General features: G+C 39.1%; 22 protein-coding genes and 1 non-coding gene across 32 annotated transcripts; 3 read left to right on the top strand and 20 right to left on the bottom strand.

The window, feature by feature from the left end:
• Window positions 1–1,398: 1,398 nt before the first annotated feature.
• On the bottom strand, window positions 1,399–8,280 carry LOC139939116 (uncharacterized). The gene is made up of 5 exons (XM_071934855.1): window positions 8,217–8,280; window positions 5,707–5,869; window positions 3,457–3,969; window positions 2,896–2,942; window positions 1,399–1,796 (listed from the first exon to the last, which is right to left on the bottom strand). Exons 2-5 carry the CDS (start codon window positions 5,727–5,729, stop codon window positions 1,399–1,401), a joined length of 981 nt encoding a protein of 326 aa, XP_071790956.1. The 5' UTR covers window positions 5,730–5,869; window positions 8,217–8,280.
• Window positions 8,281–23,176: 14,896 nt separating this feature from the next.
• LOC139939108 (uncharacterized) lies at window positions 23,177–29,729 on the bottom strand. The gene is made up of 6 exons (XM_071934847.1): window positions 29,392–29,729; window positions 28,175–28,296; window positions 27,724–27,886; window positions 26,304–26,786; window positions 25,406–25,449; window positions 23,177–24,815 (listed from the first exon to the last, which is right to left on the bottom strand). The coding sequence occupies exons 1-6, from the start codon at window positions 29,592–29,594 to the stop codon at window positions 24,433–24,435; spliced, it is 1,398 nt and encodes a 465-aa protein (XP_071790948.1). The 5' UTR covers window positions 29,595–29,729; the 3' UTR covers window positions 23,177–24,432.
• A 6-nt stretch (window positions 29,730–29,735) lies between these two features.
• LOC139939107 (uncharacterized) lies at window positions 29,736–37,412 on the bottom strand. Of its 2 annotated transcripts, none has more exons than XM_071934845.1 (6): window positions 37,030–37,412; window positions 35,729–35,835; window positions 34,581–34,737; window positions 34,061–34,225; window positions 33,602–33,642; window positions 29,736–33,256 (listed from the first exon to the last, which is right to left on the bottom strand). In XM_071934845.1, exons 1-6 carry the CDS (start codon window positions 37,209–37,211, stop codon window positions 32,208–32,210), a joined length of 1,701 nt encoding a protein of 566 aa, XP_071790946.1. In that variant the 5' UTR covers window positions 37,212–37,412; the 3' UTR covers window positions 29,736–32,207. The 2 variants fall into 2 exon arrangements, with proteins under 2 accessions (XP_071790946.1, XP_071790947.1); XM_071934846.1 differs by having other exon boundaries at window positions 29,736–33,253.
• Window positions 37,413–46,280: 8,868 nt separating this feature from the next.
• LOC139938969 (uncharacterized) lies at window positions 46,281–51,449 on the bottom strand. The gene is made up of 6 exons (XM_071934655.1): window positions 51,017–51,449; window positions 50,190–50,296; window positions 49,063–49,168; window positions 48,399–48,596; window positions 47,952–47,983; window positions 46,281–47,521 (listed from the first exon to the last, which is right to left on the bottom strand). Exons 1-6 carry the CDS (start codon window positions 51,187–51,189, stop codon window positions 46,314–46,316), a joined length of 1,824 nt encoding a protein of 607 aa, XP_071790756.1. The 5' UTR covers window positions 51,190–51,449; the 3' UTR covers window positions 46,281–46,313.
• Window positions 51,450–53,192: 1,743 nt separating this feature from the next.
• On the bottom strand, window positions 53,193–62,367 carry LOC139938903 (uncharacterized). 2 transcript variants are annotated; one of them, XM_071934558.1, is made up of 6 exons: window positions 61,540–62,367; window positions 60,191–60,264; window positions 57,764–57,959; window positions 56,710–56,970; window positions 56,108–56,142; window positions 53,193–55,643 (listed from the first exon to the last, which is right to left on the bottom strand). In XM_071934558.1, the coding sequence occupies exons 1-6, from the start codon at window positions 61,710–61,712 to the stop codon at window positions 54,802–54,804; spliced, it is 1,581 nt and encodes a 526-aa protein (XP_071790659.1). In that variant the 5' UTR covers window positions 61,713–62,367; the 3' UTR covers window positions 53,193–54,801. The 2 variants fall into 2 exon arrangements, with proteins under 2 accessions (XP_071790659.1, XP_071790660.1); XM_071934559.1 differs by having other exon boundaries at window positions 57,764–57,956.
• A 1,520-nt stretch (window positions 62,368–63,887) lies between these two features.
• On the bottom strand, window positions 63,888–82,540 carry LOC139938904 (uncharacterized). Its single transcript, XM_071934560.1, has 6 exons — window positions 80,983–82,540; window positions 79,475–79,515; window positions 78,905–79,171; window positions 77,304–77,614; window positions 70,363–70,389; window positions 63,888–64,817 (listed from the first exon to the last, which is right to left on the bottom strand). Exons 1-6 carry the CDS (start codon window positions 81,738–81,740, stop codon window positions 64,551–64,553), a joined length of 1,671 nt encoding a protein of 556 aa, XP_071790661.1. The 5' UTR covers window positions 81,741–82,540; the 3' UTR covers window positions 63,888–64,550.
• LOC139938081 (uncharacterized) lies at window positions 65,058–68,557 on the bottom strand. Its single transcript, XM_071933460.1, has 5 exons — window positions 68,391–68,557; window positions 67,728–67,804; window positions 66,816–67,002; window positions 65,799–66,077; window positions 65,058–65,106 (listed from the first exon to the last, which is right to left on the bottom strand). The coding sequence occupies exons 1-5, from the start codon at window positions 68,555–68,557 to the stop codon at window positions 65,058–65,060; spliced, it is 759 nt and encodes a 252-aa protein (XP_071789561.1).
• A 2,034-nt stretch (window positions 82,541–84,574) lies between the features above and the next one.
• Trnae-cuc (transfer RNA glutamic acid (anticodon CUC)) lies at window positions 84,575–84,646 on the bottom strand. Its single transcript has one exon. It is a non-coding gene; the product is annotated as a tRNA-Glu (tRNA).
• A 322-nt stretch (window positions 84,647–84,968) lies between these two features.
• On the top strand, window positions 84,969–155,353 carry LOC139939068 (probable E3 ubiquitin-protein ligase HECTD4). Of its 2 annotated transcripts, none has more exons than XM_071934785.1 (63): window positions 84,969–85,825; window positions 86,463–86,686; window positions 86,960–87,071; window positions 87,312–87,450; window positions 88,140–88,304; window positions 88,880–89,069; window positions 89,613–89,753; window positions 90,474–90,587; window positions 91,163–91,306; window positions 91,866–92,092; window positions 92,695–92,762; window positions 92,970–93,053; window positions 93,628–93,798; window positions 94,390–94,510; window positions 95,148–95,333; window positions 96,131–96,352; window positions 97,059–97,346; window positions 98,018–98,137; window positions 99,066–99,170; window positions 99,592–99,755; window positions 100,797–100,994; window positions 101,750–101,942; window positions 102,800–102,904; window positions 103,264–103,352; window positions 103,852–104,051; window positions 104,559–104,679; window positions 105,196–105,340; window positions 106,005–106,171; window positions 106,821–106,967; window positions 107,656–107,815; window positions 108,443–108,636; window positions 110,165–110,472; window positions 110,795–110,981; window positions 111,816–111,894; window positions 112,473–112,669; window positions 113,253–113,388; window positions 114,062–114,250; window positions 115,030–115,194; window positions 116,373–116,548; window positions 117,095–117,210; window positions 117,526–117,629; window positions 117,811–117,972; window positions 118,670–118,818; window positions 124,403–124,649; window positions 129,796–130,051; window positions 130,914–131,183; window positions 131,595–131,860; window positions 132,410–132,570; window positions 133,326–133,542; window positions 134,297–134,485; window positions 135,710–135,840; window positions 136,341–138,364; window positions 138,636–138,732; window positions 139,279–139,503; window positions 139,964–140,154; window positions 140,584–140,850; window positions 142,781–142,936; window positions 143,568–143,740; window positions 144,619–144,771; window positions 145,955–146,163; window positions 147,885–148,080; window positions 149,224–149,446; window positions 149,903–155,353. In XM_071934785.1, the coding sequence occupies exons 1-63, from the start codon at window positions 85,122–85,124 to the stop codon at window positions 150,037–150,039; spliced, it is 13,164 nt and encodes a 4,387-aa protein (XP_071790886.1). In that variant the 5' UTR covers window positions 84,969–85,121; the 3' UTR covers window positions 150,040–155,353. The 2 variants fall into 2 exon arrangements, with proteins under 2 accessions (XP_071790886.1, XP_071790885.1); XM_071934784.1 differs by having other exon boundaries at window positions 89,613–89,771.
• An 8,700-nt stretch (window positions 155,354–164,053) lies between these two features.
• Window positions 164,054–170,332, bottom strand: LOC139938792 (E3 ubiquitin-protein ligase RNF185-like). The gene is made up of 5 exons (XM_071934424.1): window positions 169,877–170,332; window positions 169,059–169,190; window positions 168,377–168,431; window positions 167,155–167,281; window positions 164,054–165,942 (listed from the first exon to the last, which is right to left on the bottom strand). The coding sequence occupies exons 1-5, from the start codon at window positions 170,176–170,178 to the stop codon at window positions 165,845–165,847; spliced, it is 714 nt and encodes a 237-aa protein (XP_071790525.1). The 5' UTR covers window positions 170,179–170,332; the 3' UTR covers window positions 164,054–165,844.
• Window positions 170,333–172,964: 2,632 nt separating this feature from the next.
• Window positions 172,965–187,555, bottom strand: LOC139939069 (nucleoporin 88-like). The gene is made up of 16 exons (XM_071934786.1): window positions 187,307–187,555; window positions 185,602–185,771; window positions 184,331–184,456; window positions 183,561–183,730; window positions 182,463–182,559; window positions 181,874–182,069; window positions 180,508–180,661; window positions 179,627–179,725; window positions 178,277–178,376; window positions 177,747–177,851; window positions 177,207–177,353; window positions 176,394–176,516; window positions 176,071–176,217; window positions 175,248–175,374; window positions 173,935–174,050; window positions 172,965–173,134 (listed from the first exon to the last, which is right to left on the bottom strand). Exons 1-16 carry the CDS (start codon window positions 187,553–187,555, stop codon window positions 173,071–173,073), a joined length of 2,190 nt encoding a protein of 729 aa, XP_071790887.1. The 3' UTR covers window positions 172,965–173,070.
• Window positions 187,556–189,499: 1,944 nt separating this feature from the next.
• LOC139939070 (matrix metalloproteinase-18-like) lies at window positions 189,500–195,985 on the bottom strand. The gene is made up of 8 exons (XM_071934788.1): window positions 195,221–195,985; window positions 194,696–194,994; window positions 193,259–193,548; window positions 192,620–192,778; window positions 192,095–192,351; window positions 191,583–191,727; window positions 190,133–190,396; window positions 189,500–189,641 (listed from the first exon to the last, which is right to left on the bottom strand). The coding sequence occupies exons 1-8, from the start codon at window positions 195,752–195,754 to the stop codon at window positions 189,532–189,534; spliced, it is 2,058 nt and encodes a 685-aa protein (XP_071790889.1). The 5' UTR covers window positions 195,755–195,985; the 3' UTR covers window positions 189,500–189,531.
• A 4,752-nt stretch (window positions 195,986–200,737) lies between these two features.
• Window positions 200,738–211,989, bottom strand: LOC139938618 (uncharacterized). The gene is made up of 10 exons (XM_071934212.1): window positions 211,848–211,989; window positions 210,477–210,545; window positions 208,944–209,192; window positions 207,815–207,968; window positions 205,920–205,934; window positions 205,538–205,641; window positions 204,899–204,969; window positions 203,952–204,130; window positions 203,281–203,376; window positions 200,738–203,113 (listed from the first exon to the last, which is right to left on the bottom strand). Exons 1-10 carry the CDS (start codon window positions 211,854–211,856, stop codon window positions 203,106–203,108), a joined length of 954 nt encoding a protein of 317 aa, XP_071790313.1. The 5' UTR covers window positions 211,857–211,989; the 3' UTR covers window positions 200,738–203,105.
• Window positions 211,990–216,597: 4,608 nt separating this feature from the next.
• LOC139938739 (uncharacterized) lies at window positions 216,598–237,754 on the bottom strand. The gene is made up of 17 exons (XM_071934355.1): window positions 237,571–237,754; window positions 237,244–237,386; window positions 235,324–235,425; window positions 234,406–234,676; window positions 231,121–233,015; window positions 229,585–230,517; window positions 228,798–228,980; window positions 227,484–227,571; window positions 226,359–226,556; window positions 225,513–225,666; window positions 224,425–224,601; window positions 223,212–223,650; window positions 222,113–222,611; window positions 220,069–220,238; window positions 219,269–219,412; window positions 218,354–218,611; window positions 216,598–216,937 (listed from the first exon to the last, which is right to left on the bottom strand). Exons 1-17 carry the CDS (start codon window positions 237,614–237,616, stop codon window positions 216,764–216,766), a joined length of 5,874 nt encoding a protein of 1,957 aa, XP_071790456.1. The 5' UTR covers window positions 237,617–237,754; the 3' UTR covers window positions 216,598–216,763.
• A 699-nt stretch (window positions 237,755–238,453) lies between these two features.
• On the top strand, window positions 238,454–253,450 carry LOC139938740 (uncharacterized). Of its 2 annotated transcripts, none has more exons than XM_071934357.1 (17): window positions 238,454–238,753; window positions 239,391–239,523; window positions 240,303–240,703; window positions 241,349–241,425; window positions 241,907–242,013; window positions 243,072–243,122; window positions 243,307–243,394; window positions 243,972–244,051; window positions 244,228–244,380; window positions 244,956–245,082; window positions 245,653–245,817; window positions 246,488–246,619; window positions 247,192–247,260; window positions 247,656–249,431; window positions 250,067–250,335; window positions 251,225–251,301; window positions 252,231–253,450. In XM_071934357.1, exons 1-17 carry the CDS (start codon window positions 238,669–238,671, stop codon window positions 252,269–252,271), a joined length of 3,831 nt encoding a protein of 1,276 aa, XP_071790458.1. In that variant the 5' UTR covers window positions 238,454–238,668; the 3' UTR covers window positions 252,272–253,450. The 2 variants fall into 2 exon arrangements, with proteins under 2 accessions (XP_071790458.1, XP_071790457.1); XM_071934356.1 differs by having other exon boundaries at window positions 247,653–249,431.
• Window positions 253,451–253,831: 381 nt separating this feature from the next.
• LOC139938741 (NADPH--cytochrome P450 reductase-like) lies at window positions 253,832–288,642 on the bottom strand. Of its 2 annotated transcripts, none has more exons than XM_071934360.1 (15): window positions 288,470–288,642; window positions 275,619–275,799; window positions 274,834–274,888; window positions 272,307–272,435; window positions 270,167–270,316; window positions 268,900–269,024; window positions 268,014–268,103; window positions 265,676–265,774; window positions 264,948–265,064; window positions 264,461–264,582; window positions 263,343–263,524; window positions 261,796–261,945; window positions 261,213–261,480; window positions 259,461–259,689; window positions 253,832–258,968 (listed from the first exon to the last, which is right to left on the bottom strand). In XM_071934360.1, the coding sequence occupies exons 2-15, from the start codon at window positions 275,792–275,794 to the stop codon at window positions 258,824–258,826; spliced, it is 2,037 nt and encodes a 678-aa protein (XP_071790461.1). In that variant the 5' UTR covers window positions 275,795–275,799; window positions 288,470–288,642; the 3' UTR covers window positions 253,832–258,823. The 2 variants fall into 2 exon arrangements, with proteins under 2 accessions (XP_071790461.1, XP_071790459.1); XM_071934358.1 differs by lacking the exon at window positions 288,470–288,642 and adding an exon at window positions 278,421–278,536.
• A 3,682-nt stretch (window positions 288,643–292,324) lies between these two features.
• Window positions 292,325–384,043, bottom strand: LOC139938249 (membrane-associated phosphatidylinositol transfer protein 1-like). 5 transcript variants are annotated; one of them, XM_071933660.1, is made up of 23 exons: window positions 383,953–384,043; window positions 365,436–365,904; window positions 360,584–360,805; window positions 341,143–341,275; window positions 338,609–338,812; window positions 335,641–335,889; window positions 333,702–334,100; window positions 323,835–323,930; window positions 319,843–319,920; window positions 318,898–319,165; window positions 317,856–318,057; window positions 316,785–317,367; window positions 315,882–316,052; window positions 315,204–315,365; window positions 314,371–314,531; window positions 313,684–313,800; window positions 313,068–313,187; window positions 312,405–312,553; window positions 310,934–311,083; window positions 309,966–310,149; window positions 308,493–308,621; window positions 307,630–307,680; window positions 292,325–300,402 (listed from the first exon to the last, which is right to left on the bottom strand). In XM_071933660.1, the coding sequence occupies exons 3-23, from the start codon at window positions 360,659–360,661 to the stop codon at window positions 300,091–300,093; spliced, it is 3,996 nt and encodes a 1,331-aa protein (XP_071789761.1). In that variant the 5' UTR covers window positions 360,662–360,805; window positions 365,436–365,904; window positions 383,953–384,043; the 3' UTR covers window positions 292,325–300,090. The 5 variants fall into 5 exon arrangements, 4 of the variants coding, with proteins under 4 accessions (XP_071789761.1, XP_071789759.1, XP_071789760.1 ...); XM_071933658.1 differs by lacking the exon at window positions 307,630–307,680 and adding an exon at window positions 306,110–306,169; XM_071933659.1 differs by lacking the exons at window positions 307,630–307,680; window positions 383,953–384,043 and adding exons at window positions 306,110–306,169; window positions 371,100–371,176.
• Window positions 384,044–387,526: 3,483 nt separating this feature from the next.
• On the bottom strand, window positions 387,527–398,753 carry LOC139938664 (T-complex protein 1 subunit zeta-like). Its single transcript, XM_071934270.1, has 12 exons — window positions 398,570–398,753; window positions 397,873–397,936; window positions 396,129–396,263; window positions 395,231–395,404; window positions 394,277–394,491; window positions 393,515–393,674; window positions 392,017–392,099; window positions 391,364–391,460; window positions 390,185–390,332; window positions 389,330–389,566; window positions 388,498–388,570; window positions 387,527–387,681 (listed from the first exon to the last, which is right to left on the bottom strand). Exons 1-12 carry the CDS (start codon window positions 398,704–398,706, stop codon window positions 387,606–387,608), a joined length of 1,599 nt encoding a protein of 532 aa, XP_071790371.1. The 5' UTR covers window positions 398,707–398,753; the 3' UTR covers window positions 387,527–387,605.
• Window positions 398,754–399,688: 935 nt separating this feature from the next.
• Window positions 399,689–441,065, bottom strand: LOC139938147 (pre-mRNA-processing-splicing factor 8). Its single transcript, XM_071933528.1, has 43 exons — window positions 440,995–441,065; window positions 439,341–439,477; window positions 438,450–438,618; window positions 437,584–437,748; window positions 436,353–436,568; window positions 435,702–435,914; window positions 434,989–435,114; window positions 434,365–434,470; window positions 433,384–433,574; window positions 433,096–433,215; window positions 432,482–432,671; window positions 431,822–431,941; window positions 431,312–431,446; window positions 430,583–430,792; window positions 429,418–429,534; window positions 428,837–429,043; window positions 427,201–427,364; window positions 426,257–426,383; window positions 425,766–425,958; window positions 424,766–424,953; window positions 424,237–424,401; window positions 423,707–423,780; window positions 422,757–422,903; window positions 421,806–422,016; window positions 420,701–420,817; window positions 419,676–419,923; window positions 417,820–417,999; window positions 416,250–416,385; window positions 415,460–415,629; window positions 414,709–414,838; window positions 414,048–414,194; window positions 413,256–413,416; window positions 412,300–412,491; window positions 411,377–411,614; window positions 409,862–410,104; window positions 408,944–409,117; window positions 407,354–407,547; window positions 406,566–406,729; window positions 405,887–406,104; window positions 404,589–404,729; window positions 403,884–404,023; window positions 402,801–403,003; window positions 399,689–401,888 (listed from the first exon to the last, which is right to left on the bottom strand). Exons 2-43 carry the CDS (start codon window positions 439,456–439,458, stop codon window positions 401,731–401,733), a joined length of 7,026 nt encoding a protein of 2,341 aa, XP_071789629.1. The 5' UTR covers window positions 439,459–439,477; window positions 440,995–441,065; the 3' UTR covers window positions 399,689–401,730.
• A 399-nt stretch (window positions 441,066–441,464) lies between these two features.
• LOC139939082 (coiled-coil domain-containing protein 92-like) lies at window positions 441,465–448,594 on the top strand. Its single transcript, XM_071934816.1, has 3 exons — window positions 441,465–441,623; window positions 443,101–443,314; window positions 446,965–448,594. Exons 2-3 carry the CDS (start codon window positions 443,143–443,145, stop codon window positions 447,777–447,779), a joined length of 987 nt encoding a protein of 328 aa, XP_071790917.1. The 5' UTR covers window positions 441,465–441,623; window positions 443,101–443,142; the 3' UTR covers window positions 447,780–448,594.
• A 14,222-nt stretch (window positions 448,595–462,816) lies between these two features.
• On the bottom strand, window positions 462,817–468,673 carry LOC139939007 (techylectin-5A-like). Its single transcript, XM_071934713.1, has 5 exons — window positions 468,535–468,673; window positions 466,675–466,902; window positions 464,755–464,903; window positions 463,726–464,005; window positions 462,817–463,200 (listed from the first exon to the last, which is right to left on the bottom strand). Exons 1-5 carry the CDS (start codon window positions 468,575–468,577, stop codon window positions 462,908–462,910), a joined length of 993 nt encoding a protein of 330 aa, XP_071790814.1. The 5' UTR covers window positions 468,578–468,673; the 3' UTR covers window positions 462,817–462,907.
• A 9,353-nt stretch (window positions 468,674–478,026) lies between these two features.
• Window positions 478,027–502,050, bottom strand: LOC139938586 (uncharacterized). The gene is made up of 5 exons (XM_071934168.1): window positions 501,893–502,050; window positions 484,585–484,839; window positions 483,298–483,806; window positions 481,334–481,613; window positions 478,027–479,068 (listed from the first exon to the last, which is right to left on the bottom strand). Exons 1-5 carry the CDS (start codon window positions 501,984–501,986, stop codon window positions 478,770–478,772), a joined length of 1,437 nt encoding a protein of 478 aa, XP_071790269.1. The 5' UTR covers window positions 501,987–502,050; the 3' UTR covers window positions 478,027–478,769.
• Window positions 502,051–509,029: 6,979 nt separating this feature from the next.
• LOC139938080 (fibrinogen-like protein 1) lies at window positions 509,030–524,337 on the bottom strand (the record flags this gene model as incomplete). The annotated part of the gene is made up of 5 exons (XM_071933459.1): window positions 509,030–509,319; window positions 510,968–511,253; window positions 513,363–513,643; window positions 514,434–514,688; window positions 524,238–524,337. Coding segments are annotated over 5 exons (1,212 nt in total), but the record flags the coding sequence as incomplete, so codon positions are not given.
• Between the last annotated feature and the right edge of the window lie 240 nt (window positions 524,338–524,577).

Below are 524,577 nucleotides of genomic sequence, written 5' to 3'. Positions count from 1 at the left end.
ATGGTGTTACCGCAAACCAAATACATATTGATACCTCACCATGCAATGCCTTAAATCCTAAGTGATGACCAAATCTAACAAAATATCTTTCTCGTGACACACTCTGACTGTGTGCCAAGTTCATTCTTGTACCATCAAAACAATCCCATCAGCGACCTGCCGTACCCATAGCCTAGTGATCAGACTTGGTGAAGAATCACATGGTATGACTGGTGATAAGGTCAATAATAAAATTCACCCAGTGTTTGGGAAGTTTATGTTTATTTATCATCAAACTAGTGATAAATATTTTGGTTTTGCCCGTTTGTGAAATTTTGTGCAGAATATATAAATAGTTATCCATTTCATCTGAATATTTTTGCGATAAGTATATTTGGTTAACATTCATTTATTTCCGATATAAATGGTCGGTGTTGCTAGTTATAGCATGCCGTTAATTATTTTGCTGGGTGCAATAAATTGTCAATCTTTACTTTGCCCATAACTATACTTTTTTAATTGTTTGTATTTACACTGCACCATCCGAACTTTTTGTCAGTTTGTATCATTTAAGCATTTGAATTTTTGAAGAATGGCCGTCCAAGAAAATGAAAGGCAAAACAATTTTAATATTTAAACAGTTTGTTTGCATTCCTCGAGCGTTCTTTTCTTTTTCATTCTTTTGATTTCGATTGAAATAATTCTCCTTGGTACATTCAGTGCTTTTATACGGCTACATCATTTGACGTTTTGGTCCCACATGATTTCCGTGTGAAGAAACCGAAACTGATCACTTCAACTTTGTACAATATCATAGAGCTGCTTAATTAAAGGCAGTGGACACTGATGGTAATTACTCAAAATAAATATTAGCATAAAAACTTACTTGGTTACGCGTAATGGGGAGCTGTTGATAGTATAAAACATTGTGAGAAACGGCTCCCTCTGAGGTGACGTAGTTTTTGAGAAAGAAGTCATTTTCCACGAATTTGATTTCGAGACTTTAGAATTAGATTTCGAGGTCTCGAAAAAGAGACCGCGGAATTAGATGTTGAGGTCTCGAAATCAAGCATCTGAAAGCACACAACTTCGTGTGACAAGGGTTTTTTTCTTTCGTTATTATTTCGCAACTTCGATACCCAATTGAGCTCAAATTTTCACAGGTTTGTTATTTTATGCATGTTGAGATACAAAACGTGAGAAGACTGTCTTTGACAATTACCAATAGTGTCCAGTGTCTTTAGGCATAATATATTGTTCAACAATTTGATGCTCAGCAGACATGAGCAGAGTACCAGGCACAACAATGGTACTGGGATATAATAGTTTGGCTGATAACCTTGTTCTGGTAAGCAAAACTTTCTGTGCTGAGCTCCTTTCTGTGCTGCAGCTCTAGGAAATTGGGTCCAAATGTCAAGATCAATGGTTTTGTGCAGTTTGTTTAACCATTGGAATCTCGTATCCATCAAAGGTTCCAACCTTATGTTGAGTCGACGGAAAAGAGGTGTCGTCGTCCTCCAGACGAACATCCCCTGTCGCAGAGGACACGCCTTGGCTTTCAGCGGTTTCAGAAGTCTCATTCTCAGTCAATTTTTCAACAGTTGGGATCCAACCAAAGTAGGTGTTTTTGATGCCGTCGGTGGTTTCTTCATCTTCTTGCCCGTTCTCGACATAGTGGGAGCTCCCCTGTTCTTCGTGTACGGAAGCGTAAGCTTGACTTTCTGGCCGTTGATTCGTTGTTGGTAGGTAGGGTATGTATGCGTATTCAACATTGCCGTCTGGTGGCGGTGTTTCGGGTAACTGTCGTCTGTTGATACCTAGACCAAACATAATCCGTAAAAATAATGAAAAGTAGTTTTAACAGCATGATGTAGGATTTCTTTAGACTTGTATCTATCTTTATTCACAAGGGAAAATACAGGTACTGGTCCTACGGGCCAAATGGTTTCATTTGATGCAATTATTTCATTGGATTAACGTGCGATGACGTAAGCTTCCCTAGTCTTGGTGCAAGACGTTTCTCGTTTCCCTTTCACGCAAACCGCGGTCAAATTCACCGACAGCGCGCGCGCCGACTCTCGACTCACCTGACTTTAGTCAGGTGAGTCGTTGCGCGTGCTGTCGGTGAATTGGCCGCGGTGTGCGTGAAAAGGAAACGAGAAACGTCTTGCACCAAGACTAGGGAAGCTTACGTCATCGCACGTTAATCCAATGAAATAAGTGCATCAAATGAAACCAAGACTAAAGCTTCCCATGTGTTTCGATTGGTCCGAGGTGACGTTTGTTTGCTGCACTTTCGGTCGTCCGCATGCGGTGTGCAGAATAGTTGTATGTAAATGCACTTCATGTTGTTGCTTTATGTGGAAAAAATACAATGTCAAGGTTCGTTGGTATCTGATCCGGGCACCCCAACGTCGTTCCCAGGGGTGATCGATCTCACCGTGCCATTTTTTTCCCAGCATGCCTGTCGAAACGGCGCGTTGCCCATGGTAGCGAGGCTGCGGACATCCCAACACTTAATGCTGGTAACTGGCGTAATTCACGAGCCTTGGAGTGTGGCGTCAGATGTTCAGACTAGGTTTGACTCCAGTTACCGTTTCAAACAATGTCACAATATGGGGAAATTTGGGGGTGGTTGGTTGCATCAAACCCTGGAACTAATGTATTGCTTCATGATCAAACTTATCAGGTAAAATCGATTGTTCTCGGTAATGTGCGCGTGCCCAGTACAGACCAACGTATGAAATGGACAAAAGTTTACCTGGTAATGTTCCTAAGTCTCCCAAAGAAAACTTTGATCGTGCTACACACTCATGCATAATGTTTCCACTTCGAGTAGTTGCATATCGCTACCGACTTTCTGAAAACCTCAAAGAGGCTGTTATTCCTCATTGATGAATCATACACTATACTTACTTGAACTTGTGTCCAACTTCTTGACACTTGACAGTTCAGCAGGTTTTCTGTTTAATACAAATATTTAAAACAGTTAAAAACACTTTAAAACTTTTAAAAAGTTAACAACCAAAAATTAGTGCACCATTCAAATAAAGTTTTTTTGTATGAAAGGCCTACCGGTACTTACTAAACGTTGCTTTTTTAAAGGAGGCAATGTGTGATAACAACAATAATATGCAAATTAAAGTACTTGAACACTGAGCTATCCCCTTGGTCTCCCTAAAAGTAAAACAATAAACACCGTCCTTTTATTGATTTACAAAATCAGTTAGTTGTGCCAATGTTAGATAGCATTTTATATTTCATTTTCAGAGCACTTAGTTTTATTTCAAGGAAGAGTATAGTTATTTTAAATTTAAGAAGCATTTTTTTTTTAAGCATTCATTTTTATTTTTAAGCGCAACTCTCCAAAATAAAATAGCGACGGCACTATTAACTGTATTAATTAAGTATTAATTTTAAGCACTTGGATTTTTGTGATAAGGTGAGAAATTGATTTGTATAGGAGCTAAAACTTACGCAGCCTGTTTCCTGACGGTCCGTAGTCTTCCCCGTCTTCGAAGGCCGAGTAACACGGTACGGATGATCGTCAAGATGAGTAGAAGAGCAAACAGAGATCCAAGAACAATAGCTGCCAGGTTAGTTTCATTGTCATCTTGTTGGAAATCAGTGGTGACGCGTGATGCAATGTCCTGCTCTTTGGTTCCTTGTGGTTTGGAGTCTTGTTTTACAGTGGCCCTTGCTGTAACTTCTTCAGATATGGCATTTTGTGCTGTTGTGTACTGTGGTGTAGTAGCTTGTGCTGTAGTGTCTAGTGCCGTGGTGCCTTGTTGGGTAATGTCTTGCGCTACAGTGGATGCTGTTGGTGTAGTGTGCTGTGCTACAGTGGCTGCTTGTGGTGTAGTGTGTCGTGCTACAGTGGCTGCTTGTGGTGTAGTGTGTCGTGCTACAGTGGCTGCTTGTGGTGATGTAGTGTCTTCAAGAACTGTAAGAGTTCTTAGAGAAAGACCTTCATACCGTGATGGCTCACATCTCAGGGGTTTAAAAAAGATATTGTATTGAATGAAGTCTACAAACCTCATACAGATTTAATCATCGTAGTTACACAAAATGAAGTCTGACCATTTTGCCCTTGAACCATCACTTCTGACTTGAATGTTATTTAAAGACACTGGGCACCTTTGGTAACTGCCCAAAACCAGTCTTCTCACTTGGTATATCTCCACATATGCATAAAATAACAAACCTATGAACAAAATTTGAGCTCAATCGGTCGTTTAATTTGCGAGAGAATAATGGACGAAAAAACACCCCTTGCTTTTTTTATAAGTTGTGTGGTTTCAGATGATTGATTTCGAGAACTCAGCTGAGGTCTCGAAATCAATTCAAATATTTTAGTGAAAATATACTTCTTTTTCAAAACTTATGTTACTTCAGAGGGAGCCGTTTCTCACGATGTTTTTACCATCAACAGCTCTCCTATGCTCGTTACCAAGTAAGTTTTTATGCTGACAATTATTTTGACTAATTACCAATGTGCCCAGTGCCTTGAAGATGGTAGCGATACAGTACTGCACTGTTGCACGAAAAAACACTGCATGTTGATGGACACTGCTGTGTATTTTGCTAATTCGCTTTCGATGTATTTAAAAAAAAGTGCAGTGAAATCCCATAGTTCCGTGTGTAGAGAGTGGCAACCATAATAGCATGGAAATTTGGTTGGGAGTCCTGTTTTCGATCAAGGCAAACATTTCATGAAAAGCAAATTGTTGTGCTTAGCAGCTCTATGAAATTGGGCCAATTTCGTTTCAAGATTCACGTCTCGCCTTAAAATGTGAAGGTGGAAAACATGCTTGATAGTGTGTTTCACAGCACTGCCACATTTTGTAATGACTTCCTTCTACTGATATAACCTTTTGCTTTGGCGCAAAAAAATTTACCTAAGGTCGAGTCACACTGCAGCGATAACGAAAACGATAACGATAACAACGCAAAGAGAACGCATTCTATTGGTTGAATTGCTCCAAGCAGAATACGCCCACGCTCATTCAGGGCGTGCACTTTTAACGTTGTCTTTTCGTTCTCGTTATCGGGGTCTGTGTGACAGGGCCTTTGTGGCCTGTGTGGGCCCGGTCACAGAGGCCTGTGTGACCCTGTGTGGGCCCGGTCACACAGGGCACGGTCACACAGACCTCGGTAACAAGAACGAAAACGAGAACGAAAACGAGAACGTTATAAATGCACGTCCCCGATCGTTGAATGAGCGTGGGCGCGTATTCGGCGTATAGCAATTCAACCAATCGATGGCGTGCATTTTTAACGTTCTCGTTTTCGTTGTCGTTATCGGGGCCTGAGTGACCGGGCCTTAACGCCATTATACACTTTTGAACAGAAACAAAAAAAGCTCACAGATTTACAAATAACTTACAGGGTTTACAAAAGGTAATGGTGAAAGACTTCTCTTGAAATGTTATTCCATGAAATGCTTTACTTTTTGAGAAAACATTAAAACAATTATCACTTCTCGATATCGATATCGAGAATAATGGATTTATTTTAAACACAATAATGACATGTCATGACATGGCGAAACGTGCGGAAACAAGGGTGGGTTTTCCCGTTACCTTCTCCCAACTCCGATAACCGATTGAGCCTAATTTTTCACAGGTTTGTTATTTTATATATATGTTGTGATACACGAAATGTGAGCCTTTGAACAATATACTGTTTACCGAAAGTGTCCAATGGCTTTAAGCCTTGGAAGTTTACCTGATATACGGTGTATCTGGCATGTACTGGCAGATGCAGAATGCTGGTGACGATGAGGCGTACACACACGTACTTGTTTCATCCCCGTACCTAGCCTGGCAAACATCAGCATTGCTGTAGCTACAGATCCGATCTCTGAATGAAAAGCAGCGGGGAATTGAACCTAACAGGAGTTCAGAAAAGCATTTAACGTTAGGGTTTGGGTACTTTTTACACAATGTCCACAGATTTACATTACAGTTACCTTTTTGACCACCTTGATCATGAAGCCCAAGTTTTGCACTGTGTAAGACGAAACCCTGTGTCCCTATATATGGGCATTAATCCTGTGGACAAAGGATGACACAATATCCCCCCTCAAAATTGGCCATAGATGGCATCACAGAGCATCTAAAATGCAAAACTTTCCCGGGCCCTTAATCGGGCCCGCACCCCGAGCCGTAAAGGCTTCTCACACGCATGCTCCATCGTTGACAGATTTGCACCTCCCCCTTTAAAGAGTGGAAGGGACGTGTACCCAACCCCACCCCACCCCATTTTCGAAGGGTGGGGGACACATTATCAAATGTTCCCCGTGTCGTTTGACCACCTTTATCATGAAAATCGTGTTTTGCACTGTGGAACTGTGGAGCACTGGAACACAATATTCACACAGCTCATTGTTCTCTTTCGTTTGCCATTTGGCCGCTAAATGGCCTAAAGATTGCACCACAGAGCATCTATAAAGTAACAAAATTTTCCCGGGCCCTTGAGCGAGCCCGGACCCATGCCGCAAAGGTTTCACACTCAAATGCTCACTCTTTGACAGTATTTCCCCCTAAAACTTGGTTCATAGATCCGCACTTGAAGATGCTGTCAACCCAAAAGGTTCTACTGCTGCTCACATTTATTTTTACAGATGTTCTGTTCCGTTCTGTATGCCTCTTATTGGCCTAAGATTGCACCACAGAGCATCTGTTTTCCCGGGCCCTTCATCGGGCCCGGACCCATGCCGTAAAGGTTTCGCACTCGTGAGCTCACTCTTCGACAGATTTTCCCCCTAAAACTTGGTTCATAGATCCGCACTTGAAGATGCTGTCAACCCAAAAGGTTCTACTGCTGCTCACATTTTACAGATGTTCTGTTCCATTCTGACAGATTTGCCACATAAAACTTGTGTCTTAGGTCTGGTGATGATAGGGATGAAACGCCGTCTGAGCATTAGAATGCAGAAACAGTATGGATGTAACGAAGCTATAATTGAGTTGCTTTTAGGTACAATAACCATGATAGCAAAAATAGGTGCATCATAGCTTGAAATATGCATTAAATTCCAACATCTGAGAGGGGGAAACATCACCCCTGAGATTCACTAGATTGCACCAGAGAGCATCTACGGGCTAAAAAAAATCCCGGGGCCCTAAAGCGGGCCCGAAACCCCACGCCGTAAACGTGTGTGTTATTTTTTACTTGTTTTAGTACTCATTTCTCAAAACTACAGCACTGCACCTCCCCCGGCAAGTCAATATTATTTTAAAGACAGTGTACACTATTGGTAATTGTCAAAGATCAGTCTTCTCACTTGGTGTATATCTCATCATATGCATAAAATAACAAACCTGTGAAAATTTGAGCTCGATCGGTCGTCGGAGTTGCAAGATAACTATGAAAGAAAAAAACACCCTTGTCACACGAAGTTGTGTGCGTTTAGATGGTTGATTTCAAGACCTCAAGTTCTAAACTTGAGGTCTCGAAATCAAATTCGTGAAAAATTACTCCTTTTTCCAAAACTAGGCCACTTCAGAGGGAGCTGTTTCTTACAATGTTTTATACCACCAACCTCTCCCCATTACTCGTTACAAAGTAAGGTTTTAAGCCAATAATTATTTTGAGTAATTACCAATAGTGTCCACTGCCTTTAAGAGAAGCTTTGTACTATCATTATCTTCAAACTGAGTAAGTTTAATGTCAATCTGTGGACAGTGTGTTTTGTGTTACAAAAAGTACCCAAATCCTTTGAGGAATAAAAAATCCTACATGAATATTAAATTATGGTAGGATGGTAGAGAGTACAGAACCAAGACAGCTCAACTAGAGATTATCATTACGTTTACCCCCAAACCTTACTATATCTTATTTCCACCATGCAAAGTTTCAAATCCTGCACTGAAATACTTTTATCACTTTTAATGACGAAGACTAATTTGATGTTTATTTTCATAGTGCCTTTACTATTGTAATTTTATCCGAATCTCTCTTTTACCAAATAAATTCTTTTTTTGTAATGCCCATTTGAGCTTTTAATTGAATAGTTCTAATAGTTTTATTAATGTCCATCTAATGTCTACATGTGTATTTATATTGTCTGTTCTTAAATTGCGGCGTGCTACTGTACGCTTGCTCTCTCTCTCTCTCTCTCATATGTGTTTTCTTCATCGTTCTCATTTTCCGTACGTACTTTGCATTTTTACCTGTAAAATTAATAAATAAAATGAAATGAAACTATGTTTACCCTGAAATTGTAAACATACCTGGGACGATCCAGCAATTATCGTGACAGATCTCAGATGAACAGATCTGCGTACATAGCGGATTTGGCGACCGTTGAATGGACCAACAATGTAACTCAGGCTCACTTGCGCAGCTTTGAATTTTAAAAAGAAACAACTCAGTTTGTTGTGTAATTATGTGTCCAAGTCACAACCAATTTCGGATGGCGGGCATTTTTTCAAAAAAAAAGTCGGAAAAGCACTGAGTATACAGGTGCTTTATACAGTCACATTAGTGCAAGGGTGAAAACAAATAAAATGCCTTTCCCCTTATGTCAATACTTAATATGTTATTAACAGAAAATGCCTACTTGATAATAATACATTCCTTACCCTGCTGTGCAGAAGTGCTCAATCATTTGATCACGATTCAGTTTCAATGCCTCTGGAAGTGCAACACGATATGCTGTACATGAGCCAAGTCGTTCATGAGCAAAAAACATCAATACGATTAACACTTTCAAACTTAGTGCGAATGTCCTCGGTCCGAGTCCAACTTGTGCCGTCAATACCATGGTGGAACTCCCCACCATTATGTCATGGTTTTCAAAACCTTTGAAACTGTTAAAGCTGTATCATTACTTTTTGTACAGTATGATGATTCGTTATAAAAAAAAATAGAATATAAACTTTTGTTATGATGTCGCTCCCAGTAACAATGAAAGAACACTATGGATATTATAGAAAGGGGATACCGGAGCCAATTTTCGCTTTCCATATTTAATACGTTAACACAGTATCACTTTTCATATCAAGATCAACAAATATCCCCATATTCGTCATATTGATGGATTTGTTTCAATACAAATTTTAAAGGGGATGTATTCGATTGGTAAACATTTTTAAAGACACTGGACACCATTGGTAATTGTCAAAGACCAGTCTTCTCACTTGGTGTATCTCCATATAGACCTATGCACAAAATAACACACCCGTGAAAATTTGATCTCAATTGGTCGTCGAAGTTGAAGATAATGAAGGGGGAAAAACACCCTTATCGCACGAAGGTGGTGCTTGATTTCGACCCCTCAAATTCTAATTCTGGATCTCGAAATCAAAGTTTGTGGAAAAACACTTATTTCTCGAAAACTGCGTTACTTCAGAGGGATCCGTTTCTCATAATGTTTTATACTCTCAACATCAGCTCTCCATTACTCGTTACCAAGTAAGGTTTTATGCAAATAATTATTTTGAGTAATTACAGCAGTGTCCACTGCCTTTAAAACACCCAACGATTCCCAAAACCAAAGGTACATTTTCCATTTAAAGGCTGTTTGCACAATTGCTAGAAGCCTCAAAGCAAGTCTAAAATTATGCTGACTCAAAAAAATACATTCAAAACGAAAGCAAAAATTTGGACCAGCAAATTGATCCAAATGTAATTTGCAACACCGCAAAACTTCAACAACGTGTCCTGGAAATGTTTCTCTTTTTATTTCAGTAGCCTTACTTCATTTGTAGATAAGTGCGTCAAATTCAGAATCTTATAACCATCTGAAACATTTATATTACTGGTAGTTTTATTATACATAAATTATGACCAACGTATAGCTTTACACGGGTTAACCCTTTTTTTAATTTATTCTTGATGAAAGAAAAATGCTTACAACCAAAAGAAGGAAGTAAGATCGAGGACTGATAAAACAAAACTCTTTCAATACGTGAAGTAATTGTTTTCAGTATAAACGGACTGTGTTTATCATAACCAGCTAGCCATGTACGCAAGGTCATGATGTTATTTACAAATTTGTTATAAACAATTTGTGTTATAATGCAATTTGCAATACAGCTGCATTACCATTTCAGGAGGTAGTTGTAAAAGGAAATCATGGCTACTGGATAATTTATATAATCTATGTATTGTATGGAGAGCAAAATGGATAAGAATATAATAGTGCAGCAGCGCTTTAGGTCGCAAATTAGAACAATGCAACAGGTTACATATACAAAGCCTAATCGAAACTATGGCGTTGGCTTACAGGCTTCGACAGTTGGATTAAAAATGTACGTAGCCTAGGCCAGAGCCGAATATAAAACCGTGATTTCTAAAAGGGCTGAATTCCACTTCCTTGTGTTAAAGGCACTGGACACCTTTGGTGATTGTAAAAGACCATTCTTCTCACTTGGTGTATCCCAAGATATGCACAAAATAACAAATCTGTGAAACTTTGAGCTCAGTTGGTTGTCGAAGTTGCAGGATAATAATGAAAGAAAATATACCCCTGTCACACGAAGTTCTGTGCTTTCAGATGCTTGATTTTCTCGAAAACAGAGAGAGTCCCCCCCCCCCCACCACCACCGAATGAGTCTAGTTTTACAACAAAAAACATTACACATAGAAATTCCACGGATTTTTAGCTTTAACCTCTAATGCCTTTTTACCCTGCATATACCAGGTTTGTTTTCTCTTATTTATTATGCAATCTTGTTATACTTTTTTAAATATTATCTATGTCCCAGTACCAAATAGTTATCCATTTCATCTGTGAATATTTTTGCGATAAATAATTATATCTGGTTAATACTCAATTATTTCCGAAGTAAATGTTTGGTGTTGCCAGTAATCAGTTTGTTTGCATCCCTCGAATGTTCTTTTTTTTTCATTCTTTTGATTTCGATTAGAAAAATTTCTCCTTGGTACATTCAGTGCTTTTATAAGGCTCCATTGGGCTTTGAAAGTCTCGCGTACATCATTTGACGTTTTGGTCCCACATGATTTAATGTGTGAAGAAACCGAAACTGGTCACTTAAATAATAATAATAATTAACCATTCTTATATAGCGCATAACACATAGTAATAAAACATGTCCCTAAGCGCTCTTTAGAAAAACACAACATAATACAAAGACAAGATGTACTGGGTAACAAACAAAATGGATAAATTAAATGTTAAATAAGTGCGTCTTTAAAGCAATCTTAAACTTAACAATGGAGTCAATGTTTTGTATGTGTTCCGGGAGATTGTTCCATAAGGTTGAGGCAGTGTGAGCAAAGCTGTGTTCACCATATGATTTGGTCATCACTGGTGGAATAACAAACAACTTTTTCTTATTAGAACGAAGATTTCTACAAGGTGTGTACAATGTTAACAGCTCTGTCAAATAAGGAGGCGCAAAATCATAAAAACATTCATACGCTAACAACAATATTTTGAATGAAATGCGAGAGTGAATAGGTAGCCAGTGTAAGTCTCTTAGAATAACAGACACAGATTCATGTTTCCTAATACGATAAATAAGACGAGCTGCAGAGTTCTGCACAACCTGCATCTTTTGCACTTGACGAGCCGAGATCCCAGAAAGGAGGCTATTGCAAAAATCAAGATGACACACCACAAAAGCATGAATCAAGCGTTCAGTAGTGTGTTTATCTATCAGGTTGCGAATTTTCCCAATTTTGTGAAGTGCAAAAGATGCTGACCTGCATTTCTGTGAAACTAAACTGTCCATAGTGAAATTATCATCAAATATAGCACCCAAATTTCGACACTTCCTGACAGAATTAAACTGTGTGCCATCTAAATCAATGAATGATATGTGATCTGTGGAACGAAAACGGGAAGATATGTGAAGGAATTCAGTGTTGTTACTATTGAGCTTAAGACCGTTGATTTGAGACCATTCCTTAATTGCTTGAATACAGTCAACCATCTGAGTAATAACATCACGTGCTTCTGAATGTTTAAATGCAATATACAGTTGAGTGTCATCAGCGTAGAACATTTTATGAACATTATGATTGTCAATTAGTGACTCTAGTGGAGCAGTGTACAGTGTAAACAACAGGGGACCTAGCACAGAACCTTGAGGTACCCCTTGAGCAATACAATAACTTGACGATTGTTCATTTCCTATAACAACAGTGTGGTTACGATTTGACAAATAAGACTCAATCCAGTCGAGTGCCTTACTGCGAATACCAAACCTTTGCGACAATCGTTGCAGCAAGACATCATGCTTGATGGTGTCAAACGCAGACGAGAAGTCTATAAGAGGACAAGTATGACTTCCTCGCCCATATCAAGTGTCAACAATACATCATTTGTTATTCGCAGTAAGGCAGTTTCAACACTATGGAATGATCTGTACCCAGATTGAAATTTTGCATGGAGTTCATGATCATTTAAGTACCGTTGCAACTGTAAAGCTGCCATTCTTTCTAATGTCTTAGCAAAGAACTTCAAGTTTGCAATAGGGCGGTAATTATTAAGTACATCAGAATCACATTTCAAGCCTTTGAGAATTAGTACAATGTTTGCAAGTTTGAATTTTTCAGGAAAACAACCATTATTAAATGACTCATTGATAACAAAAGTAATGATAGGTGTTAGTTCATGAAGACATTTCTTTAGCAGCTGAGTTGGGATTGGGTCAAGGTTACACTTCAACTTGGATCATTCGCATAGAGTTGCTGCGTAAGCAGACAAAATTGCTTAATATTTTGATGGTGAGCAGAAATGAGCAGGATACAACTAAAGGCAGAGCATTGTACTGGGACATGATAGTTTGGCTGGTAACCTTATTCTGGTAAGCATAGTGTTCTGTGCTTTAGCTCCTTTTTTGATTCTGCAGCTCTTAGGAAATCATTCGTTATATACTTATAAGGCTTCGTTGGACTATAGAATGTCTCGCGTACATCAGATGACGTGTTGGTCCCACAACCGAAACTGGTCACTTCAACTGGGATCAATTTCATAGAGTTGCTTTTAAGCAGGGAAATATTGCTTAACATTTTGATGCTATTAAGCAGAAATGAGCAGGACACCAGGCACAACAACTATACTGTGACATGGTGGTTTGGCTGGTAACCGTATTATGGTAAGCATAGTGTTCTGTGCTTGTGCTGCAGCTCTAGGTTAGGCCCTGGTTCCAAATGTCAAGATCAATGGTTTGGTGCGGTTTGTTAAACCATTGGAATCTCGTATCCATCAAAGGTTCCAACCTTATGTTGAGTCAACGGAAAAGAGATATCATCGTCCTCCAGACGAACATGCCCTGTCGCAGAGGACACGCCTTGGCTTTCAGTGGTTTCAGAAGTCTCATTCTCAGTCATTTGTTCAACAGTTGGGATCCAACCAAAGTAGGTGTTTTTTATGCCGTCGGTGGTTTCTTTATCTTCTTGCCCGTTCTTGACATAGTGGGAGCTCCCCTGTTCTTCGTGTACGGACGCGTAAGTTTGACTTTCTGGCCGTTGATTCGTTGTTGGTAAATAGGGTATGTATGCGTATTCAACATTGCCGTCTGGTGGCGGTGTTTCGGGTAACTGTCGTCTGTCGTCATCTTGATCTGGATCTTCCTTTGCACCAGGCTTCGCTGGTCGGTGGTCATATGCGTACGAATACTCCATGTTACCGCAGGGTACCGGTGGATCTGGCAACTTTGACCTGCTGGCATCTATTTTAATAATAATTGAGGCAAAATTACTATTTTATTTTATATGTATTGATATTGAAAGCACAACAAGTTTTGGTGATCCAGTGTTTATTCTCTGACACAACCAATGCACTTTACAACGACAGACTAACGTTTAAGAATTGTATAACGTAAAAACTTAAAGGCATGGGGGCACTATTGGTAATTACTCAAAATAATTCTTAGCATAAAAACTGACTTGAAACGAGCAATGGAAAGCTGTTGAGAACGAAGTAATTTCAAAATATTTGAATTGAATCCGATAACTCATCTGAAAGCACACGCTTGTGCGACAAGGGTGTTTTTTCTTCCATTATTCTCTCACAACTTCGACGACCAATGGGTTCAAATTTTCACAGGTTTGCTAGTTTGTGCATATGTTGAGATAAACCAAGTAAGAATATTGGTCTTTGACAATTACCAAACGTGTCCAATGCCTTTAAGTAAAGTTGTATGCGTGTATGCGTGCTGGCTCGCGGAATGGCCCTTCATTGGTCTTTTATACAGTGGGTTTAAACCCAACAAAGTTTGTGTTAGTTCATTTAGACCCCACAGAGGAATTCTTCAGAAAATGAAATAATGGAACACCAACAACAGAATCACACAAACTCGACCCATAGGGGTGTGTGTGTGTTTGTGCCCTTACATACGCCACTTAACGTGGTACGTTTAACGATGGAACAATGCTACCCACAAGGTTTCTTTATCAATGTGGTATCATCCCACAGAGAATTTCTTCAAACAACTTAATAATTGAACAACAGCAGCAGGGCTAGGACCCCACAAACCCGGTCCGTAAGGTATGTTTGTGTGAGTTAGATGAATAGAACTTACCCCTTGCTTCCAATGGAACACTAGACAGTCCAGCAGGGTTCCTTTAAAAGCAAAAAAAATTAAAGTAAGTTAAACAAATTTAGCAGTGGGTTAAGTCGTTACACTTTTGTTTGGAGTATTTAAAAGAGCGCACTCAATAGCTCTACGCAGCAAGTCTTCAGAACTACAACTCGGCGAAATTGCATCGGCACAATGTTGATTTCTATTTATTTTTTCAATTCTATTCAATTAACATTTATTGTTGTTATTACTTTATTTTATGAACTGTGTCTTTCCCATTTAATAATTGGCTTCCTTAGATAAAAAGGCTTCAAAGTCATTGGACACTTTTGGTAAACAGTATTGGCGAAAGGCCCACACTTCGTGTATCACAACTGATATATACAATAACAAACCTGTGAAAATTTAGGCTCAATCAGTCATCGGAGTCGGGAGAAAATAACGGGAAAACCCACCCTTGTTTCCGCACGTTTCGCCGTGTCATGACATGTGTTTACTATAATCCGTAGTTCTCGTTGTCGAGAATTGGTAATTGTTTTAATGTTTTCGCAAAAAGTAAAGCATTTCATGGAATAATATTTCAAGAGAAGTCCTTTACCATTACCTTCTGTAAACCCTGTAAGTTATTTGTAAATCTGTGAACCTTTATTTTTTCTGTTCCGAAAGTGTATAATGGCTTTAAAGTCAGAGTGGTTTGGGTCACATTTGTTAATCCATGGCCATTATAAAATGGGTTGTTCCTGCCCATACGTAACTCCAATGGTAGTTCTTGCTTTTCTGGTGGAAGATAATCTAAAAAGAAACTTACGACGTTTGCTTCAAGAAAGACGGTATTCTTCCCTGTCTTCGAAGGCAGAATATCAAGGCACCGATGATCACCAAGAGGAGTAGAAGAGCAAACAGAGACCCAAGAACAATAGCTGCCGTGTTGTTTCCACTGGTGATCGGCTTATTATAATGGGCGACGTTTGATGTTCCTTGCACTGTAGTGGCTTGTGATGTAGTGGCTTGCACTGTAGCGGCTTTTGATGTAGTGGCGTGTACTGTACCGGCTTGTGATGTAGCGGCTTGCACTGTAGCGGTTTGTGGTGTAGTGGCTTGTACTGTACCGGCTTGTGATGTAGCGGCTTGCACTGTAGCGGCTTGTGCTGTAGTGGCTTGTACTGTACCGGCTTGTGATGTAGTGGCGTGTACTGTACCGGCTTGTGATGTAGCAGCTTGCACTGTAGTGGCTTGTGATGTAGTGGCTTGCACTGTAGCGGCTTTTGATGTAGCGGCTTGTACTGTAGCGGCTTGTGGTGTAGTGGCTTGTGATGTAACGGCTTGTACTGTAGCGATTTGTGGTGTAGTGGCTTGCACTGTAGCGGCTTTTGATGTAGTGGCGTGTACTGTACCGGCTTGTGATGTAGCGGCTTGCACTGTAGCGGTTTGTGGTGTAGTGGCTTGTACTGTACCGGCTTGTGATGTAGCGGCTTGCACTGTAGCGGCTTGTGCTGTAGTGGCTTGTACTGTACCGGCTTGTGATGTAGCGGCTTGCACTGTAGCGGTTTGTGGTGTAGTGGCTTGTACTGTACCGACTTGTGATGTAGCGGCTTGCACTGTAGCGGCTTGTGCTGTAGTGGCTTGTACTGTACCGGCTTGTGATGTAGTGGCATGTACTGTACCGGCTTGTGATGTAGCGGCTTGCACTGTAGTGGCTTGTGATGTAGTGGCTTGCACTGTAGCGGCTTTTGATGTAGCGGCTTGTACTGTAGCGGCTTGTGGTGTAGTGGCTTGTGATGTAACGGCTTGTACTGTAGCGGCTTGTGGTGTAGTGGCTTGTACTGTACCGGCTTGTGATGTAGCGGCTTGCACTGTAGCGGCTTGTGCTGTAGTGGCTTGTACTGTACCGGCTTGTGATGTAGCGGCTTGCACTGTAGCGGCTTGTGCTGTAGTGGCTTGTACTGTACCGGCTTGTGATGTAGTGGCGTGTACTGTACCGGCTTGTGATGTAGCGGCTTGCACTGTAGCGGCTTGTGATGTAGTGGCTTGCACTGTAGCGGCTTTTGATGTAGCGGCTTGTACTGTAGCGGCTTGTGGTGTAGTGGCTTGTGATGTAACGGCTTGTACTGTAGCGGCTTGTGGTGTAGTGGCTTGTACTGTACCGGCTTGTGATGTAGCGGCTTGCACTGTAGCGGCTTGTGCTGTAGTGGCTTGTACTGTACCGGCTTGTGATGTAGTGGCGTGTACTGTACCGGCTTGTGATGTAGCGGCTTGCACTGTAGCGGCTTGTGCTGTAGTGGCTTGTACTGTACCGGCTTGTGATGTAGTGGCGTGTACTGTACCGGCTTGTGATGTAGCGGCTTGCACTGTAGTGGCTTGTGATGTAGTGGCTTGCACTGTAGCGGCTTTTGATGTAGCGGCTTGTACTGTAGCGGCTTGTGGTGTAGTGGCTTGTGATGTAACGGCTTGTACTGTAGCGGCTTGTGGTGTAGTGGCTTGTACTGTACCGGCTTGTGATGTAGCGGCTTGCACTGTAGCGGCTTGTGCTGTAGTGGCTTGTACTGTACCGGCTTGTGATGTAGCGGCTTGCACTGTAGCGGCTTGTGCTGTAGTGGCTTGTACTGTACCGGCTTGTGATGTAGTGGCGTGTACTGTACCGGCTTGTGATGTAGCGGCTTGCACTGTAGCGGCTTGTGATGTAGTGGCTTGCACTGTAGCGGCTTTTGATGTAGCGGCTTGTACTGTAGCGGCTTGTGGTGTAGTGGCTTGTGATGTAACGGCTTGTACTGTAGCGGCTTGTGGTGTAGTGGCTTGTACTGTACCGGCTTGTGATGTAGCGGCTTGCACTGTAGCGGCTTGTGCTGTAGTGGCTTGTACTGTACCGGCTTGTGATGTAGTGGCGTGTACTGTACCGGCTTGTGATGTAGCGGCTTGCACTGTAGCGGCTTGTGATGTAGTGGCTTGCACTGTAGCGGCTTTTGATGTAGCGGCTTGTACTGTAGCGGCTTGTGGTGTAGTGGCTTGTGATGTAACGGCTTGTACTGTAGCGGCTTGTGGTGTAGTGGCTTGTACTGTAGCGGCTTGTGATGTAACGGCTTCAGCTGTAGTGTGTTGTGCTACAGTAGTTCCTTGTGTGTCTCCCTCTACTCCCATAGATGGGTCTGAGATGGCAGCGGTGGAGGTGGGCACCGGTGGCGCACAGCTTTATGGTATACAAAAACAAACATTGTGTTGTTAAAACATTTATTGCCCTTGACTATGGTTAACATGTCGAGGTGTGTCTGTTGTGATAATTCGGCCCATCTTTGAAACATAAACCTAAATATGTTATAGACACTTTCAACAATTTTCAACAACTTTTTCATTCGTCTGCTTCTTGTACTGACCACGAGTACTAAACATTGAGTCCATCGAGTACATTTTCAGTTGAGTGACGGGTACGTGATTTGGAGTATAGGTTTATTTGTGAGTCAAGTCAAGTGTCGATTATTGATTCCGAGTATGAGTAATTGGACAGCCAAGTACAAGCACTGAATACAATAAAATGGTACCTGAGTAGTACGCGGGTACAAGTACCATACGAGTACTACAACAAAATCAAACAGTGCCCTTTCTAAGCTATGCCCTGTCCTTTCAGTGTCAATTCAAACCATCCAATAAGCAACACGGAAATACCGTAAGTCACCCTTCCAACAATGCCAACGTAGTTTAGACCTGACTCCACCAAACAATTTTCCAACCGAACCAGAATAAGTTCGATGCTGAGAGCGAAGTATTACCTTGTATACGTCCCGTCTTGGTTTCCACATACGCAGAATTGTGACGGTGGATTTAAACGGTGCACGCAAAACACACTTCGGTCTCCCTCTCGACAAACGACTGCGTTGCTGTAAACGCAATGCTGAGTCTGATTTCCGCTGCATTGGGGAGTGGTAGTGGTACCTACAAGGAATTACAAACATAATCAATTTGAAAAGAGAACAAAAACATACTTAGCAAAATACCCTTCACAAATCGTATAACTTCATCGCGGCTGCTAACTTTAAAAAAGCCACCAGACACATCATACTGGTATGAAGCCACCTGACAAGTACATGTTTCACTGAATGAGATGTATTTCACAGCACCGCCACATACATCTTGCGGCCGCCACTTATTATCTTGCAGCCTCTTGGGACCCCGCAACTTAAAATTGCGTGATTGCAAACGGACAATGGGACAGGGTGTCATTCACAAGAACATGAAGTCATTAAATCGCTGTTGGTATTTTGCATTAGACAAGATAATTAGTGGCGGCCGCAAGATAATAAGTGGCGACCGTAAGATAATAAGTGGCGGCCGCAAGATAATAAGTGCTGGCCGCAAGATAATAAGTGGCGGTCGCAAGATAATAAGTGACGGCGCAAGATAATAAGTGGCGGCCGTAAGATAATAAGTTGCGAGGCCGCAAGATAATAAGTGGCGGTCGCAATATAATAAGTTACGGCTGCAAGATAATAAGTAGCGGCCGCAAGATGATAAGTAGTGGCCATAAGATAATAAGTGGTGGCCGCAAGATAACAAGTGGCGGCCACAAGATAATAAGTGGCAGCCGCAAGATAACAAGTGGCGGCCGCAAGATAGAAAACGGCGGTACTGTGAAATACATATCATTCAGTGAAACATATATTGTACTTGTCAAGTGGCACCGATGGGTCTTCATATCCCGGTGATGGGAAAATTGCATCAAATGTTTTTGGTTTTTTTGTGTTTCAGGAATAATCGCTGCATTTTTCAAAAGATATATATTGCATATAGTTTGGACGCGTATATAAGATTTGCAATGAGATTGTGAACTATTTCTGTGTGCTTATACACGTTCACAGTGTTATTTACAAAGTTGTATATTATTATGATTTTCCTTCAGTGTACAGAACAAATGATGTCAACACAATAAATGCAACATAAAGATTTGCTTTTGTTTTAATTCCTACGAATTGTAAAGCAGTTCCAGTTGTATATTTTCGATTTAAGAATCATTAAACAACAAAATTATAAAATTCTTGGGTGGAATAATTCCGCACCACTCTTTTTGCCTACGGTTTGAGCCCTGTATTTTTTCTGAGTAACGGTTTTAAGAATAAAACGTACCTGCGTCTCTCCAGCAATTATCACTACAGTCATCAGTAGTAATACAGATCTGCGGACACAGCGAATTTGCTGATTGCTGATCGTTTTCACAATTTAGCCTGGATACATTTGAGCAGCTTTGTCTTTAAACAAGAACAAAAAATTACAAATAAGAGGCCACCTTTATAGTGATCCCGTCATTTGCCAAAAGCTACTCGGGACCAATATTGTTTATTTTCATTTTCGTTTAGGGTGTTGTTTCTGGTTATAATAGGGTTTAATGCGTAACGCAGTAAACCGTTTTAACACCAGGAAATATGCATAATTATAGTCAGGTTGCACAGTCGGGGCTATAAGCGATTGGGATTGTCAGGGCGCATTCAGACGTGGTTCCATTGTTCTTTTCAACCAACCAAAGTAATGCATTTGGGGAAAGAGTGCTTGTCTTTCTGGGAACCGTCATTGAATATTCTGCCACCGAGGAGTTAAGATAGATTGTATAGTTTCGCAAAATTCCCTCCCTCCCTCCCTGGGGTTAATGGAAGGGTCAGGGTATTACGGAATACGTGGTACAGATTGATATGACTGATAATCTTACAACTTACACTTAAAGCGGTAAGTTTAGGTTGTTCCTATAAACAAGAAGCTAATAGGCATTGTAGCCTGTGAGGAAGTGGTACATTAATTTATGTGAATTGATATGGATAAATATGGTGGTAATAAAATGATGTGATTGTATATAAAGAAGTAGATTAATTTGGTACCTTCTTGGCAACTCGCTGGAAGTGGGAACCTCATTGACCCGGAGTTTTCTCCAGTCAATGAGTGCATTTATAATTATAATAATTGTAATTAGTCTGGTACCTTCTTTGGCAAATCGCCGAGAAGTGGGAACCTTTGCGGATTGGAAATTTACCGTTCGCAAAGTGAGGAATTGGGACCCTTTGCGAATTGGTCGCAAAGTGTATTATAATGGGAACTGGTATACTTCTTTATGAGTGTGGATATCACTGGATGGAATTAAATAAAGGGAAATCCCTTATATTATTATGAATTGGCGTTTTACCACGGAATTCAGAGTACGGAATAAATTAACTCTTGGCAGAGTTCACTACAACATCAAATCCTTGTGTCTGTGTATATTTAGTGGTAATACATTTATATTATACAGGCCTATTATTATTATTATTATTATTATTTTTTTTTTGGGTGGGGGGTCAGTTTTGTTTTAGGTTTTTTTATCCAGATAATCCAAAGTTTTACCAATTTGGGGCTCAAAAACTTTTTGGGCTTGGTTTAATTAACCAAGATAGTTTGGGGAGCATGTTTCATTCCACGCAGTGTACTATATGAACTCATAATACAATTAAAAGATGTAGTTGAATGTTTCTTGAGGGGAGTAACTAGCAAGGCTTTAAGCTGGTTGATAAATCAGGTTTGCTCAATGGTTCATTTCCAAGCCTTTCGCCTATGTGGACCCCGGTTCAATTCACAGACCAAACCTTTACATGGGGATTAATAGCGGATTTCCTCCCACTTTTAACAACTGAAATTTCTTCAATGTCTTCTTTGCAAAAGTTGGTGTGATATTTTCAATAGGATGATTTGCCGACTATGTAATTCATATTCAGGTAATCACTGTTACGCTAGAACACCCAACGAGTTTTCGTGGGATTCCGAACTTAAATGGGTAATAATTCATGAGCTTTTAATTCCAACACCAAAATAAATTATTTTCCAAGTCTCGTGCTTATTGTGTTATTTTGTACTAACTATATAACAACTATAATTGGTACTAAAGATATAGCAAACATGTAAGTAAACATCCAAACTATAGGCCTATAACCTACATTCTTACCCTGCTGTACAAAAATAGTTCCTCATCTGTTGAATGTTATCCATCAAGGGTTTTGGAAGGCTCCGCTGTGCAGTACAAATGCCATTACGTTCATGAGCGTAAACCATCAGCACGATGAACACTTTCAAACTGAGTACGACTGTCCTCGGTCCGAGTCCCGTTTGTGCCGTCCACGCCATGGTCATACCCCTCTTAATGACTTGGTTTGTAAATCTTTAAAAACCATACACTGAAAATCACTTTTTGTTGTTCAGTAAATTGTGTATTTAGTAGCTAATCAGCATTCTGTTGCAACGGCAGAACCAAGTTTACGTATTATACTGTTTAGTACACAGCCTATAGCAGGAAGTTGGCTGCTTTATTGCAATGTTCATAATTGCTACCAAAGTCATGTGTTCAATATTACTCGGTAAAGCCGCGTCTTGCATGGCTAGGTGTTTTGTTGTATAACAAATAGTAGAAATTGCTACGTAAGGTAATATCCTCAGGTATGTTTTTTTTTTTTCGTTTGGTAGTAAAAACAGGCTAGTTGCATGGAAAAGGGGAAATGTTAAAGGAGTTGTACAATACATATACATAAAATGGTTTATTTTCATCCTCTGTGTATTCCACACCATTATAATCAAAATGTTAAAACCAGATGGTAAACGTAAAGGTCCTTGATGGTAAATAATCAACAATTTAATGACCAAAGAAACTTACATGGTAAGAAGCACGCAGCTGTTGATAAGACAATTTACAAACTACTTTTCAAAAAGGATTCTCTTCGAAATTTTGGTTAATTTTTCACCCCAAACTTTTGAATCTGAGAAACGATTCGTGTGTGAATCAGCTGAGGTCCCGAATTCAAGCAGCTGAAACCAGCATACTTATAAGCGACAACGGTGTTTTTTCTTCCATTATTCTCTTGCAACTTCGACGACCAATTGAGCTCAAATTTTCACAAGTTTGTTATTTTGTGCATGTGTTGGGATTCACTAAGTGAGAAGACTGGTCTTTGACAATTACCAAAGGTCTCCAGTGCCTTCAAGCAAAATTTGGGCCTAGGTGTTTTTGTGCTTCGCCTTGATTGTGTATTATGTACAATTATGCTCAGACATGCCTGAACAGAGCTGCTTTTGTACAATCCATTGCATGCGCAATATCGATGCCATTGGTTATTGCAGAAAGGGTATTTCCCCAAACAGTTTTCGCGTTCCATAGACCTTTCTTTTGTTGATAAACAAACCGTCTTGGTTGGCATGGTCGGCCGAATGTTTGTAAAACACTCAATCGTAAAAACAGATGTTTTAACAAAATCAAATGATCCTGCAAACTTTCAATTAAATAAAACAACTCCCTTAATTATTTGTTTTGTTGTCAATAAAATCAACACAATGTTTGAATATGTTTGTACATTGTTACAGACAGAGTGATCTGTTTTTGATTTGCATTTATGGCTTTCCATAGTTTTCCAACTTGGGTTGGCAAAAACTCGGGCTGTGACGCTGCAAAAGACCAAAGGTCTATAACAAAAAACTCGATCCCTTAGATATGGTGGCCCTGAAGGGTCATCGCATATCGCAAACGTGTGCGCATACGTATGCAATGTCGTGAAACAATTCGTGGAATTTTGACACACAGTCAGAGGAGAAAGATATTTAGATGTAGAATTATTGCAGATTGTCTTCTTTCTTTTAAATCGTAGAAAAGTAAGCAAACTTCAAATCTTGATAAATAAATGCAAATGCTTGTCAATCTATCTTCTTTTTTAAGTCAAGTCTGTGATGACCATTATTAGTTTTCTTTTGACATACTCTGACTGTGTGCCAAATTCATTCTTGTACCATCAAAACAGTCACATCGGCAACCTGCCGTACACATAGTGATCAGACTGGGTGGAGGAAAGAACACATGGTCTGACTGGTGATAAGGTCAATAATAATATTCAACCGCAGTGTTTGGGAAATTTATAATTATGTACTCATCTTTTATCAAACAAAAATGCAAACTAGCGATAAATATTTTGACTTTGCTCGTTTGTGAAATTGTTGTGCAGAATATATAAATAGTTATCCGTTTCATCTGAACATTTTTGCGATAAATAATTATATCTGGTTAATACTCAATTATTTCCGAAGTAAATGTTTGGTGTTGCCAGTAATTATTTTGCTGTGTGCAACGATTTGCCAATCTTTACTGTGCCCATAACTTTACCCTTTAATTATTTGTATTTACACTTCACCATCCGAACTTCTTTAATCTTGTGTGTTTGTATCATTTAAGCATCTGATTTTTTTGAGGAATGGCCGTCCAAGAAAATGAAAGGCAAAACACTTATAATATTGAAACAGTTTGTTTGCATCCCTCGAATGTTCTTTTTTTTCATTCTTTTGATTTCGATTAGAAAAATTTCTCCTTGGTACATTCAGTGCTTTTATGAGGCTCCATTGGGCTTTGAAAGTCTCGTGTACATCATTTGACGTTTTGGTCCCACATGATTTAATGTGTGAAGAAACCGAAACTTGTCACTTCAATCGCATAGAGTTGCTGCTTAAGCAGACAAAATTGCTTAATATTTTGATGGTGAGCAGAACGGGGGCAGGATACAACTAAAGGCAGAGCAATTGTACTGGGACATGGTAGTTTGGCGGGTAACCTTACTCTGGTAAGCATAGTGTTATTTGCTTTAGCTCCTTTTTTGATTCTGCAGCTCTTAGGAAATCATTCGTTATATACTTATAAGGCTTCGTTGGACTATAGAATGTCTCGCGTACATCAGATGACGTGTTGGTCCCACAACCGAAACTGGTCACTTCAACTGGGATCAATTTCAAAGAGTTGCTGCTTAAGCAGGAAAATATTGCTTAACATTTTGATGCTATTAAGCAGAAATGAGCAGGACACCAGGCACAACAACTATACTGTGACATGGTGGTTTGGCTGGTAACCGTATTATGGTAAGCATAGTGTTCTGTGCTTGTGCTGCAGCTCTAGGTTAGGCCCTGGTTCCAAATGTCAAGATCAATGGTTTTGTGCAGTTTGCTTAACCATTGGAATCTCGTATCCATCAAAGGTTCCAGCCTTATGTTGAGTCGACGGAAAAGAGGTGTCGTCGTCCTCCAGACGAACATCCCCTGTCGCAGAGGACACGCCTTCAGAAGTCTCATTCTCAGTCAATTGTTCAACAGTTGGGATCCAACCAAAGTAGGTGTTTTTTATGCCGTCGGTGGTTTCTTCATCTTCTTGCCCGTTCTTGACATAGTGGGAGCTCCCCTGTTCTTCGTGTACGGAAGCGTAAGCTTGACTTTCTGGCCGTTGATTCGTTGTTGGTCGATAGGGTATGTATGCGTATTCAACATTGCCGTCTGGTGGCGGTGTTTCGGGTAACTGTCGTCTGTTGATACCTAGACCAAACATAATCCGTAATAAAGAATAATGACAAGTAGTTTTCAAGCAGGTAGTTTGCTTTGGACACGTCAACTGAAAAGATACAGACAGGTACTGGTCTTACGGGCCCAGCGATTTCATTTGATGCGATTATATCATTGGATAAACGTGCAGTGACATAAGGAGATCAAAGGTGCTAATGGACGAGGATTGACATAGGCTCCAGGCAAATCTCTGGCGTAACTCATGAGCCTCGAATTGCAACGTTAGATGTTAGGCCACAGGCAGGTTTGCTTCCGTTTGAAACCATGTCAAAATTTGGGCGCACTTGGTGGCAGCAGACTTATCAGGTATATTCCATTGTTCTCGGTGATGTGCGCATGCTCAAAACAACGTAAATGGACATAACCTGGTGAGTCTGCTGCCATCTAGCGTTCCAAAGGCCCACATTGTATGGAAACTGTGATTATACCAACTTCAATCGTGCTACGTCGGATAACTGCACATCACAACCGACCTTTTAAAGCCTTGCTTTCCTTTAAAAACACAACATCAGTTATTCAATTGTTGAAACGGTGGGTCTTTTTGTATCCAACACTGTACTTACTCAAACTTGCTTCGAACTTGACACTTGACAGTTCAGCCGGTTTTCTGTTTATCATAAATATGAAAAGAAATGTAAAAAATGTAAACAACCTTAACAAGATAATGCGCCATTCATGTTTACCCAAAGAACCGATCCCAGCATTTTATACAATACAAACTTTACAATAAATCAGAGTAGTTTGCATCAAATTGGATATCAATTATCCATAAACCTGAACAACTTTCCTTGTGTAAAGTTTTGAGAACTTTTTGTTGTGATATACTTAACAAATTGTACCTATTGTCAGAAAGGTCACAAAGGTCAAGCACTTTAAAAAAAATCATGCAAAACAGAATACTTGAACACTTAGGTACCCCTTGGTCTCCCTAAAAGTAAAAACTAAAAACACCCTTATCGATTTTTTAAAAACGCCAGTTGTGCCAACTTTAGGCAGCATTAAATGTGTATGTGGAGAGCACTTTTGGTTTCAAGAGTAGTTGTTTATATTTTCAAATGTATTTTTTTCTAACAGTTGTTTTAATTTCCTGTAGTCCTGCATTCTCCTGAAGACGAGCAGAGTATACTGTTCGAAACGTCGAGACCAAACCGGCTCTTTTCAGAGCCACCATTCCTTCAAAAGAGTTTTTACCCATGGTTGGGGACCCACAAGTTTACTATTAATATTTATATTTATAGTTACTCTTATCCATGGAGAGCATTTATTTTTAGGAGCATTATTTTATTTTCAAGAGCAGCTTTTATATTCTAAAGAGCAGTTCTTTATATTTTCACGCATAGCTCTGTAAAATAACAACTTCTCTCCAAAATAGAATAGCGACAGACTTAATATATGCCTTTAATTTGTATTACTTAGTTGTTTGTCAGATGACAAGTTAGTTTTATATGAGCTGCAACTTACGCGATGTGTTTCCTGACTGTCCGTAGTCTTCCCTTTATTCGAACGCCGAATATCACGGCAGCGATGGTCACCAAGATGAGTAGGAGAGCAAACAGAGACCCAAGAACAATAGCTGCCACGTTAGTTTCATTGTCATCTTGTCGGGTACCAGTGGTGACGTGGGATGCAACGCCCTGCTCTGTGGTTCCTTGTGGTTTGGAGTCTTGTTCTACAGCTGTAGCGTCTCGGTATGTGGCGTCTTGTGCTGTGGTGTATTGTGGTGTAGTGTCATTACCTGTATTGGTTTGTGCTGTAGTGTATTGTGGTGTAATGCGCTGTGCTGGAGTGGCTTTTGCAGTGATGCCTTGTGGTGTAGTGGCCTGTGCTGTAGTGCCTAATGCCGTGGTGCCTTGTGGTGCAATGTGTTCCGCAACAGTGGCTGATGTAGTGTCTTCCACTGTAATTATCCTTAGTGGAAGACCTATAAACTGCGATGGCTCACATCTCAAGGGTATACAAAAAACAATATTTTAACTCAAGAACCTGTATATATTACTCATACCGATTTAGTCATCACAGTTACACAACATGGAGTCCGTCCATTTTGCCCTTGAACCATCACTTCTGACTGGAATGTAAGTCAAGATGGCTGCGGTTCGGTATTATGATTTGGTGCTTATTGAATGTTATTAATCAGTATTGCACGATATACAACACTTCAAAATAAAAACAACACTGCATGTTGTTGGACATGGTTTCGATACTGCTGTGTATTTTGCTAGCTCGCTTTCGATGTGTTTAAACAAGTGAAATGAAATCCCATAGTTCTGTGTGTAGTGAGTGGCAGCCATACTGGCATTAGCCTGACTCAGTTAAAGACAGTGGACACTATTGGTAATTGTCAAAGACCAGTCTTCTCACTTGGTGTATCTCAACATATGCATAAAATGACAAACCTGGGAAAATTTGAGCTTGACTGGTTGTCGGAGTTTCGAGATATTAACTATGAAAGAAAAAAACACCCATGTCACACAAAGTTGTGTGCTTTCAGCTGCTTGATTTTGAGACCTCAAATTCTAAACTTGAGGTCTTGAAATCAAATTCGTGGGAAATTACTTCTTTCTCGTCACTACGTCACTTCAGAAGGAGCCGTTTCTCACAATGTTTTATACTATCAACCTCTCCCCAGATGAGGTTTTATGCTGATAATTATTTTGAGTAATTACCAATAGTGTCCACTTTTTAAATCGAAGATAACAGTTCGTTTCAAGATACACCGTGTCGTCTTCGTGAGCCCAATGTGCTCCACAAGAGGGAAAAGGTGCAAGACATTGTGTTTTCCAGCACTGTCGCGTTTTGTAATGACTTCCTTCTATTGATCTTACCTTTGACTTTTTGATACTGTGGAAAATATAATGAACCTTGAGCCTTGAAAGTTTACCTGATATACGGTGTATCTGGCATGTATTGACAGATGCAGAATGCTGGTGACGATGAGGCGTATACGCACGTACTTGTTTTATTCCCGTGCCTAGCCTGGCAAACATTAGCATTGCTGTAGCTACAGATCCGATCCTGGCTTGCATAGCAGCGGGAAGGTGAATCTAACAGGAGTTTAGAAATGCATTAAACATAAGTTCGGGAATGAAATGTACTACAACATAAAATAATATTAATTTCTGGTTCCATGGTAAAGAGTTGCCCTACGGTTCTTTTCGGAACCATCCCAAACTCAATTAGAACCAATCCAACTCAATTAGAGATTATCATTACATGGTGTTACCGCAAACCTTACTATGCTGTTTCCACCATTAAAGGTTTCAAAGAAATTCATTTCATCGGTTTTAATGACGACGAATTATTTAATGTTTACCCTGAAATTGCAAGCATACCTGGGATGAACCAGCAATTGTCATGACAGCTCTCAGAAATACAGATCTGCGTACACAGTGGATTTGCTGACCATTGGTCTTGTCCACAGTTTAGTTCAGGCTCACTTGCGCAGCTTTGTATTCTAAAAAGAAATAACTAATTTGGTTAGTGGTCCGAAAATCACTCCACACCGTCAAAGTTTGTTTGAATTTCCGGTCTTATGTGGTTTTGTTTTATCTAAAGTTTCTTCAATTTGTGTAATGTCCTGTACATTTTGCAAATAATAGTAATAATAATAATATCGAAGTCGTATATAGCGCACGTATCTACCAAACAAGGTACTCAAGGCGCTGAGTATATAAAAACTTTCAGAAAGAAAGGTTATTGCAGTGATGGATTCTGAGACCCATTTATTTAGCACCGTAAGGGTTTACAAGGTGATATGGCGCTTTAAAGGAACACGTTGCCTTGGATCGGTCGAGTGTTATTAATGCATTTGATTAGAAAGATATTTTAAAAGTAGAATATAATGATCCACACAAGTATCACTCGAAATTGCGTGGTTTTCCTTTTACCTCGTCGTCAAATACAGTCGGCCATTTATGGGAGTCACGTTTTTGACTCCCATAAATGGCCGACCGTGTTAGTTCGCAAAGTAAAAGGAAAACCACGCAATTTCGATGCAAATGTGTGTGGATCATTGTATTCTACTTTTGAAACATCTTTCTAACCATATGCATTTTATAAAAAACGATTACAAACGCTTTTCAAAGACCCCGAACCCCTTCTCTTTTCGATAAGTGCAGTGGGTTCTTTTACATGTATTACACAACACAACACATGGGATGAATCCCGTTGAATCCCGTTGTGTGGCGTGTATAGTTTACGGTACCAAGATATAGACCGCCGGCATGGATAGACCCCAGTGCACCCCCCCCCCCCCCCCTCTATCGGGTTCCTTGTGCTGGAAATGTCTCTGTGTGTTTCATAGACCAAGATACGGGAAAATATGCATTTGACTAATTGCGGTTATTTTTGAATTTCAAAATGGCCGTCATAACCGATTATGTTATTTTGCTGGTTTCCTCGACCCCAAAAACACTAGGGATGTGCTGAGTTTACAGTACTTTACACACGTTGGTGCAAGGGTAACCGTAAAACCAAGTAATATTCTTTCGAACCAGATGCAAACTTAACATAATAAACAAATAAGGCCTATTTAATATACAGTCCTCACCCTGCTGTGCAGAAGTGCTCAATCATTTGATCACGATTCAGTTTCAATGCCTCTGGAAGTGTAATAACACGATATGCTGTACAAAGACCAAGCCGTTCATGAGTATAAAACATCAGCACGATGAACACTTTCAAACTTAGTGTGACTGTCCTCGGTCCGAGTCCTGTTTGTGCCGTCCATACCATGGTGGAACTCTTCACCATTATGTCATGGTTTTCAAAACCTTTGAAACTGTTAAAGCTGTATCATTACTTTTTGTACAGTAAGATGATTCGTTATAAAAAAAAATAGAATATAAACTTTTGTTATGGTGTCGCTCCCAGTAACATTGAAAGAACACTATGGATATTATAGAAAGGGGATACCGGAGCCAATTTTCGCTTTCCATATTTAATACATTAACACAGTATCACTTTTCATATCAAGATCAACAAATATCCCTATATTCGTCATATTTATGGATTTGTTTCAATACAATTTTTACAAACTTTAAAGGGAATGTATTCGATTGGTAAACACTTTTAAAGACACTGGACACCATTGGTAATTGTCAAACACCAGTCTTCTCACTTGGTGTATCTCCATATAGACCTATGCACAAAATAACACACCCGTGAAAATTTGATCTCAATTGGTCGTCGAAGTTGAAGATAATGAAGGGGGAAAAACACCCTTATCGCACGAAGGTGGTGCTTGATTTCGACCCCTCAAATTCTAGTTCTGGATCTCGAAATCAAAGTTTGTGGAAAAACACTTATTTCTCGAAAACTGCGTTACTTCAGAGGGATCCGTTTCTCATAATGTTTTATACTCTCAACATCAGCTCTCCATTACTCGTTACCAAGTAAGGTTTTATGCAAATAATTATTTTGAGTAATTACAACAGTGTCCACTGCCTTTAAAACACCCAACGATTCCCAAAACCAAAGGTACAGTTTTCATTTAAAGGCTATTTGCTCTTTGTTTTGGCAAACACAATTGCTAGAAGCCTCAAAGCAAGTCTAAAATTATGCTGACTCAAAAAAATACATTCAAAACGAAAGCAAAAATTTGGACCAGCATATTGATCCAAATGTAATTTGCAACACCGCAAAACTTCAACAACGTGTCCTGGAAATGTTATTTCAGTAGCCTTACTTCATTTGTAGATAAGTCCGTCAAATTCAGAATCTTATAACCATCCGAAACATTCATATTATTGGTAGTTTTATTATACATAAATTATGACCAACGTATAGCTTTACACGGGTTAACCTTTTTAGTTAATTTATTCTTGATGAAAGAAAAATGCTTACAACCAAAAGAAGGAAGTAAGATCGAGGACTGCTAAAACAAAACTCTTTCAATACGTGAAGTAATTGTTTTCAGTATAAACGGACTGTGTTTATCATAACCAGCTAGGCATGTACGCAAGGTCATGATGTTATTTACAAATTTGTTATAAACAATTTGTGTTATAATGCAATTTGCAATACAGCTGCATTACACTTTCAGGAGGTAGTTGTAAAAGGAAATCATGGCTACTGGATAATTTATATAATCTATGTATTGTATGGAGAGCAAAATGGATAAGAATATAATAGTGCAGCAGCGCTTTAGGTCGCAAATTAGAACAATGCAACAGGTTACATATACAAAGCCTAATCGAAACTATGGCGTTGGCTTACAGGCTTCGACAGTTGGATTAAAAATGTACGTAGCCTAGGCCACAGCCGAATAAAAAACCGTGATTTCTAAAAGGGCTGAATTCCACTTCCTTGTGTTAAAGGCACTGGACACCTTTGGTGATTGTAAAAGACCAGTCTTCTCACTTGGTGTATCCCAAGATATGCACAAAATAACAAATCTGTGAAACTTTGAGCTCAATTGGTTGTCGAAGTTGCAGGATAATAATGAAAGAAAATATACCCCTGTCACACGAAGTTCTGTGCTTTCAGATGCTTGATTTCGAGAAAATCTTTCTCGAAAACAGAGAGTCCCCCCCCCCCCCCCCCACCACCGAATGAGTCTAGTTTTACAACAAAAAACATTACACATAGAACTAATTCTACGGATTTTTAGCTTTAACCTCTAATGCCTTTTTACCTTGCATATACCAGGTTTGTTTTCTCTTATTAATATACAATCTTGTTATACTTTTTTAAATATTATCTACGTCCCAGTACCAAATATCATAAAAGCAACATTCATACTTTCTGTGCAATCATGAGTGTCCAATATCCGATATCAAATTAACTTTACAGTAAAGTTAGTTTGATTTTGGATATTTGACATTCACCCACATTATGTTTGTGCAGCGAATATCAATGTTGCTTTTTCGATATTGGATGTTGAACATTCCAACAGGTTTATCTACCCTGTAAATCGATATGAGACAAACCTATTGGAATGTCCAATATCTAATATCGAAAAAGCAACATTAATATTCGCTGTACAATCGTCAATTTCCAATATTCATCAGCAACTTTACTTTACTGTCACACCAAAGTATTATTTTTGTTATTGTCTTCAGAACTTAACTATATGAAATAGACAATATTTGCTGTATACAATCGGGAATGTCCAATATCCATCATCAACTACTTTACTGTCATCGCAAAGTTACATTCTTGTTATTGTCTTCAGAACTTAACTAAATATATGAAATATCCAATACTTGCTGTACAATCGGGAATGTCCAACATCCAATATCATACCAAAGTAATAATCTTGTTTGTCTACAATACTAAACTACATTATATGAAATGATTCGATTTCGTTAAAGTTGTTTATATTACACAAAAATAAGTTAACTGCTGCTGTCAATGGACTGTTTGTTAGTTATTGACCAGATGTTGGTAGTCGTCGACATCCACGGTTGAAAATGCGCCCTCTCTTGATTCTTTCTCTTCCTGTCTGTGCAAGTGGTCGTAGGGGGATATGTCGTCAGTAATGGCTGCCGAACCGGGTTTCAGAATTGTTGCAGCTTCGTATCCAGAGTGTTCATTTTGAGATTTGGGCTCCACGGTAAGGGCCAATGGGGTGTAGGTGTCATCGTCACAGTTACTGGGTTGTACTTCTGACGGCGAGGTTGAAGTGGGTATCTTTGCATCTTCGTATCCAGATTGCTTGACGGGGGACATTGGGGCTGCCGCTTGGACCAATGGGGTGTAGGTGTTGTCGTCGTAGTTACTGGGTTGTACTTCTGACGGCGAGGTTGAAATGGGTATCTTTGCATCTTCGTATCCAGATTGCTTCACGGGGGACTTTGAAGCTGGACCTTGGTCCAATGGGGTGTATGTGTTATTGTCATAGCTACTGGGTTGTACTTCTATCGGCGAAGTTGAAATGGGTATCTTTTCCTCTTCGTATCCAGATTGCTTGACAGGGGACGTTGTGGCTGCAGCTTGGACCAATGGAAAATAATTACCGTCGTCCGCATTGGAGATACCCACATCGCTTCCTTTTGCCAAAGTTGGTGACACATTAACCTCTTTCCCAGGTTGTTCACTTCGTGACTTTGGATCTCCAGTAGGTACCAATGGAGTGTAGTCGTCGTCGACTTCATTATGTTTGACCCCTGTTGACGAGTCAGTAACCTCGTCCCCATCCTCGTCCCTGTTGAGCACAAAGTATGGATGGTCTTTGGCATCATCCGTAGATTTGTCAAGCTCCTTGGTAGCTGGTATCTTCCTCTGCCCGTCTAAGACATAGCGGGGGTTCCCCTGTCTGTACTCACCCTCGCCTACGGAGTAGTAGATGTGGTCATCTTGATCTGGATCTTCCTGTGCACCAGGCTTCGCTGGTTGGTGGTCATGTGCGTACGAATACTCCATGCTACCGCCGGGTACCGGTAGGTGTGGCAGCTTAGCTCTCGTTGCGTCTGCTAGAAAAGGAAACATTGATGAAACATAAACACAAGGTGGGACCTACTACACAAGGACATTAAACAATGATAATGCACAAAACAAGGAGAACTTTGAACCACAATGGTAATGACCATTTTCACTTTCATATGGTACCTAGAATGTTTGATTCGGACCATTATTTTGCCTCTTTGTTGGGGGTCCATGCGCCACACGCAGCGGGGGGTCCCCGGCAGACATCCATATCTGACTATGTCAGGTTATCCACTAAACGTTCCTGTACTCAAATATTGGTTCCTCGTTCCTTTTAACCAAAGTGCTCTGGGCTGCCGGTCTAAACGTGAATTTTGACCAATAATACTTACTCCTTGTTTCCAACTGGACACTTGGCAATTCAGCAGGTTTACTATGGAAGCAAAAACAAACACTGTTACTATTAACTTAAAGGTGTTATGTCTTCAGTCTGTCCATAAACAATTTGTTAGAGCGCCCTCTCTAACTACAACACACACTCTAGATCGATACCGCACTTCAACGCCTCTCCCGATGGTATGGGTTGAGTATACCACAACCTCGCTCCTTGGTACATTTTAAAACCGGGTCACTTATTCCTGTTCGCAAATGACTCTCCGATATCAAATGTTGTAACCAGTGGCGTCATTTCTTTTCTCAATTGTTCTTTTTTTGGGAAAAATATTGATATTTTTCCGAACCCTCCCTAAATACTTGCCTCTACAAATTCCAAATCACCTTTATGTTCCCAAGTAGGCCCCCTTTCTTTTGTTTGTGTACTGAATTTCGAAGATGAGATCAAAGAAACTTACGCTCTGCTGCGCTTACAGAAGGACGGTAGTCTCCCCCGTCTTCGAAGGTAGACTATCACTGCACCGATGATCACCAAGAGGAGTAGAAGAGCAAACAGAGAGTCAAGAACAATAGATGCCGTGTTGGATTGTTCTGTAGTGGGATCGGGGTCTGTTCTCCTACATCTTAAAGGGAAAATACAGAATAATATTGGTAAAAGAAAAACTCGTCTGAGATCACAGATTTACATAAACCTTACACTGTCTAATGATGATGTTAGAAGAAAAACATCCCTTGAAATATTTCTTTCTAAAAATGTCATATTTGATGAGAAATATATAAAACTAATTTCCCGTTTGGAGTTTATCGCTCAGAGCGTTTTCAATTGATGTCGTGCATTAGGTTTTTCACTATTTTCATATAACTTGTGAAATTATTATTTCAAAAGGTGGTTACGTTTTTGAGATATCGCCGAAAATCCTTGGCGATAAATTTTCCCTTCAACAGTAAACTTTATAAAAAGAGCCCTTGCCCACATACCTGTCAACAGATGTCTCTTGATTTCGACAGATACAGAACGGTGGCGATGATCCTCTGCGATAAACGCATGTTCCTCCTCTTCTGCTGTTCTCAAACTGACAAACGGTGGCATCTCTGTAACCACAAACCCTGATCTGATTTCTGGGGCATTCTGGAGCTGTATTTACAAGAGATAAGAGACAGAATAATAACACATCATCAATTTATTGATGATTAATAACAATGCGTTGTAGCCAGGACCCAATTTCAATAAAGGTATTTTACCATGATTTCTCATGTTAGCAGAACATGTCTAGGCGCGCATTTCACAATTGACTTGCTTTGTTACGCCACCCATGCGTGCTAACCGCGGGTTAGACAGCATTTACCCATGCTTATGCGGTAAACGACCTTCTTATAGAAATTCTGCAAATGGACGCGCCGTAAGCACAAAACGGCTGTTTTTAAAATGGTAAGTTTGATACGGTAGCGTAGCTGTTTTGTATGTGACGCCCTCGAAAGTTATAGGAACACGTTGCATTGGATCGGTCTAGTTGGTCTTTGCAAAGCGTTTGTAACCGTTTGTTATAAAACGTATAAGATGTTTAAAAAGTAGAATACAATGATACACACACATTTGCCTCAAAATTGCGTGGTTTTCCTTTTAGTTTGCGAACTAACACGGTCGGCCATTTATGGGAGTCCCCATAAATGGCCGACCGTGTTTGTAGACGAGGTAAAAGGAAAACCATGCACGCAATTTCGGGAGATACTTGTGTGGATAATTATATCAAATGCATTCTGTAACAAATGGTTACAAATGTTTAACAAAGACCAACTCGACCGATCCAAGGCAACGTGTTCCTTTAATAGCGAGGTTTAGCTGCGCGTTAGCCTACGCGAGCAAACACGTGAACGGCTTGGGGCATATCTCATGCTCACGTCTGAACGTACGTGCCTGTCGTGAAAAGTGGTAAGTTCAAGTTTGCTAAAAACGTGAGAATTTAACAACATATGTTTTTGACGTTCACGTTAATGTTCACCAGCAGTTACGTGTAGCAGTATGTCTACGTGAGTGTGGACTTGATATTATGGGAATAATATGGTAAATGCTAAAGCGGGCTAGCTTTCGCAACAAAGCCTCAGACAAATCTACCGTGTAAACTTACCTTCTGATGTGTTCCAGCAGGTGGTTGGGCAGATGCTGTTACAAATCCGCGGGCACAGTCTTGAAGAGTTTCTCATCCCACACGGGCCAGGGCGATTGCATTGAGTTCTATGTTTCATATTATTAGATATCAAGGAGTGGTTGTTTTTAATCATTTGTAAGGCAAACATTATTTTAGTATAGCATGGTCATTGCCTTAAAGTAATATTAAAGAATTGGTAAGAAAGAAATCGTCCAAGATCACAGATTTACATAAAACTTATTCGGTTACATCCCTTGAATTATTTCTGTCTGAAATGTCGTATTCGATGAGAAATAAATCAAACTGTTTTTATTATTTGTTTAAAAATGTTTTCCTTTTTTCCTCCTTTTATTTCACATGAACATAATGTACAGCTCTTGTGCTGATGTTTGTATCCTTTATAAAGATCTTTAAATAAATAAATAAACTAATTCCCGTTTGTAGTCTTTTATCGCTGAGTGAGCATTTCATTTATTCACCATTTTGCTCGTGACCAAGATTGCTAATCGATTTTAAACTGTTACAGGTTTGTCAGTTTATGTACATGGTGAATTACATAAAGTGCTTACACTCCCAGCTAAAATGTCTGAAAATGTACATGTTTCTCCAAATTATTCGTCCTCTTATAATCCATTTCGAAGAATACGTGTGTTCTGAAAAAGCACATGATTGTTTCCAAAGACCAGTATCCACACTTGTTAAAGGCAGTGGACACTGATGGTAATTGTCAAAGACTAGCCTTCACAGTTGGTGTATCTCAACATATGCATAAAATAACAAACCTGTGAAAATTTAAGCTCAATTGGTCATCGGAGTTGCGAGATAATAGTGAAAGAAAAATAACCCTTGTCACATGAAGTCGTGTGTGTTGATGGTTGATTTCGAGACCTCAAGTTCTAAATCTGAGGTCTCGAAATCAAATTCGTGGAAAATAACTTCTTTCTCGAAAACTATGGCACTTCAGAGGAAGCCGTTTATCACAATGTTTTATACCATCAATCTCTCCCCATTACTCGTCACCAAGAAAGGTTTTATGCTAATAATTATTTTGAGTAATTACCAATAGTGTCCACTGCCTTTAAGACACAACATGTACATGAAATAACGAACCTGTGAACCTGTAAAAGTTTAAGCTTAATCGGTTATTAGAATCAAAATGCTCCCACGCTTTTCTGCCAATAGGCCTGCGATTCCATCTGTGTCATGCTATTAATTAAAACGTCAGAAAATATTTTTGTATTAATGGTAAGAATCGAAACAATATTACACTTCAGTCTCACCTTTCATCATTGCAGAAATGTTCCCTCATCTCTTGAAGATTATCCATCAATGGCTTTGGAAGCGAAAGCGGCTGTGCTGTACAAAGACGCCGTTCATGAGACAAAAACATCACCACAATGAACACTTTCAAACTAAGTGCGACTGTCCGCGGTCCGAGTCCCTTCTGTGCCGTCCTCGCCATGGTCGTACCCCTCTACCTCTCGGTGAAGTCTTTGTATGTTGCTGGGTGTACACCACTCACCGGTAATAGCTATTCGTACAGTACAAATGTGTCCTACAAAATCAACTTATCCGCATTCTGGTGAATCCGTTCACATGAAGTTGTTATGTACTTAAAGTCCAATACCGGGACAAACACACATCCTTGCGGAAATATAGTAGTATTTCCTTCTGTGGCTATCACATCACTGTATCAATTGACAGTGTCGCTCAGTTTACATTCATTTAATTATGGGTGTGCATGGTAGGTGCTTTGTGGTACGACAAAATTAGAAACTCTGTTTACGTCACATCATACAACTATGGATGTGGTGCGTATTTATTTATTTATTTATTTTTCATTTCAGAAACATTAATTTCCATATGAATAATCACTTGAGAAAAACAAAACAATATTTATTACAGAAAAAAAAACCTACTAAGTGGATGCATTGCACAAGAAGCCGAAGCTTATAAACGGAATTCCCTAAAACTAAACACAACAACATTATATTCATATAAACAACAACATATTTGTGTATTGTATGTAATGTATGTTTGTGTGTTATGTTAGAATGACGGTGTGAAATCTGGACTATTCCAGCTAGTCGTACGTCAAAGATGAGCGAAATGCAGCAAGATTTTTACACAGGATTACTTCTATTATTCTTTGGTGTGTTTCTTTGGAAGTGACATCAGGCGTATTGCATGGAAAACAAAACAGGAAATGTAAAGGAGTGTGGTGCATAATTGTTAGCATAACATCTTATTTGGTAACGAGCAATGGGGAGCTGTTGATTTGTGAGAAACGGTTTCCCTGAAGTAACGTAGTTTTTGAGAAAGAAGGAAGTTCTCACTCAAATTATTTGAATTGAGAGACCTCTGCTGAGGTCTAGAAATCAAGCATCTGAAAGCACACAACTTGTGCGACAAGGGTGCTTTTTCTTCCGTTATTCTCTCGCAACTTCGACGACCAATTGAGTCCAAATTTTGACAGGTTTGGAATTATATGCATATGTTGGGATACACCAAGTGAGACGACTGGTCGTTGACAATTACCAAAGGTGTCCGGTACCTTTTTGAATTGAAAACATGAACACACAGGAAGGTGTACAAATAGACAAACCCACAAAAAAACCGAAATGGCATTTCTCAAAAACGTGATCACCTATTTTGATCTTGTTCGTTGCCATGATTCTTTCCATGAATACTGGAGGGTATGGATGGTCTTTTCGCAAAACCAATAAAATCATGTACCTTTAGAAACCGAGTTCTAGTTGTGCTGTGTGTCTTTTCGCAAAACCAATAAAATCATGTACCTTTAGAAACCGAGTTCTAGTTGTGCCGTGTGTCTTTTCGCAAAACCAATAAAATCATGTACCTTTAGAAACCGAGTTCTAGTTGTGCTGTGTGTCTTTTCGCAAAACCAATAAAATCATGTACCTTTAGAAACCGAGTTCTAGTTGTGCCGTGTGTCTTTTCGCAAAACCAATAAAATCATGTACCTTTAGAAACCGAGTTCTAGTTGTGCTGTGTGTCTTTTCGCAAAACCAATAAAATCATGTACCTTTAGAAACCGAGTTCTAGTTGTGCCGTGTGTCTTTTCGCAAAACCAATAAAATCATGTACCTTTAGAAACCGAGTTCTAGTTGTGCCGTGTGTCTTTTCGCAAAACCAATAAAATCATGTACCTTTAGAAACCGAGTTCTAGTTGTGCCGTGTGTCTTTTCGCAAAACCAATAAAATCATGTACCTTTAGAAACCGAGTTCTAGTTGTGCCGTGTGTCTTTTCGCAAAACCAATAAAATCATGTACCTTTAGAAACCGAGTTCTAGTTGTGCTGTGTGTCTTTTCGCAAAACCAATAAAATCATGTACCTTTAGAAACCGAGTTCTAGTTGTGCCGTGTGTCTTTTCGCAAAACCAATAAAATCATGTACCTTTAGAAACCGAGTTCTAGTTGTGCCGTGTGTCTTTTCGCAAAACCAATAAAATCATGTACCTTTAGAAACCGAGTTCTAGTTGTGCCGTGTGTCTTTTCGCAAAACCAATAAAATCATGTACCTTTAGAAACCGAGTTCTAGTTGTGCCGTGTGTCTTTTCGCAAAACCAATAAAATCATGTACCTTTAGAAACCGAGTTCTAGTTGTGCTGTGTTTGTGCGTGTTTTAGTACTCAGTATTGAGGCCGAGGAAAAAAACATAAAGGGGGAAACAAAGGGTAGCCACAGAGGCTTTCTAAAGATGATGCTCCACAATGAATTGTGTTTATAGAATGGAATAGAACATTATTATTTATTGTCCACGTTAAAACACATAGAAACTTGACATCTACAGGCCAAATACAAGAATACACAATCAATTTTCAAACTATATAAATTACAAAATAAGTTAAATTAGAAATACAAAGCATCAAAAGACCCGCACACTAAAAAACAGCCAAAACAACGACAACAGGTCACAGGACATCAAGAAATAGAAATACCTACATTTCGCTATTCTAGACCATGCAAGGCTTCCACAGGTTTGAACATTTTTGGCAAAGTTGGGATCTTCCATATTGATTGATGTAACTTATTTTACGTTCCATCCAATACGCGAGACTTGTGACTGACTTGAACAGTCTATGAAGGCGGGAAAATTTAAAAACAGTTTAATTGTTTGTTGATAGGTCGTCCCACTTTGTTGTTTTGTTCCTATTCGTAATTCTTTTGTCCGTTTATCTTGTCTCTATCTGTCCACCGGCTGATTACTACAAACCTCTGCTTATCAAATCGGCATCCATAGTGTTCCTTTTCTTTGACCGTATAAACCTTGCACTACTCTAGTTGACTTTCACATTGTATATATGTATTCTGTAATGCTGTTTTGTTTGTTACCCAGTACATCTTGTCTTAGTATTCTGTTTTGTTTTCCTCAAGAGCGCTTAGGGGCATGTTTTATTACTATGTGTTATGCGCTATATAAGAAAGGTTAATTATTATTACGAATTATTATGGTGTGTTTTTGGGCAGTACAGAAACAAATGTGAATTGATTTGAGAAAAAGAAAAAACATCACAAGGAGAATTGTTTTTCTAATCCCCCCCCCAAAAAAAAAAAAATGGGATTGATTAATGTCACTTCCCGGGTTCCGTATATTTCGCTCAAGTTTTTTAGTTAGATCCTTTAGATGTTCTAAGCATTTCTTGAACTATAGCGTGTACGCAACCATTGTCCCGGGACCGCATGTTAAAATTCCAGGACTAATCGGACGGACAATGCTTTGACTAGAAGAGGCAAATTTACACTTGTGACAGTGACGCATCCCATAGAAACACTTTGGTAGCGCATGAGGAATTTTGTAAACAATGTCTTCGATATCTCAAGAAGAATATGTGAACATTTATTTAAAAAAAAAAATGAATGATTGTTCTTCGTGGAGATTGCTTGGAACTGGGTGCCTGTAAATTGCCTCGTGTGATAAGACCCTAAGCATTGGTTTACATAAACTAACGGGTGATAACTGCAACTAACGGGCTAGCAACGGTTTGGTGTGGCCCGGAAACGTCTCATATCTCCGGCTGACCGTACCCTGTCCTCGCCGGTGACTTACTGCCGTCTACAGCGATGATGACACCCCTGTTCTTGATGGCCCACCTTATCATTCCCTCGCTGGTTCATCCGGTTGACAGACATAGATGTCTCGGCGCGGAGCACCTTGCGGATCCGCCCACGACTGGACCAGCCATGCAGGGGTCTACAAAACCCCGCAACCTCGTGTCTAAATGGAGGTACGCCTTGGAAAACTGTACGTATCCTAACACCGCTTTTTCATTCGTAGTTGCCAAAAGTAATTTACCGCATATGGGTATTTTACCTCATTTGGGTATTTAACCTCAATTGGGTTAACCTCATTTTGTGTTAGTAAGATACTATTTTATTTCATAAGAAAGAAAAAAAAATTGGCGTCGGGATACGTTCATTTGTTCATGTTTATTTGTTTGTTTTTGAAGCACTGAGTATGTATTTCAGTTTAAATGTTTTACATTTTGTTGTTCTAAACCTTGACTCCCATTAACATTCACTCAAATGCAGTTTCCTCTTTAAAATATGTTTATTAGTTTCTCCGTTCGATTTGTGGCTTCGTTACATTGCTAAAAGGATCCTGTTAACGAGAAATAAGCGAGACGCAAAAACTAAACTATGTCAAAGGTCAGCTGTGCGCATAACCAGCCGTCCCTGCTGCAAAGTGGCAGGATCACAAATACAGTGTTCCTATGAATACCTCAATGAATATCATGATTATTGTGGTGGTGGTAGATGGGTTCCAGACTCGGGTAGCTTAAAGCAAGACATTTGCTGTTTCACATCGGCAAACAAATTGTATGAAACATTTTATCAAATAGTAAATTTAAACAAATGTCATTTATGAGCTCAAAAACTCCGGTTAAATCAGTGGTGCTCTTCACACCATGTTCCTGGACGTATTTCGCACGAGTTCTTGCTACAGCTGAACCGGGCACCCGGTCTTTTGCAAAAGTCCAAAGTTCATGCGGTATTAAAAGCACATTCAACACAAAAAAGACAGCGAAATGTCCCTTTAGGTTCATCAAACTTTCTCCAGAGTTATCGTTCAGCAACAGTAAGCCATTTTGAGATACGGTGGACACAATAATATATATTCTGCATTTATATGTTTTCTTCCTTGTAGCCCTTTACCTAGAGTGGCTTTCAGCCATATTTTGGGCGAACTTGTATAAACAAAAATAAAACACTGTACGGTTTGGGTAAAAATGTCACTGTGTACACCTGAAGCAAATGGTGCACTCACACAGTGGTCACCATATCTCAAAAAGGCTAATATCAAAGGAGTTCGGGTTTTGTTACTGTTCTGCGATTTCTATGCTTTGTCTGAGCATGAAAGCTCATTTTACTTTAGTATAGTCAATTATCACAAATGATGACGTGCAGTAGTGTAGAAAGAATACCTTATTTTTCTGCATCTATATCCGCTTTCGGTATAAGTAGCTCTTTGTATGAAGAGTGGTTTTCTAAGAGTAAAAAATATAGATTTTCGAGGTGCGATGTTTGTTATTATTATTGTTATTGGTGTTATTATTATTATTTTATTTGCCATAACAGTACAAAACAAAATACATTGACAGTGTACCCCGAGATGGGCAAGGGACAACAACAGCAAATACATACTATGATCTGTAGATCTGTTGCCCCACATCTGGGGTACACAATAAAAGTAATATAGATTTAAAATAATATAGTACACAAAGCAATGATTAAAGTAGATAATTATGTTTCTATATTTAAATAAATTTATTCACCCTAGGTGTGTGATTACTGATAGTCTTTCTATAACACACCATTGAGAAAGACCCATTGACCCGTACGCATTTTTTGTTCTGCTGTTTAAAATTACCAACCTCATAAATTGTCCTGATTTTTTTTAAGGATTCCCTTTTTAATCGATTTGGAAGAACAAAAATTAGCACAAGGGGTAAATACTAAAATATATTGTACAAAGTTTCCAAAAATGATATTTTACATACAGTAAGAAGCAATATATTCTTTAAAACACCATATGATTATTACGTACAATTTTGTATACATTTGTTTAATTTAAACATAGGCCTATACTGCTTATTTACCAGACTGATGTGTCATGCTTTGAGCATCAGTGAACAAAACAAAAAGGAGGAAATGTAAAACAAAACTACTTTAGAAAAAACTGTACCTGGAAACTATTCGGCACTAACAGGTATGATAACATGAAGCCACGTCCGGGACAGCATGGAAGTTTATCAGAATCGTTCTCGGAAAGAAAACCTAACATCTGTACATGAGATTAAAGACAGTGGACACTATTGGTAATTGTCAAAGACCAATCTTCTCACTTGATGTATCTCAACATATGCATAAAATAACAAACCTGTGAAAATTTGAGCTCAATATTGATCGTCGAAGTTGCGAGATAATATTGAAAGAAAAAACACCCTTGTTACACGAAGTCGTGTGCTTTCAGATGCTTGATTTTTGTAGACCTCAAATTCTATCTCGAAATCAAATTCGTGAAAAATTACTTCTTTCTCGAAAACTACGTTACTTCAGAAGGAGCCGTTTCTCACAATGTGTCATACTATCAACAGCTCTCCATTACTTGTACCCAAATAAGTTTTTATGCTAAAAATTATTTTGAGTAATTACCGAATAGTGTCCACTACCTTTAATACTGAACGGTCCCAACATCTCCATGCAAAATGTACAGGATGTTCTCTGACTTTACAATAACAACTATCGGTTGCGGATACCCGCTGCTAAAAAAAAAATAGGATTAGAACAGCCTCTAGCTACCGGGAAATCTCGGTAGTCTATAGTTGTTATGACACTGTTCTATATAATTGCAAGGGTCGTGGGTTCGAATCCCACCCGAACAATATGCACGTGATTTTTGTTTTCACAGAACTCGGGAAAGTACTAATAATCACAGTACTTACACACATCGGTGTGTACAAGTTATAAAACAATATTGTTACTCTTAAAACATATACCATTTTGAAGGCAAATATTATTCTTTTGGCTTTTATTTAACCGTTAGCTTGTTACATCTTATGTAGTTGTAGATATCATGCAATAAAACAAACCTGTGCAAAACTTCGTTTCAGTAGTAATCATGGTGTTGAAAAAAACATTTCGGTAGTCCACCATGCCTAAGCCACCATGTCCAAAAACTGGCAAACAACCTAAAATGCTTGGAACTTCCTCTTCGCAAGCAAAATTATAATGATTCGAAACTAATGACGATTTCTTGAGATAGTGCTAACTGTTACTGATTTTATAATACAAAAAAAGTGCGGGTTACATATCATTTATACATCGGTTGTTATTTTTCATCATGATATAACAAGAAAATGTAATTCCATATCCCACACAATGGGCGTTTCATTACCAACCACTCTTTGAATTTTGATGTAGAAGATTCGGTTTCTGTCACGAAACCAGCTGAATATATGATATCTTTTTGTAATTTTCGTTTATGGTGTACTTATAGAACCATTGCATTATGGAGCGAGTTCGGGTGTTGACTATGGTCTAGACCGACTAGACTAACCAGAAACCATAGAGCACCGGGAGACTATATCGAATCATGCACTGGAGCATTGGTCGATCACATGGTCAATTCGAGAGCTACGTTTAGCCTACGGCTCTGGTCAAGTCTAATCGCCTACATGAGCTTGTCCATGCATCCATAACAGAGTCTGCTTCATAAGCTAACACAGCGCCCTCATTTGAGGGTTAAAGGAAGCCCTAATGCATACTGGTCCGTTGTCTTTATCTGCAAGGATAAATACATGGACTACTTAAAACTACTTAAAGCCATTGGACCCTTTCGGTACAGAAAAAAAAAAAAGTTCACAGATCTACAAATAATTTACAGGGTTTACAGAAGGTAATGGTGAAAGACTTCTCTTGAAATATTAGTCCATGAAATGCTTTACTTTTTGAGAAAACGGTAAAACAATATAAATTCTCGTTAACGAGAATTACGGATTTGTTATAAACACATGTCATGACACGGCGAAACGCGCGAAAACAGGAGTGGGTTTTCCCGTTATTTTCTCCCGACTCCGATGTCCGATTGAGCCTAAATTTCCACAGGATTGTTATTTTATATATAAGTTGTGATACACGAAGTGTGGGACTTGGACAATACTGTTTACCGAAAGTGTATAATGGCTTTAAAAAAAACAGTACTTGGAAACTATTCGGCACTAACAGATATGATAACATGAAGCCACATCCGGGACAGCATGGAAGTTTATCAGAAAACGTTCTCGGAAAGAAAACCTAACAACTGTACAAGAGATCAACACTGAATGGTGCCAGCATCTCCTTGCAAAATGTACAGGATGTTCTCTGACTTCACAACAACAATTATTCGTTGCGGATACCTACTGCTAAAAATAGGATTCGAACAGCCTCTAGCTACCGCGAAATCTCGGTGGTTTATAGTTGGTATGACGCTGTTCTGTATAATTGCAAGGGTCGTGGGTTCGAATCCCACCCGAGCAATATGCCTGTGATTTTTGTTTTCACAGAACTCGAGGAAGTACTAATAATTACAGTGCGTACACACATCTGTGTATATTAAAGGGTTAAAACCAAATTAATAGCAGTCATGTTATTCTTGAAACAGACATACCATTTTGAAGGCAAAGTATACTTTTGGTTTTTATTAAACCGTAATAGCTTGTTTGATCCCAGAGAGTTGTAGATGTTGTACAACAAAACAAAGCTTTGCAAAATTTCGTTTCAAAAGTAATCATGGTGTTTCCCAAAACATATCGGTAGTCCACAATGCCTAGGTCATCGACATGTCCAAACTGGCGACCAAACTATAATGCTTGGAACTTCCTATTTTCAAGTAAAACTATACTGATTAAAAACTTATGCGATAATGATAACTATTACAATGTGATTTTTTTTTTATAAAATAAAGGTGCGGGTTACATATCATTTATACATCGGTTGTTATTTTTTATCATGATATAACAAGAAAATGTAATTCCATATCCCACACAATGGGCGTTTCATTACCAACCACTCTTTGAATGTTGATGTAGAAGATTCGGTTTCTGTCACGAAACCTGCTGAATATATGATATCTTTTTAAAATTTTCGTTTATGGTGTACTTATAGAAGCATTGCATTGTGGAGCGAGTTCGGGTGGCAACTATAGACTTGACGAGACCGACTAGACTAACCAGAAACCATAGAGCACAGGGAGATTGACTTTATCAAACCATGGAGGTAGAAATCGAACCATGCATGCATTAAAGCATGGTTCGATTACATGGTCAATTCGAGGGCTATAGTTTACGGCTCTGGTCAAGTCTAATCGCTTACATGAACTTGACCATGGCTTCATAAACTATCACAGCGTCCTCATTTGGGGGTAAAGGGAAGCCCTAAAGCATACTGGTCCGTTGTCTTTATCTGCAAGGATAATACATGGACTGGTTTTACATTTGATACAATGATTTCATTTGATTAAATGGTTTCATTAGACCTTTTCCCCAAAACAAGTAGTGTATTACACTTTCAAATGTTGGTAGTTGTCGTTGTTATTTTGTCCTGACAGTGCGCCATCATGCGACAACCTATCCGGATCTCTCACTAAGTGGTCATAGGAGGTTGTCTCTTCAGCCCCAGTGGTCTTTAGGCTGGGACACGAGGTTTCGGACCAACTTTGTGTGTTCGTGGCTGGTTGCATCACCCCTGCATCCTGATTTCTATCGGAACCCTCTTTTGTGGACTTTTGATCTGTGTTGTTTAGAAGTAGTGGAAAATATGTGTTGTGGTCTCCTTTTTGTGTAAAAACCTCTGTCGACGAGGATGCCACATTGCCCTCATGAGGCACAGCAGCAACCTCGTACCCAGAGGCTTCATGTTGTGCCTTTTGGGTAAGAACCTCTGATGATGAGGATGCCGTATCGCCCTCATTGGGCACAGCAGCAACCTCGTACCCAGAGGCTTCATGTTGTGCCTTTTGTGTAAGAACCTCTGTCGACGAGGATGCCACATTGCCCTCATGAGGCACAGCAGCAACCTCGTACCCAGAGGCTTCATGTTGTGCCTTTTGGGTATGAACCTCTGATGATGAGGATGCCGTATCGCCCTCATTGGGCACAGCAGCAACCTCGTACCCAGAAGCTTCATTTTGAATATTTTGTGTAAGAGCCTCTGTCGCCGAGGATGCCACATTGCCATCATGATGCACAGCAGCAACCTCGTATCCAGAAGCTTCAATTTGTGCCTTTTGTGTAAGAACCTCTGTCGATGAGGATGCCACATTGCCTTCATTCGGCACAGCAGCAACCTCGTTTCCAGAAGCTTCACTTTGTGCCTTTTGTTCCTCAGTCGGAATCAATGTAAAGTAAGTGGGGTCGATGACCTCAGCTGCAGTTGCGCGAACCCCTGATGGCGAGTCAGTCACCTCAACTACGTCATCGGTGATTCTTACGTCAACACCCGTCACTTCATCCCCCTCATCTCTTACCGGTACTTCTTGGACTTGAGTTTCGTTAGCGTCCTCAGTAACTCCACCCTTCTCTTCAGATGACGACTTTCTTTGCCCATTCTTGAAATAGTGGGAGCTCCCCTCTCCGTCGTCTACGTAATCGTACGTGTGGACTTCGGTACTTCGATTGGTTGTCACGTGGTCGTACGCGTATGAATATCCAACACTGCCACCTAGTGGTGGTGGTGGCGGTGGTACGGCTAACTGCGCTCTGCTCGAACCTAGAACAAGCATTGGTGCAAAAACAAGAACCAAAAGCACTTTGGATTATTAGTAACAAATCGACTGATGTAAGATTTGAAACTTCGAATGGTAGAAATACGACATAGTTCAGGTTTGCCATAACACCATGTAATGACCACCGAAGTTTTGTTTCAGTTGCCACGCTTTGAAAAGCAAAATGCGGAGTTAAATTCCGCCGTGTAGGGGTTTTGCTCATGATGTTCAAAGCATCTCTCTGATCATGCACTCTCACGACTCTAGCATGCTACGACAGTACATCTGTTTGCTTATTAGCAACAGCCGCAGCGGTAGCTGGCCAAATCATATGCGTTCCTATTAGACTGGTTTAATTTGTTGGTTTTTTTTTCAAAAAAGGTTTAACTTTAAGTTCATTCATCTGACTTGAGTTTTGTGGATATTAGTACTTACCATTGGCTGTCAATTCCACATCTGAAGAGACCCTGTGAAGAGACATTATAGAGTGAATAAATCCTTCAATTGTTTTTTTTTTCTTTCTTTTTTTCTTTTTTAAGAAAGCGATGTTTGTGTTGTGTAGAGACAACATGGTTAGCTCAAAATCATTCATTTTCTTTTATAAAGTGATTTGTTGTTGTGTGTTGTTGTTTTGTTAAAGACACTGGACACCTTTGGTAATTGTCAAAGAACAGTCTTATCACTTGGTGTATCTCAACATAATGCACAAAATAACAAACCTGTGAAAATTTGAGCTCAATATTGGTCGTCCAAGTTACGAGAGAATAATGGAAGAAAAAACAGCCTTGCCGCACAAATTTGTGTGCTTGCAGATGCTTGAATTTTTTTAATTTGTATCTAAAATATTTTTGCTTAGACCATTAAAAATCATGCATGACTTACATAGATGGCTGTCCCGACGAGTTGCATTTTCTTTGAAAGTAACAAACGACGGCACCGATAATGACAAGCAGAAGTACAAGGGACAAGATCCAGCCTAAAATAATGGCTGTCACGTTAACCTCGTTCCCACTGGTTTCTGGCGCTTTGGTATCTGTCATATCAGTGTAATAGATCATCCAGTAATCCTCATCTACGCACCTTTGGGGTGGAGGATAGTATTTTAAGTTAATGTACCATAATGCCGTGTCCGAAACGGCGAGTTTGGCTACGGCTACATCAGCGCCTCTGCCTACTTTCCAACACTAGCAGACACACTGATCTATAGCCGTAGCTGTAGCCGAAGTCACCGCTTCGGACATGGCCTTAAGAGTGCTGCTTGTAAAGGTCACATTCAAATGAAAGTCGCACCCAATCCACCCGTTACCATGGATGCAATTTTCATTAAAAGCATGGTAAACTTGAAAACGACCAGTAGGCCTAGTAACTTGGTGTAACCCAGCATATGCATAAAATAACAAACCTGTGAAAATTTTAACGCATACGGTCAACGACGGTGCAAGAAAACAATGAGAGAAATACACTGTTTTGTAAAAAGCTGTTTACTTTTTAGGTAAAGGAGAAACGACGAGAGAGTGAAACCGGACAGAGCGCTCAAATTGCTCACCTGTTTAAATCTTGAAGACAAATACAATTGACATGTTCTCTGTTGTATCCACAGGTGCTATTTCTGCAGGTGACATCTCGCGGTTGTAAGCATTCATTGCGCATACCTAGAATAAATAAATATTGATGTTCGAAGGGAAAAACAATCATATTTTTTTGTAAACCTAAACCAATTAACTTTAAATTCTCATAAATAATAAAACACAATCGAACCAGGCTCCTTTCCTTTCCTGTCACAATATTGTCAGATGCAATACAATGACCCGTGAAAATGTCACTTAAATACAATAACGCACTTATTCTGAAAACATTAAACAAAACTGTCACGGTACTTTTTATCAGAAATGACATCATCCAAAATTAGCGAGGTAACAGTGGGGGAACCAACCGCATCTCTGGTCGTATTTAGGGCATCATTCTAACGGGCACCATGGGCATTTATTATTTCCAACAATTGCCTGCATGTGATCTTTGGAGGTTGAAACTTGTTGAAATACTTTTTTTTTCAAGTTTAATTAACATCAACCGGGCATTTCAGACGAAATTATTTGCAGGATGCTTAACGGCACTGGACACTATTGGTAATTGCTCAAAATAATTGTTAGCATAAACGCTTACTTGGTAACAAGCTGTTGATGGTATTAATCAGTGTGAAAACGGCTCCCTCTGAAGTAACGTGGTTTTCGAGAAAGAAACAATTTTGTCTGTCGTCAGATTAAGATTTTTTAGGTCTTGAAATCAAGCACCTGCAAGCACACAACTTCGTGTGACAAGGGTATTTTATTCTTTCATTATTATCTCGCAACTTCGACGACCAATTGATCTCAAATTTTCACAGGTTTGTTATTTTGTGCATAATGTCGAGATACACCAAGTGAGAAGACTGGTCTTTGATAATTACCAATAGTGTCCAGTGTCTTTAATTACCATATTTATAACATGTAGGCCTTCGGATTGTTGAAAGTACACATTTTGTTTTAGCCACACATAGGTATGACCCTAACTTTAAGCTGCACGAATCGTTTACGCTACATTAAATTTTCAGCAAAATGTGAAGAAATTTTAAACTTCTCGAACAATATATGACTCGATGAATTGAAATGATTTGTAAGATTAGTTTTTATATACCTGGATTTCGTAAACATTGCAGACAGTCATTATAGACACAGATTTTTTGGCAATGATGATTAACATTGACACAGCATTGGTTCCTTCCTTTCGAATCTGTTTCACACCTGGAAGATACAAAACAGGTTTCAAGGGTTTGGGGTGGGGTTTTTTTAGAACACAAAACACAATGTCCACATTTTACGTTAAATCTACACGGTTTGAAGATAATAAGGGTTTGGGTACTTTTTTAGGACGCAAAACACAATGTCCACAGATTTACAATAAACTTGCACGGTTTGAAGATAATGATAGTAGAAGGCTTCCCTTAAAATACTACTAGCTGGGGTGCTGTAGTTTTTGAGAAATGAGTAAAACAATGTCACGAAAATAATTCAGCATATATATATTTACCAGAACTGGTATTTACGCGATTATAATAACTGTCGTGAGACTCGGAATACAAAAACTATTAAAGCATGTCAAACTTATTTACCAGAATCTCCTGATTATCGCTATGTGATTTTCACTTTTTTCCTCAAAAACCTGACGACTAACAAAGCTATAAATTTCTACAAGTAAATAATGTTGCATCCATCTTCACTCACAGGGATAGGAATTAAAGTCTTGGCCGAAACACTTGGTATACAAAAGGATTAAAACCCTTGACACTTATTGATAACTACTCAAAATACATGGTAAGCATACAAACTTACTTGGAACGAGCAAGTAGGAGCTGTTGATAGTATACAACATTGTGAGAAACGGGTCAGCGTATAAAGATAATTTTAAACATTAATAAATCACATTATTTTTGTCACAATTCTGCCGCTGAAAAGTTCACTCACCTATTATTACAGAATCTGCCCATAGTTGTATAAATCTCTTCATCATCAAAGTCGGACGATGCACCGGTAAGTTTGCACATCCATACACTAAACGACACCAAGAAGAAGACCGCTTTAACTCCCGAAGCGCGAGGCTTGGGTCTCAGCCCCATCATTCCCGATGAAGATCCCATGTTTATTCTTTATCCCCGATGCAAGTTTCCATCTCTCGTAAATCGTTGCGGTACCCGCTGCTAAAATAGAAACACCAAACTGCCTCTAGCTATACCGGGCAATCTCGGTGGTCGTTGTCAAAACACTGCTTTTGCAAAGGTCGCGGGTTCGAATCCCACCCGAGTAATATGCCTGTGGAATTTGTTTTCACAGAGCGCGGGAGAGTATACTGAGTATATACAACACACATCGGTGTATGGGTAAGACCACAATATTAAGAATCCAGTTGTTACCCCACTATGAAGATCATCGGTGTAAAGAAGCTTGCCATAACGTGGTCCAGCATCAGTTCTAATCAAATGGAATAAATCGCTCTGCCGATACTAATTTATGTGAATGAACCATAGAGTATACAACTTAGGAGGAAGTTACTGTCAGATATTTAGAAGAGGAATTTTTGCAAAACGTGGTATCTCATTGTTCAGTTAAAACTACTACATTGCTTTGTCTTGTGCATTTATTTGTATGGGATTTGAACTAAAAGATTTTGCTAAATTGAAAGAGGCGAGAGTAGTGACGTCAGATGTTTTGTATGCCATATTTGGAGTTGAGATTGGTAAGACAACAGAGGGAGGTGCCGTAGCTTTTATGGTCCGTCGAGGTCGGTGGTGTATGCGTAACGCATCATGTGTCGCCTATAATTGTTTGTGGGTTTTTGGTTTGTCTTAAAGGCACTTGAAATTATTAGTAATTACTCAAAATTATCGTCAGCATAAAAACTTACTTGGTAATGAGTAATGGAGAGTATGAAACGAAACATTGTGACTTCAGCCCGGAAGCCCTTTTTCGGCTTCTGAAAGTACACAAATTTGTGCAACAAGACGTGTGTTTTTTTTTTCTTTTTTTATTCTTTTTTTTGTGGGGGTTGTTTTATCTTGCAACCTCGATGACCAATTGGGTCCAAATTTTCAAAATGTTATTTTATGCATATGTTGAGATACACCTAGAGAGAATAACTGTCAATTATTTCAAAGGTGGCCAGTGCCTTTAATAACATTATTAAGTCATTGCTTCGAACCTGAATCAACACTCATTGTTTTGTCTTGCTATGTTTTCAGTTGGTTAGTTTAGTGTAAAATGCTGTGATGCGTTTTGTAAGAGATTTATAAACGTATTCATTATCGCTATTATTACTTTTCGATCTCTGCGTTTCCTGGTGGCATATTGGGCCCGTTTAAACATCACACATCGGTGGTGCATGACGCTCTCATTGGTGTAACTGTCAATTTGCAGAAGTTTCTGGTTTGAGTTATACCTGTTATAATAACAACCAGTTTTTATACGGCAGTCTAGAAAGAGTTTATTAATTTTAAAACATTCTTTGTTTTTGACTGTTGTGCCCCCATTTCATGGAAACCTCTACTCATTATTCTCACATAGGCCCTGCGTGTGCAGGTGTTCATAAGTACAGTACAAATTGGTCTTATACCAAGTGATGTACACTGTTTGTGTACACAATTAATTGGGTGTGTATTGGTAAGCTTCCGTTTATGTGTGGCGTAGACTTTTTTGTCAAGAGTACTATAGTTTCTCTGAACCCTTCACTTCAGGTCAATCAGACAGTTGGTTGAATTACGTAGAATTGAATTTTCTAGAGTCAAATCTTTGAACTAATGGGTTGATATTCCTTTCCGCTTCAATCCATATAGACGTATCATTGTTATGACATGTCGTGGGAACAGCCAAAACCAAGTTTCTCGTCCACCATTTGACAGAAAAGCATTGTTTGGGCATCAAAAGGTGACAATAAAACACCATTCAACCGGCACCGCTGTGAACCAAATCGCAAATCGGGTATTTCCCATTTTCCCCCAAACTTTGCTCATATTGTGCAACCTTAACCGACCGATGAAAACAATTTAACTATACATTGGTTTTTTGTCTATGCTATTGTGGGTGATTATTAATGCAAGAGTGACATCACAACAGAGAATTTTGAACAGAAAACTATATTTGCTTTTTATTATTTAATATAACTGTTATAAACATATTCTTTTGAAAAGTTCTTTCCGAATATACCACTTAGGATTTAAATTGAATTGTTTCTACTGCATAATTATATTCTACGTGGGTCAAGATTATGTACATCATTAAAGATATTGTAAGAAAGTGAATTAAGTAACAAATATAAAAACAAATTGCAAATGAGAAAATAACATTCATATTAAGATCATTGACTATTTCTATGGCAAACTTTCGGGCAGATGTACTTTGTGAGATTTATGCAAAATTATTTTATTTATTTGTTTATTATTAATCATTTATGAAGTTCAATTCTTCGGACAATACACGTAGTAAGTTTTTACAGATTATTAAGCTACTTAAAGGCACTGGGCTCCTTTGGTAATTGTTACGCTAAGACCAGTCTTCTCACTTGGTGTATCCCCAACATATGCATAAAATAACAAACCTGTGAAAAATAGGTTCAGTTGGTTATCAAAGTTGCCTTGTGTGAATAAAAACATAGGATTCGAACTGCCTCTAGCTATACCGGGCAATCCAAGTGGTCTAGTTGGTAAGACACTGCTCTAGAATTGCAAAGGCCGTGGGTTCGAATCCCACCCGAGTAATGTATGCCTGTAATTTTGTTTTCACAGATCTCGGAAAAGTACTGAGTATACAGTGCTAAACACACATCGGTGCATTTGGGTAAAACCAAAATTAATATATTTAAAATCTCTTGGTTATACAAATAGTTTTTAAAGATAAAATTTACAAAATACAATCACAAAATAACATTACTTCTTAATTCCACACGTATTGTTACAGATATCACATATCCCTAAAATTTGCCAAGATGATTTTCAATATTTTTATTTCAATATCTAAACAGGTATGTTTCCTTTAGTTATAAACCTCAAATTAAGACCAGAAAACGAAAACAATTCCGTTAAATATGAATTACTTATAAAATAATGTTTGGCCCCAACATAAACTTTCTTCATCAGCGACCATACACAAAATCTTAAGTAGAGCTACGCTGCCAGCGGTGGTGATTAATATTTACAAAATAGTGAAGTAAGGCTACATGGACGAATGTGTTTAAACGTTAGGGGGCTACATGTTCATATCGGTTTACATTTATGGTAAAACCTCACCATGGCTGCAGCGTCGGCTCCGGGACCCAATTTCATGGTGGTTTCAGTTACAAAATAATCTCCGTTCTTTTATAAACGGCGCTGGACACATTTGGTACAAATTGAAAGACCAGTACATATATTCTCACGTGGTGCATCCCAGCATATGCATAACAAATCTGTGAACGTATTGATTCAATGGCAATTGGTCGTCGAGGTTGCAAGAGGACAATAAAAGAAAAAAAACACTCGTTGTACAAGTGTGTGTGCTTTCAGATGCATGCAAAGGTTTACCAGGCCTTTTTTTGATTTGAGAAAGAAATCACCTCTTTTTCAAAAACCACGTTACTTAAGAGGGAGCTATTTCTCACAATGTTTTTTTACTATCAACAGCTCCCCATTACTCGTTACCGAGTAAGATTGTATGCTTCTACAAATTATTTTGAGTATTATGTCCAGTGACTGCAATAGGTGGTTTTAAATCAGTCCCCATTTTTAGATATTCAAACTTGCATATTGGTCGCCATCCTCGCTCTCTGGTGGCTCAACCTTCTGCGATCGGATACCAATCTTGTTGTTAAGATGATCGTATGGGGACGAGGAATCATTTCTCCTGGCAGCCGATGCTGGCATCTTAAGAGGCTCGTATCCAGATACCGCGTTTAGCTGCAATGGCATATAGGAATGATCGTTCCCCTGGTTTGGAAAGCCCACTGGGGGAGGGTTCGCAGCGTCATCCAAAACTGTTTCATTATCGTTGTCTTGTGAACGCTCCAGTTTAAAATAATTAGGATCTTGGGGGGTCTGCTCGTAGCTACTTTGCTCTTTGAGAGGTCTTTTCTGGACTTCATCATATCTATGGGCTTGAGGAGTCTTAACACCAACTGGGTCGTAACCTAATGGCTCAAGTTCAAAATTGTGATCTTTTGGGGTCTTCTTTGTGTTTCTTTGCTCTGAGTGTGGCGTTGTCCTTACTCCATCGTATTTAGGGACTTGTGTGGTATTACCACGAGTCATGACATTGCTTGCTTGCCCTAACTCATAATATTTAGGGGCTTGGGTCACGTCATTGCTTGCTTGCCCTAATTCATAATATTTAGGGGTCTCCTCGCCCGCCCGACCGTCATTTGACTGCCCAAGTTCGTAGTATTTAGGAACTTCGTGGGTTTCGTGACCATTTCCTGCGGTAGTCAAAGAGCTTCCACTTGGCTCGTTTTCTTCGTAGCGATTCGCAGGCTTTGATGTCCTCGGGTCGGATGCTGGGTTTTCCTGAGGCCGGTGATCGTACGCGTAGTTGTACTCAGTGCCGCCACGTGGATCTGGGATCTGGGCTTTCTCTGAGGAAAACACAAGCGCACACTGTCAGGAATTATCCAAACTTTGCAACGAAAAACGGGGTCATCCAAATTTCTGGAATTTATTATTAAACTTTGACCAGAGAAAGCCTCGGTATCAGAAATAGAGATGCAACCTGAATCCCGTTTTGGATCAAATCTTTAGGGAGATTCCCCTACATAATTTTAAAATAAATATTTATCTATCACAAATCAAAGAAATGGAAATCTCATTTTTCGACGGTTGGTCAAAAGTCACTCAAAATAACATTTTCAATTATCAACAATAAATTTAAAAAGAGGATAAATTGCATTATTTTCGCAGTGCCGAGTTGGGCCAAGTTTCGTGGATTTGCCGATATAGGTGTATGTACATAGCAGCTCCTTATTATTCACTTCACTTTGAGGCTTAAATTTGCAGCTGAATTGAAATGATCGATTTTTTCTACATAACTTAAAATGCTTACCAGTTGAACTGACATCGGAAGAGATTGTAGCATTCCTGTGGGGATATAGATATGATAGTATAATTGTGTATTGTTTCCGAAATGTAAATTACCATAAATGGAATATCACAAAATGGGAATACGGTTAGAAATGGGAGTTATAATCTAATTCTGACTTGTTTGCTATTCATGAAGTGGCTTTTGTTTAGCTAATTCATGTTTTTTTTTTTTTTATCGGACAAATTATTAGAGTATAATTGCTTGGTAGGAAATGTCGAAGCTGAACTAAAAGTGGTTGATAGTCGTTGTGTTTGTTTAAAAGCTATTACTGATTTGTTGGTTGGTTGTTGTAATTGTTTGTTGCATTGAATTTAAGGCTGGTTTACCCATTCTTCCCTTTTCAATGCTCCAGTTGATAAATCCATGTTGAGTGCTATTCCTCGATGGTTATACTTTCAAGGTAATGACAAACGAATGGTGGTCCCAAAGGGACATCACATGCTGAAAATATCGTTGATAATTATTTGCGAAACCGCACAAAGTTTTGCAAAGTTACAGAGATATTTACGATGTGAAGTCCCATCTGGGCTACCATAGGATACAAACCCTTTTTAAATACTTACGTTGTTACTTTCTTCGGTGGTGACTTGTTTCTTCTATGCTTCACTAAACACACCACCAATATGACCAGGAGAACAATGACCAAGATGGCTCCTAAAACAATGGCTATTGTGTTGGTCCCTCCACTGTCTGACTTTTGGGGAGCTTTGGTTCCACTTGGCTGGTCACTTGCTGAAGGGGTTGCTGTCTGATGGTTACTCGTTGGCGAGTATGCGGCTGTTGCCGGCCCTGGGGACGTTGTGGTTGCATTGTCCATGCAGCTACTATTTCATTAGAAAGAAATCAATATGAAAACCATGCAATAGGTTTGCCATGAGCAGTAATGCAGATTATGATTTGGGTTAAAATGCGATTCAATTTCGCTTCAAAGTAAAACATTGTACTAATACAATATTACGTATTAATAGCGTACTAATACTTGGCACTCGGCAGTGTACTCGAATATTAGAAAATTTATCATGCTTGTAAGCCCCTACTATTGTACTCAATGGCCCAACTCGTACTCGAGTATTGCTCGACCACCCTAGCACCCGCAGTACTTGACACTCCAAAAGGTACTTGATGATTTTGTTTTTTCGTTTCGTTTTTGTCCTCAGGAGTGTTCAAACGGGGAATGTGTACGATAGCTCAAAACAAACACACCTTTTGAGTTACGCAACAGCCTATAATTGTGCAGTTTGTTCTGATGTTGCCTACAAGGTGGGATTTCATTGATTCGGATTCAGGTTCCCGTGAGGATTTCTGGGTTAATATGATCCGGAATCTGGGTAAAAATGACAGAGATTTTGAGTCTTAAGGACGCAGGTTTCGAGTTCAAACCCCATCATTTAAGCTCCAGTGCCCGGCTCAGTCTGACCCAGTAATGGATCAAGCCCCTGTGATACATGGAATCCGGGGTAAAAACTTAGCGCCAGTTTACCCGAGATTTGTGAAGACTCTCTCTACACTCCTTCGCTATGAACAATTCAAAAACCGTCAAAGGAGCAGGGAAGCATTTTGGAGTATTTCTGTGTGTAAACTTCGAAAAGCGAATTGGCTTTTTATCAAAATACATACCTTCCAATTTGAGATGCCTGGCTATTAGATGTTGGCCAATTGCCACTATTGTCTTTACACACGCACAGAGGTTGAATAGAAGACGAGATGGAGTAAATGCATGAACCTCTACGATCTTCATACTGACACACGATGGCATCTCGATAACTGCAATTATAAATTTGTTCATCTTCCATACACATGAGATGTAGGCCTACTGCAATAAACAGAAAACAACAATTTATAGTTTACCCATGAAAAAAAAAATCAAATTGTAACCGTACGTAGAGGTAAATAACAAAAAGTATTTCACCTTACTGCTGATTTGGGCGGTCGGTGTTGAGCACTAACTAGTGTTCTTATCCACTGCATTCTATTTGAAATGAATGTTATGTCTTGCAGATGTGTAAATGTAGATATATCTACCAACACTCACTATGTATTAACACATTAAGTTTTAAAAAACTTGTTTCAATTCACAATCCCTTCGGTGTGATAAGAACTTGACTGATAAAACTCGTAGTCATTGTCCTTTGCTTAAAATATTGGAAGCTGCTTCCGTATAAGCATACCCCCAGCCCCCCCCCCCCCAAAAAAAAAAAAAATAATAATAATAATAATAATAATAATAATAATAATAATAATAATAATAATAATAATAATAATAATAATAATAATAATAATAATAATAATAATAATAATAATAATAATAATAATAATAATAATAATAATAATAATAATAATAATAATAATAATAATAATAATAATAATAATAATAATAATAATAATAATAATAATAATAATAATAATAATAATAATAATAATAATAATAATAATAATAATAATAATAATAATAATAATAATAATAATAATAATAATAATAATAATAATAATAATAATAATAATAATAATAATAATATAGGTTTTCCCGGTAAATTTCAGCAAAAATCCATTCATTTTAACTCCTGGCTCATTCATTTACGTTTTGAAATAGAATGAACTTTGAATCAGCATTCAAGAGTCAAAAAGAGTTATTACATTTCAATAGTTAAGCATACACTGGTCAAATAAAATCATTCAATTTTATTAGGCCGCAAGACTTAATCAATTTCGTTAAAGCCAGTAGCAAGAGCTGCTCAACCATTCAATTTCATTAATGGGCAAACATTTTCCAAATGTTTGCATTCAAATTCAAATTATATGTTATGTGCTAATACTCATACGTTGCTGCCTATTATTATATGTTATGTGCTAATACTCATACGTTGCTGCCTATTATAAAGGCAGATACTTTCAGGGAAAACTCCTTTCTACACTGGTTTGACGTTTAAGCCCAACGGTTTTGAGTAAAAAATGGCTGCCCGTGGTCGGTACAGAGCAATATAAAATTAGGATTAATATGTTTTCAAATTTTATAACGATCCCTTATAATTGTTTTTTTTTTTTAACTTCTAATTAACTTAAAAGGCAGTGGACACTATTGGTTATTACCAAAACAATTATTAGCATAAAACCTTACTTGGTGACGAGTAATTGGGAGAGGTTGATGGTATAAAACATTGCGAGAAACGGCTCCCTTTGAAGTGCCATAGTTTTCGAGAAAGAAGTAATTTTCCACGAATTTTATTTTGAGACCTCAGATTTAGAATTTGAGGTCTCGAAATCAACCATCTAAAAGCACACAACTTCGTGTGACAAGGGTGTTTTCTTCTTTCATAGTTATCTCGCAACTTCGACGACCAATCGAGCTCAAATTTTCACAGGTTAGTTATTTTATGCATAATGTTGAGATACACCAACTGTGAAGACTGGTCTTTGACAATTACCAATAGTGTCCACTGCCTTAAAGGCTAACAAAGCAAAAGGAACAATTAATTCAATTAAGAAAAACAAAATGATGTAAATATAATATGAAGTACATGGAAACACCTCTTATAAAGGACACTTATGTGCCAGTAAAGGAGCTTTAACATACATGTTACTCACAAAGCCATAACTCATCTTTTAATATGAATGCAAAGAAGTTGAAATTCGTTGCACATAAATGAAAAAGAAAACTCAGACTAGCAGCAAAATCATGTTCGCTTCGGTGAGTCTTAATTTGAATGAATCAATTGTAAATAGATAGTAGAAATTAAACTTAAGAATGGTCAAAGTGTAGGCTTGAATGAAATAGAATGACTGAAGCGAATCTGAACGAGAAAAATGCAACCGTGTGTGCACGAAAACGGAACTGAATGCATTGAGAGCTAAAAAGAAACCCTAGTTTGAGAGGATTAGGGGAAATGCGTGAATTTGAATGCATTTTAATGAAATTGAATGATTTTTTGCTGAAATTGGCCGGGAAAATGTATAATAAAAAAATATAAAAAATATATATAAAATTTAAAAAAAGGAGAGATTGTGTTTATTTTGAAAAGACTGAAAGATAAAAAGATTTAAACAAACCTGTCTCGTTTGAACATAGGTTAGTATTACTCGCACAGCAGATATTTCTTGGAGTTCGCCCGCATGAATTATCCCTGCACAAAAAAAAATCTGACAACTCAAACAACTGAACAAATTTGTTTTCAAACATACACAAATAAAATAATTAAAATTTAATGGTTGGTGTATGGCATGTCATCAGAAATCCTCGCTCTCTCTTCCATCTCCCAATAAATTGCTCAGATATTTACATATCATTGCAGTTCCGTCATCCAAATACGTTTATAGTACAAATGATTGCAACCTCAGACTCGGAACAAACATGACAAGAGAACCATGCAACAAAGAGCAAGTTCGGGTATGAGAGACTAGACTTGACCAGAGTCGTATATTGGGAATCAGAAACTGTGCCGTAGCTCTCGAATTGACCATCGACCATGTTAATGTTCATGCATGACGTCATCATTCTTACCCAAAATGAGGCCATATAGACCTTTATCACGGTCTGGTCATACCAAACTGAGGCTGTACAAAATAAAAGTCTGGTGCCATGCGGAATGAATGTTAGCATTTATTACTATATTGATATCAGGGAACATGACCAAGATGGTGGCTGCGCCTATGGCCTCGTTTTGGGTTAGAATTGTGACGTACTCGTGCATACATTAAGAGAGGCGTATATGGTTTCTGGTTAGTCTAGAGCAAGTGCGATCAGGGTACAATCGTCGACTAGTGGCTAGTTCGTGACGAACGAAGTGCTGAAATAAAAGCTGAGGTTTAAAAAAAATACAATAGATGTCATGTAAAGTTGAGTTAGGACATAGGCCATTCAACTTTCCGAAGGTTCCCACCGATGGACTATCGGCTGCACACATCAATTAAAAAGAGGTTTGCCACGGGGTGGCTGGGTGGCTGGGTATGTCGGTCCTAATTGAAACCATTGTTTTCTAAGAATTTTTTGTGCGTGTTTTTAATTTATTTTTGTATGCCCAAATAACAATTTGCAATACAGTGTTTATAGAAAATCGACTCCCATCCATGCATGTTCATCAGTCATCAAAGTACAGTCATTTGATTTCCTCTGGGTCCGCCTGACGCTTGTTTTTTTTTTTACTTTATTATAAAATGAATGTTTGTACATGTATTGCATTTTTTCACTAAATTTCTGCTTCCTTTTTAACTGTTGTGTATTTGAAGACCATAATGCTAATTTTGCTCATGTATTTTATACTGCATTTTAATGTTTTTCTTGACTGTACAGCGCTTTGAAACAGTGTTAAAGCGCTTTATAAGTGCATTTAAGTTAAGATAAGTTAAGCTAAGTGATACACCTATACCAACAATAGGATATGAACAAACGAGAATAATACCTTCCGTTGTCACAAAAGTGCGTCATTATTTGTGTCACCACGTAATTTCCTTGTAATTCCACTGGGAGTACACTATTTTTTTGAGCTGACGCAGAGTTCCAGTTTGTCCATGGTCCAACAGTCAGGATGGCAATTAAAACCAGGCACATTTGGGGGGTTATTGTTTTCAACATTGTATAAGCTGTTTTCCGTTTTCTTTTAGGCCCTACTTTGTTAAATTGTCACGCTCAAGTCGTCGAGATCCAATTATCATTGATGAACTGCAACTAGTAAGCTTCATGTGGTCAGTGTATTTTTTACACCATACGAAAAACAACAGTGTTGTGAAATAAATATAGCTGACGGAGAAAATACTTTCACCTTGTACACATAAAACATTGCATACATAAATTTGTGCATTCATAAAACTTTGCATCAAACAAACGACGAAGAAACTTCGTAATCATGTCACTCTATACACGACCCTGCGTAATGGTCGATCACTCAAAGCCAACGTAACGCAGGGCAATGCTGAGCCAGTCTACTTGCAAATGAGTATGTTAGGTTTGGCGTAAAGTTTCACGTTATCATCCAACGTTTCGGCCAGTTTACAGTAGTAAGCACCAGATGCTGCTGTACTATTATTACTTCCCTGTCATCATTACTTCCTCCATGCTTTCATAACCACTTCATTTAAATCAGCCAAACTGGTGGTGATGTTGAACATAAAACAAAAGTCTCTTTCCGTGCTCTGCAATGATCGGCTAATTCACGAAGTCCGTAGAAGAAATACGCACGAAAACCGATTACTCCTGTCTTCACGAGCTTCGTAAGTTTCCTTGTGCGACCATCTATATGGTGGGACGGTTATGACAACCCGGTAACTAATAATATGACTCATAACAACACTAGCGGAGTGCAGTGACGGTGAGATGGACAATAATAACTTTTGACGTGACTATGCTGAAGTGAAAGCATAATACAATACATCGTCATACTTCACTGAGCACAACGGGTACACAAGGTTTTGTAAATTGATTTATGCGATGTTTATGATGGGAACTGTTTACAAACTTAAACTCCAGCTCCAGTTCGGATTTAAGCCTTCAACTTTCTACTCAGTGACTGATCCCTAATGCGGGGTATAGAACAGGGAAGTTTGAAAATAAACCGTTCAGTCAACGACAAACAACAAGCAACAAACCCATACAATCCCCTTATGACTTTGCAAAAGCACGAGACTAATTAAGAATGAGCTACTCATGATTTTCTCCTAACTCACAAGTCCGAGTTTTTACAAGCTTTTTATTTCACGTAAAAAATAAGAACACCGTCTACGACCATTTTGTCAGCTTTACCAATCCTGTATAACTCCTTTGCCACTCAAAGCAGGCATGCAACTTTTCCTCGGATCAGCTGATTTCCTCTTTTTTTTAATCGCAACTTTACAATTAAAAATTGATAAAATACTATACAAAATCATTAACATTTTCCTCCTTTTGGGTGAAGTTAGAGTTGCAAGCCTTTCAATGGCAGGGGTGGCTTTTACCCATGTAATGGAAAAAGCTTTTGGTAGTGAGTTTGCCAGTGTTAGCAATAGACCGATCCATTACGCCCCGCCTCCAAACCAGTTGACCAATCACAGCCGCGAAACCCGATCACCATTAGTGCAAAGATCACCAAACGGTTCAAATGGTGATCAGATTTCGCGGTTGTGATTGGTCAATGATAATTGGGCCTGGCTTAATGGATCGGTGTATTAAACAAGTGTGAAAATGTATAACCAAAAGTCGCATAAGAAAGGCGTTCACAAAAATAATACCAAACGTCATTTCGCAAGGTTAGACATCGTTAGCTTTCGAAGCACTTGGTGTGCAATTAAAATTTTAAGTGTCAATTGATATTGCAGTGTCCATTTTACTCAAAATAATTATTAGCATAAAACCTCACTTGGTAACGAGTATGGGGAGAGGTTGATAGAAAGAAACACTGTCCACGAAGTTGATTTTGAGACCTCATGCAGAATTATATTTTGAGGTCTCGAAATCAAGCATCTGAAAGCATATAACTTCGTGTGACAAGGGTGGTTTTTCGTTCACAGTTAGTTGCAACTTCGACGACCAATTGCGCTCAAATGTTCACAGGTTTGTTATTTTATGTATATGTTGAGATATACCAAGTGAGAAGACTGGTCTTTGACAATTACCAATAGTGTCCAGTGTCTTTAACTTGTGCAATGTAAAATGCAAAATTACGAATTGTGCAAACAGTTCCATTTAGTTGTATGAACAAATACACACAAAAACTACACAAAAGTATGACATAAAATAAAGAGTTTCATTTCTTTTAAACTTCATTGTTCATTAAAGGCAGTGGATACTATTGGTAATTGTCAAAGACTAGCCTTCACAGTTGGTGGGTCTCAACATATGCATAAAATAATGAACCTGTGAAAATTTGAGCTCAATCGGTCATAGAACTTGCGAGATATGAATGAAAGAAAAAAACATTCTTGTCACACGAAGGTGTGTGCGTTTAGATGGTTGATTTCGAGACCTCAAGTTCTAAATCTGAGGTCTCGAAATCAAATTCGTGGAAAATTACTTCTTTCTTGAAAACTATGGCACTTCAGAGGGTGCCGTTTCTAACAATGTTTTATACCATCAACCTCTCCCTATTACTCGTCACCAAGTAAGGTTTTATGCTAATAATTATTTTGAGTAATTACCAATAGTGCCCACTGCCTTTAAAGAGAAATGTATGAATGAATTGATTTGGCTAAAATAATTTAAATTCTGACAAAAATACTATATTGTTATTTTAACAGATTATGAAAAACTTCTAAACCCCCAAAACCAAACACTATGTAACGACCAAAAACACAAGCTTGATATGTAAAGTATCGCCTATAGATATAAAGGCTGTGACTATATACCCCGAAACAAATAAATCACTAAAAAGTGTGTAACAGTAAACGTTTACAACCTTTCTAATACCCTTATTATTCCTAATGTATAAGACAAATCCAGAGATCACTTTCTTTCGAAATAAGTATGCTCTATGGTTTCCTCCTCGTCCGGAAGGCCTCCTTCCCCCAAGACCTCATTATTAGCTCCAATGGTCGCGACGCCCGTTGCTTTAGTCGTGCTTTTCAAGTCCGGAATCTCGTACAAGTGCTGCACGGTTCCTTTAGTCGGCAGCTCCGGGGCTATGCGATCGCTTCCCCCGGAGGGCTGGTTTGGCATCCCTGGTGAACGTTGCTTGTGTTTTCCGAACCGAAAAAGACCTCTTTTCTGCTTGTTAGATTTGACATTGCCATCGGTGTGGTTAACGGCATCGTCATGTACGGCAGTTTCGTGATCCGTTGGAGTGACGTCAGCATATGCGTAGTCGCCACCTCTTGGAACCAGTAGAGTAGGGACTAGTATCCGCGAATCAGGGGCTTTAATGATAAAATTATTATAATTTTAAGAGGATGATGCACAACTGTTGAGGGTTACTCCTATTATAACTTTGTTATTTTCTTGAAAATATCATCGTCACATGGAATACTTACCAGCTGAATTGGCAGCGGAGTTTGCGGGATTCCTGTAGGAAAAATCGACATGATTATATAAATTGTTTCCAAAGTGTAAGTAATGGTTTATGTGAAATGGGATTGCGATAAGAAATCACAGGTTTTGTTTGCTGTCTCATTTGCTGTTCGCGAAGTATCTTCACTTTAGCTACGTTCTTGGCTGTTGGTCAAATTAGCTAAAATTCGTGTAGTTTGTATAGGCCAATGTGAGAAGGTAAGACTGCAGAAACACATGATAAGGGTGTCAAAGTAAAATGGCGGGTTTCTTGTTTGTTTGGAAGCTATTGTTGATTTCTTAGTTGGTATAGTTTTGTTTGTAGGATGCGTTGAATCATTAAATTAAGGTTAATGCTGTTCTATCCTCCGCCCGGCCCTCCTTCCCTTTAGCAATATTCCATTTTTAGCTTTAGTTGTTGTGGAAACAATACAAAGGTGGCCCTGAAGGGACATCACACACTGCACATATTTTCAAATTCTGCTACACTGCATATATTATTTTCGCAAGTGCTTTCAAAGAAACGTGCAATGTGTGATGTGCAATCAGTGTCACCACAGGATAGCTTAAGCAATCAATTTAGCATGATCCAAAACTTGTTTGAAATGTGGGGGAAGTTGCTCTGGCCTACCCCATGCATGTTTGTTTTAAGATTATATATTGTGATGTTTGGAAATAAAGAACATACAACATATTAACAATTCTCACGTTGTTACTTTCATCGTGGGTGTCTGGTTCCTTCTGAGTTTCACCACCATCACCACTAGCACTAGCAAGACAAGAAGAACAATAACCAAGATGGCTCCTAAAACAATGGATGTGATGTTGACCTCTCCACTGCCTGACTTTCGGTGAGCGATGGTTTCAGTTGTCTGGTCATTCGTTGGAGATGTTACTGTTGTCTGATCACTCATTGAAGAGGTTACTGTTGGTGGCCCTGGGGACGAGCCTGGCGAACCTACTGTGGTTTCAATGTCCATGCAACTTCTGTTTCATATTAAAAAGTATAACGGTTGGTTTGACAAAATCTGGGTTCAAACTGATGATTTGTATATGAAGAATTTATTTTAAAAAACTATGAAAACAAGAGTATGCCCTAATTGCGCATAGCATTTGAATACATTCGCATAAGAATAGTGTGACGCGAACATGACATTTGTTTGTCATTTGAATATGACCCGGTAGAGTGTCAAAATTACTCGTGTTTGGACAATGGTCTGCCGCGGTGAGATAGTCGAGTTGTGGCGGTGCTCTCGCGAGATCACTGTTCTCCGCGTACTACTGGTTGCCGACCATTAAATGGGGCCAGCAGTCTCGCGAGAATACCGCGGGAATCGCAGGGATTCGGAACGCTATCACCGCGACGATACTATTTAACGACTTGTCTACAAGTCTAGTTTGGGGTCAAACTGACGCAAGATTTAAATCGATTCTCGCTCGAGCCTGACCCAGAAATGAGTCAGGCCTCATCATGGGTCACGGTGACCTCGAACCCAGTTAAAAATTGACCTGTGAGTTTGAGAGCGCAGCTTGTGGTAAATCGTTGAAGACGTCTGTCAGTAGAGATCAGTCAATCTCCCGTGCAATCTTTTTTCTTGTTCAGCACCGCAGTAAACGAACACCAGGGAAGCATTTGGTACAAATCATTTTTCCAAAGTGAAAATCGAAATGCGAATTTGCTTTTTATCTAAGAATATTGGTTTTATCCAACGTCAAAGTACGTACCCTCTGATTTGAGACGACTGTGCATCAGATATTGGCCAGCTGCCATTTTCTTTACACACGCACAGAGGTTGAATAGAGGACGAGTTGGAGTAGATGCATGAACCTCTACGGTCTTCATACTGACACACGATGGCATCTCGATAACTGCAAAAATAAACTTGTCCATCTTCCTTACACATGGGATGTTCTGCAATAACACGAATGAGAAAATACTTTTAATGCGACCTGACGAACAAAATCAAATGCTAACCGAACACGCCGTATGGTGCACAACAATAGTTTGTTTGAGGGGGTCCTATTGTTAGTTTGGTATTTTTACCTCGAAAATAGATGAATGTTACGTCTTGCGGGTGTGTGGTTTTTACTGATCGATTCTTTTAATCCATAAATGTAAATAATATTGATTTACAATAAAACTGTAAACATTTCGTTTAAAAAGGTGATAGCGTTTCTGAAGAAAGATTAATCCTGGAATACACAATCTGAGAAATGTTTCTCAGATTGACGATCTTTTAAATCCCTTTCTCTAAAACCACATTTCTGGAGGAGGGAAATGTTTCCCAACACGTTATACATTAACAACAGCTGCAGTGTATCTTAACAATTTTTATGGTTATTGTTGTTTGTTAGTAATTACTAATGGTACACCCTCCCTTAAGGAATATAGATGTGCCAATACTGTCTAACAAAAACATTTTCGTTGTGCCGTGAAAATATTATAATCTCATAATATCAAAATTCATGCGGTTGAGGGCGCTGACAGATAAATTATCATAATAACTGGTTGTATAATTCTCTTTACTCTGATGAAAAGGAAAAAACATCAAAAACTTAAAAAAATGCTGGAAAAAATAGCTGAAAAGTTTATGTTTATTTCAAGAAGTTCTAAAGAGAGAAAAAATCTAAACAAACCTGTGTCTCTGAAACATTGGTATGTATAAGTTCCACAGCAAATATACCGTAGGCCTCCAATAGGCAAGCAGGTATCCCTGTCAATAAAACACAAACCGACAACTTAAACAACTGGATAAGTTTAGTCATGCCAGGATTGAATATCAGTTGAAAATCATCAACATTTTATAAAAAAAAAAACTCAAAATTGTTGATTGGTGGTGACGCGTGGGCAGAGGCGAACCCCCCCTTCTCAAACTGAACAAAACTGTTCATATCACTGTAAATATTTCGATTTTGGTCAATCAGCTACGTCCAGTAGGCTAAACATAGGTGCAACAGGACAACAGGACAAGAAAACCTGCAGCATCTCTGAATTGTGTCAAACAAAGCAATAAAATGTTGAGTAACTTAAAAATTATTAATTTTAAACATGTTTTCATCGTTATACAAGTAACAACCATAATATTATCGTGTGAATAAATGCATTATTGGTCATTTTTCCAGCGAAGTTTAGGAGGTATTTGTTTAACAAACAACACTTTATTTATATGTAATGTTTTTAAAATCAAATTATTGAAACTATTGACTCCCCATCATGGCTAGTATTTTGGTCATAAAAAAATGGAACTATGTTTGGTCTATATCGCCAATTCAGGATATAAGAATAAACAAGATGATTACCCTCCATCGGCACAGAAGTGCATCCTTATTTGTGAACTCGTATACTGTCCCTGCAACTCAACTGGGAGATAGCTTTGAGCTGACACTGAGTACCAGTTTGTCCATTGTCCAACAGTCAAGATGGCGAACAAAACGAGACACATTCTTTGGGGTATCGTCTGCCACATGATGGTATACCAGTTATTTTACGTTTTCGTTTAAAATTGTTTAACTGTCGCTATCAAGCCGTCAAGATCCAAGTTAGATTTCCTCAATTGTCACTGATGAACTGCAGCTGGTGGTTTTCAAGATTTTTGAACGAGCTTCCTTTGTGATCACAGTGCCCCTTTACACCATAATATATCAAATGTTGTGTGCAAGAATAAGCATCTTTCGGTTGAAACTGGCTGCGATCTAAACTTGCATTACTTAATACAAGTACTGGATGCGAAGAGCATCCTTTTTCATTCTATACTCGACACAATCAAATTAACGACGAAGAAACTGCGTCACTCTCTATCCAGACGACGTAATGGTCGATCTCTCAAAGCTAGACCGGGCCAGTCTACTTGACAACGTCACTCAGACCAAGACTTGGCCAGTCTACTTGCAACATTATATTATGCTAATAGATAAGTTCTGTTTGGCGTAAAATTTCACTTAATCATCCAAAGCTTCGGTATGGCGAGCCAAAGTAACATTTATAAGTATAAGCAACGTCTTAAAAATACTTTAAAGATATCTCTAAATTTAGAGATTTTACATTTAATTCATTAAAATTATCTTTAATTTATTTAGAGATATCTTTAAATTTTTTTGACAAATTGTTTGTTTTCATTTTAAAGATAGCTCTAAAATAATTATCTAAATCGGCTACGGTTTCATTGTATGCTGTGATGCATGATCATGTCTTTCAATAAATGCCTTTCAAGTCACCGATGTTGCCAGTCAAATAAGCATTTCAAGTCAATGGCGACGTACACTATTTCAGTATCATAAAACCTGTCAATAAAATATACTGCATTTTAAGAAACACATGTTAACAATATACTAACAACAGGTCGATGCAGTTTCAAATGAAAATACAATTTACATATAATCTTTAAATGATTTAGAGATAACGCTCAATCTTCTATAGAGAAATCTAGTTGAGGCTGCATCTCTAAATGATTTACAGAGATATCCAAATCATAAGAAAATATGTATTTAAATATACTGAAGACGTCGTTGATCCAATAAACCATTTCAAATACGTTGCTAATTACAACAAATGCTTCTTTGGCTCCGCTTCGGCCAGTCTCTATAGTTAGTAAAAGCACCAGCTATAGATGCCTCTGTAACTTCACATCCAAATCAGCCCAACTGTTGAGTTTGAACACATAACAAAAGTCTATTTCCGTGCTCTGCAATGGTCGGTGATTTCACAAAGTCCGTAGAAGAAATACGAACACAAACCGAATAAATTAGTGCTGTCACGGGATGTATAAATAAGCTTCCTGGTGTAACGATGATGGCGACATGGTTAAAAATTTAACTTTAAACAACACTGTGGTGAAGTGCAGTGAAGGTGCGCCGGACGCAATTTTTTTCGGGTCCTACTAAAAGCCGACACAACAAGCCGACATCGCCGACAACAAGTCCAGAGCGCCGCCAACACGCCGCCAACAAGTTTTAAATACCTCCAAAATGGCCAATAAACCATAGATATATTAGAACTATGTGTGTTCTGTAATATAAACATAAATTTGATGGAAAAACTTCACGAAAAGTGTGAATTTTTAACCAGAAAAAAACCCTTAACTTTCACGGAAAACGGTCGGACGCCATCTTGGCTTAAAATCGTGATTGGACCAGTCCATTATGATGCGGGTAAGTCAGATTTAGCAATAGAGGGCGGGCGTCATGCACTGTGCACACAGACCTTTTCGCAAATACTGGGGCGCGCGCGTAAAGCTTTGAATTAGGTGCATTGTGGTCTAGCTGGTAGCAAAATTTGATTCATATCTATCCCACAATGCACCTCATTCAACCATCTGCGCTTGCGCATTGGTATTTGCGATAAGGTCTACTGCAGTGAAGGTCTTCACATGAAGCCCGCCCTCTGTTGTTGACAAGTGCTAAATCTACCCGTATCATAATGGTCTGGTCCAAACACGGTTTTTAAGCCAAGATGGCGTCCGACCGCATTCCGTGCAAGTGAAGTTTTTTTCTGGTTAAAAAATACACACTTTTAGTGAAGTTTTTCCATTAAATTTATGTTTATATTACAGAACACATATAGTTCTAATATATCTATGGTTTATTTGCCATTTTGGAGGTATTTAAAACTTGTTGGCGGCGTGTTGGCGGCGCTCTGGTCTTGTTGTCGGCGTTGTCGGCTTGTTGTCGGCTTTTAGTAGGACCGTTTTTTTCTGTACATCAAAATTGCCTCAGTCGTAGTGCTTTTCAATAGGGATTTTTGTTTTCCTTTGAATCGATTCAAAGAAAAAAATACAGAAAAAAATATTGCAACCTTGACTATAATAACTTAGACGGTACACAATGTCATACATTGAATGCCTTGATCTTCACGTGAACTGTTTACACAACTTTTTATAGTCTACGGTTCCGCTTTTGAGCTCCACTCTAAACCAACTCAATTGTTATATCATGGAGTATAAGGATTAGGGGAAAATGCAGGCCTTTTGGGGTTTATTTTCGACTTGGTGATCTCCTGGTATACGGGCGCAATTCTTGTTCAGTACATCAACGTTGCCACTGTCTAAGTGCTTTTCAATTGGGAATTCTTTTTCCGGATTGATTAAAAAAACATCAGGCAAATTTTTGAGGATTGCAATTCTAATGAGCATAAAAAGAAATTTCCTCCTGCTTTGAGCTCCCCCTCTAATAAACCAACTCAATATTATATCATGGAGTAAGAACCAGGAAAAAACGTAGGTTTTTCAGTGTTCACTTTCGACTTGGTGATCGTATGGTATACGGGACGCAATTTGTGTTCTGTACATCAAAATTCCCACTGACGTTGTGCTTTTAATAAGAGTTTTTTTTTTCTTCTTCTCTAAATCGATTCGAAAAAACATCAGGCAAATTGTTGAGGATTGCATTTCGTAATTTCAGGGAACAATTTGCCTCCGGTTCCGGCTTTGAGCTCCCCCCCCCCCCCTAAACCAACACAATTACCATGGAGTACAAACCATGAAAAAAAGACAAAAATGTAAGCTTTCAATGTTTACTTTCGGCTTGGATATCTCATGGTATAGGCATACGTGGTGCACTTTTTGTTCTGTACATCAACAGTGCCAGAGTCTTTAGTGCTTCTCAGTTGGGGATTTCTTTTCTTTCTGAATCGATTCAAAAAAATCGAACCCTTAAAAAAAAACAGCGAGAGCATTATTGAGGACGGCAATTTTGATGTACAGAACACAATATTGCATCCCAAACTATAATAACTTTAACGATACAATACATCGCCATACTAATCGATTGCCTAGATCTTTAATTTAACTGTACTGGGAAATTGTCACTGTCGTTAAGTGCTTTTCAATGGGGAACTTGGTTTCTTCTATACCGATTAGAAAAAGAAATATCAAGATTTATTTTTAGGTCGGAAATTCCAACGTACAGAAAAGAAAATTGCCTAAAGTTCCGGTTTCAGCTCCCCCCCCCCCCCCTCTTTAAACCTACTCAGTTAATAAATCATGGAATAAGAACCAGGGGAAAACGTAGGTTTTCAGTGTTCACTTTCGACTTGGTGATCTTGTGGCATACGGGGTGCAATTTTTGTTCAGGAATATTTTCGAGGATGGCAATTTGAAATGTGCAGACAAGGAAATTGCCTCCGGTTCCTGCTTTGAGGTCCCCCTCTAAACCAACTCAATAACTTAATCAATCATGGAGTAAAATGTAGGTATTTTAGTGTTCACTTTCCCCCTGAGTGATCTCAAACTATAATACAGGGTTTGTGTCATGCAGTGGTAGTGATTTCGAAAACACCAGAAGGTCATGTCAACAAGGAAGTTTGAAAATAATAATAATAATATGGAAACTTGTATAACGCCGGTATCCGCGCTCATGGCACTGCTCTACCAAAAAAAACAACAAAAAAAAAACAATGAAAGTAGCATAACAATAAGAAAAATGAACATAGCAAAATGCTTCTACATGAAATGAGTTTTTAAACTGTTCTTGGATATGTTACGTGAATTTGAAAGTTTCACAGTTTCAGGTAGGGAGTTCCAAAGCCTCGGTGCTGCGCTCTGAAAACTTCTCCCCCCCCCCCCCCCCCATCGATGATTTCTCGTTTTTTCCTGAAGGAGTTTGTGTTTTGTAGATCGTAAGCCACGATGTCTTGGGGTATTATGCACAAGATCACTTAAAGGAACATTACAGAATTGGTTTTGCTAACAAAACAGTTAGTGTAAGCTGGTAGTGTAAGCACTTCATGTAATCCGCCATGTACATAAACTGGCTAACCTGTAGAAGTTTGAGATCGATCGGCCATCTGGGTCACGAGAAAATAGTGAAAACCCGATTACACATTTGGCTTGACATTGATGCAAACAAGAAAAATTAATAAAACGCTCACTGAGCAATAAACTCCAAACGCATAGTTATTAACTATTTATTTCTCATCAAATATGAAATTTCAGGCAGAAATATTTCAAGGGATGTTTTCTACTATCATCATCATTAGGCCTTGTAAGTTTGATGTAAATCTGTGATCTTCACGATTTTGTTTTCTTACTAACTCTGTAACGTTCCTTTAAATATAAATCATCCACTCATAAGATACAAACAACAAACCTACACAATCCACCCGTGACTTTGCAAAGAAAAAAACTTTAATTTAGCATGATGTGTCTTCTACTTAATGGGTTTGTGCTTGCTCTATTGTTAATTAATATTATGTCATGCTGTCGCAGCATGCTACGGAAGCTCGTTAGTGCCATCGCTTTATCATTTGTGTAGATTTGTTTTTAAAATCTCCCTAAAGCCACATGATATAAGAATTTATTTTAAAGACACTGGACACGATTGGTAATTGGCAAAGACCAGTCTTATTACTTGGTGTATCTCAACATGCACTAAATAACAAACTTGCGACAATTTGAAATCAATTTTATTCGTGGTCGTCAAAGTTGCGAGATAATAACGAAAGAAAAAACACCATTGTTATACGAAGTTGTGTGCTTTTAGATGCTTGAATTCGAGACCATAAAATCAAATTCTGAGGTCTCGAAATCAAATTTAATTTTTTTTAGTGAGAAATTACTTCTTTCTCGAAAACGACGTTACTTCAGAGGGAACCGTTTCTCACAATGTTTAATACTATCAACATCTCTCCATTGAACGCTAACTAGTAAGTTTCTATGCTAACGATTTGTACTTTGAGCAATTACCAATAGTATCCAGTGCCTTCAAAGACGCGCATCAAATAATAAGGTCAAATCTATAATATATATTAAAATATATAAAAGAATTAGTAAACTCGTATTACTAAATAGTGTTTCATATAAACAAATTGTGGCTTTCTTTTGCGTACAAATTTTAACAATTTTTTACACTTTCTACAGATCTTTTGACATCATGGATCATAATTCCCAAGAAATGCAACCGCTTAGAAAACTACTAAATAATTATAAACCCTCCTCCACACAATGTTCGTTTAAAGACACTGGACACCTTCTCACTTTTGGTGTATCTCAACATAAAAAAAGTCGAGGTTGCGTGATAATAATAAATCGTCGAAGTTGCGAGATAATAATGGAAGAAAAAACACCATTGTCACACGAAGTTCAGGTGCTTGATTTCGAGACCTCATGCGTGGGGTCTCGAAATCAATTTGACTATTTTACTGAGAATTTACTTCTTTCTCATAAACTAAGTCACTTCATCAGAGGAAGCCGTTTCTCACAATGTTTTACATTATCAACAGCTCCCCATTGTTCGTTACCAAGTAAGTTTGTATGTTAACAATTTTTTTTTTAATTTTTAACAATTATATGTCCAGTGCCTTTAACTTTCTGCTTAGCTCTTTGTGAAATCCGTCGCACCAGGGGTGGATTTCACAAAGGTAGTCCTAACTTAGGACTAGTCCTAGGCAATGCTAAGAGATAGGACTGGTCCTAAGTTAGGACCAGTAACTCATCCTAACTTAGGACTGGTCCTATCTCCTAGCATTGCCTAGGACTAGTCCTAAGTTAGGACTACCTTTGTGAAATCCACCCCAGGGCACTAATGTAAAGCGCATTGATACGTCATTGTAAAAAGTGTTATATAAGACCTAGTTATTATCATTATTTTAATAGTTATTTCTTGTCAGTTCTTCTGGGGTTACCAGTAAGTGTGAAAACGTGAACCAAAAGTAACTGAGAATTTCCCGCAATTTTTTTTTTAAGTTGGATTTGACTTTTTCTAGTTTTACAAATTATACCAAACGTCACGGCAATCAAAACAAAGATAGATGCAACCCCAATTCAACATGATGACTGTACATGTACTAAATTAATATGTAACATGCAAGTTACGCAATATGCAAATAGTTTTCTGTAAGAAAATACAAATGTTCTTTATACACAAAGATACAACAGTAAATAGTTATGAAAAATACACTTCATTCTTTTTTTTTATGTCAACTTGACAAATAAAATGTATTATTTATTTATTTAATTTTGCTAAAATTGCTAATTTTCTGAGAAAGTTTATATATATTTTTAACAGATAATAATGAAATGTTCCTACCGAAAAAAAGCTGTGTATCAACCCAAACCACAAATACATGTTAAATATCGCATGACAGAATGGAACTATACTATACCCCGCCTCCCCCACCCCCCCCCCCCCCCCCACCAAAAAAGAAGTAAAAAGCGCATACTGTTACCATATATCTAGAGTACTAGTAATACTAATAATATTAAAGGGGCACGTTGCCCTGGATTGAGTGATTTGGGGCTATAAAAGCGTCCGTTATGAAACGAATTGAAATTCTTATGGTTGGAAAATTGTTTTAGAAGTAGAATATCATGATATGTCTCGAAATTGCTTGGATTCTTTTTTACTTTGTCAACTATTAAACACCGTCCGTCATTTTGTGATTGACTCAACAAAATATGAACATTTCGGCTCAATATTATGGGTCATCGAACTTGCAAGAGAATAGTCAAAGAAAAAACAACCTTGTTGAATTACTCTGTGTGCTTTCGTCAGATGCATATAGAAGGCTTCAGCTAAAGTCTATATAGGTTTTCTCAGTCAAATTCGGCAAATGAGCAATCAATTTCATTTTCATGCGTTCGTATTAAAGCTGTTTTGCCTCTCCAGTTGTTACTGCGTTTCATATTCAGAATTCGACCATTCAATTTCGTTTTGAGTCGAGTCAAATTCCTTTGTCACTCTGTCCAATTTAGCGTATCGTCATTCGTTTTCGTGACACACACGCCTCAAGAAGCGTCTGCGAATTTGAATGCTGTTTTGATGAATTGTTAAATTGAATTATTGTTTTGGTAATTCGAATGACGCAACATTACATTTGACGAATCATAAAACAAAATCGAATGACCCTTTTTAGTAGCATTCGATTTCGCGCGAAATAGAATAGCTTGGTGGTTAAATTGGCTGCTCATTTGCCGAAATTGACCGAGAAAACCTATATTATTCGAGTAAGAAAACACCTCTTTCTCAAAAACTATAGGCTACTTCAGAGGGAGCCGTTTCTCACAATATGTTATTCTGTCAACAGCTCTCCATTGCTCATTACCGCCATTAGAATAGCTTGGTGGTTAAATTGGCTGCTCATTTGCCGAAATTGACCGAGAAAACCTATATTATTCGAGTAAGAAAACACCTCTTTCTCAAAAACTATATATAGGCTACTTCAGAGGGAGCCGTTTCTCACAATATGTTATTCTATCAACAGCTCTCCATTGCTCATTACCAAGTAAGTTGTTGCTAACATTAGTCTGAGTAAGGGCCCTTGTCAAAACTCATCCTGGACAGCCATCGGACGGCGCCCGTCCAGGACGAGGTTTCTCGTCCCATGTTGAATTCCCTTGTAGTGATTACTTTATTGGATGGGCTTTAGGACGTGCTCACAGTGACTGGCCTTCACCAGAGAACATTTGTTTACAAAGCCCAGGAGTGTTTAGATCGCTATCTACTGGAAACAGCAGGGAGTCTCCCCAGGGCAGGTTTTCGGTTTCACAACTGGGCCTCAACAAACTGGTTGTGCACTTTTTGCACATCCTTGTAACTTTGTACAGCACCATCCCATGATCTAACAAGTTTGGAGGTGTATGGTCTATATGAAACTCAAAGGTATATTTATACACATATGCATTTGAAGGGAATTACCTATATTGAACGGGTGGCTGTGATTAGCATACAGATTTTTATGAGACGATGACCATCGATGAATACTTTCATCAATAAGTTTTCATTTGATACTACTACATTACATTTAATTATATTCGGTGAAAACCTATCAACTCGAGAAGGAAGGAAGGGGACACAGTATGGGTATACATAAACTGGGCTAGTATTCCCGATAGTAACTGCATGTCTGTTTCAAAAAACAATGGGTTAAAAACTCCACCAAACTACAGTGACCTCAACACAGTGGGACCAGACTCAAACCCCGGGTTTGTTTATTTAGTGTTTAATCAGCCAGTGAAACCGCAGAGCTCTCTGTGGACAAGAAGACACTCATTCAGCGTGTGAAACATTGTATCATTGAAACTCCCATCCTATGGCCCGTCCGACAAAAAAATGACATCGGATGAGCCTCGTCCGGTAGTTTGTCCAGGATGAGTTTTGACAAGACCCCTAATTGCCAGAAGTGTCCAGTGCCTTTAAGGATTAAGACAAAGGTATAATTAACTTTCTTTAGAAGTGATCTGTAGCATCCTCCTCGTTAGCAGTGCTGCGAAGTGCTGCGACGCCAGTTTTTACGTCTGGAATCTCGTACAGGCCTAAGTCTCGCTGCACGGTTCTTTTGGCCGGCAGCTCCGGGGGTTTGCGATCGCTTCCCGCGGCGGGCTGGCTGGGCACCGCTGGGGATGGTCCCTTCTTATGTGCTACGGACCGTGGAACACCTCCTTGTTGCTGTTGGTTGACTTCGATATCACTATAGACGTGTATGTCATCGTCTTTTGCGCCAGTTTTGAGATCAATCGGATTTACCTCGGCGTATTCGGAGTCCTCTCCACTTTGAACCAGTGGTGTTGAAGCTGGTAGCTGCGATTCAGGGGCTAAAAGGAGAAAGTTTGCATTTTAGGCCAGATAAAATCTTAACGTCCTCCCTTTTTGAAAAAGGGAACAAGTTTTTTTTTTAAGGCTGCCCGACACATTTTTGCTGAGATCTTAAAAATACATAATTTTTATTCGTAAAACAAAAAACAACAAATTCGGGGGAAACAAATTTATTTAAAAAATCATTTACAGAAATTACAAAAAAGGAGGCGGCCTCTGAAATAGAAGCGGGCTGGACGCTAAACATGTTTTAATTTTTATTTGGCATGAAGAGAAACATGCACAAAATGGTTGTAGCTTGGTTGTCTACTTGGAACCAGTGACACAGAAACTGGTCGCCGTCAACCAGGGGCTAAAATCAGAATGTTTAAAATTTTAAGAGGAACATGCACAATCGTTCTGGCATGACTCTCTATGTGGAACCAGTGACAAAAAACTGGTAGCCGCCAACCAGGGGCTGAAATGAGAATGTTTAAAATTTTAAAAGGCTTGTGGCTGGACTGTCTAACTTGGAACCAGTGACACAAAAACCGGAGCCGCGAGTCAGGGGATAAATGGAGAAAGTTTTTTCATTTAAAGAGGAACATGCACAAAATGGTAGCCGCGAACAAGGGTAGCCGCGAATAAGGGGCTAAAAGTTTTCATTTTAAGAGGAACATACACAATGGAGATCTGGTCACACACTGCCCTAAGAAATGACAACAGATGGACAACGAGAATACTGGATTGGCAACCAAGGACATGGAAAAGAAAAAGAGTTAGACAGAGACGAAGATGGAGAGATACATGGGGTATATGCAGGAACAACATGGACCAAAACTGCAAGAAATAAAAAAACGAATAGCATTTACATGAGGAAGGCTACATCTTACACTGGATGAACACAGCCTAAATGATGGGAATGAGGAGGATTGGGATGATAATGATGATCATGACACAATGGGTGTGGCTTGACTGTTCTTCGTTTCTCCTAACTGTATTTGGGTGCGATCGATTAGCTTCCCTTTGTTCGACCCCGCGGTGCTCACTCGGGTGAGCCCCTTACAAGAGCTAATCGAACGATCACTCACCCTCTCCTGGTGACGTCATGCACCTGGGGGAAACCCCAAGTGACCCACTCCACGAGCAGGGCACTTGGGGCTGACCCGGGTGAGCCCATGGAATGACGTCAAAGCTATTCGAACGTACCGGGGGCAGACCGGGGTCGACCCAGGGAATCAAAACGAACGCACCCATAATTGGGGGCGGCTTGGGCCTTAATTTGTAAGAAAGATGAGCAGAGAGCTTACCTGACGTTTGCATCTCGACATCAGATGGATCTTTGTGATCGCTTCCCCCGGGAGGCTGGTTCGACACCCCTGGGGATGGTCCCTTCTTGTGGGGTACGAACCGTTGAACACCTCTCTGGTTCTGCTGGTTGACTTCGATATCACTATAGACGTGTATGTCATCGTCTTGTGCAGCAGCTTTGAGATCAATCGGATTTACCTCGGCGTATTCGGAGTCCTCTCCACTTTGAACCAGTGGTGTTGAAGCAGGTGACCGCGAGCCAGGGGCTAAAAGGATAAAAACAAGTATACAGGCCAAATAAAACAAAATGTTTAACGTCCTCCCATCTTGAAAAAAAAATGGAAGAAGGAGGTTTTTACTTTTTTTTTATAGGCACAAACGGCTTTGCTATTTTTTCGAAATGTTTTTTTTTTTCTGAGATCAATTACCCTTTTGTTTGTAAACATAACAAAAAATCGGGGTAAACAATATTTAAAAAGTCATTTAAAAAACTTTAAAGAAGGCGGCCTCTGAAATGGAAGGGACGCTAAACATGGTTTTATTTTTTGTTTTATGGGCAAATGTCTTACCTGTCTTTTGCATCTCGACATCAAATGGACTCCTCGATCTTCTACAATGAAACAAAATAATAAGTATTATTATTTTTTGAGTGTTTGTTCCTTTCTTAAAGGAACACGTTGCCTTGGATCGGACGAGTTGGTCTATAAAAAGCGTTTGTAACCGTTTTTTATAAAATGCATATGGTTGGAAAGATGTTTTAAAAGTAGAATACAATGATCCACACAAGTTTGCCTCGAAATTGCATGGTTTTTCTTTTATTGTGCTAACTAACACGATCGGCCATTTATGGGAGTCAAAAATTTGACTCCCATAAATGGCGACCGTGTTATTCGACGAGGTAAGCGAAAAACCGTGCAATTTCGAGGCATGTTTGTGTGGATAATTGTATTCTACTTTTACGACATCTTTCTACCCATATGCATTTTTAAACAAACGGTTACAAACGCTTTTCAAGGACCAACTCGACCGATACAAGGCAACGTGTTCCTTTAAAGCATTGACTCTTTTTAAATTTTTACAACTGCAAATTATCACGATTGCAATGGCTGTATAGACTTCAAAACCCATGGAGGTATAGAAATACCTAACCCTTGTTTCATCCAATGAACACTATACGTTAAAACACTTTCAAAAGAGGACATTAAATTTTGGGTACATGAACTGGTAACGCAAACTGCAATAGTAGCATTTAAGGCACTGTAGGCCTACACTATTTTGGTAATTACTCAAAATAATTGTCAGCATAAAAAGTTACTTGGTAACGAGCTATGGAGAGATGTTGGTAGTATACTACCAACACCTCTCCATAGCTCGTTACCAAATAACTTTGTATGCTACTACCAACATCTCTCCATAGCTCGTTACCAAGTAACGTTTTATGCTAACACTGTGAGAAACGGTATTTCTTTTTTAGAGAGAGGTAATTTCTCGCTCAGTAATTATCAGACTTTAGACACGAAGCCTTTTATCAGGAATCTGTGCAACTAAGGTGTTTTTCGTCATTGTTCGCTTGCAACTTTGATGACCAATTGAGTTCAAGTTTTCACAGATTTGTTATTATGCATAATGTTGTGGTACACCAAGTGATAATACTATGATTGGCAGTTACCAAATGTCAATGTGTTCAGTACCTTTAAGTTGCCATCCCGGTGCGTTTTCTCTAAATATTTAACTTTAGTAAAACCTTTTCCGGTTGTGACTGAAAACAACTGAAAGCTATACAAGGTCTAACAATCTGATTGTCACTGAGGTCAAATGTAACAACAGGTAAACAACAACAGTAAAACACATGTGATTACCTTTTCCACAAAAACTAAAGGTCGTGGGTGCGAATCCCACCCGAGTAAAATGCCCGGTGTGGTTTTGTTTTCACATAGCCCGGAAAAGTTCTAAGTACACATCAGTGTATGAAAAAACGAATAACATTTATCCCGGATGCAACTTTAACATTTAAAGTAACATCTTCCATGGACATTTTTGATATAAATTTAATGGCAATGCCTTAACGCTAACTTACGATCTGGTCATCCACGACGGCAGAGTTCCCCTGTGCCAAAGAAGTACCATTGCGATAATCACGATGAGAAACATTAGTGCTAAAATGACTCCTAGAATGATGGTCGCCAAAGCTGGTGGTGTGGAGGCTGTTACCAAAGTCACGGGTGATGTCACCTTTGGAGTCACAGATGCTGTCACCTTTGGAGTCACAGATGCTGTCACCTTTGGAGTCACAGATGCTGTCACCTTTGGGGTCACAGATGCTGTCGCCTTTTGAGTCACGTATGCTGTCTCATGAGTCACGGATGTAGTTTCATGATGAGTCACGGAATCCGATGTTGTCTCAAGTTGAGTATTGGGTGTTGTCTCATGAGTGGTGACATAACCAGCTGTCGCATCGTCTGTTGTCGCAGGGTCCGTTGTCGCATCATGTGTTGTTTGACTCGTCGCCACTTCTGTTGTCACAGGATCCGTTGTCGTCCCCTGTGTAGTGGTAGCAGGGTCCGTTGTCGCCCCCTGTGTAGTGGTGGCAGTGTCCGTTGTCGCCCCCTGTGTAGTGGTAGCAGGGTCCGTTGTCGCCCACTGTGTAGTGGCAGAGTCTGTTGTCGTCCACTGTGTAGTGGCAGGGTCCGTTGTCACCCCCTGTGTAGTGGTGGCAGTGTCCGTTGTCGCCCCCTGTGTAGTGGCAGCTGATGCAACATGCCAGCTTGTCCATGATCCCCCAGTCAAGATGGCGAAGACAACGAAGTACATGGTTGTGGGTATCGTCTGCCCCATGATGGTATTAGAACTTGTTTCCGTGTTTGTGTGCAGAGGAACTGACTTAAATAAGTGATCAAAGTTGTTGTCGCCGTTGTTGAACTGCACGGTTCAACAAGTTGTGAAACTTCCTTGTGTGGGGCTTTCCACCTCATTGCAAAACAAATAGCGTGTTTTTGGACGACAGTCTGCGACTGTGAGTAATACCTCATAGAGTTATAAGTGAGTCCACGCGGTCTTTAACAAAAATTGTGTTTGTCCATCAGCAAAGACCGTAATCATACCCATGCATACACGATAGTTTCAAAGTCATTCATTCATTCATTCAAACTGACATTTATTTCATTACTTCATGCAAACACCAACGTTTTCTGCTCATACAAATGAGCAATAAAATATAATGGCGAATTACCTCAATAACGTCACACCTGAAGCAGACAAACTAACAAAAATTGTGATTTTGAACACCTAAATTTCCGATTTCTGCAAATGAAAAATACGAAGGGAAATCGGTGGTCCATCAGTTCCGAATTCGTAACCATGCTTACTCAAAAGAGATCTTAACGTATAGCAATAATGTGTACGTTATTTAAACCGATAGTCTTGTGGACTTTTTTTTTATAATGAGCAATTGAAAATACATGCATGCATCATAACACATAGAAATCAAAGGAAAACGTTGTTACAATGCCAACTGCAGACCGGCCACGAGACATAATATACATAATGGCTGTGTTGATGACCTGAGGAGTACAATACAGCAGTTCCCACAATCCCGAATCATTAGAGCACTGCAACAACACGGAAGTAGCAAAGTTACCATCCACGTTTCCACTTCTGAGCTTGGTCTAGTAACTTGTTTAACTTCTACTTCTTTTAAGAAGGTTAAAACATTTGTACAAGTCTTATTCCCTCCTACGTGGTGGCATGCGGATCACCACAATAGGCCCTATATAATTATGGTATTGTTATTCAAATAAGTTAAAAGGGACATCCCCGTATATTCAAGAGAAAGGACCAGACTTTTAAGAAGGTTAAAACATTTGTACAAGTCTTATTCCCTCCTACGTGGTGGCATGCGGATCACCACAATAGGCCCTACATATTGTATTGTTATTCAAATAAGTTAAAAGGGACATCCCCGTATATTCAAGAGAAAGGACCAGACTTAAGTCACGAGTTTTTTTCTTCGTGTGGACAACGAAAATGGCCTCGATTTATTTATAGTATCTCGTCATGCATTAAAGCCACTGGACACCTTTGGTTATTGTCAAAGACCAGTCTTCTCACTTGGTGTATCTCAACATAATGCACAAAATAACACACCCACTAAAAATTTGAGCTCAATTGGTCAATTGGCCGTCGAAGTAATAAGAGAGTGAAAGAAAAAAACACCCTTGTCACACGAAGTTGTGTGCTTTCAGATGCTTGATTTCGAGACCTCAAAATCTAATTCTGAGGTCTCGAAATCAAATTCAAATATTCTAGTGGAAAATTACTTCTTTCTCGAAAACTACGTTACTTGGGAGGAAGCCGTTTCTCACAATGTCTTACTATCCACAGCTCTCCAAGATTTTGAGAAAGAAGTAATTGCTCACTAAAATATTTGAATTCGATTTCGATACCTCATAATTTGATTCCGAGGTCTCAAAATCAAGCCTCTGAAAGCACACAACTTGTGCGACAAGGGCGTTTTTCTTCCATTATTCTCTCATCGAGCTCAAATTTTCACACAGGTTTGATATTGTACGCATAATATGTTGAAATACACCAAGCGAGAAGACTGTCTTTGACAATTATAATGTCCAGTGCCTTTAAAATGAGGGTCGAGTTAAAAAGGGAGCCACAACGAGAAAGTATTGTAATAATACTTTCCTGTGGTACTTTTCTGAGTAGCTCCCCCCCCCCGTACCAATGTAAAATGTGCCTATAGGCTAAGCTAACTTGCTCAAATGTTGAATAAAATGCCCAACTCTTGACTGATCTTCTAACTCCTCTCCATTATTGTTCTTCACAGTATTCCTGTTGCCATTTCAATCTTATAAATATTCTCATCTTGTTCTCTATGCTCTCATATACCGCCTCATAATTGTGTATCACCCTCCACCATGCCACACAGTAGGCCCTTGCTCAAAATGTTGAATAAAATGCTCAACTCTTGACTGATCTTCTAACTCCTCTCCATTGTTGTTCTTCACAGTATTCCTGTTGCCATTTCAATCTTATAAATATTCTCATCTTGTTCTCTATGCTCCCATATACCGCCTCATTGTGTATCACCCTCCACCATGCCACACAGTAGGCCCTTGCTCAAAATGTTGAATAAAATGCTCAACTCTTGACTGATCTTCTAACTCCTCTCCATTGTTGTTCTTCACAGTATTCCTGTTGCCATTTCAATCTTATAAATATTCTCATCTTGTTCTCTTTGCTCCCATATACCGCCTCATTGTGTATCACCCTCCACCATGCCACACAGTAGGCCCTTGCTCAAAATGTTGAATAAAATGCTCAACTCTTGACTGATCTTCTAACTCCTCTCCATTGTTGTTCTTCACAGTATTCCTGTTGCCATTTCAATCTTATGAATATTCTCATCTTGTTCTCTCGGCTCCCATACACCGCCTCATTGTGTATCACCCCCACCATGGCACTATAGGCCCTACAGTGCTAAACACCGTTCATGGTGGAGCCACTGATTTCGTTATCTCCAATAACTGAATATTATAGAATAAGTTCAGGCCTAATATATAGTTTGATTTTATTTGTCAACATTATTTGCGTTTATCTTGTTACTATTTATTTTATTTTTTTGTAAAAAGTATTTGTAACAGAAAAGCAAAATTGTTCTTTTCCCACACCGGGAATCGAACCCGGGCCACGGCGGTGAGAGCGCCGGATCCTAACCACTAGACCATATGGGATGTGAACGAGCAATGTGGGTTCTTGATACTATTTATAAAATGTTAAGATTCAAAACGATTAAAAGTCATATTTTTTAATAATAAAAAAAAAATTATTGGGTTTTTTAATTGCATTCTTAATGTGGATTACCATAGTAAACTAGGATTTAGACCTTTGCACTATCATATTAAACTTCGACCCCACAGCTGTGCGTTAGTCTTCCATGCAACACTGTGATGCCAGGCTGGGGTCGATCATTGTCAAATCAACCGAGGTTACGTTTTTCAGCGCAAAGAGATCTAGCCTCGCTTTCGGAAATCTTCATTACCAAGATGGCGGCGACCATGGAGTTGTTATTCATTTGTTTTCGAAGAGTATTGCACCAAACCAACGAAGGTTGCATCACAGAATATGTGTAAATAGTTGAAGTTCAGTATCAGAGTTTCACTAGATTACAGTGAAATCATCTGATAAGTCCAGAGCCCCAACCAAAGTATGGCTACCGCGACGGGGATAGCAGACTCAGCGCAGTGGATGTGCGTCAACGAAGAATCGTTGTTTCTGCACGACGGATTAATTCGCGTCACCGATCTAGTCCAACTTCCTCGAGATGTCTCCACCTCGAGCGAAACGGACAGAGAAAATGAAGTGGTTTCCTTCGATACCAAGGACCCTGCAGAGCTTACGGACAGACTCCTGTCCGTTTGCGGGACGAATAACAACGCCTATGCCTACTCCAGACTTCTTGAGTACAGGCTGAACGCTTTGAAGGGGCTTTGGAACGCCCACCGGCAAATCAACAGCAACATGGAGCAGATTGAAAAAGAAGCCTCAAGCCACGAAGAGTCTATCTCCTTGCTCAAGAAGCAGGGATTATGGCAGCAGCCGGAGCAGGTGTCGTTTTCCAGTCGCGTAGGTCTCCTTCTTGTTTTCCCCTTGTTGAAATCGCAGAAGAAACAGGACCCCGAACTCTGCGGAGAGACGGCCAAACTGCTGTTGAATTGCCTTCGTGATTGCCCGCCCCTCAGTCTAACTAAAGAACCGGGAGATTGCCTGGAAGGATTGGAGAGCTTGTTGTGTTCTTGGCTGACCGAGGGCAGCAGATTGTTGGATTCCGAGGTTGACGATGAGACGAACCAGGAAATGAGATCACAGCAGCAGAATCTGGCAGCTGCTCTTGTGGCGTTAGCTTGTGCAAGGTAGTCTTTTGATAACGTAATTTTTAAGACTCTTGTGCAACACAGTCACAATGCTCTATCAAATTAATACTGTATATGATTTTGCACTTGTAATGTTTTCTTTTCTTATTTCTTTTTACATTTGGATGGGAAGAAGTTGTTTTGTTTTGTTGTCCAGCTTTAAAGGCAGTGGACATATTGGTAATTACTCAAAATAATTATTAGCATAAAACATTACGTGGTAATGAGTAATTGGGAGAGGTTGATAGTATAAAACATTGTGAGAAACGGCTCCCTCTGAAGTAATGTAGTTCTCGAGAAAGAAATAATTTTCCATGAATTTGATTTCGTGACCTCAGATTGAGAATTTGAGGTCTCGAAATCAAGCTTCTGAAAGCACACAACTTCGTGTTACAATGGTGTTTTTTCTTTCGTTATTATCTCACAACTTTGACGACCATCTGAGCTCAAATTTTCACAGGTTTGTTATTTTATGCATATGTTGAGATACATGTACACCAAGTGAGAAGACAAGTCTTTGACAACTACCATTAGTGTCCGGTTAATGAGAATTGAATTTGCTCTTGCATTTTACCCGATATGAAGTTGTCCTATATTCTTCATCAATTTTTTTAATTTTACACCGGTCCAATTTTAGGGGTTCAACGTCAACTATAATTCACACCATCCACCTCTTGCAAAGACACGAAGGTAACTTGGGCTCTCTGCCAGTCGCTGACATCCTGCACAAGTTGCTGAGGTTGGAGGGAGGGCCAGGCTGTACATCGTCGCTCCTCGGCAGTAAGCACATGGTGTGCTGGGGATTTGAGGATCTGCTTAGCGACGGGGGGAAGAATGGTGACGAGAAAGAAAAAGAGAAAGGTAGTTGCACTTTTTTTCATTATTCATGCAAGTTCACCTCAAACCAGGCTAAGAAAGCCACTCTCGGAATGGGGCAACAAGATGAAAACATTAAGAATGAAAATAGCTTTGGAAAGCTGAAAGAAGAAATTGATGTTCTTTTTAAAAGTTTAGATTGCAGGATGGAGGGAAACATGCACAAGGCAAGCAGTTTCAAAGAGATGCAGCACATCAACAAATCATGCTTCAATATAAACTTAGTGGTAAATAAACCCATTTTTTTCAACCCTTCAGATACTACAGACATAGGAAGAAGTCTTGCATGTGATGGCCGATTCCTGTACACCACTAGTTCACATGGCAAGGGGCTGGCCAAATTCGGCTCGGGACTTGGTGGCACTTTGAGGTAATGTCAGAGAGTGGTATTTTTAATTGCTTCATACTTTGTTTTTACAAATTGCAACCCACCCCAAAACAGGTCACAATATTAGAACATTGGTTTGAAGAAGCTCAGATATGAAAGAAAACTGCATTGCCGTTATGAGAACGAAGTATCAGACCTGAATAATTAACCAAATGTTTCGGGGTTGATTGCATCCCTCTGCCGAAGATGTAGTGACAATGATTGTAATGATTTATGTTACAGGGGCTTCATTTATGCCAAGCGTCAAGATCTCGGCCAGGGCTGGGTCGCTCATGGAGAAGACTGCCTGATTCACAGAGCATTAGACACCGACGGGCATCCTGATCAGCTGTGTACCCTACTTGATCAACGAACACTCAAGGTAGGTCATGATGGCAGGGTCTTATAAACTAAAGTATTAAATATTATCAAACAAACCAAGTGTTGAAGTGTCTTGTACTATAAACAGATCCTTGTCATCTGGGTAAAAAAGAAAGATTTTGGGGTCTTTCTGAACTTTGTGCAACCACTGCACCCAAATCGGTTCACACTTGGCTTAATAACACACAGTGGCCATATCTGACTTCATGGGTCCACACTTGCACCTGGGTTATGAGAAGCAATTGATCAATATCTTAACTTGAAGGCAGGGTAAATTTTAGTCAACTGTCAAAGACCAGTATCCTGACTTGGTCACGGTGTATCCCAACATATGAATAAAATAACAAACCTGTGATAATTTGGGGGTTACATTTGTCATCGAAGTTGCAAGAAAATAATGAGAAAAAAAAAACTTGTTTCATAGAATTGTGTACTTTCAGAAACTTCTTAAAGGGTTCATGCCTGAAGCCTTACTCAGTTTAAATTTTTCAGATATTGAGAAAAAAAAGTAAACAGGCTAGATAGCTCAGTTGGTAGAGTGCCGGCAATGGAGGTCGTTGCTTCACATCCCACTCTAGTCAATTTTTCTTGGTTCAACCCAATTTGCTTTTAATTTTACACAGTCAATTTCCCTTGTGGTTTATAACATGATATTATTATTTATGTTGAATATCTTTCGTACTTCCTCAGACGGAATCTCATGTTGAGGTGCCGCCAAGTCTTCGTCTAACGACCAACCGCGTGACCATAGCACTCCAGTCTGACGGTACCCACTTCTACTGGATATGGTGCATTGTGGGAGCCGACAAGAGCGGCAAAGGACAGCCAGTCTGCATGGACGTTTTCAAACTGCAGGTTTGTTAATAGCAATCAAAACTATTTTACTAATGCGCTGACCAATCGCTAATGACCGGTTTAAATCCCTTCAGAAAAATGTTTGTAAGTAAAAAAATAAAGATTGTATGATCACACATTTTCAGAATGGGAAAGAAAGAGGACTTTTGAGGGTGCTAAGTGTTATTGGTACCTGTTTCTTTTTCTAGTTGGCTGAGGTTGGCATTTACAAAAAAATTAAAACTATGTGTCCTTGAAATACAATTTGCTGTAGTTTTTGTAAAAATGAGTAAAAACAAAATTCACAGAAATAATTGTTGACTCAACGAGACGATATTTATTTTAGCATGTACAACAGATCTATGCGACTCCTGTAAACATTGCTCTGTGATTTTCCCTTTTTTTTTTTTTTTTTAACTAGATGACTTATGAAGCTGAAACTTCTACAGGTTAACTATATTACATTCATTCACAGTAGGGAGTAGGAATTTATGTCACGGCCATAAACTTGATCTACAAAAGGTATCAACACCCTTCAACAGTGATTACCAAACGTATACCTTTCCTTTAATACGGTTATTTCTTTGCTTGTGTAGGAGGAGGATGGTACCATCCTTGCCCAGCCCATCGGGTCTCGCATCATTCTGTCCCGGAAGGACGAATCACTTAAAGTCGTTGGTGACCCTCTGCTGACCAGACTGCGTACCTACAGGTACAGCACTGCAGCTACTCTGGCCATGCTGACTGGTCAGACCAACACCAATGGCTCAACTAAAGAAGACACATGTGAGTTTCTATGCAACAAACAAACTATTGCTATTGAAAAAGAAATAACTTTTACCCAAATTTCATAAAGTCATTCAGCAGAATAGATTTGCTAAACAATTGTTTTTCTCTGCAAGAGTTAATGTTGTAGGCCAGACTTTGGCTAAGATAAAATTTGTTTTCTGAAAGAATTTTGACAGGTGGTTTAAAAAAAGGGGCAAAAATACAAAATCTGTTGAGGTTCTAAAAAATGAAGTAGTAAAAACTGAGAAAAATAAAATTAGCTGTTGCAAACTGCTTACCAACCAAAATGACATAAAGATGCAGAAACAAAAAGTTAGTTGCCAGAAGTTTTGACCATAGCAGAGTACTTCTCGTGGGCTAAAATGAAGGAATTTAGCCTTCAACATGTTCAAGACAGGCTCTGCTAGAGTCAAAACATCAGGCTACTAATCATTTGTTTTGTTTTAAAATCTTGGGTTTTTTTGTGATCTTAGCCCTACTTTACAGTAAAATTTCATACCTTTGTTTTTTTTTTAAAACTCATTTTACCCCTTCCTGCAGCGACCACAAGCTGTGGTCTCACCCTGAAGCTTCTACGCAAGACACCGATCTTCACTTGTGGCAACAGCGTCGTGATGCTAACAGCGCCCCCTGGAGGCAACAATAACTCATCCTCGCGATCCATCTTTAACGCAGGCTCAGGTCTGTCAGCAACACGAAGTGAGCCCTCTAAGTTTGAATTGTGTAAATGCCAAAAAGGCAGAACGTAATATTTTTGTCCCTTTTTTTTCCAATACTTACAATAATCACTAATAATCAGCAGGGTCCAATTTCATAATGCTTTTAAGCAGAAAATAATGCTTAGCAAATTTCTTTGCTGAGCAAAACCTGAATTGAGAGCCAGTGGCAGCAATATACACTTGATGAAATTTTGGCTGGTAACCTGTTTTAACTAAGCGGAATTTTTTTGTGCTTATAAACATATATGTGTATATACTTAACTTCTCCAGAAGACGATCAGAGCATACTGATCGAAACGTCGAGTTAATCCAACGGTTCTTTTCAGAACCACCCCAACTCATTTAGAGATTGTTATTACATGGTGTTACCGCAAACTCTTCTATATCTTTTTAGTGCAATAATCTTACCTGTTAACCTTCGTCCTCATGCAACAAATAGATATAAAATAAGTTTGCGGTGGGTTCAAACTGAAGAATTGGTGGCCTGTTTGATTTGAAATACTTAGCGACCATCTTGGGGAAAAAAAATGTATATAAAAAAGCCCTCATCCTCCTCTTTTTGGAAAAATCCAGACTATCAACTGGTATTTTTTTTGGGGGGGGGCCTTATGTTCTCAAAGTAATATTCAAATTAATCGGTGTCCAAACAAGATTTATAACACATTCCTTTGTCTTTCAACAGCCCTAGGTACAAATCTTTGCTTCAGCGCTAAAGATGGAGGCTTCACCACCCGAGTGGATTTTGTGGATGCACCGACCTGCTCCGTTGCCAGGGGATCTCCCATTGTTGGACTAGGTAGGTAGTTCCTTTGTAGTTGTGAAATTTTCATTTAGGACTTCTTTCATCATCATCAAAAAGGCTGTGTTCATCCAGTGTAAGATGTAGCCCCCCTCATGTAAATGCCATTCATTAATATTTCTTGCAGTTCTGGTCCGTGTTGTTCGTGCATAAACCCTGATGTCATCTCTCCATCTTCTTCTCTGTCTACCTCTTCCTTTTCCCCGTCCTTGGTTGCCATTCCATTATTCTTGTTGTCCATCAATTGTCATTTCTTCGGGCAGTGTGTCGTCCAACTCATCTCCATTTAGCTTGTTTTATGTACTTATGATGTATAAGAACTCAGTATCGTTATTATTTATTTGTTGATGATTTATGTATATATGTAACCTTCGAGGAAGACTTTGCTAAGGTTGAAACGTCAGTCCATGAACTATCTTTTGCATTTATACCATAGGCCTTTTGGTTGGTAAGCAGTTTGCAACAGCTAATTCTATTTTCTCATTTACACATGTGTATATATATATACACATATATGTTTTAACATTCATCTTTAGGTAACTTTATGTATTTTTGACTTTGAAATTTTCCAGGAGTCTGTTTTGACGCAACCAACAACTTCATCTGGACGTGTTCTAGTGACTGGGTGGACCAGTGGCATAACCCAGGCTTGAGGGCGCCGCATCATGTCGGAGCGCAGATGGGAATGGAACCAGCGCTGGAACCTGTACCTGATGGTAATCCTACTTTTCACGAAGACATGATGTGATAGTCTAGTTTGGAAAAATGTTCATATTTTATAAGTGTTCAAATACAGCTAGTTTGGTAATTTGGTGACCGATCTCTTTTTTAATGCACACTATTGGTAATTACTCAAAACAATTGTTGGCGTGGAAACTTACTTTGTAACAAGCAATGGAGAGCTGTTGACTGTATACAAAATTGTGAGAAAGACTCCCTCTGAAATATGAAGTTTTTGAGAAAGAGGTAATGTCTCACTCAAATAGTCAAAGACTTCAGGCCTGAAGCCTTTTATTAGGTATCTGAAAGCACACAAATCTGTGCAAAAACGGTGTTTTTTCTTTCATTATTCTCTTGCAACTTCGATGACCAATTGAGTCCAAATTTTCACAGGTTTGTTATTGTATGCATATGTTGGGATACATCATGTGAGAATACTGGTCTTTGACAATTACCAAAAGTGTCCAGTGCCTTTAAAGGGAAGGTTTACGTTTGGCACTCTCAACTTTAATAGCAATAGAAATACCAACAACCCTGACCCCTCCGTTTCTTCAGATTCCATGATCTTGATTCCCGGTATCGTCAAGATGCTCCTGCATCACGTGGGGAGTAACTGCTGCCACCGTATCCACAGTGACATTCTGCAGTCCTCCCTAGGCCAGATGCTGATGAGACAGCGCACCCTGGATGTGGTCCATCTCAAGAGGGTTTGTGATATCCTTGAGAAGGCACTGAAGGAGGAGGACCAACCGGCCGCCCAGTGCATGTTCATTGTACTTCAGGTTAGCTTTACCTCTTTGAACTTTCCTAGAGTTTATTAGGGTACAAAAAGCTGCTAAGCAAAGGAATTTGCTCAGCACAGGTGAATATTTAATTAGGTGTTAAATTAGGCAATAAGAGTTTGGTAAAAACCAGGGCCCAATTTCATGGAGCTGCTTACGCAAAACAATTTTTGCTAAGTAAAATTAGATTACTGGCCAAGACTCCACTCAATTCTTATGCTTAGTAAACAATAGCTAAATACCAGCTACAAGCAAAGTATATGGCATGAAATTTTAGCCAGTAACATGTGTAAAATAATGAAGCTATTTTTGTGCTGAAGCAATTTTTTTGCTTAGCAGCTCCATGAAATTGGGCTCAGGTTGGTGGCTGGCTGCTGTTAGGAGACAGTCTTCACTGGCTGGGCCGTTGTTTATTTAAAATCGACCAGCCACCAAAGCCAACCAAGGTCATTACCGAACAGACCTAACGGTGAAGGCCAGTGCCCAATATCATAGAGCTGCTTAAGCAGAAAATATTGCTTACAAGTTTTCTGCTGAGCAGAAATGAGCCGGATACCAGTCACAAATTGTATGTGTGACATGTTATTTTTGTTTTTCTCTAGGTGCTGTTCAAGTGTCATACATTTCGGTCGTCTAAGAAAGAGGACATTGATTGTCTGCATCATGCAGGGTGAGTCACTAAAGAATAAAATGTCTTAAAGGGTCTGGGTACTTTTTATACAACACAAAACACAAACATCCACAGAGTTACATTAAACTTAGAGGGTTTGAAAATAATTGTGGTAGAAATTTTCCCTTTAAATATTACTTGCTGTATCTCTGTAGTCTTTGAGAAAAGTGTAAAACAATCTTTGGGTGGATGTGTCTTTAATTTCAGAGCCCTTGCATGGCAGGTTCTGGTTGAATCTAAAGGAACCGTTCAGCATGAAGGACTGCAGAGAGAGGCTTGCAACACTATCATGTAAGTAGGACTTGAAACTTTGCATGGTGGAAATTTGATATAGTAAGGTTTGCAGTAACATCATGTAATGATTATCTCTAATTGAGTGTGGGTAGCTCTGAAAATGACCGTAGGTTTCAACTCAACGTTTTGATCAGTATGCTCTGATCGTCTTCTGGAGACAGCTATTATGTAAGTCGATGTCAGCATATGCTGATTTTCATGTTAATATTGGTTTCTTCGGTTTGATCTTCGGTTTTTTTAAGGTGCCAGTTTCAGGTAATTTCACAATTTTCAAGGTAAACTGAACATACTGTAGGGTGAAAACTAAATGTTAAGTAAGTCCTGCTCTATGGCTGTGGTCTATGAACAAACGTCTTGAAAAGAGGCCAAATGGGAAATTCAAATGGAGCAGAAAATGAAGCTTAGACTCTTCTTCACAACAGCGGAGTTAGTCCTGCTTTATAGCTGTAAGGTGTGGATGTTGACCAAACGTCTTGAGAAGAGACTAGATGGGTGAGACTTAAGTAAGTAAATTATTTTTTAAATATTGACTCATTGGTATAAAAAGATTTTTTGTTGGTCCACTTTCTAGAGCTGGACTGACCATCCTGTACCGCACCAACGAGGAGCAGAACTCCCTAATGCATCGTCTGCTGCTTGAAGGGGAGGCTAACCCAGCCCTCGGAAGGCTACGTGACCTCATTCTAGGGGTCATAGGTCAACTACTGCGACTGGAAGGGGACGAGAAAGATCTCTCTGGGAGGTAAAAGGAAGTTTTCTTTTTCGTAAAATGGGGCTCTGCAGCTCAATTGAAGTTTCCAATAGTAAGCGTCCTTTTTAAACACCTCAAGTTAAATCGTTTTTTCTTTTTTTTCATGCCTCTTGTTATTATTTTTTTCATTAGTGTTCAGACAAGGCCGGACGCTCACTTTAAGGTGAAGGCTACATTAAACTGATTTGGGCTATCGACCCCAATCAACTGCCAACTAAGCATGTTGCCACCTCCTTCTAGGTCTGAAACAGGAATACCTCTTCTTTATAGTCTGCAAGGATGTAGGCATGGGTTATCATCCACTAGGATCCTGGCTGTATGAGTAGAATGCACTACCCTTCCCAATAAATGGTTAAGTTTCTTGCTCAAAGGTACAGGTGTCTTTACCTGGATTCAAACCCAAACTCTGCTGCTGATAACACCAAAGCTTGGGCTTGGTGAACTAAACCACCAGAAATGCCACGAAATGACAGAAAAATTTAAATTTGTAAGATGAAAGGTAATGTTTCAAATTGTGAATAAAAGTATGGTTTCTGAAGGGTCCAAAAGTCAAGTGTTTTTTTTTTCGTTTTTTTTTATCAGATTAAAAGATGAGCTGGTTCACTTGATCCTGAAGATCTCTGTGAAGGAAGCCTGTGTGTTGCTACGTCGATGCCAGCAGGACACTAGTGAGGAATTTGAAGACATCATATCCACAGTGCCAGTGAGTCACTCTATAATTTAGGAGACATGGGCGAACTTATGAATGAGTAAACTTTTTAAGTCATATTCTTTCAAAGCATTCACTTTTGTCAACATGATTTAATGACAATAATAATTACAACATTTGTAGAGCGCTTTAATGTGTATGTTTTTAAGCACTATAACCAGACTAAGGGTGCGTTCGATAAGATTCCCTGGGTCGACCCTGCGGTGCTCACTCAACTGAGCCCCTGACAAGAGCTAATCGAACGATCACACTCGCCCTCTTGTGGCGACGTAATGCACCTCGGGTCACCCCCAAGTGACCCACTCCACAAGCAGGGCACTGGGGGCTTACGCAGGTGAGCCCCTCGAATGACGTCAAAGTTATTCAAACGCACCAGGGTTGACCCAGGGAAGCCAAACAAACGCACCCACAGATTGACAAAACAGATTTGAAAATATCCAATGAAGGTGCGGCTTGAAAGTGAGTGAGTAGCTTGTTCTAAAGTGTTGGAGCTATGGCTGAGAAAGCAGGATCGCCTTTGGAGGGTTACTTTCATAGCACATTGTGAAATATTCTGAAGTACAAAAATTAGTCACTCATTGCACGGCCCACTTTCAAATCAAATTATATTTATTTGTACTCGCCCCGCCAGGTCGCCTCTCCTTGCCTGCAATACATGATGGCCCTACAGATCAACCTCCTTCGTGACGGAGCCCTATGTAACCCCAAGCCTGAGGAGAGTTCCCCCCTACTGATGGCCGAGGAACAGCCCAACCTAGAGGAGCTTCAGCACTCAATACTCACCCTTGCCTCAAAGGTGTTCACGGGATGTGAAGAGGTTAGTCTAGGCACTTAATATATTTATTTTTCTTGTGGGGTTGAACAGAGACAAATTACAACAGCAGGATTTGAACCTCAACCTCAGGATAAATTCGCTGGTGCTCCACCAACTGAGCTATCTACCCTTAATGTTGGTGGTCTCCTTGTTTTGTCAATATCTTTGTTCGGGGGTGCCTGTCAGAAGCCATACAACCGCTAACTGCCGTGTAGCCCGGGATCACTACAAAGCTTACGATACAACCTGGGAAGCGGCAGCCAGCGGATCACCTTAAGAGGATGCAACTATTTATTTCAAATATCACGTAATAAACTGCAATGGAAACTGGCTGGGTAAAGTTAAAATAATTTTGGGTTGAACAAATAAAAATGAAACACCCTGAAGCATAACAATTAAATAATGTTGATAAAAATACAAAGACTATGTTCCATTACTTGAAAGTAGCCTTTATACTTCTTTAAGAACATGGTTTTCAAGAGATGTACCTACGTCATAAACTAATTTTGGTTTCCAACCTGTTTCCGCGTAGCTCTTGGAAATTGTTTACGTCAGTGAACTTTACGTCCGATACTTGTTTCCAAAATGCACCCTTTGTGTATTTTGTCCCGTGTTATTCTTTTTAGTTCTTCCTTTCTATTTTCCAAATTTATCTTGTGTTTTTTATCGTAAGATGCACACTGGAAAACAATTTTAATATTTTGTATTGAGTTGTTTATATTCAATTGAAATTGAACTGAAATTAAACTTGAAAAAAAGTACATTTTTGAATAATTTTCAACTTGCTCTGACTCATGTAGGTTTTAGAAACTCTCGTCCAGTCCTGCCAGTCCATCTCAAACTCAGACCTGAGCGACCGTGACTCACGTCTACAGGGTCTTGAGCGAGTCATCAAGGGGACCATGCTGGGACATCTCATGCCGATACTCATCACGGCACTGACTCATGAGAACCTTCAGAGTCTGGCACTCGCTGACGCACTCATACCTCAAGTAGTTCAGCTGGTTATCCTCACTAGTCAGGTGAGAGTGTGTACTGAGTTTAGGGATGGGGACCGGTTGATGTTGGGACTTCATGTGGTCAATTATAATGTTTAGTATAAAAAAAGTTAGTGCTTTTTGTTTATAAATTTATTGTAAAGTGCTTCGAGGCGCTATGTAAATGTTGAATAATAATAACACTAATACTGGATGATGTCATTTTTGTACTGATAACTTTTATTTTTTTATTTTTACAATGGTGACACTAACTGGACACTAGTCACTACAGGGGAAATAATACATGGGATGGTGGGTGGATTTTTGGAAACACTGAAAAGAACCCCCAAAATAGGAACAAAATGTGGTTACTGGGGTGACTTAAAAAAAGGAAATGGTAAAAAATGATCCCCTGAAACAATTGCCACCCGATTGATTTGATTGTAGAATATTTTCACATAGCTCCTGAAAGTACCGAGTATCATAAGGTTGATTCACCGTATTTTGAAACTTTTCAAAAAATTAAGTTTTTTGATAGATGATATGCTTCTCCCACAGTATTTGTTTGGGTAGATAGACATGAATTTTGCGGGGACAATTTGTAATACTTCTTTTTGATACTAAAAGGCCCTTTTGATTTAAACAAAAACTAAAAATTACAAATAAGAACTTTATAGCTCTGAGCTATTGATGCCCAACTAGAATTAACAAATCGCATTTTGTTTAATGGAGTATATGTATTTAATTACAGGCCTCTCAGATGTTGGTGAAATGTCATCAGCAGGACGCCCTCGACAACGATGAAATCCTGAGTCCGGGACCAGATGCTACCATGACCATACGTACCCCAGACCCTCACGATCTCGGCTTCCTAGCGAGTCTTAAGATCCCTGCTCCGTGGGCGACGGGCAAGACGGTAGAGTGCATCCACCCTGTTAGAGATAACTACAAATTCAGGGAGACGGTGCACATACCGGGAGCACGGTGCCTCTACCTGAGGTTTGACCCTCGATGTGCTACGCAATATGACTATGACAAGGTAAGGAGAGTCTTTAGATGTCGCAAGACACTCAAGGCCTGAAGGCCACTTCAGGGGGTGTGGGTTACAATTAATTATTTTTGCATAGGCAGTTGCCACCTACTCCTGGGGCTGAAACAAGGTTACTCCCTTTATGTCCATGGATGAAGGCTTGGCTGTCATCCATCAGAAGCCTGGCTGGTAGAGCACAAAGCACTACCTCCCCAACTTTTTACGAAGCAATCATGATTAAGTGTCTTGCTGAGGGACACGAGGGTCACGACCGAGACTCAAACCCATGTCGTGGCTGAGCGGTTTAGAGCATGGAATTCAAGTTCTGGTGGTTTAGTCATCAGAGTGTTGGTTCAAATCCTGGTCATGACACTTATGTCCTTTAGCAAGATACTTTACTATAATTGCTTCTCTTCACCCAGGGGTATAATTGGGTATCTGCAAGGTTAGAGGTTGTATCTGCGGTTTAATTTTTGATCATCGGCATCAGTCTCCAAGGTGTTTACAATAAATAATACACTAATTGGATATTAAGGAAGGCCACTAGAAGGTTGCCGGTACCTCTTTCAGACTTAAATCAAACTATGATGCTTTGTTCCTTAATACCAATACTGTCTATTACCTTTAAATAATTTATCACTTTTGTTGCTTTTATTTTTTAAATATTTTTTTTCCTATAGGTGATTGTCTACGCCGGTCCTAATTCCAGTTCCAGGAAGGTGTCAGAGTACGGAGGGAACACATATGGGTTTGGAAGCAGGAGTGTGTTGGGATCTGGATGGCCCAAGGACCTCGTCAAGGTATTTAGAATCTATGGATATTTGGTTTGCAGTATTACCATGTGTATTATGTTCTTTTGAGATCAGGGCCCAATTTCATAGAGCTGCTTAAGCAAAAAATTTGGTTAAGCACGAAAATAGCTCGCTTATTTTACACACGTTACTGGCCAACATTTCATGCCATATACATTGCTTGTGACTGGCACTGAGCTATTGTTTACTTAGCATAACAATTGAGTGGAGTCTTGGCCAGTATTCTGATTTTACTAAGCATGGATTATTTTGCTTTAAGCAGAATTTTGTGCTTAAGCAGCTCTATGAAATTGGGCCCTTGTCTTGATACCTTTATACCTCACCATGCAGTGTCTCACATCCCATATATTTAGAATCCTTCGTGAACATCATGGTTCAACTCTCAAAAGAGTTTTTAAAAATCTACCTCGCTACACAATACACTGTACTGTAAAAGTATAAGAAAGCCTTTATTCTGTATTCATGCAACCTTCGCTATAACAACAGTAAACATCTCTAGAATATCTAGATGAATCTACTCAACACATAGAAAAAGGAAATACGCAATAGAACGTAGCGCCCTCTGTAGTGAGGAGGGATGCTGAATTTATACATTCCAAATTTTGTGTGAGACTCAAATTTTTTAAATCACTTACGAAGTTAATATACCCGATAAGAAATATGTCACTGGGAACCAGTTCCAAGTAATAGATATTACATGGTATTTTCGGCTGGTGACCTGATCTTGCTCAGCTAGATTTTCCCGTGCTAATCAGCTCAATTTGTTAAATTTTAACAAGTTGTCCGTAATGAACAGAGTGCAATTTGGACCCAAGAAATCAGATAAATTGAAGAAATGGGTTATTGTTGAAGATTGTTCTTCAAAAATTAGTTGACGTAAAACTTTCATTATTTGTTGAACCGTTGGATTATCCAGGTGGAGGGTAACACAGTAACATTCACCTTTGAGATGAGAAGCGGCAGAGAGCATAACACCCCGGATAAAGCCATGTGGGGATTTGCCTGCACCGTCAGAGCCCAGGTAGGTCAAAGCTCATTAATCAAACACCACAGATAAATATTTTCTTGACACATGTCATGTTTATCTTTTGCGGAGCAAACCATTAAAGGCACAGATGTCGATTTCACCAAACTCATCCTAACTTGGGATTAATCTTATGACTTATGACGAGTGAAGTTCCGTATCCATAGATGTTAGGACGCGTTAAACCCATCCTATATAAATAAAATATATTTTTGATTATTATAACAACAGCTCTCCAACACATACTATCCAACTGCTCTCCAATGCTTGTTACTATTAAATGGTTTTTATGCTTAGAATTTTTAAGAGTTTTTTATGTCCAGTGCCTTTGAATCCAGACGCTTCAGAACAAAGTAAAAACGATTGCATGAAATTTGTACAAATTGTAATCTTTTTATTAACGATACTCTTCCTGCAGGAGTCAACTGAGGATGCATCAGGAGGCATGCCGTTCCTAGCAGACTTGGCGCTAGGCCTTTCAGTTCTTGCCTGTACCATGTTGATGAAACTATACAAGGGACCTGAGAAGAGTCCAGAGGAAGAACAGAGCGAGCACTTGCTCAAGTCTAAACTCCTTCAGAGGTGAGTTTGTGGTTTTTTTATATTTTATTTCCACTATTCAGGTAGTGCTCAAATTGAATGGCAAAGCCCAATTTCACGGAGCAGCTTAAGTAGAAAATATTTCTTACAAAAGTTCTGCTTTTAAAAAGCAACAATAAGCAGAATACTAGTCACAAATTGTACATGTGACATGGTAGTTTGGCTGGTAACTGTTTTTTGGGTAAGCATAATTTTATTGTGCTTGGCTGGTTTTTTTTTTGGTGTTTGCGCAGCTTTATGAAATTGGGTCCAGCTAGTGTCAAATTTAGTGACTTTAGCTAACGGGATAGTTGGCTGATAACCTTGGCAAAAATAACAACAATAAATATTATTTAAAAAAATTCAATAAAATAAGGATCAGTACTAAATTTAGAGGCTGTTCTTAATCGCTAGTTGGCCATTAATTTTGAGATTTTCTTTTAAGCAGGTTGTTGTTTTCAAAGATTGACTTCAACAAATAAAAAGCTTTTCTGCTCTAGACGGTTAGAGCATACTGTTTGAAACATTGCATTGTTAAATCCATCAGTACTTTTTAGAGCATACTGATCAAAGCTTTGAGTTGAACGGTTCTTTATATTTTATATATTTTATATTTTATTGACCAAACCAACAGCGGACGAGCCGCCAATTACAGGAAAGGATAAACAACAATTACAAATATTCATATAGCCTATATAAAAACAATCTGATATGTACAAAGTTAACAATTAAAATAGAATCATCTTAGAAAGAAAATTAAAGCATACACTGAAGATTAAATAAAATAAAATAGGGAACAGAAACAGACCACCATGAAGGACTGTGAAAATATATTTAAAATAAATTTTAAAAGCAAAAGCCTACATTAAATTATAAAATAGAATAAACAATAGAGACAAGGGAAATAAACTTAAAATCAAATAAAAATATAAACAAAATATAAATTGATAATGTAAATCTGTGGAAGTTCGTGTATCGTGTAAAACAAAAAGTACCCAAACCCTTTAATGATCGCCCACTGTATATTCTTTTTTCTCTGACTAGATGTGTGTGGCATCCCCAAGCTATGAGGACCACCCAGAGGCCGGCTGTGGTCCCAGAGATGAGAGCTTCTGAGACTGTCGGTCACTCTCCGCAGAAGGAGAGTCAAATCCTGCCCCGCATCAAACTCTCGGCCGATATCATGCAGAGATTACAAGCACTGTCTGGGAGAATGGCTCCCCATCTAAGACCGAGTATTGGGTAAGTCTAGCTCTCATTCAAAGGTTTTCAAATCCAGGGGCCAATTACATAGCGCTGCTTCATGGTAAGCAAAATTTCATGCTTACTATAGCAGACAAATTTGCTTAAGTGCTCTTAAAATTTATTGTTGCTTAAAAGTCATTCTTATTTGTTGAGTGATGAGTGCACCTTGCACACGTTTTAAACCTGTGTTCTTAAAATTCTAACTATCTCAAGCAAGTTTCACACTTGCGAAAGCCAAATGTGCGCCACACCAGCTTAAATTCGGCCTTGAAATTTGCACGCTCCGCATAGTCATCAAATAGGGCTCTCTTTTGACTCAATAAGTTCAGGTGATTTTTAAACAAGACTATTCATGTTTGTATCACATGCTTTAACATGACCACTTGATTTCCTCTCGGGAAATCAGAACGAATAATCTGTATTGGTATTCATGATTAGTTTAATGAATCATACCGTTTTAATAGATGTTAAATTTGCATCGGGGATAAAGAATATTAATTTTGGTTTTTACCCATACACCTATGTGTGTTAGCACTGTATACTGTGAAAAAATATCACAGGCATGTTACTCGGGTGGGATTCGAACCCAAGACCCTTGCAATTCTAGAGCAGTGTCTTACCAACTAGACTACCGAGGTTGCCTGGCAGCTAGAGGCAGTTCGAATCCTATGTTTTGGCAGCGGGTACCGCAACGATATAATAGATGTTAAATTTGCATCGGGGATAAAGAGTCATACCGTTGTGATTTCCAGTGAGGTGATCCAGCCAGCAGCCTTACAAGAAGCTATCGTATCGGCAGCCTTGAAGCATCTTGGACTAGAACATGCAGTCTTGCTCCTGGGTGACGGCAGCATCTCTGAGCAGCAGAGGAGTAGCTATGACCTCCTATGCCAGGTCACGAACGGTGTCTATAGGAGGATCTATGCAATACAGAGACAGCTACAGGTAAGATGTCAGATCTCAGTACGGGAAAGCTCCATTAAAGTATTTTGTAGTTCGGCCACAACATAATATCGGCATAATATCAAAGTCTTATATAGCGCATGTATCTACCAAACAAGGTAATCAAGGCGCTGTCCCCGAGTATATACAAACTTTCAGAAAGATAAGTACATTGTAATAGTGCAGTGATGATTTCTTAGACCCAATTATTTAGCACCTTATAAGGGTTAACAAGGTGCTACGGCGCATACAGCTGCCACAGCCAGGAACACCGGTGCAGACCCCTTCTCTTTTCGATAAGTGCACTGGGTTCTTTTACATGCTTTACACAACACATGGGACCAACGGCTTTACGTTTGAATTCGGTGCTCTTAACTGCTTGGCCACGACACTTCCGCATGGACTGCGAAAATTTCAAGAACCTGGCGTTATATTCTTCCTACTTAAGTCTGTTTTCAGGTTTTGAAAAATCAGAAAAACTATGATTGAGTAGCCTGAATCATCTTCTAAAGCCTACATGTATTCCACGTGTACTTGTAGGTCAACCCATGCACTCAATTAAATGTTCCTCCTTTTTTTCCAAGAAAAAAATATCATTCCTGAGACCAAACCGGCTCTTTTTATAGCCAACACTCCTTCAAAAGAGAATTATTACATGGTTGTACCTGCAAGTTCACTATTATTTATAGTTTATTTTTATCCTTCAGACCCTGCTAAGCTTAAAAAACTTTTGTTTGAAAGCACTGATTTGTCTATTTGACGAGGATATAATCCCAGTTTTTAGTTTTGTCAGGAAGTTCCTGATATGGAGTGCCAGAAATTTCCAGATCTAAAATTTTTTTTTTTTTTTGGTCTTTTAGCTTTTGGCGGAGTTAGAGCAGAAGTGGAATCATGATTTGGATGAGATGAGAGGAGGGTCGTTGCAATCAACCTCGGCTTTCTTTGCAATGTATCATCAACAAGAGGTAATAAAGGCTCAATGACATCACAACACACACAAACAATTCCCCCCAATATAAAAAAAAGCAGGCAAGTAGAAAGAAATGAAAAGAGAAAGGCAGAAAGCACAAAGAACAGAAGGATAACGAAGAAAGAAGAAAAAAAAACGAGTCAATGGGGAGGGGGTTTAAAGGAAAGGGACTAGATTTTTTAATTTTACCAAACAAATTCAACGATGTGCAAGAAGGAGAAAAAGGAGTTGTACTTGAAATATTGAATGAGGATGAAAAGGAATAAATGTAGACAAAGAGTCATCAATAATTTCCTTCTTGGATAATCACACCAAATGATACGTTATCTTATTCCTTTACTTATTTATTTTCAGAACAAAATGCGAGAGTTGGAGCTCTTGGCCTACCTCAAAGACATCGACTTTGAATCTGCCGATCAAGAAGATGCAGTTAAGCTCCTCAGGTAAGGCTGTTTCCAAATTGTTGGCTACAGCAACGGCTACAGCTATGGCTACAACCATGGTGTTGTCAAGGATGAGTTATACATCAACATGTGATGACAAAATGTAGTAGCCGTAGCCGTCTCCGCCAATTCCGCCATGGCCTAAAACATGCCTTGCTTTTGAAAACGTCTTGGAAACTTCTTCAGCGATGTTACCACCCCCTCCTCCAAAAGAAAAATGAGTTCAATGCCTGTCTCCCTGTTTATGTTTAACTTTTGTATATTTAATTTACCGTAACAGTTATTAGTTCTTTATTCTACAATTAAGTACTGTTTATCCTGTTTTGTTTTGTATTGTTGTAACAGGCACATCCATCACAAGCCTCACCTTTAGGGATGATAATGTTCAAATGTGAAAGAAAATGTTCTATTAAATTTAATTTGATTGAATTGAATGAAAAATAATATTCAAAATTAAATATAAGTGAAATAAAACGAAACATTTATTTCTTTTCGACAGAGAAAAACTTGAGCAAGAAGCGAGCATGACCCCTAAGGATGGCCCCAAGGAGACGATGCCCAAGACCAGGTCCTTGGTGATGGCCATCTTAGAGAGGGTGGAGCTACTTCTTCATGTTACTATAGCAACAGAGAGTCTCCAATCACATCCGAGCAGCTTATCCCGCAGCGTATCGCAGCATCCCAGCAATGAACCCAGAGGTAAAACAATCTGTTCCCACAGCAGTCAGAAAAGATCTTGAACTCAAGGGATTTCTTTTTCTGGCAATTGAGATGTCCTCAGTTTATTTGCAGAGTAGATCTTTCTGTTGGGGTAGCATACTAGAGTCAAGTTCCTAAAGTTTTTAAAATATTTCTTCAACGAAAATGCATATTCTTTAATGAGGGAATCCGAGGTCACATTCAGTTTGTGATCCACTCATTTTCCCAAATAAGAGTCACTATGAAAAGTTTATGTTTTAAAAGGGTGAAAACTTCTTTGTGTTTTTTTTTTTTTTTTTTTTTTTTTTTTTTCACTGTATTCTCGTGACTCCAATGATCGATTCAGCTCAAATGTATACATGTTTGTTGTTTCACATATATGTTGGTCACATTAAGTTATTTGTCTTTGACAACTACCAATGTGGTCCACATGCTACAAACCCTCAATAGAAGGATAGTAGAAATGACCTTTTTTTTAGTTATAAAATTTTATTTGTATTTTGTCAGGTCTAGTGTTTGTCGATCAGTCAGTTCCCCCTCCAAGCCCACCATTCACTCGCAGTGTATCTCTACCTATGGAGCTAGAAGGAGGCAAGGAACTAGGCAAGGATTCGGCTAAGAGCAGCAGGTATGTAGATTGTGTTTGAGATGGCCGAAGTGCTTTAAAGTGCTATTAGCACAGTCACTGCAGCCACATACAAAGTCACTTCTCTCAAAGAGAAGCCTAAAAGTCAATACAATTTAGGTTGTTTGTAATTTATTTGCTGATCTCAATGATTGTTTTTATTTTATTAAAGAGAATTCAATTAAGTAAGACAATTTCTTCAAGGTGAAAACAGAGGTTGTAAAATCGGCCTTTAAACGAAAGCTTTCTGTTGTTTTAAAGACATTCAAACTTCGCAGCAAAAGGCTGAATTGTGTTTAAAAAACAGGTTTTTTTAACAAAAGATTTGTTACAAATTACAGAAAAACATCAAGAATTACAATTTGATTTTATAAATTTTAAAAAGTATGTGCTTTAGTTTTAGAAGAATGCATCAACAGCGGTTGTTTATTTCAAAACCATTTTGCAATTAGGATTGAAGGAGAATGCCATGGTTTGCCATTATTTAAAATAATCTTCAATAACTGTTTTTTCCTTCAGATCAAGATGGCAATCTAGAAGGAAAGGTCCGTTATCTCTGCTTCAGGAGCTAGCTCAGAGCGACAGTAAACCGACAGACAAACGAGCTCATGCCATCCTACTGGATGAATTCTTTTCATTTATCGGCACCAACCCGGAACAAGCTGTAAGTACTTGCTCAACACCTGTCAGGTGTTTTTTTTTTTGGGGGGGGGGGAGTGTTTTGGGTGTTTCTTTAAGAGGGAAGTTGTAGCTTTTTTGCAAGCTTCATTGCAAAGGTAAATTTAGTTTTATGAATGAAATAGTGGCCTTTTGATTGTTGCTATGAACTGGGTTAGGTGTACAGGGCTGATCCTTAACACTAGCCCCGCCCTACAGTGTCTTGTAAAAACTGCTTTAGGAAAGTAAAAACCACTACTCAACTTGCCCTTTGGGCTACTGAACTGTGCGTCCTATAATACTTATATTTCTTCCTTTTCATAAGTGAACAACACAATTTAAAAATTTATTTTTGAATGTATGAACAAACCTTATTTGACCATTTAAATGATTGCGATCGCTACATTACTACATCGGAAATATACAATATATATTTTGTACACAAAAACAGTACATGAACAAAAAATCCAAGCCGATTTACCCGAGATGGGCGAGGGACAGCAAAACCAAGTACATATTTAAAATCAGGGCGACTTAAAATTCCTAGGGGCAAGTAAAATACACAGTATACTAGCCTGATTAGCTACTTTACAAAATGCTAAAGGGCAAGTCTAGGTTGCAGAAGTTATTTTTTTCAGATTCTCAAGTCGCATTCTTGGGATTATTTTCAGGTGTCTCTGGAGAGCTTCCTATCGGCGGCCAGAGTTCGTTGGCGACGAGGAAACACACGCAAGCAAGCCCTCGTACACATCAAGCAGCTACTGCTCGCTGCGAGCAAAGTGGGCGGAGCCATGCATCTACTCGCTGCTGTCACAGCTGTCATTCAAAATGGACCCAGGTAAAGTGGGAGGGGCTTCACTCTTTAATAATAATAATAATAAATAGTAACAAAACAATGCACAATGTTCAGCATGTAAACGCATATATTTATATATTTAATGTTTTTAAGAGTTTTATCCTTTACGTATAAATTCTTTGTATTTTTTTATTTTTATGTGAAGTGCCAAATAAATAATAACAATAATAATAATAATAATAATAATAATAATAATAATAATAATAATAATAATAATAATAATAATAATAATAATAATAATAATAATAATAATAATAATAATAATAATAATAATAATAATAATAATAATAATAATAATAACCAAAATCAGTTGTAACGTTTTTTAAAGGTTTTCAGATGTGTTTTTCTCGAAATGACTTCATTTCAGATTGAAATATTTCACATAAAAAATTGGTTCTAGTATGCTTTCATAATCAGTAAGCTTTCAGACTAAAATTTGTCAGTGATGTTTTTTCTTACCACACTGTAAAATGATAATAAATAGGATTTATATATATCACCAAAATCCACCTAAAAAGAAACTCTATAATACCCCTTGAATACACCAAACACTTGGTTATAAAAATGTATTGCGTATTTTTTTTTTTTTTTTTTTTTTCTAAATTAAATTGTGTTTTTATTGCCTTGGCAGAGTCGATGAGCTGGCCTGTGGAGGTATGGTGGATGAAGTTCAACAAACTTTCTCTGAAACCATGACCTCTGTGGTGACCTTAGCTGGTGCCCACCCCGTTGCGTGTGCAAACAGCATAGGGCTGCTCTGCACTATCCCATACACCAGGTAAGATGGGGGTTTCAAATCTAAATGGTGTCACCAACTGAAGTAAGAACTAAGAAGGTCTGACAAGTAATTGGTTGTGTGATTAAAATATCTTTGATAAAGTAATAAACCTTAAGGGAAACTGACTGGGTTTGATCCCTGGCTGTTAGGCAGTGAACGGTTGCATGGCTTCTGACTGGCATCCCTGAACAAAGATATTGACAAAATAGGGAGATCGCTAACAAAGGACCGATAGCTCAGTTGGTAGAGCACCGGCGCATTAATGTGGAGGTCACAGGTTGAAGTCCAGCTCTAGTAAAGTTTTCTTCGTTTAACCTAAATATTGTTTGTGAGAAGTTTTGGTTCTGAGAAACATAGAGTTGAGTCTCATAATTTTGAACGGTGCACTCTGCTCATCTCCAGAAGAAATATAAAGGATTGACTGGCATCCTGACCAGAGGGAATGGAAATATACTCAGTCGATTAATGCCAATGAAACGAGATATAAACACCTGCCTGAAGAGCCATATTGGCTCAGGCCAGAATTTACTTTTATCACAGAGTTAAAAGTCTGTGAAGAAGCCCCCCAGCCACGAATGGCCATATTATTTATTTGGGCGCACATTGGCATTAAACCCATGCGTTCAATTTTTTTTCACTCAGCTTGTATCGTTGATTTGTGTACACTTTATTTTGACCCTATTTGCAGGAGAGAGGAGCAGTGTCTAGTTGACAGCGGCCTCGTCCAGGTGTTAGATCAACTCTGCAGTCTAGGATCAGGGGGTGGTAGCTCAGGTAGCAGTGGAGGATCGTCTGAATCACAGACTACTAAACAACGTGTGTCCGCCCTAGCCTGGGCTGGATTCCAGGTTAGCTCAATCATTTCTGAGTCAATTTTAGAATCACAGACCACTAAACAACGTGTGTCCGCCCTAGCCTGGGCTGGATTCCAAGTTAGCTCAATCATTTCTGAGTCAATTTTAAAACCACACTCCACTAAACAACAAATGTTCACCCTAGCCTGGAAAGGATTCCAGGTTAGCTCAATCATTTCTGTGTCAATTTTAAGACCACGAAACAACGTGTGTTCGTCCTAGCCTGGGCTGGGTTCCAGTTTTAAAAGTCGTTGCTATGTTTGACAGGCAACTGCACTGCCCTTCAATGGCAAAACATCCTGACTCAAAAAGTCTTTTGTGAAAAGAAAAGTACAGATATATTGCTGTTGTCATAAACTAGGGATGAACGTGTAAAAAGAGGACATGTTTATTATACATGCTTGCAACTGATAATAAGCTGATTTCCTCTTTTTCTTTTCAAAATAGTGCCTTAGAAAACTGAAAAATACTGAAAAGTGTGATTGGCCATTTCCTATTTTTTCTTCAATTTGAAAGTTGCATGTCTGGTTATATTCACATCCATACATTGTATGCCCTTTTGAAGCTTTGAAATGAAAAGAACGCCCTCAATTTACGCAGTAATGATGTTTGCCCAAACAGGTACTTGCCAGCCGCTGCGTATCCTGGGAGGCAGACGAGACGTCCCATGATGCTTTGGGTTACGCCGGCCTGGCCCGTCAGGTGTCCAGCCTATTGACCAATCATCTGGCTCGAGCCACAGAGTCTGGCGGGAACGAAGCAGCTGGAAGTGAGGCTCTGCAAGAGGTCTTGAGCTTACTCAATGAACTCTCAAGGTAATCTTTTTGTTCTCAGTTTTTAACACATCTCAAACCATAGAGTTGTTTATAGGAACTAGAGGGCGCACTGGTGATGCTGCGTGCACAAACACAACAGAACCGCAAGGAGACATGTGCACGATTTTGTAAGATGAGCGTTGTACGAACGGTGAATATGAAGTACACGTCGGTGTGAGTGTACGATAAATACTACGCTACGTGACAGGTTTCTTTTTTTTACTTACAAAATGGCCACACGCCGGGCTGTGTAACTAGGCCAGTGCGCCCTCTAGTTCTGAAATATAACTCTATGCTCAAAGCCTACATGTATATATTTTGGAAATCAGCTTCGGCCTTTGGTTGTTTTTGTGTATAGCAGAGTTCTTGGTTTTTTTGCACCAGGAGTGTCATCGTTGACAGAGATGGCTCATAAGACATGTTCAATATTATTATTAGAATTATTTGAGTTGTTCAGTCTAAAATTTAGTTTAATTTTTTTGTTTATAATTATTTGACCTGTACAAGTGTACATTATTATAAAACTCTTAGTTATTTCAACAGTGTCTTCTTTTCCTTTAATTGTTTTTTTCCCAAAATTCTCCAGACTGTATCATATTTTTTAACAGATTTTTGCATCTACTTTTATTTTTGTATATGGTTAAATGGAAAATTCAAAACCAATTTAAATCAAAATTGAGAATTGGTTCCGGTGTGGCGGTTTCAACTTTCCGCTGTGTTCAGTTTTCCGAATGACCAAATACGGTAGCATTACATCATGCGATGCCTGCGCACAGCAAGCGAAAGTAGTCCATTTTTAGTGCCGTATTGAGTCATCCGTTACCCTCCGGTAGCTGTCATGGCGGCGTCCATGAGTCGAGTACAACTAGCGGCAAACGCGTGGATCGTATGAGTTGTTTTTTATGCAAGCAGAGTGTGACCTGCCTAAAGTTGTACCCATGAATACATGTAAAGAGTGGGGCAAGAGATTATGTGACTACACAGAAAAGAATCGTAATATTTGGGGTCACTGCTGAGAGAACTACAGTACTCGCCAGGGTACTCGCGGTGATATCTGACACTGACAGGTCACCCGGAAAACTGAACACGCCGGAAAGCTAAAACCGTTCGAACAACGTGATGATATGTCCGACTACGTCACCCGGAAAACTGAACACGGCGGAAGACTGAAACCGCCACACCGGGACCCAGTACCTTGACTGCTGGTGTGGCAGGGAACTTCAGGGAATTTTAAGATAAAACACAATCCGACCAACACAAGGGATGTCAATTTCTCTCCCAGGATAGTGTAACATATAAAATATATAAAAAATTAAAAAAAGGAATGTATCTTGAGTTTTAACTTCCTACACCATTCAAAATTCAGTACCTACCTACAGACTATGTAAATTACTATGAAATACATGTACTGTGGCTTAGTATCAAGGCATTTTTACATTAAAAAAGGTAAGCGTATAACCCATTAATTTTAAACCGTTTGAATTAATACAAATAGATGCTATTCTGATGTTTCAAATATTACCCTTAGGAGCCGAATGGGCAAGGCCATCCTGAGCCAGCCAGCCTGTGTCTCCAAACTCCTCTCCCTCCTACTGGACCAGCGTCCCTCCCCCAAACTAGTCCTCATCATCCTGCAACTGTGCCGAGTGGCCCTCCCCCTCATGAGCGCAGAGGACTGTGCCAGCGTGCAGCTTCCCTATTGGGGCCAGGAAGTGTCCACTCTGCTGAGAGGGGCGGACGAGGGGATGGAGGGTGAAGGAGAGGAACAGTTGAACGATCCGCCGGCTAAGATTGCCAGCTTGCTGTTGGCTAAACTTGGAGATTACGTTGTACCTGGTAGGTAGTTGTGGTGGGAATACATGTATGAAAAAGAAATATTCAAAACAGCTATTCTGTGAGAGGAAGGCAAATGTCAAATTCAATTTTGTGGTGTACACTCTAGGGCAAATTTTGTCCACAATCTCAAAATCTAATGACAACATTATGCGAAAAAATTTCAGGATGGTCTTTACCATCCAAGAAGGAATATTTTATCAGACAAAAAGTCAAATTCAAGGCTGTTTTGATTTAATATTGTTAGAAGTCCGGAATGAAATAAAACATCCCCATACTTGTACAGACCTGTTTTCTCAGAATTAATATCTCCTTTTATTTCAAGGCTGTCAGACCACCGCATCTTTGGAAAACCCATCCTCAGTCAACGCCGATGGTAGTCAGGCCACAGCGCCCTCTAATGGTGACAGAGATAAAGGGGAGGAGTCCGAAGCACAGGATGGCCGCATCTCGGTGTTTATCCATAAGAGAGAGGATCAGTCTTCTCATGAGGTCATTCAGCCTCTTCTAAGGTTCGAACGTTCGATATTCGGTCTCAGCGACCCCTTCACAAGGCTACGCTGTCTTTTTTACTTTTGAAAGCACAGAAGTTTTACTGTCTTTTTTTTTATGTTCTCCATCAAGTGAAAGTAAGAATGTTAGGTCATATCTAAGTCAAACGGCTACGGATATGGTCTTTTCTCTAATATATCATAGGACACGTTGGGCGCGTTATACACGTTTGAACATCAACGGCGCAATACGCTTTAGAGGGCTTACAAGTTACAAAACACGCATGTGCAAGGGAATTGTTTGCAGTTGGCCTTTTTCTCAAGAGATCAATGGCACGCGTATTATTTATTGAATGGTTATCCAAACACCAAAACAGACTCCTTTCTTGTTGAAAGGAGTTTCAAATTTTCAGAACATCTGAACTTCTGGCATTCTAGCATCCTAAACTGCACAACACTTGACTTTGGATGTATTTGATTCCTTTGCTTTAGACAGTGTACATTTAATTTCTTTGACATTATCTTCAAAAACTACAGAGAAATAGGCAAAATCTGGTGAAATAAATTTGCTCCAGAACCAAACTTCAAATGTTTGCGTTGCGTACAGATTGGTGTAATGACTCCATGTTTAAATTTTTCAAAGCCCACTAATAAACGCACGTTTAGTAGATTCATTGGGCCCGACATCTAGTCAATATAACAGAAATCATTGGGTTATGACTTTTGGCTATGGCTACAGCCTTTGGCTTCAGCAACACTGCTTAAGAATAGGACTTTGCTAGCATAGTCACAGCCCAAGCTGTTCACTGTTGATTATTTTTATTTTTTTTCACCCTTGATCTTTGAAACTAGCAGTTCTGATGGCAGACCCTTCAGACTCGGCAGTGGAGTCAACATGGAGAGAGTGGTACGAATGGACAGAGAAATGACAAAGGTTCGGCTTTTATCTTCACTCACAAGCTCTCTGAAGTAGTTTTGATAGTTGTGCATCGGGGAGAAAGAATAAAATTTGTTTTTACCCTTGCACAGATGTGTGTTAAGCATTGTATACTGTGTACTTTCTTGTACTGTGTACTTTGGCATTGGACTAAAAGGCTTCCGAATCACAGTTATTTAGTTAACTTTTTTTATTCCAGGCATGTGCCATTAGCCTTTTTGAGGTACATGTTGGCCACTATAGGAATGCACTGTTTGGTCGGGGTATATACAGACAAATTTACAATTCAATTCAATTCAAGTATAGAATACATTTATTTCCAGACTCTCATGAAAGAATAGCGACAGTTACCTGATTACGGATTAAAGCAAAACATATCATTAGGTAACAGTAATATCATTGGGAAGTATCATTAGGTACCCAAACCAAATAGTGTTATAATAGTAATGAGTCCATCATATCTCAAAATGGCTTACTGTCCTTGCTGTGTTTTGTTATTCCTGTATTTTGTATTTTTTTTTTTTTTTTATGCCGAATAAATAACAGTAATAATATTCTGATATTTCCTTTTGCAGTACGGTAAAGCTGAAGTCTTCACTGAAGACGCTAACGCCGCGATCCGTAAAGCAGGCAAGTGGGCCCAGGGTGGTCTCGTCGTCAGCACAGGACCCCCCGTGGAGAGTAACGGGGAATCAGTCAACGAGAACGGCAAAGAGAAGAAGAAGGTAGCCACGGAGGTGGTGTGCAGAGAGAAGAATGCAGAGCTGGCAAGGTGAGGGCAGGTCTTGAAATTTACACTGGACTGCATGCCTTAGGACCTTGATTTTAGCATCGCGTCTTTAGGGCCTTGTCGCATAAGCTAGCTTTTGCCAGCAACTTGGAGGCAACCAACTGCAGTTCATGCTACGAGACCACTTTGGTAGCAAATGACGTAGTAGTAGTGACATAGTGTAATGGCTTAACAATTATTCTACTTAATGCTGGTTAGTACAAGGCTTTGATACTTTATAATTGTAGCCACTTTCATATGTGCATGCATGTTTGTGTGCAATCATTGACCATATCTGGACTTTGCACATCAACTCAAAACTTGGTAATTAGATTGGTCTAGGGATTTCCCAGAAGCCTATAGTTTTTGGACCCCCAGGCCAAATGTCAAGGTCATTATGGCTAAAACAAAAAGGAGTGCTGTTCAAGCGATAACTCAATAAGAATTTGTCATAATATACAATTTATAAATTTGATCATTAAAATTAACTTCTCCTTGAAAAGGTTAACTCCTTAAAGCCACTTATTAGTTTCAAACTTTTCAATTTCACGGTTTCACACTTATCAATTTTAAAACCAATTTTCAGAACTGATCCAGTCCGGCCGTTCATCAGCGGCCATGTTGCCAACAGCATGGCATCGGAGGTCATCGCACTTCTACATAGCTTACTGACGGCTCCTGAGACGCACACCGCCCTCATCTGGGCATCCGCTGTGGAACGGGTGAGTCAAATTAATTATAACATCTATTATAAATTAATTATTGAGTGCAGTCCAGGGCTCAATTTCATAGAGCTGCGTAAGCTTTATTTATCGATTTATTTATCACTTTATTTATTGATTTGTATATTTTTATGCCAGTGTAAAGTCTAATAAAACTAAAACTTATCAGAAAATTAGTGTATTTGCTAAGCAGAAATGAGCAGGATACCAGTCACAAATTGTTGCATGATAGCTTGGCTGGTATTCTTACTCTGTTAAGCATAATAATTTGTTGTTCTAAGCTTTATTTTGTGCTTAAGCACCTAGCAGAATCCTGCCAGATGTACTTTTTACCTCATGTTGTCAATGTTATTTCCAAATTGAGGAACAAATGGTAGAGGATTGTATTTATATCTATGAGAAAATTGAATTAGCTGTTGCAAACAACTTACCAACCAAAAGGACCTATGGTATGAATGACCCTAGCAGAGTCTTTCCCGAAAGGCTAAAAAACAACACTTATTTATAACTAGATAATCTAGAAGCTTCGCAGCATGTTACAAAACATTTCAACACTGGTTAGTTTGAAACCAAAAAATTTACTAGAAATTTTGTTCATATGAAAAGTGAGTTGTTTGTTTGTTTTCATTTGTTTCGTCATGTTTGTTTACTTGTTTGTTTAATTTTTGTATAGGTGCTGTCCCATGCTCTGACCCTGGTCTCCCAACTGACCTCCCAGCAAGCCACCCATCTCTCTCTGCTGAACGCTCAGTCCCAGGGAGAGGCCGTTACTAGACTCATGTCCATTTGTCGCCAAGTGGTGGCAGCATTCTGCGCTCTCGGAGGCTTCAAGGAGAGCGTGAAGGTCGGATCCAAAGTTCAGGTCAGTTTGCAGTGGTGTTTACGCGTTTGTTGTTTTGATCTTCTTTCTGCAATTTAAAATTTTTTCTTTTAAGTTTAAAGTTTGTAATCAGTGTGATAACATAAGGTAAACAAAAATTTATATTTTTGATTTTCATAACCAGAACTACTCAAAAGAGATTTTCACATTGTAAGAAAACTTTTTTTACTTGTCAAGCAGAAAACCCCACGGATAACAAGTCACAATCCATTAACGTGGGATCCTACCGAGTAGTTTTTTGGGGGTATTTTGTAGAAAACTTTCTTATGAGGATTTGAAACTTTGCATGGTAGAAGTATAACTGAGAGAAGTTTGCGGCACCACCATTACATTTGAAAATCCCTTTTTAATAGTGTGGTTTTGAATTACCTGGGCCCAATTTCATAGAGCTGCTAAGCACGGCAATTTGCTTAGCATGAAATTTCTTCCTTGATAAAAACAGGTTTACCAACCAAATTTCCATGTGATTTTCAGGATAAGCAAACAAAAGCTGAATACCAGTAACAAGCACTATGTAACAAATGGAAATTTGGCTGGTAATCCTGTTTTTATCAGGGAAGAAATGTCATGCTTAGCAAATTTTCGTGCTTAGCAGCTCTATGAAATTGGGCCCAGTTCTTTTCAGAACCAACACTTCCCAAAAGAGATTCTCACATAATGTTGACGCAAACCTCTCTGAGAAAACTTTCTGAAAAAGGAACATTTTTTTTGTTTTAAGTGCTGCATATTTTCACCTCTTTCCATTCCCCTCGTCTTCCTAGGTCACAGGTGAAGGGTCGCGACCCCTCTTGGGTCATGTGATCAGCATATCAGAGCCCCAGTCCGTAGCTACAGTGGAGTTTAACATCACTAAGGAGATGTGCATCCCGCGGGCTAATAACACGCTGGAGGTCCCCCTGTCTAGGCTTCAACCACCAAGCAGCCAGGTTGGTATTTAGGGGGGAAGTTACAGGGTTCATACACTTGGAATTGTTTAAGTGTTTGAATCCTATATAAATATAGACGTATACAATAATAGTACCTGTGAACAATTTATTTTAAAAATTTCACATTTTTTAGATATCGGCAAAACAAATTTGTTAACCCCTTACAGTGATAAGCACTGTGGTAAACACTACTGTCATTAACTCAGTGTTTTCCCAGTGTCAAGTCCATCCAAGGGAAAACCAACAGGCTACTTAGGTAGGATTCAAACCCAGGACGCCAGCATTCCGCCTTTAGCATTCCTAAAACCATCTCAACTCCTTTGGAGTATGCAGTCAAAGTGGCGTGCAGGTCGCTAAAAAATTATTGGCATCAACAATCTCTGCTCTTGTAGGTACCTATTTGCTCCTGTGTGATGAGAAGCAATTGTAGTAAAAGGCCTTGACAAAGGACATAAGTGTCATGACCAGGATCAATGCGCTTTACATTAGTACCCTGGTCATACGCCTTTCCTAATATTTATGCATGACGTATTTCACAATTCTAACCCAAAATGAGGCTATAGACGATGTGACCTACATGTATGTTTACACTCAAACCACCCTCTGTTGACCAAACACTGTACACGTCATGTTTGGGCAGGCATAAAGACGCGTAGTCATAGTAAGATTGCGTGTACTTCCTAGCTGACTGCCAAAACACAAAGGTTTTGCCCGGCGGTATGCGCGCGAATCATGTTATGGTTTTCTAGTGGCGTCAGAGGTCACATCGTCTATAGGGGCAGCCACTGCAAGTGGTGGCAGACGTGTGCCTATAGCCTCATTTTGGGTAAGAATTATGACGTCATGCATGAATATTAAGAGAGGCGTATTGGGCCAATAACATTTCTTTAATCTTTCTCAGCTCCCTGTGGAGTATACAGCCCTGAGCTGCTGTATGGCGCTAGTTGCTTTTTCGTTCACAATATCAACCTCTACCCTCGCAAGTACCCATTTATACACCTGGGTGAAAAGAAGCAATTGTAGAAAAGCATCTTGCTCAAGGACACAAATGTCATGACTGGGATTCGAACCACTCTACGATGACTTAACCACCAGATCTCGATGCTCTAAACCACTCGGCCATGACGCCCTACTAAACCTAAAATTTACCTGTTAATGTGGTTCATTATCTCCGCCAGACCATACCTCTCCAGCAGCTCTCCATGACAGAGCGAGTGGTGTCGGCTCTACACAGCCTCTTGCTACCCAGGAACGAACGAGGAATGTCCCCCCTCACCGCGACCTTACCCGCCGTGGGTGATGGAAGCTGCCTAGCTATGGCATCATGTCGAGTGCTGGCTGAGATCAGATCAAGGTAAATAGGAACTAGTTTTTCAACAACCTTGAACCTGTTGTATTTGTAACACTTGTTGGCATCTGCTGCCTGCACAGATCTGGGCTCCAAAATCTGATTGCCTTTGTGTATATATTATTTATACATGGAAGCCCCATCAGTGTGAAAAAAACTGTTCTGCCTGGAGGCCCTGTAGAAAAAAGCAATCTGACACAGATGGAGGATAATACATGAAAGAACAAACCCCATGAAAAGCAACGACAGCAATTATAACCACCTATGAACAAAAGCAGAGAAAAAAAAAACAAAAAAATAGTATCATAGCAACAAAACAATTCAATGTCTTTGTAAAAGCCAGTACCTAGAAGTGAAAGAAGTCTCGGTGGGCTCATTACGCAAATCTTTCAGGCAAACTTTTCAACAAAAGGAAACTTTATAAGAAATGCATCATGGCGTGGGTGTTATAGCGGACTAAGATCATCCTTACTTTAGAGCAGGATAACCGTGAAAAGGAAGTTCATTGGAGCATAAGTGCAATGTAGAGTTCTTTGTTTTTGTTTTTAACAGAGCGTGTGCCGTGTTGTCTCTACACATGAGGGAGCCCTCGTTTGCCACTGAGTTTGTCAAGCATTCTTCTCTACCTGTTGAGGTGCTCAAGTCGCTGGCTCAACAGTGCAGCTCAGGTATATCGTCAAGTGCTTATCATGTCATACTAAGGACACCCAAAAAAACTTGAGTTGCCCTCTGTGAATGAAACACACAAACTTTCTAGGTTTTACGAATAAAGTGCCAGGAAAAAGTGTAAAAAATGTTGAAATAAAAATTTAAAAGATATGAAGTTGAGTGTTTTTTGTCTTTGATTATTCATTTACTTCTGCACCAACCGACCCCTTTAAATATTTTTTACTGAAGGGCAACTCAATTTTTGGGGGCCTAATAATATTAATACTGGGTTCTTATTTAATACTGGGTTTTCTTTGTTCTTTTTGCTTCACTAGGGGAGAGAGTATCAGTAGTAGAGGCCCAATGCCAGCGTCTTCGCATGCTGTACAGAGACTGTGCTCGACCTCCACCACCACCAGCAAAGAACTTGTCACGCATGGTATGTTATTATGGTTGTTATTAAGTGACAAACAAATTAATTTTTGATTTGTTTATTTTGTTCATCCCTGGTAATAGTGAAACCAAAGTAGTATTCATCCATTCCAGGTTAAAAACTTTCAATTTATATGAAGTGAAATGATTTTCTTAAAATTCCTAATTTTTTGTTTTGATCTCAACAGTCTCAAGATATCGGTTGGAACCCAAGCCGTAGTTTCCCCCCACCCCGTGCCTGCCTCTTCTCTCACAACCAGACGGCAGTAACCTTTCTAGGAGATAACAATGCCGGGAGTGGTTTGCCGAGGGGGGTCATGTGTTACGCCACTCAGCCTGTACCAAATCAAGTAAGTACCTGGGGGCAATTTCATAAAACATGTAAGCAGCCGTTTTTGTGCTTACGGAACGCCCCTTAGCAGAGTTTCTATTTCATAAACCTGTTTACCATTTTTCTGCTAGCTTGAGAAATCATGGTAAAATTCTCTTTTGCTTGAGCACATTTGTTTTGCTACAGTAAGCACAAACATTTGCTTACCGGTACATCGGTCCCTGATGATTTCACCAAACTTGACGCAGCTGTGGACGCAGCTGTGGATGTCCAGTTGTGCAAGATTACTTGTGTTAGTGATGCACAACTTAAAGGCAGTGGACACTAACAAATTTCTGACTGTTGTCAAAACGGGCCGTAATACCCAGACCAAATTTCAGCAGTAAACATTGCTTTAAAAAATTGGTACCACAAATGGTACATGTGAAATGGTGTTTTAGCCAGTAACCTTATTCTGGTATGCATAATGTTGTTGTGCTTAGCTGGTTTTTGTGCCTAAAAGCTGATTTTATGAAATTGGGCCCTTGCTCTGCATACATTGTACCTTAGAATTCTGCGCTTACAGCTTTCCGTAGATCATATGAATCTACACGTATGGACTTTTAAGCACATAAGACAACAGCAAGCAGAGCCATGAAATTGTGTCCCCAACAAAAAAACACCCTGGTCAAAACCTACTTGTTTTTTATTGTTCAATTTCTATTTCCTTCCAACAGGCACCGTCCTTTTACTGGGAGCTGGAGATCTGTTCCAATGGTGACTTGGCTGACGAGGCGGGCCCCTCCGTGTCATTTGGGTTTGCACCCAGTGCCGAGAAGAAAGAAGGGGCCTGGACAAATCCCGTGGGCACTGTGCTCTTCCACAAGTAAGATCTTTATCCAATTGAAATACAGTTAAAGACAGTGGACACTATTGGTAATTGTCAAAGACCAGTCTCCTCACTTGGTGTATTTAAACATATGCATAAAATAACAAACCTGTGAAAATTTGAGCTCAATTGGTCGTCAAAGTTGCGAGATATGAATTAAATAAAAAACACCCTTGTCACACGAAGTTCTTGCTTTCAGATGCTTGATTTGGAGACCTCAAATTCTAAACTTGAGGTCTCAAAATCAAATTCGTGGAAAATTACTTCTGTCTCGAAAACTATGTCACTTCAGAAGGAACCGTTTCTCACAATGTTTTATACTCTCTGTTTTATCAACCTCTCCCCATTACTCGTTACCAAGTGATGTTTTATGCTGATAATTATTTTGAGTAATTACCAATAGTGTCCACTGCCTTTAAAGACCATGTGTTTGTATGAGAAATGCATGTATTGTGGTGTTGCTACTTTGCAGGGCACGAATTGTCCCTGTACGGGTTTGTTACAAAACGCACGATCTCTTTGTTGCAGTCTGTGGACATTTTATTGTTCTGTTAACTAAAAAAAAAAAAATTATGTGGACGGGTATTAGTCCACATTGTGTTTAAAAGCCTCTTGTTCTCCCAATGTGTGGACTTGGTCTCTTTACAAAAATCCCTATTGTTTTGGGGTTTTTTTTTACACGAAAGTGAAGCGCGAACATCCTCGCTTTGCCAAACGCACGGATCAAACAGGTAGACACCCCAACTCTCTCTCACAAAAGTGTACACACAACTTGGAAAAATATTTTGTTTTATTGTGTACAGTGCCTCAAATCTAAGTAAATTTATTTTAATGTCAATAGTTAGGTTTGCCAATAGCAGACTTTGAACAATGCTTTACAAATGGGCCATATTTTTGACCGCATGAGGGCGCTCTCAATCACTTCCGGGGGTATATTCATTCGTACCCAAAACAGATATGAAAGACCGGAACACATTAACAACACAGACATCTAATCCATCACGGACAATAAGACATTTGAAGGAGCCGATACAACCCACCTCTAAAGCAACTTAAAACTACGGTGCAACAAAAGTGACAGAACGCCTATTGAAACTGTGCACAACAAATCGCATATACCCCCGGAAATGATAAAAATACTCTTGAGGGTGCCCTCACGCGACCAAAAATACGGCGCATTGTACATTTTAGATAAGCCAGACATCGTTTTGTTTTCCTAAGGACCACTTATTCGTTCTAGAGGAATGAATGTGTGATTGTCACTCCCATACCACTTGATTTTTATACATTCCAAATGTTTACAACCTTTGTTTATAGTCCTTCTCACACTACTACAACTATGATCCTCGTCATTATCGACACATGTAAACAGTATTCAACACAGATTCAAACTGACCCGGAGATTTCTTTCATACAACGCTGTCTAACCCAGCGGGAAATAAACCCAGTTCTACAATGTATACTAACACTGAGATCGTTGGGTATAATCTACATGTAGTCCTGGGCAGGGTTAAATTTTACATCGATAAAGCCAGTCTGGAGTTTGTTATCCTGGAAAATGTTTAGCCATGAAAAGTGTAATGTGAATTCTCCTTAACAAAGACCCTCTTATTAAAGTCCTATGTGAAAGTTTAGTGTGAAATGGTTCATAAAAGTGGCTCAGTAAAAACATTCATTGATAAATACTGTGAACACCAAGTAATGAAACTGTGCTAATCAGTGCAAATTGTTGACAATAAGCAACTTGGTAAGACACTGGTGAGACCCTGCTCTCGAATTGCAAAGGTCGTTGGTTCGGATCCCACCGAGTAATATGCCCGTGATTTTTTTTTTTCACAGAACGTGGGAAAATACTGAGTGTGCAGTGCTAACACACATCGGTTTGTGTACTTGTACGACACAAAACACAATGTCCATAGATTTACATTAAACTTTCTCGGTTTAAAGATAATGATGGTAGGAAGCTTCCCTTAAAAAATTACTTGCTGAGGTGCTGTAGTTTTTGAGAAATGAGTAGAACAGTGTGACCAAAATAATGTTCATCTTAGGAGCGAGTTAGTCTTTCTTGTTTGTATCAGAAATTTCAAAAAAAACTTTCTAATTACTTTTTTTCATTTTGCATTCTTTAACAAATACACTAGTTACTAATAGTAGTACTACATGTACATAGCCGGTGCAGTTAGTTTAAAAAATCATTAGAGTGTGAAAACACACGAGAAATCACATCATGGTCAAACAAAGCATCCATGTTGAAAAGCATCCATGTTGAAAGAAAATATATGCGTTTGTAAACTTGGTAATAACTTGGTAAGTAGCTCTTTAAGAAGCTGTGACCAAAATAAAGTTTGGGAATCAGCTTCAAGCTTGTGTATGCCTCGACTGCAGTCAGTGTTCCTGGAATACAGACTGCATGGCATCGCACATAGTTAAAGGGATTGTAGACGTTTGGTATTTGGAACTCACTGTTTGTTTTACTACGATGTAGTTTTAGATATATTCCTTTAAACTAACCCGCGACATTTTCAAATGGTGGTACCATTTTTTAGATAGCTCAAAAAAAAATTGGGGGGACAAAAAGTTACAATGTATATCTTTTTCCATAACCACAGTACTTCGAAGTAAAATGTTTCTCAAAATGCATTATACTATTATATCCAAAGCTGTCGTACTTTAAACAGCATAAGTTTTGATTTCCATTCATTTTCAGAGCCATTACCAAACATATACAGACCCTAAATACGGCAAGAGTCTAAAATTCCTTGACTGTCATCCAACACCATTATTTTGTTTTATTTTCTAAAATCAAACATGCTGATTTGTAAAAAGTAAAAAAGTCATTACCTCTTCAAAACTCCCTGGATTTGCGAACAGCTAAAGTTAAGCAGGATTATCCGTCACACCAATAGCTGACACTGTGGCACTTCCTTGTAAAGTGAACTGCGTGTTGACTTCCTGCCTCGTTGATCCACTAGTGGTGTCCACGCGGTTGGCATTGCGCTGACGTCCACCACAAACCATCTTCCTGACTTGTTTCTGAAAGCGTTCGTAAGTGAAGCAGTAGATGATCGGATTGACCCACAGATTCACCACTACGAACGCACTCACAACTCGGTAAACCTTCCAAGCTTTCGGTACACCAAGGTTTGCGATTAGGTACGTAGTCTCAATTGGTACCCAGCAAAGTGCAAAGAAAATAGCCACAACGAAAAGGGTCTTTGTAACGTTCTTCTCTGCCTTGGACAGCATGTTCTGAGCGTTGTTGACTTGTCCGCCATCTCTGGCTCCAGACCGCTTGTGAAGCTCTAGAATTATCTTAATGTACGCAAAGAGTAGGATGGCCATTGGGATGACGAAGGTTGTAAGGAGTATAAAAAACACGACGACGGTCTTGATCTCAAGAGTGGAGACAATGTCCACACATGTGCCATTCGTTTGATATTTGAAGGGCATAGAATGGGTAGCAGGTATACATCCTGACAACCAGATGGCTGCTATGATTAATCTCAGCCGACGACTTGAAAACATGTTTCGATGTCTGACAGGATGGCAGGTTGCAAAGTAACGCTCCAAGGAGATTGCCACCAGATTGTTGGTCGACGTGAAAAAAAGAGCAAATGGTACTACTTCTAGCTTCCACAGTTTACAGTAAAGTGTGCCCAGAAAGTTGTCTGGCACGACATCCGATTTGTCCACACAACGGCTGAGAAAAAAAAAGAGAGAGGCCAGAAAATCCACGATGGACTGATGGATGATGAGCTTATTGGTCGTAGAGTTGAAAATGTTACGGTATCGCAGCATGACCAGACAGACGAATGCATTGCCCAGCAGTCCAAGTGAACACAATATCAGGTACATGTAGAATAAATCTGGCTTATCTTCGGACATCTGTGGCATATTTGAACTACTGGACTCTGTGGTCAGCTCCATTGTTAGTGAAAAAGCTTGAAGTAAACGCGAGGAAACAAATGTTGAGGTCGTTTAAATTTTCTCAGCAAACCATTTACATTCCCCGCTTCCTTGATAAGATTGGAGAGTGCTTTCTTTTTTATCGCTCTCCACTTTTTAAAAAGACTTGTTTAATTTGTCGGTCCAGAGAATTACAGCCTATGCGATGTCATTGTCATTACTTAGTGGTTATTAAACTGCATCAGAACTCTATCATAAAAAGGCAGACACATTAAATGTAAAGTTTGTTCTTTCTTCAGTAATGTCAAGTAATAAACCACGAGGGTAACTAAGTTTGTAAAAGTTGCTTTGGTTGGTGTATAACTACACAGTTCGTTGATGCCTCCTATTTTGGTTGGTCACGATCACGAGCAAGTACTGATGCCGTCATCGTTGAAATGAAATAAGAACTCATCTTGCAATGATCTGAGCAGGGATGATGGTCCCAACCAAAGATGGTTTTTGAAACTGCTAACTTGCTTTGGCAGCAAACGTTGTTGTACTGCTACTCTGTTGCTGAATTTCTATCAGTGTACAAATGTCTTATGACGGCTTGTATCGTTTTCATAGCTAAAGACAGTGGCATACGGCTTCCTCGTACCAGCGTCCAAAGTGGTTGTCCAGTGATTTCAGGTTTTTGGTCTCTAAATACTTCTTCAGATTCTAAGCTTTATAGTTATTTCCCCCAAAAAAAATTCCCTTGTTCAGTAATTAAGGTCACTTTCTTTCGACTCAATTTTTTTTTTTTTCATTTCTCTTTCAGCTAAATTTCATTTCATGTGTTTAAGAACACGTAAAATATATACCACCAAACATTGTTGGGGTTTTATTTTGATTGAGGTAAATGAATGTCCATGGGGAACTTTATTAAACTAAATTATGTTAGTGATGCTTGAAGGGTAACTCTCTGCGGAGTCGATAATCTAATAGAGCTCTTTAATTGTAGAGCAGGGCATCTTTTATTAATTTGGGGGCAAGTTTTCAATCAAATTATGACAAACCGAGTCTTGATTCTGCAATTATTTTTCATTTTTGGAACTGTGCCAGTCAACCTAAATTGCTTCTGTTCAAGGACAAAACACTACAACAAAGTTGTTTTGGTGTAACTGTTCTGAGTATTTTTTTATTGGTTGGGCGCGCTGCGATCTGTAGCAACTGCTTGATTAAATCAAATATTTGGTATAAAATATCTTCTGGACTTGTTTTTGAAAGCTATACTTATGTAAACTATTTTTGTATAAATTGTAATTTTTACTGTTAGTTGGCCAATGGCCACGAGTGTAAACGCAATAAAAAAAATTACAAATAAAGCGCTCAGAAGTGAAGAAGTAGATGAATGAACAAAATTACAGGCATATTACTCGGGTGGGATTCAGACCCGTGACCTTTGCAATTCTAGAGCAGTGTCTTGCCAACTAGACCACAGAGGTTGCCCTGTAGCTTGAGCCAGTTCAAATCCTAGATTTAGGAAGCGGATACGGCAATGATATCTTTAGATGGAAATTTGCATCGGGAATAAAGAATATTAAATTTGGTTTTTACCCATATACACTCCCATGTGTGTTAGCACTGTATACTCAGTACTTACCTTAGCTCTTTTTAATTTGTTGTTTTTGTTATTCATTTTTATTTACAGCAGCGGCCGAGGTGTGCACTACAGCGGTGCCAGCCTGCTACAATGGAAGAGCCTAAGGCTAGACGTAACTCTAAGCGTCGGAGACGTGGCCGGCATCGGCTGGGAACGCGATGGGGAAGGAGGTAGCCACGCCCACGGTCAGCAGGCTAAAGGGCGTGTGTTCTTGACGTACAATGGGCGGAGATTGTCGGCTACGCTGGACGGAGTGGCTGGAGGGATGTGGCCGGTTGTTCATGTACAGAAAAAGGTTAGTGTTAATTATTATTAATTATCAAATAAATCTGATAAATGATTCACTCATGAATTCTGAGAGTTGGTGGTTGGTTGCTGTCTTCTCGGGCAATAGTTTGGATGGATTAAACATTCTTGTGAAAATATCTTGACATTTGTTGCTGTTTTCTCAGCAAGTAGCCACTGTGTTCAGCTGAAACTTTCACATGTCACTTTTTATTTTTAATGTATCTTTCCTGATAATTTTGCCTGTAAATTGGAATTTTGTTGACAAAAACAAATCTGTGTCCCTACCTTTAATAGAACAGTAAAGCAAAGCGTTGCTTCGTAAAAGCAGTTTGAATTTAATTTGAATTTTGGATTTTAATCAAATTGACAAACCTTGTGACCCGAAGGTCAAATTACAGAGTCATTACAATAGTTAAAAATAGATAACACAAATTCCATCAGATTAGCATATATATTCCAAGGACCTTGAAAAACACTTAAAGGAACATTACAGAATTTTGTTTTGTTTTGTTTGGGACACCGCCAACATAGGGCTAGATAGCTCAGTTGGTAGAGCGCCGGCATGTTAATCCAGAGGTTGTTGGTTCAAATCCCACTCTAGTCAATTCTTTGTTCAACCCCAACAAAACATTTTCTGGCAGTGTAGGCATTTTATGTAATCCACCATATACATAAACTGACAAACCAGTAGAAGTTTGAGATCGATCAGCCATCTAGGTCACGAGAAAGCAGTGAAAAAACAATAACACATTTTACACTGACATCTATTACAAAAAAAATATGAATAAAACACTCACTGAGCGATAAACTCCACACAGGAAATTAGGTTTATTTATTTCTCATCAAATATGACATTTCAGACAGAAATATTTTGAGGGATGTTTTCTACTAACATCATCAATAGACCGTGTAAGTTTTATGTAAGTCTGTGATCTTAGACAAGTTTTTTTCCTTATCAATTCTGTTATGTTCCTTTAAAGCCATTGGACCCTTCGGTAAACAGTATTGTCCAAGGCCCACACTTTGTGTATCACAACTTCTATATAAAATAACAAACCTGTGAAAATTTAGGCTCAATCGATCATCGGAGTCGGGAGAAAATAACGGGAAAACCCACCCTTGTTTCCACACGTTTCGACGTGTCATGACATGTGTTAAAAATAAATCAGTAATTCTCGATATCGAGAATCGAGAATTGATATTGTTTTACTGTTTTCTAAAAAAAAAGTAAAGCATTTCATGGAATAATATTTCAAGAGAAGTCTTTCACCACTACCGTCTGTAAAACCTGTAAGTTGTTTGTAAATCTGTGAACTTTTTTTTTTTTTTTTTTTTCTGTACCGAAAGGGTCCAACGGCTTTAACGATTGTTTGATGAGTCCACCCCCTGTGTGCAATCATTGCTGGAGAATGAATTTGATATAAAAGTAATCACATGTTTTCATCAGCGTAGGGACTTCAATCATTATCTCTGAATCACTAATTGAAGAAGAAAGCAAACTAATTCAAGGATTCATTGGTGTCGACAGGTGATATTTAAAAATTGAAATATAAAAAAATGCAGTCCAGGGGGCCAATTTCACAAGGCAATCAAATTCATCGCAAGATCATTTGTAAGTCTTACAATAGTGATTTGTATTGATTTTGCAGTTAAAGGCACTGGACACTATTGGTAATTGTCAAAGACCAGTATTCTCGCTTGGTGTATCTCAACATATGCATAAACTAACAAACCCTGTTAAAATTTTAACTCAATTGATCGTCAAAGTTGAAAGAGAATAATGGAAGAAAATACCCCTTGTCGCATAAGTTGTTTGCGTTCAGATGCTTGAATTTGAGACCTCAGCTGAGGTCTCAAATTCAGTTCAAATATTTTAGTGAGAAATTACTTCTTTCTCAAAAACTACTGTACATCAGAGGGAGCCGTTTCTCACAATGTTTTATACTATCAACAGCTCCACATTTCTCGTTACCGAGTAAGTTTTTATGCTAACAATTATTTTGAGTAATTACCAATAGTGTTCAGTGCCTTTAAGATAAATCTTAGCTCTGTGTGGAATCGGCCCCAGAGCTGCAATACAGAGGAGACATTTAGTGAAATTTGATTGTGTGGAGATGCTGCGATGGGAAATTCTGGCAATGCTTGTTGATGTTCTTAAAATAGGAAATTTGAATACATGGAGACCTGGTATTCAGCACACTCTGGAAGAGTGTTTAAATGTATCATGAAACCTTGTTTAAAAACACGATATCAGAACTAAAGCTTGCTGATCAATGAGTTTGATCGACTTACACAGTCTGGCGCTGATGGAAAGACAGTTTTATCAGTTGGAGACACTGGTGCGCAGGACACTTTGGAAGAGGCTTGTTATTGTATGAGCATTGGACATTTCAAAAGCCTACAAAACCTGTTAATGTATGAAAACTGGATACTTCAAAAGCCTACAAACCTGACAGAGTATGAATATTGGATACTTCAAAACCTACAAACCAGAACCAGAACTTGCTGATTACGGAGTTTGACGAAAGCACACATAGTTCAGCACGGAGGGAAAGAAATTCTGTTGTGTGGACACTCTGCTACATGGCACACTCTGGAAGAGACTTGTAGATACATTCATGCAGATGAAGACAGGAAACTTCAAAACCTACAAACCAGACCCAAACCTTGCTGGTTGCTGATTACTTGTTTGATTATCGCACACACAGTTTGAAACTACACGTGGAAGTTTATTTTAACTTATGTGCAACTCAAAAACAAGAAACTAAGTTGCAAGTTTATACTTGTTCATTATGAAAACATACATAGATAATAGACTTCAAATCTTGAATATGGCGATAGAACCACCAAATAAAATCCTTCTGTAAATGAATACAGCGAAGAAGATTATTAGTTTTTATGTTCATTCATTGGCGCTATATACTCTCTACGTATATATACCTGCCATACTTTATACTTTTGTTTCCACTTGGAGCAATGGGGCTGTCTAGTGTCTCAAATAATACATCAGAACCAAAGGATAATTCTGGTGCCACAGCTGCTATTTTGTATGTGCACATTGGTTTGAGTTCTCTTGGACTGCTCGGCAACGCATTTGTCTGTCTGGTCATGCTTCGGTACCATAACATTTTCAACTCTACGACCAATAAGCTCATCATCCATCAGTCCATTGTGGATTTCCTGGCATCTCTAGTGTTTCTTCTGAGACATTGTCTTTTTGTGAGGCCACCAGCAATTTTGCCAGATAACTATCTGGGCTCGATCTACTGTAAACTCTGGTGGTCAGAATGGCCTCAGTATAGTATGCTCTTAACGTCAACCAATAACCTGGTGGCAATCTCCTTAGAGCGTTACTTTGCAACCTGCCATCCTGTGAGACATCTTAATATGTTCTCAAGTCGTCGGCTGAGACTGATCATAACAGCTACTTGGTTTATTGGTTGGTCACTCGCCGCTCAACTACCATTTGCTCTGTATCAGCTCAACGGCACTTGTGCTGTTCACATACCTAACCTTGCTGCCAATGTGGTTTTGGGGGCAGTCGATGTTCTCTTAACTTTTATTCTTCCACTGGTTTTGATTTTATCTGCGTACATCAAAATCATCATGAAGCTCTGCAGGCGTTCGAAGCTTGGTGGTGGTAATGCACTTTCCAAAGCCAACAAAAACGTCACTAAGACTCTGCTCGTTGTAGCTGCATTCTTCACCCTCTGTTGGGTACCAGTTGAGATCGACTACTTTCTGTACAATATTGGCATAGCTAAACTACATGTGTCTGAGACCCAGACTGCTGAGACTAGTTATATGTACCAGGCGTTTAGCGCCATGTTGGTGGTGAATCTGTGGGTCAATCCGATCATCTACTGCTTCACTTACGAACGCTTTCAGAAACAAGTCAGGAAGATGGTGTGTGGTGAGAAACGTGTAGGTACCACTGACCACGGTGCCGTTGATCAACCGAAAAGACGGAACCTAACTGCACAACACTCTGCACAGTGTATTACTGCAGTATCAGTTATCGGCCAACCAACTCTTGGAATGGTGGAAAGAAAATAGCATTGAACAATCTAGAAATTGTAGATGTTTTACTTTTCTTATCATTCTTACAACTGCACCCTGTCTAGCATAGTCGTTCCTTATCACATCAGTGCAAAGACGTTGTATCTCGATGTTGCATAAAAGTTGCATCGAAATGCTCTGTGCACAAAAAAACAGTGTATTACGGCGCTTACTTGTTTTGTGTGTACATCAGGGGCTACTTTAAGCGACTGAGAAACAACTGAATTTACAGTGCATAATACACATGGGTATAAAAGTTTGAATCTCGGTCATGACCCTTGTGTCCTTGAGCAAGACACTTCACTATAATTGCTTCTCTTCACCCATGGGTATAAATGGGTACCTTCAAAGGTAGAGGTTGATGACTTTGAAAAAGTCTTCAGAGCGCCACAGCATCCCGGGCTGTATACTTCCCAGGGAGCTGAGAAAGTTTACACGAATGTTATTGGCCCAATAACCAGGGCACTAATTTAAAGTGCATTAAAAGGGTTATTGTTAAATGCGCTATATAAGAACTAGTTGTTGTTATTATATAACTGCAGTCAGCAGCTATTGACAATACATGAACAAAAGCGATTACAAATAACATGGAGTTGAGTTTGAAACAAAAAAAAGCCAATCCATCAGCCAGCCTAGTTAAATGGAACAAGCCAAAGAACTGAGGATTTGTATTGCACTTCAAAGAAAGCTTCAAACAAACTAACTCTGACATGTGAAGAAGCATCCAACTGCATTACGTTACGCAGCATTCAAACATTTGGACACAGTTCTCGGATTTGGGAAGAACTACCGACGGAACTCTCCTCTGTAAATGGCACATCATGGAAAGAAATACTGACCTCGGACATAACACTAGGGAAGTAATTTACAAGGGAACGGAACACTCTGCAGGGTTTGAAAATCAAACCAAAAATTCTATCATAATATGGTAGGTCTTACTAACCCACTTCTGCTGCACGGTCTAAGGTTTATCACTTATTCTGGCTCTAAACCCAGCATACATTTAATTGTTATTGTACATTTACCACAACAAAATTTTGTTTTCATTGACTCATAAGTTTTATTGAAAAACATTATTTCTTGTCTTGATGCAGAACACGCGTGTTCGTGCCAACTTCGGTGCGCGTCCCTTCTGCCACGCGGAAGGTCGTCAGCACCACGACGCCGCTGTCGAAGCCATCGACCCGAAGGAAGAGATTGCAGCCAACTTCAGCATCCTGCCGTTCCACACGTTGGAAGAAGCCACCAATGAGGGCGCGAGTATTGAAGTACCTCAGATGGAGGCTGTTGGTGACTCGTCACCGGCTGGGCCACCTTGTCGACAAGTTTCATCTCTCAGACCATCCACAGGTATGTGGTTCACAAATATTGAAAACATACACTGCTTTAGATCTTAAAAATAGAAAACTGTTTGTCTTGGTGTTTTTAAGGCATTTGGTGTGAATAATCTTTTTTTAATCAGCTTTTTGGGTCTATCCTTGGCTTTTAGCTAGTTTCAATGTTATGTATTTTTTCTGTATGCTTGATTTTAATGACGTATAAAATAATGTGAAATAAATAGCTCAACTTTCATCGGTATCAGAGCTGTTTACTGAGAGATGAACACCTGTCTGTCAGCCCCAAGGGTATGTGGCAACGTGCCCCTGGTGGCAGTTGATTTGAGTCGATAGCCCAAATCAGTTAAGTGTAGCCCCCCCCCCCCCCACCTTGAAGTGGCCGTCCGGCTGACCATTCGGTTAAGTGGTCTCTCATAAATAAAATATGGATACTCGGTACTTTCCAGAGGTCTGCAGGCATGCAACTCTTCCGCGTTTCCGCGAAATTCCGCGTTGTTTTGGGTTTGTTTTTTTACATGCTAACAATGCACCTAAGAGCATAATAAACCTCAACATTTTCTAGGGTACCATTGTGGGTATCATGTCCCGTGGCATTTCGGCCGCCTAGCTCTGCACTTGCGTTGTGCCTTTGAAAATTTTCCTCTTTTTTTTTTCAACGGGCTGTTGCATGCCTGGGTCTGTAAGAAAATAATAATACTCGGGAGGGTTTTGAACCCATGACCTTTGCAATTCTAGAGCAGTGTTTTACCAACTAGACCAAGATTCCCTGGTAGCTAGTGGCAATTAGAATCCTATAATTAAGCAGCAGGTACCACAACGATTTAAAAGATGTTGAATTTGCACCGAGGATAAAAAGTATTTTTTTAATCTTTCAGATTATGACACGGATGAATCGGTCAACTACAAGCTCCGACAGAGTTACAATAACTTCACCACGATGGGGGCAGACGTCCGGATCTTGAGCGGCTCCCAAGACGAGACCAAAGACGATGAGGAGGACGGGGACCAAGAGACCCAGGAGGACTTCCACGCCCTCCTGGTCAAGGCCTGGGAGAGCAAAGTGTTCCCCGTCATTAGGAGGCGGTTCAGGAACGAGGCGGAGAGGCGGTCAGGGTTGGAGCAGATCAAGGGAGCTCTGCAGCTGGGTAAGTTGAAGCTTTTCCAGTGTTTTGCACAGGCAGGATATTTTTTATTTAGTCCGATTCCGATACAAATGCTTCATTGAGACTGTCCAATTTTGTTGAACTACCATGCCTGCTTTTAGATCCATACTTTAACCATGACAATAATTTACAATATTGTGAGTGATCTTTCTTATCGCAATTAAAGACTTGTCTTATTTTAACTGCCTGTGTGTTGTTTTCTTCAATCAATGCCAAAATAACTACATAATAATTCTAATGAAATTTGTTTTTAGACACACAAAACAAAACATTTTTATAAAAGGTGTGCAACCCTATTTTCATGATTTTGTTTTGTTTATTTTTGATTTTTTTTTGGGGGGGGGGGTATATTTTTTTTGTTTTTATGTATTTGATTTTTCTGTTTTCCTCCAGGTATGACCGACATCGCCAGGCAAACCGTGGAGTTTCTGTACGAGGAGAACGGGGGTATGCCCCGTGATCTCCACCTTCCCACCATCGAGGACATCAAAACCGAAGCAGCGAAATTCACCATCGATAAGGTCCGCAAGGGAACAACAGTTGTCATCCACCAGCCAGATACGACGGGGTCGGCTGGGAGCACCGTGGTACCCAAGTTTGCTGTACGTGCCATGCTGAAGACATTTGGACTGACTGGGATGGTGTTGGATATCGACTCGGTAAGTGGGACTATGTTAATGGAATATGGACTGTTACAGAGGGCATTAGCAATGGCTTTTGACCAGTACAATGAATAAAGTCCTTAATGTGCAGTCTGAAGTTTTTCAGTACATCATGTTTTTGTATAAGGTGGATAACATTCTGCTGACTGCTGAATTTTACTCTGGTTTTCCTCTTACACCTGTGTGTGATAAACACTGGATACCTCAGTGCTTTCCATGTCCAAAAAATGCCACAGGTTATCCAGGAGGGATTCCCAAGACATCTTTTTTCTAGAGTCCAAAACATTTTATTGACCCCTTGCACCAACATCGCACCCGCTACTGTCTATCCACACAGTCGCTATTTCAGGAGTCAAAATGCATGTCAAATTTATGTTAAGCATGTGTGTGAATGCCGCACACCTGAGATGTACACTACAGTTTATAACACATGGGCACAGAACTATATTATTGTGATGATGACGTCAAGAGAATTTTGTCAGGACTTGTATACATAAAAATTGCGTAATTTATTAATATTGCTTTTTAAACTGTACCCACCAACAGAGACAGGAATTAGTGCAAGTTGAAACCTACCTACGCAGTGAAGGGGTCCTGGTACGCTACTGGTACCCATTGGATATGCTGGAGAGACCACACGCAGGGTACCGGCGGGGTGCGCTGACGGGACTCGGGGCGTTGGATATAACAAACATCAATATTCACAGGTAAAGCATTTTGAATGGTTTGACGTTCTGTATCAATGTGCCTATTAGCCTGTTTTAGGTATGGAGGATGCTATAGTATTGCACTGTTTGGTTTGAGTGTCTACAGAAAAAATTTACCCAAATAATAATATATATATATAATATTATCGAAGTCTTATACAGCACACGTATCTACCAACAAGGTACTCAAGGCGCTTGGTATTTATATTTATTATACAGAAAGAGAGGTTTGGAAAGTTATGAATTATGAGACCCAATTATGTAGCACCTTATAATGGTTTACAAGGTGCTACGGCGCATTGAGCAGCCACAGACAGGAACACCGGGGTGAATCCCTTCTCTTTTTGTTAAGTGCACAGGGCTCTTTTACATGCGATATACAACACATGGGACCAACGGCTTTACGTCCAATCCAAACCTGTTAGTGTCCATCCATACCTCAAAATGGCTTATAGCTACCCTCAAGTTGAATCGATTGCAATAATTTCATCAGATACAAGGAATAATGTTTTTGATTATTTTTATTTTGTATGTTAAAAACTGTGTGAATAGTGTAATATTTGTGTCTCTATAGTATTTTCTTCGGCTGGTTACATCTGTGGAAGCTATTTCTAGCGTCATTGTTCAACTGAACGACCATCAGAGGCTCCCGAGTTGGTGTCGGCTGAAGATGTCTTCTCACACTATTTATACTTTCAAATTGCACCCTATGTTCAATTTTAGACTATAAGTAATTTGTTTTTATTTGCCAACAGGGAGCTGCTTCACGCGGAAGCCACGTCAGCACGCATGTCCTGCCGTACAGCCCTGATGGAATTCCTAGGTCACTGCCAGAGTCCAGAGGTTATTGAGGTCATCCCGTGCTCTTTGACCTCGGGTCAAGCTTCGGCCAATCCTGAGCAGGATATCTCTCATTTGCAGCTTCTGTCCAATCAGCTTTTAGAATCTCCTCAACCCGATGGCGCCTTACAGGTAGGATTTGTTTTTATGTCTTCATGCTCTTCATTTTTTGTTTGATTTCTTTGACAGTAAAAATAATATACAAATGTTGGAAAGATTTTAGATTTGTTTATAACTTGCTTTATGAAGTAATAAACCACAAGAAAAACTGAATGGTTACATTTTAAATTAATTTTGGGTTGGGCAAATGGGATTTGAGTCTGCAAACTTCAGTTTAACCTGCCGGTGCTCTACTAACCAAGCTATATAGCCCTTTCGGTTGGGCTCTCCTACTTTTGTATTAATCTTTGATCAGGGTGCCAGTCAGAACCCATTCAACCATGTGGATGATATTAAATGGTCACACAGTAGGAGGGTTGACTGTGTGCTGTCTAAATACAGTCATTACAGCGGATGATATTGAATGGTCAGACAGTAGTAGGGTTACCTCTGTACTGTATAGTTTCAGTCACTACAGTAGACAATATAATGGTCAGACAGTAGGAGGGTTGACTGTGTGCTGTCTAAATACAGTCATTACAGCGGATGATATTGAATGGTCAGACAGTAGTAGGGTTACCTCTGTACTGTATAGTTTCAGTCACTACAGTAGACAATATAATGGTCAGACAGTAGGAGGGTTGACTATGTGCTGTCTAAATACAGTCACTACATGATAACAATTTGTGGTCTTGCACAGTGCATCTATCACTCAAAACCACAGTGGGTTATAATAAATGGTCACATAGTAGGAGGGTTCATATAAACATTTCTTTTATTTCCATAGGCTTCCTCGTTGCTCACTGCTCAGTGGCTTCACCAGTGTCTAGCAAGCAACACTCGCTGCCTGGCCGATATCTTCTACCAAGACACGCAAACCTTGAGGAGGGAGCTGTTTATCGCCATGGCAACCGCTGCGCACATGGGCGAGGGCAGGCTGCTGGAGCTGACCAATCAGCTGTGTGGAGTACTTCAGGTAGTGGAGTTTGTGTTTACATTGGAGAGAGTTTACCTCGTTTGTTGTTTCGAGAAAAAGCAAGCCCCCAGTTGTCGATAGGTTTAAGATGGAAGAGACTTTTGCACGTAATGTCAAACAAAATAAGTGCCCATAGTACTAGCCTGCAATCATTAGAATCAATTTATTATGACAGACTGTGTTAAAGGCAATGGACACTACTGGTAATTACTCAAAATAATTATTAGCATAAAACCTTACTTGGTAACAAGTAATGGGGAGGTTGGTAGTATAAAACATTGTGAGAAAAGGCTCCCTCTAAAGTGGAGTACTTTTCGAGAAAGAAGTAATTTTGCACGAATTTGATTTCGAGACCTCAGATTTAGAATTTAAGGTCTCGAAATCAAGCATCTGAAAGCACACAACTTTGTGTGATAAGGGTTGTTTTTCTTTCATTATTATCTCGCAACTTGGATGACCAAATCTTCACAAGTTTATTATTTTATGCATATGTTGAGATACAGCAAGTGAGAAGACTGGTCTTTGACAATTACCTACAGTGTCCAGTGTCTTTAATACGGAAGAGACTTTTAAGTGTCCATAGTACTAGCCTGCAATCATTGGAATCAATTTATTATGACAGACTGTGTTAACACACTAGATCTATTATGCATGACGAGTTTCACCAAGCAGGAGGTTATTTCCAATTTCTTTCTTCTAACCGTCATCTTAAGCAGTTTAAAGGTAGTAAGAGGTTTACTGATAAATTGGATCTAGTTTTTGGGGTTTTTTTTTCTACTATTGTAAGTAGAACTTTGGGTTTATTGGGGCTTAAAGGAACATTACAGAATTGGTTTTTGCTAACAAAACATTTGCTGGTAGTGTAAGCACTTAGTGTAAACCACCATATACGTAAACGGATAAACCTGTAAAAGTTTGAGATCGATCGGCCATCTGGGTCATGAGAGAATAGTGAAAAGCAGGTTACAAATTTTGCATTGCATCGATGCCAAAACAAAAATGAATAAAACGCTCACTGAGCGATAAACTCCAAACGCGAAGTTAGATTGTTTATTTCTCACCAAGTATGACATTTTAGACAGAAATATTTCAAGGGATGTTTTCAACTATCATCATCATTAGACTGTGTAAGTTTTATGTAAATCTGTGATCTTCATGATTTTTGTTTCTTACCAATTCTGTAACGTTCCTTTAAATGGCTTTTGGTTTTGATCTTAATTTCAGAATGCACCGCATCATTTCCCCTGTGAGGTCACCACAGTAATGGAGTCCAAGTTGAACACGGATCTCCTGTTCCCTGGTGCTTCTGCAGTCATCGTCAGCTGCCAGCAAGATCCAAAGACTGCCAGGAAAGAGTAAGAATCCTTAGTAGTTTTGTAAATTAGTTTTGGCAATTCCCAGGCGGCTGCGTAAGGTAGTTGTAACTTATAGGCACTGTACTTGTTTGGTAATTACTCTAAATATATATTGGCATAAAAACTCACTTGGTAATGAGCAATGGAGAGCTATTGATAGTATAACACATTGTGAGAAACGACTCCCTCTGAAGTAACTTAGTTTTTGAGAAAGAGGTAATTTCTCACAAAAATGTTAAAAGACTTCTGGTGCAGCCTTTTATTTCTACCTGAAAGCACACAAATTTGTACAACCAGTTTGTTTTTTCTTTCATCATTTTCTTGCAACTTCGATGACCAATTGCGCCCAAATGTTCACAGGCTTGTTATTTTAAGCATATGTTGGGGTTCACCAAATGAGAATACTGGTCTTTGACAAATACCAAACGTGTCCAGTGCCTAGTTATACAATTAATATATAATTTTTGTTGTTTTGATTTGTTTGTTTTTACACTAAACAGGGCCTCACTGTACCAGGCACCATGGGCAAGGGTTTTCTGCTACGGCATCGGCCATCGAGTCAAGAAAACCGGACAGACTGCCCTGCTTGAGGTTGTCAGCTACCCCGCAGATGCTGCCATCAACAGCTCTGCAGGCCTCTCTGCCCCTCCAAGCCACAACATCGACCCCTTCCCAACGGTGGTACTTCCGTGCAATCGCGTCCACGTCAGATTTGGTGTGTCGCCGGTGCCCGGTTGCATGGTGTCTCTGCACGGGCTGCCTTCGGAGTTCCCTCTCGCCATGGCTTTCATCGAGACCCTGATGGGATGTGAACACCAGATCGGAAGCCAGAAGATCGAAGGCATGGAGGAGATTGTTATCGACAGGGTCAAGGAGATCCCGCCTGAGCGGCAGGAGATTCTGAAGGAGAAGCCTGTTCAGATACCACCTCGGGTCACCGCCAGGGCGGTAGAGCTCCTGGCACATTACCTCATGATGGCAAAAGTGCCGTCCCTGATCAAGGAGTACCTGTTCCACATGCTGGCACAACTGTTGAGAATGCTCTACAAGAGAGAGTTTTCTGGCGATAGTGTTGTTGCAGCTGCTTCGACAGCTCTCCCGTTTGCTGTTTTCACTCAGCTGCGGCAACTCAGAGTAGAACTGAGGAAGCTCTTTGAGCATGAATCCATGTCAGGGACTCTCACTTCTATCACGCCAGGCCGCCAATCAAAGTACTTCCAGTCCTTGATGGAGCTGTGTCTCGCTCTTGCCGAGGTGACCTCCCCACCAGGATCAGGAGGTCAACTCGTACCGTCGCCACACTCTACCCTCTCAGTGCAACTCAGCCCCCAGGCAGCCGCCAAGCGGAAAAAGGTTAAAATCAGGAGAACAGGTGCTTCAGTCAAGCGCAGCCCTCGCCCGAGTGAGAGTGATAGCGGGGAGACGTCAGCATCAGGGAGTTCCAAGCCAGAAGAGATGCTGTGGTTCCACAGAACCTTGACTGTCTCTCTCATCCTGCGATTCCTCATAGATGGCGATTCAAAGGGGTCGACAGTCATCCGTGATGCCATTCTAGATGCACACCAGACTAACTCTGCTCCGTCCACTCACACACGCCTGCTGGTGATCACAGGTATTCCTATGACTCTGGAGGAACCAGCCGTTCGTAGAGCCATTGAGAGAGCATGCAGGTCTCACGGTGGACTCTACAAACAGGAACTATGGATTCCTGTTCAGGAGATAAGACCTCTAGAAGGCCCTGAGGAGTCTGATGTGACCACAAAACCACCAGTTAACTTGCCTGGTTCACTCCATGGAGCCTCTGTTGAGACCCCAGGACCTTCTCCTTCAACTGACCCTAACATGGACCCAACTCAAAGCCTGGCCAGCCAACCGCAGCAAAGTCCTGAACAACATGAAGGTCTTCTTACACCCCCTCCTGAAAGTGAAATCACCTCTGAACAAACAGCACATACAGCAGACACTGATCAGCCAGAGGAAGCCAAGAGGCGCGTTAAGGGGTGTGCTGTCCTGGAGGTACGTTGCAAAGCCAAAATGGACAGCATAGAAAATGCCCTACTCACCAGCAAGGAGGTGACCGAAGCTATGCAAGTGGAGAGTGCCGCCATCTTGGATGTCTCCCCCGAGGATTTCCTCACCATTTCTGTCATCAGTTCCAGTTTGCAAACAGAACTCACCGACAACAGTGAATTCTTGGAGTATCTCAAGTACAAACTCTTCATTGAGAAATCCCCAACGATCTTGAAAACTCTGGCCGTGCAATCCTTGGAGCAGATCTTCTACAGTTGCCTGGCGGCAGAGCAGGGGTTCAAGCTCCTCTCAGAGCTGGACGAGAAAGAAACGGAGACCGTCGAGGTGACCCTGTCCAAGGAGCAGATGCTGAGTCTGGCACCTGGGAACCTCCTTGTGCCATTCTTTGGGGAGGTGAAGGGTTCCAAGCATACCACTCAGGAGGAAGTGTGTCTAGTTTTGGAGAAGTATGGCGTGAACAGATTAAGCAGTAGTCGACCAAAGAAACCAAGCAGTGAGTCTTAAGCCCTAATTTTAATTCCCTTAGCTCTGAGAATTTTTTATTGTGATTTTTACCCTAACAAAATACGACACCGCAACTCCATTTCATAACATTCAGGCTTGTTATTCAGACAAGTATCTTCCAAAAATGTTCCTGTTTGTCGCACAAATTGGTGCCAACATACAACAGTCTTAACCCCAAAGTATTTGATTGTCATTTTGCGTTAAATCGTCAGTCCAAATAAGTCCAAAATGTTAAGGATTGAGATAATTTGATTTTAAAGGTAAGCCAAGCAAGGAGCAAATGAGAGGCGTTTACCGCAGAGGGAGCAAAACGAGCAAGGAGAAACTGACTACAGCTGAAGTGTCGTCCAAAGCAAAGTAAGCCACCATATCATTATCCCTGTCTTCATTTACAGTAATAAATAAAAAATCTCGTAATATTGAAAAGGGGTCAGAATAATTTTTCCTTTCAGACATGGCCTTAATTTACAAGATTTTAGCTTCATGATGTTACCACTTAAAAGCAACAGTTGTGCCCCTTCCCCCTGAAAATGCACTGTTCGAGCATGTTTGAGTGTGAAACCAGGCTTTCTGCTTCTTACCTATCTGATCTGGCTTTGCTGAGATGTAGAACAAAGAGCCATTTCAACAGCTTTATTCCTCGTACTGCATTTCTTTGGAACTCCTTGCCTGGTGCATGTTTTCCTCCACTCTATAATCTTGATGGAGAAATATCAATTCCTACCTTCAGCTCCCTAGATTTATTTTCATCTTTATACTTATTTCCTTGTATCACCATACCATGATTGGATTTTAGTTTATTTTAGCCTTGTTTGGAGCAAACTTGCATTTATAAAAATAATCATAAAATACAAATCCAAGGTTGACTATAAGAAATAAATAATATTTGACCTCTGTCACCAGGTCACCGAGCGGAGCAGACAAGAAGACCAAACGACCGGAGAAGGTGTCTCGTGACATCCCTGAGAAACGTCACCTGGACGATGGCAGAGCCAAGCTGGAGGTGTGTCAAGAGAGGGCGCTAACCCTCAACGGGTTCCTTCAGTTTGTGACGGATCGAGCCCAAGGAGATGCCACCCCTGTGTGGAGAGCTCTGATGGCCTGTGGTTTTGATCTACACTTTGACAGGTCAGACATTATATCAATACGTGTAGTAGCTTCTTAAATAGTGCTCATATCGGTCACTCAGTTACGCTTCTACATTCAGTATTTCCTTGCAAAATATTGTTGAGTTACGTTAATGAAGTATGAGACCAATTCCTTCACATAGCACCATGTAAGGGTTTACAATGTGCTGTGGCACAATATGCAGCCAATCAAACCAAGAATATTGGTGCGAACTCCGTATCGATAAGTGCACTGGGTTCTTTCATGTGCATCACACAACAAACGGGGCCAACGGCTTCACAGTACAAAGTCTTGCAGTGTTTGGCACTTGCTTTGTTTTGATTTGTTCCCCTTTTTTTTTGTTTTCTTTGCCGAACTGCACTCGCATGCCTATTCACTGTAGACTGATATACTGTATAATGTTTATTGGCATCTTGAATAAATTTAAAAGTAATTATCTTCGGTTGCTTCCCCTGTCTAGATTTGCAAGTTTCAACCACACCGACACCCCATCCTACTTCAAGCACTGGACCCACGAGATGGATACTGCCCTCGTGTGTTACGTCGATCGTCTTTGTCGCAAGATGTCCATCACACCAGCCAGGCTTAACCCCCATGAGGTGTACCTGACTGAAGGAGACCTGGTCAGCCCCAAATTTGCCTCTTTGCAAGGTAGATCCCAGTCCAATTATTTATTTTCTGGTGTTTTTTATACGCAGTCCTCGGGAGCGGATTTCACTTTTTAGAATTAGTCTTTCTACATGTATATACAATTGGTTTGCAGTAACACCTTGTGTATATCTACTTTCCAGGTAGACTTTGTGCTTTAGAGAAATGTCTTGCTTTATATTCTACTACTGCGAAGTGAGTTCTTAATTGGTCTCATCGTTTCGACTAGCTTGTTCTAGTCATCGTCAAGAGACTGAAATGTCCAATTTTCAGTGGCATGCTCTAGTCTCATGTACATGTAGCTGCTGATAGCCTTTTAATGTTATTGTATAATTATAATTTTGTTTGTAAAAGTCTGTTTATGTATAAAATTCTGGAGATTCTGAAATTAACGAACCAAATTGATTCACTTGTTATTCTCTCTGTACCTAGGTGTTCCTCTGGAGATCCTCCGTCTCCGCTTCGCCCTTCTCCAGTCGCTAAGCAACAACCTAGAGTCCTACTTCCTGCCATTGGTTGACCTCCGACCCTCGCAGACGCTGTCCCTGAGCACGGCTGCCTTGCTGGCCAGAGCGAGGACGCTGTTGTTCTACGACACCAAGATTAAGTTCTTCAACGCCATCTTGGATGCTACTGCCCAGAGGAATCTAGACCAGGCGGCACCGGAGATCACCCTGGATCCTCTGGAGATTGTTGGAGGTAATGACAGGCATGATATTTAATAGATGTTAAAATTAAATCGGGAATAAAGAATATTCACTTTGGTTTTTACCCGTTTACACCTATGTGTGTAAGCACTGTATACTCAATACTTTCCCGAGCTCTGTGAAAAACAAAATCGTTGCAGTACCCGCTGCTAAAACATAGGATTCGAACTGCCTCTAGCTACCGGGCAATCTCGGTGGTCTAGTTGGTATGACACTGCTCTAGAATTGCAAAGGTCTTGGGTTCGAAACCCACCCGAGTAATATGCCTGCGCTAACACACATCGGTGTACATGTATATGGGTTGGCACGATATTCTTCCTACTTTAGTCTGGTTTCCGATTGTTTCATCATGCCTGTAACAGGATGAGTATTGATTTTAAATTGCATGGTGTTTTCCTGAAAACAGACTTTGGTTTTTGTCTTCTTCTTCTTTTTAACGGAAATTCACTTGACCCTTGAAATGAAATAAGAGAAAACAATAATAACAATGTTTCTGTGGATTGATATATGCACAGCTCAAGCAAGAGGTGCTTAAAGGCAGTGGACACTATTGGTAGTTACTCAAAATAATTATTAGCATAAAAACTTACTTTGTAACGAGTAATAGGGAGAGGTTGATAGTATAAAACATTGTGAGAAACAGCTCCCTCTGAAGTAACATAGTTTTCGAGAAAGAAGTAATTTTCCACGAATTTGATTTTGAGACCTCAGATTTAGATTTTGAGGTCTCGAAATCAAGCATCTGAAAGCACACAACTTCGTGTGACAAGGGTGTTTTTTCGGCGACCGATTGAGCCCAAATTTTCACAGGTTTGTTATGTTATGCATATGTTGAGATACACCAAGTGAGAAGAAGACCAATAGTGTCCACTGCCTTTAACTCTTTCAATGCCAAGGTATACATGTAGGATATATTTTATGTATTCTTAAAGCTCCATTACCATACCTGAACTTGTTTACAATTTATGTACTCAAAAAGTGTCATCAATCATGTACAACCCATAATATACACACGAGGGCATTATCACTCAAGAAATATGCCAACAATTATTTTTAGTAATAATAATAATAAGTAGGATTTGAAACTTTGCATGGTGGAGATAAGATATAGAAGAGTTTGCGGTAACACCATGTAATAACAATCTCTAAATGAGTTGGAGTGGTTCTGAAAAGAACCGTTGGGTTAACTCGACGTTTCGATCAGTATGCTCTGATCGTCTTGTGAACCAGAAGACGATCAGAGCATACTGATCGAAACGTCGAGTTAACCCAACGGTTCTTTTCAGAACCACCCCAACTCATTTAGAGATTGTTATTACATGGTGTTACCGCAAACTCTTCAATAATAATAATAACAACAACCGTATTTCTATAGTGCCTAACACCTCCAAAAGAAAGTCTCTAAGCTCAATTTTAAGAGTAATTAAGTATATGAAGATTTGAATAGATATGTTTTAAGAAGAGCCTTGAAACTTGAGATAGTGGTGGCTTGTTTGATGTGTAGAGGGAGATTGTTCCATAAGTGAGGAGCAGCAAACTGAAAACTACGTAATTAAAATTATCTTCAAGTACGCGTTAATCCTTCAATCAGATTGGCAGAATGGAGTGGTGATAAAAACCTATATTGCACGGCTAATATCACTACCATGCGTCTTGTGTGTTCTATGTCACGCGCCAAGTTTGCTTGAAGATAAAGACGTTATCACACGCGCGCTCGTGGAAATACGGAAAATATAGCGCGTCTGCGTCCCATATCCAACTCGGCCTTCGGCCTCGTTAGATATGGGACGCAGAAGCGCTATATTCTTCCGTATTCCACTCGCGCTTGTGTGATAACTTATAATAGCGTCCAGTGCCTTTAAAGAGAGAGCTTTTGAGGGGAATCTTTATCTGAGTTTCTTGTATCTCCCCCATTTTCCCAGCGGATGCTCAGGATTGTATATCCACCCAGTTCTGCCAAGCGGCCCGTCAGCTCTCAACCGTTCCATCATCGAAGCTGTGTGTTAAGATTGCAAGCGGCGGAGACCCAACGTATGCTTTCAATGTCAGACTAACTGGGGAAGAGGTCCATGGAACAAGTAAGTGGTTTGTTTTATTTCGAAACAACAAAACTACCCAATGCGAAAAAAGTTTAGTCATGAGTGTGCACCATATGAGTTGAACTTTGTTTACACTGAAACGCAAGCCTGAAGCAAGTGATTTTAGCACTGGGCCTTTAAACGCATGACCACACAAGTCCAAATGGTCTTGTGTTTTTCAATGTATTTATAATACCTCAGTATGTAAAATCTTGAACAGAAACAAAATATGCCCAAATATTGACTTTGAGTCTGATTTACTCTCAATTCTGTTGATTGCTTGAGTGATAATGCATGCCTGTAGCCTAAATGTATAAAGACAAACAGTATTGTAGCCACAGTGGGCGGTGCCGGGGGGGCCTGTCCAGAACCAACAAGTATCGCTCAGCACTCTGAGCAAAATACACTCTGCTGCCAAGCCGGATTTCCCACAGATTGCATTTCAGTAATGATGGCGCCATATCTAAACATGACAATTTTTATTGAACCGCTCGACCTTGGTGGACTAAATTGGATTTAGAGCCCACCACCAAACTTAATATAGCTTCAACACTAAAGAGAAATGAGATAAACTTTGATTGTGTTGACTCTACCATCATTCATCCCATGTTGTTCTCTCCTCTCCTCCCAGGCGGTTCTTTCCGACACTTCCTTGGTCAGGTCACCAGGGAGCTTCAGAGCTCAGTGCTTGGTCTCCTGGTGTTGTGTCCGAGCGCTGGATCAGGCCGCAATAAAGGAAGATTCTTAATGAAGCCGGGTCCAATCACATTCCCCGAGGAGAAACTCCTAGAATTCTTCGGACAGGTAGAAAGATTTTTATTTTTATTTTTATTAAATAGGGACACCGCCAATATAGGGCTAGATAGCTCACTTGGTAGAGCGCCGGCACGTTAATCCAGAGGTCGTTGGTTCGAATCGCACTCTAGTCAATTCTTTGTTCAACCCCAGAAATCAATTCAAAATTTACCCAATCAGTTTCCCTTGTGGTTTATATTGATATCTTATGAAATAAAAATAAAGCCCAATTGATGCACATAGAGAAGGTTTTCTGATATGGTTGGCAGCAGATTGTGATGTATCACCTTATATAAGGCGCTACATAAATTATTCAAACTCGGCATACCGCTTAGAAACACCCTTTTAAAAAAATTAGTATTGTTAAATGTTTATCAGGTCATTTTCAGCAAATATTCATTCAATTTTAATAAAGACATTTGTAAAGCGTCAAATGCGAAAGCCTCTAAGTGCATGAAGAGAACAATAAAATGTACTAGGGTTTCCTTTTTTTTAGCTAAATGCTGTCAAGTTTTCGTGCCCGGCACATGATTTTATTTTTCTTATTCAGATTCGTTTCAGTCATTCTATTTCGTTTGCATTCAAGATTACACTTTTACCATTCTTGAGTTTAATTTCTTCAACCTTTGTACAATTGATGAAATTGAATGGTTGACCCGCTCTGTTGCTGCCAACTTTTATGAAATTTAACTTTAATATTTGACCCGTAAATGCTAAACTACTGAAAAATAAATTTTGACTGTTGAATGCTGATTCAACGAAGCATTCTTCTCAAACCATATTGAATGAGCCAGGTATTAAATTTAATGGATTTTGGTTCAAATTGGGCAAGGTAAATCTGTAATGATGAATGGTTCCTCATCCTCTTTGTCTCTCCATCCCATCAGCTCCTTGGTGTGGCTTTAAGAGCAGACATCCCTCTAGCCCTGGACCTTCTCTCGTCATTCTGGAAGTGTCTTGTAGGAGTAGCTCTAGACCCTGACCGAGATCTTGAAGAAGCTGACTGCATCACGTACGACTACATCAAGAAACTAACTGAGGTAAAACCATTACACTACGATCATTTCGTCAGTATTGAATTTTTGAATTTTGATTTATTTGTTATGACAATAGAAACAAAGAGGGTTCTGTTTCTTTTGGAAAGTACCAAGTAGGTGGTCATAGTTTTAGATATTTTGACCATGACGTTGGACTACATTGAGGTAAAACCATCACAATGCGTCCATTTCTTTATTTTTTTATATTTCTTTTTTTTTTACGTTTGTTAGTCATGATAATAGAAACAAAAAGACTTTTCTTTTTGGAAGAACCACGTAGGTGGTATCGCAAAGATTAAAATTGGGAGAAGTTTGGACAAAATGTTTGCCGTGCATAATAACAAGGAAGACCCATATTAATAGTTTTCATTATTGACCCTTTGGTGCACAGATTTAACTTTATTGTTTTAAAAAACCAAAAATGCATTCATCCTTGTTTTTCAAAAAAAATTCAATAGCGCCCCCTTTTGAACATCACATCAAATGAAAGCTCAACAGTCGCTCTAAACAATTGAATGAGGGCGGTATATATGGGTGTTGTAGTTTTTAAGTTATGACTGTTTTTCAGTCCGATTTGAAAGTTTTTTGGTGGTCTCTAGCAACCGCCTTGTGCACCAAAGAGTTAAAGATGCTAGGTCCCTGTTTTTGGCATATTTAACCTGGAAATTTATACTTAGATTTTAAAAAGTTATTTTGATAGATAAACGAAAAGAAATTGTATTGTAAACTTGAACAGGATCCCTGGCCACACAGCAGTTAAAGGATGTATTGCTTCTGACTGGAAAGCCTGAACAAAGATATTGACAAAATAGGGAGAACACCAACATACATGTAGGGCTGGATGGCTCTGTTGATAGAGCACCAGCCGTCGATTTCACCAAACTCTTCCTAACTTAGGATTAATCTTAGGACTTAGGAGGGGTTCAGTTCCGTATCCAAATACGTATGATGAATTAAACCCATCCTAAGTTAGGACGGTTTACTCGTCCTAACTCCATTTAGGATTAATCCTAGGGTTTCGTGAAATCAGCTGCAGTACGCTAATCCCGAGGTCCCATTTCAGTAAATATTTCTCTGTTCACCCCATCGATTGAAAATGAGTTAAAATTTATTCATTCAGTTTCCCTTGTGGTTTATTACTAAATAGTTCTTTGAATAACAAGTTTTGAAACTTGATTACATACAGGTCCAGAGTGAATCCGAGTTCGACACACTCTGTGCCGAAGTCTCTTCCCATCATGCATCTGAGCTTGAGTCGCCCGACACTGACCCGTCAGCTGTCTCAGCATTCGTCCCTCGTCTGGGCCAGACGTCTCACAACCTCATGTTTGTCTATAATAGCTTGGGTGGGGAAGAGGTTGAACTGTGCCATGAGGGTAGAGCTCGTAAAGTCAGGTGAGTTGTGAGACACTGCTGTCACCTCTACACTTATTGATTATAACTAACAGATCAGTCGTCGATTTCACAAAACTCTTCCTAACTTAAGACTAATCTTAGGACTTAGACGAGTCCCAACCCTGCACTGTAGCATGCAGACCTTAAGATTAATCCTAAGTTAGGAAGAGTTACTCGTCCTAACTCGAGATAAGACGTGTCCTAACTCTTTGTGAAATCGACGGCTGAGGTGGATTTCACAAAGAGTTAAGACTAGTCTTATTTTGACTTAAGACTAGCCATACGTTTTTTATATCTCTTAGGACTAGTCCTAAGTTAAGACTAGTCCTAACTCTTTGTGAAATTGACTCCAGGTAGGATTTGACAGCTAAGCCTTAAAACAAACTGGTTTAAAAATACCTTCCTACTCAGTGCCATCCATAGTTTTAACAGTATTTTTATCACATAATGTTTTCAAACCTTTTGACTCCTCCTGTTTTTATAACTCTCTTTTTATTTTGTGTATAGTTGTCTATTTGTATTGTACTTGGTGTAGTTTTAAATGCACTTTTTTTTTTAAATGCTGTACAATGGAAAACAAATTTCATGTTTTTTCATATGATGATCAAATAAGTTGAATTGTTTGAGGTGGCTTGTCCTGGCTGAGCGGTCTAGTTCACCAAACCAAAGCTCCCGTGTTGCCAGAGGCGTGGGTTTGAATCCTGGTCATGACAATAATTGTGCACTTGACCATAATTGCTTTGTAAAAAGCTGGTAAGGTAGTGCATTCTGCCCTACCAACCAGGCTCCTAGTGGATGATACCCATTCTTACGAACTGGTTTCAGCCCCCAGGAGTAGGTGGCAACATGCCCCTGTGGTGGCAGCAGCTGATTTGGGTCGATAGTCAAAATCAGTTGAAGTGAAGCCCTCACTTGAATGGGGCAGTCCGGCCTTGTGATGTTAGGCGATATCTCAATAAAAAGAATGATAATTACAAAATGAAGAAAAAATCAATTGTCAAAAACATAATAAGAAAAATCCACCTGTAGTCAAGCCTTACTGAGAAAACAATTTTGATTCAACAAAACATTGTACCTTAACCATTATGAGCATTTAAATGCTTTCTTAGAAAGTTTGAAGTTACATTGTAATTGGAATAAAAATGTATTCTTCTTAAAATACATAATTAAAATCATTACATGATGCTATGGAAAAGGCAAAAGTTATCATACTTGAGCATCACTAACAGACGGATATGAGTGCTACGTGTACATAAGAAGCAACTATTTTTATTAAGAGTTATTAAAGGCAGTGGACACTCTTGGTAATTACTCAAAATAATTATTGGCATAAAACCTTTCTTGGTGACGCGTAATGGGGAGAGGTTGATGGTATAAAACATTGTGAGAAACAGCTCCCTCTGAAGTGCCATAGTTTTCGAGAAAGAAGTAATTTTCCACGAATTTGATTTAGAGACCTCAGATTTAGAACTTGAGGTCTCGAAATCAACCATCTAAACGCACACAATTTCGTGTGACTAGGGTGTTTTTTTCTTTCATTATTATCACGCAAGTTTGATGACCGATTGAGCTCAAATTTTCACAGGTTTGTTATTTTATACATATGTTGAGATACACCAACTGTGAAGGCTAGTCTTTGACAATTACCAATAGTGTCCATGAAGTCTATGAAAACTTCATAACTCGCCGATAATTTGAATACTCTGTTTTCCCCCGGCCAGTTGGAAGAATCGACAGCAGTACATCTCAGCTATCAGGGATCTACGACTGCGTGAGTTGGCATGCCCAGAGCGTATGTTGGCAGTCCGCTGTGGTCTCGCATCAGTCGTTCCGATCCAACTTCTCTGTATCATGACACCCTACGATATTGAGCTCAGGATGTGTGGCCTGCCAACAGTTGATCTAGATTTCTTAAAGGTAATAATGTTTGTTTGTTTGTTTTTTTCATTTTTAGCCAATTTGGCGGTCGTTTTTATTTAGTGTTTTTTTGCCTGGCCTTCCTTCTGTAGGATCCTGGTTCAGGGCATGTTGTGGATTGGGTTTCAGTCCCTGCCTGACTGCATGGGTTTTTCCATGGAATAATTCTTTTGGGTTTTCTTCCCACATCTTAAACTGAACTTCCATCCTTGTCTTCTCTTCATTGGGTTCTTGGCTAGTGCGGTGATTAAGCTTTTCTGAGAGTTCCTCGACTTCACAACCAGAATTATAAATGGTGTGAAACAAAATGACATGAAATGAAATGGAAACAAAATTTGTGAATTTTTTAACATAAGAACCATAACTATATCTTATCTTAAAACCGTTTATATAACAGTCCTCCAGCGAATTGGTGGACCATTTCAGAAACCATTCAAATGCAAAGGTTGTGTATGGTGGCCCAACTGAGCACAGAACTATCTGTGTACTGTGTAAATGGATTCACCACATTGGTATATGGTGCAGGCTGGCATAGTTAATGATTAAAATCATTCAAAACTAACATTGAATGATATTGAATGGTCAGACAGTAGGATGGCTGAATGTGTACTGTGCATGCATTCACTACATGATATCATAGTGCAGTTGGCATAGTGAACCTACGCTTCAAATCCACAGTGGATGATATTGAATGGTCAGACAGTTAACTGTGTACTACTGTGTAGATGCATTCACCGCATGATATCATATTGCAAGTTCGCAGAGTGAAACGATCAATTTAAACCACAGTTGATGATATTGAATGGTCAGACAGTCGGAGGACTGACTGTAGACTGTGTAAATGCATCACTACATGATGTTACTTGGCATGCCAACATGGTACAGACTACTCTAATTATAACAAGGTCGCTGTGACTGGCAAAATTACCTCTTTATAACAGGAACTTTGTTATATTAGGACAGCAAAAAAAGAAACACTAACCATAAATTAGATTTTTGACTTATGAAGGTAAACTTTATAAGCAGAACCTCTTTATAATGAGAGCCGACTGTATATCTATCAATCAAAACCATGGATGATATTGATTGGCCAAACAGTAGGAGGGTTAATATTCTAAACATCTTTCTGCCCTCCCTCCTCAGGCTCACACCATGTACCAAGTCGGCCTGGTTGAGACGGACACACACATCCAGTACTTCTGGAATGCCTTGGAGAGCTTCTCCCAGGATGAGATCTGCCGCTTCATCAAGTTTGCTTGTAACCAGGAACGCATCCCTTGCACCTGCCCATGCCGAGATGGGGAGGCAGATACCACCCATGTACCCCCGTACCCAATGAAGATCGCACCACCGGATGGTACATCAGGTAAGGCATGGTTGAATTTACTCCCTGCCCCCCTACTACCCCCTCCCTATGACCCTGTTACTATGGGAGGCCGATACCACACATGTACCCCCGTACCCAATGAAGATCGCACCACCGGACGTTACATCATGTAAGGAGTGTGGGTCGAGTTTCAGTCCTTTTGTGACTGTGGGGGTTCCCCGGTGTTGCGAAAATTGCGCGTGCTTTGAGTACATGCTCAGGGCTTCAGACAGTAAACGGAGCCTGAAGCCGAATCCAAAGCCGGAGCCGTGATTTCGAAAAGGACATGTGATTAAGTTCACTTTGAGACATCTTTGGTTTTAAGACCAGAATGTACATTAGTAATTATCACTAAAATATACTGTTGTATACTCTCCAGTGTGAAATAATGATGGATTTTCCTTTTTCCTTTCCTGATTCCTTCAATGTGATTTGATTTTATTTTATGTATTTTAGGATCACCGGATACTCGTTTCATCCGTGTAGAGACCTGCATGTTCATGGTGAAGCTACCACAGTACACAAGCCAGGATATTATGACTAAGAGATTACTGTATGCCATCAACTGCAGAGAGGACCCACTCAGTGGGTAAAGTAGTACCCAGTCACCCATTGGAGAACACATTGGAGTCACACATAGGAGTCACCCATAGGAGAACACAACGGGTGTGCTGTCTGCAGAGAGGACCCACTCAGTGGGTAAAGTAGTACCCAGTCACCCATTGGAGAACACATTGGAGTCACCCATAGGAGTCACCCATAGGAGAACATAAGGGGTGTGCTGTCTGCAGAGAGGACCCCCTCAGTGGGTAAAGTAGTACCCAGTCACCCATTGGAGAACACATTGGAGTCACCCATAGGAGTCACCCATTGGAGAACACATTGGAGTCACACATAGGAGTCACCCATAGGAGAACACAAGGGGTGTGCTGTCTGCAGAGAGGACCCACTCAGTGGGTAAAGTAGTACCCAGTCACCCATTGGAGAACACATTGGAGTCACCCATAGGAGTCACCCATAGGAGTCACCCATAGGAGAACACAAGGGGTGTGCTGTCTGCAGAGAGGACCCACTCAGTGGGTAAACTAGTACCCAGTCACCCAGTGGAGAGCACATACAGGAGTCACCCATGCGAGTCGCTCATTGGAGTCACCCATAGGAGAACACAAGGGGTAGCGTCAAGGGGTGTGCTGTCTGCAGAGAGGACCCCCTCAGGGGGTAAACTAGTACCCAGTCACCCAGTGGAGAGCACATACAGGAGTCACCCATGCGAGTCGCTCATTGGAGTCACCCATAGGAGAACACAAGGGGTAGCGTCAAGGGGTGTGCTGTCGGCAGAGAGGACCCCCTCAGGGGGTAAAGTAGTACCTAGTCACCCAGTGGAGAGCACATACAGGAGTCACCCATGCGAGTCGCTCATTGGAGTCACCCATAGGAGAACACAAGGGGTAGCGTCAAGGGGTGTGCTGTCGGCAGAGAGGACCCCCTCAGTGGGTAAAGTAGTACCAGTGGGGAACACAAACATGTAGGAGTCGCCCATAAGAGTTGCCCATTGGAGTCACCCATGGGAGAACACAAAGGGTGTGCTGTCTGCAGAAAAGACCCCAGCACCAGGTGTGATATCATCTTATTTTTAGGGGTTAGTTGAAATGAGTGAAGACGGTGTGATTTTAAAATGACTTAAGAGTGAGTGTAATTCTGGGGAGGTTGCCAGCGGGTAAGAGGATATTGTGCGGTGATCCAATAGGATTTGATGTGAAAATGGGTGAAAGATGCACATTAAGAGTTTTAAAGCGTACGTAATTGATGTAGGAATGCAATTATTTAAACAAGTTTTCCCTTCCAGCCCAAAGTATCCTCACAACTGCTTTGCTATTAATTAGTGAGGAACTTTGCTGTTGTATTTTAGTGTAAATTTCATTTCTTCATCTCAGAGTTTGACGAGAAGTCTTTCCACTCGTCAAAAAAAATAAACTTTAAAAGATTCGTAATAACTTTAAAAGATTCGTAAAGTCCACCCCTCTGCCGTGACTTTTGACTTACAAATTATCCTCAACTAATGAGAGATTTAAAATTTAACATGGTTTCTTTTGCATGAATCAAAGGTTTTTTTGTTTTTTTTTTAGGGGGAATAAAGATGGTGTTTTTAGCACTATCGCTCGAATGCCTCGAATCGATAACGCTCTTTAAAATGTTTTAAAACGATCTGAAGCACTGCTGGAGATCCTTTGCAATTTTTTAATGATATTATATTTATTGTATTTATTATTTGTATAACAGTCTTGGTGATTATGTAATTATAGGAGAGTTGAAGAGACCTTATTTGAGTATTATATCACTTGTACAGTATGGCATGATGACGCAGCATTGTTTTTTCGAAATGCAGAAAATCTTCGCTAGCATTTACAGAGCATACCTTGAGTGTAAATAGTGCGATTTATCAGCGTTGTAGCTTCAAACTTCCTGAAGGGAAAAAAGTGTGTCTATTGCTAATTGCGAACTGGCAGTTTCTTTTTGTGGTACTGCCACAATATACCCCACACAAGAACCTGAATATTCATGGGCTCTGTCACCTTTGACCCTGTCCACATTGCAGCATAGTCTGGGGCCATGGGGTGGATTGTAGGCGGAGATACTGAATAAACTGGATGCCACGCACTGCCAAAAGGCATTGCTTGATTTGCATGTTTTGACAAGCCCACAGGGTTGCTTGTGTTAGCTAAAAACTTTACTAGTTGCGTCAAGTTGTCAACAGCTTTTAGTCCAAGTTTTAGTCAGGTTGTCAACAACTTGTAGTCAAGTTGTCAACAATTTGTTGTCAACAACTCCTGCTTTTTTTGTTTTAAGCCTTAGATACAAAAGGAGCAATTGTAAAAGAAAAAGTTATACAGTTAGAACATGGAACCACTTTTGGTCAATTTCATGAATTTCTTTTTCCCTAAGTTTGCGCACATAACACTCTGATGCTTCAAACTTCTGCCAAGAAGGGTTTTTCAAACTCAGCTTTCACAAACTAATAAGCCAATTCACTTGTCTTACTGTTTTCTTTTTTTTTCTCTTTTTTTTTTTACTCTGCGTTTTGGTACCCCGTGTGGAAAGAAAATCCGGTTTGGGCGCTAAGGTATGCTGTTTCAAGAAAAAAAGGAGAAATATGTTGTTTTATTTCCTCTTCCTGTTTCATTTAACAAAATCTGCTTAAAGTTGGTTAAGCAGTGAGTGGGGTTGACAAAACTCACTGTTCTAGCTTTATAAATTGATCAAATTAATAATTAAAAATATTAACCTGGTATCACTGTTGACGGATTAGCTCATTATAGTAATAATAGTAATAACCAGTTCTTATAAAGCGCATTTCACAATAACTGTGCCCTGGTCATAGGGCCAATAACATCCCTTTAATGTCATTATAGTTTTTATGTATAAAATTACCTTTAAAACCTTTAAATAAGTCTGTGTACAGCCATCATGGGTGTTCCCCGCAAACATGTGCAATCACAGAAATGCTGAAAGCAAATTATATAGTATTCATGCTCTGTGTGCATGATCTTGTGCACTTGTATCCTTAATTGACAGGGAACAAGATTTAGATTGTCTTAATCAGGGGAACAATATAGTTTACATGTTATGCCCGAAAAACAAACAGGTCTATCTTTAATAGGTATGTGTATGATCAATATTAATATGGGATTTTAGGCATTGCATGTTGAGGTATCAATAAATATTTGGTTTGCGGTAACGCCATGATTGTATCTACTTGCCGGAAATCTACTCCACGCCAGTAGAATATAAAGCAAGACAAGTTCATAAAAGGACATTTGCTACCTGGCCAGTAGATACACACATGGTGTTACTGCAAACCAAATATATATCATTATTAATTGTAAAAGTAAAAGTAAGCTTAAGATTATAAAAGACCTTGCATGCCTGATTAAATCTCAAGACGCTGTACAAATTAAAAGGGCAGCTGAAGAAAGTTAAAACATAACCAGCATTAAAGAGGGCATTGAATGTGCGTTTAAAGGATCAATCAAAACCTGAAGTTTGTTTAGACCAAAGATCATAGATCTTGTGGTTAAAAAAAAGATCTTTCGATTAACAGGCAAGTTATTGTACAAATTATTTACAGTTTGGCTGGTTTGACGCACGCTTAGCGTGAATACTTGCTAAGCGTACATGTTTCCTTGATAACGACACTGTTTGAACAAGAATGTAACAAAACTGATCTTCTTTTGTATGCAATGGAAGGAAGAACAAATGTATTTTGTACAATTAAGTTTTTCGTTCAGTATTTTAGAATTCATTTTATGAAAACATTATTTAAACTAATGCAGAATATTTTACAGATCTGAAGTGTTAGCTTTTGGTTTTGTTGCACGTTGTTGCAACATCGATCCCAACACACACTGCAAGGGTGTGGTCTAGAGGCCTGTTTGAAAACCTGTCCTTTGGTCTCAGTCCGTGTCTGGCCACAGGTTTCAAAGTTTCATAGTTTAGACGAGGATAGAGGGGCCAGCTAAAACAACCCCCTAATCCCAAAACTGTCATGTAGGATTGATGGTTTTTCAAGTTTGGCTCAAAAAGCAAACGCCATCTTTTACAAATCACTGACCGAGTGTAAATCTTAAAACTAAAACAGAACATTTCCAGTCCCAAATAAAGTCAGAAACTTGTGAGAGCGAAACCTGCAACACTTGAACATGGAAAATCAATGGCGCTAGTCCTACTTTGTGTACAGTCACCCCACCACCAACTCCAAAAGCAATTAAAATGTGTATTGAATATCGCTCAAGATTGGTAAGCCTAAAGTTATATTTGGGTTTGAGTATCAGATTAGTCATTCTCACCACATGTTTCCAAGTGTATAAATAACAGATTTATAAGTAAGTATGATTTATTATAGTGTTTATTAGTAGCCAACAATGCCGTGTTTGATTAATTGCACTTCATAATTTATCATAAGTTAAGTTAATAGTTAACTACTTGATGTTTGAGATGCCCCTTTAAGATGCAATCCCCCTTAAGATTTTAGCAACACTTTGTAAGTTTTAAGATGTTTGACCTATGACCTATGACCCAGCCACTGGTGTAACCATTCAAACCTTTGTTTCTAATTAATAATGACGAATGCATGAGTAATTGGAACAGACTTTGGATCCCACACAAAGTCCTAACGATTTCCACCGAATGAAAAAAAACTCTGTGTATAGTATTAAGTATTAACACCTGTATAATTTGTAAATATAATTCTAAAACCTGTTGGATATAAATCTCAAAGTTTGGCTGAATAATATAACTCCAGTGCAAACGAAGTTATGCAGAACGAAGGCCTTTCCACTGTTTGGACAATAAAGCAGTATGAGCATTTGCTAATTGCCTCTCTTAATATTCCTGCATGAAGTCACAATTCCAACCCAAAACGAGGCCATCAGCGCACGTCACGCCACCACCAGTACCAGTCACTCGATCCTAGTTGCAGTGGCTGCGCTGATGGCCTCATTTTTGGTTTTAGAATGGTGACGTCATGAATGAATATTATAAGAGGCATATTGGTGAGAGACCGAGTTTACTATAGAGCAACATTTTGTGGAGAGCAAGTCACTAATAGTGTAGACCACACACAGCATGTTAAGCTGGTAACATTTTTCTGCTAAGCAGAATTTTTATTCGCTACGCAAATTTGTATGATTGGTCACTCTACCAAATTATTTAATTCCATTCATCGAAACGTAAAGTGAACCACAGTTTGCATGCCGTAATCATGGTTTTTAATTTTTCTTTTGTGGTTAAATTTGAAGGAGGGTGTTATTTGTTGTAATGGCAATTTAACTGGTTGGCCAATAACACTCAGCGTGGTTTGTGGAATATTTAGAGAATAAATATAATAGCAGTTTGAGGTTTTGTCAAATTATTTCTTGCATCCAATAAGAACATTTGTGAAATGTACAACAAAAAGGCCTTGCGTACTTATCAAATTTTGTCCAGAAAAGCAACAAGGCTTACACCCTTGTGAACTTTTCGCTACAGCTGTGTGAACGATTTGCTCAACACAGTTGAGCCTTGTCCCTTTTTAGCTTAAAAAGGTTACAAGGCTATATATAGGCTTGTGACTTTTCGCTTGAAAAAGTTACAACAACGTGAACGTTTCGCTTGAAGAAGTTATAGCCGTGTGACATTTCGCTTGAAGAAGTTACAAGGCTATAGCCTTGTGAACGTTTCACTCAACACAGTTGAGCCTATAGCCTTGTGAACGTTTCGCTTGAAAAAGTTACAAGGCTATAGCCTTGTGAACGTTTCGCTCGAAAAAGTTACAAGGCTATAGCCTTGTGAACGTTTCGCTCAACACAATTGAGCCTTGTGAATTTTCGCTTGAAGAAGTTACAAGGCCTTGTGAACGTTTTGCTTGAAGAAGTAACAAGGCTATAGCCTTGTGAACGTTTCGCTCGAAAAAGTTACAAGGCTATAGCCTTGTGAACGTTTCGCTTGAAGAAGTTATAAGGCTATAGCCTTGTGAACGTTTCGCTCGAAAAAGTTACAAGGCCTTGTGAACGTTTCGCCTTGTGAACGTTTCGCTCGAAAAAGTTACCTTGTGAACATTTCGCTCAACACAGTTGAGCCTTGTGACTTTTTCGCTTAGGTTAAGAAGTTACAAGGCCTTGTGAACATTTCGCTCGAAAAAGTTACAAGGCTATAGCCTTGTGAACATTTCGCTCAACACAGTTGAGCCTTGTGACTTTTTCGCTTAGGTTAAGAAGTCACAAGGCTATAGCCTTGTGAACGTTTTGCTCGAAAAAGTTACAAGGCTATAGCCTTGTGAATGTTTCGCTCGAAAAAGTTACAAGGCTATAACCTTGTGAACGTTTCACTCAACACAGTTGAGCCTTGTGACTTTTTCGCTTAGGTTAAGAAGTTACAAGGCTATAGCCTTGTGACATTTGGCCGAAAAAGTTACAAGGCTTATAGCCTTGTGAACGTTTTGCTCGAAAAAGTTACAAGTTACCTTGTGAACGTTTTGCTCGAAAAAGTTACAAGGCTATAGCCTTGTGAACGTTTCGCTCAACACAGTTGAGCCTTGTGACTTTTTCGCTTAGGTTAAGAAGTTACAAGGCCTTGTGAATGTTTCGCTTGAAAAAGTTACAAGGCTATAGCCTTGTGAACGTTTTGCTTGAAGAAGTTACAAGGCTATAGCCTTGTGAACTTGTAACAAGGCTATAGCCTTGTGAATGTTTCGCTCGAAAAAGTTACAAGGCTATAACCTTGTGAACGTTTCACTCAACACAGTTGAGCCTTGTGACTTTTTCGCTTAGGTTAAGAAGTTACAAGGCTATAGCCTTGTGACATTTGGCCGAAAAAGTTACAAGGCTATAGCCTTGTGAACGTTTTGCTCGAAAAAGTTACAAGTTACCTTGTGAACGTTTTGCTCGAAAAAGTTACAAGGCTATAGCCTTGTGAACGTTTCGCTCAACACAGTTGAGCCTTGTGACTTTTTCGCTTAGGTTAAGAAGTTACAAGGCCTTGTGAATGTTTCGCTTGAAAAAGTTACAAGGCTATAGCCTTGTGAACGTTTTGCTTGAAGAAGTTACAAGGCTATAGCCTTGTGAACGTTTCGCTCAACGCAGTTGAGCCTTGTGACTTTTTCGCTTAGGTTAAGAAGTTACAAGGCTATTGTGAACGTTTCGCTCGAAAAAGTTACAAGGCTAAAGCCTTGTGAACGTTTTGCTCAACACAGTTGAGCCTTGTGACTTTTTCGCTTAGGTTAAGAAGTTTCGCCTTGTGAACGTTTCGCTCGAAAAAGTTGTGAACGTTTCGCTCAACACAATTGAGCCTTGTGAATTTTCGCTTGAAGAAGTTACAAGGCCTTGTCAACGTTTTGCTTGAAGAAGTAACAAGGCTATATATAGCCTTGTGAACGTTTCGCTTGAAGAAGTTATAAGGCTATAGCCTTGTGAACGTTTCGCTCGAAAAAGTTACAAGGCTATAGCCTTGTGAACGTTTCGCTCGAAAAAGTTACAAGGCTATAACCTTGTGAACGTTTCGCTCAACACAGTTGAGCCTTGTGACTTTTTCGCTTAGGTTAAGAAGTTACAAGGCCTTGTGAACATTTCGCTCGAAAAAGTTACAAGGCTATAGCCTTGTGAACATTTCGCTCAACACAGTTGAGCCTTGTGACTTTTTCGCTTAGGTTAAGAAGTCACAAGGCTATAGCCTTGTGAACGTTTCGCTCGAAAAAGTTACAAGGCTATAGCCTTGTGAACGTTTCGCTCGAAAAAGTTACAAGGCTATAGCCTTGTGAACGTTTCGCTCGAAAAAGTTACAAGGCTATAGCCTTGTGAACGTTTCGCTCAACACAATTGAGCCTTGTGAATTTTCGCTTGAAGAAGTTACAAGGCCTTGTGAACGTTTTGCTTGAAGAAGTAACAAGGCTATAGCCTTGTGAACGTTTCGCTCGAAAAAGTTACAAGGCTATAGCCTTGTGAGCGTTTCGCTTGAAGAAGTTATAGCCTTGTGAACGTTTCGCTCGAAAAAGTTACAAGGCTATAGCCTTGTGAACGTTTCGCTCCAACACAGTTGAGCCTTGTGACTTTTTCGCTTAGGTTAAGAAGTTACAAGGCCTTGTGAACATTTCGCTCGAAAAAGTTACAAGGCTATAGCCTTGTGAACATTTCGCTCAACACAGTTGAGCCTTGTGACTTTTTCGCTTAGGTTAAGAAGTCACAAGGCTATAGCCTTGTGAACGTTTCGCTCGAAAAAGTTACAAGGCTATAGCCTTGTGAATGTTTCGCTCGAAAAAGTTACAAGGCTATAACCTTGTGAACGTTTCACTCAACACAGTTGAGCCTTGTGACTTTTTCGCTTAGGTTAAGAAGTTACAAGGCTATAGCCTTGTGACATTTGGCCGAAAAAGTTACAAGGCTTATAGCCTTGTGAACGTTTTGCTCGAAAAAGTTACAAGTTACCTTGTGAACGTTTTGCTCGAAAAAGTTACAAGGCTATAGCCTTGTGAACGTTTCGCTCAACACAGTTGAGCCTTGTGACTTTTTCGCTTAGGTTAAGAAGTTACAAGGCCTTGTGAATGTTTCGCTTGAAAAAGTTACAAGGCTATAGCCTTGTGAACGTTTTGCTTGAAGAAGTTACAAGGCTATAGCCTTGTGAACTTGTAACAAGGCTATAGCCTTGTGAATGTTTCGCTCGAAAAAGTTACAAGGCTATAACCTTGTGAACGTTTCACTCAACACAGTTGAGCCTTGTGACTTTTTCGCTTAGGTTAAGAAGTTACAAGGCTATAGCCTTGTGACATTTGGCCGAAAAAGTTACAAGGCTATAGCCTTGTGAACGTTTTGCTCGAAAAAGTTACAAGTTACCTTGTGAACGTTTTGCTCGAAAAAGTTACAAGGCTATAGCCTTGTGAACGTTTCGCTCAACACAGTTGAGCCTTGTGACTTTTTCGCTTAGGTTAAGAAGTTACAAGGCCTTGTGAATGTTTCGCTTGAAAAAGTTACAAGGCTATAGCCTTGTGAACGTTTTGCTCAACACAGTTGAGCCTTGTGACTTTTTCGCTTAGGTTAAGAAGTTACAAGGTTATAGCCTTGTGAACGTTTCGCTTGAAAAAGTTACAAGGCTATAGCCTTGTGAACATTTCGTTTGAAGAAGTTACAAGGCTATAGCCTTGTGAACGTTTCGCTCAACGCAGTTAGCCTTGTGACTTTTTCGCTTAGGTTAAGAAGTTACAAGGCTATTGTGAACGTTTCGCTCGAAAAAGTTACAAGGCTAAAGCCTTGTGAACGTTTTGCTCAACACAGTTGAGCCTTGTGACTTTTTCGCTTAGGTTAAGAAGTTACAAGGTTATAGCCTTGTGAACGTTTCGCTTGAAAAAGTTACAAGGCTATAGCCTTGTGAACATTTCGTTTGAAGAAGTTACAAGGCTATAGCCGTGTGAACGTTTCGCTTGAAGAAGTTACAAGGCCGTGTGAATGTTTCGCTTGAAAAAGTTACAAGGCTATAGCCTTGTGACCTTTCGCTTGAAAAAGTTACAAGGCTAAAGCCTTGTGAACGTTTCGCTCGAAAAAGTTACAAGGCTATAGCCTTGTGAACGTTTCGCTTGAAGAAGTTACAAGGCTATAGCCTTGTGAACGTTTCGCTTGAAAAAGTTACAAGGCCTTGTGAATGTTACACTTGAAAAAGTTACATGGCCTTGTGAATTTTCGCTTGAAGAAGTAACAAGGCCTTGTGAACATTTTGCTTGAAGAAGTTACAAGGCTTTAGCCTTGTGAACGTTTCGCTTGAAAAAGTTACAAGGCTATAGCCTTGTGAACATTTCGTTTGAAGAAGTTACAAGGCTATAGCCTTGTGAACGTTTCGTTTGAAGAAGTTACAAGGCTATAGCCGTGTGAACGTTTCGCTTGAAGAAGTTACAAGGCCGTGTGAATGTTTCGCTTGAAAAAGTTACAAGGCTGTAGCCTTGTGACCTTTCGCTTGAAAAAGTTACAAGGCTAAAGCCTTGTGAACGTTTCGCTCAACACAGTTGAGCCTTGTGACTTTTTCGCTTAGGTTAAGAAGTTACAAGGCTATATAAGCCTTGTGAACGTTTCGCTTGAAAAAGTTACAAGGCCTTGTGAATGTTAAACTTGAAAAAGTTACATGGCCTTGTGAATTTTCGCTTGAAGAAGTAACAAGGCCTTATGAACATTTTGCTTGAAGGAGTTACAAGGCTTTAGCCTTGTGAACGTTTCGCTTGAAAAAGTTACAAGGCTATAGCCTTGTGAACATTTCGTTTGAAGAAGTTACAAGGCTATAGCCTTGTGAACGTTTCATTTGAAGAAGTTACAAGGCTATAGCCGTGTGAACGTTTCGCTTGAAGAAGTTACAAGGCCGTGTGAATGTTTCGCTTGAAAAAGTTACAAGGCTATAGCCTTGTGACCTTTCGCTTGAAAATGTTACAAGGCTATAGCCTTGTGAACATTTCGTTTGAAGAAGTTACAAGGCTATAGCCTTGTGAACGTTTCGCTCAACACAGTTGAGTCTTGTGACTTTTTCGCTTAGGTTAAGAAGTTACAAGGCTATAGCCTTGTGAATGTTTCGCTTGAAAAAGTTACATAGCCTTGTGAACGTTTTGCTTGAAGAAGTTACAAGGCTATCGCCTTGTGAACGTTTTGCTCAACGCAGTTGAGCCTTGTGACTTTTTCGCTTAGGTTAAGAAGTTACAAGGCTATTGTGAACGTTTCGCTTGAAAAAGTTACAAGGCCTTGTGAATGTTACACTTGAAAAAGTTACAAGGCCTTGTGAATTTTCGCTTGAAGAAGTAACAAGGCCTTGTGAACATTTTGCTTGAAGAAGTTATAAGGCTATAGCCTTGTGAACGTCTCGCTCGAAAAAGTTACAAGCCTTGTGAACGTTTCGCTTGAAGAAGTTATAAGGCGATAGCCTTGTGACCTTTCGCTTGAAAATGTTACAAGGCCTTGTGAACATTTGGTTTGAAGAAGTTACAAGGCTATAGCCTTGTGAACGTTTCGCTTGAAAAAGTTACAAGGCTTGTAAACGTTTCGCTTGAAGAAGTTACTTGAAGAAGTTACAAGGCTATATATAGCCTTGTGAACGTTTCGCTTGAAGAAGTAACAACGTAACGCTCGAAAAAGTTACAAGGCTACATACAGCCTTGTGAACGTTTGGCTCGTGAACGTTTCGCTCAACACAGTTGAGCCTTGTGACTTTTTCGATCAAAAAAGTACACAAGGCTAAAACATACGGTTAAACCCCAAAACATTTTGACATCACAACAAAAGTAAAATACATAAAACTCAAGACAACAAGCAAAACAAAAAACAGGTCACAAAAATAATTGTTTTAATAATTATTTATTTTATTGTCATTTTAGTGTTGGGCATTTATCAACATTCAAAACAAACTTTGACAATAATTATATTGATAAACCAATTTGTTATCATTCTTAAATCACCAATTCTATGTACAACTGATCTACATTCATTACTTTAGACAGACTCAATTAAATTTATAAAGTCACTTGCATCAATTCATATCTCAAAATATAGTTTAGAATTCAGAGAGTCCAGCAGCCAATTTCACGAAACATTAGAATTAATCCTATGTCGATTTAGGACTAGTAACTAGTCCTAACTTAGGATTAAACTTAAGGTTTACATGTTAAAGTGCAAGGCTGGGACTTGTCCTAAAGTACTAAGATTAATCCTAAAAATAGGAAGAGTTTGTGAAAGCGACGGCTGTGGTTGAGCAAGACACCAAACTGTCATTGCTTCAAGTTTGTCATGGGTATCGTACCTGCGAGGGGAAATATTGTTGACAAGACAGCCTCAGCCAAATTTCATAAAGCTGTTAAACAGAAAATAATGATTGACAAATATATTTGCTTAGCAAGTATAGAGTGGGACACCAGTCACAACAATGTAAACTTAAAGGGACACGTTGCCTTGGATCGGTCGAGTTGGTCTATAAAAAGCGTTTGTAACCGTTTGTAATAAAATGCATGTGGGTAGAAAGATGTTGTAAAAGTAGAATACAATGATCCAAACAAACATGCCTCTAAATTGCACGGTTTTCCTTTTACCTTGTCGACTAACACGGTCGGCCATTTATGGGAGTCAAATTTTTGACTCCCATAAATGGCCGATTGGTTAGTTCGCACAGTAAAAGGAAAACCACGAAATTTCGAGGCAAACTTGTGTGGATCATTGTATTATACTTTTAAAACATCTTTCCAACCATATGCATTTTATTTAAAAAAACGGTTACAGACGCTTTTTATAGACCAACTCGTCCGATCCAAGGCAACATGTTCCTTTAATGTAACTTTGGCTGGTAACTTGTTTCTATTAAGCAATATTTTTCTGTGCTTAGCAAGTTTGTATGCTTACAGGCTTTATGAAATTGAGCCCAGTACACCCATTTGGCTGACGGTGCTGCATACTCCTAAGGATTTGACGTAGTTTCAGGAATTCTTAACAGGAAGGTACACATATTAATTTTGGTTTTTACCCATACACCGATGTGTGTTAGCAAGGAACACGTTTGGTAATTACTAAAAACAAATATTAACTTAAAAACTGACTTCGTAACAAGCATTGGAGAGCTGTTGATGGTGTAAGACTTTGTGGGAAACGACTCCCTCTGAAGTAACATAGTTTTTGAGAAAGAGGTAATTTCTCACTAAAATATTAAAAGACTTCTAGCTAGAAGTCTTTTATTCCTATCTGAAAGCACACAAATTCTTCCAACAAGGGTGTTTTTTCTTTCATCATTTTCTCGCAACTTCGATGATTGATTGTACCCAAATTTTTACAGGCTTATTATTTTATGCTTATGATGGGATACACCAGGTGAGAACACTGGTCTTTGACAATTACCAAACGTATACAGTGCCTTTAAGACCCAAATGAACTGGGGTATTACTTATTGTAAGGCGCTTTGAGGGACCAAAATGACTTAAAGACAGTGGACACTATTGGTAATTGTCAAAGACTAGCCTTCACAGTTGGTGTATCTCAACATATGCATAAAATAACTAACCTGTGAAAATTTGAGCTCAATTGGTCATCGAAGTTGCGAGATAATAATGAAAGAAAAATAACCCTTGTCACACGAAGTTGTGTTCGTTTAGATGGTTGATTTCGAGACCTCCAGTTCTAAATCTGAGGTCTCTAAATCAAATTCGTGGAAAATTACTTCTTTCTCAAAAACTATGGCACTTCAGAGGGAGCCGTTTCTCACAATGTTTTATACCATCAACCTCTCCCCATCAACCTCTCACCAAGAAAGGTTTCATGCTAATAATTATTTTGAGTAATTACCAATAGTGTCCACTGCCTTTAAGAAAGTGGATAAGAACATATACATTACAATTATTACTATTATTATGATTATAAAACAATAATATTATTTACGCAGTGCACTGACCAATTTTTACATACAGGGGAAAACAATGCAGGATTTTGGGGTTTTTTTTAAGAAGAATGAGAGGTTTTACTTTGGACTGGAGGACAAATTGACTACAGTGAAAGCACTGCGTATAGCACAGCGTCCTGGACTGGTTCCTACATACCAATGCGAATTTGTGACGTCGAACTCACTTCACATTAATTTGTATTTGCAGGAAGTATGAACATAGTGTATATAAAAATCATTGCTTAAACTTAATCCATTTGAACAATTAAAGACACTGAATACCTTTGGTAATTGTCAAAGATCAGTCTTCTTGGTGTATCTCAACATATATGCACAAAATAACAAACCTGTGAAAATTTGAACTCAATTGGTCGTCGAAGTTGAGAGATAATAATGGTAGGAAAAAACACCCTTGTCACAAGAAGTTGTGTGCTTTCACATGCTTGATTCGAAATCAAAACTGGAATATTTTAGTGAAATTTTATTTATTTCTCGAAAACTATGTTACTTCAGAGGGAGTTGTTTCTCACAATATTTTAAACTATCAACAGCTCCCCATTTATCGTTAACAAGTAAGTTTTTATGCTAAAAATTTCTTTGAGTAACTACCAATAGTGTCCAGTGCCTTTAAAAGGAAAACACACACACAAAATATATAGTCAAGATCATTGGTCAAGTCTTTCTGTAACGTATTATAATTGAAATGGATTAATGAACCAAGAGGCTAAATTCTCACGGTGTTTAAATATTAGTTACCACTCATCAAAGTCAGATTTTGTTCTGACAATGTGCAACCCCCCCCCCCCCACCCCCAAATTCATCAAATTTTGATTCATATTTACAAAATGTACTACAAATTATTCATTCCCCTTTTTAGACAATAATTTAACACCATGATTTTGGTACTGATTGAGTTGCACGTAAAAGAAATAAAAATATTAAATAAAACTGCTGATATAAATTAAAAACAGAAAAACGCTGCAAACAGTTGACCAATCAAAAGAACAGTTGACCAATCAAAAGGACCTCTAATTTTTCCTGGGAAAGTGCTTTCACCAAAGACCAAAGACCCTTGGTAAATGAAAGGAGCTGTTGGCAAGAGCACAGTGTTTGCCAGATGGATGTCTGTGTGTCTTTTGAACACCCTATTGTATCTGTCATTTACATGTAAATATGTTTGGACACCCAGTTTTTCAATTTCCACCAAATTTGAACACAATTTACCAAATCCTGGAGAAAACCCTGTGCAATCGAGCAAGAGGTTCAAATCACAGAGCTGCTAAGTATTCATATTGACAATCTCATCAACCGCTGCTTGGCCACAGAGAAGTAGCTAAGCACAAGTAGTTATGCTTACCAGAATAGGTTTTCCAGCTAAAACACTAAGTAATATTTTTTTTGCTTTTAAGCAGAGCTATGAAACTGGGCCTTGGTTTACCAGCATACCGTATGTACAGTCGTATGTACATTGCATGTGACTGGGCCTCAACATAATTTGGCTTAGCAGATTAATTTCATCAGCACATTTGTCTGCAAAGCAGCTCTAAACAATTGGGCAATGGTTATACAAAATAAAGAAACTCAACTTCGCTCGAAAACCTACAGATTATTTTACGTCAGAAAGACATCGTGATCAACCAGGACTGGGGCCAAACCAAAAAGCAGCCAAACACAAAACAAAATGTGCTTACCGGAATAATATTACCACCTAAAATATCGTGTCTTGCAATGTCATCATTGACTGGTTTCCGACTTACTTTTGCTTACCAGAAAATAAACAATATTTTCCACTTAAAGGGAAGGTACACGTTTGGTATATTACTAAAAAAAAGTATTAACTTAAAAACTGACTTGGTAACGAGCAATGGAGAGCTGTTGATAGTATAAAACATTGTGGGGAACGACTCCCTCTGAAGAAACGTAGTTTTTGAGAAAGAGGTCATTTCTCACTAAATATTGAAAGACTTCTAGCTCAAAGTCTTTTATTCCCAGCTGAAAGCACACCAAATTCGTCCAACTTTCTCGCAACTTCGATGACTAATTGAGCCCAAATTTTCACAGGCTTGTTATTTTATGCTGATGATGGGATACAACAAGTGAGAACACCGGTCTTTGACAATTACCAAACGCGTATACTGTGCCTTTAAGAAGCTCTCTGAAATTTGGCCAATGATAAATATTAGATCAATATTACAATTTTGAAGTAATAACAATAAATATGTGTTGGCCATCAAATAAAAAATTAAAAAATAAAAATAAATATAGATAAATAAAAGTGTTATAGTGGGTGCAATTTACCAGGTTATCCTGTCTCCAGATTCCCTTTGTACACAAAGTTACATGGTGTGGTGTGTACACAAATCCATATGGTCCAAAATGAGGCTCGATTCTAGAACAGACTGGTGCCATTCGAGACTGTGCCGATACCAGGGAATATGGGTTGATGAGATAAGATGCCAGACATATAGTACGAATGGGAATGGATGTTCAAGCCATCAGCAACCATATGACGAATAGAATGGCCACCCACAGGAATACTTTGGAGAGAAACTGCTCGTCTGGATTTGGTGGAACTTGTGGACGATCTGGAAGAAAAAAATTCAAAAAAGAGCCAACAATAAGAAAAATGCAAAGTTTTATTAACAGGGATGTGATAGGTTGTTGAAAAAAAACTGAACTATGAGCACAAAGATTAAAGATTAGATTAAAATATTTTATTGTCATGATAAAAAAACATGAAATTTTTCTTCCCTGTGTAAAGGAGACTATACAATACATACAAGAAAGGCATAGCAAAAATAGACAACAAGAATAACAATTACAATTTACAGATATATACAAATATAGAGATAAAAATATGTGGGGAGCTTGTACCTGTTGTAAAAAGTACAACAAATGAGAGTGAACCAAATTGTCTCGACCATCTACTGTTAAAAAGCTGAACTGCACTGGGGAGAAAAGAATCCTTAAACCTGTTGGTCTTTAAGCATAGTTGACGGATCCTGCCTGAGTGGTTTTGGATAATGTGAGGGTGGCTGGGGTCGCAAATGATCTTATTGATTTAGGAATTGATACAATCATTCATAATCTCCCGCATGCCTTTAACGTCAGCTCCAATAATCCTGCTAGCTCGTTTAGTAATACGTTGGAGCTTCTTAGAGTTAAACTGGGAGAGGGAATTAAACCAACAGACACAACAAAAGCTTAAAATAGATTGAATTGTACTTTGATAAAAAAGCTTAAGAATATTTGTGTTTACGTTAAACGATTTCAATTTCCTTAAAAAGTAAAGCCGTTGATTAGATCTTTTATACACATGGGTAGTATTTGCATTCCAGTTTAGTTTGCTATCAATAAATGTACCCAAATAAAGCGTGAAAGCTTGCGAGTGCAAAGCCTGCTTTCATTCTTTTATCTTTGGTTATTGTCATAACCAGTATTCTCCCTTGGTGTATACCAACATATGCATAAAATAACAAATCTGTGAACATGTTGGTTAAATTGGGCATTGAAGTTGCAAGAGAATAGTGAAAGAAAAAAATCACCCTTGTTGCACAAACTTGTGTACTTTCAGATGCATTATAAAAGGCTTCAGTCTTTTATTATGTTAGTGAGAAATTACTTCCTTCTCAAAAAAAAAGTTACTTCAGAGGGAGCCGTCTCTCACAATAGTTTATACTATCAACAGCTCTCCATTGCTTGTTACCAAGTAAGTTTTTATGCTAACAATTATTTTGAGTAATTACCAATAGTGTCCAGAGCCTTTAAAACTTATTCTCACACCAGAGACAACTTACGAATATGTCCGGAGAATCTTCCCCCCTCTCCAAGATTGAATGTCGATGCAAAAAAGCCAAATGGAAATGCTCCGATACCGAACGACATCTGGAAGCCGCCATCACCGAAACCAAACCCTTGAAATGGCTGTAAAAAAAAAAGCAAATGACAAGAGGTAGTTAAAGGTTTTTGGTACTTTTTGTAATACACAATACACAATGTCTACAGGTTTACATTAAACTTACACAGTTTAGATTATGGCTGTTACTATAGCTATGAATTGCGTTCCGCGTGATAATCTTGCGCGCCCGACATGCGGAAGCCAGCTTGTTATAAACAGCTCCAGCTGGTCATTATCAAAGGTTTAAACACCCACATGTGACGCGCTCTCCATCACTAGGAGTAGAGAAACTGTTTGGGGTATTTATGGATGGAATTTAAATACAACCTACTAAATAGGATTTATTTTTATATTGTTCATGAAACCTTGCATCACAAGGCGGACGGCCGCTTCAAGGTGAGGGCTATTCCACACCAATTTTACACTTTACCAACTTTACCTATTAACCCAAATCTGCTAAACTGGCGTCCAGTTTACATTTCAAATATTTTCCTCAGTGCTCTACAGTCTTTGGTGCAGATGCTAGGCAGATGCTATGCAGGAGGCAACAGAGGTGATTGCCTCCATGCCCCCTGGTTATTGCCTTGGTGGTGCCCTTGAAATGCTCCAGTAAAAATTTACTAATTGGCTTGGTGCACCTGTCAGATGCAATTGTGTCCGTCATGCAATACTGTCGGCTCCGGACACTTTTGCATATATGCAATCGTGTCCGGGGCTATGCAAAAACCGTTCGGTGGACATGTACATGGCTGCACATTGTATGTGCACGCGTAAGCGAGCGTGCATGCACTGAATCTATAAAAAAATGGCTTGTAAAAAAATGGCGAACGTATTCCAGCGACCAAGGACGTTTAATTTACTGCAAGGACGGTTTTGCACGGACACAACTGCATATGAAATGTGTTCGGGCGGACACGATTGCATTATGCAGCAGCCTCCGGGCGAACACGATTGCATATGCAAAACTGCCCGGCAGACATTATTGCATATATGCAATAATGTCCTCCGGATAGTATGCATAGAGGACATAATTGCATGCGACACCCCTGTCCTTTCAAAAACAAAGCATAAAGGCCTGTACAATAGATCTATATATAGGTGGATTCTAAATTCAAACTTACTCCTTGTGTTTCTGGCTCTGGCCTCTCCCCTGGAGGTCTCTGTGGTATTTTTTCCCTGTTGGTAAAAAAAAAAAAAAAAAAGTATTTGTTTTATAGCGCACAACTGTATAGGGTATTCTTTATTCCTGATGCAACTCTTTATTAAATTGTTCCAGTACCTGCTACTTTAAGGATAAATATAGGATGTGAACTGCCTCTCGCTACCGGGCAATCTTGGTGGTCTAGTTGGTATGACACTGCTCTAGAATTACAAAGGTCGAGGGTTCAAATCCCACCCGAGTAATATGCCTCTGATTTTTTTTCACAGAGCTCAGGAAAGTACCGAGTATACAGTGAACACACGTCGGTGTATATGGGTTAAACCAAAATTAATAACATTGGTCTTATTTGACTATAGTAAGAATGTTAAAGGGACACGTTGCCTTGGATCGGAAGAGTTGGTCCATAAAAAGCATTTGTAACAGTTTGTTATAAAATGCAATGGTTAGAAAGATGTTGTAAATGTAGAATACAATAACCTACACAAATATGTGCCAAAATGCGTGTTTTTTCCTTTTACATCGTCGACTAACACGGTCGGCCATTTTTGGGAGTCAAATTTATGACTCCCATAAATGGCCGACCCTGTTAGTACGCACCTCTCATAGTTCTAGGAGTAGGGAAGGGGGGCATCCATTCTCACCTTGGGTCCTGCTGCTTCGAGCTACCTCTACCGTAGAGCGGTGTAACACTTTCTTTACTGATGCCTGCTTTACACACTGGACATGTTTGCCGGTTGGGCCTCGTTTCTAACCATTGGTATAGGCAAGGCCAACTACATAAACATATATAGACAAAACAAACAAATTAAAAAATACTTTGTGATAGGGGGCCTAGTTTCTGAATTGAATGAAAGTAGAATTTAAATAATCGTGCCAATTTCAGCTTTTTTTTAATGGCATAAATATGGTTAAAATTTGCAGTAATAAAAACTAATACTGCAATAGTAACAGCATTCAATTTTGAAATGAATTTAGAATTAGATTTTAACTAAACGAGTAGACTACTTTTTGATAAAACTATATTATTGGTGAATTGGCAAACTCTTTAAACAACAATGGTATACATATAATCATGTAATTTACCTACATGTAGGCCCAGTTCTGGGGCACTGTACTCCTTTTCTAGAAGTTTGTCATTATCGGTCGAAAATTACAAATTTTGAAGAAGAAAAAAAAGGAGTACATCCCCCCACTCATGCCAGTTACAGAGGGTTTATAATTTACCAAAACACTTTTAGTCTTTAATATTCCTGTCGGTTACGGCTTTCTTTAATTTTAAGAAAACAATATATATAAAGCCAGGCGTGGAAGTCCACGAATATCTTTGCCTCTGTTGTTCCTGGTCTTGACTTTGGTGCTAGCATTAGCGAGTATTCCCCAGAAAAGAGTATTGAATAAACGTCATATTGAATTGACTGAATTGAATTACTGTACTGTATTACAAACAAAAAATACTCACCAAAATAAATGACCGCATCGACTAACTACAGCATCCCTGGCCGTATCTAGACATATGTTGCATTCAAAGAGACTTTCCTGCGCCGATCCGTCCTTCTCGGCAGACTCTGAAGCCGACGTGCCCCCGCCGGTAGCACCAGCATTTTCACTGTCTTTACTACTTGGGCTATCGCCATTATTTTCAGTTCTACTCGTAACATTGGATCGTTGTTTTAGCGTGTCAGCGGTGGTGGCCGCTGCCGACGGGTCAGGCTCAACGACGGTAGCATTTTTCGAACCCGCTGCTGAGTTCACGTCGGGCATAATTTCGCCTAAAATACTCTACGGGTACAAAGGATTCAGTTCACTTATCTTATTTTTACTCGTTCTTGCTCTCCAAAGACACTTGCTTCTGTTGGGAAATGATGAAACGACGAGATCATATGACGGTACACAATCACAAAACGTATCGTTAAAAACAAACTACACACAAGGAGGGATTAGTCATCCGCCCATTTAGCATACTGTAGAAATTACACTATGGAACACAGGGAACCAGATCTGTATATCCCAAAGTACACGTACGTACAAAATTCCCCCCCCCCCGTATCCCCCGCCCTCAACACCTTATTGTGCAAGTTTTTGCTTCACTCCAAATTTGTTTTTTCCTTTTCCTCCAGTATTGATTAGGCAGATTTCAGAGGAAGCATTCTCTTGAAAACAATTTTTCTTGTAACTTTTCTAAATGTTTTTCAAATCCATTCATTTTGTTTAGAGTTAGACTTCGAGAAAGACTCTGCTAGAGGGTCAAAACGTCTTTTTTTCTGCATTTTATACCATAAGCTATAGGTCCTTTTTGCAGTTTGCAACAACAATAACTAATTCTTTTAATTAACTTAATTTTCTAATTTTACATTGTAAGAGTGTGTAAGCTTTCCGACCCTCAACATGCAAACTACGTCTGCCATAGTTTCCGTGTTCTTTTGCTGGTAGTCTGGGGCACAAGAAAGGTCACTCGCATCAGTTTAAATGTCTCATTTAGGGGTAATTTTTTTGTCCTATCACCATATACATTTCTCATCAAATATGTCTGACATCAATAACCACAATAACCAATAATATTGCCTCTGAATCACCCAGAAATTCCCCAACATACAGCAAAAGGATCTGCACACGTAAGGACCCATATTTCATACAGGTGCTTAAGCACAAAATCATGCTTAAGGTACCAGAATAAGGTTACCACTCAAAATAGCATGTTACCATGCGACTGTTACCCTAGGCCCAATTTCATAAAACCTGTAGGCACTAAACCTTGCTTAGCACAAACGATTTCTGTTCAGCAGTTACCATACAATTACCATTACTGCTACTGAACCTGGTTATTTCTTGCTCAGCCAAGAAATTTGCTGAGCAGAATTTTTTGCTAAACAGCTTTATGAAATTGGGCCTTGCTCATTTGTGCTAAAAGGAAATTGGTTATATAGTACTTTCAGTTAGCAATTCTATATTGGGCCCTGGCCTAGCTCTGGCTCAACTGCTATACTGGTATGCTATGTCTGGGCATGGGACCAATTCCATAAAGCCTGCAAGCAAAATAAACTGCCAAGCACAGAAAAATGTTGCTTAACAAAAACTGGTTACCAGCCAAATTTCCCTACAGTTTACTGTTGCAACAGCGCCCCAATAATTTGCTAAGCATTTTTTTCTGCTTAACAGCTTTAGGAAATTGGGCCCAGATCTGTCCAATATCTGGCGAACTCATTTCTTTGCTAGATCATGCATCTTGCCAAGTACCACTTAAAAAATGTTTGCAATTTCAAAAAAAAAAATTCCTGAACATTTCAGAAAAACATTTTAAAATCATCTTCATACTATAGGTTTTGTGATGTTGTTCAGAAACACAATGTTTTTGAAGATGCCTTAGATTTCAGCTTCAGAATTTTTTTTTCATGTTTTCTTCTAACACTTCCAAATACAATACACAAGTTCAGACTACACTACAATAAATATACACAATACAAGACATTTATTCAGTTATTATTTACAAATGTTTTTAATGCAAAATTTGTGGTTGTAAAGAAACATGAAAGAGCAAATCCAATAAATAATCCAGTAAAAAGACTGAATCACTAAATTATAATAATGAGAAACTTGTTTCAGGATCCATTTGAACTAAACTGAGTTCCTCAACATTTTCGTAAAGTTCTTCAATTGTCAACTCTAGAACATCTAGAGCATCTAGAATGTTACATTTTCCGGGGCACTTAAAGACATTGGACACTATTAGTAATTGTCAAAGACCAGTGTTCTCACTTGGTGTATCTCAACGAATGCATAAAATAACAAACCTGTGAACATTTGAGCTCAATCAGTAGTCGAAGTTGCGAGATAATAATGAAAGAAAAAACACCCTTGTCACACCAAGTTGTGTGCTTTTAGATGCTTGATTTTGAGACCTCAAATTCTAAATCTGAGGTCTCAAAATCAAATTCGTGTAAAATTACTTCTTTCTCAAAGCTACATGTATGTTACTTCAGAGGGAGCAGTTTTTCACAATGTTTTATACTATCAACCTCTCCCTATTACTCGTTACCAAGTAAGGTTTCATGCTTATAATTATTTTGAGTAATTACCAAAAGTGTCCACTGCCTCTAAGGGGTCTTAGTTGTACAGAACCCACCCCCAAATATTTTTGCTCTGGATCCGCCCTTGCAATGGTCTCTATCTCAATCAACTACTCTCTGAACTAGTGAAGTGTTCAGCATACAATAATAGTATACAAATATAACATAGCTTTAGGGTGAATAGTCAATATTAGCTCTCCGAGGTTGACAAACTAGCTCCCGAGGCAAAGCCGAGGGAACTACTTTGTCAATGAAATATGTTGTCAATAAAACATGTTTAGCGTCCCCTCCCCCTTCCATTTTAGAGGCACCGCCTCCCCTTTTGTTAACAATCTCAGACCCAAACAAATTATTTTGGAAAATAGCTCTGCCGGTTGTCTTTAAAAATAAGTTGGGCGGCTATTTTGAGAAGAAAAAAAAGAGAAGAAACAGGCCTCCATCCTTTTTTCAAAAAGGCAGGACACTATTAAAAAAAAATTGTTGCCCCAAAATCTCCAGCAGAGGTGCCCTCCGTAAAATAAAATCGGACGTTGCCCATCAACAACAAAAGAAATTCCTGGCCTGAAGTGTCTTTCATGGAGCGCCGTTTTTAGTGTCCAACTGCAACTGCGAGGTTCTTCGTTTCTTTCACCAATGAAGCAATGGCATCAGTCCTGCAAATTACACAATAAAACAAATTGAGTGATTACCGATTGAATACGTTCCCTTTAAAGGGTTTTGATACCTTTTGTAGATCAAGTTTTTGGCTATGACATGAATCCTTACTCTCAGTGAATGAATATGTATCTCTTTATAACTTACCAGTAGAAGTTTTAGCTTCATTAGTTTTTAAGTTTTTGAGGAAAAAAAATGAAAATCACAGAGCAATGTTTTTATAATAATAATATCGAAGTCTTATATAGCGCACGTATCTACCAAACAAGGTACTCAAGGCGCTGAGTATATACAAACTTTCAGAAATATAGGTAATTGCAGTGATGAATTCTGAGACCCAATTATTTAGCACCTTTTAAGGGTTTACAAGGTGCCACGGCGCATTAAGCAGCCACAACCAGGAACACCGGGGCAAACCCCTTCTCTTTTCGATAAGTGCACTGGGTTCTTTTACATGTGTTACACAACACATGGGACCAACGGCTTTACGTCCCATCCGAAGGACGAAGCAATGGTTAAGTGTCTTGCTTTAGGAGAGTCGCGTTAATACGTCGTACATGCTAAATTAACATTGGTTTACCCATTTCTCAAAAACTACAGCACCTCTGAAAGTAATATTTTAAGGGAAGCTTTCTATTATCGTTATCTTCAAACCGTGTAAGTTTAATGTAAATCTATGGACATTGTGTTTTGAGTGGTACAAAAAGTACCCAAACCCTAAAGGAAATTATGTCTAAGAAACATAAAAGCATGGAATAGTAGGCCTAAGACAAAGACAGTAACCAAACAGTCAACTTACTCTTCTTTAAGAAGTGTCTTAAGATGCCGGTTCTGTCCTTGACTCAGGGAGGGACTTGACACCTTCCGGTCAAACTCCTGGATCTTCTCCTTGCGATACTCGTCTTTGACTTTCACCTGAACAAATTAAACCAGACAGGCAGACTTTGTAGATAAAGTGTCTTAACAGTGTCAAGGTCTTCCAAACAACACACTTGGATCATGAAAGGAAAGGCAGGCCTGATACTTCACAGAGGCAACAGGGGCGATTGCCTCCATGTCCCCTGCTCTTGCCATGGTGCCCCTGAAATGCTACAGTAGAAATTTACAATTTACTCATATGGTGCCCTTTAACAAGGAGAAAATGCCTTGTTGCCCAAAAACGAAGCAAACGGGGCTGGAAAGGGTTTATATAAATTAAACTTTTAGTCTTCAAACCGTTCAATACTTCCCAGGAAGTTTGACAAGTCGAGGCGTGGAATTACACAGGGGCTATGGAGGTCTTTTCCTTCTAGTAAAGAAGATTAAAAACACAGCAGGGGCCGATTTTAAAAGATTTAAGATTAACTGTGTGTCACTCTTAATTGCTAAGCAAAGTGTGATGTTGCCGGGCAACCTCGGTAGTCTAGCTGCCGGGCAACCTCGGTAGTCTAGTTGGTAAGACACTGCTCTAGAGTTGCAAGGGTCGTGGGTTCGAATCCCACCCGAGTAACATGCCTGTGATATTTTTACACAGGACTCGGGAAAGTACTGAGTATACAGTGCTAACACACATCGGTGTATGGGTAAAAACCAAAATTAATATTCTTTATCCCCAATGCAAATTTAACATCTATTATATCGTTGCGGTACCCGCTGCCAAAACATAGGATTCGAACTGCCTCTAGCTGCCGGGCAACCTCGGTAGTCTAGTTGGTAAGAGACTGCTTTAGAATTGCAAGGGTCGTGGGTAAAAACCAAAATTAATATTCTTTATCCCCGATGCAAATTTAACATCTATTATAAAGTGTGATGTCACAAACGGTGGTACCGACAACTCAAAAAGATGAGTCTTTTTGCTTTGTGAAATCAACCCCAGGCACAACTTGTCCAGTGGTTAGACTGCAGGACTTGCAATCAAGCTAACCACTGCTTCCACAATAACTGGAATAAATACTGTCGTCTAGTTACTGAATCACAATTTCTTGATTTGTGAAATTCCTAACCATAGACATTAAACCAATGATTGTATGAGAGCAATAGGATGTTGCCGGCATGGCATTTACATCCCCTTGTGGGAGTTTGCCAAGTTCCCTTGGCGGGAATATCATCTACACTGTCTTGAGCAAAGCTCACCTGTTGCAAGGTGTTCTGCAGTTGTTCTATCTTATCTTGCATCTCGTTCATCTCTCTTTGCAGACTCTGCTCTGCCTCGGACAATACTGGAAGCTGACCATGCATTGTATGAAGGACACTGACGACCCTGGGTTATCAGAACGCCAGTCAAACAACAAAAGCAAAAGTCAGACAAAAACAGCAATGGACAGTGCTTAATTTCACGGCTCTGCTTTACCGCAAAATTTTACGATCACCATTCTCAGCAAGCGTCAAATTCCTGGCTAGCTTTGTAAGTGAAGTTTGCCTAGTAACAGGGAGTACGACGTACAACACCCACAAGCAAAACTTCCCTACTAACCCATGAAGTACGCTTGACGTAAGCGCATAATTCCCTGCTTCTGTAAGCGCCGATTCTTTGCCTACGGTAAGCAGAGCTATGAAATTTGGCCCTGGTCAGTTTTCCTCATCCCTAAATCATGGGATATCACCTAACATCGTAAGGCCACTTCAAGGCGAGGGCTACACTGATTTGGGCTGTCGAAGTAAATCAACTCTCACCAGGGGCATGTTGCCGCCTACTCCTGGGGCTAATACAGGGTTACCCCCTTCACAGTCAGTAAGGATGTAGGCTTGGGTATAATCCAGTGGGAGCATTTGTCTTGCACATCCCTGTAGGGCTTATGATAAGTTCGCCTGTCTGAAGCCAAAATTTATTTGGGTCGTCCTAAAGTCACCTCCCAATCAATTTGGTTTTGGCACAACTCTGGCGCGCCTGTCTAAAATGGGTGTAAGTCAGTCAGTCAGTCGTTGTCTTTCTGTCTTTCTGTCTGCACCATCTCACCTCTTCATGAGTTCTTTCTGTTTTTCTACTACATCATTGTGGCGATTGGCGATCTCCTCTGCTTTCCCTTTGATCTCTACCTTCAGTCTGGCACTCTCTGCCAAGTCCGACTGCTGTTGCTCTTTCTGCTGCTGTAGTATCTTCACTCTGGTTATCGCAAACGAGAATATTGAAAGAAATCTCATATGGAATAACTCTTAAAACACTTGTAACGATAACCCTTTAGAGATCTTTAATTTCTGTATAATCATCACAAAACGTCCAGACATTGCTAATATTTGTTTTGTTTAATAACATTTTGTTTGATGAGGTTTTTTACTTACCGTTTTTCAATCTCATCCCTGGCGAGGTCTTGTTTAATGATGTACTCTTCCCTAAGCACCCTGGTGGCGCTCTGGACCAGTTCAAAGCTTTCCTTGAGACTCAGGCTAGTCTTGGAGCTGCCTCTGTGCAAAAACAATTTTAAAAAAGCCCTTGAATATTAATTACAATAATAATAATGGCTTGTTACATAGCGTGTGCTTTTATATAACTGTTTAGCAGCAAACTCTGCTTAGCAGAAGAAATGAGTGGGGTACCAGTCACTACAATAGAAACTTGTTTTATGTTTTTTTTTCCTGATAACCTATTTTTGCTAAGCAAGAGTTTTTTGTGCTTTAGCAAGTTTGTGTGTGCTTACATGCTTCATGAAATCTGGCCAAGGTGAATTGGGTCAATAAAAAAAGGGGCATTACAAAATGTAATGATGATTGGAAACAGTCTGGAAGACGACACAGAAAATGTGGCTTCTGACAGATACAAAGAATTCAATGTCACGCACAAGACCTAACTTAAGTTCTTTTCTAGTGAATATGAGCAGTTACTGTTCGAAACGTAGAAATCACACCGGTTCTTTTCAGAGCCAACACTCCTCCCAAACAAGATATTGTTCACATGGTTGTACTCGCAAGTTTACTATTCATAGTTTTGGGGGGATTTATTTTGTACAAACTTAAGTGAGAAAACTTGGTGCCAAAATTGCCTCTTTCAAGAAAATCTCTGAAGGCCAAGGGAGGTTGATGACAAATCCTGGAATCAGGAAAAATTCTCATGTTTTGTTTTTGTTTGAACTTCAGTTAGAAAACGTAATTCCTTACTTGAGGATCGGATGTGAAACGTCCCTCTGCAGAATCTTGCGGATGTGATGCTGGAATGGCTCTGCCCCGGACTGTCTCGGCAGAGACGACACTTCTTGTGAATACTTCTCAGATACTAGAAGAGGGGCTGGGGGCATGTCTAGGTTTCTGCATGTTGGAGGGAAACATCTATTATACCATGGTAACATTATTATTCCTCTTCTCAAAGTTCTGTTGTCATCTTCAAACATTATTGTGGCGAAGTAGGCATACTTTAATAAGCAGACGAACAGTTGTTCAAATAAAAAAACAATTCTTCACTGTTCCTTGAACCTGGGGCTGTTTTGTACAAAGCACTGGAAATCGACCAATGGTGGGAGTGATCACAGTAATGTACACCGGTGTACAAAACTCATGTTAAGTTCCGCGCTCTGCGCTATGTGTAGTGCGCGTTTTTAGCCATGCGTAACATGCGTCTTTGTATCACATCACGTGATTGATTCTCGACTAATAAACCTTCACAAATTGTTACTGTGGTATACCAATAACAAGACAGCTTACCTAAGCGGGGTAACAATACAGTCATTGTTGACTGTCTGGCAAAGCAAGGCTTGGCCAAGCAGTTGATCGTCCACTACAGTCAGGCCAAGGATCGGAGCAGCTTGGCTGAGGAGGTGGAAGGCAAAACATTAGTGTGTTTATTAATCTTTACATAACTCCTGCATTACTGCATAATAATGATAATATAGGCTTCTTATATAGCGCGCTTATCCGTAGCTCAGTGCGATCAAGGCCCTTAAAGGCAGTGGACACTATTGGTAATTACACAGAATAATTATTATCATAAAACCATTACGAGTAATGGGGAGAGGTTGATAGTATAAAACATTGTGAGAAAAAGCTCCCTCTGAAGTAACATGCGTAGCGTCAGCCACAGCCATATTTTGATGATAAACAATGGAAAAGTGCACGCGTGTACACACTACACACGACTCTCAGCTAATGGTAGCCTTTTACGAGTGCACGTTTCATCAATGATGGCGGTCAATGACGTCATGTGCAATCCATCTAATAACTGCACCCTGACTTACCATGTTTCAGATGGCTTGGTACATATCATATGTGCTACTCTACATGGCTGGTCTTGATTAATCACATCCATCACTGTGCCTTCCTCATTGTTGTCGTTGTCTAAAATATAATAATAAAAATAATAATAAATAATAATAAAGACGTGTAATGTACACATATCCACCATGCTGGGTGTTCAATGCGCAGTAAAAAAAACACACACAAAAAAACAAAAGAAAACAGACACAACAAAATTATTCCTTGAAAAACCTGTGACATAAGATAAGTTTTGAGAAGAGATTTCAATTTTGTTGTACGCAGACAAGATCTAAGATTGAGAGGTAGATAGTTCCAGATGCGTGGCGCAGCTGAAGAAAAAGACATGTCACCCCAGGAGTGTCGAGATATGAGGACATTAAGATTTAAGGGCTATGAAATTGGGCCCAGTTGACACCTTTTTAGACAAAAGTCCTACTTTGTCCTTGCGTGTGATCATAAATGCGTCGCAGGCAAGCCCATCTGTTACCAACGCAAGATTATGGTCACTTCTGACTCCAAAGGTGGCATACATTTATGCACAAACTTACCCCCCGAAAAACGCTCATGATTTCTTTTCATCAAAGACATTTCTTATTGCAAAAAAATACTTAAAGAGACCTTGAGTCTTCACAAATAAATGTGTCAGTGGCAAGTCCAAAGATTCACTTTATCACTCAGATATTTTTTTTTTTTTTAAATTAAAATCTAGCTCACATTGGGTTCTTTTCAAAGGCACTGGACACTATTGGTAATTACTCAAAATAATTGTTAGCATAAAAACTTACTTGGTAACAAGCAAAGGAGAGCTGTAGATAGTGTAAAACATTGTGAGAAACCGCTCCCTCTGAAGTAAGTAGTTACACTAGTTTCCACTAAAATATTTGAATTTGATTTCAAGACCTCAGAGTTAGATTTTGATGTCCAGAAATCAAGCATCTGAAAGCACACAACTTTGTGTGACAAGGGTGTTTTTTCTTCCATTATTATCTCCTAACTTTGAAGACCAATTGAGTTCAAATTTGTACATGTTTGTTATTTTGTGCCTACGTTGAGATACACCAAGGGAAAAGACTGGTCTTTGACAATTACCTTTAATCATTAGAGCGAACTGTTTTAAGTGGACATGGCTTATAATGGGTTGACAATGCGCTTTAATACCAAGCAGTTGCTGGATAAAGGTACAACTTGAAAACATACTTTTGTACACAATGCTGAATGAATGTATAATTTATTTTTGAAAAAGGTAAATTTCAAAATCTACATAAAAAGCCACTAGCTAGGGGGTCTCACGTCTCATTTTTTTCTAAGAGGAATGGCATTTTCTGACTCACCAGAGGAACAGTACCGCTCAAGTTTCTGCAACCATGACAATGTGACACCGTGTACACCAGCACTGTGTGAGCAGTAGTATTTGCACAGGACTGATGGATCTACAGGGAAAATCAGATAAATATCTGTCGTTTAGAGGTACAACTTCAGGGAAGAATGGCATTAATTTCATTTCATTTCATTCGTCCTGGTTGTGAAGCAGCAGTAAGGTAGTAGTCTCGGTCGATGTTCTACTTTTCCGCCCAGGTAGTAGTTAAAAAGCAGGACAATTCTTTTCAGAACTGAAAAGTCTTTCGAGTTCTGAAAATCTACTCCAGTGTAGTATAGAATATAAAGCAAGACAGTTCTCTAAAGAACAAAATTTACCTGGCATTAGATACGCACATAAAAGCAACTATAAATACAAATATTAATACACATATGGTGTTAGCGCATAATCTATTTCTATACGCACATACACACAACCCACGCACACCAGACAGATTTTTTCACAAAGTTGATGAAAAAATATGTTGAAACCTCAAATTTTTAAATGTCAAAATGTCTATAACTGTATTTTTTTAAACGTTTTTAATAAAAGGGCATTTATGAACGGGAATGAAAAAGTAGTGACTCATTCTTAAACAGCCGTTTAAAACCTTGCAGGGTCGTGGCTGTGCAATAAAGGGCCTCGACTATCTCACGGCCATGACCCTGCCGGTTTTAAACAGGCGTTTAAGACCTCGTCACTACCCTTTTATTCCCTTAATAATAATAATAATAATATCCTGAGAAAAACCCTCGAGATCTAAGGCTACGGGAAACAGCCCTCCTCAAGGAAAATGTTATCTTTCTTTTTGCAAGATGAAATAATAATAATAGTAATAAAACCCAATATGCTTACCTCGGTGGAGAAGGATTGGGTAAGCAACTTCTTCAACACACTCCTCTGACAATACTGGGGTGAGAAAGAGCTCCACGCTCTCATAAACATACAGACTTGAATCCGTCTTGCTCCGGACACTCGCCAGGTCTGAAATGGATCCTGAGACTGCGGACTAAAACAAGTATAAGAAAAGTAAACAATAATATACACATATTGACTGGCATAATTCGGTAACTAGTGCACGTCTTTTCCCAAGAGGGCCTGCGAGTGACCAGAAGAGGGACCTATTTCCCTCAGCTGTGGTTTTATAACACACCTCGGTCTTAAATGTGAAATAAGAAAAGAAATTTGGAAAAGAAAGGAAGGTTTTTAGTTGCTGTTTCAGTTCACGTCAAGAGAGGGCGCTGTAACCAGGCACTATTTTAAAAGACTAATGCCCGGCCGGCACTATTCTCGCAACACACGAACGCCTAATCACTAGACTATATTAGTTCACCCCACGTGACCGTGTTTCAGCCAACCAGATTACACAACAAGCAAGAGGTGTGTTATAATTTGTTTTATTTTTGCATTTTAATTATTTGAAGAGCCAAATGGCCAACTGCAAAAAGAATACAATGTAATTAAATTTTCTGCTTGACAATTTATTGGTTTTTAACCACTCAAAGTTAGGGTTGGTTTGGGGTTGGAAGTTTTTTTTCATTGTGTAAACAATATTCTCAAAACAAACCAAAACTCCTACGGGTGTTCCGAAAACTAATTTTGGAAATTCCGAGTCAATGTGATTATTACTTCCTAAGTACAGGATTGGAATAAAGGCACAAAATGATTAACGTCAATTTGCAAGCTCAAACTACTATTTCCATTTGATTTGAAAAAACTATCACTTATGACAACATGGCATTTGAAGACCTCCAAAATCACAGTAGGTTATCTAAAGGGACACAACCAGTTTGTGAATGATTTGTGGAAACTCCTTTTTTGTGTCGTACAAAGAGTATCAAAACCCTTTCAGGGTTCGAAATTAAGTGTATTTTCACGGTAGTCAACAGGGGTAGTAACTCAGAATTTTAAGTATCCCTAATGAGATTTTGGTAGCCCTAAAAAAACACATATTGACTTGAGTCACAGCACAAATTGGTCACCGAAAGTATTTCATTTTACAATACCATCAGCCATGTCAGCACAGTTCATTATTGTTTGTTATGTTGATTTTTGCATTATTTTTCCACTAGCCCGCCGTGCTATCAAACTGAAAAAAATACGTAGTCCGGCTGTAAATCTGGTAGTCCCGGGCTAGCTGGCTAGTGGTAATTTCGACCCCTGCCGTAATACAAATTGGTGCAAGGGTAAAAACCAAATTATAAGAAGATTAAAATCTCACATCATTGTCGTCATCGTCGTCATCATCATCCCCACCATCTAGCACCACACAGTGGTGCAGGATACCACTGGACGTGGCGACTACCAGTACCACTGGACTGGAGTGAAGGCACAATAAGCTACAGGCATCAAGTCCATAGTTGTCCTCAGCTGGGGGATGCATGGTCAGGGGCCCTTGCAGATTGGTGTGCAGATAGCTGGATGGGAAGAACATGAATAAAGGGGGGAAACAATTAGTGTCTTAGCCAGTGGATGCATGGTCAGGGGCCCCTTTCAGATTGGTGCATAATTTACCTAGAAAGGAGGCACATGAGTAAAAACTAAGGAGAAAATGAATAAAAGGGAGAAACATTGAAAGTTCTTCATTAGTATCTCAGCTAGCAAATCCATGGTCAGGGGCCTTTTCAATTTAGAGCATAATTACTGAGAAAGGAAGAACATGAATAAAGATGCAAACATTCAAAGTGCAATGACGAAAGCCAGCAGATGCATGGTAAGGGGCCCTTGCAAATTAGGCCTTAACTACTAGGAAAGGAGGAGCATGAATAAAGATGGAAACATTCAAAGTGCAATTGATGAATTCAGCTTACCCTGGTTCGGACAGACTAGTTTGGAGTAAGAAAACGTCTCCGTTACCCTTCAAGATGTAGATGGGGTAGACCAACGGGCCACACCCTGAGGGTCTCTCTACAATGGATCAAAAAGACAAGACAGCCAGAAAATATTAATAGTATATAAATCATAAATGTTTATGAGTGCAAAGGTGTGAGTCTTTTCATAAGTTGAAAGATGGAATGTTCTTTACAACGAGGCAGAGCTGAGCATCTTTCAAGGAATGAAAATATTCTCACTATTGCACAAATGAAAAACATTAATTGTGTGAGGCAAATGATCGGAGGTTGTAACAAATGTGATGCGATCAAGTAAAATTAGATCCAGATAATTTTTTACTTGTTAATACATTTGAAAAAAAGCGTAATCTATCCTTTAATACTGTTATAGCCCCTCGTTGATACCTCCTTTGGTTCAAAATTTGTAAAAGTAGAAACACCAAGAAATAAGAGAAAATAAACCCTGAGTAAAGAGTTTTAAAGTCAAGTTATTTATTGAAAATACATCGGTACATTTTATTTCAATACTAATTTTCAATAAAAATAATGTGTACTTGGGCGTTTGAATTAGAAAAAGGATTAAAGGAACACGTTGCCTTGGATCGGACGAGTTGGTAAAAACAAAAGCGTTTTTAACCGTTTTTTATATAATGCATATGGTTGAAAAGATGTTTTAAAAGTAGCATACAATGATCCACACAAGTTTGCCTCGAAATTGCGTGGTTTTCCTTCTACTGTGCGAACTATCACCGTCGGCCATTTATGGGAGTCAAAATTTTGACCCCCATAAATGGCCGACGTGTTAGTCGACGAGGTAAAAGGAAAACCACGCAATTTCGAGGCATGTTTGTGTGGATCATTGTATTCTACTTTTACAACATCTTTCTACCCATATGCATTTTATAAAAAACGGTTACAAACGTTTTTCAAAGACCAACTCGACCGATCCAAGGCAACGTGTTCCTTTAATGTTGGCATGTATTGGCTTGTTACTCCATACTGGTATTTCCGACAAACGACTTGTTTTAGCTTGATCGCATCACAATTACATTTCTAAATAAAGCGTTGACTCATTACCTAGGGCACGTCTTGAATCTTCTGTTGCCGGTCCAAAGTCAAACGCCACGGCAACGTCGCCGAGTGCTACCTCAAACGTTGAGCGATTGGCCAAGAGGGAGTAGCTAGTGGAGTACTCCCCTAATCTGTGGCATTGGATTGGCTTCTGTGGGGAGTTGATGTCGTAAATCCTGATCAGAAAATAAGAAATCTTTTATAAAATCAAGCTTTATAGATTCCAATGGTGTTAAACTATCATGTTTAGTTAAAGGATTGGAAAGAATCAAAAACATCATTAAAAATTAAAAATAAACCGCACTTCTAAAGCGCACAGTATCTGACAACAATTTTCATTCAAGTGTGCCGGTTCGCAAAGATACAAATCCAGGGGTCGATTTCACAAAGAGTTAGGATTAGGACTAGTTCTAGGAGATATTCAAAACTTAAGGCTGGTCCTAAGTTAGGCCGTGTCCGAATTGGCGACTTTGGCTACAGCTACGGCTAGATCAGCGCGTCTGTCAGTGTTGAAGAATAGCAGACGCGCGCGCCCTAGCCGAAGCTGTAGCCGAAGTCGCCAATTCGGACATGGCCTCAGGACCAGTAACGCATCCTAACCGGAGATAAGACTAGTGTTTACTCTTTGTGAAATCCACCCCAGGATTATAAAATGCCTGTTTGAAGAGATGAGCCTTGAGTTGTCGTTTGAAGATTGAAGGATTATTCTGTGTTTTTAATAAATTCGGTAATGAATTCCAAAGAGGAGGAGTCCGATAGCTAGAGACAGTTCGTACCTTAGAGTGTTATCTGATGTGAGGAGTACAACGTGTAAATCTGAGTTACTCCCTGGGTGCCATGCTGCCTGCAGTAACCTGATAGAACCACTGGACATGAAGAACCTCTCAGCTAACACCATCGTCCTGAAAGAAAAATACAAGTGAAGTGCAATAAATTAATATAACAAGCCTGCAGATAACCAAGAAGCCAAAAATAGTCACCATCTAAAGGCGATCCAGGCAATAAAAATAACAAAGGCACAAAAGGGTACAAGGACAAAAACGTCATAAAAATTAAAAAAAAAAGCACATCAAATACCATATCAAATATGTATAAAATCTATAGCAAATTCATTAAAATTCCCAAAAAGTGCTCGGCAGCAAATTTTGAATAAGAAATGAGTTAACCAGAAAATACCTCGCTCCTTTAAGCGTGAAGCATGGGGACAACATCAGTTATAGATGGATTGGATTGCAATGCACGTCATCTTTGATGAATTGTGCACACGTGAAGAACTATCATTGGCTTAGAGTCAATCATGCACTTTTCCATTGTTTTCCATAAAAGATGGCAGTCAATGACGCCTTTTGCTATCCATATTGTCAGACACCAGTATTCAGACTTTGTGTGACCCAACAAATGACCTGTGATGATTAAGCTCAATAGGTAATCGGAGTCATGTAACGAGTAGTCGGGACAAAAAAATGGTGCTCTACCAACTAAGCCAACTAGCCGTAATGTTGGCGGTATTCCAATAGAGGATGTGAATTTGGTGAATAACAAACACTTTGGCAGCAAAAGAGACATTCTTGCTGTAACTTACTATCCCTAAAAAAATTGAAACGTGAATGAATTGCTCTTAATAGACCTTTATCATGCTGCCTCCATCTTGGTCATGTTCCTTGTATTAAATAACATTAATGGCTGTTAATCATTTTGCAATAAGGAACCAGACTATTTTATTCTTCCAGCCTCCATTTGGTAACATTGATATCAATGGGTGCGTTCGTCTAGCTCCCCTGGGTCGACCCCGGTGCGTGGCATTTTTTTTTACCAGGACGAACGAGGGTAATTATCTGCACACACTCGTCCTGGGACAAAAAAAACGCCACACACAGGGGTCGAACCAGGGAAGCTAAACGAACGCACCCAATGGGAGAAATTCAAAATGGCTGCACCGTGAAAAAGAACTGTATTTGAGACTGCTTGGACACTTGTTGCCGGTAAATTGCCTCCCTTGATATGACCCTTGCCAACGTTGTGCACACCCTTTTTTAAAGTCCCTTACCTGCAGTTAATTGTCTCCTTCCCATTCTCATACTGGCCAAACTTTCCATAGCGTCTCGGTAAATGCATGACCGATGCCCCCTGAGGTCCCCATAACAGGACATGCTGCCCGGTCAGACTCAGGGTGATGTGCTCAACGTTGAATCTCGGTGCGTTCGTGCACAGCAATATCTGGTCAATAATAAACAATTTGGAGAGTATAAAATAACAGATAAAATATCATTTTGAAGCAAGGTTATTTATTTTTCCTCTAAACTATGTTTTTTTTAACTAAAAGCCATCTCTTCTAATCAGCTACTTCTCCTTCTGTTTATTTTCTTTAATTAGTTCCTAGATGTTAGCTTTGTAAGGGTTCCTGCGCCAAGAGTGTTACCTGTGACAGACATGGCCAATATAAGTTTCCTATATTACTATTATTATTATTATTATTTATTGACTTGAATTTATTAAATTAAATTATTTAATAACAAGAGCATACATAACTATTGCTTATTTATTTAAAAAATTCATGATTGTAACTTCATATTTATTTTTTATTTTTGAAGAGGCCAGACATTGCCAAGCTTAGGCTTCTTGTCTGCGACCTCCCCATATACTATTACTAAGTAGTTTTCCCTATTATTTTGGAAAATAAACCTGAAAACCTGAAACCTAAATATTAATTGATTGCAGGGCGGAGAAATTTGGGGGAGAAATCCACAAGACTGAAGGGAGGTAACTACAGATAACACTAATAGGTAACTACAGAAAAGTTTCCGTATGGCGCCACCACTTTTTCATTCAATATGAAATAATATATCTAATTTACAATGAGATATCCCTTTTTGTAAAAATTTGTGAGAAAGTGGTGGCGCCATACGGAAAATTATCCGTAATTACAGGTAACTATGGCTTTTTACTAACTCTTGCAGGTGAGAGCCTCTCCGGAAGGCTCATCCAGCCCAAGCCTTTGTGAAAGACTCTACAGACAGTTGAAACGTCAGGGCGAAAATGAAACATTCTGGCCGTCACTTTGTGAACTTACGTTACTTTATATCACTCAAATTTTTACACACGTGACTCTGTCAGGGGCCAACTTTGTGAGGGGGTAACTTTGTAAGTGAGGGGTAGACTTTACAAGGGTATGACTTTGTAGTAGGCGTCTTTGCTGGGGGGTGGGGGGTGCGAGTTGACTGGCATTCGAGTGGTTATCTTCTTGCTAACAATACTAGATTGTTGTGTTAATCTTGACCCTCAAAATTTCCACATTTTCATTCCTATGAAATAATTTAGTAACTAAATGAAATTCTTATTTTATTTACTTTGTTTGTATCAGATATTCCTTTTGGTAAAAATAATGAGTGAGCAAGTGGTGGAGAGATACGGAAATCTTTTGCTAGATTAATAAGACTATGGTTCAGTATCACCCTTAAAATAAAAACAAAGAAGAGTATGCTTATCTTTAATTAATTATTAAATAAATTTATTTCTTTAATTTTTAATCAGTTATTTTGCATAAATTCACATTAATTATTGAAATTTAATATTTAAAAATAAATAGTTTTAATTGATTTATAACATCGGCCCATAACAGTAATCATAACATCTACTATATATCCCAGCGATTCACCAAGTAAAGTCCACGACACCAATTTGACCATTACTTGTGAATGAAAACATTTTTTACAAGAATTATATCGCAACTGGTCAATGGGCAAAAGACGAACCTGCAGCGTGCTTCGCGGACGTGATGCGTCGTCTGCGTGGAGTAAATCTTTCAGATTTGTTGTTAAAAGTCGGCTCTGCTCCCTATCCCATGCGAACAAGATTCCTTCCCGAACAACCAACAGCTCCTCTGGGTCACTCCTGAGTGTGACATGCTTGCTAGTTTCTCTCAATCTGTCGAAAATTGGGTGAGAATTCAAACATTTCCGCCACGAAATTCGTTCGTCTGTTCCATCTTCAAAGGCGGCCATTTTGAGTAGGAAACAACTCAAGCAGCACACGAGAGGGCGGTATCACACCGACAACAGAGCCGAAGTTTTCCAACAAAACGAGTGCCGGCCATCGCCAGCCTAAATCCCCTAAATCACTTTTAATGTGAAAGAGTCCCTCTCTTTGGAGCACCCCCACCGCCTAACTGAGGTTTACATTCCTAGAAATTGTTTGTGTAATAGTTGGCGGACGCCCAATTCCACTGGAGGAAGCTTAAAGGCACTGGACACCTTTTGGGAACTGCAAAGACCAGTCTTCTCACTTGGTGTATCCATGTGTCTCAACATAATTTATGCACAAAATAATAAACCTGTGAAAATTTGAGCACAATTGGTCGTCTAAGTTGCGGGATAAAAAGGAAGAAATAAAAAACCTTGTCTTGTCATACGAAGTGGTGTGCTTTCAGATGCTTGATTTCAGGACCTCAAAATCTAATTCTCAGGTCTGAAATCAAATTCGTGGAAAATTACTTCTTTCTCAAAAACTACGTTATTTTAGAGGGAGTCGTTTCTCACAATGTTTTATACTATCAACAGCTCTCCATTGCTTGTTACCAAATAATTTGTTATGCTAACAATTATATTGAGTAGTTACCAATAGTGTCCGCTGCCTTTAAGAAACAGACCGTGCCAAAAAACTGACCGCCACACGGATGTTATAAAAACATTAGTATAATATTGTTAGGCCTACATCGCAAAAAAAATCAAAAGAACAATACAAATTCTGATATTTAAGACAAACATCTAATCTTATTCAATTTAGAATACGTTTCAAACGATTTGAACAATACTGAAATTTAATGTTACAACTAATAATCAAAACAGTTTTTAAGTTAAATTGACTTTTGAAAACATTTTAAAAGTAATAAATTAACGATTTATAGGACAATAGTTTCGTCGCAAAGGATGGAATTAAAAGATTATTGTTTTTTAAAAGTATAATATGCAATCATTCTTGTTACAGGCTATGGATTTCTGTTTTACAAGGCTCCTTCGAAACCATGGCTGAGGATATGGCTCCGGACTATTATATATCTGCTAGTGTTGAAGCCCTTATAGCAGGAGTACACGCCTTTACTGACGGATCTTAAGCCAGAGCCCGAGCCCAAACCATAGTTTCGAAAGAGCAAAAGACAATACTGAAAGACAAAACAATCAGACTAAAAGAAATTTACGTGGTACCGTTAATACTGTTATTACGCGGTTGTAGTTGAAAGGGAATGTATACATTTTGGGTAATCGCCTTTTAAGACACTGTACACTATTGGTAATATTGTCAAAGACCAGTCTTCTCACTTGGTGTATCTCAACATATGCATCAAATAACAAACCTGTGAAAATTTGCGCTCAAGATGTTTGATTTCGAGACCTCAAATTCTAAATATGAGGTCTCGAAATCAAAATCGTGGGAAATTACTTCTTTCTCGAAAAACTACTCCACTTCAGAAGGAGCCGTTTCTCACAATGTTTTATAATACCAACCTCTCCCCATTACTCGTTACCAAGTAAGGTTTTATGCTAATAAATATTTTGAGTAATTATCAATAGTGTCCACTGCCTTTAAACAAATGGAAATCAACTTGTAAAGTAAAACATCTACCGAAATTAAATTAAACTTTAAAATCATTACTTCCAAGTAATGTGGTCATAATGGGGGAAAAAATGCTGGTTTTTCCCTTAAAATTTGTGGCAGAAACGTTTCTCCAGATTGTGTATTCCACTTGCGAAGTATTCTTCCTGCGTGGGCATAAACCCTCCTGATTTACGGCGGGAAAAAAACACGACAATTTTTGAAATGAAATTTCTACATGTAAGTTTTATTATACATCCGCAACTACGATGAAAAGAATCAAACGGTTTAAACAAATTATAATTTCCACTTAGCAGCGATGTAGTCCTACCCGTTTTACATAACTGCGCATTCTAGACGGATTGATTGATACTCAAAGTTGATGAGTTTAGAAACACCCAAAGTAGTCCTCTGTGTAGTCTCTTGGTCCCACGTCGACCTCGGCATAGAGGTCATCGTATCGGTAGTAGTCTTTTCCAACCAGGAAGTAGGTAAGATCTGTAAAAAAAAAATAATAATAATTAAATTGTTAGATAAGGTTTTAGGATACAACCGGAAAAATGGGTCAAACAACTTCTCATAATATTATTCTTATAAATTTATGCATTATTACTAATTTCTTTTTGCAAAAGTAAACATGTACTTAGTATCTGCCTTGTGATTGGTTTAGAGTGCTTCACAGCTATGAATATTTTTCTTAAGAAAGCCCACGCGAGTGTCAACCAATGTACTGTACCCGCTATACATTTTCTATTTATATGACAAATAAACCAAGCTGTTGGCATGGTCGGCCGAATGTTGGCAAAACATTCAATCGAGTAAACAGATGACCAAATTCAACTTCATACTTGTTTTGCAAATCATTTGTTGCTTTGTTTCTAACGTATCCAGCACTATTTTGAATAATAACTGTGTAACATTGTTAGAAACTGTACAGTGGCTACTTGTTTTTTTGTTTTTTTTTAAGTTTTTTTTAAAGAAATACTCACGTGAGTCTTCATTGTGGAAGGCCGCGGCCACACCGTTCGGGACGCCCCTCCATACCTCGTCGATTCGGTACGGCCAGTCGGGGTCCACGCTGCGAGTCAACTCGTCATACCTCCACACCAACTCGTCCTTGAAGATGTACGTCTTCTTGTCCGCGGCCCAGGTGACTACAGCGTCTATGTTACTAGGTAACGAGGGGTCGATGTTGGTGATCGGGGTGGGTCCGCTCTCTCGATTCAAACCATTGTAGACGTAGTAGTTGGAGCCTGTGGAGAAGGAATGAGTTTAAATTGTTTAATTTGTAAAATGTACACAGCCACAAACATTGGTACACCTTTTGTTACAAAGACACAAAAACAACAGATACGAATTTAGTAACTCTTTGCAGACACTATTATTATTGTATTCGACAAACTCAAGACACTTTTGTGTTCATCATTGGCAGAACGATTTTCAATTGGCATATAAATAGCATTGAGATAAAAACCGCCTCATCAATGGTTTTCAAACCATTGTTTGTAAAATGGACATGAACAAAATGTGTACCAGTGGCTGTCGCTGTGCACATGTGACTAATATCTTGAAAGTTTTTAGCGAATGTGCGCACAGAGCAGTCACCTTTGGTATAGCCAATCAGTGTTGTTATCCCTTGTAGTAGCTAATTTCACAATGTTGCTTAAAGGCAGTGGACACTATTGGTAATTGTCAAAGACTAGCCTTCACAGTTAGTGTATCTTAACATATTCATAAAATAACAAACCTGTGAAAATTTGAGCTCAATCGGTCATCGAACTTGCGCGATAATAATGAAAGAAAAAACACCCGTCACACGAAGTTGTGTGCGTTTAGATGGTTGATTTCGAGACCTCAATTTCTAAACTTGAGGTCTCGAAATCAAATTCGTGGAAAATTACTTCTTTCTCGAAAACTAAGGCACTTCAGAGGGAGCCGTTTCTCACAATGTTTTATACTATCACCCTCTCCCCATTACTTGTTATCAAGAAAGGTTTTACGATAATAATTATTTTCAGAAATTACCAATAGTGTCCACTGCCTTTAAGCGTAAGCGTATTTCACAGGTTATCAAGAAAAATAGGGTGCCAGCTTGCGCATCCAAAATGGATTTGAGGAGTTACGTCATTCGATTTGGTACAGTAAGCACCGTTTAGCATGCCTTTTCGTGTGCTTACGATAAGCAGCACTATGAAATGGAAACTCGGTAGCGAGACAAGGACCCTTGTCGAAACCACGGCTTCGGCTCCAGATCCGGCTCAGGCTATAGCTTGGCCCGCGGTTGTTTTGACAATTGCGCGTGATTTGCGTACGTGCTCAGGGTTTCAGACGAGAGAACGGAGTCTGAAGCGGAATCCAAAGCCGAAACCGTGGATTCGAAAAGGGCCTAGGGAACGGTCTATCATTCTCAACTTACAAAATGGCGTCGGTTTTACTCACCTTTGAACATAAAGAGCTTGTAGGTAACCGGGTCCTCATAGACGGCGTCGATGTCTCCGGGAAAGTTCTGGAAGAAATATTGAGCATTGCTCCCTCCTTCTCTTGAAAGGATGGTGTAGTCACGAATACGGCCGTACTTGTTGCCCTGATCAAAGTAAAGATGAACAAAAATAATAATACGGTTTGGGCAAAAAAAAAAAAGTGAATATCCATCACAGTTTTCACTGTTTTCCGATATCGGTCAAAACTAGTTGCTTTAATTTAAAAAAAAATTAAGGGAAGTTTTCCATCCACACCATGACTATATAACATGTGAAACATAGGCCCGTGTATACATCATTATTTATGGACCCTTCAAAACATTGTTTAATAACTTCGACTGCTGCCTTTATAGACAAAAATTGACAGCCATGACAAATGTGATTACACGGTATTTTAGTTTGATATACTCATCATTCTGCAAATAGTTTTCGGTAAATGCGAAAAAGGGGGACTTGGCGATATCAACTTACCGTGAATGAGAAGAGTTCACCCCGCCAAAATGTCGTCGCGTCGAAGACGATGGACGGACACGGGTCGGTTGGGGTTGAAACAGGGGTGGTTGGGGTCTGGGCTGGGGGCTGAGTTGGGGACTGGGTCGGGTTAGGCTGAACTGGGGCGGTAGTGGCTGGTGGGGCACGTGTGGTGGCAGGAACGGGCGCTTGGGTGGGTTCCTTTATGGGTGGGTTTGGGTAAGGGAATGGGTACGGCTGTGGGTTTTGTTTTGAACCTGGAATTAAAAAATGAAGACACAACGCTCGTTATAAAAAAAACATTTTAAACTATCATAAAATCAGTCGTGTGGTATGGTTTAGTAGCGTCGAAAGTAAACTGACAAATATCCCCAAAGCCCAATAAAACAAAATTGTTAAAGACAATGTCTGCAATATGTGAAAACATCTACAAAATGTAAAACATCATACAATTTTGTATTTAAAAAAAAACTTACTGCAGTATAACCCATTGCACCCCAATGTCAGACAAAAAGTTTGACTCACCATACAGAGACTGGATACCAGACAGGTCATCATACGGCATATAGAACGTGGGCTGGTAGCCAGGATAGAATGGTGCCATGAGGGCAGATGGATCGGACGAGTGATGCATACCGAGAGAATGGCCAATCTCATGGGCGGCCACCTGGAACAGATTTGTGCCTGCAATTAGAATTTAATGTTATTTAAAAACACTATTTTGTAGAACAAAAAGGAGAAAGAACACAGGTTGGAGAAAACAAAGGGCTGGGATAGGGGGTAAAAAAACTGTGAAAACAAAAAGAAAAGACAACCAGATGACTTAAAGTTTCAGCTTCATTAGTCGCGTCAAATTTTTTTGGGGAAAAAATGAAAATCACAGAGCAATGTTTTCAGGAGAGTTACGTAAATCCGTTGTACATGCAAAAATAATTATCGTATCACTGCGACCGTGGAGGTAGATTATTTGAGGGATCCCGTGGAGCCTGAACTAACCATTTTGAGTCAATCCTGACCGGGAGTTTGTGTACGAGTGAACCTTTTAAAACAAACCAAGGTTTAGTGTCCATTCAGAAATGAAATTAATTGATAGTAAATACACCCATTTTCCCAAAGATCCCGTTTTGAAAACTTTAAAATGTTTTTAGTATGTTTTTCACTCACCGTCATAAGTTGCGTAGCTAAATGGCTCATCGTCATCGAAGTGTACATCACCTTCGATATCCCCGGAGTTGGACTTGGGCAGAAACGCGTGGGCAAGGACCCCACCGGGCCCGTCGAACGGGTAGCTATCCCCGTGGTTTCCGTTGCCAAATTTCAGGTAGAAATCTGCGTATTGTGCGCCGTGGATCTCCGTGAAAGTCAGTGGGGTGATGTCGCTCCAGACTTCGAAGGCGCGTAGAAGTGTCTCTCTGGTCTCTTCGGCAGACATTGTGCGGGGATAGTTTAAGATTCTACACCAATACAAGGAGAAGGACAAGATAGTTGTAGTATGGAGGTTATAATTGCATTGGGACAGAGTATTAGTTTTTGTTTCATCACTGCATTGATGGGTGAATATAGGCAATGAATACTTTAATTTAAGGAATTGTAACCATGTTGATCTCATTTATATAAAGACACTGGACACTATTGGTAATTGTCAAAGACCAGTCTTCTCACTTGGTGTATCTCAACATACGCATAAAGTAACAAACCTGTGAAAATTTTAGCTTAATTGGTCGTCGAGGTTGCGAAATAAAAACGAAAGAAAAAACACCCGCGTCACACGAAATTGTGTGTTTTCAGATGCTTGATTTCGAGACCTCAAAATCTAAATCTGAGGTATCGAATTCAAATTCGTGTAAAATTACTTCTTTCTCGAAAACTACGTCACTTCAGAGGGAGCCGTTTCTCACAATGTTTTATACTATAATTATTTTGAGTAATTACCAATAGTGTCCACTGCCTTTAAACCAGGTCATAGTAAACATTGGATATCAGTGATAACTATAGGCTACATCAACATTTAATTATTAAACTAAAGCATTGTATGAAACATACTATACGCTTAAAAGGAAATTTCTTCAACACCAGTGGAAACCCTAAACGTGTGTAAGTCCACATATTGTTTAAATACCCTGCCCTATGATGTGGACCTCTTTTGTTCCCAGGGTCCACACTTGGACTTGGACAGTATATGATTCGAACCACGTGCCTCTAGCTACCGGGCAACCTCGGTGGTCTAGTTGGTATGACACTGCTCTAGAATTATTGCAAAGGTCGTGTGCTCGAATCCCATCGAGTTATATGCCTGTGATTTAGGGAAAGTACTGAGTATACAGTGCTAACATACATCGGTGTACATAAATGGGTAATACCAAATGTAATAGATGTTAAATTTGCATCGGGGATAAAGAATATTAATGTTTGGTTTTTACCCATACACCGATGTGTGTTAGCACTGTATACTCAGTACTTTCCCGAGTCTTGTGAAAAAAAATATCACAGGCATGTTACTCGGGTGGGATTCGAACCCACGACCCTTGCAATTCTAGAGCAGTGTCTTACCAACTAGAAAAGAAAAAAGGAAAAAAAATACCAAAATGAATAGACTCGTACCTGAATGTGATGTCTAGTTTGTCCCATCTCTGACCAAAGTGATTGAAATCCAGCGGGCCTCCCGTGTAGTTACTACGGGTGGTGTTACCCTTCGTTGAAGGCGGTGTCATGTCGGCCACGCCACACCTCGGCTTCTCCATCATCATCATGGTCATCTCGTCCAGTTCGCCCGTCTCTTTAAGACCCATGAACTTCTGCATCATCTTGATGCTCTTCTTCATCTTCTTAGCGGATATTTTGTCTGTGTTAAAGTCGTCGTCGTCCATCTTGCGCATGTAGCCGTACGCTGACATGTAACCCTGTATTGGGAGGAGGAAAAAACACCGCATTAATTTAGGTTTTGAACAATAAGCCTTTTTGAGATATGGTGAAACAAAATACTTTGGCATGAGGTTTTGGGTATAATTGTCAGGGACCAATTTCAAGTCTGTAAGCAAAACAATTGAATGGACGACGGCCAACATTCCATAAAGCTTACATTTTCGGTAAGTTGTTTACAATTTCTTAGTACATAAATGTACTTACCACTGCCTTTCGCATAGCTTCTTTTTCTTTAACATCAACCTTGAAATCATCACTTATGTCAAGGGGTCCCATCTTCGGCTTGGATTTAGACGGTCTATACCGAGGTCTGATCGGCATGTTTTCCCTTCTATTCTGCCATCCCCTCGTAGTATTGTTTTTGTGTTGTTTACCGTTGCCTATCCCATGTTCTTCTTTTTCTTCTTCTTCTTCCCAACCCTCGGAATTTTGACCCTCACCGGGTTCGGTATCGGTTTGCTTGGAGTCAAAAAGCGGCCCGGATTCAAATTCCCCATCAACGTCGGTTTCTTCATCAACGTTGCTTGGAGTAGTCTCCTCTGGCTCTTCTTCCTCCGGTCGGTCTTTACCGTGACCCCTCCGTCCCTCTCCACGGGAACCTTCGCGGCGATCTCCCGGCGCCCCTTGACCGCGTTTTCCGTGCCTCTTCTTAACGGGCTTTGAGAGCACATCGCTCGGCATCAGACAGCATACCATCAGTGCCACTGCTATCACCGCATAAAGCGACAACAACCTCATATTGCTGGTGTAAAAGTGTAAACTTAAATTATAAAATAACTGTCCTTCTTCAGACTTGAAAGTCAACGCATCTGTTTCGATTCTGAGTCGAACTAAGCAAACTCGCCCCTTTTATAGAAAAACTTCGATTCAGTAATGTCCTGTTCATAAGTCAAAATAAAGGCATAAACTCAGACAGTGCGGAGAATTCGCGGAAGCTGCTTGCCTATCACCGGGCAGTGTTGAGCGTTGATTGGCTGCTTGGGGTGAGTCGGTCGATGACGCACACCCAACCATTGCTATGACTTCATTTTTGGTGTTTACCGGTAGGCCTTCTGTGTCAGGGTCAACCTTGGAAACAATTGGAACTAAAATTCAATATTTCAGCAGCCAAAAAATTCAGTCACAACTGGTGTAGTCGTTAATATAACGGATGCTAGAATTGGGACAACACCAAAACACACCGTATCCGCTTTAGTTCTAGCCCAGAAGTTCAATCAATTTTATACGATGCTACATCCGCCTTGACAGTAGTCTAACTCTAGAATTGTAAGGAGCCAGCTTAAGTTCAAGTACGGAGTTAGTCAGCCGGGCAAGATTTATTATAAACAATACAAGTATGTAAGGCCCAACAGCACTCGTCAGCACACGTTCGCTATTTATTATTGTTTATTAACAAAAAGCAAGGCCCACGGAATTGTTCAACATTTTCAAAACAAGTTCTTGCGGCTGCCAAGATCCCTCTTCCCCTCCCACGCCCCTCCCCTTTCCCGGATTTGCAAACCCTAATCTTGCAACACGCAGGGTTGAAAATTACTGAAAACTACTGGCGATCCCAAGAATTCATTTGTTCGCATTGTACCATTGTTAATACATGTCCCAGATGTCAAGACAATGTTGTTGTCGTTGTTATGACGGCAGTGACACCAGAACTGTGCAAGGAATTTTAAAGGGTTTGGTTACTTTTTGTAGGAAGACCCACAGATTTACATTAAATTTACACGGTCTGAAGATAATGATGGTAAAAAGCTTCCCTTTAAATATCATTTGCTGAGGTGCTGTAGATTTTTAGAAATGAGTAAAACAATCTACAGAGTCTTTTACCAGTATTGGTATACGCGACTCTCCTGAAGACTTCGCTCTGTGATTTTCACTTGTTTTTCTCGAAAAAGCTTGACGATTAATGAAGCTGAAACTTCTATAGGTTTACATTGATCTTCATTCACAGTGAGTAGGGATTCATCATGGTCAAAACAAAAGGTATCAAAACCCCTTTTAACGGCAGGTTTTGGTATCTCCACAAGTTAATGACCATTTACAAACTTGGTAAATAGCAATAGAGAGCAGTTGGTATTATGAAACATTGTAAGAAGAAACTACCCATTTTAAGAAGTTTTAGAGAAAGAAGTAATTTTCCACAAACAAATTTGATAAAATAAAATTAAAAATAAAACATTTTCGTGCAACTGCGATTGACCACTTGACCCCAAATTTAACGTGTTTGTTATTTTATGCATGTTGGGATACACCAAGCGAGGGTACTGGTCTTTGACAATTTTCAAAAGTATACCCTGCCTTTAAAGGGTCTCTAATACCAGCGAAGGAAGGAGGTCGAAATTGGCCTTGACTTATCGGCGTATTGACCTGAATAACCTCAGTACCACCTCACGGAATCTAATAATGAACAAAATTGTTAAAGGGTCTGGGTACTTTTTGTAACACAAAACACAATGCCACAGATTTACATTAAACTTACAATGTTTGAAGATAATGGTGGTAGAAAGCTTCCTTTAAAAAAGATAAGTTGCTGAGGTGCTGTAGTTTTTATTATATTTTTAGAAATGAGTAAAACAAGGTCACGAAAATAATTGTCGTCTCAGGAGAGTCATTTCCTTTTAGCATGTACAACGTGTATTTTGGAGGATGGAATATAGTTTAGTATTTGCGGGACAACAAGTAGACCTACACTTTTTGACCGATTTAAGGGATTTTGTTTCTATTGAATGTTTAATTTGTTTATTTTTATTTTGTTTTGTTCACATTGTTTGTTTGTGTTTTTACATTTTTTGTTTTGTTGCTGATGTACTAAAATGATGATGTTGTTTGTTATGTTATTTTACATGTTTTGCATAATAAAAAACATGTTTAAGTAAAGGTGACGGATCTTGGGAGGATTTTTGAAATACTGTGGTATTTTGTGGAACAAAAAATAGACTTACACACAGAGTTGTACTTTGAAACGTTATTGGCCAATTTAAATGATTGTTTTATGTTTGAATGTGTTTGTGTTGGTTTTTTGTTGTTGTTGTTGTTGTTGTTGTTTTTTTGTTGTTTTTTTGTTGTTGTTTTTTTTTTTTTTTGGGGGGGGGTCACTTTGTTTTGTGTTTATTAATTGTTGGTTGTGTTGCTGTTTGTTATGTATTCTAAAAGAAGCTTTTGAAAACGCGGACGTCCCTGTATATTGTTCCAGAATTGGCGAGCGGGAGTTTCTTGTTTCCCACAATTTACGTTTTTTTTCTAGGGTTTGAGTTTGCAATAACTTGTAAGGGTAAGTTTGATTGGATCTAAATCATTCAAAATTGAAATCAACTGGTTTGACATAAACCAAAATATATCCACTTTGTGGTTGTCCGGTATGACCTAATAAGGGAAACAATGACGGCATACCATTGCACTTGTCATTGTGGTTGTCCCAATATTTGAGTTAGAGGGCAATTTTGTTCACCACTATATAATATTTTTGATTTTAAAAGCCTATATTGAAAGAATGAACATTGTATTTTAATTTAACAAAAATATGCTTTTGCCTGTTCAATATGAACTCTTAAAAGAGCACTGGTTTAAAGTCATTAGAGACTCGGTAAACAGTGTTGTCCAAAGGCCCACACTTCGTGTATCACAACTTATATGTAAAGTAACAAACCTGTGAAAATTTAGGCTCAATCGGTCATCGGAGTCGGGAGAAAATAACGGGAAACCCACCCTTGTTTCTGCACGTTTCGCCGTGTCACGACATGTGTTTAAAATAAATCCGTAATTCTTGACATCGAGAATTGATAATTTTTTAAAAGTTTTCTCAAAAAGTCTTTTACCATTACCTTCTGTAAACCCTGTAAGATATTTGTAAATCTGTGAATTTTTTTTTTTCTGTTCCGAAAGTGTATAATTGCTTTAAAGAACAGTTGTCAAAAAATTGTGTTATATGTTAAACGGAAATTATATCTTTCCATTGTGGTTGTCCTTTAATAATATATTCGAACTAGAGGGCAACATTGTTCACCACTAACATTTTTATTTATTTTAAAAGCCTTATTATTGAAACAATAACCATTGTATTTAAATAAAATAGTCCTTTGTTTGTTCAATGTGACCTATTATAAGAGCATTGGTTAAAAAATACTTGCCTAATTCTAAAATAATTGTGTTGTAAAACAAAACAATTTAAATTGCTCTAGATCTAAATATGCCATATGTCGCATTAACAGTCTGCACACAATCCAGTGCCCAAGTTCATAGACAAACTTCTAAGCATAAAACATAGCTAAGCACAGTAAAATTGTGCTTACCGGAAGACGGTTATCAGCCAAAAAAACATTTCACATGTACAATCTGTGACTGATATCCTGCCGTTTTTGCTCAGCAGATGAGCAATGATTTCCTTCTTATATCTTGTAAATCTTGTTCATAATTTGTGTTTTATATTATATTGTTTTCTCGTAATTTTAACTATTTGAAATTTGTATAAAAAAAATTATTTGTTATCTCTTGGTAATTTGACTGCAACTCAGCTTTTGGCTGCGATGATCTTTGTTTAAAAAAAAACATTTCAAATCTCAAATTTAGTATGTAGCTCATGGTTGAGGTATAAGCAGCAATGAACATTGATGCGCCATTTTGCACCATCATTTTAAAGACACTGGACACTATTGGTAATTGTCAAAGACTAGTCTTCACAGTTGGTGTATCTCAACATAGGCACAAAATAACAAACCTGTGAAAATTTGAGCTCAATCGGTCGTCGAAGTTGCGAGATAACTATGAAAAAAATACCCTTGTCACACGAAGTTGCGTGTGCTTTCAGATGCTTGATTTCGGGATCTCAAATTCTAAATCTGAGGTCTCGAAATCAAATTCGCGGAAAATTACTTCTTTCGCGAAAACTACGTCACTTCAGAGGGAGCTGTTTCTCACTATATTTTATACTATCAACCTCTCCCCATTACTCGTTGCCAAGAAAGTTTTTATGCTTATAATTATTTTGAGTAATTACCAATAGTGTACACTGCCTTTAAGGCCCAAGTGGGAAGGTGACCTTCAAGGTTATTGTAAACGTCCGTCATTTACAACCAACAGGTGGAGTACGAATAAAGATATTTGTGATTGTGGCAAGGTGTCCCGTCTTTATTTCTAAGAACTTTTACAATCAGGTGAAATCCGGTGTCATGCCAACAAGTATCCGCCGAAAATAGCGTCCTCTGCGCATGCGTATAGTGGACGCACGGACACTATTTGGCACACTTGACATCAATAGTGTCCGTGCGAAGGCGATCGGATGTAACAGACTGTAGGCAGGAATGGACAGTTTTCTTAGAAACAATGCGGGGATGGTATTCGATAAAACTGCTCGTCACGAATAAACAGTATTGGACCTTGGAAGTTTGCTTCCTCCATGATTTGTTTTAATCGGGAAGTATTTGGTCGTATGAATGGACTATATGTCAAGATGATTGTACATGTACTCGCAAATAATAATATAAAAAAATAAAAAAACATAAAAAAGACAACAACCTCAGATGAAAAGATAAACTGTGCGACATCTAATCAAATAATGTGACGTCATGGATGCTTGACAAATCACATCACAGAATGTTAATGAGCGGGCACTATCGGCAGGTGACACTTTTTGGCATGACACCGGACATCTTGAAGTGAGAGTGAAGACGCAGCCCCCACCCCCTCCCCCCCACATGATGTGGAACCACAGGGTCCTTGCATACGCATTTTTTCTGTACATCAACATTGCCACTGTCGTTGTGCTTTTCTATGGGAATGTTTTTCCTTCTCCAAAATCGGTTCAAAAAAGGGAAACCTTACAAAGGGACATTTTTTGAGAATGGCAATTGTATAGCCTACTACATAGAAAACAATGCATGCACTAAATGTACAGCATGTGTATTCACGTATTGATTGCAGCGAATACCCAACTGCCGATCATTAATTTGCCATGTTGTTCATGACATGCACTTAGCTTGTAAAAAAATGGCGAACATATTCCGTTGCCAAGGGCGTTTAACTATACACAAGGACGGTTTTGCACGGGGCGGACACAACTGCATATGAAAATGTGTCCGGGTGGACACAATTGCATTATGCAGCAGCATCCGGGCGGACACGATTGCATATGCAAAACCGTCCGGAATAATGTCCTCCGGATAGTATTGCATAGAGGACATAATTGCATGCGACACCGGCTTTGAGTGTCATAACATAATTATAGGCTTTAATTCCCGCATAAATCACTTTTAACAAGATTGGTGATATGGCAGTTTTTACTTTTATTAGAGGAGGCTTCCAGTAGCTTTACACAAGGATGGCGTGTCGTCAAGACTTAAGGAAACTTCACTCATTTCGTCAATAATCGATTTTGTAACATATTATATGACCTAGGCCTACACATTAACTGCATGTAGGACAAACCATAGAGCAAGGCAAACTACACTATACAATATTAAGCAATCTCCGAAACTCAAACAGAACTGACTATACAACTACAAATATTTCAAAATGTACAATATACCGCAGTGTCTGTGTACATGATATACATGGGCCTATACAAATGTATGATAAATGTTTATTATATACAATTTATATTAAAAAAAAAACTAGTTATCTCTGGATAAGAGTAAGTTCCAGGAACAACAAATAATGATACCTTTTTCTAAAATTCCTACGTCTAGACTTTAAATCAAAGTCGCCGAGTTCGCCGGCCACAAAATAGGCCCTATCAACAGCGTCTGTAAAGGTTCACATGACCACAAACTTGCACGCCATAACGACTTGAGTCGAGTCTAACATTTGAATGTTTCCACAGCCTGTTGCTATAAGATTTTTCATATCATTATTTGGTATTAAATAAGCAGCTCCAAATGATTACGTCATCACAGATCACCGCATCAATCCGTACACACAATTTCCCGAGTTTAATTTTATAGTTTTATCCGCTTTTTTTAATATAGTTTTGATATTGTTACAAACAATTGTTGGTTAATCAGAAATGAAGCTTTATTTCGCAGCACTTAAAAAAAGTTAATTATTGTTCTTTACTTAAAAAACATAACAGAACACCCCCATAACAATACGTGTCAGTCCTTAATGTGTTTTAAATCTACATGATATAGACTGCAGTGCAGATATCAAGAGAGGGTGGTTTAGAAGGAACCAAAGGGCACGTGGTCTATAGAGAGCCCATTTCGACGAAGCACACAATTGTTTTTATCCAAAACTTCGGGTTGTTGTAATCATGTCACAAGTTAACGAGTAACCAGTTCACCTGACGTAATCGCCACAATCGAACCATAGAGTTATATATAGCTCTATGAATCAAACTATAGTTGCGCCATTTTGTTTTGGGCAGTTTCCCTCCGCGCAAGCTCAACATATTTACAGGCAATTTGATTCCCAAACCGGTGTCATTTGGAAATTTTGAGATTATGAGCTTCTGTTCCCAATATTTATAGGAAAAACATTCAAAAGAGGGCGCTATATGAAGAAGTCCCTTGCTACAAAATTGACAAGCGTGGATTGTTTATTTATTATCACCGTGTGTGACTGATTTTGTGAGCTTTCCCACTGCAAAGTTAAAAAACTAACAACCCTTCTGAGACATGAGAGTGATATGACGAATTGGTAATCCTGATCACCTTGTTGGACAAGATAGCACCCACTAACATGCGCTGTATGGGCATTTTCACCTAGGACGTCGTTCAACAAACAAGGATTCCTTTCATACGATGATGTAGCCCACGTCCTTGGTCAAAACTTCCGCTAGTGTAACAATTTGTCGTAGGTCCGGACCTCCGACAAAATGTAGCAATGTTGGACAAGATTTTACAAGGGACCCTGGACACTCCAAAAATTATTGTCCTTTCACACGAGGTGCATTTTGTAAAGTCTTACAACCATGCTACAATTTAGCAAGGGACCCTTGCTAAATTGCTCTCATGTGAAAGGGGCTAAAGGGACACAATCTCCAGCCACATCACACCAGCAGACAGTAGCCCCCGCTTGGCAACAGTGCAATATGTCTTAAATTTGTGCCAGGTTCATATGCAGGGTTTTATTAGTTCTTGACAAACTCGAGATCCAGTAGGAATTACAGAGCTGTGAAAAGAAAAGAAAGAACAAAAAAAAACACAAGTGGTTTTAATTTGGCACCAATCCACGCAAAAAATAGAGCATTATGAACTAGTTGAAATTCACACAGTGTATAACCTTTGTTGGCCAAAACTCGGGCTTGACGTTTCAACAGAAAGATATATACAACTTACTTATTGTGCACGTTGCACCAGTGAAGCCTAATGCGCATGTGCATGTACAGGAGATCACCGACAAAACTCCATTATTTTCACAATAGACACCACAGCCTGAAAAATGCAATAAGTTATGAGTAAATATCAGTATAGGTCAAAATTTCAAACACTCGGACAACATTTGGTATACGTGCCAGCCAAGGACCCCACAGTATCTACACTTTTATGTAAGGCCTAAGCCAACAGTAATAAACCTGTGAAAGGTACTATAGACACATTTGGTAATTGTCAAAGACCAGCATTTACACTTGGTGTATCTAATTATGCACTAAATAAAAACCTGTGAAAATATGGACTCAATTGGTCATCAAATTTGCAAGAGAATATGAAAGAAAAAACACCGTTGTTGCATTACTTTGAGTGCTTTCAGATGCACAATAAAAGATTTCAGCTGATGATTATTTGAGTGAGGTATAACCTCTTTCTCAAGAACTAAGTTACTTCAGAGGGAGCCGATTCTCACAATGTTTTATACTATCAACAGCTCTCCATTGCTCGTTACCAAGTAAGTTTTTATGCTAACATTTATTTTAAGTAATTGCCTTAAAGCTAGCTCTGTCATGTTATGAGTCACGAGAAAAACTGTGGCGGGAAAAATGATATCGGAATATAAAATAATTGAAACTTACTGTCTGTTATATTCAGTGTACTCGGTATAACATCGAGCGGTGCAAATGGCGACCCCGCCCTCAAAGTCTCCTCCGTGATGAAATCAAACACACTATTTCTTAACAAACGAGTAATCCCAACGTCTGAATTGAAGACTACGCTGAAATCAACTTGGGTGGTGGTTGTTGTTTCAGAAGCGCTGTATATGAAGTGAAAAAAGGCCGAGAACAAAAAGAAACATGTTTAGCGTCCGGGTTTCTCAAAAAAAGGAAGGAGGAGGGGCATTTTATTTTTTATTTTATATTTCAAGATGATCGCCATTGTTTTTAAAATATCAAATATCCATTGTTTTATCTACTGCTCAAACACACCATACATAAATGAAACACATTTTTGACAAGACATTCAGATTGATTTAGCTGAGATCATTTAAAATAACCATTTTGTCATCGAATTAAAAAACAATTATTAAAAATAAAACTTCAGATTTTTGGTTTAATGTGCATAAGAAATAAAATAAAATAAAAATAAAAAGGAGGCGGCCCCTCAAAAGGAAGCAGGCGGGGACGCTAAACAAGTTTTTTTTTACTCGGCCTAATGGATAGGAGCCCATGATGAGATGTGGACAACATCCCTAGGCAATGAGACTGAATTTGATGCTATTTTCTTAGGCTGGTTACGTATCCCCAGGGTGGTAATAACAACTGAGTCAACTCATCAAATAAATTTTCTCAAGGAAAAAGACAGGTAGGATCTTCAGAACCAGTGGTTTCATTTGATACAATGATGTCATTGGATTAAGTACGTGCAGTGACGTATTGGTTGGCATGGACGGCCAAATTGTTGTAAAACACTCAAATTCACGATTTCTGCAAACTTTCAATTAAATAAAAAATACCTCCCATACTAAGCTACTTTTGTACTTAGCAGCTCTATGAAATTGAGCCAAGTCTTCATGAGAACTTACGCAAAATCGGTGACGGTGCTCTCTTTAAAGTCGTCGACGTAGGTGGCGCTGTTTCGAAAGATTTGATTCATCTATTTATCACGAGAGAAGTGGGGGGGGGGAAGAGAATGAAATAAAAGCGACAACAGTTGGTGAAACTGCATGGTACAATTGCGGAGAAGGAAGGACATTTTTAGAGTTGTTGGGTGCAAAAATTAGTTAATGGCCTGACGTTTTGACCCTAGAAGAGTCTTTCTCGATGGGTGTTTGTGGGTTTTTGTGGGGGTGTGTGCGTGTGGGTTTGTAGCCACATTCAAACTGGGACCTAGTACAAAAGGGACAATGGGGTCCACGGTTGCTATCACAAAGAGTTGAACAAAGGAGGGTCCACGATTGCAGGTGTTTACACACTTGTGTATGCGAGTAGGTATCATTCAAACCGATGACCCTAAACAAATGAGGGATAGGTCCACGGTTGCAGGCGTATAATACAAGTTTGAGGTGTTGGGTGTTTGTTTGTTTGTTTGTTTGTTTGTTTGTTTGTTTGTTTGTTTGTTTGTTTGTTTGTTTGTTTGTTTTTGTTTATTTTGTTGTTTGTTTGCTTGTTGTTGTTGTGGTTTTGTTTTTGTGGGGAGTATAGAAACAACTATCAAAACTTACTGCTGATTCGAAGTCCGTTTTCAGGGTGGTGTATTGAGCAGAAGAAGTGTCATCCAAGACCGACGTGAAGCCAGTTCTTATGATCATATAACCCGTCACTGTCGCTGAATGGTTAACGATAAGTACAGGACTGGTAATATTATTACAACAATAAAATAATATTACTAAGTTTTTACATTATAGCGCTTTATCGCACCCTAGTGCGTATTTAAGCGCTCAGTTTAGTCTTACTAAGTATGGGGTACATTCCTTTTAAAAGGCACCGTGTTATGTTTTACAAGGTGCTGTGGCGCAATTTGCTGCCGATCAAACCAGGAACACCGGGGCGAACCCCTTCTATCTCTTTGAGTTTGAATTGATAAGAAGCGTCAGTTCTACTTACGTCTCGTCGATGTACCTGCATTTAAAAGAAAAGAAGAAAAATTGTTGTTTTAAGGGAAGGTATCTTCGTTAGTCAAAAAACTAAAAGTCACCTGGAAGTGGTATTTTTTCAAAATAAAGCTTTTGTCACTAATATATGTGTTTTGATGAGTGGAATGTGAACAAACAGTTAACTAAGATTTAAAAAAATCAGTTCTTATGTTATTTACAAATTTAAGAGTAGACCCCGACCCGAGAGGGCGCTGTTCGTGACGTCAATCGAGGCAGACTTTGCCTGTAATGCGTAGAGTAAACACAATTGCAAAGTACATGTACGGACCAAGTCGTGAGTTTGTACATTTCAAAAAAAAAAAATTGTTTTTTGCCGGCAATGCCGACCAGGTGTATTGCTGCTGAATGCAGAAAAACACTTTTTGAATAGTACCAACTCACGACTTGGACGTACATGTACTTTGCACGTGTGTTTACTATACGCATTGCAGGCAAAGACTGCCTCGATTGACGTCACAAAAGGGGTAGGCGGAGTCAGCCCCAAAACAACTTTATATATTTTTTAAACATATAAATCGTGACAAACAATTACTAAAAAAAAATGTTTTATTGTTCGTAAGCATATACTCTTATGTTTGAAAGAAAAAAAAATCCATTTCCAGGTGACTTTAATGAACAAAAAACAATCTTTGGTAAGAAGCACGTGCAGCATACATGTATAACATGTATTTGATGTTTGGACTTGTTTTGGACTTGGTGCTCACGCTGAATTCTGAATTCTCGGGGTGTTGCACTCTGACTAAAACTGTTGATACAATTTCCTCTGTATTTTGGGTTTTATTTCAACGGATGTTTCAAAAGTGTTTAATGACTAGATTCAGTTGATTATTCCCCTCTGATGAATGTAGTTTTAAAATGGATGCAAGCTATCAGGTATTGATAACATTGACACCAAACAATTCTTTCAACTGAAATCAGTTTAAAAAATTAGCAGCCGATTTTACGAAACGCTAGCATTAATCCTATCTCGATCTAGGACGAGTAACTCATCCTAACTTATGATATGGCTTAAATGCGTCATAACGTCTATTACGAAACTTACTCGTCTTAAGTCCTATGATTAATCCTAAGTTAGGAAGAGTTTGGTGAAATCGACGGCTTGGGTCATAGCTTCAAGATAATCAAGAGCAGGTCACGTCTTAGAGTGAGAAATGAGTTCTCCATCCAGCGTGTAGTAAACGACTGGAACAGCCTACCCTCTCACATAGTTAATGCTAAGTCAATGAACATTTTCAAGAGTTTGCTCAACAGGGATTGGGACAACTTTCCAATGAACACCGGTAAACGGTTTTGTTCAAAGGCCCACACATGGTGTATCACAACTTATATATAAAATCACAAACCTGTGAAAATTTGGTCGGGAGAAAATAACGGGAAAACCCACCATTGTTTCCGCACGTTTCGCCGTGTAATGTCATGTGTTTAAAATAAATCTGTTATTCTCGATATCGAGAATTGATAATTGTTTTAATGTTTTCTCAAAAAGTAAAGCATTTCATGGAATAATATTTCAAGAGAAGTCTTTCACATTACCTTCTGTAAACCCTGTAAGTTATTTGTAAATCTGTGATTTTTTTTTCTGTACCGAAAGGGTCCAATGGCTTTAATCCTATCTCTATCTATGATTAATCCTAATTTAGGAAGGGTTTAGTGAAATCGTTCTCCTCCCAGCGTGTAGTAAACGACAGGAACAGCTATACCCTCTCACAGTTAACGCTAAGTCAATGAACATTTTCACGCGTTTGCTCAACATAGATTGGGTCAACTTTCGAATATTCGAGAGCTTGTGTGACATTTCAATGAGGGCTTAATTAGATGGGGACTTTTGGAGGGGGTGGGACTTACTAGCGACAATGACCACAGGTACAACAATTGCCGTAACTAAGAGGACCAGCAAGAGTCCGATGGCAAAGCATGTGATATAAGTTCTCATCATTGCCATTTGAAGATTGGGTGGGGCTTCACTGCCATAATTACTATCGTCATCCCCTGGCTTCTCCTATAAAATAAAAAAAGAAGAAGAAACTTTTACATGGTGTTGCCGCAAGCCTCTCTTAGTTTTACTTCCACTAGACAAAACTTCAACTTTTTTTTTTAAAGACACTGTACAACTTGCGTAGTTGTCATATGCCAGTCTTCTCACTTGGTGTATCTCAACATACACACAAAATAACCTATAGAAATTTGAACTCAATTAGTCGTCGAAGTTGCGAGATAGTAGTGGAAGAAAAAACACCTTCGTCACAACAAGTTGTGTGCTTTCAGTTGCTTGATTTCGGGACCTCCAAATATAATTCTGAGGTCTCGAAATCAAATTTCAAATATTTTAGTGGAAAGGTACTTCTTTCTCGAAAACTACGTTACTTCAGAGGATTGTTATTAAATGATGCAGGCTTCATGAAATCGCCGGCTATGAGAGGGGGTGTAGAGAGCATATTGAGCGGCCCCTTAACAGGTTTCTGTATAGAAGTGTGTCCAACCCATCTGAGTTGTCGTTTTTTTGATGTTTTTTTTTATCCCTTTTCTGGATTCGGGAACATTTTTGCATTTCACACTTTACTAACCAAGCGACAGCAAAGGATGAACATCTTTTATAAAATGACATATATTTAAAGACACTGGACACTATTGGTAATTGTCAAAGACCAGTCTTCCCACTTGGTGTATCTCAACATATGCATAAAATAACAAACCTGTGAAAGTTTAAACTCAATTGGTAGTCGAAGTTGTGAGATAATAATGAAAGAAAAAACACCCCTGTCGCACGAACTTGTGTGCTTTTATATGGTTGATTTCGAGACCTCAAATTCTAAATCTGAGGTCTAGAAATCAAATTCGTGAAAAATTATCTCACAATGTTTTATACTATCAACCTCTCCCCATTACTCATCACCAAGTAAGGTTTTATGCTAATAATTATTTGATTAATTACCAAGAGTGTACACTGCCTTTAAACGCACATAATCATTCTTACCATATTGAATGTATTTTCGTTTGCGTAGAATGTGCTGTTGTAGTATCTAGCGGATGAGACGGGTGCGGGCATCGGTCGCTCCTCTCGCGACCTGGTCCTCCGAAGCAACCGACTGACCCTCCGTTTCGGACGCCCCACACCACGGGGGGCCGTTGACCGTCGCTCGCGGCCGCCGTCCGGGTAGAACTTACTCTTACCATCATTCGATAGGAACAGCAACCCACTTAGCTTCACTCGGCGACGGCTTGCCTTGAACCAAAACGAAGATAATGCAAATTCGTGGTCAAATAAGTATTTCAATGTGCTTTAATGGCACTGGACACACCTTTGGTATAATTGTCAAGGACCAGTCTTATCACTTGGTGTTTCTCAACATATGCATTAAATAACAACTCTGTGGAAATGCGAGCTCAGTTGGTCGTCGAAGTTGCGAGAGAATAATGGAAGGAAAACACCCTTGTCGCACAAGTTGTGTGCTTTCAGCAGATGCTTGAATTCGAGACCTCAGCTGAGGTCTTGAAATCAATTAAAATATTTTAGCGGGAATTACTTCTTTCTCATAAACTACGTAACTTCAGAGGGAGTCGTTTCTCACAATGTTTTATACTATCAACAGCTCTCCATTGCTCGTTACCAAGTAAGTTTTTATTGCAACAATTATTTTGAGTAATTACCAATAGTGTTCACAGTGCCTTTAAAGAGGGGTTCCCAGCACATTAAATTCTGCGATCCAACCATTTTACAACAGATAGTTTATATGAAATTTGGGAAAACAAGTCTCTAATCCTTCTGAAGGTTCTGAAGTGCAAAAACTGAGGTGTTCAAATTGACACCATCGGTGTTGTCACATGGTATCAAAAATAAAAGTTACAACATAGGCCTAATGTGTCAAAAGTTAAAATAACACTAGTATCTGCAATTACCTTGGTGTTATACCACCCTAAATAATTCTCTCTTGTGTATCTATGGGAGAATACACGTGGTGTCAATTTCGACAGCCAAACAACTTATTCTGCAGTGAATCTTTTGGAAAATAGATGCTTCACAAAACGAAATTTGACACTTGGGGTCCCTTATTTAATTCCCCGATAAACCCAATACAGAAGTATTTGAAAAACATGTTTTTTTTAAACAAGTTTTCAGTTATTATAAAATTCGACAATGTCCACAGATTTACACTAAACTTACACAGTTTGAAGATAATGATAGTAGAAAGCTTCCCTGAAAATATTACGTGCTGAGGTGCTGTAGTTTTGGGGAAATGAGTAAAACAATGTCATGAAAATAATTTTGGTCTCATGAGACAAAAATTATTTTAATCACTTACAAACGTATTTTCATGACATTGTTTTACTCATTTCTCAAAAACTACAGCACCTCAGTAAGTAAAATTTGAAGGGAAGCTTTCCACTATCAATATCTTCACACCCTGTAAGTTTAATGTAAATCTATTGACATTTTGAAAAGGTACCCAAATCCTTTAAGGAAGCATGTGGATGGGAAACACCGTTTTTGTTGGGTCAATTTACTTACATTGCGACCCGATGCTGGTCGGGGCCGGCGAGCCGATACCGTGGCGGGTCTTGCTCTTTTCCCGCGTCTCTGTTAAACCAAACAGAAAACAAAAACTGAGACAATCAACAAAACTAAACCCCGGTTTCATACTTTCTACAAAAAAATGAGATACAAATGTATACGTCACATCCCTGTTTTCGCTGCGAGTGTTTCGCAGGAGTTTAGCACATTTCTACTCTACTGATTTATTTATTGCGAATTGGTGACGTAATATTGTCAGTATCGCATTCACATGCGTATAGGAAGTATAAGCGGGCATGAAGGCCCGGTCACACAGGCCCCGATATGAGAACGAAAACGAGAACGATAAAAATGCACGCCCTCTTTGTGTCGTTATCTTTATCGTTTTCGTTGTCGCTGCAGTTAAGTGTGAGAAGTCCGTGTCCGAAATGTCGCTTTGGGCAATGGTCACTGCCGGGTACTCTTTAATGTTGTCATTAAAACAACTGACCTAAACAGAATCGCTCGAACTGCACTGACAACACCTTTGTCCTTTTCAACCGTTTGATTGTGTTTATCTTAATACACCCAACGTGGTGAACATTTGATTTAATTTTGTTTAGCGTTTTGAGATATTCGCCGAGAATCCGGAGCAATTAATGTCCACGCCCCTGGAAAAAAAATCCCTCAGACGAATACATAATCTGAGAAACGATTCTGAGAGCAACCCTTCTCGGATTCAAACTTTTGGCGGTAAAAAACTTATATCTTTTAACAAACCACATTACTTCGAAGTGTAAGAATTCTCAAAATTCTGTGAAAGAATCCTCAAAATTCGTTATTCTATCGAAACCGCCGAAGCCTTCTACCCAAATAAGTTAGTGTGCTGCGATTTCGTTAGAATAAGAAATTTTGAGAATTATTTCAATTTCAATTCAATTCAATTCAATTCAATGGTTTATTAAAATTCTATTCAATTCGCTGCCAGCAGCAGAATTACATGAACAGTTACATAGTTTTATTTGCATGGTTTTCAGATCGAATACGAATACGAATTTCATTTCAGGGGGAAATACTCTCTCTCAAAAAAAAGGTTATATAAAAAAGCCTTTGAACTTAACAATAGACTAAATTAATCAATACAATGTTGTATCCAATCATCTGTATACCTTTAACACAGCAAACCATGAGAGGAAAAAGTATAATGTTGAACTTACTTTTCTTGTCATTAGTTTGTTCTACTTGTTGTGTTTGTAATCTTCGGTAGAGTATAATAGCCTATGTCAACGTTGTCCTACAAATTCCTAGTCCTATAGGCCTAGGCCTAATAAAAACTAGGCCTATAACTACAAACACAGGCAAAAAAAAATCAAAATCCACACTACTTACGGAATTCATGTTGAAGAAACTCTCTTCAACGGAAGCCCAAAGCAGACCACAAGATGAGATTAATCACAAAAGTTGAACCTCGTTGGTGTAGCAGTTGGTAGAAGGCGACCGTTCTTTAGGCGTGTCGATTGCATTACATCGTATAGTTCCGTCAGGTTTCACCTTAGAAATGTCCGCTGAACCACGACATTTTTGGCCCATCGCCAAAAACACATACACAGTCGTAGCCTTGTCTCAAGGCTCTTTACGCAAGCACCCCGCCTTGAATTCACTACGTAGCATGAATCACACGTTGAACGACGAACTGCACGGTACAGTATACCGTGGGGTCGAAGCATGGTTTTTCAGCCTCGTACAACGAAGCTGACAAACTTGGGACAAGGCTAACATAGTGACAGAAAGTTGGCGGTTACGGTTGGGCGCACATTTTGAATGGTGTTTGTTGGATGGCATTTCAGTTTTCTATTTTTTAAGGTCAATGACGAAATATGGAAATAGGCCTTTGTACAAGTGCTTTTGAGCAACGCAGTAAGGCCGTGTATGCACAAACTGTTGCGGCAATTTTGGTAAGATATTTTGGGTGCATGCAAGCGTGAGAACAGTTATTACATGTTGTTTGTCATGTCGTCATTTCACAGCAAAGTTTAAGTAGATAGGGGCGAATGGGTTTTAGCTTTTACAAAAGCAGACTTTTGACAAACAGAGTGCCACATTGCACATTGACGCACACATTGATGATGAGGGACTGGCGCAAAGTCAATGCGAAGATTCAAGTATTAAATTAAGTTAAAGTTTGTTTGAATACAAAATCCTAAAGCAGCGTGTAAAGATGAATATTACTGTAACATTGTTGTTTATCGTCTGTTGATGATTGGGTCGAACACGTGGTTGCGATGGATTTAGCTTCTGCCGCCACCAAGCGTCCTACAATTCTGGTTTGTGCTAAAGTGTTGGCTATCTTGATTTCTTATTGGCGCGTAGAAGCAATTTTGAAAGTGAGGCCGGTAGAGATGGTCCCTGCCACAACGGCAAATTTATCTGGTAGTGTCCTCTTTTGAATGACCCCCCCCCCCACACACACACACAAAAAACAAAAAAAAAACAAAAAAACAATGATGTCACATTTTGCCCTTTAATTAAAGACACTGGACACTATTGGTAATTGTCAAAGATCTGGGCCCCATTTCATGGCTCTGCTTCCGCCGAATTCTGCGCTTACGGTCACGATTCCCCGCTTACATGCAAGCGCCAAACGCTATACTAAAAATGTTGGTTGTGTGAACTGGTGTGCTTATCTTCGGTACCTTATGGAGACCAAGTACGAAACAAAGAACGGAAAACAAAATGACTCCAAGGGGGAATTCTAAAGACTGGGGTGCTCCATCCACAAGGAAATTTGTGTACAAAGTCTTAGGGAAATTTGTGTACAAAGTCTATACGAAATTTGTGTACAAAGTCTATGGGAAATTTGTGTACAAAGTCTATAAGAAGTTTGTGTACAAAGTCTATGGGAAATTTGTGTACAAAGCCTATGGGAAATTTGTGTACAAAGTCTATGGGAAATTTGTGTATAGTACAAAGTCTATGGGAAATTTGTGTACAAAGTCCATAGGAAATTTATGTACAAAGTCTATTGGAAATGTGTGTACAAAATCTATGGGAAATTTGTGTACAAAGTCTATGGGAAATTTGTGTACAAAGTCCATGGGAAATTTTTGTACAAGGTCTATTGGAAATTTGTGTACCAGGTAGAGTACAAATAAAGGGAAATAAAGGGGAAAAAACGAAAGAAAGCTCCATAAGGATGCATTTTTAAGAATGCGTCCGTGCCATGTATTTACAATGGGTCCGCACCATCTCAAAGGCCCCAAAAGGTTCTCGACCAGCTGTGTCACATGGTTTGTATTCCTCTAGATGTACTACATTAATCTATGGTCTAATGTAAACTTAACAATCATGATCCCAGACACCATTTGTTTTCTTTTTCTTTTTTTCTTCATTTCAATTCAGTCATTGATAATTTGCTATTTTATTATTACCTATGAAATATATACATTTATGTACAAAATATGAAACCTACAGCGCTTTCATCAGTCCTTCTAAATATTACAATACACATCATCAGATTTGCCTGGCAATAACTGAAACTATACATATCACTGTAGAGTTGTTTTACAAGCAAACGTTTCCAGAGAACACTAACTCAAAGAAACTGTCTCCCAAAACAAAACAGTTGAACAAAAAAAATACCTGAAACAGTATGGTAGGGTGTACCATTGGTTATGAGTAGCATATAAATGAATACACATGTACAAATAAAGAAACAAACAAACGAAAAGCTAGAAAATTTAGTTTTTTACATTCTTTACATCAAAACCATCAACGAAATTATATGTATCTCCAAATATTACAGCCAAGCTCATTCTTATACAAAGTAAAGACGTCTACAAAAATATGAAGGGCTACCACAAGAAGAAATAACTCATGGATAAGTCAATAGTGAAAGTGGCAATACAAATACATGTATTTACAAGTGCTTTTTCTAAACACTTTTATAAATTGGTTTGTGCGACCACCACAAACATTATAGATAAATCGTGTACAAGTATCACACAACTGCAAAACGAACATAGAAACAGACAAGTTAATTTCAGCATTTCAGAGCCCCAACTTTGTGACAAAAACGATAAAAAGCCTCCCAACAACCACCTGATAATATTCCATGCAGCAGTTTCCCATTGGAAAGATTTCAACGCAATATTGTTTTCAATAGAGGGCGCCCCATCCTAGGCTAATAAAGAGCCATGGCCAAGTTCGCACAATGACAAAAACCATGTTGTAGCAATTTGTTTTGGATTAAAGAAATGAAAATTGTGTATCTTGCAAGCGTTGCATACAGCATGGTTCATACTTCCTGCTGTGAATGCAAATGCGATACAAAGTTTGACGTCACAAATTCGCAACGAAGAACTCGCATCAGTTGCAATGTGCTCAACTCAAAAACAAAGCTGTGACGTCAAAATTCGTATCACGTTTGCAGTCACAGGAAGTATGAACCGGGCTTGACTCCACCTACATAATGCTCAGTTATTGAAGCTCACTGTCTATAGACATCAATTTTCATGTGTCCTATTCGGTAGAGTTTTCCGTATTTACCAGCAACTTTTACCCTCGCAAGCGCTTTAGGCGCAGGCTTAAACTCACATCATGCTGCAGTCTAGTAAACTATAATGCCATCATCTCGTAATGGAAGTGCCAGCAATGCATTTAAAAAAATTAACGCTGGACATTATTGCCTCCAAATTCTGGCGAAAATCCACAACTGCTCTCTCTGAAGCAGAGGGTCTCTCATATCGAAGTGCACAACAAAGACATGACACTCTTCCATTTAAAAAAAGTTACGCCTCAAAGACATTGTATATTTCCCATGAGTGGATATTCCCTTCACACTTAGATGTCTCACACATCGAAACTCTCCTTCAAATTCGACTTGAAGATTGAAGCTAGAACTTAATTGCTTGAGCATGCCTTTCCATTATAGTTGAGCAAATCTCAAATCTATAGAGTGCTTCAACGTCAAAACGACACCTTCCGAGGCGAGTCCTTTTGAAACTCGAAAGCCTCCTAACAGTAAGGTGTACCCCGCACCTTTGTGGTCAATCAATGTTCGGTTAATTTCAGAGGCTCCAAACTTATTTCAGGATGCCTCACTAAAAATGTGTACCTCACACCTCTCAATCTTAATAGTCAAGGGTACATTTTTAAAAAGCATCAAAACATTTCAGTTGAGAGTGCCTTTTTATTGAGCAGTACCACAAACCCGAAGTTCTCTGAGAGGAGACCCAAGTGTAGTGTACCTCACTTCTTCCTCTCTAGGACAACAGTGCAGGGCCTAATTTCATGGCTCTATTTGGCTCTGTTTACTGTAAGCACAGAATCGGCGCTTAAAGGTACCAGAGAATTTTGTGCTTGCGGCAAGCGTGTTTCATGGCAAGCGGCGAATTTTGGTTTCTGCGCGTGCGTACTCCAAGTTACTAGGCATTCTACGCTTACAAGGCTAGCACAGACATTCGGCGCTTGCACGCGAGTGGGGAATCGTGATTGTAAGCGCAGAATTCGGCGGTAAGCAGAGCCATAAAATTGGGCCCTGTTTATAAACAGACACTAACAATATTATGGGTGCCTCTACATCATGCTAAGCTACATAGAGATTAAATCCTCAAAGTGCATCCCCACCAAATGAGTTGTGCCTCACATCTTCCTATCTCAGTCTTGATGCATCTAGAGCAACATGGACAAATCTTTAGTTGGTGATGCATATTAGCTCAAACGTACCACACAGAACTTAAAAGACATTGAGGAAGGAGAACCTCACCAATGAGGTGTACATGTACTTCACAACCATCGAAGTCAGTGGTTCGTAGAGTTAGGCCAACAGGAAGAACCTTAGTGAAGAGTTTCTCTATACCAAGCTTTACCGCACAGACAATAAATCCACAATATAGAAGTACCTCAACAAATCACGTGTCTCTCATATCCTTCTGTCTGTCAAAGGTGGATTAAGGATAAAGAGCAAGTAACCCCAAAAAACCTTAGTTGAGGGTACCTCTAAACCATACCGTAGCACACCTCCAAGGTTTGAGTGCCCCACCAATGAGGTGTACCTAATATCTTTCTCTTCTGGCTTAGTGGTTCCAAAAAGCACAACAAGCCTTAGTTGAGAGTGCCTCAACACTCAGCCATACAACACCTCTGAGGTTCAAGCGCTTCAGCAGTGTATCCCACATATTTTTATTGTGGCTATTAAAAACAGCTTCTAGAGCCAGCAACACAACACATCTTAGTTGAGGGTGCCTCAAAACTCAGCCGTACCAAACCTCTGAGGTTTAAGTGCCTCACCATTGATGGGTAACATTTTAGTTGAGGGTGCCTCTACACTGAGCCGTACCACACAAACATGCAATCTTTTCATCCTCAATGGGGAACTTGTAGTCGTACGTGATCTCCTCCCCAGTGGAGATATTCTGCTTTGAGTAGATCACAATCTTCTTCTGTGACTCCATGGAGATGATCTTGGCGTAACAGTTTGGCTGTTGAGAGAGGAAAAAGAAGAAAAAACATATGTCATTTAATCTGATCAAAAGAGAGACACCAAAGTTACCAATATTATGTCATTTTATCTGATAACAAAACACACAGAGTTACCAACATATTAAGCCTACAACATTATGTCATTCTATCTGATCAAAAAAGGATACCAGAGTTACCAACATGTCATTCTATTTGATAAAACATACAACAAACAAAGTTTACTAACATAATTATGTCATTAAATTATCTAACAAAAAAGCCTGCCAAAAAAACAGAGTTAAACCAATAATTGACTTAACAATTCAAAGCTAAAGATTACAGACTATAAGTTAATTGTAACACATTAAGAGAGTTCCACAAGGGGAATATAACCCCCCCCCCCCCAAAAAAAAAACAAAAAACCAAAAACCCCAAAACAGAGTTACACAAAAAGGCATTTTATCTGATTAAAAATAGACACAAGAGTTACGAGGACACTTGAACGAACGAATATGACGAAATACAGATATAAATTGTGTCCTGACATGCAAACAAACAAAAACATTTCAATAACTGACTCAAAAATTTAAAGCTTAAGTCAATAGGTTGAATGTTAAAACCTAAAAAGAAATTGTACATGTACACATTGTAAAAAAAATGACATAAAAAGATGGCGAGTGAGCAAATGAAAAATACATCATACACAACTTTTTAGTAAATACAACTGTTGGAATCATATTAAAATCAAATAAAAAATTGGTTTCATTGGTTTCACAACTATGTATAAAATCTCTGTGGGTTGAAGCCATATTTTTCAACACCAAGCAAAGCTTCAAATATCACTTATTTTCATTTGTCTTGTACCAGTGTTTTCTGCCATTACTGGGACACAACAACTTGCCTGCATGTTCAACAATAATATCAGAAATTTGTGTGCACCTGGAACTTTCTAAACAAAATGAGTTAACCCCAAAGCGAATTGTGAGTAACAGTGTTCTAACCTTGAACACAGTAATCAATATTCCAAACAATGGGGGACTTTTGGTGATGATAGGAGGCAGTACATTTACCAGGTAAATCCACTGATCAGAAATATTTGCATGTTCACATGCTGAGAGCTTATTAAAAAATGGAAAATTATCCGGGGTCGATTTCACAAAGACTTAGGTTAGGACTAGTCCCAGGAGATAATAAAAACTTAAGGCTAGTCCTAAGTTAGGACGGGTAACTCGTCCTAACTCAAGATAAGACTAGTCTTAACTCTTTGAAAAATCCACCATTGGAGTTATTAAAAATTTAAGGCTAGTCCTGAGTTAAGTAACTCGTCCTTACTCGAGATAAGACTAGTCTTAACTCTTTGTGAAATCCAATCTCGGTAAGTCTGCTGCCATCTAGCTTTCTCAAATTAGGCAAAATAAAAACCACCAGTTTCTTACATTGCAACTGTGGTTGATGAAGCGCGCCAGATTTCCAGTCTTGGTGGCGTCGATGATAGAATCAGCATCGATCCTGAAGAGGTAGCTGCTCCCGATGCCCAGCTTCTCGTATCGAGTCTCCCTCTCGTCAGCGGTGCTCTGCCGGATGGACTCCCCGACGTACTCGATGACCATCTCATCGGCCGAGATGGGCTGCATGGCGTACAGACCCCAGCCGTGGATACCGCTCTTCAAGAACTTCAACTCCTTCTTACGGAACTGAAATAATTGGAAAGAAAAAATACGTAAATAAAACTCCAATGGAAGATTAATTGTTAATACTCTCTGACAGGCTTGATATTTGGTCCTTGTAGGCTGTAAAAGACTTTTCAGGCCTTATTAATAAAACAAAAAGTAGGAAGAATATCATGTCTGTCTCTGAGCAGAGTTTGCCCTGAATTTTTTTAGTGACTGGCCAGCAGGGCCATTTAGCGCTTGTCATATCACTAGTCTATCAGCTTTTTCATAAGTCAATCTTTCAAATGACACAGGAATGTTTTTCAACAGTGAACCAGCCAGCCAGCCAGACCACTTGGTGAGATTTTTGACAGGTGTTTTAACTAGCATTTGGCTAGTGCACACCTTTTCAGAGAGAATGCAGAGTCCAGCTGCTAGGGCAAATTTTGACATCACAGTCCTGTTTTCGCTGCAAGTGTTTCGCAAGAGTTAAACCCATTTTAATTGTTGCGATTTCTTCGTTACGAGTTTGTGAAGTTAAAATTCGCATGGCATTCGCATTCGCATTCGCAGGAAGTATGGACCGGGCTTTAGACATAACAGCTAAGGTTTTGTTAGAGTGAGAAAAAATCTTGTTGAATCACTTAAAGGGAGTCCACATTAAACAACATTTTTGAAACCTCCAGCAGGATTCCTTACCTTGAGTTGGTTGAATTTGAGTAGATCAGACACAGCGCCGTCTTGCCTAGACAGGGTAGCCATGGCCCTCCGCTGGTCAGACCTAGCCTCCCTAGACAGCTCATTATGCTTGCCACTAACCGATATGACGGTCACACTGGGGTCCTGCAAGAAATCAACACAGATAAATAGTCACATTGGAAGTTTTTAATGAGGCCTACCACAAAAATTAAATCGATCTCACACGTACGAAGTTCACACTCCATTCAATTCAACATTTGTTTCCATTGGTTACAAAAGATAGACAAATACACAATTATTAATAAATTAAAGACAATGAAGAACTGATTGACGAAACATAAAAACAAATAACTAATGAATTGGGTAACGATTAAACCAGTATGAGGGCACTGTCAGAAGCCAATATAAACCAACACAATTTAAAGCAAAAACAAGAGCAACAAATGAACAAATATTAACAACTTAACTTAAGAATCGAATACGTTAGCTAATAATGATAATAAAAATGACAATTGTATTATATGAATAACAATAACCGTACTATCAGGGCCCAATGTCATAAAGCTGTTTACCGGTAAGGAAATGGTTGTGCTTACTGTGGCAGGGAAAATATGCGCAAGCAACAGTGCATTCTGCAAATAGGTAACTCCATTTGCAGAAATCGTCTGTCTACAGGTTCTATGAAACTGGACCCAGAAGCACTACACCGTTCTGACGCGACATTCCTGGTTACCTAATTCAGCTAAGCAGATGTTTCGGTGCTTAGCAAATTTGCCTTTACTACTTTCTCCTTTACATACCTGGTTATCATGAGTCTTATCCTGCGAGATCGTCTGCAGCCTCTTCAGATACTTCTTCTTCTCTTGGTATGTGATCTTGTAGAATCCTTCCGTCCTGGCCGTCCCTGTGGCGTGCACTCGCACCTCGTCAGTCTTCCGCTTCTTCTTGGGCGGGTCTGGTATCGCTGTCAGTGAGGAGGTCAGTTAAGGAGAAAACCTCTGGGGAAGCTACCATCTTGACCTTTGAACTTTGCAGATCACAATAGCACCAGAATACATTTAACTTCAATTGTGATTGTTTATGTTTGGGCACTCCTGAACACAAGCTGTGCATACTTGGCTGTGCCCATTATTCCTAAAATTCTTGACATCACTTTGTTAACAATGTATTTATATTGATTGAGGAATTTGGAAATAAATGTTGAATTGAATTGAAATCAACATTAAATCCAAATCAAATCCTGACTGACAGAGTAAACACCATTTTCAATAACATTCCCCCCCCAAAAAAAAAGCCTCTTTCTCGCTGTGGCCAACTTAAAAAATTTTTTCTAATCAACAAAACTCATTGTACGAAAAGGGAGCAAACAACAATTTCTTTCCTTCCATCTAAAATTTGTTAAGTTACGTTTGAGTGTGGGAACATTTTTTTAAATTTTTTTTATGCAAGTCGCCTGACACACAAGGCCTGAAGGCCACTTCAAGGTGTGGGCTACAATTATTTTTTTCAGAGGCTGTTTCCACCTACTCCTAGGGCTGAAACAGGGTTAACCCCTTTACAGTCCATATGGATCTAGGCTTGGGTATCATCAATTCGAAGCCTGGCCGGTAGAGCAGAAAGCACTATTGGCAGGCCTGAAATTACACAGAGACCACGGAGGCCATGACCACTGTTGCCTGGGATCAATACTCATTGCTGAAATGAAAGATTCAGAAGGGCTGTCAGACCAAAGAACAATTACTTATCCTTGGTCTGGTCCAAACTCTAAGTCCAAACAAGTTGGTATGGAGTGACATAACAGAGGAGGATGTTGAGGCTTAAGAGTTAAAGACAGTGGACATTACTGGTAATTGTCAAAGACCAGTCTTCTCACTTGGTGTATCTCAACATATGCATAAAATAACAAACCTGTGAAAATTTGAGCTCAATCGGTTGTAGAAGTTGCTAGATATATTGAAAGAAAAAACACCCTTGTCACTAGTGCTGGGCGAATAGTGAAATTTTGTTATTCGGATACCGCTGGCCAACTATCCGAAATTAACCGGATATTCGAATAGTTTTTTTGCCGCTAGAGGGCGCTGTTCGTTTGTGAATGAGATCTTTTGGGCGGATTGATATTAGTTTTAGACAGTGTCACTCGGTTCATTCATAAAAATGACCGGATCTAATTTAAAGATGGCGATTTGCTTTTTCTTTTGATCGTGATTGACTCTACGTGAAGGAAAACTTTTGTAATCTTTGAACAAATTACGTCAGAAATGTCATTGTTTTAACTCTTCACGGAGGTGAGCATAGTTAAATACTTAATATATGCTGTTTTATGCTGTCTTAATAGAAGTTTCATAAGGATTCAGACAAAACATTCATATCAGTTGTCGCCCGACGTCCGCGGATATTCGGATATTAAAGAATATCCGGTTACTCGGTTGTAATTACAGAATTATCCGGTTTGTAAATAGGTATTCGCGCCCTATGCGGATATCCGGTTAAGAAAAAAAAGGCATTCGCGGTTACGGATAGGAAAACCTATTCGCCATTAACCGGATATTCGAATAATTCGCCCAGGCCTACTTGTCACTTGAAGTTGTCTGCTTTCTGATGCTTGATTTCAAGACCTTAAGTTATAAACTTGAGGTCTCGAAATCAAATTCGTTGAAAATTACTTCTTTCTCGAAAACTATGGCACTTCAGAGGGAGCTGTTTCTCACAACGTTTTATACTATCAACCTCTCCCCAATACTGGTAATAAAGAAAGGTTTTGTGATGATAATTATTTTGAGTAATTATCAATGGTGTCCACTGCCTTTAAGGTTAACATTACTCAAGAACGATACAAAAGGATATATGAATGTGAGACCCAGTGGGTGTAGCTCAGCCACGGTATCTTCCCTTCTTGAAGCATGGACTCATAGCTCTTCCTCAAGTAGAACGCATCCTCCTGATCAACCCCCAGCGCCAAGAACTGATAGAGAGCTGTCCACTCCTCGTAGTAGTTCCTTGGCATGAACTGGGGCTTGGAAGGCTCAGGGATGGCCACCTCTTCTTCCATCGGCGCAACTTCCTCCTTGTGTTTCCTCTTGGTCGACTTTTGCTTCTTAGGAGGAGGTTCTTCTTCAGGCTCGGTGACCACATCGATGATCTCGTTCTCCTCGGTCTCCTTGAAGGAGGTGAGTTTCTTGTCGGAGAGGTCAAGCTTGACGAGTCGGACGCTCGGCTGGTCGAACCCGACAGGGGACTTCTCGACTGCTGTGGGTGGTGGTGGCTCTTTGATCTTGGGCAGGGGAGGACGTTGGCAGTAGCTGTGGTCAAGGAACAATAGAGGTTGTTGCTCATCGGCTGTCTCCTGAAGAAAAGAAAGTCAATTTTTTGATTTATAGATTTGAAGGTAAGTTGTGAGGTCATCGGCTGTCTCCTACAGGAAATAATTTTTTTTTTTTATTATAGATTTGAAGCATTTCAAACAGTTGAGAAAGTATTCTTCTTCGCTCTGTTTATTATATTTCTCACTCTCTCTTAAAAACCAAGGGAGTACCTCCTGCATCTAGACATTGTTTTTTAATGCACTTATTCTTTATGGGATTATCCATGTGTTGTGGGATTATCTATAATGAACATTTTTATGAAATAACCATTTCAGGAACAAGTACTGGTATCATCACCCGTTCCTTTTGCGAAAAGACTTTTGTTCCCATTTGAAACTAAGAACAGCCTGAACTCAAAATTTAAAAAAATGCAAGAACTTCTTGGGAAAATATCTCATAGATGAATCATACAAGAATTTCTTAAAAACTCTTCACCAAGAGAGTTTTTGTGGTCATAAGTGGTCATTAGATAAGCAATTACTTAAAGTACACCCAGCCTTTAAAATCAATCGTAACTCTTTATGCCATCAACCCCATATCCACTCCTACCCCACCCTCTTTCGACGTAAATGTCTACTAACCTTTGGCAAGGTAGCTTTCCGATTCTTCTTAGAATCAATCTCAAACTCCATATCCTCGATGGATTCCATCACCACCTCCTCCTCCATGAACTCTCCCTCGGGGAGTCTCGCCTCCCCATCCCTCGCCGACGCCCTACCAATGTCCCCGTCCATCCTCCCTATCGCCGCCACGCCCTTTTTCTTCAACGTCTGCAGAAGTTCGGCGGCCTCTATCTCCTCGGTCTTCAACGACGTCACGACGACCTCGGCTGGTTTCTCGTCCAAGAGCTCTGTCCTTGCCTGGGTGGCCATCTCAACGAGAAGCTCGAAAGAGTTCATTCTGTCCTCCGATTTGACCTCGGTGGCGACCTCTACTACTTCGTTGGTTGCCTGTCTGTCCTCTGTTCTCATCTTGTCAGATTGCTCTGTTGTTGTTTTTGCTGATGATACCTTCTCGATTCTGAAATAAAAACAAGAAAACCAAAATTAGCTGTCTGATCGCCCGCTGTCTACAAAACAATATTATTCTGGCAGTGCTCATTGAAATGAAGAAACAACAACAATCATTCTTGTTCAAGAACAATGGTGAACTAAACAAGAACAAAAGTGTTGCAACCGACTTGCAGCAGATTCCGCAAAACGCATTAATTATATATCGGATGGGTTCAATGCATCCTAACGTCTATGGGTCCGGAACTTAATTTGCCCGAAGTCCTAAGATTAATCCTAAGCTAGGAAGGGTTTGATGAAATCGACAGCTGGCCATGTTCCAACCAGCATTCTGTAAAGAGCAGAACTCCAGTCAACCACCCCAAACTGCTTGACCAAAACACCCCACTGGTTAATAGAGATGGACTCGAACCTGCAACCTCTGGATTAGTGTGTCTAAAGCAAAGTTGAAGGAAGACTAAAGTCAGGCTAACCAGACTCAGATGGTTGGATCAAGTTACAAGTGAAGTTTATAACCGCTGTGGCAGGAGATATTGTGCCCCTGGAGGTAAAGTCCCCCGTACGAGGAACTGTGAACAAACTCGAAAACATCCTCATTCAGCCCACAATTGTTCATGTTGGGGACAGAATCTCCGGCGGACCGATTTCCCTAGGACACTGGCATACCATCACTCAGCAAAGCGAGCAGCATAGCACAAACCATAGTGCAAACCACGAATCATCAATTATGATGCAATTGATGACAAGAAGAAAGCAGTGCCATAAGACTAAGAAACAAACTTACATGTCTTTGACAGTTTCCCTCTGAGTGGCGTCTCCGTTGACGGCTTTCTTGCTCAGCTTCTTCTCAGACACCTCCTTGTCCTTGACCTTGGCGTCTGAAGAAGGTTCCTCCTTCTCCTCTAAGATCTTGGCAAGTTTCTCCTCCCTCTTGATATCTGAAACAGATCTGGTATCTTTCCTGAAAACGGATGCAGAAAAATGAAATGAAAACATCAATCCAAGAGCAGGGGTTTGATAGGCTGTTAAAACTGAACTCTGAGCACAAAGCAGGAAAGCTTGCGAGCTCGAAAGCTTGCGAGCTCGAAAGCTTGCGGGTACGAAGCCTGCTTGCTCTAAAACTTATCGAAGATTTTAATATCCAAACTCTTTCAAACCTTTGATGCAACGTAAATTTGTTATTAACCCTCCACCTGTCTGACCATTTAATATTATCTACTTTGATTTTGAAAGATAGATAAACTACGCCAGCCTATAATATAATAACACTATCATTCAATAATAAATCACCTCTTGAGACAAACCCACAAGTGCCTTTAGAAATTGCTAACAACTCTCTACAACAATGAATTTCTTGCACAATCAAACAGTTTGCAATGGTTCTTAGATGAAAATCAACCATTTCAAATTAAATCCAAATCTTGTGGACACTGGCATGTCACACACATTGATTTGGCCTTCGATTAAAGGAACATTACAGAATTGGTTTTTGCAAAGAAAACAGTTGCTGGCAGAGTAAGCACTTTATGTAATCCACCATATACATAAACTGACAAACCTGTAGAAGTATGAGATCGATCGGCCATATAGGTCACGAGAAAATAGTGGAAAACCGATTACAAATTTTGTATTGCATCGATGCCAAAACAAAAATGAATAAAACGCTCACTGAGTGATAAACTCCAAACGCGAAGTTAGATTATCTATTTCTTAATAAAGTATGATATTTCAGACAGAAATATTTCAAGGGATGTTTTCTACTATCATCATCATTAGACCATGTACGTTTTATGTAAACCTGTGTTCCTTCACGATTTTTGTTTCTTACCAATCCTGTAACGTTCCTTTAAAGACAAAATGTAAAATTCTTACTTGCTGCTGTCCTTAGCCTCATCCTCCGAATCCGACTCCTCACTGGATGACATCTCAGATCCTGAGCTACTCTCCTCGGAGTCACTTGCATCCGACCCTTCATCCTCCTCCTCCTCTGAACTCTCTGATTCGCTCTTGAGGCTCCCAATCTCATCTGTCAAGATAATTAACAAAGATTGCATTTCAGAGGAAAGTACAAATATTTCAAGTGCACATTTATACAAGAGGGTTCCTACGCACAAAAAACTTTCAATTGAGACTAGGTTGCTGATTCTCAAGCAAATTTGTGGAATAATTTGCCACAAATCTGGAAATTTTTTAATCCATGTGCTTTTAAAAACTTTTATATAGTGCTAGTTTGTACCAATTTTGACGCTCATGGTACATGAACATTATTACCCCTTGTCATTGAGACATTTATTTTATTCCTTACACAATCTCAGTTCCCAGAGGTGTATGCTACCAAGTATATATCGCACCAAGCTAAAACAATCACAAGAACCATCTCTGCCCACACATATACCCATTCACTCCTGGGTGAAGAGAAGCAATTACAGTGAGTGTCTTCCTCAAATAAACAAGGGCAAAATGAGCAAGATTCAAATGCATACTCCAAAGACTAAGCCACCAGCAACAGAGTCCAGTGACATAGATTGCTCGTTCGTGGCATGCCATAAAAATTGTTTGAAATCTTAAACATTTCTTTGCACAAAAGACCTAATTATTTATTCATTTTATTAGAGCACCGGCATGTGAGTCTGGAGGTTGTTGATTCAAATCCAGCACTTGGAATTTTTTTTTAAATGATTAATAGATATATGAAAACCCCCCCAAAATAATGGATACCTTCGAAATCCGAGCCAGATTCGTCAGAATCCTCTTCATCCTCCTCTTCTTCTTCATCTTCATCTTCATCTTCATCAATCTCTTTAGTCGTCTTCTCTTCATCATCATCATCTTCATCATCGCTGACCAAGCTCTTCCTGGCTCGTCTCACAGACGCCTTCTCCGAAGTCTTGTCACCATCTTTATCTCGCTCAGAGTCTGGAGTGTGAAAAAAGTAACAACACCGCATTAGAAAGAGAACTTGAGATCATTGGTTCAAGTAAGTGTCCCTTGTAGCTTATAACTTGATATTATAAATTGACCGGCATCTCAAACATGCTTAAATTTTCCTGACGATGACTAGAGCAGACTAGTAGTAACAACAACGCATTAGAAAGAGAACTTGAGATCACTGGTTCAAGTAAGTGTCCCTTGTGGCTTAAAACTTGATATTATAAATTGACCGGCATCTCAAACATGCTTAAATTTTCCTGACGATGACTAGAGCAGACTAGTCAAAACATTGAGACGGATTTAGAATCCACAACGTGGTAGTTAAGTTAATAACAAGAAGTCCCCTCGAACCACTAAGCGAAGGTATAAGTCATGGAAATCTTTCTACCTTCCGCCTGGGTAGTAGTTAATAAGCAGGGCAGTTCTTTTCAAAACTAAGTAGTCCCACAAACTCCGATATCTACTCTATGGCAGTAGATTAAATAGCAAGTTCTCCACAGAACAACAGCAAAGTGGATAAGGTGTTCCCCAAACTGAGTATACAACAGCACCTTCTCTTATAGTATTCCTACAAGTTTCAAGTTCACATATTTGATTGCTGCTTGATTTAAATTCAAGTTTGTTCATAACAAATCATATCAACTTTCTTTCACGATGCATCTCGGAAAAAAGGAATCACTTTAAAATGGGAAAAAGAAAACATCCATTTCAGAAACAATTTGTTTACAGCAACAGATTTGGTCAACAACTTGTCTTGTTTACAAAGCTCTCAGAAATCTTCAATGTAAAGAATTGGATCACAAAATTGGAAAACATACATTCCTAATTCCCATCCATCACAAGTAGTCTTCAGCATGGCTCCTATACATCTTTGGCTAATAATAACAGTACGTTTTTTACTAGGTACCATACCTGACACGTCCTCATCAATGTACTGTGGTGTCTCTGCTCTACGTTTCTTCTCATCATCTTCATCTTCCTCTGGAACTTTCCTCTTGACCTTTTGGATCAAATATCATTGAAGGCATGGATTAGTTTATAAAAGAATGGCTCAAACTCGACTGAGTAATAAATATTTAAAAACATTTTTTGCTCTTTTCGGAATATTATGTAACCAACATCCACAAAATGAGACATAAAAAACTGTTTGTTTGACCTCAAAAGGTAGGGTCAGTCGGTCTATTCTATTATTTTTGTCTTCTAAATGCTATTTCATGAAGTTGTTGCACCGACACAGCGATATCTTTCTTGAAGCATTAATCTCTTTTGCATTTAAGCTGCATACCATCAGCCATTCAAAGACGAATGTCTGTCAGGGGGGAACGATGGTAAATTCCCAAAGAGAAATTTTCAAAAATTGCAGAATTTCTTTTGTTTTAAAGCGATGTATGAAAATTTCTCTTTGGGATTTTACCATCGTACCTAGTGCTGGGCGAATAGTGAAATTTTGTTATTCGGTTACCGCTGGCCAACTATCCGAAATTAACCAGATATTCGAATAGTTTTTTTCGCCGCTAGAGGGCGCTATTGGAAAAATAAAAATAAAAAAATTATTATTTTTGGCCGCTAGAGGGCGCTGTTCAGTTGTGAATGAGATCTTCTGGGCGGATTGATATTAGTTTTAGATTGTGTCACTCGGTTCATTCATAAAAATGACCGGATCTAAATTAAAGATGGCGATTTGCTTTTTCTTTTGATCGTGATTGACTCTGCGTGAAAGAAAACTTTTGTAATCTTTGAACAAATTACATCAGAAATGTCATTGTTTTAACTCTTCATGGAGGTGAGCATAGTTAAGTACTTAATTAATGCTGTTTTATGCTGTCTTAATAGAAGTTTCATTAGGATTCAGACAAAACATTCATGTCAGTTGTCGCCCGACGTCCGCGGATATTCGGATATTAAAGAATATCTTGTTACTTGGTTTATAAATATCTATTCGCGCCCTATGCGGATATCCGGTTAAGAAAAAAAAGGCATTCGCGGTTACGGATAGGAAAACCTATTCGCCATTAACCAGATATTCGAATAATTTGCCCAGGCCTAATCGTACCCCCTTTATTTATTGTGACAAGAAAAATGTGTTTGACTCCCCCCGCCAGACTTGAAAAAAAAGGAAAATGACTCGCCCGTTTCTGTAAAAAAAAAAAAAAAAAAAGTTTTACCAAAGTCAGAATTCGGCCAATAGGCTGAAGAGTCTCATCCCTGTTTATTTGAGTCCATTACCTTGAATGAGGGCATGCGTGGCATAGCAGCCCTTACTCCCAGGCCTAGGCCGATGCTCTCTAGCCCGTGATTCTTGCCCTGAGACCCTGCTGTGGCCCATGACCCGGAGTGGAAAGGGATAGCGATCAGGGGTTGGATCTTTGGTGAGGGCTTCTCCACTTCGGTGGAAATTCTAAGAGGCTCCTGTGATATGGACATAAAAACAGCGGATCAACTTAGCATGTCATAAAAAATAGCAAACAATTTGATTGACAATATTTCTGTGAAAACTATAGTTAGTGGCCGGACGTTTTGACACTGGCACAGTCTTTCTTAAAGGCTTAAATGAGAAGAAAGACTCTGCTATGGTTGAAACATTGGACCGCTAACTATATTGCTTTGCATACATACCATAGGTCCTTTCGCTTGATAAGCAATTTGCAATCAGCAAATACTATTTTTTGATTTATTATTTCTGAAACCTTTTTTTTTTCAGACTCAGGAAAGAACTGAACATACAGTGCTGAACATGCAATTCGGCGTAAGGGTAAAAAAAAATTGTATTTTTTTATCTTGGGAGCAAAATTAACATGTTTTAAATCTATAAAACTTTTTTGCCAGGTGTTGATATTTTTACAACTTTGTACAATACTATTTATATAAAATTCTCGTTCAAAAAAAAAATATTTGTGTTTGACATTGAAACTATTTGGTAAATGCAACACATACTACTTCTAAAAAATTCTTGTTCAAGAAAACCTCATTTCCGTTTGAGTAGCCGTTTGAGGTTGAAGCTTTTTTTTCTCACCTTAAACTTAAGTTCACAATCATCCCACCAAGCCTCCAGAGACTTGAAGGCAGACGACTCCACCATCTTCCTCCCTAAATCCTTCTTCATGATCTTCTTCAGTTCATTAAATGTTGTCTTCAAGAGCTCACTCACAATCTCCTCCTTGGGGTCAGGTTTGGGAGGTGTGTACCACGGCTGTTGTGATTGCGAACTCGGCAGGGGCTGATTCTGGAACTGCTGCGGGAACTGCTGCAGAAACTGATGGAAGTGCGGCGGTGGGGGAATATTAGGCTGCTGCCAGGAGGGCACCTGGGCCCCCTGACTGGGGGCGGGTCTCTGAGCTGCAGGATCAGGGAAGGCCGCGGCTGGGTTGGATGGGAATCCCGGCTGGGTCAGGTTGAAAGGCTGCAATTGAAACTGCCCCAATCGGGCCATCATCTGCATCTGGGCATGCTGAGGGGTTCCCATTTGTCCAAACTGCGCAGGAGTCATGCCTGCAAACTGGTTTAAGATTTGATTGTGTAGGGAAGTTGAGGCAACGCTAGTCACCGGGAAACCGGGCAAGCCGGCCGTCTGAGGTATAGCGTAAGGGTTTGCTCCTGGGTACTGCGACTGCACACCGTAGCCTACACCTGCTGGGAATCTTGTGGGACTGGCCGTCATGAGAGCTGAGGAAAACCCTCCGGTGTACCCCGGTAAGGACACCCCAGGCCACTGCCCATACCCAGGCGTACTCCGGGGCATCTCTGGGCGCGCTCTGAGCATTGTTGCGGGAGGGGTCGGGTAGGATCGTTCGTTTCGTTGGGGTACAGGAACGTTGACTTCTAGCTTAGTTTCCTCCCCGCTGCTGAGTGACGACATGCTCATCCGATCGTCATCCATGTCCATGTCCGAGGGTGATCTGCTAGGGTCGCCCCGGGATGCTAATGCATCGGCAATCTCAAGCTGCACCTAAATCAGTGAAATATTAGAACAACAATTAAATTTACTGACTCCAGGGCCCAATTTCATTTAAAAAAACTGTTGAACAGAAAATACTGCTCGGCAAGTTGTTTTGCTAAGCAAAAATTCAGTGAGCACCAGTCACAATACTGCAAACTTTATGTAATTTTGGCTGGTAACCCGTTTCTGCTTAAAGGCTTTAGTAAATTTGGCTCTGACCTCCAGATCTTGCAAAACCAAACAACGAAGGGAGCATGCATCAAAGTTTGTTCTGCCCATTAATGTTCCTTCCTCTTTGTGTCAAGGAACGCAACTAAATTTGATGGGCAATTTCTTAAAATTAAACGACCAATGTTTTACAATTGAGCATAATAATGTGCACCAACAGAATGTATTGGCTGAAAACATTCTCTTGTAAACTTTGGTTCATTACAGGGGCAAGAATCAATGCCGACTCCAAATTTGAGCAGGCATGGTAAAATGCATGTGAGTACTTCAGAAAATGTGAATTTATAATTTTGTTTTTTCAAAAATTTCACAACGATAAAATCATTACGATAAAATCACAAAGTCTCACATCTAAAATTCCCAGCAGATGTTTCGGTGACTTACCTGTTGGTTGGATTGACTATCGGTGATCTGCGCAAGTAGTTTACTCATCTGTGGTTCAGATTCTACCGGTGTGGAACCCAAGCTATCGTTCACACTTCCCATTGGGCTTCCAGTGACCAGCGGGGAGGGCACCTGGTCGCCAACGTTGCGCAGATTTGACAGTTCTCTGCTTATCATTGCACTGATGTTGAGCTGACTGGTGTGTTCGCTCACTGTCGGGGTCGAGGCCCCGGACGGGACACTGGAAGGTTTGTCCGTGTCCCGTATTTCAGGAGTGGATTTGAACGAGGTGAAAGAATCTTGGCTGCACGAGTCGTCCGGGTACATGGCAGGGTACCGCTCTCCTCTCGCGGATGTTTTGACGTCTTGCTCTACACCGCCCTCGCCGGAATGTTGTAAGCGCTTATAGCTTGCACGCCCAAGGTTACGCTCAAAATTTGATTTTGTTGTTCTGGATTTATGCTTCGCTGTGTCTTCCTTTTCGTGGCTTTCCCAATGTTTGCCGAGTTTATCGTACCGTCCATGCGACAAGGGGGACTGAGTCCTTGAGTGTTCACTACTACTCTCTTGCAGAGCACTGGTCCTGTTTTCAAGGGGCTCGTCGAGCAAGGGGGAATCCCCAACCGCAGGTGAGGAGCTCGGGCTAAAATCGGCGGAGGTGGTTTTACTAGTACTGTCTTCCTTTCCAGAGTTCGCCGACGAATCCAGGTCAAAACCAAAGGCTCCAGACTGGCGTTTCAAAAGCGCCTCAATGCGGGAGTCAAGACTCATATTTAGCTGGTCTGAGCCATTTTCCTCGTCTTCTGTCGTTCCTGGTGGTTTGGTCTCCTCATCTTGGACGGGTGTGGTTGCCTCTCTTTCAGCAGCAAGTTCCGATTCAGAGGACTGGCTTTCCTGCTCGGCCGGGGCGGGTATGGGATCTCTCGACTGATTCTTAGATTTCCTTTTGCTCTTCGAATAGGAAGAATCTTCCCTCGTTTCTCTCGATCGATCATTATTAGATGAGTCAGTTTGTCTCTCAGCAGGGAAATTCTGGTTCGAGTATGACCTATCAGATTCTTGCTGGTGATGGCTTTTAAAGTCCCTCTGCATGCCCTGTCCACCAAAGGAACTATCCCACTGATCCCCTTGATGTCCATGGTTACCATACTGTAACTGTGCGTCTTGATTTGAATACCCCAAATTTTGCCCGATTTTGCCCTGCTGTCCGTAGTTCTGATGGTCCCACGCGTGACTGTCTTGGTACATGTTAAAGTTGGTATTCTGATGCCCATGAAAATCGGGCGGAGCCGGGATGGCAAATTTACCATGGGGCATTTGCGGTGGGTACGGCATTGTTCCATTTGGGTCTGGGAAACCTGGCGGGAGGCCACGCTGCTGCTGCAGCTGCAGCTGCTGCTGTGCCGCCAACTGTTCCTGTTGCTGCTTCTGGAACATGGCGTGCTGCTCCGGCGTTATGAAGTTACCACTGTGGGGTGGAAACTGTTCCATACCCCCTCGGTTAAAACCGGGAGGGTAGGGGGGTGCCTGTGGCCCAGCGGGAGTCCCACTGTACTCGTGCATGTTCATTCCCCCAAAGTTTCCACTCAGTCCCGGGGTGGGTGGACCAGGAGGGGGAGGAGGAGGAGGCCCTTGGAATCCCTGCTCAGATCCCACTGGATAACCCGGCTGCTCTGGAAATACAAACGGATGATCAGGCATGCTGAGCGGGGTACCTTCCGCTACAGAAGGGGTTCGACCTTCCAGAGATGTTCTCCGAGGGTCGGCAGTGACAATCCTTGGGGTAGGCGTGTCTGGAGTGGAAATGCTGTGTCTTGGATCTCTGGGCGTGGAGCTGGAACTACTTGGTGTACTGCTGCTAATGAGGCAGTCATAGATTCTCTCACACTCTGTGCCTGTAAGGAATCGTGGCAAAACCAAAATGAGCTCATTTTCAAAATATCTGTAAGTGCCTTACATTCCAATATATCTGACAAATGCCACCATTCAAAATTTCTAAATCTCAAAAAACCAAACAGATACATTTTCAACAGTGCAGCATTAAGCATTTCTTGCTGATGTTTCACATGATTCTTATTTTCTTCAGGGCAATATTTTGAAATCCCACAACATTAAAAGAAGATGACCAACTCTCAGACTGAATTATTTCAAAAGCCTTCTGATTCTTCTGGTTCAGGCCATAACTATCTTTAACTTCTTTGAAGCTTGTGTGTGGTCTTTGAGAAAATAAGAACAGGGCTCGAGTTTTACACTGGACTGCAGGCCCAAGGGCAGTGACTGTTAAAACCAGCATCTCCAGTGAATTTAAGGGTTATTAGTTTTTGTCTACTCCTTAATCCAAGAATTAAGAGTTCTCCCCAAAATTTTCAAAGACTGAGGGGGCATTCTGGCTCCAAGTTTTGGAAGTTTTGCCTAAGCACGCTGAATTGAAACTAGGTCCTCGGAATGTTTGACTTTAGAGTTTACCTAGTTTTTAAAAGCATTCTAAAAGGTTTAAAAACACTGAACACTATTGGTAATTGTCAAAGACCAGTCTTTTTACTTGGTGTATCTCAACATATGCATAAAATAACAAACCTGTGAACATTTGAGCCCAACTGGTCGTCGAAGTTGCGAGATAATAATGAAAGAAAAAACACCCTTGTCACACGAAGTTGTGTGTTTTCAGATGCTTGATTTCGAGACCTCAAAATCTAATTCCGAGGTTTCAAAATCGAACTCGTAGAAAATTACTTCTTTCTCAAAGAGGGAGCCGTTTCTCACAATATTTTATACTATCAACCTCTCCCCATTTATCGTTACCAAGTAAGGTTTTAATAAATGCTAATAATTATTTTGAGTAATTACCAATAGTGTCCACTGCCTTTAATCTGTATGATATTTATTATATAAAAAAATAACTAAACATTATTATTTTTTTTAATTCGCTTACTGGCCACAATTTAGGCGTTTTGGCCCAATATGCACATAGGGAGAACACTGGAATTATTGCTAACAAGCTATGAAACCTTCAGGGATGTGATAGGCTGTTGAACAAAAACATGAACTATGAGCACAAAGCAGGAAAACCTTGCAGCTTGCGAGCGCGAAGACTGCTCACACATACACTTGTCTTTGGTTTTAAACGCCCTACTCTAATCTGGGGTGTTCCTAATGGTTTCATCTTCATGTTTTTATGAATTTGATCTTAATTTATAAAAACTAAAAAAATAGTTAAATATAAAAAATAAAAATAAAAAAAATGAAAAAAACCTTAACCTAAAATTGTTTAAATGCTTGCCCTACCTCCAGCATCAATCTGGACAATGATGATCTTCCCCATCACCGATGTCCTGTTAAGCTCCATGACAGCCTGCCTTGCCGCCCGAGTTGTACTGAACGTGACGCTGGCCAGCCCAAGGTGTTTCCGCGTCTTAGGGTTGAAGCAGATGTTGATGTCCTCGATAGTGCCGTACTTCTCGCACATGTTGCGAAGGAAGGCGTCACGGACGTTGTCGTTGAGGTTGGTGATGGTGATCTGCTTCGGGGGCAGCTCTCCGACGTAGTGTTTATCATACTGAGGAGTAATGGAAAACTGAGCTTTAAGGCAGTGGACACTAAATTGGTAATTACACAAAATAATTATAAGCATAAAACCTTACTTGGTAACAATAAATGGGGAGAGGTTGGTGGTATAAAACATTGTGAGAAATGGCTCCCTCTGAAGTGGAGTAGTTTTCGAGAAAGAAGTAATTTTCAACGAATTTGATTTTGAGACCTCAGATTTAGAATTTGAGGTCTCAAAATCAAGCATCTGGACGCACACAACTTTGTGTGTCTTTCACTATTATCTCGCAATTTCAACGACCCAATTGAGCTCAAATTTTCACAGGTTTGTTACTTTATGCATATGTTGAGATACTGCAAGTGAGAAGACTGGTCTTTGACAATTACCAAAAGTGTCCAGTGTCTTTAAGGACTTTTCACTCTTCATTTGATACCAATGCCATGTGCTCAATTGACCCAATTCATCCGACGTCATGATCACGATAATTTGAATTGCACTATTTTTTTAAGTAAATGTCCCTGTGTGTTATACAGTGTATTTCTAAGCTTGTACTTAGTCGATAATTAACACCCAGGTTAGTTGCTTTGTTTTTAATTGGGAGGACTCAGGGTTAGGGTTTATTACACGGTCAGTTCTCAATCTCTCGAAATACCAACCTTGAACTTGGGGACTGGAAGGTCATACTTCTCTCGTCCCTTCCAGAACCTGGAGAGCCTTGATCTTGGGTCCCGAACCACATTGACTGAAAAGTCCGCCCCCTGTGTAAAGAAATAAAGAAATTGTGTTAAAAAAAAAAAAACTTCCAAAGTAACAATTAATACTTTGTTATAAACTGATTATACTGCTGTATTTTAACTATTTGAATTTTTGAGTTTTTTACTCTAATTCTTTAGTTTTTAATCCTCAAGATTAACATCTTTAACAAGTTTTGTTTTAACTTCTTGGTGCAAAGTTTCAAATCCTACTTGAAATCATAGAGATTATCCAAACCTTGATCATTTTGATATTGGATATGAAATCCAACATCACAATTTAACATAGAAAAATGAACACTCTTCAGGGTCTTGTGTTGACTAAATGACACCTCCAAAACCAGTCCATGGTTTGTCATTGTTTCAAATGATTTGTTTGGCTTTGGTGTAGTTGAGATAACGTAACCCTCCTCCCGCTGTCTGTCAACATTAGTTGAAATTGAAATGTTGGACAAACTCGGTCGTTTGAATTGCACAGTCTTGTAACCCTTCGGGTCATCAGGAGGAGGATTATGTTAGCTAGCGCAACTAGCTGTGGTGTGCCTTTTAAAATGATAAATAGGATTTGAAACTTTTGAAATTTTTGAAAATAAAAAAATCAAATTTTGTCTGCAAGAATGAAACCCAGGCCCTACATTTTTAATCTTACACCTTACAGTATCATTCTCACAGTCACAAGCATACAACGACACAAAATTAGAACATGCTTATGAAGTTAATATATTGGCCTTTTCTTAGACAATGCTTCACCGTTGGCAAAACTGGTAGGTCTCCATTGAATCTTCTTCCATGGGTAACTGGTACATGTGTAGTTGGTCTTTATCCAAACTTGAAACTAAGATTGAACAGAAACTGGACTGTCCAAAAAAGAACTTTGGCCTCCACTTGGGCATTGGTTGGGTAAACATCCTACACCAGTCGGTACTGTAGTTGCAGGGCTGTATGCTTCGTTTTTGAAAGGGCAAGGGCACAAGGCATCTACTTGGTAAAGGGCACCCTATGAGGAAATTGTAAATTTGTACTGTAGCATTTAAAGGGCACCAAGGCAATGACCAGGGGCCACGGAGGCAATCGCCTTCGTTGCCTCCTCGTTGCCTCCGTGAAGTATCAGGCCTGTAGTTTGGCCTATCCCAACCTGAGAAAGCTCAAGTTGGGACAGAAGCTGGCATTGGATTGGGCTGTCCCACAAAGCAGGCATTATTGAGATGTCCCAGAAAGTAGTTGGGCTGTCCCAAACAGGAGTTCAATGGCCTGCCAAAAACCAAACTCATTTTGAGTACACTCAAGTTGGACAGTTGCCAGGTGGGATTGTGTCCAATGCAAACTAACTGTAGCAGTTGAGACAATTACATCTGGGGGTCAGATATGTGCTATACTTTATTTACCACTGTATCAACAAACATTCGGTTTGTTAACTTCTGGATCTGGATAAATATTCTCGAACGCTCTGATTTTAGCCAAACGAGAAGAAAAGTAGAAGGAAAACCCAAGAGAATTATTCCAGGGAAAACCAACACAGTCAAGTAGGGACTGAAAACCCAATCCCTGAAAAAACCACATTGAGACATAGTGCCTCTGGTGGGATTCGAACTGGGGTCCCAGAGGTGGAAGGCGAGGCAAGACACCACTACATCAACCTGGCTGCCAAGAGGGCATTGTTGGATTTGGTGCTTGAAAACTTGAGTCGGTCTTTGTGTATGGTGGTAAAATAAAAACAGCGTCAGCAGTCTAGTCTGCCTCTTTAAATTAGAAGAAGATTCAACGGAGAGAAGGCGTGTTAGAGATGATGGTCTCCCTTTCCTCCAACCGTGGCGTCATTCTTACCGATGGACCAGGTGCAACCCCATCATATCGATACAACTTCTGCTGTCCCTTTTTCAAGATCGGATCAACCAGAAGTTTGTAATTTCGCCATTTCTTATCGCCCTGTCCTGCTGGTCCAGGGCCTTCAGTCACACCGTTGAAACCTGCATATAGAAAGAAAAGAAAAACACTGTTACTGTAATGAGCTAATCAAATAAAAAAATCTACTTTAAAATTGAAACCTCATTTTCACACATGTCTTCTTGTGTTTTGAATTTACAGCCATAAAAGCTGTACACAAAATAATGGGAGCTCTCCCTGGCAGGCCTGGTTTTGGTTGGAACTCACTTGTTGACATGAATTTCTTATTGTGCTGGGAGGAGAATTCGTCCATATTTCATTCTGTCCCAACACCACAACTATGACAGAGAGTAAACCATTCAAGCTGAGGTCATCGTGAGCGCGTAACTTTCATGAGCTGCCGGTAGTTTGAACTGAAAATCTAGACACAACATCACAACTTTCCTTCTTGTGCATTGCAATTTGAGAATCTACACATAACATTGGGAATTACCCATGATGCAACCACTCACTACAATCACGCATCTATTTTTTGCAAGAATTTTTGCCTCCTTCAATTTAGCACAAATTTCCAAAATGTTTATTTAATTATTATTTTTTAATCATCAAAGGAAGAAATAACTTCCATAATACAATTAAGGTCTCGTTAAAGTATTTTTATTTTAATCACAGTTTCAAAAATGGCGATATGCGAACAAATAATTACTGGCTTAGATGGGCCTTATGATCATATAACAAGGCGTCTGATTGGTCACTACAGTATTTTGCCCCCTTCGTGAAAAAAAATGTGCTTATTTCTTGTTGAGGTACGTTTTTGTCTTTGAAAACTATCGGCAAAAAAACATTTTAAGGCCCTTGCATAATCTATGTACTATCATAACACATTTCTAGGAATTTATTTTTAATAAGATGATTCAGATCACCTGTAATACCGTTAAAAGTTGTGGCTTAGTCTGACGTTTTTTACAACACACGCGTTGAATGCTGCTGAAATGACAACCAATCAAAACCATCCTTTCACAATGTAACTGACAAGCGCGTGTATCTGTTATTATATTTAGTCTGACACCCAAACAACCCAAGTTTTTCAACACAGTGATATCCTTAGAATAGTCTAGGTGTTAGTCGTAATAGTTAGTGCGGAAAAATCATGTTGCAACAACTAACGTGAAAACATGTGCGATTCGACGCGAAAAGTAACTGAACTGCGTACACATATCACTACACTAACTAAGTTTTAAAAACATGACAACAATGATCATAACTACTGCCTAGACTTGGTTGCTAAAGGATAAATTGTAATACAATCGGAACTGTTTTCTCAACTTTTTAGTCAGATTATATTAATGCCAATCCAATGAGCGGATGAGCCTGAAAATGGAAAAGAAGGCCCAACATTTTGTCCGCCTGCTGGCCAAAAAACTCGTTGAAAATGAACATGCAAAAAAAGGTACAGTGAAAAAAAGTGGTTTCTAGTGTTTTTCTTAGTATTTATAATCAGAAAAGGATGTTCTATGTTTACTTCTTCATTGCAAGTGTCAATTATTGTTTCTTATAAATTCCATACATAAAATTGATTATTCTGTTTCTAATTTTCGATTGATAATCATAATGTCAATGATGATATTGATAATCTTATTTTGATCCAAAAACCCTCCATATCCATGCCCTCCGTCCTCGCTCTCCCAACGATTATTGCAACTAATCGTGCTATTTGTCAAGTACTCGGCAAAGTCCATCTATTCTAAACAAGTTAAATTAAAGGAATAAAGTTGAATACATTGTGATGACTCTGCAGCAGCAGAGATTCTGTCCCCTCCGTATCCGTATACAACAAACAACAAATTGTGTGTAAAATTTGTTCTGATTCGCCAACTGGGTAACTCGTGTAATTCAATAGAATCATAATCATGTTAATCAGCTGCAGAATTGTAACTATATCTAGACAATATATTTTTTACTTTGTAAGTAATACAATTCTAAGTGTTACTCTAATGTCAATAAGTCAAAACAGACGGCTACAAATATTGCATAACCTGATTGTGTGAAGTTTTATACACAAATTACAATTTTTTTGTTTTTGACAGATCCAATTCCAGAAGCACAAGAAAATGCAGAACTCAAGAAAGGATTTCGGAGAGCTTTGGACAACCTGCCAAAGACTCCTCTCAAAACTGAACTCCAGAAGAATGCAGCAACATACTTCAGAAAACTAGAAGTGTAAGATTTATATTCCGGTGATCATATTTAGGAACTTGTCAGAGCGTCCTGGCAGAGTGCCTCAGATCCAATTCTGGTGGCATTCAGAATCATGAGAATTTGGGTTCAAATCCCTGCTCGCCTGGCCAGCCGAGATTTATGTGTCCTTGCGCAGGGCACAAGCCCATAAAATTGCTTCTTTCAAACCCAGGTGTAGAATTCGTAACCTTCGAGCACCGTGATAGTTGTTGAAAAACCATCAAAATGTGGGTTCACATCAAGCCTGCAAGACTATAATTTTGGGTCGTTTTAAAAAGCAAGGCACTCGACCAGAAATTGCTTCTCCTTACTCGGGTGTATCAATGAGAACCTGAGAGGGTTCAGAGGGTATACTCCATAGCGCTCATTTAAAACAGTTTAAGGTTTTCCCAGGGAGTTGAGAAAGTTTGAGGAATGATCAAATTAGAATCCATGGTCAACGGTATCAGATGCAGCAAGTTGTTCAGAAAAGTGGCGCCCAATTTCATAAATCCTGTAAGCTTAAAACTTGCTAGCACAGAAACATCTTGCTTAACAGGAACTGCAGGTTACCAGCCAAACTTCTGTAAAGTTTACATTCTTGCAACTGGTGCCCACTAAAGAAATGTACTAAGCAGTACTTTCTGCTTAACAGCTTTAAAAAATGAATTTTGGCCAGGATAGAATCTTTAAGAATCATCAACAACCAGTCAAGTGCAGTTGTGAGCTTTTGTGAAGTTTGGATTGCTAATGATGAATTTGACCTTTTGTTAACATTTCAGGTTGGCAAGAAATAGCAGCAACGTCAAGACAAGCAACGGTAAAGAGTCGCCGAGACCAAAGGAAGGAAAGCCAAAATCTGAAGCTCGGAAAACCAAAGATGGAAAGAAAAAAAGAGGAAAATCTGAGGATGTTACAAACACTCCGCTCAGTCAAAAAAGCAGTGAGAAGATAATGCTGGAATCAGCAGAGACGCAAGCAGTCTTAATGAGGAGCTCAGGTGAACTTCTTATGAATGGTGAAAAAGACGATAGCGTTGACATGGAAACTCATCTCAAGATGGAGACAAAGGCTGAGCCTAGACGAGGAGAAGGACTTGCTTTTAATGTTTATGCAACTGATTCTACGAGTGAGATGATGGACGCACTCGTCAAACTTCCAGCGAAAAAGAAGATGAGACTAGGTGAAGAAAGTTCCTTAAACATTGAGGAGTTAGAAGGCAGTTTCAGGGAGGGCAATCGGGGATGGGCAGAAGGCCGGTAGTGTCGTCATTGAGAGGGCAAGGCCATTTTCATTTGCGGCCATTTTCTTTTTTAGTAATGTTCTCTCTGTTGGAAAATATTTAACTCTTGTGGAAACTTTTGAAGGGGCACCAAGGCCAAGTCCAGAGGTTGTGGCCTCCCACGGCCTGGGGCAGGGGAACAAATAATTTCTTGATAGTTTTTCTAATGAGCCGATAATTTGTGTACACATGTAAGGAAGAGGTCAGGATGAGAAGTGACAATTTCATCTCAGAGAAATGTGACTTCCTCAGAGAATCTTTTTTTACATGCGGAGTATGACATCACTGGATAGCATTCAGGTCTTTCAGCATTCCAAGGTCAGACATATTTTTGAGAAGAAAACAAACTTTGAAAGTGGGGGGGGGAGAGCTTAAGAAGCAACTATAATGAACTGAAAGTAAGTGCTGAAATTGGGTATAAAGGTAATGTTGAATATTTAACAAATGCACAACTTTTTTTTGGGGGGGAGGGTGGGCAGGACTCGTTGTTGATGGTTTTACCCTTTTTGTAATTTTACACACTTCTTGTATTTTTTTCTTCTCCAGCCCCTCACGCTTACAACTCACTGTGCCAAGGCAAGAGCTTTAGTGATTTTCTTCAGACTCTACACCACGATGGCAAGGTAAAAAGTTCAAATCACCAGAAGTTAGTTGCAGAAATTTCTAGAGCCCCTTGGAAAATTTGTAACACGACAGTTTCCTTCAGTACGAACCAATGACAGACAACCTAAACCAAAGCAAGAAAACTTTACTAATTTTGGAAAATCAGAAAGTCTGTGGGAAACTGTTGATGGGGCACCAAGGCCAACCCCCTAGGGGCAATAGAGACCATGGCCTCTGTCTAATCTCAGGCCCTGATTAACAAAAGTTAATTGCAGGAATTTCTAGAGCCACTGCAGCTGATTTCACGAGACGCTAGGATTAATCCTATCTCGAGTTAGGACGAGTAACACGTCCTAACTTAGGATGGGTTCAATGCGTCCTGCGTGTTTGGATACGAAACTGAACCCGTCCCAAGTCCTAAGATTTATCCTAAGTTAGGAAGAGTTTGGTGAAATCGACGGCTGGAAACTTTGTAACTCAACAATTTTTTTTTTTTTTCAGGATGAACCAGCGATGGATAACCTAACCCTTCTGAAGCAAGAAATTTTGACTGGTTTTGGATCATCGGATGTCAGTTTTTTAACTCGCTGTGAAGCCAACTGCCTCAGGTGAAGACACCTAGCACTTATTTGCAAATCCATGGACCGGGGATGTACCTTAATTGTTTAAATTTGCTATTTTTGAGTCGAGAGTATTTTATTTATTTTAAATATTCCTTAAAAGTATACCTTTGGTTTTGGAACCATGATTGGGTTAATCCTTTTAAAAGGCAGTGGACACTATTGGTAATTGTCAAAGACTAGCCTTCACAGTTGGTGTATCTCAACATATACATAAAATAACAAACTTGTAAAAATTTGAGCTCAATCGGTCATAGAACTTGCGCGATATGAATGAAAGAAAAAACACCCTTGTCACACGAAGGTATGCGTTTAGATGGTTGATTTCGAGACCTCAAGTTCTAAATCTGAGGTATCAAAATCAAATTTGTGGAAAATTACTTCTTTCGCGAATACTATGGCACTTCAAAAGGGTGCCGTTTCTCGCAATGTTTTTTACCATCAACCTCTCCCTATTACTTGTCACTAAGTAAGGTTTTATGCCAATAACTATTTTGAGTAATTACCAATAGTGTCCACTGCCTTTAAATGTAGATGTACACTGTTCACAAGAAAACTCACCTGTGAACATTTTATTTCAAAAGGTGTTTTTTTTTATATCACCAAAAATGTGCAAAGCAGTCTTAGTCCATGCAGGATGAATAATCCATAAATTAAATACAGAATCTGCGAATTTTTGTTTCAAATCAAGCAGTCTTGGATTAAAATATTTAGAGTCCCTGTCTCTAAAACCATGTTCCTTTGAAGAGAATTGTTCCTTAAAATTGTTTCTCAGAATGTTATACATTATTTCACCTGCAGTGCTTTTGTACCAAATAAGTTGTTATGGTCATTAGTTTTTGGAGTAATTACCAAAGGTAAACCCTCCCTTTGAATGTTCCTTTAGCATATTTTAACAAGAACTGTGTGGAGATTTGTGTTTTGGGTTTTTTACGACGAATCTCCAATTTTTCTACCCTATTCCAAGTTATGCTTCTTTAAGTTGATGCTTGATTATTTGCTAGACATGTTTGTTTTTCTAACATTTCGATTGGTTCTCTTGGCAGTGGCATTATAACTGTGGCTGATGAGGCATTGGATGTAAAAGACATGGCAAGGTGAGTTATTTTGGAAGAAAGTTTTCCGCTCAAATAAACAAGTTTTAAAAGAAATATATGAGTAAAGTAGTTTGTATTTAATTCTTAAGATTTTGAGAATTTATTTTGGGGGGGGCTCAAAATGGGGGTAGTACATAGGTTTTAACCCACAAATGGTTTTTCACTCTGTTTTGTTTGTCAACAGGATGAAGGAAGTCAAGGAGTTCATTCTAAGCTTCTTATTGTGGGTCAAGACACAGCATGAAGCCCTCAGCCCAGACCAAGACAAACACGTAAGGGAGGATTCTCTACTTGAATTCCTAAGTATTTTGAAGGTGGGGTAAGGGGGGGGGGTGGTCATTGATTTAACCGAAAGACAATAAACATCTCATAAAATGCACCAGGAATTGTTGTTCTTTTTCAAGAAATATGGAATGAACCCTTGGCCATAAAACATGTGAGCCATGGTATGATGAAGTCTTGGACTTGCTTTCTTAATGCCAAAGTACAACCATAATCAATGGAAACGGCCTATCAAACCGTACCCCTGGTCGGCCCAACAAAAAGAATATGTTGTGGAATTACACAACAGAGAATACGCAATGACACAATAGTTCAGAGGATTATTTCCAGTTCACTTTGGCCTTCTTTGTTACGTTTCCAAACTAACCATAACACATTGAGTGCACCCTACACAATGGAATGTCTGGGGCCTGTTACAAATCTACCGAAAGCATTCATGGACAGTGTTTTTTTTTAAACGGCCCATCCGACTTTTCTCTTGATAAAACCTGACTGTTGGCGTTAACTGGTTACAACTATGTTACGTGACTTCACAAACAATATTTATTTTTCTCATTTGTGTAACAGTCCCATCCCTTAAGCAATTTTGAAGACTTAGCGGCGGCCATGTTGTCCATCTACGTTGATCTCAGCATCATCCTATCAAGGTAAATATAATGCATTTTTTTTTCTTCAGTCTCGGTGTCTACGGGGAAAATTCTTTTCTTTTTCTGCAAATCACGTTGTCCAGAGAAAGTGGAATGCTGAAATGTATTGTATGTCATTTTAGAGCATTAAAAATATTTTCCAATAACTGAATTTGTTGGTATTAAATCATCGACAGACAAAGCGACGATAAAGGCGTGTCCGCTGGAAAAAATGCCCTGTCGAAGATCCTGCTCTTTGTGGGCCACACCCCGATGCATCAATTGAATCTCCTTTTACAGGTGACGTCACCAACGACCGAAGATTGCCAGTTCATGGTTCCTATCTACAAGTAAGTAGTCATATCGAAATGATCCAAAGTATAGGTGGATTTCACTTGAGGTTAAAGGCAGAGAAAGAAAGGAGAAGGCAATATTGTTCTCTCCCCAATATTAAATGGATATGAATGTGAAAAAAACATCAGATGACATTGTTGTATTTTTAATATTATCCAAACTGTTGACATAGAAACAATTTTGTGTTCCCGCCAAAATTGTTTTTAAGATTTGCAGATTGTCATTTCAGAATGCTTATTGACAATGGGAATAACAATTATTTAAAAAATCAAATATCAAGTAATAATTATAAATCACAAGGGTAACTGACTGAGTAAGTTTAAATTTTTTAAATATTTATATTCATATTTATATTTATATTTATACATGGTTTTTAACGATTCCTGTAAGAGGCGGCATTCCGCTGTTGGATGTCAATAAATAAATAAAAATAATTTATGGTTGAACAAACACAAATTTACTAGAGCTGTATTTGAACCACCGACCTCTGGTTTAAGGACTCGTCGCTCTACCAACTGAGCTTATCTAGCCCTATGTTTAAACGAATGATTCAATCAATCTTTGCTTATAGACACATGTTGAGTAAGGTCCCAACAGAGATGACCAATGAGCTGTTGATTAAGTACCTGTATGCAGTCAGGTTCAGCCGCGAGGTCCTCAAGATACAAGAGAAGGAATTGTTGGATGACATCGTCAGCGTAAGTCATTTATGTCTCCCTCGACAAGGTTCACAGGTCATATGTCCAATCCCCCAAAATGCACCTAAGCAACTCACAAAAAGTTGTTAATTAGCAGTTCTCCTGAAGATGAGCAGAGCGTAGTGTTTTTAAACATTGAGATCAAACAGAGTCTTTTCAGAGCCAACACTCGCTCTAAAGAGATTTACACATATTTGTACCCACAAGTTTACTATTTATTTATAGTTTCTTCCTATTGATGCACACCATGCATAGCTTCAAACAATGCACACATCGAGTAGTTGTGTATACAGACTCTATGTTATGTTCAATGTAGTTCTCGCATAATGTGCGTGAAAATGGCGACTACTTTCTTTCATGATAAACTTGCTGGTGATTTCACGCATGAAATACTATGATTTGAAACAATATTTTGGAATACCATTGACATGTAATTTCATTCTCTGCAAATAATCAAATTTGTAACACTTACAAATATTTTCATAGTGATAGATCTCGGAGGGTTTCTAGGTACAGTAGAAAATCTTGTCACTTTCCATATTATTTATTAATCTCAAATGACACCGGTAGGTCGCTTTGACGGCAGAACCATCTGAGGAATTCCTTCAGTGGATGTTCAGCACCGCCCCCAGCATCTACAGAAGTCTCCCGGAGCCGGTCAAGAATAGACAGGTCCCGGTCGTGGAACATCTTATCAAGCAAGTCACCAGAGAGTACATGGATACGTTACTAGATGTGAGTTCAGTGTCTTGGCTGGTTGGTACTTGGTGGGGTTAAAGAGGTATGATATTAGCATGTCGAGGCCGAGGGGTGTAGTTAACGGAAGCTGTGGTGTTTTCTGCAGCACAGTTTTGGTTGGAATTCAGGTTATGACACCTTTGAGCAAGAAACTTAACCATAATTTCTTCGTAACAAGTTGGGAAGGTAAGGTATTGCATTCTGCTCTACCAGCCAGGCTCCTAGTGGATGGTACCCATGCCTTTTGTCCTTATGGACTGTGAAGGGGGTAACCATGATCAGCCCCAGGACTAGGTGGCAATGCGCCCCTTGAGGAAGTTGAATTGGGTTGATAGCTCAAATTAGTAAAGCGTAGCCCTCAGGTCTCCTTAATTCAGATATCTACTTTGGATGTAGAATCAATAGCAAGAAAAGTTCTCAAGAAAAAATGTGTACGGCAAAAGTGAATATACATCATTGAAACCTCACCATGCAATATAACAAAACCATTGTAGTTTTCACATTCGATTTAATTTTTTCCTCAATCTCAGCAATTAACAGCTGAATCAAAAAGTTATTTGGATTGTCCCTCAAAGCAGGCAAATCAGAATCAGATAACAAGATTATTTTATCCGCTGGCCACTCAATACAAACAAATTGATTTGAATGGATTTTGCATTGATGATAGATCGCATCCGACGTGGAAAACGAGAGTCAGTCGCTGTCGTACGAGACCAGCCAAGAAAGCAAGGAGGAACCAGTGGGGGCGCTGTTCTTCACCGATACAGAACGAGATGAGGATTTGGCAAGACAAGTAGATGTAAGTATTTGTGTTGAAGGTCAAAATTTGACAAGCTGTTGGAATACAAAAGGAAGGAAAGTCTTTTTAAAAATGGAGGAACATGTTTTCTCCTGTGTCATAATTTGAATTCATGCAAACAATTTTTTTTTAAATCAATATCAAATGATTTGTGGGTTTGTTTGTATGTTTATTTCATTTAATAATTTGTTACGGTTTTTATGATAGTTTGGTCTATAAACAGCAATTGATTGACAACAATTTAGCAAAGACCCTACCTTCAAGCACTGTGCACTCGGTATCAGGATACAATACACTAACAAGTATATTTTGGGAGTTGGAATTGAAAGCAATAGTTTTTTTTAGAAGCATCCCAACTCATTTAGAGATAGTCATTACATGGTGTTACCGCACACCTTTCCATATTGTTTTTTTTCCACCATGCAAAGTTTCAAATTCTACTTAATATATTTTTGTAAAAATTTTTAACTTTTTTCCAAGGGCTAAATACCATGCCTAACTATTGTTTTGTTTTTCTCCTTTTCACATGAAAACTGACATTTTTGTTTCTATTTATTGGTGTTTTGTTACAGTCGGATGCAGAATCAGTGGATGTATTGCACAGCCACCTGGACACACTCTTGGGCGACATTGATAAAGAGGTACGACACCACTGTGAACAATTACCTTGATATTAACAATACTAATAGTGACTTCTTATAAAGCGCTCATATTCATCACTCAGTGATGCTCAAGGTGCTTCAAGATTCAGTATTTACCTGCAATGTATGTAGGGATTTTTATGAGAAAAACCTGGACTTTCAAAAACTTGACTCCACAAAATGCCAAGCCAGGTTAGTTCACGACATATAAGGAAAACCATGCAATTTCGAGGCGTATTTGTGTGGATCATTACATTCTGCTCTTAAAATATCTTTCTAACCATATTTATAACAAATCACCCCAACTCGCCCCATCCAAGGCAACGTGTCCCTTTAAACCACAGTAGTCGTAATGAAACTGTAGTTAACTTTTTCCTCTTGTTTCTTTGTAGCAGTCGTCTAGCGATGGTGATAGTGACGGTTCAGAAGAGGATGTCCGCAATACAAGAGCAGGTCTGTCACAGAGGAATCCATCTCACAGGTCGTCCGAATCCAAAGATGAGGACAGTGACCTCGAGATAATAGACATGGACACCAGCGCCGGACTCGATCCGAGGCTATCGGAAACCTTGAGTCTTGAAGAGCAGAGGTACAACTCAATGACAGCTGCCAAAGACAAGAAGGCGCCACCGAGTCGATCATCAAGGAAAGTCCCAAGGAGGGATTCTGGAAGCAGCCAAAACAGCCCAGCAAGAAACGCAGAAGGAAAAAGTTCGGGGGTCGAAGGAGACAGTGATGTTGTCCTCGTTGAAGCAGAGTTGCAGGTTGATTCAGACAAAGAGAGCTTTACTACAGCCAAGGATAACTTGGACACCACCAAGGAGTCCATTAATGTAGAGGTTGATGAAGAGATTACTTTTAGATGGAAGGGCAGTCGTTCTGGTGGTGACAATAATGAGGACCAAATGGAGGAGGAGGGGGAGGAGGATGCGGATGAGGAAGACCTTGAAGATGTAGAAAGAGACGGTGACGATGAAGATAGTTGTGATGAAGCTAGTTGTGATGAAGCAGACGGTGGGAATGAGGAAGATGAGACGTTGGAGTTGGAGCAACCCTCTAAGGAGATGTCAACCGAGCTAAGCATTCCGAGTCCCAAGAAGTCTCAAGAGGGCATCAAGGACATCGCCAAGAAGCAAGAGCAGTCTCCGGATGAGGCGCGCAGGAGTATGCATCTCAGATCAATGGATGCTGGGACCTCTGGCCAAGGTCAGCAGTCCAGCCTCCTGAGCTTCTTCTCTCCCGTCAAGCATCTCAGTGAAAGACAAGGGAAGGATTTAAAGAAGCCCGCCGTTGACAAAGTGGACTTGGAGGAAGTCGAAGTGATACCAGATTCTTGTGATTCTGGACAGGATGAGAAGAGCAGTAAAGATGTGAGAGTCACTCCTGAGAGACGGATGAAGAGCTTGAAGGCTTTAGAAGGCGACAGAATCAACTCAGAAAAGACTTTACCGGACAAAGCAGTATCTCAGAGTGCTAAGGGTAAACGGCTCAGGAGTCCAGTCAGAGAGAGAAAGTCTCGATCTGATCAGAAAGTAAAAAGAGGCAAGAAACCGATTAGTTCCTCCAGCGAAGGGGAAGTAGACCCAGCACTGTTTCTCTCCCCTGTTGTTTTGTTAGACAAAGTAGATGCGATTCAATCAATGATGAATCCTTCCGTTATTGAAGATGCTGTCTGGGAGGGCATCAGGCGTATCAGAGCCGAATGTGTGACCTCGCCGTCTGACCTCAAGGCACAACCGACCACCAGATCGTCGGCGTCCAAGCTCAGCATGTCTAAACGGAAGGCTCTAACCATCACAGGTGGTGTGAAGAGCAAGACGGTGGCTAGTGATACTCCGAAGCAGCTGTTCAAGCGGGCTGGAGAGGCTTCAACCCCGGCAGACAAAGCTACTGGCAGTTCCGCCAAGAAACAGGGGGTATCCCCGTTGAGCCCATCCAAGGTCAAAAGATTGGCGGCGTTTGGCGACACGTACCGCTTGCTGGCTGGTATCTCTCCCGAAAACCAGACAGATTCAGGGTCAGAGCCTGCTTCGCAGTCGAAAACCCCGCCCAAGAGGGCTAAGCTGAGACCCAAGGATCTTGGGGAGGTGTTCGCTGCAGACATGTTGAGCCAGAAACGAAGTGGCAAGAAGCAGGTGATGGATATCCAGCCAATGTCAGAGTCATCCCAGGTAAAGCAGACAACTAAGATTTTTATAGCAAATGGGTCTTCAATAGTCTCTTGCTACAAATCTTAAAAGGCTATTGAAGCCTAAAACTTTTATTTCATGTCAGCCCTTGTACCCCTTAAAATGTTCCTACTTTTTTCCAAGGACCAAACTTGCCTGGACACCAGACTCATGGACAAACCTTTTGTGAATTCCCAAGTTCTAAAATTTGAAATTGGCTAACTAATCCTACCTATCTAGATGTACCGATTAATCACTGTCCAAAATCCAACAACACTGTCTAAGCTATCTCAACACTTGAGTTTGTGAAACTACAAGATTGCTTGGCGTAAAAAGCATAGAGTTGTTAAACGTTGAGATAACGGTACCAAAGTCATTAAATCCAAGCAAAGGTGGAGGGTGTTTGATTTGAATCCATCTCAATTGAAGGATATAGCAGAAAATTGCTACTGAAAAATTTCCGTCCCCCATCATTTTTAAAATGTCAAAGGTAAAAATAGATCTGACATCCCGTCCCCGGAATCAATTGGGGGACCTCCGACTCTGAAGTCAAGCAATTTTCTGCTGGACCAACTACTGATCAATTTCCGTCCCCCAATCACAAATAAATTAATATCTGTTCATTATGATTTCATCAGGGAAGCATTGAATCTGGACAGGGCAGCAACACCCCAAGTCGGAGGAGCTTAGCGAAGAAGCCTCAAACCCCTTTGACGCAGAGGAAGAGGATGTTGGTTAAATCTGCCTCGCCCCAGGAGAAATCTGCCTCGCCCCAGCAGAAATCCGCCTCGCCCCAGCAGAAATCCGCCTTGCCCCAGCAGAAATCTGCCTCACCCCAGCAGAAATCCGCCTCGCCCCAGGAGAAATCTGCCTCGAAGCTCCAGAAGACAAAGAAGACAGAAAGCAGGTATTATTATACCTTCCTTTTGGAGGTTTCTTAGAAGGATGACCATGGGCCAGAGGCCAGTGATTTTAGCATCAGGCCAGTAAACATTTAAATCGTACTAGTTGGGCATATTTGTGTGTCTGATAAATACAAATATCTTTTACATTAGTATAAAAAAAAACTTGCTACATGTTCTTTTCAAAAACAGTATTAAAAAAAAATTATAATAATTCATGCAGATTGCACAAAATAAAAAAAACCAAGAAGGCGAGTCTAAACAAATTTTTTTTACCAAAATTATCTGAGTGAGTATAATCTGGCCGAGTTGGATATGGAACGCAGACGCGCTATATTTTCCGTATTTCCACGAGCGCGCGTATGATAACGTATTTATCTTCAAGCAAACTTGGCGCGTGACATAGAACACACAAAACGCATGGTAGTGATATTAGCCGTGCAATATAGGTTTTTATCACCACTCCATTCTGCCAATCTGATTGGAGGATTAGCGCGTACTTGAAGATAATAATAATAACAATAACAGCCGGTTTTTATACAGCGCTTTATACACCTTAAGGGCATCTTGAAGCACTTCCACATTGTTACCCCTATTCACAGGGCCATTTAATTCATTTTATAAACCATCTCGGCTCCCTGGGGAGTATACAGACTGTGCTGCTAAGTATAGCGCACTAAGCTAATCAGTCACAAGAACCCTCTCTGCCCTCACAGGTACCCATTTACCCCTGGGTGGAGAGAAGCAATTATAGGTGTCTTGCTCAAGGACACAAGTGTCACGACCGGGATTCGAACCCACACTCTGCTGAACAGAAACACCAGCAATGGCTAGACATGACTGTTTCCATCACATGCCAACTTATCATCCTATTGTTTCATTTCATGTACCTAGGTCAGATCTGGCAGGCGCAACGAAGGGCGCCCTCAAGAGAAGAGCTTCTCTCCCAGCATCTAAGACGGCCAAAACACGTAAGTCGGCAATGCATCATATTTTTTGCTCTTTTTGACTTTTTCATTTAATTTCATTTTATTAATTCTGGTTGTGAAGCCAAGGACTCTCGGAAAAGCGATATGAGAAGAAAAAGAAGGAAGTTTCAGTGTTAGATATGGAAGGAAAACCCTCGCAGTCAAGTAGGGACTGAAAACCTACTCCACATAGTGCCCCCCCGTCAAGACCACGAATCCACACTCTGCTGATCAGAAACACACCAGCTTGAGTCACTTGTGCTTGAATGCTCAGTGACGAAACGCCACTATAAATCAAATTTAAAGAAATGCACAGATCACTGTTGCTAAGAAGGCCAATAAGAGACAAGTACAATTCCCTTGAACAATAAAACCGTAAACTATTCCTCCATTGTTTCACTTAAAAACAGTGAACACTATTGGTGATTGTCAAAGAGTAGTCTTCTCAACATAAGCCAAAAACCTGTGAAAATTTGAGCTCAATTGGTCGTCGAAGTTGCAAGATAATAGAGAAAGAAAAAAACACCCTTGTCACACGAAGTTGTGTGCTTACAGATGCTTGATTTCGAGACCTAAAATTCTAAATCTGAGGTCTTGAAATCAAATTCGTGGAAAATTACTTCTTCTCGAAAACTACATTACTTCAGAGGGATCCGTTTCTCACAATGTTTTATACTATCAACCTCTCCCCAATACTAGTAATCAAGAAAGGTTTAATACTAATAATGATTTTGAGTAATAACCGATAGTGTCCACTGCCTTTAAATGAATACTGAGTTTGAGTATAATTTTACAGGTTGGTTGTATGGTGAATTTATTGGATTCTAGGAGAGGAATCTACCACAAACTAAAGAAGTGTATTCCCTTGAATCAATCTCAACATTTTGTAACAAAATTGTTTTTTTTCCCCTCTTGTTTTTGTCTCCCTTTAGCCACAAAGGTGAGCAGAAAGTCTGTTGGGTCCAAGAAGTGAATTTCCTGCGAAGATTCATCCGTGCTGCTTTTTACATCTGTTTTTTAAACTGAAGGCACCACAACAGGTTTTGACTGTTCTCTGCAAGTTTACAAGTTGCCACAGTTTTTATACGTGTTGAAAAGATTTCTTGACCAGTTTAGTGTTATGGAATTCCTTTTTTTGTTTTAAAAGACGGGAAGAAAAAAGATTATTTTATTGTTTTGAACTCTTTAGAGACCATGCGTTGCTTATCCTTGAACCCTTCTACGTTCAGTATCATCCAGTGTGTTTTTAGTGGGCAGATAACAATGTCAGTATGCATGGTGTGCACGAGCATGCGGCATAATGTCTCCTCGCCAAAAAACAATTCAACTATGAAAACAGTAGATTTTATTGTACAACCAGTTCTTCAAAATATAACAGCACATTTTGTTTGATTCTATTGGACTGAGCACTGCACCAGCAAACTGATTATGCTTTATATTGGAACATAATCAGAGTCCAACAGTTTGGGTGTTGAGTTACTGAATGATGTTGGGCTGAAGACTGCACTCGTAAACTGATTATGATTGACACGAGATTGGGCATACCACCATGATCAGAGTCCAACAGTTTGGGTGTTGAGTTTTGTAAGTGGAAGGATCCTATTAAATCACTCCAGAACCCGTCGCGATTCTCTAAATTTAGACCCAATCATTGTCATTCATTGCAAACCATTCTCAAAAATATAAAAATGATTATTTGATTAAAAATAAAATAAAAATCATCAACAAAGAAGACAAATTATACAAAGCTTAATTTTCACTAAATTATTGAATTTCATAAGAGTAAAGATGATTGTGGTGATATTTGAACAAATTTTGATTTCTGATTTTGCTCAACAAAAAGTAACATAAGAAATCGGTTGATTTATCTGCATTTTATCATAAAAATCAATTGTGTTTGAAGCAATTCGGTCCTGAGCACAGTTTCATTGAGCTTCTCAGTCACTAAAAGTAAAAGAAAGCGTGAAACAATTATGCTACGCTGAAGAAGGATTACCAGCCTAACTCCATGAGACATGTACCATTTGTGACTGGTTTCCTACTCATGTTTGCTTAGCAGAAAAGTGTTGAGCATTATTGTCTCCTTCAGCAGCTCAATTGAGTTTTGCTCCAGTTATCGAAGTACTAAATTAAAACAGAACTGTTCACGTTATACTCTGTGTCAACTTGAGATTGGTTTGTCATTTGTTTGTTTGGGGGTGTTGGTTCTGATTTGTATTTCTTTGATTTCCTGTCCTCTGGTACTACGTTCCTATTATAAAGAGGTGTTTACTTTTTAGAGTTGACTGTACAAAGACGAGCTTAATGTAAGGAAGCAAAGACAAGAAAAGTTTAGTTTTGATCTCGCAAGTCTGAATATTGGTGGGGGGTTTTCACCATTTGTTGCGACTCCGATAAACGATTGAGCTTAAATTTTCCATGTTTGATATATCATTTATTACAAGTTGGGTTACACAAAGTTTGGATACTGGTCTATGACAAACTAAGGTTGAGTGAGGCTTAAAGAATAAGAAGTCATTATGAATAATTAAGATTAATTTGTTTTAAATTACTTTATTATAGGTTTTTTTTCAATTTGAACCATTGGTCTTGTTTCCAGCCCGCAATTATACAAATAAAATTGACAAAACCTATATCTCATAGAATGATTGTTTAAAAACCACACATACAAAAAATGAAGGGGAAAAAAAAAATAAAAAATTGTATTTAATTTTAACCTACATTATCCACCACCAGTGTTTTTCCTAAGGTTAATTCAGCGTTAGTTAATGTTTTAAAACAAATTGCATACAGATTATAGCTGAGTGAAGTAAAACATTATGCCAGCTGTTAAATTAGTTTGACTGAATTATTTTATAACAAATTTAAAACAATGTCTGTCTAATTACACCATTGCTGATATGGTTAACAGAAATATACAAGATATGATTGATAGACCTAGATTTAATGATTAAACAAATTGTCTGAGGAATTCATTTTGACCTTGATAAACCTTGATAAATTGGTTGACAAATAAGCTCAGCAACTTAACAGAAATGGCAACCATTTGAATTGCTATACAGCTAACGCTGCTATCAACGCTTCCCTGCAATACTTATGCTTAACAATATTTTTTTGAATAAAAGCTCTCTGAAAGTGGACTCTGAAACATTTTGCTCGGTCCAAATGTGTATCAGACAAACTTGACAAAAACAAAGAAAGCAAGATATGTATTCAATGATTAAAACAAACTTACAAATCATACTCTACTTATGCAAATGGGCGGTAAATTTTGATTTTGAAACATTTTGGGTTTCCTGATTCACTCATAAAAGAAATAATAATATTTCAAGTCATAAAAATAACTTGATAACTTGACTAATTAATACTACCAAGTTAAAAGTCTACATATTTTTCTATTTTATTTTTTTCTTATTTTGGGGGTATTGCAGGATAATATGAAACTTAGGTAAATTAAATTTTATGATTGTTTTGGTTCAGCATTAAAGGAGCATTCTTTTGCTGTAATAATTAGCCACCATTTTTACCAAGTGGCCAATCCGATTTAGTAAAAATGTATCAAGAATGTGAAGAAAGAAACCCCTGAATAATGTTAAAACTGCAAACTTTGAATGATTAGCTATTTGTGAAAATGGTAAAATTGGACACATCAACTTTTATCAGGGGGAAATTCAACCCGAAAGCATTTTCAATATATATTTAGAAATGGTGAATTACATACAATACTATAAAAAAAATTATCTTACGCTATCTATACACACTTCATCTACTACTTCATGTAAAATGATTTTTTTACTTGTACAAAATATTAATGATGGATTCAAAAAATTTTTTTAGGTTGGAGTCGCAATTAAAAGTATCGTTTTTTAACTGAGCAATGGTGTATTCTTTCATGACAAAGTGAAGTTTAAATGCAAAGATTTGAGGACACGTTTTTTTTTCTGGCCTAAGCAAGGATTGTCTGCTAAGCTACTTTTTCGCAATCAGGACCAGTTGATCCTGAATTAATTTTCTTAGAGATTAGTCTGTACTTTTCCAAATGTTTTTTTTAGCAAGTTCTTGTCCTGCCATTTTATCACTTTCTCGATACGAGTCAGTACATTATTAAATTACAAACGTATTCTTAAGTTTACACAAAACGATATCAACCAAGACTAGAAGGCACTTTGTTACTAACGAGTCTCCACACAAATAAGTACAGAATGGAAATGAATACAAACTCAATCCCTAAGTTAAAGGAACACGTTGCCTTGGATCGGTCGAGTTGGTCTTTGAAAAGCGTTTGCAACCATTTGTTATAAAATGCATATGGGTAAAAAGATGTAAAAGTAGAATACAATGATCCACACAAACATGCCTCGAAATTGCACGGTTTTCCTTTTACCTTGTCGACTAACACGGTGGGCCATTTATGAGAGTCAAATCTTTGACTCCCATAAATGGCCGACTGTGTTACATGTAGTTCATAAAGTAAAAGGAAAACCATGCAATTTCGAGGCAAATTTGTGTGGATCATGGTGTTCACATGCCTCGAAATTGCACGGTTTTCCTTTTACCTCGTCGACTAACACGGTGGGCCATTTATGGGAGTCAAATCTTTGACTCCCATGAATGGCCGACTGTGTTACATGTAGTTCAGAAAGTAAAAAGAAAACCATGCAATTTCGAGGCAAATTTGTGTGGATCATGGTGTTCACATGCCTCGAAATTACACGGTTTTCCTTTTACCTCGGTTTTCCTTTGACCTCGTCGACTAACACGGTGGGCCATTTATGTTTGACTCCCATAAATGGCCGACTGTGTTACATGTAGTTCGTAAAGTAAAAGGAAAACCACGCAATTTCGAGGCAAACTTGTGTGGATCATGGTATTCTACTTTTAAAACATCTTTCCAACCATATGCATTTTATAACAAACGGTTTCAAACGCTTTTTATAGACCAACTCGTCCAATCCAAGGCAACGTGTTCCTTTAATAACATTACCGTCACTAACACCCCCCCCCATCAACGTCATTGATAGAGACTGACTGGTCTAGACTCAAATCCCTCTGTTACTGTAGCACACACATAGAGGTATAAAACATAACCAGGGAGAAACACCTAACCTGCGCTGGCCCACCATGGGTTCAATTCCCTACAGGTAAAATAATAATACATGTACCTGGCTACTTATATAGCACTCAGGTCCGTGACGCTCATAGCACTTCAACATTATTACTCCTGGTCACTGGGCCTTACTTTGTTCCTTAAACCATCTCAGCTCTCTGGAAGTATACAGCCCTTGCGCCAAATATGTAGCACAATAAGCTATAAATCGATCAAAAAAAAAATCTGCCCTCACAGGTACCCATTTACCCCTGGGTTGAGAGAAGCTTATGGTTAAGTGTCTTGCTCAAGGACACAAAGTGTCACGACCGGGATTCGAACCCACACTCTGCTGAACAGAAACACCACAGCTTGAGTTTGATCCTCTTATCCGCTCGACCATGACACCCCCAAGTAAATTTCACCTTACAAAATTTTGTGTTATTCAATGGAGCTGCAGAATTTTCTAATCTGCCCAAAATGGACCCATCTGTTGGCGAAAAAAAATACCGCGCTGGTTGGCACGGCCGAATGTTAGCAAAACATGAAACCCTGTTGACAGATGTTGTGTCCATATTCATCATTTCTGCAAACTTTCAAAAAACAAAAAACAGGACCTATGACTGGTTGCTTCGTCTCCAACAAGATTAACACTAATTTTGAATATTTGTGTAACATTGTTAAAAGTTTTAATAGATGTTAAATTTGCATCGGGGATAAAGAAGATTAATTTTTGGTTTTTACCCATATACACCGATGTGTGTAGCACTGTATACTCAGTACTTTCCCGAGTCCTGTGAAAAAAATCACAGGCATTTTTTTTTTTTTTTTTTGCTCGGTTGTATATGTTTTTGCTTTGCATTTACGGATTCCCATAGTTTTCCAACCTTGGTAGACAAAAACTTGGGCTCCAATGTTAAAATAGAAAGGTCTATGCTTCTTGTCGAGCCGTTTCCCATGATTTTGTATGCCCCTTATAGTTCTATTATACTTTACAATTTGCAGGCTACACACTTTCTTTCTTTTGTCCACAGACACTAACCGACATACTAAGTGGTCTTTAGCATCACAAAATGGGTCATTGAAAAATATGCCATTTAAGAAAAACAATTTTGATTTAATGAAATAATACGTTTACATTTTGTTTCGGGTGGCAAAATTGATTTATCAGTGTTGTGGGTAATTTGACAGCATTATTGTACTAAATACTTTTCCACCCCCTAAAATTGCAACTTAACCCAGGCTGTACTCAAACATTCAAGTGTCTTGGCTTAAAAAAGAGAGCATTTCAATTTTCTTGGTATATATACAAGTTTAAAATGGCCGTTAAAATGTACACCAATCAAAACTAGGCTGAGAGAGCTAGAAATATTTTCTACCAGTACAAAGTTGAAAAATATTTTATCCAAAGATGAGAAGAAAAAAAAAAGAAAAAAACGTTAACTTAGCCATTATGACAACTATAGCATTTTTTATTGTATTCCCTGTATACTCGTATGATCATCCATTTATATGATTACAAGGAACCAGACTATATCCCATTTTCCCAGTCAGCCTCAATTTCACCACATCCCAATAGTCAGGGGGGGGGTACTTCATGACCATATTCAGACAGCAATTGTTGAAATTTATGCTACATGATAATGTGTTGTATTCCGTGCTATGTTTTTGCTGCGACTGAATCTGTACCACCAAATAAGGCGACACTTTGATGGCCTGAGGAAGACTTGTAAGTCTAGGACCACTGGTTCTTTCCACGACCAAGCCCTTTGGTTTACTGACATTGCTGTCCAAACTTTAGTCTCTCCATTTAAAACGTCATTTAAAGCAACTCTTCCATTCATACCAACGGGGTGTTATTATTATTATTTTTATTAGAGATCGCCTAACATCAGAAGGCAGGGAGGCCACTTCAAAGTGAGAACTAGAATAGACTGATTTGTGCTCTCAACCCTATCAACCACTAACAACTGTCACCGGGAGCATGTTGCTGACTACACCTGGGCTGAAACAGGGTTACCCCCTCCACAGTCCATATGGATGTATCCACTAGAAATGCCTGGCTGATTAAGCAGAATGCAATACCTTCCTAACTTGTTACGAAGCAATCATGGTTTAGTGCCTTGCTCAGGGGCACAAGTGTCATAACCAAGGATCGGGCCCACACTCTGCTACTGATAAGAACAGAGCTTGGATTCGGTGACCTAGCCCGCTCAGCCATGACACGCCACAATGGGGTAAACATTGGCTCTCACTTCCCAGTAAAATGCAATAGTCAATCAACACTAGGCCCTTGTCAACACATGGATGGCGACACATGGCATCAAAACATTACCTCTTTTAAACCCCCCTGAGAAAGAAACATGTTTTTAGTGGAAAGTATGAGCCAGCCCCGATTACAAGGAGCTACTCTCAAGGTCTAAAAAGGAGTCTATTCTTTTAACTCCAGACGTCACAAGCGTACCGTCCTTTGGACTGTAACTTCTTGATGTAGTCGTCGGCCTCTTGCTGTGTCTTGCCACCCTGCTCGCTGATTATCGTTCGGATGACCTTCTGAACATCGGGTGCCATGTAGCGAGCGTCTCTGTAGAGAGAGAAAACATGTAAAAGTTGAGGTCAGTTCAAATTATTTCCTGTTCTGGAAAGATTACCGGCGTCAACTCAAGGTATTGATCACTGCGGTCTTAATCAAGATAGGCGAGGGGGCAGGTTGGGCTAGAGTAATAATTATGGGGGGTGGAGCTTTATACTTTATAAAGAGAAAAACCATTAACAAAGTGCAAAATATAAATAAATACTTGTATATTTGTTAACGTTATTTCAAGTACGACTTTTCCAAAGAGGCTAATATTTGCATGGTGGAAGTATTATAGCTAAGAGAGGTTTGCTGTAACACCAGGAGAAGGACGATCAGAGCATACTTATCGAAAAGTCGTTAATCATCAGTTCTTTTCAAAACCAACACAACTTAAAAAGAGATATTCACATGGTGTTACCGCAAACCTTTCTTAGGCTTCCAAACAGACACTTCGAAATGTTTTGGCAACATATCTCCCCAACAGTATTAGTTACTCACCCACACACGTATATATGTCCGCCCTCTTCCAGCAGCTTCCATATTCTCTCCTTCTCCCTGGACATGATATGTTGTACGTACTCCTTAGCCCCGGTCTCTCTGGAAAAGGCCGTGAAGACCGCTGCCAACGTCTTGTCAGCCAGATAGCCGTTGATCTCATTCTCATAGATGTAGTCGTGGTTACGATTGCGACAGCCGAAGAACAAAATGGTTTCCCCAAGAACTTTTCCTGTGACGGAGGTAAATGAAGCAAGTTGTTTCACTAGAATGAATGCGTTTCAATTTGAGACTTTGTTTTTAGTACAAAGTGATGTTTAATTAAAGTATTAACTGTTTTACATAAAAAAATATGTAACTTCAACTAACAGTAAGCACCTTTGGTAATAGACAGGTAAACAAGTATTAGGCAACAATTTAGGTAAAAACATATCCTATTCTACTTCAACAATACAAATCTTAATTTACAGTAAGCGCCTTTGATAATTACCGGTATTCCAGTAACCAGTTAATGTTTAAGATATAAACAAATCATAGCATTCTCTTAGCTGTCAAATCTTACTTTACAATTGGAACTTTAAGTAACTAGTCTGCCATCGATTTTCACAAAACTCTTCCTAACTTAGGATTAATCTTAGGACTTAGGACAAGTTCAGTTCCGTATCCGATGATGTTAGGACGCATTAAACCCATCCTAAGTTAGGACGGGTTACTCGTCCTAACTCGAGATAGGATTAATTCTAGCGTTTCGTGAAATCGGCAGCTGGTGACATGTTTACCAGTATTAACTGAAGTTGACCAGTATATTACTTAGGCCTAATGTTAACCATTTTAGACAAAAACAACTTCCAATTTACAGTTAGATAGGTAATGAATTTAGCCTGATCGTCAGTTGATGCTGCGTTTTCAAAAGTTGAACGAGAGGTGAGCAAAGCTACACATATTATACTTGTCCAATTACAATAATTCAACAATTAAAACTCACATCAATTTTTTATCAGACCATATTATTATTAAATCAAAATAAAATCATAATAATAACAGAACTGATAAAGCGCAATTCCAGAGATGATCATTGCGCTTCACAAACATAGTACGCAATAGATATGATAAACAACATCAAGTCAAATATTATAAATATAAGAACAACAACACAAGCAAAGTGACACAATAGAACATTATGGTTTGAGAAATAAAAGGAGGAATGGTTGAACTGATACATCTTGCACATAAATTATAGGATTGATTTGGGATGAACAAAGAATATTTGACAAGAGCGGGATTTCAACCAATGTCCTCTGGATTAACGTGCCGTCGCTCTACCAACTGCGCTACCTAGCCTTTTGTTGGCGGTCTACCTACTTTGTCAATATCTTCGTTCGGGATGCCAGTCAGAAGCCATGCAATCTGTAACTGCCATGTAGCCCATGATCACACCCAAGTTTACAATACAACCAGGGAAGCGGCAACCATAGGATCACCAAGGTTCGACTTCCAATCACATAAAAAGGTCAAAGTAAATGTCACGTGGGGAAATAAAATTGTCCAATGAAGTATGTTATTACAGAGTATCCCAATTTCTTAACATAAGACTAAATTTTCTGTTTCAGGTTATTTTTCTGTTCACACTTTTACTGAAAACATTAATTACAGAAATGAGCAAAAAAAAAAGAAATATTTTTTGTTTTGTTATGATCATACTGAAGAGAATGGTTAAGGGTCAAGGACGTAACAATTCATGTTTCATTTCCCTACCTTCGCTCTTGGCAAAATGTCTCTCTTGAATGAACCCACGGAATGGGGCGAATCCGGTCCCGGGTCCCACCATGATCACCGGCGTAGCCAGCTTGAACGGCAGACGGAACTGTGACTTCCTGACGTAGATGGGCACGGTCGGCGTGCTCTGAGGGCCGTTGGGCACCTTCTGCTTGAGCCAGGAGGTGGCGACGCCGTTGACCTGGCGACCGATGCGCGTTGAGTACTTGGTGAGAACTGCGGTGATATGGATACTCGTTGGGTATTCCTGTCGAGTAGTTGGGGAAAATGAGTCGAATGATAAACAATTTCTCTTGTCGAGCAAAATGCTACAAAATTACTCAAACAATCAATTGCTACTCATAACTCGCATTCAGTGTGCAAACTATAGTCTTTAATTTGTTGCGAAGCTGAGTGAAATATTGCAATGAATAAGGCATAAAATGATTTAGAGAAGTAACCGTCAATGCATTTTTTACAATCCTAAAAAATATTTAGTACTTTTTAAAAACTATTTAGCACTGGCTGATAAGAGGCCCTTAAGCAAAGATTAATTGCTGTTGAAATTCCAGTGGGTCCTTACCTTGGGTGATGAGGAGATGGAGTAGTAGCGTGCATGCAGGCGTGGTAAGAGCTCACAGAGATGATCCAGAGGGGGTTTGAGTGATGGAAGATCCTCCAAGATGGCTACGATACTACGGTGATCTTGGATCACCCACTCGCTGTACTCTTTCTAAAATAAAAAATAAACGCCAAGTAATTATATATTTATTTATTTTATTTCTTGTTTCAACTGAGTAACCCGATCAGGGGTAACCACTGGTCTCTGATTGGTCACAGCTATAACAAAGATACGATAAGAATTAAACATACAATAAAGAATTAAGTACTGAGCATACAGTGCTAACACACATTGGTGTATATGGGTCAAAACAAAAATTTATGTTCTTTATCCCCAATGCAAATTTACCATCTACTAAAGAATGAAACAGAAAATAAGAACACAAACAGCTTTACAAACTATAATCACAAACAAGAACAAGTAACAATCCAGCCGAGAAACAGACTGGGTTAAATTTAATTTGATGTTTGGGGTGAATGAAGAAAAAGTAACTCCGTGAACAAATTGACAACATCTGGAGATTGCCAACTTTAGGGCTAGAAATCTAAGTTGGTGGAGCACCAGCATGTTAATCAAGAGGCCCTAGTTACAAACCCTCGGCTAGTTCTAGTGGGTGCGTTCGTTAAGCTTCCCTGGGTGTACCCCGCAATGCTCACTCGGTGAGCCCCTGACAAGAGCTAATCGAACAATCACACTCGTCCTCTCCTGGTGACGGAATGCACCTCAGGTCACCCCCAAGTGACCCACTCCACAAGCAGGGCACTGGGGGCTGACCCGGGTGAGCCCCTCAAAGCTATTCGAACGTACCGGGGCAGACGGGGGTCGACCAAGGGAAGCTAAACGAACGCACCCAGTGTTCACTCACCCCAAAATGAGGAACAAGTATATACAAATAGTGAAACATTACAAACAGTTGTAATGGTAATAATAATAATAACAAAAGTTAAAATGTGCAGGGGCTCTCGGCAGGTTTTTTGCAAACCTGTGGGGCATTATTCTGGACCAAAATATTTGCAGGATTGGCCAAAGTTCGCTGAATCGAAATGAGCTTTTAAAATCCTCACTATGCAATCTGGAGCATTCCATATAAATTTCTCTTGATGTTTTTTGTGTGAGATTATTATCGTTTAAAAGAAACGTATTGGCCAAAAGTTACACGTATCGCTAAGCATGCTTACCACCAGCACATATCCACCCTTGGAGCACTTAAGGTGACAACAAGCTTACAGGTATATGACAAACAAAATTACAAATACATACATGAAAAATGCTAATGAAAATGCATTACAATGAGCATGAAAAGGCTTTCAATACTACATAAAACGATAAATTCAATACATCTGAATCCTGTTTGTCAGTGACGTAATTCCACTGTGAAACACGGCAACTTTACACACAACAAATAACAGCGATGAAAAATGGTGTAAAATGTTTTTAAAACAACCATGACAATAGAAATAAGCATCGAACGGAATAACAAAAACTTTTCTTGATTTGCGCAGATTTACCTTTCCTTCCGGTGTCGATGATGACAACAATAGGAGGAAGTCCTTATCCTTCTGGTCGGTAGCGTACTCAGCGATGTCTTTGATGACGTTGGTACGCGGTACTGAAGTGATGTCTAGGTAGTGAGAGAGGGCAGTGCGGTAGGTACAGGGGCAGGGGAACGGGTGCTTCTTGCTGGCATCCTCTATTAAGGAAAAAAAACAAGCATTTTCAAAGTTTTAATAAGAATTCTTTTTTACTTTTCAATGGGAGACTTTGGGGACGCTTGGTGGCAGCAGACCTACCAGGTAAAACCCATTGTTCCCGGTAATGTGCGCACGCTCAGAACTACGTAAACAATTGAAATTTACCCGGTAAGTCTGCTGCTACCTATCGTCCAAAAGTCTCCCATTAAATCTTTACTGTCCAAACAATGATAAATCCATACACATAACTTGAAACACAATTTCAATTGAATAATGCAGCAATGACAAGACAATGCACAACAAAATTAATACATATGATACACGTACAACAGAAATATACCAATTTCTGAGACGAAATTTTTTTTACTGAGACATTGTTTTGAAATTCCCAATAACTACAGCACCTCAGGAAGTATTATTTTGAAGGGAAGTTTTCACCCATCTTTATCATCAAACTGTGTAAGTTTAATGTAAATCTGTTGACATTGTGGGCATTGTGTGGAACCCAAGTACCAAAAAGTACCCAAACCTTTCAAAGCAAGTAGAGTGTAAAGCTTGGGCGATATCAATTTATTTTATTCACGATATATGGCCGAAAATATATCGCGATATTCGATATAATCGCGTTTAATGAAATTTGACATCAGTCTTCAAACTCCAAGTGAAAGTTGTAGAAAAGAGGTGTTCTAATGACCTATTCTTCTGGTTTTACTCCAAACCTATAGGGTGCAAGATGTCTTAGCTAGGAAATACATCGCGATATTTAATCGATATTGCGATATGTCGCGATTGTTGCGATATATCACGATATATCGCGATATATCGATATTTCGATTAAAACCAAATCCATCCCATATCGAAATCGTTTCCAAATTAATATCGCGATATTCGATAATCGTGATATCGCCCAAGCTTAGTGTAAAGAGGTTTCTTACCATCTACATTGTTGAGACTCATGACTGTATCCATATCTTCTCCACCAATCAGCTCTGCTATTCTGTCCACTAAGACAGGGTCGTTAGTTGGGAATACAGCAACGTGGTCGCCAGCCTCATATCTAGAAGGGGGTGGGGTGGGGGGAATAAAACAAACATAAAAAAATATGTTAGGCCTAACGCCCGGTTCCTACGAATGCAGTACAATTTTTAACATGACAAATTCGTAACAAATAATTTGTATCATTTGAATTGTGCTCAACTCCTGCGAAACATTCGCTGCGAAAACAGAGCTGTGACGTCAAAATTCATATCCCATCCGCAGGAAGTGTGAACCGGGCTTTACACACTGATTCATGTGGCGCCTGCTTAAATTTTTAAGTGAGTTTGTCGAAGAAACAATGATCACAATTTTGTAAACATTAATGATACCGGAAAACGCAGATTTTCATTCATGTGTGTCGTCAATTTCGTGTCTATTACTGACCTAATTTTAGAGTCGCTGATGTCAAACTCGATGTGCATGCACGACCTTTCACCTCCCTTGTGTAGTTCCCTGTTGACGATGACGGGCGACAAGTATGGATTCTTGGCATCGAACGGACTGGAAAAAGAAAAAACATCAAATAATTTTAAGATCAGAAACACTACTATGTTGTTTCACTATGTAGGGTATAAAATGTGATACAGGCATTCAGGATGACTCAGTGGTTTCTTTCCAAATTTTCAAATTTTCACAGGTTTGTTATTTTATGCATATGTTGAGATACACCAAGTGAGGAGACTGGTCTTTGACAGTTACCAATAGTGTCCACTGCCTTTATCAGAGCCGTGCGTGTGGATTAGGTTTTCAGTGCCTACCTGATGGTTTAGGTTATTTCACCTTTGAGGTTTTCTTCCCACATCTAAAACTGAACATTTCTTCTTGCTCCCTATTCATCCTGCTATTGGCCCTAATTATTCTGTTGGATGTGTAATCAAATAACTAAAAACATAAAAACTTGACACTTTAATAAACAATTTTTGGGGTTGAACAAACAATTGACTAGAGTGGGATTCGAACCAACGACCTCCGGATTAACGTGCCGGCGCTCTACCAACTGGGCTATCTAGCCCTATATTGGCGGTGTCCCTATTTTGTCAATATCTTTGTTGAGAACTACCTTAAAAAGTGACAATGTTTTTTTTTTTTTATTATTATTTATTATCACTCACCGTTTCTGTGTCCTGAACGATCCCAGCCTAGCCACTTCCCCGGAGAACACCTTCTCAGAGGGCAGCTCATCGTGTAACTGGAGGCTGTACTGACGGATACTGTGGATGTAATGTGGGTACAAGGTTGTCAATTTCTTTCATTTTCTAATATACACAATAAATACATGTCAAATGGAATCAGGTTATCCGTTTGGAACAGTAAAATGTTTAGCTACGCCTTTCAAGGCTCACTTTACTTTAAACAATTTTAAAATAGACCATGTCATCCAGGGGCGCAATTTCACAGACTCTGTGGACGTAATGTGGGTACACGGTTGTAAATTTTTTGTAATTTTTCTCATCTACACAACAAATACATGTCAAATGAAATAGGCTTTCGTTTGGAACAGTAAACTGTTAAGCTAAGCCTTTCATGGCTACTTTACTTGAAACAATTTTAAAGTAGACCATGTCATCCAGGGGCGCAATTTCACAGAGCTGCTTATGCACTAGAAAAAGTAGCTCTTCACAACAAAAAATAATCAGTGTGCTGTTTTTCCGATTGAGACGCAAGAAAATTTGCTGTCAACAAAACATTTATAAGAAGTGTAGGAACTGGGCTTTACAACATGTACAACAACTGCTATCCCTATACGCCTCTCTTAATAATTATGCATGACGTCATAATTTTTACCCATAATGAGGCTTAGGGCGCATGTTGCAGTGGCTGCCTTTTTTTGAGTTAGCATTGTGACGTACCTCATGCATAAACATTAAGAGAGGCGTATACTACGGATCCTGTATATAAACAGGAATTAACATTATTATAATAGTAGAATACAGAGTATTAAGAAAAGCCGTGCATCAAAACAGAAAACTGAGTGTAAAAACAAGACAAAAATCTTACAAGGTTAGATGAGAAGTTACACATATCAAAAACAAATATCACACAAGATGATAATAAAACCTGAACCCTAAATTAAAACAATACATGCACTAAGGATTACACCATACTGCAAATAAAGCAAACGAGAGGCTAATGAAGCTTAGATAACTTTCTTAACAAAATAGAAAATACAGAAGCCAGTAATCGTCAAAACAGCAAAATTAAGGCTAACCAATACACACATTAAAAATTTGAAGAACAACTTGTAATACATCTTCTAACTGCAGTTAAAGGAACACGTTGCCTTGGATCGGTCGAGTTGGTCTTTGAAAAGCGTTTGTAACCGTTTTTTATAAAATGCATATGGGTAGAAAGATGTTGTAAAAGTAGAATACAATGATCCACACAAACATGCCTCGAAATTGCGTGGTTTTCCTTTTACCTCGTCGACTAACACGTCGGCCATTTATGGGGGTCAAAATTTTGACTCCCATAAATGGCCGACCATGTTAGTTTGCACAGTATAAGGAAAACCACGCAATTTCCAAGGCAACGTGTTCCTTTAATAACCAAGAAAGTAAAAAAAGTCAAACACATAAGAGACAAGAGATTTGCCCCCTATATAAGAATCAAACAGAGCAACAGCAATACAATACCAGACAAGTCTTGCGGGGGGGGGGGGGGGGGCATATGGTATTAATTCAACACAAATGCATGGTCTCTGAAGGGTTAACCAGTGGCCTTAACAAAGTTGAAAAACATTTTCGCAAACGGATAACTGGATAATTGTGTTATTTCCAGAATATACATCACGCCCAGCCACATAACCACAATCTGAGCCCAACAAAATCCTCAGAACTGTCAAACCACAAATCGTGGTGATCAAAATGACGAGAAAAAACAGCCCCAAGGTGGGAAGAGGTCATTTCCTTACAAAAACCTTGACAGCGAGAGGGGAAAAACAACAGTCTTGCATTTGTTTTTACAAATTGATTCTGTAGAAATTGTTATACTAATTTTAAAACTTCATGCAAAAACAAGTTGTACATTTTTCTCCACTGAACAAAATACTGGTCGCAATACATATATGAACACTTATTCTCTTTCATTTGTTATCATTGTTATTATTTCACTTATAAACTAAAGGGACCAATTTCACAAAGAGTTAAGACTAGTCTTATCTCAGGTTAAGACGAGTTACTCGTCCTATCTTAGGACAAGTCTTAAGTTTTTAATATCTCCTATGACTAGTCCTAAGTTCGGATCTCCTAGGACTAGTCCTAAGTTAGGATCTCCTAGGACTAGTCCTAAGTTAGGACTAGTCCTAACGCTCTGTGGAATCGACCCCAGGGCCTGTATAAGCCTTGGCTTTTTCCCTCCATTGTCACCATTATGTACAAAATTCTTGTATTGACAGATTGTCTAGTTGCGATGAATGGCAATAAACAATAAACAAACAATGAGGAAACAAACCTTGATTCGTCACCGGTGGCTTGAACGCCAAATCTTTGGCAGACTGCCGGCCAGAACTGCTCTCTCCATGTGACAAAGTCCTCTTCCATACTGCAAGACAGGATAAAAAGTAACGACGTAAAAACACCTCATCTAGCTTGCATTATTTATGCAAAGTTCAAGGGTGAAATTCACTGCTGGTGAACAAGTTTCAAACGGGGAAATGGTTCTCAAGAGCTAGATTGAAATGATGAATGTTAAATGTTTTGATCGCACCTGAAGGCATCAGGCCTGTGAGCGCACCATTAAAAAAAGAGCTGAAAAACTACATGATGTAAGAATGATCTGTGTGGTTCAAGCATTTACATTAATCCGTGAACTAGGCTTATCTCACATTATTGTATCTGTGCATTATTGTTACAAATCTTGTATAAGGCATGCCAAGCTTATATACATGTATATAAGGGGGAAAAGCAAAAAAATGAAAAAAATAACCACAAAAACATAAAACATTTATAGAAAAAAATATATATATATATATCAAATAATAAACCACAAGGGAAACTGACTGGGTACATTTTTAAATGATTTAGGATTGAACAAAGACAAATTGACTACAGCGGGATTTGAACCAACGACCTCCGGTTAAACGTGCCGTTATATATAAATTGGCCTGATCAATCAAAAATTTGATATCCGCTTTAAAGGAACGCTACAGAATTGGTAAGAAACAAATATCAAGATTTCACAAAAATCGAGATTTCACAGGCCTGAGTTATAGGTTCAAGGAGCTTTTGAGTACAGTATGGTCAGCACTAGAGAAGTAGAAGAAGAAATCTATGGACATTGTGTTTTGTGTCGTACAAATAGTACCCAAACCGTTTAAAACCCTTTGAATGCTCCTTACTTTCCATCATCATCGCCGAGTCCGCACTCATAGATTCTCTCTCCCCCTAACTCCTCTAGTCGAGTGTCCACGTATGTACCCATGGCATTGTAGTGCTCATAGGTCTTATTACCCAAACCAAATACCTGTAAAAACAAACACAAATTAGTCTTTTGTTCAACTTACTAATACGATGTTTCATTTCATTTCATTTATTCTGGTTGTGAAGCCAAGGACCCTCAGAAAAGCGAACTTAATCACTGTACAAGGCAAGGTCTCCATGGAGAGAAGACAAGGAAGGAAGTGTATTTTATTTTATTTTTTTCAGCCACATCCAACTGCTTAAAGACCCTGGACACTATTGGTAATTGTCAAATTCTCACGTGGTGTATCTCAATGTATGCATAAAATAACAAAACTGTAAAAATTTGAGCTCAAATGGTCATCGGAGCTGCGAGATAACTATGAAAGAAAAAACACCCTTGTCACACGAAGTTGTGTGCTTTTAGATGCTTGATTTCAAGACCTCAAATTCTTAATCTGAGGTCTCAAAATCAATTTGTGGAAAATTTCTTCTTTCTTGAAAACTATGTCACTTCAGAGGGAGCCTTTTCTCACAATGTTTTAATACTACCAACCTCTCCCAATGGCTTGTTACCAAGTAAGTTTTTATGTTAATAATTATTTTGAGTAACTACCAATAGTGTCCGCTGCCTTTAAGTGTCAATAACAGGATAGATAAAAACAGTTCCAGTTTCGTATGTGGAAGGAAAACCCCAGAGAATTATTTCAGGGGAAACCCATGTGAGGTCAGGTAGGGACTGAAACCCAAACAACGTAGAGCCCCCCCCCCCCCCCGACCAGTTTTGAACCAGGGTCCTTGAGGTGGAAGGCAAAGAAAGACACCACTAAACCAACTGCCCAATTTGATGTGGTAGGGTTGTGCCTGCTACTTGGAACTGTAGGAATTGAAACTTTGCATGGTGGAAATACGATATAGAAAGGTTTGCGGTAACACCATGTAATGACTATCTCTAATGAGTTGGGGTGGTTCTGAAAAGAACCGTTGGTTTCAACTAGATGTTTCAATCAGTGTGCACTGATCGTCTTCTGGAAAAAGAAGAAGACAATCAGAGCATACTGATCAAAACGTCGAGTTGAAACCAACGGTTATTTTCAGAACCACCCAAACTCATTAGAGATAGTCATTACATGGTGTTATCGCAAACCTTTCCATACTTTGAACTGGTTGAATGGAACTTGCGACTTCCGGTTAACTGACACTTACTGCGTATCGGAGGCCGCTCATGTCAACTGAGCCCTCATGTAGCCAGTCAAAGAATTCTTGAGCGTTGTCGGTGGGGTCACCTTCCCCGTATGTGGCTAAACAGAAAATAGCCATGGAGTTTTCAATTTCACTTAACCTCGGCAGGTCCTCCTACAGACAGAAGAGAGAAAAAATGTTTAGGAGTCGCTTTTTAAATTATACACTTAAAGGATTTGGGTACCTTTTCAAAATGTCCATAGATATACATTAAACTTACAGGGTTTGAAGATAATGATAGTGGAAAGCTTCCCTGAAAATATTACGTGCTGAGGTGCTGTAGTTTTTGAGAAATGAGCAAAACAATATCATGAAAATATGTTTGTAAATGATTAAAATAATTTTCGTCTCATGAGGCGAAAATTATTTTCATGAAATTGTTTTACTCATTTCCCAAAAACTACAGCAACTCAGCACGTAATATTTTCAGGGAAGCTTTCTACTATCATTATCTTCAAACTGTGTTAGTTTAGTGTAAATCTTGTGGACATTGTGTTTTTTGTCATACAAAAGTTACATAGACCCTTTAAAAAACAAAAATAATAATGGTTAGAATCAGTTCCAGTTTCGTATGTGGGAGGAAAACCCCAGAGAATTATTTCAGGGGAAACCCCTGTGAGGGCTACACTAAACTGATTTAAGCTCTTTACCTAAGATTGTACAAGCTTGCTAGAGTGAAAGCGTGCGGGTACGAAGCCTGCTTACATAATACATTTATCTTATCGTTTTGAAAGCCCTATTCTGCAATCTGGGGTGTTCCATATGGTGAATCTTATCTTTCTTATGAATTTGATTTAAGTTTTAAAATATGATTTAACAAAATGACAAAAAATGTTATAAAATCTTCTCATTTTTTTATTTATTTATTTATTTATTTTTATTTTTTGGGAGGGGGGGGGTCTAAAAAAAACACGGATTTCCGGTTAAAATCAGAGAAATCACATCCCTGTAATTACTTTTTTTTTCAAGGAAAGGTCTATTAACAACTGCTTCATTTAGTGCTGTACAGTGTAAATCACACATTAGTATGCAGGAACAATTAAAATTGATTAGGCACAGACATGCCCCCACAAAAAACAACTGAACTGTTACGCGATAGTTACTGGTACATGTTTCTTGGTAAATGCTGGTAGAAGAAATGCCTTAAAAATACATAACTATGATAGTGAGGTTAAAAAACATGTCAGGTCAAACAACTTTGATTTGAGCAACACGTGTCGTCTGCATGATCAGGACTAAAACCAGCATGTTTCCTAATGTCTTTCTGTTAGTTCATGTCATTTCATTAATCTTAATCACTGTACTAGCCAAGAACCCAAATGAGAGAAGACAATGAAGGAAGTTTTATTTTTAAATGTAGGAGGAAATCCCAAGAGAACTATTCCAGGGAGATCCACGCTGTGGAAGTGTTGTGGCCAAGCGGTTGTTAAGAGCAACTTATTCAAACTCCTAATCGACAGAGTGTGGTTTTTAATCCCTCAGCCGAGACACTTGTGTCTATAAGTAATACACTTAACCTTTGCTTTGTCCTTCGAATGGGTTGTAAAGCCGTTGGTCCCATTTGTATGTTGTGCAACACATGTGAAGGTTGGTTTAAAGTCGGTCGTGCGATGGTCGCGCGATGGAAATCCTGGCACCCGACCCACAAAAACACGATTTATATTGTCATCCCTGAGGCTGTGTTTTTTACGATCGTGCGTCAATATTGACATCGGGTGACAGACTATAAACCAGCCTTAAAAGCACCCAGTGCATCGAAAAGAGAACGGGTTCGCCCCGGTGTTCCTGGCTGTGGCTGCTGAATGTGCCATAGCACTTTGTAAACCCTTATAAGGAGCTTCATAATTGGGTCTCAGTATTCATAACTTCAACAACCTATCTCTCTGTTTAAATGTGTATACTAAGCGCCTTGAGTACCTTGTTGGTAGATACGTGCGCTATATAAGACTTTGATATTATTATATAAAAGTATTTGGAAAACTTTCAAAGGGAACTACATGAAGGCCAAGACCAGGGGCAACAGAGGTCATGACCCTTTGTGGACTTTGTGTAAATCCAGCCCTGTGATCTGTAAAAGGACTATCAATACATGAATGAAACTCACCATTTCACATTCCTCTGGATCGGCAATCATCCCCTTCATGCCATAACGCTGGGAATCTTTGGATAACCGCGTTGCAAACTCTTCTGCGGTGCCCGTCTGCGAACCGTAAAACACAACTACATTTTTCCCCTGTTCAAAAACAAGAGATAATAGTTAGTTATCGTATTTCATTGGATTCTATTTCGAAAAGCTTAAAGGAGGGTCTCCATGGTCAAATTCAGTTTTGTGGTGCACTCATTTTTTAAAAGAGAGTCCATAATCAAAGAAGGGGGAATATAACCTTACATTAAAATGGTGTTAAACGTCATTTTATGTGATATTGTTTCTTTAGAAACACGAATGGGTCTGTATATGCTATCAAACGCAGCATTTTTGCATCAGCCAAAAGCAGAGACGTCACTGTAGTAACGATGTGAAGATTGCACCAGTTTTCAAAACGTTCTGTTTGAGCTGCCATACTGCTCAAACAACGTCAGCAGCATGCTTTCTGGCTACATCTCAAACTTGAGAAATAAAAATTAACAATCACGCGCACTCGGACAAAAAAAAGTTGCTGTAAGTTTTTCCAGTCTTGTAATAAATGGACGACCTGGAAAAAATGAAAGTTTTTTTTTTTTTTTGAAGTGCCATCTCTGCAAAAGGGTCAAAGGTAAAGTACACACAATTCATAGAGAGTCTACAAATGTACACTTTACCCTTAACATATAACCAAGTATGAATGTACACGTATTACTTATTTGAGTTGGTTGTTTAAACAGCGGCTACAGAATGCTCACTAATAGTTGCTACACTTTTGTTATAGATGCAGTTCACGGGAAACAGAAAAAACAAATAACGAGTCTCGTACCTCACGTTAAAACATGGTCAAAATGTTGGTTTTTTTCCAAAACACTCCAAGCCAAAATTCTGAAAAACGTGAGGTCAAACAAACCCGTGCGACAAAGGAATTGTGATGTCATTGGGGGCTTTTTGATGTGGAAAATAGCGCCCTCAGTTTGTCAAAGCTGGAGAACTGTGTTCAAACCCAATTAGGGGAAAATCGCCACTGACGTCAAGGGGTCATTATAATAGATTAGCCATTTTTGACTCTCGGCTGAAAAAGCCACGCAGAGAGGTGCACTTTTGACTTGAATTATTTATTAACAAATGCAAATTTTAAGCTAAATCTGTATCTATGATATGTCTGTTTGGCCAAAAAAGGGTATTAGTTAAAATGTTGAGACTATCCTGTAGCCGCTGTTTAAGTACTGCCAGAATAAAAAAAGAAGAATAGTAAACATCAGGGCACACAGATCAATTTTTCAACCATATATAGGGAACTTCGAGCACTCTATTTACTTATAAATAAAAGTTATCTTGTAAATCGGTTCAAAGTCAACTGAGTTTAAATATAATGATGAGTCGCTAAAAATAAGAGATTCCACCAGCAATTATTCACAGGCCCGTTTGCTTCGTTTTTGAAAGGGCAATGACAAAAAGGCATTTTCTCCATGTTAAAGGGCACCCTATGGGAAAATTGTAAAAACTTTAACTGGAGCATTTCAAGGGGCATAAAGGTATCGCCTCTGTGAAGTATCAGGTCTGAATTGACAAGAAGTGCAACCCCTCAAAAAGAGGACAACAAAAAGTACTTTTTGTAGGACAAAAAAAAACACAAGTCCACAGATTCACATTAAACTTACACAGTTTGAATATAATGATAGTAAAAAGCTTCCCTGAAAATATTACTTGCTGAGGTGCTGTAGTTTTTGAGAAATGAATAAAACAATGTCATGAAAATAATATTTGTCTCAGTGATCATGAGACGAAAAATTATTTTAGCATGTAAAAACGTGATTTCATGACATTGTTTTACTCATTTCTCAAAAACTACAGCACCTCAGCAACTATTATTTTAAGATACACTTTCTACTATCATTATCTTCAAACGGAGTGAGTTTAATGTAAATCTGTGGACTTGTGTTTTGTGACACAAAAATTACCTAAATCCTTTTTTAAAACGACTGTGCTCACAACTCAGCAACGGCACAGGCAGTTTAGGACCATAAAAATTTGCTGACACAAAATGAGCATAACAATCACCATACTGCCCACGAAAATTACCATCTTGAATTGTAAACACGGACAAAATGTATTCTTGGTGCTAGACAAACTTTGAACGAACTACTTAAATTTCAGGGTCATGCGAATGGCGCTGCAAGAAGACTAAAAGCTTGTCAACCTTTTTAACATGATGCACCGTTAAAAAATGGGTTCTCTTTGGCAAACTGTGGGCCATGCATGCTTCATGGGCACTTTGATTCTAATAAAGTTCACTTTGAGTGTAATTAAAGTTCAATTCTGTAAAGTATCGAAGTGCACTTGATCCATACTAAAGACAAATGATATCAGTCTGAACTCTTGGTGCTTGTCAACGAAAAACAGGAACTTGAACTTCAAGTTTAACAGTGAAGATGTTAAAAATACTCATTATTATTATTTTTATTATTAAACAGAAATATTTTAATGATTTTTAAAAACAACTTACCGATGACTTCAATTTATCAATGAATCCCATATTACTTCCCCTTGTTAATGTTGGACTGTGAAACAATGAGAGAGAAAGAGAGTGAATGAGAAAATATGTTATTGACGTCACATTAACAAGTTACATGTTAGCCTGCAGTTTTGAAGGGGTGCCAAATTCTAAATCTGAGGTCTCGAAATCAAATTCCTGGAAAACTACTTCTTTCTCGAAAACTACATCACTTCAGAGGGAGCCGTTTCTCACAATGTTTTATACTATCAACCTCTCCCCATTACTCGTTACCAAGTGAGGTTTTATGCTGATTATTTTTGGAGTATTTACCAATAGTGTCCACTGCCTTTAAGCACAAAAATAAGCCGAGCAAAACAAAGATGTGCTAACCAAAATAAGGTTACCAGCCGAACTACATGAACACTGTCCCATATCGCCATTAAATTTGTGACTGGTACCCTGCTCATTTCTGCTTAGTAGTCAATTGTAAAACTGTATAAAAATTAAGCCCTAGTCTAAAACAAATTTATGCTAAAATCAAACTCTTTGGATTTCTGGTTGTGCTCTGTGGTCATAATGGGTTGATGTGGCTTGCTGCCAAAGGCGCCCTTGCATGCCTGCATCTCGCACACGTTGTAGCCGCGTCCTTTGCAAATCAGCTCTTAGCTGCGAATAAGGATCTGGATCTGGTTGTTACTGTACAATATCTTCCGGGGGGGGCTATCACCTACGATTAGCCTCCCGAATTATTATCCCTTTTATTATTATTATTATTATAATTATAGTAGACTTACGCTACTGTAAGTTTCTTGATGGCGGTGAACTGTTGATCGGCTGGCTTCTTTCCCCTGAAGAAGAACCAGTAGACTCCTATTCCTAGACTGACTGTCATCAGAAGGATGTCCAGCATTCCAAACATCGGCTCCGACACTACCTTACTGGCAGCCTCAGCCATTTCTGGTGTTGCCATTCTACCTGGAAATCAAAAAAGAACAAAACCAAAGATAGTTTTGAGTCAGGAGTTCTGTTTTTTGTGAGTTCAATTTGTCATTCAGCAACCATGTACATGTAACATTGTCAGGATCATATTTGATGATCATAGTGCATCTTAGTTAAAAATGAATAGATTTCATGTATAATAGATGTTAAGTTTGCATCGGGGATAAAGAATATTAATTTTGTTTTTTACCCATACACCGATGTGTGTTAGCACTGTATAATCAGTACTTTCCCGAGTCCTGTGAAAAAAATATCACAGGCATGTTACTCGGGTGGGATTCGAACCCACGACCCTTGTAATTCTAGAGCAGTGTCTTACCAACTAGACTACCGAGGTTGCCCGGTAGCTAGAGGCAGTTCGAATCCTATGTTTTGGCAGCGGGTACCGCAACGGTATACGATGTTAAATTTGCATCGGGGATAAGAATATTAGAGATTTGATCTAGTTTCAACTCTAATTAAGATGACGTTGTGTGCACAGAAGAAGGGCGTTACACTCGCTTCAGACAAGCGCGCCAGAGTCACGCTGGAAACAAATAGATAAGGAGCGGCTCTAGGTCGACCCAAATAACTTTTGGTTTCAGACAGGACAGGAGAAATCATACATGTAGGTTTGACTCGTGACAACAAGATTGATGTCTGATACAAAGGCGCTGTTTTGAACGATTGCAACAGTCAATCTTTCGACTTCTAATGAGTCCAGTCACTCCCAACTGTTTCAGGCGTCAAACTTTTCATCAAGTACTTGATTCGGAATTTGGTTTTCGGCGCGACTCTGGAGCGCCTGTCTGAAACGGGTGATACATGTAGGCTCTCCCTCCTTCATCCAGGCATACTAGTACATTATTTTCCAGCAACAGAAGGCTGTAGTTTAAAGCAATCCAATGACTCCAGAAAAAAAATGTTAGAATTACCCCCTAAGATTTGATTTCCTATTCCCATGCAGAATTTAACCTTCCTATGATGACTATTATGGCAGAAAACCGATCAAACTTTCACGCTCAGTTGTCTTGAAACACAATTTTGCACATTAATTGATAGCTTTCTCTGGTAACTACAGTTCCGCAATGTCCTCCTTCCTTGCACACCAACGATGTATTGATTTTTAGACAACTTGCATTTAGTGAAGAGTACCTGCAAATTTTATTTCAAAGAGGAATGCTTTAGACTTGATACAAATATAAACACTATAAAGAGTATTACATAAAAGTTTTAAGCCTTTAATTTCCCTTCTTTTTTTGTTTTTTTTTGTGTGTGAAATTTTGACTGTGTGGAGAAGACTGAAATACCTGTTGTTATCTTTTCTTGTCTTTCTCTCTATTGCTCACAAGCCCATATGGACCTGATGGGGATGTGCTACATTTATAAGTATAGTCTATTATTTTAATATTATTATTTGCCATGTTTTCTAAGGCATAATTATACAACTGCCCACTTACACACAGACTTTTTTCCAAGCACAATTAATGCAATGTCGGCAGATAAAGGTGAGGGTACCTCATAGCGGAAGTGTTTCTAAGGGTAGTCAGCTGCCACACTACCTAATGTGTAGGTAGTACATTTTAAGATTTAATTTAAGAGCAAGTTTTTGATTTTTCTTTCATTCATCATACAAAAATCAAAGCCGATCACTCAATTTATTTCTCTAGCCCAATTTGTTTTATATTATGGGAATGATTTCCTTTCACTAGACTGGCCGGCAGTACCCACGTGAAGAGGTTATTGACCGATCCTTGGGTGTTTTAACTAGTGACGTGGCCGAGTGGTTAAGAGCACCAAATTCAAAGTCTGTGTTTCTGATCAGCAGAGTGTGGGTTGGAGTCCCAGTCATGACACTTGGGTCCTTACGCAAGTATTGCTTCGTCCTTCGAATGGGATGTAAAGCCATTAGTCCTGTGAGTTGTGTAACGCATAAAAAAGCAGGGGTTTGCCCCGGTGTTCCTGGTTTGGTCGGCAGCATACATGTATTGCGCCACAGCACCTTGGTGCTATGTGAAAGGAGTACATTGTAGGTCTCACAATTTATACGTAGTCCAACATACACAATGTACCTTGCAGGAAAATACCTTTAGTCAAAGTGCCATGCGCATCACTGAGATGTCTTCCTTTCAGATGTGAATAATGAATGTTGTACATTTTTTTTTTTTTTAATTGAATGAGTGAATGTGATCGCTTGTCATAAGTACATCAGAAAGGTACATTTACAAATGTAAGACAAATTCAAAATTTCAAATCTGGGCGACTAAACACCCAGGTACAAAACACAGTACAAAACACAGTTTACCATAAGTGTTCCTTTAAGCTCAACTCAAAAACCTACAGAACTAACAGCAATTTTTACTTCGTAATGAATCCATACACTAAATGTATAAAGACAGGAACCTACGATAATTCCTGACCACGCAGTGCAGCTTACAATCCGATAGAGATCACTCCAACAAAAGTACACGACACCTATTATCGGGCACATAATAGCTCGTGACTCTAAAAAGATAGAGTTTGAACCCTGTTGCCTGTGTGCCCATGAAATACCGAAGTAGAAATTCACAATTCTTTAGCAAGAAGAAAATGCTTTTCAAAAACGAGGCAACTTTTACCTTGTAATGAATCCATACACTAGAAAGACACGACCCTACTATCAGTCCCCTACCAGCCACTGTAGCTTACAATCCGAAAGAGATCACGCAAAAGTACACAAAGGAGCACATGATAGCTTGTAACTCCAAATAGATAGAGTTTGAACCCTACTCCATTGACTCTGCATGAACTCTTCAACTCCGCTCTTGAAAGCACAAAATACCCACACAAAAATCTCTTTCTGAATAGCCGTCTGTGCAGGTTACCGTTGCCTAAAGTTGTATTTTAAAGGCACCCGGACTCAATTGGTAATTACTCAAAAATTATTAGCATAAAACTGACTCGGTAATTACGAGTAATAAAACGCTGTAGATAGTATAAAACATGGTAAACAAAAGTGAGAAACGGCTCCCTCTGAAGTAATGCAGTTTTTTGAGAAAGAGGTTAATTCTCACTCAAATGATAAAAGACTTCGGTGGGAGGCTTTAATTATGCATAAATCAAACAAGGTAATGCAACATGGGCAGTTTTGTCTTCACTACTCTCTTGCAAATTCGATGACCAATTGAGTTCAAATTTTCACAGGTTTGATATTTTATGATTGAGATTGAGATGACTGGTCTTTGACAAAACCAAACGTGTCCAGTGCCTTTAAAACAGAAATTGTTAAAAAAGTACAAACACTACAGGGGACAGGTGATTGTCCTTTTTTAGTGAGAGATGTACTTTTTCCACACAAAGCGAATAACACCATGAGGGCCAACACCAAGAACAATAAATTAACAAATTGAAAGAAAGATTTACACCCAAGTTTCCATACACTGTGTATAGCTAATATACCTTTAAAGCTACTTTAAAGTTTTTTAACATGTACGTGTACTGTAAATAGAGACAATAGTGAAGTTTACACACATGTCTCCATGCGTATATGCTGCGTTTTTGAAAGGGCAAGGTCGCCAAGGCATTTTCTATTTGGAAAAGGGGAAGGGCACCCTGGTAGCCTAGGACTAGGGGACATGGAGGCAATTGCCTTTGTTGCCTGCGTGAAGTATCTACCCTGTCTCCTACAATGGTGCTTAAGTCAATACTTTTATGTGAAACCGTTGTGTCTTTTATGTATGTTTTGCAATAAACAGTCTGCTCAGAATGGACGACCGCGCTTTGTATTCTCTACTTTGGCCCTAAAGTTTTGGGGCAAGAAATATAAAATCAATAATTATAATAACTATTGGTCATTTTAAAGCGTGATTCTTACTTGCTACATCCCAGGGCATAATCATGTTTTTTTTTTCTGTACCTCGAAGCAGTGACACATTACTGTGTGACTCCAAAACAAAATCTAACAGGGGTCAATGACAAGGTATGTGACGAGAGGTATTTTCACTTACCGACTGCCTAAACATACTTTTGTCAACCACTGGTTTGAAAAGACTCATGCCCCTTACATCGCCATGGAGGTTTTAAATGGCAGAAATCTCACAATAATTCTTTGGTAGAACCTACAAATATGTAAGATATTGTACAATTAAAGGCAGTGGACACTGTTGGTAATTGTCAAAGACGAGCCTTCATAGTTGGTGTATCTCAACACGCATAAAATAACAAACCTGTGAAAATTTGAGCTCAATCGGTCATCAAACTTGCAAGATAATAATGAAAGAAAAAAACACCCCTGTCACACGAAGTTGTGTACGTTTAGATCTCAAGAGAGATCTCAAGTTCTGAATCTGAGGTCCCGAAATCAAATTCGTGGAAAATTACTTCTTTTTATACATGTACCATCAACCTCTCCCCATTACTCGTAACCAAGAAAGGTTTTATGCTAACAATTATTTTGAGTAATTACCAACAGTGTCCACTGCCTTTAACAAACTAAGTCCTTGATCTCCAATGGGTTAAAAAAAAACAAGCATACTCTAAACATCTGCACACACCAATTATGTAGGTAAAAATGAACACATGTACGTGTACACAAATGTACAGGTACATGTACTGTGTTCTATGGATATTTTTAATGTTGCCTTGGATCGGACGAGTTGGTCTATAAAAAAGCGTTTGAAACCGTTTGTTATGAAATGTATATGGTTGGAAAGATGTTTTAAACGTAGAATATAATGATCCACACAAGTATCACTCAAAATTGTACGGTTTTCATTTTACATCGCAAATTAACACGGTCGACCATGGGAGTCAACTTTTTGACTCCCATAAATGGCCGACTGTGTTAGTCGACGAGGTAAAACAAAAACCACGCAATTATGAGGCATATTTGTGTAGATCATTGTATTCTACTTTTACAACATCTTTCTAACCATATCAATTTAATAACAAACGGTTACAATTGAAGACCAACTCGACCGATCCAAGGCAGCGTGTTCCTTTAAAACTCACAGAGTTCAGTACAATACAAATACTGTACTGGACATGTGGCCTTGTTCAAACTTACATAACCAGTTATGTACCAAACATATTGGTGGTTGCATAAACCTTATTTATGCACCTGAAGGGCATCTAAATATGGTAACTCACGTTCGCCACACATGTACGTCCTTACATTGTATATTACAACGTATCAACTACGCATTTTCCATTGTTGCATCATCGTTTACCTCTTAAAGTCTCAAACATGTTCGCCTGATTATGTCAATGCATTAAGGTCTATTATGGGAGCTATTTTCTCACACCAGATTTACAATACATTGTATCCTACATTGTGAACAAACTGTAAATATGGTAACTGTCCCATTGTACAAAAAACCCCTAAAAACTCAAAGATTTTAACAAACTTGTTATCATATTTCAATGTCATGAATGTACTTGTCTTTGTTACTGAAACCAAAGGGGACATAGTTACCCCCAGGGCCACAACTAATTACCCCGGTCTCCCCACGGAGCAATTAAAATTGCTCCATGGTCTCCTCAACATAAATATCCTGTTGGGATATGTGCCCTCTTTTCCACATTAGGAAAAGTGGTCCATGGCTTTTGTCAAAACTTAATCCCTGACCTGACAGAACTATTCACCAAAGGTATGCAACTCATACAAAAATAGGTCAACTATGACATCCCATGCCAAAACCAGACAATTCCTGCCCTAAATGGTTTCATTACGCAGCTTTTAAAGATTAGAATAAAAGGGAGTTCTTTCAAACTAACACCTGGCCCAGTTGAATGGGGATACCAAAGCAGCAAATATTTCTTTTAAACAAATTTCTGTATACATAGCCTAGTACATGTGATGTAGCAAAAACTACACAATGTGTGGGCTTTATTTTTTACTAAAGTTACACCATTTGTAAGGTTACGCTGGAAGAGCAAAGAAATTATTTAAGAGTACAATGTCAGATTTTGTGTATGTTGTTGTTGCTGTTGTTGCAGGGTGTATAATCTAATTCAAAATAGTTTGATGAAGACGCAATGTTTCTTAAATGAGTCGTGAAAACCATTTTTTGGAGTAGGTGGCAAGAGGAGTAGATTGCAACGGGTTTCATTGCAACAGCCCCCTGAAAAAAAAAATATAGCCCATGCACCTTCAATCAAGTGGCCTTCAGGCCTTGTGTGTCTGGCCGACTCGAATAAAAAAAAAACATAATTTTTTTTTTAACTCTTACACTTGGTTACAACAGGTACACAATGTGCAACCCACCATTATAAAAACAGTTACACAGTGTCCTAGCCATAGCCAAGTCGTAGCTGTAGCCGCCAATTCGAATTTGGCTATACCATGACAACATTAAAGGTGAAAGGGAATCACAAATAATAGACAGGCACTCATGTACCCAAAAACAAGCCCTGACAAGCATTCCGCAAACAAAACTTAATAATTCTATTGGCACTTCTTGTAAGCATCCTAAAAAAAATCAAATAAACAATTTTTTCCCTCACAGAACTATGACCTCGTCTTCCCCAACTTTTTTAACAACCATCCCCCCAAAAAAGATCTCACGTTTTCTCCGGAACATGGTGTGCACGGTACCCCCCTGTGCCCACACGTATTCGGGGCTCAAAGGTACACTTGAAGCGAGCCAACACACAACAGCACAAGGTCCCACAGTTCAGTTCACTGGCCCACAACAATGAATTCTTACTGCCAAACGAACTCAGGGGTGACTATCGTTCCAGAGTTGTCACTGTGAACTTTTTTTGAAGTTCACTGGAGTGTCGTCATTCCTCACATCAGTTCAAAATACTTTTTTTTCCGAGCAAAGATCGAGAGAGAGAGAGAGCATGGACATTGTACTTCATGCTGTACATGTAGCAATGATGAGGTGTATCTGTTACTGTACAGCAACACCCACTGACTGATCAAACCTGAACACAGGCTCAGAACATTCTGAACATGTCACCACAGCCAAGTCCTGTGCATGTGAACAAGTACATTATGTAGTATGCACCAGCAAAGCTTCTGTACATGTGTGTGGTGCATGTGTACACTGTCTAATCCACCTTTTCCATATTTAGAACCCTTGTTTGACATAGGATTAGCCGAAGATATTACAGATTGTGATGTGGTGTAATAGTGTGGTGAACATGGTGAACTAAGATTTAGTTGTTAACAAGGGCCTTTTGAGCTACATGTATTTGTGTCTGACCAAGGAGGAAGGAACTATCATCCTGCAGATAAGACATGTCTTATCTGACTTTAAGAGCCCAACACATTGTTGCGTCTAAAGCCCGTTTCACACGCGCTTTCTAAACCATGGTCGTTGGGAGCGAAATCACATTCCCGTTATATAATCACAAATTTGCGTCGTGTGAAATGAATCCGTGCGATGAAATCACCAAGGACCCGCGTAATAAACAACCGGGATCAAGACCTCCTCCACAAAAATCGCAACCCTGTTTTGAATCGCCGAGTCACTCGTGTGAAATGACACACAGTAGATTACAAAGGTCCTCGGTGATCGCACAACGATCATGCATGCACAAACCATGGGGTTGCATTTCTTTATGCACACACTTTTAAGCAGCACACGTCATTACTGATGGAGAAAGTTCGTATCTTCCAGGTATCCAACAAAGGTGTCGGCAGCACAAACTGAAAATTAGTTTGTTTTATTGCTTTCCTCAAAGTTTGTTTCTTTAATAATAAACCAAGAAGCTTCCGATCAAGAAAGCCTTGAATCTGGCTTTTCCGCTTGCAATTTCAAACAAAATGCTTTCGGATACATTCAGTTTTGGAGTCGGGACGCTGAGAAATCGTTTATTTGTTATCGTTTTGTCAATTTCCTTGACATCCAAATGGATTCACGTTGCAAAACACGTAACGACTACCGAGTTTCATTTTTATTGCATCAAAAATGGAAAAGAAAATCTGTAAACACACGTGTGCAGATAGACTTGACAGTCAGTCCGTTTTATGTTCAACGAAAGTGTACACATCGCGCGTACTGCACACAAAACACAAGTAGGACTTTTCCTTACTCTATTACAGGATGTAGTGAGAATTTGGTTGTGATCAGTCGCTGTACAATTAAAGTACATGTACTTCGCTGCAAATTCTCCACACATGCATATTCTGGCGACGTCAACATCTAGCAAGGGTTGAATCCGATCGAGAAACACTCTGAGCGTCTTTTAATGCACGCAAAAAATAATGGTGTGGACACAAACCCTCTCACTTATCCCTCGTTTTTCAATTCAAATTTACACTGAACTCGGAGAACACATTATTTCAAGGTGAAAAATCCGGAAGATTCTTATGCCTGAAATACACAGTGGTGCGCCAAAAAATGATCGATGGTAACCTTAAGCAAATACATGACATTACACGGGACACTGACAGAGCACCAGCGAACTGGTAAACAACCCACAGTGCGATCTCACATAAACAAGGGACGTCGGGAACGCAATGTGCGTGATCGTGTGATGAAATCGCAAACAACTTTTGTGACAGACAACTGGCGCCCACAACAAGGGACGTTGGTCTTCGGCTCTCGTGTGAAAAGGGCTTTATCTGACTTTAAGAGCCCAAAACATTGTTGCATCTTATCTGACTTTAAGAGAGCCCAAACTTTGTTGCGTCTTATCTTTCAGAGCGCCTTGTCTGAAGTCTTACGATTATAGAGTAAAGTAATACCTTTATTTCGTCCAGGGTAATTCTACTTGTTATAATTTTTCTTCAAATAAAACCTGCAACGTACATGTTGTGTAGTTTTAACAAAATACAATCCCTTTACGTTGTGGTAAGTGTTCTTATATCATCACAGTGACCCCCGCACGTGTTGATGTACAAGCAGTGAATGGGATCCTTCTAGCGGACATTAAAATTTGCAAAAAGATTTAGCAAAACAAAATTATGCTTGCCTGCCAGAATAAGGTTACCAGCTAAGCTACAATGTCACATGTACAATTTGTGACTGGTATCCTGCTCATTTCTGCTTGAGCAGCTCTATAAAAATGGGCCAAGGTTACAAAAACAGAAGGCTCTAATGGTATGTGAGCATACAACAGTAGAGTCATTGGTAGAATGGTCTTCCGATCTGATGAAAATGAACCTTGTTTAAAACATTGCACACACTGCGTGCAATCTGAAGTAGTGCAAGCTTTGTACATTGCGTTTTTTGTACACACGTACGCAATATGGCGATGCATTGTCGTTATTTTATTTTTATTTTTTCGGTCTGGCCCAATGCGTGAGAAAACAGTCTCAGTGCATGAGAGCGTGAGACAAACTCCTAATGCACGAGTCTCAAGCCCAATGCGTGAGACTTGGTAGGTCTGATAAAGCTACATGTAACATTGTTTCATGGCAGACACAGTGGCATGAGCCAACTAGTCTTTTTTCATTCACTGTAGGCTACAGTGACTGGAAAAAAGACTAGTCGGGTCATGCCATTGTTCTGCAATGCACAACTGTAGCGCTTCATCCAGGGATGCCAGTGACTTTTCCCTTCAGACCCTGACAAATTTGTTGAAGGAAAGGGGGTCACCGCCCCCTTCCCCCCCCCTCCCCCAATCCCCAAAACAATAAAAAACATAACGGCAATTTTTTTTTTATAAAACACAATGAAAAAGAAAATTTTGACCCCCTCCCCCCCTGCAAAAAAAAAAGGCAGACAAAGTCTGATTTTTTTGTCTCGAATGTCTCGAATCCGTTTTTATTTTTCACAAGCTTTAACAATTTTAAAAACGTAAAAAAAAAATCTAAAAAATCTTACCCTCTAATTTCTGCCCTCGATAATACTATTTTTTAGTCAACAACCATTTTTAGGGGTTAGTAATTTGAGGATCGGTTGTACAAAAAACTTCTTTTGCGATAAAAATGTTCGACAAGCAACGCAATATATATTTTCTCGACTAGATAAAATACAGAGAACTAGATATCTTTTTTCGATTTTTTTTTTTTTTCATCGACCAAATGACACAGAGTGCCGGAAAAAAATCGGGGAAAATTTGAAAAAGCAATAGCCGGAAAACTGGCATCCCTGTTCAACTCATAGAGGAAGGATGCAAACTGTTGGTATCATCTATTGTGACCATCATGTACATGTATGCATAATGTACAAACTGTACAATTAATGACTGAACGGTAATGGTCACATATTCAACAAGTGAGCTGCCTTTTGCTGCTTTTACGGTTTCTTGTTTACGGTGGTGGCGCTGTTTGAGTTAAATACCATCTGGATTGCCCCGAGTGCCTTGACTAAAGACTACTCAGCCACTGGTTGACAGGTCATTGTTTTGTATTATCCACTTCAAAACTTTCAGCAAATTTGTCCGAGATTTTTTCCCCCAGAAACTTAAATCCAAGCGTGCGGACATTCTTAAAAACCTTTTACATATGACTTTGGGTCCATGTTGGTAAAATGCAGTGCCATTTTGGATCAAACCAAACGCAAATCTGATTTGCGTTTGGTTCGTCGTCTAGAAGGCTAAGCTATGTGGATTTTTAACTCAAAGGAGATTTGACGGAGCGTGATTCGCTGAATGGCAGTCCTGTGTAGACTTTTTGCCCAACAGCCGGTCAACAATCTATGCTGGCTCGTTGGTTGACTGCGCACGTGATGTTCAGGGCGTGCAATGTCTCGTAACGCCATATTAAACTTCAGATTTTGCTTCTAAAAACTATTTACCATGACTGAGTTACCATGTTTCGTTAGTGTATTTATACGTTATTTGTCATCACACCTTCATGTAGTTTTCTGGTAATTTGGGTTAAGTAAAGATTAATTATAAAAGCTCTCCATCTTTTTTTCCTAATAATTATTCATAATTTTTAAAAGGCCTATTTCTTAATAACTTAAAAAATCAACAACAACGGTCTGAAGCGGCCTGTTTTTGATAAAGACAGTGAGGCAGAAAGATTTGTATTTAGGGCCTACGTGCTTTTTATATTATTGTAATGAGCCGAGCTGGTGGGTGCCGAAATTGTGGGTGCCGAGTTTGTGGGTGCCGAATTTGTGGGCGGCGAATTTGCAAGGTGCCGAAGTCATGAAGTGACCAGCAGGGTTGTCAGGGCATGGCATCCAAGGGTATCGGTCACTTCGGCACCTTGCAAACTCGGCACCTGCAACCTCGGCACCTTGCAAACTCGGCACCCACAAACTCGGCACATTGTACAAATACAAACTCGGCACTAAGTTAAGGCACAACTATAGAATGCAGGTACACTTCGAAGCTTCCACTGCGCCTCCGCGGAGACGGAGTCGCGGTGACGTTCATACGTACACAGTACACTGGAGTTGAGGTCGCGCTCTGTTGCTCAACTATAAATATTTGGCAACCTAGGGGGCACTCTGAAAGATGCACAACAGCGCCCTCATTAGGCTCGAAAATACACAACTGTGCTATAGCTAATGCGCAGCTGTGTTGTCAATTTATTTTATACGATAACTCACAAGACCATTAGATGATTATTTCAATAATTATGGGAACTCCGTACAAATAATTAATAACTATTAATATTGCCGTACTACATATTACCCCAAAAGAGGATTATTTCCAAAAGGGAAATAATTAAAGGCCGAATCCTAATACATTAGAGGATTATTTAAAAAAGGGAAAGAAAGCCCGAATTCCGTACAATTATTAATATTGCCCTAATACACTTGACCCCAATAGAGGATTATTTAAAAAAGGGAAAGAAAGCCCGACCGCGCCTCCGCGCCTCCACCTTCCCCTTCTTCACGATTGCATCATATGCTCGTCTTCCTAAAGACACCCTCTATTGGCCATTGTCCACACCGCGTCTCCGCACCTCCACCTTCCCCGTCTTCACGATTGCATCAAATGCCCGTCTTCCTAAAATCGCCCTCTATCGGCCATTGCCAACACCGCGACTCCGCGGCTACACCTTCCCCGTCTTCACGATTGCATATGCTCGTCTTCCTAAAGACGCCCTCTATCGGCCATTGTCAACACTGTGACTCCGCGCCTCCAGCTTCCCCGTCTTCACGATTGCATCAAATGCACATCTTCCTAAAACGCCCTCTATCGGCTGCTTCACCTACCTCACCACTCACGTCACACTTTGACTCCCTACGACCCTAACATTTTATCTGTTGTATTCATCAATCGCACTCAATACAATCAAGTAGTATAGTACGACCAGCTATTTTCTTCCTCCATGCTACGACCAAGTTACTTAAAACGTACGTGACCGTGACTCCGCCTCCGCGGAGGCACAGATAGAGCTCCGAGTGTACCTGTATTCTATAGTTACTCCTAAGTTAAAAAAGTTCAATTTTCACAGTTATAGGTGCCGAGGTGCCGAGTTTGCAGGTGCGAGTTTGCGAGGTGCCGAAGTGTCCGGTATTCGCATCCAACAACACCTCAAATCCAAAGGCAAAGCAAGGATATGCAGACGTCAGTTCAGTACTAATAACTCAGTAACTGCTCAATGGTAAAAAGAGAAATGCGAAATTAACTTGCCACCACTCCCATCAGGAAGGAATGCTCCCATCATAAGTGTTTGACAATCAATGACTATCAGTTTCAGAACAGAACCCCGTACACATTCATGACAAATAAAGGTCGTTCAATTCAATTCAATTCAATTCATTGGTACACTTTTACACATGTAGTTCAGACTTCAGTCGTCTATAAAAATGAAATTCAGAATACTTACTTATTACTTAGCGTACTACGTAGCTAGAGCCCTGCGCCAATTCCTCTGCCAGTACACGACAAAGACAGCTCGCCCAATAATCTTCTTTAGTCGCGAAGTTGTGTAAGTTTTCAAAACCAATCCACCAAGGACAGGTCCGTCGATCAGCTGTGTGTGTAGGTTGACTACGGTGTGCTGGCTGTTCCATTGATTGATTGATCAATCGATAAGGTGGTGGTCGTGCAGTTGTGTGTAGAGCCCAAAACTACGCATGTAGCCCAAGTAACGCATCTCGGTGGTACCTGTAGCGCCGTATTGGGCGGGTTTAAGGGTAAGCACGGTGACATTACGTCATTAACAAAATAAGTTTCATCATTGACCACCTCTCGCATGGTGGCGCAGAACACGTGGCATTCAGTCATAATTTAATTTCGGCAGTTAGGCGATCAATTTGATCATTCTTGTCAATGTCCGTTTTTGGGAACTGAAATCATCATTTGTGAACGAGCAGCAGACGATGAGATAATCTCTAGCGCCCTCTATAAATAACGATGCAGTATCTTATAAATAACTTCACTCGAATATAATTATAACTAAATGCACTCGAAAATAATTTATAACTGTTTTCCACGATGTAAATCAAAGATAGCATGATCTTTCGTAATAATAGATTTATATTAATAGAAAACCTGGCGTTCTCCCTTTATGGTAAACTTCGCTTCATTGGCCTCCATTGCTCTGAGACTATAATTTCAAAATGAAGAGGGAAATAAATTGTAGCACTTTACAAGGTGCGTTGTATTTGAAATACCTGCGTGATATTGCATATACTAGTCATTTAAATAGGTCTACAGTGGTAATAATTTTCTTCCTCCATGGTATGGCCTCCATTTTTCCCGACTTAAACTTGAAATTTAATTGTTTAGTATTTATTTTTAAATCTTAAAACTACTTTGTCAAAAATCACAACCCATTGGATCCTTCCTTGCTCTATGCATTTAGTGTGTTCCCTAAAGCTGTTTGAGTTATTCATCTGTCAGCAGTGAAAATAATTAGGGACCAGTCACATATAAAGTTTCAACTAATTTTCTTTGTGACCACTGTATTTCCCTTATAATAATTCACTTCCAGTTTGTAAATTGCAAACAATAAATCACTTTACACACACTTTCTTCTTTTAAGCATACAATAATATCATTTATTCTTGCACTTTCAAAATAGTATATCCACAAAACACATTTTCATAAATTATAATGCAAATTGTAAAAAGACAGATGCAATAATATCATGGATTTTCTTTCTATTTGAGAACAGTCAGACCCTTTGCTGAAAGACCAAAAATGAAAAACAAAAAAACACAAATTGCTTTATTATTTGAGATGTTAAAATACTAATAATGCTTGGTCTGATGGTCTTTACAAACCACATCGCCCTCTGAATCATCCTCCAATGTCTTGTTTGTTTTGTAATCCACTCATTTTCCAAGAGAGTAGAATAGAGAGAAAGTGGAACAACTTTTAGAAGCCTCCAAACTCATATTGAAGTGGTGTAAAATACCACTGTCTTTGATGCCCTTCAAATGGTTAGTGCAATCCAAACACATTCTATACGTCAAATTGTGGTCTGTTGTGCTGGTACATTTTTGTACAGAGAATTTTCAATTCCTTTAAGATACTCAATCAAAACAGCATTGAATTTGACCTTTTCTGGCATAATTTTTTTGTCTTTTTACAGACCATTTGTTTTTGGATTTTCGATGAAGTCAGATTTAAAATTTTGCTGTGAAAGAGTAGGCTAGCAATTAACGAGACAATTTTCACTGTTTAACAGTGAGGTTAGAGACTTTAAAAGACTATCTTTTGAAAAATGAGAACATCACAAAACATCACATTACCAATTACATGGTGAACAAATATGTGAAGTAAAAGCAGACATTGTTATGAAGCTTTATGAATTTTTTTCCCTGACTGTTACATTTTATAGATCAATGAACACAAGATATCAGTTGTCAACGACATCCCATTCTCTTCATTCGAGTTGCTGATTTGAAAACACATGGTTTAGAAAAAAAGTTGCCGATAAATATTAGTTTGAAACTTTTTGGCAGTAGTGATTAACAGTTGTGCGATGAAGACAAACCCCCATTGACACCTGTGAACAAGTTAAACTGTTACACAGTGGGACTTGCCACCAAAACCATTCAGTCTCTTAACTGTAAGTGTTCATGACATCAAAGCTTATGGATGGGTTGCTTTCTTTGCATAAAAATTCACTTTAAACATGGCGTTGCACTGAGCTTGACCATCAACAAGATTATTGTGACTGATTGTACACAATAGTAACTTTCATGAAGAAATATCAGAAATGTTGGTGCCCAACGGGTCATGGTTAAACCTTGTCTTGCTCGCAAACCATAAATGCAAAAGCCTTCACAGTACTCATGCAGGTTCATCCTGAATGACTAAGCAATAATCTTGTTTGTACAGACAATGATGGGAGCGACCCAAGCCCCAACAACTACTCGGTCAACTCCACGCTAAAGTCTTTTAAAAATGGGCCTTAGAAATTTGAACGAACCAGGTGTTGAAAAGAAGATTGGAAAGCATATGAATGAGTGTGATAAACTAATGCTGATAAAAACAGCAGAACAATCAAGTACAACACCATTTACATTCCCAGTTTGTGAGAACCTTTAAAAACAGCTTTAACAGACAAGGTGAGCATGGACATTTTGTAATCTGTAAACACTTGTCTATGGACCATTATGCATTGATGTCACACCCCCCCCCCCATCGTAAAGGTATAACAATAATAAAACCATGGTATTGATTGGTCGTTGGGCAACTTTCTTTTCACCTCTTATAACAGAGGGCGCCCTTCTCAAATGATGTCATGGGGCAAAATTCCTGTTCATGCATCTACAGTGAAAAAGACTAGGTTAGGAGATAATAATACTGGAAAGTAACTTATAACATTTTTGGTTTCAGTTTACAAGATTTTTTGCTGAGATGAGTGAGTCATTTTGGAAAAGAGTGTATTTTTAACTACAAAATGTTGACTGAATTTGGTTGACTGAAATCAATGTTACTCATTTTAGATTTAAAAAGAGTGATAACTTTAAAAAGTTAAACATTTCAGAGATGGAATAGCAAACCATTAATTTAATGTGGGTTGAGGTCATGATTTTATTTTTAAAGTTGTTGTAGTTTTTTTAACGTTCCTATGGGAATACATTGCCCAAGTTACAGTATATTTTGCCAAATACAAGTTACAGTATATTTTGCCAAATATCTAGACCCAACAACTAGTGACCCGCATCATCAATTAGCATTTAACAATACAACACTTCCAGCTGGTCCCCTACATGTCTGCATAGCAAATAAATATTTCCTAAGTGATTGAAAATCTCACAATAGACCTATGATTAACACAGGATTGTTTGTGGACTGAATATAAGCCACACTTTCTTTAGATTTCAAGTTAATTAACGTTACAGAAAGAAAACGAATGTTTAAAAAACCATACCTGGTCCTTATTTCATTAGCATAATTGCAATAGCAATGATAAATACATACTTCATACAAGTTAAAGGAACACGTTGCCTTGGATCGGTCGAGTTGGTCTTGTGAAAAGCGTTTGTAACCGTTTGTTATAAAATTGATATGGTTAGAAAGATGTTGTAAAAGTAGAATACAATGATCTACAAAAATATGCCTCAAAATTGCGTAGTTTTCGTTTTACCTCGTCGACTAACACGGTCGGCCATTTATGGGAGTCAAAAAGTTGACTCCCATAAATGGCCGACCGTGTTAATTCGCGACGTAAAATGAAAACCGTGCAATTTTGAGTAATACTTGTGTGGATCATTATATTCTACTTTTAAAACATCTTTCCAACCATATACATTTCATAACAAACGGTTTCAAACGCTTTTTATAGACCAACTCGTCCGATCCAAGGCAACGTGTTCCTTTAAACAAACAAAAACAATTGGTGCCCAATGATGAATATCGGTGTATGCATAAAAATTATTACGTCCATGCATCATAATGTAGACATCATGCCCTTCTCACAGGAGTTTAACATACAGATCCAATTTAGAGGTGAAACAATATTTAAATACCAACTGAGAAAAGCCTCAGTCTATGAAACCAAAGGATTAATTTCTTGGTCAAATTTCAATAACAATATAACCCCGATGTGTGTTAGCACTGTCAGTACTTATCCAAGCTCTGTGAATCACAGGCATGTTACTTGGTTGGGGTTTGAACCCACAATCTTTGCAATTCTTTACGCCTTTCTTAATATTTATGCATGAGGTATGTCACAATGCTAATCCAAAACGAGGCGATGGGCGCAGCCACTGCAAGTGATGGGGGACGTGCGCCCATAACTTAATTTTGGGTAAGAATTAAGAGCTTGGGGAAGTACCATGTTTACAGTGCTAGCACACATTGGCGTATATGGGTAAAAACCCAAATTAATATTCTTTATCCCTGATGCAAATTTTCATCTATTAAAACTGTATAATACAACACTGTGGAGATGTTGAACTAAGATATTTGAGTTGCCCCGAGAGACTGCCGACGTTGGAAAAAAGTTCTGATGTAAAAGAACAACATAATATGTTTATGATCCAGTAGATAATTGATATAGCAGGTCAATTAACACCACTACAGTGACAACCCCTACCCCGAAAGAAAGAAAAAAGAAAAACATACATTGGCACAATATTTTTTAAAGCATCAACAACGATATCATCAAAGAAAATTACACACAAAAAAAGAAATTAACCATACAAAAATAAAGTGCAAAATCTAGCCAAAAATTAATATCTATAATAATAATCAGAGATGAAATGAGGTGCACTGGATCAAGATGAGGTTTGACACCATGGTGGGTAACAAATAATTGCACATCAATTAAGAAAAGAAATCAACAAAGAAACTGGTTTCACTGAAGAAGAAAAAAAAACAAGTTCCCTCAAATTTGTCTGATGATAAAATCAGTTATCTGTTTAGGTGAGGTCATTTGAATTCTTGCACATGTCGTTAATTTAATATTTACCATATGTTAAGTAACAGCAAAACATGATAACTTGCAGTGAAAGTATTTCTGTAATGACTCACACTAGGTTGAATATTGAAACCCTTGTGAAATTATCCACACTGAAACATTTCACCTGGTGTGAAATGGTTTGCATCATGGTACATCCCTGTAAAATATTTCACTCTGAAAGTTAACCTGGGTGAAAATTCACCCCTTGTGAAAATTTACACTCAAATTTTTCACCTTGTCAAACATCTGGTGAAATACTTCGGAAGTGTGAAATAGTTCCAACCATAGTAAAACATATTTTGTCACCACACAGTTGATCAACACAGTAATCGTGAAGTGATATTTTCTTGCCAACTTAAAAACCAAAACAAAAGGAGCAACATCAGAGGGTCATGAACCCAAGACCACCTTACCTCCACTCAGATTTATAATTTCATGCCACAATTGTTTCTTTGAGGCCTAAATGTTCATGATCAAATTAAATCAATGTGGATTTAGAAACAATACCCCTAATAACAACTTCAACACCACTTCACAAGTGGCGTACGTTGCCATATGTCTAAGGCAATCAGATACGACATTTCAGAATTTCCGCTTCTTGAAACTTTAGTTATATTATTACCGCAAATTTGTTGAAAACCAAAATATACATAAACATATTCCAGCCAAAGAATCTCATCATCAAACCTAAAAGTAAAAAAAAAAAATATACTCAACAAATATCTCATATTGAGTCGCATCTTCCATCAACGAGCAATCTCTTTGAGTGAACCTACTCGCCACTAAAAAAAAAAAAAGCAAAATAAAAATACAAAACACAAATCTGTTGCATGCAAAGGCGGACATACAACAATGACAATACGTAGTATCATCACAAATATATGTAATAATAACACCAATGAATATTAATTAGTAGTACTATGGTAATATACTTTACATAAACACATAGAAACTTATATCAGAATAGTAGTTCATTTTTGCAATGCTTGAATATTTTTACAATTTGTTTTTTCTTCATCTTTTACAAGACATAACCTTTTGTATATTCATACGTTGTTTTTTTAAATCACCTTCGATCATTTACATACTCAACTGCAATGTTGGAGGGGAAGGAGAGGGGTGGGGGGTGGGATTAGGAAGAGGGTTAAGACAGGTATGGGTTGTTCCAAAATAGCAGTTTATTAAAAAGTTGTCATTTTTTTCTCTGTTTTGTTTTTGGTATCAGAGCGGTCATATTGGAATCACAGCCTCTTTCAGTTAGTGTCGGCAAGTTAAATCTTTCTCGTCACATCGTTAAAGCGTGATTTTGTTATTCTGGTCAAATCAGTTTATCATTTTTGTATACACTTTTCTTTTTTTCAGTTTTAAGCACGTCACATGGTCACGGTTTATATATATACATAGTCACAGTACTCATAAAACATGTACAATTGTTTATTTTTTTTTCATTTTGTATAATAAATACGTTAAAATACATTTAAAATTACATTAAAATACGTTTTTGCTGTCGAAGAGCACAAATGGCACTAAAGAACAAGTCAAATTACGATCAAATGTTAGTCTTACGTCAGTTAATAACAGGCAAAGACAAATTCAGTGAAAAAAGAAAATGTTTCTCAAATATGGCTCGCCAATTCTTCAAAATGCACTTATTCTTTTAAGGTGCATGAAGTTTGTATTTTATTGTCTTCAAAGGTAACGTATGTTTGCAACCAAACATGTTTCAAAAAAATGTCATTTGATCTGAAAGTTTCATATCGTCGTCTTACAACTGGCCAGCCATTTTTTTTATGTATATATTTTTTTCTTTTGAGAAACATTTCTTGCATTTTTAAAAGACCTCTTCAAGTACATGCAAGCAGTGGCGTACCCAAGTTAAGAAGGAGTGCTAGGCAAGGCTTACAGGGCAGGTTCAGGTGCTTGGTGGCTCCTTCCCCAAAAACCTGGGGTCGATTTCACAAAGAACTTAGGACTAGTCCTACAACTTAGGACTAGTTCTAGGAGATATTTAAAAACGTAAGGCTATTCCTAAGTTAGGACGAGCACCCTTTCTTAACTCAAGATAAGACTAGCCTTAACTCATTGTGAAATCCACCCATGAATTCTCAAGTCTACATGAGAAGTTTCTGACTCTTATCTGCATTCAGACTTTTCCATTTTCTGCGCAGCGAAAAAAGTTGCTCTTATTTTATTTTAGCTATAATGGACTTATGCTTTTGATCTACTTCTCTAGCCATGAAGATACCTTTCCAAGAAGATCCTTTAAATCGATAAACCCAGGATGTTATAACGAAAAGGTGGGAGCACCATCCTTTCAACATTATAACATACCAATCAAAATATCTTTCTCAAATTTGGATCTGGTTTCAAATTTTGTTTCCAGCAATGACTCTCACCTCTGCCAAAGCCGACTTCCAGTAAAGGTCAAAGCTCAAAGGAACTTGACATTTATCATTGCAGAGTTCTCTCTTAACAGTGGTCTGATGCTGGCCAAATGCTACTAAAAACACCATTGGATCAGTCAGAATTCAGTCTGGCTGCCAAGTTTAGTGCTTCCAATAGCTACACATACACCACTGATTCATACTGCTCCAAGTCACATAGTCCAGTGCAAAAGACAATGTTGAAAGGAAACAAAAAACATAAACCAGTGAAAGATATGAGGTACCAGTGAAATGACAAGCTAACTCAGGCCCGATACTTCACACAACACCGGGGGCGATTGCCTCCATGCCCCTGGTCAATTGCCTTGATGCCCTTGAAATGATCAAGTAGAAATTTACAATTTCCTCATAGGGTGCACTTTATCGAGAAGAAAATACCTTGGTGCTATTGCCCTCTCAAAAACGAAGCATACAGAGTAACTGGTCCTGCTGACTAGTTACTGGTCCTGCGGACTAGTTACTGATAAAGTAAAAGGGCAAAACCCTGCATTGGTTGAGAGTTATGCGTGGTGTGTAAGTGTTTTCACCGTTTGACCTCAGCAATGGCGGCCAATGCAAGGGATCTATAGACCATATTGCGTGCGTTCGTTTAGCTTCCCTGGGTCATCCCCGGTCTGCCCCGGTGCGTTTGAATAGCTTTGACGTCATTCCAGGGGCTCACCCGGTCAGCCCCCAGTGCCCTGCTTGTGGAGTGGGTCACTTGGGGGCTGGCCCCAGGTAAACGACGTCACTACGAGAACGGTGAGTGGTCGTTCGTTTAGCTCTTGTCAGGGGCTCACCCGAGTGAGCACCGCGGAGAAGACCCAGGGAAGCTAAACGAACGCACCCAATGAATAACTCCTTTGTTGCTATGAAAGTCGCCATCTTGTAGGGCAAACCATATGCACACCTCATCGTGTACATCAATGAAGCATGCAGCGTTCCCGATTTGATTTCTATGGCACACATGCTCACAGACGCCATGTTGGCGGGCAGGTTTTTGAATGGTAACGTCATATTCAATCTGGTCTATAGGCAACTTGTTTTCATCCACCCCTCTTCTACACAGCAAAGGTATTCCAATATGCAAACAACCATCCACTGATTTGCAGCCATCTATTGCCCAAGAAATTCCCATCCTCCATTCTTGATCAAAATCTTGTGTGCACCACTGAGTGAAAGTCCGAGAAAAACGATTTTTGCATACCACTGTAAGCACTATATATGGTCTATATACAAACGTACATGTCACTCGATAAAATACTTCATTACAATAAAATATAAAGTTTGACTATCATGTTGGATAGTGTCTCAATATATTCAATGTGCGCACTTTGGTTATTGTGCTAATAATATATAATCAATAATTTGGTCTTCTTCTTTTTGTTTATACCCACATCAAGGTGTTTTTGATTGAAATACTTAAAAACACAGTTTACATTCATCTCAATTTTTTTAGTTTTAGGGTTCATCAATTTTGCTCTTAAATACTTTTTTTTTAAAGCCATTATACATAGTTGAATAGTAATATTTATTAAAATATATTTTCATTTTGTTTTACTTAATCATTAATTTGTTGTTGACTCTGAAGAGCAGGCCTGCAGGTTAAGTAATGATGGATAGAGAAACATACATTTTAGTTTGTGTACTCATCGGTTTTTGACCAGTTCTAACTGGTTCCACTACCTTCTTGCTGTATCAAGCCATCTATCAAAGACAACCAGTTCTGGCTAGTTATGACTGGTACTATAAGCCAATTCATTCAGAATGATGCTGGTAGGTGTTTTTCATGCCTGAGATCAAACTGGTTTAGACTGGTCCAGTTTGGTTTGAGCTGGATTATCCGACTCAACTGCCACAAGCAGCTGGTCCCAGCTTGTAACTGGTTCTGACTAGTTATAACTGGTTTAAGCTCCCCTTCAAGCCAAAATAGCTCCAACTGGTTTAAGCTAGCTGTAAGCACATATTAATGGCTGTGATTAGTTCTGTATTCATGACTGCTCTTTGGCACATTGATTAAAAACTTCTTCTCACTAGCTCTAGCTAGCTGTTTTCACCTCTTCTGATTCTTTCACCACTGATGTCAACAATAAGCACATTTGACTGGTTGTCTTTTTTCGAAATACAAGTATTGACAATTTTCAATCAATTTCTGTTTTACACATTTGGTTGGCAATTTAAGTTTTCTACATCGAGAGAAGAGTGTTTTCCCCTTCTTTTTTCCAAGTTTACTTTAATGAACTGAGCAACTGTCAACAAAGAAACGAAACAGTTGGGTGTTTTTTTTTAAAGATTATTTTCTCAACATTCCAAACAGGTGCCTCATAAATTCCCTCCAAACAAGGTTAGAATAGAAAACAGGAAGGTACAATCTTGATAATGAACACAATTTGGTAAATCACCAAATTCAATAAAGTGCTTGCACAAAACATATTCATGGAACCATCTCTAAAAATGTTATATGAATTTGAATTTTATTTGAGGGACTCAAGGTGTAAGGTTCCGATTTCTTGCCAATTTGACCAAACAAATTTAGATTAAAAAATAAATAAAATTCATTTATTATTGGAATGCGGACTTAATCTCACGTTCATCAACCATGTACAAACAATTTTGCATAAATTATAACATGTATTTTTGTGCATTGTCCGTGTCATATGCAAAATTTGATCAGAGGGGGAAAAACAAATTCATTAAAAACTGGGCGATACAACTTTAATGGGGACTTCGAAACTTTAAGTTTAATCATGCAGGTGCACCATGTATTGATTGCTTAGTTTTTTAACTATTGGTGACTCTGAAATAAGCTAGTTGGTTTATTCTCAATAGTTATTTTTATATATTTTTCTGAGCATATTCCATCTACCGACAATGGCCATTGTCAGTAGATTGAATACGCTAAGAATTAACACTGTCAAGTAATTCTTTGTTGAATGTTTAAGAGCTGAGAAAACCTGCTGTATTTCTCAGACTAATACAAATCCTTTGACATAAGTGAACTCCTCTCGTAAACCAAGTATGACAGAGAATTCAAATGGATGTATAGATCTAAAGTTTTCTTTTTTTTATATAGGCTGATTTTAGCCTTCGAAAAAGGCTCTGCTAGGGTAGAAACGTCAGGCCATTTTTTTGCATTTTATACAATTGATCCTTTTGGTTTGCAATAGCTACTTCTGTTTTTCTTTTTGTTTTTTTTACATTTTACAAAAGTCTATGCTGTAAATTCCCTTTCACATGGATATGAAGTTTATGGGACAAAAATAAAACATGACCAAACTTACAAAACAGGTATTTAGAATTCTTTCAGAGATCCTTTAGCCAAGTGTTTCAGTTGCTGACAGTTGAAAAGTTCTTAAAGAGCTCGGAGAAACTTTTTGTTTAACTACACCATATTTTTTTATGGTTTTGGTTAATTTCCCAAGCCTAGGAAGCAATTAAATCTACCATGCTTTAATAGATATATTTATTTACATCAATACATCACTCTGAAAATGTTTCTATTTTTGAATCATTTTGTTTTTCTCTATCCACCTGCTTCTCAGCATCAACAATACATCCGTTACTATGGCAACGTGATATGCGTATACACACCTGGGCTGTATAATAAATTCCCCAATCAGATTGAATCTTCATATGGATCCCTTGCACCAAAAAACACGGTTACCATCTAATTAACTATTTAGCAATAATCACTGAACATCGACCTTAATATTTTCATTCTTTGTTCGTCTGTCCCTGCGTCAAATGTTTTTAGGCGAAGTAAACTGAGACGCGATGTTTTTGTTTAGCCTTTGTTCATCCCTGTATCATGATGACCTATTTCTCTCTTTGGATTAGTGCTTCTTCTTCTTCTTTTTCTTTTTCTTTTTTTTACGGACGTTCATCCAGAAAAATTTTCGCCTAGGATTTGACGAACATGTTATTGTCTTTCACCAATCTACATGTATTTTTGTGCATAATGATGTGCAATGCTAACATCCGAGTTTGTCTTCGACGATTCCATGATTCGAAATTCACATATCAAGATTTTTTGCTTTCTGATCCTCAACTTCTCAGATCAAACCTACGGTTTCTCCGAAGCTGATTGTGAATGCTTCATTCCTGGAAAATACATGCGACTCTTGTCGAGCCGTGTTTCCATTAAAAAACAAAAAACTTCCCTCATATCTCAAACTTGACGCTGGACTGAGGCTTGTTCATTTTGAAGCTGCCTCCCGAGAAGCAGGGGTTGGCTGCCTTGGAGTTTCCCGACGTACTGCTGCTTCGGAAGCTTCCCCCAGTGACGCCCTGGCGTATCCCGCTGCCCCCGTACGACATGGTTCTCGATGCAGTCTGCTTGCCGCTGCGTTGGATACGGGACTGGCCCGGTAGACTAAAGCAACCTTTGCGCAGGATCAGACGGGAGTTTCCAACGGCCGGACGGGACTGCCTGGCGAGAGTGTCCAGATGCGCTGAGTAACCTCCGCTTAAGATCTACGGAAAAGATATAAAAATGCATTTGAAATAATAATACAAAAAATCAGGTTCATATCACACTAATCATCCAGATTTTATACTTTTGGTTTTATAAACCCTCTAGTTCCTCCAGCGTTACTAAAAGATTTAATCACACCTGCAAGTGAAAGAAACCAAGTTTGTTTAGTACCGAGAGAAATGAAGTGGAAAAATGGTTAATTCTTGAAAGAAGATTTGAAGTTAGAAGCCATGTTGCATGGTATGGTGATGCATGACTGAGCATAGTGTAGCAGAGCACTGTGTTACCTTAAACTCCTCTACATTAATTTACACCTTTTGGGTCTTGTCACACGAGGCAACTTTTACATGCAACTTGGAGGCAACCACATTCAGTGCACCCTACAGGATCACTTTAGTAGCACATGAATAATTTTACAAACGGTGTCTTACCATCCCCAAGAAAGATATGTGAAAAATCATATGAGAATGCTCCTTCTCCTTGGAGATTGCCTGGAGCTGGTTGCCTGTAAATTGCCTTGGTGACATGGGCCTTACACTTTACCATCAAACTCTTAAAATTTAGTGGTACCTCAACTACCACTTAACCAGAATCTTTCTCTTTCTGGAATCAGTTATGCCTGGTCCCATGCACAACCTCACTGGCTAAACTATGCACTGCACACCTAATTTAACAGGGATGTCAGAAAACTTGCCCATCGCAAAACGTGACCGTTTGGACAACTCTACAGTTGAGACAACTTGACGGTTCGGACAACTCAACGGACTTTCTATTCAACCGTCAGACAACTCGTTGAGACCCAAGAGAACGAAACACTTGCTTGAGGTTTGCAGAAGATATACAGAAATGCAGGATTTATACAGAAAATTTATGTAAACATGTCCACAGCCGAAGGACATGTTGTCTGGGAACACGTCCAACAGAATACCTCACAGCTGTGGTTTGACTGTGGAGTAGTTTTAACCAATCAACCTGCTGTTGAATCATGATAACTTTCCTGAAGAAGGGCAACAAGGGATAAGTCAACAACTACCCACTAAGTTCCCATAAAGTACCCAACAAACACCCACCAAGCACCTGTCAGTTACCCACAAAGTACCCATCAAGTACCCAACTAGAACCCAACATGCCTCCTTTGAGTTTACCTCACTTATCCATTAACATTACCATCTACCTTCACATTATCACCACTTCACCTGGCCAAGCTATTTTATCAAACTTTTCCTAGCGACAATAATGAGCCGCCATCAGTTACTACAAATGGCCTTTGTTTGCAAAAGCATAACCGACGCAACTACACGACACTCCAGCGTTTTAAAGCTACTACCTACGTGCACCTAGGCGTAAATATGTTCCACTATAATGGTATATGACATATGACATTGACCTTAAATAGTGTACACCATTAAGTACATTGAGCATTTTGAAAGTTTGAAACTGATACGTTGTGCAATGTGTGCAGTATAAAAAACAGCTGCAAAGATTTCCAAGAAAATCTTTTTGATTTTGATTTTCTTTTGATACAGTCTAAAAAGGTTTTGGGCCGACTGCTTTGAAGAAAAAATAAAATAAAATGAAGTACAGGCAGCTCTAATTCCTGATCTAGAAGTGTGTACAATACAGGGACACATTGCCTCGGATCGGACGAGTTTGTCTATAAAAAAACGTTTGAAACTGTTTGTTATAAAAAGCATATGGTTAGAAAGATGTTGTAAAAGTAGAATACAATGATATACACAAATATGGCTCAAAAGTGCATGATCGTAGACTAAGTAAGATGGTCAGCCATTTATGAGTCAAATTTTTGACTCCCATATATGGCCGACCGTGTTAGTTCGCAAAGTAAAAGAAAAACCACACACTTCCGAGGCATATTTGTGTGTATCATTATATCTACTTTTACAACATCTTTCTAACCATATGCATTTTATAAAAACAGTTACAAACGTTTTTTATATACCAACTCGTCCGATCCAAGGCAACGCGTTCCTTTAATTGTAATCTTTGAATGATTATTTCATTTGATTCTCAATTGCATTGTACCCAAAAATGTATGGTGTGGGATTGTGTAAATGATGAAATGTTTGAAGGGAAAATGAAATGGAAAAACTAAAAAACTACTAACTTTCAGATTAAATCTTTCTGCAGTCCCAAATAAAAAGTAACACAAGATATTGTAAGGTTTTTTCCTTTATAAATTTTTGTTCTCATTTCCCCTTTATATAAATATTTCCGGAAACCATTTATTAAGACATTGCCAAATGCAATTTTTTGTTTGTTTATATTTTATGTGTAAAATGAAAATCTCTTTTTTTCCCCTTTTTTAATGTTTATGAGCTATTATGACATAACTTTTACTTTGATAAAGTACAGTTAGTTCTTTGAAAAGTTACACAAACAAAAGGTTGCCTACATACTACACGAGCCCTTATCGAAACCAGAGAGCTTGAGCTCCAGCATTTATTTAGAAAATGTGTGTGTTCCTTACTGACCTTCAAATAGGAGGTTGAGCCCAGGTGGAGCCCGGGGGAGCCCAGGTTGAGCCCAGGTGGATCCCAGGGGAGCCCAGGTGGAACCTAGGGGTAGCCCAGGGAAAGCCCATTAGTTGCTGAGGTGGAACCCAGGTGGAGCCCAGGTGGAGCCACTAGGGATCCAAGGTGGAACCCAGGGGGAGCCCAGGTAGAGCCCAGGTGGAGCCACTAGGGATCCAAGGTGGAACCCAGGGGGAGCCCAGGTGGAGCCACTAGGGATCCAAGGTGGAACCCAGGTGGAGCCCAGGTGGAGCCACTAGGGATCCAAGGTGGAACCCAGGGGGAGCCCAGGTGGAGCCCAGGTGGAGCCACTAGGGATCCAAGGTGGAACCCAGGTGGAGCCCAGGTGGAGCCCAGGTGGAGCCCAAGTGGAGCCACTAGGGATCCAAGGTGGAACCCAGGGGGAGCCCAGGTGGAGCCACTAGGGATCCAAGGTGGAACCCGGGGGAGCCCAGGTGGAGCCACGAGGGATCCAAGGTGGAACCCAGGGGGAGCCCAGGTGGAGCCCAGGTGGAGCCACTAGGGATCCAAGGGGACCAGGTGGAGCCCAGGTGGAGCCCAGGTGGAGCCCAGGTGGAGCCACTAGGGATCCAAGGTGGAACCCAGGGGGAGCCCAGGTGGAGCCACTAGGGATCCAAGGTGGAACCCGGGGGAGCCCAGGTGGAGCCCAGGTGGAGCCACTAGGGATCCAAGGTGGAACCCAGGTGGAGCCCAGGTGGAGCCCAGGTGGAGCCCAAGTGGAGCCACTAGGGATCCAAGGTGGAACCCAGGGGGAGCCCAGGTGGAGCCACTAGGGATCCAAGGTGGAACCCGGGGGAGCCCAGGTGGAGCCACGAGGGATCCAAGGTGGAACCCAGGGGGAGCCCAGGTGGAGCCCAGGTGGAGCCACTAGGGATCCAAGGGGACCAGGTGGAGCCCAGGTGGAGCCCAGGTGGAGCCCAGGTGGAGCCACTAGGGATTCAAGGTGGAACCCAGGTGGAGCCCAGGTGGAGCCACTAGGGATTCAAGGTGGAACCCAGGTGGAGCCCAGGTGGAGCCCAGGTGGAGCCACTAGGGATCCAAGGTGGAACCCAGGTGGAGCCCAGGTGGAGCCACTAGGGATCCAAGGTGGAACCCAGGTGGAGCCCAGGTGGAGCCCAGGTGGAGCCACTAGGGATTCAAGGTGGAACCCAGGGGGAGCCTATGTGGAGGCCAGGGGGACCTCAGCTGGAGCCTAAGCTGAAGTCATGGTTTCAAAAAGGGCCCTAAGAATGACTTGATGAATGAAAGATATAATGAGATTTTCTTAGGTTTGTTTCACTTTTTAAAATCAATTTGTTGTTGTGTCGCTGCAATACTCGATGACAAAGATACAAATCGGTGAGGAAAGAAGTAGGGTCAATTTGAATATTTTGAATTTTTTTTTAAATAATGAATTTCTTCTGATGAAGCAAAGCGATGTTTTTAAATGTTGACATAGTAATAAAAACTAATGAATGTTGACAATTTGAACATAATGCGATGCATGTTTTTTTTTTCAAAGCATTGATGTATTTTGAAATCTTTTTGAAATTTTCAAATCTTCTGATTATATCTGTCAAATTTCAATAGCAATGAAAAGTGCTTCTTTAAACTCTACTAGCTACACCAAGAATGTGACCCACTCTATGAAAATGAGTCAGATGTCGCCCATTGCATTATTATGTAACGGACAGTTTAATGTGGAATTTGTTTTGATTTTTTTTTATTTTTTTTTTTATATATATATTTTTTTTTACTTTTTAAGAGCTATATTTGCATGGTAAACTTTCAGAATTTTTTTTTTGAGTGATCGTACTTTAGTCTAATTTGTATCCTTTACCTAATATGTAGCGCGAAACGGTTGTTTAAAACATCAATTTACTTGGAATTCGTTTTTAACAAAAAATTATATATTGGCTAATTTTAAACGGGAGTAACTCAGCAACGCGATACACCCCAAAGCTTAGACATATACCAAATTACTGCTGCTGCTGTGTTCTTTCCAGCCATGCATATAACTCAATTCTTTAAATTGTCAACATCTGACTCATTTTCACAGAGCGGGTCACAATTGGTTCTTTCATGTAAGAGCAATCACTTCGTAGAAGATACTAATTACACGATGCCCCACCTTGCAGTGGGGATGGGAGCAATGTGTCACCAATAATTTAATACAGTTTCTGGTATGCTTGCTTGATTTATTTAAAGGAACGTTACAGAATTGGTTAGAAACAAAAATCGTGAAGATCACAGATTTACATAAAACTTACACGGTCTAATGATGGAGATAGTAGAAAACATCCCTTGAAATATTTCTGTCTGAAATGTCATATTTGATGAGAAACAACGTTGGAGTTTATCGCTCAGGGAGCGTTTTATTCATTTTTGTTATGGCATTGATGCAATGCAAAATTTGTGATCAGTTTTTCACTATTCTCTCGTGACCCAGATGGCCGATCGATCTCAAACTTCTACAGGTTTGTCAGTTTATATATATGGTGGATTACATAAAGTGCTTATACTGCCAGCAACATTTTTGCAAGCAAAACTAATTCTGTAATGTTCCTTTAACATAAGGCACAGCAGTGAGAATGGTGACTAATCAGATGCTACAGATTTACCCTTTGAATCAAGATAAGGTATAGCATTGGTAACCTAAACCTCCGCTAGACAGTGTTAGTAATATCACTCATCCTGTCAACCAATGTCGCAGGTTGCACTTTTCTCATAGACCTTATGCATTGTTCGCGTGATGCGCAAGATGGGTCAATAAAGACCTTCTTTTAACCTCTAGGCCAGTGCGCTATACTCAAATGACATCATGTACATAAGGTCTACACAAAAAAGTTGGACAATCTGTAACCAATGCTGTGCCATATCTTGATTAACGATTCCTCTTTTATTAATTTTGGTTTTACCCATACACACACACTGATGTTTGTTAGCACCGGATACTCAGTACTCTCCCAAGCTCTGTGAACAAAAATCACAGGCATATTATTTCTCAGAGCTCGGGGAAAGTACACAGTGCTAACACACATCGGTGTAAGGGAAAAACCAAAACTAATATTCTTCATCCCCGATGCAAACTTCCATCTTTTAGATTCCTATTTTACTTAATTTTTTGCTTATTAATTGTTAACTATTCCAAGCAATCCCAAATAATCTGTCTCACCATGCAGTCCACATCTCGGACATCACCGAGACCGTACTGTTCACCGACATTCAAATAATTCTACAACAATGGAGGAGGGAGAGAAAAAGCCAATGGAGTGACAGTTACTAAAACATGATCGGTTCAGTGAGGTTAACGACATGGATTAACGACATTACAGTTAGCATCACCTGCCTTGACCTACAAACCACAATTAAGGAATAACCAGCTAAGAAATCTGGGCCCAATTTCATGGCTCGGCTGATACTGTAAGCAAAGAATTGGTGCTTGCAGAAGCAGGGAATATTGCGCTTACATCAAGCGTGATTCCCGGATTAGCAGGGAATTTTGGCTTGTGCGCGAGTGTAGTCCATGTTACTAGGCATTCTATGCCTACACAGCTAGCGCAGAAGTTCGGCGCTTGCACGTAACAAAAATGGCGATCGTAAGCGCAGAATACGGCGGTTAAGCAGAGCCATAAAATTGTGCCCCGATTGTTTGGTGAATTCTGGTCAACAACTCACCACACATCCCTCAAAAAAGCGTGTTTACAAAAACATCTTTAGTTGTGAGTTGACTACACACATCCACTGAGTGCAGAAGTTTTTTTTTCTTTCTTGCGGAAACGGGTTACGACAGGTTACCAGCCAAAATGATATTTGCTTTTGTTTTTAGGTTGAAACTTAGTTCCCCCACTTTTTTGTTAAAAAGAAAGCAAATCCAGTAAAATGTTTTACAGGCTAAATGCAGCAATGATTCCGAGGAATTTTGCTTTATGTTCTGTCTTTGTTCAAATAACTTCCTTCAGATCTTTAACCAGGTTGTAGAAGGAAGCAAAATTATGTAATTTATTTATTTTTTCCATCAACGTTTTCCGAACACAGATCCACATTTTATGTTAAGACCAACTTTAAAGGTATTCAAACACCAAGGTACTCAAATATCGATCCAAACCCCCCTCTTAAAAATCAAAATAATAACACAAACCAGTGAGTGTTTAAAATGTTAGATTTCTCAATCCACAACCCTGCCCCCCCCCCCCCCCCGAAAAATATACATGCCATTTAATGTTGTCTTCCTGCAACCCCTCCTAAACAGGGGCCTTTCTCAAACCTCGGCTAAGGCTCAGGCTCTGTCTGCTGATGTTCGAACCATCCCCTGCAAAATACACGCTGCCAAAAATGTATGAGCCTGAAGCTTAGGGCAGTCTGTTCACGCTGCCATTCAATTGCGTAATACACCGCGCGGAGCCCAAGCCGGAGACCAAGCCCGAGCCAAGATTTGAGAAAGGCCCAAGATATCTAGAACAGTGTTATTACACAAAAACGGCACCCACGTTGCTCACAAAAAACACTGCAGCATACGAGGAGATTACACCATCTAAGTGCATGAGGGTCATCATATATAAGGAAGACAGAGGAGGTAGGTGAGCTAATGTGACAACTATCGTCTAATCTTGGAGAAAGAGAGAGGGGGGATGGGGGTTAGGGGGTTAGGGGGAGGGAAAGGGGGAGGGTTAAATCTTTTTGGGGGACGCTCACCGTTGCCTCCTTTTCTGCTATGTCACCTAGGCTGTGCCTTTGTCGTGTACTCTGAGAAATCAAAGATTTGAAATGGGATGTAAAGAGAACAAGACGCAAATGGGCTCCCTATAGGTTAACTTGGAAAATTCCATTCGGGGAAAGGTTGTGGAGACTGTTACGAGTTTCAACAACAACTGGGGCAACTGTTAAGAGCTGTTCAAAAATCAACAACAAGAAAATTGTGCAGTAGTCAGAAAATTTCCTTTAGAAAACATTTGGTCCTATCAACAAGTTGATCAGAAAGTTCATGTTCACCTGACCCCTTTACATGACGAAGGTGTACTGTTCAAGCTGGACTTCCATACTCTAGCTATCTTGATAAATGTACTAAGAGCTAAGACGATCATTTTACAAGCATTTGGGCCCTGGGCCCAATTTCATAGCGCTGCTTAGCGGCCGATTTTGTGCTTACTGTGCAATTTCCATTTCATAGCGCTGCTAACTGTAAGCACACAAAAAGGCATGCTAACCTTCCGATGCTTACCGCACAAAAATAAATGATGTCACAATGCAAATCCACGGTAAACACGCAATATGGCCGCCCGATATTTCTGCTAACCTGTGAAATACGCTAAGGCTTAAGCAAATTTTTCTGCTACAGTAAGCACGCAAATTTGCTTACTGTTAAGCAGCGCTATGAAATTGGGCCCTGGTTACCAGCCAAAAAGTAATTTCTATTGTTGTCAGAGGAGTCATACAGTCTTATAACAGCTGAGTGACATTTTTATGCCTAACAGCTACATGAAAATTGGTCCTCAATCCTTCAATAGAAAAATGCAAGACGCAGACACACACAGGATAAATGTGATTCTTAGACCTACCTGGGCATGACTTTGGTATTTTTTGGACACCTTCCCGACGATGTAGATCTGAGAGGGTTGCAAACCGACCGTGGAGTACACCCAGATGTCCTTACTGGAACCATACGCTGCATGGATTACCATCTTGGCCTGTTAGGGTCATAGAGGAAAGGATAATTTAACTTCACTCAGTTACTTTGCAGTCCTCGGGGAGGCCTCGTTTGTGGCCCTTCCATGGCAAAACAGCCTCACTCCAAAGATGTTGTTTCTTAAACGATTTGGGTACCTTTTCAAAATGTCCATAGATTTACATTAAACTTACAGGGTTTGAAGATAATGATAGTGGAAAGCTTCCCTTCAAATATTACTTACTGAGGTGCTGTAGTTTTTGAGAAATTAGTAAAACAATGTCATGAAAATACGTTTGTAAATGCTTAAAATAATTCTCGTCTCATGAGACGGAAATTATTTTCATGACATTGTTTTACTCATTTCCCCAAAACTACAACACCTCAGCACGTAATATTTTCAGGGAAGTTTTCTACTATCATTATCTTCAAACTGTGTAAGTTTAGTGTAAATCTGTGGACATTGTGTTTTTTGTCCTACAAAAGTTACTTAAACCCTTTAAAGGCAGTGGACACTATTGGTAATTACTCAAAATAATTATTAGCATAAAACCTTACTTGGTAACGAGTAATTGGGAGCTGTTGATGGAATACAACATTGTTAGAAATGGCTCCCTCTGAAATAGCGTAGTTTTCGAGAAAGAAGTAATTTTCCATGAATTTGATTTTGAGACCTCAGATTTCGAATTTGAGGTCTCAAAACACGCTTTTTTGAGGGATGTGTGGTGAGTTGTTGACCAGAATTCTGAAAGCACACAACTTCGTGTGACAAGGGTGTTTTTTTCTTTCATTATTATCTCACAACTTCGACGACCAATTGAGCTCAAATTTTCACAGGTTTGTTATTTTATGCATATGTTGAGATACACCAAGTGAGAAGACTGATCTTTGACAATTACCAATAGTGTCCAGTAACTTTAAAACTATCATCTCCTTTTTATAGCAAAACAAATTATCTCTGTACTTTCTTTTCTCAAAATGAAATTTGTCAAGTTGGGCTGTTTTTCCATCTCAAGCAGGGGTTGTGCTATGGCCTTCCTGCCAACCCCACTGCCCAATGTCCGGCATGCCTACCCTGCTGGTCTCGTCACTTCATCAGTAACAGAGTTCCGTCGGGTCCCACCAGGAGCAATGCTTATGACAAGGATCATGTTAATGATTTAAAAAATAATGACATCAACTACTTCAACAAGCTTCTAGAAAATATCTCTTTGACCAAGAGATCATTAATGCAAGGGGGTATTTTTTAAGCTTAAAGTTCTGCCGAGTTTGCAAGATGCCAGTCACAGGTGGCTGAAATTTTTCCCCAGGTTGAAACAGTTCTCCCAGACTATTTATCAAAATGAAAGAGATGGTTTTTACAAACCTGTTCCGTCAAGCTCCTAAGATAGTTGGCCTTTTGTCTGAGTGGGTCCGTGGATAAACCATCGATGAAGTACACTATGCCGTGAGGGAAGTTATGCTGGGCCAGCCACGCTACTACCTTCTGTTTCTGCATGCTGGGCCGGGCTGTGATGTAGATGATTAGGTAGTTCAAATCTTGCCAATGTCTGGAAAATAATGAGAGATTCTGATTTATAGATCAATCAGCAAACTAAATACAAAGTCCAACATTTGAAGGACAAGAATATCTGTGTATTATGGTTTTCTTTTAATTATGGCGCGTTGTGGCATTAAAGAGAAAATAAATAATAATAACATCCATTTATATAGCGCTTAAAACCAGTTTTTTTTGCGCTGAAACAAGAAGTGAAAGATAAAAAAAAATTACAATTTAAAGTGGGATGAAATAGCAGAAACTGAACAGCTTAGATGGATTTAAATAAGTGTGTTTTGAGAGCGGTTTTAAATGAGTCCCTAGTAGTGGAGGCACGGAGGGGAGAAGTAGAGGGGCCTATTTCCCTCGGCCTTCGGCCTCGGGAGATAGGTCACTCTTCTGGTCACTAAAAGTCCCTCGGGGGAAAAGGTGTACACTAGTTACCCCATTGCCAGTCAATATGTGTATATAAACGCCCTTTTAGTCATTAGGGAAGTGAAATTTTAAAATTAACAAACTTGTAGCACTGAACCAACAAAAAAATGTGGGCCACGATTTTTGCTTTGTTTTTTAAAAAGTTTTCTATTTTGTTAATGTTGTTATTACTTATTGTTGTAAAAAAACCTGCGGGCAATCCAAAATTTTGGATGACTTGACCAGCGGGGTGATTTGGAGGGAAAAATCGAGAGAAACCCCTGTGTTTTCATAATTATTCTTGCTGTTGTTGTTGTTGTTGTTGTTGTTGTTGATGTTGCGGACGGGATGAGAGGGGTCATTATAACAATCTGCAGGCTCACCTGACTACATCCACAGCCCCTGCTCTGACCTTGGGGTCCCTCCCCATGATGGACACGCTGGCAGTAAAGGAACCATCAATGCTGAAGACTACACATTCACATTTAGGTGGCACTATGGCTAGATAGCCCTCGGCTGATGTGTGGTCCCCTCTAAACAAAGAACAAGAACACAGAGAGGAAGACAGTTTATAAATGATCAAGAACAAAAACACGGAGAGGAAGACAGTTTATAAATGATCAACTTGACTAGGACACAATTTCATAGAGCTGCTAAGCACAAAAATTTGCTTAGCATGAAATTTATTCCTTGATAAAAATCAGGATTACCAACCAATTTTCCATTTGTTGCATATTGCTTGTTACTGGTTAACAGCTGTTCACTGCTCATCTTGAAAATCACGTGGAAATTTGGTTGGTAATCCTGTTTTTATCAAGGAAGAAATGTCATGCTAAGCAAATGTTTGTGCTTAGCAGCTCTATGAAATTGGGCCCTGGTTGCTGCTGTCTTTGTAATCAAATACAGCTTTGGTATATTGTGTCACATGTGTAGACTTTGTAATCTGTAACATCACATGTTTATAAAAGACCCACAGAGCCTGGAATTCCTGCAGTCACAATTTGCACGCAGTTCAACAGAAAACAAAATAATAAAAATAACTCTCAACTTTGATTTATTTCTTTTTAAGATATTGCCAAACAATCACAAGGCCAAATGGCCACTTCAAGGTGAGAGCTACAGTTAACTGATTTGGGCTGTAGACCAAAATTAACTGTCACGAGGGGCATATTGCCACCTACTCCTGGGACTGAAACAGGACTAAAATCTGGTGCAAACTTCCTGTGAATGCGAATGCGGTACAAATTTTGTCGTCCCAAATTCGCAACAGTTGAGCTGTGTTCAACTCCTGCGAAACATTCACTGCGAAAACAGCCATGTGACGTCAAAATTTGCTTCGCATTTGCATTCACAGGAAGTATGAACCGGCCTTTGCCCTTTGACAGTAAATGAAGCTATGAAGGATTATGTCTCATACTTAAAAAAACAAAACGAAGCTCCACATATAGTGCGGGACAAAGTATTGTAAGAGCGCTCTTCTCAAAATAATCATTAGCATAAAACCTTACTTGGTAACGAGTAATGGGGAGCTGTTGATGGTATAAAACATTGTGAGAAACAGATCCCTCTGAAGTAATGTAGTTTTCGAGAAAGAAGTAATTTTCCGCGAATTTGATTTCGAGACCTCAGATTTAGAATTTGAAATCAAGCATCTGAAAGCACACAACTTCTTGTGACAAGATTTTTTTTATTTTTCATTATTATCTCGCAACTTCAATGACCAATTGAACTCAAATTTTCACAGGTTTGTTATTTTATACATATGTTGAGATACATCAAGTGAGAAGACTGGTCTTTGACAATTAATAATATTGTCCAGTGTCTTTAGAAAATGGTTAAATGAAGGACACCTACCTGACAACCATCTTGACTGGGTAGATACCCTGGCTGAGTCTACGAGTCTCTGGAATGGTGTAAGTGAGACGGCCGTGGCCGTTGGTGATTTCAGTTGCAAAGTGAACCCACTCTCCAGACGGGGGCTGGGTGACAATGTGGATGTCCACCTAATGCAGGAAAACAAATAATCACATCATAAAAACTACACAACCAAGAGTGGGAAACTTTGTATTTGTAGTGTAACATCACAGCCCAAGTTTTTGCCATCGAGGTTGGAAAACTATAGACCTTAGAGCACGCACCTCGTTCAACAGTTAGGACTTGTGCAATGGGTATATGCGAAAAAGGTCAATGGAACACCATAATGCGAAAAAACCCAGAAAGCTACTGTTTCAAACAATGTTACACCAATATATATATAAAACATAGTGTTGGAAACATAACAACCAATCATGGGGGGTAATTTATTGTTAAAAAGTTTGCAGAAAATGTTGAATTTGGTTAAACCATCTTTTAACTCGATTAAGTGTTTTACTATTCATTCAGCCATCCATGCCAACCAACTCGATTTGTTTATCAAAAATGAAAAGGTGAAGCCTGTTGACAGGGCTCAAGTTGTTTGTTTACCTTGGGGTTTTTTTTCCTGTTTTTTTTTCTTCTTCATGACAAGATGTCTCTTACCTTTTCTCCTGTTAATGTCACCATGTCCAAGGAGCTGTACATGAATCTGCCTGGTATCATCTGGGGTGCTCCCTCTAGACAAACCGTGTCTGTACATCTGTGATTGGGATTCACATTTTGCTATGGGTAGAAATCATACATAGTAGCGTTTAAGACATAGTGTTTAAATAGGCAGGCCTCCCTGCTTTACCCCTCAATGGCTCCGTTTTGTCTGCATTTATTTTCTGAGAAAGCTAAATTTACATCAAACACAAAGAGGTTTCATTTAATTGTATTTGTACGTTCTAATTGAGATGCCAATGACTCGCAGAAAAGCGACCTAAATCACTGTACCAAGAAACCAATGGAGAAAAGACAAGGAAGGTAGAAAATTTCAGTTTTAGATGTGAGAGGGAAACCTCAGAGAATTATTCCAGGGAAAACCCTCGCATTCCAGTGTGTAGTGTCCCCGGCGTGATTCGAACAGGGGTCCTAGAGGTGGAAGGTGAGGAAAGATATCTCTACACCAACCTGACCACTCTGGTATTCCATATAACAGAAATGACACTATTCTATGAGAAAACTCTTCCAGACAATCAAACCATTCAGAAGCTCAGATAGGAGATAAATCCTGTACCTTCATTTTGACGCTCGTTCTCTTGCGTTGCCATTTCTCCCTGGGATTTGTAGGAACGAATGATGTAGTAGAAGTACCATCTCCTGTGTGTACACTAACGCAGTCATTCTTGAAAATCTGCAAGGGGGTGGTGGGTTTGAAGAATCAATCAAAATGGATTTGTAAATCAGGTCTGGAAATTTGTAGAAGCCTATATCGGTATGGGCCTCAGTAAAAAATGTTGCAAAAGATTTTCTGGTGGGAAGGCTCTTTTGGGAAACTGTCCTTCAAAGGTTACATTCAAACTCTTGTGATTTTCACCAAGATGTTGCACTTATCCCCGAGAGTAGGGGTTTGTCCCAGTGATTCTGGCAGTAGCTGACGATTGCGCCGCAGCACCTTTTTAAACCCTTGTAAGGTGGTACATACATGTACATGTAAATGGGTCTCATAATTCAAAACATAAAAGTCTAGATACCAATAACCTGCTGTTGCTATTGGTTAAGTACATTGGTTGCCATGGGATAGTACCTTCTTTGCTGCGTGTATAGCGTGTCCCATTTGCGCAGCCTTCTAGTCAAAATAAGACATATCATTTGAGGCGCTGTCAACCATTTAAAAGGCAGAATCTTTGCAATGGGTGTTATAATAGAACCTATAGCCCTGTAGTGCAATACATAATCTCTGAGCAATAAAGTCATGTTTTACCTGTCGGAGAATAAACGCCACCACGTCGGTACTCTCCCAGTAGCTGGTGTGGAATAGATGGGGCAGGGCACCGGTTGGGAATGCCTGGAGTGCCTCGGGACAGTAGAGGGCGTAGTCAAGCCGACTGGCACCCCACCACTTAACACCGATGGACTGTACGACTGTAATGTAGAACGGGGGGTCGGGTAAATACAATGAACAGGGGTGACCAGTTTCATTCAAGTTCTTAACTGAGATCACTCATTTCTGTATGATCATTACCATATTCCCAGAAATTGCTACTGCTTGTTTTTACCCAATTTTTGTTGCAGTAAAAGTGGTACTGACACCCCTTACCCTAGCCCTTACCTTAACCCTGGGCGTAGCCCTAGCCCTAACTCTAGCATGTAGGTCACTGGGTGTTATCTGGGAAGATTCTTGGTATTCCATATGCCATGAATATTCATTGAAAAACTAGTTATTTGTGCCTTTGAATGAGGCACTTGACCATAATTGCTCCCAAAATGTTGGGGTTCTGCTCTACCAACCAGGCTCCTGGATAGCCTTGCCTATATTTTTACAGACTATGAAGGGGGTAACCCTGTATTAGCCCCAGGAGTAGGCGGCAACGTGCCCCTGGTGAAAGTTGATTTGTATTGACAGCTGAAATCAGTCAAGTATAGACTCAACCATGAAGTGGCCGTATGGCCTCGTGAGTTGGGCGGTACCTCATAAAAAAACATACAAAATAACTACATAAATTAATCCGGAGGTCGTTGGTTCGAATCCCACTCTAGCCAATTCTTTGTTCAACCCCAAAAATCAAAAATAACTACATGAACATTTTGACATACCATTTGTAAGAGCAGGGGACATCCCGCACGTCTCCTCGTCCACAATCTCGCTGCAAGTACTGGCGGAGCTCGGCAATCTCCGATGACTCGGGGTGAAGTTACTTGCCCCACAGGCTGACTGAGCCTCCAGGAATAAGATGGTATTAGAGGCTATGGTGTCGACTGTCAATGAAGAAATGTACAAAGTATATTACAATTACCGGTACTCAAAAATATGACAACCGGGTACAAAGTGTGGCAAATTTGATTTAAATTACACTTTTGGTAATTACTCAAAATATATATTAGCATAAAAAACATACTTGGAGCAAAGGAGAGCTGTTGACAGAATAAAACATTGCGAGAAACAATTACTCCCTCTGAAGTAACAAAGATTTTGAGAAAGATGTAATTTCTCATCTAAAATATTTGAATCTAAAAAAAGACTCCAGGGTTACCCACTAGGAGCCTGGCTGGTAGAGCAGAATGCTTTATCTGCCTAACTTTTACGAAGCAATTTCAGTCAATAAACGGTCTTACTCAGGGACATAAGTGTCACCAGCAGGACTCAAATCCACACTCTGCTGAACAGAAACACCAGAGCTTGAGTTGGGTGCTCTTGTCCGCTCGGCCATGACACCCTGATACAGAGAGGGTAACCCTAGGGGGGTGAAAGTAAAAAGTGACAAATCTACTTACTGAGGGCGTTAGAGTGGCCGTCACCGAGGGGGTACTTCTGGTACCTTGCTATGGCCGACGGTGGTAAGAGAGCAAACTTGTGGTTGAGAAGAGGCTCTATCCTCGATGCTGACGGGTCTGTCCGATGGAACAAATTGAAGAACTGACGGCAGGCTGGTTTGGGTGGTGATACTGGACAAACAAAGAAAAAATCTCAGTCAATGAAAGTAGTAAACAAGAAAACTAACATCTTAATTTTGATTGTGCCTTTACACGGATGTGTGTAACCACTGTTTACTCAATACTTCCCCGAGCTCTGTGGAAAAAAACCCACAGGCATATTACTCAATGGGATTTGAATCCGCATCCTTTGCAATAAACCCATCCATTAAGCTCCGCCCCATTGCGTATTGACCAATCACAGCCCTTTGCGCCACCAAAAGTCCGACAAAAAAAAGTCTGACATGTGTGCGCGTATGCTTGGCTTGCTCGGTAGAGTTGTGCAGAATGGCATTAGAGAGGCTCTAGGTTCTTGCTCACAAGTTCGCCGTGGGCAGAGCCTAATGGATCAGTCTATTCTAAGGTACTGACAAAATAGAAAGGCTGCCAACATAGGGCAAGCGGAGCCAAGCACGCAAACCCAGAGGGCGCTAACTCTTATTCCATTCTAGTCACTTTTCCTTTGTTCACCCCAAAATTGATTTAAAATTACCCAGTCAGTTTCCCTCTGGGGTCTATTTCGTGATCGTAAAAATAATAACTGCATAAGTTTTGAGATGTGGCAACTTTCCTCATATCTAAAGTTGACAAAGATTGAACTCTGCTATATTCATCACAATGTATTCCATTGAGTTGTAGAATTTTATAGCACGAGCAAGTCCAGTTACTGTGAGTCTAAAAGATTTGCAACGTAACTGTACTTACCCGCTTTACCGTCCAGTAAAAGTTTCCTGTGAGCAAGGACTATCCCAAGCGGCGATCCAAAAGTGAAAAACTGCATCACTTCAAAATCCAGCCGGCTAGCCGGGGCATGTATATAGTCCGATATCATGCTACTCGCCTGGCTACAAGAGCTCGTCCTTCGCCAGTCGTATCCCGACGCCTGACCCGTGGCCGACATTGGCTCATTGGTCAGCGACACCTCCTTGTTGAAGAACACATGGCTGGAGAATTGTTTGAGTCGCTCCGCCTGGCTGGGCGACGGCGTGGTTTCGCTGCGGCTGCGTACCACCACGTCGTCCTGCAGGGCCTGCAGGTCGCTGCTGCTCAGGCTGAGACGCTTGGAGGAGGAGTCCAGGCTCTCAGAGCCGAGACGCTCCATGCACCTGGAGCTTGAGGCACATCTGTGTGGAGGCTGAGGGTTGTAGGTTTCCACAGAGCTTGACGGGGAGGAGAGGGCATCGGAGACATTGGCGGGGCTACTGGTGTTGCTGTTACAGACGGTGCCGCCGCGGCACAGTGCGTCGTAGCCGAGGATGGCTCCCATACAATCAGCAACAACACAAACCTGTGTCAGATACAAATAAAGGAGGTAAATAAAGTTGTGGTTTTAAAAAATACAAATCCTGATAAACTTTGGTAGCAAACTTTGGAACTTCTAAAAGCCTGAACCTACTGTAAGCCAAATTCAATAGATAAAACTCTTTGCACATCAAATGAAGAAAAACAATTAGAAGAAGATTTGAAACAATATGATTTTTTTCTTGTAACCCAAAGATTAATAAAATTTATGGGTTTTTTTTTTGGGGGGGGGGGGGGTAAAGGTGATTTATGGCAATAATGGTGAGAGGAGCTGTTTTTTACTGCGTGATTATGACCTTGGTTGGTGGATGGCCGCCATTGGCAAGGCCCTTTAACATCAGCCAGCGTCCAACCAAGGTCATTACCATACAGTGAAGACAACCCCCTCACTGCTAGCTATTGTCTAAGAAGATCACCAAGGTTAACAAAAAAACTCTGAGAACAAGCACTGTGTGAAAGATGATTACTACTGACCTGTCCATCAAAGCCGTGGCCAGCCTCTGACCTGAGAAACTCTGTGTACACCTTGTTCATGTTGTTGATAGTCATCGAAACCAGATCAGGATAATCTGGGGACGATGCTGCGAGTATTGGAAGCGCCCCCAGTGGTATGAATTCACCATTGCTGGAAGGCGGTTTGATTTCGGGGGAGATGTCGTTGCCGTACGGACTAAGGCTGTTGGTAGAATTTGTTTTAAGCAATGATTAATGATAAACACTTATCAAGCATGATATTTAGCCCTTTGAAATAAAAGTAGGAAAATTTACAAGGGCTGATCTACATGTAAACATGGTTTGGGCTTTAACATACTTTTTTACAATGACTGTATCAATGCGCTTTACACTAGTGCCCTGGTCATTGGGCCAGCACCATTCCTTTAATCTTGTTCAGCTTCCTGGGACTATACAACTCGGAGCAACCGTAGTCCTCCAGAGAGCTTTTTTATAAACAATATCAACCTCTACCCTCACAGGTACCTATCCATACCCCTGGGTGAATAGAATTAAAAGCAACTACATGTATAGTAAAGTATCTTGCTCAACTGGGACCTGGACCCACACTCCGATGACTTAACAACCAGAACTTGAATTTGATGCTCTAAACCCCTGGACCATGACACCCTATGGTTAAATACCATCAAGTTCCAATACTTTAGACCACTGGACTGTACCATCTACCCACACTAATCTATAGCCTCTTTAAAGCAGTTCCCATTCCCTCAAATATCTGTAGGGATTTAATGGGTCAAAGGTGGCTATAAGGACATAGAAACCAACCTCGTTCTCAGGGGAGATTAATCTCGCGGCACCATTTTTTCCCAGCATGCGTTGCTTGCTCATAACCCTTTGGAATTAAAATGTGCTAGAATGAGGCCTGTGGACGATCCACACTACGTACACGCTTAAGTATGGTAACGCATTGTCTCTCATCTCAGTACATTCTTACCATGGGTTATTGACAAGAGGCATAGTGACAGTGCACTGCCCATAGCAGCGAGGCTACATAGAAACATACCTTGTCATAAGTGCCATGGCTTCAAAACACGTCGAGGGGCACGGCACCAGTCTAATCACCGTCCTCCCCAGCGCAATGGGGAAGTGCGCCCTCACCACGGCATCGAAGGCTATTTTGAAGGTATTAACGTCGCTGGTCTTGGCCCCTAACTCCTGCATGCCATCCAGTATGTTACCACCGTGCAGGATCAGGATGAGAACACTGACGTCACTGATGAGAGGGGTTGTGGTTGCCGGGGCTGAGAGGGGCGGTTGAGGAATAGAGTCCCCTGAAAGAAAGATGTACAGTAGTGGAGACGTTCAGTTATTTGGTAATACGTTTAAAAAAAGTTTTGTTAGCGGATTATCTGCACGACACTTGTTAAGGCAAGGTTCCAATTTCATAGAGCTGCTCAAGCACTAAAAGTAGCTAAGCAAACCAAATTTATGCTTACCAGAATGAGGTTACCAGCCAAAAAAACCATGTCACATGTACCATTTGTGACTCGCAACCTGCGCATTTTTACTGAGCAGAAAATCTTTAAACAAAATTGTCTAAGCGGCGTAATGCGGCGTTGTGCCTGGGCGTAATTTCTTAAAGCTGCTTAAGCACAAAACTTGGTCACAGAACTCGGGTAAGTACTGAGTATACAGTGCTAACACACATCGGTGTATGGGTAAAAACCAAAATGAATATTCTTTATCCCCGATGCAAATTTAACATCTATTAAACAGTTCAATTCTGTTTACCAGTAAAAGTGTTACCGGCCAAAATACAATGTCATATGAACTGTTTTGCGACTGGTATCCTGCTTAACTTTGCTAAGCAGACACTTTTGAAGCATGATTGTCTGCTTCCAGCATCTCAAACGAAATTGGCAAATTCCCAATGGAGCTAATTTTCTAATCACAGTGCTTAGTAATGATTTAGGCACGTCATGAGTTTTTATTATCAAAAAGCCCGTACCTTCTGCTAGTACTGCGTGGTTGAGGGCTTCTAATGAGCTCCATTGGGAGAGTGCCCTCGGCTCCTCTTCTGTCATATCTACAGGACAATCAAATAAAATCAGGGAAAAAAAAACAATGTTTGTCATCAACCAAATTCAAGAAACTCAGAAATACTACCTTTTTTTTTTTTAGGGCCAAATCCCCAGCATCTCCATCCTTATTCTGTCATAAGCAAAATAAATGATTGACAAACGTTTGATGCCATGATGAGGAGTGTAGTTTGTTCACTGAATAATTAAGTTGTCACACTGGTGTACCAATTGTCCAAAATATATAAAGTGTGGAAATTATTCCTTGTATTTGAATAATTTTTGAGTAAAATTAATTCAATTTCAATGTGCAATTCTCAATGTGCAAATTTAAGGGAGTGGCTTAACTATTCCACATAATTTTTATATTTTTTTATTACCAATTTGCCTTCTATTTAATTTCAAATTTCTATTTAATTTTTAATTTATGTAAAACTGTTGTAATTCAGCCTTTGTGCTGCAGGGACAGTTTTTTAATAAACCATTTTATCTATCTATCTATCTATCTAATTCGGAATCGTTCGTTGGGAATTTGTATCTTCAAAATTCGCATTGCATTAGCAGGGAGTATGAACTGGACTTTAGACTATAGTTTCTGAAATTGACTGCTCACAAATTTAACGTTTGAAAGCAATGAGATTTGTTTTCAGAGAGAAGTTACATTAATAATTAAAACAAATTTGTATACAAATCTGACAAAGCGGCGAAGGTTTCAGCGGATGGTCGAAACCCACCAAAACACAAAGCGTATCTACCACTTCAAGATCGCTATTTGATAGGCAATTATAAAATAATCTTGAGTAATATTGCTACAGCAACCCCAAGCAATCTTCCACAGAGGTAATTATGTGCACTCACACGTAATAAATCTGAACAATAATTGTGTTCTATTAAAGGAACACGTTGCCTTGGATTGGTCGAGTTGGTCTTTGAAAAGCGTTTGTAACCGTTTTTTATAAAATGCATATGGGTAGAAAGATGTTGTAAAAGTAGAATACAATGATCTACACAAACATGCCTCGAAATTGCGTGGTTTACCTTTTACCTCGTCGACTAACACGTCGGCCATTTATGGGGGTCAAAATTTTGACTCCCATAAATGGCCGACCATGTTAGTTCGCACAGTAGAAGGAAAACCACGCAATTTCGAGGCAAACTTGTGTGGATCATTGTATTCTACTTTTAAAACATCTTTCCAACCATATGCATTATATACAAAACGGTTACAAACGCTTTTGTTTTGACCAACTCGTCCGATCCAAGGCAACGTGTTCCTTTAAAGGATTTAGGTAACACAAAAACAATGTCCACAGATTTACATTAAACTTACACCGTTTGAAGATAATGATAGTAGAAAGCGTACCTTAAAATATTAGTTGCTGAGGTGCTGTAGTTTTTGAGAAATAAGTAAAACGATGTCATGAAAATACGTTTTGACATGCTAAAATAATTTTTGTCTCATGATCACTGAGACGAAAATTGTTTTCATGACACTGTTTTACTCATTTCTCAAAAACTACAGCACCTCAGCAAGTAAAATTTTCAGGGAAACTTTCGACTATCATTATCTTCAAACTGTGTAAGTTTAATTTAAATCTGTGCACACTTGTTTTTTGTCCTACAAAAAAGTACATAGACCCTTTAAAGCCATTGATGTTGTCAGCCTAGCTGAGGGCAGTCTGCAGCAACGTGTATTAATGGTTTAAGAACTTGTTAATGGTTTTAAAATTGCTGTATAAGCAACACTCACACAGTATAGATTTTTTCTGTGTGCTTTAAAATTTCATTTTCATTATTTAGTAATAATAATCTTATTGGTTTTGATTTTTTTGACAGAGTTTGAGGCTAAACCAAATAAACCTAAACGAATAAAAAAAAAGCTGCAATAACATCACTTTCTAAATAACATTTCTAATCGCTTCATTTTGTTTCTAAACAACAATCTGAATGTTTAACTAACGCACTAATGGGAGTTTTGGACGGCCCTTTTTCAGTTCTCGCCAGTAGTACGCATGCTCAGGGAGACTTTTGGATGGTCCTTTTTCTTTTATACAGTTTTCGCCAGTAGTGCGCGTGCACAGACCTACACACATAATACTAAGCATGTTTGTGCACATTCAGAGCCAGCAGTGCAATACTGAGCATTTTTCCTACTGCCATCATCTCAAAAATCTCCCATCGCAGTTTCTCTGATTTGAAATTCACGTTTCCCCGCACAGTGCAGACGTTATAGTCAGTCAATACTTCACATTTTGTAAGACAAGGTCACCTCGTCGACGTATGAAAGATTGATCCAATGTTATTTAGAGCATTGTATTGATCTTAGGCCAGTCTCTCAGAGCTAAAATGTAACCACATTCCGCTTCCCCCCTCTATCAACAGCAAGCTTCTAGCTACAGATCTAGGCCCAATTTCATAAAGCCTTTTAGCACAAAAATTTGCTTAGCATGAAATTTCTTCCTTGATAAAAACAAGATTAAGGAAGAAATTTCATGCTAAGCAAATTTTTGTGCTTACATGCTTTATGAAATTGGGCCCTAGTAGCCAATTACTGGTTTTCTTCTCTTGTTGTAGTCTGTTTTTGTCTACGAAATGCCCTCCTTTTTGTCAATGTTTCTCAGAAAATTAATTAAACAAAAAATCTCAGCCAGTCTATCACTGCCGAAATGTAACCACATTCGGCTTGGGTTCTATCAACAGCAAGGTTCCAGCTACAGATTTATTAGCCAATTACTGTTTTTTTTTTCTCTCTCTTGTTTTATGTTTTTATAGTTTGTATTTGTCTATAAAATGCAAGCCTTTTTTTTTTCAATGTTTCTTAGAAAATTCATATAAAAAATTGATCTAAACCAGTACCTCCCACAACTAAAATGTAACAAAATTCATATTGGGTTCTGTGAAAAAAAGTTTCTAGCTACAGATTTATAATCCAATAACTGTTTTTTTCTTCTCTTTTTAAAAAATATTTTGCAGTCAAAGTTTCTCAGAAAATTCATCAAAACAATTGATCTCAACCAGTACTTCTCACTGTTGAAATGTAACCAAATTCATCTTGGGTTCTGACAAAACAAGTTTCTAGCTACAGATTTGTTATCCAATTGCTATTTTTTCTTCTCCTTTATAAAAAATATTTTATAGTCAAAGTTTCTCAGAAAATTCATCAAAACAATTAATCTCAACCAGTACATCTCACTGTTGAAATGAAACTAAATTCTTCTTGGGTTCTGACAAAACAGGTTTCTAGCTACAGATTTGTTATCCAATTGCTGTTTTTTCTTCTCCTTTATAAAAAATATTTTATAGTCAAAGTTTCTCAGAAAATTCATCAAAACAATTGATCTCAACCAGTACCTCTCACTGTTGAAATGTAACCAAATTCATCTTGGGTTCTGACAAAACAAGTTTCTAGCTATCGATCTAGTAGCCATGTTACTGGTTTTTGTGTGTGTTTTTTTTTCTCTTTTTGTTTATTTGTAGTCTGTATTTGTCTATAAAATGCCTGCCCTTTCTTCAAAGTTTCCCAGAAAATCAGAAGAACAATTGATCTCAGCTAGTCTCATAATTTCAATTAAGGGAATAAGGGACTAAAAGAGCAGTGACTTGGTAAAAATAGTATAGATGCTCAACGGTTGTGCGTACGCGCGCGTGCTAAAAGTTTTTTTTTTTTAATTTTTATATTGAGTATCGCTGCTTTGAATGCGCTATGCATAAAATAACACCACGCGATAAGCTCCTGCGTCACGCATTTAAACTATGTTTAAACACTTTTTACTGTGTTTATATCAACCATGTTTATAACACCCAATCAGAATGGATAAACTGTCCCAGGTATTTATGAATGCTCAATTAAACTCTGACTACATACAATCTCCCTGCATTTGAGGGACACCTATTGGTGAAACTAAAATGTGAGATTTCTTACCCTGGGCATCAAAGAATTCATCTTCGGAGCTATCGGAATCCTGCTGTATGCTGTTCATTCGCCACTGTGCAAACATCTCACTGTTATTATTTGATCCTGTGAACAGATAAGAAGACAATTTAGTTATGATTCTGAACACTGTTGGGGTATAAAACAAGAGCACTGAATTCAAACTCAGCAGAGTGCGGGTTCAAATCCCCCAGTCGTGACACTTGTGTCCATTGCTTTGTCCTTCGAATGGGACGTAAAGCCGTTGGTTCCATGTGTTGTGTAACGCATGTAAAAGAACCCAGGGGTGGATTTCACAAAAGAGTTAGGACTAGTCTTATCTCTAGTTAGGACCAGTTACTCGCCCTAACTTAGGACTGTCCATGCAATTTGTATATCTCCTAGGACTAGTCCTAAGTTAGGACTAGTCCTAACTCTTTGTGAAATCGACCCCTGTGCACTTATCGAAAAGAGAAAAGGTTCCCCCTGGTAATCCTAGTTTGATCGGCAGCATATTGCGCCACAGCACCTTGTAAACCATTAAGCTTTAAAGCCATTGGACACTTTCGGTAAACAGTATTGTCCAAGGCCGACACTTCGTGTATCACAACTTCTATATAAAATAACAAACCTGTGAAAATCTAGGCTCAATCGGTCATCGGAGTCGGGAGAAAATAACGGGGAAACCCAACCTTGTTTTCGCACGTTTCGCTGTGTCATGACATGTGTTTAAAATAAATCTGTAATTCTCGCTATCGAGAATTGATATTGTTTTAATGTTTTCTCAAAGAGTATAGCATTTCATGGAATAATATTTCAAGAGAAGTCTTTCACAATTTACTTTCTGTAAACCCTGTAAGTTATTTGTAAATCTGTGAACTTTTAATTTTGTTTCTGTACCGAAAGTGTCCAATGGCTTTAAAGGAAAAAGTCTCATACTTCAAAAACATAGCTCCACAAACATGTACCTTGCAGGAAAAAATACTGGGCGCTTTGATATGCCCCTAGGGGTGTGATGTTGCACGGTACAAGAACCTAGTATTATTATTATTATAACTTCATTTCACACTTTAGTAGACTTAAAGACACTGGACACCTTTGGAAATTGTCAAAGACCAGTCTTGATCTCAACATATGCATAAAATAACAAACCTGTGAAAATTTGAACTCAATTGGTCGTCGAAGTTGCAAGATAATAATGGAAGAAAAAACACCCTTGTCACACAAAGTGCTTTCAGATGCCTCAAAATCTAACTCTGAGGTCTTGAAATTAAATTCAAATATTTTAGTGGAAAATTACTTCTTTCTCGAAAACTACGTTACCTCAGAGGGAGCCGTTTCTCACAATGTTTTATAGTACCAACAGCTCTCCATTGCCTGTTACCAAGTAAGTTTTTAAGCTAACAATTATTTTGAGTAATTACCAAAAGTGTCCACTGCCTTTAACAAAAATGAAAATATCTACTGGCTATATAATTTAGATTCAGATACTTAAATAAACCTGCATGCTCCCTTTAAAGTGTCGGTATTAGTGCCATCTTTAAATTACTGATGAAGAGATTGCACCTGAAATGCCAGTGGCAGATTTGGCCAAACAACAACAGCCAATTCCAATGGTATCTGGAAATCTGCCACATTAACATCAGAAGGTTTTTGACCTTCAAAGTATCAGGGGCCGATATTATAGCGCTGCTTAATGGCAGTGGACACTATTGGTAATTACTCAAAATAGTTATTAGCATAAAACCTTTCTTGATTACGAGTAATGGAGAGAGGTTGATAGTATAAAACATTGTGAGAAACAGCTCCCTCTGAAGTGACGTAGTTTTCGAGAAAGAAGTAATTTTCCACGAATTTGATTTCGAGACCTCAGATTTAGAATTTGAGGTCCTGAAATCAAGCATCTGAAAGCACACAACTTTGTGTGACTATGGTGCGACAAGGGTGTTTTTTTTTTCTCTCCGTTATTAATATCTCGCAACTTCGACGACCGATTGAGCTCAAATTTTCACAGGTTTGTTATTTTATGCATATGTTGAGATACACCAACTGCGAAGACTAGTCTTGGATCAATTTCCAATAGTGTCCAGTGTAACGGTAAGCACATTTTGTGCTTTCTATAGCAGAACAGTTCGCGTATTTCACAGGTTAAAATTAAGCGGCAGGCTTGCGCATTCATCATTAATTTACATTGTTATGTCATTCATTTTCATAAAGTAAGCACCAAAAGGTTAGCATCCTTTTCGATTAGCAGCGCTTAATGAAATAAAATAAAACAAAATAAAATAAATAAATACATTAATTAATGAATTAAAACAACTTATTTTTTTTATATATTTTTTTTAATCAATAACAAAATAATAATAAAATTCTTGATTTCAGAAAAAAAAAAATCACAGACGCCATAATGTAGGCACTCACGGTGCTGGATTTGAATACTGAAGTCAATACTATGTCGGCAAGTGTTCACTTATTTCTATCGAAAACTGAAACTAGGAATCAACGATGAAGCTACACAGAACTTAACCACACACAAATGAAAACAAAATGTCTTAGGATCTGTGTATATTTTTGGTGGACTGGGGTAAGCTATCGCCAAGTAACGCGGCACCCTTATCACTTTCTTCCCTCTTCTATTTATCTCCCTCTCTCTCATATATACCTCTCGTCTGCTCTTTGCTTTCTCTGAAAAACCCACCCTGAGTTCCGAGTTGAAAAGTGTAATTAGATTGCAATGAAAAGATTGCCTGTAATTTACGATGAGCATGTCTTGGCATTCATGTAGCCCTCTTTTCTCTGCTGTGTGTGTGTGTATCTCGGTTGGTAGATGGGCACGTGCGGATCGTGCATGCACAGTGGGTCAGAGAGAAATTGATAACAATGTAGTGAGACGAATACGAGGCTGACTTCGGAATTTCATTTGTCTCCTTCGCTTTTGCCAAGAATATTTAATTAGGCATTGTGGGTAAATCGTCTGGTCGGAGGAACAGAGGACATCTCAGGCCCTTTTTCTAGGATTTCAGAAAACTCCCTGTGAAAATGTAAATGTCTGTGATAATAAGACATGCGAAATTAAACTACATGTATGTATTGTGGGGTTTTTTTTCTTCATAATATTTTTCTGTGAAAGCAGTCCAGGGGTCGATTTCACAAAGAGTTAGGCTAACTTAGGACTAGTCCTAGGAGATATACAAATTGCATGGCTAGTATTAAGTTAGGACGAGTAACCGGTCCTAACTCGGGATAAGACTAGTCCTAACTCTTTGTGAAATCCACCCCTGATATTCAATTCAAAGGTTATGATGCATGAAGTTCATGTTACTTTTTGGGAGCCATTTAAACATGGAATTTCATGTGATTTGTTGTGATTGTTATGAGAAAATTGTACACAAAGTGTTGATGATTATTAGTGTCACTATAATAGCCAGTTATTAATTCATTTATTTATTAATCGATCGGCTGGGAGAATTATACTTAGTAACTTGGTAACGAGTAATGGAGAGAGAGGTTGATAGTATAAAACATTGTGAGAAACGTCTCCCTCTAAAGTAACATAGTTTTCGAGAAAGAAATAATTTTCCACAAATTTGATTTCGATACCTCAGATTTAGAACTTGAGGTCTCGAAATCAACCATCTAAGCGCACACAACTTCATGTGACAAGGGTGTTTTTCTTACATTATTTTCTCGCAAGTTAGATGACCGAATGAGCTCAAATTTTCACAGGTTTGTTATTTTATGCATATGTTGAGATACACCAACTGTGAAGGCTAGTCTTTGACAATTACCAATAGTGTCCACTGCCTTTAATATTTGAGTGCGAAATTACCTCTTTATAAAAAAGTATGTCACTTCAGAGGGAGCCGTTTCTCACAATATTTTACACAATCAACAGCTCTCCATTGCTCGTTACCAGGTAAGTTTTGTTGCTAACAATTATCTTGATCAATTACCAATAGTGTCCATTGCCTTTAATGAAGTGACTGGACTGAATGATTGGTGACAGATTGTGTTAATTAAATTGATGGGTCCCTGGACCATCCCAGTCAACAGAGATATCACACAGTTAAAAAGATCTCACACTAAGTATATATAGCATGGTTTGCTCTTGGCTTCTTCAGTGACTGGCCAGTTGAACCATTTGGCTTGTTTTTTTCAAAGGGTAAAGTATAGACGATGTGACCTGTGACCTCACATGTTTACAAAAGAGCCACCAAGCCTGGACTTCCTGCAGGCACTATTTGTACACAGCCTAATGGAAGAAAACAAAATCTTATAGTTTATAGAGACTGCACTGTCCAATTCTCATCAACTTTTGAAATGATGAAAGGGGGCACATCTCAAAACTTGTCCAGCTTTTACTTTCATAACTCTTGGGTTTATGTGGAAATTATGACACAAAGAATCAACTTTCCCATAGGACCAGTGCAGTAGCTTGCCTGCCATAATAGTCAAAGAATGTACAATGTCACACTTATTGTAAACAAAGTTCACATGGTCTATACCTTTGATTAATGCATAGAGCAAGGTCCCTATTCTATGGTTTTATGGAACCATTCAATAACCATCAATAACCAAGTCTGTACATTATCAATTTGATCCTTGACAAGTATTATATAGGTAGGGGACTTATCAGCAAAGTCACTTACATGTACACAAATATCAATATCTTTTAACTCCTTGATTATTGGGCCAATTATTGGAAAAATTAACCCTAAGGTTAAAATAAATGGGTCACACAAGGCCAATTAGTGATTCGCTCCTGAGACTGTTTCGATTAGACCTTCCTCAATGGATAGACCTTCCTCCATAGATAGACCTGGGCCCAATTTCATAGAGCTGCTAAGCACACAAATTTGCTTAGCATGAAATTTTTGCCTTGATAAAAACATGATTACCAACCAAATTTCCTCGCGATTTTCAGGATAAGCAAACAACAGCTGAATATCAATAACAACCAATAATGAAACAAATGAAAATTTCATGCTAAGCAAATTTTTGTGCTTAGCAGTTCTATGAAATTGGGCCCAGGACACACCATGCAGACCTGAAGAAACCAGTTCCATTTTTTCTTCAGAAACCACATTGGCGATTATTGTATTCATGATTGATTTTGTTTATGTTTTAACTTATTTATTTTTACTTTATTTACTTATTCATTTTTATTTAATTTTCAATGGGAAGCCTTGGGGCATATGATTGTTTTAACGATCGATTTTACAAAAATAAACCAGATTGCAGATTAGGGCTTAAAGCAAAGATGAACACCAAGTAGAAAATATTCGGAAAACTTCAGAAACATTTTGCCCCACAGTTTTGAAAAATCCTTGGGAGGGACCCTTTTGACTGCTATGATTCAAACATATTTGAAGATTTCAGAAAGTTTCAACGCCATATCTGCAGAGAGTTGGTATCACCACACTGAGCGACAGACATTAATGATCCACTTTCACATCACCGGTAGAAATTGATCACATTTTGTAAAAAAGACGACACCATGATCCACACCTACTAATTGTTTTTGTTCTAAACACGTACATGTGTTGTACATGTATGAATATACTTACTGTCCACTCATGCAATGCAATTTTCAAGCAGAAGTGAAATATAAACCAGTTAAGCTGGTACTGGTAGAGAAAAAAAAACATACAATATATTCATGGAGCTGCTTCAAAGCACAAAAAGTGGCTCACTAGAAAAAGGTTACCTGGCAAACTACCATGTCATAATCTACCGTATTTGTGAATGTAAAAGATGTTAAATTCGCATCAGGGATAAAGAATGCTAACTTTGGTTTTACCCTAACACCGATGTGTGAAAGCACTGTATACTAAGTACTTTCCTGAGTCCTGTGAAAAAAATATCACAGGCATGTTACTCGAGTGGGATTCGAACCAACGACCCTTGCAATTCTAGAGCAGTGCCTTACCAAACTATGTTTTGGTAGCGAGATTTTGTTTGCATTCATTTCTTTTGAACTGGCCACCCACAACTTTGAGGGGGAAAACAATTGCTATTTTTAACTTTTGACTTTTTTTAATTGCCCCTTCCCGGTAAATGAGATAAGTGAACAAAAATAAATGTTGTTATCCGAGTGGATAAGAGCACCGAACTCAAGCTCTGATGCTTCTGTTCAACAGAGTGTGGGTTCGAATCCAGGTCGTGACACTTGTGTCCCTGAGCAAGACACTTAACTATAATTGCTTCTCTCCACCCAGGGGTAAATGGGTACCTGTGAGGGCAGAGATGGTTCTTGTGATTGGTTTAGCCATGTAGCGCATATAATTGTCGCACAGGCTGTATACTCCCCAGGGAGCTGAGATGGTTTAAGGAATGATTTAAGGCCCAGTGACATGGGGTAATAATGTCGGAAGCGCTTTGAGACACCCCGTGAAAAAGCGCTATATAAAAACCGTGTATTATTATTATTATTATTATTATTAAACTTAAAGACCATACTCTTTCCATCAAAACCCAATGATGTACAAATGTAATATGCATTTAGTATGTGTCTACTAGACTTTGATTGTCACACTTTTAACAGCCAACAGACTGATCTATTGATTCAGTGTGCAAACAATCCATCATCAATAAAGGCAAAAACTGAAATAATCATTGCGGGAGGACAGAAACTGAACACCAATTTGTGTACAGATTAGCGAGGGTATAATGGACTTTCACCGAAACACAAACTTCAACGGATCAAAAAGGCAGACAATTAGCACAACACGTCCACGCTTGCTAGGTCACAGATGCGCTGACACTGACAGACTGAACAACAGTGTCAACATGATAGCTGAGAATGAGCTCCATTTCGAGATGCTACACTTATACTCGGACTTGCAATTTTTTAATTGCTAAAATTGAAGGAAATTATAAAGAATGGTTTGGTCGAGCACAACAATCTGTATGGCGATTTCTATGGCACAATTTAAGACAATAACAAATAAAGTAGAAAGAATCAGCTGAAGGGTTTCATGCCTATACAGGCATGATATTTGGTCCTTGGAGAAAACATTTGGAATATTTTATCGAGTACAATGGCTGACCTATGGCTGACCATGTACACCTGGTGCAGGCTTTAATAGGCATTTCAGGCTATTTAATTACAATGTATTACATTTTGAAATCACATTAAAGCCATCGGACACTTTCGGTAAACAGTATTGTCCAAGGCCCACACTTCGTGTATCACAACTTCTATATAAAATAACAAACCTGTGAAAATTTAGGCTCAATCGGCCATCGGAGTCGGGAGAAAATAACGGGAAAACCCACCCTTGTTTCTGCACGTTTGCCGTGTCATGACATGTACATGTGTTGTGTGTGTAGTGTTTAAAATAAATCCACAATTCTCGATAACGAGAATTGATATTGTTTTAATGTTTTCTCAAAAAAATAAGGCATTTCATGGAATAATATTTTGAGGGAAGTCTTTCAACATTACCTTCTGTAAACCCTGTAAGTTATTTGTAAATCTGTGAATTTTTTTTTCTATACCGAATGTGTCCAATGGCTTTAAAGTATGATGAATATCATGCCTGCCTATACTATATACAATTGTGTAAATTGTTTTCCCGAGGTTCATTACCAAACGATGACCTTACCTAAAGGAAACAAAATAAATAAAATCACTGATTTAGTTCTTCTCCAAAGCGGAACACAACCTTTAAAGGCACTGGACAGTATTGGTAATTACTCAAAATAATTGCTAGCTTAAAAACTAACTTGGTAACGAGCCATGGAGAGCTGTTGATAATTTAAAACATTGTGAGAAACAGCTCCCTCTGAAGTAACATAGTTTAAATTTGAAAAAGAAGTACATGTAGTTTCTCACTCAACTATTAAACGACAGTGTCTTTTTAGGCATCTGAAAGCACACTTGTACAAAAAGGGTGCGTTTTTCTTTCTTGCAGTATTCTTTGGCAAATTCGATGACCAATTGAGTCAAAATTTTCACAGGTTTGTTATTTTATAAAAATGATGGGATACACCAAGTGAGAATACTGGCCTTCGGCGTTTACAAAATGTGTCCAGTGCCTTTAAGGGGAAGACAGACTCTCACTGTGTAGATGTACAGCCCAAACCCATCAAACCCTTCAGGTCTAACTGAACCTGTTCATCAACACGCTGTCATGTCAGGCCGGGCACGGATTCCAGGAATTTCCCAATCCGGATCATCCCCCAGTGGTAATCTAAGGGGGTTGGCTCACTCGGATAATAAACCTTGATGACTGACACATTGACATGTGCACACTGTAATTTGTCACTGGCAGCTGATGGCGCTTAATTGATGTTATTATATAATTAAGAAGAGTCAAGCGATGTTAATCTTCAGGAACTCCCCCCCACCCTCCCAACACTCATCTTAAAATTGATTGATAATTATACAGCTTTGTGGAATTAAGCATACAATGTCTGATTTCTTAACCAGGGTTACCCCTTTCACAACCTATATCCATATGTACTGTGACATGGTGAAAGGGGTAACCCTGTTTCAGCCCAAGGAGTAGGTGGCAACAGCCTCTGGAAAAAAAATTGTAGCCCACACCTTGAAGTGGCCTTCAGGCCTTGTGTGTCTGACGAATTGCATAATTTTTGTTTTTTTAAAGATAGGGAGAAGATAAAAAACATGCAAACTCATTGTCATTTACAACTTAAAAAAAAGAGATAATATTACACATGGTTGTACCCGCAAGTTGACTATTATACAAATATTGAGTGGCTCAGAGTGGAATGGGAGGAATATTATCGCAAGGTAAAATTTTGACTGTTCAATTTCACGAGGCGAAGCCGAGTGAAATGGAACAGTCTAAATTTTACCGAGCGATAATATTCCTTCTATTCCACGAATTAAAGCCACTCAATATTTGTGTTATATAACTGACATATAGATCCTTGTTATTTGATGTATTTTGAAATTTTACTATTTTTTAAAAATCCCACAAATAACTGACAACCAAAAATCATACAGCGCGGAGTAGCGGCAACAATGCACAACCCAGATCACAACCCTTTGAACAGGTGCTCCTTTGTTTTAGCAGCGGCGCGGCGGCGCTGTTCTGCTCAAAAACATTGGGAACAACGGGGATCCTAACTGTTGAATGGGAAATAATATTCCCCATGGGTGAATAGGTCTTTTTGATCGCCGGTGCGGATGGGAGTAATAGTGAATGTCACGTAAAGTAAGTTCCACCAATCAAATAACAAGGATCTGTATGTCAGTTATATAATTATTTATAGTTTCTTCCTATTTAAAATTACCATGATAGTTGTTTTTTTATGGGCAACATCTGTGAATGCTTCTAAGCTTTTCAATGGATGCAACAGATGTTCAGATGTTTAGACACATCAAATCAAAGGTATAGCTCACCGCATCATGTATGAGTTAACATGGATCTTTTTTGAAAAGGTTTTTACCTGAACTAAGTTGAGGAAATTGTTTTTTAAATAAATGGGTGTAACAAAAAAAGGAACTTTGATATCATGTTTTGGGGTCATTATGTAACTCGCATACTTTTCTGCTGTAAGAGTAAGCCCAAAGTGTTGCCTACTTCCGGCTCAAAAACTGGCATAAATTTGTGATAAATTTTACAAGAAATCACCAACTTTGTTCATTCAAAATTAGTGTCAGAATTGTTGGAAACAAAGAAACCAATCATGGGAGGTATTTCTTTAATTTTTTGCAGAAAAGGTTGAATTTGTTCACAACATATGTTAGCACAACTGAATGTTTTGGTAACGTTCGGCCATCCATGCCAACCAGCGCGGTTTGTTTATTTTAAACAATGGAAAGGTCTATAGGCCACCCATTGCAATATGGCCACCATAGCTGACGAATCATTATTACAATGAGAAATAAAACAAACTCAGGCTCACCTCTGCTCTCGATGGATAGTTTCTTGGATAACCTCCGATTGCTCAGATTCATCGTCCCCACAGCATTCTCTGTCTCCTCTAGACTACTCGGCACGTCTTCCGTCATGAAATCGCTGCACACCGAGTCCATCTGCGCTTCCCTTAGTCGGTTCCCGGCCATGGTCGAGGCCAGCGAACGCGACAGATTGGGCGTGTCCTGGTACTCCAGTCCCCGGATCTCGTTGTTCTTGGTCGTGGCAAAGTCGCGGTCCTCCTCCATGTGGGCGTCGGCCATTTTCTCCATGAGCTCCTTGGCCGCCTCCTTCTCTAGCTGTCGGATGTCGTCGATGGTCAGGTCTACCCACTCATCCTGCCAGCACCATGCCTGGCGGTGAGCGTGCAGCATAGTTTTGTTCAAGGCTGATGGAGAGAAAGGTTGCAGGTCTCCATGGTGAGTGTGCAGTTATCATAAAGGGAATATTCAGAGGTCATTACGGTGAGTATTCAGAGCTCAATGGAAACTTGACTTGGTATAAGGAATACAGAACACAAGGGAGAAGGAAGTGTCCTGCCAGAGTGGTTTGCTGTACATGTTGTTGTTGTTGGAGTTTGGATTCAGGTCCTGGGCCCAATTTCATAGAGCTGCTTAGCACAAAAATTTGCTTAGCACAAAAATTTCGTCCTTGTTAAAACAGGAATACCAACCAAATTTCCATTTGTTGCATATTGCTTGTTACAGGTTATTATTAATATTATTATTTCTTCGACCAATACAAAATACAACAAAAATTCAGCTGTTGTTTGCTTATCCTGAAAATCATGTGGAAATTTTGTTGGTAATCCTGTTTTTTATCAAGGCAAAAGATTTCATGCTAAGCAAATTTTTGTGGGCAATAACTGGTTGTGGGCAATAACTGCTTCAGTGTCATGAACGTGGAATAACATAGTATGCTTTGCCCCGATGTTTTCTGGTCTGGTTGGCTACAGATTCCTTTGCATCAACTCAAAAACCATTACAGGGTGCTATAGAAATGGGTCTCATAATTCAAACATAGGGATCTACATATTAATTTTGGTTTTTATACATGTACCTATATACACTGATGTGTGTTAGCACTGTATACTCAGTACTTACCCGAGTTCTGTGAACAAAATCACAGGCATATTACTCGGATGGGATTCGAACCCACGACCTTTGCAATTCTAGAGCAGTGTCATACCAACTAGACCACCGAGATTGCTTGGAGGCTAGAGGCAGTTTGAATCCTATGTTTAGCAGCGGGATCCCTAAATACCGGTCCTTAAAGGAACACGTTGCCTTGGATCGGTCGAGTTGGTCTTTGAAAAGCATTTGTAACCGTTTCTTATAAAATGCATATGGTTAGAAAGATATTTTAAAAGTAGAATATAATGATCCACACAAGTATCACTCGAAATTGCGTGGTTTGTCTTTTACCTTGTCGACTAAGACGGTCGGCCATTTATGGGAGTCAAAATTTTGACTCCCATAAATGGCTGACGATGTTAGTTCGCAAAGTAAAAGGAAAACAATGCAATTTCGAGGCAAAATTGTGTGGATCATTGTATTCTACTTTTAAAACATCTTTCTAACCATATATATTTTATAACAAACGGTTACAAACGCTTTTCAAAGACCAACTTGACCGATCCAAGGCAACGTGTTCCTTTAAAATTAAGAGCGACATGGGAGACAAGCAAAAAGCTACCAACATTTGTATCATGTAATCAGGGAGATTTTGTATAACAATCAGGGAGATATTTAGAACAACATTCAACATATGGGGAAAAAGTTTCCATAATCAGTGAAATTTTCAAACTTGTTCATCAGATTATGGAAAGATTGGTTTATTTTCAGGGAACCAACTTTCTACAGAATCAGGGAGAGTTGACAGCTCTGCTAGCATAGTATTATTTCACCATCTAACCCCAAAGAACTTACCTACATCGTGAATGAATTTTTCTATTCTACTTTGCATTCCCCAGTATCTAAACTCCACTCGGCACAGCTTGTAAGCGCACATTATGTTTGTGCAACCTCCGATGGGTACCAGTCGGCCGTCGGTGTCCATTGTAATCCAGTCGTTGGTCAGAGGGCCTCGGCCCGTCTTCTTAGAAATGTATATTTTGGGGTCCTCGTCCTTTTTGTAATCGCTGCTTGAAATAGGGTCTTTGACCATGTCGATAAATTCTGCAAGAGATAGAAAGGATTATAAAAGAAACAATTCATCGTTTTACAGTAGGAGGATAGTTAATTGTTTGGTTAGGAATTATTGTCCAAAATGAGTGTGATAAGGCGTTTGGGCTGATAACCTTGTTCTGGTAAGCAGAATTTGTTGGTGCTTTCCTATGAAATTGGGGCCTACATTTTAACATCACAATATGCCTAGACATGACTTACATTTTGTATTACTTTTTTTTACTTTCAGTAAAAATGTCTTCGGAAATTAGTACAAACAAAATTAACTTTAGCCTTAGAAATTAATAAGTATACACATGAGGGTTTATCAGAAAAAGGTTTCAAGCTAAACTACCCTGTTATATGTACAATTTGTGACTGGTATCCTGCTCATTTCTGCTTAGCAAACAATTGTCAAGCAATAATTTCTGCTTAAGCAGCTCTATGAAATTGGGCCCTGGTTTCAATACACATTGAGGCCGCTGTGGTCACTGAGGGCTCAAGTACATGTATACTGTGCATTTTTACCCAAGGTAATCAAACCCACTCCAGCTACACACATCACACCATGCGAGGCATAATCGTCAGACACGCAGAGAGACTAAAAAAAAAAAAAATCTGACATTTAAGGCCGGGAAACATTAGCCCAATTTAATCAAATGAAATTGTTCCCTCCAAGTGTGAACAGTTATGGATCACTGACACTCTCGGAAACCATGGGGATCCGGAACAGTGATGGAAGACGAAGACATTCATCAAGGGAAGGGAAAAGAAGAAGAAAAAACCTTTACGAAAACGGGGTGATTTTCCTCACCTACACACTGTACTTGTACTTAATTGGGGTCAAGCTAATTTCCTTTTGGCTGGTACGCCTATAATAAAATAAAAAAAGCTAATCGGTTGGATAAATTTGTTCTAGCGCATCCCCTAAGGCTTTTCATGAAATTGACTCAACAACATTTTGTCACCTCGCTAGGGATTTTACCAGAGGATTTAAATAAGTTGTTAAGTTGTCTCCACCTCCCAATTTGCTAAATTTATTGTATGGGCCGATTTCCTTCTAATATAAAACCAAACTGCCTGTCAGTCTGAGAAGACAAGTGTTGCCTAACTCTACATGATATTTGGTTATAAAATGCAAACAAAGTAGAAACGTTGTACTGCGTACAAGGGCCCAATTTCATAGAGCTGCTAAGCATAAAAATTTGCTTAGCATGAAATTTCTTCCTTGATAAAAACAGGATTACCAACCAAATTTTAACATGATTTTCAGGATGAGCATGACAACAGTTGAATACCAGTAACAAGGAATATGCAAAAAAAAATTGGTCGGTAATCCTGTTTTTATCAAGGAATAAATTTCATGCTTAGCAAATTTTTGTGCTTAGCAGCTCTATGAAATTGGGCCCAGGGCTGACCTGTATAAACATTATTGTGTATGTTTTTTGTAGACTTTTCGGTTCATTTGGTTGATATTTTGCTGATTTTTTTTAGGATTAAAAATAATTGGAAAATCACGAAAGTAGGAAAATTATCATACCTGCTAATTCTAAGAGAAAATGCATTACTGCATAATAACAAGCATCTCCCCATTTCTTATACTTCTAGTTAGAACAATTAAAGACACTGGACACCTTTGGAAATTGTCAAAGACCAGTCTTCTCACTTGGTGTCTCACTTGGTGTATCTCAACATATGCACAAAATGACAAACCTGGGAAAATTTGAACTCAATTGGTCACCGAAGTTGCAAGATAATAATGGAAGAAAAAAACACCCTTGTCACACAAATTTGTGTGCTTTAAAATGCTTGATTTCGGGTCCTCAAAATCTAATTCTCAGGTCTCAAAATTAAATTAGAATATTTTAGTGGAAAATTACTTCTTTCTCGAAAACTGCGTTACTTTAGAGCGAGCCGCTTCTCAACAGCTCTACATTGCTCATTACCAAGTACGTTTGTATGCTCACAATTATTCTGAGTAATTACCAATAGTGTCCAGTGCCTTTAAAGGCAGTGGACACTATTGGTAATTACTCAAAATAATTGTTAGCATAAAACCTTTCTTGGTGACCAGTAATGGGGAGAGGTTAATGGTATAAAACATTGTGAGAAACGGCTCCCACTGAAGTGCCATAGTTTTCGAGAAAGAAGTAATTTTCCACGAATTTGATTTTGAGACCTCAGATTTAGAACGTGAGGTCTCGAAATCAAGCATCTAAAAGCACACAACTTCGTGTGACAAGGGTGTTCTTTTCTTTCATTATTATCTTGCAAGTTTGATGAACGATTGAGCTCAAATTTTCACAGGTTTGTTATTTTATGCATATGTTGAGATGCACCAACTGTGAAGGCTAGTCTTTGACAATTACCAATAGTGTCCACTGCCTTTAAACGCCTTAAAGAAATCCCTTTTGGGAGACTGTTGGATCAGATTGATTCATTTGGCTAATATTGCTGATATTTTCTGAAAAATAAGCTGGAGACCACTACTCAGGTCCACTCTTCGTATGTAATGCTTACCACGTGTTTTTTTTTAAGTGTTCAAGAATAACATTTTCCTTAAGTGTCAGAACAAAACACTGTCCACATAGTGACTGCAAAACAGGCTGTGTGTCTGTGCGTTGTTTAAAAAAGCAATGGAGCAATGGTTTTAGAAACAAATCTTTAAAAGGAAAATTAAAAGTCAGACACAGCGCTTTGCACAAATGAGATGATTATGATGCCAACTTACCTATTAATCTACTTTTAGACTCGGCTGACGGCAAGTTGAAGACGTTTTCCTGATGGCCAGCATCAGGGAAGTACTTTGTCTCAACTTCCACGGAGAACTTCTCCACGAAGGGACAGGTGTAACGAGTCTTGGTGTAAGGGTAGGCGTTCCAAGATTCCTCCTCCACTCTCAGGGCGGTCTTGGGTAATATTGCACGGAACCATCCTAAAGATGGGTCACAAAGAGTTTTGGTTACTGTTTGGTTTAAGTTTAAAGCCATTATACACTTTCGATACAGGAAAAAAAAAAAAAGTTCACAGATTTACAAATAATTTACAGGGTTTACAGAAGGTAATGGTGAAAGACTTCTCTTGAAATATTGTTCCATGAAATGCTTTACTTTTTGAGAAAACATTAAAACAATATAAATTCTCGTTAGCGAGAATTACGGATTTATTTTAAACACATGTCATGACACGGCAATATTGTAATTTTTTTGCTTAGAACTGCTTCTGGCTGGTCCAGGTTTTGGGGATGGTACATTTATAGACTTTTTAGTGTGTTTTTATAATTGTACTGCTGTTTTTGAATTTCTTAGGTTTGTTGATTAACTACTTAGTTTAGTGTTTTTTTGCTTTTGCTTTTTAAATTGTCTCTCTTTGAAGCGTCTTGAGCGTCTTTTAGGCGGACTTTGGCGCTATATATATTTTTTATTATTATTATTATAATTGATTTGCGGTAGCACCATGTGTGTATTATAATAATCTTCTTGCCAGGTAGATTATTGTCTTTTGAGAACTTGTCTCGTTTATATTCTACTATACCCGGAGTAGATTTTGGGGAATTCGGGAGACTTCTCAGTTCTGAAAAGAACTTTCCCCGCTTTTTAGCTACTACCAGGGCGGCAGGTAGAAAATCGGACAGGATTGCCACTTCTGATTTAGTGGATCGAGGGGACTTCTCGTTATTAACTTCACTACCGCGTAGTGAGTTTTAAATTGGGCTCCAGTTGGCCTGTTACAAAAGAGTGCTCAATAGCAACAAGTGTGAAAGACTTAGTGGGTATATTGACCTGTTACAAAAGAGTCGATTAATGGCTTTTTAATTAAACACTTTGTTTTGTGGTATATTGGCCATCACAAAAGGGGCATTATTGCCCTGGATTTTGATACACTGATGTGGCTTCCTTTCCTTTGAGATGCATTTTGTGGGTATATTATGTTAGCCTGTTACATAAGGACCATTAGTGGTTTCACATGTAACACACTTTCTGGTTATATTGACCTGCTACAACAGGGCCATTAGTAGCTTCAAATGTAATACATTTTGTTTTGGGTATATTGACCTGTCCTTTGGGCCATTATTTACCTAGTATACAGTAAGTAGCTTCCAGTCTGATACATTGTGTGGGTATATTATATTAGCCTGTTACAAAAGGGCAGTTAGTGGCTTCACATGTAATACATTTTGTTTGGTATATATTGTGGCAGAACAGGGTGTAAGTTGAGTGTAGTTGGTGGACTGTGGCCAGTCTACTGCGCCTTTTCTGCGTCGCGTGGGGTCTGCGCGTTGGCTATAAAACAGGCGGCGCTGGAGGCGTGCTCTCTCTCTCTGCGGCGTGCTGTGTTATCTGATCTTGAAGGTTATCTCTCCACGTGTTGCTCTTGGGCTTGTCTAGCATTTAGGGAGTGAGGTTACGTGTTGCTGTGTTGTCGATGGATTGAGGATTGAACCGCCGACCGTATAGATAGAAGAGCGAGGTAACTAATAAGCTTGTGTACCGGAAATTTGGGAACGGGAGCGGGTGTTGTGTTTCCTTGCGTTGGAACTGCGAATACTGAGGTTGTGTGAGGGCGAATAACCGCATCTCGGGTAGAGAAAACGGTTGAGTGTAGCCCGGGGAATTCACGACTTGTATGTAGTTCGGTGAGGCACACTGTTTATCGCTGGAAGGTTCCTGGGGAATTTCCCTCCTGCTTAGCTTTTGTGGGTTAGAAGTTACGCCGTGTGAGGCATAGTCTGTAGTTGAGCAGATTGTGTAACTTGTATGAGGTGTGAGGTTCACCTGTCACTTGGGCCCACTTGTGTATAACTTTTGTATGAGGTTTAGTGCATTTATTGATTGCATTGACTAAGGGCCTGATATTATTATAAGGCGAGGTTATTGGGTTGTGTTGTGATTATAAACCTGTGAATTATCTATTGATTATTGTACTTGAAATAAACCATTTAATTGTGCCTTGGAACCTATGAATCCTCGTGAGGTTATTTGAGGTTTCCTAACTGCTCGTTTATAATTTGAGGTTAATCTAAGTCTAGGTGGTGGTAAATCTCCACCAAACGAACCGCCCGCAGGCTTTAGCCGCCGCTCGTTATTAGTCCCCCCCTGGTGTTTGGGTAGCCGCTCACCTGAGCACCAGGGCTCATAAATATATTCTGGGGTGTGATAATTAACCCGGGGGACGGTGTCCCCGTCGAACAAGACCAGACTTGTTGGCCCCACCCCCCGGTCCCGCCACAATATTGACCTGTCCACATCAGGGCCATTATTTTACCTGGTAAGTGGCTTCCAATGTGATACACTTTGTGGGTATATTGACCCGTTCCTCCAGGGCCATCTTCATACGGTCTGTTGATCAGAATCTCCACTCCACTCCCTGCACCACTGCTCTCTTGCCTGCTCTTTTTCTGCAGAGAGAAAGAACAAAATAATGAAGAGCCATCAAAAGTCAGGCATTCACAATGACTTAGTAGGGTCCTGCCCATAGATATAGAACATAATACCTAGATTGGCAGCGCGTACATACGCGCCACAAGCTGTACACATACATTTCTATTTTTTCATGGACGCGCTAAAAAGTCACGTGATGGTGGTAACGCACAGAAAATGAACATGGGAGATAGGCCTTTAACCACTATGGACGCGCCGCTAAAAGTCAAGTGCTGGTAGAAGATGAATGTTTGAGATAGGCTAATGGCTGCCCCCATGCCAGAACCCGCGTATGTACGCGCGGCCGATCTAGGTGTTGTATTCTATATATATAATGGGTCCTGCCCTGCTTTTCACCCGATTGGACCCTGACTTGAGTCGAGGTGCTTCGACCTGAAGCCTGTGGAACACGTTTTTAGGCACTACCTGATTGCATGGGTTTCAGTTTCCCTATTTGGGACTTTAATTCCACATCTTAATTTCATAGAGCTGCTTAAAGGAACATTACAGAATATGTAAGAAACAAAAATCAGGATCACAGATTTACATACAACTTACACGGTCTAATGATGATGATGATAGTAGAAAACATCCCTTGAAATATTTCTCTCTGAAATTTCATATTTGATGAGAAAAAAATAATCTAATTTCGCATTTGGAGTTTATCGCTCAGTGAGCGTTTCATTCATTTTAGTTTTGGCATTGATGCAATGCAAAATTTGTAATCCGTTTTCCACTATTCTCTTGTGACCAAGATGGCCGAACGATCTCGAACTTCTACAGGTTTGTCAGTTTATATGGTGGATTACATAAAGTGCTTACACTGCCAGCAACTTTTTCGCTACCAAACCCAATTCTGTAATGTTCCTCCAAGCATTTAGCAGAATTGTTCTGACCAGCATAATGTTCAAGCAGACTACCATGTCACGTGTACAATTTGTGACTGGTATCCCTCCTCCTTTCTGCTTAGCAAGAAAATTTTTAAGCGCTTACGATCACTATTCCCCACTTACGTGCAAGCGCCGAATTTCTGCGCTAGCCTTGTAAGCGTAGGATGCCCATATTTTAGTAACATGGAGTAGGTACCCATGCGCAGAAGCAAAAATTCGCAACTAACTCGTGAAATACGCTTGCCGTAAGCAAAGAATTCCCTGCTTCCATAAGCGCCAATTCCTTGCTTACGGTAAGCAGAGCCATGAAATTGGGCCCAGATGATGCAGCAACACTGTCTTTAGTCTGGGATTCCAATTTGAGTGTTCCCTTTGACCGATAAAAGTACCAGACATTAAACTCTTAACTCACAAACCATGGCTTATTATAATGATATTAATAATATTAATAGCCCTGTTAACTGTCTAGACACTTTAACAAGTTCAGGGCAAAACCCGATGATGATTCATTCCTAATTGTTATTGCTCTAGAAATATAATGTGCAGGTACCATGTTTCAGGTAGACAAAAACATCAATCGGACATTGTAACGTATGTATAATGTTACCACAACTCAAAGGCACTAGACACTTAAAGGGTGTATCCAAACATATGAATAAAATAAAAAATCTATGAAACTTTGGATTCATTCAGTCATTGAAGTTGCAAGAGAATAATGAAAGAAATTTTGTGTGTGCTTTCAGATGTATAATAAAAAGTGTCAGGCCTGAAGTATTCTAATATTTGATGAAGTTAATACCTCTTTCTCAAAAACTTTTGTTACTTCACAGGGAGCCTGGTTCTCATGTTTTATACCGTCAACATCTCTCCATTGCTCGTTACCAAGTAAGTTTCTATGCTAACAGATATTTTGAGTAATTACCAATAGTGTCCAGTGCCTTTAAAAGGAAGGATGATACTTTGGTAATGACCCAGAAAATTATTTGTATTAATTTCTCTCCAAAAGCTTACTTGTAAATACAGATGGTTAGAGCAGTATTGTCCTAAATTTTGGATGTACATGTAAAAACCAAAATCAGATGGTTTTTTTATTTTATTTATTGTTATTTATGAGTTTATTGAATAGGGAAACTGTTCACAGAAAAATGATTCCGTAGCATGAACTTCAAAATCAGTATAAATAATAATAATAATTCGAGATTTATAAAGCGCACATACATGTATCTGCCTAAAATGACACCCAAGTATAATTTCAGACTTAACTTAAACAAATTTTGTTCTTTTTCTTTTTCGCATTACCAATCATGTATAATACCTTAAACAAGGTACGTTTTCAGAAATAGATTAATGAAAAATTATGTCAAGCTTAGGCTAACATCATACAGCTGTTAAATTAATTATTAGCAAAGAAAATATCTTCCTGAAACCCCCACGCACTTGAAATTGTTATGCTTGGTACTCTACTGGGTGTTTGGCAGGCATAAGGGCCTTTAGTTTTGTTTAGCAATATATGCAGCCCAGGTGCCAAGCTATTGTAATCCTACTACTACTATAGCGCATTTCACAAAATCGTATCAATGCGCTGGTCATGGCCAATAACCCCCTGTAATGTTTCTCAGCTCCCTTGGGAGTATGCAGCCCTGAGCTGACTGTAAGGCGCTTGAATGAATTTTCATGACTTTGTTTTACTCAATTCTCAAAAACTACAGCACCTCACTTAGTAATATTTTAAGGGAAGCCTTCTACTATCACAGACCTACCAAGTCTCACGCATTTGGGCTCTGTCTCACGCTCAGCAACCATTTTCTCACGCATTGGGCCAGACCGGGAAAAAAATAAAAATTAACGACAATGCATTGCCAAATCGCGCTCATGTGTACAAAAAACGCAATCTACAATGTTCGGTGGTGAGCTTTGAAAAATCTCACGCATACATGTAGCTGGCCTCTGGTCTTTGCATCTCTGCTATCATTATCTTCAAACTGTGCAAGTTTAATGTAAATCTGTGGACATTGTGTTTAATGTTACAAAAAGTTACTTAATCCTTTAAATATACACTTCAAATTACACACTTTAATATGTCACCTTACATTGTTGGTAAATTTTCTATAGTTGAACACAGACAAATTGAGTATCGACCAAGCTATCTACATGTAGGCCTAATTTTGGCAGTCTCCCTTTTGTATCATACAAAGTTATATTCTGAAGAACTATCCACAATTTCATCTTTTTAAATGTGAAGTGTATGTAGGTCGTGAATGAACTTTACATGTGTCAGCTAAGTAAGCAAAGTTAAAAATGTGATTTTATTCGATATTTTCATCTGAAACATTCGGTTATGTTTGCCATAAATGTGATGATGGGGGGAGGGGCATGTCTAGTAATCAATGCTTATTTGATCATTAGCATGCATGACACTATGGAGGCAACAAGGCAATTGCCTCCATGCTTCATGTCCCTGGTCATTGCCTTGGTGCCCTGTGAGATATTCAAGTAGAAGTGTCTATTTTCGTCACTGGAGTGCCTTTTACCAAAAAGAAACTGCCTTTGCTAACAAGAAACAAGAGTCTTGATTGAACAAGAGCCATTTCTTCAACATATCCCAAGACATTCAACACTCTGCATCAAATTGAAACATTCCTATCGCCTTCAAACTCAACCAAATAATCTTCAACATAACTCATCAGAATGAAACGCCTTTCTCATTCAGTCAGGAATTTAAAGCGATTCCACAAACAGAAATATTCTGACAACAACAGCGGCATAAATCATTTTCGCTGATAAAACGCACGATATGTATTTTTGTTATGGCCGCCATACAGAAATCCAATCAATCGGATTCTTTAACGTCTGGAGGAAAAAAATACACAATTCATAAACATCAACTATGCATACTTGAAAGTTTACACCAACTGTCACGTTTTAAAAGCAATATTTTTTGTTTTATTGCCTAGCAATTTCTATGAATATCGGATGTCCAACAAAGAGGGTAAATGATTTTAAATCATTTGTGTTTCTCGCATGCTCGCAACTGGATGTTGACTGGCTCGTTGGGTGTGTTGAAAGTCGAGGAAATGAGCGTTCTTTCTGAAAAGGAGGTGCAACCTTTGGAAAAGACCTTTCAAACTATAGTTAAGTTCACATTGGACTTTTGTGGGGTAAACTGTTGAGCATATGGTTAAGACTAGGAACATTTGTATCAGGCATGAGGCAATGAAGCCTCAATGCCCCCTGGTCATTGCCTTAGTGCACTTTAAATGGTACAGTAGAATTTTACAATTTCCCCATAGGGTGCCATTTACCAAGGAGGAAATGCCTTGGTGCTCTTGCCTTTCCAAAAACGAACCAGCAATTCCTCAGCAGGTAAGGGAAGCTTTCTACCATTATTATCTTTAAACCGTGTAAGTTTAATGTAAATGTGCAAAAAGTACCCAAACCCTTTAAAAAACACTCAGGAGTATCATACAGGGGGAAAATGCCAACAACCGCCTTCCCATCAGTCAGCGCCACTGTGACGTGTTTTTTCTCTCTGTGTGTTTGGTTAAAATTTGATTGATCGCAGGATGAATTTGTAAACAAAGGCACCTCAGAATCTGGGAACCTTAACCGGATTGCTTAATCATTTACAGACAACCATTTTAAAGGAACATTACAGAATTGTTGAGAATTTTTTTTTTTTTTTAAGAGCACAGATTTACATAAAACTTACACGGTCTAATGATGATGATGATAGTAGAAAACATCCCTTGAAATATTTCTGTCTGAAATGTCGTGTTTTATGAGAAACGAACAAAACTAATTTCCCGTTTGGAGTTTATCGCTCAGTGAGCAATTTATCAAGTTTTTATTTTAAATCGATGTCATGCAAAATGTGTACTCGGTTTTTCACTTTTTTTTCTTGTGATCAAGATGAGCGATCGATCTTAAACTTCTACAGGTTTGTCAGTTTATGCAAGCAACTGTTTTGTTATCAAAAACCAAATCCTGTTAGGGGTGGCTGGTTGGTTGGAGATGGGCACATTATGTACACTACTTTCAAAAATGTACACCAGCCCCTTACGGGTAGTACACTCTATGGTTATAATAATAACAATTGTGGCTTCTTATATAGCGCACATGTTGGTTACTCAGTGACGCTCCTGGCGCTGTAACATACAGTATTTCCTGCAAGAAGATATGGGACTTTGTTTGAATTACGAGACCTAATTCTGATAGCACCATGTCATGTTTTACAAGGTGCAGTGGTGCAATTTGCTGCCGATCGGACCAGGAACACCGGGGCAAACCCCCTTCTCTTTTTGATAAGTGCACTGGGTTATTTTACATGTGTTACATAACACACAGGACCAACGGCTTAATGTCCCATCCGAAAGACGAAGCAATGGTGAAGTGTCTTAGTTCGATGGACTCTACAGTTGATTTAAAGATGTTTAGTTTGCTCTTTTTTACACAACGCTGAAGAGATTATCACACGGTAGCAACCCCCTGATGCTCAAAGAATTTGTTGCATTTGACATGCTGTCACTTTGGTGAAAACATGAAATATTTAAATGGATCACATTCACTGATCTTTTAATCAAATCAACCCATATCTGTTCAACTACCACTATAGAATTTCCTGTTGAAAACATGAATGTCCCCATTGGTTTTGTGCACATAGCATAGCGAGGACTGTTCCAAGTGTCCAAAGTAATTACTCAAAACAATTGTTAGCATAAAAACTTACTTGGTAACAAGCAATGGAGAGCTGTTGATAGTATAAAACATTGTGAGAAACGGCTTGCTCTGAAGTAACGTAGTTTTTGAGAAAGAAGTGTTTTTTCTTCCATTATTATCTCACAACTTCGACGACCAGTTGAGTTCAAATTTTCACATGATGCCTTTAAGTCTAATATGCGGCTTTATATACATGAAGAAAAAAAAAATAGAGTTTACTTCAATTGAAAAAAAAAACCAAGAGCAATCGAAAATACATTCTGGCTGAATAACAGCTAAATCAAGCTGGTTATCCAATCTAAAAAGGTGATACAAATAACACTCAAACTGTCCACTTAAAGAGTTCAATCATTACCTGTCACACTTAAAGAAAAATCACTCATAGAGCCTAATATTGTTTGTGTTTTGCCCTTGGACCTATGTTAAAGGCACTGGACATCTACATCTTTGGTAATTGTCAAAGACTAGTATATTCTCATTTGGTGTATAATAAGACTAGTATTCTCATTTGGACAACGTGTCCCTTAAAAGAACCAGAACAATTCATGTTCATGGCGGCTTTATAGATGTGATGCCAGAGCCAGTTTGATCAATTTCAAGACGGAAATCAGAAAAATAGAATTGATAATATTACATTATATAGTTGGATGGTCGGACGGAACAACAGAGCGGCAGAAGCAAAAGGCCGCTTCCGAAGGAAAACAAAGGAATTCACAGGAAAGGACAGGGGGAAATATTACACAACAGAAGTTGTTTTTCAAAAGGAAATTTCTTTTTTCTTCAAAAGTAATTACATTAGAGTGAAGTGCTCAGGTTGTAAGAAAAATCAAGATGAGAAAAAAGGGGGAAATTATTCAAGCTCAAATTGTCCAATCATTTAAACAACAGCCACTCCAATAACTGTTCATACATACACTACATGTCAGTGAAAGATTATTTAATAATAATGATAATAATTACAACATTTATGGAGCGTTAAAGGCAGTGGACACTATTGGTAATTACTCAAAATAATTATTAGCATAAAACCTTTCTTGGTGACAAGTAATGGGGAGAGGTTGATGGTATAAAACCCTGTGAGAAACGGCTCCCTCTGAAGTGCCCTAGTTTTCGAGAAAGAAGTAATTTTCCATGAATTTGATTTCGAGAACTCAGATTTAGAACTTGAGGTCTCGAAATCAACCATCTAAACGCACACAACTTCGTGTGACAAGAGTGTTTTTTTTTTTTCAATATTATCTTGCAAGTTTGATGACCGATTTTCACAGGTTTGTTATTTCATGCATATGTTGAGATACACCAACTGTGAAGGCTAGTCTTTGACAATTACCAATAGTGTCCACTGCCTTTAAATACAGAAGTTTCTAAGCACTATAACCAGATTGTCAAAACAGATGGGTTTTAATTTGAGATTTAAAAAAGATGACAATTCAATCACTCCAAATTCCCCTCAGACAGTCCAAGCCAGCCCCCAACATTCCCTTAAAGGAACACGTTGCCTTTGTTCGGTCGAGTTGGTCTTTGAAAAGCGTTTGTAACCGTTCGTTATAAAATGCGTATGGTAAGAAAGATGGTTTAAAAGTTGAATACAATGATCCACACAAATTTGCCTCGAAATTGCACGATTTTCCTGTTACTTTGCGAACTAACACACGGTCGGCCCCATTTATGGGAGTAAAAATTTTACTCCCATAAATGGCCGACAGTGTTGTAGTCAACGAGGTCAAAGGAAAACCGTGCAATTTCGAGGCATGTTTGTGTGGATCATTGTATTCTACTTTCACATTCATCTTTCTACCAATATGCATTTTATAACAGACGGTTACAAACGCTTTTCAAAGACCAACTCGACTGATCCAAGGCAACGTGTTTCTTTAAATTTTCTTCTAAGGAGACAAAATTGTAATGTCCCCACAGCCTGTGCAACATCTGGCTCCTTTGCTAATGAGAAGGAAGGAGTTTCAGAGGACTTTTCAAGCATTTCTTTGGTATTAACCCCCCAAATGTTGCTTAACAAACACAAGACACAATTTCATGTAACCGTACTGTATAAGCACAAAACATGCTCAGCACAAAAAAATCTTGCTAAGCAGAGACAGGTTTAGCATTTAAACATACCATGTGTATTAATTTCTGTGACTGGTTTCCAGCTAATATCCCCTTGACAGAAAAAATCTGCTAAGCACCATTTTTCTTTTTTCTTTTTTGCTTAACAGCTTCACGATATTGGATTCCTGGATCACTGGCCCAAATGACATGTGTTCAGTGAAGCACCTCAATGCACATACTATGAAATTGGACTCATGGGAGACATTTGTGCATACAAAATTCATTTCGGGTTGGCAATAAATCAGCAAGAAGACCTCCACTGAACCCGTGGCGTTCTCTTCTCCTACTTATGTAGAAGTCTCCTTTTTGCTACAGAAAAAAAAATTGCACAGCCCCTTTGGGACAAGAAGCCTGTGTCATCTGCTTTCACTTTGCCCTCTTAACATGTTATAAACAAATGTTCTGATGGACAATTTGTTGATATTTTCCAATTTTCCTTTTGTTTTGTATTTGTCAGGCATTTCAAAATAAACCTTTCTGGCTTCTGTAAATGCCCCCATATTGGTATGCTCCGTATTTTGTTTTCATTTCATTTTCATTAACAATTTTCTAGACCTATTCTTGACTGTCTTTGACTTAAATAATTGAACTTAATTTGTGTATTATTCCCCCTTTTTCACCAATATGGAAATAAATTGATTGAATTAAACTAAATGAATGGAAATGTCATCATTTCCTCAATGAGAGAGACTAATATACAGTACTTCTCTCCTGAAGGCGAGCGGAGCAAACTGTTGGAAAAAGTCAAGACCAAACCAGCTTTTTTTAGAGCTAACTCTCCCTCAAAGAGATTCTATACATGTTTGTACATGCTGTATGCTTCGTTTTAGAAGGCCATTTCAAATGCTACAGTTGAAACTAAAGGAACACGTTGCCTTGGATCGGGCGAGTTGGTCTTTGAAAAGTGTTTGTAACCGTTTATTATAAAATGCATATGGATGGAAAGATGTTGTAAAAGTAGAAAACAATGATCCACACAAACATGCCTTGAAATTGCACGGTTTTCCTTTTACCTCATTGACACGGTCGGCCATGGAGTCAAATTTTTGAAATGGGCGATTGTGTTAGTTGGCAAAATAAAAGGAAAATCGAGCAATTTCAGGGCAAGTTTGTGTGGATAATTGTATTCTACTTTTAAAACATTTTTCTAACCATATGCATTTTAAAATAAACGGGTAAAAATGCTTTCTATAGACCAATTCGTCCGATTCAAGGCAACGTGTTCCTTTAAGGCAATGCAATATTCAGTGGGCACACGGGTAACAAAGGCAAATATAAGGCCTGTACATGGTAATACCTGCAAAACTTGTCTATTTCTTAAATTCTTATTCTTCTCACCATGCAACCCTTCAAACATCACTTAAGAGAGACTTCTTTCCTGTACATGTGAATTCACATCCAGGCACTGGACACTATTGGTAATTGTCAAAGACCAGTCTTCTCACTTGGTGTAACTCAACATACATAAAATAACAAACCTGTAAAAATTTGAACTCAATTAGTCGTCAAAATTGCGAAAGAATAATGGAAGAAAAAACACCCTTGTCGCACAAGTTGTGTGCTTTCAGATGCTTGATTTCTGAGGTCTTGAAATCAATTCAAATATTTTAGTGCAAACTCAAAAGCTACATTACGTCAGAGGGAGCCGTTTCTCACAATGTTTGATACGATCAACAGCTATCCATTGCTCGTTACTAAGTAAGTTTTTATGCTAACAATTGTTTTGAGTAATTACCAATAGTGTCCAGTACCTTTAAACATATCCGAACCCGCTCCTTCCCACCGCACAACACACCTCTCCATCACAACATGTCAAAACAAAAACGATAAATCAACCTCCTGATGAGCCAACATCTAGCATAATTGAAAATATGTAACTCATACACACTGTAATTTTTCTGTCATACGTGTACGCTGTACAAAACCACTTCCCTTTCGGCTCATTTATAATGCCAACCCGTCCCCCGTCCATTTCGGTTTCCCGAAAAGAATATCGTGCAGTAAACCTCCGCTGCAACATCTGTAATAATCTGTCGTCCAAACTAAATTGCCATGAGAGGAACTGTTAATAATAACGCAGAGATTCCAGGGATTACTAACGCACCTCGTGAGAAGGGGAAGGTAGACGAGGGAGGAGATGGGGGTGGGGGGGGGGGGGATAATGATAAAAATAGAGAGAAATGCTCCCATGAAAGATATAAGAATATTCATAAAATAGAAAACAAAGCTAGACATCACCGATTTGCTCCATGAAAAAAATGCTAAACAAGGCTCCTCCATCACAAATATTATGTATCTGTCCCTCTCTACACAGTCTTCCTAATTTATTCAACCTTTACTAGCCAATGAGACAGACCCCGAGCATTTATGCTAGTGATACATAATGGGGCTTTTTCTACCCCATCTCTCTTTCTCTCACTCGCTAGCTCTCTCGATCTCGATGCTCCTGTATTTTAAAATTCCCCTGAATGCAAAAGTGTACACAGTGTGGAGGGACCCAGTGCATGACTTTTTTTTTTTTTTTTTCTTTTTTTTTTTTTTTAGAAGGTGTGTGTTCAGGGACCATGTAGGGGTTTTTCATTCGGACCGTTCTATAAATTATGTGTAATTTGGCTGAAACAGTATGGATATGGTTTCGCACACATGTGGTACCCACCCCCACACATTTTCTTTTTTCCTCTTTTATTTTCGGTAGAAGGTGTGTGTTCAGGGACCATATTTGAGAGCAGTTGGGATTTTCATGGTGCACGTTCTATAAATAATGTGTAATTTGGGCTGAACAGCATAACAGTTGGGGTACACAATGAAAACTCTTATTCATGTATTTCATTAGTGTGAACATTACAAGCATTGTGCAATCGATATTTGGCTGGCAAATAATCGTTGAATGTTTTGCTCTGATTACTCGCTTTAGTCTAACATCAACACACACTTCAAAGAAAGTCTGTGCACAAGATCATGGTCAAACAGTTCTTCCTAGCTGAGATTTCAATGGATCCTCCAATACCATGGGGAATGGGCACATTTTATTCAAAATGTTGTTTGAAATCCAACAATGACAGTCGGGCAAACATTGAAACAATATGTCACGACATGCTACCACAAATACATGCGCCATTTTTTGTTTTATTATAAAAAATTCATAATTATTTCCAAAGGCTGGCAGGACAAGTGATCAATGATTGTCTTAAATCTAGTCTCTTGCAGTAGGTAATACTGTAATTTTTTAAACAATTTTCCTGCCAATGACATCTGTCTTTCCTATCTAATGTAGGTTTTTTTTTTTTTACATAGTGCTAAGTGATTTGAGCTGTTTTGGGACAATCACTGCACTTTATACGTGTCTTTATGTAGTTATTATTATTAAAGACACTGGACACTATTGGTAATTGTCAAAAACCAGTCTTCTCACTTGGTGTATCTCAACATATGCATAAAATAACAAACCTGTGAAAAGTTGCGTGCTTTCAGATGCTTGATTTCCAGACCTCAAAATCTAATTCTGAGGTCTCTAAATAAAATTCCTGGAAAATTACTTCTTTCTCGAATACTACTTCAGCAGGAGCCGTTTCTCACAATGTTTTATACTATCAACCTCTCCCCATTACGCATTACCAAGTAAGGTTCTACGCTCGAATAATTATTTTGAGTTATTACCAATAGTGTCCTGTGCCTTTAACACAACACATACTGTACATGTACATGTCAAGTACTGATTTCTCCTGCAAGTTGTTTCTCTTCATCTAAAATGAATACAAAGAATATTTTGCCAAATTGTTTTTTTTATTTTTTTGGCCCTCTTTCCAAATTCCCCAGCGAGTATAAAATATCAATGTTCATCTGCAAATCTTTTCACAAATAGAATATGGAATACATGTGATTTGGAAATTTGCACAATAGAGTGATTGATATGGTTTCAGTTTGCAGTTAGAGTACATGTAAGACTGGGGTACATTATCTACTTTCTCTATGTCAGCCTAATTCCCATCTCATGATACATATGGTCATAACTACACACACTACACATAATCAACATTTCCCAGCATGTGCAAACGCATTCAAGGTCTAGTCTATCAAACCAAACTATATATATAAAAAAGAAAAGCGCTACACTGACGACAAAAATGTGCCTCAACAAAGACGAGTCAAAGACATGCAGAAAAACCGTACACGGTCTCCATATGGATTGCATGAGAGATCACACAAAAGCCAGCCCCTTATAGACCTAAATGAATGACTATAAAGAGACTCTGTCGTTCAGCAACACAATATACATGTAATATCATTACTGTACTCAAATAACAGTCTGTACGGTAAACGTTGAAAGCACGGCACACTGTAACTTAAGACCACGTCCGTTTCGTGCAGAGTCGGTGGGTGACTCTGTGGAATATAATAACAGGGTTTTATGGGCATAGGACAATTTGATTTTGCGTGTGTTTTGTTCGTTCGGATTGTTAACAAAAAAATTGGTTGATATTCAAGAGTGTGTTGACTGCTGACTAAAGTACAAAAGGAGGAAGCATCTTCTTGCGGGGTTACTCCGTTACAAATCTAGCCTCTATATGTGTCTGATTTTTACAGAGTTCATGTTTATCGGGGCATGTGTCAATTTTTTTCATGGATGAAACATGCAGCACATCTGACAGAATTCTTGATACTTTATATTCACTGATAAATATTTTGATTATCACAATGCATCACTAAATTGATTTTGCACAATTGTACACAACATGTACATGATGCATTTAATTAAATTTTTAATGGTTAGGTTTTTTTTCTTTTCTTTTTTCTCTCAGTATATTTGTTCATATTTAATGTCATGCCTGCAATTTCATGCCTGCAATTTCATCTTTTAGAGGGCAAGGCCATTTTAATATTTTTTAAAAGTGGCCATAAAAATTTAGGAAATTGCCTCCAAAACGATTGGGAGAAAAAAGAAAAGAAATAGGAAATTGCCTCCAAAACGATTGGGAGAAAAAAGAAAAAAAAAAAAAAATTGGGGAAAATGTCAGCATTCCCAACAAAGACCCTTCATTGGAGTTGTCTGTGTATGTCGATAATGAGGCACGTTTTATTTACACTAAATTACAAAAATACAGGTACAGAATCTAAACGGGAGGGAAAAAAGCTACAAAGGGGGTGAACATTTCTAGAGTTGTTTACTAGAGAAACACCTGAATCTCCTGGGATGGATTCACAATGTGAATCAACATGATTGAGTATTATTGGAGTTATTAAAAGAATGGGCCAGAGACTGAGGCCGAGGTAGTTCCAGGAACTTCTCCTCAAAATATCTTTTAACGCTTGCTAAAGTGGAAACTGTATAAGCAGGGATTTGGACAACTGCAGACCGTGTTCACCTTATTGAGTAGATTGAAGCTTTTTATGCATGATGGGTCAGGGAACCAAGCAGAGTTGTTCCAGGAATTTGTCACATTGTTTTTGTGAAAGAAAATGCCTTTAGGAGAGTTTTAAATAGAAGCGTAAAAGCCTCAGTGTAAAAGCCTGGGCAGTTGTTCCAGGGCCGGGGCTAAAATTTAACACTAGACCACAGTAAACTCAAGACGGGACAAGCCCAGTGGTCCAGTGGTCCTGTGGGTTTTTTTTTTTCAATTGAATAATAATATTCCACTGTAAGATATCTTTAACAGAAAGAAATGATTTTCAAATGTTGATGTCGAGTTGAGTCTGTTGAAAATGAAAGCATTTTAAGTCATACCTACATAACACAAATGAGATAAATCTTCTCTATAGTGCTTGTTCAAACGAAAACCGTTTACAAAACATGTACAACTCTGCAAAAAAAAGTTCTTTCTCGTTGAGTTTTTGGTCTTATAAACTATATTTTGGTCCAGTACAATTTATTTTAGCTAGCAGCCCTAAAGTCTTGATGAAATTTACACCAAATTCAAGCCCAGAGGACACTCCCCTCGCATTGCTTTTAAAAGAGTTCCTGTAAAAATATAAAAAGCCAGGAACGATGCTCTGAAACTTACAGTAGATCAATGCTTTGACATGTTTGAATGCGTTGATGGATTCAGAAAGACTGGAGCTATTAAGCGTGGGTCAGAGGGTCAAAGAAAAGGGGAAGATCATGTAGTTCCAGGCATTTCATCCCTTGAAAATTACTCAGAAAGAGCTCAATTAGAAACATACAGAGCCAAAGTATGCTGCGTTGAGCACGCAATGAAACTCGGAATCATGTTCACAGATTCAGGTTGGCTTAAACGAGCAGTTCAAGGAATTCATCCTCAAGATGATTTTTATCAAAAAGTCAAACATTACAAGTCGCAGAAACACAAAGAGTAGAATGCTTTGACATGTTTGATTGCGTCAACGGATCATCAGGAAGACTGGAGCAATTAAGCTTGGGTCAGAGGGTCAGAGGAAAAGCTCCCCCACATGAAATGACTCAAGTACATTTGTAGAAACATACAGAGCCATGCTGCGTAGAACACAAAATTCTTTGAGCTCAGTGTTCACAGATTCAGGTTGGGTCAATCTTTGAAAGATGGGTCACAGACAGGTGAAGCAGTTCCAGGAATTCACCTTAAAAATGACTTTTATAAAAGAGTTCATGTCGAAACATTACAAGCCACATAAAGAAGAGTAGATCAATGCTTTGACATGTTTGAATGGGTTGATGGATTCGGGAAGACTGGAGCTTTTTAGTTTGGGTCAGAGGGTTAGATAAAAGGGGAAGCACATGAAGTTCCAGGAATTCCCCCTCATGATATGACTCAGAAAGAGCTCAAGTAGAAACATACATACAGAGCCAGAGTATGCTGCATTAAACACAAAATACTTTGAGCTCAGTGTTCACAGATTCAGGTCGGGTCAAACTATGACGCACGGGTTTAGGAAGAGGTGAAGCAGTTCCAGGAACTCACACTCAAAATAACTTCAACAAAAGAGTCTCCTGCCGATTACTAAAGAGCAAGCTAGTCAAAGCGTTGAGACCAATTAAGAACTCACTCCGCAGTAATGAAGTTTAACAAAGAGTAGTCCCCTCGATCCACTAAAAGCAAAGTACAGTACCGGCAGATTTTCTACGTTCCACCCAGATAGTAGCAAAAAAGCAGGACAGTTCTTTTCAGAACTGAGAAGTCTCTCGAAATTCAGAAAATCTACTTTGCGGTAGTAGAATATGAAGCAAGACAAGTTCTCAAAAGAACATGGTCTACCTCGCAAGTAGATACCAGATGGAGTTACCGCAAGACAAATATATAAAAGAGTTCAAATTGAAACATAACAAGCCACAGAAAGACAAGTTTGAGCATACATGTAGATCAATGCTTTTAACCGCATGGATTCGGGTAGGCTGGAGCTATTAAGCACGGGTCATGGACAGGTGAAGTACCAGAAAATTCCAGGAATTTACTGTCAAAATTACTTTGAAAGAGTTCAAGTAGAAACATCAAATACTCAGGGAAAGATGGTCTGGGCATAAATCAATGCTCTGAACCGTGTTCATGGATCCAGGTATGACTAGAGCTAATAATTAGGTGAGGTTTGCGGTAACACCAAGTGAAAATCTCTTTTGGGTAGTGTTGGTTCTGAAACCCAACTATCGATCAGTGTGCTCTCATCTTCAGGAGAAAAAGAGATTTTCACATGGTGTTGCCGCAAACCTCACCTACTTATACTCTATTAATGTAAAAGAGTGAAAATTTCACTTTCTTGTCCGAGTGGTGGCATTTTCGCTCTTAATGATAGTGAAAGTCACTCGGTATCACTGTTTCTAAGTGAAATTTGATCAAACTTCGCATAAATCAAGTTGGAAGTGTTTTTCACTCTAAATGGCTCTTTGCAAGAGTGGTATGGCAGACAAAACGAGTGGTTTTTCACTCTTTTACATTAAGAGAGAACTTCCACCATGCAAATGTGTCTTCAATTAACCATCAAAATCACTAAGAAAGACCAGTAATAAATAAATATTTGCTTCATGCCTAAAGCCATTCTCAGATTCAAATTTATGAGGTGACAAACTTTCTCCATCTCTAAAACTACATTAAATCAAAGAGTGTCATCAACAGCTCTCCAGTGCTCTTTACCAAGCAATTTTGTATCCTGGTCATATTGTTGAGTAATTACCAAAAGTACACCCTGCCTTTAAAAAAAGACAAAAGAAAACTTCACTGCACCACGTTCCATGATTGATTGGGTCTATTATGCATGGGCCGGGGAAAGCTGCTGCTGAGTACTGCAATAATTCTGTGAATTTCACTCTTGTGTTTTCGTTCTCCTCTTAGACACTCTTTTAGAGACCATAGCAACTGCTGGGTTGAAAGCGATTTGGCGTCGATACACATTTGTCCGTAGCTCCACAAATAATGTTTGCAGCCTCTGCCTTGGACCTTGTCCCACTCAGACGCATCATGTCACGACACAACTAATGTCCTGAATTCACAACTCTCCACATTTCACATGCATAGACGCCAGCCCTGTATGCTTAGTTTTTGAAAGGGCAAGGGCACCAAGGCATTTTTTCCTTGGTAAAGGGCACCCAATGAGGATATTGTTAAGTTCTACTAGATCATTTCAAGGGCACCATGAGGCAATTACCACCGCTTTGATTTCAGACATTCTTTTCTCTTACACTCTCTAGCTCTTGAAACACCTACATGTATCCTACATGTATCAGGCATGTATGTTGCGTTTTTGAAAGGGCAAGGGCACCAAGGCATTTTTCTCCGTGGATATTGTAAATTTCCTGGGGTTAAGACTTCACATAGCTTTTTAGGAACAGTGTCCTCAGCACCAGAGCAGTAGATTTCAAACCAACCAGCATTGAGTAATTAATCATTAACCAACGAAAGGGTACTTGCAAATATGTCCTTGTAGTTCTAGGAATTGAACCAGGGTGTCCGGGGAAAAAATCCACGACATTCGCCAAAATTAATCCACTCCCATTTAATTTGAAGTCATTTATTACACAACAATGGTAAGTTTTTTGTCTGGGAACCGGTCTCTGTATAAGAATTACCACCAAGCTGGGTGTCAACTAGGCATTATGCATAATAAATAAAAAGTTATGTTGGGGTAACGGGCCCCAAAAAATAGGGTAGGTAGGTAGGGATTTTTTCCCCCTCCCAGCAACGAAATTGAAATGTTTTCTAATTGTTTAAGCCGCTAGTGAACATGATAACAAAAGAAAACAAGGCTACACACAACAAAAAGCATATTTTTAAACTCTTGAAGACATTTTTTTTTTTATGTCTTTAATATAGATTTCTATCATTAAATTTCTTCCCTTGAAAAAAAAATATATATCTAGGGTCGGCTGTATTTTTATGGTAGGACAATTTACGACAACACAACATATTTTTTTTTATTCCTTAGTGCGTGATCCAAATGACAATTTTAGGAAGCAAAGAATGCAGAGGGAATTAAAACCTTTTTTACAGAAGGGACAATTTTGTAATAATGTTCTTGAAAAAAAAAATGTATTGTTTTACAAATTTTGTCACTCTACACACTAACAAAATTTCGAGGAAAACAGGAGTAAACATGCACTTTACTTTCATCTACAATTTCAAACAACCTGGGTCCAACACTCTAAACAGTTTTATATTGTTGTCCCTGGTGGCTGCACTCAGTTCATGCTTAACAAAGTAAGCTTGGGCAATATCACGATATTATCGAATATCGCGATACTAATTTGGAAACGATTTCGATATCGGATCGATTTGGTTTTAATCGAAATATCGATATATCGCGATATATCACGATATATCACAATATATCGCGCGATATATCGCGATATCGATTAAGTATCGCAATATCGCGATGTATTTCCTGGCTGAGACATCTTGCACCCCATAGGTTTGGAGTAAAACCAGAAGAATAGGTCATTAGAACATCTCTCTTATGCTATGACTGTCTCTTCTACAACTTTCACTGGGAGTTTGAAGACTGATGATGTCAAATTTAATTAATCGCGATTATATCGAATATCGCGATATATTGTTGGCGATATATCGTGAATAAAATAAATCGATATCGCCCAAGCTTACAACAAAGAAATTTGCTAAGCAGCATTTTCTGTGAAACTGCATTATGAAATTGGTGCATGTTAACCTGAGATGTACATCTGTGCTATGGTTGCATCCTGTTATGATTTTTTATTTTTCTTGACGGAAATTGTTGAAAGGAAATATTTAAAGTCAAGGGACAACGTTTTGGCTGACGTTGTCCAAGGGGGAATTTTGCCCCCTCAAAATGACCTAAAGCTAACGCTTGACACTACATAACAGTACCTGAATGTACTAGAGGGACACGCACAGCGAGGTTTGCAAGGATAGACTGTAATGTTACATTTCTGCAAAATTGTCAGCAAAATGGCCTAAAGCTGACGCAAGTCGAGGGAAATTGTCAAACCCTCTGCAGTGTACCCAAATGTACCAAGGAGTGGTATGGGGAGGTTTGCAGTAGTTTTTTTTTTCTTTTTAAAAACCACGATGGCCAGGAGCCATCTACATGTACATTGCACGAGTCGAGGAAAACAGTAACACTTCCGAAGGAAATCGTTGAAAGATAATCTTTAAAGTGGACGTTAAAGGGACAACGCTTTGTCCTAAACTGGCTGACGTTGTCCAAGGGGAAATCCTCTCAAAATGACCTAAAGCTAACGCTTGACACTACATAACAGTACCCGAATGTACTAGAGGGACAGGCACAGGTAGGTTTGCAAGGATAGACTGTAATATTACATTTCTGCGAAATTGTCAGCAAAATGACCTAAAGCTAACCCAAAACGAGGGAAAGTGCTGAACCCTCTGTGTTATACCCAGATGTAAAATTGCATTTCAGCGAATATGTCTTCAAAATGACCTAAAGCTGACGCAAGTCGAGGGAGAATGCTGAACCCTCTGCACTGCGCACAGATGTACTCAAATATGGCCTAGGAGGTTTGAATCAACACTAACCTTTAGTTTTCTATTTCTGAGAACTTTTCCACAATGACCTGAAGCCAGCTTTATTGCAAGAGTCGGGGGAAAATAACTAACCTTGATCCTCTGTATGAACAAGTTGAGAAGGACTCAAGATTGGATTTCAGAGGAATACACATCCATAGACGTAAAACTCAGTTGGTAGAGCGCCGGTACGTTAATCCGGAGGTCTAATAGATGTTAAATTTGCATCGGGGATAAAGAATATTAATTTTGGTTTTTACCCATACACCGATGTGTGGTAGCACTGTATACTCAGTACTTTCCCGAGTCCTGTGAAAACATATCACAGGCATGTTACTCGGGTGGGATTCGAACCCACGACCCTTGCAATTCTAGAGCAGTGTCTTACCAACTAGCCTACCGAGGTTGCCCGGCAGCTAGAGGCAGTTCGAATTCTATGTTTTTGGCAGCGGGTACCGCAACGATATAATAGATGTTAAATTTGCATCGGGGATAAAGAATATTAATTTTGGTTTTTACCCATACACCGATGTGTGGTAGCACTGTATACTCAGTACTTTCCCGAGGTCCGGAGGTCGTTGGTTCGAATCCCACTCTAGTCAATTCTTTGTTCAACCCCCAAAATAAAAATAATAAAACAACAACAACTCACCTGAATCATGTAGAGCTGGGCTATCCTATACTCCTCCACGCTCAGTGGCAAGGGAATGCGATATTCCTTGGTCAACATGGCCGCCGGCTACCGAACGAACGGCACGCGCTCTCAATCTCTCTCTCTCTCTCTTTTGCTACCTTGATCCCCCTCGCTATTTCAAATTCTGTCAGTGCAACATCTACAACAGTGATGATGGTTGTTATGGACTGATGATCTACCCTGAGAAGAGAGAAGAAAAATGAGGCGAGGTTTTATGAAAGGAAGAATGAAACGGTATAGGTATGCTAATTGCCAATAAATCCCGGTTGACCCTCACAACGGTAATTGGGTCGTGAAAAAATAGTCTCTTAGATTTCATGGATGAGAGTGCTATCATTAGGCCCCTATCTGTTAGAGAAAGAAGATGCTTTTGGTACTGATCATGTAAAATGTATAACAGGCCTGATACTTTGGCAATTGCCTCCATGCCCCCTGGTCATTGCCCTGGTGCCCTTAAAACTCTCAAGTAGACATCTACAATTTCCTCATAGGGTGCCCTTTATCAAGGAGAAAATGCCTTGGTGCCCTTGCCCTTTCAAAATGAAGCATACAGGCTTTATATAGGTACTTTGTAAGTGATGTATACAATGAAAACAAATATGTAAAAAATTCATTTCAAAAGGTGGTCGTGTTTTTGAGATACACATGTATCGCCGAAAATCTGGTTATGAGAATAATCCCCAATAGGAATACACAATCTGAGATTCAAATTCTGGGGCCTAAAAACTTTTTACACAACCAGCATTACTTTGAAGTGAAATGTTCCTCAAAATGCTTTATACGACCAAAAGCTGCTATACGTTTCCAACCAAAAGTTTTCATTATTGGCATTCATTTTTAGTGATTACTAAACATTTACCCTCCCTTTAAAGCTGGCATTGTCATTAACTTTAAAAGTGATTACCAAACACTTCCCTTTAAATTTGTTATTGTCATTAATTTAAATAGTGATTACCCAACATACACCTACCCTTTAAAGTTGTTATTGTCATTAAATTAAAGACTGATTACCAAACATCAACCTACCCTTTAAAGTTATTATTGTCAATAATTTTATGAGTGATTACCAAACAAATACACCTTCCCTTTAACAGGCCTGTATGCTTCGTTTTTAAAAGGGCATGATGGGCACCCAAGCATTTTTCCTTGGTAAAGGGCACCTTACATGAATGAGGAAATTAATAGATGTTAAATTTGAGGAAATTGTAAATTAAAATTTCTACTGGAACATTTCGAGGGCACCAGGAAATAAAAAGGGAGCATGGAGGCAATCATCTGTTGTCCTTTCTCTATGGTTGTACCAATGAAGTATTTTTGCCTGCTTTAAAGGCACTGGACACTATTGGTAATTGTCAAAAACCAGTCTTCTCACTTGGTGTATCTCAACATATGCATACAATAACAAACTTGTGAAGATTTGAGCTCAATTGGTCATCAAAGTTGTGAGACAATAATGTTGCACAAGTTGTGTGCTCTCAGATGCTTGATGTTGAGACCTCAAAATCAAAATCTGAGGTCTCGAAATCAAATTCAAATATTTTACTGAGAAATTACTTCTTTCTCAAAAGCTAAGTTACTTCAGAGGAAGCCGTTTCTCACGATGTTTTATACTATTAACAGCTCCCCATTAACTCATTACCAAGTAAGGTTTTATGCCAATAATTATGTTGAGTAATTACCAATAGTGTCCAGTGCCTTTAAAGATGCTATGTCAGATTTTTAGCCGATTTGACCCCAAAACTTTGATTTAAAATTCAAGAGGTATTTTGATGGGTAGAGAAAGTTACAAGCTTTCATTTGAGCCATTGCTCGAAAAAGTCCGCCAATTATGTGTAGCAGTGAAATAAAGTGCTCAAAGTTAGTTTTTGTCAGGATCCCGACAATATAATGTATTACGCGACCAATTCTTATGTGTTTCATAAGAAACGTTTTAAATTTTTGTCATGGTTCCTGACCATTAAAAGTGAAAGTTAAACTTTTTTCGTTAGAGCGGGTGATACTCTTTGAAATACCATTCACTCAAAAAAATCTATTTTTTTTAATGTTTGGGGCCAAAAATCTGACATAGCATCTTTAAAGTACAAAGGCAACTCATTATGTATATGTGGAACTGGATTAATAAGAAGACCATATATAGGTCTCTCCTGCCCCTAGGCCGTGTGGGCCCTATTTCATAGATCTGACACTGTACTTAGGAACACAAATTACCTCTCAGTACAAAAACAAATTTGATTACCAGAATAAGGTTACCAGCCAAAGTGCCGCATGTCACACATGTGAACTGGTTTCCTGCTAATTTTAGCTAAGCAGAAATCTGTTATTTTAAAGGCAGTGGACACTATTATATGTTAATACTCAAAATAATTATTAGCATAAAAACGTACTTGGTAACAAGTAATGGGGAGAGGTTGATAGTATAAAACATTGTGAGAAACGGCTCCCTCGGAAGTAACGTAGTTTTTGAGAGAAGAAGTCATTTTCCACAAATTTGATTTTGAGACCTCAGAATTAGATTTTGAGCTTGAAATCCAGCATCTGAAAGCACACAACTTCGTGTGACAAGGGTGTTTTTTCTTTCATTATTATCTCGCAACTTCAACGACCAATTGAGCTCAAATTTTTCACAGGTTTGTTATTTTATGTTGAGATACACCAAGTGAGAAGACTGGTCTTTGACAATTACCAATAGTGTCCAGTGTCTTTAAGCAATCCTTTTTGCTTGAGCGGCCATTTGAAATTAAGCCTCGGTCTTGGTGTTGGTGCCAGAGATGTGTAAAGCACATAGTAGTAAAAAAGTATGACTTAAAATAATCAACCAATAATCTAATGATTCCACACCAACCATCCTAACAAATTTAAAATTATACTATAGATTTTTCTGGTAAAATCCCCCTTGAATCACTGATAATGTAGCATCTTTAAGTACCCAAAACTCAATTCTGTATCAAGGCTATCGAGAGGAATACTTCTCATTTTCTGTTTCAGCCACTTTCCATTTGCAAACCAATCCTACATGTACCCCCCAGCAGATAGGCATTTTCCGAAGGTCGACTGACACAAATTAAAGTCCAAGGATTCAGTTATTAAATTTCTATGTCCAAGTCAAATTCTATGATTAAAAAAAAATGAAAAAAAAAAAAAAAAAAATTACTGATGATGAATCCAAGGTATCAAGGACGGGAAAATTGGGTCATCGAATACTAATTAGGCCAATCAATAATTGACCTAATTCATGTTCTGGAATCGGAGACAGACGTGTAGTGACGATGTCCAAATGACGCGCGTGTTGGAACTTACAATTTCACTTCAACAAAAAACTCTGAACAATAATATTCATAAGCATGCTAGATGAAGACTACTAGCCCGGGTTGGACTCCTCCGTTGCATACAACGCGACGGAAGCACTGCCACTGACGTCCTACCAGGGCTACATGAAGACCAATATTTCAGCATGGCAGCTGGTCCCCTGGCCAGATGCTAGTTCAAAGACCCGAGAACTAGTCAACAATGCTACCCAAGTGGTCCAGCTGGCTAGTTCAATGTTGAAAAGCATCCATATCTAAAATGAATTTGTGGAAAAGTTCGCAGGCCAGTGACATGAAAAGCTAAATGGTCTTTTGTTGGCTAGTAAGTGAAACAGCTACGGACAAACCATGAACGGCATTATGTCGTACACATTATAATGAGCTACAGTATGTAATAAACTTGGGAAAGCTACAAGTTTCAAGACCCGAGTGGAACATAATATTGCCGAAAATCTTCAGCAGTTGCTTAAAGCCATTGGACACTTTCGGTAAACAGTATTGTCCAAGGCCCACACTTTGTGTATCACAACTTCAATATAAAATAACAAACTTGTGAAAATTTAGGCTCAATCGGTCGTCAATGTCGGGAGAAAATAACGGGAAAACCCACCCTTGTTTACGCACGTTTCGCCGTGTCATGACATGTGTTTAAAATAAACCCGTAATTCTCGATATCGAGAATTGATATTGTTTTAATGTTTTCTCAAAAAGTAAAGCATTTCATGGAATAATATTTCAAGAGAAGTCTTTCCACCATTACCTTCTGTAAACCCTGTAGGTTATTTGTAAATCTGTCAACTTTATTTTTTTTTCTGTGCTGAAAGTGTCCAATGGCTTTAATATGTGCAAGCAGGAAGAATGAACTGTAATTATTCCTCAGAAGAAATCAGTTCTCAAAATGTTATATGTTATCAACAGCTACAGTGCTTCTTACCAATTAAGTTTTTTTATGATCAATATTTGTTCGGAGTAATTACCAAAGCTCTAATTAAGGTACATGAAACCAACGAAAACATGGTTGAACAGGTTCACAGAAAACACCCAATTATGTTTTGTTGTGCATTTGTGGTAAAAAAAAAAAGTTTTGCTTTTTTTAATTTGAATAATAAAAGTAAATAAAATAATCAGTGTCCAGGTGGTGTGAAACAATTTCTTTTGCAAGCACGCCAAGGTTCCAGACAAATAATTTGTTCAGACAAATATTCTGTTCAGACAAATATTTTGTTCAGACAAATGAGAAGCAGGCCTCAGTTTTCAAATTCAAAGTTGTCACTGTATGGTTTAAATTCAGCCAATAGTGTGTTCCACAATTACATTTAAGATCTTTTAAAAACATTTCATAATTGTTAGTCGTTCCGGGCTTTGCCACTTTGTATCAGAATATTTTGTTTATTTAGATGATCATTCTAACTGAAAATACCATTCACCAAAAAAAAAACCACACACATACAAAAATTTAAAACAAATAATTTCAGAAAAGATAAACAAAAACAAATGTCACTTACCAGCTTCTCAAATAAAAGCCACATCATGACCACCAGCAAGGCAGAAAACTAAAGATGCCACGATAAATGACAATCAAGCCAGAAACACAATTGTCACTCAACAGTAGCTTCCGTCATCGTCAAAACTAAACAAGATCTTCCATCCCGTCTTCCTTATATAGACAAAACTGCCAAGATAGTGGGACGTTTTTTTTCCTTCTTCTTCTTTTCCTTCACCCCCTTTCTCTTTCTTTATTACACGAATACACTTGTGAGAAAGTCTGTCATCTGTGAAAGGTTCCTGCTTTTTTTTCTCCTTCTTCTCTCCGTTATATTCTTGAGGCTTGCCAAATTTGGTAGTGCAGATTACAGAAACTACCTTGGGAGATCGCTCCTCCGGGAGGTTGGGTTGCTATGGCGATAACACACGTTTGAACGTCTCACCTGGCGACCACGAGAATTGTGATACTAACCGTAGCCGGACTGGGCTCTGGAAAAATTGAGGGTATGAGAGAAAAAGAGAGATAGTGAGAAAGAATTATCATTTATGAGACCGTTTGACATTTTGGATTTCTGGGAACATTTTTTTTGTCGTCATTCGAATGGTTTAGGGATAAATTTCTGCCTTTTTTCCCCTATCTCTGAACTGCAGAATAATTGCAAGTTTATTATAAACAGGTAGGGCCTACATGTACACGACATGTACAACACAATGACTAGTTTAGAAATGCACAATGCATGGCTGTTCATTAGATGCACATCTAATACATGTATTCAATGTATGAGGCACACACATTATAGAGACTAGACTACAACTTAAAAATCATGATTGTTCAAGTCTGAGACATTCAGTTTTTAGCTAATAAATTATACAAGTACAGTGCATGGTTGTTCAAGATGCACCATAGGGTACGTATGTGTACATGTAGTGTACAGAAGACTAGAACTTAAAAATCATGATTGATTTATTGTTTCCCCACAATTACATTTAGGATACAATTCTTGTTCAAGTCTGAGACATTCAGTTTTTAGCTAATAAATTATACAAGTACAGTGCATGGTTGTTCTTATGCACATCCAATACACATGTACATGTAGTGAACAGAAGACTAGAACTTAAAAATCATGATTGTTTGATTGAATTATTTAATGTTTCCCCAATTACATTGTTACAATTCCTGTTCTCTGCGTACATAAAGTTTTGAGCTAAATAATGTACAGTGCATGGTTGTTCAATAGATGCACATTAAATACACATTGTAAACAATGGTACACAGTATACAGAAAACGACAACTTAAACCCAGTTCATACGTCCTCAGAATGCGAATACGATACAAATTGAGACGTCATAAATTCACAACGAATAATTCGCAACGGTTGAACTGTGTTCAACTCCTGCGAAATATTCGCTGTAAATACAGCCATGTGACGAAGTATGAACCGGGCATGATAAACCATGATTGTTTGATTGATTGATTTATTGTTTCCCCAATTATATCATTACAATTCTTGTTGCATCCAAGTGCATCCAGTTTTAAGCTAAATACACGCCCAGGCAGTCCATTCACCTGTTCGCCCTCTGGGTAGTAATCTGTGCTTATTAAAGAGAAAGGTCAGGTTCAGATGTGAGATGCACTCATTTTCCAATAGAGTCCTTATAAAAAAAAATGGGAATCTCTAACGTCGTGCTAAAATGGTGTGACATGCCACTGTGTTTGATATCCTTTTAAAAAAGTATACAAAGATATTGACAAAAAATAGGGAGACCGCCAACATAGGGCTAGATAGCTCAGTTTAGTCCATTTTTATTTTGATCAACCCCAAACTATTGTAAACAGTTTGTTAGTGGCCTGCATCAAAGGGCGTTGAGAAAGACTCTGCTATCATCCAAACGCCAGGCCACTAACCAGCCAACAGATTTTACCATTTGTATCATTTAGGTCCCTTTGGTTGGTTAGCAATTTGCAAAAGCTAATTATTTGTTTTTTTTTCCCACTGTAATAGTTTAGAAATACGGCACAAGGGAAATTAAATAACAGGGTAAATTTTAATCCAATTTTGGGGCGACAACAAGTTTCTGTCATATTGGAACTGTATTTGACTGTGTAAAGGCAGTGGATGTAAAATTCAACAGCATCTAGTTTTGAATTTGTGCTATTTTCAAGTTCCAGTCCACCCTGTTCGTGAACATTACATTTTATAATTTTCCCTAAAATTAAATGTTTCGTTTTCTGAATATTTTGTTTCCTTTTTTCCTTTTTTTGGCAGGTTTGGGAGGGGTATAAAAGGAAACACTAACAATACTGGAAATTGGAAAAAAGTTTTCCCTGAGATGAAATATTGTGCCTTTGTCTAGATTGCTTAAGTAGATATAGCTGAAACATTTATTACACACTAAAAACAACATGCAATATTCATTTTGTAGTACAGCGAAACTCAACATTATTCATACAATAAAGCAATAAGGAACTAAGCTCAGGGCCTGTGTGCACATTAATATTAAAGGCAAGCATGTAGGAAAATAGTGATGCAAAAAGGTTCAGTACTATTCCCTCCTGGGCAGACGAAAACAAAGAATGATAAAACAAGGGACAGGTTGACAGCTTAGAACCACTCAATCAATGTGATAATTATTTACCAAACAAGTTGCTAGTAAAAGATCATGGAAGTGGTAAGAACAAAAATTGTGAAGATTGCAGATTCACATAAAACTTACATGGTCTAATGATGATGATAGGAGAAAACATCCCTTGAAATATCTGTCTGAAATGTCATATTTGATGAGAAATAGCTTATCTAATTTCGTGTTCGGAGTTTATCGCTCAGTGAGCATTGGTTTTTTTCCATTTTCTTTTTGCAACGATGTGATTTTCTTTTTGCATCGATGTGATGAAAAATGTGTAATCGTTTTTTTACGATTTTCTCCAACTTCTACAGGTTTGTCAGTTTATTTATGGTGGATTGAATAAAGTGACTACACTGCCTGACTGCCAGCAACTGTTTTGTAACCAAAACCAATTTTTAGTTTAAAAAAAAAAAATTCAAATTTACCTCAGATCCATACGAAGCCTATTCCAATAAAAGCTAACAACACATTGAGTATCACTCAAATGCAATGCTATCACTTGTACCCATTAGTATAGACTGACCCATTAACATAGTTTATCAACTGACCTCAACTGACCTATATCTAAAGAAAGAATGAAACTTTGACTCCAATGGCCACTTGAGATCTTGAAGAATTGTATGAATATACAAATGTTATTATGAAACGTTTGATAAGCGGCGTACTTTGTCCTCAAATTTAAAACTACCTGTATGAACTTTACACCTGTTACTATTTTTACTACCAATTCGTGATAAGATGTATACAGAATTTAAATCTGCATTGTATCAAAATCTTATTAGGTAAATAGCAGTCTGGTAAATAGTGTATTTATAAATGAACTTGTGTATCTGTCGTTGCATTTCTTTTTATTGTCCAGTACAAACTACATGGTCCACATTGAATGTACAGGATGTTGAAAACCAAACCCCCCCCCCCTCAAAAACCAAAATAAATAAGAAATATATAGAGTTATATATATAAGAACTAGAGGGCACACCGGTGATGCTTCTTGCACAAATGCTACGAGACCGCAAGGAGACACGCGCGCACCATTCTGAACGCGCGTTGAATATGAAGTACATGTACACATTGGAGTTTGTGTTTATTGAACGCTACGGATGCTGTTTTGTCAACTTACAAAATGGCGGCACAATCACACGCTGTGCGACGCCTGTTTTGTCAACTTAGAAAATGGCCGCCTGCGCGCATGCCGGGTTGCGTATATAGGCCAGTGCGCCCTTTAGTTCTTATATATAACTCTATGCTCCAGACCAATCAAATTCCAATCAGTAACACCATGCCCAATTTCAGAAACCCTGTGAGCACAAAAACTTGCTAAGCCAGGTCTGATACTTCATGGAGGCAACAAAGGTGATTACCTCCATGCCACCTGGCACCTGGTCAATGCCTGTGTGCCCTTGAAATGCTCTACAGTAGATATTTACAATTTCCTCATAGGGTGCCCTTTACCAAGGAGAAAATGCCTTGGTGCCCTTGCCCTTTCAAAAACGAAGCAAACGGGCCTGCTAAGAACATTAAAATATTGCTTAGTAGAAACAGTTTAGTTTACCAGCCAAAATTAAGCCATTAAGTGTGCCTTGGGGTACTGGTGCCAAAGAAATTTGTCAAGCAGTATTTATTGTTTAACAGATTTATGAAATTGAGCCCAGGACCTACAGCAAGTGGACTTATGACATTCAAACTCCATTGAATATTATAATGTACATCTTATTATGCATTACGTTATACAATCTAAATTGACGGTCTATTCAGTTACATGTATAACAGCAGCTTGTACCAAAATGATGATAAGGACGCAACATTTGCCAAACATTCGCTGCAACATTTGCCCAACTTCCACTTACATTGTAACCATCGAAGTAAAGGGGTTTCCCTTTTCAATTAAACATTTGTTGTTATGAATGCAAGTAACCCCCACCCCCGCCCAAAAAAAAGACATGGCTGAAAAGCCACTCTTCAAAAGGGTCTAAAGAAGAAACAAAATGTCCCTGCGCGGACATTTACAAATATTTAACAAAAATGTACTCTCTTCATTTCAGTACCAATATGATTTAACGCCATTATACACTTTCGGTACAATAAAAAAATTAAAAGTTCACAGATTTACAAATAACTTACAGGGTTTACAGAAGGTAATGGCGAAAGACTTCTCTTGAAATATTATTCCATGAAATGCTTTACTTTTTGAGAAAACATTAAAACAATATCAATTCTCGATAGCGAGAATTACGAATTTATTTTGAACACATGTCATGACACGAGGAAACGTGCGGAAACAAGGGTGGGTTTTCCCGTTATTTTCTCCCGACTCCGGTGTCCGATTGAGCCTAAATTTTCACAGGTTTGTTATTTTATATAGAATTTGTGATACACGAAGTGTGGGCCTTGGACAATACTGTTTACAGAAAGTGTCCAATGGCTTTAAAATTTTGTTTTTCTTTTTTGGAAACATGTCAAAAAATATAAAGCCTCAACTGGGAAAATGGTGATAAATAATTACACAGAAATTACTTTTTTTTGTGATTTACTCTTTTTTTTTTTTTTCAAAAGAGTCATTGTGAAAATGGAAAAAGAATCAGTGCCTTACCTCACATTAAAATGCTGTGTTTGACACTCTTTTTACTGCAATTTTTTGCACAAAAAACAAAAAAACGTGTGATGATGTAAATTTTCAAATACATGGTCCAAGTACATTTTTGTACTGATAATTTTTAATTCATTCCTGAATTTGGATGACATTCAATTGAAAAGGCATTAAATTTAAGCTTTTATGATTGATGCAGTAATTCCTCATTGGAATGCACAGACCCATTTGTTTTTGTAAAATGGCGAACATTGTATTTTAAAATTCTGCACTGAAATAACATAAAATAAAATGACAATTACTTAGAGGTTTAGAGATTTATAATTGTTCCCCACTTTCTCTTTTTTTTTTGTAAATGGGTGCATCACACAACAGAATTTAACCTTGAAGCCTGCTTTAAACCGACAGTTTCCATCTACAAAATTCACTGACACAGATGTTACAAAAGACTTTCTATTTAGGAATACTCACTGTTTGTACAAACAGCCCCTCGTGCAGCGATAATAAATACATCCACGGGCATGCAACGTCACTTATATATATCCCACAGACAGACTAAGACATTAGACAAATTAAAAGACCAGAAGTGGTGAGATGCAGCGCTGGTGAGATGACATCGGTATCCAACACCACACTCAGACACACTGACATAAATGATTTCATTCACCAATTATTGTGTTGGGAGAAAAAAAAACTGACCGGCCGCCACCACGATAGGATTCACACTGTTGTAATAAATAAAGAAATGTTCACGAGGAGAGTGAAGCAGCTTTTGTAATAAACGGACCATATCCTGCTGGTGTTGTATACACGTTCATGTACCACGTATACACACACACACACACATCCCAGAACCCACACGTAACTCTGCCTTAATGTAATTTTGCACGCCAGTTATGCAGTCAATATACAACGTTGACCTCAAGAGGTGACCTCTGGCATTTAGGAGAGAATGAGACGGGGACGGGAGATGAAGAGCGAGAGAGACGGAGAGAGAGAAGAAGGGGAGACTGAGGAGCGAGTAAGAACGTGAAGACTTACAAAAGCTGTAAGCATCCTGTTATTATGGACACTTAACTTGACTAAGTCAGTTTGGCGTGCTACATCCCGCTATCTTATAAGATACAGTGTAGATGATTCCTTATGACAGAATTATTATATATTTTTAGAGAAAATTAGCTATAAAAATAAGTGAATTAAAAAGGCTTGACTTGTCAGTTCGGCGTGCTATACATGCATCTCTGCCAGATGGAGTGTAGATGATTTTCTTATGACAGAATGTTTATATTTTTAAGGAAATTAGCCATAAAAAAAGGTGAATTAAAAAGACTTGACTTAGTCAGTTCAGCGTTCTACATCCCACAGCCAGATCTTATAAGATACAAGTGTACATGATTTCTTAAGACAGAATGTTTAAATGTTTTTAAAGGAAATTGGCAATAAAATGGGTTTATTAAAACAACTTGACTTAGTCAGTTTGGCGTGCTACATTTCGCTGCCAGATCTTATCAGATACATTGTACATGATTTCTTACAACAGAATGTTTAAGTTTTAAGGAAATTGGCAATAAAAATGGGTGGATTAAAACGACTTGACTTGATACAGTATACATATGATTTCTTACAACAGAATGTTTAAGTTTAAGGAAATTAGCCAGAAAAATAGGTGAATTAGAAATACTTGACTTAGTCAGTTCGGCGCGCTACATCCCGCTGCCAGATCTTATAAGATAGAGTGTAGATGATTTCTTATGACAGAATTATCGTATGGTAGATTTTTAAAGAAATTAGCCATAACAGTAAGTGAATTAAAAAGACCTGACTTAGTCAGTTCAGCATGCTACATTACATGTACATCTCGCTGCCAGATCTGTTAAGGTACGGTGTAGATTATGTTTCAGTGTACATGTAGATGATTTCTTTTGGGCAGAATAAATACTTTTAAGGAAATTATTAGCCATTAAAATATGTGAATAGAGAGACTTGAATTAGTCACTTCGCAGGCTACATCCCACTGCCAGATCTCATAAGATACAGTGTACATGTGTAGATGATTTCTTACAACAGAATGTTTATAATTTCTACGAAAATTAGCCATAAAAGTAGGTGAATTAAAAAGACTTGACTTAGCCAATTCGGCGTGCTACATGTACATCCCGTTGCCAGAGCTTATAGTACAGTGTAGATAATTTCTTTCAGTAGAATTTATAACTATACTTGTGAAGGAAATTATGCAGAAAAAAATGAATGCATTAAAGCCATTGGACACTTTCGGTAAAACAGTATTATCCAAGGCCAACACTTCGTGTATCACAACTTCTATATAAGATAACAAACCTGTGAAAATTTAGGCTCAATTGGTCATTGGAGTCGGGAGAAAATAACGGGAAAACCCACCCTTGTTTCCGCACGTTTAGCCGTGTTATGACATGTGTTTAAAATAAATCCGTAATTGATATTGTTTGAAATGTTTTCTCCAAAAAAAAAAAGCATTTCATGGAATAATATTTCAAGAGAAGTCTTTCACCATTAACTTCTGTAAACCCTGTAAGTTATTTGTAAATCTGTGAACTTTTAATTTTTCTGTTCCGAAAGTGTCCAATGGCTTTTTAAAATGAGATCAGGACTCCAAATTGACACCTTTGGACTGCAGGCCCAAGGCCAGCGATTGTAACATCAGGGCCCAACTTCATAGAGCTGCTAAGCACAAAAATTGGCTTAGCATGAAATTTCTTCCTTAGTAAAAACAGGATTACCAGCCAAATTTCCATGTGATTAACAGGATTTAAAGCAAACAACAGCTGAATGCCAGTAACAAGCATTATGCAATAATTGAAAATTTGGTTGGTAATCTAGTTTTTTATCAAGAAGAAATTTCATGCTAAGCAAATTTTTGTGCTTACAGGCTTTATTAAATTGGGCCCTGACAAGTAAACTCATGAATGTCATCTGTACTTGGTACAATGTACGGTGATCTGGTGTTTTTGCTCAAATGTTGATTTACAGTCAGGTATAGGGCAAAGTAAATTAAATAACATGTTGCTCGTCCTGACTTTTTGAAAAAGTTGGTGAGGAAGGTCCTTGTTATTTGTTATTTTTAAATTTTTTGTTATTTTTTTCAAGATGGCCACCATGTCTAAGATGGCCGCCATATCGTATTTGAAGATGGTTTTATGGTTTTATGAGTATGTTCAGTATGTCCTTGAATTCTGTGTGTGTTTCTGTGTCCATTTTGATACATTATAATTATTTCTAAAGAGTCATTCTTGCGTCTGCTCAAAAGTTATTGCGCCCTTGTGCAAAGAACTGTGGCATGCAAACCTAAAAGAAGAGCAAAACGTTTCAAAGTAAAGAGTTTTTCATTATGCGTTGCAATAGCTATTCTTGTGGGCCTACATGTTAGAAAGATGATGAAACTGCTCTTGAATAATTTTTTTCAATTTTTTTAATAACAAATAACAAAAAAATTGGTGCGGCCGCCAAAACTGAGGCGGGCAGGGCCAGCAACATGTTATTTATTTTACTTGGCCTAATCTATTTTAGTTCTGTTGAGTATTGAAGAATTATTACCCGCATGACAAACGAGACCAATCTTCTCTGGTGCTCTTTGAAATTAAAACAGTTCACATGTTTAACGATTTAGTTTTTTTTTTACAAAACCAGAATTGAAAAACCCTAAATTTAATATATTTTTAAATGGTGTTTATGGGTCACTTAAGAAAAGCCTACTGTGCAATCTGGAAGATTTTTAAAAGGTTTGAAACGTAATGTAATTTACACACATCGTAAATCTACATATAAAACCAAATTTATAAAAATATAAAATATAAATATCTAAATATAAAACATAAATCTAAATATATGTAGCTGAACTAAAAAAAAAATTTCTAATAAAATCAGGGGTCAATTTCACAAAGAGTTAGGTTAGGACTAGTCCTAGGAGATGTTAAAAACGTATGGCTAGTCCTAAGTTAGAACAAAAACTCGCCCCAACTCGAGATAAGACTCGTCTTACGTAACTCTTTGTGAAATCCATCCCAAGCACTTTCCCTAATGTCTAATTTACCTGAGACAGTCTGTGACACACCTGTAGTCAGCCTGCTACAAATCAAAACAGTTGTAGTATTGTAACCTTGGTTCAACATTAAACAAGATAATTTAATATAGGATTTGAGGCATTGCATGGTGAGGTATCAATGTATATTTGGTTTGCGGTAACACCATGTGTGTATCTACTTGCCAGGTAGAGTTTGTTCTTAGAGAACTATCTTGCTTTATTCTGCTGCCGCAGAGTAGATAATCGGAGGTTCGGGAGACTTCTCAGTTCTGAAAAGAACTGTCCTGCTTTTTGACAATGACTAGAGCAAGCTAGTCGAAACATTGAGACCAATTCAGAACTGAATCCGTGGCAGTACAGTTAATTACGATCCTATAAGCTAAAGTAGTAGTCCAGTCTCTTTTCTATACCATCCGCCCTGGTAATAGTTAAAAAGCAGGACAGTTCTTTTCAGAACTGAGAAGTCTCCCGAACATCCGATTATCTACTCCGCGGCAGTAGAATAAAGCAAGACAGTTCTCTAAGAACAAACTCTACCTGGCAAGTAGATACACACAAGATAATTTAAACTACATAATGTATAGCAACCCTCCTCCCCCATTTAAATGTTGTCACCTTTCAATCACATTGGCTAGAAACAGCTCAGAATATTCAGACATCAAAATGGACTCAATACCTCTTTTAATGGTCAGCTTCTGCAGACACTAACTAATTTTATTTTATTTTCATTATATTCCCCCGCATCCCTACTCCACAGATCATTGTTTATTCAAATTATCATCTTTCCCATGGACCAGCAGTAGACCCAATGGGTAGAGGATACATTGAGTTATTAATTGAGTGATAATTCTCAGACGCGAGATGCCTTGCAATTTGGGTGCATTACGAACGTCATCGTGCAGCATTCACAATGAATAAAGACACTATTGTTTGGGTGGATAATGGACAGTGCAAGTAACAATCTGTAATTAAAGGTGGCTCTTGTTGTTGCTACATGTAATTTAATTGCCTTCCTTAATGAAAGCAGGAATTTTTCTAATTTCCGACAGATCAACGGAAATTTTTACATCTTGTTTTCTGTGCTGTGGCAGGTATGTGATGCGGTCCAGCAAAATGAGGCTAGGAGTTTGTCCAAAAAAAAAGAAACAAACATTATAAAAGAGCATTTTATACATTCTATGATTTAAAGCTGTTAAAACTCCGTGTTAATAGCACCTTTGGTTCAAAACTTGTTTGAATTTTAAATAAAAAAGCTGTTTTCAAAGGAGATGGTGTACAGCTTCAAAATGATTTATCTTTCAAAATTGTTTTTCTTATTTAAAAAATACATTGATATTTGTTACACCAATATTAAATTTTAATTCTTGAATCACAGTCCTTTTTTTGGAGGATACACATTTAAAATATGTACAAAATGTATGAGTAACATAAACAGTTTTGTATGTACAACAACAATGGGATTAACGTTTGCATGCCTGGTACTTATAATTACATTTTTTGCATGGCCTTGTGCAGTGACAAGTTTTTAATGTATTTGACGGTGCCATTTGTGTTTATAAGAAGCATTCCAGAGACTGTTGGTCGTTAACATTAGTGATGTCAATAAATAATGACAAAACAAACCTGTCATCAGTTTAGAAGCCTTGTACAGTGTTTTAATTAAAAACTTTGGGGTACATGTTGCAAAGAATTTCCAAAGAATTTTTGGGCGAGTAACAAATTTACCACCAGGAATCTAACACTACTACTATGTCTTCTCATCTGGTGTCTTAACATAAATGCATAAGATAAGTTGAAATTTTGAACTCAAACTTGGTCGTCGAAGTTGCGAGAGAATAATGAAAGAAAAAAGTTGTGTGCTTTTTCAGGCTCTCGAATTCAATTTTATTTCAGTGAGAAATTACTTCTTTCCCATAACTACGTTTCTTCAGAGGGAGTCGTTTCTCACAATATTTTATACTATCAGCAGCTCTCCATTGCTCGTTACCAAGTAAAGTAAGTTTTTATGCTAACAAATATTTTGAGTAATTACCAAGTGTCCAGAGTCTTTAAAAGGTGATCCCTGTCCTATAACTTCCTGAGGCTGTATCATAGGCCCTTTTTGAAACCACGGCTTCGGCTTTAGATTCGGCTTCAGGCTCCATTCTCTTGTGTGAAGCACTGAGCACGTACGCAAAGCATGCAAAGCATGCACAATATTGTCAAAGCAATTGGAGGCCAAGCTAGCCTGAAAGCCGAATCCAAAGCCAAATATTTGAAAAGGGCCATAGTTGAATGTGATCCCTGGCTATATATTATTGAATGGCTTCCGACTGGCAAGCAACCCGTGGTTAGTACCTAAACCAACAACTAAATTTAAAGCCAGTTTCCTTTACACCAGCACATTTAAAACCAGTAGAATTTAATGTTTCTAAAAACATTTAACGACTTCAACTTGAAGGTAATAAAATGACTCTACAATATATAGATACTACTTTTAAAGAGATGCTTGTGCTGTTGTGCATGAATGATTTCTCAATGCCAAATAGGAAGTCAAGAACACTTTTGCGTAATGTTGTAATTCCCTATTTAAGAACTGTATTTAAAGGAACACATTGCCTTGAATTGGGCACTTTCGGTTTTGTTCATTTCCTGTTCAGAGCTTTGATCTCCCTGTTGAAGCGCTTTATTTACTAATTGGCAGAACAGGCTGTACATTTCTAAGGGAGCTGACATAGTGTTTTTTTAAATAAGTGCCAAGGAGTAATAATGTTGAAGAGCCCTGAATGTCACTGAGTGACATATTTTAGAGTGACATATAAAGATGTTATTAAAGTAGAATAGGCCTACTTAGTGAAGAAATCCGCACAAATAAACCTAAAAATTGTGTGGTTCTCCTTTTACTTCGTGTACTAACACACGGTCCGCCATTTTTAGGAGTCAAAAATTTGTTTCCACAAAGGGGCAGACTGTGTACGTTCACAAAGTAAAAGGAAAACCACGGATTCAGGAATATTTGTGCGAATCATTATGTTCTACTTTTAAACCATCTTACCAACCATAATTAATAAACGCTTGCCAAATCCAAAGCAAAATGTCCCTTTAAAATCTGTGATAAATTTGTGGTTCATGTATAATACACTGCATTTCTCTTCCTAACGTGACTACTTATATTGCAAATAATGTTGCAATATGGAGCGTCAAGACTGAGTGGTCTAGTGCGGCAGACTCAAGATAGTTAGATTGGTGTGTTGGGTTCCAACCCAGTAATGGAGCGTGTGTCCTTGAGCAAGACACAAAATGTAACTGTAGCCTAACTGCTTCATCCTGTGTGGATGGGATGGTAGGCCTATGCTGAAGCATAGAGCAAGGAACAGGTTCCAATGTGTTTGTGTAATGCACGTAAAAGAGCCCATTTTGTTACGAAAAGAAATTGTTTTCCAAGGTGTTCTGGCATGGTTGGATGCAGATTCTGCCAAATCACCTTGCAAACCACTTTAAAAGGTGCTACGTAATTCCTTTACTAAACTATGGTGGCCCTGAAGGGACACAGCCAGTCGTGAATATTTTCGCGACGTCGTATATTTATTCACGACAAGTCGCGAATATTTTCACGACTAGTTGCAAATATTTTTTACGACGTCGTGAATAATTCTGCGACTAGTCGTGAATAAATTCGCGACTAGTCGTAAATATTTTTTCAGTAGCTTGAGTGTGTAATTCTTACACGGCACGCGTAGAGAGCCAAGCTATGAAGATAGTAGCCACTCAGCTATGTGTATGGGGCCATGTTTTATCCAGTAGAATTGTTATCGAAGTTCGAAAAAACAGTGTCTGACTTTCATCAATATTTCGGGGGTTTTCAAGGTTGAATTACTCCAAACCCAAATAATTATGAATGCCAAAGGATTAATCTTTCAGTTAAACTTGGTGGGGGATTACGTGATGCGTTGCACCCTGCCGTGACGGAACGAACTCGCGTTTCAAGTTGGAAATAACAACGCAAGTTGCTCTAACATTTCAGGTAAAAATTGTCAAATTTATTTGCTGAAATTGTCAACACATTATAATTAAACTTATCATTGGGTTGTTTGTAAAATTTACCTCGGGTGACATATAACGTTATGTTTTATCTGAAAGTGCCAACGTTTATTGCCTAGCATAGGATAGCCTACTCCTACTAAAGTACTAGTAAAACTATAACGTCAGGCCTCGTAGGCCTACCGTAAGGGCCATACGTCAACGTTACTTTTGTTTTGTAACCCACCATCGATTTGCAAGAGTCGGAATTCTCCTCCGGATCCATCATCGTACGGGACAGCTTTCAGCTTAGTCTTACTAAGCCGTCAACGTGAATACAGTAATTACACACTCAAGCTACTGAAAAAATATTCGTGACTAGTCGCAGAAATATTCACGACGTCATGAAAATGTTCGCAACTAGTCGTGAAAAAATTCGCGACTAGTCGTAAAAAAATTCGCGACTTGTCGTGAAAAAATTCGCGACTAGTCGTGAAAAAATTCGCGACTTGTCGTGAATAAATTCACGACGTCGCAAAAATATTCACGACGTCGCAAAAATATTCACGACTGGCTGTGTCCCGTCAGGGCCACCATACTAAACACTACCAGTACTCAACTGCCTCTTACATTGAGATTATTTCTTTATTTTTAACGGGAAAATGTAGAACTATACCACTAGATCTGATTGCACAGAGCTACATTTTATTGGTTTCCGTGGAATGATGAATCTGTGTCGTCAAATTCAGCGCATTCGCAGAAAGTACATTGCATAATGAGGCTTTACACTTTTAAATGAACAATATAGTACAACAACCATGGAGAAAGGCAACAACACGGTGTATTGTTGTTTTAATAATGTTATCCTCTTTTTAACTTCTAAAAGACATTTTCAGTCACCCTTATAAATATCTCTTGCTAAAAAAGCTGGTCTCTAGTAGGTTCGTTTAAGGATACAAGAATTAAAATAGAAAGGAAATTGCTGAATTTTCCCTCTATGATGTGTTTATATTGTACCCATGGAATAATATACATATGATAATTTTCTACACCTTCCGAGGACTCTGCGATATTCAATCCTTTCACAACGTCAACTTCTCCAACGATGAAAAACCACAGACATTCTCTCTGTTTTGTCCTTTTGGGATCTCAACAATTCATACATTGTGATAAATTGTGTAGCCACAAGAAATGACAACACGTGGTACCCCGTACCACAGACAGAGAATTGGATTAAATGTCACTGCCAATATTACTCGTATACATTGATCTTTCGTTCTTTTTTTTTCTATGGTGAGAGTGGGTGGTATCCCCTGGTTGAGATTTCATTTCCAAGGACAGGAAGTGCACAGCAGCCAAAGGCAGTTTAACCACAAGATCGCAGCCTGTCTGTGATTCAATGGTTCAAGTAGGCGGGAAAAGAGGATGTGACCCAAACTTGTTGACATGAGGGAACAATGTGAAGTGAAGGCTACGCATTGTTGTGGTTTGCCAAGGTGTGCCAAGTTAAACCCCTCTGGAGGAGGAAAGTTAGTGATTAGAGCATGAAAGAAAGATATACTTTGCTGACTAAATCAATGACGATGAACTAAGATGAAGAAGATGAGAAATGAGGCATGGCTCTGTTATTAAGTGTAACATTGCAGACCTTGAATTAACCCATGGCACCTACAGCAATAGCCGCGGTGCCCTGTGCTTTTGCTGTGGTGCCCTCTACAAAATTCCAACACAAACTTACAATTTCCCTGTATATAAGTGCACCTTACCAGAGGAAAATTGCCATGCCCCTTCAAGAGCAAAGTTCAAGTCCTGTTAGTGTGAGATGTATGGAAAGATATTTTGCTGACTAAATTAATTGAAGATGCAGAAGATGAGAATAAGGCAACAGAATAGACCCCCTGCATGTGACGTTACACGCTCAAAAAGCCCCCTCACTGGGTTTGAAAAGCGCCCTCATTGGGGTCAAAGGAGGCAAATGATTGGACGGTAGCTGTTCTTTGTGCGTGAAAACGTGCGCGTCAGTGTAGCGTTTCGTGTTATGCAAAGAGTCTATTGAAAGATAGATTTATCATACTCAAAGTCAGCATTTGAACATCACTTGCATTTAATTTTAAAAAGATATAGGGGCCCAGCCGCCCTTTGCACAGCAGAGTTATAATTTTTTGAAAAACACTTGTCTAGTACAGGTAGAGTCTTGTAGACCAGACTCGTATTATTATTTCTATTTTTATTTAAAAAGAATAGCAGTAGCAACTACCATCAATGTTTTACCCAATTGATTCAAGGGCAGTGAACATGACAGCAGCAGCTGTTCATCACTGCCGATGATGCACTGTATGGTACCTTGTAACTTGATTTAATAAGGTTTTGTACAGAATTGAAAAGCTGTTGACATCCGTGCTTTTAATAAGGGAATAAAAGGGTAGCGACAAGTTCTTTAAAACGGCAGGATAAAACCGCCAGGGTCGATGCCATGTGATAAAGGCCCGAGCCGAAGGCAAGGGGCTTTTATCACACGGCACCGACCCTGCAAGGTTTTAAATGGACGTTTAAGAACGAGTCAACTACTCTTTTATTCCCATTCATAAATGCCCTTTTGTTAAAAAAACGTTAAACAAGTACAATTATAGACACTTTGACAGTTGAAAATTCGAGGTTTGAATTTTTTTTTAAATAACTTTGTGAAGAATCTGTTTGATCTGGTGGGTTGTGTGTACGAGCACGTGCTTAGAAATACATTACGCGCTGTTACAAATAGCTATGAATTGCATTCCGCGTGATAATCTTGCGTGCCCGACACGCGGAAGCCAGCCGATTATAAAAAGCTCCAGCTGGTCATTATCATCCGTTTAAACACCCCTACGTGATGCGCTTGAAATCCACTAATAGGAGTAGCAAAACTGTCTGGGGTATTTATGAATGATTTTTTCATGACTCGAAGGCTGTTAATAATTACAATTCAAGTTTGTCAATAAAACTGTACTGTACAACCTGGTTTTAAAACAGTAGGCCTAATTGAAATGTGTAAAATGCATTCTCTCTGTAAGGCCGCATTTGGAATATTGCGTTAAATCCTGGAATCCTGGATTTAAAAATGACAAACAGGTTCTTGAAAATGTACAGAGAAGAGCTACTAAGTTGGTGCCACAACACAGTTGAAAAGCCACCCCTACACAAAAAGACTTCAAGCCCTGAACTTGTACACACAAGAACAAAGACAACTAAGAGGTGACCTGATCGAAACCTTTAAGCTGGTCAAGGGATTTGAAAAAGTTGACAGCAAGAAATTCTTCAAGACGACCAGGAACACCAGAGGGGGGGGGGGCATTCCCTTCAGCTGTATAATAAGCCTACTCTAAACAAGAACATTTGGTGTAGACGAAACTTAATAATAGAGAGGGAATGAAAAATTATGATATATTTAATAAATGCAAACAAGTTTATATGCCTCTAGTTGTGATAACGTAACCCTCCTGCCAACGGCGTAGCCGGAGGGTTACGAAGCAGACGCAATGTGAGCAGGGCGAAATGGTTAAAAACATACAATTTCGACAGCTAGTCAGCAGATTTGCTCCATTTTTACCACTTTTGAAAATCATGACACAAATTCTAGAAACACGAACTTGATCCTCAATGTCTAATGAATCCTACAATATCACTCAAAACACCATTGAGGAATTAATTTGAAGAAAAGGCACAAAAACTCACCAGATTTCCGAGCGAAAGACCCAGGTTGAAAATTTGAACCTGAGGGGGGCGGAGCTTCGGCCGTGTGTGCACGTCACCCGGGTCAACGACTCAGCGCTGCGTGTGGTGCATTGTGTATCCCGGTAACTGTGTAGCCGTAGTCTTGATCCAAGACCATTGATGTTGCGCAGACACACACAACCAACGTTCCGATCTATGCACGGCAAAAACTGTACACGCTTGTTATAATCGAACGTTAGCGGGCGCTCTGTTTCTCTGATTTCCGCATCTCACCGCATGTACAAGACTACGGCTGCACAGTTACAGGGATACAGAATGCACCCCTCACACGCAGCGGGTCCGTGACGTGCACAAACAGCCGAAGCTCCGCCCCCCTCAGGTTCGAATTTCCAACCTGGGTCTTTCGCTCGGGAATCTGGTAAGTTTTTGTGCCTTTTCTTCAAATTATGGAAAAGTTTCCGTATGGCGCCACCACTTTTTCATTTGAAATAAAATAATATAGTATCTAATTTACCTGAATGATATATCCCTTTTTGTAAAAATGAGTGAAAAAGTGGTGGCGCCATACGGAAAGTTATCCCAAATTATTTCCTCAATTCCAGGAGGGTTACGTTATCGCAACTAATATGCCTCAAGTTTCGACCTTAGCCTAAGGCTAGCTAGAGCAGAGTTTTCTGTCAACCTAACAAAATACTCTAAGTGACAGCAGGTATATGAAGTATATGTACATGGATAGAAGAAAGAGACAGGCAGAATGCAGTCAGAACTAACACTAAACAGAGCTAAGCAAGGTATGAACAATGGACTGAGTGCGTAAGTGACCTGGGGTCGATTTCACAAAGAGATAGGACTAGTCCTAACTTAGGATTAGTCCTACTCCTAGGAGATATACAAATTGCATGGATAGTCCTAAGTTAGGACGAGTAACTGTTGACGAGTAACTGGTCCTAACTCAAGATAAGACTAGTCGGTAGTCCTCTCTTTGTGAAATCCACCCCATATTTCCCAACATTTTACCACTTCCAAAAATCATAACACAAATTCTAACAAAAAGGGCCTTGAACTTGATTGATCTGCGGTGCGATGTCGACAGTCGGGAGGATGGGAGGGCATAGAGTAACTCTATGGGGAGGGTAACTATCATTGCAAACTACAACAAAAGTTTTAATATGACCCTTCACTCAGTTTGTCGCTTTATTTTGTTTTTACATCAACATTGAATCATGATTTGTGTTGACAACAACACCCTATCCGTCTGTCCATACGTCCATTGCACAGAGTCATTACTGACATGCAAACAGCGCTGTACAGGAAAACACGTTTCGGCTCTTTAAACACCCAGCAGTCTTCCACATCTTCTGTGGGATAACTTTCCGTATGGCGCCACCACTTTTTCACTCATTTTTACAAAAAAGGATATCTCATTGAGGTAAATTAGATACTAAATTATTTCATATCGAATGAAAAAGTGGTGGCGCCATACGGAAACTTTTCCCTTCTGTGTTGAAATGTATCAAGGACAGTGACTACGTAGAAGTACAATTTTAATACATAACTTACCACTTTTTAAGACGAAATCATTACCCTCAAACGGCAGTATTTCAATCCGAGCACTTGGCACAGAGACGGCCAAAACAAATCTGCAGAAATTTATCTGAAGTAAGTCTGGTAACTGTATCAATAGGAATTCAAACAGTTTCAATGAATCCCTATGACACAAGGAACACGACCACGGGCTGAAAATTGATAATTTCCAAGAGAGTAGACTTGCAAAGGTCTCTTCAGTGTTTCAATGGACGGGTTTTGATTTATTAAAGCGCATGTGTCCTCCAAAAGTGTGACATTGGATAAGTTGTACTGGTCCATGCATATGATGTTCTGGACTTCCTTGTGGTGGGGCCAGCTGGTAGAAATTGGAACACGAGTGGTGACATTGACATGTCACAAAATCTTGACAGATTTAATTGTTGGTCTCGAGAAATAAGATTTGAAAGTGTATGCGCAAGTTTTAATTAATGAATGGTCCAAAATGAAGGAGTAAAAAACATCATTATTGCTTTTTTAATTGATATAAAAACATTACAATATTATGTTCTAAAAATAAGAAGTTTGCAAAGCAATACTTATTTCAAAAGCGTGTAACTTAGGCAAATGTCCTTTATTAAAATCACAGATTCCAATTTATTTCAAAGAACTTGGCAGCTAGTATGTGTGTGTCTTTAAAAAAAAGGTAAATAATTGAGAATCCAGGCTGAGTTTCATCGATCCCCATGATAATTTTACCCCATGATAATTTTACCCAAACTAGTAGGAAACCAGTCTCAAACAATCACAAAAATATTGCAACTGGTAACCCCTTTTTTCTCAGAAAATGTCATTTTACTAAGCAGTTATGTGTGTGCCATCCCTGTTTTTTTATTTTTAACTAAGGTGTTTTGAAGTCAGCTCCGGCTATAGGCCTGCCCGGCCTACAGCTATGGCTGCTCTTTGAAAATAAAAGTGTGGACTAATCCGACCAAAAGGCCCAAGATGTTGAGTTTAGGGCTGCAATTTTACACTGGAATGCAGGTCTCAGGCCAATGATTTTAGCTTTGGGCCACAACTGAACTAGTCTGCCCTTCCTCTATTTTCCATTTGAATAATACCACTCTGTGTAATATAAAAATTTATAATTTGACCATCGACTCTAAAAACATTTTTCAATTCTTTTGGGTATCAAGGCCAACTTTCCTACAAGAGAAGTGAGATAAATCGTCTCTTTTTCTTATAACAATTTGCATATTTAACTGCAAAAAATTCTTTCTAGTTCAGATTCTCAGTCTGGTAAAAGTCTTGCAGTCTTGTGGAATGTTATCCCCAAATTTGAGCCCATGATCTAAAAAATATTAATAAACTACATCTCATAGTATCTCCAAATGAATGAAAGGGAATAAAAACAAATCAGGCACAAACTACACTCAAAATTTGTTCACACATTTGTAAGTTTTTATTCATGCTTAAATCAGCCAGACAAACACATACAACATGAATTGCAAATCATGGGGGGAGGGGGAGATTTTTCATTTATATTCAGAATTCAGAGAGTTTCATGCGTCACTATTCCTACACAGCTGCGCATTAACCATAAACAACATGTCCGACATATGGAAAGACAAGTTGGTTTATGTAAATTGGCAAATGTATAGTTGCAGACAATTTTAAAACAGTGCACCAGTAGTTGGTGATATAAGATGGTTCACCAATTTTTAGTGACATTCTTCTAAAATTGCTCAGGCACATTTTACAGGAGGCTCAAACCATAAGACTCATTAGTTGAGCAGAATCTTTGTTTTTTAACCGAACAAAAGACTTCTTACACCAGGCTCATTTCATCATATTAGAAACTGACGTCATAAAGGTGACATAATACAGGTAAAAACAATGGTAAAACTTATGGACAAGCACAATCTTTTGTGCACAAGAGATTAACCAATGAGCTTCCTTCGTTTGGCCCCTAGCCGAGACGTTATGTGCATAAAGCTCTATAGCGGGTGGACCCAGGACGGGAGGTGTAAGGCCTGTCATACAACAGCTAAAACGATCCTTCCCTGATGAATTCTGAAAAAATTAATCATAAAAAAATTCTCCTTCACAAGAGTCCACTAATTTTTAATGGACCATCAACTTCACAAGAATTTGTAGCAAAAAATACAAAAAATGAAAAATGTGTACTTTCTTAAAAAATGAATTCGCAGGACCGAACACCACATTATGCTACTGCTACATTCACATTGAGGGCATCTCTTAATACTGTGACCTCCATATAATTCCAACACTTTTAACCGCTAACGAAGCCTCTGGAGAAATTATCGTTAGATTATTTCATGGCCGTGCGTGTCAATGGGCAACTTCAAGACACAAGAGGGCAGCAGACATACCAGGTACGTAGTTCTTAGCATGCGTACATTTCTGAGAACAACTCTGCAGCAAACTTGAGCTTGGTTCATACTTCCTGTGGATGCAAATGCAAAGCAAATTTGGACATCACAAGTTCGCAACGAACAATTTACAACAATTGAGCTGCACTCTATTCCTGCAAAATGTTCGCAGCGGCAACAGAGCTGTGACATCAAATTTACTTTGCCTGAAGCTTTTGCAGGAAGTATGAACTGGGCATAACGTGCCCCAAAACATCTCCTTTGGTTTTTAGTGAGAGTATTTAACCACATTGTACTAAATAAGTTTTGTTTAAAGGTGTTTGATTTGCCTTGTGTTTAAGGAGCGTCTCAAAAGTCCAATAATTGGACCAGCGACACGTTCAAAATAATAATGAACAAATTCACTCAAGTAGGACTACTCCCACAATGATGCGGTTCTAGTAGTGGAATGTCCCAACAGTCCAGTCCATTGCGGACAGGAACCCACAGAAACGTTCCTTTGTACCTAGCACATGCCGGATTTTTGAGACGCTCCCTTAACCTAATTACTTTAGTGGATAAAGTTCTTAACTAATAAGAACTGCTCTAGAAATATCTGCACAAATTAAAGGAACACGTTGCCTTGGATCGGTCGAGTTGATCTTTTAAAAGCGTTTAAAACCGTTTGTTATGAAATGTATATGGTTAGAAAGACGTCTTAAAAGTAGAATATAATGATCCACACAAGTATTACTCAAAATTGCACGGCTTTCCTTTTACCTCGTCGACTAACACGGTCGGCAATTTATGGAATGGCCGACCATGTTAGTTCGTGACGTAAAAGGAAAACCGTGCAACTTTGAGTGATACTTGTGTGGATCATTATATTCTACTTTTAAAACATCTTTCTAACCATATGCATTTCATAAAAAACGGTTTCAAGCACTTTTTATAGACCAACTCGTCCGATCCAAGGCAACGTGTTCCTTTAACAGTACAGAATTAAACTACGTGATGCCCATGCATTCAAAACTGTAGACATTCAGAACTTGGTTCTGAGTACAAGTCAATAAATGGTATCCAATCATGTCATGGGACAAACTAAAAGGTTTGAACGAGAGCTTCTTTAAGACGAGCATTTGCGTCCCAACAAGTCAAGGCTGGGTTATTACATACTGAAGTACAAGTCACATTTAATCTTTAAATACTGCCAAAGTTGAGAAGAATTTTTTTTCCTGTTTTTCGTTTTTTAGTTTGACAAGATTGCCATCTCGTTTAATAGTTGAGACTATTATCTACCCTAGAGATCTACAACAATCAGGATCCTTTGAGTGAAGACAGACCGGCTCGCATGATTTCATCGACTAGAAGAAGATTACCCGCAATCACGGTGCTGTAGGGGGAGGGGAAAGAACAATTGTCTAAAATTAAAATTTGGGATTTTTTAATTTTTAATCAAAAATTTTAATCAGATATATGAAAGCCAATATTTTCCTTTATGATTGATTCCAAACAGGCAAGTAACAGCTGTGAATAATACATATCAGTTGTCAAAGAAAAAAAAAAGAATTTGAAAAAAAAAAATCATATTAAATAATGTTGTACAGTGCACCAACTACTTGTGGTTGTTTTAACAACCAATAAGATAAGCACAATGCATTTACATGCTAAAAATTGTGCATGGTTTTTCAACATTTCCCCTGACTCAAAAACCAACAGACTAAGCTCAAATTTTCAAACAAAACATGACCGCTGTCTGCGACTATCTTGTCAGCTCTCTACCGATCCTGTAAAATACCCTTAAAGGCACTGGACACTATTGGTAATTACTCAAAATAATTGTTGGCAGAGCTGTTGATAGCATAAAACATTGTGAGAAACGGCTCCCTCTGAGGTAACATAGTTTTTCAAGAAAAAAAGTGATTTTCCACTAAAATATTTGAATTTATTTCGAGACCTCAGAATTAGATTTTGAGGTTCCGAAATCAATCATCTGAAGGCACACATCTTGTCGTGTGACAAGGGATTTTTTTCGTCCATTATTATCTCGCAACTTCGACGACCAATTGATTTCAAATTTTCACAGGTTTGTTACTTTGTGCATATGTTGAGATACACCAAAAGAGACTGGTCTTTGACAATTACCAATAGTGTCCAGTGTCTTTAAATAGGTGAGAAATAATTTTAATGGTTGTGAAATCACACTTACCACGAATGGAGTATCTGTTTCTTGACACAGTAGTTGTCCCAAATCCCTGCATCAGCCGCTACGATAGCTTCACCTGAACAGACAAATCAATTACCGGTGAGAAATTATTTGGAGGGAAAAGTCAGAGGCAGGGGGGGGGAAGTATAACAGTCAGCATTAAGTTTGAGGAGAGAAACAGAATCAAATTTTTAAAAGCTGTTTTTTTTTCATGAGAGATCACCTTAACATCAAAGGACCAGAAGCCAACTTTAATGCGAGGGATACACCAAACTGATTTGGGCTGTTAACCACAATCAACTGCCATCAGGGGCATGTTCCCACCTCCCCCTTGGGCTGAATCGGGGTTACCCCCTTCATAGTCTGTAAGGTTGTAGGTATGGGTATCAGCCTAGCTGGTAGAGCAGAATGCACAACATTCCAAGCGCCTTAAGAAGCAATTAAGGTCAGGTGCCTTGCTCTAGGGCACATGTGTCATGAATGGGATTCAAACCCACACTCTGCTGCTGACAACACCAGGGCCCAATTTCATAGAGCTGCTAAGCACAAAAATTTGCTTAGCAAGATGTTTGTTCCTTGATAAAAACTGGATTACCAACCAAATTTCGCCGTTATTTTCAGGATATGCAAACAACAGCTGAATACCAGTAACAAGCAATATGCAACAAATGGAAATTTGAATGGTAATTCTGTTTATATAATGGAAAAAATTTCATGCTAAACAAATTTGTGTGCTTAGCAGCTCTATGAAATTTGGCCCAGAGCTTAGGTCCAGTGAACTTGACTGCTCAGCCCCGACATGGCATTAACTGTTCTCCGACTAAACCCAACTTACCGGTTGATATATCCACACCAACTAGCTGCTTGCTTTCGGCAAACTCTTCCTGTAGCTTGACGATGGTCTCCTGGGGGTCCAGGCCAGAGTTCTGGGCCAGCACTTTGGGAATGATGAGAAGGGCATCAGCAAAGGCCTGGACACCAAGGCGAGCTCGCCCCTTGACTGTATCCTTGTATTTCATCAGGCCTGTGTGGATGGCGATCTCAAGGGCGCCTGCTCCTGGGACCACGGCAGCTGATTGGTGGAGAGAGAGAGAAAGGGCATCAAAGTCGTTCATATGGAACTTTGATTTTACAACTACACCCCGATTCTAACTAAAATGTTGTATCTAGTTTTAGAACATAAAGCAAATGCACCTTTTAGGATAGGATAGGGTTGGGGGGGGGTAAACCGTTTAACTGTGAAAACAAATAATATTGATCCATTTTAATTGTTTCTCAGATAACTTAGGTAGTTTTTACATCATTGTTAAAATGCAAGTCATTTTACTGCTACCAATTTCTACTGGGACAAATGCAGTGCAAGGCATGATAGTTGGTCCTTGGAAAAAAATCAGAATATTTTAACAGCCACAAAATCGGAAATCAGACTAAAGTCAGGTCTTGAATTTCATCTTTGAACATGTTGAAAGGGCAAGGCCACTTTCATTTTGCAAAGGGCACTTCCATTAGAAAGTCAATGGGAAACATTTGAAGGGCACCAAGGCCAGAACCAGGGGCAACGAAGGCCATGGCCTGCATGTAATTCCAGACCTGTAAAGTAGGAACACATATCATGCCCGAGTAAATGTATTCCCGGCAGAAAAAAAATGCTCAAATGCTGAGCTTCAGAATGTTTTCATGCTACACCTACAATCATCAATGGCGTTCTTGACTGCACGTAGACCATCGTGGATGGCATCTTTAATCTGGGATAGTGTATGCTTGTTGGGTCCCTTGATCAAGATGGTGACAGAGCGTGGATTGGCGCACTCCTCAACAAACGTGAATTTCTCCTCTCCCTGACAAAAAAATCCAGAAGATAGTTTTAAACCAGTTAATGCTGGAAGATGTGTAAGGGCCGATATTTGCAGTGCCAAAAAATCGGACGAGGTGTACACCTCCTTTTGTATCAACTCGGAACCGAAACGCTAACACACCCAGACAATAGGTAGCAATGCTTCCTTTCCTCCGGGGGAAAAAAAGGGACAAAAGGTGTGGGAAATCATGCTCCAAATCTCCCTTTTTCTCTCTGGGGGTTATTGTGTAATCCCCATTTCCAGACCTCCGTCCTTTTGTTGTACTAACCAGGGGTGGATTTCACAAAGGTAGTCCTAACTTAGGACTAGTCCTAGGCAATGCTAAGAGATAGGACCAGTCCTAAGTTAGGATGAGTTACTGGTCCTAACTTAGGACCAGTCCTATCTCTTAGCATTGCCTAGTATTAACTAGTCCTAAGTTAGGACTACCTTTGTGAAATCCACCCCAGGATTATCAAAAATTGATAAGCTTCTACCATTGTTTATTGTTACATTCAGCTCAATAGCAGCAAGTCCGAGTGGTCTGAAATTCCAACATACCACAGCTGATTATTGGCAGTGGCTACGGCCAAGGTTTTGCCGTTTATGGTGAATGCATTTCATATTTACTCATAAAGAAAAAGAAAGTCAGTTTTATGAGAACCTTTTTTGTTTGCAGTGAGTGATTCATTGTAATATTGATATTCTCAAAAACAAATTATTCCGCTAGTTCTGTAAAAAATAATCCCATCCCATGGCATGGAAAATTATTCTAAAACCCCAGTGCTAAGGCAATATAGACAAAGTATTGGACTTTTACTTATCTAATAATTAAACAAAAATGGTTTTAATGTGAAAGTTCACTGATTTATAAAGTTCACTACACAACCAATCCTGCAGAAAAACACTTCAGTCTAAAATATGGTTCAAGTCAAGAAATAGCATTTGCTGACCCCCTCCCCCCCCCCCAATCATTGTTATTTCAATCGGTTGCAATCAAAGCACGATGATATCCCGAAGAGAATTCTACTCACCAAGACATGCTCGTAGACAAGTCCAGCGTATCCAAGGTTTTCAGGTGCCAGATCATCCACTGAGTTCATTGCTATACCACCACAAGCAAGGCTCAATCTACAAAACAAAATCAAACGTTTCAAATGTACCCCTTCAACATGGGCCTGAAACCTTTACGGTGAAGGTATGAAGGTCAAATACAGCTCCTTTTTTTTTACACTGCCAGGGTTTGAAACAGCAGCTATGATTTATCACTCATAACACTATGCCAGGATGTACACACAAACCAAATGAAGGGAGACACAATATTCCTGCATGGAGCCTTTCTTCCTTTTCATCTGTACCGAATTGAGTACTGTTGTAGCACTGACACAAAGAACAAATCAGACAAGTAACTTTGTAATTGGTCAAGCACTCTAAACTTTTCCTGAAAGCCTCAAAAATTGCATGCTTCAGCATTCTTAAAACATCTACCCTGTCAAATAATTTAATGTTTGGAAGTTGAACTTCGATTGCATGAATCACAATGACAGAGTTTATAGTAATAACTATACATAAAAAACTCTGGTTAATAACATGTACTTCTCATTGTTTAACAAAAATGAACCAACAGAGCAATGCCACAAGAGCAAAATTCTAAATCTGCACCGCTTCCAAACTCATCGAAATGTACCTTTCCATGTTTCTTCTCTTAGCTCTTCGTAGAGCAACGATTCCCTCCTTGGCCAGCATGTCCAGTGACAGGGGATCAATGCCCTGTACAAGAGAAAAATCAGAGAGAGAAAAAATATAAACATCATTTAAAGGGTATAAAATGTACTTTTTCCTAACAAAAAAAAACAATGTCCACAGATTTACATTAAACTAACACAGTTTGAAGATTATGATAGTAGAAAGTTTCCCTTGAAATTTTACTTACTGAGGTGCTGTAGTTTTTGAGAAATGAGTAAAAGTAATAATTTTCGTCTCAGTTTTAGCATGTAAAAACTTATTAACCAGTTATGCTATGGTTTTGGTATAATATCATAACTGGTTATGGGGATTTTACATGCTAAAATCATTTTGGTCTCATGAGACGAAAACGATTTTGTGACTTGTTTTGCTCATTTCTCAAAAACTACACAACCTTAGTTAGTAATATTTGAAGGGAAGCTTTCCACTACCATTCTCTTCAAACCCTGTAAGTTTAATGTAAATCTGTGGACATTTTGAAAAAGTACCCGAATCCTTAAAAGGTTGGGACATAAGATTGTTTTTTTGTCAATGTAATGCTGATTTATTGCAATTATCAAAAACGATGCAATAAAAGTCACAAGTGAAAGTTTCTGCTGAATACAGTGTCTACCTTTTTGAGAAAACAGAGAAAAACAGTCATGGTATTTTCATAAGAATGTCCAATCCATCCACATAAGCGACGTAACAGAGGGATCCAACTCCAAGAAATGAGAAGTATCTGAGTTGGCAATCAAAACTTCACTCACCAAGACATCACAACCATATGACTGTATTACGTCTTTTCTTAATGTAGTAAAATTAATTCTAAAATGAATGTTGCACCCCTTAAAGGCAGTGGACACTATTGGTAATTGTCAAAGACTAGCCTTCACAGTTGGTGTATCTCAACATATGCATAAAATAACAAACCTGTGTAAGTTTGAGCTCAATCGGTCATCAAAGTTGCGAGATAATAATAAAAGAAAACACCCTTGTCACACGAAATTGTGTGCGTTTAGATGGTTGATTTCGAGACCTCAAGTTCTAAACTTGAGGTCTCGAAATCAAATTCGTGGAAAATTACTTCTTTCTCCAAAACTATGGCACTTCAGAGGGAGCTGTTTTATACAACCAACCTCTCCCCATTACTTGTCACCAAGAAAGGTATAATGCTAATAACTATTTTGAGTAATTACCAAAAGTGTCCACTGCCTTTAATGTAAAATTAATTCTAAAATGAATGTTGTACCCCTTAATTGACAATTTTGGAACTTTTAATAAAAAGTCTCTGCAATATTTGGCTGTACAACGCACTCAGACACGTAAATAAAATGGAACTAACTTTGTACCGTGTCTTATCAAGGTCTCCCAAAAAGGCTAGTAGATAATGCAGTCAGCATCTTGTAAACATTCTATTGTTAAGCAATCAACGTTTTCTGTATCAACAAACATCTGACCTTTTGGTTGATGACGATGAACCCTTTCTCGTTGCCCTCGCAGACCTTTCTCTTGAGTTCAATGACCCTCTTGACCTTCTCGTCTGTGAAGGCGCGCTCGGCCTGCACGAGTTTCTCCCGATCCTCGGCAGACTTGTAGAAGAATCCTGCATTGACCTCACTGGAGAAGAGAGAAATAAGGAAAATTAAGTCCAGTTTCAGCATCACGAGATGTTAAACAATCACACAAAATGCACTCCAGCAAAATCAGGGAAGTAACTAGACACAAATGACAACAATTTCTGGTTATTATCATTAAATTAGTTTACTTTTCTTTTGTACGAGTCATCCCTGCCTACAAGCTTTTGCTTGTATGTGTTATGCCTCTAACTTATCAAGTTATTTATTTAGAATTACTATGTATTGAAATTAATGTTGATTGACTGATATATTGATATTATAGGTAGGGGTCTAGAAATGGACCCTGAAGTTACTAGAGATTTGACTTTTGGTGGCCAGGGCCCATTTTCATAGCGCTGCTGAACAGAATAAGGTTACCAGTCAATTTGGTTACATGTACAATTTGAGACTGGTCTTCTGCTCATTTCTGCTAAGCAGGAAAAACCTTTCAGCAGTTTTTCAGCTCTATGCAATTAGGCCCAAATTCACATCATTACCTCAGTTGGAAGGTAACGGGAGATTTGTGATGACAAAATCAGGGACCTTGAACCCTCACAATACACTGGCCAACCAAAATTTTCTCTCCAAGTCTATAACTCTTACCTCTTCTCATATTCCATGGATACGTTACAGGTCAGGATGTAGGCATCAGTGACGCGCTTCTTCATGTCCGGGTGGCGGGCTCCGTGGTCCATGACCAGCCCTCGGACCAGCTTGGTGTCCAGGTCGGTCTTGTGTTGCATCTGCATGATCTCTACCATGTGAAGGTCAATCTGCTCGTTTGGCTGACGGATGGCCAGGACGGCATCAACGATGGCCTGGGATCAAGCACAACAAATCAGGAAGCAAAGTTACTTTAAAGCAAATCTGACTGATTAACGTTGAACTAACACGTTGCCTTGGATCGGTCGAGTTGGTCTTTGAAAAGCATTTGTAACCTATTGGTATAAAATGGATATGATTAGAAGGATATTTTAAAAGTAGAATATATCGATCCACACAAGTATCACTCGAAATTGCGTGATTTTCCTTTTACCTCGTTGACAAACACGGTCGGCCAATAAATGGCCGACCGCGTTAGTTCGCAAAGTAAAAGGAAAACCACGCAATTTTAAGCCAAATGTGTGTGGATCGTTGTATTCTACTTTACAAACATCTTTCTAACCATATGCATTTTATACCAATAGGTTACAAATGCTTTTCAAAGACCAACTCAACCGATCCAAGGCAACGTGTTCCTTTAACCCTTTCATTGTTCGGACATAACCAACTGCTGGTGGCCACATTATTTGACCACTCTAGTGTGAAGCACATATACTTACACAACAAAAAGCTGTCATTCAAAGGCCATTTTTACAAACTCTATTATCTCCTTGAAAATATTGTTAAGAAGTAGAAAAGTTCTATCTTACCCAAAACTGATTGAGTTTGGTCGATAAATGTCAAAGTTTATTGTCCTTTTCCCAGTGTGATATGAAATCCTTACGAGTGCAGTCAACTAAAGTAGCCAATGGTAAGGAAAAGATTAACCTTCCCAACACTACCCGTCAAGCTTACCTCTGTCAATAAATCTGCCATTTCGGAGTGGACTTTGGTACGTAGAGAGGTGCGAGCAACACTGATGAGAAGCTCTCTGTCCATCTCTTGAGACACTTTTACCTCTTCCAGGATCTCAAGGGCCTTAGCCTTGGCGAGTTCAAACCCTTCTGTGACGATGCGGGGATGTAAGCCCTGTGCGATACAAAGTGCAAAAGACTCAAGTGATTAGGTATTTCGGCATGAAAAAACAAATGTACAATATACAATACAATATGGACCATTGTGGTGATTAATCTCTAGGGAACAGCTAAGCAAATATGATAAGCGGCATGTAGAATTTGATACAAGGAAACTTTTATTTAGGAATGTAAATGTGATGTCTAAAGTATCAGCATTAAAAGAATCTGTTGGGGAAAACTTCTTAGCAAAACTAAGCTCATACATAAAAATAATGCCACATTTAGATTCTTTATGACACAGACACGCATTTAAACTGAATTCAGGTTACTGGTTTGGTAGCGAGGTTACTTGAAAGCAAGTGTTCACGCTCATTTAGGCAAAAATCTACAAACAACATGACTGGCCATAGCATTAGCGTTTAAGTTTTTTATTTCGTCTTTTATCCCTTACTATCCTATCCACCAGATATGAGCAAATTCAGAATGGGTTGGGTTTATTCCATTTGGGGTTTAACCCATTTGGCGATACAAGAGTGAATGACTTCTCTCTCTTTCTGATCAGACTGTATATCAACATATGTAACAAAAACACAAGACGACTGTTTTTTTTCTTTCTTCAATCCCAAGTTTACTGGGCTGCTGCTGACCTCAAGCCTGCAGTCCAGTATAAATTTGACCCCAAACTACTGACCATGATTTCTCTACAGTTTTAAAACTTTCTCCAGTAGATGCATTACCTCTGATATGTAGAGGTCCGCTTGTTTGAGGAGTTCTCCAATGATGAGCACGTTTGATGTTGTCCCATCGCCTGTGATGTCATCTTGGGCGGTGGCCACTTTAGCGATCATGGACGCCGTGGGATGTTGGATTTGCTAAAGGGGTTACCAAAAATAAAACAAAACATTAATATGATAATACTGTGAATTGTACTTAACAACAAATCGTTCCTTCAGGCATATTACATTTTTATCTGCATCTTTAGGGGGACATATTACAGTAGATATTTGTTAAAACTTGGAACTTTGGAGTTTGGTCTGACGCTTATATCCACCTCTGGACTTTCCAGTGTGTAGCATGTTGAGGCAGGCTCCTAATGCGATAGGTTTGGTTTTATCATTAGGGCAGCCCTGATACTTCACGACGGCAATTCCGCAATGCCCTTTAAAACCCAATTTTTCACGGCAATGATTGCCCTTTTCTCATCATTGCCGCCGTGCCCTTCCTCCCAAAAACAAATTATATTCAACGTTGTCAAAGTTCGAAAATAAGCCCACAAAGTCTCAATGTCTGTGTAAATTTCACGAAGCGAAATAAATTCACTCGTGTATGGCACAACAGCAGATTTCAGGCCCGTTAGTCGTTGTTCTTTGCGTGCGCCAAAAAAATACTTTAAACATCGAACGCTAGAGGCGTTTCGGAACGAAGCGATAGCGTGAGATTAAATGCCCTCTAGTGGTAAAATTACGCGAACCAACGCTAAACGCCTTGAGACAAAGACTTGACGTGCTGTGCATGCTGGGATAGTGGTTTTCCCCATGCTTGGTACATGTGATGTACCATCATGTACAGCATAGTCGTCGCGCACTGCATGCATTTATTCTGTCAACATTGTGTCCAAATGGAGCAGTTACTTGGGAATTTTTTAGCGTCTCTACGAAAAACTACACAACGTGCATGACCAATAGTAGGATTACGTATGAACAAAAATTATTTATTGTGTATTGTAAGTAGTTGTTCTTTATGTTTGGTTTACGGTAAAACCATGTGTGTATCTACTTGCCAGGTAGAGTTGTTCTTAGGGAACTGTCTTGCTTAATTCTACTGCCGAGGAGTAGATAATCGGAGGTTCGGGAGTCTTCTCAGTTCTGAAAAGAACTATCCTGCTTAATAACTATTACCAGGGCGGATGGTATAGAAATATGACTGGACTACTACTTTAGCTTATAGGATCGTAATAACTGTACTGCCGCGGAGTCAGTTCGGAATTGGTCTCAACGTTTCGACTAGCTTGCTCTAGTCATCGTCAGGAGACTGAAGAACAACTCTACCTGGCAAGTAGATACACACATGGTGTTACCGCAAACCAAACATATATTGATACCCCACCATGCAATGCCTCAAATCCTATATAGTTGTTCTTTATTTTGTTGAGTTAGATGAATGCTTTCTATTTTCATTGGGTAACAGTTAGAAAATGGAAAAATTTGAATAACTGTTTTTTACAGGCAACTCAAAGTTTTTTTTTCAAACTGCCGTTGTGCCCTTCGCAACTTTTTGTGATTGCCGTGATGCCCTTCCAAATTTTTGAAAATTGCCTTGGTGCCCTTAATTTTTACAAAAAGTCAAGGCAAAACTGCCGTGCCCCTTAAAAGCCGAAGTATCACAGCTGTTAGGGGTTCATCCTTCTGCACACTATGAACTTGTGATTTAAAAGAGTAGCCTTGAAGACGGTGCCTAAGATGCTGTTGGTAGATTTCTTACCATTTCATGAAGGAGAACATTGCCGTCTTTGGTTAGTTTGATGTCCCCACTTCCAGACACCAACCTGAAGGGAAAGTTCAACAATAATAAATAAACTATTTAGGATTCAGACTACTTAAATATGGAGGTACGAATAAGTCAGATACATGTAAAAATATATTTAAATTTTCGACTAATTGATGTCCAAAATCCTCAACTCACAAATTCAGTTGAGTCCACTCACTATCATGAAGCCCATTCATTTCAATGAATTTGTTTCAGGAACTGGGACAAACTTGTGCGCAATCTACAGTTTGCGCTCTGCAGATGACAGCTGACTGCGTATGCCGAGTTTGCTGACAAAATAAATGCATGCGCAATCGGGGGCGCAATCTGCAGATTTTTATTTATAACAAAAAATATGGGATTGGGACAAATACATTTTTTCAATTTTGTTGTTTTGGTTATAATTTCATATAAAAAGGGCCCAAACAAGTTGTTTTTTTAAATCACACCTCGGTAAAGGTATCACAAAAATGTGTTGTTTCAATAACTTCTGACTCTCTAAATTCTTCTAAAATTAAATTCAACATTGGGCCTGCAAACAGCGCCCTCAACACAACTTCCATTGTAACCAACATGGCACGAGCGGACATGACAAACCAAAATAAAGCGGTCGCGTTCAACTCAAAATATTGATAACGATAAGGAAACTTACATTTTGATGGTGCCTTTCGGTCCGAGATTTGTCCGTAATACATCTTGAAGTCCCTTAGCGGCGCTGGTGTTAATTGCGAGGGCTTGGGCTGCTCTCGCAATTTCAGCTTTTGGATTCAACGCCTTGATAGCTGCCATGTTTTTTCTGTGGTGATTTTCAGAGCATGGTTTCACGCTGGTAACCCAAAAAGCTGCTATATCGAAGTGGACGTTTATATTATTTACTGGGAACCAGTGACATTTGCGGCTTCGAGAAAGTTCTCAAGATTTGTACAATAGAGGGCGGTAGACTGATTCAGACTCAAATAAGCTTCCCGCAGTAGCATGCAGGCAATGCTAAATTATTTAAATATTCCAAAATATTTGCAAAACACTTAAAAGTCTACCCTTCTCTCAACATCTGTCAATTCCGACTCAACTTCAGATTTCTTAACAATTTTGGCAGGTTTGAAATTTTTGCTAATTACCCCAGAAAGTAACACCTCTACAAATGTACCCTTCCGCAAAAAACCTCCACTACCAAGCCAAACAACTATTACCAGTTCTCCTCTCCTGATAACTTGTCAAAATGACACAATCTATTAATTGCTTGAAAATAGTTATTATTCAAAGGAGCAGAGAGGTTGATTACTTTTTAAAGCACTTCACCGAATGTTAAGGGGGAGTGGGGGGGGGGGGAGTTGCATGCTTTGATAGAATGATTGTTTGTAGCAAGGAAGGGGGTGGATAGGGTGATTATTGACTGTGGAAGAGCATTGATACACATTTTGGTGTTGAAAACAACTAGGGATTGCCCATTATTATACATGTTGAGGTTTTGCAGTGTAAAAGCAGCTGAATTATTACTTTCACTTTTGAGGGATCAACTATCTCTACAACTCTGGAAAGGTAATAAGCTTTTGATAAAAAGTATGAAATCAATCGACGTTATACTACAGCCTGCACATTCTAGTAACAGCAAGTGGCATGGCATTAGTTTTTATTAGTGCGTTTTATGTGTAACCCAACCAATTTCACAAATTTTACACAACTGTTAAGTCCACTTAAAGGCAACATTTAGGGTGTTCACAAATTCTCACTACTTTCTTGAAGTCAGCTGAAATATTGAAAATAAAAGGCAAAATGTATACAACATGATTTGGTGACAAATTGACTGTTTTAATTCCGACCATCCAACCGACATCATGATGTCAACTACAACATATTTACAGAAAATAACTGAACTGTTGACAAAGAAACAAAAATAAGTAACACAAGTGTGAACATAAATCACATACAAAAACAAAAAAGGACTTGTGTTTTTATTGGTGATAAGCGAAAAGATCCAAGTGAAATTAATAGTTTAACATCAACAACATTTGTAGCAAATTTCGGGGACATTTTATACTCAACAAATCTGATCAAAATATAAAGTGAATCAAAGAGTGTGAAACATATCTTTGAAACATTTAACCCATCTTAACATTTTAGTCATAACATGTTAGATACTGAACAATTTGAAAATAATTTACCAGTCATAAATGTTACATCACTTTATGTCTCACAAAACTTGGAACTTAATTCCCTCAATATTCCTTTTCTCTTTGGATTTAAATAATGACAAATGCTGGTAAACAAACTAAATTCAAATGCTTGTGTCATTCTTAAAAGGCCACTTTTTTCCAATGCTCAAAATGGAATTTTAAACCACCTAAAAAATCAACTGAATAAATCTAAGCAAAGATAATGCCTTACAAAAAAACAGTCTTATTGAGTCTTACAAAATGAGCTATTTATAGTTCTTGTTTGTGGCCAATGTCTTAAAACATGATTTAAAAAAAACTTGAAATATCATACAATTGTCTGCAACAATACAGGTACACATTTTATTAACCCCTTAACTGCATCTGAACAATGCTCATAATTCTTAGGGCTTGAAGTTCAAAATAATTCCCACTGAACCGAAGGGTCTTGTAGATCAGAAATTACACCGCACAAGAGATAAGTTGAAAATATCAAGCTGACAACAAAATCCTACACTAGGATCAAAAATTTAAGTATATATGATGGCATTTACACATTTTGGTAACCCCCAAGGTTTAGAGCAGGATTTCTTGGATGTGGAAAAATGAAACGGTTGATTTTCTTCACCAGGCCGACTTCAAAAAGTCTTAATTCAGATAAAAGTCTGAAATTTCTCACCCCCTATTTGTCATTCAGTATTGGCTGAACCTTTAGGAATGTTGGTATCGAGAAGCTCCATGTAAAAAGTACGTGTTTGGTAAAAACATCAGGACTTGTTCGGTTGTGGGGTTAGGCCAAATCCAAATTGGCGGCTATGGCTACGGCTAGATTTCCGTATCACCATGCGTTGAGGTATGGGATGTCCTTAGCAACACCCTTAGCAACTGTCGTAGCTGTAGCCATAGCCGCCAAATCCGATTCGGCCTTACTTGCTTAAATTGTGAAAAAATTCAGGACTCAGTCAGACCTGTGACCCAGTGGGTATTTTGAGCCTAGCTTCTTCTTCTTCTTCTTCTTCTTTTTTCCCCCAGCTATCATTTCAAATGAGTCTGACTGGCTTCTATGTACAAATTATTTGTTAAATCTTTATGGGAAAGTTTTAATGTTTTTAAACTTTGAATGTTTTTTTATTAATTATTTAATAGCAACCTCCTTGCCATAATCACCAAAACAATTATCCATCAACCATCTATTTTAGCGACAGAGTAATCTTGTTTCTTGTCCCACAAGTTAAGTTTGTTTCACTTAAAAAATGAAAAGCATTTTGACATATTTTCTCAAAGTTTCACAAAGTATATTCAATACAGCCCAAAAATCTTCTCTCACTGTCTTCAAAAACAGATACTCATCCCCCTCCTTTTAAAAAAAACTAGGGAGAACCGAGATAACAGACCATCTGCCAACATACCCTGAATAATCTTCAACAGATGTCTGCCGCTAATTTATATTCAGATAAAAAGAAACCCTTCACTTGTTCCCAAAATAAGTTCAAAACGTGACAATTCATCCATTTTAACTTCTTCATCTCTTACTTGCACCCAATTAATGGCGCGACAAAAACCACCTCAGCATTTAAAAAAAAAACAACCCCTTACCCGTCCCACTCTGTCCAATAAAAAATACTTCCCCCCCATCCCATTTCAAAGTTCTGGCTCCTCTCTACTTGTACATGTCTTCTCTGTCACTCCCCATCAAGTCACTGGTCTCCTCCAAGGCGCTGAAGTTGAGGAAGTGAGACGGTCGATGGACTTCATGGTAGAACTCCTTGGGGTTAGCTAGCTGCAGGTCATAACGCATACCTGGATCGTGACGAACACCTATCAAGAGAAAAAAAAACATAAAACAGTAAATACCTGTCCCCGATGCAAATTTTCATCTATTAAATCACTGCTAAAACATAGGATTCAAACTGCCTATAGCTACCGGGCGATCTCGGTGGTCTAGTTGGTAAGACACTGCTCTATTCATCAATTAAATATTTGCAGTACCCGCTGCTAAAATATAGGATTCAAACTGCCTCTAGCCACCGTGCAATCTCATCTTAAAATCTCGGTGGTCTAGTTGGTAAAACACTGCTCTAGAACTGCAAAGGTCGGGGGGTTCGAATCTCACCCGAGTAATATGCCTGCGAAATTATTCAGAAAGTTGATTCAGCTTTAGTTAATCAAATAAAACATCAACGTTATTTCAAATTTGTCTTTTTGTGTGATAACAGGTATTTGTAAACTCTTGTATCAGGTTGATTCCAGGATGGCAAGTCACTGTGACAGACACAGCCATCCAACGATGCAAAGCACTGATCAATTACTCTAGCATTGATTATACGAACAGACAAGTCATGTACAAAACACCTGCCTGCAGATACCATAAAATGCATAATATATAATTAAAAAAATAAATAAAAAAAAACCAAAAACCCACCATAACATTACTTCCATTACATCAAAAACATTTTTTTTAAATTCTCTCGTATTACTACAATCCCTACCAAAATGCTTGGGCCACCCATTCCCTCTACACTTCCCACTGACAATAATCATTGGGATTAACAAGGCTGATACTGCACCAAGACACGGCGGCGATTGCCTCAATGCCCCCTGGTCATTGCCTTTGTGTCTTTGAAATGCTCCAGTAGAAATTTCCTCATAGAATGCCTTTTACTGCCTTGGTGCCCTTGCCCTTTCAAAAACAAAGCATACAGGCCTGGGTTAAAATCCGAGATGACTCACCCATGAAGTTGTAGTTCCAGGAGCCCTGAGCCGGGACCATGAAGAATCCCAAGAAGCGATCGGAGAGTAACATCTGCACCCTCTCGTAGTGGGATGGCAGGTACCCCTTGGGGTTGTTACCCTTGTCTGTGTTGGATCGACCCCACTCAAACCCACTGGGCGTCAGCTTGTAGGCGGTTAGGGAACAGGAGCCTGGGGTGAAACTGGGTGGAAAGAGGGAGAAAGAGATCTGAGGTTATACTTAACATTCATAAATTTAAAACTTCTGGATGTTCACGTATTGATTGAAATCCATCTGGCACCTTGTCATTCATTTTGGGAGTCAATTGTGCACATTTTAGAGGATGTGGGATTATCATGATTACCATAATCTTATATATTTGATTTGCGGTAACACCATGTGTGTATCTACTTGCCAGGTAGAGTTTGTTCTTAGAGAACTGTCTTTCTTTATTTTACTACCGCGGAGTAGATTTACCGTATGTTCGGGAGACTTCTCAGTTCTGAAAAGAACTGTCCTGCTTTTTAACTACTACCTGGGTGAAAGGTAGAAAATAGGCTGGGACTACTGCTTTAGCTTATAGGATAGCAATTCACTGCACTATCGCGGAGTCAGTTCTTGAATTGGTCTCAACGTTTCGACTAGCTTGCTCTAGTCATCGTCAGGAGCGAGACACTTTATGTGCAATTTGACTCCCAAAATAACGAGCATGGCCAGCAGTCTCCTGTTAAGTGAACTCTCTGCTGCCGTTTCCCGAGTTGTATCTCAAGTTGTATAGTTAATGGTATATAGCTATTCAAGGTTGAAAACTTCTGACTGGCACCCACAAGCAAAGATATTGACAAAATAGAAAGAACACAAATATAGTGCTTGATAGCGCAGTTGGTGGAGCGTCGGCATGCTAATCCGGAGGCTGTATATTGAAATCTTTCTCTAGCCAACCTATCTTTGTTCAAACCCAAGTTAAGTATGAAAAATTGCAAAATAATACTGATGTTTCTTTTCTGATGACTCATTTCTGCTTAGAACGAGTTTTCCGTGCTTAGCAGAGTTAGTGCCCGTCACTGACCCGCGTTTCTTACCTGCATGTGATGACGATGGTCTTCTCCCCATCCCATGAGGGGTTGTCAGCCATGACCTTAGCGTGGGTCGTTACGTCTTGAGGAGACAGCTGAGGCTGCTCATTGGGCTGTGTGTGAACCCAGCCGAGGGGCTCCATCTCCTAAAATACAGAAATCATTAAACGACAATTAGAACGGTCATCATAACGTGGGTTTGAATCTCACTTGTGTCCTTGAGCAAGACACTTTTCTTTAAAGACAGTGGACACTATTGGTAATTACTCAAAATAATTATTAGCATAAAACCTTTCTTGGTAACAAGTAATGGGGAGAGGTTGATAGTATAAAACATTGTGAGAAACGGCTCCTTCTGAAGTAATGTAGTTTTCGAGAAAGAAGTAATTTTCCACGAATTTATTTCGAGACCTCAGATTTAGAATTTGAGGTCTTGAAATCAAGCATCTGAAAGCACACAACTTCGTGTGACAAGGGTGCTTTTTTCTTTCATTATTATCTCGCAACTTCCACGAACGATTGAGCTCAAATTTTCACAGGTTTGTTATTTTATGCATATGTTCAGATACACAAAGTGAGAAAACTGGTCTTCGACAATTACCAATAGTGTCCAATGTCTTTAAAACAAAAAATCATTCATCCACTCAAAATGTTCACAGCACAATTTGAATACATTCAACGAGTCGGCTTTCTGTGGGCCAATGACATTACCTTGAGGAACTCATGATCAGGAAGCTGATTGGGCAGATGAACAGTCTGGTGAGTACCCCACTGAGGGACCATTACAATACATCGGATCTCCTTGACTTGAGGGTTGTCTGGCGGGCTGACACCATACAGGTAGCCAGAGATCTAAAACAAAGAGAGAGAAAAAAAAGTTTCTTTATAAATGAATGCCGACAATTGTGGGTAAAAATTCTTGTCAATTCTTTCACAAGAATTCTTGTATCAGGTTGATTCCAGGATGGCAAGTCACTGTGACAGACACAGCCATCCAACGATGCAAAGCACTGATCAATTACTGTAGCATTGATTATACGAACAGACAAGTCATGTACAAAACACCTGCCTGCAGATACCATACAATGCAGTTCAAATCCTAAACTTTAGCAGCTGTACGAAATGCAAAGCAAAACTGCCTTGTCTGGCTCGTCCTAAATATCTCCACAGCGGCCTTAAGCGCACAGCTCCACCATATGAAGTGTCAAAAAATTTGGAAACGATTTTAATGTTTAAACGGTTAAGCGTCCTAACAATAGTGCAAAGAAAATTTTGTAAGAATTGTTTCCAATCATTTCCAATCACAGATTATCTGGGCCCAATTTCATAGAGCTGCTAAGCACAAAAATTTGCTTAGCATGAAATTTCTTCCTTGATAAAAATAGGATTACCAACAAAATTTCAATTTGTTGCATATTGCTTGTAATTGGTATTCAGCTGATGTTTGCTGAATCCTGAAAATCATCTTGAAATTTTGTTGGTAATCCTGTTTTCATCGAGGCAGAAATTTCATGCTAAGCAAATTTTTGTGCTTAGCAGCTCCATGAAATTGGGCCCTGGTCACTGTGGTACAGTGGTTGGACTGCAGGACTTGCAATCAAAGGGTTGGGGTTCGAATCCTACCAAGCTTTTAAACGATTTCACAATGACTAGAATAAGTATTTTTCATCTAGATGCTGAATGACAATTTCTTGATTTGTGCAATTCATTAAACCAATGTTTGTCTGAGAGAGATCGGATGTTGCCAGCTTGGTGTTCGAATACCCCCTTGTGGTAGTTTGCAGAGTTCTCTTGATGGGAAGAGCATAGTGTGCCACAGCACCTTCTGAACCATTACATGGTGCTAAGTAAAAAGGATTAGGTCTCATAATTCAAACATAGTTCCACATAGCTTGCATGAATGTTACAGCGCCAGTAGCGTCACTGATTGATGGATATGCGCGCTATATAAGAAGCCACTACTATTATTACTATTAAGATCATCTAAACAAACAAACAAATAAATAAACCTGGGCTCTGAGATCCGAGATGGTGATGAACTTCTTGAGGACATTCTTGGGGAGGATGTAAGTGTACCCTGTCTCCTTGATGTCATCTGATGATACGTAGATGTGATTGGTCCTAAGATGGAGGTTGGTGGCCGAGATGGCGCGCACTCGCCACTCTGTCTTAGAGGAGAACGTCGCCGTCTCGTAGTTACTGGTGGTAGATGTGATGATCTCATCACCTGTGGGTAGGACAAGAAGAAACGTGAGGAGCGTTTCTCAAAGTGACCAGAAAGAGACGCGCCTGTTGTAAGATCTCTCTGATTATAGTCGAAAGTTGCGCATTCAATTGTAATATTTTAAAACAGAAATAAGCAGAGGATCACCAACTTCCACATAATTCACAAAATTATTTTGTTTTAAAGTTTTTTAAACCATGGCACTTGAAATCAAAAGGGTCCTGTGATGAAGGGGACAAGTTTTATAAAACAAACAAATTATGAATCTTGACGACAACATTTTGAGGGAGAAATGACTTGAGGTTGCACCCCCAAATTGTTTTCTTTTCTTCAGTTTTAGATTTTGGAAAAAAAAAAAGGCAAGGTGGAAGGCGGGGAAAGATGCCTCTACGCCGATCTGACCAAAGGTAAGATAACAATTCTGTTCGGACTGTTTGTGTGATGCAGATTCCTGGGACCCTCACCATGTTTGTTGACCGTCTTGGTTGTCGTGGCCGTTAGCTGCGACTGTTCCTTGGTCTGTTTCTCAATCTCAGCGATCTGTTGACGTTGCTGAGACGGAGCGGAGATCTCCATACCGAGAATGATGTCTCTGATCTCGGACTGAGTCAGGGAGGCTACGTTCACACTGAAGAATGAAAAGTGAGAGGATAAATATAACATGGAAGGCTGGAGAAACGTTTGTAAGATTTGAAAACTTTTCATGGTGTCTCTGATCTCGGACTGAGTCAGGAAGGCTACGTTCACACTGAAGAATGAAGAGTGAGAGGAGATTTATAACATGGGAGGCTGGAGAATTGTTAGCAGGATTTGAATCTTAGCTTGGTAGAAGCATAACTAAGAGAGGTCTGCAGTAACACTATGTGGACATCTTTTTTTTAATAGTAGTAGTTGTCTATAATTGTGTTTTTGTCTCTATTGTTTTAGATCAAATTCATTCATGATCCTCTGATTTTCATGACATTGTTTTACTCATTTCTCAAAAACTACACCACCTCAGCAACTCGTATTTTCAGGGAAGCCTTATACTATCATTATCTTCAAACTGTGTAAGTTTAATGTAAATCTGTGAACATTGTGTTTTCTGTTACAAAAAGTACCCAGCTCCATTAACTGTGGATTGATATCACATCGCAGTACATCTACCATTCAGAGGGTGATGTTAAATGGTCAAACAGTGGGAGGGTTAAACAAGATTTTGACATTAACAATAAACAAAATAAAATAAAATATCAGAAAGTTCTAGCCGTACTTGTTTTTCTTTCCGTAGTCGCCAAGGATGAGATCTTTCATAGTCACTTCCACCTTGATCCATTCTTCGTCGGTCAGCGTGGGCCAGATGTGATGAGGCTCGGTGATTGTTGTCTTGTCTGGCTTGAGGATCACCTTAGTGCGGTCATTGTTGACGTGCAGCGCCCTCAGGATGAGAATCAGACGCGAGAACGCCTATATATAAAAATTAAAAAACAAGACAAAGGCAGATTGCAAATAGGGTGTTTATTTGAGCATTACATCATCTTGGCTGAAACAAATGCATGATGGAGACTTAGGCAAGTATATTTGAACTAAGAGGATTTTGTCGCTGAATTTATTAATTTGAGCAACTAAATCATATTGGCTTTCATATTTTTCCGAGGTTGATGAAATGAATGATAGAACCTCAGACGTAAATTCAAACTAGGATAACTGCTGAATTTATTCAATAATATTCAGAGAGGTTTTTGATTTCCGGACCTTAGCAGGGTCTCAGTTGTCTTAAGCCAAATTCATACCGTATCAGAATGTGATATGAATTTTGACACTACATATTCACACCAAATAATTCGCAAGAGTTGAACTGTGCTCAACTCCTGCAAAACTTTTGCAGCGAACACAGCTGTGAAGTAAACATTCCTATAGCATTTGCATTCACAGGAAGTATGAACCGGGCTTCATTAAGGTTGTGTCTTGATGCTCCCTAAAAATGGCAACACTGAGTGTAGTATCTTGCCTGCCAGGACATGCCATGGAATGCACAAGGTCACTTTGATTGACAAGGGGACCTTGCCTCTTTAATGTTAAATTTCAAAAAGAGTAATAAGTTTATACCAAAGAAGAATCTAATAAGTATTTCATGTTTGATTTAATTCTTGTATCAGGTTGATTCCAGGATGGCAAGTCACTGTGACAGACACAGCCATCCAACGATGCAAAGCACTGATCAATTACTGTAGCATTGATTACACGAACAGTCAAATCATGTACAAAACACCTGCCTGCAGATACCATACAATGCATAATAAATTTACGGCTTTAACGTAAACCACTGGATCTTCTAATCAGGGAAAGGGGGGGGGGGTTGAAACTCAACAGCAAATCTCTCACATACAAAAATTGATTTTATGTCTGAGATTAAGAATTGCACAAATCAAGAAATATATTGAGTTCTCACAAGGTTCTGATTAGAACTTGTTCCACTGTTTATCTGCCACCTGTGATTCAGTAACAAGACAACAATACTTACTCAATCAGCGGTTAGCTTGGTAAGAATTGAACGAGGCATGATATTTGGCCCTTGGAAAAAGGTAAGAAAGGGCTGACCTCCATGTATATTATTTTTTTCGTAGACTTTTCCAAATTTTTGGTGATTTTTCTGAGAACCCCCAAAATTGGTTATTAGACTTAGGTAGGAAGAATATCATCCCTGTTGAACCAGCCTTGTGATTCAAGTCCCGCAGTCTACCTACTGAACTACGGTGGAGGTTGAGGGTGGTGGGGGGGGGGGATTGTATCGAAAATCTGCATAGCATCAGTCCCCGACGATTTACCCCAAAGAGTGCGTGGATTCATTATCGCTACTTACCGTGTAGGATGAGATGGTCTTGAGCCAGTCGTCATACAGATTGAATAATACCATCTGGGGCTCGGTAGCCTTCAAGATCAAGTCTCCAAACTTCTCTACCTTCAGGCAGGCCTGGAACGGCAGCTGCAACTCACTGCCCTTGATCACGATGTTAGGGAAATCCAACAAATGCACCTAGAGAAAACATGGGGAGCAATTTTGGTTAGGGAAATCCAACAAATGCACCTAGAGAAATGAAGGGGGAATGATTTTGGTTAGGGAAATCTTAACAAATGCACCTAAAGAAAACAGGGGGAGTGATTTTGGTTAGGGAAATCTAACAAATGCACCTAAAGAAAACAGGGGGAGTGATTTTGGTTAGGGAAATCCAACAAATGCACCTAGAGAAACGGAGGGGGAATGATTTTGGTTAGGGAAATCTTAACAAATGCACCTAAAGAAAACAGGGGGAGTGATTTTGGTTAGGGAAATCCAACAAATGCACCTAGAGAAACGGAGGGGAATGATTTTGATTAATAGGAGAACAGAACATTGCTTTATACATCTGAACTCCAATAGACTCATTATTCTAACGTGCTCAAAACATTGTTCTGTTGTTACAAAAGTTTTTGAAATTTACAAAATCAAAAACTTCAGGTTTTTTTTGTCACAGATTGTCTACAATTGTGAAAATGTCTCAATTTTTTTTTTTACAAAAGGGCATTTATGAATGGGATTTTATGAATGGGAATAAATGAGTACTGACTCAATCTTAAATGACTGTTTAAAACCTTGCAGGGGCGTGACCAAAATAAAGGCCCTGGCCTTTGGCTTGGGTCTTTGATCACACGGCCACCACCCTGCAAGTTTAAACAGCCGTTTAAGAACTCGCCGTTTACTCTTTTATTCCCTTAAAAAAAATACATAATAAATAAATACCTCAAGTGGATCCAACATGCCCTTTCTTGTGACGATAATCTGCTTGGGTTGTTCCTCCACCGGGAGGGATCGAATCAAAGCAGCGACCTCCTCGGCTGTCTTCCACTTGGCCAGCTGACCGAGACGTTTCTGTCCGGCCCAGACCGAGGTGTGGATGATCTTCAAGAAGAGCTGACCGGTACGAGGGTTGAAGATGAAGATGGCGCCGTTGATCGGCTTGGTGGTCAAGTTACCCTCAAAGGTCTGCATCAAAAATATGTTTGTTTATATTTAAAGGCAGTTGACACTATTGGTAATTGTCAAAGACTAGCCTTCACAGTTGGTGTATCTCAACATATGCATAAAATAACAAACCTGTAAATTGAGCTCAATCGGTCTTCGAACTTGCGAGATAATAATGAAAGAATAAAACACCCTTGTCACACGAAGTTGTGTGCGTTTAGATGGTTGCTTTCGAGACCTCAAGTTCTAAATCTGAGGTCTCGAAATCAAATTTGTGGAAAAATTACTTGTTTCTCAAAAACTACATCACTTCAGAGGGAGCTGTTTTTCACAATGTTTTATACCATCAACCTCTCCCCATTACTCGTCACCAAGAAAGGTTTTATGCTAATAATTATTTTGAGTAATTACCAATAGTGTCCACTGCCTTTAAAGGCACTGGACACTATTGGTAATGACTCAAAATCATTTTTAGCATAACAGTTATTTTTGAGTAATGGAGAGCTGTTGATAGTATAAAACATTGTGAGAAACGGCTCCCTCTAAAAGAGGTGATTTCTCATCCAAATAAGACTTTTGAATGAAAGCACACATAATTGTGCAACAAGGGTGTTTTTTCGTGAATTGTTTTCTTGTAACTTCGATGACCAATTGAGTCAAAATTTTTACAGATTTGTTATTTTGTAATTTTAACAGCAGAAAGTTTATGGAAACGGAGATTAAGCCTGTGGTCAAAGCATGTATCAGGTTGATTCCAGGATGGCAAGTCACTGTGACAGACACAGCCATCCAACGATGCAAAGCACTGATCAATTACTGTAGCATTGATTATACGAACAGACAAGTCATGTACAAAACACCTGCCTGCAGATACCATACAATGCATAATGAACTATCCATGTCCATCAATGAAAATTATAATAATAATAAAAATAATAACAATTTTTGTTTAGCACCCTTTCCTAGTTATGTCTGAACAAGTACGATAACTCCTGAGCTTCTAATAAAAAACTTGCTTCGCGGTAGAGAATTTAATAACAAGAAGTCCCCTCTATCCGCTAAGCAAAAGTAGAAGTTCCAGCCAACCCTCCGCCTAGGTAGTAGTTAATGTAAAGCAGGACAGTTCTTGAGAACTGAGAAGTCTCCCAAATTCCGAAGAATCTATTCTGCGGTAGTAGTTCATATAGCATAACAAAGTCTCAAAAGAATACAATCTACTAAGAAAGTAAATACACACATCGCATTACCGCAAACCAAATATACACCAAATGCTAGACTTTAGCAAGCACCCACCTTATGGATGGTGACTCTGTAGACGTTGGTATCGTCCACAAACCAGATGATCTGATTGGAGAAGAGCTCTCCGTAGTTCTGAGATGACAGGTACGGCTCAGTAGGCTCGGAGGAGTACAACTGGAGACCCTTGCGGATTCTCTCTCGGAGGACGTACAGCGCCGGGTTGGCCTTCATTATCTTGGCCATGGCTTGCTGGATCAAGGGCTTGCATCCTGGGAACCAATTACCAAAGGCACTGAAAACAAAGAACCAGAGTTGTTAAAGGCAAAGTATACTTTGGGTTTTAGGGACCATTTGTGAAAACTTAATTTCAAAAGGTGGTAGAGTTTCTGAGATATTGTCGAAAGTCTGAATCGATTATGTCCCTGCAGCAAGAATTATCCATAGCTGGAATACACGATCTGAGAAATGTTTCATGCAGGAATGTTTCTCAAATTGAAAGCTTTTTTAATCCCTCTCTCTTAAACCCCATCCCTTTGAAGGGAAGTGTTTCTCAAAGTATTATACATTACCAATAGCTGCAGTGCTTCTTTTTTTGTGTTATTTAATTTTTGGTATATTTTTTGAAGGTACACCCTCCCTTTAAGAGAAACCTTTACCCAAGGAAAGAACATTTGATGGGTTTGGGGCTGGTTCTGCTGAACTTAATCAATTTAAAAACATTCAACTTCCACAACTTCGCTACGATTTTTATTTATTTGGACCAAGATTATTGCTTACCTGACTTTTTAAACACTTGATTATGCTACCAGACAACACCAGAGCTTGGGTTCCAGTGACCCTGACCGCTCTGCCATGACACACAACAAGTGTCATGCATATTTTTGCTAAGAGGAATGTTTCCTTTGCACTTTTTTTCTGCTTGCAGCAGCTCAAATAAATTGGGAGTAGTGCAATAACCAAACAGTCAGAAATCTCACCTGTGTAGGTTATAAGCCAAGTCAATGGCCACCAATAGTCCAGTTGGTGATGGGTAGATACTCATGTTGTCTGTGGTGTAGTCCAGGAATTTAGCCCTGGAGTATCGTTCAATGTCGTGGGAATCGTAGTCACCCCATCGGAGCTGGACATCCAGCCAGTACTTCTGGGTGGTGCTGCTGTCCATTGTATCTCTGCACGTGGAAACAAAGGAGTTTTTGTGAAGGCATATGTTGTTTTCCGTATTATTAACTTATTAAAGGTTTTATACAGGATTGTAATAGAGTGTCATGGCTGAATAGACTGATCCATTAAGCTCCGCCCCATTGCGTATTGACCAATCACAACGCAATGAAGGTCCAACACTAAGGTCCGACATGCGCGTGCGTATGCTTGGCGCGCGCGGCAGAGTTGTGCAGAAAGGCATTGGAGAGCCCCACATGTCCTTGCTCACATGTGCGTTGTGGGCGGAGCCTACTGGATCGGTCTATTGTAAAAGCATCGAATTCAAGTTCTGGTGGTTAATTCATCGGAATGTGGGTTCGGGTCTCGGTCATGACACTTGTGTCCTTGAGCAAGATACTTTGCTATAATTGCTTCTCTTCATCCAGGGGTAGGGTAGCGGTTGATATTGTGTATGAAAAAGACCCTTGAAGCATACGGATGCCCAGGTTGTCTACTCCCCAGGGAGCCAAGAAGGATTAAAGGAATGTCAAGCGCATTGATACTGTTATTGTAAAATGTGCTATATAGGAACTTGTTATTATTAATATGAGAGCTGTTTCCTGTAATACGCATAAAATAACCAACCTGTGAAAATTTGGGCTATATCTGTTGTGCGAGTGAGGAGAAAATTGTGAAAACACATTGTCCTTAACTTTCGTTTTTAAAACCGAAATCAGATTTTGCATCTTAATTCAGAAAACAGTATGGAAATTCTGATCCTTGAGATACGTACTTGGAATCAGCGAGCAGCGATGGGCGAGACACGTTCCACTTGTAGGAGGCAAAGAGGAGGATGTCGGCGCAGGAGCTGTTCATCTTGTAAGACTTCCTGGGATGAATCGTCTCCTTCTGGACCGTCTCAATCTCTAGAGCATCAAGCTCTTGATCAAACACCTGGGACGAGGAAGACGAGAGGATGCTTTAAAGACACTGGACATAGTTACTCAAAATAATTGTTAGCATCAAAACTTACTTGGTATTAAAGGCAATGATATGGTCTTTTTAAAATGGTTGTTTAACTTTTTAACTTTTTGCCAGCTTTCTGTATCTAGATTCCTTAAATTATTTTACTGTGTAACACTCTGATTTGTATAAATTTTGTCTGGTCTAGATTTTTTTGTTTGTAATTGTTCTTTTCCAGCCCCTTGAGGCTGATTCTTTCTGCTATTGTTTTTGCACTTTTATAAATTTCTCTTTATTATTATTATTATTATGGTAAACGGCTCCCTCTGAGGTAACGTAGTTTTTGAGAAAGAAGTATTTTCTCCCTCAAATATTAAAAGACTTACCGTGCAAGCGCTAAACTCCTGCCCTAGCTGTGTAAGCGAAAATCACCTAGTTAACATGGAATGCCTGGAATTCCCTTTCAGCGCAAGTGCCGATTCTTTGCTTACAGTAAGCAGAACAATGAAATTGAACCCAGACCTCCCGGAACAGACTACCAGACATTCTGCCTACTATAGCGGCACAAAATAACAGGGTTTACTTTTAATGTTGTGAAATATTTGATCTAGGTGTGCCTCACCTGACACAAGTCCATGACGATGCTCTCGTGAATCTTCTGCCATAAATGAGCTCTGAATATCTGGATGAGTGAGATCTTGAGGGTTGGGATCTTGCCGTGCATGAAGATACCGGTTAGATCAAGCTGCACCTGGAAACCAACGTATACCTGCAGGATACCAAAGTAAATTTCAAAGACATTTATTTCCATGCTTTAGAGATTGGTTGGATGGAGGTGAAAATTCCTGAGAGTGGCTTTTGAGTCTGGTTCCCTTATTCTAGAATCAGATCCTCCCAGATATTACAATTCAGGAGGTTTACAGATTCTGTGCATCACCAGAAATACAAAACTACAGGTTTGGACACTAGTGTGGACTACTTCTTTCTCACTGTGGTTCACTTGCCTATCATGTCTGCCATTTTGGGACTCAAAATGTGCACAAAGGAAATGACCCCCCAAAATGGTGGAAACAATTTGTGGAGGTGCAGTGCACATTCCAAGGGGAAATACATGATTTACCAGATAACTAGTAATAATTACTTCTTAATATCTAGACCATGCAAAGCTTCAAACAACACGGAGCATGATCACCGTTTAGTTTTTCAGATTCTTTCTCATCAAAAGAAGATTCTGTTGGATTCAGAATTGTTTGTCTTTCATGAACAAATTGGTGAGAACTTACGTTGGCCCTGTTGATGGTTGGTGACCACCAGAGTGTGAAGCGTCGATTGGGGATCTGATTCAGACCGGACCGCTGGGCGTTGGTCAGCTTCTTGTACTTCATGGATTCCTCAAATCCACTCGCCTTCTCCCTGTAAAAAATAAAATCAATCACGATGTCAACAAAGAAAAGAAAACAACAATAACCATACGATTGAATAACCCCTGAACAGTATAGACCATACCGGCTAAAATGTACCTTTTCATCCCTTTTTTTCAGACTCCCTTGTGTCTCTATGAGAGAACTCTGCAGTTTTTAATAGAGTGAATTCCTGGAGATTACACCTATAAAAGTTCACCACAAAAACGCCATTAAAAACTTGAGTAATTAGCGCACAAGCGTTGCAAGGTCATGGCAATTTTTTTCAAATTCACTCGGTGTGCCGTGTTTTTATGTAAAAAAGTTGCCTTTCAACCACAATTCTCACCACATGTTGTGAGTGAAACATGCTGTATGAGAGTCCTTTTAAACAGGGGCAATTTCGAAGTAGCAATCTGCTGGATCTTAACTTCGGTCTGAAGTCATAGTTTTGTTCAAATTATTGAGAAGAATGTCCACAAACAGGTCTGCTAACTAACTGTAAGTTATGAATTTTCTTTTTCTTGGGTGCAATTACTAAAGGTGTACTCTCCCTGAATATACCCTCCCTGAATTCATATAAAAGTTTCATCCCTGACTGACGCGAAAAACAAATCAGTTTCCTAAACCTTACCAGAAGAGACCCTCCCATGTAGGGAAGTACGTCCCCTTGAATAGAGTATGCTCCAGGATACCCTCCACACCACCCAGGGCTTGGATCATGTCAGTACGGTAATTATTCAGATTCCATAGTTTGCCGTCATGACGCTGGTGAGTCCACCAGAAGGGATTCTGCTTCAGGACCTAGGATTAAAAAAATAAATAATTGAGGATTGTTTTAACCTTTGATGACACCCTCTGGATATATGCTTACTCCATCATTTTGTTTCCAGTAGTTTTGTTTTACAATTGCGTGTCATATTTGTGTGTGTGTGAACATAACTCCTTTCAAACAGTCAAGCCATCTGTGGAAGAAATGATTGACTTCAGTCAGGGGTGGCTATAAGCCAAAAGCTAAGATATTTATTTTCAGTTCCTGTAAGAATTCTTTAAGGGCCTGTCATCAATTTGTTTTCTTCTTCAAAGAATCAACCCAAGAAAATTTGATGATGCTATTTTGCTAGGTCCAAACAGTGAACTTTTCAACATTTTAAAACGTTTTTTATTTTTGTTGGTGTTGTGAAGTACACACAATTTGTTTTATAAACAGACTGTTCAAGAAAGTACAATGACATCATCGATTGTTGTAATAATATTTGGTACTAATGTAGCACACATATCCTAGTATCTAGATCAATGCACTTGACACAGGCTTAGCAAATTTGTGCACTTTGCAGTTGTTCCATATTAAAATCCTTACCTTATGGACCAATATTAAAGATGTAGCTAACACCCCGAAGGGATAGAGCAGTTAAGAATCTTACCTGGTACTGTTTGAAGTCTGTACGCACCCTCCAGCCCTTGTCATAGGCCAGGGTGTGTCTGTCCTTCTGGAAGAGGGTGTTGATGCGAGGGATACCACGATCCCACGAATCCTCAAGATCTTCTAGGGTCAACCGTCTGAAGGTGAAGAAATTAAACAAGAATGAGAATAAGAAGAGTGAACATCTGTTTATCTGTCTCTTCAGAGTGAACTCTGCCCATACAATTTTGAATTCAATCTACAATGTATGTTTGTTCACTAAAAGGTTGTGTTTGTCTGTCTTCTCTTACCTATTCTGTGCATTTGCCTCTTGTCTCTTCAGTGCCCATACTGTCTATGCAATGTCTGTTTGTCCACTCACATATTGTTAGTGTGTTTGTCTGTCTTCTCTTATTTATTCTGTGCATTTGCCTCTTGTCTCTTCAGTGCCCATACTGTCTGAGTAATGTCTGTTTGTCCACTCACATATTGTTTGAGTGTTTGTCTGTCTTCTCTTATCTATTATGTGCATTTGCCTCTTGTCTCTTCAGTGCCCATACTGTCTGTGAGTCCATCAATTCAATATGCGATGTCTGTTTGTCCACTAACATATTGTTTGTGTGTTTGTCTGTCTTCTCTTACCTATTCTGTGCATTTGCCTCTTGTCTCTTCAGTGCCCATACTGTCTGTGTAATGTCTGTTTGTCCACTCACATATTGTTTGTGTGTTTGTCTGTCTTCTCTTATCTATTATGTGCATTTGCCTCTTGTCTCTTCAGTGCCCATACTGTCTGTGAGTCCATCAATTCAATATGCGATGTCTGTTTGTCCACTAACATATTGTTAGTGTGTTTGTCTGTCTTCTCTTACCTATTCTGTGCATTTGCCTCTTGTCTCTTCAGTGCCCATACTGTCTATGCAATGTCTGTTTGTCCACTCACATATTGTTTGTGTGTTTGTTTGTGTGTTTGTTTGTCTGCTCTTACCTATTCTGTGCATTTGTCTGTCTGTTTGTATTTCTGTCTGCTCTTACCTATTCTGTGCATTTGTCTGTCTGTATTTCTGTCTGCTCTTACCTATTCTGTGCATTTGTCTGTCTGTTTGTATTTCTGTCTGCTCTTACCTATTCTGTGCATTTGTCTGTCTGTTTGTATTTCTGTCTGCTCTTACCTATTCTGTGCATTTGCCTGTCTGTTTGTATTTCTGTCTGCTCTTACCTATTCTGTGCATTTGTCTGTCTGTTTGTATTTCTGTCTGCTCTTACCTATTCTGTGCATTTGTGTGTCTGTTTGTATTTCTGTCTGCTCTTACCTATTCTGTGCATTTGTCTGTCTGTTTGTATGTATGTCTGCTCTTACCTATTCTGTACATTTGTCTGTCTGTTTGTATTTCTTTCTGCTCTTCCCTATTCTGTGCATTTGTCTGTCTGTTTGTATTTCTGTCTGCTCTTACCTATTTTGTGCATTTGTCTGTCTGTTTGTATTTCTGTTTGCTCTTACCTATTCTGTGCATTTGTTTGTCTGTTTGTATTTCTATCTGCTCTTACCTATTCTGTACATTTGTCTGTCTGTTTGTATTTCTTTCTTCTCTTACCTATTCTGTGCATTGGCCTCTTGTCTCTTCAGGGCGTACTCTGCCCACACTCTCTGCGAATCGATAAACTCACTCTCCCACGGCTGGATGTAACGATACAAATTTGGAATCAGCTGGTCCTCGTCGTGGCTCATACCGGAACGGAAATGAGTGATGCCGACGTCTGTCTGCTTAGACCACCTAGTCGAGAATACAAATTTGCGATTTAGTTTCTAAGGGTACAATTGTCAATTCCGGTTCTTCTCAGAACCAATATTTCTTACAAGAGACTCATGTGCATGACTTGTACCTGGTTGTTATTCCTACACGGAATTTGGGTTTGGTCTTGTACCAGGTTGATTCCAGGATGGCAAGTCACTGTGACAGACGCAGCCATCCAACGATGCAAAGCACTGATCAATTACTGTAGCATTGATTATACGAACAGACAAGTCATGAACAAAACACCTGCCTGCAGATACCATACAATGCATAATTAACTATTTATGTCCATCATTAAAAAATACATCGAGAAATTAAAACATACACAAGGCCTTCAGCAGCTGGACTCAGATGCTGGAACTCCCTACCTCTCAAAATTCGTACTTGCAACCCCATTCATCAATTTAAACGTAAACCTCAAGACAAACCTATTTATTTTCATCTTAAGGTTCCTGTCTACAACAATGTTCCTCTCAAAATAAATTTGACTATCGAGCCCCTCTTTTAGGACACTGGACACCATTGGTAATTGTCAAAGACCAGTCTTCTCACTTGGTGTATCTCAACATATGCATAAAATAACAAACCTGTGAAAATTTGAACCCAATTGGTCGTCAAAGTTGCGAGATAATAATGGGAAAAAAAAAAAACTCTGTCACACAAAGTTGTGTGCTTTCAGATGCTTGATTTCGAGATCTCAAAATCTAATTCTGAGGTCTCAAAATCAAATTCAAATATTTTACCGGAAAATGAGTTCTCTCTCGAAACCTATGTTTACTTCAAACGGAGCCGTTTCATACAATGTTTTATACTATCAACAGCTATCCATTGCTCATTACCAAGTAAGTTTTTATGCTAACAATTATTATGAGTAATTGCAAATAGAGTCCACTGCCTTTAAAGGTAAAGTATACACCTTTGGCTTTTGGAAATGTTCAATTGTTTAAATCCTATATTCCATTTCAAAAGGTGGTCTCGTTTTTTTTTTGAGATATTGCTGAAAATCCAGAGAGGTAAAGTCCACGCAAGAAGGATATTCCCCAATAAGAATACGCAATCTGAGAAAGGTTATGTGGCAACGCTTCTCAGATTCAAATTTCGGGGCATAAAAACTTAAAACCTGTTTACATAACCACATTCTTTCAAAGTGAAATGTTTCTCAAAATGCTTTAAACTATCAAAAGCTGCTGTACTTCTAACAAAGTAAGTTTTTATAAGAGCGATTACCAAACGTATACCTTCCCTTAGAACATTCATTGTGAATTTCATAACTCGTAAAGCCATTGGACACTGCTATATAAAATAACAAACCTGTGAAAATTTAGGCTCAATTGGAGTCGGGAGAAAATAATGGGAAAACCCACCTTTGTTTCCGCACGTTTCGCCGTGTCATGACATGTGTTTAAAATAAATCCGTAATTCTCAATAACGAGAATTGATAATTGTTTTAATGTTTTCTCAAAAAGTAAAGCATTTCATGGAGTAATATTTCAAGAGAAGTCTTTCAACATTACCTTCTGTTAACCCTGTAAATTATTTGTAAATCTGTTAACTTTTTTTTTTTTCTGTTCCGAAAGTGTATAATGGCTTTAAAACATTCTTTGTGAATTCTAAAACTAACACTCTTGCGGAAAAGAAGCTGATTGACAAAATACCTGAGATCTGACTGAGGAATGAGGACGTGTCCCATCGACAGCATACCCAGTCCACCCAGCTCCTTAGGGGTGTAGAAGACGACCGGCGGGAACCGACTGGGCATCTTGGAGTTCAACCCAATCTTGATTCTAGTCTGGATCTTATTCTCACACTTAACCAGGAGATCCAAGAGCTCCTGGGTGTTGACGACCGCCTCGCGGTAGTACGTCATCAGGCCAATGAGGGCAGTGTTCCACTTGTTGACGATCTGAAAAGAGTAACAAATGTCGGCTTTCATTTGCTTTGGTTATACTCTTGGTATGATGAATGAAGTTATTTGGGTTGAGCAAAGAAAGATTACTAGAGTAGGATTTGAACCAACTATCTCCGGATTAACGTGCCGCTGTCATAGGGAAATCTGTCCCCGGAGATTCTGTCCCAAAAATTAACGTAGGCTGGACGGAGTTGATTCAAAAGAGGGATCGTAGGATGAGATTGGTACCAAGGAACGAAAACGCGTGTGAATTCGCCGCCATCATTATACCACGTGTGCGTGGAATTCATGCTGCCGGATGTGACAAAAGTAAGCAGAAAAATAAAAATACAACTGTTTCAAATAGTTTTTTTTTTTTTTTATTCAACTTTTTATCAACACATTAAATTTGAAATATATTAAAATGTAAAATGGAACTCATATTACGCGTGTGAATTCGCCGCCATCATTATACCACGTGTGCGTGGAATTCATGCTGCCGGATGTGACAAAAGTAAGCAGAAAAATAAAAATACAACTGTTTCAAATAGTTTTTTTTTTTTTTTATTCAACTTTTTATCAACACATTAAATTTGAAATATATTAAAATGTAAAATGGAACTCATATTTCTTAATTTTTTTTAAAAAAGGGTCGGATTTTCAAAATAAAAAAGGTCGGATTTTCGACAAGGTCGGAAGAATCTCATCCCTGGGGGTCTTAAATTTGGATAGTTCAATTTAAGACTTTTAATTTGTTATCAGGGATCTGCAGAAACCCTGCTAACCGCTTACCTTAGTAAAGGTGGTAGAGCCCGACGCCATTAGGATTTGTCTGACTCTGTTATGGAATCTCTGCATGGATTCCTCATCTACCCTCAAGAAGCACTGGGCAGTACGTTCCTTGGTCACCTGGAGGTTACAAAAGGTCAAAGGTTAAAACACAGAAGACTAACCTAGCCATAGTTATCAACTGGGCCTAGTTTCACAGCTCTGCTTAATGAGGAATTCTGCGCTCTACTTAATTTCGTGGTAAACAGATTCGAAACACTAGGCCCCGATCTCTTGCATACACCGCCGGAACAAAAAATGGCAAGAAACCAGCAAAGATGATAATAAGCGACATGGTATTCTGTCTGGCAATTTTATTCTGGTAAGCACATTTTTTTTTTGTGCTTAATAGCTAATATTCATTCTTTTAAAGCAGCTTCATGAAACTCATACCTGGTCCCAGCTAGGAGCTGAACCTTAATTGATTTTATTCTTGTATCAGGTTGATTCCAGGATGGCAAGTCACTGTGACAGACACAGCCATCCAACGATGCAAAGCACTGATCAATTACTGTAGCATTGATTATACGAACAGACAAGTCATGTACAAAACACTAGCCTGCAGATACCATACAATGCATAATAAACCATTTACGTCGATCATTACTGTTTTATTTTAGATAACAAGATTTACTTAAATTAAGTAAGGAGTTATTTAAGGTTTGAAAACGAAAAATTCCTCCAGGAAAAAGATTTTGCACATAAGGTCAAATAGCCAGTACTTTAACAAACAAAGTCATGGAAAATCAAACAGGCTTTTCTCTTCCAGAGCTTCACCTCTGTGAATCCCAAACCCCAGGGTCTTGCAAACGGGTTTGGTTTCCACAGTTTTTAAACATTTTCTTGATCATACAAAGGGTATGTTGGGGAGGGGGTCACAGACCACGAATGACTTTAAAAGGTTTGCAAAATGTTGATATGTACATTAATTTTGAAATGAAAAATGTTGATAAATTCCACTTTGTGAGAAGGTTCCTCAAAAGTAGTACTCTCTTTTTCACAACATGAAAAATCATGAAAACTTTAAAGAGTCCTGAATAAATAAACAACACTTTCGCTTCTCCCTCACCTCATTCTGCAAGTTCCAGATCCCATCCTTGTGGGTGAATTCCTCCGATGTGGTTCGACACTTGGGGAGGATGCGACACTCAAATCCAGACATGTTGAAGAGGAGGTTGGGGTTGTCCTTGCTGTAGACAGAGACGAAGCTCTGCTCCCACTGGAAGGTGGTGATCGAACGAGGCAGACGGTTCTTCATGTCCCAGAAGACTGCTCGGCCACTGGGAAGATGAAGAAATCGAGAAAATTTGAAGGTTGGGAAAATTTTCAGAGAAGAGGAAGGTGCAGACTTGATAACAAATATTGTTATATTCGGTTTGGTCTTGTATCAGGTTGATTCCAGGATGGCAAGTCACTGTGACAGACACAGCCATCCAACGATGCAAAGCACTGATCAATTACTGTAGCATTGATTATACGAACAGACAAGTCATGTACAAAACACCTGCCTGCAGATACCATACAATGCACTAAACATTTCTTTCATTATGTTGGAAAAATTCATGAATTCTTTGAATGTCGCAATTTTTTTTTGTCGCTTACTATTGAGTCACTGTGTACATAACTGGAAGATATACTAAGAAAAGTGAAGTTATCACTCTAAAAATAAGAAAGTTTTCCGTTTTAGATGCGGGAGGAAAAACCTCAGAGAATTATTCTAGAAAAAACCTATGCAGTCAGGCAGAGACTGAAAATCCAAGCCACATAATGCCCCCAGTGGGATTTGAACCTGGGTCCAAGAGGTGGAAGGGCAAGGAAAGATACCACTATACTCCAACCTGAAAGCCCAAGTTAAAACTTCCCTTAAGACGATCAGAGCATACTGATAGAAACATCGAGTCGCTAACCACTGGTTCTTTTCAGAACCAACAGATATTCACATGGTGTTACCGCAAACCTTCCTTAGTTAAAATTGTCCCTGTGTGCCAAGGCCCTTTAAATACCACGGTTAACTACTCACAGATTGACATCGTGTTTCATGAGTCTCATGCGTGCATCTCTCGGCCAGCATTTCTTGTTGTTATAGCCCACGATGTTCTCATTGTTGGGGTCGGGGTGCTCAGTCAGGTAACGCTGGATCAGATCACGAGCCTCTTCAGCTGTGAACCTATTCAAAAAAACATCATCAAGTTATAAGAATCCAGTGTAACTGAATGAGTGAATTTAAAATAACTTAGGGTCAAAGAGGGGTTCACAGAGGTTAAAGACAGGGGAAGAAATCACTGAGCCAACCTCTCTTTTTTTAGGGGGGGGAGGGAGGGGTAAATTTGCAGAAGTTTGTCTAGGATCGATTGTCAAAAAGTTTTTGTTGCTTATGGAATGATCGAAGGTGTTGAAATAAATTTCAGCGCTTCTGACAATATACGTGCCCCACCGGAATTTTGCCACAGACCATAGTTTGGAATACATTGCATTAAAGGCAGTGGACACTATTGGTAATTACTCAAAATAATTATTAGCATAAAACCTTACTTGGTAACGAGTAATGGGGAGAGATTGGTAGTCTAAAACATTGTGAGAAATGGCTCCCTCTGAAGTGGAGTAGTTTTCGAGAAAGAAGTAATTTTCCACGAATTTGATTTCGAGACCTCAAGTTTAGAACTTGAGGTCTCAAAACCAAGCATCTGAAAGCACACAACTTCGTGTGACAATGGTGTTTTTTTCTTTCATAGTTATCTCGCACATCTGACGACCAATCGAGCTCAAATTTTCGCAGGTTTGTTATTTTATGCATATGTTGAGATAAGTGAGGAGTGAGGAGACTGGTCTTTGACAATTACCAATAGTGTCCACTGGCTTTACGTGACAAAACTTGAAGGACTGGTCAACAAGAATTCAAATTCTTTCATTTAGGAAAAAACAAGATAAGAATTGTCAATTTCGAATTGATGAGATGATGCCATTACTTACCTGAAGAATATGTGAACTCTGTCAATGTATCTGGAATACAGTCTGATCGGATGGCTGGTTTCCGTGGCAACATCCTACAGACACAAGCCAACATCAATTACAAGTTTAGTTGGAACAAAGCTAAAAGCTTTTATCAATAAAACGTGGGATTATTTATTTAAAGAAGAAATATTACAGATGATCGCAAATAACGAATGCTTTTGTTTAAACTAAATATAAAAAATTAAAACAGAGGCCAAATTGTGGCTGAAATTACAAAAGCTTCATACAAAAAATAATTTATAAAACTAAAAGAACAACCAACCTTTGTTTTTGTTTCATTTGTTGCTTCAAAAATGTTTTTTGTTGTAAATGAACTTTAAAAAGCTTTAAAGACTATTATCTGTTACTTGAAAATTGTCGCTCACTGTTGAAGTTTTATTTATTTATTTATTTATTTATTTATTTATTTATTATTGTTATTTTTTATTTATTTATTTTTTTTTGGGGGGGAAGGAGGGTGGTCGTGATTCTTTAAAATTTTGTTTTACCTGGAACTGCAAGAAGTCATTTGGCATCTGTGGGGCACCGACCATCTCACTGGCTCTATGCAGACCCAATCCTAAGAGGTCAAGTACCAGACCGTAGTACTGTACAATGAAGGAAGCAAACTGCAGTCCTCTGATGATGCCATAGGAGTTGGTGTGATTCATGTCCTATAGAGTAGGAGGGAAGACAAAAATGTATTAAACAAAATTAACACAAACCCTTCAAAACAGATGAAACAATAGGGCCACGTTCCTAGGAAAAAATGTCCCTCAAATCTTAGTCATCCATCAGTGGTTTCTGTCCCTGCCTTCAACCTCCTGCTTTCTACCTGCAAAAAAAAAAAAAAAAACCCACCTTGGCACAGAACCTTGCATGTGGACTTGGTTTTCAGTCCCTACTTTACTGTGTGGGTTTTCCCTATTCAGGTTCTCCTCTCACATCTAAAACTAAACAGATCTTGTTTCATAAAAATTCATCCTCTAAAAAAAATTGCAAACAATTTTCCAAAAATTTTGACTTTCCAATATGTACCTTGTAGTTGATGACGACGTTGTTCTTAGCCGTCATGTAATCAGCGATGTTATGATCAACGATAAGACGCAAGAGCCGATTGAGCAACGTCAGATCAATCTTCTCGTACATCTTCTCAAAGCGTGATTCCATCATGACGTTACATTCTCCTTCGGATGTGTCCCATACGTCCTGTAGGTTGTTGATGCCTAGAGACAAAAGTTTGACGATGTTTGAATCTCGTTGGCTTCAGAAAACAATTGCTGAATTTGCCAAACGAAAGTAAAAGCCAATGGTCCATTCCAAAATCCTTAACAAATATAATCATTCGGGTGGGATTCGAACCTATGACCTTTTACATTGATCTAGTTTGATCTAATTCTTGTATCAGGTTGATTCCAGGATGGCAAGTCACTGTGACAGACACAGCCATCCAACGATGCAAAGCACTGATCAATTACTGTAGCATTGATTATACGAACAGACAAGTCATGTACAAAACACCTGCCTGCAGATACCATACAATGCATTTATAGTAAAATCTTTAAAAAAACAAGTATTTTGAAGTTCTGAAATTCAGTAAAAATGTCTTTTCAACTTAATAGATCTTCTGTTTAGGCTTGTTAATCCGTTCTTTCCGTGCAGAAATCTTCGGCCATCAAATGGTCGACTGAAGACTTTATTTTGCACAATATATCAAACTACAGCCTTAGGGCTGAGGGTGGGCTCTCTGTTTTTTGTAAAATCTTTACGGAAATTTGGCAACAGATTTCAGTGCTTATTTACAGTTTAACTGATAACCGGTTAAACGTCCTGCCATCGTCTCCACCAAACTCTTTTTTAGGACTCAGAACAAGTTAAGTTCCATATCCGTAGACGTTAGGACGCATTGAACCCATCCTAAGTTAGGATGAGTTACTCGCCGTAATTCGAGACTGGATTTATCCTAGCGTTTCTTGAAATCGGCTGCTGATCCTTTTGGAAGGACCCCTAACTCTGACTAACAATCTTAATGACCCACCTTGACACCACTTGTAGACCAGCAGTGGAGGAGGCTCGGTATCGGCTGGCTTGATCCATGGAGGGAACAGCCTCCTCTTGTCTGCCTCATACCACAGGTACTGATCCAGGTAAGCATCCGTGATCTTCTCTAGAGGTTCCACATCGTACACTGGGATGAGGTGACTGTAGAGATCCATGAACTCAATGCCGACCTGTTGGGATCAAGGGTACGAATTATTAAGAAAGTTTAGTTGTTAGTTTTGTACTGGGATAAGGAACATACATGTTATTTGTATTTACCCTTACAACGGTGCGTATTAAGCACTATATAGTCAGTACTTTCCAAGCTCGGTGGTCTAGTGGTAGGACATCTGCTCTAGCAATGCAAAGGTCATGGATTTGAATCCCACCCTAGTGATTTGCCTGTGGTCTTTTTTCAAAGAGCTCGGGAAAATACTGAGAAGGGTTGATGAGGGGAAGGGGGGGAGGTTGGTGAGGGGGTAAGTTTACCTCTTTGAAGGCTCTCTGTGTGAGTAGATGACGCTTGATACGACTGAGTGCCTCGTGAGGGTTATCATATGCCTGTTCAATTAAGCCTAACTCCTCCCTCTGGGACTGGTTCAACCGACTCTTAACACTGTGAAGAATAAAACGAAACTCAAAAGTCCTCAGTCAAAACAAAAAATACATGCAGAAATGCAGAGTCGGAGTGGCTTACAAAGGTTTTTATACAAAAGGCTGTTCAATCAAACCGAACTACTCCCTCTGGGACTGGTTAAACCGACTCTTTACACTGTTAAGAATAAAAACACAACTCGTAAGTCCTCATTAAAAAAAAAATTCCTGCAGAAATACAGTTAAGTCCGGGTGGCTTATTAAGGTTTGAGTGGCTTACAAAGGTTATTATACAAATGGCTATTCAATCAAGCCTAACTACTCCCTCTGGGACTGGTTCAACCGACTCTCAACACTGTCAACAATAAAAACACAATTCAAAATTGCTTAAATTCTTGTATCAGGTTGATTCCAGGATGGCAAGTCACTGTGACAGACACAGCCATCCAACGATGCAAAGCACTGATCAATTACTGTAGCATTGATTATACGAACAGACAAGTCATGTACAAAACACCTGCCTGCAGATACCATACAATGCATAATAAACTCTTTGAGATATAATCCTACAAATTTTGAGAACACATTTCTTTTCCACTCCATGGATGTTCGGTTCAGAGGTCGTTGGTTCAAATCCCTCTCTAGTAAATGTTTATTTGTTCAACCCCAAATTGTTTAAAATTTACCAAGTCAGTTTCCCATATAGTTTATTGATATTTGAAATAATGGCTGCTGCTTCCCAGGTTGAATCGCAAACGTGGGTATGAGAACCAACAAAATTCCCAGAGAATATATTCTCAAAAAAGTTTGGGTTGAAGGAATTTTTGTTTTCTTTTGACCTGTATGCCTCCTTGAGTCTCTCCAGAGCCAGGATGAGCAGCTTGGTGTCATGCTTGTAAGACAGAGGCGGGAATGGGATCGGGGAGAAACGACGACTCTCCAACCAATGGACAGTGGTAGTGTAGATGGCGACGGCCTCCTCTGCTGTGATGTATGGACCATCCTGAAAAACAAGTTAAAGTAATCGCACAACATTGGTAAACAGTATTGTCCAGAGGCCCACACTTCGTGTATCACAACTTAAATATTAAATTAAAAACCTGTGAAAATTTAGGCTCAATCGGTCATCAGAGTCTGGAGCAAATAACGAGAAAACCCACCTTGTTTCTGCACGTTTCGCCGTGTAATGTATTCTCGATCGAGAATTGATAGATGTTTTAATGTTTTCTCAAAAAGTAAAGCATTTCATGGAATAATATTTCAAGGGAAGTCTTTCACCATTACCTTCTGTAAACCCTGTAAGTTATTTGCAAATCTGTGAACTTTTAATTTTTGTTCTGTTTAAAAAGTGTCCAATGGCTTTAACAATTTGAGTTTGCAGGTTCTTCAAGTAATGTCAGGAAAGTCAGTATTGCGATAGTTTCAAATGGAGTTTTTGTTGAAACTGAAGACCTATATCTGGCCACTGGTTCGGTTGTTAAACCTACAGGCAAAGTATACCTTTAGTTTTTTTAACCTTGACCTTGTCTCAGTAAAATTATACCACAGTGTGTTTGAAAAAACTTGTTTAAAACCTTTTCATCGAACTTTGATTCTCTTATTCAAAACCATGTTGATGATATTTGTAGGGTGTCATGGCCTAGTGGTTAAGAATGGGTTTTTATCCTGATCATGACACTTGTGTCCTTGAGCAAGATGCTCTACTATAATTGCTTCTCTTCATTCAGGGGTATAATAGTTACTATAAGGTATGAGGTTGATATTGTGTATGAAAAAGCCACTGGAGCGGCACGGCAGCTCAGAGCTGTACACTCCCCAGGGAGCTGAGAAAGATGACAGGGATGTTATTGGCTCAATGACCATGGCATTACTGTAAAGCGCATTGATATGTAATTGAGTAATGTGCTATATAAGAACTAGTTATTATGAGTATTATTATATTGAATTTTTGTATAAGGAAAGGTTTGCGGTAACACCATGTAATGACTATCTCTAAATGAGTTGGGGTGGTTCTGAAAAGAACCGTCGGTTTCAACTCAACGATTCAATCAGTATGCTCTGATCGTCTTCTAAAGAAAGCTATACTCTGATGCTGCATGCTGCTTTGGAAACGAGTAATGGGGAGAGGTTGATGGTATAAAACGTGCGAAACAGCTCCCTCTGAAGTGCCATAGTTTTCGAGAAAGAAGTATTTTCCACGAATTTGATTTCGAGACCTCAGATTTAGAACTTGAGGTCTCAAACGCAACCATCTTAACGCACACAACTTTGTGTGACAAGGGTGTTTTTTTTCTTTCATTATTATCTCACAAGTTCGATGACCGATTGAGCTCAAATTTTCACAGGTTAGTTATTTTATACATACGTTGAGATACACCAACTGTGAAGGCTAGTCTTTGACAATTGCCAATAGTGTCCACTGCCTTTAAGTACTGTGGATTGAATTGGTCAACAAAATAGCAGAATCAACGTTACCTTCAAGTAGTTGTGCTGTCTCTCTTGTTCAGCCTTGAGGTACAGACGAGTCAGCCTACCAAGATTCTTCTTACAAACCGTCTTGTCGACGGTGGCACCACGCCGGATACGCTCTCTGTTGTAGTGGGCAGTGTTGGTCCACCAATCGGCTTTGGATTTGACATAGCGGAGAATCATGTTCTCGATGGGCGTGGGCAGACCGGGTACCTGTGGAGGTCAGTTTGGACGAGTCATTTTTGGGCTTTGGGAATTTGGGTTATTAACTTTAAGTTAGATGGTAAATCTGATAAATGTTGAACCCACTGATTATTCAATTTAACATGTTTTTTAAATCATGTCATCAAGAAAAATGTAATAAATTTAAGCATGAACAGATTCCATTTTAATAAAGAGCTTAGTTATACTTTTTCCTCATTTTTTATTTAACAGTACAATTTTTTTTTTAAAGCAACTCTTTCTTTTCAAAACTATTCACTAGTGAAAAATTAAAAAAAAGGGCTCAAAGCTCAGAATTTTTAGGTCTGTAAACGTCTGGAATTTCTCATCCCTGGTTCAATCTTAGTTCTTGAGGGTTATCTTACCTTCCATGGGATGTTGGCCTTCCAGCAGCGCCATGCTTCACTAAGATGCTGTAGGATGGTACGAGCCTTGTTCTGTTTGATCCCCTCAGGCATCATGTCCAGGATGTCGTGCATCACCTTGACAACAAACAATACAAAATTCAGTATCTTAAGAATCGGCTGTTCTTCCATTGACCAAATTTTTTTTTTATGGTGAACCCGAACAAAGATATCAACAAAGTAAGGAGACCACTAGCATAGGGCTAGATAAATAGCTCAGTTGGAAGAGCGCTTACATGTTAATCTTCAGGCTGCAGGTTCAAATCCTCTCTGGCCAATTTTTCTTTGATCAACCCAAAGATTTTAATTTTGTTTGTACATCAGAAATATTTTTCAGTGCATAAAATTTAAATAATAGAAAGAATAGGAAACAAAAATGAAACGTTGTAAAAAACAGGAAACAGACTATTTCTCCATCCAGCTTCGGTTCTGTTACATCGATTTGAATGGAAGAAAATCGAGATAGCTACACCAAAATAAAGGTCTAATATGACACAAAGTTACTTTAGCGAATGTATCCAATTGCATTGTGCAGAGGGTTACGCTATCAATTTGGATTTTAAATTTGATTATGAACAGGAAAAGAAAACTAAACTAAGTTTCTGATTGAAGCTTGCTTCATACTTCATGCAAATTGCGAAAGCGAATCTAAAGAAAATGGCCCGCCAAGATTGTTTGTGTCACATAATAACCTTCGCATTCGCTTTCGTGTGAAGTATGAAACGGGCTTAGAGCATGTATCAGGTTGATTCCAGGATGGCAAGCCACTGTGACAGACACAGCCATCCAACGATGCAAAGCACTGATCAATTACTGTAGCATTGATTATACGAACAGACAAGTCATGTACAAAACACCTGCCTGCAGATACCATACAATGCACAAAATTAATTTAAAGCTGTTAAGCATTAAACACAGCTTGACAAATTTCTTTGCTTGTCAAAAATTGTGTGGAAAACCAGTCACAACGATGTCAAAGTTAGGTAATTTTTGGGCCAATTTCAGTTAAGCAATTTTTTCTGTGCTTAGCAAGTTTTTTTGCTTATAGGCTTTACGAAATTGGGTCCATGTGATGGATGCATGCTGTTTGTAGGTCACTACCCTTCAGGATCCTGGGCAAACTTACCGAAGCCCTGAGCTCAAGATCGTAGTGACTCTCCACTCGCTGCTTGGTGACCGTCTTAGTGACGCCCTTGGAGTGTCGACCTTCAAACTGTCTGGACAGTAGATTGCCCAACCATCTCTCCAGGAGAGGGGTGATCCCACGCAGGAAGAACACCCAGACACGCCACCCTGGAGCCCAGAACCCACAGCCCGGTCCCTTGCCAACTGGGCCCTGGAGGAGAGAGAGAGAGATGTTAGGACTTGCAGTTGTATGTAAACATGGGTTTCAAAATTTGCTATTTTATGGAGACCGAAGGCAATAGGAACAGAAAGTCTCCACGGGGGAAATTTTTAAGAGATGGAAGTTCCACTACGCATTTTGCGTACAAAGTCTGTAGGGGATTTTCAGAGAGAAAAAGCAAAATTCAACAACTGCCACAATAATTGCAACTGCTTTCAAAAAAATATGTCTATCAAAATATAAACCATACATTTTCATTTTCTTATATGCAAACTGTAGGGTTTAAGCTTGAGGTTCACTGCTCCATCTGGGTGAACACTATGAATAATGACCATATGACCCTATACAACCATGGACAGTAATTTCATGAATATTTACACCAAGTTAAAAAGAACTTCAACATCTAAAGGAAAGGAATGAATATTCATATTATATTCAGGCATTTCCCAGTGAGAACCACCTCCTTTACCCTGACCCGAACATCGGTCAAACCCTGACATCACCACTCACCGTGTTGAAGCGATAGTAGATGATGTGCTTGATGTCTTTACACATCCTGATCTGTCTCATCAGCTTGTATTTGTAGCGGTACATACCAGTCAGTTGACCCACGTGGGCAAAGATGTACTGCAGACCGTCTGACAGCTAGAAAAGTAACCACAGCAAAATTATACCAGAGTTGAAAAATAACCAGGCCAAAATGGCTGTCTAAAAACTTCAAATTACTCCTATCTTTCATTTGTTTTACAAGAAGGACTACTGTTTATGAAATACTCCCTGGTAGTGTACACTTTGAACACATGCAAATATAATCAAAACAGGAGACATTTTTTAGACAGGTTTTGAATTGAGATCAAGCACCTTAAAAGCATTTACAAGGTGCCGTGGCGCATTCAACAGCTTCTAACCAAGTAAGTTTCTATGCTTACAATTATTTTGAGTAATTACCAATAGTGTCTAGTACCTTAAAAACATAGGAGCGTTAACGCATAACATAAAAGTTTGTCACTGAGGACTTACCTGAAATGCGTCTACATTGCCCAGTCTGTATTGCACATGGCTATCAATGATGAGCTTCGTTAGACGTAGGATCTCACGACACAGATGGAACGCATTGCCGAAGCGTGATTTCTTACGCTCCTACAGGTCAAACAAAAAAATATATAAAGTAAAATGCCATTTTGAAACAATCGATTTTTTTTTTGGCACAAGACCTGACCTACTTGTTCATACATTGTAGAACTTAATAGACTTTTAATCCAGTGATGCACAGATTAACAAAATGAGAATGAGAATAAAAGAGAAAGCTCTCGGGTGATTTTGTGGAATTAGATCAGAGATACGCTTGGATACAGAGCTATAAACCTGGGCCATCATGGGCTCTACGCTTAATGTTATTTACCCCAGATGGAGCGGAGATTGTGTTACGAGCGCCAACATTGAACAGGAGCAGGGGCCCAACGAGACAGGGCTTGAATTGTCTGAAATTTTTTTAGCATAAAGAAAATACATATATACAAATAATTTGACATAAAAAGAGAGGCTTTAAAAAAGTTAAGAATTTGCACACACAATGAACATTCATTGCTTGCACAGTGGGGCGTAAAAAGAAGAAAGATTGGTTTTTGGTATGGGGGCCATATGAGATATGGCCACGATTGAAGCCCCTGTTCCTCATACCTTAGTTGTGAGTGTCTTGACTGGCTTGAGGTTGAAGTTGTAGTCCAGATGGAGATAGTTGAGATTCTTACGATGGATCAAGAGATTGAGCATGTTGTAGCCCTGACGGCAGACCTGAAGACCAACCTCCACCCAGTCAAGGGTCGTCGACTGGAAGAACTTAGTGGACTTGAAGGAACGGAACAAGTATCTTGGGAGAGCGAAGGTTAAGGTTGAGTTAGGAACAGGAAGATAATAGTAAATATGGAATAGTCAACAAAGGTTGTATCATAAACTTGGGTGTGATTCCTGCCTGGCTACATGGCAGCTAAGGAGTTATATGGCTTCTGACTGGCACCTTTGATAAAAGATTTTGACAAAATAAGGAGACCGCCAACATAGCACTGGAAAGCTCAGTTGGTAGAGCGCCAGTACATTCATATGGAGGTGGTTGGTTCAAGTCCTGCTCCGTTTATTTTTTTTCTTCTAACCCGAACCATTCTAAAAATTTCCAGTCAGTTTCTCTTAAGGTTATTAATTGTTACAGAAATAAAATCTGAACAAAAGTTATCTTAATGTCTACTTATGCATGAATGAAAAAAAAAACATCTTAAAAGTTTACAGAAAGTCCTCACCTCTTTTTCTGTGACTTTGGTGGTCTGTGTTTAAGGGCGTTGAGGACGTAGATCTTGAGAAGCTTCTGGTATGATACGCGCACCTTGACGGGCTGACCACTGGGACAGTGTTCACGGTACCTGAAAGAAATGGGACACAAGAAAATCATGTACGAAAATTAAGAGTAAAAGACATCTGCATGAATAGTTATTTAAAAAAAAAAGTATTATCTCTGGCTATAAAAATAACAAACAAACTGCAAAATTCAAATGACCTTGCCCTAAAATGAAATTCCATCTACCACTCACCATGTTTTAGTAAGTGGTATGTCCACTGCTCGTCTGTGCCTGCCAGAGCGAAGATGGAATGGCCTTGGTGCCCACAGCAGGGCGATCCCGTTAGCTGTGTTATCAGTGTACAGGGGTCTGTCTTGTAGGAATGGTTGTACGTAGTCAGGTAGCTCAAACTCTTCATCGTCATCGGGCAGTGGCTCTGTAACCTGGAGATTCATGAAAGGTATTAAAAATATTTATAAGATTTTTTTTAGTGCTTTATCACACCCCTAGGGGTGTTTCAAAGCATGTTTTCCTGCAAGGTTTGTGAAGCAACATTTTTTTAAGTATGAGACCCATATCTTTATGGCACCATGATTTATGGAAGTTATTATACAGGATTGGCAAGGATACACAGAATTTAGCAGCAGGTACCACAACGCTTTAACAGATGTTAAATTTGTATCTGGGATAAAGAACATCATTTGGTTTGGTTGGCGTAACAGGCCCCCAAAAATAGGGTCGGTCGGTAGGGATTTTTTTTTTCACGTTCAATCATTGGTGCAACCAAAGAGAAAATTATGGTGCAACATTGTGCAAGTCATGCAAGTTCCACGCGCGGGGAGCGTCAGTCAACAGTGAGAAACAGTCAGAAATGGTTTTAACGTATTTATAACTAATTTAAAAAGATTGTAATCATTACATTTCTTTCCATGAAAAAACAAAAACATCCAGGGGCGGCCATATTTTTAGGGTCGGCCGGATAACGTCAACATAAATTTTTCTCTTTTTATGCCTCACCCTTAAACCAATGTGCACTGTAAACCCTTGAAAAGTGTGTTGACATCTGCTCCTTGAACAGATTGACTCGTAGTTTCAATTGGAATCAGTGGAAACTTTTAAGGAATTTATTGGTATCAGTGGAAACCATTAGGGGATTAAACGCAAGTCACAAGTTCTGTTTAACCATTTCTGAAAATAAACTGTAGACGCCTTTGCCTAACCATGTGTTCTTACCTTGCCGCTGTGTCTGTGTGAGATTGGGTTGATAAGAGGATCAAAGTAGAACGCTGGGAGATCTGGATCTTCAGTCTTGATGAACACTACGCTGGGAGTGTGATACCTTAACACACAAAACAGATATTGTATAAGTAACATATTCAGATTTGCGGTTGAACAAACAAAATATGACTAGAATTGGATCTGAACCAACATGGTGTTTATACAGCAAACCATATATATAATTTGGTCTTTACCCTCACATCGATGTGTATACAGCACTGTATACTTTCCCCTCCGAGTTCAGTGAAAAAGGACTCAGGAAAGTACAGTGCACATCAGTGTTAGGGTATATAACAAATTTATTTCTTTATCCCCGATGCAAAAATGTACTCTAAAAGCTAAATATACAGTGCTACCTCACCACGCAATGCCTGATCACCTATACATCATATAGTTGTGTAACGAACCCAGTGCACTTATCGGAAAAGAGAAGAGGTCCGCCAGGTGTCAACGTAGTCCCACATACCTTTCAAGAAATACTGCATGTTAAAGCGCCTTGAGTGTCACTGAGTGACAGATATGTGAGCTATATAAGAAGCCACTATTTTTATCATTTAGCTTTACACCTGTTGCACTTACCATGTGAGCTGTACGAAGTACGGCAGGTTGTTGTACAGATAGGGAAAGGCAATCTTGTACTCTGTGCGGATCTGTTGCCTGATGATGATCTTGTTCACATCGTTAAACTCATTCCAGTCTTCGTCTCTGTCAAATCCAAAAACAATTTTCAAACGAAAAATATGAAAACCAAACAGTAAAGTAAGTATTCTTAGAAGCTTTGCATGGTGTGGATAGGAAGAAACTATAAATAAATAAGCTTGCGGTTACTACCATGTGTAAATTTTTTTTGCGGGAGTGTTGGCTCTAAAAACAGCCGGTGTGGTCTCAACATTTCCAACAGTATAATCTGCTCGTCTTTCGGAGAATGCTACACTACTGGTGGTGTAAAGTGGTATAAAAGCAAAGTATTTCTAAAACTCAGGCCCCAACATCGTGGAGCTGTCTAAGCAGAAAAAGTAGCCAAGCACAAAAAACTATGCTTCATCACAATAAGGTTACCTGCCACAAGACCATTTCCCATGCACTTTTTCTTACTGGTAATCTGCTAATTTTGTTAACAAAATTAGCTGCTTAAGAAGCTGTATGAAATTGGGCCCAGATCCAAATCCTTTCTGTACGACCATATAAAATGATGAAAATTTTGAACGAGCCCTGACAAGGAATGAGACATACAGCAACAACAAAATGGTTCGACTTACAGGATACAGCAACAACAAAATGGTTCGACTTACAGGAGGGTTGCATCCCGCACCAACGGCTCAAACTTTGGCCCTCCCGGGATGGCCATGTTGAGGGCCTTGGAGGTAAAGAATGACTTGAGATCAAAGAGATAAAAGTAGTTCTCATCGACAAGGTCTGTAAGAAGCTGGTTGGCAAGACGGTACACTGTGGACATCATGGGAAGGGTCAGACGCCAGCTCTTGTAACTGGTCCCGTTGACGTTCCTGAAATCAAACAGAACCAAAAATAGGTGGTTTAGATTTGAAATCTAAACGGTGAAAAAAAAACCCCCAAAACGGACTGATAATAAGAAATGCATTTCTGCTGTCTGACTGTTAATGTCATCCACTCTGGTTTTAAATGATAGACAAGCTCTGGCAGACATTCATAACCGTATCAGACCTGTTTGAATGTTGAACTAATTCGGGGTTGAACAAAGAAAAAAAGGAAAATCAACAAAATAGGGATAGAAAGTATAGTTGGTAGTGCATTCAACCGGAGGTTATTGGTTCAAATCTCGCTCTAGTAAATTTGTCATGGTTCACCCCAAACTATTTAAAATTCACACAGTCAGTTGCCCTTATGGTTTATAACTTGATATTTGAATATTAAACTGTTGAAAAGCGCCAAACCACCCAAGCCTAGCATCCCCTGTTACTTACACTGAGTCAATCAGTGGCTTGTGATCGTAGAACCATTCATACACCGGTCCGTCTTCCTCAGGGTCAAGCTCCATGTTGATTGGCTCAAGCGGCTCAACGTCCAGGATGTTGTCAGCGTAATCCAGAGGGGGCTCTTCATCATCGAAGGGAGGGAAGCGCATACGCTTGAAGTGACGACGGTCACGCTTCTCACGTCTCATCATAATCCACATGGTTCTAGGGTAAACAAAATAAATGAAATTGAAAATAAATTAAAACAGCAGCCACAGCAAGTGTGACTCAAAATAAAAAGTAAAGAAATGTAGCCTCTTTAGGCAGAAGCACTATTTGCTAAGTACTATTCACTATAAGCTATTTGCCAAGCAAGATTCATGGTAGATATTTACCAAGTAGTTTATTTTAATATAATATAATAATAATAAACGAGACTTATAAAGCACATTTTACAAAATTCAATGCGCTGGAAGAGTGCTACGGAAAAGACGATTATGAGAATAGATGTGTTTTTAATTTACTCTTGAATGTCTGGAGTGTGTTGGTGTTCCGAATATGACTTGGTAGGGCGTTCCAGCACCGGGGACCAGCGACTGAAAAGGACCGGTCCCCTGCCATTTTGTGTGTGCGAGGGATTGTTAGATTCTGGCCGGAGCGGAGCCCACTCCGGCCAGGTTTGTTGAAATTTAGCGACTCTGTAAGGTATTGTGGAAGTACGTTAGAGAGTTCTTTGTGCATGTTCACAGATGTTTTGAAGGTAATGCGTTGTTTAACTGGTAACCAGTGTAATTGTTTGAGAAGAGTGGATGCGTGTGTGTATTTGGGTTGCAAGAAAATGATACGAGCAGCATTGTTTTGGAGCACATGTATTTTCTCCACATAATAGAAATTGGGACAATTGTTTTTATGTCTTTATGTCACAGCTTTTTTGTTTATATCCTATTGATCCAAAATTCACCTGGCACCATCTTCACAAGAATCTTGGTTGCACCATTTTGGCAGTCAATATCCTGATGTTCCAAACGGTGTAGTGAAAATTCTAGACATGACGTTGACACGCTTGGTGTTGACTCCCAAGATACTTGGTTTTGGCAGCAATTTATACCAATGTGATCAAACTAAGACCATATTGTAATATAGTTTGGTTCCTCTTTTACAGAATTAGAAAAGGTTTTAGTATCATCAGCTAGTGTACAGAGAATACGACAACGGTGGCAATGCAAGTCTTACTACTCACCCCCATTGTGCTATGTAGACGGGTTCGATGACCCTCGCGACCTCGTTGACAAAAGAGATGGCACCGGTGATGTGATACAGAACGTTGACGTCTCGAATCTGCTCCCAGGGCATGGGCATGTTCTCAATGAGCTTCAGCACAGCATGGGGCATGTACTTAAGAGCTCTGAAAAAAATAAAACAAAATGCACACATTTTGAAAACTTCAAAAGGCCAGTGATTCCAGTGTTGGGCCAGTAAACTCAAGATAAGACTAGTCTGGCGGTCTTGGGTTCCTTTTCAATTCAACGTCTTTGCCTCAAAAGAATGATGTTCAAATGTGGAAATCGAGTCTCACAAGTATCTTTCAATCCTGCTGAGTATCAACCATAAAACAGAAGAGTTGGTGTTTTGTTTAAACGAAACAGTTAAGATGATAAAACCTTTTTCTCATTTTGATTTGTAGTCTCTTCACATTTTTATTCAGGTCCGGTAAATAAAAACCCAATTCAGTATGGATTCTGAGCTCCAAGTCTTGAGATCTTTTGGATTCCCCCCCCCCCCCAAATTTAAGCTCTGGATGGTGGGTGTTGGTTGTCGAGGTACCACAGTGTGGAGTATTGTTCAGAAAGCAGGACCCAATTTCATCAAGCTGTTTAGCAGAAAATACTGCTTGACAAATTTCTTTGCTAATAATGTTTGAGTGGGGCACCAGTCACGACAATGAAACTTGAGGTTGTTAACCTGTTTCTGCTGAGCAATGTTTTTCTTTGCTTGGTAAGTTTTTGTGACTTCAGGCTTTATGAATTTGGGCCCAGGAGGGTTTCTAGCCAATACTCGGGGGTTAAGGGTGCCGTTAAAAATAATATCTATAAAAAGTTGACTCACCCAAGATACACTCTCTTGTCGTGTCTGAATTTCCTGTTGGTCATGTCTCCGTGGTCGCGGATGATCTTGCGGACATGCTCAGGGGGCATGTCCTCCTTCTGAGCGTCCACGAAGCCAAACTTCCGCTTCTCTGCGTAACGTTTGGACTGAAGCTGCTGCCATTTTCGAGCTGATGGAGAAAAAAAATAATGTTTTTGAATAAGAGGTATTCTAAAAAGCAAGAAGGACCTACTCCCTTTTTCTCAAAAATCCTTTTATATAAATTTAGAAATGAAGTAATCAATCCTTAATCAATCTTGGATAACTGTTGATATAATTCTGAAAACAAGTTTTTCTCTTGAAGTTATTTGAGACACAGTCATGATGTAATCTAAAAGTCCCCCCTAAAAAGACAAAAATGAGTTTTAGTATCACACCACAATATAATTCATTGTTTACAACACCCTCTAAAGCACATAGTTCTATTGGGAATAAGTGCTCAATTCCGAATGAAGTAGGTCCATGAAATTAGGCCTAATCCTTTTCCATTGTTCAAAGCGACTAGAGCAATAGAAAAGAAGTGGTGAGTGGGACGCCCTCTATCGTCAAAAAGTATCCCGTTGATTTAGTTTGTCACAACCCAAAACAGCATCACTGCAGCTTTTGATCTCATCTATGGAGGTGCAAAAAACGGTTACACAAAATTGGCATTGCATTGAGACAATGTGCAGGCCTGATACTTCATGAAGCATCAAAGGGGATTGCCTCTATGCCCCCTGATCATTGCCTTGGTACCCTTTAAATGCTACAGTAGAAATTTAAGATTTCCTCGTATATTGCCCTTTACCAAGGAGAAAATGCCTTGGTGGTCTTGTCCTTTAAAAGACGAAGCAAACAGACATGAAAGTGTACCTTTTTCTTGTAATTTTTCCTCCGTCATGTAGCTTGGAATCTGCTGAGGAGGCACATTTGGCTGGACGTAGGTACCTGGTGGAGGGGGTATGCCGTAGCCCCCAAGCAGGGCCGCCATCTCTGAGTCTGGCAGTTAGCTAATAAGTGCAAACAAATAAATAAATCCAAAAATACAAATATTTACTATGATTGAATCGTAAGCGTATGTCTCTCCTTTTTTTTTACAGACAAACATCGTTAAAACTGAGAGTTTGAAATCCTTTCTGTTTGTCTTCAATGAAACTTTTCATAACTTGTGAAATTCTGACAGCACCAGTTAGCCATCTTATAGTAGCGATAACAAAACCCTCCTCCCGACGGCAAAGCCGGAAGGTTAGAAGGTGTGGCAGTCATATGCGCTGTCTGTTTACAATGCTTGCCGTTCACTCATATAGCGCGCACGCACTGCCTTGTAACACCCCTTTCACAGAATGGTTCAGTCCAACTCGGCTGCGGCTCGGCAGTTCGTCAATCCAATAAGCTCGTGCTTAGTGACAGAAAAATAAAGCATTTGCAAAAAACGTGCGATGCGACAGTTTCAAAATATGAACCTGGAAATTCGCTCCGGGATCTGGTTTTTGTCCTTTTTCTTCAAACTATTTTCTCAATGGTGTTTTGATTGGAGCAAATCTGTTGACTACCTGTCGAAATTGTACGTGATGGACCAAATTCCCGTTTGTTGTTCAAGAATACCTCATAACCTTCCGGCTTTGCCCTCGTGAAGGAGGGTTACGTTATCGCAACTAGCCATCTTATTGAAATTTGATCACTTATTTTGAAAACAGGCTGCAACAAAATGAAACAACTTTTTCGTATTTCAGTGTTTTTTGAACGATGCAGAGCAAGGGCCCTTTTCCATTGTTTACAGATTACAGAACAAGATTCAATAAATTGGCAGGATTTTAAAAAAAATTGTGAAATTTTTAGCAGTTCAGAGAACCAACTTTTCCAACAAACAACATGCAAAATTAGGATTGAATTGGGGGTGCGGGAGGCAATTAAAGGTTATTCATAATAAAGCTTCAATCCAACAATATTGAAACTTCAGGAACTTGTTTATTGAAGAATTTTTAAGCATTTATCACAGATTGGGGATTTTCTTTTTTTAAGCGGACAAAAAAAACAAACAACAAAAGTCAAATCCTTTTCTGTGGTTTTCTTTTGGGGGACTTTGTTTGTAAGTTTGTGTCAAGGCAATGGGCAAGTGACTCTTTGATCTACTTATCATGTTTTTTTAAAGGAATATATATTGTATTCATCAGTTTTGATTGGGCTAAACGCACACCATACATTTCTCCGTTATCTTTTTCGAGTTGCAAGGTATTCTGAATTTAGGCTGCAACTGCAGAAAAAGCAAGGCCAACTGCCATGCAACCTTCACTGTCGGAAATACACGACTTGTCCATACACTTTTGTTGAAAAGTTTGAACATTTTGTCGCTTGTGAGAAAACGAAGAGGGAACGTCAGAACATTAAGTACGTTCAATGTTTTGAAACATGCAAAATATACCTCATATATAAAACATAATTAATCATCAATGCAGGTTATCATAAATGTTTTTAAAATGCCATTTGCATTTTGAAGAAAAAAAATCCTTTCAAAACTTGGATTTACCTGTTCTGTGGATGTGCGTGCAGCTTTCCCACGTTTGATAACTTCTGTCTGATTTCCGCCGCCTACTTGCGCATTACTTTAAATGCAATGCTGCGGAACACAATGAACAAAAATACACGCTTCATCTGAAAGCCAGACTATTGTGTCACGTGACTTCTCAAGCACTAGTCTCTTTTCAAGATTCCATACAGCGAGGAAAGCAAACAGTAATGCTGTTCAGCTAAAGAACGTTACAATATCCTTTTCCCCTTTCCCTAAAAAAATAGAAATAAAAAAATTAAGAAATAATGCTTTCATACATTAAAATCACCAAGAACATTACGTTTTTTCGTCCCTGCCCAACATGCCTCAGGAAAATGTGCACGAAGAAAGACTAGCAGCCTTTATTTACTCAAACGTGTTGTTGTGTTGGAGATGAGCACTGGTTCCATGCTAACACTCTACCTCAATACATTGTTGGCAGAGTACCAGTTGTTACATTATAAATACATTTTTTGCTACATAACTACAGCAGGGGGCATTATTACATGTATTAATGTCTGCTACGATGTGAATGTGCCAGCCAAGGATCATACAGCAATTTGGAATGGAAAATTAATCACGAATTCACCCAAATGAAGATGATACCGGTTTGTTGATTTATTTCATTTGTGTGCAAAGGTTTTTTTGTAAAGATATTTATTAAAAACATGATTTGTTTGTGTTGATATTTTCATAATAATTCCAATTCAACCATCCAATCCAATTCCAATTCCAATCTGCCTGCATGTCTGATTCGTCTCATAAAATTATTTCTACTATGGAAAGGAAAGGCGGTAGCTAGCTATGTTGTTTTAAATTTGAAAATTGTTTCAGTGGTGGTGTCATTGTTTTCAATATGTTACTAGTATTGTCATCACATAAACAAATTTTTCGAATATTGTTGAATTGTAAAATTTTGTAGTGAGTAGTAAATATTTTTTGACATGCTTGACAATTATTTTTAATCTAAACTAAACAAATGATTTTGGCTTAAATTCCGAGAACTAAATTTTAATGTTAAAAAAACAATTTTCCTAATCACGTAATATTATACTGTATATGGAAGCTGCTTTTTTTTTAGGGTCTCAGTGACAATGTAAAAAGTAAACATGCTGGTTTCAGCTTCTCTTGCTCGAAAATGTTTTTCTTTGTCAAACTGCTATGATATTTCTGTGTGATTGCCTTCATAATTTACCTTTATTCAAAATTATTTTTTGATGAAGGGGGTTATTTGTCACTGCCATAAATTCAAGGTAATTTGTTTTTAATCAAAACATTTATGAGACAGTTAGACAAGCCTGGATTAAAACGGAGGGCCATGGCCTTCGCCCTCTGTTATTACTCTGTTTTTTTCCTCTTTTTTTTTCCTCGGTGACTCTTCATTATTACCCACAAAATGAAAATGGCCTTGCGCTCTAAAAGATAAAATTTGAGGCCTGTAGTTGTTGGTAAACATAGCCTAAAGCACTTTTAGTTTTGTTCTTGAAGACGCCTTGTATTCGTCAGCATAAAAGAAGAATACCTGAATCTTCAGTTAAAGTCCCATGTCATCGTGATCATGACCATTTCTAGTTGCGATACTTGTAACCCTCCATTCTCCTGATGGCGATCATTGCAACTAGACCATTTTCAGGCCTTTGGCTTTACACGGTACATATACTTGACTCTAGCCAAGCTACTGCGCATGTACGCGCTGGTCATCTCATTACAATAGAATAACACTGTGAATGGTTTGGATGTGATTTCCCTACAAAAATTGTGGATATGTGATATTAGTAGGGATGTCCCTAAGCCTACCATTATCAAATCCAAGTGAGCCACCTTACTGTTTATGTAAAGAAATCACATCCAGGCCGTTCACAGTGTAATGACGCCGCCCTTTTTGGATGTGGCGGCCAGCCTGCATCAGACAGTAACTGGGTCAGAGTTCATAATTACAAGTACAGCCACACGCCTGCTACAATCATGACGTCCGTGCCCCTTTAACGCTTCATATTTATTGTTTCATGTTTTGGAAATAGCATCAAATTTTTTGTTTTACTTTATAAAAAAATAATAAGTGCCCTCTGTGTTTTTTGCCAACAGATATGAGCCAGCGAGAGTGACGGAAAAAAACACTTTTCCAAGATGGCCGCTCCTCTCACCGTGCAGCTGCGCAATGCGGAGAGCTCGATCCTGTTTATGCAACAGGAGCACGCCAAGACGCTGCAGGGACTGCACCAGGAGCTGCAGAAACTGCAGAAGAAATGCGCAGAGTTGACCTTTGAACTTGCCATGAAGAGTGGCTCACCTGATGAAGGTCAGTATAATGAATATTCATGTTTTATTTTTTATTTTATTTTTTTTTTGGGGGGGGGGCCGGGGTGGGATGGGGAGGGGGAGTTCTGATAACTGAAAACCTCATAAATAAGCCATTTGTGATTTGCGAGTTAGTTTTTCGAATAATGTCAGGTATAAGAACAGGCTTAGTTACCATGTACCACTTACATTTGAGTTGCTCAGAATATAGAGACAGCTATGTGCTATTTCAAAAGGTTTGGGGCAAGCTTTTACATAGAGCAACCTCCAGCCAGATGAACAAACCCTGGATGAGCAAAACCATTCAGAATTGTGTCCTATGGGTGTACCCTGCTATTATGTAACTGCAAATTGCTCCTAATCATGTGACATAGCCAAGAACTGTCCAAATAGTCGTGAGGAATTCAAATTTAAGTGGTAACTTGTGATCAAGCAGGTCATTGTACCAGACAATTTTCAAATCTAACTCATGCAAATGGCCTATCGTGAAAATACACACTTTGTGTATTGCATTGCATAATGTTGTGCATAATTTGTAATTATGTAGGATAACATTTATTTAGATCTTTGGTGTCTGTACTCTGTTGTTACCCTAGGTATGGTCTATTCTCTATGAATTCCACGTCCTGAGAAGTATTGGTTCCAAGACCATGGTGTGTGTGAAAAAAAAGTGAGAAAAAGTTAAGATCCCTTGGTGGGATCTGGTTAACAAAAGTACACAGCGCCCTCTATGTTTATTCACTGCCAGTTTGTACAGTGTGCAGGATACTTGCATGTTAATCTGAATGTCATATGTGTGTGCAGCATGATCTTGGATCCAAGACTATGTCCAGAGGGGAACTAAGTCCACATGCTACATTAGTGGGATTCGAACCCAACACTCCTGATTTCTAGATCAGAATGCTCAAGCTGTGTCTCAACATATTTTGGTACCTGTCAAAATCACAGTTTAATTTTCCCCTGTTGAAAGTTTTGTGTACTGCTAAATAATTTGCAAAATTTGAATAAATGCAATTCTCAAAATTAACAAAATACAAAATCTCTAGATGATTTTTCATCTCTCATCTTTATGGGCTTTTTTTATTCACCCCAACCCCTTAAAAAGTGAGTACACCCAGCATCATGCTTACTGCCCCCCCCCCCCCCCTTCCAGCCAGCCACACACACAGCTCTGTGTTGAAGCTATGAATAATTAATTTTCCACATCAAGATGCGCAAGCAAGAAAATGTTCAGCAGGCCTAGAATTACATGCCTTTATGCCCCTTCAGAAGCCCCCCCCCCCCACCTTAGTAGATTATCTAAGTGCCTTTTGCAATATAAAAATGGCATTGGCCCTCAGATGAAATTCCAGGATTGGGCCTATTTTCATAAAGCTGTCCCTGTTTAGATAAAAAATACTGCTTAGCAAATTTGTATGCTAAGCAACAACAATATGGGAGTGGCAACAATCACAACAATAACCTTTATGGACTTTTGGCCGATAAGCAGTTTCTGCTAAGCAATATTTTTCTGTGCTTAGCAAGTTTTTGTGCTTACAGGCTGGTTGAAATTGAGCCCTGGAGCTGGCTCCATATGATGCATATTGAGACGAGTGCCTGTTGTTTTAGGTGGTCAAGCACTATCCAAGGTGCGTCATTGCATACGTCATCTTGTTGGATGATCAGTTTATTGGACCACATTTCACCCGTCCCCTGACAAATGTAAATGACTGTCACTAATTAGTTTGACAATACAACAACCTCATATTACAATGGAGGCTGACTGCCTCCCAATTTTACGGACAAAACAATAAACTCTGTCAAAAGGGAATTTCTCTGAACCAAGCATTAGACTCAACGTTGCCATGGCAATCACAACGCAGGTTTCCACATCAGTGGTTATTATAGTCAACTAGATTAACATTACTGTCAGGTTGCAGCACAAATACATCATGTTGAGCCATTGTTCATTCATTGACAAAGAACTAAAGCCTCCTGGAAATTTGTTAAGACCTTTCTTTCATCAAACTGTGGGCAACAAATTCTCAAATGAAGTGTTTTGTAATAAAAAAAACGTTTATCAAGCAATCCAAGCAGATGGTTGTTTCTGACTTCACATAGATTTTGTTCAAAAACACTTCTCAACTGAATTATTTTATTTTTGGTTGAGAATTTTAACTTTGAGTTTTACAGAAAGAGTAGCCTTGCTCAAGGCAGTCGAATTATTCACTCCGAAAAAAGACCGCCGCTGTATAAAAACCCACCCGTATTCACTGTGCGTAAAACCCACCCGTATTCACTGTGCGTAACATCGCACGACACGATGCCCCCGTACACTATCCGCATGCGTCGGCCGTCAGGCCGACAGCCTTGTAGGGTCTGTGTTGAAGCCACTGACCTCATTACTATAATAAGCGAATAGTTCCCACGGTCAGCTCATTACCATAATGCCCGCGAAAGATGAGACATGTCTACATCATCACACACCACCACCACGGACGCTCAGCGAGCATGATAGGCGTGTGTGATTGGACGTCAAAATGAATAATTCATTTGCCTCACATCCTGTGTTGTCTGATAGGTCTGACGAACGATATACATATTCATGAGCTGCATACTAGCATATCCTAGAGCCCCCCCCCCCCCATTTTGCCACTATTGGAATTTTTTCAATACAACACATTAAAATGGGAAGATACAGACCTGACAAGGCTGTCGGCCTGACGGCCTCCGCATGCGGTTAGTGGTGTACGAGTGCGATGACTTGTGTGAACAGTATTCGTGCGATGTGACAGTGTGTATATGGGTGGGTCATTCGGTGTGATCGCACACACCATGCACAGGGTACGGCGGGTGGGTTTACAGCTGCGTCTTTTCGGAGCGAATAATGCGACTGCCTTGAGCAAGGCTACAGAGAGAGGGGCTGGAAAGTGTTTCATTTGTGTACTAAACAATATCTGCGGACAGGGAAATAGTTTTGCAGATGAACGATTTATTAAAGAGAAGCTTTTACTTATTTTATTTTTTTCCAAAATGGAGCATTCTGGCTGACAGTACCCTTTTGGGTGATAAAATAAGGCTGTGTCTGGCACATGTGGCCATAGGCTTAACTGCCACATAATTTAATGTTCAAAACAAAAGAAGTTTTATGGGTCTTGAATTTGGGGGGAAAATTCACAAGACTGCAGGGTTGAAGCTCAAACGGTTACTGGACCAGAGAATTTTTTATACGACAAAATCAAAATGAGAAGAGCACTATCTACGCAGTTTCACATTTTAGCCTATTTCGAAGCAAGCGCTATGAGAAGATCTAGCTCATTTTTCTTATGGGTCAATACTTCAGTTCAATGAAGTTGAAAGATATTTGTATTATCTGGTTTTCGTTATAAAAACAATGAGGTGTTATTATTGAAAAACACAAGCCCACCGGACTTGTATTTGTCGCTAAAATCACTGACCTTGGGCCTGTGGTCCAGTGTTAATGTCATGCTCTGAACACTTTAGCTGACCGCCGCCATGTTCGACACTATCTGATATTTTTGAAGTGATTGGTGGATGTCATTTAAGTCAACGCTATTATATTCACCTTCATTGTACTAATAAATTTTAAAAAATAAAAGTCTACCAAACAGTCACCCTGAAATTAAGATGTTTTTTGTTTTAATTCCACAGAATTTTATGAGAAACAGCAAAAACTTTTGGAGGCTCAGCTGCGGGAAAAGACCAAAGGCTATTTAGAGGCGGAGACGAAAGTCCAGAAACGTGATTCCAAGATCATCATCCTTGAGCAGCAGGCTAAGATACAGGATCGACGACACCAGGATGAAATCAAACAGTACCAGAGCAAAATATCAGGGATGACCAGTGAGCTTGAGCAGCGCTCGAACAGTTTAGCTTACATGACAACCCAGTTACATCAACTGAAGCTAAGACATCAGGCAAGGGACGATACCAGTCCGGCTGAAAGAATTGGAAGTCCTGTACCACCGAAAGATAAACCGCATCATGTCCGCCGACATAAAGTGCGATCCAGCTCCATCGGGTTGCTACCCGGGGAGAACTTAAGGGGACACTTGCGCGCCGTCCACCCAGCGAGTATTGAGAATGCAGATGTACTGGAATGTACGGCCGACGCCGCGACAAAACAGTTCATTGTCACGACGAGACACTCGGGTTCGGCCAGTCCCCACCGACCGATCGCACGCTCACGGACGGAAATCATGGACCTTCGACCGTTTCTCGCCGCCAATGCAGCTGGCCGCGATCAAGACATTAACGCCAAACCGGCTCCATCCATCTTGCCACCTATCGCTCCGCACCTCGAGGACGGGAGACACAGACCAGAGAAACATCCGATGTTTGCTAAGAGGACCCTTCACAGGTCCAGCTCTGAGTTTGAGATTTCCTCGAAGGAGACCCTTGCCGTGGAGAAAGTCTGTTCAGTTGAGAATGACTTGCGACAGATTGAACAGTCCAAAACTGACTGATACACTGCTATTTATCCAAAAAAGTATATATATTTAAGTGTGTGCCTTTTAATGCATCTGTGGATTTTTTTTTAATTATGTCACACGTTACATTTTTAGCACATGTTGCAGTTGTGTTGAGTTTAATAATATTGCAAAATTTTAACAAAAATATCTTAAACAAAAAATACCATAAATTAAAACCCAGCGATTAGAGTTGTCACTCACCCAAGATGGTTAGGAAAATAAATACACTCATGGAGACTTTAGAATATTACAAATAATAATATGTGTTTTGTTGATCACAAAGTGCTTGATTAAAAAAAAACAGTGTGTCATGTAAAGCAATGTAAGCTTTTCCCATTGTGTTATTCTCACTGGTGCTCAATCATGCTCTAGAATTTCTATCACTAATCATAATTTGTAGGAGAAATATTCCCCGCCCATTGGTATCATAGACAATGCGTATTACCTTCAATTTTGAAAGGACATCAGTCATGCGCAACTTTGCATAATTTAGTGACTCATATTGATATGGTGTGCTACACCAAAACCTGCTACTTGGAGCGGGAGACAAATTGGTTACTTATCATATAGTGGAATTGGTAATAATAATATCGCATAAAAAATTTTTAACAAAAATTCAAAATTTACGAAACAATCTGAAAAGTCAAATGTACCTCAAACATTACAGGAGCTTTAATAGAGGTTTAAAAAAACCAGCCTAAATTATGAAAAATCATTGGTTTTTAGTTAATACACCATACAATTAATCATGAACATTGTATGTTTGTTTTCTTCAACGATTTCATACACAATGATGTACTTATTTCAGTTTTGCAAGGCAAATTAAAAGAAATTGTTATAAAACAACTTTAATGCTTCAGCTGGTTTTTTCAACTATTTCTAAGGTATTGGCGGGGAAAAAAACGGCCACTGGCCCAACATTTCTATATACTAGCCTACTAGACTCTGGTCAATGGCCCAGTGCAGTTTTCAAGCCCTGGTTAATTCTCAATTTTATCCCTTTTATTTTAATGAAAACAGCTTGCCAGGCCTGGAATTTCAGCTTTGAGAGGGTTAGGTCGTTTCTAAGGGCACTTCAATTGGAAAATCTAAACAGTCTATGTGTGAAAGTTTATGTGTTAAACTCTTCAGGGGGACCATTGCCAATACCTGGGCCCAATCTCATAAGCTGTTAAGAAAAGAAAGTAGTGGGGCACTAGTCAGATCGATGTAATTTTGGCTGGTTAACCAGTTTCTGTTGGGCAAGATTTGTCTATGCTTAGCAAGTTTGTCTATGCTTACAGGCTTTATGAAATTGGGCACATGGCAACATGGCTTCCATGTAATTCCAAAAACACGAGTTTCATATATTTTGTGGTTAGGACAAACTCTGACACTGTTGGGCCTGGAATTTTATTTTGTATTGAGAGGGACAGTCCACACTGCTTAAAATGATGTTCTTAAATGAATAGAAATATTTATTTCAGCACGAATTCTAAGAAATAAATTATTGTGTTACTCCCTAAAAATATATTTATTTCTTATTTTAAGAATTCCTTTTTGAAAAATTGCACACTTGCCATGGAAGATTTTCAAAAAGTCAATGAAAATATATCGAAGGATCATTACATAATAGACTAACAATACTGGGTTCTTAAAGGCTCTGGACACTATTGGTAATTACCCAAAATAAATTTTTAGCATACAAACGTTCTTGGTAACGAGCAACAGAGAGCTGTTGATGGTGTAAAACATTGTGTGAAACGGCTCCTCTATAAGTAACGTAGTTTTTGAGAAAAACAAATAATTTCTCACTTAAAATGTTAAAGGCACTGAAAGCAATTGACAATTACTCAAAACATGTGTTAGAATACAAAACTACATGGTAACGATCATCGAGCAATGGCGAGCTGTTGATGGTATAAAACATTGTGAGAAACGGCTCCCTCTATATAAGTGACGTAGTTTTGAGAAAGATGTAATTTTTTTTACTTAGGCCTAAATGTTAAAGGAACTGAAAATTACTCAATTATGCATCTGAAAGCACTTAGACCATTCCTTAAACTTTCTCAACTCTCCCGAAAGCGAGATCAAGCATTTTTGTGCCGCGTTCACACTTGAGTGTGATCTCCCATCGATCTCGCCGCTGACGGCAAACGTCATTGAATGTGGCCGGCCACGGACGATGACAGGTATAGGAAAAGCATTGTTTACATCTTCTTGTTCGCGGGGTTTTTGTTTATGATAATTAATCATGTTCGTATATAGTGCATATCACAATCACAGAGAAGTCTCTGTGCGCTTTGAGATGAAAACAAAAGAGAAAAGTTAATAGAGATGCGAAGTAATTACAAAAGCAAAATTTAGCTTATACAGAAAGAAGTACTGAAGGCTATTGCAAAAATAAATGTGTTTTCAACTTTGTCTTAAATAAATTCACCGTTTGAGCTTGTTTGAGAAGCTTAAATTGCAGGATCTGATCTCGATCTGATTCACACTTGTTTTTTGATCGCCTTTGCGGGATTTGATCTCCCTTTGATCTCGCAATAAAGGGGGGGGGGGGGTCAAAAAGTAGGATCTGATCCTGATCCTGATCGCGTTCACACTAGCCGGTGATCTCCCTTTGATCGCCCTTTCGAGATCAGATCCTCCTTTGATCCTCCTATAGCAGGATCAAGTGTGAACGCGGTACTTGTGAGTACAATCCAAGGCCGCTTCATTTGGCGCTGGCTTAATCCAACTTAATCCAAATTAATCCAACTTAATCCAGCACAACAATGTCTCGATTAGTAAAGCAGCAATTATGGGTAAGTGCCTTGTTCAATAACGTCACAGTGCAAACGGCAACATGTCACGGCCTTGTGTTTTACCAGCACTCGCTATTAATGTCATTAAAAGGGAATATAAGCGTTAGGTAAGCACTCTTGCAATTAAAGGCAGTGGACACTATTGGTAATTGTCAAAGACTAGCCTTCACAGTTGATGTATCTCAACATATGCATAAAATAACAAACCTTTGAAAATTTGAGCTCAATCGGCCATCGAACTTGCGAGATAATAATGAAAGACAAAAACACCCTTGTCACACGAAGTTGTGTGCGTTTAGATGGTTGATTTCGAGACCTCAAGTTCTAAATCTGAGGTCTCGAAATCAAATTCGTGGAAAATTACTTCTTTCTCAAAAACTCATGGCACTTCAGAGGGAGCCGTTTCTCACAATGCTTTATACCATCAACCACTCCCCATTACTTGTCACCAAGAAAAGTTTTATGCTAATAAATATTTTGAGTTAATTACCAATAGTGGTCCACTGCCTTTAAAAGGGAATTTAAGCGTTAGGTAAACACTCTTGCAATTAATGGCAATATTATAATCTTTTGTTTAGAAGCCTACAGTAGTTTTCGATAGCATTTTGAGAAAACTTTCTCTTCGAAGTACTGCGGTTATGAAAAAATATATATTTTCTTTTATCCCCTAAAAATTTGAATCTGAGAAGCGGTTACGTTTCTCAAGACCGTTATCATGGTGCAGCCATCTTGACTTTCTCCCGTTGGTAACAATGTTACCAAACCGAGGCTGGGAGAACGAAATAGTCTGGTTCCAATTTTCAAATGATTCTATAGCATTCATTATTGTTATTCGATACGAGGAACATGACCAAGATGATGGAGGCAGCATGATAAAGGTCCATAGATTATTCTTCCTGCGTGGCCATAACCGCTAAAGATTTTCGGCTATATCTCAACAACGCTACCTCCTTTTTAAAAGGAAGGTACACTTTTGGTAATTGTCAAAGACCAGCCCTCTCACTTGGTGTATCTCAACATATGCATAAAATAACAAACCTGTGAAAATTTGAGCTTAATTGGTCGTCGGAGTTGGGAGAAAATGATGAAAGAAAAGAACACCCTTGTTGGACGAATTTGTGTGCTTTCAGATAGGAATAGAATACTTCTAGCTATAGAAGTCTTTTATTATTTTAGTGAGAAATTACCTCTATTTCAAAATCTATGCCACTTCAGAGGGAGCCGTTTCTCACAATGTTTATACTATCAACAGCTCTCCAATGCTAGTTACCAAGTCAGTTTTTAAGTTAATATTTCTTTTGAGTAATTACCAAACGTGTAACTTCCCTTTAAATGAAATTTTAACAGGTTATAGTTTTATAGTATTTATCTATACAACTATAGGTTTTGAAACAAACAGCGGGTCCAATTACCAAACATTAACAATCCCTTTAATGCTTTAAACAATGCATCTAATTGGCGAACACTTCCGATAATGGAAACCTAATTTATTCATGTGCCATGCAACTTTTAGTTGTTACTTCCTCTCTTCGTGTGTGCGTGTGGGTGTTAAAGCAGCATGTGTTCCAGTCCTCTGTAGCTTTCAAACGGACGTTACACAGCGATCTTCTATACAATTCAATTAACAAACTGATAAATTGGCCCAACCTGAAAATGGGAGAAAGCGTTTACCGTATGACTTTGTTCTGTTACAATTAGGCCATACAGTGTAATAAATGATGCTTGGAAAATGAGTTTCGTTCCGACCCCCGTGGGTCTAAGGGAACTCAGTGGTTTATACACGAATCTCAAGCCCACCCTCTGCTGATCAAAAACACCAGAGCCTAAGCCCGCTGATCTTAACCCCTCGGCCACGACATGCCATCATGTTTTCAATAATAAGTGAACACCGATTCTGATGAAATCGCCATTGCGTATTTCCACTGTCATAACTGAACTGTACACGGTTTCTGAACATAAACGTGCACCCTGATAAAACCAGCACCGTTATATCCGTTGTTTTCACTAAAAACATTTTTTATTTAGGTATAGCCTCCATGGGTATAGAGAATGGGTTCGAAATGAACAAAATCCAATGATGTAGGCCTATTTTTATTTTCCTTTAGCATCACATCTTACATTGAAGAGATGGTATTTTGGAACCAGTAGGCCAAAAAATTAAATTTTGTTTATGTGGTAAATTTGAAATCTTGCATTCGCCGATGGCGTACCCTCCTTTAATGTCCGCTCTACCGCTTGCATCGGTAAGAGCTTTTAGGATCAACGCTGATTAAATATTCAAAAGATACTAAGTGCTGATTACATTTAAAATTCCGCTTCTCACCATCGGTTTTATACACGGGTTTACGAGAGTGTTAATTATACCATGTTCATCTTTACGTCAATGTTACCCCCTCCTCCTAACCCCCCCCCCCATACAAAAACCTGTATAGTCTGCCCATGGAGGAAGACAATTCCTCCATGGTTTGCCCATCCATACTGTGTTAGGGTGTAAAGTATCTTCATCATGTTGTTTGTGTTTTATATTGAGATGGAATTGATAGGGCTTTTCTTTCGTTAATGAGGCCTATTTGGAAATCCAGTTGGCTCAGTGGATCTCTTCCTCCACTTTTCACCCCTGGACCCCGGTTCGAATCCCACCTCAGACCGAAGCCTTGCACGTGGATTTGATTTTTAGTTCCTAATACTCGATTGCCTGGGTTTTCCCCAACAGGGTTGGTTTCTCTTCAAACAAATTGTTCTTCATATTACTTCCTTTTTATTCTGTTATCAAAGCTAATTGAACTGCTGGATGCAAAACTAAACAAGATCAAAAGATGAGAGTATTTAACGGGTGCAGATTAGCTTTTCAGCGGGGGGGGGGGGGGGGTTAAGTATTCGTAGTGGGGTCAACTACAGTCGAATAAGTTTTTTAAACCTCATACCACACAGGCTTAACAAGGATAGGCATTTTTCTGTTTAAAAAAAGATCAAAGAGAAACACTACCATACACGGTGAATGAGAAGCACCACGTAAAAGAGAGACAATTACAAGTGAAAAAGAAAAACTTCCATGTGAAACAGAAGCGCAACGTGGCACTAATGGGCTTCCGTATATCTACAAGCAGTTTATAATTAAGATAATGTTGATTGTATTGACTCTAAAAAATAAATAAAAAATAAAAAAATAAAAGTACAATGACATAGTCGCCCTGCTGAGCCGATCACCAAGAAAAAAAAAAAAGTGACCCTGCAAACCTGACCTACATTCGTTCATATACCCAGCAATTAGTCATTCTTTATAACAATGGCAGCCAATCTTGTAAAACTCTTTTCTGGGGGTAGAAAACAAACTCAATTAAGTCTTTGATCAATTAATTTATCAGATGAAATTTTATTCGAGCAAGCATGAATTTAAGACAAAGGGGAATGCTGTACCGGTAGCAGGGACCCAGGTTTAACAACTTAATTTGGAAATAACTCTACTCAATGCACACTAACGCTTTACCAACCAAAATTACCTTTGATTAAAGGCAGTGGACACTATTGGTAATATAACTCAAAATAATTGTCAGCATAAAATCTTAATTGGTATCGAGCAATGGAGAGCTGTTGATAAACGGCTCTCTCTCTCTGAAGTAACGTAGTTTTTGAGACAAGGGTAATTTCTAACTCAAATAATACAACACTTCAGTTGAAGCCTTTTATTATATGCATCTGAAAGCACACAAAGTTCTGCAACAACTGTGTTTTTCTTTCATTATTCTCTTGCAACTTCAATGCCTAATTGAGCCCAAATTTTAACAGGTTTGTTATTTGTGTGAATATGTTGGGATACACCAAGTGGAAATTTTGACAATTACCTTTAAGTGCCGAAAAAGTTAATTGCCTGCGTTTCGAACCTATACATCCAGAGTATTTCTATAAAAAACATCAAGTAAATTAGAGGGGTTGCACTCGATAAACACAGCTTTTAGCAACAAGTTTCTCCACATTTTCCCGCCATTTCGTTTCCGATCACTTTTCATTTTGTATAATAAATTTCGCAATATTTTGATGTTAAAAAAAAAAAAAATGTGGCATTGCGTTGGGTGGGTTGAATGTGTTGAATGTGACTTTTTGCATCAATTGATCTTTATTATTTAACAAATGAATGACCATAAAACATCCTTCGTAAAGAGCACAAGAGAGCTGTTGATACTATAAAACATTGTTTGGAACCTTTAAAGTCATGTAACTTTAGAGAAATAAATTATTTTAGTCACCCAATTGCATATGAGAAAGGCTTCAGGCATAAAGCATTTCTTAGGCGTCTAAAAACCAACATCTCTATGCAAAAATGTGTTTTCTTTCATTATATTTCGTGAAACTTCGAATACTATTTGAGCCCAAATGTTCACAGGCTTATTATTATTTTTTGCATATTATAATATAATATTGGGTACACCAAGTGAGGATAGGTATACGCATGCCATTAAGACTAATAACAACAACAACAACTTGCAGATAAAATTACATGATTTAAAATAATGCTTTGTACCTTTAATTTTTAGTAAGCGGTTTCCAATAGCAAAGAAAGCAATAAGACCACTTCAAATAACTATATACATTGTTTTGATTCATTGACTAATGACAATTATAGTTTTGAATAGTGTGTCCGTGCATTTAAAACATTCCAAAAAACTGCCATTAAAATTCAAAAATTTAAACGTGAAGTCAAAGTGAAAATATTTATGAATTGTAACAGTATTACAAGACTAGCCTTCATATAAGCTATAAGCATAAAACAATGTTAAAAGTCCCAATCTTAAACTGTGTGGCTGTTTCATGTTTATAACACCGGGGCCGGTTTGGGTGGATGGGCGGGAGGTACACACTCATAAAAGCACAAGGTCTGAATTTTTGACTCGTTTCTAGTTAATCTTTTACAGAATCCGGAACACGTTGACCCAGAAGTTCAGAAGTGAGTCAGGTCGGGCCCGGAACCGGGTCAATTCAGACCATGTGTTTTAGGGCTTTCACACCGAAAAGCACCCCCACCACTGAAAAAAAAGTTTCCGCATACTAGATAGATATTTAATTTATACAAACAGTTATAATGGCCGAGCCGAATTGAGGTGTTGTGTGCTTTCAGACGCATAACTAACAAACCTCAGCTGAGGTATTGAGTGAGAAATTACTTCTTTCTAAAAAACTACGTTATTTCAGAGGGAGCCGTTTCTCACAATGTTTATACTATCAACCTCTCCCAATTACTCATTACCAGGGTTTTATGCTAACAATTATTTTGAGCAATTACCAATAGTGTCCACTGCCTTAAAAAAAAACGATGAAAGAGAAACACTACTATAAGCACGGTGAATGAGAAGCACCACTTAAAAAAAGAGAAATCATTCCACGTGAAAACAAGGGAAAACTTCCAAGAGAAACAGAAGCACAACGTGGCACTAATGGACTTCCGTATATCTACAAGCAGTTTATAATTAATACCATGTTGTATTGACTCTAAAAAAGTACACTGGCATAAGCGCCCCTGGTCATCTGAGCCGATCACAAAAAACACAAAGTGACCTTGTTGTAAACCTGCCCTACATCCGTTCATGCATACGCAGCAATTAGTCATTCTTTATAACAATGGCAACCAATACATTTTTGTGAAACTCTTTGCTGGGGGTAGAAAACAAACTCAATTAAGTCTTTGATCAATTAGTTTATCAGATGAAATTTTTATTCAGCAAGTATGAATTTTATACAAAGGGGAGCGCTGTACCGGTAGCGGGTACCCAGTTAAAAATTGAAATTGGATATTATAAACTATTTTCTACTCAATGCACACTGACGCTTTACCAACCCAAATTACCTTTGATTAAATGCAGTGGACACTCTTGGTATTTACTCAAATTAACGGTACCACAAAAACTTACTTGGTAAAGAGCAATGGAGAGGTGTTGATGGTATAAAATATTGTGAGAAACGGCTGTCTCTGAAGTAGAGGTAATTTCTCACTCAAATAGTAAGCCTTGTATTTTGCATCTGAAAGCTTAACAAAGATGTGCAACTAAGGTGTTTTTTTCTCTCATTATTATTTTGCAAAATTTGATGACCACCAATTTAGCCCAATTTTTCCAAAGGCTGGTTATTTTTGTAAATATGTTGGGATACACCAAGTATCGTGCCGAAAAAGTGAATTGCCTGCGTTTCGAACCTATATCAAGAGTCGTTCTAATAAAAGAAAACATCTTGTAAATTACGGGGGGGGGGGTGCACGCGATAAGAACAGCTTTAGGCAACACGTTCCTCCACATTTTTTCGCCATTTCGTTCTCGATCACCTCTCATTTTGTATAATAATTTCTTATAATAATTTACGTCAATAATTGTTTTGGCGTTTTGGTTGCCTTGGATAGGTCGAGTTTGTCTTTAAAAAGCATATTGGTAGAAAGATGTTGTAAAAGTATAATATCCACACAAACATGCCTCGAAATTGCACGGTTTTCCTTATAACTCGTCGACAAACACGGTCGGCCATTTCCATTGAAGGCCGACCGTGTTAGTTCGCAAAGTAAAAGGAAACCGTGCAATTTCGAGGCAAATTTGTGTGGATCATTGTATTCTACTTTTAAAGGCAGTGGACACTATTGGTAATTAGTCAAAATAATTATTAGCATTAAACCTTACTTGGTAACGAGTAATGGGGAGAGGTTGGTAGTATAAAACGTTGTGAGAAACGGCTCCCTCTGAAGTGGAGTAGTTTTCGAGAAAGAAGTAATTTTTCACGAATTTGATTTCGAGACCTCAGATTTAGAATTTGAGGTCCCGAAATCAAGCATCTGAAAGCACACAACTTCGTGTGACAAGGGTGTTTTGTTCTTTCATAGTTATCTCGCAACTCCGACGACCAATCAAGCTCAAATTTTCACAGGTTTCTTATTTTATGCATATGTTGAGATACAGCAAGTGAGAAGCATGGTCTTTGACAATTACCAATAGTGTCCACTGGCTTTAAAACATCTTTCTAACCATATTATGCATTACATAACAAATGGTTACAAACGCTTTTTATTGACCAACTCGACCGATCCAAGGCAACGTGTTCCTTTAATGACAAGAAAACGTACTTGGTAAAGATCACAAGTGAGCTGTTGATATTGTGAAACATTGTTAGGAAACTTAAATGTAATTTTTGAGAAAGAGGTTATTTTGTTCACCCAAATATTTTAATATGGGACTGAGCTTCAGGCACGAAGGATTTCTCAGGTGTCTAAAAACACACATCTCTACTCTATGCAACAAGGTTTTTTCTTGCATTATTTTTCGTGAGACTTCGATTACCAATTAAACCTACATAATATAATGTACGGGTACACCAAGTGAGGATAGGTGTACGCATGTGCCTTTAAGACTAAAATTAACAACAACTTGCAGATAAAAGTACATGATTTAAAATATTGCTTCGTACATTAATAAGCGGTTTGCAATAGCAAAGATAGCAATAAGACCACTTCAAATAATGATAATAGGCCTACATTGTTGCAATCGTTGACTATAATAGCGACAAATAGTTTTAAAGCCATTATACACTTTCGGTAAACAGTATTGTCCAAGTCCCACACTTCGTGTATCACAACTAATATATAAAATAACAAACCTGTGAGAATTTAGGTTCAATCGGTCATCGGAGTGGGGAGAAAATAACGGGAAAACCCACTCTTGTTTCCGCACGTTTCGCCGTTTCTCAAAAAGTAAAGCATTTCATGGAACAATATTTCAAGAGAAGTCTTTCACCATTACCTTCTGTAAACCCTGTAAATTATTTGTAAATCTGTGAACTTTTTTTTTCCTGTACCGCAAGGGTATAATGGCTTTAAATAGTGTCTCAGCGCATTTATAACATTGAAACAAAAAACGCCATTAAAATTTAAAAAATTTAAATGTGTAGTCAAAGTGAAAATATGTATAACTTTTGACGGTATAAGCTAAGCATTGCTAAGCAAAAGTTGTAAAGTAAAATTATATTGTTTAAGCAGCTACACTTAGGGACCCTGGCGGTGAGTAATGACATACAGTATAGTTATACAGTAATGAGCTTTTATGAGCTACTAGTAAGTTCCACTCTATCCTGCTCCACTTAGGGTTGTTATAAAAAAAAGTATAGTTAAAAATTACATGAGCAAATTGTCCTTGACAACAATGAGTAAGACAAGTATGAGTGCGCAAGTAAAACTAATGGGTTTTAAACTACGATATTCAAAGGAACATTACAGAGGTTTTTTTTTTGCTATAACAACATGCTCTTCAATGCTCCACTCATGATTTTAAAAAAAGATTGTCTAAAAATACACTAGCAATTAAGACAAATATGAGTGCGGAAGTAAATTTAATGGGTTTTAAACTACTATATTATTCAAAACCATTAAGGCAATAGAATCAACATAAAAATGTTGTTTTTGTTGCCGCTGCTCGGTTGCTGTTTCTGTTGTTGTTGGGTCTCTTTTGTTGGGGTGGGTTAATGTGAAAATTGCATACAACAGTATAAGGGATATAAGGAATATGATTTTAAAGGCAGTGGACACTATTGGTAATTACTCAAAATAATTATTAGCATAAAACCTTTCTTGGTGACGAGTAATGGGGAGAGGTTGATGGTATAAAACATTGTGAGAAACGGCTCCCTCTGAAGTGCCATAGTTTTCGAGAAAGAAGTAATTTTCCACGAATTTGATTTCGAGACCTCAGATTTAGAACTTAAGGTCTCGAAATCAACCGCACACAACTTTGTGTGACAAGGGTGTTTTTTTCTTTCATTATTATCTCGCAACTTCGATGACCGATTGAGCTCAAATTTTCACAGGTTAGTTACTTTATGCATATGTTGAGATACACAAACTGTGAAGGCTAGTCTTTGACAATTACCAATAGTGTCCACTGCCTTTAAACAAAAAAAGGGGAAAAATTGTGCAACAAACGTGAAAAACCAATCGAGTCCAAATGTTTTTATGCCAATGTTGGGACGAGTACTAAGAGAGAAAACCGATCTCTGATAACTGCCAAGAGTGCCAAGGTGTCTAGAGTGCCGTTAAAACCCCACTTGAACGAAAACGTCAACTTGTGATCTTTGCTGAAAGTCATTTTAAATGTTTTTAATCAGTAAGGAAACTGATTTCACATTGGAGATGGATTGAGATTAAATAAATTGATCTGGTTGTGCAAAGAACACAAATCACTATGAATACCCTTTTCATGTGCTTTTAAGAGAGATTCGCGTATAAAGCCCCAGGGCCAATTTCTAGAGCTGCTCAAGCACAAAATGTGCTTAAGCATGAAAATAGTTTGTTTATTTTACACAATGTTACCAGCCGAAATTCCATGCGTATATACATTGTTTGTGACTGGTATTCAGCTGCTGTTTACTTAGAACGTAGAGTGTGGAGTCTTGGTCGGTAATCTGATTTTACTAGGCTTTTTTTTTTTTTTTTTTTTTGCTTGAGTGAGATTTTGTGCTTTAGCAGCTCTATAATATTGATTCCCTGTTACTTTACCACTCAAGTTACGTCACAGGGAGCGGAGCTTTAATTTAGCACGGAGGCATTTAGCTAAGCATGCATCCCACACATGACGTCAGAATACATGTACATATATTGTAATTTTGACGCATGCCGTCTTACTGGCTCCCTTTGAAGTAATGTATAGTTTTTGAGAAAGATGTAATTTCTCGCCCAAATAATAAAAGATTAATGTGAAGCCTTTTATTATGCATCTGAAAGCACACTAAAGTACAACGCAACAAGGGTGTTTTTTTCTTTCATTATTCTCTTGCAAATTCGATAACCAATTGAGCCCAAACTTTCATAGGTTTGTTATTTGATGTATATGTTGGGATACAAAAAGTGAGAATACTGGTCTTTGACAATTACCAAACGTGTCCAGTGCCTTTAAACGATAAATACTTTGTTACGTCGCATTTTCATTTCAGTGCGCGTTATTTGCTGGTAGATGAGGCTCCACACGATGCCGCGGCCGTACTCATCTTCGGCTAGCCTTGCTCAAGGCAGTCGAATTATTCACTCCGAAAAAAGACCGCCGCTGTATAAAAACCCACCCGTATTCACTGTGCGTAAAACCCACCCGTATTCACTGTGCGTAACATCGCACGACACGATGCCCCCGTACACTATCCGCATGCGGAGACCGTCAGGCCGACAGCCTTGTAGGATCTGTGTTGAAGCCACTGACCTCATTACTATAATAAGCGAAGAGTTCCCACGGTCAGCTCATTACCATAATGCCCGCGAAAGACGAGACATGTTTACCTCACACACCACCACCACGGACGCATGATAGGGTCCAAAGGTCGTGATAAGGGAAGTGCGTGATTGGACGTCAAAATGAATAATTCATTTTCCTCACATCCTGTGTTGTCTGATAGGTCTGACGAACGATATACATATTCATGAGCTGCATACTAGCATATCCTAGAGCCCCCCCAATTTCGTCCACTATTGGAATTTTTTCAATACAACACATTAAAACGGGAAGATACAGACCCGACAAGGCTGTCGGCCTGACGGCCTCCGCATGCGGTTAGTGGTGTACGAGTGCGATGACTTGTGTGAACAGTATTCGTGCGATGTGACAGTGTGTATACGGGTGGGTCATTCGGTGTGATCGCACACACCATGCACAGGGTATACGGCGGGTGGGTTTACAGCTGCGTCTTTTCGGAGCGAATAATGCGACTGCCTTGAGCAAGGCTAATCTTCGGCTGGGAAGATAACTAGAGTCCAATATTTGATTAAAATAACTATATTCGATTTATTTCCAATATTGTATCCTGTTTTTTTTCTTCTGCTGGGTGAGAATGAGATAATGAAATTTCAAGACGGCGCAATCTGGAGTCCAGAAACCTACTCTTATAAAGATTCATTGTAAATTATAAATTTAAAGGATTTATAGGATTTTTTTTCTTTTAAACATAATAGTATATGTTTATTAACAATAAAACAATTTTTTGAGTAATTGTCTGTCACGATTTATATGTTAAAAAAAATAATTAAGTGCTTGGGGGGTTGACTCCGCCTACCCCTTTTGTGACGTAGGAAAAGGAAGAATTTGCCTCGATCAAACATAGACCCCCCTCGATGCGTAGATAAACACACGTCCAAAAGTACATGTAATTCTAAGCCGTGAGTTTGTACGCTGCGAAAAAGGTTTTTTTTCTGGCATTTTTCCGGCAATTCCGACCAGGTGTATTGCTGCTGGATGCAGCAAAACAACTAAAGATGGGGTCAGTCTTCATCTGTTTCCTGCAGATCCCAAGTATAGGTGGTTGTGGGCTGCGAAAGTCAGATTAACTAGAGCAAAGTGGTCCGGTCCGACGTCTTTTTCAGCGCTGCAGCGAACACTTAGAGCCGTCGTGCTTCGAATCCGGGATACACAACTCATTTGACATGACGAGAAGAGCCATTCTTAAACACGACGCCGTCCCAACAATTTTTCTAGCTAGTGGGAAGTCGAAGAAGGTATCTGAAAGACGTGACGAACTCAGAGGAGCATTTGCTAACGATGAAAAAATTCGGGTAAGTTTGAACTTTGAGGGTATGTTTTTAGCTTTTGCCAAGTGACACGATTTTTTGTTGGTACCGCATGCGATTCACCGTGCGTGCAGGTCATATGTGACCGTCCGCCCATTATACAGCAGCCATAGTGCGTGCGTGCAGTCTGCTCCGTGGCCGTATTTCTATAATAATACGTAGACCCACATCTTACAACCCATTTGGTCACTAAAAAGTCGCATAGTTAAATAAAAATAGCAGCAATAGCTTTTGTAAAAACCACTAGGCGTTCAACATGTTCAAGTTTCAATGTACGTATGTGTGTAAAATCGTGTCTAAATTTGTTTTGATATGCCATGTTCCCAGACGTAATGTACGGGGGCCCGACTACAAATTTTCTCTCCAAATATCGCGCCTTGAAATACGTCACGAACAGCGCCCTCTCGGGTCGGGGCCTACTCGTAAATTTGTAAATACAATCAAAACTAAGATTTTTAAACCTTAGTTAACTTTTTATTCACATTCCTCTCATAAAAACACATATTTTAGTGACAAAAGCTTTATTTAAAAAAAATACCACTTCCAGGTGACTTTAAGTATAATTTTAGTTAACAAGTCCAATATCGATTTTTATTCTTTTATTTTCTGAGTCGTATCTTGTTTTTCTTTTGATGAGTGAGGATGATATAATGAGATTTTAAGACGAGTCCAGAAACGTTTTTTTTTTATTAGATGTCTTTGATTTAATAGATTAAAATATAACTTGATTTTTAAATCTGGGTAATATTCCAAAAATTTGTTTCCTTTCAACCTCCACGACGACGCATTTTCATTTCAGTGCGCGTTATTTGCGGGTAGGTGAGGCTCCACACGATGCCGCGGCCGTACTGATCGTCTAGGGGTTCCTGAGAATACTCGCCGTTCAGGTTACTGTGCGGCCCGACACCCCAGCCTGTCTCTGTGCATCGATTGAACCACCAACCTCCCTTCAACTCATCGGCGCAGTTCATGGTGGGTTCGGCATCGTTGTCCTGATCGTGCGTCGTGAAGGGCTGTCCGTTGGATGGTGGTTCGTCGCCGGTAAGGGACAGACAGTCACCTGGTGGCAGATATAATGAAACATTTATTTACCTGTAGGCCCCTTTGTTGCAGTATGTGCTGTTGATTCTCTGTAGTTCTCTTTTGTCGCCCATAGCCGCAGTGTCTTTAATAGGCACGTTGCCTTGGATCGGACGAGCTGGTCTTTGAAAACCGTTTGAAACCGTTTGTTATGAAATGCATATGGTTAGAAAGATGTTTTTATAGTAGAAAAAATAATGATCCACACAAGTATCACTCGAAATTGCACGGTTTTCCTTCTACGTCGCGAACTAAACGGTCGGCCATTTTATGGAGTCAAAATTTTGACTACACAAAATGGCCGACCGTGTTTCTTCGCGACGTAACAGAAAAAACGAGCAATTTCGAGGCATGTTTGTGTGGATCATTATATTATACTTTTAAATCATCTATCTAACCATTTGCATTTCGTTAGAAACGGTTTCAAACGCTTTTCAAAGACCATCTCGACCGATGAAGGGCAACGTGTTCCTTTTGGGTGTTGCTTTTCTGACACCACACTTACCCAAAGGGTTATCGGGATCAGCTTGAAATTCACCAACATGAAGAATGTAGTTCTCTCCATCGACACGAAAATCATTATACACCCCATACTGTTGGCTTCCATCATTGATTGTTAGCCTCACCTCCATCTGCCATCCCTTCTCCCCAGCTACGGGTTCAGTGAGACGACGGAGGACCTCGTTCCCCAGCCAGAACGACTCTTCCTTGTCACCGAAACCATCCCTATACTCGGCCCAGCTGCGGATGAAACTCACCGTGTCGTTCACGCGTCTCTGGAAAACCTGTTTAAAGGAAAATGAGGGTTAAAACCATGTTTCAGATGATTTGTTTGTATTAAAACCTAGACGAGTTGTGCGTTCAATCACGTCGAACGTTCTTATCGTGTCCAAACACTCGTTCCGTCCCAACTTGACAACCACACCAACTGTAACACGGGTTAGGTTATGGGACTGAAAATAAAAGGACTTTCACGGGAATGGGACTTGAAACAAGTCTAAAAGGCCTGCTCTATGGGCCTTCTTAGATCATGACGATAATGTCCCTTTGTTTTGCAATATTTATGTTTAAAGACACTGGACACTATTGATAATTGTCAAAGACAAGTCTTCTCACTAGTGTACAAACATGCACAAAATAACAAACCTGTGAAAATTTTAGCATAATTGGTCGTCGAGGTTGCGAGATAATAATGAAAGGAAAAAAAAAACAGCCTCGACACACGAAGTTGATTGCTATCATTCAGATGCTTGATTTCGAAACTTCAAAATCTAATTCTGAGGTCTCGAAATCAAATTAGTGGAAAATTAATTCTCGAAAAGTTCAGATGGAGCTGTTTCTCACAGTGTTTTATACTGTCCATTGCTCGTTACCAAGTAAGTTTTTATGATAATCAATATTTTGAGTAATTACCAATACAGGGTGTTTAAAAAAAAAGTATACATTTAGAAAAGTGCATCCCAATTGGATTTTTCAAAATGTATACTTTTTTTTTGAAACACCCTGTAGTGTCCGAAAACAGCCATCAACTTACAATCCATCCTCCGTTGTCGGTTGTCATATCACAATAAACATCGATACCATTTGGATACTGGCTTGGATAGATGGTGTACATGCCACTCATGTCTTGACCACTCTCCTTTATGGCCTGACAATCAGCGGGGTTGGTCGGTTGTGTAACGTCTGCCATGGAAGTCAGTGAAAAGAAAAAATTATGAGTTGTTGTAAGTAATGCCTTTGTTATCAACAAAACACATTGGTGATGTGCTCCAATTTTATGAGTCGTTTTTTCGAAAATATCTGCATGGAGAAACAAACCAAAACAGGCAAACAGGGGCGATTCTTTTCCCCCCTTTAAATGCCAAAGTATATCTTGGTAGGTTCCAGTTCTCCCATCCATGCATCACCGAGCTCCAGTTCCCACCTTCGTCACCAAGCTAAGCCGCATCATCAGTATTTAAGCAGGGGCTACAGGAAAATCTCAATATTTTAACTATATCTTTTTTTTTTTGACAAATAGACATCGTATACCGTCACGAGTCCTTTGTCGCGCGGGTTTGTTTGACCTCGCGTTTTTCAGAATTTTGGCTGCGAGAGTTTAGAAAAAACATTTTTACCATGTTTTAACGTGAGGTAAGAGACTCGTTAGGTATATATTTTTTTCCTATGGACTCCATCTAAAAGAAAAATGTAATAACTATATATTTCAGAGCGTCCTGTAGCCCCTCTTTAAGCAGTATGCAGCATCAGAGTCCAGATTGAGTCATTATGCTAACCTTAAAATATCTTACTATTTATATCGATTTTAAGGGAACGTACACTGGTTTTTGCAACCATTCGATTGTTTTAATCCTAAATGTAAACTTATACAACACTATCCTGAGGAGACAACTTCATTTCAAAAGGTAGCGTTTTTAAGATATTGCCGAAAATCCGGAGTGGTTTAGTCAACGCAGGAGTAATAATTCGTAATTGGAATACACAATCTAAGAAATGTTAAATGCAGAAAATTTCTCAGATTGAAATGTTTTGAAATCCCTCATTCTCTTAAAGACACTGAACACTATTGGTAATTTTCAAAGACCAGTCTTCTCACTTGGTGTATCTCATTCAACACACAAAGTAACAAACCTGTGAAAATTTGAGCTCAAATGGTCGTCGAAGTTGGGAGAGAATAATGGAAAGACCTCAAAATAAAATTCGGAGGTCTCGAAATCAAATTCAAATATTTTAGTGAGAAATCACTTCTTTCTCAAAAACTATTTTGCTTCAGAGGGAGCTGTTGCTCACAATGTTTTATACTATCAACAGCTCGCCATTGCTCGTTACCAAGTAAGATTTTATGCTAACAATTGTTTAGATTATTACCAATAGTGTCCAGTAACTCTGTATGAAAAAAGCACATTCATGGGAATCGTTTCACAACATCTTACACATTCTCAAATTCAATTAAAAAAAAAAAAAATAATCCATGATACTTCGAAAAAAAAAAGTTTCTCAAAATGGTGTATACCATCGAAAGCTACTGTACTTATGTTGTTGTTGTCATTAGTTTAAGGGGTGGTAATACCGGAAGACATCCTTTTAACAAGAAACGATTTTTAAAATGCAATTTAGCTTTTGTTTCAAAGAGCCAAATCACAAGTTAATTTGTCAAATTTAAACAAATTTGAATTCTGAAACTTCGGTTTACTTTTGCTTTTGTTGTGTAAATAATACTTTAAAAAATCATTCCTGTAAAGAACCGGCTTCCAACACAAGCGCATTCCGTCTACGGCAAGACCCCAAATGCGCTGTACAAGCATGTATTAATTTAAAGAACATAAACAATTCTAAAACACACATTACTTAATACAAAAATGATGAATTAGGTGTAAAGATAAGAGTCATACATTGGTTATATTACGTATTTTTCAAAGTCTTCCCCAAATACCGCCCCCGCTTTGTAACTTACCGCTACAGTTGAACTTCTTGCGTATTTCAGTAACCTCCTTGGTGGTGAAGGGTTGATCCTCGTACTTTGGTTGAAACGCTCGTTTCGGAGTCATCGAGTTCATTCCACCGAGGCGGATGACGGTGCATCGGCAGGGGTCGCGGACCGGCAGCACCCATCGGAGTTTGTTGCCGTGGCTGGGGTCAGGTTCGTTCCCGTAGTGACACACCTCACTCGAGACCAGGGGAACTTTCGTAAGAGATCAAGAAAGAGGAAAAGAGAATAATTTCCTATTTTTTTCCAACGGTGATTCGAACGAGGAATGCTCTCTTATTGTCTATGGAATGTTGTGTGTCTTTGTTGTCCCGGTCTTTGTTAGTCTTGTGCTTTGTGCCTTGTCTGCTCTGTTGTATTGTATATGTATTGGATCTTTTCTTTATATGGGCACTCCCTAACACAAGCTGTGCTTACTTGGTTGTTGCCCCAATTTCCTTCATTTGTGTGTATCATTTTGTAAACATTGCATTTATATTGATTGAGGAATTGGAAATAAATGTTGTACTGAACTGGACTGAACTGAACTGTTATACAGGCCTGTAATTACACAAAGGCCACGGAAGCTATGGCCTTTGTTGCCCTTTGGCAAGAAGTTCCCATATACTTTAAGATTTTCAAAAGGAAGTGCCCTTTGAAAAATGATAATGGCCTTTGCCCACTCAAAGATGAAATCCCAGGCCTGGTTATAGTTTACAAATATTGATTAACTGTATAGGCAAAGTATACCATTTTTAATTTTTTTTTATTAATCCTATATACATGTAAATGTATACAATACTAACATGTGAAAATGTCCTTTCGAAAGGTGGTCTTGTTTTTAATTTAAAATATCGCCGAAAAACCGGAGCTAATAATAGGCCTATATTATGTCCACGAAGGAAGAATAATCACACTCAATCTGAGACGTTTGGGCATAATAAAAACTCAATATCTTTTTTCATGACCATTCGAAATTAAGTGTTTGTTTAAACGCTTTAAACTATATCGAAAGCTGCTGTGGTTTCTAAAAACAAAATGAATTGCAATTAATTTTAACAGTGATTACCAAAGGTATATATACATTCAATCTAAGCCTTGTATACAATTATGTAACGTGTAATCTGAGTATAGACTCAACTTAATATGGGCCTTGCTAATTTCGAACAATATATTGATTAGATTTGTAATAATTCAACTCGTGAAGGAAATTATGCGGTATGCAAAACAAAACGCATTATGCGATGATTTTGTGACAATTTTGATTTTTCATCTTATGGAATAAGTCAGTCATTCAAACTAGTCATTGAAACTAAGTCATTTAAACTCTCCAATTCCTTTCAGAGAATGCAATAGCAATAGCATTCTCGGAAAGGTTTATTTAACCCAGTCGAAAACAATTCATTGCAGAGAAGCCAGCGTCCAAAGACAAGCGTAAGTTGTTTTTCCCCACCCAAACATTAGTATACATTATCTGCAATATTTCAACAAGTTGTCATGGTTGGTACAAAATGCAAGATGATCGAGATGTCTTCTCTTAATAATAAAAAAAAAGGTACTGGACACTATTTGTAATTACTCAAAATAATTGCTAGCAATGAGCAATGGAGAGCTGCTGATTTTTTATTTTTTTTTAGAAACGGCTCCCTCCTGAAATTTTGTTTTTGAGCTGAGAAATATGTAAATTTTCACTCAAATGTCAAAAGACTTCGTGCCTGAAGCCGACCAAGTCAAAATATGTTTGTTATTTTTTGCATAATGTTTGGGATACACCAAGTGAGAATACTGGTCTGTGACAATTACCAAAGGTGTCCAGTGCCTTTAAAGGGAAGGTTTAAGTCAACTTACCGACCACGAGGGCCACCAATCCAAGAATCGTCTCTACTGCCATTGAAGCAACATACACAAAAACAAGACACAAAATGCGCTCCCAGAAAAGGGTACCAAACAACTGGTACTTTAACCGTAAAATGCGGAATGCTAAATTAACGACACGTATCCACTGCGAGCCTTCAACGTTAAACACGAAGTGCGTGTCTGCCGACGCGTTGTGGTATTTAAAAATAGCAAAATACATCAAAATTGAGTGATGTGTCAGAATTTCAGAGAGCACAAAAGTGGTGCTTTTACTTGCTGCATTATTCAACAGATATATATATATCCATGGTTACAGGTATGGTTCACATTCACTTATTGGAGGGAAAAGTCATTCAAACGCCATCAGTTTCCATTAGACACGCTTTGCAGACGACATGAAATTTGTATTTTCAGTTAAAGGGTCTATGTAACTTTTGTAGGACAAAAAAACACAATGTCCACAGATTTACACTAAACTTACACAGTTTGAAGATAATGATAGCAGAAAGCTTCCCTGAAAATATTACGTGCTGAGGTGCTGTAGTTTTTGGGAAATGAGTAAAACAATGTCATGAAAATAATTTTCGTCTCATGAGACAAACATTATTTTAATCATTTAAAAATGTATTTTAATGACATTGTCTTACTCATTTCTCAAAAACTACAGCACCTCGGTAAGTAATATTTGAAAGGAAGCTTTCCACTATCATTATATTCAAACCCTGTAAGTTTAATGTAAATCTATGGACATTTTGAAAAGGTACCCAAATCCTTTAAGGCGCGGTTAACTTTGTGTGGATGAGAAACAACGAATATGTTTTCATGTTTCCATAATGTTACGACTGTAGTTTGTCATAACAAACATGATAGGTATGTCATTGTGTAATTAAACAACCAACAGTAATTGAGTTTTTGAAAATGTTTTTGTATGATTTTGTATGTTATGTACAAACATTTTTATTAAATTTACACCCCCCCCCGGAAAATGATACGGCATTATACGAGAGCAATGAGATTTTAAAGTAATAGCGTATGGATCATCATCATCCTTAGTCCTTGGGCGGAATTGTAGAGGCAGCTTTGAGGAAATGGTGTCAGGTTGCTTTATCCCCCATGAGTTGTTGGGTCTCGTTATAGATTAAGGTTTGTGTTTTTGTAACGCATGTAAAAGAACCCAGTGCACTTTTCGAAAAGAGAAGGGGTTCGCCCCGGTGTTCCTGGCTGTGGCTGCTGTATGCGCCTTAGCACCTTGTAAACCCTTATAAAGGTGCTAAATAATTGGGTCTCAAAATTCATCACTGCAATTACCTATCTTTCTGAAAGATTGTATATACTCAGCGCCTTGAGTACCTTGTTTGGTAGATACGTCCGCTATATAAGACTTCGATATTATTGTGTTATTATTATTATTTGGTGACGTTGTCTGGGTACCACATTTACCTCTGTCGTTTTCTGCAGCGGTAACATAAGGTGGATACGGCCGGGGAGACATGTAAGATGGCATTATTGCTGCGTCCTTCGGATGGGACGCAAAGCCGCTGGTCCCGTATACTGCACGTAAAAACCCAACTGCGCCTATTGAGAAGACAAGGGTTTGCCCCGGTGTTTCGTGCAGTGGCTGCTGACGGCACCTTGTAAATCATTACAACTTAGATGCTACATACATGGGTCTCATAATTAAAAAAATCATAGCTCTGACTGTCCTGTATAACAAAAACGCTTCGAATCTCCCCCATATGATGTCATTGTTGAGTGGATAAGAGCATCGAATTTAAGTTCTGGTGTTAAAGTCATCGGTGGATTCGAATCTCGTTCATGACGGATTGTGTCCTTGGGTAATATGGTTGACTAAAATTAATCTCTTCCCCAGGGGTTTAAATGGGTACCTGCGAGGGTGGGTTGATATTGAACCGCCACTGGAGCGCCACTGCAGCTCAGGGCTGCCAACAATATGTGAATACGGCCTTAGATTAAGGCTTTCATTTCAGAACACGTGATCTCATCCCTGGTTCGTTTGTCACCGCCATCTTTTATCCTAACACTGGATGTATTGTGCGTTGCGTAGCAACCCTTGAAGCGTCACTGATCTACGTTCAGATCGATTCGAGTGAAATATCAAACAGGTTGGGGATTCTAGAGTTAAATAGAATAATAATTTCCTTGTGTAAAAATGAACAGAATTTAATTTACGCAAAAAATACACTCCACCCTTTGTGATGAGCGCTGAGCAATGATTACTCCAATTTAAGAACATGGGCACCTTTGGTAATAATTGTCATAGACCAGTCTTCTCACTTGGTGTATCTTAACTTATGCATAAAATAACAACCCTGTGAAAATTTGAGCTCGATTGGTCGTCGAAGTTGCGAGATAATAATGAAAGAAAAAACACCATTGTCACACGAAGTTGTGTGCTTTCAGATGCTTGATTTCGAGACCTCAAAATCTAATTTTGAGGTGTCGAAATAAAATTCGTCGAAAGGTACTTCTTTCTCGAAAACTACGTTACTTCAGAGGGAGCCGTTTCTCACAATGTTTTATACTATCAACCTCTCCCCATTACTCATTACCAAATAAGGTTTTATGCTAATAATTATTTTAAGTATTTTTTATAGTGTCCATTGCCTTTAACTGACTGTCAATTATTATGCCCAAGTATTTGTAATTTTGCACAATGTCATTATCCTGTCCAATGACGTTAACATTATTAGCCGAAGGGTAACCTCTTTTAATCAGTGTTATATAGGTCTCGAGGAAGAGGGGGAGGAGACGTTTAATTACCCACACCACGCAAACACTGCGTTTACATTAGCCCTGGCGGCCTTCTACTTTCGTGGCATTTTTGTGTGGATCATTATATTTTACCTTTCAAAACATCTTTCTAACCACATGCATTTTATTTTAAAAAACGGTTTTCAAACGCTTTTCATAGACCAACTCGCCCGATCAAAGGCAGGGTACGTGTCCAGGCACTGGACACCTTTGTCAATTATCAAAGACCAGTCTTCTCACTTGGTGTACCCACCTCAACATATTATGCAAACATGTCTATCACCTGCTTATTTATCTGAACTTGTTTATCATTATTCCCCTACTCGGACTTAACGATCATCTCAACAGTCATTGCTTTCTGCTACTAGAGCTTCTACATTTTTTATGGCCACAGATCTTTTTCTTATACGCCGCACCGTTTATTTGGAATAGTCCCTGTGCATATTCGCCAAGCTAATTCTTTACAATGTTTTAAGTCCCTGTTGAAAACTCATTTGTTTAAAGCTGTTTTTTTTTGTAATTTGCTTATTTGTATCTGTATCTTTCTCTCATTGTTTATTTTATTGTTTCTCTTTATGCGCTTAAGAAAATTTGGGCTTAATTGGTCACCGAAGTTGCGAGAGAAGAAAAAACACCCTTGTTGCACAAGTTGTGTGCGTTCTGATGCTTGATTTCGAGACCTTAAAATCAAAATCTGAGGTCTCTTAATTCAAATATTTTAGTGAGAAATTACTTCTTTCTCGAACACGACGTTCAAAGTGAGCCGTTTCTCACAATGTTTTATACCATCAACAGCTCTTCATTACTCGTTATCAAGTAAGGCTTTATGCTAAATTATTTTGAGTAATTACCAATAGTGTCCAGTGCCTTTAATAGGCGCAACAACAATAGCTGACCCATTTACATGCATTGATACACAAAAAGACGCGCTTTAGACTCCACGCTGAGCCCATGTGTGACGTAACTTGATGAATGATAAATAATGCATTGTAATTCGGGACAACCTTTTGATGAATATGAATATCACCTTATTAGGCATAAATGACGATTTTTATAATATTATTACAAGATGTGTAATATGAAAAATGATAATATTAAAAAAAAACTATTTTACAGAATTCAATCAATTGAAGTAGATTATGGGCTAGCTTTGGTATAGTTCTGAAAATTGGAAAATAATGCAGCCAAAGTAGAATTACAACTAAGTATTCAAAACCTCGTGTGAAATAAACGATACTATAGGCAAATAGGGGGGGGGGGTCAGGGAATGGGCGTGGAAGATGCCAAATCCACAGCCACATGTTCACTCATTATGGCAAAGTATAACAAGTGAAAAATAGAGGGATCTTGAACATACCTTAAAGGCCACACCTCTACCTTCTTTCTGTGGTGCGAGAAGTGCCATTGGCATGGTACCCGTAGCGTCCGTAGGCCTACGTCCGAGTTGTCCGAACGGTCGAGCTGTCTTAACCGTCGAGTTGTCCGAATGGTCGAGTTGTCCGAATGGTCGAGTTGTCCGAACGGTCGAGTTATCCGACGGACGAGTTCTGTGAAATTCCTCTGAACACATATGCAACAAACGGAGGAGTCCAACCTGGGCTAGCGGCAGGGTTGCTTGCCCACATCACCCAGAACCAAAGGCATCGACTCAGCTAAAAGCAGGGGAGTGTGAAGGATTGAATGACACTCTCTGGTAATTTCCAGCTACCCATAACTCGTTTACACAGTTGAGTAGCGATTGAATCTCAAGTCATTTTTAAACCATGGAGGTAGAAATACTCCATGTTGAAACTGTCCCTCGACTCTCTCAAAACATGTGTTCCGGATAAGTTTGGCTCGTACAGTGCAATTGCCAGACACAAGATGGCCCGACACGTGCTTGGAAACGTACTACGGCCGTGTCTGAACTGTTGGCTATGGCTACTGCCGTTGTTAAGGCTGTTGCTATGGGCCTTCAATGTTTAACACATGTTGACTTTGCGGTCAAGCCGTAGCCACTAGTTTAGACACGGTCTAAATCACTATACAAAAGAAACTATTTGGTCTTTTGTGAAACCATTTTGGACCTTTGAGTCAACTTTTAAAACGACACCAAAGTAGACAAGAAACTATGTTGGCTCTTGAGCAACTGGGAATGTCTTATTTTCTTTTTAACGGGCTGGTGAAATGTTTTTCGAGGCTCACCCTCCACATTGCCCCGGCCGGGACTGACCCCTTTGGTCCAGCCACTTCGGGGGTAACGGAGCTCTTCCGGGCCCCTTAAGAGTCCGCCTGCTACTGCCCTCCAACTCCGTGCTCAAAATTGCCAATGTAGTGGTGCTTTTCAACGGGGAAATGATTTTTTTCTAAATCGATTTAAAAGAGGGAGTCCTTAAAATAAAATTAAGGACAATTTTGAGGGTTGCAATTCTATACCACAGAATACGAATTAATTTAAAATTTAAAATTTCCCAAACTCATTTTTGAGACACACTGCATTCAAGCGACATCTACTTGTTCTGTTTTGTCCATACAATCTAAAACACGACCCCAGTTATAATTGAAACGGAGAAGACAATAGAGTTTGATCGGTAAACAAATATATTAAACATTTTGATTTTAAGATGGGATGTTGACAAATAGAATGGCATTTCCAGAGCTCCGTAGATAAGGAGTAGTTAACATTATTTCTGCTGTTTTTAAATTATAGATTTGGTTCTGGCTAGGGTTAGACGCGATATTTCAGTTCGGCTGTAAATCTATATCTTCGATGAGGCACATACTATAATAAAACTGATATTTTTCTGAGAAATTTGTTTAGAAACGACAAGTTTAACAAACACTTACAGTTATGTGACCATTTATTATTAATAAATTCAAATTGCAATCTTCATATTTCAGAAACAATAACTTAGTCACGCTACGTTCTTGATAAAGGCAAGGTATACGTTTGGTAATCACTCTTACAAATTAATGGCTATACAAACTTAGTTGGTTAGAAGTACAGCAGCTTTCAATAGCAAAGACAATGGACACTATTGGTAATTGTCAAAGACTAGTCTTCACAGTTGGTGTGTCTCAACATATGCATTAAATAACAAACCTGTGAAAATTTGAGCTCATTCGGTCGTCGAAGTTGCGAGATATTAATGAAAGTAAAAAAAACACCCTTGTCGCACCATGGTAATACGAATTTGTGCTTTCAGATGCTTGATTTCGAGACCTCAAATTCTAAATCTGAGGTCTCGAAATCAAATTCGTGGAAAATTACTTCTTTCTCGAAAACTACGTCACTTCAGAGGGAGCTGTTTCTCACAATGTTTTATACTATCAACCTCTCCCCATTACTCATAATCAAGAAAGGTTTTATGATAATAATTATTTTGAGTAATTACCAATAGTGTCCACTGCCTTTAAGGGTCATGAAAAAACATACAAGTTTTAATTCCCATCATTTTGAAACTGAGAAACGTTACTGTCGGATACGTTTATCACATTATGTATTCCAATTACGGTTTATTCTTCATGTGTGAACATAACCGCTCTGGATTTTTGGCGGTATGTCAAATTGTATCTATTGTATAGGATTAAAATAACCAAACGGTTCCTATAAAACCAAAGGTATACTTTCCCTTTAAAGGGACACGTTGCCTTTGGATTGGGCGCTTAAATAATCGATTGCACTGAAATGATGGTTGTTGGAAAGATGTTTTTAAAGGTAGAATTGAACGAGCCTCACAAATAAACCTCATTGTATATAGTTTTCCTTTTACATCGTGAATGTATACATGGCCCACCGTTTTATGTAGTCACATGTTTTATATTTACTCCACAAAATGGTAGATCATGTTATAACAAGAAGTACATTGTGAACTTTGGAAAACCACACCCTTTCGAGCCACTTTTGTGTCTATCATTAAATTTTGTTTTTGAATCATCATTTTAGGAAGAATATTTTGGATAACAAACGCTCTTATCTAGTCCAAAGTGCCCGATCCAAAAGCAACATGTTTATTATAGAATGAACAATAATATCTGTGTATATACAATATTGCAAAAGTAGTAATGTATTGTCATACTTTGGTACCTATTTCGATTATTTGTTTTTTAGGGGGGGAGGGCATTTCCATCCGATTCTTTCTTGTTTATAAAGGTGAGAATGGTGGTAAGCATGCTATGGAACTACTTCGTCTGAAATGCCCCCCCCCCCCTCACTACCACCCCGTTGATGAGTCAATAACAGTTTGTTGACAACACTTAAAAATCTAAACTCACTACAAGGCGAGTTTTTTAAATTCAAATGTCCTTGGTGTCAACCTGTGAATGCTTAGACAGGAGATGCGGTTGGTACCCGCGCCGCCTTGCTAAACCTGGATGGATTTTTCTTAGTAAAGATATTGAAAAAAAATTCTATAAATCAGCATTATAACCTAAACAAAAACCAAATACATGACCCTACACTGAATTAATTAAGTTCAATATAATTTTGTTTATATTTTTATCTATAGCACAAATCCTACAGCTTAATCAAGGCACGTTGTAACATTATTATCCCTGTTCATTGGGCATATTTTTTAGACCATTTCTCTAACTTAATCCAAACATTGTGGCTCATATAATCCAGAACGGATTGAATAAGCGTTCGAGGCACTGGACACCTTTGTTAATAGTTAAAGACCAGTATTCCCACTTGGTTTATCGCAACATTATGCATAACATAACAAAATCTGTGAAAAGCTGAGCTTATTGGTTATCGAAGATGCAAGAAAATAATGAAAGAAAAAACACATAATGTTGCACAACTAATGTGTGTGCTTTCAGATGCATAAAAATAACCTCATCTGAAGTTTTTATTTTATTTTAGTGAGAAATTACCTCTTTTTCAAAAACTTCGTTGCTTCAGATGAAGCCGTTTCTCACAATGTTTGATACTATCAACAGCTCTCAATTAATCGCGTTAGCAAGTACGTTTTTATGCTAACCATCGTTTTGAGTAATGGTGTCGAGTGCCTTTAAGTTAAAAACAATTGGCTTTTATATAACAGCACAAATTCTCAAATTCACAAAAACAGATTATTCAAGGCACTTTGTTTCATTATATTATCCCTGTTCTTTGGGTATATTTCTGGACCATTCCTCTAAAACTTTCTCAACACCCTGGCGAACAATAGCGTTAGGGGTTTATTATACACGTGGGTTAAGAGAAGCAACTATGGTTAAAGGATTTGGGTACTTTTTGTAACATAAAACACAATGTCCACAGATTTACATTAAACTTACACCGTTTGAAGATAATGATAATAGAAAGCGTACCTTAAAATATTAGTTGCTGAGGTGTAGTTTTTGAGAAATTAGTAAAACAATGTCATGAAATGTCATGGGTTTTTTTACATGCTAAAATAATTTTCGTCTCATGATCACTGAGACGAAAATTGTTTTCATGACAGTGTTTTACTCATTTCTCAAAAACTACAGCACCTCAGCAAGTAAAATTTACAGGGAAGCTTTCTACCAATATTATCTTCAAATTGTGTAAGTTTAATGTTAATCTGTGGACATTGTGTTTTGTGTCCTACAAAAAGTACCCAGGCCCTTTAAGTGCCTTGCTCAAGGACACGAATGTCAAGGCCGGGATTCGAACCCACACTCCGATAACTCAACCATCAGAACATGAGTCCAATACAGTAGACTGCCCGGCCACGACACACCGTTAGTGTGTAATCAGTAATCAGAGTTTTGCTAAAACTTCCAAAAGGAATTGGTGCGGAATAAAGTGATGTGCAAAAACGAATTTTAAACTGTACATCATCAAATCTCAAAGTCACCCAAAACAAGGTGATTGTAGATGGATGGCACATGACGTCATTGACCATCTCTTGCAATACAATGGAAACTGCGCTGCGTACGACTCTCGGCCAATGCCAATGATAGCTCTTTATGCGTACACGTTTCAGTAAAGATGACAGCTGCCAAAGGAGTATATTACTTTATTAAATGTCGACTAGTTTTACCGATGTCAGCCAATCAGTCATACGTCTGACGTCATTTTTACATATTCACCATAATGTAACATTAGATTTAAATATAAATAGGCCTAAAGTTTCACCACACTGTAGGCCTAGTTAGCGTGCCCCAGTTCCCCCGCCAATTTTAAATATATTAGCTTTGTGAGGCATGGTGGACACTATAGGAGTACACAGTGTGGGCGTCCATACAGACTCAAATCTACCCAAAGCTATAGGTCTAATATCGTGGTATTGTGTCCACCATACTTATACAATAAAATGGCTTATTACCCTAAGCATAATAGGCCCTTTTCGAAACCTCGGCTTCGGCTCCAGATTCGGCTCAGGCTAGCTTGGCCCCGCGGTTATTTTGACAATTTCGCGTGCTTTGCATGCGTGTTCATGGCTTCAGACGAGAGAACGGAGCCTGAAGCCGAATCCGAAGCCGAAGCCGTGGACTAAACAAGGGCTTGGACGTACAGTGCAATGATAAAACTATTATAGAACCGCAAGTGCGCCCCAACTTCTTTTTGCACATCAATTTCTGTTTTGCAGGGGTCGTGTAGTATTATGACATACAATAATTTCGTTGTACCACTTTTTCTAAATTTTGTGTCTGTCCATGGTTCAGTCAATGCTATTTAATACTCTGGGGTTTTTTTTTTTTTTTTTTTTTTATCAGAGAACCCCCCTTATTTCACCAGACTTTTCCCCCATTTTAGCGAACTGTGTACATTTCTTCCTCCATGGTACAAACTACTTGTGATAGCGCCCTCTTTTGAATCATCCTCCTACAACCCACGGTAGTTTTGAGGGGGACCGATCCGAATCTCCGGCGGACAGATTTCGCTGGGACGACACCGGCCTCCCCTCCCTTAGACTTGTGGACAAGTTGTTAATGGTCCCACGCGGTGAGATAGTCGAGTTGTGGCGGTGCTCTCACGAGATCAGTGCTCAGCCTCGCGGGCGAGAATACTGCGGGAATCGCGGGCGGAGAGTCGGAACGCTCATCACCGCGACAGACATTTAACGACTTGTCCACAAGTCTAGCCTCTCCCGCATCATTACACACTAATAAATGATAAATTAATTACTCTTTACATCCAAATGATAATGTGCTATAATTCGCAGATAATATTTTAAGTAGAGTCTATTATTCGAGAAAAACAACTGGTGTTTTTTTTATTTTGGTATACTACTGGTTTTTCTGGTCGGTAAGGATGAGATAATGAAATTTCAAGGCGGGGCAATCAGGACTCCGGAAACCTTTTTTTTATAAGATCCATAGATTAAAATAAAATTACATTTTTTTTCTCACTAAAAAGGTGCATTAATAGTCCAACGAGGAGTAGATTAAGATTGCCAAAATGAAACCTGAGCTTCATTATTTTTTAAATCTGGGTAATATTCTGAAAAAAGGCGTTGAATTTGTTTCCTTTAAAAACATAAATTTAGATATAAAGCTCTGATTTACGAGGAACCATGACGACGCATTCTCATTACAGTGCGCGTTATTTCCTGGTAGGTGTTGCTCCACACGATGCCGCGGCCGTACTCATTGCCGGGGGGTATCTGAGAATACTCGCCGTTCAGGTTACTGCGCGGCCCGACACCCCAACCTGTCTCTGTGCATCGATTGAACCACCAACCTCCCTTCAACTCATCGGCGCAGTTCAGATCGGGTTCGGCATCGTTGTCCTGATCGTGCGTCGTGAAGGGCTGTCCGTTGGATGGTGGTTCGTCGGCGGGAGAAGGGGAAAGACAGTCACCTGGTGGCAGATATAAAGAAACAAGGTTAACATTATTTTACATGTAGGCCCCTTTGTTGCAGTATGTGCTGTTGATTCTCTGTATATCTCTTTTGTCGCCCATAGCCGTTGGATGGTGGTTCATCGCCGGTAGGGGATAGACAATCACCTGAAATAAAATCATGTTTATTAATGAAATTACAATTTTTAAATTAGTTATATAAAATGGACAATAAAAAAGGAAGTTCCAACAATTATTTGAAAATAGGAAAGTAGTTATCATCGGCAATAGGTTGTGTAAGTCTTGATTGTGTTCGAACCTCCGTAGTTGGTCCAAATCACATTATGTTTTCCGTGTGCGCAATTCTGTTACTTCGAATACTAACAATTATTTATACAAATATTTAGTTGTTTAGCCATAAAATAGATAAGAAAGTAAAACAAACAACAATGAAAATCAGAGAATAAAACTTGATCCTCGTTTTCTTGAATATAATTCTGTATTTTGCCCCATTGACATTAATGTTAGCGTTTATTTGTTTCCTCTAACAATCTTTGGGCGTGATTGTTGAATGTGATTGTTGAATTTTCTTTAAAAAATAAGCGGTAACTTGGTCCCAAGTTACACATTTTGTTTCAAAATTAAATTGAACAGTATCTTTTTATTGAATGTATACGAATTGAATTTTATTTAAAACAAACTACAATTTTTTGTTTTCAAGAAGTTATTTTTTCTTAGTTCAGCCCCAAGCCATTTACATTTTACCCAACCAGTGTCTCTCGTGGTAATATTTGATATCTGAAACAAAACGCCGTACCCCCTTAGTGATCCCTGGCTGCTGCCTCTCTGGGGTATCATAAAACGTGGGGTTTGAGTTCTGGCTAAACGGCTGTCACACGTTGCGTATGGCTTCTGATTATCACACAGAACAGAGGCGTTGGCAAAATAGGGAGATCGCTGCTCAGTTGGTAGAGCGCCGCTGTGGCAGGGGGGTCTGTTCCCACGGAGATTCTGTCGCCATTGGCAAACTTGTGTACAAACTTTGTGTCCTCTTTTGAATAATCCTTCTCTCAAATTCCCCATAAGGGGGACAGAATCTCCGGCGGACAGAATTCCTTGGGACACCAGCACTTTAATCTGGAGGTCGCTGGTTCCCGATCCAGTCAATGTTTCTTTGTTCAACCGCAAAATTTTAAATAGAAACTAAAATGCTTCAAATAGCTTGAGTTAACGACTCTAACGCTGGGTTCAAGAACGCTGGATGTGGTATAGTCATTAGTCAAGGAAGTCTTGAGGCCTTTCCACACTGTCCAAAATCTCAGGGTCGGAACCTGTTCCGAACCGGAGATTTTGTTTATCCCGTTTCACACTGTAAAAATTTCAACCCGCCTCCGATCCGTTATCATGCTCTAGCCGGATAGACATCATCACTGGCAGGGACCAGGGTTGAAAATCTCAATCCGGGTCGAAATTTAATTTTTCGGCATGAACCGTTAACAGCTCACGCATTAGCCGGTTCACGTAAAGACCAGTCTGAATGTTGCTTGTCTCTGATCCGTGTCGAAAAGAAGCGAGGCTGAACAGGAGAGGACCCGGTGTGGCGGTTTCAACTTTCCGCTGTGTTCAGTTTTCCGAATGACCAAATACGGTAGCATTACGTCATGCGATGCCTGCGCACAGCAAGCGAAAGTAGTCCATTTTTAGTGCCGTATTGAGTTATCCGTTACCCTCCGGTAGCTGTCATGGCGGCGTCCACGAGTCGAGTGCATAGCGGCAAACGCGTGGATCGTATGAGTTGTTTTTTATGCAAGCAGAGTGTGACCTGCCTGAAGTTGTTCCCATGAATACATGTAAAGATAGGACACGAGATTATGTGACTACACAGAAAAGAATCGGAATATAAACAATTTGGAAAACTCGGAAAACTGAACACGCCGGAAAGCTAAAACCGTTCGAACAACGTGCAGATATGACCGACTATATTAACGTCACCCGGAAAACTGAACACGGCGGAAGACTGAAACCGCCACACCGGGAAGGTTTCAACGCGGTTCGAAATGGAGGTAGTGTGAAAGGCCTAAAGTGTGGTGGCTTCGTAAAAACATATATTTAGGTGTAGGCCTATGTGGCATTTTGATCCCCGATGTGTGTCACCCAAATTAACATCAACTGAAGGAAGTCGAGTCAAAGGAAAGCGCCACAAGACACAAATTTTACACCGGTACGTCTGTAACAGCTCAGAAAACGCATTCGAATTGTTACAAACTGTGCAATAGCTCACTTACTCAAAGGGTTATCGGAATCAGCTTTAAGTTCACCAACATGAAGAGTGTAGTTCTCTCCATCGATACGAAAATCATTGTACACCCCAGTCCGGTGGCTTCCATCATTGATTGTTAGCCTCACCCTCATCTGCCATCCCTGCTCCCGAGCTACGGGTTCAGTGAGACGACGGAGGATCTCGTTCCCCAGCCAGAACGACCCTTCCTTGTCACCGAAACCATCCCTATACTCGGCCCAGCTGCGGATGAAACTCACCGTGTCGTTCACGCGTCTCTGGAAAACCTGATAAATAAATAACGACATTTTATCATGTAGTAAAAGAGGTTTAAAAGACATCTCAAGAAGTTGTAACAATTGAGAGCAAATTATTTGCGAAAGAGACCACGTTTGAATTGATATTTTTAGCAACACGCAAGAGTGCTAAATGTTACATTTTTTTAGGCGGTGTGGCAGAAGATACTGTCCCCGGAGATTCTGTCCCCGTGCCCCCCCCCCCAGTCCCCCATACGGCAAACGGTTTACAAACTTCTTCTGATAGCGCCTTCAGCCAGCCTATCTTATTTGGACAGAATTAACATGGGATGAGGAGGATGATTCAAAAGAGGGCGCTATCAGAAGACGTGTGTGCACAGTTTGCCATAGGGGTGGAGGGGGGGGGGGGGCACCGAATCTCCGGAGGGACAGAATCTCCTGCCACACCGGCACTAAAAACCTTGTAGTCACTCCACAACCTTGTTCCCCAGCCATCCAGTCTATAATAACATCATACTTTATCTCTGCCCACTGTGCACAATCCAATCAATGCCAGCTCAACTATAATGAGAACCCCAAAGGGCTTTTATAATGCGTGGGATCACCCATCGCAAAATGAAGTCAATATACCAGGTCAAAACACCACATCACCACATTTTCTCCAATCAGAAACTTAGTCGACCCTCTATCCTACCAAAATAATGCCGTTCTCTGGCCACAGCTCGACACCCATGCCCCCACCCTACGTGTTTGACTCCATCAGGAGTGTTACGTGGTAACTATCCAGATCTAGATCCACCAAAATCAGCGTGATCTTAACAGTCAAACTTCTGGTTCATGGGTAGAACGATGACATAAATTGCTTCAGTCTGCGTTTAGTTCACCTTTGACCGTAATATTTTCAAAACTCAGCGAGACTTTGTTATTAAGGCACTGGACACATTAAGTGATAATTGTCAACGACCAGTCTTCTCACTTGGTGTATGACAAGCTCTAAAATTAATCTGTAAACAAATATTGGGCATCGTAGTTGCAAAAGAATAATGCAAGAAAAAGCACCCTTGTTGCACAAATCTGTGGGCTTTCAGATACCTGAACAAGTTTTAGGCCTGGAGTATTTTAGTATTCGAGTGAGAAGTTTACCTCTCTCGAAAAAATTACATTACTTCAGAGGGAGTCTTTTTCCAAATTGTTATACTCTAAACAGCTCTACTTTTCTCGTAATTATCGCGTACGTTTTAACATTATTTTGAGTAATTAACCATTTTAGTGTCCAGTTCCTTTTAGACAAAATTCAACAACTTCAAATCCAATTTTAATTTTATACTAAAAAATACGTGACTGTGAGAACAAAACTTCATTTGTTTAGGTCATCAATCATCCAATGCAAAGAAAAACCACACCCATTCTACCACCATTTCCAAATAACTCAGCAATTGGGAGCAGCTTCTCAGTTTTTTTTCAAAAACTAGATCTCACAAATCAGAACACCAAAATCAGAGACGACAATATACGGTTCAGGGTACGTCTCAAAACAATGAAAGGATGCGTCAAAGCGACGAGAGGGACTGATATTGATTGAGTATTATCTGCCACGTCCCTCGAATTGCAAAGATACTTGAAAAGGAAGATAAAATAAGGTACACATAAGGTTCCAAAAGCCATAAAGGTTCCAATGAATTTTACAAGAATAAAGAGGGCAAAGCAAACCTACTATCCATCCCTTTGAATTGTTCGTATTCATGTGACAGTAGACCTCCAGGCCGTCAGGATACTGAGATGGGGTGATAATGTACACACCACTCTTGTTGTGACCAGCGTCGATCAAGGCCTGGCAGTCAGCGTACACCGGCTTGGTGGTAGTAGATGGTTCAGTGGGTGTAGTTGGAGGAACCTTGGTAGTAATTGGCGGGTCGGTGGTCGTAGTTGGCGGGTCCGTGGTCGTAGTTGGCGGGTCCGTGGTCGTAGTTGGCGGGTCAGTGGTCGTAGTTGGTGGTTCAGTGGTCGTAGTTGGCTGGACAGTGGTCGTAGTTGGCTGTGCAGTGGTCGTAGTTGGCTGGACGGTGGCCGTCGTTGGCTGGGCAGCGGTCGTAGTTGGTTGGTCGGTAGTCGTAGTTGGCAGGACAGTGGTCGTAGTTGGCTGGACGGTGGCCGTCATTGGCGGGTCAGTGGTGGTGGTTGGCTGGCCGTTGGTGGTTGCGCTTGGCCGATTGGTCGAGGCGTCTGTTGAAGATAATAAAATACAAAATAAGAAAGTATGCAACAGTAAACCTACGAGTAATAGTAGGTCGGAGTAAATTTGATTGCTGACATTGTTTTTCATCAAAGACGTTGAAGAGTCTTGCATTTCTGCTAGAGAAATTTCGCCGAAAACCCTGATACAACGGAACAATTGGAAGTAAATTTTTAAAACACAGTCGCATCTTATCCAGTCCGATGGAATCTCCAAAAGGGACGAAATTTCCCAAAAGAAATAAACAATTGAGATGAGAAATTTTCTCACAGTAAATACTCTTCAATCTTTGAGCGGCCATTTTCTTCCATTTACAGTGTAACCAAACCGAGGCTGGAAGGAAAATAGTCTGGTTCCTTTGTCGAGGATTACAACTACGTGTCCTAATTGCGTATGCCACGGCCCAGGTACCCAGCTTATTTACTGCGACTCCTCCTTTACGGTGTTCCCATTTTTGCATACATTTCAGACAAAATTCAAGGGGATGTTTTCAATCATCGTAGACCGTGTAATTTTTATGTGAATCTGTGATCTTAGACGAGTTGTTTTCTTACTAATATTATAATAGTAAAAGTTTGCAGTAATCCATGAATAATAATATCTGAATGAGCTGGGGTGATTCTGAAAAAAAACGTTGGTTTATTTCCAGAACCACCCCAACTTAATCAAAGATTATCATTGCATGGTCTTACGCAAACCTTTATATCGTATTTACATGCAAAGTTTCAAATCTTACAATAATGAAGTGTTCCTTCTACAATTTCTCACCTTCGCATTCAAAATGAGCGCGAATCATCGTCACGTTACTCGTAAAGATCGGTTTATCTGTGAAATTCGCCCCGTCCGATCTTCCTTCCGCTACGGTCGGGTTGACTCCTCCAACCTTGATCCGTGTGCAGGAGCATCGGTTCGCGTGGTCTTCAGAGGGCAATATCCACCGGAGTTTTCCCTCGCTCTCCGGGTCCCGTTCTTGCCCGTAGTAGCACACCCTCCCGTCAACGCCTCGGCTTCCAACAACCAGTACTTTAACATGAAATCGAATCAGAAAACAAAATTGCTCGTCAAGCTATAAGACTTTTTGCAATACGGTGGACACAATACTGGGTGCGTTCGATTACCTTCCCTGGGTCTACCCCGCGGTGCTCACTCGGGTGAGCCCCTGACAAGAGCTAAACCAACGATCACTCACCGCTTATGTAGTGACGTCATGCACCTGGGGCCACTCCCCAAGTGACCCACTCCACAAGCAGGGCACTGGGGGCTGACCCGGGTAAGGCCCATGGAATGACGTCAAACCTATTCGAACGCACCGGGGGAAGACCGGGGTCGACCCAGGGAATCTAAACGAACGCGCCCTATATAACACGTTTAGGTTTGGGTAAGTCTGTCTGTACACACCTACACCAAACTAGTAATGTATTGTCCATCATGCCTCAAAAAGGCCAATGTATGGTATATCCCCCCCCCCAACAAAAATAATTGTCCGGGTTGGTTCGCGATGTGGGGCATAGACCTTTTCGCAAATACTGGGGCGCGCGCGTACAGCTTGGAATTAGATGCATTGTGGTCTAGCTGGTAGCAAAATTTGATTCATATCTATCCCACAATGCACCTCACTCAACAGTCTACGCTTGCGCATTGGTATTTGCGATAAGGTCTATGCTGTAGGCCTACCGCCCTATTGTGCCCTCTTGTGACCTCAGAATCTCATGAATTCTTTGGAGGAATATGGGCGGGTCTTCGTTATCTATCTGCCATAAACGCATAGTTTTGTGTGTTGAAAAAAAAGACCGATTACACGGCACTGGCACGGTCCCAACATATGCATAAAATAACAAACATGTGAAAATTTTAGCTGAATTGGTTATCGAAGTTGCAAGAGAATAATGGGGGAAAAACACTATTTGCACAAACAGTGTGTGTGCTTTCAGATGCATAATAAAAAGGCTTCAGCTGAATTATTTATTTCAGTGAGAAATTATCTCTTTCTAACTTCGGAGGGAGCTGTTTCTCACAATGTTTCATACTATCGACAGCTCCCCATCACTCATTACCAAGTAAGTTTTTATGCTGACAATTTTTTGTCAGCAAAAGTGAGTTTCCAGAGCCTTTAAAAGGTCCGGGTACTTTTTGTAGGACACAAAACCCCAAATCCACAGAATTACATCAAACTCAAACAGTTTGAAGATAATCGAAAGGTTCCCTTAAGATATTACTTACTAAGGTTGTGTAGTTAAAATAATGTTCGTCTCAGGAGACGAAATTTATTTCAGCTTGTAATATTTTCGTGACATTGGTTTACCCATTTCTCAAAAACTACAGCATTTAACTCCATGATCTCAGTAAGTAATTAAGGGAAGCTTTCTACTATCATTATCTTCAAACGGTGTAAGTTTAATGTAAATTTGTTGATATTGTGTTTTGTGTTACAAAAAGTACCCAAGTCCTTCAAAACCGTAAAGATGGGCAACTTTTTACTGTGTGACGTCAGGTGGGAACGTTATATTGAAAGGAACATCAGCTTGCGTGTGAGCGGGAACAAACACCAAACAATAAACCAAAGGGCAATTTGTCATAAACGTCCGGCAATTCAGAGACAAGCATTTATTATCGTTCAATTTTTTAATCGTCCTCCCGGCCTTCATTTGTTTGTATACTTCGCTAATTATCATGACGAATAGCCGTTTAACAAGATTGAATACTGGTTGAGGCGGCTTTTTGTTCCATGCGCTCATTTGGAATTTTTTCTAACAGTTTCGCGGTTTCATTTCTCCGAATTTATTTTAATGTCATAGCAATTTGCGGCATTATTGCTGAGTACAACCTTTCAGAACACTTAACGTGGGTTGATGTTAATAAATAATCGACAATAACGTAATTAGTTGTTACTGTGAGGCATTTTTTGTACTTCATGAGATATGCTCTTATTCAATCATAATCATTAACCATGACGACGGTATGGCCATAAAAGTCTCGTGATGCGCAATTCACATTACAAAAGAACACAATATTTATATCCGGTTATGAAAATCGTTAGTCTTGCAGATCAATTACTAGTGAAGTGAACTTTGTCAATGGAGTTCGTGGATCAAATGCTATATCACAATGACTTGAAGAACAAGTTTGGTTGAGAAGACTTAAAGGCATTGGACACTACTGGTAATTACTCAGAATAATAGTTAGCACAAAAACTTACTTGGTAACGAGCAAATAATAAAATACTTCAGCTGAAGCCTTTTATAACATCTGAAAGCACAAACAGTTGTGCAACGAGGGCGTTACTCTTTCAATGTTCTCTTGCAACTTCGAGGACCAATTATTGAGTCAAAATTTTCACAGATTTGTTATTTTATTGCATACGATGGGATACACCAAGGGAGAATGCTGGTCTTTTACCATTTTCAAGAATTTGTTCCAAGCCGGATCATTTTGGCGGCCATCTTGTTGGCCATCTTGGATTTCTGACGAAAATCGTAAACTAACATAGTAATCTAATATCACACAGAGATAAATGGAAACATTTTCAAAGTATAATTCTAGTATGAGGGGATTGTTTAGAGGGTAAAATTATCACAAGGGGCCCATTTGGCGGCCGTCTTTGCGGCCAGTTTGGATTTCTGACACATTTTGCAACTAAACAGCATACAGAGACAAACGAAAACATTGTTTTTTTCAGCATAACTTTAGCATGGGAAAGTGATTGAAAATGGTTATACACGAATTAACCTCCATTTATTGTCAATTCAAGTTTGTACTGGAAGGATTTTAGGGGTTAGAGCAAAAACATTATTTGGGCAAAACAGTCTGTCCCTTTTTTTGTATGTCCATATTGGAGCATGAATTAAGATAGCCTGCCGTCGATTTCACCAAACTCTTAATAACTTATCATATATGATTAATCTCAGGACTTAGGACGAGCTAAAGACAATGGACACTATTGGTAATTGTCAAAGACTAGTCTTCTCACTTGGTGTCAACATATGCATGAAATAACAAACCTGTAAAGAAACCCCTTTTAAACCCAACTCAACCTGGATTTCCCGAAACCCGTTGAGTAGAAAATGTTGCGTTGCACTTGATTCGATTTTTCGCGAATGCGCCAATGACGCGACCAAATCAAAAGAGCATATAGGCTCGACACCCCCCCCCGCCCCATTTCTCCCCTCCTCAATCGCATTATACACAGACACTTTGTCATGTGTATATTAAAAAACATGGAAGTTGTTACTCGTACTCATGAAACCGAATCAGTTATTGGTGATTTAGAATCGGAATTGGGCCATGACTCATTTCGGCAATTTACTCATCAGGCGACGCCATTAACATTTCAATAGAAGGCAGTGGTGAGATGCTATACACACCGGCATTGTGTTGGGTGCGTTGGTGTCACAATATTTTATCTCATGGGGACACCTAATTAATGTCGAATTGAGGTACTTTTTGTAAACACAAAACACAATGTTCACAGATTTACATTAAAGTTTGAAGATTATGAAGAGGGCTTCACTTCAAATATTACTTTCTGAGGTGCCGTAGAGAAATTGTTGAGAAATGAGTAAAACAATGTAACAAAAATACGTTTTAAGAGTCAGTTCAGGTAAATAGTTGACATATTTGCTCACGGTCAAAAAATGATTTTTTTTAAATACTTTGTGGGTGGAAGGGCCTTGGGGTGCAAGTAAACAAAATTTCATTTTCAGTTCCATATATAGCATGTTGTCATGGTTACGGCTCATTTTATTTTGTGGCCATTTTAGGCCGATTTTGGGTTCCGAAAAACTGGTTTTTAGCTCATATTTACAACTCCACCCCACCAAAATGCAAAATCATTTCAAAAAACCTTGTATATCACTACAAAGTATCATCCTTGGCCTTCCTTGAGAATTTTTTTTATTGCATTAAATATCACCCTTGTGCCATTTTTGCATCGTTTATTACATATGTTTTTAGAACTTGCAAAATCGCCATTTTCACCCTATTTTTGGACCCCAAAATGTCAACTTGCCAGGGATCTCAGAAAATGTTCCTTTCGGCTGTGGTGAGGGCCAACATTGGTATTCTCATATCTGGTGAGAAAAACTTGGGCAATTGTATCCTGTTGTGACAGTACTGCCTCAAAACTAGACTTTTTTCCCCAAAACGTGAAAAATTCCTTTTTAAGGGTTATTTCACATAATATTGACATATGTTTCCACATTTAAAAAGAAAGGAATATTTTTCTAATACTTTGTGGATGGTAGGGACTTGGGTCCAAATAAGCAAAATTAACATTTCAAATCATAATATAACACGTTGCCATGGTAACAGTTCATTTGTGTTTAGGCCACTTTAGGCCGATTTGGGGTCTGAAAAACTGTTTTTTAGTTAATATTTACAACTCAACCTCACCCCCCAAAACCCCCCCCCCCCAAAAAAAAAAAAAACATAAAACCTTTTCCATCACTACAAATTATCATCCTTGGCTTTACTTGAGACAACAAATTATTGCTATAAATTTCACCCTTGTGCTATTTTTAGAACGTTTATTAGAGTATGTTTTTAGAACTTGCAAACTCAACATTTTTACCATATTTTTCCCTCAAAGTTTCATTTTTTTTCAGGAGAATATTTTCCTTCCGGTTTTGAATAGGGCCAAAATTTTGTCTTTTTATTTCTGGTAAGAAAAACTTGGGCAATTGTATCCTGATGTAACAGGGCTGTCTCAAAAGTAGACCCTTTTCCCCAAAAACATTGAGAAATGCATTTTGAAATATTTGCTTCATTTTGAATTTATAACAGAAAAAAGTAATAATTCCATCAATCTGGTAGCTTTTAATATAAGCACTCTGTAGGCTTAGTGCATTACCCAACATTGATCAGGACTTATTGTCGACCTAAATCTTAGAACTTGCCCCACATTGGCCCCGCCCCAATCATATTTCTTGACATTGCATAAAACAAAGTTTTGTGAACAGCGCCTCTTTTTTGAGAGTCACATTTTTTAATTCCCCTTGCACATCAAGAAAGTTTGTGCTGTCTTAATTTCTATTGGTTCTCACAATATTTCCCTTTTGGTTGTGAATGGGCTATCATTATGGTTTGCATGTCTGCTGGGGCGAAACACTTTGGTGTTGTGACACTTCTGCATCAAACATGGTAATTTTTCCGGAAAAAAAAATGCATTTTGAAGATATCCCTTAGTTTGAATTGATAAACGAAAAACAAGCATGATCGTTAAACACTGTTTCCATGCTCTTTAAAGTAACAAGTACAACATTTTTATTTTTAAGCCACAACCATGCTTTGCCACTGAGAGTTCTTGTTTTGTCATGACTACTTTACCTAGTTGTCCAGGTATGATTCACATTGCAAGAAGAGAAGTAGTGCGATGAGCATTCTTTACAACTTGTCTATACATGGCCTTATAACAGCCTAATTGGTCCCCTGCCTGCTACCAAACTAAATATTTTCATCCCCATCAGAACAAAGAGGCTCTAAAAGTGCGCAAATACTGTCTCCAAAGTATCTAAATGGCCATTCACCTGCTTTAGCCTCCTGTTAGCAGTTCCCCTACCCATGGTGGGGTTCCTTTCAATTGTACTGTTGCAAACAATAACAGAGTTGGTTTATTTAACGTGAAAAACAATTCAGCAGGTAATGTTTGACAATGTTTTTTGTTGATCGTTCTCAGAGACATATATAACAAATCTGAATTAGTAAGATAGTGAATCAAACTAGGATGAATAAACTTTTGTCACTGCAATTGCATCTTACTAATTTAGGTTGAGCAGGTGCAAGTCTTTACAACTTCTCTCAATGTTGCTTCATTAAAGGAACACGTTGCCTTGGATCGGTCGAGTTGGTCTTTGAAAAGCGTTTGTAACCGTTTATTACAAAATGCGTATGATTAGAAAGATATTTTAAAAGTAGAAAACAATGATCCACACAAGTATCACCAAAAAAAATCTTTCTAACCATATGCATTTTATAACAAACGGTTACAAACGCATTTCAAAGACCAACTTGACCGATCCCAGGCAACGTGTTCCTTTTAAATGATCTCGTACGCTCATCTTGCAAATCGTTAGTATCATTGTTTTTAATAAGATCTTGGCAAACTTGTTCCAACACTTTTAAGCGGAGACTTTTTAATTTCCCACGTTTGTGGTTGGACATGATTGGATGCTCCAAACCATCTGCAGAACAGAAACTATATTGTTTATGATCTCTATCTCTATGAAAAGTTGTACATTTGGTAGCAGGCAGGGACCAAGGAGAGTAGGCCCTGTATTAAAGCAATTTGTAAAGAATGCTCATCGCACTCTACTTGCACTGGGAATCATACCTGTACAATAGGTAAAGTAACCAAATCAAGAACTCTCCGTGGCAAAACATTGGATTATACCATTATGTTAAATAAAAACTTTGTATTCAATACTGAAAGGGCATGAAAACAGTGTCAGATTTTTACAAGCATGCATTGTTTTTGAAAAAAATTACTACACTTGAGGCAGGTAGTGTCACAACAGGATACAATAAACCCAAGTGTTTCTCCCCAGAAGACATGAAAACACCAATAATCGCCCCAATCACAACCGAAAGGGAACACTTTCAAAAAAGAGGCGCTATTCACAAAACATTGTTTTATGCAATGTCAAGGAATATGATTGGGGCTGGGCCGCCAAATTCTAAAATTTATGTCATCAATAGTTCCTGATCAATGTTGGGTAATCCACTAAGCCTACAGAGTGCTTAGGAAGAGCTTCAAGATTGATAGAATTATTACTTTTTTTCTGTTCAAAACAATTCAAAATGCATTTTTCTGTTTTGGGAAAAAAAGTCTATTTTTGAGACATTACAACTCCACCCCACCAAAAAACACAAATATTTCATGAAACCTTTTACATCACTACAAAGTAACATCCTTGGATTTACTTGAGTAAAAAAAGTATTGCTATAAATTTCACCCTTGTGCTATTTTTAGAACGTGCATTAGAGTATGTTTTTCGAACTTGCAAAATCAACATTGTTACCATATTTTTTGCCCTCAAAATTTCATTTTTTCAGGGGTCTCATAATATTTTCCTTTCGGTTTTGATCAGGGCCAAAATTGATCTTTTTATTTCTGGCAAGAAAAACTCGGGCAATTGTATCCTGATGTAACAGAACTGTCTCAAAAATAGACCTATTTCCCCGAAAACATAGAGAAATGCATTTTGAAATATTTGCTTCATTTTGAATTTATAACATTAAGAAGTTAGTAATAATTCCATCAATCTGGCAGCTTTTCATTGTAGGCTTAGTGCATTACCAAACATTGATCAGGACTTGTTGATGACCTTAATCTTAGAATTTGCCCCGCCCCGGCCCCACCCCGGCCCCGGCCCAATCATATTTCTTGACATTGCATAAAAAAAACCGAAGTTTTGTGAACAGCGCCTCTTTTTTGAAAGTCACATTTTTTAATTCCCCTTGCACATCAAGAAAGTTTGAACTGTCTTAATTTTTTATTGGTTCTCAGAATATTTCCCTTTTGGTTGTGATTGGGCTATCATTATGGTTTGCATGTCTGCTGGGGAGAAACACCTTGGTTTATTGTATCCTATTGTGACACTTTTGCCTCAAACATGGTAATTTTTCCAAAAACAATAAAAATGCATTTTGAAGTTATCCCTTAGTTTGAATTGATAAAAAACAAAAACGAGCATGCTTGTTAAAAGAAATATGGCACTGTTTCCATGCTCTTTAAGTAACAAATAAAAAGTTTACAACCCTGCTTTGCCACTGAGAGTTCTTGTTTTGTCATGACTACTTTACCTAGTTGTACAGGTATGATTCACATTGCAAGTAGAGAAGTAGTGCGATGCGCATTCTTTACTATTCTTGTCTATACATGGCCTTATAACAGTGTCCTTGGTCCCCTGCCCGCTACCAAACTTAACATTTTCATCCCTATCAGAACAAAGAGGCTCTAAAAGTGAGCAAGTACATGTATCCAAAGTATCTAAATGGCCATTCACCTGCTTTGGCCTTCTGTAAGCAGTTCCCCCATCCATGGTGGGGTTCCTTTCAATTGTACTGTTGCAAACAATAAGAGTTGGTTTGTTTAACGTGATAAACAATTCAGCAGGTAATGTTTGACAATGTTTTTTGTTGATCGTTCTCAGAGACATGTATAATAATTATGAATTAGTAAGAAAGTGAATGGAAAAAATAATCAAACTAGCCTGAATAAACTTTTGTCACTGCAAATGCATCTTACTTATTTATGTTGAGCAGGTGCAAGTATTTACAACTTCTTTCAATGTTGTTTCATTAAAGGAAAACGTTGCCTTGGATCGGTCGAGTTGGTCTTTGAAAAGCATTTGTAAACATTTATTACAAAATGCATATGATTAGAAAGATATTTTAAAAGTAGAATATAATGATCCACACAAGTATCACTCAAAAGCATCTTTCTAACCATGCATTTTATAACAAGCGGTTACAAACGCATTTCAAAGACCAACTTGACCGATCCCAGGCAACGTGTTCCTTTTAAATGATCTCTTACGCTCATCTTGCAAATCGTTAGTATCATTGTTTTTAGTCAGATCTTGGCAAACTTTTCCAACACTTTTAAGCGGGCTTTTTAATTTCCCACATTTGTGTTGGACATGATTGGATGCTCCAAACCATCTGCCTCAAGCACAGAAACTACATTGTTTATGATCTCTATCTCTATGAAAAGTTTTACATTTGGTAGCAGGCAGGGACCAAGGAGAGTAGGCCCTGTATTAAAGACAACTTGTAAAGAATGCTCATCGCACTCTACTTGCAATGGGAATCATACCTGTACAATAGGTAAAGTAGCCAAATCAAGAACTCTCAGTGGCAAAGCATTGGTTATGGTTTGGTTGGATACCATTATGTTTAAATAAAAACTTAGTATTCATTACTCAAAGGGCATGGAAACAGTGCCAGATTTTTAACAAGCATGCATTGTTTTTGGAAAAATTACTATACTTAAGGCATGATCAGTCACAACAGGATACAATAAACACAGAGTTTCTACCCAGAAGACATGAAAACACCAATAACAACCGAAAGGGAACACTTTCAAAAAAAGAGGCGCTATTCACAAAACATTGTTTTATGCAATGTCAAGAAATATGATTGGGGCTGGGCCGGGCAAATTCTAAAATTAAGGTCATCAACAGTTCCTGATCAATGTTGGGTAATCCACTAGTGCTTAGGAAAAGCTGCAAGATTGATAGAATTATTACTTTTTAATGTTAGAAATTCAATATGAAGAAAAAACAATTCAAAATGCATTTTTCTGTTTGGGGAAAAAAGTCTATTTTTGAGACAGTACTGTTAACATCAGGATACACTTGCCCAAGTTTTTCTTACCAGAAATAAAAAGACAAATTTTGGCCCTGATCAAAACCGAAAGGAAAATATTCTGAGACCCCTGAAAAAATGAAATTTTGAGGGAAAACAATATGGTAAGATGTTGATTTTGCAAGTTCTAAAAACATACTCTAATGCACGTTATAAAAGTAGCACAAGGGTGAAATTTATAGCAATATTTTTTTGTCTCAAGTAAAGCCAAGGATGATACTTTGTAGTGATGTAAAAGGTTTTATGAAATATTTTTGTTTTTTGGTGGGGTGGAGTTGTAAATATTAACTTAAAAAAACAGTTTTTCAGACCCCAAAATCGGCATAAAGTGGCCTAAACACAAATGAACCGTTACCATGGCATCGTGTTATATTATGGTTTGAAATGTAAATGTTGTTTATTTGGACCCCAAGTCCCTACCATCCACAAAGTATAAGAAAATATTCCTTTTTTTTTTACCGTCGACACGTATGTCGATATTATGTGAAAAGACCCTTAAAAAGGTATTTTTCACGTTTTTGGGAAAAACGTCTAGTTTTGAGGCAGTACTGTCACAACAGGATACAATTGCCCAAGTTTTTGACACCAGATATGAAAAGACCAATGTTGGCCCTAATCACAGCCGAAAGGAAAATTTTCTGAGACCCCTGGCAAGTTGACAGTTTGGGGTCAAAAAATAGGGTAAAAATGTCGATTTTGCAAGTTCTAAAAACATACTGTAATGCATGATGCAAAAATAGCACAAGGGTGATATTTAAAGCAATAATTTTTTTTTCTCAAAGAAGGCCAAGGATGATACTTTGTAATGATATAAAAGGTTTTTTGAAATAATTTTGCATTTTGGTGGGGTGGAGTTGTAAATATGAGCTAAAAACCAGTTTTTCAAACCCCAAAATCGGCCTAAAATGGCCAAAAAACAAAATGAGCCGTAACCATGGCAACGGGCTATATATAGAATTGAAAATGCAATTTTGTTTACTTGCAGCCCAAGGCCCTTCCACCAACAAAGTATAAAAAAAATTCATTTTTTGACCGTGAGCAACTATGTCAATTATTTACCTGAACTGATTCTTAAATGCTTAAGAGACTAAAAATTAAAATTATTTTTGTGATTTTTATTTAACTCATTTCTACAAAATAAAAATACAGTACCACAGAAAGTAATGTTTTAAGAGAAGCTTTCTACCATCATTATCTTCAAACCGTATCAGTTTAATGTAAATCTTTGGACATTGTGATTTGTGTCTTACAAAGAGTAGACCTACCCAGACCATTTAAAGGAATGTTACAGAATTCGCAAGAAGAAAACAATCGTGAAGAGAAAATAATGAAAATCGACATCGATGCAAAAAAAAAAAAAAAAAGAAAACGCTCTCTGAGCGATTAACTCCAAACGCGAAAATTTATTATTTATTTGTAATCGAATGTGACATTTCAGACAGAAATATTTCATGGGTTGGTTTATACAGTAACTATCATCATCATTCGACCGTGTACGTTTTATGTAAATCTGTGATCTACACGACTCTATTTCTTATCAATTCTGCAATGTTCCTTTAATTATCATTATTAGAGGGTTTTTTGCCGTTCGTTTTATAATACCGTTCTCAATGCAATCATGGATGCGTAAAACCTTTTATTTTATTTTCCGAATGAAAGTTTTAACGCTCTAAATAATCTGTGATCTTCACGGTTTTTTTTTCTTCTTCTTTTGTTTCTTACCAATTCTGTAATGTTCCTTTAAGTTGCTCTCGGTCTCCGTATAGTGAATATTAAAGCACCCTTACGTCACTGAAGGGTACCGGGAAGAGCATTATAAAACTTTCATCCGGAAATTAAAATTACAGGGTTTACGCTTCGATGACTGCGTTGAGACCACAACACAAAAGAAGTGTAAAGCTCTAATGATGATGATCAAAGGAACATTGCAAAAATGGTAAGAGAAAAAGCTCGCCTATGATCACAGATTAAATTACATAAAACTGATGTCATGCAAAACGTGTAATCGGTTTTTCACTATTTTCTCGTGAGCCAGATGGCCGATCGATCTCAAACTTCTACAGGTTTGCCAGTTTATGTACATGACGTGTACATGGCGGATTACATAAAGTGCTTACACGGCCAGCAACTCTTTTGTTAGCAAAAAAGTTCTGTAATGTTCTTTTAAACGAACCCTTCCCACGAAGCGGGTAGAAAGGGCGTTCGTAGCTACTAGTTCTTTCACGGTCGTTTAAAACATGCATGGAATTGCCCTGTGATAGCGAGGGCCTTTATCACACGGCGGTTCGACCATGCAAGGTTTTAAACGACCGTGAAAGAACTATAGTAGCTACCCTATTATTCCTTTTTGGTTAAAAGGCGTAATAAAGTAAGACACTCTGTAATTATCCGTTTTCGAGTGCTTGAGCTCTGTATGTTTCCACCTCCATGGTATGTTCAGTATACATGTCATGTTACATGTATGTGCATGTACGATGTCCGTACTCGTGTGTTTTCCGGTTCCGTTCGTGCGCATGTGCGTGTATAGTCTTGGTGCATATTCGCTGGTTTTCCTGTCACACACAGCGCGGCCAACTCACTGACAGCGCATGCATCGCCCGTAACAAAAAACGTCTTGCATCAAGACTAGCTCGGAGTCTCCGCTCACAACCGGTAATAAACAAAGGTTTAAACACCCCACGTGACGCGCTCTCCACCAATAGGAATGACGAAACTGTCTGAGGTATTTATGAATTATACATTATCGGTTATGGAAAGACCTTTCTATTGTAACAGCTCGAGTTATTGACAACGAGGTTGGAAAACTATGGAAAGCCACATAACAAAAACAGATGCCACAGTTTGTATGTAGCAATTATGTCACACAACTATTTAAAAATAGTGTTGAGTTTGTTGGAAACAAATCAACCAATCATGGGAGATGTTTTATTTAAAGACAGTGGACACTATTGGTAATTGTCAAAGACCAGTCTTCTCACTTAATGTATTTTAACATATGCATAAAATAACAAACCTGTGAAAATTTGAGCTCAATTGGTCGTCGAAGTTGCGAGATAATAATGGGGGAAAAAATACCCTGTCACACGAAGTTGTGTGCTTTCAGATGCTTGATTTCGATACCTCAAAATCGAGTTCTGAGGTCTCGAAATCAAATTCGTGGAAATTTACTTCCATCTCGAAAACTACGTCACTTCAGAGGGAGCCGTTTCTCACAATGTGTTATACTATATATCAATTTCCCCCCATTACTCGTTACCAAGAAAGGTTTTATGCTAATAATTATTTTGAGTAATTACCAATAGTGTTCACTGCCTTCAATTGAAAGTTTGCAAAAGATATTGAATTTTGCACTGCTTGCCGTAAGCAAATAATCGGCGCTTACGGAAGCAGGGAATTCTGTGCTTACGTCAAGCGTATTTCACGGGGTTTGGGATGGCTTCTGTGTGCTTGCGTAGGGCCTACTCCACGTTACAAGGCATTATATGCTTCGCCTGCACGTATAAGCGGAGATTGGTGATTGTAAGCGCAGAACTCAGCGGTAAGCAGAGACATAAAATTGGGCCCTAGTGTTAAAGGCAGTGGACACTATTGGTAATTACTCAAAATAATTATCAGCATAAAACCTCACTTGGTAACGAGTAATGGGGAGAGGTTGGTAGTATAAAACACTGTGAGAAACGTCTCCCTCTGAAGTGAAGTAGACCTCAGATTTAGAATTTGAGGTCTCGAAATCAAGCATCTGAAAGCACACAACTTCGTGTGGCAATGGTGTTTTTTTTTTTCATCATATCTCGCAACTCTGACGACCAATCGAGATCAAATTTTCACAGATTTGTTATTTTATGCATACACCAATTTAAAAGACTGGTCTTTGACAATTACCAATAGTGTCCACTGTCTTTAAAGCCATTGGACGGACATAAAATTGGGCCCTGGTGTTAAAGCCAGGACACTTTCGGTAAACAGTATTGTCCAAGGCCCACACTTCGTGTACCACAACTTATATATAAACAAACCTGTGAAAATTTAGGCTCAATCGGTTATCGGAGTCGGGAGAAAATAACGGGAAAACCCACCCTTGCTTCCGCACGTTTCGCCGTGTCATGACATGTGTTTAAAATAAATCCGTAATTTTCGATATCGAGAATTGATATTGTTGTAATGTTTTCTCAAAAAGTAAAGAATTTCATGGAATAATATTTCAAGAGAAGTCTTTCACCATTACCTTCTGTAAACCCTGTAAGTAATTTGTAAATCTGTGAACTTATAAAACAAAATTCTGTTCCGAAAGTGTCCAAAGGCTTTAACACGGTTGAATGCGGTTTGTTTAACAACGATGGAAATGTCTATAAATTACTTTGCGATGAGCCTGCCAAGCGAGGTTTTGTCGATTTGTTTGTTTGCTGTTGTTATTTTTGCCGCAAGGTCATAATCCGTTTTTAACCTTCACCTAAGACGTCAAACCATTGTTCCATCGCTCAATTATTTCGAACAAATGACACGGTGGCTGCCTTTTACACAATATCACACCATTCCTTCGAAATTATGTAGCGCTGGAACAATATAACATGACGTCAAAGCTAACGAGGTTAACCACAGATAAGTTGACGACTAATGAAGCTAAAACTCTACAGGTAAATTATATTAAATTAACATCTTCATTTACATTGAGTAGGGATTCCTATCATGGCCAAAGACTTGGTCTACAAAAGGTATCAAAACCCAGCTTTTAAAAAACCAACAAACGTTACAAACGAATGAAAGATGAACTCAATATTATTACCCACGCCATGTCAAGCTCCAACGATGACTAGATTACATGAAACTGGGTCGACTATTGGACAAACCATTCGACTTCACAATTTATATTAACGTTTTGTTTTACCCTTACACTGATGTGTGTTAGCACTGTATACTCAGTACTTTCCCGAGTCCTGTGAACAAAAATCACAGGCATTTTACTCGGTGATATTCGAACCCACAACCTTTGCAATTCTTGGCAGTGTTTATCCAACTAGACCACCGAGATTTCCGTAAGCTATTGAGGCAGTTCGAAACCTATGTTATTAGCAGCTGGTACCGCAACGACATACTAATCGGTGTAAGGGTAAAACAAACATATTATTATTCTTTATCCCCGATGCAAAATCAACATTACATTTCACAATTTTACTTAAGGAGACTACTTTTGCTTCGCAAATATCCAAGGTATGCTATATATTTTGGGTTCGCTCTTTTGCATTCATAAAGGTCTAATGTGATCGTTTCAATGTTTTTCAAAAATATTCTTATAGTTACACGCAGAAATGTTTTGTTTTCTTCATGTACGTCAGATTATCTCATAAAACAGTAATAGTTAGCATTAAAGGCAATGGACACTATTTCTGATCACTCAAAATAATTGTTAACATAAAAACTGACTAATGGAGTAATGGAGAACTAAAACATCGAGAAAGAGGTAATTTCTCACTCAATACTAAAAGACTTCTGGCTTAAAGCCTTTTTTTATTAGGTATCTGAAAGCACATAAATTTGTGCAACAAGGGTGTTTTTATTTTACTATTCTCTGGTACCTTCGATGTTGGGATACACCCAGTGAATATACTGTCTATACCAAACGTGCCCAGTGCCTTTAAGAGCGCTGAAAATGGGCTCGTTAAGAAGAAAATACAAATTGCAAAACCGTTTTAGTTGGGCAGAAGTGCCCCCCCCCCCCACCAGACACACCTCCAAGGAACAAAGGAGCACCCTATTGGCCATTAAACCTTTACCCTAGTTATCGCACTGCTAAAAACAATGACAGATAAAATGAAACGCTTTCGCAGGCGGCTGTTCATGCAATTACGCAGACATTATATTCTTCCTACTTTAGTCTGATTCATAGTTTTTGGCCCTTAGAGAAAATAGAAGAACTGTGATTAAAGACATTGGACACTATTGATAAATGTCAAAGACCAAATTTCTTCTCACTTGATGTACCTCAATATATGCCAAAAAAAATAACAATTCTGTGAAAATTTGAACTCAATTTGTCGTCGAAGTTGCGAGATAATAATAAAAGAACAAAACACCCTTGTCACACAAGGTTGAATGCGTTCAGATGCTTGATTTCAGGACCTCTTGATTTCGGGACCTCAAATTCTAAATCTGAGGTCTTGAAATCAAATTCGTGGAAAATTACTTCTTCTCGAAACAAACGTTACTTCAGAGGGAACCATTTCTCACAATGGTTTATACTATTAACAGCTCTCCATCGCTTGTTACCAAGTCAGTTTTTATGCTAATACTTATTTCGAGTAATAATTAATAGCGTCCACTGCCTTTAATATATATTAAAAAGTATATTTCAAAGCTTATTTCATTGTGAACAGTTATGTCAGCCCTTGTGCGTAAAAAAACGCGACCTACTTGTGAAAATTTAATTTAATGCCTGATGATGTCTGGTGTTATTGAAACGTCTGAACACGGACATTAATTTATGTTTAATTAACTTTGGCCAAAACTGACTAAACTAACTATAATTTCAATCCAAAAGCAGTGATTGCAAAGACCAATGTAAAATACCCATGTAAAATACCAATGGAAAATATTCCGACAAATATTTCCGTCTGAAATGTTTTCAACATTTGAGAAAATGGCATTTTCACCACCCCCTCCTTGAGGTTGTGCCTATGAACAATTATCTAAAAAAAATTTCAATCTGAAAGCAGTGATTGCAAAGACTAGGGTATACCAATGTCAAATTTGCAGACAAAAATTTATAAACCGTGTAAGTTATATGTAAATCTGTGCAGCCTATTTTTGTGTTTTGTGTCGCACAGAAAATACCCACAACCCTTTAACTGTGTGTCTAAATGATTGAAAGAACTGACAAAGTACAGTGCTCATGTTTTGTCTGATCAACCATACATGAAACTAACCTGTGAACATTTGGGCTTAAAGACACTGGACACTATTGGTAATTGTCAAAGACCAGTCTTCTCACTTGGTGTATCTCAACATATGCTTAAAATAACAAACCTGTGAAAATTTGAGCTCAATTGGTCGTCGAAGTTGGGAGATAATAATGAAAGAAAAAACACCCTTGTCCTACGAATTTGTGTGCGTTTAGATGGTTAATTTCAAGACCTCAAATTCTAAATCTGAGGTCTCGAAATCAAATTCGTGGAAAATTACTTCTTTCTCGAAAACTATGTCACTTCAGAGGGAGCCGATTCTCACAATGTTTTATACCATCAACCTCTCCCCATTACTCGTCACCAAGTAAGGTTTTATGCCAATAATTATTTTGAGTAATTACCAATAGTGCCCACTGCCTTTAAAATCACTACTATTGGTAACAGCTTCAGAAACGTACTTGATAACGAGCAATGGAGAGCAGTTGATAGTATAAAACATTGTGCGAAGGGCTTCCTCTGAAGTAAAGTTTAGTTTTGATAAAGAGGTAGTTGCTCACTCAATAATAATAAAAGACTTCAGACCTGTGGCCGCTTATTAGGCATCGGAAAGCACACGGTTGTGCAACAAGTGTGTTTTTTTTTTTCACTATTCTCTTGCAACTCCGATGACCAACTGAGACCAAATTTCCACTGATTTGTTATTTATGCGTAATGTTGGTATATACCAAGTGAGAATACTGGTCCTTGACAATTACAAAAGGTGTCCAGTGTCTTAAAGAGGACGAGAATGATAATCTCAACTCTACTTGACTTACCGGACAAGGCGACCAAGACGAGGGTGAAAACCTTCCCGGGCTTCCGCTCCGTTCTCTCCCCGTCCATGATCAACTCACGTTTCGATCCGATCATGAGATTTAATTATTAATCAGAAGTGACGAACGGACCTGTGGCTGGTGGAAAAGTGGGCAGACGATGCTTACAGCTCCAGGCCCTCGTGTCCTTATGACACTTTGAAAATCGAAATTTGCTTATCACTTGGAGGTGGGGTAAATGAACGAGTGTTAAATGTGTACACATTGTGATGTTGGATACTGTTATGGTGACGTCACTTTATCTTGGCGTGAAAATGATATCTATTGGACCGTCGCGTCGCTACGCATTGATAAACGGGTAACTGTCACCTCTGACTGGAAAATGACTGCATTTTATAGTATTTATGCAGAAACAATTCTTGTTGTGTGCCTAAGCCTAACTCTAGCTATCCATAGCTAGCGATGCCGCGTCTGAGACAAATTAATCTGGGTTAATGTTCCCTCCATCCTATCGGGACTGTTTTAAAAGGAATATCAGTTTCTGCCTCCAGTTCGCCAAAGTTATTTTCACGTTTAATCATTTTCTCATTGTAGCCTCTTTTACCTAGAGTGGCTTTTAGCCTTGTTTGAGACCGACTTGCATTAAAAAAATATTTTTAAAAGTCTACCAATCTGAGCATTTCCTTGCAAGGCAGTAAAGATAAGCACATGTTAGTTTTAATTATCAGTGTATTTTATATATATATAAAATATTATATACCACAAGGGAAGCTGATTATGTTAACTGTTGAGGCTTTAGGGAGGCGCATGTCCGCCACTACTTTGCATTGGCTGCGCCTATGGCCTCGTTTTGAGGTGAGAATTGTGACGTATTCATAAGAAAGGCAAATAGTGCACAGGACACAAGTTCTGGGCCCAATTTCATAGAGCTGCTTAAGCACAAAAATTCTTGTTTAGTAAAATCAGACTACCGGCCAAGACTCCACGCAAGTGTTATGCTAAAAGTAAACAACAGCTAAATACCAGTCACAAGCAATGTATATGGCATGAAATTTTGGCCAGTAACATGTGTAAAATAAGCGAGCTGTTTTCGTGCTTAAGCAAATTTTTTGCTTAAGCAGCTCTATGAAATTGGGCCCTGGTGGGTTAATCCGCGCGTCATGGGTTCGAATCCTGTTAATATTATAAAACACCATTATGTATTTTACCATGTGAGAGCAATACCGAAATAAATGTTTTATTGAATTGAATTGAAATTGCTCCATAATTGAGTTGAAGTTTCCCACGAGGCATGACAGGTTCAAAGGTCAAGCAAGTCATTTTCATAACCACCTGGGCCAAATTTCATAAAGCCTGTTAGCACAAAAATTTGCTTAGCATGAAATTTCTTCCTTGACTAAAACAGGATTACCAACCAAATGTCCACTTGTTGCATTTTGCTTGTTACTGGTATTCAGCTGTTGCTTGCTTATCCTGAAAATCACCCGGATATTTGGTTGGTCAGAGAAGGGGCGTGGAAGATGACAAACCCAAAGCCACATGTTCACTCATTATGACAAATTATAACAAGTGAAAAATAGAGGGATCTTGAACATACCTTGAGGGCCACACCTCTACCTCTACACCTCGTCCGAGTTGTCCGAATGGTCGAGCTGTCTTAACCGTCGAGTTGTCAAAACGGTCGAGTTGTCCGACGGACAAGTTCTCTGAACACCCCGCAATGCAACGAACGGAGGAGTGCAACCTAGGCTAGCGGCATGGTTGCTTGCCCACTTCGAACCAAGTTGCGTGGACTCAGTTTCAAAGCAGGGGGTCTAGGGGATTGGATGACACTCTCTGGTAATTTTCAGCTACCCATAACTCGTTTATACATTTGAGTAGCAATTGAATCTCACGTCATTTTGAAACTGTCCCTCGACTCTCTCAAAACATGTTGTCCGGATAAGGTCATCCAATCTGTATTGGCTCGTACAGTGCAATGGCCAGACACAAGATGGCCCGACACGTGCTTGGAAACGTACTACGGCCGTGTCTGAACTGGTGGCTAGGGCTACGGCTGTTGATAAGGCTGTTGATATGGGCCTCCTATATGCTTCAACACATGTTGACTTTGCGGTCAAGCCGTAGCCACTAGTTTAGACACGGTCTAAATCACTACACAAAAGAAACTATTTGGCCTTTTGTGAAACCGTTTTGGACCTTCGAGTCAAGTTTTAAAACGAAACCAAAGTAGACAAGAAACTATGTTGGCTCTTTAGAAGACTGCACAATAAGGAAGCAACTGGGAATGTCTTATTTTCTTTTTGACGGGCTGATGTAATGTTTTTCGAGGCTGACCCTCCACATTCCCCCGGCCGGGACTGACCCCTTTGGTCTAGTTACTTCGCGGGTAACGGAGCTCCACCGGGCCCCACAAGAGTCCGCCTGCTACTGCCCTCCAACTCCGTGCTCAAAATTGCCAATGTAGTGGTGCTTTTCAAGGGGAAATTTGTTTTCTTCTAAATCGATTGAAAAGAGGGAGTCCTAAAAAAAAAATTAATGACAATTTTGAGGGTTGCAATTCTATACCACAGAATACGAATTAATTTAAAATTTAAAATTTCCAAAACTCATTTTTGAGACACACTGCATTCAAGCGACATCTACTTGTTCTGTTTTGCTCATACAATCTAAAACACGACCCCCGTTATAATTGAAACGGAGAAGACAACAGAGTTTGATCGGTAAACAAATATATTAAAAATTTTGATTTTAAGATGGAATGTTGACAAATAGAATGGCATTTCCAGAGCTCCGTAGATAAGGAGTAGTTAACATTATTTCTGCTGTTTTTAAATTATAGATTGGGTTCTGGCTATGGGTTAGACGCGATATTTCGGTTCGGCTGTAAATCTATATCTTCGATGAGGCACATACTATAATATCACTGATACTTTTCGGAGAAATCTGTTTAGAAATGACAAGTTTAACAAACACTAACAGTCACGTGACCATTTATTATTAATAAATTCAAATTGCAATCTTCATATTTCAGAAACAATAACTTAGTCACGCTACATTTTTTGATAAAGGGTGAGTATACGTTTGGTAATCACTCTTATAAATTAATGGCTATACAAACTTAGTTGGTACAACCGCTTTCAATATCATTTTGAGAATCATTTCACCTCTAATTATAAAGGGTTATGGAAAAACATCTAAGTTTTAATCCCCAACATTTTGAAACTGAGAAACGTTACTGTCGGATACGTTTATCACATTATGTATTCCATCTACGGTTTATTCTTCATGTGTGAACATAACCGCTCTGGATTTTTGGCGGTATGTCAAATATTATCTACATTTGTATAGGATTACAACAACCAAACGGTTCCTATAAAACCAAAGGTATACTTTCCCTTTAAAGGGACACGTTGCCTTTGGATTGGGCGCTTAAATAATCGATTGCACTGAAATGATGGTTGTTGGAAAGATGTTTTAAAGGTACAATTGAACGAGCCTCCGTATAAACCTCATTGTATACAGTTTTCCTTTTACCTCGTGAATGTATACATGGCCCACCATTTTATGGAGTCACATGTTTTATATTTACTCCACAAAATGGTAGATCATGTTGTAACAAGAAGTACATTGTGAACTTTGGAAAACCACACCCTTTCGAGCCACTTTTGTGTCTATCATTAAATTTTGTTTTTGAATCATCATTTTAGGAAGAATATTTTGGATAACAAACGCTTTTTTCTAGTCCAAAGTGCCCGATCCAAAAGCAACATGTTTATTATAGAATGAACAATAATATCTGTGTATATACAATATTGCAAAAGTAGTTATGTATTGTCATACTTTGGTACCTATTTCGATTATTTGTTTTTGAGGGGGGGGGGGTGGGGCATTTCCATCCGATTCTTTCTTGTTATAAAGGTGAGAATGGTGGTAAGCATGCTATGGAACTACTTCGTCTGAAATGCCCCCCCCCCCCCTCACTACCACCCCGTTGATGAGTCAATAACAGTTTGTTGACAACATTTTAAAATCTAAACTCACCACAAGGCGAGTTTTTTAAATTCAAATGTCCTTGGTGTCAACTTATGAATGCTTAGACAGGAGATGCGGTTGGTACCCGCGCCGCCTTGCTAAACCTGGATGGATTTTTCTTAGTAAAGATATTGACAATTCTGTCTATAAATCAGCATTATAACCTAAACAAAAACCAAATATATGACCCTACACTGAATTAGTAAAGTTAAATATTTTTATTTTTATTTTTATGTACAGTTCAGATCCTACAGCTTAATCAAGGCACTTTGTAACATTATTATCCCTGTTCATTGGGCATATTTTTTTAGACCATTTCTCTAACTTTATCAAAACATTGTGGCTCATCCAGAACGGATTGAATAAGCGTTCGAGGCACTGGACACCTTTGTTAATTGTCAAAGACCAGTATTCCCACTTGGTGTATTGCAACATTATGCATAACATAACAAAATCTGTGAAAAGTTTAGCTTATTGGTTATCGAAGATGCAAGAAAAAAAAATGAAATAAACAACAAATATGTTGCACAATTAAAGTGTGTGCTTCCAGATGCATAAAAACAACCTCAGCTGAAGTTTTTTTTTTATTTTAGTGAGAAATTACCTCTTTCTCAAAAACTACGTTACTTCAGAGGGAGCCATTTCTCACAATGTTTTATGCTATCAATAGCTCTCCATTGCTTGGTACCAAATACGTTTTTATGCTAACCATCGTTTTTGAGTAATGGCGTCGAGTGCCTTTAAGTTAAAAACCTCGATTAATCAAAGAATTTTTTATACTATCAACAGCTCTCAATTAATCGCGTTACCAAGTGAGTTTTTATGCTAACCATCGTTTTTGAGTAATGGTGTCCAGTGCCTTTAAGTTAAAAACAATTGGATTTTTATATACAGCACAACTTCTCTAGATTATTCAAAGCACTTTGTAACATTGTTATCCCTGTTTATATTAGGCATATTTCTGGAGCATTCCTCTAAAACTTTTTCAGCACCCTCGCGAACAATATATTATCCCTGTTCATTTGTGCATATTTCTGGACTATTCCTCTAACTTCCTCAACACCCTGCCCCGTGGAACAATAGCGTTAATGGTTTATTATACACTATGGTTATAAGTGCCTTGCTCAAGGACACAAAATGTCATGGCCGGGATTCGAACCCAAACTCCGATAACTCAACCATCAGAACATGAGTCCAATACAGTAGACTGCCCGGCCATGACACCGTTTTAGTGTGCAATCAGTAATCAGAGTTTTGTTAAAATTTTCAAAAGTAATTGGTGCGGAATAAATATGTGTAAAACGAGTTTTATTAAATTGTGTATCGTCAAATCTCGAAGTCATCAAAAACGTTGCGATTGCAGATAGACGGATGGCATATGACGTCATTGACCACCATCTCTGTGCAAGCTCGGGTGAGTTTAGTAACTAGACTTGACCAGAAACTGTGACCTAGCTCTCGAATTAGCCATAACAACCATGCTCCAGTGCATGGTTCGGTCATGGTTCGATAAAGTCAATCTCCCCATGCTCTATGGTTTCTGGTCAGTCTAGTCGCCGACCGAACTTGGCCCCGTGTCCGAAACGGCGACTCAAGTTCGGCTACAGCTACGGCTAGATTGCGCGCGTCTGCCAGTGTTGAAGAATAGGCAGATGCGGATCGAGCCAAAGTCGCCGGGACATGGCCCAAGATGAAACGTGAACGCGTGTGTATGCGCTGCGTACGACTCTCAGAAGCCGAATCCAAAGCCGAAGCCGTGGATTTAGAAAAGGGCCTAGACATACAGTGAATTGTTAAAACTTTTATAGAACCGCAAGTGCGCCCCTAAACTTCTTTTCGGCACATCGATTTCTGTTTTGCAGAGGACGTGTAGGACGTTGTCCCACTCTTTTTCAATTTTGTGCCTGTCCATGGTTCAGTCAATGCTATTTGATACTCTGCTTGTTTTATCAGAGAACCCCCATTTTCACTAGACTTTTCCCCGTTTTAGCGATGTAGAAACTACTTCTGAGAGCGCCCTCTTTTGTACCCTCCTACAGTCCACGTTAATTTCGAGGGGACAGCATCTCCGACGGACAGAATTCGCTGGGACGACACTCTCCCGCATCATTACAGACTTATAATTTATAAATTAGTTTATACTCTTTACATCCGCTTAAAAACAACTGGCAAACAGAAAAACCTAATAAAGTCGTTTATAATCTTGGACGTCAACATTTCAAGTTAACTTCTGATTAATAGTCGAGTCGAAATTTGAGTATGCTTTTTATCGCGTGTGGGAGCCACCACGCACTGCAGGCGCGGTCCCGGAAGACCCACCAGAACCATGCTCAAGACAAAGCAGCCGATTTCACGAAACGCTGGGTTTAATCCTATTTCGACTTAGGACGAGTAACCCGTCCCGGTAGGATGGGTTCAAAGCGTCTTACTTTTTTGGATGCAGAACTTAACTCGTCACAAGCCCTAGATGAATCTTTAAGTTAAGAAGAGTTTGGTGAAATCGACGGCTGGTCGATCGAGGATGCAAGGAGTAAACAACAAGGAGGAGCTAATCAGCTGTATGCATGATAGAGTTGTGTGGCGTGTCAGACATTGAGCCCGGCTCAAGCATGCGGCAAGGCGACAACTTGGGTCCAGTGAGTGATTGCATGGGTTTGTTCGCATAGGAATGTTAGAGTTCAATATTCGATTAAAGTAGCTTTTCGATTTCTTTTCGATACTGTATCCTTGAAATTTCAAGACGGGACAATCGGGAGTCCAGAAACCTACTTTTATAAAGATTCATTGGAGTTTATAGATTTAAATATAATTTTAGTTAAAAAGTCCAATATTCGATTTTTTTTTTCTTGTAGAGTTCAATATTCGATTAAAATAACTATTCGAGTTATTTTTTGTATAGTATCTTGTTTTTCGTCTAATGAGTGAGGATGACATAATGCGATTTTAAGGTCTAGGGCAATCAGGAGTCCAGAAACGTATTTTTATAGGATTTCTTTGATTTAATAGATTGAAATATAATTTGATTTTTAAATCTGGGTAATATTCCCAAAATTAATGTGCTTTCTTTCAAAACATTTTAGATATAAAGCTCTGATTTACGAGGAATCATGCACGACGCATTCTCATTACAGTGCGCGTTATTTGCTGGTAGGTGGTGCTCCACACGATGCCGCGACTGTACTCATCGCCGGGGGGTATCTGAGAATACTCGCCGTTCAGATTACTGTACCGCTCGGCACCCAAGCCTATCCCTGGGCATTGATTGAACCACCAACCTCCCTTCAACTCATCGGCGCAGTTCAGATCGGGTTCGGCATCGTTGTCCTGGTCGTACGTCGTGAAGGGCTGTCCGTTGGATGGTGTTCCCTCCAAAGGAGAATGGGACAGACAATCACCTGAAACAAAAGCATATTAAATAATGACTTGCGAATTTTGAAATTAGTTATATAAAATGGACAATAAAAAAGGAAGTTCCAACAATATTTGAAAAGAAAAGTAGTTATCATCGGTAATAGGTTGTGCAAGTCTCGATTGTGTTCGAACCTCCTTAGTTGGTCCAAATCACATTATGTTTTCCGTGTGCGCAATTCTGTTTCTTCAAATACTAACAATTAGTTATACAAATATTGAGTTGTTTAGCCATGAAATAGATAAGAAAGTAAAGCAAACAACAAAGAAAATCAGAGAATAAAACTTGATCCTCGTTTTCTTGAATATAATTCTGCATTTTGCCCCATTGACATTAATGTTAGCGTTTATTTGTTTCCTCTAACAATCTTTGGGCGTGATTGTTGAATGTGATTGTTGAATTTTCTTTAAAAATAAGCGGTAACTTGGTCCCAAGTTAAACATTTTGATTCAATACTAAATTGAACAGTATCTTTTTATTGAATATATACGAATTTAATTTTATTTAAAACAAACTACAATTTTTTGTTTTCAAGAAGCTATTTTTTCTTAGTTCAGCCCCAAGTCATTTACATTTTACCCAATCAGTTTCTCTCGTGGTAATATTTGATATCTGAACAAAACGCCGTATCCCCTTAATGATCCCTGGCTGCTGCCTCTCTGGGGTATCATAAAACGTGGGGTTTGAGTTCTGGCTAAACGGCTGTTACACGTTGTGTATGGCTTCTGATTATCACACAGAACAGAGGCGTTGGCAAAATAGGGAGACCGCCGCTCAGTTGGTAGAGCGCCGCTGTGGCAGGGGGGTCTGTTCCCAAACGGAGATTATGTCGCCATTGGCAAATTTGTGTACAAACTTTGTGTCCTCTTTTGAATAATCATTCTTCCAAATTCCCCATATGGGGGACAAAATCTCCAGCGGCAGAATTCCCTGGGACACCGGCACTTTAATCTGGAGGTCGCTGGTTCCCGATTTAGATTTCTTTGTTTGAAACTAAAATGCTTCAAATAGCTTGAGTTAACGACTCTAACGCTGGGTTCAAGAACGCTGGATGTGGTATAGTCATATCAAGGAAGTCTTGAGGCCTTTCCACACTGTCCAAAATCTCAGGGTCGGAACCGGTTCCGAACCGGACATTTTGTTCATCCCGTTTCACACTGTAACAATTTCAATCCGCCTCCGATCCGGGTAGCATGCTCTAGCCGGATAGACATCATCCCTGGCAGGGACCAGGGTTGAAAATCTCAATCCGGGTCGAAATTTAATTTTTCGGCATGAACCGTTAACAGTTCACGCATTAGCCGGTTCACGTACAGACCAGTCTGAATGTTGCTTGTATCTGATCCATGTCGAAAGAAGCGAGGCTGAACCGGAGAAGACCCGGGAAGGTTTCAACGCGGTTCGAAATGGAGTGAAAAGGCCTAAAGTGTGGTGGCTTCGTAAAAACATATATTTAGGTGTAGGCCTATGTGGCATTTTGATCCCCGATGTGTGTCACCCAAATTAACATCAACTGAAGGAAGTCGAATCAAAGGAAAGCGCCACAAGACACAAATTTTACACCGGCAGTGTACGTCTGTAACAGCTCAGAAAACGCATTCGAATTGTTACAAACTGTGTAATAGCTCACTTACTCAAAGGGTTTTCACGATCAGCTTTAAATGCACCAACATGAAGAGTGTAGTTCTCTCCATCGACACGAAAATCATTATACGCCCCAGCCTGGTGGCTTCCATTCTTGATAGTTAGCCTCACCCTCATCTGCCATCCCTGCTCCCCAGCTACGGGTTCAGTGAGACGACGGAGGATCTCGTTCCCCAGCCAGAACGACCCTTCCTTGTCACCGAAACCATCCCTATACTCGGCCCAGCTGCGGGTGAAATTCAGCGCCCCATCCCCGCGTCTACGTCTCTGGAAAACCTGATGAACAAAATAACGACATTAATTTTTATCAGACATCTCAAGAAATTGTAACAATTGAGAGCAAATTATTTGCGAAAGCGACCGCTGTTTGAATTTATATTTTAAGCAACACAAACATGTGCTTAACATTACATTTTTTTTAAGGCGGTGTTGCAGGAGATTCTGTCCCACCAGAGATGATGTCCCCGTGCCCCACCCTCCCCATCCCCCATACGGCAAACGGTTTGCAAACTACTTCTGATAGCGCCCTCTTTTGAATCCTCCTCCTCCAACCTATGTTAATTTGGACAGAATCTCCGTCCAGAATTCCCTGGGACACCGGCACTAAAATCTTGTCATCACTCGACAACCTCGTTCCCCAGTCATCCAGACTATAACATCAACAGACTTTATCTCTGACACCACTGTGCGCTGTGCGCAATCCACTGTCATCTCGACTATGAGAAACCCAAAATACATCGCAAAATGAAGACAGTAGACCATGGCAGGCCAAAACACCGCATCACCAGATTTTCCCCAATAAGAAACCCAGTCGACCCTCTATTCTACCAATATAACGCCGTTCTCGACACCCATGCCCCCACCAAAACCAGCGTGCACATTGCCTTGGATCGGACGAGTTGTCTTCCGCTAAACGAACGACGCTGTCGTTTAGTTCACCTCAAGGTGTACTGTTTTTTTCTTCCAAACTCAGCAAAATTTTTGTTATTAAGGCATTGGACACCTGTGGTAATTTTCATAGACCAGTCTTCTCACTTAATTGTGTATCCCCAACATATGAATAAATTAGCAAATCTGTGATTTTTTTATATACAATTTGGCATCGTAGTTGCAAAATAAAAAAATACCCTTGTTGCACAACTTTGTGTGGGCTTTCAAATGCCTAAACAAGTTTCAGGCCTGAAGTCTTTTAGTATTCGAGTGAGAAATTTACCTATTTCTCAAAAATAACGTTACTTCAGAGGGAGCCTTTGTTTAAAAAAAAATTATACTCTAAACAGCTCCCCATTGCTCGTAATTTATATCGCGTACGTTTTAAAGGAACACCTTTGAAAAGCGTTCTGTAACCGTTTGTTATAAAATGCATATGGGTAGAAAGATGTTGTAAAAGAAGAACACAATGATCCACACAAATATGCCTCGAAATTGCTAGGTTTCTTTATACCTCGTCGACTAACACGGTCGGCCATTTATGGGAGTCAAATAAATGGCCGAGCGTGTTTGTTCGCGACGTAAAAGGAAAACCGTGCAATTTTGAGTGATACTTGTGTGGATCATTATATTCTAGTTTTAAAACATCTTTCCAACCATATGCAATTTATAACAAACGGTTACAAACGCTTTTTACATACAGACCAACTCGTCCGATCCAAGGCAACATGTTCCTTTAACATTATTTTGAGTAATTAACAATTTCAGTGTCCAGTGCCTTTAAGACAAAATTCGACAACTTCAAATCCAATTTTTATTCTAATGTTAAAACTTACGTGACTGTGAGAACAAAACGCAATTTTTTAAGGTCACCAATCATCCAATAAAAAGGGAAACCAGAACCATTCTACCTCATTTCCAAACAACTCAGCAATCGGGAGCAGATTCTCAGATTGCTTTTCAAAAAAAAGGTCACAAAAATCAGAGACAATAATACGGTTCTAGAGTTTCAAAACAATGAAAGAATGCGTCAAAGCGACGAGAAGGGCTGATATTAAGGAGGTTTAGCTGCACGTTACGCACAAAAAACGTGAACGTGAACGTGAGAAAATGTTTGTAAAGATCTCACGTTTTAAGCATACGTGAAGTTACTTCTTTTTACGTCTGGTACGTACGTGCAGACGCCATGAGCATGACATGAGCCCAAAGTGGTGACGTCACCTAGAAACGACACAATATTTTCTGACGTTCACATTCACGTTTTTGCTCGCGTAACCTGCAGCTAAACCTCCCTATAATGATTGAGTTTATCTGCCACGGGCCCCGAAATGCCACGATACTAAAAAAGGAAGACAAGGGTACAAATAAGGTTCCAAAACCCGAACGCGTGTCTCAAAAAGAGGAAAAAGTCTCGCATAGAATCATAAAAATATAAAGAGAGCAAAGAAAACTTACTATCCATCCCTTCTTATTCATGTAACAGTAGACCTCCAGGCCGTCAGGATACTGAGATGGGGTGATATTGTACACACCACTCTCGGTATGACCAGCGTCGAGCAAGGCCTGGCAGTCAACGTATACGGGCTTGGTGGTAGTTGTAGGTTCAGTGGGTGTAGTTGGAGGAACCTTGGTAGTAGTTGGCGGATCTGTGGTCGTAGTTAGCGGGTCCGTGGGGGTGGTTGGCTGGCCGTTGGTGGTTGCGCTTGGCTGATTGGTCGAGGCATCTTTTGAAGATACTAAAATACAAAATAAGAAAGTATGCAACAGTTAACCTACGAGTAGTAGTAGGTCGGAGTAGATTTGATTGCTGACATTGTTTTTCATCAAAGACGTTGAAGAGTCAACGGTACATTTGGAAGTCATTTTTCAAAACACAGTCACACCTTATCCAGTCCGATGGAATCTCCAAAACGGATGAAAACTCTCTAGCAATAAATGATTTAGACGATGAATAGAAAACATTAAATCAACAAATTTGTTCTTGTGTTCTGGTTTAAACCTTGTTTGTAACAGAGAATGAGAATTTTCCCCACAGTATCATTGAGCGGCCATTTCCCCATTCAAACCGTTGTAACCAAACCGAGGCTGAAGTAAAATAGTCTGGTTCCTTTGTCGAGAATTAGAACTACGTGTAATTATTGCGTATGCCACGGCCCAGGTACCCAGCTTGTTTACTGCATACTCCTTTACGTTGTTCCCATGTTTGCATATATTCAGACAGAATTCAATGGTATTCTTTCAATACTATCATCATCAGAAGACTGTGTAAGTTTTATGTGAATCTGTGATCTTAGACGATTTTTTTCTCTTACCAATATAGTAAAAGTTTGCGGTAATACCATGTAATGATAATCTCTAAATGAGCTGGGGTGGTTCTGAAAAGAACCATTGGTTTCTTTCCAGAACCACCCCAACTTAATCAAAGATTATCATTGCATGGTCTTACGCAAACCTTTATATCGTATTTCCACCATGCAATGTTTCAAATCCTCCCAATTCTGTAGCGTTCCTTCTACAATTTCTCACCTTCGCATTCAAAATGAGCGCGAATCCTCGCCACGTCACTCGTAAAGATCGGTTTATCTGTGAAATTCGCCCCGTCCGATCTTCCTTCCGCTACGGTCGGGTTGACTCCTCCAACCTTGATCCGTGTGCAGGAGCATCGGTTCGCGTGGTCTTCAGAGGGCAATATCCACCGGAGTTTGCCCTCGCTCTCCGGGTCACGTTTTTGTCCGTAGTAGCACACCCTCCCGTCGACCTCTCGGCTTCCAACAACCAGTACTTTAACATGAAATCGAATCAGAAAGCAGATTGCTCGTCAAGCTATAAGACTTTTTGCAATACGGTGGACACAATACTGGGTGCGTTCGATTAGCTTATCTGGGTCTACCCCGCGGTGCTCACTCGGGTGAGCCCCTGACAAGAGCTAAACCAACGATCACTCACCGCTCTTGTAGTGACGTCATGCACCTGTGGCCACTCCCCAAGTGACCCACTCCACAAGCAGGGCACTGGGGGCTGACCCGGGTGAGGCCCATGGAATGACGTCAAACCTATTCGAACGCACCGGGGGCAGACCGGGGTCGACCCAGGGAATCTAAACGAACGCACCCTATACAGGGTGTTTTAAAAAAAAGTTTACATTTAGAAAAATGAAAAGTGAAAAGTTGAGCTCAATTGGTAGTCGAAGTTCTCACAATGCTTTATACTATAAACAGGTCTCCATTACTTGTCACCAAATAGGGTTTTATGCGAATAACTATTTTGAGTAACTACCAACAGTGTCCACTGCCTTTAAACTGAACATCACACAGAGATAAATGAAAACATTTTCAAAGTATAACTCTAGTATGAGGGGATTGTTTAGAGGGTAAATTTATCACAAGGGGCCCATTTGGCGGCCGTCTTTGCGGCCAGTTTGGATTTCTGACACATTTTGCAACTAAACAGCATACAGAGACACATGAAAACATTGGGGTTTTCAGCATAACTTTAGCATGGGAAAGTGATTGAAAATGGTTATACACGAATTAACCTCAATTTATTGTCAATTCAAGTTTGTGCAGGAAGGATTAGAGGGGTTAGAGCAACAACATTATTTTGGCAAAACAGTCTGTCCCGTTTTTTTGTATGTCCATATTGGAGCATGAATTAAGATAGCCTGCCGTCGATTTCACCAAACTCTCCCTAACTTAGGATTAATCTCAGGACTTAGGACGAGTTAAAGACACAAGACACTATTGGTTATTGTCAAAGTCTTCTCACTTAGTGTATCTCAACATATGCATGAAATAACAAACCTGTAAAAATTTGAGCTCAATTGGTCGTTGAAGTTGCGAGATCATAATGATGAAAGAACAACACCCTTGTCACACGAAGCTGTGCGCTTTCAGATGCTCGATTTCGATACCTCAAATTCAAAATCTGCGGTCTCGAAATCAAATACGTGGAAAATTATTTCTTTCTCGAAAACTACGTCACTTCAGAGGGAGCTGTTTCTCACAATATTTTATACCATCAACCTCTCCCCATTACTCGTTACCAAGTAAGGTTAAATGCTAATAATTATTTTGAGTAATTACCAATAGTGTCCACTGCCTTTAAGTTCCGTATCCAAAGTCGTAGGACGCATTGAACCCATCCTAATCTAGGACGGGTTACTCGTCCTAACTCGAGATAGAATTAATCCTAGCGTTTCGTGAAATCGGCTGCAGCTATCTAGATATCTGCGGTGTTTAGCCGTTCAATGCATATACCCCCACCCCCCACATCCACTGTTTATCCCCGTCACTTAAAGGAACGTTACAGAATTGGTAAGAAAAAAAATCGTGAAGATCACAGATTTACATAAAACTAACACGATCTGATGATGATGATAGTAGAAAACATCCCTTGAAATATTTCTGTCTGAAATTTCATATTTGATGAGAAATAAATAATCTAATTTCGCGTTTGGAGTTTATCGCTCAGTGACCGTTTTATTCATTTTTGTTTGGGCATCGATGCAATGCAGAATTTGTAATCGGTTTTTCACTATTCTCTCGTGACCCAGAGGGTCGATCAATCTCAAACTTCTACAGGTTTGTCAGTTTATGTATATGGTGGATTACATAGAGTGCTTACACTGCCAGCAACTGTTTTGCTAGCAAAACCAATTCTGTAATGTTCCTTTAACCATGGATGAAATCAAAACTGAGTGCTTGAGGCTGGTTTGTAACTTTGTATGAATTCAGTTTTCTTATAGTTTGTTTTTACCCTCACGAAGTTTACATGACTTCTTTTGTAAAAGTGCAGAACACAAGGGTATAGCGTGTATTAAGTTAAAACAGATAAATCGTCATGTACAGGGTGTGTCAAAAAAAAGTTGACCGGGATTGTTGATGTTTATTCAAAACAAACAAATTGACACTCAACAGTTCAATAAAGAATACATTAAACAAGCGCTCTCTCCTGCTTAATAGACAAAAAAGAATGAACGAAGTTGATCATTCCTATAGAGGATTTATGTCTCAGACAATTGAACATAAAGCTTATTACAAGCACAAATTGAAACCCGTTGAGTAGAAAATCGTGTCTTGCATATTCATTATAACGGATTCGATTTTCGCGAATGCACGGGCGTTCGTATTTTTACCAATACGCGACCAAATCAAAAAGGAGCATGGACGAGCCCCGCCCCCGCCCCCGCCCCCAATTGCTCCCCTCCTCAATTGCAATATACACCGAACCTTTATCATATGTATATAACAAACATGGAAATTGTTTCTCGTACTCGTGAAACCGAATCAATTATTGTTGATTTAGAATTGCGGCATGACTCATTTCGGCAATTTACTCTTCAGGCGACGCCATTAACATTTCAATAGAAGGCAGTGGTGAGATGCTATACACACCGGCATTGTGTTGGGTGCGTTGGTGTCACAATATTTTATCTCATGGGGACACCTAATTAATGTCGAATTGAGGTACTTTTTGTAAACACAAAACACAATGTTCACAGATTTACATTAAAGTTTGAAGATTATGAAGAGGGCTTCACTTCAAATATTACTTTCTGAGGTGCCGTAGAGAAATTGTTGAGAAATGAGTAAAACAATGTAACAAAAATACGTTGTAAATGCTTAAGAGACTAAAAATTAAATTATTTCTGTGATTTTTATTTTACTCATTTCTAAAAAAAAAAAAAAATACAGCACCTCAGAAAGTAATGTTTTACAGAGAAGTTTTCTACCATCATTATCTTCAAACCGTATAAGTTTAATGTAAATCTGTGGACATTGTGATTTGTGTCCTACAAAAAGTAGACCTACCCAGACCATTTAAAGGAATGTTACAGAATTCGCCAGAAAAAAAATCGCTAAGAGAAAATAGTGAAAATCGACATCGATGCAAAAAAAATAAAAAATAATAATAAAACGCTCACTGAGCGATAAACCTCAAACGCGAAAATAGATTATTTATTTGTCATCGAATGTGACATTTCAGACAGAAATATTTCAAGGGGTGGTTTATACAGTAACTGTCATCATCATTAGACCGTGTACGTTTTATGTAAATCTGTGATCTACACGACTCTTTTTCTTACCAATTCTGCAATGTTCATTTAATTATTATTATCAGAGGGTTTTTTGCCGTTCGTTTTATAATACCGTTCTCTATGCAATCATGGATGCGTAAAACCTGTTATTTTATTTTCCGAATAAAAGTTTTAACGCTCTAAAAATCTGTGATCTTCACGGTTTTTTTCTTTTCTTCTTTTCTTTCTTACCGATTCTGTAATGTTCCTTTAAGTTGCTCTCGGTCTCCGTATAGCGAATATTAAAGCACCCTTACGTCACTGAAGTGTTCCGGGAAGAGCATTATAAAACTTTCATCCGGAAATTAAAATTACAGGGTTTAGGCTTCGATGACTGCGTTGAGACGACAACACAAAAGAAGTCTCAAGCTCTAATGATGATGATCAAAGGAACAAAAGGCTCGCCTATGATCACAGATTAAATTACATCAAACTGATGTCATGCAAAACGTGTAATTGGTTTTTCACTATTTTTTTCGTGACCCAGATGGCCGATCGATCCCAAACTTCTACAGGTTTGCCAGTTTATGTACACGACGTGTACATGGCGGATTACATAAAGTGCTTACACGGCCTAACTCTTTTGTCAGCAAAACAGTTCTGTAATGTTCCTTTAAACGAACCCTTCCCATGAAGCGGGTAGAAAGGGCGTTCGTAGCTACTAGTTCTTTCACGGTCGTTTAAAACAGGCATGGTCGAATTGCCCTGTGATAGCGAGGGCCTTTATTACACGGCGGTTCGACCATGCAAGGTTTTAAACGACCGTGAAAGAACTATAGTAGCTACCCTATTATTCCATTCATAATACCTTTTTGGTTAAAAGGCGTAATAAAGTAAGAAACTCTGTAAAACTTATCCGTTTTCGAGTGCTTGAGCTCTGTATGTTTCCACCTCCATGGTATGTTCAGTATACATGTCATGTTACATGTATGTGCATGTACGATGTCCGTACTCGTGTGTTTTTCGGTTCCGTTCGTGCGCATGCGCGTGTATAGTCTTGGCGCATCATTATTCGCTGGTTTTCCTTTAACACACCAAGTGAGGTTTTAAGCTAATAATTATTTTGAGTAATTACCAATAGTGTTCACTGCCTTCAATTGAAAGTTTGCAAAAAATATTGAATTTGGTCAAAACATCAGGGCCCAATTCAATGGCACTGCTTGCCGTAAGCAAATAATCGGCGCTTACGGAAGCAGGGAATTCTGTGCTTACGTCAAGCGTATGTCACGGGGTTTGGGATGGCTTCTGTGCTTGCGTAGGGCCTACTCCACGTTACAAGGCATTATATGCTTCGCCTGCACGTATAAGCGGTGATTGGTGATTGTAAGCGCAGAATTCAGCGGTAAGCAGAGATATAAAATTGGGCCCTAGTGTTAAAGGCAGTGGACACTATTGGTAATTACTCAAAATAATTATCAGCATAAAACCTCACTTGGTAACGAGTAATGGGGAGAGGTTGGTAGTATAAAACACTGTGAGAAACGTCTCCCTCTGAAGTGAAGTAGACCTCAGATTTAGAATTTGAGGTCTCGAAATCAAGCATCTGAAAGCACACAACTTCGTGTGGCAATGGTGTTTTTTTTTCATCATATCTCGCAACTCTGACGACCGATTGAGCTCAAATTTTCACAGATTTGTTATTTTATGCATATGTTGAGATACACCAATTGAGAAGACTGGTCTTTGACAATTACCAATAGTGTCCACTGTCTTTAAAGCCATTGGACGGACATAAAATTGAGCCCTGGTGTTAAAGCCAGGACACTTTCGGTAAACAGTATTGTCCAAGGCCCACACTTCGTGTACCACAACTTATATATATAAAATAACAAACCTGTGAAAATTTAGGCTCAATCGGTTATCGGAGTCGGGAGAAAATAACGGGAAAACCCACCCTTGTTTCCGAACGTTTCGCCGTGTCATGACATGTGTTTAAAATAAATCCGTAATTTTCGATATCGAGAATTGATATTGTTGTAATGTTTTCTCAAAAAGTAAAGAATTTCATGGAATAATATTTCAAGAGAAGTCTTTCACCATTACCTACTGTAAACCCTGTAAGTAATTTGTAAATCTGTGAACTTATAAAACAAAATTCTGTTCCGAAAGTGTCCAAAGGCTTTAACACGGTTGAATGCGGTTTGTTTAACAACGATGGAAATGTCTATAAATTACTTTGCGATGAGCCTGCCAAGCGAGGTTTTGTCGATTTGTTTGTTTGCTGTTGTTATTTTTGCCGCAAGGTCATAATCCGTTTTTAACCTTCACCTAAGACGTCAAACCATTGTTCCATCGCTTAATTATTTCGAACAAATGACACGGTGGCTGCCTTTTACACAATATCACACCATTCCTTCGAAATTATGTAGCGCTGGAACAATATAACATGACGTCAAAGCTAACGAGGTTAACCACAGATAAGTTGACGACTAATGAAGCTAAAACTCTACAGGTAAATTATATTAAATTAACATCTTCATTTACATTGAGTAGGGATTCCTATCATGGCCAAAGACTTGGTATACAAAAGGTATCAAAACCCAGCTTTTAAAAAACCAACAAACGTTACAAACGAATGAAAGATGAACTCAATATTATTACCCACGCCATGTCAAGCTCCAACGATGACCAGATTACATGAAACTGGGTCGACTATTGGACAAACCATTCGACTTCACAGTTTATATTAACGTTTTGTTTTACCCTTACACTGATGTGTGTTAGCACTGTATACTCAGTGCTTTCCCGAGTCCTGTGAACAAAAATCACAGGCATTTTACTCGGTGATATTCGAACCCACAACCTTTGCAATTCTTGGCAGTGTTTATCCAACTAGACCACCGAGATTTCCGTAAGCTATTGAGGCAGTTCGAAACCTATGTTATTAGCAGCTGGTACCGCAACGACATACTAATCGGTGTAAGGGTAAAACAAACATATTATTATTCTTTATCCCCGATGCAAAATCAACATTACATTTCACAATTTTACTTAAGGAGACTACTTTTGCTTCGCAAATATCCAAGGTATGCTATATATTTTGGGTTCGCTCTTTTGCATTCATAAAGGTCTAATGTGATCGTTTCAATGTTTTTCAAACATATTCTTATAGTTACACGCAGAAATGTTTTTGTTTTCTTCATGTACTTCAGATTATCTCATAAAACAGTAATAGTTAGCATTAAAGGCACAGGACACTATTTCTGATCACTCAAAATAATTGTTAACATAAAAACTGACTAATGGAGTAATGGAGAACTAAAACATCGAGAAAGAGGTAATTTCTCACTCAATACTAAAAGACTTCTGGCTTAAAGCCTTTTTTATTAGGTATCTGAAAGCACATAAATTTGTGCAACAAGGGTGTTTTTATTTTACTATTCTCTGGTACCTTCGATGTTGGGATACACCCAGTGAATATACTGTCTATACCAAACGTGCCCAGTGCCTTTAAGAGCGCTGAAAATGGGCTCGTTAAGAAAAAATACAAATTGCAAAACCGTTTTAGTTGGGCAGAAGTGCCCCCCCCCCCCCACCAGACACACCTCCAAGGAACAAAGGAGCACCCTATTGGCCATTAAACCTTTACCCTAGTTATCGCACTGCTAAAAACAATGACAGATAAAATGAAACGCTTTCGCAGGCGGCTGTTCATGCAATTACGCAGACATTATATTCTTCCTACTTTAGTCTGATTCATAGTTTTTGGCCCTTAGAGAAAATAGAAGAACTGTGATTAAAGACATTGGACACTATTGATAAATGTCAAAGACCAAATTTCTTCTCACTTGATGTATCTCAATATATGCCAAAAAATAACAATTCTGTGAAAATTTGAACTCAATTTGTCGTCGAAGTTGCGAGATAATAATAAAAGAAAAAACACCCTTGTCACACGAGGTTGTGTGCTTTTAGATGCTTGATTTCGAGACCTCAAATTCTAAATCTGAGGTCTCGAAATCAAATTAGTGGAAAATTACTTCTTCTCGAAACCAACGTTACTTCAGAGGGAGCCGTTTCTCAAAATGGTTTATACTATTAACAGCTCTCCATCGCTTGTTACCAAGTCAGTTTTTATGCTAATAATTATTTCGAGTAATAATTAATAGCGTCCACTGCCTTTAAATACATATCAACAAGTATATTTCAAAGCTTATTTCATTGTGAACAGTTATGTCAGCCCTTGTGCGTAAAAAAACGCGACCTACTATTTTGTGAAAATTTAACATCATGCCTGATGATGTGTGGTGTTATTGAAACGTCTGAACACGGACATTAATTTATGTTTAATTAACTTTGGCCAAACTTTGACTAAACTGACTATAATTTCAATCTAAAAGCAGTGATTGCAAAGACCAATGTAAAATACCCATGTAAAATACCAATGGAAAATATTCAGACAAATATTTCCGTCTGAAATGTTGTCAACATTTGAGAAAATGGCATTTTCACCGCCCCCTCCTTGAGGTTGTGCCTATGAACAATTGTCTAAAAACAATTTCAATCTGAAAGCAGTGATTGCAAAGACTATGATGTACCAATGTCAAATTTGCAGACATTTCCGTCTGAAATGTTGTCAATTAAATTTGAGAAAAATGGCATTTGCACAACCCCATTTGGAAATTGTTCCTATAAAATTATCTTCCTGCCCAGCCTGGTTGCTCAGAACTTTGCAAAACCGTTTTACATTTTGTTTTCCTTTTCAAAAAAATAATATTGTTTGTTGCTGGTAGGTCATTTTGTTCTATGTCTTTATGTTTTCTGGCGAAAATGAAATGCCACCCTATATTACAACTTTGGTGTTTTCGAACAAAATATGAACACTCATAAATTCCCCAAGAAAAATGACAAAACATGAAGAACCGTCGTTCACCAAATTGGGTGAAAATGCTCGCAAGTAATTTGAGTATCAGTAACGCCTAAAAGATTGGAAGTAAGTAAGTGGCTTGTTTAAATGCACTGGGCACTATTGGTAAATACTCAAAATAATTGCTTTCATACAACATACTTCGTATCGAACAACGGGGAGCTGTAGATAATCTAAAACATTTTGAGAAACAGCTCTTTCTGAAGTAACGTAGTAACGTATTTTGAGAAAGAGGTAATTTCTTACCTCTGAAATGAAAATCGCAGAGCAATGTTTTCAGGGGAGTCGCTTTAACCTTTTGACATGATTTAATAATTTCCCTCTCACTGAGACACAAAGTCTATTCGTGGAATTGTGTTATTCATTTCTTAAAAACTACAGCACCTCAGCAAGTTTTATTTTAAGGGAAACTTTCTACTATCATTATCTTTATAAACCGTGTAAGTTATATGTAAATCTGTGCAGCCTATTTTTGTGTTTTGTGTCGCACAGAAAATACCCACAACCCTTTAACTGTGTGTCTAAATGATTGAAAGAACTGACAAAGAACAATGCTCATGTTTTGTCTGATCAACCATACATGAAACTAACCTGTGAACATTTGGGCTTAAAGACACTGGACACTATTGGTAATTGTCAAAGACCAGTCTTCTCACTTGGTGTATCTCAACCTATATGCATAAAATAACAAACCTGTGAAAATTTAAGCTCAATTGGTCGTCGAAGTTGGGAGATAATAATGAAAGAAAAAACACCCTTGTCCTACGAATTTGTGTGCGTTTAGATGGTTGATTTCAAGACCTCAAATTCTAAATCTGAGGTCTCGAAACCAAATTCGTGGAAAATTACTTCTTTCTCGAAAACTATGTCACTTCAGAATGAGCCGATTCTCACAATGTTTTATACCATCAACCTCTCCCCATTACTCGTCACCAAGTAAGGTTTTATGCCAATAATTATTTTGAGTAATTACCAATAGTGCCCACTGCCTTTAAAAGCACTACTATTGGTAACAGCTTCAGAAACGTACTTGATAACGAGCAATGGAGAGCAGTTGATAGTATAAAACATTGTGAGAACGGCTTCCTCTGAAGTAAACTTTAGTTTTGATAAAGAGGTAGTTGCTCACTCAATAATAATAAAAGACTTCAGACCTGTGGCCGCTTATTAGGCATCGGAAAGCACACGGTTGTGCAACAAGTGTGTTTTTTTTTTTCACTATTCTCTTGCAACTCCGATGACCAACTGAGACCAAATTTCCACTGATTTGTTATTTATGCGTAATGTTGGTATATACCAAGTGAGAATACTGGTCCTTGACAATTACAAAAGGTGTCCAGTGTCTTAAAGAGGAGGAGAATGATAGTCTCAACTCTACTTGACTTACCGGACAAGGCGACCAAGACGAGGGTGAAAACCTTCCAGGGCTTCCGCTCCGTTCGCTCCCCGTCCATGATCAACTCACGTTTCGATCCGATCAGGAGATTTAATTATTAATCATAAGTGACGAACGGACCTGTGGCTGGTGGAAAAGTGGGCAGACGATGCTTACAGCTCCGCGACCTCGTGTCCTTATAACACTTTGAAAATCGAAATTTGCTTATCACTTGGAGGTGGGGTAAATGAACGAGTGTTAAATGTGTACACATTGTGATGTTGGATACTGTTATGGTGACGTCACTTTACCGTGGCGTGAAAATGATATCTATTGGACCGTCGCGTCGCTA

This window comes from Asterias amurensis, chromosome 6, assembly GCF_032118995.1.
Source record: "Asterias amurensis chromosome 6, ASM3211899v1".
In the NCBI taxonomy this organism is placed as follows: domain Eukaryota; kingdom Metazoa; phylum Echinodermata; class Asteroidea; order Forcipulatida; family Asteriidae; genus Asterias; species Asterias amurensis.
This window is presented reverse-complemented; position numbering and strand designations above follow the sequence as displayed.

Coding starts and splice junctions, on each gene's coding strand:
- LOC139938618 (XM_071934212.1), bottom strand. Junction 204,970..205,537: donor AAACGGACTTCGAATCAGCA/GTAAGTTTTGAT, acceptor CGTGATAAATAG/ATGAATCAAATCTTTCGAAA. Junction 203,377..203,951: donor TACACTGAATATAACAGACA/GTAAGTTTCAAT, acceptor TGCATTTTTCAG/GCTGTGGTGTCTATTGTGAA.
- LOC139938586 (XM_071934168.1), bottom strand. CDS start 501,986: ATGATCGGATCGAAACGTGAGTTGATCATGGACGGGGAGAGAACGGAG. Junction 483,807..484,584: donor CGCTCATTTTGAATGCGAAG/GTGAGAAATTGT, acceptor TATCTTCAACAG/ACGCCTCGACCAATCGGCCA. Junction 479,069..481,333: donor TGATTCCGATAACCCTTTGA/GTAAGTGAGCTA, acceptor ATCTGCCACCAG/GTGACTGTCTTTCCCCTTCT.
- LOC139938147 (XM_071933528.1), bottom strand. CDS start 439,458: ATGGCGGCCCTGCTTGGGGGCTACGGCATACCCCCTCCACCAGGTACC. Junction 427,365..428,836: donor GACAGCACAACTACTTGAAG/GTAACGTTGATT, acceptor CTTGTTTTTCAG/GATGGTCCATACATCACAGC. Junction 403,004..403,883: donor ACCATCGTCATCACATGCAG/GTAAGAAACGCG, acceptor CTTTCCACCCAG/TTTCACCCCAGGCTCCTGTT.
- LOC139938664 (XM_071934270.1), bottom strand. CDS start 398,706: ATGGCAGCTATCAAGGCGTTGAATCCAAAAGCTGAAATTGCGAGAGCA. Junction 397,937..398,569: donor CCGAAAGGCACCATCAAAAT/GTAAGTTTCCTT, acceptor CTTTCCCTTCAG/GTTGGTGTCTGGAAGTGGGG. Junction 390,333..391,363: donor TTGTCTACGAGCATGTCTTG/GTGAGTAGAATT, acceptor TTTTTTTGTCAG/GGAGAGGAGAAATTCACGTT.
- LOC139938741 (XM_071934358.1), bottom strand. Junction 264,583..264,947: donor ATCAGCGACTCTAAAATTAG/GTCAGTAATAGA, acceptor ACCCCCTTCTAG/ATATGAGGCTGGCGACCACG. Junction 258,969..259,460: donor GGACATATATACGTGTGTGG/GTGAGTAACTAA, acceptor CTCTCTCTACAG/AGACGCTCGCTACATGGCAC.
- LOC139939007 (XM_071934713.1), bottom strand. CDS start 468,577: ATGGCAGTAGAGACGATTCTTGGATTGGTGGCCCTCGTGGTCG. Junction 466,903..468,534: donor ATTGGTGGCCCTCGTGGTCG/GTAAGTTGACTT, acceptor CTCTTACGAAAG/TTCCCCTGGTCTCGAGTGAG. Junction 463,201..463,725: donor TGATCCCGATAACCCTTTGG/GTAAGTGTGGTG, acceptor ATCTGCCACCAG/GTGACTGTCTGTCCCTTACC.
- LOC139938903 (XM_071934558.1), bottom strand. CDS start 61,712: ATGTTGAAAACAATAACCCCCCAAATGTGCCTGGTTTTAATTGCCATC. Junction 60,265..61,539: donor CACTTTTGTGACAACGGAAG/GTATTATTCTCG, acceptor TTTTTTGTGCAG/GGATAATTCATGCGGGCGAA. Junction 57,960..60,190: donor CCTATGTTCAAACGAGACAG/GTTTGTTTAAAT, acceptor TGTTTATTGCAG/TAGGCCTACATCTCATGTGT.
- LOC139939082 (XM_071934816.1), top strand. CDS start 443,143: ATGGCCGCTCCTCTCACCGTGCAGCTGCGCAATGCGGAGAGCTCGATC. Junction 443,315..446,964: donor GAGTGGCTCACCTGATGAAG/GTCAGTATAATG, acceptor TTAATTCCACAG/AATTTTATGAGAAACAGCAA.
- LOC139938792 (XM_071934424.1), bottom strand. CDS start 170,178: ATGCCCGACGTGAACTCAGCAGCGGGTTCGAAAAATGCTACCGTCGTT. Junction 169,191..169,876: donor CGATGCGGTCATTTATTTTG/GTGAGTATTTTT, acceptor ATGTTTATGTAG/TTGGCCTTGCCTATACCAAT. Junction 165,943..167,154: donor AAGATTCTCCGGACATATTC/GTAAGTTGTCTC, acceptor TTTTTCTTCCAG/ATCGTCCACAAGTTCCACCA.
- LOC139939068 (XM_071934784.1), top strand. CDS start 85,122: ATGGCTACCGCGACGGGGATAGCAGACTCAGCGCAGTGGATGTGCGTC. Junction 118,819..124,402: donor GGCACTGTGCTCTTCCACAA/GTAAGATCTTTA, acceptor TTTTATTTACAG/CAGCGGCCGAGGTGTGCACT. Junction 138,733..139,278: donor GAAGTGTCGTCCAAAGCAAA/GTAAGCCACCAT, acceptor CTCTGTCACCAG/GTCACCGAGCGGAGCAGACA.
- LOC139939116 (XM_071934855.1), bottom strand. CDS start 5,729: ATGCCAGATACACCGTATATCAG. Junction 3,970..5,706: donor CCAGATACACCGTATATCAG/GTAAACTTCCAA, acceptor TAAACCCCTGAG/ATGTGAGCCATCACGGTATG. Junction 2,943..3,456: donor ACCGTCAGGAAACAGGCTGC/GTAAGTTTTAGC, acceptor TGTATTAAACAG/AAAACCTGCTGAACTGTCAA.
- LOC139939108 (XM_071934847.1), bottom strand. CDS start 29,594: ATGGTGAAGAGTTCCACCATGGTATGGACGGCACAAACAGGACTCGGA. Junction 28,297..29,391: donor GAGCACTTCTGCACAGCAGG/GTGAGGACTGTA, acceptor ATTTCTTTTTAG/AATACAAAGCTGCGCAAGTG. Junction 26,787..27,723: donor CCAGATACACCGTATATCAG/GTAAACTTTCAA, acceptor TATACCCTTGAG/ATGTGAGCCATCGCAGTTTA.
- LOC139939070 (XM_071934788.1), bottom strand. CDS start 195,754: ATGAGGTTGTTGTCGCTTTATGCGGTGATAGCAGTGGCACTGATGGTA. Junction 193,549..194,695: donor AAACTAGACATCACATTCAG/GTACGAGTCTAT, acceptor GTATTGGTGTAG/AATCTTAAACTATCCCCGCA. Junction 192,352..192,619: donor TGGTATCCAGTCTCTGTATG/GTGAGTCAAACT, acceptor TTTTAATTCCAG/GTTCAAAACAAAACCCACAG.
- LOC139939107 (XM_071934845.1), bottom strand. CDS start 37,211: ATGGCGAGGACGGCACAGAAGGGACTCGGACCGCGGACAGTCGCACTT. Junction 34,226..34,580: donor CAAGAGACATCTGTTGACAG/GTATGTGGGCAA, acceptor TTTCCCTTTAAG/ATGTAGGAGAACAGACCCCG. Junction 33,257..33,601: donor TGTCCAGTTGGAAACAAGGA/GTAAGTATTATT, acceptor TTCCTTTTCTAG/CAGACGCAACGAGAGCTAAG.
- LOC139938969 (XM_071934655.1), bottom strand. CDS start 51,189: ATGGGATCTTCATCGGGAATGATGGGGCTGAGACCCAAGCCTCGCGCT. Junction 48,597..49,062: donor TGTCTTCAAGATTTAAACAG/GTGAGCAATTTG, acceptor TCCACCCCAAAG/GTGCGTAGATGAGGATTACT. Junction 47,984..48,398: donor TCGTCGGGACAGCCATCTAT/GTAAGTCATGCA, acceptor GTCTCTTCACAG/GGTCTCTTCAGATGTGGAAT.
- LOC139938739 (XM_071934355.1), bottom strand. CDS start 237,616: ATGGACGAATTCTCCTCCCAGCACAATAAGAAATTCATGTCAACAA. Junction 237,387..237,570: donor TAAGAAATTCATGTCAACAA/GTGAGTTCCAAC, acceptor TTCTATATGCAG/GTTTCAACGGTGTGACTGAA. Junction 228,981..229,584: donor ATTGTGAACTTAAGTTTAAG/GTGAGAAAAAAA, acceptor TCCATATCACAG/GAGCCTCTTAGAATTTCCAC.
- LOC139938740 (XM_071934356.1), top strand. CDS start 238,669: ATGAGCCTGAAAATGGAAAAGAAGGCCCAACATTTTGTCCGCCTGCTG. Junction 242,014..243,071: donor TGTGAAGCCAACTGCCTCAG/GTGAAGACACCT, acceptor TTCTCTTGGCAG/TGGCATTATAACTGTGGCTG. Junction 249,432..250,066: donor CAATGTCAGAGTCATCCCAG/GTAAAGCAGACA, acceptor TGATTTCATCAG/GGAAGCATTGAATCTGGACA.
- LOC139938904 (XM_071934560.1), bottom strand. CDS start 81,740: ATGGGGCAGACGATACCCACAACCATGTACTTCGTTGTCTTCGCCATC. Junction 79,172..79,474: donor TGTCGAGATGCAAAAGACAG/GTAAGACATTTG, acceptor TTATCCTTTTAG/CCCCTGGCTCGCGGTCACCT. Junction 77,615..78,904: donor TGTCGAGATGCAAACGTCAG/GTAAGCTCTCTG, acceptor TTCTCCTTTTAG/CCCCTGAATCGCAGCTACCA.
- LOC139939069 (XM_071934786.1), bottom strand. CDS start 187,555: ATGGCCGCCTTTGAAGATGGAACAGACGAACGAATTTCGTGGCGGAAA. Junction 183,731..184,330: donor ACATCAGATAACACTCTAAG/GTACGAACTGTC, acceptor TTTTCTGATCAG/GATTTACGACATCAACTCCC. Junction 179,726..180,507: donor CCCAATCCTTCTCCACCGAG/GTAAGCATATTG, acceptor TTTTCCCTGTAG/ATCCATCAGTCCTGTGCAAA.
- LOC139938249 (XM_071933658.1), bottom strand. CDS start 360,661: ATGTTGACCAAGGAATATCGCATTCCCTTGCCACTGAGCGTGGAGGAG. Junction 341,276..360,583: donor CCCAGCTCTACATGATTCAG/GTGAGTTGTTGT, acceptor TTCTCTCTGCAG/AAAAAGAGCAGGCAAGAGAG. Junction 315,366..315,881: donor CGGCCACTCTAACGCCCTCA/GTAAGTAGATTT, acceptor CTTCATTGACAG/TCGACACCATAGCCTCTAAT.
- LOC139938081 (XM_071933460.1), bottom strand. CDS start 68,557: ATGTGGCAGACGATACCCCAAAGAATGTGTCTCGTTTTGTTCGCCATC. Junction 66,078..66,815: donor CAGTCGTCTCAAATCAGAGG/GTACGTACTTTG, acceptor AATATGAAACAG/AAGTTGCATGGACATTGAAA. Junction 65,107..65,798: donor CCCACGATGAAAGTAACAAC/GTGAGAATTGTT, acceptor TTTTTCCTACAG/GAATCCCGCAAACTCCGCTG.